A 504,438-nucleotide genomic window follows, 5' to 3' on the forward strand; every position below is an offset into this window, starting at 1 on the left:
ATTGTGTAGAAAATAAATTAATATTAACTCTAGTAAATACTATACTATAGTATTGTATGTATTTAAACCAGTATATCATGGTTAATAGTGAACCCACAGTGAATTTGTGGTTACTATGTCTTTACTACAAATAAAACCAGAAACTATACTTTAATTTCCATGCCGCGGATATAAAATAATAAAGACTAAAATAAAAAATACTAATTATTTAATTGAGATTTAATAAATTCACACGTTTGGTATTGGTTAAAGCATTTTCAGTCAGGATTATTATCAAGTACCTATGCCTCCGCCATCCAGTTCAGGACCCAAAATGGTAGCGCCGTGCGTAGAAATCGAAAGCTGAAGGCGAGTGTTATAATCAAGTAAATATTATTATAAATAACGCTATGTGCATAATTGTGAAAATCTGAATATTGCTTGACCTACCTATTGTCCTTTTTTTAACCGAGCTGACAAAACGTTTCTTCATATGTTTTATATGATTAGTGTCAATAGACATGAGCAAACTCCGGATGTTCTGGCAGAATTATAAAGTGCTGATTGTTATGGGCACTGGCCTTGGGTTGGTGCATTGGGGCTGGTACACGGTAAAATCCAACCCGCTACTTAAGAAGAATCGGGAGGAGTATATACCCGAACCGGGCATCGTCTCGTACGTCTCCCCTTCACCTCCACCACTGCCCCCTCTGCCCGAGCCGAAGAAGAAGAGGAGAGAAAGCAAATCCCAGGAATAAACTCAAGGTGAGTATCCACGTGACGCAGGGTGAAGTTTGTGTGAAGTTCTATGCTTAATGATTGTCATTTACACGAGCTTTCCTATGATAACCTTTGTGTGTCTAATCTTATCTTCCCTTGATGATTAGAGGAAATGAACTGAATTGGTTGAAAAATAGATTACAGTTAGAAAAATAGCACGCAGTTTCACAGGAAAAGTTGATGCAACAGTCAGTATTTATCTGGAAAATAAACCTGTTTACACAAAAATTAGCATTTTGTCATGACATCCCAGATGTACTGTATATGAGACACTTTCTTTACTTAAACACATGCATATTTTTTTGTCCAGGGCAGTATGTACTATAAAAATAACTATAAAATGTCCATTTATTCTATAAAACCTGTTCTGCTTAAATACATTTTCAGTATTTTTTTAATAATTAATTTTTTTTTGTTTTTGTTTTGCCAGAGCAACTGTCTATACAAATTAGCAGGTTAAGACAACTGTAAAAAATTGTGTATATAATATTTGAAATTTATGTTCGAAATCTTTCCTATAAATACATTTCGTGAATATCAGTAGTTGTTGTGATGTTAGGATAATAAAAACAAATGTTTTCAAATGTCAAGGTACAACCGCAATTATAGGCCTTTTATTAAGATGTTAACAAGTATAAACAATACACATGATATCACATCTTCCAGTGAACCCCATGTGGTCTTTATGGCTGAATGAAAAGTTTGTAGATTTCTCGCAAATACTAACAAATAGCTACTTTAAAGGTGACGTATCATGACAATCTGACTTTTTCCATGTTAAAGTGCTATACTTGTTTCCTCAGTGCTACTAAAAATGTGAAAAAGATCAACCCAGTAACTTAGTTTTAGTAAACCATTCTCTGCAAGCATGTGAAAAAATAGGTAATTGCAATTTGGCTCCCCTTGTGATGTCAGAAGGGGATAATACCGCCCCTTAATCTGCACTCTCCAACCACAGCACTACCATTTACAGCAGAAATCGTCTATATGGTATTTTGAGCTAAAACTTCACAAATGTACCCTGGGGACACCAAAGATTTATTTTACATCTTAAAAAAGTCTTGTGAAATGGCCCGTTTAATGTAATCTGTAGGCAGGTATTTTTTTTGTGTGTGTCAGGTGGTACAACCAATAAAAAATAGAAAAAATGCAATTTTACTAAACACATTTTTTATTGTATTAAAAAAGTATATTTATAAATTTGATATCACTGGCAAAAGCTTATTCCAGCATCCAAGCCTGTTAAATGTAAATTCATTGCAGAAGTCAGGTGGTGCAACTAGAAAGTCAAAGGGTGCAACTGCTAAGAAATAAAAACACATTAAGCATTTATTGTTTTAATAAATGCAAGCTAAGGTTGTCTATAATTGTTATTATACTTAAAAAAAAATGTCTTAAATGTATAGTTGTTCAAATGTTAAATGTAATCAAATGTCAAATGTTAGTTTAATGATAAAGTTGTTTTACACTTTCAAAATATTTTTAGGATTATGATTTTAAATGGCCCTATCAAATAAACAAACAATCAATAAATCAGCATGACACAGTGAGTGCATTTGAAATAATCAGGCAAATAGACAATGATTGGTTGTACCACCTGACATTTTTTGATATGGGAGTAGGAATATCAAAAATATTGTGGAAAAATTATTAAAATGTACAGAAATGTTGTTTAATAAACAAAACACATTGTTCTTGACTGCATTACATCCATTTTCAAGCTTTACATTTTATCAGCATGTGCGTTCCTTGAGAAATGAACCCCTAACCGCTGCTTTTGTTGATTTTGTTTTTGTCAATTTTTTGTCCTAATCTCATGCCTTCCATTCTGTAGGTCCTAAACCCCTTAACCGAGGACACTAGTGTTACAGTGAGGACCGCAAAGATGAGAAACCAAAACTGGTTTAGGAAAAACTGGATGTGGGTTGCTGCTGGTGCATTTCTTGGTATCCATTTGGGAACGTGGGCCCTGCAGAAGGTCACGAAGAATTCGGTGCGCTCCGAACAGCAGCTCAAAAACAAAAGCATGTCAAGGGAGTAACAGACAATATGACAGCTGGACTTATATGGATTATGAAGAAAATTATGGATTATTTTGATTGCAGGCATTTTGTGAGAAAATAATTTCAGATTCTGTTCTCTGAAACCTTTAAGCTGATCTGTTTAAAGCTAATATGTAACCTTTTGCCGATAAAATCAAAGTCTATGAATCATTTACAGATACGTAGAAAGACACATTGACCACTAAATGACAGGCATGTTCAGAGTCTGAACTTGAGCATATCTTTTTATGCTTTCCAAACACTTAAACTCATTTATGATTAGTGAATTTATGTCTTTATGACACATGCAGATTGAAAGTGTATGTACTGTATATAAACCATTCTCTGCTATGTACAGATGTAAACAAATCTTTTTATTGATGTGCTTAATAAAATAAAAACTCAGAAACAGTCCTATGTGTAATATTTGACCAGTTGGATAGCAACGACAGTCCTTCCAGTTTATATTAGTACAGAGGGTAAACATGTTTCGTTCTGTAAACTTTGTTATCGATTTTTGTTTTGATGTCCCGGCACTGATTTCTCTTTGACTTTGTTACAGAATGAAGGGAATCACAGCCTTTCTCGACTTTGGGTAATCTTTAAATTTCTCCAAGTAATACCTGTGAAGAAGACAAGCAGGTATTTACTTTATATCATCAGACATTTGTTAAAATATTATTTTTGAGTAATTTTAAAATATACAACCATAGTTTTGTAACTGTTTAAGCTACTTTGCTAAGTTGTAGGGAGCTCACAAGGTTTTAAAGGAGAGCTTTAGATTTGGTACCGCACCTGTGATGATGGTAAGCTCGCGGTCCAATGGAGCAAGCAGTAAATACGGCAAACGAGAAGGCCGGGAAGGACCAGGTGGCCACAGCGTATCCACACCATTCAACAATCTCTCCAAAGAAATTTGCACCAGAGACAAACTCAAACATTCCCCCTGAAAAAAAAAACATTTATGAGCTTCTAAAATAACCAAAATGTCGAAGATAAAATCGTATTAAAGGGATAGTCCACCAAAAAATGAAAATTCTGTCATCATTTAGTCACCCTCAAGTTGATCCAAACCTGTATGCATTTTTGCTTAACACAAGTATAAAATGGTATTTATCCAAACAGATCTGGGGCACCATTGACTTCCATAGTATTATTTTTTTCTGTTTGCCCCAAACATTGTTCAAAATATCTTAATTTGTGTACAGCAAAACAAAAAATTATACAGGTTTGGGTCCACAATCGCTTTAAATATATTTGGAATCAATTTTTTGCACACATTTAGGCTTTTGGTAATTACGCTTTTCATTTTGGGTCGAAATGTACTTAGTTTTTTTGGCTCCACCCACTCAATGGCAAATATAACACAACTACATCCACTGAAAATGTGTTGCCAGATCTGGATAAATACTGACCTCTTGGGATTTTATAGCTGACCTCTCCTGGTTTCCTTAGATTTCGCAAAATATAGTCGCTGTGGATGTTGATGGCCATTCCTGTGAAAAACATCAGCAGACCTGGAGGAACACATATGAAGTGAGCTTTTTAGCTAATTGCAACCATTGCCATTTAACTGGTTGACATGTTTAATGGAAAAAATCTTATAGATCCACGTACCGATTAGAAAGCGTGCGTCTTTGTGCCAGTCTGTGCTGTACTGAGCGCAGTGGAGTAAATAGTGACCCTGCAGAAATCCGTTCATAGAGCAGAAAATAACTGCATACACCACAATTTCAAGAGGAGACGGTCTGCCTTTAGTAAGCAGGGAAAACACAAAAGTCCTGTAAGATTGACAAAGATTGTAGTTAAACATCGAGATGACATATGAGGAAACAATCATTTTGCAATTTCATTAGTGATGCTGCTGGTGCCTCGCATGCTTAACCTTCAAACTACATGAAAATAATGTCAAGAATAGCTGAGCTCTCTGCATAAGCTGCAATTGAGCTATGATGATGCTTAATTAGCATTTTGGGTTAGGATGTTTTGTATTATTCACAATGCTGTGTCAGCGCTGATATAATACGTTTGCATCAAAATGCTGTTTAAGACTTTTGATTCGATAAGATGAATGACTTCAAACATGTGGCTAAAAATGAACTCATCAGCAAGTTCAGAGTAAACCACCCAGCAAATACAGAACGTTCCCCTAATGTTAGTTTTGGTTCCCTTTTGGTTATTTTTACTAACTATTTTTTTAAACAAATTATAACGTACTCAGAATGTTCTTTTTAGGTTTTATTTTCAACCATAGAATAACGTTCCCGTAACGTTGCAGTGTGGTTATTTTTAAATAACCTTAAAATAGCTTGTATAGTACGTCCTTTGATGATTATATTTTGCAACCATAGAATAACTTTCACACAACGTTGTAGAGTGGTTATTTATAAGTAACCTAAAAATAAATTTTACAGAATGTCCTCTAATGGTTATTTTCTTTTTGCAACCATAGAATAACGTTCCCAAAACGTTGCAGGGTGGTTATTTTTCATAACCTAAAAATAACAAATTCAGAACATACTCTAATGGTTGTTTTTTTGCTACCATAAAATAACGTTCCCATAAAGTTGCAGGGTGGTTATTTATAAGTAACCTAAAATAACTTTTACAGAATGTCCTCTAATGGTTATTTTTTGGTTATTTTCTTTTTGCAACCATAGAATAACGTTCACACAACGTTGTAGGGTTATTTTAATAACCTAAAAATAACATATTCAGTACATCCTCTAATGGTTATTTTTTTGCTACTATAAAATAACGTTCCCATAACGTTGCAGAGTGGTTATTTATAAGTAACCTAAAAATAACTTTTACAAAATGTCCTCTAATGGTTATTTTTTGGTTATTTTCTTTTTGCAACCATAGAATAACGTTCACACAACGTTGTAGGGTTATTTTAATAACCTAAAAATAACATATTCAGTACATCCTCTAATGGTTATTTTTTTGCTACTATAAAATAACGTTCCCATAACGTTGCAGAGTGGTTATTTATAAGTAACCTAAAAATAACTTTTACAAAATGTCCTCTAATGGTTATTTTTTGGTTATTTTCTTTTTGCAACCATAGAATAACTTTCACACAACGTTGTAGGGTTATTTTAATAACCTAAAAATAACATATTCAGTACATCCTCTAATGGTTATTTTTTTGCTACCATAAAATAACGTTCCCATAACGTTGCAGGGTGGTTATTTAGGAGTAACCTAAAAAAAACTTTTACTGAATGTCCTCTAATGGTTATTTTTTTGGTTATTTTCTTTTTGCAACCATAGAATAATGTTCACACAACGTTGCGGGGTGGTTATTTTTAATAACCTAAAAATAACATATTCAGAACATCCTCTAATGGTTGTTTTTTTGCTACCATAAAATAACGTTCCCATAACGTTGCAGGGTGGTTATTTATAAGTAACCTAAAAATAACTCTTACAGAATGTCCTCTAATGGTTATTTTCTGGTTATTTTCTTTATGCAACCATAGATTAACATTCACACAACGTTGTAGGGTGGTTATTTTTAATAACCTAAAATTAACATATACAGAACATCCTCTAATGGTTATTTTTTGCTACCATAAAATAACGTTCCCATAACGTTGCAGGGTGGTTATTTATAAGTAACCTAAAAATAACTTTTACAGAATGTCCTCCTAATGGTTATTTTTTTTTGGAACCTTAGAATAACGTTCCCAAAACGTTGCAGTTTTTTTAATAACCTAAAAATAACAAATTCAGAACATCCTCTAATGGGTTTTTTTTTGCTACCATAAAATTACGTTCCCATAACGTTGCAGGGTGGTTATTTTTAAATAACCTAAAAATAACTTTTACAGCATGTCCTCTAATGGTTATTTTTTGGTTATTTTCTTTTTGCAACCATAGAATAACTTTCACACAACGTTGTAGGGTGGTTATTTTTATAAAAATAACCTAAAAAAACGTATACAGAATGTCCTTGAGTGGTTATTTTTTCTTTTTTTTTTCTTTTTGCAGCCATAGCATAACGATCCCAAAACGTTGCAGGTTGGTTATTTTTAATAACCTAAAAATAATGAAAACCATTCATCCTTTAGTGCGCAGGTCTAAAATGTGCGCGCTCCCCTGCATGCGCTTCTCCCAGCTGCCAGGTAGGATAACGTCATAACGTTTTACTAACCTAAAAAGAACTTTCTATTTTCGTAAAGAAAAATTTTCTAAATAACCAAAAACAAACCTTAAAAAAATAACGTCCTGGAAACCAAAAACGACCGTTAGGGGAACGTTTTGAGAACTAACAATTGTTAGCTGGGCAATAATGTGCCAGGTCAAAGCCAGTTAGAAATGCTGCCCAACTTGATTCGGTCACAAACTTAACAACAAACAGGGTGGACATTTTCATATGGAGCCCATACAGCAGATGACTCTGGGCCAGATCTGCACTGTAGCTATTGACATTTGCGCGTTTGCTGTTTGGGAGACGGTCTGCACCAAATGGACAAACAGTGAACTTGGATTTCCACACACAAAAATCCGATCTCAACCACCGACCTCCAGCCAAACAGGCTGCGATTGTGATGATGCTTAATTTCCATTTTGAGTCAGGATGTTTTTGTATTATTACATACACAATACGTTTGCAACAAAATGCAGTTGAAGACTTTCGATTTGATAAAATGAATGACTTAATCCTTATCAAACATGTGGCTAAAAATTAACTCGATCAGCAAGTTCAGAGTAAACCAATAATGTTCCAGGTCACAGCCATTTAGCAATGCTGCTCAACTTGATTTGCACTGTAAAAAAATTCTGTAGAAATTGCAGCTGGGTTGCCGGTAACTTACCGTAGATTTAAATTTTTACTGCCAACATTTTGTTCAAAGTTAAATGAACATTAAACATTTACAAGTCTGTGTCTTTACAGAGTAAAACTAAAAAAACAACATCAAGAAAAACATTCTGGAAAACAAAATCTGAAGCAAAAAACACAAAAACGTTGATGATGATTTCGGGTTCCCAGAATGCTTTGCATGAGGCTGTTATTGTATGGTTTTATTCTGTAAAGATAAAGACTTGTTAATGTTTAAAATGTATTTAACTTTGAACAAACTATTATGTAAATAACATAAATGTAAATCTACGGTAAATTACCGGCAACCCAGCTGCAATAACATTGTAATTTCACAAACTTTTGCAACCTTTTGGGATCTCATTCACTGACTCCCAGTTCAACAGAATAGCAGCGGTATTATTCAGCTTACTGGAAGCCCTTGTTTTTCTTCTTTTTCTAAATGTAAACAACTATCTTTATCTGCTTGACATCAAATGATGCCGTTGTCTGGGCTTGAGACTTCATAATACATTGCAACAGATTGTTCCTTCCTCTTAAAACCACACGTGTTAACTGAAAAAGCAGCTGCTTCAAAAGACACGGAGCACCAGCGCCTCAAACAACAAAAACACAGAGTAAAAGAGCTCCTGGGAAGTTTCCAAGAACATTCCTTGGTAGTATTAGAAGTTTAGTTTTTGTGGGGTAGAATGCAGGAAACCATATATAAAATGTTGTTACCTTTGAAAGTAGTGTAGACAAAAGGTACAGAGAAGCAAAATTCGTCCCATGCCAGAAAAACTTTCAGTCATCAGAAGCAACAGCACTGGAACTAAAAATGATGGAAGTTCCTGGACGAACCATCCTGCCTTGGCTGAGACCATAATCCCTGGGGTTTTTGTATCCACATAACGTCCATATGGAGTGTGTGTGGTCATCTGCCGTAACAGGTAGAGCAGTCCTCCGATTATAAATACCCAGCTTCCATATTGAACTGTGCTTTCTTGGCAGATCATTCTGAAAAGGACGTACAGCTTTGTCCTTTACATTCCAGTGAACAACTGCAGTAATGGCATTAGCAACCCTCGTATTGTGTCATTTGGTTCCTCCCTCCAGATTTTATTGGCTGTTTGTATGAACATGAACTTTACATCTATTCTACAGGGTCAGTAAAGTGCAAGTGGAGTCAATAGTGACATACACACCAACAAAAGACCACACAAATGTATTGTTTGTGTGTATTTCACGTTTTGTCTAATAAATCAAATCAACAATGATGATACTGTACTTTAATATATACTGCTTTCATAAACAAACTTGCATAAGAATAGATAGAATATGCTAAATGCTTTTTTCATTCTTTCATATACTGTAAACATATATATTTGTATATATTTTTAAAAAACATAAATTTTTATATAAAATCAATCAGACAAATTTATAATAAAACAGTTCTAATTGAAACCCTTTATATATCAAACAATCAAACAAAATACTGTTAGATTTAGACATGGGGCAATACTTTTAAACAGGGGATTTTAAATATTATGATGGCAGGGACCCCCACACATGATGAATCTTTAGCGAAGGACTGCTTGCCTAAAATATATAAACATATTTTGTATAAACAAAATGTTTAAACCATGGGTCCCCAAACCTGTTCATGGAGGTTACCTGTCCTGCAGATTTTAGTTTGAAGTTCTAAACCTGCTATTCAGGTTGTTCAGGGCTACCTTAAAACTAAAGGCAAACTAAAATATACTAAAAAACCAAAATATGCAGGACAGGTGCCCTCCAGGAACAACGTTGATAAATAATTGGTTAAACAGAATGCAAATTTTGCTTTATCTTTATTTTGGGGATCCCCTACAATCTTTTGGGGAAATCATGGGGGTCCCTGGACCCCAGTTTGAAAACCCCTGCTATAAAACATAAGGAAACTAAAATCTTTCTGTTTGGTTGCTATGCGGCGTTTTAGTTCAGCTTGTAATTCTTTTGATGGAGAACAAAACAGAGCTGTAATTGTTTCCAGTTCCAAGCGCTTACATAAATGAGGACCGAAAATAAGGGACCATCTCAAAACTCCTATTAGAGGTGAGATTTGGCAAACATTTCCAGTATGTTGATGCAGTATTCAATTATAAGTAACAATGAAATTCACGAAGCTCTTTTTCACATTCTGAAGGTTGTAGATGGTCACGAGCACTAGAGGTCACTTATTTTCCAAAATATCTACTTTTATTATGATCAATTATTAAACAGCACCGATTTCATTGCTAAAAACGACGTTATTTTGTGCTTCTGGTATAATACAATGTGTTTGCATGGTTTATGATTAAAAACCACATTATTTTCCACGTACCGTACATTTTTGTAGCTCCAGATTTCAGAGTGATGGTAGCTTTCGAAGCACTGCTTCATGAGGCTTCGAAACTTTTACGAATCTTTTGCTTCGAATCATTGGTTCATGTTTCAAACTTGCCAAGGCACGTGATTTTACCAAACGAGGCTTTATTACGTCATAACTGTTTCGAAACGTTTAGAAAATCTGATGGTTCACCACTAGGGGGAGTGTCTACAAATGACCAGTGTCTAATATGGTTAGGTGAACTCAGGTCAGTTTTATTATGCATGTTCATAAAACATTCATCCTTCTGACTAATAACACTAAAATTTTGTCTACTTTTTGTTTATAGACACATTTAATGACAAAAATGAGCATAATTAAAAGGGGAGTTAGTTTTAATGATTTGTTTGCCCTAAATGTGTGTGGTGTTTCGAACTGCATTGAAAAACTGAATCAATTTTTTTGACTGAAGCTTTGAAAAGTTTTATTTCCCCCATCAGTAAGATTTCACTCTCTTTCTGAAATGCACAGATTTGAAAAGCGCCATGTCCCTTATTGGCCAGCAAATCTGTACGTTGTGATTGGCCTGAATACATCTGACATCAGCCGGAAATGTGACGCTCCTTACCATATTTGAAAGATTTGCTCACAAATGCAATGCTAACAGGAGTTAATTTACAGGCTGTGACTCTAAAGTGGGAGGAATAATAATAATGTCGTGCTTGTCTACATTACCAATTCCAGGAAGTAAACTGTTGCCTACAAATCGTTTGTTTGTTGTAGTCCAAAAAAGAGATTTATGTTGAAGACGATAACTCGCGTCATTGTTTACTTTGGGGTTTGTACCTTTTGCATATCGTTTACATGAACTAATACCGGGTGTGCCTCATAAGCCTTGAAAAGTGAAGCCTCTGGCTCTTTGATCGCCCCCTGGTGGCTGGCTGCAGTACAAGTCATAACCCCGCCCTCTCCATTCAAATGAATGGGACTATGCTCTAAATAAAAAAAATATTTACACTTCCAATAAAAGTTTTCGAAAGATGGTTTTGGTCCTTTCAAGTAGTTGTTATCACGCTGTTATATGTCCAAGTGTACATTTTTGTGATAAGTGTCATTTTAGCTTGTAATTTGATGCTATAGAAACGAGTGGTTGAATTGGCCGCGCGAGCGTTTGGGCTGAAATTTGATACCGCGGCTCCGCCTCTGGTTTCACGGACGATTCCTTCTGCGCATGCCTTGGCTCCAAACTGACGTTTTTACGTAACATGGCGGCGGCCGTGTTCGGACATTTTTGGCTTCAATTCATTACAATGGTAAGAGGCGACGTCGCGTCATCCATCTTTTTTTACAGTCTATGACTAATACACACTTACACACCAAAGGAAATGTAAAAACGTGAATCGGACAATAGGTGCTCTTTAAAAACCTAAAACACTTTAATCGACATTTGAAGGGTTTCTCTCACATTCAAAAGGATGTAACATTTACATTTAGTCATTAAGAAGACACTTTTATCAAAAGCAACTTACAAATGAGGTAAGCAATAGAAGCAAATAAAACAACACAAGAACAGCAATACATAAGTACAATAAAACTAGTCTGATTATAATAGTAATAATATAAATATTACCGAACTCTGTATTAGTGAGCCAGGTGTTGGCGGAAGATTTTGTTGCAACAGGCAGATCATTCCACAGATGTGGAATAGTGGTAGCGATTTTTTCCACTTTTTGGGATGGCACCACAAGACGTTGGCAGTAGCCTTATTTTTCTAAAGTTTAATTACACAGAATATATAATAAATTTAAGTATTTTATAAAATGATTACACAGAATATATGATAAATTTAAGTATTTTATAAAATGTCATAAAACTGGGGCCCCCAGTTTGAGAACCATTGATATATTGTATAGTAGGCTACTACAACTGTCACTGGTAATGTTGTTGTTGAACAAAGATGTTTAGGGTTATTACGACGAATTGTTCTTTATGGCTTGAAGAAACCTTTTGTAATGCTGATCCCACAATGTACTTTCAAACCATTTCAAATATAAAAAAAAATTAAATTAAATGATAAAAACAATTTTGCAACAATGTTTTTATTTTATAAGTTCAAATTGTATTGTTGTTTTTTCTTTGTTTATATATTCTAAATCGTAGCACAATTACAATTAGTTTTGTACTTTTTGCACTATATATGACCGCTTTCGAACTAAATACACTTTATTTATTAATACAAAAAATCTGAATATGAAAGCAAGTGTCAGGTGACGTCACACGTGACAGGGATCTTGTGGTGAGGTGACGTCAGGATCAGCTGATCGGCAGCACTTCCTCGTTGAATTTTGCGATGTTTTGACGGAAACAGCTGTGCTGAATTGTCCTTCATGTGAATTATCTCACATTTAAAGGTATTTCAATCTTCATCTCTATATGCTTCGGGTTAACTCAATGTTACTTTTGATCGTGGAGGGAAATGGGTAACTTTACAGCCTCATTCGGGGTGCATGAGAAGCCATGAATCGTACTGTGCATCAAAGATGATCTGGGTTTAGTAAAACATTATTAGTACATGACATTAATAATGTAAGAGGAGGGTTGTAACAGTCATTACCACACGTAAAAATCTTCTTTTCTTATTTAATAAAAGTGTCTTTATTTGTTTATATTGACTGTTATTAATTCTTAAAGGCAAAATGCACTTCAAAGTAAAAACATCATTGTACATTAATAGTATCAGATTATGGTAATGTCATACCAATATATGATGAGAAATTTTGTGGCTGATTTCTATTAATAGGAATACAAAAATTCCTGTGGTATTTGAAATAATGAAGATATTATAATCAATAAATACAATAATAATGTCATAATCTCCACTATACCATATTGGGTTTTATATTTAGTGTCACTGTATTCTTTTTCTCATTTTTTAATGCTGTTATTGTCATTTTTGTTGTGTTTTAATGCTTACTTTAATATTTTTATTCTGACTGGTAAAGCTGCATTGTACCCAATATGCTATACGAATAATGTAGTAATATCATAATAACTCAATTGATACTTTAAAGAATACCATAGTATTCTTGTCCCACAAAACAATAGTATTTTTGTAATAAAAGGCTATCGGGTCATATTCATTTTCTGTGATGTATTTTGCAGCTCTGGGCATTTTGACTCGGGATACGTTCTCTTCATGAATACTTCGGATAGTGAAGAGGACTCTTATAATGAGAGATCCGCTCTCGTCCAATCTGAAAGCCCAACATTACCCATATACAACCAAGATCATGACATGTCGGTGCCTCAGGACACAAACACCAAACGGGTGAGTGGAAATAAAATCTCCTTCCTTTTACAAAAGAGTTTTTGTAAGAGTATTTGCCTACACCCAATCTTTTAAGACATGATTATGCCCTGGGGTTTAGTGTGAGGGATTTTATAACTGTCTATACACTGTGCTATGCCTAAAGTTTTGTTAAACCTTAGAGATTTTAAAAATATTTTTATAAAAAACTTGTTAGACAATTTGTTCATTTAAAAAAATCTGAGAGCCATGCATTTTTTTTGTGTGTATCTGCATCAATGATCATCATCCTCTTCCTCACTTCTGATTCTTTTAGCGACGGCCGCTCAGCTCAGACCTGGGTGAGGCAGGTCAGGTGGAGAGAGAGCGAGCGGTCACTCCTGATGGGGAGGAAGAGGAACTGACGCTCAAATATGGTGCCAAGCACGTCATTATGCTCTTCATCCCTGTTACCCTCTGCATGGTGGTCGTCGTGGCAACAATAAAGTCTGTCAGTTTCTACACAGAGAAGAGCGGACAGCAGCTGTAAGGACCTTATTTTACCTTTTTGTAGTGATTTTTTTTACATTTATGGACAGTTCTGAAATCATCATTTACATAACAGCCTGGTTGAATACCGATATATACATAATGCCGATATATACATAAAACAGCTGATTTGTTTTCAGAATATTTCAAGTATTATTTAAAAATTATAAATATTTTAAGTTCAGATGAAAAACCCTCTAAGTTCGTCCGACATGTTTTCTTGTAAATGAGCATTTTGTATCAGGCACTTATGTTTAGGTTCAGTTATTTCACTTTAGTGCTAATGAAAAGGTTATTAGTCAGTAACTAAAATGCCTTATTTTCACAAATGTCACTTTAGTCATTTCTTTGGTTGGTTGCAATTCAAATCTCACCACTACAAATTTGACTGTTTTAACTTTCGCTGCAAAACCCTCTAAGGGGGCGTGCACACCAAAGCTTTAAAACGATGAACTTTGTGATATTTGTCACGCCCTTCTTCCACTGTGATTGGACGGCCGTGTGAGAACTGACATTGACAAGCTTTTCACTCAAAGTTGAATCTCAGCGCTGAGCGCGGAAAACCGCAGAGCGCTAAATTTCAATGCTACGCGTCCATTGGAAACGATTGAAAACATACGCCGCCCGCGGGCATAAAAGCTTTGGTGTGCACGCCCCCTAAGTGCATGCAAGCTTTTTTTGGCAAAAACCTCCTTCGAAAAAATCCACTTCTTTGGACAAGTCTTATTAAACGGTTGCAAAATCACTAAAGAGGCAACTATAAACATAGTGAAGGATAAAAGTCGAAATGTAAAAATGAATAAACTGAACCACACATTAGGGGGTGCTGTGATCCATGTCACTGCCACATTCGCTTTGTATTCAGGTCCTAGTACTCCCAAGAAACGCAAGTTTGAATGAGATCTACGGTCATTTAGTGCGCCGTCGTTCAATTTATTAATCTTTCGTGCACTTAGAGGACTTTGCTGATCGATGTGCCAACAAAGCGGTATTTCTAAATGGCCTAACCTCACATTCACTCGCGGCGTAAAGCGCTAACGCTTCTCATTTACTTTGAATGGGTGACGTCATGCGTTGCCGAACTGAATTGTGGATCTGTCGTCATCGCTTCACTGCTGTTACTCGCTGCAAAAGTTTCTAATTTTTCAACTTTTCAAGTGCCAACACGTGTGTCAGCCAATCAGATTGCCTTATGCAAATAACTTAGTGCAGAGCCAGCCAATTACATTTATGAAAGACAGGAGGACAGGGGAACATGTGTTGCGTTCATTGTGATTGGCTGTTGGCCAAGCATTAGACACTCCTTCCATCAAACGGTAATGCTTACGCACCATGTGAATGTACCGTAAGGGAGGAATTAAACGGATTTGAAACTAAAGTATTTGATGAACGTATAATACATGCCAGAAGCATTCGTGTTATTTATCATCTATTTTTTGACAGATGTGGCGTTTAGCGGTTTTTGCTTCTGAACTCCTTATTTATTATTATTATTTGACAAATGAACCATTGACAAAGATATCTGCAAAAAAAAAAAACAGATAAGTACATAATATCGACCAATTGTCATTATATCGGTCTACCTTATATTTTGGTTTTCTTCAAATGTTTTTTATATTTAAATGTATAACTACAGAAAGCATTTACCGTAAAGTTGAAATTTGTAAAGTCGCACAAGTAAACTGAAATGCAACACTCTTGTTTCGCAGCTTATCTATACTCCTTTCGAAGAGGATCCAAACTCTGTGGGTCAAAGGCTGCTGTCGTCCTTCCTCAACACCATCGTCATGATCAGTGTCATCGTTTTCATGACCATCATACTTGTGGTGCTTTATAAGTACAGATGCTATAAAGTGAGACCCTTTTAACTAAAACACTACATGCAGACTCAAAACAATGTTTCATTTCAGGGAAAATCTTATTTTTAAATGTAAAATTTTACTTTAGTTTTCAGTACTATATGTATAATTACAATATGATGAAATAAAAATGTAAAAATAGACACTAGACAGTTATATTACATATTGCATTAAAATGTTGTTTTGTTTATTACACTACAAAAGTGTGGACACACTATACTGACTTCATTTATCTTGATTTATTAAAAAAAAGATGTATTTATGTATGTAGTGTACAAAAATATTTGCATTATTTTTTAGTTTTTTTTGTATCTTGTTTTTCTGAAAGGTGTATATTTGTGTGTTTACAGTTTATTCATGGCTGGCTGATTCTGTCTTCTCTTATGTTGCTGTTCTGGTTTAGCTTCATGTATCTGGGGTAAGCTATAAAATTCATCTTATACAGCAGGGATGTAAATGTGGATGTCGTGATGATGCTTTTGTGAATCCAACGGGACATTTTTGCTCCATATTGATTTAGGGAGGAAGTTTCGAGTCCTTTGAAAAGTTTAGAAAGTAAAAGTTTTCTTTCATAGCACAGCGACTCTTTCTTTCTGTCTGCTTTTCGTTTCAGAGAGGTGTTTAAGACGTACAATGTCGCCATGGACTACCCGACGTTAGCGATGATCATTTGGAATTTCGGCGTGGTGGGAATGATCTGCATCCATTGGAAGGGTCCTTTACGGCTACAGCAGGCGTATCTCATCATCATCAGCGCTCTCATGGCTCTCATCTTCATCAAATACCTGCCTGAGTGGTCGGCGTGGGTCATACTGGGAGCCATCTCTATTTATGGTAAGCATTTTGCATGTGTTCCTTTTTATTTCTAATTCCTGATATTCACATCTAAGACTTTGTTTCCTGAATGTATGACTTAGTCTCATGCTTAAGGTATAATGTGTTTGTTCTCCAGATCTGATAGCAGTGCTGAGCCCGAAAGGCCCTTTGAGGATGCTGGTCGAGACGGCGCAGGAAAGAAATGAGCCGATTTTTCCTGCACTCATATACTCATGTACGTACTAAAAACGGCTTTAAGCAAATGGGTTAGCACATAAGCCAACATGTTTTCTAATCTCTTTGGTTTATCTTTTTAAGCTGCTATGGTTTGGATGGTTGGAATGGCAGATAGTAATCGGGATACAGGTCAGTCAGCTGCTTAATATAACTTAACTAGTATTTCAGCACATTTAGAAGAGCTTGTAAGCGTAACGTTACACTATTGCTGTCATCTTAGCTAGTGAAAGGCAGCTCGGTGAGGGCAGAGCCCAGCCACAGGAAGGGGTGGAGTCAGAAGATGATGCACCTCAAGGACAGAGGCAGAGATATTCAGCACAAGAGGACCTTGAGGAAGACCGTAAGTCGTTTGACAATCGAAGGTCTTTATTTTGGCCTGGAATGTCTTTCGATGTGGAAAATTGAACGCATAATGAAATTGAATAAAAAATTAAAGGTGCCATAGAATGTAAAACTGTATTTATCTAAGCATAGATGAATAATAAGACATATCGTGAGGACTTTTCTCCTTCTTATGTAAACCTTGTGCACGCAAAGACAGCTGGAAAACAGGCCAATCTCAACATAATACTGATTGCGATGTAACAGTCGCGATGTACGCCCACAACATTAAATTATTACAATGTTGTTACAATGCTAAAAAAAGTTGTGACTGCTGAGTTAGCGCTATATGCTACCGTTTAGGCTCAAGTTGTACTATTGGCGTTACAGTTACGTTTTGCAGGACCATATTGAAAAAACACAAACTTAACACTCAGAAACGTCCATTTACAATCTTCAAACAATTGATTATTCCTCAAAATCTCTATCTTCGTTTGATAAAGGCTCAAACATAAGATCTGTTTACACACACCGCTTCTGAAATGAGCTGCTCTGGGAAACAGCCAGTCAGAGCAGAGCTCAACATTATTATTCATGACCCATTCAAATAAGGTAATATTAGACCATCCTAGTGTTGTAAATGGACGTGTAAAACTGTCTCCAGATAACTTTTGCACTTAATAAAGTCACATACCTTCTATGCAGATATCGGAGAAAAATTTAACAGACTATTTCAATGCATTCTTTGGCACCTTTAAAGGATTAGTCCATTTTCTCAAAAGAAAAATCCAGACAATCCACTCACCACCATGCCATCCAAAATGTTGATGTCTTTCTTTGTTAAGTTGAGAAGAAATCATTCCAGGATTTTTCTCATTTTAATGGACTTTAATGGACCCCAACACTTAACAGTTTTAATGCAGTTTAAAATTGCCGTTTCAATGGACTCTAAACAATCTCAAACGAAACAATCTCTAGCGAAACGATTGTCATTTTTGGCAAGAAAAATAAAATAAATGCACTTTTAAACCAAAACTTCTCGTCTTCCTCCGGTCCTGTCACTCGCCAGCACGACCTCACACCGTACGTAATCACGTCAAGAGGTCACGGATGACGCATGCGAAACTACACCCCAGTGTATGCTCCGACGTTGTTGTATGTCGAATGATGCTAATTAATGTCAGTTTATTGTTTAAAATGGTCCACAAATGTGCATTTCATGTATATAACATGTGACCTTTCGACGTCATTACGCAATTACGTGAGGTCGCGCTGATGCGTCGCACAGCCGGAGGAGGAGGAGAGGTTGTGGTTTAAAAGTGCATGTTTTTTGTTTTTCTTGCCAAAAATGACACTTTTTTCGCTAGATAAGACCCTTGTGCCTCGTTCGGGATCATTTAGAGTCCTTTGAAACTGCAATTTTAAACTGCATTAAAACTGGGGTCCATTACAGTCCATTAAAATGAGAAAAATCCTGGAATGTTTTCCTCAAAAAACATAATTTCTTCTTGACCGAACAAAGAAAGACATCAACATTTTGGATGACATGGTGGTGAGTAAATTATCTGGATTTTTTAAAGAAAATGGACTATTCCTTTAATAAACAAACATATAAGAACTGATTTGTAGAGCATTTTGATTGACAGTTCTGTATGGGCCTGATCTCAACTAACCATATTCTTTGTTTACAAGAGCATTCTTTACTCAAAGAGGTTAGTGCTCATATGTACTGATGACAATAAGGTAACCCATTTTCAAAATCAAATCGCCCTAGGGGGTAAGGGGAAACCTACATTTTAGGATTATTACACCCACTGCTTGTTGGTTGATTTTTTCACAGGAGGGGTGAAACTGGGCCTTGGAGACTTCATCTTCTACAGTGTCCTGGTGGGAAAGGCGGCCGCCACAGGAGGAGACTGGAACACAACACTGGCCTGTTTCGTGGCCATTCTCATTGTGAGCATTTTAAATTCATCAACATAACCGGATGGACCGGGTTAGATTTGTGTCTTAAAGACTAAATGTCTTCTCTTGTCTTTTGTAGGGACTGTGTTTGACCCTCCTCTTGTTGGCCATTTTCAAGAAGGCTCTCCCGGCTCTTCCCATCTCCATCACGTTCGGTCTGGTCTTCTACTTCTCCACGGACAATCTGGTACGACCCTTCATGGACAGCCTGGCAGACCACCAATACTACATCTGACAAAATCCCACAGGACTTCTTAAGAACAAATCTTTAAATAAGATTCAGGTGTTTTTATTTTTATCTGAGCTTTCAGTCTGATATGAAGGACTGAAATGTCGACAGTGTTTCAAAACAAGCAAAGCTTTTACAGTTGTGAGTTGTGTAGGTCACACAGCACTTTTGGTCAATACGGAGCAGCTCTTTGAAGTATACAGTAGTGTAACTATTTTTTTTTGTGTTTCATGACAAGGTAAGACAGGTGTCGGTAAGCTTTTTGCTTTCATAAATAATAAGAAGGAAGAGTTTGCTGCTAGGAGTTTTGCCAGTTTACAGCGTTACTGACGACACAACACAGGTTTGAATAGTTTCATTTTTAGTTTAAAATGTGTTTACTTTTCCCAGCAAGCAATTTTGCGTTTTAAAGATGTCTAATAGACATCTGGGCTGTGTTTAGATGGCTAGGCTGAAACATATGAAAGGTTTTCTGTCAATTTTAAATGATAAAAAATAAAACCAGCTTTACCATTTTATTATAGAAAATTGTACGCAAAATTTAAGCCAAAGTTAATATTTAAAATATTTAATTTTCAAGGTGATAATGCATTTTTTTCTCTCTCTTCTCTGTTTTTTTTTAATTGGTGATTTGACATTTTTATTTTCACTACAATCTCAAGGCAAAACTGACAGTATTTAAAATTAGCAAAAAAACTTTCATGGAATTGAGGCAAAATTTTGCCTGTCAACAAAAATGTATTGGAAATTTAAACATAGCCCAAAAATAAATGAATAAACCAAACACCAATCACTGTTGACTTCGTCTACATGATTGAATATACATCTCACAAATAATTTCGACAAAGCGTAACCAAATTCAAGTTTAAATTGGCTGATTACTCATAGCCATACTATTTCAGGTTTATACACTGTAAAAGTTGGATCAACTTAAAAAAATTACTTAAATTGGTAACGCCAACTTCAATGTTCTCAGTTTAAGGGAAATTTTACATTTGAAAATGTTTAAATATTTTAGGTGTCAACTTTGTTTTTTCACCTTAAAATTCACCTTTGTTTTTTCACCTTAAAACCTGAAGTTTACGTTTATAAAACTACATGTTTTGGGTGTTACCAATTGAAGTAATTTTTAAGTTGATCCAACTTTTACTTTTTACAGTGTAGATAATATGGCTATTGCTTGCTGGGTTGGTTTACCTTAACTTTGTTTTTAATCAATATATTTTTTTGCTCCAGTTAGGTTGCTAATACAACATTTTAAAAACATTTTTTATGTAGGTGACATAATAGGCACATTCACAGTTTACCAATTTAAATAGGGTCTCAAGTTTGCAGTGATCTATCTAGGTCTTAAAAAGTCACTTTCGAATGTTGACAGTATGCCAAGAATTGATCCAAGAATACTTAAGAGGAAAAATGCCAGTTCATATATGTATATTGTTGGTGCCTATGTTGTTTTTCTATGCCACTGAAATGACAAAACCTGAGAAAAGTGGAGTTGCAATGTTGTGATAACATGTAAACAGATCAGTAGCAATGTTTTTTTTCTTGCAGTTTATAGATTTCCCAGCAACCTAAATGTAACCCTGTAATAAATAAAATGTATCCTATTATATTTTGATACATAAGAATTACCTTCACTAATTTCTCCTTAACTAAGATTGAGGTGATTTACTGTACGAGCATCCACTTTTGAATTGTATAAATTATGCTATTTTTATCAGTCGACTAAATTGCAACAAACCGGACTTGTTGGTTATGGTTACTTTAGTTTAACAGCTCTTTAACACTGATGTGAGTGGTGGTTCGAGGATATTTTGCATATACTGAGTGTGTTTATACTTTATACTGAAGAAATTATATTTACTATAGATTTACAAATTTGAATTTTATATGTTCACGGATTTTGTTTCAATTACTAGTTCTGTTTATTGTCCTGTGCAATGCTCGATGTTGTGTAATAATAAAATATCAATCAAGCAAATTATGTAGAATGATTCATTTGATTGTTAAAGGTGCAGTGTGTAATTTTTAGAAGGATATCTTGACAGAAATACAAAATAATATACAAAACTAAATTATCAGGGGTGTATAAAGACCTTTTATAATGGACCGTTATGTGTTTATTACCTTAGAATGAGACATTTTATCTACATACACCGAGGGTCCCCTTACATGGAAGCCGCCATTTTCTGCAGCCATGTTTCTACAGAAGCCCTTAACGGACAAACTACTAAGTTGTCTCCAATGATGATATGTTTGTCCGGTGGCGGCTACCGTAGCTTCTATATGTGTTTCAAAAGCAAGAGATGAGCAGGGGACTGAGCCGTTGACAACCTCACAACTAGATGCCGCTAAAATGTACACACTGCACCTTTAAGTAATTTGTTGTCCAACCATAAGCACACTGGCAGAGTTTTTGAAAATGTCAAAATGTTATACTTTTATACTTTAGTAACCTTTAAAAAATAAAAATAGCACAAAACATACAATTCTGCTAGAACATGTTTATTTTAGTGAAAAAATGGGCAAACAATTCAAATAGTGTGACACGATTACATTTATTTTCACAAAAAAAAAAGAAATCCCTATGAGTCTTCTGCTGCATTTCATCTGTGCTGCGCCTTTAATTTCGTTCTTCAAACTGGGATTTATTCTTCAGCAAAAATGCTGCTAAAAACTCTATGGGATTTGGAGGCCTGGAGAAAAAGAGTGAGACAAATAATGAATAATTAGATATACAAACTTTATGGATCTCGGACAATCTGATGTAAAATTCAGGCTTTAAATATGTTCAAACTAACTCAAAGCCACTTTTACCGTAATTTATGCAACATTTAAAAAAAAAATAATTGTGTGAAAACCTTTAAAGCAATAAACAACCAATAAAAAACATGCCTCATTAAACATACACTTAAACATTTTCAATTTTTTTTTTTTTGTAGTTTCAACTAGATTCACCAAGAATTAATAGTTTATCCCATTTATGATCAATAGGGAACAAATACAATGGCTGCATCCAAAACCGTACACTTTCCTACTATATAGTAGTAGTTGAGAAGTATGTGACAAAAAGTATGTGCGAATTCACAGTACTCTTAAGAGTATGCGAAAAAGTACCAGGGTTCTGAAGTGTACTTTACTATCCAATGAGGTCATGGAAGAGGACTTGTGAATGGAGATGATCCAACACAACTGACCCTGATAGGTCACATGACAATGACAACGTGGCAAATATATTACGTCTGGACTTCAATCATATTTTTTTGAGCTTTACTTATTCACAATAAGTACCCACTCAAGAGAGCATGCGATTTGAGATGCAGCCTTTGGGTAATCTTAGGTGTGAGAGATCCTTCAACAGTAAATTTGACTATGTTCTTATACTGACATCTATTGGCATGGATGCAGAATCACACAAAGTCAATTAGCAAATAGCAAGATTTTCAATATTCTATTGCTTGCTATTTATTAATAATTCACCTATGATTGTTTATTTTGCAGTTAAACATCTAATAATAAGGTGAGTAGTCTGGTCATGTGATCCTAAAATGGATGGCACTTTTATCAAATGTATTATCCTGGCAAGGATGAATGTTACATTTGGAAAAATGTCAGTATTATTGTACAAACCTTTCCTTGGCCAGAACTGATAATCCCTGTAGGAGAATGGGAACGACAGTCTGATCCAGATATGCTCGTGTGGGAAGGGTCTGCAGGGTCTGGGGATCCACTTTCTGTTTAGCAACTTTTTCGGCAGTTTTCTCATTCTCCGCTATTCTCTGGTAAGACACGCAAAAGCCAAGGAGTTCAATACAATCATACATTTTCATCAAATGTTTAACCTTCTATAACCTGAATCATTTATGTATACACTTCATTGTTTTATGTATAACGTTTGGGAATATTTATTGTGACTTGAACAGCATGGTAGTATTGCACATGACAGTGTATTACCTGGATGTTTTCAGCAAGGCCGTATTCTGCATGAGGATTTTCTGGGACCTGAAATGAGAAAGAAACACACATTAATAACAAATAATCACAACAGACATCCTTAATGAAATGATGTTTTGATACTTACAGGACCCTCCATGCTCTGGTCAGCATCAGTATGTTCTATAAATCAAAATTAATGTAAATAATGAATTATTATTTCAAAGCATCAGGCACAATAAAACCACTTTTAATTAGTATGTTATATATGTATGTTATGTATTAGTTAGAAGCACCACTGTGAACTATAGAAAATGTGTACATGTAATGAATACATAGTGATCACTAAAGCCATAGTACTATTTCCACAGCATAATTCACCGTTAACAAAATTACCAAGTTAAAACTCAACACTAGCTCACACATCGGTCGTGCAATTGTGCAAATAAAACCACATGTATGATCACACATCTTACTGCAGTCAATGGCGGGTTTCAATGGGCCACTAAAGAAAGCTAAACACTGCCATTATTCGAACGATTTGATGTATGCAAAGATCTGTAATTCGTCCTACCAAACGTTAACAACCATTGGGGCTAGAATCGTAGCAGATGTTACTTCCACACGATTTTAAAGCACGACGTAAATCACAAAAGTGAAAAACACCGCTTACCGTCCGCCATGGTTTGTTGTTGGTTTCTACGCAATTGGCGTTGCGCATGCGCAAACCTTCCTCTAAAATGACGCGACAGTAAGACAAGCGGGATTTTGTTTTATAATATGTTTATGTTCAAAATTCATCAAATAATATATTAAAATATAATAAAAGATAAATAATTATATTTATATAAATAAAGATACCCGGGGAATGATTTTCGCTTGAAAGTTTAGTCCTGAAGGGGGCGGGGCTTTAGAACATGACGGTCTGGAATATTAAATAATATATAAAATATAAAACAAAGTACATATATACATCTATGTTCTAAATAATAAATGTATTTTTTAATCAAATGAAAATTAAAGTTTTTAAGTATTATTATTTTTACATTACTGTACAGACAGTAAGCAGCAAATAGACACCCAGGTTGTGGTATGACAAATGTGTACTTTTTTCATCGCTGGTAGAATAGACCAATCAAAATCGTTGATGATGACTCGTTAGAAGTTTTAAGATTTTTATTTAAAATAGATCCCTGAATTGAATTTACATTTGTATCTCATGTATGAATTCTTTGACATTTTTAAATATGTTAATAAAAATAACGTTATGAAAAATAATGACAGCCGCTAAATCAAACACCATCCAGTGGTGTTTAATAGAAAATCTTTAATTTTATTTGTTGAAGATCGTAAAAAATAAACATTACAAACATTTTCAAATGACATAAGAAACAATGCACAAGCGTAAAAAAACTATGTAACGTTACAAGCAACAACATTTGTCGCCCAATGCACGTGACTCAATCTAACGTTACGTCATTTGCGCGAGACCGTATTCACCACACACGGTAACTTCCGCAATTGCTGCGGGTGACAACAAACGGAGAACCGACATCACTGATAAAAATAAGACCTCTCTTCACCGAACACCCGGCCCGTTATGGAATGGAGAGCCCGAATCGGGTGAATGATTTCTTGGGACGGAGCGAGACACAGAGGATCAGCGCGTGCGGGAGGACACACCTGCATACAGGTGTCTGACGGTACTGCTCGCGGTCCGCTGGACCGGCTGTGCGCTCTCACCCGAACCCTCTGCCGGTTCCCGTGTTCCCTGTTGCAGGCTCTTCTTCTGCTGCTCGTGTGGCTGTACCGGCCCTTCCGCCAGGCCATGGCGGCCAGAGCCAAAGATCACGGGTCCGAGAGCAGTGATGAGACGGGAGAGCAGATCCGAAACTATCACAAACAAGCGTTTGAGTATATTTCTGTGGCTCTACAGATCGACGAGGAAGATAAAGGTAATATCAAGTTAGTCAGTTTCATTGTATTACCAACATCTGATACCATTAATGTACCATAAACCCACCAAAGAGCTTTTATAAAAGATCTGTCAGACAAACAGGAACTTATATAACGCAACATTTGATCTAACTACATTGTGCTAGGTGTAGATTTAGTCTGGTTTTACTTTCACTTCATATGTCCAGGAAGATCTACTCTTGCAGCGTTTGACATTTGTTTGTTTACTCCTGCTAGAAATAGGTCATGATGCCAATTGTCAACTGGTTCCATTGTTGTTTTGCCAACTCAGTCAGATCCCCGGTAACCCACCATGTGGGTTGATCTGGGACCCTTCAGCTGGTAGTCAACCTGCTTCAAAACATTTGAGCATCAAAAGTCAAGGAGCCTGGTTTAGGCTCACATGAATTCGCGTCAGCAGTCCGATGGAAAATGTGGCTCTGTGGACAACCCCCAAAAGCAAAAAGAAATATAAATACCAAAAGTTTGTGGTTTTTTAAACAAAGAACTCAATGTTTATCAAAGCTTTCCCAGTCCCATCATGCCTTGGGGCAAATGGTTGGAGCATACATGACTTTTGCACATCCGGTTTTATCTGAAAAACTTGAAGTCTTCCTATCGGAGTGCTACTTATTTTTGAAGTCTTAAAATGGGTTTAACACAAAATATGTAGTCTAGTGTGATGTAAATGCAATCTGAATGCATTGCAGTCTGAGCGGTGCTTTGGTTGCTATCCTGCATGTATAATATCTACACAATAAATATGAATCTGTATTTTGTCTATTTTGTATGTGATATAGGTGATAAGGATCAAGCCGTGCAATGGTACAAGAAAGGCATCACTGAGCTGGAAAAGGGCATCTGTATCCAGGTCACTGGAACTGGTGAGGTTATTCTGTCATATTGATTTCCATTAGTTTGTAAACTGTGTGACGTGTTTTAATTATGTTAGGTTGCGAGTGTATGTTGCTAAAATAGATTTATTACTTGATGAATGATGCAAAAAATGCTTTTTATTCTGAGTGAAGTTTATGCAGAAATATGTCAGTTACAAAAATAGAATAAGTTGTGAATCCTGCTTCATGTTGACATTAAAGCTGAATAGAAGGTTTTCTTTTAGGCGAGAAGGCAGACAGAGCAAGACGCCTTCAGAAAAAGATGATCACCAACCTGGACATGGCCAAAGACAGACTCAAGCTTCTGGGTAAGCAGACACACTAGCCGCTAGCCAGGGCTTCAAACGGGCCTCACAGGGCCAATAGCTTCAAGAAGCGTTTGGACTGTCAATAGTCCCTTTCACACATACAGTCTTTACTGGTAATTTACTGGTAAATTACAGTTAACATGTCATGTGTGAACAGAACCTTTCCGGTAAATCAGTGCTCCCAATTTACCAGTAAGACAGGTTGTAAGATTACCAGTAATTTACCGGTAAGCGCTATGTGTGAACGAAAATTATAGGATTACCGGCATTTAGAACGGACGACGTCAGACCGCGCTGACAGCTTCGGGCCAATCATAGCGTTTTAATACAGATGACGCGTTTCCCCCGCACTGTTTACTGACGTTTCCACACACGCTGCTTGAAAGTTGAGCACACCTGCAGTTTACGTCCACATTTCTTCACCAAAGTTGTTTAAAACAGCTTACCGCCGAATTGCCGACGTCCTTAGCACGCCCTCTGTGAAGCCTAAAGTGCAAACAGTACTGTTGTTAAAACGCATTTTCGGTTTGACGTCGTCTCATTCAATGTTGTTTGGTCATGAGCAACTTCGCGACTGTTTACCACAAACGTGAAAACAACAAAATACGGACCGTGGTTATGAACGACGTGGATTGTTTACAAATACAACACTGAGCTCGCCGCGCGCCACAGGTACTTCCGCTTTCTCAACGAATTTACCGGTATTTTGATACTGATGTGTGAATGATGTCTTACTGGTAAAATAACGGAACGCCACTGCGTGTGTGAACAGCACATTTTTGTATTTACTGGTAAATTCATTCTGGTAAATTCATGGTAATTTACCAGAATTACTGTGTGAAAGAGGCTATTGAGTTCTTGAAAATGTCTGTTTTGCATAACCCATCTTTTAAATATATGCACACAATATATATTGCACAGTTGGTTCTTCACATTGCATAACTAACCCTCTGCATATGTTTTTTGATATTCAAATCTTTTGGGTGTATCTTACAAACCCACCAAGATCATGTCCAGGTTACATTTCAGCCAAATTCAGTAATTAGAAAATTATATTTAGCTTAACTTTTTAGCTGAGCTTAATACACAGAGTTTGAACTGTTTGACCCAATCGGTTTGTTTGGGGTTTTATAAGTTGGGTAACCGTGGGTTCACATCAGCCACGTCTGAGGTGTCAAATTCGCGTCTACGGCGTCTAGTTTGCCGCTTGAACATTTTGAGTTTACTCACTTCATTCTAGTCATCGAGACATTCACGTGGAAATTCGCGTCATGGGAGGGGCGTCTGCGACTCCACTCGCTTTCTGTAATCACGTAAATACTAGAGCAAGCTCCTGATTGGTTAACGCGTTTTTCCGCCAAAGTTCAAAATTTTCAACTTGCGTGTTACCTGTGAAGGAGGCGAAATCGCGTCTACCGCATTACGCTAAAGGCCTCATTCGCGCAGCGAGACCTCCAGACGCACGTCAATGCGTCTTCACACGGCGGCTGGTCTGAATGCAGCTTTAGAGCTCCACCTGGTGGAAAATAGATGAAATAGGGATTGCAGTTAAAACTCGTCAGTGGCAGGGAAGCGTTTTTTCTTAATTGATGACATAACTCGTCAATTGCGGGGAAAGGGTTAAAAAAATTAATTTGGTAACAGTCAATAGATTTGCTTCCATTACAGATTTTCACAAAACTTTTGAGATATTTTCTAAAAACATGCAAAATGACAGCATTTCCATTAACTGCTGTTATGCGACAAAAACATAATTTTTTTCCTCTTTTTGGGATAAATCATTCCAAAAGTCACGGCAATAGATATTGGTTTGTGCATATCGCAACCACCACACTATTATTTTTAATCGATGGAGGCGCACGTGTGTTGTCCAAAAAATAATGGCTAGGAAAGCCCCTTATACTCGGAGGTTACAGTACGAAATTTCTATCTTATTAGTATGATAATGTGACTTTTACGCACATTAGGTGACCTGTAAATACTGTTTTCATTGCATTTTTACTATATATATATATATATATATAATAAGGGTGTCACGATTTCGATTTTAAATCGAAATCGATCGAAATTAAGTCATAACCTCGAACTTCGAATTAAAAAATGGGATCGTCGATGCTGCCACGCCCCCATTTCACGTCCGGTCGGCTTGCCAAGCGGGGGAAAATAAACTCTCAGAAGTGTCTTTAAAAACATCCATCCAGCGGAACGCGATTTATATTTTAAACACGAGGGATGTATTGCTTCAACTCCTTGAAATGCATATCATAAACAGGATTACTACCTAGTGATCTGCCTTCGGAGTTCGGACAGAGCGCAGCTCTCTGCACGTGCACGAGAGAGCTGCCAAGATGCAGCGGGTTATATTTTAAACAGAAGGTATAGTTTGCCTCAGCTCGCATGAAACGCGTGAAACTGAACAAAAACGTAAGGATTATTACTTTAGTTTTATGTTTAGACTTTGGACAGATGCGAGAGCGCGTGCACATGAGACAGAGAGAAGCGCAGCTGCTTATGACGCACCGGTTTTATTTCAGATAATAGGAGTCCAAGACGCGCACATTATGTCTATCTGCGTGCAAGAAGGAATTCTCTCTCTACAAGCTCTCTCCCGTAAAGTAAAGCCCACAAACCCCCATGCGAGGAAAAGCACGCAATGTGCATGTTAATGTGAAACTATGATAATTATAATAATAATAATAATTTTTTGTCTTAAAAAATTCTTTTAAAAATCGAGAATCGAATTGAATCGTGACATCAGAATCGAAAATGTAGTCGAATCGAGGATTTGGAGAATCGTGACACCCCTAATATATAATATATGTATCGTTCTTCATCTGCATTGCATATTGAGTTTCTGCACAAGAGCGCCCCCTGGCTTTTGGACGTAGCGGCATTTCACCGTAATTCATTGAGAAGCATAGCAAGCATCATCGGCCGATTTATCGGTGCATCACTGACGATATATATCTTTTTCGAATTGCCTGTAAAATTACCTCGTACGAGCGAAAAAATATAGTTTTTGCTAAATTAACATACTTCCGTTGAGTATATTACGGAAGTGTGTTAATTTAGCAAAAACTTGCGTATTTTCAATTTCAATTTGTGCAATTTGAAGGGTAGCGGTTGTAATTCACCCTACAGTATATACACAATACATATTTTGTGCTAAATCAAGGTTTTTATTTCATTGTGACCTGCACATGTTTGTATAATGTCGAGCTTCTGTTCTTGCACTTCTCCAGTTCAGTTTCCTCTGGTGTGGTTTTTCGATAAACACTTACTCTCCCTGTTTTTTTCTCTCGTCCACTCTCTGTCCTGCTTGATTTCTGTTTTGCAAACTCAAAGCACAACTGCAGTCTCAAGCAGAGGGCTGCTCTTCCCCCACTAGTCTTTCCCTCACCAACGGGAACCTGGCAGGTGGGTGTTTAATCAGGGAGTTGTTCTGATTGATCTTTGTGCTGTGTTGGTTTATAAAAAATGCTTTGATTTTGTAAAGGATGATAGCATAGGAAAAGAGTACATGTGTTTGTAATCGCAGGTGGTGGAGCTGTTTCTAAAAGGAAAGATGCCATCCCATTACGTCCCAAAAACCCACCCAAATCCTCTCACAGTGCACCCGCAGCTGGGCTGCACCGCACGCCTTCAGCCAGTCAGACCGGCAGGAACGGGGCACAGAATAACCAGAAGGTCAGTTGCACCTTAATCTGGCCAAGAGCTGCACACATGTGGCATCAATAAAATGTGGCAGATCTAAATCTGTTGTGATGTATGTTGCTTGTTTAGGGTCCCTCCACAAGAGGAGGTAACAGACCCAACAGCAAAGCCAGCCAAGACACCACAGCATCGCCCCAGAGGAAACGAGACATGAAGAACTTCAAAAACGTGGACAGCAAGCTGGCTAACCTCATCATGAATGAAATAGTGGACAGGTAACATTCGCTAATATATTGAATATTTATGATATATTTGATGATGATTTCAGGCAATGATACTGATGCTACGGCAGTGATATAACTGCGCCTTATGTATGGCAACTGCATTTCCTAAAATGTGCAATAAAATTACTTTTGCAGTCTTGCAAGTATAAGAGTTTGAAGACAAGAGATGTGTTAACTTTAGTAGCAAAGTTTGAATCATTTCTGTGAATTGGTCCTGGATGTGATTCATTATATTGTCAAGAATACTTTACATATGAAGAAGGTGATTATTTCTGTTTGTTTCAGCGGCTCTTCAGTAAAGTTCGATGATATAGCAGGACAGGAGTTGGCGAAACAGGCCCTGCAGGAGATCGTGATACTGCCTGCGCTACGTCCAGAGGTCTGTAAACATCTGTGACATCACAGGTGGTGTGACTTAGTAGTTTTACGTGTACGCGGTCAGATGCATAGCATTGCAAAGTATAGTTTATTTAACTCGTACTTGTAGACAGACAAGTATGCATGTTGCGACAAAATGCAATGCATCTCCTGGGCTACATACTACATTCTCTTGTGGACGCATGTGTAGCCTATGCATACAATGTACTTGGGGTTACAAAAATCTGGTGGTACGGCACGCACGCACCCTTCTGATGACTAAAATGTTTGGACCCTCGCGAATGCGTAAAAAATGGACCATACTTCGGCCTTAAAGGCATAGTTCACCCAAAGATTAAAATCCTGTCATCATCTCTTCCTTATGTTGTTCTAAACCTGTATGAATTTCTTTTTTTCTTATAAACACCAAAGTAGATATTTTGATAAATGATGGTAAGCACACAGCTGATTGTAACCATTGACTTCCATAGTAGGATAAACAAATATGATGAATTTCAATGGTGCCATCAACTGTGTGCTTACCATCATTTATCAAAATATCTTCATCATCATTTATCACAATACTTCCATAATATTGTTTATCCTACTATGGAAGTCAGTGGTTACAGTATTCAGAATTTTTGGTATCAATAGTGCGTACTGGTGTATTTAAACTCAAACAATCTATTAACTATTAAAGCTTGGCGTTTTAAACTCAGTTAAATCATGTGTTTATAATAACATGTATCTTTTTTCAGTTGTTTACCGGTCTCAGAGCTCCTGCGAGAGGTCTCCTTCTCTTCGGACCGCCTGGGAATGGGAAGACCATGCTGGTAACAGAAAAAAAATTAAAAATAAATAATGTCTGAGATGTGAACAGAAGTATATTACTTCCTTCTGCTTTTTTGAAGGCTAAAGCAGTCGCAATGGAATCTAATGCCACCTTTTTCAACATCAGCGCTGCCAGTCTGACCTCCAAATATGTAAGTGACATATAATCCTGTGATATATAATAATACAGATATCCGATACCACCCAAAAGCAGCATGACATTTGTTTGTCACTTGGTGTCTATTTCTTCTACATTATCCTTAGCCCAAAATTCTATCCATACAGTTCGGAAATTGTACTGCGGTACTACTTGAGTAACTTGGTAGTATGCAGTAGTGTTTATGACATGACCAAAAAAGCACTCATTTTTATCAAGAAATGTTTTTGTGTGTTCAGGTGGGAGAGGGTGAGAAACTTGTTCGAGCTTTATTTGCGGTTGCTAGGGAACTACAGCCGTCAATCATCTTCATAGATGAGACCCGTCAACTCACGTGACTCGAGTGTTTTTGTACATGTACCCCTGAGTTTATGTCATTAATGGTGTTTTCGATGCAGATGAGATTGACAGTTTGTTGTGCGAGAGGAGAGAGGGAGAGCACGATGCCAGCAGAAGACTTAAAACTGAGTTTCTTATTGAGTTTGATGGAGTAAGTATCTTAGCAGGATTGGTCACTCTACGTGTCAATCAAATGTTCTCTTTCTGTCTGAGTGGGCAGGTCTAAAGGGGATCGCACACCAGCCGCGCAGCTCAGCGCCGTTCTAAAAAAATCAAACACATTGTTTTCTATGAGTATATGCACACCGGCGCCGCCAGGTGGCGCCTGTCCGTGCCACCCAGCTGTGACTCAGGAAGTTGCTCAAATCCCTGTCGCGCCACACAGCGCCACTCACATAGTTTAACATTAAATAACATTATATTTGTCCTAAATCATTAACCATTAACATTGGCTGCTAACGTATATTTTGCATTTTTAAGTAGACGCTATCTGACGAAGCTCGCGCTATTTAATGTGCACTTCCGGTTTACAATACCTCCGAGTTGTCTTAGACGCGACTCTGCGCGACGCTGAGCTGCGCGGGCAGTGTGCGATTCCCTTAAGACATACTGAGCTACTTTGTGTGTGTTATAGGTGCAGTCAGGTGGAGATGATCGCGTTTTGGTAATGGGAGCCACTAACAGGCCTCAGGAACTCGATGAGGCCGTACTCAGGCGATTCTGACCTTTGACCTGTCATTGATTCAATAACTTCATATTCTACATCCTCTAAATGGGGGGTGCTCTGTTGTTTGTGCTTACAGGCGATTCGCTAAACGGATTTATGTTGCTTTACAGACAGAGGAGGTACTGTTTGTGCCATTGTGATTTTTATTAAACACTGAAGGATTAAGGTGTTAATAAATTCTGTATTTGTGTGTTTCAGACTCGTTTGAAGCTCCTTAGGAACCTCCTGAGTAAACATGGAAACCCATTAAGTCAAAAAGAGCTCAGCCAGTTAGCCAAGTAAAGCCTGTCTAATGTTTATGCATGATATTGCAAATGAGACAAATGGTGTATTTCATGTGCATATGTGGTGTGTTTTCAGGTTGACTGAAGGTTATTCTGGCAGTGATTTGACCTCGTTGGCTAAAGATGCAGCGCTTGGTCCAATTCGAGGTGCGTTTGTATGAAGTGCAGAGTACATTTTATTCAATCGTACATTGATGTTTGTCAGATTAATGTCTTTTCTTCTAAACACAGAACTGAGGCCTGAACAAGTGAGGAACATGAAGGCAAATGAGGTAGAGTAAACTGAAGAATAATTCACCTGCTTAGTAAAGAAATAGTTCACCCACAAATAATAAAATCAAATGTTTTGTCCCGGGTTGAGATCCCGGACGAGCCCCCAAAGATCCCGGACGAGCCCCCAAATTATTTTATTAAGCAGCCATAACACATAAGGGGTCAACACAATAAATGCAGTCCAACTGAGGATTTTTTTGCAAAAACTGAAGTGTAGGAAGAAAAATTGTCAGTGGAAAAAATAACAACGAAAGCGCATGCAATTGGACCCTCTTAATAAACCTGCTGCCAAGGTATGGCAAAATTGTTTAAAGCAGTTCTTTCATCTGATATATTGAATGTTTATATATTTAAAGAAGAAAATCTTCTGGAATGCATTAAACTTCAAATCATAAAAAATGCTGCCGCTGGCTGGCAGCTTTTTTAAAATGCTGGCGGAGAATGAGTTAAAAGCCATCAGTTTGCATTATATATATGTAAATCAAACCCAATTTAGTACACATCTATCTGTTCTTCTCCCTCATGTTTTTATTTTTCTGTTCAGGTGAGGAACATTCGATACTCAGATTTTATCGATTCTCTGAAGAGGATAAAGCACAGTGTCAGTTCTCAGACGCTGGAACTGTACGTCCGCTGGAACCGAGAGTATGGAGACACAACTGTATGACCTCAGCGTGTGATCTTTGACCTTGTGGCATTATGGGAGAAAGAAGCAAACGGCTATTTTTACAAAGAATTGTGGAGGGGTTTCTATTATTTTAGCCGTTCTGCTATGGAGACATGTGAAGCTCAGGGTGTGATCTTACATTGACTGTTTTGACTGAATTACACCCTGATCTTGAAATCTTAGACAATATGCAAAACAACAGATGCTTGGCAGCGTTTTTCATCTGATGCTCTTTTTCTACAAATCTCAGATCTTTCAGAAATGTTTTCTTGCGCGTTTTTTCTGCACTATGATTCATTTAATGTAAAGCACTTGTTGAAGAAGAGTCTGTATTGTGTGTTAGATGTTCTTTATGAGTTGATTTGTGTGTTTTGCTGCATGTAACTTCCTCAGATGGTTGTTTTCTGGACATGAAATGCTTACAGCTTGTATTCTTCATACATACATACAGTAGAGTTTTAATCTTCTTACTAACATTATTCTGAAAATATTAAATTGTTATTGTTCAATCTTTAAATATGGCAGACAATTAAAATAAAATGTTTGTAGCTGCAGTGGAATAAATGGCGAAGGATGTTCATGGGTAAATATCATGAGACATGATTATCTTTCATCAGAAAAATAAATTATATTTTGCTAAACGATAAAACAGCATTTTGATTTTGGGGTAAGGTGTGGCAAATGTGGTTACTTTACATATGCTTCAAAGTAATTTAACATCATCAAATCATTCAATAAATGAACTAATGAAAGAATGAACATGTTGAAAATTAAACCATTTTATAACATTTAATTTAATAAAATAAATTATTGTAATTAAATAAAATGGTTTAACAAAGATGATTAGGGCAAAGTAAATAAAATAAATAAATCTAATATAAATAAATTAAATTACGCCTTTATTCTCGTTATTGACTTTATTATCGTAACATTGCGACTTTATTCTCAAAACTATTTTTGACTTTTTTCTCGAAAAACTGCTAGATAAATCTCTAAATATTTTTTTATTTTAGCGTGGGCCTAATTCTCCTTGGTATTAGTGATTCTGTCAGGGACTATTTTTTCCAGTGAAAGACATTTAGTGATTCTTACCTCATGAAAGTTGCATTGATGCATATTTTTTTGCTTTAATATTTTTATTGTGTACTTTCCGTTTTATAAAAGCATTAAGCACATAGCCTCTGGTTTATTGCTTACATAGGAAATTTTTTTGATTGCATGTTGTTTGACTTGAAGTGAATTGTTAATTTTCCTCCGTTTACAGTAAATATGTTTTAAATGCTCAAGTCATGCTTCACTCCAAAATAAAAGGGACATCCCAGCTAACACAGAACGTTCCCCTAACGTTCCAATTTGGTTAATTTTTTTGGAACCAAATAAGGACGTTCTAGGAACCTTCCCTATAGGTTCTTTTTAGATAATTTTTTTAAAACTAAGAGAACATTTCCTGCCGGTTGATTTCTTTTTATAACCTAAAACAACCAGAAATTGTTAGCTGGGATACTCTATGCAAATAATCATTTTGTTGGGGTGAAATGGTTTGTCCCTCTTAAAGGAGCAGTGTGTATTATTGACATCTAGGGGTAATGTTAATGTTGAACGTACCGTAGTCCAAATCCAAATTATTGGAGCCTTTTTATAAATGCTCATGGGCACCCTTAGGAGCGCAAATAACGACACACAGCGTTGAACCAAACACTGTAAGTTTATCTGCTTATTTTTATGTTTGCCATGTTTTTGTTGTTGGCAATGATCACTTCAAATTGTTGTTTGAACAAATGTTTAAAAGTTTTTTATTAAACTCTCGTCATCAAAATGTTTTGCTATTAATTAACCCTTATGGGTTGTTGAGGCCATTTTTGTCTTCATTTGGCCACAACTTTCAGCAAATGGAATGATTTTTGGTGACAAAACTTGTGACACATATTTTGAGAAAATGGTTAATTTTTTTTTCAAAAACTCAACAATATACCATGGGCAAATTTACTACTCTTTCGGGTTGTTTGTGTACAAAAAAGCCACCAAACCAAACGGCTGTAAAAATCTATCAGATAAATAATTTTTCACATTTTTTTCATGATAATATGGTGTCATGGCTTTGTAATCAAAAAATTTAGTTATAATGGAAGTCAATGGGGCAAAAACAGTAAATATGGGTGAAAAAAATAAAATCTGATGCTGCACAAAAACTAAAAATGCATCAAGCCAATGTGTTTACTAATCTTTGGGATGCCCAAGACTGTGAAAAATCCAGCCCACAATCACTTTAATTATTGATTATATTTTGTGCTTTCCCCCCCCCAAATCAGTGACACCACTTATGAACTTAAAAGAGTTAAATCATGGAAATTTTGTAAACATTTGGTAGTTTTGATCAGTACTGAGGTTGATTAACAGATTTATGAAATAAAAAAAATAAAAATTAATCTAATACATTTTTACAGCCGTTTAATTTAGTGGCCTTTTTGTACACGAACAACCCGAAAGGGTAGTGAATTGGAACAACCCACAAGGGTTAAAGAACAGTTTAATAATTTTTAAATTAAAAACTTAAATTAATGTGTTAATGTTAATAGTTTTATTCATACTTTCATCACATGTTTCAGCTTCCTGGTTATTTAAAGAAACAGAACCCAAATATTTTTTCATCCTACAGAGATAAATCAGCACTGCTTGAATGATCGAAATTTTCGACTTTAATTCCTTTCTTAAAGGGAACAGACGTCCATCATGTGTTCAGATTGTAGCGGTAAAGTAACAGTTTACCCAGTAATAAACACAGTCACAGTATTTATACATGTCAAAGATGCTGTTATTTTAAAGAATTCTCTGTAATCTTTTATGTAGCAATTACAGCTGATCTATGATCTGCTTCCATCCTCTGACATTTATCTGTAGTGTCATCACTGAGTGAGCTACACAGCAGTAGATAATATTATTACTTTAGTTAATACTAATCACATAGACGTCATATGGAGGACATCACTCTATATCTGACATACACACAAATACACAAATATATGCCCTGTAAAAGTCCAAGTGACATGTTGGATGGGATTTCTGTGCAAAAGTTGGATGACGCCTCAGCCTCAGTGGTCCAAAATGCGCAGGTTGCCTGAAACGATCTTATTCTCCAGCATCGCTCCAGCTGGGATGTCGATTCTGTCTCCGTGATTAGCAATAATGATAACAGTCCCCTGTGACACAGAAACAACACACAGCGTTGAGTTTGTCCGTCTATCATCATTTCATAGTTTTATCCCTGGACATCCTTACCTTGAGTGTTAATTGTTTTCCGAAGGTAACATCTCCAGACACAGTGAGGTGGTCCAGTTCCAGCATGTCAGGAATGCTCTCGAACCGTTTCAGGAAGTCCTGAACCTAAAACACACAAGAACCGGCAAAGTTGATGTTTTTTGTAACATTCACCTTGTGAAGTTAGGGAAGTCTAATTATGAAATTACGAGAATAAATATCCAAGAAACTTCTGTGTTTCATCAGTTTTTGTACAAATTAAGTACACAACCCAGACAGGAGATGACTCCAGATCTGTACAGTGCGGTTTACCTTGGTGAAGGAGCTGCCGAGTTTGACGTGAGGCGTTGTGGGAAACTCCCTCTTGGGGCTCATGATCAGAGACCCTGCATCCATGCTGTACAGATTAGACATGACCAACAGGAGGTCCGAGGTGGTTTTGACGGGAAGGAAACGGCTACGAGGGACGTTGATGCCCAGCGCGTTGTCGAAACTCTTCATGGCGGCGCCGACAGCCGTCTCCAGCTGAATCACATTGAGCCCGCCATCTAGAGTCTGGAGACGCAAACAAACACTTCACAAATAAACTCAAACAAACTGATTTATATACAAACATCCACAATGTGCTTACTTTAGGGTTAACAATGATCTCCATGTCCATGGCGTTCTGCTCGTGAAGCCTTTTGATGGCCGGCAAGCTGATCCACAGGTTATTGGTGTTGAAGATCTTGAACTTGGTGACGGATTTAAACTCGTCCACGTGGGCTTTGGGCACCTGGGCGATTTCCAGCAGTCTGAGTTTACCGTCGTACTGCATCAGTGTACCACCCTAAAACAAACGATCACAACATGTTAGCCAATAAGCTTGCCACAGAAGAAGAAGTGTCATCCACCTGGTACAGTGACCTCACCCTTCACGTCAGCTCTCGTCTTGTCCGTGACTTCCATGACAAACTCGCATCGTTTCCCACTTGGTTGGATCATCAGGTGGTTCAGGATGTGCAGGTCTACCGTGGCGCCCAAGTTATCAATGTTGGACACGAAGATGTACTCCTTCCCTTCTGCGATGAGCTTGTCCAGCAAGCCGGAGTTGTAAAAGCTAGCGTAGATGTCTCCGTGCCCGGGAGGGTACCAGGCTTCTTCATTCTCGCCTGTCAGGCTCAAATTAGTGGCCACTGGCAACAAAGACTCCTTATTGATTCTGGGATACCTGTGCGGAAGTGGAGAGAGAACTGTCAGGATGAGCAAACTTCTCGAAGCGAGCAGGATATTGGATGGAAGATGAGAAAGGCAAACAGGACGGATGACAGAGACAAATTATGAGTACACTTATATTTTTTGTAGGCTGCACATGGATGAGAAGTGTATGTGTGTGTGCACCTGCTCTGGTTGAAGGTGTGTATCTTCACACAGTGATGTGTGTATTTCTGCAAGATCTTCTTGGTGTCCTCATCTGTATTGAAGGAATTCATCAGCACCAGTGGCACATCTGCATTATACGTCTTATTCAAATGCTGAGAGAGAGAGCGAAAGATTTTTAATAAATAGACATTATGCAACTTTGGGGTCACTGACACAGAGGTAAAATCTTTACTAGTGTCTGACACTGCAAACATAGTCTTACATCATCTTCAACCAGAGGTTCAAACCTTTCTACTTAAAAGGACACTGCACTTTTTTGGAAAATATGCTAATTTTTTTAGCTCCCCTAGAGTTAAACATTTAATTTTTACCGTTTTGGAATCCATTCAGCCGATCTCTGGGTCTGGCGGTACCACTTTTAGCATAGCTTAGCATAAGCCATTGAATCTGATTAGACCATTAGCATCACGCTAAATGTCAAAATGCATTTCATGTATGACTAATAAATTCCCCTCTGTTTGGGCATTGCCGCCGTGATGCAGTACCTCAATCTGCTGTACGGTCAGATCCAGAAACGTGTTTTCGTTACGGACGCTGATGAGACTCTTGGGTCCTTTGCAGCCCATGCTGGTGCCCAGACCTCCATTCAGCTTCACCACGGCAAGTTTATTAAGACTGGAGGATATGTCAGCTGGAAGACCCTTCAACTTGATCTTCTCATAGGGCTGGATCGAGAAAGAATGAAACATGATGAAGGTGCACACAATTATGTCAGATTTTCAATGTCAATTCTCAACATGGCCACAAGGGGTGCTAGCAGGCATTACTGTAAATGTATCTTTTTTAAAGGTGCATTGTGTAACTTTTAGACCCCAAATGGACAAACTGTTCTATAGAGAACGTTTTATCACTAAGGTGTTCTCAGACGACGACGTCTTTGTCCTGTGGCGGCTACTGTAGCTTCTCTATGCATTTCGAAAGGGAGGGGTTAGCTGTGGATTGAGCTGTTGGTTGCAATTCTCAGTTTCACCACTAGATGCCGCTAAAAATAAACACAGTGGACCATTAAGTCTGCAACTGCTTAACAGTTTTAGAAGAATCTTGCTGATTAAGTTATTTAGTTACAATAAATGTGGCGATGTTTATAACTAGATAGCAGATTAAAACCTGGTTTAAGGTATTAGAAAACTCGATTATGCCCCCTCGAGCACAGGGTTTGTTTTACTCTAGTACAACAAAGCAGTTAAACCGACTGCAAAAACGGATGTTATCCTGATATAAGACATTAAAGGAGATTCAAAACTTTAAAAACAGACTGAGAAATATGAGCTGACTGAATTTCTCTCAGCATTTTGTGTTGATGTGGTGAGCTGCTGCCTGTAACAACTGTACAGACTCACTGAAGTCCTGCACGTAAATCCGTCTCAAATAAACAAACATTTCATCAAACTTGTGCAACGCATTCATGTAACTTCAGGTGAAAAGATTAAAGTCTAAGGACAGAGTATACAATAAGTAAATAACAAACTTTTTTTTTAGTTTAAGAGCAACATCTAATGTTAGTCAAGTTTAAAAAAGGTACACCGACTATAAACAAATGTACACATATACAGTATAGCTTAACAGATTAACACTGGGGCTGGCTATATGAAATTAAAAACAGTACAAATGTCATAGTTTTAAAGGGGAGATACATATCATGAAAATCTGTCTTTTTAAGTGCTAAAATTGGGTCCCCAGTGCTTCAACCTAGAAAATGTAAAAAAGATCAATCCAGTAACTAAGTTTTGGTAAACAATTCTCTGCAAGCATGTGAAAAACAGGTCATTGAAATTTGGCTCCCCTTGTGATGTCAGATGGGGATAATACTGCCCCTTAATCTGCACTATCCAAGCAACGCACTGCCATTTAGTGCAGAGATCAGCTCATTTGCATTTTGAAGGACACTCCCAAAAACGCCACATTTCTGCTCACACCTACAAATTGGCAATTTTAACATGCTATAATAAATTATCTGTATGGTATTTTGAGCTAAAACTTCACATTCGTACTCCAAATATTTTTGTCCCCTTTAATAAACGTAAAAAATGCACTCAAGGCCGCCACTTTTGTTTACATCACAATGCACAACGTCAAAAAAATTGTAATCAAAAATATTAAAAAGCATACATGTCTTTATAGTCAAGGTACCTTTTAAGTAAGAGATAATGTATAGGCAGCCGGTTGTAATTGCAGAAATAAGCCCTGACAGTGTGATCAGGATTCGATGGGAAGCAGAACTAAGTAACTTAAGGAATAAGCATGGAAATTGCACACATATTGTAAGGTTGAACTGATTTGTTTGGTCACTTGAGTAAATTTTGCAACCAAACCAGCTTAACTGTCAAATGGGAATGTGTCAATAATACGTATAGACGGTTTCATTGGATGCACGTGCGCTAACGCGATACACGTCTGGATCCGAACTTTACTTCCGGTTTAGTTTTTTAATGGTCTGACTAGTTACTAAACTACGGAAGAGGATTAGGGCCACTGGTGAAAAAAATATTTGAATTCTGACTTTATTCTCAGAATTCTGAGATTAAGGTCGGAATTCTGAATTCTGAGATTGAGGTCAGAATTCTGAATTCTGAGATTAAGGTCAGAGTTCTGAATTCTGAGATTGAGGTCAGAGTTCTGAATTCTGAGATTAAAGTCATGAATTCTGAGATTAAAGTCAGAATTCTGAATTCTGAGATTAAAGTCAGAATTCTGAATTCTGAGATTAAAGTCAGAATTCTGAATTCTGAGTTTAAAGTCAGAATTCTGAGATTATAGTCAGAATTCTGAGATTATAGTCAGAATTCAAATATTTTTTTCACCAGTGGCCCTAATCCTCTTCCGTACTAAACTGATCTTTTGAACAAATGCCTTGTCGAAAATAAAAAATATTTTTTTGTTTCCAAGGTAATCGTTTTTTGCTTGTTATATAAATAAACTACGTTTAAAGAACATTGTTGTTGTTGTTATTTATTCTTAGCGGAGTTAACCGGAAGTTACGTGTGGACCACAACAGCCGCTTGTTTATGTTGTTACTGCTGAAACAGTCAATAAAGTTTGTTTGTTGTTAATGTGCAAAATGAGAGAAAATTACCCGCTTGCTATTTGGTGTCTTCATCAGAAGATACAAGAAGGTTTTTCAGAGAATTGTGCCAAATTTCACTTTGTTACCTTTGTGAGTTTTGATCTAAATACGAACTGAAGGCAGTTTTGCTTAAAATTTACTATATTGCAGAAAACAGATCATATATAAGACAGTATTTAGTATCAAAGTATTGATTGCATGTGATATAATCATATACAGAAAGAGAGAGTCAAGGTTAAAGCACAAGGTGATTGGCTGAATGATCTGAAGGATCCAGTAACCAAACATGCTTGGTCGGGGCAAACTGTCCCTAGAGGAGCAATATGTGCTGAGAATCTCATGTTTGTAGCTAAAGGTAGACTAAAGTTAAAGCGACATGCTGAATATAACGTTTCATCTCTACTGACCCCCCACCCCCCTCATTAAAGTAACATGACATGACAAAACAAAACACACAAGCGCGAGACAGTTTATCCAACGACAGTCTCTCAGCTGACCCATCAAGCATCTGACCATTAAGCACGTCCAAGTTGTAACCATGGAGTGCGACGGAAATAAACCCAGCCGTTGAGTGTAACCGCAAGCTTTGATCTCGAAACAGCTGTGATGATTATACTGTTATGAGTTGGAGGAGTTTTGATTTATTGGAGCTGATCTCAGATCATTGCTTCTGGATTACTATGTGCTGTAACCTGAGTTTCACAACGGCTGTGCGCTTGAAAAGAAATGTCAGCCAAGGTTGTGGGACGCTGAAAGTGTTGTGAGTGCTATTCATAGTTTAACCTTCACCGTGCAAGTATTTCTGGAGGGGTCTTTAGTTATTTGGAAAGTGGACCCAATGTTAAAATGTCATACGCTTTAAACCAAACCCCTCTCTCTCGCCAGCTATTTTGACTGTGACTGTCTCTTCCTTTTGTTTGATGTTTTAATTTGATTCTTCGTTTGATGCCAGCTGACCTCTTTCTTTAACAAGTGTGCTGGTGTCACATAACATCTTTTCTTTAAGATATATTATTTTAGTCACTGGCATACACTTGTGGGTCTTACCGAGTCCTCAGGTGGTCTCTGAATCTTGGCCCATTCTACGGAGGGTCCTTTCGCCTGAAGAAAATTGTGAAAGAGCTGCTTGAAGCCCTCGAAGTCCTTCCTGGAGATCTAGAGAGACATATCTCAAATAAATAAGCATATTACATTTTTTTACAATATCAGTCATTTTTTGTAATTAACTGCTTTCTACATAAAATTATAATGTAAAGAACATTCTGTGAAAATATAACCTTGATTCCTTTCTTTAATATTGACTTCAAGTAAGGTCATGTCAAAGATCAATGACTGAAATCAATCTTTGATGCTCTGAATCTCATAATTAGATTAAAAAGGATTTCACAGACACAGGCTAACATATTGGAAAAATATTAGTTTTTCAAGGCCGACAATGAAGGAAATAAATAAATTCTCTAACCAGTAAACAATTGTGAAAATAAATAATATCTAAAAATTACACTTGAAATGGAAATATACGTAAAGATCAAACATATACTTTCTAAGAATTTATAGAGCTTTTATTATGCATGTTCCTGTATCTCAATTGGCAAAGCATTTTGTTAGCAGCCCAAAGGTCATGGGTTCGATCCCCAGGGAACACACATACTAATAAAAGTTACAGCTTGGACACAGTCGCCTGCCAAATGCATAAATGTCAAATTAAATACATACAGCACAAAGCCTTTATTAAACCCAGAACATTCCTGAAACATCAGATACTAAACCATATAAAAGTTACTGAAGAAGTCATATTCCTAGATACCCTGTTCAATTCTGTGCATTATAATTAATATTATCCTTCAACCTTTAGATTAATGGTTCTGGTGTTGCATCATGGGACGACAGGATATAATTAAAGTTACCTACTTCATTAGGTCACCGTTTCATGGGCATCAGCGTGAAAAATAATTAGCGAGACTAATGTGCATCTACTGTTCTCATTAAGAGTGCTGTTATTGTTTGGAGGTTTGGAAATGCAACTAAAACGTTCCTGAAGCTCAGCTGGTTGAGCATTAGGTTGGCAACGCAAAGGTCATGTGTTTTAAAGGTCAGGGAACACACATACTGATATAGCGATTGCATACGCATTAATGTTAATCGATTTTTTTCAAACGTTTAAAACAACCAAACTGTTGCATGAAATGTTTCCACCAGCTACATTTTGTTAATATTGATTCTGCGAAATAGTTTTGCTTGTTTCTAAACCTAAATACCCAAATGCTTATTTTTTTTTAAATATGATTATCCAACCTGAGTTCACAGGCATTTGTACTCGTTTTCATATGAATTCGTATAAAGTAGGACAGTCAAAAATCTCGATTAATTGCTTACAAAATTTGTATTTGCATAATATATTTGTGTGTTTATTGTGTGTAATTATTTTGTATATATAAATACACACACATACATGTATACATTTAAGAAAAATCTTATGTATGTATATAATTTTTAATAATAAAAATTAAAATATTCAATAAAAATAATTTAATAATAAAAATATATAAAAATCTCAATAAATATATATACACATGTAAAAGTTTCTTAAATACATACATGCATGTGTGTGTATTTAATTACACACAGTGCACAAAACAAACTTTTTTTGTATGCGATTAATCGTGATTAATCTAGTGTAATCGAACAAGAACATATGATTATTAGAGTAAATAACGACACCCCACCCATAAACAGAATTCGTACGACTTCATACAAATAAGCAATCTTGTTACCACGTTAGAAAAAACACAATGGCTTCATTGCATAACAAACGGTAAAAAAATGCACGTAAAATTTTTAAGTATAATCAACTTGAATTTACAACTCAAACTTAGATTTTTTTATCTTGACTAGTGATGAGTTGATGTAACTTATAAAGTTGAATTAGCTTAACTTATTTCAACTTCAGTGGCGAATCGTAACTTCTTTTCTGAGGAGGCACGAATGCGAAACTCGTCAAACATTGTCGTGTGTGGATCGTCATGTCAAAATATGTGTCCCGTGTGTCATGTGAACCTATGTGCATTGCGTGTCATGTCAAAATACGTGCCTGCTACAGACACTTTGTAAGGGTTAAAAGAGACGCTCGATACTAGCTTAATCTCAAGTGTAATCAGTTAACTGTTAAGTAAGTGTCTTGCGAGACATAAGCGTGTCTTTTATCATGAACCCTTTTGACATGACACGCAATGCGCTAAAGTTCCCATGACAAAACGAACACATATTATTACATTACGAGCCGAATAAATGACACACCGAACATTTTTTGCCCGCCACTGTTCAACTTTATTTTAAGTTACAGCAACTCATCACTAGTCAAGATAAAAAAATGTAAGTTGAAATGACTTAATTTAATTTGATTATACATAAAAATGTAAGTGCAATGTTTTTACAGTGCACAAAAGATTACTTATATAATTTATTTTTATTTGCCATTACAGTCTGGTCAGTTTTACCATACAATTTAAATATTAAGTCACACTACAACATATCAAAATGAGTTTTAATTAGTTCATAAACGCGGCAAATATTTTAATTATTTGTGTGCATAAATTGCATTTCCAAGAAGTACTCCAATTTTAACAGATCCATACAAAAACTGACTCTCATGTGTCACTGACCCTTAAACTATCCATGTCTATTTGGACAGCTAGATTAACGTCTCTGTGTATGTGGTGATATATTTGGGTACATACTCCATGTGAGCTGGGTAAACACATGGACACGGAGTCAAGGACAAAGGCATTCAGATTTAGCACCTCAACATATATATTTTTCTGAGCAGCGGGTCTCACCTCCAACTCTGGTGTCTTGGCAGTGGCCAGGAGTTTCTCCAGCTCTTTGTGCATGGAGTTCTCATGCTGCAATTTCTGCATCTCCTGAAACTCCTTCATGCCTGCGCTCGTACCACCTCTGTTTAGATCTACATGCATGCAAAAACAGCATTAGTATGACAGTTACAGATGCTTTAACCTGAATTTACCCCTATACATTAAAATGCCATATATTAACATCTGATACCATATGGTATTTAACCCCATTGTACATCTTGAAAGCCTATAAAAATTGACTTACCAGCGACAGAAGACATGATCAAAAACTTCTGACAACTCTCTAATAAAAACTTTGATGTATTTTAATCCTTTTGGGTTTCAGTACAATTCAATACTATATCAAATGTACCTTTAATACTCCATATTAAACTACAATTACAGCAATGGTGAGGAATCAAAGCCTCCAGAAAAAAAGATGTAAGTGCGCAAGAAGTAAAAATCAGCTCCCAGCATCCGCATCCGAACCGAACCGGTTTGAAGTCAGATGAGATTTCAGTAATGAACACGACGCGCGCGCGAGAGAGAGACAGGAGCGCGCTCAAGAGCCCTTTAATAAACCCCAGCACTGCCCATCCACATCGTCACCGTGCGAAACTCACGCAGGATACAACGGAATGGTTTTATGTGCCAATGTTAAGTTGCATGAATGCGCATGACGTGTAGCACGAGCTGGACTTTTCACACTGACTGGACCAATGGACTGGACGTTCACGAGCGTTGCGGTGCGCGCGCGTTCTTGCCGCAGTATGCGCTTGCCGAACTGTGTGTTTACAGTGGCCACGGGGAACATTATTAATTTAAATTAAACTACAGTTTTTGGTTATCTTTTGGGAACCAAATAATAACGTTCTGAGAACGTTCGTTTTAGGTTTTATTTTCCAGAGGGCAAAATTATATTAACACAGGGCAAAATTAATACAGTTACAAAGTAATGAAATGTACAAAAACAGATGAACAAAATGTACAGTTATACATTTTTATATTTTATTAAAATAGTTTATTTTATAATAGCAATGGTAATGATAAGTTTTAATGTTGTAATGACTGTTTAGCAAACAATATTATCATTAAACGCATGAATATGAAACCCCAAATGCCAGAATGGCTTACAGAAAAGCTCAAACGTTTCGGGAACGTTCTATTGAGGTTACGAAAACGTTCCTGCTATAACCATAGGTAACGTTGGGACATAACGGCCGTTTCTCAATCCGAAGGCTGCAGCCTCCGGAGGTCGCACATGCAAGCTGCATACGTCATCAAGCCTGGTCTATTTTTGTTAACTAAGCATTACACTCACAAGTCATAAGCATATTACAACAATTTACAATTAACTAAGAATAATAGTCTACTTTATACTTACTGAAATATTACTTATATACTGAAATAAGACACTCTTGATGACGCATGAATCCTAGAAATGCGACCTCCGGAGGCTGCAGCCTTCGGATTGAGAAACAGCCAACGAATTGCTGTTTAACTTTTAAACAAGGTTTATATTTTATGCTACATATTCTGAAAAATGGAATTAAAACAAATTCCACATAAGGGGGGATTCAATACACTAAAAGGAGAAAATTGTTGGTTATTTATTCATGGTGTCGTCTGTTACACAGCCAAGTGAATTTTTTACATTCAGGACAGTACGTTTAACTCATTCAGCACAATACACGGATGCTTCAGCTTTAACGTTACCTACTATAACACTATACTATATATTACTGCTTTACCAGCTTAACCTACTGTACATACAAAAAGCCTGAGAGTAATTAAACGTAGGGGGATATCTGTCATGGATTTTAATACTAGACAGCGATGCTGGGAAGCACAAACAAGCACACTGCGCAGGGTTCATGGGCTATTTAAGGTTGGGTAAGCACATCTAAAGAGCACACAGGCTTTTTGACAGGCCATGCGAAGATACTCACGTCTGCTGCACGGGTCGGGGATTCAAGGGCGGAAGTGTCGCATTAAATCGTGGGGTGCATATGAAGTTTACTCACGGACCAATCAGAACAACAGCAGAGCTGGCTGAACCAATCAGATTTTGTCGTTTTTGAGCGGATTCGGTTAACTGGGGAAATAGTGACATCTGCTGGCCATCAATGTTTTTACAATTTGACTTCAGTAAACATACAAAAGGTTGACATTTCCTATGCTAAGTATATTCTTAAAACTAAAACGAGTTTATATAATTTACAGTAGTAATACCTTGATTCCGCAAAATTCTATGACTTTCTGATTTCAATAGTTGAAATTTCTTTTAAAGATTGCAAATAGGAAATTCCACACTGTTAAAAATCATACTCCCTGCTGAAAAAAAAAACCAGCATCAAACCAGCATATGAATTATGCTGGTCTATGCTGGTTTAGCTGGTGATCCCCAGCATACCAGCACCAAAACACAACATATGCTGGTCTTGCTGGTATGCTGTTTTTTTTCAGCTGGGCTACTACTGTTTTTATTGTCTTGTACAGACACGTATACTTATAAAGTAAAAGTACAAGCACTGATTGAAGAGAAATCCAAAAATTTTGTTGATTTAGTATATTTCCCATTTCAACTCGGAAATAATCGGGAACAATGCTCTTTTAAATATTACTAAACACTTAAAATGTTTGGATGTAACTAACTTTTTATGTTAGGAAATACCTTACATTTTACTTATTTCAGACATTATTTCCGATTTTGAGCTGGTTTTAACTGGTCTCCCAGCTTGGTTTTAGTTGTTTTGGTTACTTTTTAAGCTGGTCTAGAAGACCAGTAGATTTCAGTAGGGATGTGGGAAATATCCTAAATTTGAGTTGTTTGGAACGCAGCATTATGCTTAAAACATGAAAATTTGTTTACAAATTTTATTAAAACAATCTTGTAATCTTTAAGTCTTGTCCGTTTGAATTATTGTACACACTACACAGGGAACATAAATAAAAACTTAATGTAAAACTTTAATGCACTTTGGATAAACTATCTGCCAATAAACTATTTTTTATTTATTTTTTGCTGCGTGGTTGATGAATCTGTTGAAAGTGATTAGAAAAAATAACATTCACTATAAACATTTTCATAACTTTCAACCATTAACCTGAACTTTGATTTATAAACTTGAACTTTCCTCATTGGGACTATAACTGCAAAAACAAGTTGCTGTTTATATATCTTCAGCTGCATATAGCTGTTTATATATTTTTGTGGGATAGATGAAAGCTTTAGTTTAATGTTATATTATAGACAGTGAACCTGCAGTGATCCCAACATTGTAAAATATCCCATTCTTCCATTATTACAATTTTCGTGGCTCAAGACGACAGACATGAGGATGGACATAATCTTGCACAATGACAATGTAATTCAAATCAACAGCTGACATTTTACACAATTTTTTATTGTTGGATAATTGATTGTTATTTTGGTCATTACAATTGTGCGTATACATATTTTAATTGTTCCCAGTGGAGGCGATTCCCCAGACAGTCCAATCAGAGGAAGTTACATTGCAGACATTTTGCCTTCATATGAAAAGTTATCACTCACGCGTACCCACACATACAATAAGCGACTGGCATCCACACACGCACAAATGGTCAGCTGTGAAATCTACAGGCGTGGATTTGGGGACTTGGGGTCTAATGGCTGCCGTGTTGTTGAAACATCCAGTCACGCTCCCAGGAAAGTGACCGCAGTGTCTCTCTCGTCCACCAGCTCTGCCGCGGTGGCGTCCATCTTGCCGCGGGAAAAATCGTTGATGGAGAGTCCGTCAACCACTTTCCAGGTCTTGTTCTGTTGGGGTTAAAACACATTCTTCAATAAAATCTTGCAGTTTGCCTTCTATCTGAAGAATTTAAGCATAATTTTCCCCTGGAATGCTTAATATATTTCTGATTTAAGTCAAATAAAGTCTCTGGCTTATATATATGTAAAGTTTTCAAAGTAATGTTATAAATATGACTTTGTATCTTTAGTTATGTAGTATATTATATGCTAAATTTCTAGCAAAAATAACCGTATGAAGAGTTTAGATGCAAAACCCTCTAAGTGCGCCTGACATGTTTTCTTGTAAATGAGCATTTTTATTCTATGTCTTATGTCTAGGTTCAGTCAATGCCTTATTTTATTGGTACTTAACACATTTCACTGTATTTTGCTGCAAAACCCCCTAAGTGCATGCAAGCTTTTTTTGACAAAAAATGATTTAAATTAAGTCTCCAGTCACTTTTCATTGTCCATTCTGAATAAAGGTAAAAGTCAACATCCTAATATATTCGGTAAACCTCCTTTAACCATGTAAAAGAACTCATTGAAAACAATCCAACACACGCACAACATCATTCATCCAATTAATCTTACATGCACTCAAGAGGACTTATATAATAAAGTACTTTATAGGACTTATATAACAAAATATCAATGTTTTGGTTGGGCCAACAAACCAGTATTTCTGAATGGTCTGTGGTTGATATTTAGCAATTTGAAGCTATATATTTTGGTTTTTAGGTAAATCTAAGTTTTAACAAGTGAGTGATGATGAAGACAAACCTTGATCATAACAGGGAAGGAGTACATGAGGTCATCAGGAACTCCATAAGAATTACCAGAAGAAAAGACGCCCATAGACACCCACTCGCCCTGTTTGAGACAAAGACACAGAATTATAAATATCTGTTCAGACACAAGGAGCAAAACATCACTGAATATGTTCTGCTCTTCCTCTTCTTTGCAAATCTGTATCTGAGGTTTCAAACCGAATGTGGAGATTCAGACACGTAAAGAACATATAAAGCGTTCATATGGGGGAAGTAAACTCACATCTGGAGTACCAAACCAGATGTCCCTCATGTGGTCACAGATGGCTTTGGCAGCAGACATGGCGCTGGAGAGTTTTCTGGCTTTGATGACAGCTGCTCCTCTCTGCTGTACCGTCTGAAAAACAAAGAACCACGTTAGATAAATGAAAAAATGAACTGTAATTTAAAGTAATGAGCCAAGAGAGGAACATAACAGTGTTTTTACCATGGTTAAGATGAGTGGCTGTAATACAACAGCAATATTATAAACAGGTAATTTTTTATTATTAATAATCATTGCAACTCTTCTGCCAAACTAACACATATTTCACTACATATTTCACTAATCGACAAATTAAACTGAACAACATGTAAATTATTTAATTGTCATCATCAGTTCAATACTTATTCCCCATGTCATTTCACTTTATTTATTATGATTCAACTTGTATACTTAAATGTTCTGATTTCTTTCTATGAATTCAATATGATAATTATGGTTGTAAAGGCTCTCCTATAGTTTTTTGACTTACAGTGATAAAGTCGCCCTTCAGCCAGCTTTCGTCATTCACAGCGTCAAAAGCTGCCGTCTCCTTGCCATTCTGCGTCACTTTAGCATGGTGCACATCTGGGTACTGAGTGGAGGAGTGATTTCCCCAGATAATCACGTTCTTCACGCTGTCAGAGGATACGCCGACGCGCATCGCCACCTAGAGACGTGAAGGAAAACTGATTAGCAAAGGGCCATTAATGTAATTAATCAAACAAATTGACTTGATGTGGACAATTAGGTTAGCATTAGGTCAAAAAATAAATCTCAGCTGCTCAGGATTCTTAAAAGCCCAAAGATTGATATGATTGAGAAAAACGACCTCAAAAGAGCAGAATGTAAAGATGTGGTTCAGACCTGGGATCGGGCCCTGTTATGGTCCAGACGGGTCAGACACGAGAAATTCTCTTTAGGAATGGAGGGAGCGGATTTGGATGCGATTAAACAGTTGGTGTTGGCTGGATTTCCAACAACTAGCACCTACAAAAACAAAAAGAAACTCAGAAGAGTGCTAAAACTTAGCAAAACAGTGAAACCGTTTAAAAGTTTCATCATCAACATTCAATTACAATTTCAAAAGCCACAAACAGTGAAGCTTTTATGATGCTTTACCTTGACAGTCTTCTTGGCGTACTTCTCTAGGGCTTCACCTTGGGTTTTAAAAATGGCCACGTTAGCCTTCAGCAGGTCCTTCCTCTCCATGCCCTCTTTTCTGGGCATAGAGCCTACCAAGATGGCAGCATCGAGATCCTTAAAGGCCACCTCAACCTTATCCGTGGGAATCACGTCTGTGAACGAGGAACGAAGAGAAATTAAACTTTAACCATCAATTTATTTACACCTGGCATGTTGAAGATACACATCAACAAAACAAAAAGGACACGCAGATGTCCATAACAGCAACATCATTATTGTGCCTCCGCATTTATTCACAAAGATCCCCTTCTGATTATGATGACTTCAAATAAAGGCCTGACAAAAACATCTGTACTAGGTCAAAGTAAGCTCTGCTTTCAAGGACGATATCAGTCGAGCAAGCAGTAAAGGACAGCGTGTGATTGGATAATTGACATGATAAATTCTTATCACGGTCCAATCGCTTAAACTGCACATGTAAACAATTTTGCATTAAATATTCTGACTACTGATGATTATTTTCTGACACTTTCATATCTCATTGCTATAACCTTCATAATAACTGGTTAACTTTATTAATTATATTAATTTTAAACAGTAAGAGCAAACCTATTATCAGAATGGACTTCACCCATGGCTCAGCTTTTCTGATACAAGCTGTTCTTTGGACCCCTCCCCTCCACCCCCATTGTTGTCGTTTCACCACCATGCTTTCGATTGGTCGCCGACAATGATGCACATCCCACGGCGTGAGCCAATAAGACGACTCTGTGCATGCACACCTCTCTATTCCTTAATCCCTTCACACCAGACACTGGTCTGTGCCGATCCTGCAGAGTCATGCTAGCTCTTGTGCATTTTTAATATGTTCAAGATGTTGACGGCGCAAGCTTTTTTTTTTAAGGTCTGATCTTGTTTTCTTATCAAAACCGATTCATGATTAAATCAGAGTCGGTATGCTGACCTCTCAGAAGCGGAAGAGCGCAATCCTGCAACTCCATGACGACACCGTCCAGCACGGGCAACATGGGAGTGATATCGAGCAGCACCAAGATGATCGGCTAAGAAAAGAAACATGATACTTTACACTTTCATCAGCAGTCAATAAAACATGTAAAATAGTATTTCAAAAAGATGCATGCTATATTGTTATCACGTGACTTGACTACGTAACATGCGAATGACATCCAGTTATCATCAATCGTTATTTAGTGTTGTTAATTCAATATTGATAAGTCACAGCTATATCATAATGGAAAGGATAGGTCAAATTGAGAGCATTGCATTGTGGGATATAATATTAAACCTTGTGTGCACTTTATAAGTATAGTATGGTCATGCGGGCATTCTACAGATGCAGAAATGTTAATGTGGGAAATCGGCACACATATATTACAGTACTTCACTAACATAAAGAAATTAACGAAAACGTTGTGCATCATGGGATTGAACGAGTGCACTCAATCATGTCAACTATGATTTTGAACATCACTCCAAACAGCTGCCCCCTTAAATAGTGCACTATATAAGGTAGATGACACATATTTTAACAACCAATTCTTATATAAAAAACAGGATTATTAAAAAATCCCTTCAGGTTTTTATTGTAAAGCACGACGCGTCTGCTTGGGCCACTGCGCAGACTATTAGCGTATGACATCACATTACCGCGAGAGCGGTCGAAGCCGAATCTCTCTCGCGGTACATTGACGACAATAGCCGAGCAGTTTGCGCAGGGCTGCATGCAGTCTGGTCTTACCTGATCTTTGCCGAACACATCTCCTTTAGCGATGCTGTACAGGAGGGAATAAGCGATCTGTCCTGCTGCGCCAGTCACCAAAACACGGATGGGTTCGGCCTGCAATGAAAACACACAGTCATTCGCGCCAAAACAGCTTGACCCATTTAACACGCGTAAAGATTAGTTCGTCGTGAATTAATGTGAAATGTCGTATATATTACACACTTTCAGTTAGTGGTGTTTGGTTGCCATTTATATTAATGAATGAATGAGTGATGCAATAGATGCACGAGCCAGGTATGCTAGCGCGCGCGATCAGCGCAGCAGCTTTATCATCTTTTTAACGTCATGATTCATACACTGATTTAAGAAATGCGAACGTTAAGTTACAGACATGTAACTGAAATGGTACAATTTAAACCGGTAGTGATGCCCTCTCCACAACAGCGGAAATCGTTTGTGAGATGGTGCATGAAATCGCTTCAATTCAATGCGAAACGATTTGTTCGCAATCGCTCAAACACAAACTTCGCAATAACTCCCGCTGAATATCATTAAAAAGAACATAAAACGAACCCGCCATCTTGCGTTGCAAACTTGACGTATGCACAAATGTTCCATTAAAATGGAGGAATCGGACTCTCACCATTTTTCGATCGGGTTGCGCGAGTTGTGATGTACGAGATCTGGTGCTCTCCACTCGGACAGACTGACGGAAGGGTCACCTCTAGTTTTGTATGGAAGTGTCACACGGTTGCACGAAGGCGGATGAAGCTGTACGCTGGGAAATGTAGTTGATATCTCAGAGTCTGATGTTTCCTCCACCAACCAGCTCAGAGAAACGAACACATGCACCCATGAACATCAGCTATGACGCAAACCACGCCCATCTCCATATATAGAGGATAAAAGACCCAAACAGCTTAATAAAGGTCGACTTTTGAAACTATATGGAAATAGGTTTAGGTTCATACATGGTTACAAATGTATACCGTATGTATTTGATTATCAGACATGTAATAGCTAAATGGCTTTCCTGGTACTATGAGATCTAAATGCACAAATAAACAAACTGAACTTAAATTGTAGCCTATTTAAAAAAAAGAGAAAACAAAGAGGAACTTTCCATTCTGCTGACTCGACCAAAATGTTTCTGAAATCCAGCTATTCATTTCCTTGTCCTCTGTAGAGGACACCTGAATTGTGTTAATGCATTTGTGACCACACAAGCCACAGATCCTACATAGTTTATAAGATGCTGAGCTAATCATATGTGCAGAATGTTTGCAATGGACTAATTCCTTATAATGAACATATATATAAAAATTATATTCTTTGCATTAGGGGCAGTAATGTGCGACCACGTGTGGGTTTTGGAAAAAAAAATGAAAAATTACATGCAGAAAACAAATGAATATTTAAAATAACTTTAGGTCACTGATCTGACCTTACAAATATCCATCATGCACAAATATGTTATTAGTAAAAAAAAAAATCTAGTTTCTAGACCAAAAATATCAAATTTAAGTGATTTTGTGCATAAAACAAGCAAAAATGGCGAATTTTTCTTGTATTTAGTGTTTAAGAAAAATGTTCAAGATTTTTTTGCTTACCCCATTGGCAGATTTTTTTTGCTTGTTTTATGCATAAAATCACTTAAATTTGATATTTTTGGTCTAGAAACTAGGCTTATTTTCTTGGGTTGTTTTGCTCATCAAGAAAAAGCATCTTAATCTTGAAAATATTTTTTTGCAGTGCATGTTGTTGATAAGCAGCATTGGCTGTCAGCATTGAGGCATACTGGGAATAGGCTTATTTGCATAATTTAAAAATCTGTGGCTGCATCCGAAAGCTTAGGCAGCTGACTTGTTGAATCACTGCCTCATGAAAACACATCCGGACAACCTTCAAAGGCAGCGTAACGGAATTATATTTGAAATATAAACAGAGAGCTCCTTTGTGATAACCAGTCTAATTTTTGAAAACTACAATACTCATTTCTCGCTTTTAAAAGGTGTAAAAAGTGAAAATAAAACTTTATTTACACTAAATTTGTGCTCCAGCCGCTTTCTTGGCCACCATTTTATTTTTTCCAACTCGACCAGACTCGACCAATCCTGTGCACGCTCAGACATAGAATTGTGGGACAAGAAGATGAATGTATCTCAGGAGACAGGAAATAAAACCAAACGTTGGATTCAGATGTGCCTTGATTCTTTCCTGCCTTGGAACTTTTAGAGCTTTTGGACGCAGCTGTATCCGAAACATTGCTCTGGGAGTTTGTGTGACTCATTACACATTCAAAATGTGTCAGTAATCTAAATTTAGCACCATTTCTATCAACATACAGGTACCTATATTTCCACAAGTGCAACATTTGCACATTTATGCACAGAATCTCGCATGGTGGTGACACCAAACTGCGATCATCATTTAAAGTCACAAATTCAGTTTAAATAAAGTATCAGTTCAAGAGGTCCACTGTTTATCAATGAAATGTTCAGACTGAACAATACGACCAGATGACTTCTCCACTATTGCGTCTATAGAGCCAAAAACTATCAAAACACAATTTTTAGTTATATTTGTTTGGTAACATAGACATTCTGTATTGCTTGCTTGGGGCTTTTATGGTAAAGCACTATCAGCACTAGTCTGATGCGGATATTTTCCTCAGTGGTTGGGACAGTGCCACTTCAGCGATGTGCTAAATTAACAATGCATCACAAATAAAGGGTGGGGGCGCGACCCTATAGGGTGCGGAAGGGACTAGGTGCTATCCATGGTGCTGGACTCTCCTCACCGCACCAAAGCATCGTGCAATTAATCATCAAAAAGAGGTCACTGCCCTCCCCCCGTCCCCCGGACTAAGTTTTTATATCGTGCATTGTAAATGAAACCTTAAATTACTTAAAAACCACCAGCACTCACACTGAGTAACGATAAACGAAGAATCAAGGACTGAATACGCAAACATACGCAGCCTGATTGATGTCAAAGGAAACCGTACGCATCGTCAGTCATTCGTGGTGCATCATACGCCTCCGTTGCCAAGGAGAGGCGTCTTACCTGCGCCGAAGCCGTGCGCACCACCAAGTACATAGCCGACAACAGGGTCAACATTTTCACGCGGTTTTTCCCTCGAGGTGTCCAAACGAGTTGATCTGTTTATTCCCACAGAGACCCGATCCGACGCAGAGCGATCAATGCACGCTTCTCCCTCGCACGCGCGCGTCGTAATGTTTTTACTGTCACCCGTCCGCTGTGCACGCGGTTACGCTAATGAGCTTTGTGAGACAAAAATAGCTCGAGTTATCGTCCCGCCATTTCTAGTCACGGGATTAAACGGGTGGTCGGTGGTGCGAAATTTGATGGGTGACGTCAGCGTACAGGACTGATGCTGCAAAGCTGGTCTGTGTAAATAAAAGATCATTCAGTGCTTCTCAACCCTTTTGACTTCAATGTTCAAAACAAAATAAAAAAAACATTTTTTTTATAAAAAAAATCTAAATCGGAATCTAAATAATCTTAAGTCATTTTGAGGACCTCTTAAGTTTGTTGAGGCCTTAGAAGGGGCTCGTTCCCTTGATTGTGAAACACTAAAAGGGTCAAGCAAGTGCACATAGCTGATCTCTGGATAATAAAACACGAGTTATCTATCTGATAACCTATAGCAAAGCACATTTCCTTGAAATGAAATATGATACCTTAGAAAAATCCCATTAAAATACGTGTAAAATGAGTACTGTTTTATAAGTAGTTCAAAATAAAATGTATAAAATGTATGAGCCACACGATGGAGACAAAGTACTTTCTTCAAAGACAAACAAGTGGATTTCTCCTGCAGTACTTCCTTTGACCGGAAGTGGGCGGTATAATGTGGCAATACATGCATCTGTGTGACAAGTTGCCCTGAACATTTATAACACAAGATCAATAGGAATCACACTAACATGTTCACGTGCTCGATCTAGCTTTCAACAAATACCATTTAAACATTCACTAAGCATTTGTAAGCACATCATTTTAACAGACCATTAGCCTGCCTGTGCCTGAGGATGAGCATTTAAAACCTTGAGACAAAGAGAAAAACAGCATTCCTTACTCAGCACATCACTGACAAACAATTTACGCTTGATTATACAGCCAAGAGCCAATTTACACAAGCCATAACCTGAGCCATAACCCCCTTCCAACTCATTCACACACATCACCTGTCAAAAAAAGCTCATTCTGTCTTTTAATTTCATTTTGTCTGGAGAGTACAAACAAAACCTTGGCCTGCAATGAGTGACAAGTCTGAGAAATTGAGAGGAACATCAGAGAGGGTCTTAGTAACTCCCATCTGAGGCATAACCCTGGGGTATAACCTACTTAAAGACCATGAGTACCTAAAAAGATTTTAATTTTGTTTTGTCAAGCCTTTAAAAAAATACTGAATCATGACAAACCTGTTGACTAATGTTTTATTGACATTTATGCGAAATCTGTGTGAAAACCATTTTTTTTTCCATAAATTATAAAGTGTGATCCTGTCTGTTAAATCCTGGCTAAAGTCTCATGATCTTATTATGAGATTATGAGTGTCAAAGATTGATTTCACCCATTGAATTCATATTAATTTTTGAGGCTTTCTCCCTCTTTTTTACCTGCTTTATCAGTCAATGAGACTTTCCAAAAAAAGAGTAAGGAAATACTTATTTTTAATAGTTAATGGGCGTGAGTGACTTGTTCCTGGGCTGTTTATAATTACACCAGCATTGACAGTTGCTGTCAGTATTGGATTAAAGCACTGAGTTACACAGGGAATGTAGGTTTATTTGCATTTAAGAATCTGTATCCGAAACATATTGCATTAAGAGATATCCAAATATTTGCTTACGAAAAAGATCACATTTCATTTTTAAAAATAATATTTAGATTGCAATGTGACATGCATACCAGAACCAATAGCACGTGGCGTTAATGGTGTCAAACCTGAAACATAGTTGACATACTTTTATGCTATATTTGCATTTTAGTCCTTTTCAGAGCTTCACAAAATATTTACTATGATTTGTTGTTGTATAAATGAGAATTGTGGGAAATTGTGTTTCACAGAATGTGTGTCTGTATGAAGACAGTAGAGAACTGTGGGTATTATATCCTTGACACACACTTGAACCGTGAGCTTGTGATCGTGCCTGTGATTGGTGGGTTTATCTAGAGCGCTGCATGAGCGCGAAAAGCTGCCCCACGAGCTCTACATGAGCTGTTTGTGCCCTGACCCGATGGCACACTGTTTCTTTAACTTACAAAAAACTATGCAACTTTTCAGCCCTCATGGTTCAACCCTGTCGTGTCCTGCTGCTACACTAGTAAACACAACAGCTCTGTTCCAAAATCTAGTGAGCTACCTTGTTTTCTACGTAGGCACCTGCCATTCTAAAGCAGCATCCCAACTAAAATGAAACCTCATAAGTTGACCAGTTTGAAATATTACACATAGGCAATAGTGTGACATACAAATAGAGCTCTTCATGCAAAACACACAGAAGACTATATTTGTATAGGTTTGAGGTTCATTTGCATGTTGCTAAACTAACTGTGAGATACTCTAAAAATATATACATTGTACACATTCTTAGTTTTTTTAAATATAATTTTCTGAATTAATTATGTTATATGTTATTTTATATGTTATGTTATGTTATGTTATGTTATGTTATGTTATGTTATGTTATGTTATGTTATGTTATGTTATGTTATGTTATGTTATGTTATGTTATGTTATGTTATGTTATGTTATGTTATATGTTTTGTTTTGTTATGTGTTACATGTTATGTGGTGTTATGTGTTATATATTATGTTATGATCTTTTGTGTTATGTTATGTGTTATATGTTATGTTATATGTAATCTTATGTGTTATATGTTGTGTTATATGTTATGTTATATGTTATGTGTTATATGTTATGTTATATGTTATGTGTTATGTGTTATATGTTTTGTGTTATGTTATGTGTTATATATTATGTGTTATATATCATGTTATATGTTATGTTGTGTGTTATATGTTTTGTGGTACATGTTATGTTGTGTTATATGTTATGTTATATATGTTATGTGTTATATGTTATGTTATATGTTATGTTATGAGTTTTATGTTATGTGTTATATGTTATGTTATGTTATGTTTTGTGTTCTATATTATGTGTTAAATATTAAGTTATATGTTATGTTATATGTTATGTTATGTGTTATATGTAATGTTATATGTTATGTGTTATATATAATGTTATATGTAATGTAATGTTATATGTTATGTTATGTGTTATATGTTATATGTTGTATTATGTTATGTGTGATTCGTTATGTGTTATATGTTATTTTATGGGGTGGTTTCCCGGACTAGGATTAGCTTAATCCAGGACTAGGCCTTAGTTTAATTAGGAAATATAACTAGTTTTAACAAACATGCCCCACTAAAAACATCACCTTTGTGCATCTTGAGGCAAAACAAAGGGCACCGATGTATTTTAAGATATGTCAGTGCAAGTTATTTTCAGTTTGGACAGCTCTTAAATTTTTTTTGTCTAGGACTAGTCTACTCCCTGTCCGGGAAACCGCCCCTATATGTTATGTTATGCATTATGCGTTATATGTTATGTTATGTTTAATATATTATGTGTTATATTATATGTAATGTTATATGTTATGTTATGTGTTATATGTAATATTATATGTTATGGGTTATATGTAATGTTATATGTTATGTGTTATATGTAATGTTATATGTTATGTTACGTCATATGTTATGTGTGATATGTTATGTTATGTGTTATATGTAATGTTATATGTTATGTGTTATATGTAATGTTATATGTTATGGGTTATATGTAATGTTATATGTTATGTGTTATATGTAATGTTATATGTTATGTTATGTGTTATATGTAATGTTATATGTTATGGGTTATATGTAATGTTATATGTTATTGTCATGATCCTGCCAGTCTGTTATAGTTATTCATAGTAATTCATGGTCATGTGGCAGGATTGTGGCGGTACCCATGTTTTGTGTGACAGCACATGGCCTTTTGTTTGGGTAGTGTCCTGCCGTGTCTTGTCTTTGTCCCCGCCCCTTGTCTCCTTGTTAAATATTCATTATTAGTTAACTCCCCGCACCTGAACTTCCCTTGTTATCTTGTTTAGTATCTTATTTAAGGCCCCAGTGTGTCTTGTCCTGTGCTGAATCGTTTTGTATCATTGTGTGTTCTGGTTTGTTGCTATGTTAAACATAGTCAAGTCATGGTCAAGTCAAGAAAGTCTAATCCTGTATAGTTTGTCATAGTGTGTTGTTGTCTTGTCTTAGTCTTGTAGGTCATTGTTATTGTTTGTTTTTTTTGCCCCCTCGTGGGCTCTTTTGGTTATTAAAACATTTTGAGTTCACCTTTACCTTTGCACTTGGGTCCCATCCTTTGTAAACCATGACAGTTATGTGTTATATGTAATGTTATATGTTATTTTATGTGTTATATGTAATGTTATATGTTATGGGTTATATGTAATGTTATATGTTATGTGTTATATGTAATGTTATATGTTATGTTATGTGTTATATGTAATGTTATATGTTATGGGTTATATGTAATGTTATATGTTATGTGTTATATGTAATGTTATATGTTATGTTACGTCATATGTTATGTGTGATATGTTATGTTATGTGTTATAACTTATAAGTAATGTTATGTGTTATATGTAATGTGATATGTTATGTTATGTGTTATATGTAATGTTATATGTTATGTTATGTGTTATATGTAATGTTATATGTTATGGGTTATATGTCATGTTATATGTTATGTTACGTCATATGTTATGTGTGATATGTTATGTTATGTGTTATAACTTATAAGTAATGTTATGTGTTATATGTAATGTTATATGTTATGTTATGTGTTATATGTAATGGGTTATATGTAATGTTATATGTTATGGGTTATATGTCATGTTATATGTTATGTTACGTCATATGTTATGTGTGATATGTTATGTTATGTGTTATAACTTATAAGTAATGTTATGTGTTATATGTAATGTTATATGTTATGTTATGTGTTATATGTAATGTTATATGTTATGGGTTATATGTAATGGGTTATATGTAATGTTATATATGTAATGTTATATGTTATGTTACGTCATATGTTATGTGTGATATGTTATGTTATGTGTTATATGTAATGCTATATGTTATGTTACGTCATATGTTATGTGTTATATGTTATGTTGTGTTATATATATGGCTGTCAAAAGATTAATCACGATTAATCACATCCAAAATAAAAGTTTGTGTTTACATAACATATGTGTGGGTTCTGTGTATAATTATTATTTATATATAAAAACGCTCCCAATCATGTAGATATTTAAGAAAAAATGGTTATATTTATATATAAAATATTTATATTTATATATAATATAATTTATATAAATGTATATACAGTATTTAAATGCAAATATTTCTTAAATATATACATGAATGTGTGTGTTTTTATATATACATAATATTTACACACAGCACACACACATATGTTATGTAAACACAAACTTTTATTTTAGATGCGATTAATCGTAATTAATCTTTTGACAGCCTTAGTTATATATTACATGTTATGTTCTATTGTGTTATGTGTTATGTTATATATTATATGTTATTTTCTGTTGTGTTATATGTTATGTTATGTGCTATATGTTATGTAAGGGATAATGTAGAGGCAGCCGGTAGTTATTGGTAAATAAGCCCCGACAGTGTGATCAGGTCTTGTATCACACTGAAGGGGCTTATTTCCCAATAACTACCGGCTGCCTCTACATTATCCCGCTTATTACACGGCTACTTGCCACATAAGAAAAAAACTGGACATGAATATGAATTTGAAACATTTTATTGGCATATTTGTTTTAAATTAACATTTTTATCCTTCCGCGAAACTTTGCACAGATGCATAAAATGATCGTAATACCTTATTAAGATCCTCTGCTTCATACTTGTCTGTCTCCATTTTATTCTGTTTAAGCCAGTCTTTGAGAAGTTTTAATGCCCATTCTGTTTTTTTTTGGTGTTGGCTTCGTAGCTGTCATGCTCTATTTTGTCAAGTTCAGTCTCAGTAAGCTCTCTGTGTCTTGTCGTTGTTCGTTCTTCTATCCGCTGTTTAAATGTTTTGTTTTTTCCGTACATGTTAAAATTAATGTCAACATTTTCCATTCTTAATTGTGGTTGTCCAGTGTTTGTCACAAGATGGCGCCAAACAGTAATCTTTGTTGGCGCGGAGGGATTTAAAACATACAAGTAGTCCGGCTATGCGTTATTACTTTGGAGCGGTTATTATTTGAAAAGAACGAACCTGCAAATGTCTCAACTGACCAATCAGAATAAAGCATTCCAGAGAGCCGTGTAATAAGTAAGGAATAATTGATGACAAGCTGTTGAATTATTCGAAAATAATGCACATGCAAAGTGATAATGCGGCACGACACATAATACAAAGGACCGGAGTCAATTATTCCGCTTATAACACAGTTACCACAAACATTGTTCTTTGTATTATTTTAAGACATTTGATTGGTCAGGTGTGTGTTTATTAAAAAATAATGCATACGTATGGAACATTTCTCAATCAATCAGAATAAAGCATTCAACAGCCCCGTGGTATAAGTTATGTTATGTTTTATGTTATGTTATGATCTGTAGTGTTTAAGATATTTACTAGCTGTATGCGAGGTGGCTGCTATGAAGATGCTATATTGGTATATTTTTAAGTAAATCATTTCTTGCTCAATTCATAATCCCCATAATCCAATAAAGTTTTAATTATTTCGTCACTCTGCATAATGGGATTGCATGCTCTATAATATACATACAATAATATGTATATTATACATAAACTGCTATAACCTGTAAGGGGGGGTCTTAAGAAGAAAATCTGTATTTACATGCATTTAACAGGGTAGTTTAATCACTTTACCCATGGTACTATGCGATTAGAATCTGAATATGGATTACACAATGACAGACACACACAAGGATTAACAAACAGAAGTGGGATCTGTATCTTTATCCGGATTATATTGTAGACCACCTGATAAACTGATATGAGATGTCCAATAAATACAGAAACAATCATTCCTGGTTTTGCATCAGACACAACAACAGATGGTCTCATCTATGTGTTTCCTCAGTTGAATGTAGACCTCTCATAAAGTAATCTCCATTCGCTCTCCATTTTATCTCTTCAAAGTCTACACACCTAAATCACAGCAATCTAATAGAAGAACAGTTTTTGGTTTTCAACCTTTGACCTTTTAGTTAAACATGTTCTTACCCTTTTAAGTCTATTGATACTTTTCCACCACATACTGTATAAACTTTTGTGCAACAGAACGGTTCTGTGGAAGTCAAAGGTTCTTTATGGAACCATGCAGCCCTACAAAAAGATTTCAGGAACCTTCGTTTTTAAGAGTGTAGGAAAAACACTTTACAAACGTGACATGTTTTGACATTCTTCTAATTCTCTAAATTTTCTGCTTAAAAACAGATATTGGATTTCAGAAATCTGTGATTTACTCCAGCTGTTTCTGGCCTATTTAAAATCATCATAATGCATGGCATCATGTAGAATATGGCTTTATTATCTTGTCTTTATAAGTAAGCAAGCATCACACAGTGTGAATTATTCTTTTCAGTCATGAATGATATATTGGGTGTTATTGTAAAGCTTAACAGACAGTGAGTGTTCCCTTCTGCGCTCAGTAAAGTGACAGTGTTTGTGTTTGCGTATGTCAAAAGTTTATTTGACCTTTAGCCGCAATATGAACTCTTTAACCTGTCGTCTGCGCTCAGGCGTCACACACATGCATGTGCCAGCATGCATGCGTGAATGCGCAGATGCATTTACATGCCAATACATATTCATACCCACTTACAGTAAGAGCCATCAGATCTGAGAAAATGTATTAGCTAGATGGAACCTCTCGTGTTTCATTTACACGTATGCATTTGGCATATGCCTTTATCCAAAGTAAGCTTCACATTTCATCAGTATGTGTGTTCCCTCAGAATCAAACGCATGACCTTTTGTACCACTAATGCAATGCAATGAATCTCTCTCTCTCTCTCTTATACATTTTCATACACTCTCTCCCAATTTCAGTTTAAGAGACTTTCTTTTTCTCATACATGCTCTCCGCTGTGCGCTGGCGCCTGCATGTCGCCGTCTGAGGTTGAATGGAGATCCAGTACAACCGGGTGCTGTGCTTGCCTTCCTCAACAGCCTTTTCTTTATCTCGTTCATGTCTCCATTCTTCTCCTTTCTTTCCCTCAGGGCCCTGCGAAGACACACAGAGGTCTGGAACTCTAGAAGGGAAATTAGTGTGACGCAAATTGGGGTTGGATGTCTTTTTTTGTTGATCAGTCAAACAAGGAAAACACGCCAAGCGAGGATTCGAAGAAGGGAATCGTTTTACAGATCATACAGCTTTCAATGTCTTCCATTTTATTATTTTCTATTGTCCTATTCTAACCCAAAATTTGTACCCCATCACCAAACTCAGTGCAGACCTGCTATATATATATACTTTTTAAACTGATCAGACTTTTATAGTATAAAAAGTCGGTATTCCTGATTCCTTCACCTTACAGTGCTAATCTTTACAGTGCCAACACGTCTATGGGTGTGTATTTCTTCCAAGACTTAAACACTTAAAGGGCCCTATCAGCTGTCTCCTCGTGGCAGATTTATTCATATCCTGGTGTTGGACAATGTAAAAATACACCTACAGGCAAGAAAGAGATTTATTGAAATGTTTCAGGTGAATGATTAGAAAGTAGTCTGTCAAACACTGAGTATGAATAAATCTTAATTTAATCGTAATTTTTAAGAGGGTGTGAAGGTGTTGAGTGATTTGTGTGACCCAGAATGGTGACTGACGGGTTAGACATTGTTATAGCATTGCAGTCTTTCCTTTTGACTAAAAGCTGGCAGTCACAGTATGTTCCTGCAAACAGGTTAGTCTTACCGCTAAGAACAAAAGTAGGTATTCTGGTTCAGGGGAGTTGAAGTAGTGATGCTTGCCAAGGCAAACATTTCATTTTGTTTCTTATTTGAACAAACAGCAGGTATTCAACTTCGGCCCTCCTGCACTGAATACATTTTTTTTAAGCGAACATTTTGGGCCCAGGCCTATGATAAAATGTGCTAAAAATCCTTTTAAATTAGGAGGGAGGGTGGTAAAATCATATCAGGGGTTTTTTGTAAATACATTAGAAATGTATTGCTGAAACACGTTACAAAGACTGTGAACTATGTAGTACTGAATTGTGAGTTACACCGTTAAACAGTTTACACATTTCTGTGTTCAGGATTATTTGGGCGGGGCTAAGATGGTGGCTCGATGATGCACTGGGGTCACTGAGCATGGCCCCACCCCTAACACAATCGCGAGCAGCGGTTTCCCCCCAAGCAGGCGTGGTTTCGGAGCCGACACACATCCAAGGCCTCATTTACAAAGCGTGCATATAACGTCTTTGACGTGGAAAAGTGCTTAGCGCTTTGTCAGGGTCTGAGCAGATGTACTGAAAGGGGTACGCGCGTTTTCTGTGCGTACCTTCGTTCTATGAATCACACAAATGGATTTTTGATATATGATCATAAGATCAAATGTAGGATGGTTTCTACACAGCATTTTATAAATGAGGCCCCCAGAGTTTGAGAGGAGAGAATCCTGCCTGTTTTGCTAACTTTATTTTGTTAACTTGCCGTTTTTTTATTTTTTTTATTTGGCAGGGTGGTAAATATATTTTAGTATATTTTTTTCTGGGATGTGACAAACTGAGAACAGATTTAATATCGCACTTTACACGGACTTTAAAGATCACAATGGACCTGTCCCAAATGGCGCACTTCATGTGGACTTTCAGTCTCTTGGCCTTAAATTGCACATGGTCGCTTTGTCTACGAGTCCTTACGGTGTCCCATCCATCATTTTTACGCTTCGAAGTGTGCTCATCAGCGCCCCCTTTGAACCCTTGATGCAGGCTCCACGCACTTTGCCAACCCAGAAGTCCTTGCGAAAAAACAATGGCCCTGTCCCAAATGGCACTTTCTGGACTTGTGGACTTCCTCAGATTCCACACTTTAATGGCATCATGTACTGCAGACCTTAGGGATCCTTGATACGAGTCCACGAGGGCGCACCAGACTCGTATTTTGACAGACTTGAGCGTCACGCCGGAAATAGGAAGAGTGTGAACTCCGATCTTCACCGAAAACCGTGCAAAGGGAGCACTAATGAGCAAACTTCGGAGCGTAAAAATGACAAATGGGACACCTTACAGACTCGTAGACTAAGCGAGCATGCACAATTTAATGCCACGAGATCGAAAGTCCACATGAAGTGCGCCATTTGGGACAGGGCCAATGGATGGGAGGAATTCACACCACTTACTATTTCTTTTTTTCTTTCTTTCTTTTTATTGAGAGAAGAAAAAGGGAAAAAAACAATATCTCCATTCACAAATACAATGTATCCCTTTACCACTTCCCCCGGAGTCTTATTTTTAACTTTAAAACATATATGCATGCAGCATATGTACATGGACACATATACATAAAAAAAAGAAAAAAGAAAGAAAAAACATTTATAAGAAAGTCTGGAAAAATAATTAAATATAAACACCACTTACTATTTCTAACTCGCGTGACGCTCGAGTCTGTCCCAGAATACGACTCCGGTGCGCCCTCGTGGACTCACGTCAAGGGTCCCTGAGGTCTGCACTACATGATGTCATCAAAGTGTGGACTCTGAGGAAGTCCACAAGTCAGAGTGTTCCATTTGGGACAGGGCCAATGTCAGAGACTTAGAGGTAGTTTCAAGATTAGAAAGGTCCCAAAAGAAAATTTTATTTCTCAGATGTTTCTCTTTCATAGCTGAGGAGATTTGATGAAGCTCTCAGTTAAGTTTTATTTATGCATCAACTAAAAACAATTTAGAATAGTTTAAGCAACAAATTTTTAAAATGCAGTAAGACTATGGATCTGTAAAATGTAGGTTGTCCTCAATAATATACATTTTTGGTTGTAGACTTGACAGATCTGAGCTCAGTTTGTGACATTGTTGAGATCTCTTCTGAGATGTTTGTGAGATTTCTGTCTCTTTTCTCAGGAGAAACATCTGAGACACAGGAGAGTCCAGCGAAAGTTTCCATTTGCTCTCCATTTAATCTCATTGATGTGAAATAATTCAACTATTAAAGAGATCTCACATGTGATTTCTCTTTTTCTCTTATGGGTGGAATTGAATATTTTGTTGTTACTCAGAACAACACCATTCAATCAGATTCATCTTCTGGTCTGGATGAGAAACTATCTAATCCAGATTGCTACAAAACGAATCGTTAACTAAAGAGACGGTTTGTGTGATTGTTTTGTTTGTTCCGTCATCAAAAAGGAATCGATCTCATTTAAAAAACACATTAATCCCTCTGATGCTCATTTCTTGGGTTGACATTGTGGTTTTAGTCTTTGTAATGGACAGATGGACAGATAGAGGTGTAATCTATCCTAGAAGGAGCATAAGAGTGATAAGACTTAAACCCCTCCTATAGTAAAAGCTTGATTTCTGTGCATTACAACAAACATTAACAGATAGATAGATAGATAGATAGATAGATAGATAGATAGATAGATAGATAGATAGATAGATAGATAGATAGATAGATAGATAGATAGATAGATAGATAGATAGATAGATAGAGAGAGAGAGAGAGAGAGAACCAAAAAGTGTTACATCCAGAAATGTTTCTCCTATATGACATCACTGTTTTTAAGAGTGTTGCCACCTTGTGAGGAGTACATCTGTGTCTTCCCCCTTACACAGATATCTAATTAAAGTGTGGGTTGTCAAACGGCTGATCTTTAGCGTGAAATCATCTTAGCGGATCGAAGTCCTGGGAGAAAGAGGGTGAAAAGACACAAGGACTTCAATCGACTCCAGCTGGGACGGTTGTTTTCATTGTTGCTTGCATTAGCTGTAGTCTAAGCCTGTTTTCTGCTTAGGGCTTCTGCGCAAATGTTATTGCGAGTTCTCCGTCTGCGCGCTTCACCTGGTCTTATTACTCAGGCCAGAAAACTTCACTACTATCACGCACTTATGAAAGTCTAATCAGTGCGGCTGCTCACTTATTAAAGAGAAATAAACACAGAAACACAGTTTGAGATAGTGGCCTATTTGCATAAACTCTTTATTATATACATTGTATAAATGTTTTTGGAAACTTATTGCTCTGTAAAAAAAATTCAACCCATAGGTTGGTAAAATATGGACCATAATGTTAAATGGATAGTTCACCCAAAAAGGAAAATTCTGTCATCATTTATTCACCCTCATGTTGTTACAAACCTGTATACATATCTTAGTTCTGCTAAGCACACAGGAAGATATTTGTAATAAAGCAGAAAACAAAAGCACCATTGACTTCCATAGTAGGATAAATACTACTATGGAGGACAATGGTGCTCAAAAACGTTACAAACATTGCTCAAAATATCTTCGTGTTCAGCAGAACAAAAAAATTATTCAGAACATGAGAGTGAGTACATTTTCATTGTTGGGTGAACTAACCCTTTAAATTAACATAGAAAATGGCCCGACCATGGGTTGAAACAACCCAACATTTTTTTTTAAAGAAATGTAAGATGAATCAATCCAAATCTAACCAATGGCAATGGACCTTGTATATGAATGTGCATACTGAATTATGTTTGGTTTCTTCTATTTGTATTAGGGCTGCAAAACGATTAATCGTTTGCAGAATAAAAGTTTTTGTTTACATCATATATGTGTGTGTACTGTGTATAACAGTGGGGAACCTTCAGGGCCTTCTACGCCTTCAGAGAAGGCCTAAAAAAATTAATAAGAATATTTTTTATAATAATACTAATAAATAATAAAGTATTCAATAAAAATATGTTTTTACATGTTTAAATTTATATTTAATTTAATTTAATACATGTAATATATTTTCTCTCATCTATGTTCTAACGTTAAGCTTACTGTCAGGTTCATATCCAATCAGAATCGTCTGTCTCTATTAAGGCCCGGTAAACTGGCTCATTCATTGGTTAGGACTTCAAGAATCCCAAGGAAGGCCAAGCTATGTGTTTTGGTGTGGAGAGTGACGGGCAAATCGACCAATCACGCTTTGATTTCAAGTGGGCGGGTAAAAAACAAAGCATTGTAAGCCTTCATGAAGTCCTAATCATGCAACAAGCTGGATGCGAGCTGCCGTAAAACACCAAAGAAGAAGAAGTCCTACTCATAGACCGTCTAATGGCCCGAATCTCTGCGGTGAGAGTGGTTGAGGTAAATGGCAGAAAACGTGATTGACGTTGTGGCTAGTTTGATAGGGCTGAGGTAAAAACGAAATTACTTAAGCGGGTACTCGTGAAGAGCACAGCCGAGAGATGCGCGTGCAGCTGCGCTGCGCATATCAGACGTGAACACGAGAAAAATAATGGGTTTAATTATACTTTCACTTCCTGACAGTTTTACTTGAGGATAGTAATGACTGCAGGCGACACCGAATTACATACAATATAATTACCTAACTAAATCTCAGAGAATGCAAAAACATTCACCGGGGCTCGGGCTAGGGATTTTGCGAGCCCGCAAAATATAACAGTTATAAGCCACAAGGAGGTGCACTGAGAACGCAGGGTGCTATATTTCCCCTTATGAAAAAAGACTAACAAGCTATCCTACAGCTAAATATATATTTACAAAAAATTAAATGCAAATTTACAGAGCAGCAGAGTCTGTATTTGTGTTTATCAGTTAGATTAAAGTAATTTTAAACTTTAAAACTGCATTTAAAGGCAAACGATGCCTATTCTGTAATTTAACTTTGCGTGCTCAGAATTTTTACACGTTCACTGTATGCTTTAACGAAATACGAATAGCCTAGTATTATATTCTGAATTTTAAAATTTATGAAAAACAAACTACTCTCAATTTATTTTGGTGTTTTTTCCCCCATGCTCACTTGTCTCCATTTTCCTGTTTTTAAGAATTAAGGCGGTGTAGTAAGTAGAACCTATCCATTAAATTTGTGACTTTCATTTATTGCGCCATGCGTAATTGCGCATGGAGAGGCATTTGCACTTCATTGCATATTTTGAAGGCCCAGCTGAAGTACTCACGGTTCGCCACTGGTGTATAATAATTATGTATATATAATTACACACACATGCAAATAATTAAGAAATATTTTTATATATAATTTATATTATATATATGGCTGTCAAAAGATTAATCGCAATTAATCACATACAAAATAAAAGTTTGTGTTTGCCATATTTATGTGTGTGTGTACAGTGTGTATATATTATGCATATATAAATACACACATACATTTATGAATTCAAGAAAAAGTTATTTAGGTATAGTTTTTATTTATTTTTATAATATGAAATATACCAAAATATATATAAATATACATATATATAATTACACACAGTGCACACACATAAATTATGCAATTTATTTTGTATGCGATTAATCGCAATTAATCTTTTGACAACCCTTATAATATATACTTAATATAATTAGATTTTTTCTTAAAATTATACATGCATGTGTGTGTTTTTATATACATAATTATTATACACAGTACACACATATGTGATTTTATTCTGCAAACGATTAGTCGCGATTAATCGTTTTGCAGACCTAATTTGTATGTTGGTAATTTTTTATGTTTAATACAGAAGCTACAAAAGTTTCGTCACAGTAATGCCATAGAACAGTGGTTCCCAAACTTTTTCAGAGTGCGGACCCCCTTGTTTACAGTGCATTTTTTCGCGGCCCCCTAAAGAAAATTTATGACAAAAACTGTTTTAAAATGTAACATTTTAATTAAACAAAACATATAAAATTATACCTAGTAGTGCTGTTGGTTAGTTGGCTTAATATTTTTTAGGTTTAATTACACAGAATTCATGAGAAATGAATGTATTTTATAAAATGTCATAAAACTGGGGTCCCCCCGGCCCCCAGTTTGAAAACCACTGCCATAGAAGACAATTTTGTGGCTCTCCAAAGAACCATTTAGTCAAAAGCTCATAAATTATCCATTTACAGTCTAAGATCCCTTGCCACTAATAAAATTTGGTAATATTGTGATTTTAGCCAGCCCTGTTATCATTATGGAATGATAATGAATTGATGATGACAGTCAAATGCGTTACAAATACATTAGATCAGTGTTTCCCAAATACTGGTCCTCGAGGACCACTTCCCAGAATATTTTAGATATCTCCTTATTTAACAGATCAGCTTGTTAGGGAGACATGTTTACCATTTTGGAAGAAGGCTGATTAAATCCGATGTTTTTGTTGGGACCAACAAATGTGTAGTCTAATTATTTAAACTTAAGTTAGATGAAATCATGACCCACACACAATTGGCTTTCCAAGAAATCAGCAGAAAGTGCATCAGATTTCAATCAAAAACAACTGTCTAATCTGATTTCAACAATTTTAGCCCCACTAAACACATCTGAACACTTAAATTCCCCCGAAATCACCACAGTAAAGTCAGCAGATCCCGTATGGGCCGAACTATTGGTTGTACTTTGACTGTAATCTCTTACACACACATGGGATAATCCCAAAGATAGCAACAGTTCCAGTTGAGCTCCTCCGAGGGACCACTGAGGTGCACCCAAATTGAAAGGGTGGGACCGGGGCCGCCGAGCATGAAAAAGGAAAGAAACGAGGTAGAGAGAGAAAGAAAGCATTAAAGAGAGGAAGAAACGGGGAGGGAGGCACCCAAAAAGGACCCCATCCCGATCTCTTAAGGAAGATGAGAGAGCGCGAGAGACATAGGAGGAAAAGAGGGGAGAGAAACAAATTATTAACAGCCCACCGACCACTTTAAAGAGGACAAAGGCTGTGAATGAGAGAGGAGTAGACGTGGAGAGAGGTGAGAATACATCAAGACTTCTGCACCTTAAATTCAGCCGCAAAGTATTTAAAGTCCTCATAGAGTGAAAAGTGTCAAATTCAATATTAAAGGTGGTCGTCATTACTAAACCCATCAATTTTGCGTTTAAAGTAGTGGTCCAAAGGCAGCCAAGACGTCCAGGCTAAAACAAGGCAAAATTTGGGCTGGCAGTGAAAAAATGTATAGACGTCTAACCATAGCCCAAAAATAAATTAAATAAATAAATAAATATACGAAACCAAACATCTTGTAATCACAGTTGAGTTTGCTTACATGATGAAGTTATTTTGGCAAAAACGTCACCAAATTCAAGTTTATTTTAGCGACTATTTTACAAGATGGCTAATAAATTTGTACGGTCCAATTTGCCTTCATCCCAGTGACATTAGGTTTAGTGGTGGGCTTTATTATTGCTTAATTTGCTTTATTATAATAATCATACTATTTTGTACGACTCAAGACATACAAAATCATCCAATTTAGTCACTTCAACTTTGGCCATGTTGAAAAATTTAGTTTGAGATCATAAATAGTCACAACAATGTGTTCGAATGGCCCTCCAGACCTGTGGCAGATGAAACCTTGGGGTTTGTTTATGCTTGGCCAGCATTAATCCCACAGCTTTCTGCTTTGCTCAAACTGTCACTCAACATCTGACAGTACCCAAAGGCTGCTGGGAGATCCGTTTACCTGCCTGCTCAGACATGCATCACAAAGCAAACACACAACAAGCACAGCTGTAAACACACTTTAAATGTGTGGAGAAAAGGACAGGTTGGTAGCCTGCTGGATATAGTTTCAAAGTTTGAACATCAGTCCGTGCGTCTGCAGAAAAACATACAAACAGATTGGAGAGGTCGAGGGAGAGGTGGCAGAATGGACATTGGAGAGTTTACCCATAAGGGTGGATTTGTGTTGTTTCAACCTCTTGTGTTTGAGTTGTAGTGTTTGAATAGATAAACCCAACCTATGGACTTATTCAATGTGCATTAACTAATGTTTATGTTGTTGTGAAATGTTAACTTTTGATTTTAAAGGTGTATTAATAAATGCTCAAATTAACATGGGCTTAGATTATTAAATGTTATAGATGTATTGATCATTGTTAGTTCTTGTTAATAAATACAACTATATTGCAAAGTCTTAAACTGTCTGAAAAAGTGGTCCCTAACTATCACTGGGCCGGTACCCAATCTCAACATAACACCAACTGTGACGTCATAGTGATGATGTATGCCCCAACATAAAATTAAGTACAATGTTGTTGCAATACTAAAAACAAATTTGTGACTGCTGAGTTAGCGCATGTGCTAGTTAATGCAACATGCTAGTGTTTAGGCTACTATTACAGACGTTACAGTTGCGTTTTGCAGGACCATACTAAAAACACCTCAAATTCCGTATCTTTGTCTGATACTGGCTTAAACATAAGGTCTGTTTACACACACAGAGAGCTACTGAACTGCTTTGTGAAACAGCCAATCAGAGCAGAGCTTAAAATGATTATTTATGACCCTTTCAAATAAGGTAATAATAGACCATTTCATTCTAAAGGCAAATCCTAGGGTTGTAAATGGACATGTAAAACTGTCTCTAGATAATTTGTGCACTTAATAAAGCCACATACCTTCTATGTAGATATCAGAAGAAACAATATAACATATTATTTCAATGCATTAATATTACTACTATTAGGTACATATCGGTACCAGAGACTTCATATTAATACCTCAGAGGTACATATCGGTACCAAAGAGCTCATAATAATTCCTCAGAGTTACATATCGGTATCAAAGAGCTCATAATAATACATCAGAGGTACATATTGGTACCAAAGACTTTATATTAATACCTCAGAGGTACATATCGGTACCAAAGACGTGATATTAATACCTCAGAGGTACATATCGGTACCAAAGACGTGATATTAATACCTCAGAGGTACATATCGATACCAAAGACTTGATATTAATACCTCAGAGGTGCATATCGTTGCCAAAGAGCTCATATTAATACCTCAGAGGTACAAATCGGTACCAAAGACTTCAAATTAAATACCTCAGAGGTACACATCGGTACCAAATACTTTTTATTAATACCTCAGAGGTACATATCGGTACCAAAGAGCTCATAATAATACCTCAGAGGAACATATCGGTACCAAAGAGCTAATAATAATAATACATCAGAGGTACATATCGGTACCAAAGACTTTATATTAATACCTCAGAGGTACATATTGGTACAAAATACTTGATATTAATACCACAGAGGTACATATTGGTACCAAAGACTTTAGATTGATACCACAAAGGTACATAGCCTTCATATTAATACCTCAAAGGTACATTTTGGTACCAAAGAGCTCATAATAATACCTCAGAGGTACATATCGGTACCAAAGACTTTAGATTAATACCTCAGAGGTACATATCCGTACCAAAGACTTCATATTATTACCTTAGTGGTACAAAATACTTGATATTAAGGGTGTTTTCACATATAGTTCATTTTAAAAGAACCAAACCCAGTTTACTTAAAGTGAACCAGAAAAGGAACTAGCTGAATGTGACCTCAGTCCTTTTGGTGTTCACAATATAGTGGACTCAAAAGAGGACCCAGTTCTTTTTTTGGTCCTCTTCAGAACTGAAGTGATCTCAGACCTTTTCTTGTTCACATCACAACTTCATAAGAACTCAGATCCCAGCTTTCTGTGCAGCAGTTGATTTTGATACAGTGTCCAAACGACACGCAAAGCGGACCGGGACCTCATTGATTTCACATATCAAAAAGAAATCGAACGACAAAAGAACCCAAAAGCGAACCGTACTCAGACCACCTCCTGACGTGGTCTGAGTTCGGTTCACTTCTGGGTCCTGTTAGGGGGGTCTGAGATCACTTGGTTTGTTCACATATACACCCTGAACTGATCTGAGAGCATTTGCAGGGCTCAAACGAACTAGGTGTGAAAACACCCTAATACCTCAGAGGTACATATCGGTACCAAAGACTTTAAAATTAATACCACAGAGGTACACAGGCTTTATATTAATACCTCAAAGTTACATTTTGGTACCAAAGACTTTATATTAATACCACAGAGGTACATATTGGTATCAAAGGCTTCATATTAATACCTCAGAGGTACATTTTGGTACCAAAAGCTTTATATTTATACCACAGAGGTACATATTGGTACCAAAGAGCTCATAATAATACCTCAGAGGTACATATCGGTACCAAAGACTTTAGATTAATACCTCAGAGGTACATATCGGTACCAAAGAGCTCATAATAATACCTCAGAGGTACATATCGGTACCAAAGACTTCCTATTAATACCTCAGAGGTACATATCGGTACCAAAGAGCTCATAATAATACCTCAGAGGTACATATCGGTACCAAAGACTTTAGAGGTACATATCGGTACCAAAGACTTCCTATTAATACCTCATAGGTACATATCGGTACCAAAGACTTCATATTAATACCTCAGAGGTACATATCGGTACCAAAGAGCTCATAATAATACCTCATAGGTACATATCGGTACCAAAGACTTCATATTAATACCTCAGAGGTACGTACTGGTACCATATGTATACATATCTGTACCTAAATGGTATTAGGACCTTTTTACAGGGTACTGTCGCAGTAACAGCTTGGGAGCACAAAAACGACAGGTAGTCTTATGCATTATTAATCATATCTGTTGCTTTTCTTTTCTGCTATCTGTCTCTGGTTCGCGGTCACTGTAGAGATAACCGCATGTAAATCTTTAAAGACAATTTATGCCTAGTAAACGGAGGTCAACTACAGCTTTAGAGCCATCAAGAAAATAGCCCTGACTGAGTGTTTTCTCTCTTCTGTCTAAATTATGCAAACGCACCCACAGAGAAGGTAAAATAGAGAGAGAACTGACACCACACATACTGTTACATGGCTATTTTAAGACAGGGTCACACCATCAAGGAGAGGGAGAGAGAGCTACTTGTGCCTGAGAACCTGCCTTCTTTTCCATTCATCAACACTGTGACTCTTCAGTTTGATACTATTGTGTGGTGTCACATGTTTTTAAGAGCATTCTCTGTGATCATCCCCTTACACCTGTCACTCGGAAGTCAAAAAGATATTGTAAAATTGGACAGACAAGGCAGGACAGGCAGATTAAGAAACATTAGGCCTACTGTGTGAGAGGGGCTTATGAGTCATGACGAAACACGCAAGAACCAATGAGAATCAACATTATCAATAAGTGAAATACTGAGAAAATTTTGATATTTGGATTAACTATTCCTTTTAGAGTTAAGTATGGGCAGTATAAATAATATATTCTGTGTTAAACATGGGTAAAGGAGATGGAGACTGTGTTACATGGCATGAACCAAGGTGGGAACAGGTGTTTGGATCACTGCGGTCCAGTTTAACCAGTCGTGAGCATATGCTTAGAGATTTTTGAGCTTGTTTAACACAGATTCCAAATCCTGCAATGTTTGCACCTCGCCGAGACGCCATACAGATACAACACAGTGGGATTCCACTGGGCAAACAAGCAAACAACCCCACCTTGTTTATATAACCCTGTTTATTCAGCTGCATCACATGGAGCCTTGTGATAGCTGTTAATTAAATTCGTGAGTTGTCGTCTTGTTGTTGGATAAATAAATTCGCAGTACACTATAAGCCACCGATTAACGCTCGGACTGCCGAAACGTGTCCATCGGCATGTTGATATGACTTAATTGTGTTTGTATGACTTGCAAGTTGAATCTAAGCACATGTTTTGTCTCAGCCTAAACTTTCTGTTTATTTATTTTCTAGACAAATTAAAAGTCCACATAAAATCAAAATTGACCATATTTGCTTTGCTAGTTTTGCGGTGAACAAATCATGAGTGAAAGTTAATGAACAAAAAAATTGTTTTTTTTTTCAAAATCTCTTCTCCCCTCCCACAAAAGTCTGTCATAATGTTCAGTTCACACAGATTTTAAATTCTGAAGCAGATAAACAATTGGTTATGTGGCGCGCACTTATTGTTAATGGACGTTTCTGAGGGTTACGTTTATTTGTGTTTTTTCAGTATGGAAGTCTTGGTTAACGTCAATAGTAAACCTTCCGCCTAAACACTAGCATATAAGCTAACTCGGCTGTAACAACTAGTTTTCATAATTGTAATAACATTGTAATTAATTTAAAGTGTAACTTAATGTCGGGCGTACATCTCGACTGTAACGTCCAGCTCAGTCTCAAGAAATTTTGTTATATAGTCACGTAAATTTTAGATTTTTTTTCATGATATTATCACGAATTTCCGAGTTTTTCGTAACCGTATAACAAAATTCCTGTTTTCGTGTGATTATCACATATTGGTTACTTAACTGTTTTGTCCTATTTTCTTACCATTGTCGCTTCGGTTTAGATTTACATAAAATGACATCCTTACCCAAACCCAACTCTAACCCTAACGCCAGGCGACATAAAATCAGAAAAACAAATCAGAAAAAATAGTATAAACCAATACATAGTGACATTCTAATCCAAGCACCAAATCTAACCCTAAACCAAAGTGACAAAGGTTTGAAAAAGCAGTTGAGTAACCAATACGTGATAATCACACGAAAACAGGAATTCGTTATACGGTCACGAAAAAAGAATCAAAAATTTAGTGACTATATCACGAAACCTCGTGAGACCGGGTAGGTAAAGTCACAGTCGATGTTATGTTAAGATTGGCCTGTTTTGATCTCACAGAAAGTTGTTGTTATAGTCATGAAAAATTTGACTCATTTATTCGTGTCCATGGCACGAAATTCAGCTTTTTATGTGCCTTGAGCACGAAGGTCTTTATCATGTCACTCTTTCATGACAGGAAATTTCTATAAATTCTATAAACTTTCTTTTTCGTGTCATTTTATGTATTGTTCTCTCATTTTATTTTCACTTGGGGTTGGGGTTAGATTTGGGCTTTGGGTTAGGATGTACTTTTATGTATTGGTTTCTACATGTTTTCTTCCGCTTTTAAAACTATTCTCGCCTGGAGTTGGGGTTAGGATTTCTAAAAATGTTCTAAAAAAATTCTATAAATGCTTCTAACCCCAACCCCAAGCAACAATTGTTTGAAAATAGGAAAAAAATGAGAAAACAATATATAAAATGACAAGAAAAAGAAAGTTGTGCCACGTACACTAAAAACTATTTAAAGAAATGTGCGCGACACAAAAAAAACATTTGTGCACAAGACACGTAAAAAAGCTGAATTTCGAGCCATAGACACAAATAAAATGAATAAAATTTTTCGTGACTATAACACAACTTTCCGTGAGATCAGTCTGGTCTTTTGCATGCATGAGATCATTTGCAGGAGGAAATAATCGTGTTTGAGGCTCACGATATGTCATCACCATGTATAAAGCTCATATTATACATCTATGCCTACCTAAATACAGTTTTACATTCTATGGCACCTTTAACAGATAAAACATGTTATCTATGCATATTTTTTGTGTTATGCTATTTAACATATCCTTTGTCATCTTGATAGATTATGTATTGAATTTGTGTTAAAATAAATGTTAAAAAGTGTAAATAAAATGTGCACCTTAAAAAGATCCACATTTATTGTAATTTATTTATTTAAAAAATATTTTTTAAAGTTAAAAAAATAACACAAATGTGTTGTTCCAATAATAACACAGAGATGTGTCTTGTTTGGTACACACATTTAGTATGTTGTCCCAAAAATATTACTGATTGTGTTGTTTTTAACACATCCATTTTTAGAGTAAACCCATACCCATGTTTTGGTTAATAATAATCAAAAATCAGTTAAGTACATAAAAATTGTCCAAAACTGTCTGCTGACCTTACCCCAAATTGCAACAAAAAGTTTATAAGAATGATTTATCATTTGAGTTGTTGGGTAAGACAATTCGGAGCCATTTTGACTTCAAACCACGTCAATTTTACGTATAAACAGAGATGCCGATAAAGAGGGATAAGTTATGGATTGGCACTGTAACCAAAAATGTTTTCTTCCAGCTAATCACTACATTCCAGAACACATATGAAATATACAATCTTAAAAGTTAAAGGGATAGTTCATCCAAAAATGAAAATTTTGTTGCCATTTACTCACACTCATGTTGTTACAAACCTTTATACATTTCTTTGTTCTGCTGAACACAAAAGAAGATATTTGAGCAATGTTTGTAACCAAACCTTTTATGAGCACCTTTGCTTTCCATAGTATTTTTCTTTCCTACAACTGTATGGAAGTCAATGGTGCTTCTGTTTAATTACAAATATCTTCCTTTGTGTTCAGTAAAACAAAAAAATGTTTACAGGTTTGTAACAACATGAGGGTGAGTATCTCTTTAAGAAAATATATTTCTTTAGTACCTGACAGACTATCTGGGTTCACTTATAAGTCAAAAAGGAAATCAAAACAATGTGTCTCAATCTTTAGCTTATATTTATTAAATGAACATGAATTTCACAGGTTCAAGTCACCTAAAGAAAATTATATAAAATTATTATTGCCTTCATTGTCTGAAACCCCAGAGTCTTGTTCATTCAGTGCATTGTGCGAGGAGTGCATCACAATGGCCCTCATTTGTTGAAGAACTCCAGATAGGTTGATGAAAATGTTTCATTTTTAATTTATTGAGAGAAACTTTGGTAAGGGCCAAAGTCTTCTCACTGTAGCTCTTTTGACAGATTCCCCTGAAAGGCGGAAATATTTGGCACAGAAAGTCACCTCCTGATGTTGTCTTCCACACCCTGTGGTGCTCGACATAGTCTTTAACGTGTCTTTTTCCAAAGAAAAACAAACAAGCAAACTTAAAGTAACAACTACTAGTCCTTACATTAAATGTTTTCAGAGGACCTGAAAACGCCAAGCCGCCTGATCTTTGTAGTCCAAGCAGTCTGCTGCGGCAGAGCTAAAGTTCAGTTTCCACGACGATGCCACGGCAGCTTGTTCTTTGTAATCTTTGTAATCCAGACAGTCCGTGGAGCTGTAAGACAACCCTGTGCTGCCGTAGCCCTGGTGAGGGTGGTGCGGGTGCCCGGTGCTGCTATGCCCGATATGATGCGGATGGTGACCCGACACTGACGTGGTGCCCGCCATGGTGCTCAGCTGCGTGTGATGGGCATGTGGGTGGTGGTGATGGGTGTGGTTAGCCATGGGTGCCAAGTAGGAGCCGCAGTCCATGCCTCCAAAGTAAGAGGCCGTGTTGGTCGTTGGGTATCCTTGGGCGTAGCTTGGAGCCTGGTTGTAGGGCATGGGATAGGACGGCACTCCCGTGGTACTCCCACAGCTTGAGATCGCCCTCTGCATGCAGGAGGCACTGGCCGGCGGCGAGATGTCGGGGAGCGAGGGCGGAGCCGGTAATGGTGAGACTGGAGCGGGACTCCAGATGGAGGAGGCAGGTGTTGTTCCTGAGGAAGAGCTGCTCATCAGACCCACTCCACTAAGACTGGAGGGGTTGGAGCCTGAGGACGAGGAGGATGAGGAAGATGAGTTGTTAGTGGAGACAGCTGGGGGAGTGAAGTGACCGCTGCTCTCTGACCCCGGACTCTCGCGGGACGGGGAGGATTTCTTCTTTGCCGGGCGGACCTTCGAAGCGCTGCTGCTCTGCTGTTGCTGGCGACACTTTGCCCGTCTGTTCTTAAACCACACCTATTAACACACAGGTCAGAATTAAGCCCTCAGAGGATCCAAAAAGAGCTAATTTAAAAATCAGTGGTTATACTATTGAATAGCTAGGTCATTAATGCAAATTAAAATTGACCATATTTGGATAAAGTGAATGAATTTAAACCCAGACAGCTAAAACGAACAGTAACACATGAATTCTCACCTGCACTCTTGACTCAGGCAAATTAATTTTCAAGGCCACTTCCTCTCGCATGAAAATATCGGGGTATCGTGTCTTGGCAAACAAATTTTCTAAAATATCCAGCTGGGTGCGGGTGAAGGTGGTTCTCTCTCGTCTCTGTTTCCGGGCATTTGCTGCAATAGAAAAGAAGTTATTAAATATTCTGGTTTACCTTTAAAGTTTTTCCCTGCCAAAGTTTTTACACAAATTTATTTCTAAGTCAATGTAAAATAAATTATTTTTAACATTTCCCTAATTAAACTTTACAATGTTTTTATTAAAGTTTAAAGTTTTATTAAAGTTTTTATTGATTACCAGTAAAACCATGGTTTTATTACAAAAATAACATGTTTAAACTATGGTTATTGCAAAACCATAATTTGTGGCAATCAGTAACCATGTTATATTTTTTGTAGTGAAACCATGCTTAGTTGTCGTAAAGATGTAATTTTAACTTTTAGATTAATATACAACGTGCGAATTCGTATGAATTCGTACGACCAAATTTGTATGTTTTTATACGATTTGCTTTAACCCTTTGACACTGTATTTAATGTGGGGGGTAATGGGTGGTGTTTCATTATTGTTTTTTTCATAATCGTTCGTTTTTGTACGATTCACTTCGTACGAATTCATACGAATTAACCAACTACTAAAATACGAATTCCAGTGAAATCATGTCGTATTGTGTATTGTTGATTTATAATAATGTAATAATACTAGTATGACATTAAGGTTTTTTTTTTGAAGGGATGTGAACATACCTGGGTATCCCACAGAAGGATGGAGGAGGTCCATTGTGGCCCCGCTGAGCCCCAGCCCGTTCATGGCGTACGGGGACTGTTTGAGGTATGACATCATCGTAGTTGTGCTCACGAGGCAACTCGAGCCGCAAATCCAAAGTTGTCTTATCCAGAGAGACACCTGCAGAAAGAATCGGTTATTAAGAGATTTGTATTTGATTTTGACATAAAATTGTGTTAAAAAATGGCAAAGATGCATACGAGTGTAATTATATTACATAAGCTGTATATAGTACAAAAGCTGTAGAATGCACACAGAAATATAAGAACTTTGGAATGCATGTACGACTCTGACTTGAAAACATTTAACACCATTTGTCTCGAGAGCGATCAATGGTGAATATGACTGATGTCTGGTCTTTAATCATCTGTTTTTCACACTTCACTAATCAAGGGCTTCAAACACTAATTGGCCGTTCACTCGCCATGCCCTGTTAATCGTTCCTGATGGATGCAACACTGCGAAGTCTTTGATCTATGCCTTTTGTGTTTACCAAAACATTTACAATGCATGTATATAGACCAATTAATCGAACTAACGATAACAAAATTTTAAAGGCCTAAATAAGCTTAAATATTTAAGACATATTGCAAAAGATAAGTGAATAATATTTAGATCAAGGCCTTCAACTTACAGGATAAATAAATCAATTGAAAAATAATTTAATAAAGTTTTTAAAAATAAAGGTTTGGTCTAATTGACACTAAGTATATGTAATGGCTATTATTTTAACCAACCATTAGGTTAAAACAACCCAAATATTTTTTATAGAGTATAACAAACAGCCGCCTTCGCCGCCACTTACAGAAACAATCTTGTTGTAAAAGTGCAAATAAAATGTGGAAGTTAAAAAGATCAACATTTATTTTCGTTTATTTATTTAAAAATATATTTTCTAAAGCTTATGCATTAAGAAAAATAGCTTTGTTGGGTTGTGTATGTGTTGTATGGATAGTGCCCAACAGGCCGGTCGGGGATAAACTTTAGGTTTATGCGCATTTGGGATTATTTGGGAGGACCAAACTTCGTTTGGCTGCGATTGTTATGTGGCAATAGTACAAATGTATTAAGACAAAAGTTCGATAAATGACATGTTGCGCTTTTTCTCCGTCCCTCATGCCTATGAATGGACCTATTAATCTCACGCTGTGGACAGATAACATGGCCCTAAAGACTCTACTGTAAGTCCACAATCGGGGTTTAACTATATGTAAATTGCCAGTAAGTGTGCAAATTATTCTCCATAGCCATTTAGATTAGACCCAGAGGGGACTCCATTTGCAGAAGAAACCTTATCGACTAAATAAACGACACAATCCCCAAGACAAAAACTTTTTCTTTGCGTACACACAGAGCCTGCAAAGTTTTGTATTCGTGCAACTGCAGGATTATGTACTACAACAGACAATTTAACAAAAAATACACATACATTTTAAAATATATTTAGGCAACGAAAATTTTGTTTTATGTATATTTATCTTAATATTTTTTTTTCTCAAAGATGCAAAGTTGCTACTCTTAGGGCCTAATTTTTTTTAGCGTGAAAAATTATTGAATGTAAATGTAATTATGTAAAATGTCAATTGAGCTCGTGCAACTAAATATTGCCGTTAAGTCAGATTAAGAAACAATATTCATATTTTATACCTTTTTAAACAAACAAATAATAAATATTTTCCTCTGTATATATCTTCACACCACATTTAGATCTTTAAATATTTCATGCAATTACGTTTAAATAGATGTTTGAAGCCTTCTTGCTTTACCTTTTTAATCGGTCTTCTGTTTTGCTTGTTTCTTCGAGATCCGTACAGAAATCCACAGAAACAGTTTTTCCTGAAGTGTTGACTCCAGCTGATGCCAGCAGTTGTGGGAAACTGATCAGCCACAAACTTCAAAACTAGTTCCCAATATCAGCAAAAACTCCGTTATCAAGTTGCAGTCAATCAAATATCGGTGCCCAAGGAGAGTCACTACATCACAGTCGATATCCAAACGTTACGTTAAGGTGACGGCCAATGTTGACGGATTGAGATTGATCACCTTCTTGACGGCCTGTCGGTCTAAGAGCAAAAGACACCTGCGGAACCGCCCACCCCGGCCAATCAGAAGTCCCACTTGTCATTACAGACGACCGGACTAGCCAATAAAACCGAAGAAGTGTAGATTAGCTCCACCCTTTTCAAATGTGACGCAAAAATGACCTGTCGTGTGAATGTGCGAGTCTTTAGGAGAGTAAACTATTTGAATACACTTTTATGCAAGCCTTTCGTTAGCTTAGCACTGCGGGAAACTAAACACACGTAACGATAATCGAATTGATAAATTGATTTACCGTTTGGTCGATAAAAATGCATCGCTTTTTTAGTTAACAAACCTTCCCTCATGAAACACTGTAGTATACTATATTATTTTTTTAAAAGTATACTGTAAAGAAATTGTAGCATATAATAGTAATTGCAACACTTTGTTGGTGTATAGCCTACTATAGTATTCTGTAGTGTTAACTACAGCGAACGGATAAACTGTTATAAATACTGCTTTAATATTCACTATGGAAAGGTTCAAAACACTATAGTATCTAAGTTTTTTAATACGGTATATTATAGTAAATACTGAAGTATACTACAGCATTTTTATGTGGGTTCTCTGAACGCTTATTGTTAACATGCAAAAATAACTTTTATACAATAGCATGTATTCTGAAAGAATGCAATTATGGAAAGTAGCTACAAAAAAAACAACATCAACAACAACAACAACAACACAAGGTTGTATGATTTACCTAAATGTGTTCAAATTTGTTTGAAAAAAGACAATTCATTGGACATAAAAAACAAAATTGGTTGAGAAAACCTGGTATAGACTAAAGTTTAATTTATCGGGCATATACTTTAATTTATTATCGAATAACTTCAAATCGTGTATGCACTAATTATTAGCTTTGCATGGGTACGGATAAGGCAGATTTAAAAAATAATTTTAAAGCCAATTAGGATAGAGATAAAATAAACAATTGATTAAATGGTTCAATGAGTTTGTTTACTTTTAGATATATTTAGTTTTAAAAATAGGCCTCATCATATATAACCATAGAACAGTTCCGTTCACAGTCCCAGTTTAATTTAATACAGGGATTTTATTTAGGCTACCATTAAGCCCATAACATGGATTTCATGAACAATTCACAACTTTGCGCGCACGCACCCAAAGCTGTTAAAGACTGATGAATCGATCCCGTAAAAAATCAAGATATCTAGTGGCACTAACCTATTGTCGAGGGGGTATTTGTGTAATCCCAAAATGCAGTAAAGTTTCCTGAGCAGTATAAACCCGTAAAGCCGCAGGATCAGCCGGCCTAAAGCGTGTGTATGGTGTGTGTGTGTGTGTGTGTGTGTGTTTGTGTGTGTGGCTGGTCTATTTTGCCAGGAGGATTGTAGTGGCTCTTGTAAATTGTCAGTGCTTATTAAAACGATGGTGCATAAAATCCCCTCTAAAGCACAGCATTGTCAGAGAGAAGATAGGCGACAGGACAGGTTTATGTAAGACTCTCACTCGTGAAAAAGGAACGGGTCACCTGGATTGGGAACCGCAGGTAACCCTCGTTTCGGTGCGTTTTTTTAAAACTATTTTAACTTGGGAGTATTTGTGTATTAGTTTGTAGGTATTATATGGGATATTTCCAAAGGGCTACGTGAAGTGTTAATACCAAATTCCTTAATTTTCCTAATTTCGTTTTTTGCTATTATATGTTTTATTTATATTCATTTAAGTTCAATCTGTAACACGGTAAGTTAAACACATTGTACGAAAGAGTTTCAGTCCTGGAATAGGCTATAAAGCGTGCACGATCGAGGCATATTTTTCCGTGCTTTGTAACTAAATTAATCTATAGACGATCTAAAGATTTCTTATATTTTATTAAAATACTTTATAGACTGATACTTTTGTGGAAATTGTGAGGTCAAGTAGGCCTATACGTGTCTGCATTTTATTATTCAAAAAGTTTTGTTTTAGGTATCCTATTCTAGGTAACTTTATTTTATAGTATAACTTTCAGTTGGATGTTTTAGATTTCAACAGATATACACAAAATAATGTCGTATTTTAAAAATGTAATTTAGATTTTCAAAGCTTTTATTTAAGTAGGCTATGTAACCCTGTCCTGATTTATTACTTTATTTTACTATGAGAAACGAAACATTCTGCGTGTTCTGAATGTGAACAATTAATAAACGGAGTATTTCTCAAAATCTTTGCTGAACTAAAATAAACTGAGAAACCGACTGCACAGACTTGTCTCGGATATTTCTTTGCTTTTTTGCATTTATATTTAAGCCAATCAATTTAAAACTTTTTCAGTAGAGGTCTTTCAAGAACACAACACAGTGACTTTTGGGAGAAGCAACAGTTGTGATGCAGTATAAACCATGGACCATGTTTTCTATAATGAGAAAATAATAAAGACAAACAAATATATAAATATATATATTGACTTTATAGACTCAAAGATGTCAGGATACCTTGGGAAACACCATAAAGTTTAGAACTTTACTTTGCAGTTTAATGCACAATGGATTATTGTGCAATTACGACATGTGCATATTTAAACAGAACTTGTAAATGTTTTAAACGAAACATGCAATGTGAAAGACAAACACGGTTTTGTCTTTCACATTGCATTTTTCTGCAGCAATAGAACTGATCTGATGTGTGTTCAAGGAAAATAAAACCGTGTTTCAGCCTTTTTATCTCACTTGAGAATTTGCTTTTCAAATTCTGAAAATGGTGATTGGATAGAAATGGAAAATCTGATCCCAGATCAGGCCTATACTGTCCCACATAGCCTACAGTACATAACGAATTTTTATATTCTCAAAAACTTTGTAAATTAAGAACGACTTATAGCACTGTTTAATAATTTACGTGAAGCCTATTTGAATTCCCTGAGTGCATGTACGGTATATACTGTCATGAATTATTTAATTAGCATCGGTGATTAAAAACATAGAGATACTAGTCAATAACTTTAATGGCGCATGGAGGATGTTAATTGCTGATGAATTAAAGGATCTTGATGACATCACATAATGACGTTTAGTAAAAGCTAAACACTCACTGCGAGTGTGGACATGGTGATAATGGAGAGCACGGGAGTGTGGAGCTGTCAATCACAGCAACGGGGTCCCGCCCCCCTCATTAGGAGGGTAAACAGTAGGGAGGAGTGATGAGAGATAGAATGAGAGAAACAAGACTCAGGAGGAGAAACCAGATACACGGCTTATACACACACACACACACACACACACACACACAATGACACAACATCTTTACAGCATACTTCAGAAATAACGTACCTAGTCACGTAATTTTTTATTCTTTTCGTGATACTGTCACGAATTTCCGCATTTTTTCGTGATCGTATCACGAATTTGTGTTTATGTGTCACTGTCATGTATTGGTTACTCAATTGTTTTGTCCTATTTTCTTACCATTTTCGCTTTGGTTTAGGGTTAGATTTACATAAAATGACATCCTTACCAAAACGCAACTCTAACCCTAACGCCAAGCGACAATGTTTTAAAATTTAGAAAATATAAAAAAAATCAGAATACCAATAAACCAATACTTAAAGTGACATCCTAATGCAAACCAATAGGCTATATAACAATGACACATAAACAGAAATTCTTGATACGATCACTAAAAACCGCGGAAATTCGTGACAGTATCACGAAAAAAAAATAAAAAAATTACGTGACTATAGGTACATTATTTTGTGAGACTGGGTAGAAACTTCACCAAAAACTTAGTTAGTTTACATTCCAACAGAAACTCAAAGGCAAAGTTCACCCAAAAGTGAGCATCCAAACCCCATATGTGTTACTTCATTTATTAAGCTCCAAAAACTATAAATTTAAATGCAAATGTGATGCAGATTTTACCCAAATAAGCAAATTTTCTGTTCCTCACATAATGCCGTGGCTTTAAAAGAATGAAAGTATATAGAAAATAGTGCATATGAATCACATTTACTTATATTAATTTTTTTTGTTTGTTTCTGTAGCATTACAGTTGTGGTCACCATGAAATTCTTTAAATTGTTTCTTTTATGAAAATTACACTGTAAAAAGTGAAAAATTGGTTCATCTTAAAAATATCACTTCAATTGGTAACACCTACAAAATGTATGTTTATTTAACTAAAATTTTTACCTAAAGTGAAAATTTTAGTTGAAATACATTTTTTAGGTGTTACCAATTGAACTTGATCCAACTTTTTACAGTGTAACAGCACACAGGTTTGTTTCATTTATGGATTAAATATTCCTTTAAAAGACCCAGTCAATCCATCCCCCAAACTTTGCACTTATATAAACAAATAGATTAATGACATATTTATTGCTAAATAACCTTAAAATATTAATGTTTTTCTCTCACATAAGTCATTCGTCTCACATAAGACATAAGTAATTTGGATTGCTTTACGAAGCTTTGCCATATTGACTCCCATATAAGAAGATAACATGATGGTATTTTAATATATAATGTATTTGTTTATGTTCAACTGAAGAAAGGAAGTCATATGCACCTGTAATGGCATGATGATGTATTAATTATAAGAGAATAATAAGTTGCATATTTGGGTGAACTATAACTTTTATCAGAATGATAAAAGCAGAACCTGAGAGAGATCTACAGATTTTTTGCTTCTACTCTTTCTTTCTTTGCTTCACTCACGTTAAAACTTGCATGGCTGACATAATCTCTCTCTAACAATGTGGTTCATTGGTTACCATGTGAAGCTCACACAGCCCCACAAGAATGTGCAGGTTCAGATCCCCATGACCCGCCCCAAAGAAGAGAGAGAGCACAAAACAGAGGGATTAAGACCTGCCTGCAGGACCGAGCGGAGGCAGGCCGACACAAAAATGGGTTTATTGATGGATAGCCGCAAAACTACTGAGGAGGAAATCATCTTGGCCGTCGTGATATTGATCCATTAGTGTAAATCGCAGGGAATGATTAGATTTGCATTTGTTGAAGGAAATACCTGCTCTTGCAAGGCAACAAAAGAATAGTGTTAAAGTTTTTAGGTAGGCGTGTGCTTTGGGCCTGCAGTTTAAATAAAATGTCTTCTTGGTGGAGCATGGCTAGCAACGCCAAGGTCATGGGTTTAATTCACAAAAATGCATAATATTTATTAAATGTATTGCATTTTAAGTCACTTTTATGTAATGATGTAATGCTGGGGAATAGTATGTTTTACATTTAAATGCATGACTTGGTTTAAGTTTTTTGCTCTTTCCAGTCACATGCATGGGATTATGGGATATCAGAGATAGCGAATAAAATATCTACGTTAAGGAATGTGACAGATGGATGTGAAGTGTCTTGGTATCTCGTCTCTGTATTTTGCAAAATGAAGCAGTTTACAGGTTTAATGAGTTGCTATAGACAGAAGAGATCAATCACATATAAAGAAAGACCAATTGCAAACATATCATTGAACAACCCAGTATCACGAAATTACGTACCTATAGTCACATAAATTTCACGTTTTTCACGCACTTCTGTTTACGTGTCATTAGTCCCTTTCACACATACAGTCTTTACTGGTAATTTACTGGTAAATTGCAGTTAACATGTCATGTGTGAACAGAACCTTTCCGGTAAATCAGTGCTCCCAATTTACCAGTAAGACAGGTTGTAAGATTAACGGTAATTTACCGGTAAGCGCTGTGTGTGAACGAAAAATATAGCATTACCGGCATTTAGATGACGTCAGACCGCGCTGACAGATCGGGTGGGCCAATCAGAAAGTTTTTTATACAGGTGACGCGTTTTCCCCCAGACTGTTTACGGACGTTTCCACACACATGTTGCTTAAAAGTCGAACACACCTGAAGTTAACATCCACATTTCTTCACCAAAGTTGTTTAAAACAGCTTACCATCTAATTGCCAAATTGACGACGTCCTTAGCACACCATCTGTAAAGCCTAATGTGCAAAGCGCAGGTTCCGTTTGACGCCGCCTAACGCAATGTTGTTTGGTCACGAGCAACTTCGCGACCGTTTGCCACAGATGTGAAAACAACAAAATACGGACCGTGGATATTAAGTCATAACCCGGCGTTTACAAATACGACACGGACAGAGCTCGCCGGCCGCGCGCCACAGGTAACTTCCGCTTTCTCTCCGAGTTTACCGGTATTTTGATACTGATGTGTGAATGATGTCTTACTGGTAAAAAGACGGAACGTCACTGCATGTGTGAACAGCACATTTTTGTATTTACTGGTAAATTCATTTTGGTAAATTCATGGTAATTTACCAGAATTACTGTGTGAAAGAGGCTATTGCCACGCACTGATCACACAACCGCCTTGTCCCACTTTCTTACCTTCGGTTTAGGGTTAGATCCGGTGCCCGCCCTAGGATGTAACTCTAAGTATTTGTCCATACTATTTTTTCTGACTTATTTATTAGATTTAGATTTAACTTACATAAAATTACATGCTTACCCACCCAAACCCAACTCTAACCCTAAGCCAGGCGACAATGGTTTAAAAATCAGAAATTATAAAAAAATAAATCAGAAAATTTTTTATAAACCAATACTTACAGTGACATCCTAATGCAAACACTAAATTAAACCCTAAACCGAAGCGAAAATGAAAATAGGAAAAAGTAGTTGAGTAACCAATACGTGACAATGACACGTAAACAGAAATTTGTGACACGGTCACCAAAAAAAAAACGGAAATTCATGAAAGTATCACGAAAAAGAATCAAAATTTTACGTGACGGTACGTAATTTCGTGATACAGGGTTGCATTGAAAGTTAAACTTTTTAAATGCTTAAACATTATGGGGCAGTGCCCCGGACAAGGTTTATCCAATGCATTTTAAGCTGCCTTAATATAAAAATATCTTGCCCTCTTAACATATATCAGAGCCATTGTTTTGTCTTAAGATGCACACCAGTATTGTTTTTTGTAAGGTTTGTTTGTAAAACTACTTTATTGTCATAATATAACTAAGACTTAGTCCTGAATTAATTTAAACCCTGTCCGGGAAACTGCCCCATATATCGAAATCGAAATCCTAATTTTAAAATATAACTTGTAATGTAACATGTAAGTTAAATAAAACAAACAAACCATAAGGCTAAAATTGGTTAGGGTTAGGCTTTAGTACAACCACAACCAAAATGTCTGAGGAGTTTTGATTTGCAAACACTGTAGATTTTGGCAAGAGACCCTTGGATCTGTTTATCTCTTTCTCACGTGAGCTAGATATTCAAATCACATTTAAGCATACATATTCACGGGTAAAAGTCAAACCAGTTTATGTTTATAAAAGCACTGTTGATTTTTATAAATATGCGTTCGCTTTTATACAAAGTGACTTAAACTCTTAAAAATAAAGCTTTATAAATGATTGTCAGGCTGTATGGTTTATAAAGTACCTTTAACATCTATATTACTTTAACTTTGAGTTGAACAAAAGGTACTTTGCCGTGGAAAAGTTTCTAAAGACTAGAAAAATGCACTGTAAAAAATGTAGCATGCACTAAAAACAAGTCAATTCAACTTACTATTTTAAGTTTTGACTTGTGATAAGTTTACATGACTTGAAAAACAAGTAGAAATTGTTTAACTTAATTTGTTAAGTTAAAGTAAAATAAAATATATGTTGATTTGACAAAAATTCTCAATTTTTTTTACAGAAATGTTTTTTCTATGGCATAGAATCTATGGCATCACTGCATGGACCTTTTTGGCACCTTTATTTTTAAAAATATACAGTGCATTCAAGCTATACACTTATCAGTATGCGAGTTCCCGGGAATCGAATCATCATTGCTAGTATAATGCTTAACTATGAATTGCATTTTTAGGTTGCATTTAGCAAAGAATTGTGAGCTGTCTAACAGCTCACTTCACACAGTATCCTTTCTAAGTAAGCAAACATTTTCACGTCGTTTTTATTCACCAAAGAAGCTACTTAATCTCTATTTCGTAATCTCATTACTTGATATCACACCAATAGATTATAAGAACCAATCTCCTAATTACCACGAAGAAAAATACAGCATTACCATGCATTGACAAAGTTAAGCCGTCTGGTCATCAAACTAATTACAATCTATTGATTATGGATCTGAATCTTTATCTTGGGCTCAGCGGATTCGCCGTGGCAACCGGTGCCACTCTGGAAGGTTGCCAGACAAATGTCGGAATCGATGAGATGGAAATTGACCATTTCAAAAGCTTGCGTGACATATGGACAGACCCTACGGAATAATGCTTTTATACAGGCCTGTGGACGAATTATAAAGGGCCGTTTCTGTCCCACTACCGCTGTTTGTAATCAGCAGCCAATGTGTTTTGGCCCGGTTAAGCCGGTTATTGTCACAGAAACGTATGACAAATTCAGATAACAAAGGCCGTCGTTTGTGTAATCAGTATTTTGTCCCCAATTTAAAAAATATCCTTCAGTGTCCCAAGGCAATTGTCCTATAGGGATAAAGCAATAGCAAGGTATCAGGGAGTAATGGCTTATGAAAGTGACATATCTGTGTGCCTTATCAAAATAACAAACATGTATAAATCCTGGGTTTTTTTCAACCCTTGGGACAAAAAGGGACAAACCCAACCAATGGGTTAAATTAACCTAGAAAATGTTTATGTATTGGATCTAATAATGGATTAAAACATCCCAGCACAGGTTAAATATAAATATAAAGTCATACAACGTTAATCGTACAAAACCATACAATTATCATAAAAAAACCCACCCCTAACCCCAATGTCACAGGGGCCAAAGCAAATCGTACAAAAATTTATGAATGTGGTCGTACAAATTAATACGAATTAACCACCTTGTAAAATACATACGAACTGCCATGAGATAACATTGGTTGATCTCCCAAGTAAAATAACCCAAGCATTTTTTTTAATAAACATAAACAAATGTTTTATTCTAGGCTTTGCTTGTTACTTTGTTTTATAAAATCATTTTCTGCAATCCACCACAATCTCATGCCAATTCGTACGTATTCGTATAAGGTGGCTAATTCATAAAACGCACCATTGTACGTTTTTGTACGATTTGCTTTTGCCCCTGCGACGTTGGGGTTAGGTGTGGGGTTTCATCATAGTTTTTAAATTAACAATCGTATGCATTTGTACGATTTACTTTATGTAAGTCAAAAAATTATGGCTTATTACTTAGTTTTATAAAATCATTTTTTGCAATACACCACAATCTCATGCCAATTCGTTTGTTTTCGTACAAGGTGGCTAATTCGTACAAACACGTACCGTCATACATTTTGTACGATTTGCTTTTGCCCCTGCGACGTTGGAGTTAGGGGTGGGGTTTCATCATAGTTTTTAAATTAACAATTGTATGCATTTGTACGATTTACTTTATGTAAGTCAAAAAATTATGGCTTATTACTTTGTTTTATAAAATCATTTTTTGCAATACACCACAATCTCATACCAATTCGTACGTTTTCGTACAAGGTGGCTAATTCGTACAAACACGTACCGTCATACGTTCTGTACGATTTGCTTTTGCCCCTGCGACGTTGGAGTTAGGGGTGGGGTTTCATCATAGTTTTTAAATTAACAATTGTATGCATTTGTACGATTTACTTTATGTAAGTCAAAAAATTATGGCTTATTACTTTGTTTTATAAAATCATTTTTTGCAATACACCACAATCTCATACCAATTCGTACGTTTTCGTACAAGGTGGCTAATTCGTACAAACACGTACCGTCATACGTTTTGTATAATTTGCTTTTGCCCCTGTGACGTTGGGTTTAGGGGTGGAGTTTCATTATATTTTTTTAAATAACAATCGTATGCATTTGTACAATTCACTTCGTACGAATTCATTAGTTAGCCAATTCAATTCTTATTAGCCAATTCTTAAAATACGTAGCCAATTCTTAAAATGCGTACACATTTCTGTGATATCAGGCTGTGCAATCTCAAAAAATTATTGATATTGTTTCAACCCATGGTTTGGAAAATATGGACAAATCCAACTGTCGGGTTTAAATGTATTTATGATGGGTTGTTTCAACCCCAAATGCTGGATTTTTTGTCTAGGTTTATCTAAACCCAACGTCAGCTTTGTCGTCATTTTACCCAACCATGGGTTAAAACAATCCAGCATTTTTTTAGATTACAAGACAATTCTGGGAAAAAAATTATGTTTTGGTGCAAACTCCACATCTTTTCACAAATAATATTAGTTGCGCCTACTAGAAAAAAATGACTGTACACTTGTGTAAACTTACTCAGGGATCACTCTGTTTGAGGCAGACTGTATTTGACTACTGGCCACACTTGGACACTTTACAGCACATTTATGCATGAATGCTTGCACACACTTTCCATATGTAAAAACTCAACATGCTATGTCAAGTGTTATTTGTTTTGGTTAGTTAGTTTAGGCCCTGCCGTGTTGAGAAACAAGTATTTATTTGACTTGTTTGATGGCAGGCAAATCTGTATCCAAACATGAAACGTTCCCATCCATTCCGGTTGGTTTTTGAAACAAATCTCGATGGTTTTCCTTCTTTTGTGGTGAGGGACATATTACAGGGATACGACTTTCAACTAATCTGCAAAGCTCTCGAAAGCTACTTAAAAAAGCTCTGTCTAAAACTTCAGCTCTTCGGCGTCTTTTGTGCATGCGTTTTATTGCGCTTCACCCTGTTTGCTTTAGATAACAAATCTGTTGCTCGCCCTCGGGGTAAAGGGAGCATTACAAATTAATCCCAGCTTTAATAAGTCCAGACTAAGCCCAAGTTTTCCTCTGTAAGGAAGCGAGCGAGAGAGCGAGAGAGATAGAGGGAGAAAGAGAGAGAGGGAGGGTCAGTGGGGAAGATAAAAAGGAAGAGGGGAAAGAAATATATTAAGGCCTGTGATCACAGTGGCTTGTTTTGTTTGTCATCCTCTATTTTTTTATTTAATCCTTTGCTCTGTAATCCAATTTGTCTATCGGAGCTTCGCCTGGGCCTCGACCTGCCCCATCCACCTCATCCAAAATGCACGCGGAAACTGGATTTCTTTGAAAATTTATTCCCATTAACTTTTAGGTTTGAACACTTTTGGTCACTAATTTAAACACTTATTTATATTGACATTTATGTATTTGCCAAATGCTCTCTTTTAGAGTAACTTATAGTACATTCAAGCTATAAATATTTTATCAGTATGTGTGTGCCCTGCGAATCAAACCCACAAATCTTAACGCAATGCTCTCAACACAATCTCATTTCAATAAAATTTGAATAGGTCTATGTGATGATATAAATTCAGGACTTTATGACCAGACAACATGATCTCTTGAGAATATGTGTATTTTTACGTAATTTACATTTACTTACGTTTTCATACACACTGAAACATATAATATCGACCTGTTGACAGGACTATTACTTTATATATTGATGTATGAACAGCTTTACAGATGTACAGATTTATTGCATTTCTCACTCATATTAATGACATGTTTTCAGTGGTATATTCAACAAGTTCAGAGAATTACATAATATTTAACAAGACTACACTTTAAAACCTTAAAATGAATAACATTTCTGTATTATTTAACTATTGTGTAATAAGTAGACACACAAAAGGCATTTTCTCTTATGTAGTCTTCTCCTATGCAATAATAATTACACTAAAACATAACATAAATTCACGAAAGATTTAATTAATTTAATCAATTCGCTGTAAACCGCATCTTTAAAATTCATACGATTCCGAGGAACATCTCCAAATTCAGCCCTTTATGCAGCGATCTTGATCCCATATCTCATTAGCGACTGTAAACGTCAAATCGCATATTTGATGTCCACTTTTGCACTTCAACACATTGCTTTACGGCAGTGATATTAAACACTCATTGGCTCTTGCGTGCTACATCACAGATTTGCGACATTGCCGTCTTTTAGTCGATGTACTTTGAAATTTAAAATGCGCGCCTTCACAGAGAGAAACTGGATTAACGTTCTTGTGGATTAATAACTTGAAATTTCACAATAAATAAGTTATTGTGATTACACTTGTCTGTCTGTTATGTTTTTTTATCTCTAACAGTACATGATAGAGTTACATTAATACATTAATAAACTGTTTTGGGTAGGACTGTATTAGCGGCTTAAATATCTTTTAAATGCTATATTGTTACAAAAATGTTCCTAGACATTTCTGTTCATTATGTTACATAATATAAAGAGAAAACTATCACGTATTTTAGAAAATGTTGTATAAAAGGGTTTGGGGTAGGGTTACGATGGTACCATTATCAATAAAATGGTAAATTGGAAATTATGCTGATTATTAAAGATTTGTAAATGTTTTACGTTTTCTAGCTGCAATAACGTAATAATACGATTAAATGTTGCAAATACGTTCTACATTGAAGTGGCGGCTCGTGACTGCTCTTCCGAGGGGCGCAAATTCAAAATATGTGTTCGTTGCGTAATGTGATCCATGTGCATCACATGTTTTGTCAAAATAAGTGCCTGCTACACACGTGTCAAAACCGTTATACAAAATACACGCATAACACTCCCTTAACACTAAACTCTGATTACGCATGAGATTATGCAAGTATCTGGCAAACGCGAGCGTCTCTTTTATCATAAACCCTTTAGACGCGTCTGCAGCAGGCACTTATTTTGACAAAACACGTGATGCTCACGACGCACAGAACACATATTTTGAAATTATGAACCACACAACGATGGGCTACATACATGTTGTGACGAACTTCGCATCGTGCGTCCTCGGTAAAAAAAGTCACCGGCCGCCACTACTACATTGCACACTTCAGCATCTATTTAAACGTACAAAAAAGTTCATACAAACATACAAAAAAGGCTGGACCAGAACAGGATGAGGTTTATGTTTTTTTGGGTATGCAGGACAAAGCGTGTGAGTCAGCAGAACACAGCTTGTTCGTCCTGAGATGAGAGAGAGAGAGAGGATTAAAGATCTTGATTTAATTATTGTAAGAGGTTGAGCTTCAAGTGCAAAGACTCAAGAGCCGCCATGGCTGGCAAACGGGTGGTCTGCTGTGGAAAAGGGAATGGCTTATGAATTTTATGGCTTCTCCAACCACACCAGTCAACAGGAATCAATGTTTTCTTACGAGACGGACAGAGAGATAGATGGAAAGAAAGAAAGGTAGATAGATAAAAATTTTCAGATATGTATACATTTGTTACCAATATACACCTTTAAGGTACTAATATACACTCTTTTGGTACCACTTTGTACCTCTGAGATACTAACATGAACTTTTTACTTTTTAAAGGGTACCACCCCACTGACAGCTGGGGACCATTTTTTTCTGACAGTGTAGATAGATAGATAGATAGATAGATAGATAGATAGATAGATAGATAGATAGATAGATAGATAGATAGATAGATAGATAGATAGATAGATAGATAGATAGATAGATAGATAGATAGATAGATAGATAGATAGCTTAGGACAGACAGACTATGTCCCCAACAAATGAAAGCCTGAAGAGTACTTTAATCTTCTGTGAGTCACACAATGGCAAACCCAACCTGAGCTCTATCTGCACAGTAGGTTATAGACCGAACAGAGAGGCATAACAGATCTTCATAATCTCATGACAAAAGCTAAAAGATGTCCCTCTGCTCCACGAGCAGACCGGGTTTATGATACGTGCGGCCTCCCGTGGCTCTCAAAGACACTCGGCGGGGAACGGTGGGCTTTCTAAGAAACCCTCATCTCTCCGTCCACCCTCCTCTCTTTAGCCGAAAGAGCCCGGCGCTTCAGATATCGTCGAAACTGCTTGCGGGGGAGTCTTTTTTGTCTCGGGGTGTGCAATCTGGCTTTTTTATTAAACGGAAGCTTACGAAACACACTTGTGGATGATTGTGTAACATTACTGTTTTTCTACAAAAGAAGAGATGGGCTTAAAACAACATTATGTGCTGCTTTTCGGTTGTTGAGCTACGTCACAGCTTTCAGGGTTAATAAATATTTCAATCGTTGTCACAGTTGTGTATTTGTGTTTTTTTAATAACAGTTTGAAATATGGCTCATCCAATCAAAATTAAGAATTAAGAATATACGTTTATTAGTGTTACTGTAGGAGGTGGTTATTTCGCACAACTTCCTAAGATATCGTTTTTGTACAATATGCTTTTTATTTCTGCTGGGTTTAGGGATGAGGCTTAATTTTTTATTTTTTCTAATAATCGTATATGCTGTAAAAAAAAATAAGGCAGCATGAAGTTAAATCAATTTGTTTTTGCAACTCAATTCAACCAACTATTTTAAGTTTTGACCTGTGATAAGTTGACATAACTTAAAAAAAACAAGTTAAAGTTGTTTAACTTAATTTTTTAAGTTAAAAAAGTAATTTGGTGTCCATCACATTCCAAATAAAAGACAAAAGATCAATTGTACCCTTTCAATTGTATAGTATTTAAGCAATTTTATTATCCAAATAATGAAATATGAACAACTCATTCACTGACGTCCTTTCAAATCCCAAACAATCTCAAATCTTTCTCTTTTTTATGTTCGAACTGCAGTGTAAACAATTATATCAAATCAACATATATTTTTATTTTACTTTAACTTGACAAATCAAGTTAAACAATTTCAACTTGTTTTTATCAGTTATGTCAACTTAAGGCAGGTCAAAACTTTGACTTACAAAACCTAAAAACTTAAAAAAGAGTTTTAGTAAATCACTTGAAAGCAAAAACTGACTTGACAAAACAATATAGCACGCCATTCGTCTGAACAACCAGTTTTTGTCCATTTTGAAGAACAGTGTCGGTCCCCATTCACATGTATAGTATTGGAAACACCCAAAACATACTCCCCCAAAAAGGAATTCATAATGGTAAAACTATAGGTGAACTATTCCTTTACGAAACCACTAAACCCTCATAAACCTTTTATAATTAGTCTTACAATAACAGTTGCTCATCAAGGTCACGTGCCGATTCCAACATTTCAGATCTAATTACTCAAAGCTTTCTTTTTAAACGATCCTATAGGGAGAGAAAAATGTGCACAAAAAAACAAAAAAGGGATTGCCGTTTCTTAGCAGACGTCGTCGGGCGAGTTTGGGGAGTTTCTCTCACCCGCCAAAAAGACAAACCCAGATCAGGGCCAGATGTTACTGGACCTACCAACATTGAGAGCAGTCAAAAGCACCGAGGAACTGGGGAGGAGGGCGAGAATAAATTAAATCTCCCTCTTTTCTCCGTCTTTCTCCTCTTTGATGGAATTAGGCTCACTCGCTTCTCGGCGATCTGCCGTGTGAATGTCCATGCGTTTACTTTTTTCTTTCTCTTTCACTGGCAGCCTCTCTCTCTCTTTCTGTCCCCATTCCTGATGGAGAGCATGAGGCCACCCAGAGGAGATGAAGAACAGAAAGAGAGAAGGAGAGAGAGAGAAGGAGAGAGAGAGAGAGAGAGGTAATCCCTCCGTTGTGAGGGGTTCAGGCCCCTATCCTTTACCCCCACATTATCCTCTAAAAAAATCCTCCATGCCCCCCCAGTCCTCTCCTAGTGTGTCTGCATTTACATACAGCAACAATGTGTGTTTCACAGGACAGATTAGTTGTAAGGGGGAGGTGTTTTGTGTGTATGCGTGTGTTTGTTGAGGGTTGGAAATTGAGGACGGGTTCACGTTAACAGATTATTTTTATAACGTTTGGTTCTATTAAGGGTATTGTACTACGCAGTGTTATTTGGCAAAAAATGTTCACATACAGTGAATACAGTGAATCCAACGCATGGGGACAGTTGAAGTCTTCGCTCTTTGAATAGGTAATAAATTAACCACATATTTTTTTTGCTTCAGTTTTACTGGTGGGGGAAAACATACACTGTAAAAATTCCTTGTTGTACTTAAATGTTTAAACAAGCTTAAACAAATTTAATATATCAATTATTTAGAAGTTGCTATAAATTATAAAAATAAAGTTGTAATAACTTAATCCCATTCAACTTAATTTATTTAATTTAAAGTCGCCATGAAACGGAAGAAGCGATTGCCTATATTTCCTCGTGGTGACGTATATCCGAGTGAAACGACTTCTGAAATGAAAAAAAAAAGGTATGGCTGGACTTGAATTCGTCCATTGAGAATGAATTGGATTGTTTGAAGTTGGGTCATGTTGCTAATCGCTGCAATCTTTTTTAGGACTACGCCCACCTGCCATACCATATGACCGGAAGAGAGATCATTTGGAGGAGGGGATTTGTGTATTATTATTTTTTTATCAAAGTTTTTATGAGTTTCACTGTACAGAAGGAGTGCCAAAATAACTATAATACTCTGAACATTTTTCCCATTTTCCTTTCCCAAATTGCCCTCCCATATTCCCAGGGGATTTGCGTTTTTGATTAAAGATTATGAATTTTTTTTAAATATTATTTTTTAAATAATGAATTTTTTCCACAAAATGCAATAAATTCATGACAATTTTTTTTTCAAAATGTTATAAATTTATTGAATCAATATATAAATGTGCATTCATTTTTGCCATGTTATATTCATTTAGTTGACTAGTGGTATACACTGATTAAAAAAATAAACATTAATGGCATTAAGAACACTGTCATTGCTGCTAATTCAGGGACGTTGTCGCTGAACTTTTTTTCAGCTGTAAAATGTTTTGGTCCTGCTCAATTTTCATTGACTTTGAGTAAAATAATGTAAAGTTTTTTATAAGATCCCCTGGGGTCAATGTGTTAGCATGACAGAAGCTTGATGCTGTCTGGAGAACAAGCAACAGCTGGCATTTTTCCTTCACCCGAGTTCCTCTCACGTAAATTATTCAATTTTAATGGCTTACTTTTCTTCAACACCACAGAAAACCACCACAGGTTTATCAATGCTATCAAAATTACTACTTTGTTTTTGTTTGTTTGTTTGTTTGTTTATCACGAAGTACAAAGTAGTTTTGCCATTATTGTTTACAATGTGTGGAATGATGCGCTGTGATTGGTTAAGTGGATTTATTTCATTCCGCGGTTTGGAAAAAAGGGAGCGAAGATGCCATATAACACAGCGGATATCGGATTTTGTGTAAAATTAAGAATTCACTTTTTAATACTGACCAGATACAATACTGATTTTGGCTGTAACATTTTTTTACATGATGTTTATCGCGTTTTGGAACCAAACTCTTCATTTGTTGTTTCAACTTCGAAATATAAGTTGCCTTGTTGCCTTAAAATTTTGAGTTTTTGCCTAAACAAATTGTGTCAACTAACATTTTTAATAGGGATTTCATTTTTTTTCATTTTACGACATATCGTTATCGGCCGATAACTGCTTATTTTTAATATTATCGGTTATCGGTCTGATAGCAAAATTAGGCCGATAAATGAAAGCCGATAAATTATGGATTATTTTGGTTTGTTGAACCACTTCACTTGCTCATTGCTGGCCATGTGGAGTTTTGATTGGTGCTTTCTGTGACATAGCACGAAGATGACACGTGTTGCGGGCTTAAGAAGAGTATGCTAGTCTAGCGCAAAGACAAGATGTTTACGGTCTGCGAGTTTTTCATTGTTAAAATAATATGAATATTTATCGGCCATTAGATATCGGTTATCGCCCCCCAAATACAAAGAGTTATCGCTTATTGGTATCGGCCAAAATTTCCATATCGGTGCATCCCTAATTTTTAAGTTGACTTAACTCAAAATTTAAAGCCAACCAGGCAACTTACCTTTTGAAGTTGAACCAACTTTTTATTTTCTACAGAGTAGTAATTATCTTCATATGAGATGTCCTTTGTAATATAATCTCTAAGATCTGTGTGTGTGTGTTTTTGTTGGAGTGTACTCATGGGTAACGTGACACTACACTGATTTGTACCAACACTAATTGTAGAGGAGGGGTCTAAATCTGTCTCACACACACTTACCTAATGAATTAATCTCATACTAAGGCATCTTAAGCTAATACCATTAACTAAAGTTGACTCCAGTGTGCAGGGAATATCCGGAGACCCATCTGGGAATACTGCTCGGCCTAATCTGAGTAGTTTTATGATGAGAAATGTCTGCTTCTATATATGGCAAACATCCTTTTTGTTATATATTTAAATAATAAAGCATGTCTCTAAAAACACAAAGAAGAACCTCTTTTACCAATAAGCCATTTGTCAAGCCATCCTAACACATGACAACAAAATCAATTAGTTTTCTTTTTCTAATAATTTACTCATGCCATCCTAAATGTACTGTATATGACAATAGCTTTAGCTGAAGACAAATAATTTTTGTTATTTGAAAAAAGTCTCATGAATAGTTATCATATGCATGTTTCATTACAAGACACGCAAGAACCGATGAGATTCAAAGTTATCGCCATATTTGAATTTATCATTGCTGTTCTGTATTTTTACAATAATACACATTAAACGCTAAAAACAATTGATGATCATAGCGTTTCGCTTCTGAAGACATTTATTAATGCACTTCAGTCATTTGCATAATTTCTTTAATATTTAAGTGAACTATTAATTTAAGCTCTAACGAAAGTCATACTCATTCAACAAACACGATTTTCTCAAGCCTATCAGGCCCATCACATGTCAGTCAGCGATCTCATCTTAACGAACAATCTGGACATCCCGCAAAAACACACAAAACAAACACAACATCCACTAAAGAAAACAAAAGACTGGAGGTTTGAGAAGCAAAGCTGGCCGCCTTTATCAGACCGCAGGTAAGAGCGTCTGCGGCGGTTCACATATGAATGGGCTTCTAATTAGCTGCATATCTAACATGGAGAGCTTTGTGGAGTTAATGATGCTCCATTTAGGAGAGGGCCTTTGGCTAAGATTTCAGGTTCCTTCAGGATATCCTAAGTGTTTGTTTATCTGATACTGAAGCAATGAAGGCGTGAGAAGGGAGAAACCGGTGAATAAGGAAGAGAAATACCATTTATGAAGGACAGATGTGTTTTAATTTCCCCACAACAAAGGCATAGTGCCACTGCTCATGTCAGGGAAGCGGTGGACTGACTAAGAAAGAAATGTTAAATTAAACTAAATTAAAACTATCGTTTAAAAAAAGAGACAATAGACGCATCTGTGATGTCACCTGTAGGTTTCTGAAGCGCATTTTAAGCCCAAAGTGGGCGGAGCTGACCGTCGCCATCTTGGCAGGGTGTCACTCCCGAATAAAATATCTGAAAAGATGCGAAATGTAAAGCTGAGGTTGCTGAAACCACGCCCACCTAGCTTGACGCTAGTGAAAGCAGCTTTAGCTGAAGACAAATAATTTTATATTAAAATGCTCTCAAGTTATGTTGCCATTGATAACTTTGAATCTTATTGGATCTTTTATTTATAATGAGTAGTTGTCATATTCATGTTTCATCACAAGACACGCAAGAACCGATGAGATTCAAAGTTATCGCCATATTTGAATAATACACATTTAACGCCAATGAAAGCAATTGATATTAACCATTTCTCGCACAAATGTAGCGCATTTTTCAGCCCAAAGTGGGCGTTGCTGGCCGTCGCCATCTTGGCAGGGCGTCGCCACGCGTCATTCACGAAAAAATCTGAAAATGGGCAAAGAGGCGGAATGTGAAGCTGAGGTTGCTGAAACCACGCCCACCTAGCTCGACGCTAATGACAGCATTGGCAATCCACCTGTCACTCAAGTGTCCACGCCCTTAATTATACAGAACTTTATATAATTTAAGCAATAAGAACATGCTCAACATAATTCCAATGGGTAAGTTACAAAACATTCACTCCCCTCACGGTTGTCATGAAGGGTAGAATTAACTATCTAGACCAAAACCACTCTGTAATTTTATTTCTGCTGTAAAGTTGGGCATTGTAACATGGGGGTCTTTAGGATTGACTCCCTAGCGGCCGTCACTTCCGTGTTGGCCGCTTGATGCTAATATGACTAACATGAACTGGGCAAAATGTTGCGATCGACCAATCAGAACCGAGCATTTCTATATATACACTGGGCTATTTTGGCGGTTAATGGGTCGGTCTCTGAGCTGTCACAGATCCATAAGGCGCAAACCCAAATGAGCATCCAGAAATTACGATCACAAGCGTCTCTTCAGCTGGACACTGACTCTGCTGAGTAAGAACATACACTCTCCTAATGAATGCATGTTTGCCCCCAGCCTTTTTTTAGAAATACACCTCCTCCACCCCGCTCTGGCCACCTGCCCCTTGCTTCTTTATCTCCAGATTTCCAGACAATGCCCAAGGGATCCTGATGCTTAATCCTCTCTCTCCCTCTCTCGTTCTCTCCCCCATCTCCACCCCGACTCCCTCTCTTTTCATTCATTCCCCTTTAGAGATTTCTTTAAATCTAAATATATGTTGTCACATAGCTCTCCATAATCAGAACCCTCATTACATCACAGATCATACTGTATGTCCATATAATTCATCCAGGACATCCATGTGCAAAAAACACTTGGGGGCGTTTCCCGAACAGGGCTTACTCTATAACGGCCTAAATTTCAAACCACATATCTTAACATATATCAGTGCCATTGTTTTGTCTGAAGATGCACACCGGTAATGTTTTTGTAAGCTAAATGCTGAAATACAGACTGTACAGGCCTGCACTCATATTCCCCACGAGTATCCCTTTCCGAGTGCGCTTCCATCTGAGGATAAGGACGTCTTTCCCCGACTGACTCTTGAAAGATTATAGCAGTTATCCCATTTGAGTTGTTTAAGAACGTCATTCTTGTGCGTGTAAGCCAAGGCATGGGCCGGGTCAAAGAGACCATAGCGCTGATTACAAGTCGAAGTCCAGCGTAAAGCTTGGCAGAGTAACATTAATGAATGGTAAGCTTCTTTGGCCGCGTGTTCCCTAAAGAACCGCACTGATAATATACTTAGGGCAGAATGCACAGTTGTTTGTGTCAAAGCCAAGGCGGCATTTTGGACACCCCGCTCACGTACCGGGGCTTAGCACCAGACGGACTCACAATGTGACATCATTTACATCACAGGCCGCTCCGGGTTCGAAAAGACTGCAATGGCAAGCCAAGTAACAGCTGTTTGTGTCGTCTTAAAAAAAGCAAACACTGTTATTGTTGCATTTAGCCATTTTAATGATTTAAAACAAATGTGAGGCAAAAAACATCCAAAAAAAAAAGTGGCAGTATGGGTCGTTTATCACTTTATCACTACTAAATTTGCACCCCTACCGGAAGCAGATGATGCCTCAGATAGTCACGTCTTAATGTAATGTGAGGTTTAACATGCTAAATTAGGCATTACTGTAAGAGGGTGATTCTCGTGAAATTAGACTTATGAGGTGTCATGAAACATTTTGATAAAAAAGTAAATAAAAAGAGTATCAAAATAAGAAGCATACAGTTACAAACATCTCTTCATGTACTATTTTGCACATGATTTCAAATGACATCATACAAACCAATTAAGTTGTTTTTTCCACATTTAATGGGACATGTTTCATTACCGCAACGTGTCCATGACTGGATTTGGGTTCGTTGACATGGAAATATTAATATTTTAAAAATAAAAAGCTTCAGTGCATATTATACTATAAACATTTACAGTAAAGAAACATGTGGTATTTGGTGATCATTGGTAAATGTAGAGACAATAATCAGGAATATAAATGTGTACAAGACAGATTTTCTCATCCTCCGCAACAATTTTCAATCATTGTTTAAGCCCTCAAGGAACTAACAATTACAAAAAAAAAATTGTTGGAAGGGACATAATTGACTGTGACACTCAGGTAAGCATTTCTTATTTTTTCTCTCCAGATAAAAGTTAAAATTTTGTTTGTCATAGTACCTACAAAACTTTTTAGTTGTCATTACCGAAACATGAGTTTGTAAATGCATATATTTAATGTAATATCATGTTGCGGTAATGATAATTTTTTATAATGATAATCTAAAAAATGTAAATAGTTTTATATAGGAAGTATGTTTTAAATCCTCTAAAATAATGGTTATAGTAAGTTCAGACAAAAATTGGCTTCAAGTTTTTTTTTTTTAAATTCTGATGCTAGACACGGATTTCGAGAATCACCCGCATACTATTTACGCTTGTCCTAACATCTGGCAAATGCATAAAATATGGCGACTTAAATATTGGGAAAATGGTATGTTAAGGGATCATCTAAAAAGTTCACACATTACATAAAAATAAACTCGCATTTTGATTGGTATAGTGACGATCAAACGTAATTTCATGATGACATGCACAACACTACACTGTTGTTTCTTAATGCTTAACTTCAAAAAATTGTAATAGCATGCTTCACAAATTACTTTCGTTTTTAAGGACAGGCTTGAAGCAAAAGTTGCAAATGTAATATTTTCAATGATAAATTACTATAAACTAGCCATTTGTATGTTCTCTCTCTCTCTCGTCTTTCTTAAAACTCTATTTAACATTACTTGGTTAGTTTGAGGCGCTCAACATGGCCAGTGCCATGACTTATTGGAGGGATTACGGTTTGACCGACCAATGGTTATCCAATAGAAAAGTTTTTGGGAAACTTGCAAACTTCTGAACTTTGATTTTTGTTTGATAACTTTTGCTATTACGTATATCCAAAGGTAAAACCTCATCCAGCCAAATGAATCTTGCTTCTCAACCAGTGACTATTAAGCTCATTAATAATAAGCAGGAGTAATTATCACCGGTGTATCAATATAAACATCAGACAGATGTGTACTCCCTGCATGCGTAATTAATGAAAGCATTGTAGAACCACACCCCTCATTGCTCCACCTGCAAATCCCATAAGTACCAAGAAGAAATCTAGACAGGAAATACAATTATCCTAAATCATTAAAAGATTAATCATATTCACCTCAACACTTACGTTGTTTTAATCTATTGTTGGGTCAAATATAAACATTTTCTTGGTTAATTTAACCCAACAGCTGGGTTTCTCTGTTTTTATCCTAAAGTAGGGTTGATGTCCACAAGATTTATACATAGTTAAACATCTTTCTGGTGTTATTAAAAATGAATGACTTGGATGTAAAATTATTATATTGTTTTTCACATAAGAGTCCCATAGCATTTTCAGCATTTAAAAAATGAGAAATTAACTTTCTTATGTTATTAATTGATAATTTGCATAAGAAGAAATCTGTTGTGGCCCTTACACAAATTTATTGGCTGAACACAACATTTTGCATTTGATAAACGAACACATTCAAATTAGATAAACAAATGTTACTGAGGACGATTAAGAGAATGTGAAATCTCAATGCTTCATATTGTCTCTACATCCATTTTTTCTAACTTTTACCTTAAATTTTTTTTAAAGCCACATGAAATCATAACAAACAGCTAGTTTATAACACTCACAGCACTCTCACGTCACTTACTAAAATCACCAGCCGGCCGTGATGAAGTGTCCACTAATGAAAAAGCACTCAATCAGGGCTCTTGGTGAGGTCATTAAAATGTGTCATTTCAAGCCAAGCTGTTAACAATGTCCAATCAACAATCTGTGAGTTAACACTTGATAACAAGACTTGTGGATTCGCACCTGTGAAAGAAGACGATAAACAAATGAAAAACAGAGATGGACTTGTGATGGAAAGAAACAAAACATTTGTCTGCTGGCCAAAACAAACGAGACGAAGTAAGAGGAGGTGTCATATACTTCAAAAAACAAACATTTTGTTATTTAAATACACACAGAATGTCGTTTGTAACAGCTTTTAGTTGTTGGTCACTTTTGCAAAAACATTTTTTTTAATAACACTGCACTGTAAAATGCTTTGCTGCCTTAAAATTTTTTGTTGAATCACAAACATTTCAACTTAATTATTTATCTTGACAAGAGATGAGTTGTTATAACTACAGGTGAGTTGTTATAACTTATAAAATATAGTTGAAAAAAGTCAACTTCATTTTATAAGTTGTAAAAACTCATCTCTTGTCAAGATAAATAATAGTAAGTTGACATGACTTGTAAATCTGAGTTGATTTAACAAAAGATTTTAAGGCAGCACAGTATTTTTTACAGTGTGTTATTAATAAATGTTTTACTATTTAAGTAACATTAATGTCTCCTCAAGTCTTAAATATATAAATGTGTTGTTATTTTTAGCATCAGTTCAATAAAAATTAAGTCAAATAATAAATAAAACTTTCATTTATATTTGTTTTATCAGATCTTTAACTCATAACCTCCACAGATTTACAAGACCAAAATTAAATGTTATTCATTATTCAATAGAAAATTCCTTATACTTTTTTAAAACAAAGTATCAGATGAAACCTATATGAAACATTGAGAGTTACAGTGAGTAGATACAAAATAATGACATTTTTGTTTTCTTGCATGACACTTTACCAAACAATTTTATTTGTTAGCATTAAAAAATAAATTCAGATTAGCAATTTAAGTTAAATAATTTCACCTTGTTTTTAAGGTTTTAACTTAAAATTTTTTTTAATAATATGTGAAATTGACTTGCATAACCAATTGGATTTAACGTGCATGCAGAAAAGTTAGTCAATGCACCATAAAACTAATATGAAAAAACAATAAACAATTGTATCTATCAATGAAAATGTTGTCCATTACTAGTTGATGTTATCTAATGCGTTAACTAATGTTAATGAATTGAACAGTTCGGTATGTGTAACAAAACTGTTGCACATGCACACAAGAAAAGTAACATCATGCAATTATGCAATACACCTGAATAATCCACAAGGAATTTGTGTCTGCCTAAAATGTGTTGTTAATTCTCTTTAGAGAGACCAACAGAGGTACAATTATCCCCCTCCTCCCTGCTAACAGTCCCAACACAGATAACTAATTAGCTACATTACAGTCATTTCCATTTTAATGCTTTGTTTGCTGCCATTGTTTAGCAGCACAATGGGGAGAATTGCAAATGGCAGCGAACTGGTGGGACTCAGCTAATGAAAACTGGCCATACACTGCCCTAGCCTCAGGACAAAGACAGACAGTGGTTTGCCTTAGAAATGGGACTATCAATAGTCATTTAATTGACAGATATGACTGTTAATGAACTAAGCATAGGCGCTAGGACCAGTCGAAGTGTGGATGAAGTTAAAAAAGTGTTATGCAAGTGAAATCGGATGGTTTTGTTTATTATATGGATCATTAAGATATTCATTATGACATCATTTTCATGATAATTACCCTAATGTGAAGCAAATCATGCTAAATATTTTGTGTTGCAAAGTGCATACAATGTAAAAAAGTGAAAAGTTGGATCAATTAAAAAAATACTTTAATTGGTAACTTTTTTCAACTTATATCACAGCAAAATCACCAGTGTTAAATATACACTGCTGGTGTTTATATGCAAGTGACATCGGATGGTTTTGTTTTATTATATGGATTATTAAGATAATTATTGTGACATAATTTTCATGATAATTACCCTAATGTAAAGCAAATAATGCTAAATATTTTTGTGCTGTAAGTGCAATTTAAAAAGTGAAAAGTTGGATGAATAAAAAAAAAGTAATTTTATATCACAGCAAAATCACCAGTGTTAAATGTACATATATTACATATATACACCAGCAGTGTACATTTAACACCAGTGATTTTGCGGTGATGTTTAAGTGAAAAATTTAAGTTTTATTTATTTTTTTACATTTTTTAGGTGTTACCAATTGAAGTAATTTTTTTTTAGTTGATCAAACTTTTCATTTTTTACAGTATATGTGCATTATAGTACTATTACTTTATGGTGATTAAAATATATTATTACATAATGTTATATACAAGGATTGCTATAAGACAATGACTGTAATCCAAAGTTTGGTAATTAACAATAATTAAAACATGTAAAGCAATAGAGATCTTACACGGTAAAAAGTTTGATCAAATTTCACATTATTTTCACTTTAGGAAAAATTTTTATGTTGAATTTTTTTAGGTGTTATCAATTAAAATAATTAAATGTGGATCCAACTTTTTACATGTGAATAATAACCACTTACAATACAGAAAGTATTCACTCAACAGTAAAAGGTTCAGATGCATTCAGTAATGACAATTTAGGAGGAAATTGTGCTTAATTTTCCTAAAAATAATGTTACAATGCAACCAATAATAGTCTTCTTTCTTCGAGCAAAATACGGTTTATTTGTTTGACATCTGGACATGTTTACATCGTTTTGTTGAAATTCATGACATTATCATCATCATAATAGTTTCTATTCAGGTTTTTAGTCTTTGAGGAATGTTGTAGGTTTGAGTCATGAGATGCAGAAGTCAGAAATTAGGTATGTGTGGAATGTTGACTACAGCGCTAATCTCTAATCCCTCTCTCTACGTGCCGGCACTGAAGGACTCTGGGTCAGTTACTCTGTCGGCCCACATTTGTGTGTGTCTGTGCGTGTCAGTATGTCTATGACATGAGGAAAGACGAGAAAGATCAAAATTAACTAAATTTATCCTGGTATTCCTGTTTTATTTACTTGTCTCTTATCTTGACCAATCAGCTTCAAGTACCAAAGCTATATACTCAGAAATAAAGTTTACTACTTACTAAATACAGTATTAATTGAATAGGCTACTGTTTACCATTTTTGAAGATAGCATGTAAGACATAACTATAATTCGGTAATTGATGCCTTATTTTTAGAAATGTCACTTTAGTCATTTCGTTAGTAGGCTAATTAACAAATTTTACTGTCTTTTGCTGCAAAACCCTCTAAATTTTTGGTCACTCTTCACCGTCCTTTCTGAATAAAGTTAAAAGCCTCAAAAATTGAGTCAATATCCGAACATATTAGATCAAAAAAACTTGTGCACCGTGATGTGTGCACACCGTTCGTTGAATTATTCTTCCGTGCACTTAGAGGACTTTGCTGAAAAAGCACAATGGCATTTAGCACATTCTGCCAACCAACCAGCATTTCTGAATGGCCTGAGTTTGCGATTAAGCTAATTTTAAGCGAAAGTATTTGATGAACGCATAATGCTTGCCAGGAGCATTCAATCATTAACGCATTTTTGACAGATGTGGCGTTTAGCGGCTTTTGCATCTGAGCTCTTCAAAAAAAATCACAGGATTTGTCAGGTTAGTGACATCCCACTTTTGAATTACTCAGGAAAAAAAATTGTCATAAAATGGTCCCTGTCACTGGGGCCTTTGGCAAGTGCACTTTCCAAAAAGTACACTTTTGCACCTAAAGAGGTCATGTTAGTACCTCAGAATTACATATTTCTACCAAATATTTACCTCAAAGGTACGCATAGATGCCAAATGTATACACATCTGTGCCAAAATGGTACTATAATGGTGAACTATAAATGGTACTGCGCCAGTGACCATCAAGGGATTTACCAGCAAAGACACTAACAAGCACTCTTTAATTTCTTCCTAAGTGTTGTAAGATTTGGCTTTGAGTTTTGACATGTAAAGACTTTGAGGATTATTAGGGCCACCCAAGAAGAGAGACAGACAGAGAGAGAGACAGGAATACATGAATTAGCAATGCTGAACTGTGATCAAAAACCTTCCCGAAAACCATAATATAGACAGACAGAGGAACAGAATATGCCACCTAATGAGGGGCCAGGGGTCAAATATAAAGCATATGACTTCAATAAATCTATTACTCTTTCTTAAACTCTCAACCTAACACAAACCCTTAAATTATTTACATCTGAAGAAAAAATAATAAATCATCAAACTGTATTTTGTGTCTATGCATATCAGCCTCACAGTCTGATGGAGAGAGCCGTGCACGTGCTCCATTTACATTAGCTGACCACTTCTGCCACCTATTGGTGAAATCTATAACTGCACATACCTCAATACATGAGTATTACTAAAAACTATATACTAAAAATTATAAGATTACAACAAAACATAAAATCTGTTCTGAAAGTGAAATTATTTTTTTAAAAGACATATTGAGGCGGTTTCTAGACAGGGATTTTCCTAGTCCCAGACTAAAATGTATGTTTGAGCTGCTTTAATTACAAAAACAACTTGTCCTGTTTAATTTTAACATATTAAATTGAAATTTTTTTGTCTTAAGATGCACACCTGTAGTGTTTTTGTAAGGTATGTTTGTAAAGGGCTCCAAAATCTGTGACTTTAGTGTCCAACCACCTTTTGGGTCCATATAGCCCATGGTAAATATATACACACGTTAATTTCATTAGTTTACTATACAATGATTTCTGTATCAGTTTGGTATGAAATTCTTCATGTCTGTCTAGTATGTGCTGTGATTCCTCACAAACCAATTCGATCATCATTGAAGTGTCTATGGTTCAGTGGGCCGAAGCCACCAATTGAATTACACCCATAAATGCATTCCTGTTATTGAGGCAGTCACCCCTCAAAATCCAATACAGCCACTTTACTTTCATTTCATTTCCATTCATATCTCTCCCTCTTTCTCTCTCTCTCTCTCTGAGCTAATGAGATAATCATTTTCTTCAGGAAAAAAATACACCAAAAAAACTCCAAAGGATCGAAAAAGGGCAAACGGTGCAAAATTGATTTAAACATTCAGAATGTTTTAATGTGTGAAATAAGTACTGGGAGAATTATTAATTATTAACATCTATTAATATTAATAATACTATTGATTGTATTAATCATTATTATATTTAATATACAAATAAATAATTATGGTATATTATTATGGCTTCACATCATGCCACATTACTTTTCGTGTGAATTATTTTCGAAAAATTAAACGATCCGTCATCATTTTTTCCTTACTAAATAAGTAACAAAAAAATACATCAACGTTTTGAATTTGTGTACACTGTAAAAAGTTGGATCAACTTAAAAAGTTACTTCAGTTTCTGTGGGCAAAAAAGCCTTGTTGATGCTAGTGGTCAGAGGAGAATGGGCCGACTGATTCAAGCCGATAGAAGAGCAACTTTGACTGAAATAACCACTCGTTACAACCGAGGTATGCAGCAAAGCATTTGTGAAGACACAACACGCACAACCTTGAGCGGATGGGCTACAACAGCAGAAGACCCTAAAAGAGGCTACAATTTGCATGAGCTCAGCAAAATTGGACAGTTGAAGACTGAAAATATGTTCCCTTGTCTGATGAGTCTCGATTTCTGTAGAGACATTCAGATGGTAGAGTCAAAATTTGGCGTAAACAGAATGAGAACATGGATCCATCATGCCTTGTTACCACTGTGCAGGCTGGGGGTGGTGGTGGTGTAATGGTGTGGGGGATGTTTTCTTGGCACACTTTAGGCCCCAATTGGGCATCGTTTAAATGCCACAGCCTACCTGAGCATTGTTTCTGACCATGTCCATCCCTTTATGACCACCATGTACCCATCCTCTAATGCTCTAATGACTACTTCCAGCAGGATAATGCACCACGTCACAAAGCTGGAATAATTTCAAATTGGTTTCTTGAACATGACAATGAGTTCACTGTACTAAAATGGCCCCCACAGTCACCGGATCTGAACCCAATAGAGCATCTTTGGGATGTGGTGGAACGGGAGCTTCGTGCCCTGGATGTGAATCCCACAAATCTCCATCAACTGCAAGATGCCATCCTATCAATATAGGCCAACATTTCTAAAGAATGCTTTCAGCACCTTGTTGAATCAATGCCACGTAGAATTAAGGCAGCTCTGAAGGCGAAATGGGGTCAAACACAGTATTAGTATGGTGTTCCTAATAATCCTTTAGGTAAGTGTATATAATTATGAAAACCAACAGGACAGATTTGTACTGAAAAAGTTCATCAATGGAGAAAATATTTAGGATTTTTAACTCGAGGAACCCTGCTGTTATGCAGTAGATGGAGAAACTATCCAGTATTGTTGCCACCAAAATCAAGACCACTGAATAATACACTGTATATATTCAGTACACCAAGTCCCAGTACCTTCAGTGAGGTTTTCGGTTTTGTTCAGTAAAGTACGGTTGGTGGACAATCACCAGTACTAACGCAGAACAGGTTGTCCTAATGGGCGTATCCTAATATAACCAGGGTAACCTGATGCGTTCTAGTTTCTTTTTAGCCATAAATGACACAGACATTCACAGGCCCGGCTCTGTCCCACATCGAGCGACGCATGAAGGGGTCTAATTAAAAACTGCTAACGGTTAAAGTCGAGAGGGAAGAAGGAATACAAGTCACTTTTGGACTGGAGGGGCGGAGCCTTGAGTTAATCCAAGGCCCTGGGCTCCTCTCTTCTCCTTGGCCTCAAGATGTGTATTGATCCCTGTGCTGAGATACAGAGAGGTTCGGGTTTGACCGTCCCATCAAAGCCAGAGGGCCACACACACCTGTGAGTGAATATGTGTGTGTGTGTGTGTGTGTGTGTAGCACAGCTAAGCCTAGATTAAGCTAAAGTTACTCGTCTCACTGCCCTCTCGCCATGTCATTCAAACCCTCGGCCACACGGCACACACAAAGACCCTTTCTGGGCCATCCCGACCAACGCCATCAGCTCTCAAACATCAAACACAGGGGATTACGGGATTGCGAAAAGTCCCAAAGGGGAAACGAGAGACAAAATGGAGTTTTACCCTCGGTCCGAGCGTCTCCTCTCAGGAGATTTGTTTCTACCAGACAAATTTGTTTACTTTTATTCCGCCATTTTGCTTGACGTGCTCGTGCAGCCACAGCTGTACTGTAATCCGGGCGCTATGACAGATTACGCACGGCTTTTGTGGATGTGTCTAATACCTGACTGCGAGGGAATTGACAAGGTCTTAAAGCACTTAACTCCCTAAGAAGGTCCACTAACACCTGATGCATGAATACAATCCTGCGGTTAAACCCAAGTCATGTAATGTTTGCTTTGCGAAGTCTGCAACTGAAGTCTGTTCGTCACACAAACCTATCATATTACTTTCACGATCATGCCATTGAACCAAAAAAATACTGGAACCGTGTATAGCAAAGAAGTTGGAAATGTTATGGTTTGTCTCACTCAATCATACATATTTTCGAAGCCTGCTATGACAAAAGAGCATATGCTATCATTTCTGTCTCTCTCATCCAATGGTGGGGTGACCTTAGTTTGAATAAAGTCAAAGAGGATTAAGAAGAGGATGTTGGGTGGGGGTGTCTCCATGGCAACAGCAGGTCTTTCGGTCCGGGGAGGGTGGCTGTCGGGTGAGACCGAGATGAAGGTTCAAAGAGTAACAGATGCTGTCTTTGTGGGACATGGGTTGTGGGTGGAGAGCTTCTCTACTTTAGAGGCCAATGATCATGTGTCAATGGAAAGAAAGTGTAACGTATCTTCAGAGAGCGGGCGAGAACAGGGTCCCTCAGCGTAACTTCAAAATCATAGAACGCAGTAAAACTTTGTCTGTTTTAGCAGTTTTCACCGAAGGCAACATTCATCTCACTAAAACTCGGCTCCTTGCGCATTTCACCAATACAGGTGCTTAACATCTACATGGTGACGAGGAACCCTTTAGGAAGAAAACTACTGTAGAAAAAACCCTACACAGGTGGCCTGTCCATCACGGGGTGCCAGCTTTTATTAACCAGTGGTCAGGTGACCAGTGGATACTAATATACACTGATGTAGTACTGGTTAAAAGTTCAAGGTCACTTAATCCATATTTTATAAAAAAGCAAACTTATCAACACTATGAATTATGCTTTGTGACTAAAAACGGTGCATTTACACAGGCGTTGACGCTTCCCGTTGGCTCTGCCTAGGTTATTTGCATAAGGCGATCTGATTGGCTGACGCACGCGTTGCCGCTTGAAAAGTTGAAAAAAGTTCAACTTCTGCCGGGAGCAATGGTAGTGACGGGACGCCGACGGATCCACAATTCAGTTCGGCAACGCATGACGTCACCCATTGAAAGTGAATGGGAAGCGTCAACGCTTATGCCCCGTGTGCACTGTTAGACGCTAATAAATCAAACTAAATAATTTTTAGCATCTTTCTGTGTAGTCACCGGTAATTTGTAAAAACGTACCCCTGGCATTTAACCAACCAGCTTCCTGACATCTTTTTAGATGCCTGTCATACATTTAAAATATTTGTTCAACTTTTATTTTGTTTTTAAATGAAATAAATGAATTTGGTGGTATAATTTTATTTTATTTCAAATCTATTTCTCAACATAACTCATTTCAAACATTTACGGCGCATTCACACGGGGCGTAAGTGTTAACGCTTAACGGAAGGCTTGTCTGAAGCGTGGCCAACAGCCAATCACAGTGGCCGCTACACATGCTCCGGTCTTCCATAAACGTAATTGGCTGGCTCTGCCTAGGTTATTTGCATAAGGCGATCTGATTGGCTGACGCGCGCGTTGCCGCTTGAAAAGTTGAGAAATGTTCAACTTCTGCCGCGAGCAACGGCATTGACGCGGCGCCGACGGATCCACAATTCAGTTCGGCAACACATGATGTCACCCATTCAAAGTGAATAAGAAGCGTTAACGCTGACGCCCTGTGTGAATGCGCCGTCAGACATATGCCTTCAGATCAAAAAGTGACCATGAAAAACATTTCAGTCAAGTCAAGCTTGTGAGAAATTTGTGTCCACGTTAAAATAAGAGTGTACTGACAGTGACCCCTGTTGGTTAACCAATGAAAATACGCTTGTTGCTTTTCCTTCACTAATAATAGTTTTGGTGTCTAGTTTTCTACAAAACGAATTTAGCCTTAAAAAGTTTTTAAAGATCACGTGAAACTAAAGTCAAATGTGTTTGAACTTGGTGGACGTGGCCTTTACAGCAGCTTTCTCTCACTCAATCCGAGGCAGCAGCCTCCGGAGGTCGCATTTCTAGGCTGCATACGTCATCAAGACTCTTTTATTTCAGAATATTAACAATTATATAGTTGACTATATTCTTAGTTAGTCGTAAATTGTTGTACTAAGCTTATGAGTTGCGAATGTAATGCTTAGTTAACTTAAATAAAGCTTGATGACGACACGTATGCAGCCTGCATATTATGCGACCTCCGCAGACTGCAGTCTTCAGATTGAGAAACGGACAGATTTTCGTTAAATGTATGACGTAAAACATAGGCCTACTTTATGTTAATAGTGTCACAGTGCAAATAATTAAGTTGAGAAAAAAGTCGTTAACTGGGAAAGTTCTGTGGTGAAATGCCTTAGTTATTTTGTTTATCTTATTCACCTGCAGTGCTTTATCAAATGTGCACGTGACATTAGCGCATTTTAATTTTTTAACGCCTAATTTGCATGTGGTGATAATGATTGGTGACATTATAACAGGCAAACTGTATCCACCTTTACTGTCTTTATTACACTGCAAATGTATTATTAAGTAGAGTACATTAGTAGGGGAGACCGGGGCTGGTTGTCTCACGGGTTAGGAGACAATTTTTTATTTTTATGGGTCAGAGTAAATTTTCATGTTGGTGTTGTTTTTGTGTTGAGATCTTGTAGGATATTAGTCATTCAAAAACAAAACACTCATTGAAAAGCCAAAAGTAGTAGCTTTATTTTAATCATCTTTTAGCGATCAAGTTAAAGCCGTGTGGCAGCAAGCTTATCATGTTTGTCAAGAAGTCAGTTGGGGATGGTTGTCACATAAGAATATTGGACATGTAGACCTTTTAAGACTGTTTGTCTGATTGTTTGTTTGTTTTTGTTTGCTGTTAAAATAAAATAAAGCATTAAATAAAGAGGTTTTAACACTAAAAATTATTTCATTTTATTTCTCAACACAGTAGACAATAGGCTTTATGCCCAGCTGCACTACTTCCTGAACTTCAGCTAGCTTCTTGTTTCCTGTCTGCCATTATTGGACAAACTGATTAATCCAGGTGTGCCTGACCTCAGTAGTCACAACAACAATAATCAGACACACCTGGATTAATCAGTTTGTCCAATAATGGTAGACAGGAAACAAGGAGCTGGCTGAAGTTCATAGTGCAGCTGGGCATAAAGCCTATTCAAGTAACTGATCACCCACTTTAATCCCATTGTTTAAACATAAGGGGCAGTAATAACAACATCATAGGGGTGGATTCATATTAAAACTTATTTGCAGTTTCTAGCTTAAAAAACTAAAAAGTTACACATTATCTTTTCAGATCCCAATTTATCACTGAAATCCTATTGAACCTCTATAGGGACAACCAACCCCATACCCTGTGACAACCAACCCCGTGATGGGGTTGGTTGTCACATTGTGTCAGAGTGTCTTTGATGGTTAATTACTTCCTGTTACAATACATTCGAAAAGTAAAACGTATACACATTTAAAGCCAAGACTCCAAAGTTTCACTTCATGTAGGAATTACTGCTGAAAGATTTTTTGAAGATGAGCAATTCAGGCATGAGTAAAAATTGTGACAACCAACCCCGGTCTCCCCTATGGCTATGATATGCTTCTTGCGTTAGCAAAACTTTAGCTAACTTATTTATTACATGAGCTGCTTACGAGTCATGCAGTATTTTGTTCATCGCCACACACCTAAACAACTAGCCAAGACAAATACAACCGAAATAGGAGATGAAAAGGGCCACTACCTGTGTTACGTGATCTGCCAGGGTCGGAAATGTGTGCTGTGCGTTGTGCGGACACGCGCAGGGGCTGAGGGAGGGAGAGGATAAGACAAATCTCCCGCCCTTATATTTTTCTTTAAAAAAAATAATAATAAAGTACAGATTAAAACTAAAGTAACGAGCCTGGTTTGAAAATGTAATGAGTAAATAGTACAGATATTTGTGTAAAATGTAAGGAGTAAAGTTAAAACCATCCGAAGGAAAAGTTATTTCTATGCATATTCGTCATGTCAAAACTGTTAGCAAATACGGTTGTAAAACCTCGGATGAACAAAACATTAATGTTTGTAATTGCAGACAGTTAATACCAGCATTTAGTTTAGAAAATAAAACGAGTGAAATGTCATTTTTTTAACCGTAGTACTGCATATTGCCTCTGTATGGCAGTATAATATTAGGCTATATCACCGACATGTCGATTTACAGTAATTAACACGAAAGAATGATTTATTTTTACTTAAAAATTGACCTATTGTTATAAGTACCTTTTTTGCACTGGTTTTATTATTTGATTACACTGGGACTGCCATTTAGTTTTTTGGTACATTTTCTGACTGTCATAAAGCGTTTTAAATGGACAAATAGCATATTTTTTATTCCCACTTTAACAAATACAGTGTGTGTAATCAATAAACAAGACAAGAATCACTTGCATTTCATATCAAAAAGTATAACAATTTGTTGAACAAATATTTAACAGGTCCTTGTGACGCAATATATGGTGCTGGGCTATTTATTCATAAATATGTATAAGCTTAAAATGTACCTCTATATATATATAACAGTGTATAATCTGGAATTTACTTAAATTAAGTTTTAAAGGAATGAAAGGAGCTCCATCTAGCTGTGATGGAGAGGAGCGCGCGCACCCCGCTGTATGATTAAACGTGTTTAATTCGGAGGCGCTTTGAAGGCGTGGTTTTATCTCACCGACGCGCGACTCGCATCCTTTTCATTGATAATCCGTCGAGTGCACTACCTAGTGCACGAGCAGCGTGTCAATGGCGCATTAATCAAAGGGAAAATGATGTGAGACGGACGCGCACGCACCAGGTAAGATTTTATACGCTGCTGTTTTTATCCGCAGGTCGTACAGGAATACGCCAGGGTGATGAATTTGCCAACAAGGTCAAGTTTTTATATTGGAGTCGAGTGAGGGGTTTGTATATGATCAGCTTTTCCTTCTGCAAGGTTTTTTATTAAGAGCAAAATCATTTGAAATGCATCTGATTTTTTAATCCTTTTATGGCAAATATAATTGGCACACATTCAGAATTTAAACAAAATCATATTGTACTGCATGCAAATAGAATATTGCATGCATAATATTGCAGTCAAATGATTTCCAACAATGCAACAAGCGCTAGAAATTATTTTTAATTGAATAATATTGCATGTTGCTGTTTTGACTTTGTCCGTCATTTCTGTCCTATGTATGTGTGTTAAGGGATCACAACCCAGTTTAAAAAACACTGTGTCCATTCCTAAAGGATTGCATGGATGCATTGCAAGTTGTTTTATTTTCACCCCTACTCTGTACGCATGATTTAATTTAACTATTAGAATTGATTATTTTTAGGATCATTACTGTAGGAAACCCCGATAATAAAGATGCATAAAAGGGGGTTCTCGTGGCATGTTTAAATGAACGTGTAGGCTAATATAGGACGCTTGAACTTCATATTATTGCATATTTTGTTTCCAATTCACCTTCAGATGCGATTGATCGCAGAATTCTTCATATCAGTTGTGATTTAAGACAACGTAATTGACTTTCATGGTTTTGGCAGGCAATTAAAGTGAATATTTCCGCAGTGGGCACTGCATCACCCTGTTTTCAGTCTATCGTGCATACTGGGTGATCTAGTGTGGCATTGATCTTTTTTTGCAATGTAACAAATGTAATGTGGTGCATAGTCTAGTACCTGTAGCAAATGTATGCTTGTGTTGATGCACAATTTTATTTGTCTAATGCAGCATCCCATATGATCCTTAAGACATCTGTATTGCATGCCTTTATAGCTTAGATAAAACTAACATTGCCTGGTGTCAGTGAAGCAGATTTGTAGTTTTTTATGCTTTGTGACTGTACAGATTATGTTGGTATGAATGAATGAGAATGTTGTCATATAAAAGTAAAAATGGTTAAAACATATATTTTTTTTCATTGTAGATATTGTATTGCTTTGTTTTAAATCTTGGTAACACTTCCCAATAAGGTTGTATTTGTTAACATTTATCAGCATTTATAAATCTTTGTTAGTGCTATTAATGCCAATACAGTAGTTCATGTTAATTAATTGTGCATTCATTTATTTTAACAGGTACAACTTTTGATTTGGTTTTGTATTAGTAAATGCTGAAATTAACATGAACTAAAATTAATAAATGCTTTAAAAGTATTGTTCAGTCATTGTTAGTTCATGTTAATGCATTAACTATGTTAACAAATACAATCTTATTATAAAGTGTTACAGAAATCTTACACATGGTCCAAATATAATAAAAAGGTGTATTCAGCATTAGTTAAAGTGCATGCATATGCAATGCATTACTTGGATATTTGCTTTTTTAAGTATAAATTAGTTTTAGCTTTTAACCCTTGTATTGTGTTCGATTTTTGTGACGATTTTGATGGAGCGGGTCAAATTGACCCGCATTGGATTCAATGCAATTCCTTAAATATCACATTATGAAAAGCAAGAAGGAATTAGGTATGAGCAAAACCATTTTAGTATCAGTCTTTGTCACACATTACAAACACTTAAAATTAAAAAGTATGATTTAAAAAAAAATGCATTTAGCCACAATTTTTAACATGTTTGTTTTAACAAATGTTGCACAAAAACTGTTACAACATTTAAGATTTTAAATTTTAATTCAACATGTTTTTTTTAACATACCTATGTTCAAGACATACTAAATGAACAATTTAAAATTGCTGTGAAATGAAATGAAGCTTTTCTTTTTTTAAATAGGCTCATCTTTTGTTCTTGAGGATCATTGTACGAATTCAAAAAAATCACTATTTACAAGCATGTGCAATCTGACTTCTTGCATTTTACACAAATGGTGCTTATTTTGGTGTCATGTTTTATGGGGCACAGCTGGCATCACCTGTATTCACCTCTGGATTTTCTGTGGGTCTGAATTCATCAGCTTTACATAGTATTTCATATACATTGAAAATAGAAATGATAGTTCACATTTACTTTTCTGTGTCTGAGGAAGTCTTTATCAGTACTACCTTTCCAGGGTAGTAAAACACCAAAATATACGCAATAAATGTATTTAATTTGCGTCTATACAGTTGCCTTGGAACAAAGAAATATGGGTCAAATTGACCCGCGAACATCAAAATCGTACCAAAAAATCATTATTTGTGCTAAAAAACCCACTTCAAAACACATCAGTGTATCCTAACTTTCATGCATGTTTATGGCCCTAAATGAGAAAAAGTGACAAAATTTCTGGAAGAAAACTGTAACTTAAGTAGTATTTCATATAAATTGTAAATAGAAATCATAGCTCACTTTTACCATCTGTGTCTGTAAAAGTCTTTTTCAGTACTCAAAATAGTGAGGAGAAGCATTTTTACCCCCATTTCAGGATAGTAAAACACCAATATAACAACAAGCACTAAAAATATATATTTAATTTAGGTCTATATAATTGCTTTGGAGCAAAACAAAATGCGGGTCAAATTGACCCGCGAACCTCAAAATCGTTACAAAATAATTTTGGTACACTTCAAAACATATCAGCATGTCTAAACTTTGCATGCATGTTCATGGCCATAAATGAGAAAAAGTCACAAAATGTCAAGAATAAAATCACAGGTTAACTGGTTTATCCGACAGCTTAAAAATCAAAACGGGTCAAATTGACCCGGAACATAATATGAGGGTTAAAGGTGCAGTGTGTACATTTTAGCGGCATCTAGTGGCGAGGTTGCGAATTACAACCAACGGCTGAATCCACTGCTCACCTCTAATTTTTAAAACACATAGAGAAGCTACGGTAGCCGCCACCTGACAACCATGTCATCGTTGGAGACAACTTGGTAAAAACGTTTGGGAAACTTGTCGGCACAAAATGGCGACTTCTATGTAAGGGGACCCTCGTGTATGTAGATATGTCTCGTTCTAAGGTAATAAACACATAACAGTTTATTATGAAAGGTCTTTATACACCCCTGATAATATAGTTTTGTATATTATTTTGCATTTCTGTCAAGAGATCTAAAAATTACACACTGCACCTTTAAGTAGTTAAAAGATTAATCGCGATTAATCGCATATAAAGTAAAAGTTTGTGTTTGCATAATATATTTGTGTGTATACATGCATACATACGTGTGTGCGTGTATTTATAGAAAATAATTACACCCAGTGCATACACATATATTATGCAAAAACAAACTTTTATTTTGTATGCGATTAATCGCAATTAATCTTTTGACAGCCCTAGTATTAAGCCAAAAACCCATACTTTTAGAGCCCACAATTCATAAGCTAATGAAATTTTGAGAATTGTATGCAAATATGGTGTCCAGACAAATTAGGTTATTTAAATTGTTTAAATGACATTGTAAAGGTCACTGATTGCTATAATAGTTAATGAATATATGCCATGTAGCTGTGGTATATTATAATGTACAGAATTGTATCCAACCTTTTTCTTTTATTTATTAATATAACTTACAATGAAATCTTCTATATCGCTACATTGATTTGGTTTTGCTGGGTGTGCTTGCAAAGTTTGCAGCGTATTTGTCAAATGCACTGCATTTATTTTCTACATCATCTGAGGTGGGCAGAATAAGTGATGTTTGAGTGTTTCGTTTGATATACTGCATCTGTTGACTCACAGCAATGTATCACACTGTAAGGAGTAAGGGTTTGTGATGGATTTGCTTTTCACATTAGTTTCATTTTATTGGAGCGAATGCTTTGTAATCAACTTCCCAATGAGCTGTCTTGTACAGACAATGTCAGTTATAAATAACATTTATTCTGCATCACTGAAACACAATCCTGTTTACACCTGCCTGTGTTCGTACATTACTGCTTTGCCTTTACAGATTGGGTGCTTTATTAAAATAAACATCAGAAGAAAGCAATTATTATTTCTTTTATCTGACTTTTTTATCTCTCTGTTCTAGGGAAGCCTTTGAGTGGCCAGAATTGGGATTTCATGGGAAGCAGCTTAAGGAATATTTTGATCACATAAAAAGGGATACATCATGGAAAACGTACCAAACACCAAAAGGACTGTGACTGTCCAAATGATACCACAGCTAGCCAGTATAGATTCACTGGGCAATAAAGAGTTAAATGCTAACTGGGACACTGAGCCAAAGTTAAGCATGAACCAGGATTGCTCTTCTGGCCAAAACGTGAAATCAGATCAGGATAATATGCACCTTAAATCCTCTGTCAAGGTTCTGGGAGGAAAAAACACTTCATCCCCTGGCAGCGAAGATCAAAGGCAAACTCAAAGTTGTCTCCCGAACATGAAGACATCTGAGAATTGTGCCAGGGGCGCTGAAGATAGAAATAAAGATACTTACTCAAATTCAGAAACATTATCCGTCCAATGTGTGAAAAACCCGACTGTTACGTGTAACGTCGACAAGGAGCAAAATGGTAATAGCACAACAAATGCACTCGAGAAAGAGCCCAAAGCACAAAGCAGAACCTCAGCAGTTGGAGAATATAGTGCAATTAAAGAGACAGTACATGATCAAAAGCCAAGCCAAGCTATTCACCATAACCCTTCCGACTCTACTGGGGCTTCCCGTCAAAAGGATTTATCTCCCAGCACCGACGACACAAACAAAGACTTGGTTTTATCTGAATCAAAAGAATCGAGTTTCACCACCAGCGTATCCCAAGCATCCATCATCAGCAGTATCCAGTTAGAGCAGGTCCATATGGGATCAAACATCAATGCTCCGAAAAACAAAAACCTTCCTGGAGCTACAGACACAACTGCTTGTGATAAAGCATGTGAACCTACGTGCAACAATAAGAAACCCCTGACAAATATGCAGACACCACAACCACAAGAACCACAGCATATTCCTGTTAAGGAGGATAGCAGTAGCATCAAGGGCACGACAAAGGATTTTAAACTATCAGGAATGACTCCCTTTGGGCAGCCATTGGGTTCTTCAAGCAGCGACGCAGCTATTCCCGACAGCTCAAGTCACCACACGGAGGTGATTAATGGAGAAGTCCAAACACCGGGAGCTCCTTCTGGAGAACAGAAGCAGGTCCACAGCAAACTCTATTGTGAAGCCTCCACCATGACTTCTACAGCTGAGTTCGACAACCAGCCAAGAACTCAATGCCAAGATGTGGAAGTACAAGCGGTGGCTACGGTCCGTAGTCAATCCACAACCACTAGCCCTACTCTTCTGTCTCTGCAACTCCATCAGAGACCAGCTTGTTTGCTCCCCGAGGATGCTGAAAGCCTAGCAGTAGTTGTCGAGGTGGAAACCACAGATCGTCCCTCCTGTACCTTCTCAGAAGTGCATTCGACCGCACCATCTGTCGTGTCATCCAGCAAGGTCCTGCTTGAGAAGCCCCCACAAACTGGCACTGTGATGGTGCATGTAGATGCCGACCTTCAGCAGGAATCAAAGCTTGGGGATGAGCCTAAAGACCCTGGGGCATCTCTTCACAATTCCCAAAGCGGATTTTTACCTCTTCAACCAGTTTATCAGATTAATATAGAGACCCAACATAAGGACGCTAGCCACCAACCTGCGGTCACGGCAACTGGCCCAGGTGGAGTGCAGGATCCTGTCACAACATCTAAACAGAATCTGCCTGCATCGAAATCCCCTCTTGCACAATCCAAGACAGATGCGCCTTCGGCAAATCCTCCAACAAACATTACAATGGACACCCCTCCGACATCAAGCTCAACGCCGCAAAGCAAGAAGGTTGAAAGACGACAGCATGGAGCTTCTGAAAAAGAGAAGGAGGAAGAGAAGCAGAAGGAAAAGAGCGTGCATGACGTCGTGTGGGACGAGCAAGGTATGACATGGGAGGTGTATGGAGCGTCAGTAGATCTTGAATCACTTGGCTTTGCCATTCAAAGTCACCTACAGTGCAAAATCAAAGAGCATGAAAAGAAGATCTTAGTCCAGACGGCTCTCCGAAAATCTTTGTCTTCACCTCCCGGCAAGAAGACAAAAAGGAGGCAGGTGAACATCAACTTCAGGTCCATGTTTCAAAATCTCCGCCGACCCAACTGTTGTACACGCCCGGCAGTACAAGAGTGAAGGGCTTCTGGTTTGTTGATAGGTCAGTGTGATCAAACCAACTTCTAAGAGACTGTTCGAGTGCAAAGCATGCTGGGAGATTTCTCTGAAGATTTTGTTAAATATATAGAAACTAATGGTGGTCTTATGGTGATTTGATTGTTTTGTGGAAAACCGTAAACTTAAAGAAAATATTTTTAGAGAAATACGAAATGATTTACAGTGATAGTAAAGCTATAGCAATGTTTAAAGTGAAATCGCAATAAATATAATTACAATGGTAATGATAATATGTAGTAATGTAATATGCATGTATATTAGATCAGAATGGCAGTCTTAAGCCCGAAGTATAGTCTTTTTTTATGTGTCCGTGCACGGTCGAATGCACAACCTTGCAAAGTATAGTTTGACTTGTACGTGTACACAGACGTTCGAAAATGCAATACATCTCCTGAGCTACATACTACATTCTCCTGTAGTCGCATGCACAACCTGCGCATACAGTTTCAAAAATCGGGCTTTTCTGATGACGAAAATTCACGAGTGTCACGAGCACTGTACGCGGACCATCGCGTACGGGTAAAAAATGGACCATACTTCGGCCTTTATACAGTAACTACCCATTATGGGATCCAATATTATGCACTGTATTGATAAGCAGATGTATGCATATAACTTTTTACAGATTTTTGTTTAAGTTGAATATCTTTTGTAACTCTCATAGATACGTTTGGTAAATATTTGTTTTGCATACCATATTTTTAATTTACTCCCAATATTGAACTTGATCGAAATCTTTGAATTTTATTTTTCGAAAAACTTCACGTGCTTGTTGTCAAACTTGTTGTAAAATTAGCCTGTTTCTGTCCAAGGATTTGTCTTTGATGGTGATATTATATTATATGATTTTATATTAAAGCTACAAAGTATTTAAGTCATGAACGATAGTGTCTTCCATAATTTTTAATGCTTTGCCTATAAATCTGTCTCTCTAGGAAATTTCTCACGAGAAATCGTACATATTTTACGTCACGAGTTGGCTAATTCGTATAAATTCATACGAAGTGAATCGTGCAAAATCGTACGATTTACATGGTAAAAAAACAACAATGAAACCGAACCCCTAACCTCAAAGTCACAGGGGTCAACGCAAATCGTACCAAAACTTACGAATGTGGCCTGGTCGTATGAATTGATAGAAGCCAACTAGTAAATATGTACGAATTTTCATTAGATAACATTGGAAATGCTGCTTTGTTTTCACACATGGTTGTGTACTACCTAGGAGACCTTAACCTAGAAAATTTAACCCATGAGTTGCAACAACCCAGCATTTTAACCATTTTGAAAGCATTTTACAACTATTTTTTACAATCTGTTATCTGTCGCTAACATTCTGTTAATAATATCTTGCATATCTGCCTAAACAGTATTGAGGCTAAACGGGACAAAGCCGTTGGGTGAAATTAACCCCGGAATATATTTGACCCATCAATTGGGCTAAAACAAACCAGCATTTTTTAGTTTGCTGTTCTAGGGATTTACCTGTCTGTGTGTCTTTTTCCACATTTCAGGATTATTTGGGCGGGGCTAAAACGGTGGCTCACTGATGCACTGGAGCCACCAATCATACCCCCGCCCCCAACACAATCATAAGCATCCATTCATGTTGTAGCAGTATTTGAAAGTTAAGAGAGACAGCAGCTGTCCTGCAAGTGGGCGTGGTTTCAGCGAAGACACGCCCCCAGCGTTTGAGAGCAGATAATCGTTCTGGTTTTGATAACTTATTTTATTTATTCAGCTTTTTTTAAAGGTGCAGTGTGTGATTTTTAGAAGGATCTCTTAACAGAACTGCAAAATAATATTCAAACCTATATTATTAGGGGTGTAGGGGACCTTTCATAATGAACCGTTATGTGTTTATTGCCTTAGAATGAGACGTTTTACACAGAGGGTCCCCTTACATGGAAGTCGCCATTTTGTGCAACCATGTTTCTACAGAAGCCCTTAACGGACAAACTTTTTTACTAAGTTGTCTCCAACGATGACATGTTTGTCCGGTGGCGGCTACCGTAGCTTCTCTATGTGTTTCAAAAGCAAGAGGTGAGCAGTGGACTGAGCTTTTGTTTGCAATTTGCAACCTCACCATTAGATGCCACAAAAATGTACACACTGCACCTTTAATCATTTAATGATTTGGCTGATAAAAATTTGGCTGTATGGTTAATATCGGACTTTAAATATTAAGAAATACAAATTCCAAAGCATGCCTTGCTAGGGTGTTGCTATGCAGTTTTTTTGAGTGGTTCCTATTGCGTTGCTATGGTGTTTTGGGTGGTTGCTAGGCGGATTCTTACAGTCTATAGAATGCTTTTATGCATTTTATCATAAAAATTATATACACAAATGACTTGTGTAAAATTGTACATTTATAATCCCTTACTTTTGAGCAACCTAGTAGTGATGCTTGCCTTGTCCCTCATTTTTCGGTTGTGGTCCAAAGCGCCTGTCACCTTAATAATAAATACAAGTCATTTTTATTAATCATGTTTAGTGAATGACTTGTGTTTTGTATGTATAAAATGTAGCATTCAAAATCATCCCATTTACCAGGAACACATTGCATAAACGCAGTTCAAGGTTAAAATGCATGCAACTCCATTCGCTGCAGGGAATACTGCAGGACTCTGCAAGCTTGTGCATTTACAGTATGTACATTATCGCAGTCTATTCACTGTATAAAGCTTTCTATAGGGTCAAGAGATTACATCAGAGCGTCTCTTGTGTTGTCTGATCAGTTTTGCATCACCTCCCGTCCCCATCGTAGCTCCCTTTTGTTTACCCGCTGCATTAAGTAATTGGAGGAGCTCCAGCACTTCCTCTGATGCCACGGCTCCCTGTGGAATATTTGCCCTAAATATGTTTGTGCAACACACACACCTCAATTCTCTCTCTCTCTCTGTCCTTCTTCGTCAATACAGACCTCCCTCTCCTTTTGCCTGCATGTACAAGATTTGATGCTAAAAATGAATTCAGCAGCTCACACAGATTAAAATCATTTTTTCACAATCATTTTTATGCCTTCCTTTCTTGTTATCTTTATCACACAAATACAACCAGGCGGTGTTATTATCCTTAGCATTATTTTCCCATTAAACAGTCCAGCCTTAAAATGTCCTGAACCTAAGGTCTAATAGGCCCATTTGGGGGATTCTTGTTATTAATTTTGTATATAAAGGTAACACTTATAAGCCTATATATGGAGTGTATTTAAAGCAACTGCTATGCTAATTACAACATGTCGGAAACATTGTTACAATATTAAGGGAGGTTATATACAAAATAAAATCTGCTGATAGCTGCAGCTGGTTGACAGGTCATCATCTTCTGATCTCATGCTGGGTTATCGGCCTGCCCTTCACTCGCTCCATCTTAATTAAATCCTCACAATATGGCGCTTCAGCTAACAGTTGCCCGCGGCAATAATGACACTCCAAATCAGGTGTCGGCAATACAGAAAAACATGACTGAGGCAGCTGTTGATATAATATTGTACGGTTTTCCAGAAGAAAAATCACAGATGTGATCTCTTTATTATATCAATTATTTAGACATCAGTGAGATTAAATAGACTGAGAAAAAAACTAACATCAGCATTTCAAAAAAGATCTCAACAATGTCACAAGCTGACCTCAGATCTGCATTCAAAAGTCAACATTATTGAAGATTTCAATATCGATCATCAAATTTAGACAAATACTGATTATTTTACCTACACAATCTAGAGATTTTACAGGTCCATCGTCTTATGCATTTGTTTCTATTTTTATCCCCCCAAAGCAATTTTAAAAGAAACATCTGAGACTGAGAGTTAAGTTGACATTTAAATGAAACACAACTGAGAACTTCATAAAATCGTCTGAGCTACAGTATGAAAAAGCAACGAAATAAAATGTTCCTCTGGTTTGAACTGAATAGGTATTATTTTCTTTCTTTATGTATTTTTATCTCTTATATACGTCACAGGGGTAAATTTTTGGATAAGTTAGCGAGGCACTGTTTACCCAACATGATCTCACAAAGTTCCGTGGGATAGTCACGGAATTTTGTGTTCATTTTTCCGTGGCATTCTCACGGATCTCCGCATTTTTCCGTGGCCCTGCTACGGACTGTCTTTTTCCGTGGCATTCTCACGGATTGGTTACTCAACTGCTTTTTCTTATTTTCAAACCATTTTCGCTTCGGTTTAGGGTTAGATTTGGTGTTTGCGTTAGTATGTCACTTTAACTATTGGTTTATACTATTTCTTCTGATTTATTCTTTTATATTTTCTAAACTTTAAACAATTGTTGCCTGGCATTGGGGTTAGAGTTGGGTTTGGGTAGGGATGTCATTTCATGTAAATCTAACCCTAAACCGAAGCGAAAATGGTAAGAAAATAGGACAAAACAATTGAGTAACCAATCCGTGAGAATGCCACGGAAAAAGACAGTCCGTAGCAGGGCCACGGAAAAATGCGGAGATCCGTGAGAATGCCACAGAAAAATGAGCACAAAATTCCGTGACTATGCCACAGAAATTCGTGATTTTTCCCATAGACTTTTGGATTATCGCAAAAAAAAATGTATGACACCCTTGCTAAAAAAACAATAGACACCATCATAGAAATGATATTGGTTTTATTGGGAATTTTATTGGTTCTAATGGAACTACAGTGTATTGGTCTTTGTTGGTCTCTAATGGTATGTACTGGTTCTATTGGTTCTATGTATTGGTTCTAATGAAATATGGCCCAAAACACATTACAGTGTGGTGGTTTTAATGGTAAAAGCTAATGGTTCCTATTGGTATTTTAATGGAAACCATTAGAATTTTCTGTAATGGTTTTATTGTTTTTTTCAGCAGGTACCTACACGTTTTCACAGATGAACTTTTATGAATTTTGAAGTCTAAATTTGACTTTTCATATTTCTAGTAAACGCATTTACACTTCAAAATTAATAAAATTTGTATTTAAATTGTAACATGTAAGTGTATTTAAACAAACATGTAAGTGTCATAAACTTATCTTAAAGAGCATCTATTTCATTGCTAAAAAACAAGGTTATTTTGTTCAATTGGTATAATACAATGTGTTCACGTGGTTTATGGTTAAAAAACATATAGATTTCACTGTCTTCCTGAAACACACTGATTTAAAAAGCTCTGTTTCCGTGATTGGCCACGTAATCTGTACGTTGTGATTGGCCTGAATACCTCTGACGTCAGCCGGAAATGTGATGCTCCTTACCATGTTTAAAAGATTCGCGCACAATGCAATGCTAACAGGAATTAAAGGGACACTTCACTTTTTTTTGAAAATATGCTCATTTTCCAGCTCCCCTATAGAGTTAAACATTTGATTTTTACTGTTTTGGAATCCATTCAGCTGATCTCCGGGTCTGGCGTTACCACTTTTAGCATAGCTTAACATAATCCATTGAATCTGATTAGACCATTTAGCATTGCGCTCAAAAATAACCAAAGAGTACACCAATAAATAACAAATACTTAAAAAGGTACTTGAGTAAAGTAAAATTACTACTTTACACCTCTGCTATCTGTACTACCATTGAAAGTTGTTGTTATTATATGCAAATGGCATACCTGTTCAGAAATCGACAGTCACGCTGCTTTCAAAGCTCTTTTACAAGAAACCTATACTGAAGTAAGTGGGCAAAATGGGCCAATTCAATGAAAGGAGATTTCAGGAAAAACTTTTTATGTTCAATGCCTGAGCAAAGAGCTCGACAATACGTGTGGCACTGGAAATCGTTCTTCCCTGTTGAGTTTTTCTTCCCAAATACAAAATGTTAAGTCACTGCTGGTTTTCAATGTGTTGATGTTGAGCAGATCCTGGTTTTCGAATGAAGAGGCATTAGGTCCACATGTATCCTATATGTATGGTACATGTAACCCTGTCTGTAAAATCCAGGTTAAAGTCTGGACCATCAAAGTTTGATCTCACATTAATTGAAAATCTGACTTTTTCCATGTTTAAGTGCTATAATTGGGTCCCAGGTGCTTCTATCAACCTAGAAAATGTGAAAAAGGGTAATTTTGCCTGTTTTGTGAGGTAGGTAGCAATGCCGATTACAATAATACCGCCCCCTTTATCTGCACTATCCAACTACAGCACTGCAGTTTAGTGCAGAGAGAGAGAGAGAGAGAAAAATAATTGACAGCACAATTGAGTTTCAAACCACGATCATTGTGATCAGTGTTTGCGTTTCTTCAGCTCATTTGCATTTTAAAGGACACACCCAAAAATGGCACACTTTTACTCAGGCCTACAAATTTGCGAGTTTAACATGCTATAATTAATTATCTGTGGGGTATTTTGAGATAAAACTGCACATACGCACTCTGGACACACCAAAGATTTATTTTACATCTTTAAAAAAATCTCATAATATGACCCCTTTAATATCAAAAATATCAAGGTTATATTTTCAAATAGGAAATCACTAAAACATGCCTTTAGCTATTGCAACTTCACATTATTATCTAAAAATGATCCTTCGAAATCCATTTCACACCTCGTTTAGTTAATTATTCATACTCATGTGATAGATACAAAGGTCAATGCACAGTTATAAATATTAGACCATCGGTGAGGGAACCTTTCTCTTTCTCTGGGGAACCTTGAGGAACATCAGAACAGATGGGCTGCATGAAAGTCTCAACCACGCTAGAGAAGATCCTCATCGTTCTGTTTGTGCTCCTGACTGCAGTCTGCATCGGATTAGTTGTGGTCTATGTCATTGAGAACAACAACTCGAATAAAAATCAAGGAGGTTAGTCCAAGATCAGCCCTTTTGTGCACTTGTGTTTTATTTTAGCTCTGATTTCCACCCGGAGGCAGAAAAGTCATTTAAAGCATCCGAGATAATGAAACGATGCAGCTTTATTTATGATTATAAGGGTCGAATCAATAAATGCCATATAGTCAGAGATTCTCACTCGATAAACAACTGCAGTTAACGTCTTAATAAATCTCTACAACTTAAGATTCATGAAAATGAGAGCTTGTTTTATGGAAAGGTTTTGCTTACAGCCTAACCCAACTGATTTACTATAGTAATACTCTGCTTATCTCCTGCTTTATTTTGGTCTAGCTGTAACAATATGTTTTGGATGATTACAAACTTGAAATTACTATAAAATAAAATAGTTAGTTTGGACTCTATAATTAGTATTGTACAGTGCTGGCCGCTGACTTCTTTTTTCAAGGGCGCTTGATGCGAAGTTCATCACAACATGTATGTAGCCCGTCATGTGTGTGGTTCGTAATTTCAAAATATGTGTTCTGCGCAGCAAGTGATCCTCTGTGCATCACGTGTCTTGTCAAGTGTCTGCTGCAGACACGTCTAAAGGGTTTATGATAAAAGAGATGCTCGCGTTTGCCAGATACTCGCATAATCTCATGCATAATCAGAGTTTACTGTTAAGTGAGTGTGTTGTGTGTATTTTGTGACCATCTCTTGTATCATAAACGGTTTTGACGCGTGTGCAGCAGACACTTATTTTGACAAAACACGTGATGCACACAGGATCTCTTGATGCGCAGAACACATATTTTGAATTAGCGCCCCTCGGATGAGCAGTCACGATCCGCCACTAATGTCAGATATATACGTTACAATAGCGCATATGCATAAAAATTACAAAAGTGAAATTGTTTAATACTCTTAAAGTTTTAGATTTGAAATTGTTGTGTGATGTGGACAGAACCCAAACCAAAAAAAACTTTAATTAATAACAGAAAATACCCTAGAGGGGGCAAACAAAAGCAATCATTCAAATAATATAACATACCAAAACACTTAGCGGGGCGGGATGGGACAGGACAGGAATACGTAACGACATCAAAAGATGCACAATGATCACAAGACGACACAAACAACAAAACACAGGACACTTGACTCTCCACAAAAAATATAACAACAATAAGGGCTCCCACATAAAACAAGTTCAAAAACATACGTGGCTGACAGGATCATAACATGATGTCTTTGAAACTGAGATTGTATAATAAATAAGCTTTCCATTGATGTATGTTTAGGGTAATGATTGGCCGAGATACAATTATTTGAAAATCTGGAATCTAAATATCGAGAAAATTGCTTTTATATTTTTCTAAATAAAGTCTTTAGCAACACATATTAATGATAAATACATTTTTGATATATTTACGATACAAATTTCTCTAAATATCTTGATGAAAATTATCTTTACTTAATATCCTCATGATTTTTGGCATAAACAAAATCGATAATTTTGACACATCCAGAGTTTTGTTGACTTTTGTTACAAATAGTGTGATTGGTCACAAATGGCTCTCAAAATCTTTTCATAATTGCTTTCTACTTCTAGAGTGGCAATAACGAACAAGTTGGTCGGTAGTAAAAGTTACACTACAAAAAATGATTTTCAAGAAAAAATGTTCTTAGTATTTTTGTCTTGTTTTCAGTAAAAATATCTAAAAGTTCTTAAATTAAGATGCTTTTTCTTGATGAGCAAAACGTCCCAAGAAAATAAGTCTATTTTTACCAAAAATATCATATTTAAAGGCGGAGTGCACAATGTTTGAAAAACGCTTTGGAAAAAAAGACGGGCCGACTACCAAAACACACTTATAGCCAATCAGCAGTAAGGAGCGTGTCTACCAACATCCTTGCCGGGTTGCGTATGTGTGGGGCGGGTCTTTTAAAAGAAGGTCCAGATTCTATTGGGGTAGGGGTGTGTTTGTTTAGGTGATTTCAAATATCAACATTGGCTTTCAAACATTGTGCACTCCGCCTTTAAGTGATTTTGTACATAAAACAAGCAAAAAAAAAAAAAAAACTGCCAAAGGGGTAAGCAAATTTTTTCTTGATTTTTTCTTGAATTTAGTGTTTAAGAAAAATTTTCAAGAAACATTTTTGCGTACCCCATTGGCAGATATTTTTTTGCCTGTTTTATGCACCAAATCAATTAAATTTGATATTTTTGGTCTAAAAACTAGACTTATTTTCTTGTGTCGTTTTGCTCATCAAGAAAAAGTATACTAATTTCAGAATTTTTTGATATTTTTACTGAAAACAAGACAAAAATACTAAGAATTTCTTTTCTTGAAAATAATTTTTTGCAGTGTACAATCTAAGTCTTGATTACAAGTTTATAATTTGTTAAATACATTTTTTTTACATCATATTACAAGTATTAATTAATGTTTCACATAACCAATATGCTGTTTACTTCTGTACTGATGAATCCTTGCATACTATTTGTACATTACACATTTTCTCTCTATTCTGCAATTATCAGACAATGTTTCATTGACTGCCATGAAATAGCTTCACCTGCAGGGTGACGCTGCAATCAATATGTTTACACAGACTGTGCCAAATTTGATCCTTTGCTCTGTCTCTACATGCAGAGAATGGGATCGAAACGGGCTGTGGGAGTTTGCTGGAGCTCACTGCGGAGTCAGGGGTATTCTCCAGTGGGAATTACCCCAGCAGTTATGACAGTGGTATGAGCTGCAGCTGGCGCATCACGGTACAAGCCAATAAGGTACGGGGTGACGCTTAGCTTAGATTGTTAGGATGCTTCAAGACCTTAGTATAAACAACTTACAAATTAAAGTGGATATTTTACAAATAAATCTTTAGTGTCCCCTGGCTACATGTGAAGTTTAAGCTCAAAATACCAAATAGATAATTTATTATAACATGTTTAAATTGTCACTTTGTATAGGTGTGAGCAAAAAAATTCCCGTTTTAGGGTGTGTCCTTTTAAATACAAATGAGTTAATCTCTGCACTAAATGGCAGTGCCGTGGTTGGATAGTACAGGTTAAGGGGTGGTATTATCCCCTTCTGACATCACAGTGGGAGCCATAATTACCTATTTTTTCAGATGCTTGCAGAGAATGATTTACCAAAACTAAGTTACTGAGTTGATCTTTTTTACATTTTCTAGGTTGATGGGGACCCAATAATAGCACTTAAAAATGGAAAAAGTCAGATGTTCATGATATGTTCCCTTTAAAGGTTTCAATGTAATAAAATACATCAGGAAGAAAGTACAAAAGTAAAGTTACGCAAAAAATGACTTTCTTACTTAGTATTTTTGTCTTATTTTAAGTACAAATATCTACAAATTCTTAAATCAAGATGCATTTTCTTGATGAAAAAAATGACCTTAGAAAATAAGTTTAGTTTAGACAAAAAAATACCATTTAAGTGAATTTGTGCACAAAGCAAGCAGAAAAATCTGCCAATGGGGTAAGCAAAAAAATTAACACTTAATTCAAGAAAAAAATCCAGAGAATTTAGCTTACCCCATTGGCAGATTTTTTGCTCGTTTTAATTACAAATTCACTAAAAACAAGACAAAAATATTAAGTAAGAAAGTAATTTTTCGCAGTTTACTGGTTTAGTCTATATCAGTGGTTCCCTAACTGGGGTAGAAAAACATTTTAAACTTACAATGAAATGGAAGTAACGATTGTCTTATTTTTTCCCGTGGTGACATATATCCGAGTGAAACGGTTTCTGAAATAAAAAAGGTAGGGCTGGACTGGAATTCATCCATCGAGAATTTATTGGATCGTTGGAAGTTGGGTCATGTTGCTAATTGCTAATCCCTGCAACCTTTTCCCGGGCCCATATAGCATTAAGGATAAATACAGACATACTGTAGTGTTGTCTTTGTGTATTAAGATGGAAAAGGATAACGTAATTGGAGAAATTACATACATTACAATTTAATTTAATATTAGGTAGGGACAAACAAAATTTCTGTGGAGATACCGATATTTGATCATGGCGATACCGATACATATACGATAGGGTTTTTTTTGGTCCTTGTTTCAAAAGATTATGTCTTGAAAAAAGACAATCGTCCGTTGGCAATAGTGGGAAAAATGCTTTTATCTGCCGATACCGATTATTAGCCCATATCGGTGCATCCCTAATATTAGGTATTAATTTATATTTGTTCAAAGTTTATATAATTATTACATATTACATATATTTATGTAATAAACTATCACATTACTCCAAAGAATATAAGAATGTGCCTTGATTGCTACAAAGTAGGACACAGATTTGTAGTCATCAAATTTATAGTTATTTGTGTAAAGGCGAACGAATCTCAATAATTCTCATTGTTTCGTATTCCAGGTGATTCATCTGTGGTTTGAAGACTTCTCTGTTGAAGACTCTGGATCTTGTGATGCAGATTTTGTCACCCTCAAGGACGAATTGGGATTCATTGGGAGTCCTGCTCGCTGTGGTCGATAGTCATTTTGGCCAAAAAACGGTTTGTTTCCCGCTGATTCAGTCAGAAATGAATATTAGCATAAGCACAGAACTGATCTGTATCCAGTAAACATCTGACAGAATGTCACCATATTTTGATTGCTGAGCCTTTGCTTAGGTCAAAAATTATGTTCTGCCAAAACTGCATTTGAATGAGAGGACACATGAAAAAACCCAACACAGAATGCAGATTATTTTACCTTTAATCTTATAGAAAGCAAAATGTCCACCTTCAATAAATAGTTAACCAAAATATTAAAAACTGAGCAATACAAATGCTTTTACATGAAGGTATCTGTGAAAGGTTTCATTGATGCATACTGCGTTTGTGTTGCTCCTCCAGGGAAGTACTGCGGCTATTCCACACCTAAACCCATTGTGTCTGTCGGAAACAGCATTTCTGTGTATTTTGACAGCAATGACAGACACACCGAGAAAGGATTCAAAGCGCAGTACCGCGCTGTGGCCCCTGAGACGACAGCAGGTAAATACATTAACAGGACTGTAAGGTGTAACAATATTGTCGCCTGCTGTGCTTTCACGTTACCGGCATTTAACGTGTGTATCTTATTGAGCACAGGACAGATAGTGAAAGGCTAATGTACTGTATGTGTCTCACTGCAGATGACCTAGAAAGAGAAGCAGAATGTGCTTCTGTGTGTGTCTGGGGTACAATGGGGGGTAGTCTCTATGCATCTGACTCTCTCTGTCTCTCTCTGTTTTCTAGAAATAGTCGGGGCTGGTGGTGTTCTTCAAGGTGACCGTGGGGAGCTGTTGACCCCTGGCTTTCCAGAGCAAAATTATGAGAATGGAGCCCTATATCAGGTGCCGCCAATAATTGACCTTCACGCCTTTTGTTAATTTATCACAATCTAGCTTTTTTTCTAGTTTGTACTCTAGGGTCTGTGTCATTGTCCCTGTGCCACTGACTCACATATTGTTCTGAACAGCGTGTTCAGTATATGCTAATCATGGAGACATTTGGGTTTTGTATGAGAGAGATTTTATGTTCCTGCAGTTTGTTTATTTACTGGTGTTTTACATCATATTACATTTACATATACTTAACGTTAGAGATTTGAGCAAATCCTGTACTAAAATTGGCAGTGCATCTCATCCTGCAGTATTTGTGCTGCAAATAGGAATGAAAAATCATGTGGCTTGCATTCAAACCAATTTTCATCTACTGGAAAATAATACAGCCGATAAAAAGTCATATAGACTTTTGACTTGGGATAGTACTAAACACCTAGAACATCCTAGCAATGTCCTAGCAAGTACTAATTTTCAGACTAATATTCATTTGCTGAATAATAATAATGGGTTGGTAAATATCACCTATTAACCACCAAGAACATCCTAGCAATCACATAAAAAAAATCTGCTATCAACCACCAGAACATCGTAGCAAATCCTTAGCAACCATCCAAAACACCCTAACAACCACCTACCAATGCCTTAGCAAACACATCCCAATTAGATAGAACACCCTAGCAGCCACCTAGGACTGCCCTAGGAACCACCCAAAACATCCCAGCAGCCTAAGCAACCACCCAGAACATCCTAGCAGCCATCTACTAACACCATACAAATCATCTATAACACCCTAGCAACTATCTACCAATGCCCTAGTAACCAACCAAGAACATCCTAGCAACCACATAGCAATGCCCATCCACTAACACCTGACAAATTATCCATAACACCCTAGCAATCAACTACTAATTACCCAAAACAACTGAGTAACTACCAATTACATCTCAGAAACCACCTACCATTGTTTTAGCAACTACCCAGAAGATACTAGAAAGCCCTAACCAATATCCTAGCAACCATCCAGAACACCCAAGCAACCATACACTAATGACCTAGTAACCAACCAAGAACATCCTAGCAACCACATTGCTATGCACTTACAACCACCCAAAACATCAAAGCAATGCCCTAGCAACCAACCAGAACACCCTAACAATCACCTACCAATGCCTTAGCAACCACCTAGAACATAGCAACCACATACAAATCAGGTAGAACACTCTAGCAGCCATCTAGGAATTCCCTAGGAACCACCCAGAACACCCCAGCAGCTTAGGCAACCACCCAGAACATGCTAGCAACCATCCACCAACACCCTACAAATCATGCAAAACACCCTAGCAACAAATTACTACTTACCCAAAAGACATTAGTAACTACCAATTACATCCCAGCAACCACCTACCATTGTTTTAGCAACCACCCAGAAGAAACTAGTAAGAACTTACCAATACCCTAGCAACCACCCAGAACATTCTAGCAATCACCTACCAATGCCTTCGCAACCAACCAGAACATAGCAACTCATAACACAAATCAAGCAGAACACCCAAGCAAAACCTAGCAATGCACTAGTAACCACCCAGAACATCCCAGCAGCCTTGGCAACCACCTAGAACATACTAGCACCCATCCACTAACGCCCAACACATTACCCACAACATCCTAGCAACCAACTACTAATTACCCAAAACACCATAGTACTTAACTACCAGGAACATCCCAGCAACCACCTACCATTGATATAGCAACCACTCAAAAGAACCTAGAAACAACTTAACAGTACCCTAGCAACCATCCAGAACCCCCTAGCAACTATCTACCAATGCCTTAGAAACCAACCAAGAACATCCCAGCAACCACCCAAAACATAGCAACCACATACAAATCACTCAGAACACCCTAGTAACCACCCAGAACATTCCAGCAGCCTAAACAACCACCCAGAACGTTCTAGCAACCATCCACACTAACACCCTACAAATCACCCAGAACACGCTAGCAACCGACTACCAATTAACCAGAACAGCCAAGTAACTATTAAAGAAAACATCCCAGCAAACCATTTACCCAGAACACCCTAGTAACTACCAAGAACATCTAAGCAACCCACAACTGCCCTAGCAACCACACAGAAGGTCCTAGAAACCATTTACCAACACCATAGCACCACCAAGCAATGCCCTACCAATCACCAAGAACACCCTAGCAACCATCTACCAATGAAACCACCTAAAACATCCTAGCAACCACCTAGCAGTGCACAGGCAATCACCCAGAACATCCTAGCAAATGTCCACTAGTGCCCTACCAATCACCTAGAACACCATAGCAACCACCAACCAATGCCCTTATAACCACCTAGAACATCCTAGCAACTACATCATCTAGCAATGCCTTGTTACCACCTAGGTGAATTTTGCACTGGCACAGAAATTGTAAAGATAAAGTTTGATTGTTTTTTAACAAATTGGCACAGGTTCTGAATGCAGCGAGGCTTAACTCAGAAGAGAGTGTGGAGGGCTTTGTGAGCAGATTTGATGATCAATTTTAACATGAGGGGCTTTGATTGGAAAAGTCAGATTGCTAGAAGCCTCCCTGCAGTTCTGCTGTGCCATCTGGCAGGATATTTACTCACATCAGCTAGACTAGAGCCTGGCTTCCAACCTTGATTTCAAACTAACTACAGATGCAGGAGAAAGCACATTTTAACCACGCTGTCAGGATACCAGAATTGCATCAACTCTTCATCAATCTATGTATTAAAAGCGTGTGGGGCAAGGGGGAAACTCTGATTAAAGCTAAGATAGTTATCTATGCTCGGGTGAGATACGTAGGTTGATGATATAGATGTTTGTTTTTAACACTGTAGAAATAACTTGTTAAAAAAACTTCACCAGAAAAATTAAGTTTTTGTGTCCCCTCATGCCGTCCCAGATGCATATGACTTTTTTAGTTGCTTCATTGGTTCTTGTAAATCCTGTGAAGAAGATTCGTATTACAACTAGTTATGAGACACAAGGGGCTCTATCTTACACCCGGCGCAATGCAGCGCAAAGCGAGACGCAAGTGTATTTTGCTAGTTTCGACCCGGCGCAATTATAATTTTCACGTTTAGCGTCACGTTGTTTAAATAGCAAATGTATTTGCGCCCATGTTTGCGCCCATGGGCCTTCTGATCTAAAAACGAGGTGTGTTTAGGCATTGTTGGCGCATTGCTATTTTGAAGCAACTAAAATAGACTACGCCATTGACCAACAAAAACCTGGTCTAAAGTCTAAAGTCAATGGCCCAATATGTTTTTTGTTATTTAAAGAGCGCGTTAGAAATAGAAATATGCGCTATATATCACATATGAAGGGGTCAGCAGCACAAAAACGCTTTTCAAATATAAAAAGATTAAAGGATTGAAATGTAAAAGATTATTATTGAGTCTCTTGGACATAAATAAGGACCGATTATGAGACGTTAGAAGGCGCAAAGAGCTGCTTCACCTGTAGACTGGTAAGTAAATAAATGCTTTGCTTTAAACAAATTCATCTGTTTTTAAATGTTTTTTTTTTATGGTACCTCACGGATTTATTGTATGACTCTGTACCTGTTGATATGGTGAGATGAGAAACATTTTTAAGTAATGCTTAAAAAAACTCTTTGCTAAAAAAAACGCTGTCCAAGTGCTGAAACGTGCGGAGAGCCGTTTGTAAATTATTTATCTACTGTTTGTTACAAATAAAGTATTTTTAGAGTACAAAACTTATCTTACATACTTGTAAATAATGTTTTGATGATATTGGATAGCCGTACATTTAAAGCAATTAAAAGCCTGCTTTTTTACTTCCATGCCTAAAAGAAAACGGGTTTTAAAGGTTTTAATAAAAAAATAACAATTTCAATACAAGTGAAAAACAACACAATTATTTAACATTAATCTTAAACTGGGGATCTTCTTTCTCCGCTTAGTTTTTCAGTTTACAAAGTCCGTCATCTAAATAGGGATTAGACATAGCGCCAGCACAACTGGCTTTTAAAAGGGATGAGAGCTGAGACTCTCATTGGTTTATTGCACGTTACGCCCAAAATACTCCCATTAATCATTTAAATAATAGGACCAACTCTTTTCGACCATGACGTATTTTCTTGGGTTGTTTTGCTCATCAAGAATTTTTTGATATTTTTACTGAAAACAAGACAAAAATACTAAGAATTTTTTTCTTGAAAATCATTTTTTGCAGTGTGCATATTGGTAATAAAGAGTTCATATTAGTACCTCAAAGGTACATACTGGTAATCTATGTATGCAAATCTGTATCTAATTGGTACATACAGTATTAGGACCTTTCGAAAGTGTACTGCTCCAGTGACAGCTTGGGACATTTTTTTGACCATTTATTCTGACCACGGCCAAAGTGTCCCAAAACAAATGTTTTCAGACTAAAGAGCACACTGGGCGAGAAGCATATTGTTTTCTATGAATGTACTAGCCTGTTCTCATGAGAAATCGTACAGATTTTATGAGTTGGCTAATTGGATCAATTCATACGAAGTTAATCGTGCAAAATCGTATGATTCTCATGAAAAAACCAACAACAACGAAAACGAACCCCTAACCTAACCCTAACCTCAACGTCACAGGGGTCAAGGCAAATCGTACCAAAACTTACGAATTTGGTCGTATGAATTAATACAAATTAGCTCGTAAAATATGTACGAATTCTCGTGAGATAGCGCTGGAATGTACACACACTGGTGGTGTCTGATGGCGGCTGTCAGCTGTGACTGTGGACGCTGCTGAAATCCCTGCTGCGCCACAGAGCGCCACTCACATAATTTAACATTAAGTAACATTCATATATATCCGAAATCGTTAACGATTTACATACGCTGCTAACCCATATTTTGCATCTTGAAGTTGCATGTTGTCTGACTAAGCTCGCACCATTTAATGTGCACATCCGTTGTGCAACCCCCTTTAGGTGTAAAATATTTAAAGTATTTTGCTGACCATCTGATAGTAAATAACTAATGTTTGAAATCTGTGTGGGTTGCCCAGTGGAAAATACAGGTGCCTGATGGAGAACGCGTCCGTCTAACATTCACAGCCTTCGACCTTGTCCCAGAGTCCTGTGGCGATTTCGTTGACGTCTACGATGGCGCCTCAGATGGTGGCGCCCAGCTGGGTGAGTACTGACATTTTCTGAGTCCAGAAAGGTTTTTTTGTTTGGTGAACATCTGTGCAGTCAATTTGATCCTCCAACAAACATGCATCTCAATTACTGTAGGTCGTTTCTGTGGAAACACGATCCCAGCTCCCGTGGTCTCTGGCGGCAGTAGCATGGTGGTTCGTTTCAAATCTGATTCGAGCCAGAGTGCTAAAGGATTCAGTGCTGTATACACCGTAACAAGTGCTCTGCCGGTTACAACCGTTTCTACAACTATCACCAATACCACAACTACCCGGCCAACTAGCACCACATTACCCACAACTGCCTCAACAGGTGCGTATGATGCTGATGTGACCACACTATTAGAAAAAATATGTACCTCTGAGGTACTAATATGAACGTTTTATGTGCAAAGCCGGGGTACATATTATGAAAACATTTTCTGTAAGGGAAAATGAAAGAGTAAATTACAGGACTGAAATCGGTCCAAAAATCGATCCAATGAAGCTTTTAATTTCTTCAAATTCATCGACAGGAAAAATGAGATCACAGGTTCATAATCAGCAGGGAAGAAAGGGGAAAATATTGTGGTTTCTAGGACTGTCAAACGATTAATCGTGATTAATCGCATACAAAATAAAAGTTTGTGTTTGTATAATTTATGTCTGTGTACTGTGTAATTTTTATGTATGTATAAATGCACACATGTATACATTTAAGATACATTTGTTTTATTTATATATAATATAAAATATATAAAAAATTATACTTTGCGATTAATCACGATTAATCGTTTGAAACAACATTTTCCCCTTTACTCCCCGCTGATTATGAACCATCTGTTTTATTCATTGTTTTTATGTTTCAATTGTTGCAAAAATACAAGCTATGAAACTAAAAAACTAGCAACTAAATAAAATATTGACTATTTGGTTCACATCCACCATTTGTGTAGATATCCAGGATTTTTCCTTTTCATGATCCCTAGAGGATAAAGCTGAAACAGGTTCTGATGAATGTGTTCAGGGAATAATGCTCTATCGCTTTCCGTACAGATTCTGGCTGCGGATCTCCTGGGAAGTTGTTTGGACGTAAAGGTCAGATGAACTCCATGAACTATCCTCAGGCTTATCCTGCCAACCTGCGCTGCTCGTGGGACATCACAGTAGATGAAGGCTTACTTGTGAAACTGCACATCACTGATCTTGCTGTTGTGGGTGAAGCAGGCCAGTGTGGTGATGATAAACTCACAGTCTCGGATAGTCAGCAGTCACTGGGTGAGATGCGATAATCCAATACATGATTATTATCCAGTTGAGTTATGTTAGGTTTGCATTATATGAGACTCAGTTTGGGAAAACCAACATTAAATTATTTTTAGTGATTTACAGTTTTCTACATAAAATCAACCTACATGATGTAAAGACCATTCTGTGAAAAATAACCTTGATATCTTTAATATTGGCTGAGTAAGGTCATGTCAAAGATTGAAATTAATGAGTTAAATCAAATAGATTGAGACTTTAACCTGGATCAGGGTCACATATGCTCATATGTGGTAAGTCAGTGTGACGTGCCAGAACTTGACTTATCAGAGACGACCCTTGACTTTATTTGGGGGGCCTATAACTAAGGCTAAATGGCACTTCTGGTGCAAGAGTAGCTGGCGTAACTGTGTTATCCCTCTCACAAAGGAGCTGTAAAAACTGATTATCATCAGTCTAAGAGAGGCATGAGCCAGCAGGCAAGCGTGCTATAAATTACAGCTGCTTATTACAGAACATTAGAGCTGTGAGCAGCCGATACGCTTATCTGCAGGAGCTTTTCAAGGACTGCACGCCAGATAGTGTTGATTCGTCTTCGCGCAAGCTGACGGAGTGAGGAATTAGAGAGAGTCTGAAGGAAAAGATGAAGAATTCTGGATGTTGGCTCGGAAATGTAAGATAGGACAAACAGAATGAATGAAGAAAGAAAAAACAATCAATCGTTGAAAGAAGGAAAGAAAGAGTGTAAGAAAGAAAGAAAGAAAGAAAGAAAGAAAGAAAGAATCAATTGATCAATCAATCACTGAATCGTTGAAAGAAAGACAGAAAGAATCAAACAGTCAATCATTAAAAGAAAGAATCAGTGAATCATAAAGAGAAAAAAAAGAATCAAAAATCATTTAAAGAAAAAAAGAATGAATCAGTGAATCATAGAAATAAAGTAGAAAGAAAAAAAGAATCAGTGAATCATTAAGAGTAAAAAAGAAAGAATCAAAAATCATTTAAAGAAAGAAAGAAAGAAAGACAGACAGAAAGAAAGAATAAATCAATCAAACAAGTCAATCAGTGAATCATTAAAAGAAAGAAAGAATGAATCAGTGAATCATAGAAATAAAGTAGAAAGAAAGAAAGAATCAGTGAATCATTAAAAAAAGAAAGAAAGAATCAATTGATCAATCAATCACTGAATCGTTGACAGAATCAATCAATCAATCATTAAAATCAGTGAATCATAGAAAGTAAAAAAGAAAGAATCAAAAATAATTTAAAGAAAGAAAAAATGAAAGAATCAATCAATCATTCAAAAAAAGAATTAGTGAATCATAAAAAGTAAAAAAGGAAAGAATAAAAAATAATTTAAAGAAAGAAAGAAAGAAAGAAAGAAAGAATCAATCAGTTAAACAAATCAATCAGTGAATCATTAAAAGAAAGAAAGAATGAATCAGTGAATCATAGAAAGAAAGTAAAAAGAAAGAAAGAAAGAATCAGTGAATCATTTAAAGAAAGAAAGAAAGAAAGAAAGAATCAATTGATCCATCAGTGAATCATTGAAAGAAAGAACGAACGAACAAAAGAAAGAACGAATGAATGAAAGAATCAATCAATCTTTGAAAGAAAGAAAGAAATAAGAAAGAAAGAAAGAAAAAAGAAAGAAAGAAAGAAAGAAAGAAAGAAAGAATCAATTGATCAATCAATGAATCATTAATAGAACAAACAAAAGAACAAACGACCAAAAGAAAAAATGAAAGAAAGAATCAAACGATCAATCAGTGAATTATTGAAAGAAAGAACGAACGAACAAAAGAAAGAACGAATGAACGAAAGAATCAATCAATCATTGAAAGAAAGAAAGAAATAAGAAAGAAAGAAAGAAAGAAAGAATCAATTGATCAATCAATGAATCATTAATAGAACAAACAAAAGAACAAACAACCAAAATAAAAAATGAAAGAAAGAATCAAACGATCAATCAGTGAATTATTGAAAGAACGAAAGAAAGAACAAACAAAAGAAAGAAATAATGAACAAAAGAAAGAATCAATTGATCATTGAATGATTGAAAGAACGAATTAACAATAGACAGAATGAATGAACAAAAGAATCAATCTATCATTGAAAGAAAGAAAGAAAGAAATAAGAAAGAAAGAAAGAAAGAACAAACAAACAAATTAAAGAAAGACAGAAAGAAAGGAAGATAGAAAGAATCAATTGATCAATCAATGAATCATTAAAAGAACAAACAAAAGAACAAACGACCAAAAGAAAAAATGAAAGAAAGAATCAAACGATCAACCAGTGAATTATTGAAAGAACGAAAGAAAGAACAAACAAAAGAAAGAAATAATCAATTGATCAATTATTGAACGAAAGAAAGAACTAAAGCAAGCAATAGGAAAGCAAGAAAGTAAGTAAGAAAGAAACAAAAAATCAACTCATCAATCAGTGAATCATTAAAAGAACAAACGAACAAAAGAAAGAACGAAAGAAAGAAAGAATCAATCAATCAGTCTGGGACAACATGATGAACAAACTCTTTCTTAAACTATTCAAATTTAATAGAGATCAAATTCACAGGTTTTTGTAAACAGATAAATGAAGTGTAGTTTTCTCATCCTCCAGCAGTCATGGAGTACACAGCTCATTGGTTTTGACATTTTGTCCTTACGTGTCAGTTGCAAGCGCGTGTATGTGTGTGTGTGTGTGTGTGTGTGTGTGTGTGCGCGCGCATGTGTGTGTGTTTTCTCCACATCACATCTATTCTCCTGGCTGTCAGGATGACGTTGTGTGTGAGTGTCAGTTCTACTGAAAGCCTGTGTTACCGTGAAGAGAGAAATAGCACAAATAGTTCAAGTAAAAAAATGCGTAACGTACAAACCAGGTTTGTCGTTCACGTGCACAGAATTTAAAATATTGCTTCAATACATTTTTAATATGTTGCAGGAAGACTGATTAGCATACAAGGCATTAACTTCTGTCACATGACCATTACATGCCATGATACATGCCTGTAATTATCAATTCATTTGTAGGACTAGAAGGATTTTGGTCAATGTTTTATCATTCATCAGATATAAAATAGTGATCTCAATAATATCGTTCCTCTCTATATCTGTGAACAGACCTTAAATCATGACATAGTTTAGAAACAAAGGTTGGCTTTTAAAAGATTTGAAGTAAAAGTATTTTGTTTTATAAAACTAGTTTGTAAACTAGCGCAATTAAAAAAAGTTTTCCGTGCTATGACCTCTTTAAGCCAATAGATGCTTAAGCCAATAGATGCTTAGCAATGCAGAAAGTGACCTCTCTCTCTCTCTCTCTCTCTCTCTCTCTCTCTCTCTCTCTCTCTCTCTCTCTCTCTCTCTCTCTCTCTCTCTCTCAGGCACACACTGCGGCTTCGTTCTTCCCCCTGTTCTAGTCAGCATTAGTAACAAAATGTCGCTCAGTTTTCAATCAGATGCTCGACTGGCCGACCGTGGCTTTTCTGCCAAATGGGAGGCTGTGTATCCAGAGGACCTTGCAGGTAAAACACTTTGTAACTTATAAAGACATTTATCTACTCTTACCTACACACACACGCATCTCAAATGAGCCCTGATGATACAGCTTTGAGCTCTGCACAACGGCCATCAATGTTCTGTACTTGCAAACTTGTGAGTCTGTGAGATCTTGGTTCTGTTATCTCCTCCATTATTAAGTCAAGCTGATGAGTAAACAATAGCATTGCTCAATAAACTTCCAGATTATCGACTTCAAAACATATTGAGTGTATATTTTTTACAAACATTTTAAAGGGGACCTATTATGCGCATTTTTACAAATATAAGGCCCTGTTTACACGAGAACACTCGAGGGTGGAAACGTAAAAATATTTTATCGGATGTGCCTTTCGTTTACACGGCGAAGGCGTTTTTGGGGCTTAAAAACGGAAAAAAGTGAAACCACCCTCCAGAGTGGAAATCTTAAAAACGATCTACCGTTGCGTTACTGTCTAAAAGGTAAAAACGCAAAAGTCTGCTCACAGTGGCTCTCATCCCGTATGCGTTTACGTCACAGGCATGCGACAAACATGTCAGATTATTTCCATACGTCGGACCTTCAAGTTGCCATAGCAGTCTTTCAAGCAGTTGTACGAAATATACACAGCTAGGATTACTGATCAGAAAATGTGCATTAAGTACATCAAATTGTTGATGCGCCAATTCGTCCTAGGCAAACCACATATATATATATACACTAGATGTCGCCTTGGGGCTCTGAGCATGCGCCAAAACCGCCGCCATCTTAGAACAGGGGTCTTGTCATAGGATCTAGGTTAAGCTGCTATCTCCGCCTGTACTTCGAATTCATGGACAATGCCGGACTTTTGTGCTGCGTATAGATGTTAGGGCTACTAGCACTACGCATTACAGTTAGAAAAAGTACATTTTCATAAAATCAAAACTTTTAATTTTTCCTGGACTAAATGCTAAAAACATGTCTGACTGTTGAAACGAACCAAAAGAAAACCAAGAAAATCGTGTTCATGAGAATTTATGGTGATTTTATTTCTGTTACACCATTGCCTACAATGACGCTGATGCGGGGTTCCCCTGTTTCAAGATGGCGGCTCTAGCTGACGCATTCGGTCCAATGAACTGCCGTAGCCAAGACGACATCTAAGCCGTTTCTCAATGTCAAGGATACTTCCTTGGCAGGACTAGTCCTTACAAGTCACTTCCTTCAGAGGCTAGGCGAGGCTCCTTTTAAGCATTCGGAGAACACGTTAAATGGAACAGGCTAGCAAGTGCACGTCATTACGTCATTGCGTGATTGAAAGGTGTGCTTTCGGTGCTGCGCGCATAGGACTGTGGGTGATTTCAGCGCGTGAAGAGCGCGAAGGATACAAATTTGCATCCTTTCCTGTATATGGGATATTTCTCGAACGAAGGACTCAGTCCTTGGCTGAAATTTCAAGGATCCACGACATTGGAACAGTCCTTCGACGGACGTCGATGACGTAGCATCCTCGAAATTCTAGCTTCCGAGGATCCTTCCTTGACATTGAGAAACGGCTCTAGTGTACATATCTATGGGCAAACCAGACGGCTTTGGACGAGACCTGGGAGAAAAGTCAGTGGTTCACATTGCCACCTAGCCGCCTGGAGTGCATACTACATCAAATATCGCACACGTTTGTGTCACCATATGCACACAGATTTCCCCCCCAAACGCTCTTATAAACGCGGAATACAAAAGTGATAATGCAACACCACTTTTGTGTTTTCTCTTTAGATCGTTTCCATGTAAACGTAGCCTAAGTCTCAGGTGTGAATACCACATAGATCATTTATTATAGTATGTTCAAAATGCCCCTATTTGGGTGAAAACAAAAACGTGTCTGTACCTTTAAATGCAAATGAGCTACTGTTCCTCCCGTACCAATAGACAGTAAGCGCTTTCAGGTAAAATAGACCTTATTCCTGTCAATACAGTCTGAGACAACACTACCACCACACTATTGAGATATGACGGACAATGTACAACTCACTGAGGGTGGAAACTATGGTAATGCAGGACTGTGGGCGGAGCTTTATCAGTGTGACGTCACATTAACAAGAGAATCCAAATGCTGGGTCTCAAATTCAATTCCGCTTTCAGATTTGAACAACCGTTACTGGCAGATTTGATGGCCATTTGTTTACTTCTGACGTTATTATGCAGATATCCAGGGATGTGGAGGTTTCTCTCAGGAGGAGACAGGAATCATCAGGTCTCAAAACTGGCCCCTGAACTACCCGGCTAACAGCATGTGCCTGTGGATTATACGCAGTCCCAAAGGAAAGACCATTAAATTGACGTTCACCGATTTTGACGTGGAAGCGGGGGGCATCTTATTAGGCAGATGCTATGACAACGTGGTCGTCTACGACGGGACGCAGCCAGGAGCGAAAAAATACGGTAAGGAGGATGACAAGGTCAATCAATGCTTTGCGAGGCAACATGTTTATGATGCTTTTTAACAAACCAACATTTTCAATCTCTATGTTATTATATGCTCTTATTTTTTTGTATTTTTATCATTTTCAATTATTGGTTTACTAATCAAAAGCTGATCTGTACTTCTATATTCATTGTTGTTATCATATGCCTTGATTGTTTGTTTGAGCAATTAATAAAAAGCTTTAAAAAGCTGACAAACCTAATCAGTAAGACGTTTTTGGAAATATCTATACGTGTACATTTCTAATATGCAGTGCTATGAAATTATGATTTCATTTCTTACAGGTCCCTTCTGTGGCACCAAAATGCCTGGCGTCATTGAAAGCACATCAAACGAATTGGTGATACGTTTCTATACCGACTTTTTCACGGAGGCCAAAGGTTTCCGAGCACATTGGACCATTGATACGACGCTGCCGACCCCCACAGATCCTCCAGTGCCACCCAGCCCATGGGACGACATCACTATAGGTGTGAGACATATGTTTTTTTCAAAGAAATTGAAATGTTGAAGCTGAATACAAAAATGTCTCACTAAACTTAATGAAATCTTAATTAGTTTACTTTAAAGAGCCACGATGTATGAATTAAGCAGGATCATTTCCTCTCTCACAGATTGGCCCGAGAGGTGCGGGAAGCCTGCGATCCCTCCTGCCATCAACACTCGAATAGTAAATGGAGAGCCTGCCAAAGCTCATTCCTGGCCCTGGCAAGTGTCTATGCAGGTACAGTACTAAACCTAATCTAATCTCAGCAAAAGGTTCAACATGTATTACGTCTTATCACAAAGTTAATGTTTGTCTTTTTATCTTTAGATATGTTTATCCAAATGGACGAAATGCCATGAACAGTGATATTTCACTCAATATTAAAGATATCAAGGTTATATATTTTACAGAATGTTCTTTACATTATATAGGATGAATTTAAATGGAAAACAGTAAATCACAAAAATGACTTTAGCTGGGTTTTTACAGCCAGGGTCCCATTTTTTAATAGTACAGTTATTAGTTTAGCATGTTGCTATCATTACGCTTGTTAGTGGTGGTTAATATTACTATTGCAAAATACTATTGCTTTACCATTACCACTTAAAGGAATATTCAATTTTCTTTAAAGAAAAATCCAGATAATTTACTCACCACCATGTCATCCAAAATGTTGATGTCTTTCTTTCTTCATTTGAGAAGAAATTATGTTTTTTGAGGAAAACATTGCAGGACCCCTCTCATCTTAATGTACTTTAACAGACACCAACAATTAATACTTAACTCAACACTTAACAGTTTTTTTCAACGGAGCTTCAAAGGACCATAAACAATCCCAAACGAGGCACAAGGGTCCCATCCAGCAAAAAGATTGTCATTTTTGACAATAAAAATAACAAATAGACACTTTTAAAGCACAACTTCTCGTTTAGATCCGGTCGTCATGCGCTAGCGTGACCGAAGCAATACGTCATCACTTCAAGAGGTCACAGAGGACGAACGCGAAATTCCACCCCAGTGTTTACAAGTGGGTCGAAAGAGGACCGTTTCTACGTTGTTGTATGAAAACTGAAACTAATTAATGTCTTTGTGTCAGTTTATTGTTTACAATGGTCCGCAAATGTGCGTTTTATATATGTAACACGTGACCTCCCTACGTCACTACGCATTTACGTTAGGTCACGCTGGACCGGACCTAAACGAAAAGTTGTGGTTTAAAAGTGTATATTTGTTGTTTTTCTTGTCAAAAATGACAATCGTTTTGCCAGACAAGACCCTTGTGCCTCGTTTGGGATTGTTTGTAGTCCTTTGGGGCTCTGTTGAGAGAAACTGTTAAGTGTTGAGTTAAGTGTTAAATGTTGGGCTCTATTAAAGTCCATTAAAATGAGAAAAATCCTGCAATGTTTTCCTCAAAAAACATAATTTCTTCTCGACTGAACAAAGAAAGACATCAACATTTTGGATGACATGGTGGTGAGTAAATTATCTGGATTTTTCTTTTAAGAAAATGGACTATTCCTTTAATAGCTTCCAACCTAGGAACACCCTAGCAATTTAGGAACAACTTATTAATGCCCTAAAAACTCCCTAAACAGCCCTAGACTGATCTCACAGGAATTTGTACGCATTTTAAGTTGGCTAATTTGTATTCATTTGTACTAGATGAATTGTAAAAAACGTACGATTATCATAAAAAAACAATAACGAAAGCCCACCCCTAGCCTCGCCCCTAACCCAAACGTCACAGGGTCAAATCGTAAAACAAATGCATGAATGTGGTCGTACCTCGTAAAATACATACAAATTTGCCATGAGATAGCACACACACACACAAAATGTATTGGCTGCAATGCAACATACTAGCAATCACGCACAAAAGCAAATCATTGTTGTATATTTTTTACCGGCAAGCCCCGTCCACATTTCCTTCTGGAAGAATCTATTTATAATCATGCATTTTTTTTGAAGGTTTGGCCTGAATCTCAGCCTTCACCTACATTCTTTCATACATGCGGAGGAACTCTCATCCATAAGAACTGGGTTATGACAGCGGCTCATTGCTTCATCAGGTAAAACCAACTTTACACTTTTAACTTCTTTTTTCGAGCGCACACGATGCGAAGTTCGTCACAACATGATGTATGTAGTCCGTCATATGTGTGGTTCGTAATTTCAAAATGTGTTCTGCGTGTTGAGTGATCCTATGTGCATCACGTGTCATGCCAAAAAAAGTGCCTGCTGCAGATGCGTCCAAAGGGTTTATGATAAAAGAGACGCTTGCGTTTGCCAGATACTCGCATAATGTCATGCGTAATCAAGAGTTTACTGTTAAGGGAGTGTCTTGCGTGTATTTTGTGAACGTGAGCGTCTCTCTCATCACAAACGCTTTTGACGAGTGTGCAGCAGGAACTTATTTTGACAAAACACGTGATGGTTCACATGACGCAACAAACAAATATTTTGAAAACACAAGCAACAAAATTGACACTCCGAAAACTTATTTTGAAATAGCGCACCTCGAAAGAACAGTCACCAGCCGGCACTGGTATTTTCAGGTTTTAAATATGTACCTTGTGAACCTGTACACAGATATAACTCGAAAAGCAAGTTACCATTGCTAATTTTAGTTTAGTTTAGTTTTTTAAATTCTTACTTGTCTTTGCATCTCTGTGTCTCAATTTTAATCAGATATGCGGATGAATTGCACCGCTGGAAGATGTGTTTGGGGAAACACAACCTGACCTTCTCCGAGCCGAATGAGCAGTGTTTTAACGTGCTCGGCATCTATCGCCACGAGGGCTTCCGGTACCCAAATGTGCCCACGGTGGAGTTCGACGTCGCTCTGGTGAGACTGGATGGGGAGGCTACAGCCACTGACTTTGTTAATTTTGCCTGTTTGCCTTCTGTGGAGGAGGTCCTGCCTGGAGGCAAAACATGCTACGCCACCGGCTGGGGCGATGAAACAGGTTATTAATTCACATGATAGTAATAAAGTGATAAGTAGTGGTTTTGCTTATATATATGTATATATATAGATGTATACATATATAGCATTGTTTTGCAGATGATATAGGTCCAGTCTTGCTTGAAGTACAAGCAATTTTGTACATACAGTAGGCAGCCCTGAAATCCCATTTTCCTTGTGTGTCCTGTCCAATGTATATATTCAAGAGTGATTCTGCCCTCTGCTGGATCATTTTTATAATGCAGCTAGATGCAACACAACCAATTTAAAGGAACAGTGCACCAAAAAATGAAGTTTGTGTTATTATTATTATGGACTGTTGCTGCCTTTATGTGCACCTGGGAAACTCGTTTCTCTAAGTCAGCCATTCATTATTAAGACATGTAACAACTTCAAGTTGGAAAATATCATGGAAGTAGCGTAAACCGAACAAAACTACACAATATGTAGCAAAAACACTTTATGAGCTAATTTATGTATCCATTTATACAACTATAAGTGCTCAGACAGGTTGCCCATTACAAAAGTTAATCGAAAATCCTAGTAAAATCTGTATTGAATACAAATATTTTGTTTATTATCAGGTGCTCAAAGCATCACACATTTAAATGTTTGGAATACAGCACCGAAACAACGAAAACAAAATCATAGGTAGACTTTCAAGCGTTTGTGCTTGTGGGGCCACCTGCCAGCAAACAAGGGTACTGCAATACTTTAAGATTAGCGAGACAGTACGGCTTCATGACTTTAAAATATGGTTTAAATTACTTAAAAATATTTAGCTTTAAAGGGACACTCCACTTAAAAAAAACACAAATTTTCCACTTTCTCTTGAGTTAAATATTTGATTTCTACCATTTTGGAGTCCATTCAGCTGATCTCCGGGTCTGGTAGTACCACTTTTAGCATAACTTAGCATAATCTATTGAATCTGATTAGACCATTAGCATCACGCTAAAAAAAAACAAAGAGTTCTGATATTGTTCCTATTTAAAACTTGACTCTTCTGTAGTTACATCGTGTACTAAGCCCAACGGAAAATTTAAAATAGCAATTTTATAGGCCGATGGCTAGGAACTATACTCTCATTCTGGCGTAATAATCAAGGAATTTGCTGCCGTGCCGTATCGTAGCTGTAACAGGCGCAGTGATATTACTCAGCGCCCGGAAATAGTCCACTTGGTTACTTTCAATAGCAGAGGACTATTTTTCGGCATTGCGTAATATCATATCAAGTTTTACATGGAAAAAATATTGAAACTCTTTGGTTATTTTTGACCCCGATGCTAATGATCTAATCAGATTCAATGGATTATGCTAAGCTATGCTAAAAATGGTACTGCCAGACCCGGAGATCAGCTGAATGGATTCCAAAACGGTAAAAATCTAGGGGAGCTGGAAAATGAGCATATTTTCAAAAAAAAGGTCCCTTTAAGTTACGCAGTCTATCTAATAAAATATTAAGATTAGACAAACAAAACATGAATTCTCATATTTGTATTTCATTAATTGCTCATACAAAATCATATTTGGCTTTTGTCTGGGGGGCAGCCCACCCTGCCCCCCAAACTCCACCTATGTGCAAAATCATTCATTACAATGTACAACAGATTTGCTTTCCATTGTTTTGGAAAATCACTGGGCAAATTGTGTATCATCTATAATCCCGAGTTTTCCACAGGTAAATTTCTGTGCCTGCTGTAACTCTGTCTGACGCAGCCCCCGCTAGCTTAGCTTAGCACAAAGACTGAAAGTGAATGGCTTCAGCTAGCATACTGCTCCCAATAAGTGACAAAATAACTAGCTGAAGCCATTCACTTCCAGTCTTTGTGCTAAGCTAAGCTAGCGGGGGCTGCGTCAGACAGTGTTACAGCACGCACAGAGATGAGAAAGGTATGTATGGACTTATCTTACTCTGGGGAATACTGTGAATAAACTGAATTCCCAAAATCTGGGCATGTTCCTTAAACATATTTCTTGAGTTTTCCTTCTATTTTGTGTCTTACAGATGAAAGTCGACTGTAAAGGGTAGTAATGTTTTTGTCATTTTGGTGTGAACTGTTCCTTTAAGACAAAGTATTTAAAACAAACACCAATGTCGGCGCAGATAGTCCTGTGGTTAGTGCATCGACATATAGCACCAGTGTGGTCATTGCGACCCGAGTTAGATTCCCGTCTCTGAGCCCTATCTCCACCAACACTGTCTAAATAAAGGCCAACCCCCCCCCCCCCAAAACATCACTTTAAAACAAACACCAATACATGATGATATCTCTCTTTGGTCAACAGGTAGCTCCACGGCTCCTAAAGTAGCTGAGGCGTTGAATCAGGTAGCACTGCCTGTTGTACCTTATGACACATGTAAGCGCATGGACTACTGGTGGTTTCAGGTGAAGCCCTCCATGATCTGCTGTGGTTACACTTTACCTGATGAGCTCAAGTCTGTGTGCCAGGTATATAACTATTTTGAGATGCATTTGCTTCTGTATCATATTGTACAATTCTAAAGGTTTGTGCTTAATGCTGTGATAGGGCGACTCAGGTGGACCCCTGGTTTGTCAGGACAGCCCCTCGTCCCCCTGGGAGGTGCACGGTATCACCAGCTTTGGCCCTATTGGCTGTATCATGGACAAAAAGCCCAGCGTGTTCACACGTTCTTCCGCGTACGTGGGCTGGATCGAAAACATCATTCGCAAAGATATCTATGATCTCATCAGTATGTTGGATTAGATGATCTCAGTCAAAGATTTTGGGTTAATAACCAAATGTTGGTGCTTTTAAAAGCTTTCAACGTTTCTTCCTCAAGGTTCTGGATGTGGAGGACTAAAAGATCTGATTGGCATTGAGGGTACTCTGTCATCTATGAACTACCCAGACAGTTACAGTAATGGAGCTTCATGCCAGTGGAATATTCGTGTGCCTGCAGGGAACAACGTCCACCTTCACTTTAGCAACTTCTCTCTGGAGGACACCACGCTGTGCCTGAACGACAAACTTACTCTCAGTGACAACATCGGCACTTTAGGTTGAAATATACTACTTGGTGTGTTCTCTGGTGAGACATTCGGGGAATATTTATGATATATGAGGTAGTGTCGTATCTTGTCTGTTTCTCTCAGGTACCCACTGTAGCATAACACCACCGAGAGATCTGGTCACGGCTGGCGACACACTGTCTGTCAGTTTCTCCTCCAACAACAAAGTTGTGGACTTGGGGTTCAGTGCTCAATGGAAAGCAGTTAATTCTTCTGACACTGAAAGTGAGTAAAAACTTCAGACATCACACTTCAGTTGAGTCTCATATGATGTAGTATACACGGCATAATTATTTCAAGTTAAAGCTGCAATCTGGAACTATTCTTTGGTTAAAATGAACAAAAATGTGTTATTGAGCAAGACAAGTACATAAATAATCAGTCACGAATGTAAACTTATAATAATGATTTATAATTTGAGCTGATTTTATTCTAATAAATATACACACGAAAAGTAACCTGCAATGTTATGCTTCAAACAGAGATGGCGATAGAGAGGCAAAAAGTAGCGATTGCAGCTTAAAAGTATAGCTTACCCAAAAATGAAAATTTGTCCATCATTTACTACTCCATACAACTCTTATAGGTCTTTTGAAGCAAAACAATACATTTGAGAGAAAATGATTTGTATTTTCAGTTTATTTATCTTACGGCGGTAAGTAAAATGATCATCGGTTCTTGTGAGTCTTGTGACTGGTCGTCATATGTGTGGTGGTGATGCAAAAGAGAAGCAATGACAATGTCTTGCGTTCCGACGTGGAGCCAACAAGCCACCATTTTATATCATACACAACTTAAGTTTAGATTGCGACTTATTAATCTTTAAATAAGCTCAAAATATGAATTGTTTTCTCTTACAAACACTGTTGGGGAAAGTTACTTTTAAAAGTAATGCATTATAATATTAAGTTACTCCCCCCTAAAAAAAAAACAAACAACTAATTGTGTTAGTTACTTTCATGGAAAGTAATGCTTACATTACTTTTAAGATACTTTTGCATTACTTTTTCTTTCTTGGCTGAGTTTAGTGAGACATTTGTGTATTCAGCAGCAGTGTTGGGGAAAGTTACTTTTAAAAGTAATGCATTACAATATTAAGTTACTCCCAAAAAAGTAACTAATTGCGTTACTTTAAGTTACTTTTCATGGAAACTATTGCTTACGTTACTTTTAAGGTACTTTTGCGTTACTTTTTCTTACTTGGCTGAGGCTTGATCTCTTTCAGGCCTTGCATGTGTTTGTTTTTATGATCGCAAAAATGTCAAGCTATTGCCTGCCATCTCTGTTTCCGACTTAAAGAGTGCGTAATTCTACGTTAATATGTTCTGTTTAATTCAGCACATTATATTATTTTTAAATTGAATTAATTAAACTGAAAAGTAACTCGCATTACTTTTTAAAAAAGTAACTCAAATAGTAATGTATACATTTATAAAGTAATGTGTTACTTTACACGTTACTTCAAAAAAGTAATATTATTACATAATGCGCATTACTTGTAATGCGTTACCCCAACACCGCTTACAAACATATTGTTTTGCTTTAAAAGACATATTAGGAGTTGAAATGCATGAACTTGCATGATTTCTTGTTAATTAGCATTTTTATCGGACTCTTAATGGATTCTGCCAAAAAACATGTATTTCTGGATGGCCTAAGGCATGGGATTTGGAAACTTTATATGTGGGTGGGACAACTAGCCTACATAGCAACGCCCGGGCAAGCTCCTAAAACCCAATGCCATGTTTTTTCAGAAATATATAAATCTAGATGAATTCAGTCATTAGTTATTGACATAGCTCGATATTAAAATGACACAAATGATCTTCTGTGTCGAATTTTGTTAGATCATAAAGGCATAAAAGCATTTCTTTTCTGCCGTATATAATAGGTTGTGTTATAAACGACAATATTTTATTGAGCGCCATGTCACTTTTTTGCACCTTTTACTTCTCCAGTCGTAGTCGGTTGCGGTGGATACTTTACCAGTCAGCAGGGGGAGTTACAGTCCCCCGATTGGCCCAAAGAATATCCAAACCAAGCTGTGTGCACCTGGACTATTAACATTCCTTCTGCCAAGACCATCTATATTGAGTTTACTCACTTTAAACTGCAGTCGGTTAGCCTGCTGGGACAATGTGTGGATTATCTGGAGATCTTTAATTCCTCTGGGTTATCAGAAGGTAAGACTATATATATATAGACATATTAATAAACAAAATCATTTGATTAGTAAAGACCGTCTGCTTATTGCATCATAAACTCTTTCCTACAGGAATAGTTCATACAAATGTGACCCAGTCTGTGATAACCCTGCTAAAGTCATTTTTAGTGATTTACTGTTTTCTAGATAGAAAGCAAACGACTTTGGGCCGGATCCGCACCAAAGTCAGCAGCTCCGGTGCGGATCCGGCCCGAAGCTGGGATTAAACATTCTGTGAACATATAAACTTGATATCTTTAATATTGACTGAATTAAGTTTATGTCAAAGAAATCAATGAGTAAAATCAAACATTGATTTTCCCAATCTCATAATTAAGACTTTAGTCCAGATTTCACAGGCAGGGTCGCAAATTTGGAAATTCTCTTTTAAGTTTATTATACGTAGCTTGGCCTTTTGGATAAACTTTTTCTATAATGTTTGTTTAGGCAAATTCTGCGGCACTGTCCCACCATCTCTAAGTATTTACGGAGAAAGAGTCACCCTACGCTTTCTTAGTAACGTCGCTGGGCAAGAAAAGGGATTCCGGGGGTACTGGACCACCGATCCTAATGTTATTCCTACCCCACCCCCCAGTCCATGGGATGACGTTATCATCAGTGAGTACATTACTTGATATTCAAGACACACAATATAATGTTGACGAGGAATTATGGGTAATTGTGGTTGATGTTTAACTCTTTCTCATAGCTTGGCCTAACGTTTGTGGGACTCCGGCTATTGCCCCCAAAGCCTCTGTTAGTAGGGTGGTGAATGGTATTGATGCCAGACCTCACTCGTGGCCATGGCAAGTGTCCATGCAGGTAAATACGACAATCATACACAAACATTGATCATTCAGATCTGGAATAACTGATGATGGATTATAGCCATTATATACGCATTTGTACAGTCAGTTACATAAACAACATGCCGAAGCTCCAAAAAGCACACATATCCATCAATAAAGTAATAGAATTCACTCCAGCGGGTTAATAATATATATATTAGATATATATATTATAGATATAGATATAGATATAGATATATAGATATATAGATATATATATTTTTATTTTTTTATATATATTTATTTATTTATTTATTTTTTATTATATAATTACACACAGTGCACACACATAAATTATGCAAAATGTTTATTTTGTATGCGATTAATCGCAATTAATCTTTTGACTGCTCTAAAAACTATACATTTGTGAGAAAATTTTCTTTATATTTTGTGTTTATTTAGCGATCGATACATAGCATATTAATTAAAACACATACAGTAGAGACGAGCGGTAAGTGGGAATATGGCAGTCAAAATCACACATCAAATCTCATTGGTTCTCTTGTGTCTCGTGACTAGTTGTCATTCGACTCAAGACACACAAGAGACAGTACGATAAGAAATTAATTTTCATATCAATCTGGGTAAACTTTTTCTTTAACATCCGTGATACTGTAATGCGTCAACCAATCAGAATGTCATGGAAAAATAACAGTGTTTGTAATTTACCTTTAGGTCCGTCCATATGTTTTAATACCATTCCAGCATGTTTGTGGAGGTTCACTCATCCATGATCAATGGGTGCTCACTGCCGCTCATTGCTTTATACAGTAAGACAAATGCAGCTTCTCCTGTCCTTTTCCGACTGCTGGTGTTTCAATATTTGGATACTTTAGCCACACTGAAAATATATAAATTTCATCACTTTGGTAAAATCTTAACGGCATCTGCAAATATATGATACTAGACCTTTCTTCAAAAATAACTACACTAGAACCATATTTGCAATTGTAAATAGTTTTAAAGGGATAGTTCACCGAAAAATGAAAATGACCTCATAATTTACTCACCCTGAAGCCATCCTCGATGTATATGATTATCTTTTTTCGAACAAACACAATCGTAGTTACATTAGAAAATTTCCTGGCTGTTCCAAGCTTTATAATGGTAGTCAATGGTATGAAGCCCAAAAAAGTCCATCCATCCTTCAATAAAGTAATCCACATGGCTCCAGGGGGTTAATAAAGGCCTTTTGATGCGATTCTGGAAGAAAAATATCAATATTTAAAACTTGGATGGCTTGAGGGTGAGTAAATCATTTTCATTTTTGGGTGAACTCTCCCTTTAAAATCATTTATGGTAGATTTATGAAGTTCACATTAATGTAATGAATCACATTAACTCATTCCCTGCCAGCTTTTTTTTTTTTTTGAAAAGTTGCCTGCCAGCTTTTTGTGATTTTCACAAAAGTTTCACAAAAATGCCTTCCAGGAAAATATATGAACATACAAATATATCAAATGAAAGAACAGACCATCTGCTTTCAAACAAACAAACAAACAATAAATAAACAAACAAAACGGGAAAAACGTTTCATTCCATCTATATTTTTTTCTCTGCTTATAAACTCTTAAATATGGGTATTTTTCTTTAAAAATATATTTTTTTTTTTTTGGCAAAAAGCTTAAATAATTGCATTTTTGTGCCGGGGAATTTTGTTAGAGATCAGATTCAGAACGATTATCAAAACATACAGAGTTTAAAATTAGTAAATAATTTTTTTGCTTCAGTTTTTTATAAATTGGGTAATCGCTGTATTACAGATTAACATAAAAACTCATCAGGAACACCTTTTTTTAATGCAAATGTTTTCTCTTAATTTAGGGGATAACTCTTAAATGGCTGGGAAAGAGTTAACTGTCAACAATGTAAACTTTTGTTTATTATTAAAAATCTTACAGGCTTCATTGTTTGAAATGTTTTGCTTCAATAACGTGCCTATTACATCCTTATTCAAATAAATACGTCTTGGTTTGATCTGTTGTTCTCTTAAAGTCAAAGTGCTTTTTTTGGAGCCATGTCATAATTTTACCCATTTCTTTTTTAGATATTCATCTCCTAATGTTTGGCAGATGTGTCTTGGCAAACATCACATGAACTCTAGTTTGGACGGTCCCACTGAAGTATGCGTAACTGTCGATGCAATCATATCTCACGAGGACTTCGTCTACCCGCCGAACAATGATGTCACATATGACATCGCCCTGGTGCGACTGGCAAAACCTGTGACCATGACACCCGAGATCAGCCCGGTTTGCCTGCCCAATCCTGAGTCCATCATGCCCGCTGGGCACATTTGTTTCGTAACAGGCTGGGGTGATGAGAAAGGTCAGGAAAAACAAAAAAAAAACCCCGTTTATCCAATGGGTTAATCCGTTGTCATTACATCATATGGTGAATCTATTGCAAGGGTGATTAAGATGCAACAATATTGAGCTGCTTGAAGTTATGGCTGTTTTAAAATATGTTTACAATGTAAACGTAAAATTGCCATTTGTAGGTGTGAGCAAAATGTGTCGTTTTGGCTGTGTTCTTTTAAATGCAAATGAGCTGATGAAATGCAAACACTGTTCGCCATAATGGTGGTTTGTTAAAAGGAAAACTCAATTGTGCTGTTAAATATTTTGTCTCTCTTTCTCGCTGCACTAAATTTGGACAGTTCAGATTAAGGGGCAGTATTATTATAATAAGATCCCCTTCTGACATCATAAGGGGAGTCAAATTTCAATAATTTTTTCACATGCTTGCAGAGAATGGTTTACCAAAACTAAGTTACTGGCTTGTTTCTTTTGTAATTATTTCTAGGTTGATAGAACCACTGGGGACCCAATTATAGCACTTAAACATGAAAAAAGTCAGATTTTCATTATATGTACCCTTTAATCTTGTATGTGTTTGACCACCAGGAAGTTTATTTCCCGTGGTGTCACAGAAGCTTAATCAAGCCTCCCTTCTCATTGTGCCGTATGAGACATGCAGCAAACCCGAGTACTGGGGGCAGACCGTCAAACCCTCCATGATCTGCGCTGGTTATGAGTCACCTGATGAACTTAAGTCTGCTTGCAAGGTATAAAGTTAGACCTGATTGAAAACACCCACTGTGCTTCTTATCTAGCTAAACAATCAAGATCATCCAGCTTCATTAGATATTCTGCAGTTTGTGCTTGGTCTATCAAAAAAAAAAAACAAAGATATATAACAAGATATGGCAGTGCCATTTGCAACATGAATGTGACGAAATGCGATGTTCACCTTCCAGTTAAAAGAACCAATCATGTCACGTGAGGCGCTTGACAACCTGTGCGCAGTAGCCGAAACGAATGAATTCTTTGGCGCAATTTGAGCTTAAGTAACTTTATGGTACAGTTGCTGTCAGGTTTAATTGTTGATCAGAAATATGTTGTTTAATTGTGATTTTAGCACATGATTTTGGAAATATATCCGTCTTTTCGGAATGATATTACGGAGAAGCCGAAAATTGTCCCTTTAGTAACTTTCAATGGCAGGGGACTATTTTCGGGCACTGCGTAATATTCGAATTCACTAGTTTTAGACCATAAAACATTGTTTGTTACATACAGCAAACATCTCCTCACTATCTGCTTGCTGCCTGTCTGCTGATCAAACTGTAAAAAAAACGCGATCTCTGTAGACAGCCCAGGATCCATAAACTGCAATAAAAACAAAGTGGCCAAACCTACCACCAGAAACCATACCAAAGTGTACCACCCAATAACCGACAAGAAGGATTGGGGGGTGGGGGTGGGGCGCGTTCATGAACCCCCGGACGGGAGGGGGAGGAGTTAGCTACGCTCCGTTTGATTGAAAACAGTTCAAACATCAACAAAAAGTAACGTCACACAGATTCGCTTAGAGCGCCTTTAATGCAGTGACTTGCACTGGTCTTGACTTGGTCTCGGCCTGTCTTGGTTTTGACTTGGTCTCGACCCTTTAAAATCTATGTCTTGTCTCGGTCTCTGCCTGTCTTGGTCATGACTTGGTCTTGGTTTAGGTGGTCTTGACTACAACACTAGTAACTACAGAAGAGTCAAGTTTTAAATAGAAAAATTATTGAAACTCTTTAGGTTATTTTTTTAGCACAATGCTAATGGTCTAATCAGATTCAATGGATTGTGCTAAGCTATGCTAAAAGTGTTACCGCCAGACCCGGGATCAGCTGAATGGATTCCAAAACGGTAAAAATCAGATGTTTAACTCTAGGTGAGCTGGAAAATGAGCATATCAGTCTTTTTAAGTAGATATGACTTTAGTCTTACATGAACTGGGGGGCGGCGTTTCAAACATGGCCACCTAGTGGTGCGACTTCCCTAAAGGGACTTTGACAAAACTAGCACCAACAAGTCATTGAAATTCATGCCCACTGTGCTGGGTTTTACAGAGGGTAATGCGTTCACAATGAGCACATAATAAATAACCAACCTAGCGTATGATCTCATGCCAATCTAATTTGAAATGCCCTTCAGCGGTGTTAATGCTTAACTAGAAATGCGAGAAAATATTCAAACTGTAATTTGCCTTCCCCTGTCATTACCTTCCATCAGGGTGACTCAGGTGGGCCGTTGGTGTGCAAGCAGACAGGCAGTGATTGGGAAGTGCACGGCGTGGTGAGTTATGTGCCTGTGGGGTGCATCATGGATAAGAAGCCCTCGGTGTTCACTCGCGTCTCGGCCTTCAATCACTGGATAGAGGACAATATCAAGTGGTACATCTATGAGAACACACCGACTAGATGAAACACAAAATTCTGAATGGAAAGACAGGGGAAACTCTTAAGAGTAAAGGTGCTATATGATGCCAAAAAAGAGACCATATAGGGTTCCATAAAGAACCTTTTTAAGTGTTTAATGCACTTATGAAGGGACATAAGAAAGGACAAATGGTTATCAACTCATAAAGAGTGAGAAAAGATGACAGATTTCAAAATATTTTGTACAGAGTTGTAAAGCAAATTTGTAATGACATTTTGTTTTTCATTCCTTAAACTGTCGAAACATTTTTTGTTAATGCATAACTCAAACATTTTTCAAAATGTGGATAATACCAATATTAATAATAATAAAATACAAGTATGTCCATTCTTTCGACTTGCAGTGTATTTATTTATATGTAAAAACCTTGAATTAAAACAAATGCAGTACATGCATATTACAAAGTCCTTGACTTGTTATTCATTTGATTAAAAAATTGCAGTCTAAGGCGGTTAAAAGTTTCTTTTTCATTTGGATGACAACAAATTCAAAGCAATGAAGCGTTCCTATTTAGTGTACAGTAGTTTCATTTGATTTATTAAAGGAAACAAAGTCCCCCCAGCACTGAAAAGTTACAAAATGGTAATTGATGCCCCCTCCCCTCATTTGCCCCATGTGGAGAGACTTTCAAAGGTTTGAGCCAGCTGGTCACATGACTCACAAGACCAGCCAATCGGAGTGCGGGGCTCAGATTTCATCTGGTGAGGAGTCACTAAACTCCACTGAGAAAGAGAGGGAGACCGAGTCTAAAGTTTTCGGATAAAGCATCCGTTCACGTGGACCAAAGATGGACTAATGAACACAGAGCATGAAGACTATCGTAGACTTCGTCTCGGGATGTTAAGGAGACTGGAAGAAAGGAGAAGAACTTTAAGGAATTCATCATTCTTTACTTTCAGCTTCTTCCTGGAAGGAGAATGGGGGCTGGAGCTATAACCATCTGTGTAAGTAAAAAAATGCTTGCAGATGATTCCTTATAAGGGAGAGGAACCCGGAGTCAGCCAGGGATTAAAGACAGTCAAAATAAGAGTGTTTACATTCGTATATTATGGAGCCACTGCATCTATTGATGCATCTTAGAGAGCTGTCTCTCATCTTGGGGTTAAAAGACACAAGATTAAAAGATTTTTTTCCTGCAAGCTCACAATATCTCCAGTGTTGGGTCAGCTTGGAAGTGACAACATCTCCCTGCAACCCAACAACTTCATAGTGTCTGAAAAAACTTGCAGCACATGAAATGAAAAAATAAACTAATTTAATGGTTCAGTAATGTTAGTTGGTAGAGATAAACTTAAAAATTGTTTAGTTAGTGAGCTTTCTAATATGCTAGGGATTCTGCAGCTGTTGCTAGTATGTCTTCCTACTACAGTACAACCATTTGTTTTCAGGACCACCCACAGAAGGTGTGTGTGTCTGTGTGAAACATGAATAAACGTGCAAAGGCTCGCTTATCATCAAACCCTCATGGTGCTTGAGAAATTTAGCAGAATAAAAGGCTGACTTTTAATACTTTCATTTTAAACTAAAAGTTTTTTTGTAGTTAGATTTGTAATGCAATCACATTATAGGCATATTGATGTGCTTTCAAGCTGTGGGGGAGGACTTGAGGACTTCCTCAAGAGTTTTTCCTCATGTTTTTATTTGCATTTCTTAAAAATTTGTGTCATTAATTATCATTTAATCAATTTAAAAACAAGTATAAAGTAATATCAGTATCGGTAATTGGTATCACTCGTTACAAAATTGGCAGGGAAATTTGGTATCAGTGCATTTCTAGTAATTACAAAGATTAATCGCGATTAATCGCATACAAAATAAAAGTGATTTTTTTTTGCACAATATATGTGTGTGTACTGTGTGTAATTATTATGTATATTTAACCACACACACATACATATATTCATTTCAGAATTTTTTTATTTATATATATAAAAAAATATTTATATATAATATAGAATTTATAAAAATATGTAAATGTTTCTTAAGTACATACATGAATGTGTGTGTTTTATATATACATAATAATTACACACAGCACTCATATATTATGCAAAAAATCACTTTTATTTTGTATGCGATTAATTTGCGATTATTCTTTGCCCAGCACTACTAATTAGGTAACATTGTCTTTTATTACTTTGTAAATTACCAGAGTACATTTTATGTTAAAGATGTAGTGTGTAATTTTTAGAAGGATCTCTAGACAGAAATGCAAAATATTATACAAAACTATATTATTATCAGTGGTGTAAAAAGACCTTTCATAATGAACCGTTATGTGTTTATTACCTTAGAACGAGACCTTTTTATCTACATACAAAGAGGGTCCCCTTACATGGAAGTAGCCATTTTGTGCCGCCATTTTTCTACAGAAGCCCTTAATGGACAATTTTTTTACTAAGTTGTCTCCGGCGATGACATGTTTGTCCCGTGGCAGGTACCGTGGCTTCTCTATGTGTTTCAAAAGCAAGGGGTGTGCAGGGACTAAGCTGTTGGTTGCAATTCACAACCTCACCGTTATATGCTGCTAAAATTTACACACTGCACCTTTAATGTACGTGTGTGATCTTTACTCGTAAACCCATGTGTGGGGTTAGAGGGGATTTCTTGGACATCTGCTTCTGTCATGAGTTGAGTAGCTCAGACAGGCTTATGTTCTTAATCTTAACCCAAAATTCACGCACTACACACAAAACCTTAGTTAGCATACTTGTTTAGATGTAAGTAGCATTCAAATTAATTCAGGTGTTGATTATATTAATCCTTTAATCTGGATAAATAAATGATGGCTGTCTTTTATACAGTGGGGTCCATAAGCGTATTACCAATAAGTTTTTTTTAATACATTTTGATTTTTAACATAATCTGTATCTCAAGGGTTTGTGTTGTAACCTACAGTGTCACACACATTTCTTAAAGGTATAGTTTAGCCAAAAATGACCCTCATGTTGTTACAAACATGTGTTCAATTGTTTGTTCTGCTAAACACAACAGACGATATTTTGAGCAATGTTTGTAACCAAATCGTTTTTGAGCACCATTGACTTCCATAGTCTTTCCTACTATGAAAGTCAATCTGGTGGTCCTGTTTCCCACTTGATTACTAATACCGTGTACGAGTTGATTATAAGTGTGAATATTTATAAGATATGCTTATTGGTTCAACGTAGCTTTGCTTAAAGTATATTTGATATATAACGCATCCAATTAGAAGTTGTGTCCTGCAGTCCCACTGCAGACTGCAGTACACAAAAATGAGCAGGCGAACCCTTTTCAATTTAGTGAAGGGCTGCTAACAACCCTTGAATACAATTCACTCTTGTGCTCTTGCCTCATTTAGAAACATTGCATCTCTGTGTTTGTGACACAGTATAAAGAAATGAACTGCGCTTTGATGTTACAGAGAGTTTTCTGTGAAACATGAAAGACTTTGATGAAGTCAGTGCCAACAAAGTGTCAAACTCTCTGCCGTGATGCAACACACCATTATATGCATTTCACTTAAGTTGCAGCATAAAAATGGGCTTACTTAAAATGCACCTATTTCATTGCTAAAAAAACAACATCATTTTGTATATTTGCTGTAATAGTGTGTATGCTTGGTTTATGGTTCAAAAACATTATTTTCCACATACTGTACATTTTTGTAGCTCTTTCTTTCTGAAATGCACGGGTTTTGTACAAAACTGTCCCTGATTGGCCAGCTAACCTGTATGTTGTGATTGACCTGAATACCTCTGATGTCAGCCGGAAATGTCACGTTCCTTACCATGTTTGAAAGATTCAGTTGCTGACAGTAGTTAACTTACAGTCCGAAGCGGGAGGAATTTAGATAATGTCGGTATTGTCTACAGTGGTTCTCAAACTTTTTCAGCATGCGGCCCCCCTTGTGTACGGTGAATTCCTTCCAGCCCCCCAAAGAAAATTTATGATGAGATACAGTTCTCAAACTTAACATTTTAATTAAACAAAACATTAAATTATACAAAGTAGTGCTGTTGGTCAGTAGCCTTATTTTTGTTGTTCTTTAATTACACAAAATTCATGATAAATTAATGTATTTTATAAAATGTCATAAACTGGGGCCCCCTGGCACCATCTCACGGCCCCCACCAATCACCAATCCCAGGAAGTAAACTGTTGCCTACAATCCGTGTGTTTGTTGTAGTCCAAGAAAAGAGATTTACGTAGGAGACGATAACTCGCGTCATCGTTTACTTTGGAGTATGTACCTTTTGCATATCGTTAACATGTACTAATACACACTTACACACCAAAGGAAATGTAAAATCTTGAATCAGATAATTGGTCCGCTTTAATATTTTTAGTTCCAAAATTTGGCTTATGTTGCCATTCCTTTAACATTTTAAAACGTATGCATGTTGGTCATGACGACAAAATTCTCATATTTTTTACTTACATGTGTATTTTTCGGCGCAAAACTTAGAAGAACCAGAAGAATGTAAACTTGGATCAAATGCACACGTGTAAATTTTATTTAAGGTGATGTTTATTGTCCGTGGCTACTACGCATGTATGAATTATGTAATAGATTTATGAATGATTTCAAATTATACAGTCCCCTTCTTTGGAAAAAAGCTCTGAAAACATGTAATATTTTAAAAGTACTCAATTTTTTAATTTTTCTCTCCTTTCTTCTCTGGTAACAGATGTGACTAAAACCTATTGTTCGTGTGGCATTGAACAAAATGTGATTTTTGTATTTAATGTCGTTATTCAATCAATAAAAATAATATTATAATTATATATTATAATTTTATATATATTTTATATATATATATATATAATGATATAACCCGAAAAAATATTTGGAACAGCGCTCATTTAATGGTGCAAAATATATTAAATGTTTCAATGTTACTAAATACTTTTAATGTTATTTAATCAAAACCTTATTTCCGGTTTTGAGCTGGGAAATATCTTAAATCCGAGCATATATATACACATCTATGAAATCCGAGTTGTGTGAAACGCAGCGTGACAACGGAAATCGCGCTAACGGATCATTTTGAAATTAAACTGGCATACAAAAGCAAAGACACAATAACTACACATTTGTTTAAAACTGAGTAAAGAAATCGGATTGTGATCTGACAGGTGGGTTGGGCCTCCTGCGCGTGAAAATTGCACGTTCGTTAAAAGCCTTTATTGAGTTTGGTCAGTTTCACTGTTAGTGGAGCTGCCTGTGTTAATTGTTAGGTTTTGTTTTTCCTGCCTATGCTTAATTAAAATGTTATAGCGTGTTATTTGGTATTATGTGTGAGGTATGTTCACGCGGCTGTCGCGATACTTTGATGTCATACGCCGGTCGGTCTGCGCAGCTTTGCGTGTCGTGTTATTTGTCCAACATTTCTTTTTAAATCATGCACGCTCACGTTCTCTTCATTACTCTGTTGGGTTATCACAATCGTAATGTTGACTACGGGGCAGGCTTTTCATACAAAGGGTACATATGCGGTCTGTAAATATTACTTCCTGAATTCATAACATTAACAAATTTATCCTGTAGACCAATAACAAACCGTGTTGTGTAGTCACAGCTGAGCTTTATACTATCAGCTGCTAGCTTAAGTGTGTGTATGTTTCCTCTCACCTGGTTACAGGTGCATGGCAACCCTCCATGACGTAGACACACACACACACCAGACTTTCTCCCTCCTGTTTCCTGTAGCTGTCAGTTTCACACAGCGGGCAGTGGGAAAAAGTCTTCATGGTTGACATTGAGGGTTATAATAGTGGCTATTCAAGATGCAGCCCGTCAAAACAGTGGATGTGGTTGATTGCTCTTTTCTCTTCTGTTTTTCGAAGCACCACAAGTCAGCGGTTCATATTAAGGAGGATGTAAAGAGGATGGTCCAGTTCCCCATCCTCAAACCCTCTCTGGCAGCTACATTCACGGGGGGCAAGAAGATCTTCGGCGTTTCCCTGCTGGAGTTGAAGGATCTGGGGCTTGTCAAGGAAGGTGTACCTGTGGTGGTCCGGAGCATGGTGGAGTACCTTGAGAAACATGGTGAGTGAAGGCATGATGCTTTGGGCTGTTGGTTTAGGTAAGTGTTAGATCTGGCACGAATGGTGTGAGGAAATCTGATCGGAGGATAGTAATAAAGAATTAAAAGTAAAGTAACCTGAGTGTTTCCTTGTGAGCAGCTGATATGTCCTGGCCTGATGTTTACAGTCTGGCAGGATCTGATATAATTGTTAGTGGCCAATGGACCATGTTCCTGTATGATTTATATGCATTTATGATTGTTTGTAGGGGTGGGGAAGAGTACATAGTAACAAATAGCAGAACTCAGTGTTTTGTCCTCTTCTTTATGATTGTTGTTATTGATGTGAGCCTTCTGTACTGTTTCGGTCTGGTTACAGTGGAAATTTCCAGTAGTTTCACATAAACTGCACATACAAGAAAAAATGAAAATTAGCTTTTTAATTTATTCAGCATCGTGCCATCCAAGACTTAGGTGACATCCCTTCTGAAAAATCCAGCTAAGACCAGCATAAACTGGTGAGCTGGTTTTAACTGGTCTCCAGCTTGGTTTTAGCTGGTTTTGCTGGTGTAACAAGCTGGTCTAGCTGTGTTTTGGTCACTTTTTAAGCTGGTCTAGCTGGAGTTAGCTAGTCAGGCTGGAAGACCAGCTGGCCCACCAGCATGACCAGCTTTGTCAGGCTGACCAGCGTAAACCATCTTAAACCAGCTAAAACCAGCTACCAGCTTATGCTGGTCTTAGCTGGATTTTTCAGTAGGGATTGGTTCTTCTGAGAGCCAAAAAAACAGATTGAGGCAACACAAAGTAAATAGCCGTGTCTCCTGATATTACACTGAGGTCTTATGAAGCAACTTGATCAGTCTGTGCGAGACAATGAACTTTATTTACAACATTATTTCCAGTAATCCATACCTTGGATTTTTTCAACCCAGCATTGAGCCAAAAAGAAACAAACCCAGTCATTGGGTTTAATTAAAGGGATAGTTCACCCAAAAATTAAACTTCCGTCATCATTTACCCACTCTCATGTTGTTACAAACCTGTATACTTTTTTTGTTCTAGTAAACACAAAGGAAGCATTGGTGGCCGGTGACTTATTTTTCGAGGGCGCACGATGTGAAGCTCATCACAACATGTATTTAGCCTGTAGTGTGTGGCTCATCATGTCAAAATATGTGTTCGGCACATCATGTGAACCATGTGTCTTGTCCAAAGAAGTGCATTCACACCAGATGGGGTAGAGGCGGCAAAAACACGCTATTCGCGCGTAGATGAACGCTTGAACGTTTTGAGTTTACTCGCTTCACGTGCGTGAAATTCTAGTCATTTGAGACATTCACACGGAAATTCGCATCATGGGAGGGGCTTCTTCGACTCTGCTCGCTTCCTGTATTTACGTCACTACTAGAGCAAGCTCCTGATTGCTTATCGCGGCACGAATATCGTGAATATTGCGCGTTTCTTGCGGCAATCGTGACGCACCATTCACACTTACCATCCCACAGGATGCCTATTCGTGTCTTTGCATTGACTTAACATGTTAATCACTTGCGCTTGCCACTTCTTCCACGTCCGGTCTGAACGCACAGTAAGGGTTTATGATAAAAGTGACGCTCATGTTTGCCAGATACTCACTTAATGTCATGTTTAATCAGAGTTTAGTGTTAAAGTGCACCTATTTCATTGCTAAAAAACAACGTTATTTTGTATATTTGGTATAATACAATGTGTTCGCATGGTTTATGGTTAAAAGCACATTTTTTTCACATATCGTAAATTTTTGTAGCTCCAGCCATTGGTGCTCATTAAACTACTGTCTTGCGAGTATTTTGTGAACATGTGTGTCTCTTTTATCATAAACCTTTATGACCCATGTGCAGCAGGCACATATTTTGACAAGACACATGATGCACATTGCACATGGTTTACAGGACGCAACAAAAATCGCACCCGAGAAGTCACTAGCTGCCACTGAAAGGAAGATATTTTGAGGAATGTTTGTAACCAAACCGATCAGGAGCCCAATTGACATCCATAGTATGAAAAACAATACTATGGAAGTGAGTGGTGCCCCAGATCTGTTATTAGTAACATTTTTCAAAATATCTTTCTTTGTGTTTATCAAAACAAAATGTTTATATTTGACCCAACAATGAGTTAAAACAACCCAGCATTTTGGGTTGAAACCACTGATCTATATAAATGACTGGATTGCGCATAGAACGCTTAACGTAACAGCGTTTGGTGAAGCCAGCGCAGAGTTCGAGCCGCCATCTTGGTATACCCAACCGGCAGACGGCGTCATTGACTTCCATTCAAAATCATGTTTTAAATTCACCCGCTTTACAGTGTATCAGTCACGCAAGATTATGTTTAGGATGTGTGTACGTAAATTAACTGTTAATTCTGGTGTTATTTGCAATGTTTATGCTTTAATTGGGCAGGAAAATGGATTTATAAAAAAACGTTAAGGTAAGTGTGTCTGCTGCGTTCTGTTACTGACACGGGTATAAATAAAGTTTTTTTTTTGACATTCAGCTACACGGTCAGCGTTATTTCTCCAAATAAGTTGAGGTAACTTGTAAGTTAAGATAACATAAAACCAGCAAATTATTGCATGCACATACGGTACAAAGTATGATTATTTATTTAAATTTCAGAATGAGCACGTTTGTCATTAATACTAAATATGCTGCAGTCTGTCTGCTGATCTGATACTGCAATGAAGATGAATGTATAATAACTGATTAAAAACTAAAATGTACAACTTTCAGTAAATAACTTTGTACATGCTTAGGACGTTTGTGTTGTAATAATGTACAGGGTAACTTCAGATATAAAAACGAAGACTAGTAAAGTGATGTTTTATCATTAAAATCTGATCACGTCCATTGATTTAATAGAACGTTTGGGTATACCAACATGGCGGCGCGGTGGCTTCACAGTTGTGACGTCATGCGCAATCCAGTCATTTATATAGATCAGTGGTTGAAACACAGGTTAAATTACAACCCATAAATTCATTTTTGACTCAATGCTAGGGGGAAATAACCTAAGTGGGATCATACTTGTGTATGGATCAACTTGTGTATGGATTAAGCGGTTCTTGCCATGAATATAGCCATAGATGCTGTAATGGTGTGAAGAATAAATAAAGAAATTAAGATCATGAGTACATGTGAAACCAGTGCGTTAAACCCCACTCAGTCGTTTTTTGTATTTTACTGTTTGCTACATAAAATCATCCTTCATAAAGTAAAGAACTTTTTGTAAAAAAAATATAACATTAATATCTTCAATATTGACTGAGGATGGTCATGTCAAATATTGAATTAGATTATGAGACTGGATTTCACAGACAGGGTCACTCACATATAGTTTAGTCAGTGGATGGTATCTAGCTGTGTGATGAAGAGCTAAAGCTCGAAAGATGAAGTAATACTTGATCTCCACTTGATGGCGCTACCAGTCTTTCACATTTCAGCCCAGTCAGTCTCTGCATTGGGCCTTTAAGACAGCATTTTGTGGTGTTGTGTCTTTTAATTTCAACTTGTGAACCTAGATAAATATATGTATAAAACTATCTGTATGGTTTAATAAGTTCAAGTCATGCATACTAAACCATATTTATCAGATCAATTGTGAAAGTGGTTTGGTGGTTAGGCCTTAAAACTGTAAGTCAGAATCGCTGAGCTTTGTTTCTCTCTCAGGTCTTCATCAGGAGGGTATATTCAGAGTAAACGGCAGCGTTCGGACAGTAGAGACCCTGCGGCAGAGGTTCGATGCTGGAGAGGAAGTTGACCTGCATCAGGAAGTGGATACCTTTGCCGTAGCCAGTTTACTAAAGCTGTTCCTGAGGGACCTACCGGAAGGTCTCATCCATCCCTCCATCCATAATCCTCTCATTCAACTTTCGCAAGGTCAGCCACTTTTAGACTACATATGATATTGGGTCCAGTAGTTCAAATGAAAAATCAAATCTGTCTTGTCATACACTTACTATGGACAGTCGGATTATTCGCAGAGGCGGACACTACTTAAGTATTTTACTTTCTACATAAATCAGTGTTTTTCTTTGGAAAACATACATTCCAAAGCATATAATCATAATTTTTAACCCACTACATTTTATAATTTCAAGTTTTTGGTTTATATTTAAGTACATTAAACATCTAGTATTTTTTGTACTTTTACTCAAGAAAACAATCAAGTAACAATTTTTATGTAATTAGGTATTAAATCAATTTTAATATGCAATATAAAAGGAATACACAGTATGATTGTATGCTTTAGAATGTAGTGAAAATTTTTTTCCCAAGACAAACACACAGATGCTTGGAAAATTTACTTAAAATACTCAAGTAGTGTCTGATCATTCGTAAGTCGCACTGGTATATTTGTTGCAATAGCCAATTGTATGGGTCAAAATGATCGATTTTTCTTTTATCAGTCCCTCCAGAAAAACGCGATTGTGCGATCGCACGATTTATTGCATAATCAGCAAAAGTCCGCATATTTATGCGGGGCTGCATTTTTTCCAAATACGACGCACTTTTGCTGCATTAATTACAGATTTCCACGCACAAAATATGCAGGGCTTGCATGATTTCATAATCCCCGCATTTTCGTAGCAAAAAGTCACATATATATTAGCAGAAAGTTGAAAAATGTTGCATTTACTTCACACAAGCGCAGAGTCGTGTCCTCTGTTGCCATGGGAACGTTATGAAGTGACGTGATTATGTGACGTGAACATCATTGCAGCTTTCCGCAGTTATAGCAGGTTCCGCAATTTTCACAAATTCCTGCAATTCCATCGCATAAATTGCCTAAATATCCCGCATATTCCATCGCATTTTTTAAGAAAACGTGCCGCAAAATCGAGGATTTTTGCCCGCAACAATCACAAAAAAACTCAGCGTTTTTCTGGAAGGACTGTTTTATGCCAAAATCATTAGGATATTCAGTAAAGAAGATATTTTGTAAATTTCATACCGTAAATATATTATATTATATTATATATTATATTATATATATATATATATATATATATATATATATATATATATATATATATATATATATATATATATATATATATATATATATATATATATATATATATATATATATATATATATATAATATAAAATCATTAGTAGTATGTGTTGCTAAGGACTTCTTTTGGACAACTTTAAAGGCAATTTCCTTAATATATAGATTTTTTTGCACCGTAAGATTTTTTAATAGTTGAATCTCAACCAAATATTGTCCTGTCCTAACAAAACATACATCAATGGAATTCTATTTATTTACTTTCAGATGATGTATAAATATCAATTTAAAAAAGTTGACCCTTATGACTGGTTTTGTGGTCCAAGGTCACATTTGGAAAACCTGTTTGGAGCTTTATCATACAAAAAAACCTTAATTATTGGAGGTTAATAAAAATTAATATTTGAGTACTTTGTAAAGTTCTGATGCTTGGCAAACTTTGGCAAATCCAGCGATAACTTACAATAAGGACTATAAGGGCTCATTGTATCAACCTTGTAACCGTAAGACTATCATGTATCCATGTATCATCATAGTCTACATATATAATGCATTATTTAAATCATAATACCAAAGTAAGTCAGAGGTGTTTAGTGCCATTAAACCCACTAAGCAAATGAAAATATTTGGGTTAAAGTTACTTTGGTTCCATCTTTAGCTCATGAGTCAATTTGAAGCATGCGAGAGTCACAGTCCAAACCAGATGCCAAACACACGCATATGTACGTCACCATGTCTTTTATAGTCATTTATACAAATCATATATCATGCATATATGGTACTCCCATTTTGTCACTGCTAAAAAGACTGTCTGCGTCTTTTCACCCCAGCTTAAGAGCTCTAGGAGGGAGTTTGGATTGTGAATGGTGTAAAATATTACAATCTTTGATAAACACCATTTTTGTTGGCTAATAGCCAATAGGTGCATTAAAGCAACGCTATGCAGTTTTTTACCTTTAAATAATGTCTCTAAAATTATTTCAGTGATAGAACAACTTTTAACTGGACAAATTGTACTGTTGCTGCAACCTGAGCAGCCTCCTAGCTGCTACAAGCACACTCTGAAAGTGGCGGTGGAGGGTAGGAAACACAGCCCCGCCCCTCCCCCTGCCTGCAGAAGAGTGTCTGATACCAGGCACTGTTGCGCTTTTCAACCACATGGGGGAGCTGTAAGTCATTTTTACAATAAAACTACATAGTGTTGTTTTAACAGTCTGAATTTAAAGCCGTGTCAACCGCTGTCGATTGATGCTGTTTCGGTGTCAAAAAACAGCACATTTGGGTCTGAAGGTTTGATAAATCCTAATGTTATTACATATGCCATTTGTGTTATAGATTTGGTGCATTGCTGCATTTTTCGTTCTTTTCCCATGTCCCTTGCTGTCAGTTTTCCAATATCCATTAATTTGTGGTATGTGCCAGACACTGTATACTTTCCGCAGATGGCACATGTTGAATGTCACAAAACAAGGATCAAAAAAACACATATTCATGTCGAGAATGTTATGTATCAGGGCAGATAGGGTTGCACAGTTATTAGTCGCACGTTGCCATGCATTTCACGTGTAATAAATCTCGGCTGGTTGCAATATTGGACTTCATGTTCCTGTTGAAATCATTTCCAGGTAGTTTAGATTTGGTCCCGATACGGTACATGCGCACTTGTTGACATGGATGTCTAGGGACTTGGGAATGTGATGAAACCTTTTCTCACCATGCCACTTCACACATACACACTATAGCTGTCACCCTTGCCCTAATTTGTAATTCTGAGTCAGCTTTATTCACTTCCCCATTTACCCTTCACCCAAAATAATCCTAGTCCCTACTTCCAGTTTTTGTTGTTTTGCTTCTTAATTATTTTATGGATAGACATAGAATGCAATACTGACCCGAGTCAGACTCAAACTTGTGTATCCCAGTTATGTTGGAAAACTAGCCATGTTTTCTCAAAGCCATGATTTGATTTCATTCAATTTTGTTTTTTTTCTCTGATGTTCAGAATGCAGTGAAGACGACTTCTGTAGGGACGTGGGTGAGCTCCTGTGCAAGCTGCCAGAGATTCACTACAGTCTTCTGCAGTACCTATGTCACTTCCTGTCCCGGGTAGAGCAGGAACATGCTCATAACCGAATGACTGCTACCAACCTGGCCACAGTGTTCGGGCCCAACGTCTTTCAGTGAGTCCCCAATCACACACGACATATATCCCACTGTAATGATAATTATGTCATAGATGCACACACATATCATTGCAGATGTGTGGACTGGGTGTCATGTTTTCTATCTGGTCTCTGATTGGCTGTCTGCGTAATGCCGATTGCTTAGCGCTCAGATTTCTAAGGCACTCTTCGCACGACCCCATCTGACCTGAAGCCCTAGTGTATACTTTAAATGCAATTGGACGGACGAATGATATATGATATTACAAATAATGTTATGCATGCAGTCTTTATTAATAGACTGCATGCAAACGGGCTATTTATATGATTTGCACACATAATCTAAAAAATCAGTAATTAAGCCTGTTTTTCTTGTAAAGCCGCAGCAATAACAAATGTGTACTCCAGTAGAGGGGGCCCAAAGTCAAAGTGGAGCCCTCCAGCTCATGTGCATTCGCAGAAATATCCCTTGCATGCTTTCTATGGTCGTAAATTACAAGGTTGTTATTTTCAGGCTCAAAAACACTTAGGCCGATTATTTATAAGTGAAAAGCTCTGACAGCCCCCATCTGCCCCTACAGCACATACAACATGCATACCGCGAATTCTGGTTAACCTTCATACAGAAGGAACTATGGATAATGTACAGAATAAGATAAATAGCAAGAAATTATTTAAAGGGACAGTGCTTACAAAAATGAACATTTGGCTACACAAAAGGAGAATGCAGTGGAGTGTCAATGTTACTTTATAATATGCGCACATTAGCTCCATTTCAATTGCCCTTAAAATTGCGCAAATTGAAATTAAAAATGCCCTCAATGGCAATTTTGCAAAACTCCTATATATGGCAAAAAAAAGTTTGTATGGTCGGGTAAGGTGGTTTTTCAGGCAAATCGAACAAGAAATATATATTAAAGCTGCAATGGAAACAGTTTTTTACTTTTTGTATAAAAGTCGCATGATCAATCTTTATATATGGCACGGTATTTAATGTCATTCGCATGACAGAGAGAACAAAATTACATTTTAGTCGCATAACATCAGTTAATGGAAACGCTGTCATTTCAGACTAGTTTTTTGGCAACATTTTTTTAAAAAACGCTACAGTTTTGCGCAATTTTTTATGGAAACGCAGCTATTACAGTAAATAAGAACAGATGCTTTCAGTCATGAGGTCAATGTTACTTTATAATATGCACACATTAGCTGCATTTCCATTGCCCTTAAAATTGCGCAAATTGAAATAGCTGAAATAACTGAAAATGCACTCAATGGAAACAAGGCAATTTCGCAAAAACTCCCATATATCCCAAAAAAGTTTTTAGGTTTAGGTGAGATGTTTTTTAGGCAATTTGAACAAGAAATATATATCAAAATTGCAATGGAAACAGTTTTTTGACTTTGTATAAAAGTCACGTGAGCAATCTTTATATATGGCGCGGTATTTAATGACATTCACATGACGGTCTGAACAGCACCGTATGAAGTCGAACACAACCATCGGCATGGTTTTTGGAATTACTTATTTTAATTAAGTTTTAGTCGCATAACATCAGTTAATAGAAACGCTGTAATTTTGGACTAGTTTAGTTTTTGTCGACATTTAAAAAACTAACGCTAAAGATTTGCGCAAGTTTTTAATGGAAACGCAGCTATTGAAGTTAATAAGAAAAGAGGCTTTCAGTCATGAGTGTCAATGTTACTTTATAATATGCACACATTAGCTGCATTTCCATTGCCCTTAAAATTTCGCAAATTGAAAGAGCGAACTGAAAATGTGCTCAATGGTAACAGGGCAATTTTGCAAAACTCCTGTATATCCCAAAAAAGGGTTTACATTCAGGTGAGGTGGTTTTTCAGGCAATTCGAACAAGAAATATTAGGGATACACCGATAGGATTTTTTGGGCCGATACCGATTTAAACAGACAACTTCTGGCCGATACCGATACTAAACACTTGTATACAATACTATACAGTTGGTCTATTAGTAGCTAGTTTATTTCTGCATCAAATGATTTTTACTGAACATGGATTGGATCTAATTAACATTCAACTGACCAACATAATAAGAGAGGCACAAATTAAGCTAAAACAAATATAATAAGACAACATAACAACATTCAAAGGTGGTTTTTGATAATTAGCATTTCTTTTATTAACAACATTAACTAATTTTTTTTCCATATAATGGATTTCTTTAATAAACATAAATAATGCCAGTGCTATTGCTTTAAACAGAGTATAAATACTTCTTTTCCCCCACTAAAGTGCAGTTTGTTTCTTTTATTGTCCAAGACATTTGAGCCAGCTCAACAAAGGTTTTCTGTCGGTGCTTAAAGGCGGAGTCCACGATGTTTGAAAGCCAATGTTGATATTTGAAATCACCTAAACAAACACACCCCTACCCCAATAGAATCTGGACCTTCTATTGATAGACCCGCCCCACAGACCCGTTAGTAGACACGCTCCTTACTGCTGATTGGCTATAAGTGTGGTTTGGTAGTCGGCTCGTCTCCTTTTCCAATGCGTTTTTCAAACATCGTGGACTCCGCCTTTAAGTATAGTGCACACTAGAACATTAAATCATTTTAATTGAACAACAGACATGCAACTTATTGCCTTTATGTGGTTAATTAATAAACAATCGGTATCGGCCTTTCTCGTGCTATTGCCGATATTCCGATGGTTTCAAATTCATCAAAAATCGGCCGATAAATATCGGCGGCCGATACATCGGTGCATCACTAAGAAATATATATCAAAATTGCAATGGAAACAGTTTTTTGACTTTTTGTATAAAAGTCATAGATCATAACATCGGTTATTGGAAACGTGGTTATTTCGGATTAGTTTTTTTGTCTAAATTTAGAAAACAGCGCAAAAGTTTAATGGAAATGCAGCTATTAAATTTTGTCTGTTTTTTTCTTTTTGTGCCACAGAAGGCAGTAAATAACATGAATTTTGATTTTTAGGTCAACTGTTCCTTTAACTTAGTCAACATAGCCAAGTTATTAGTGTTGGTTTGTCAATTGCGGCCGGTTACAGGAACTTGCAAGTACCTTTCCAGTTGCCTGCTGACAGAGAAATAACACCGTCACTATTTATACATCAACCGGCCAGAACCAGGGAATCCCAGACGCCTCAGCATGTGCGTTTGACAGCTCCGCATGAGTAAACGTGTGATGATTGTAACTTCAGAGGTAGAAGTGACAAAACCATTGCCTGTTATAGCCACATACCTCTCATGTTTCTATGAACAGAATGTTCTCTTTGTCACAAATAATTAAACCACAAATACAGCTGTCGGGAAAGCACTCCGTGACCCTTTACAGTAGCAGCGTTTACTGTACTGTTTATGACTCTTTATCATGAGACCAATATCTCTGTAGCCTCAAGACAAGGAATATAATTTTTTGTGTTTTGTAAGAACTCAGTATTGCATGTGGTTTTCAGGAGAAAATACTGCATGTTTTTTTATTATTTTGTTACTATTATGTAAAAAGTACTAGGGATGCCACAATTCTCGATATAATGAGAATGCGTACGACCTCCATGGTCCAATACACAATTATGAATTGCGTTTTTTTTTCTCGGTCTAATCGTCCAAATCCATACATTTTATTATTATAAAGAGATATGAATATGTAGTGTAATGTACACACCATAAAGTGATAATTCCCTTTAGATTCTTAATGAAAGCTACTGTACCGCAGTACTGTTAAGTTTAATTGACTTGGGTATAAATACATTTATTTAAAATGGCCAATTTATGTTTTCATGTATGTATATTTTCCAAATTTATCAAAAGTAGATTTTTGCATTTAGGTCAAATAAAGAGAATTGCAATAAAAAAATCTTAACATCTCACTATTCCTGTCACCTATGCATAAAATAATGTAAAAACACTAACCGAACCGTATTAAACCGTAAAGTAACTGTATTGAATCCCTAAAAACCAGTACCAGCACATCCGAATGTTGCCTATATCTCATGTTCTTGTTCATTTTTTTATTTTGTTTGTTTGTATCAATGCTGTGCGATATCAAACCAGTAAAAATATCGCAAACGTGAATATCGCAATGGTTTGCGATAAATTGTCAATTTATTTGTAATACTTAAAAAAAATTAACATATGGTTAAAGTTTTAGATTGATGCGGATAATATAGTATCTGGCACTTGGATGTCAGTTTTAATATGCGTGTGTGCAACTGTGCATGATAGCGGTGATATTTATTTTATTTTTTGTTTGTTTAAATTGCTATAATGTATGATGTGTGTTGTTTTGTTTAACTGTTCACGTTCAGAAGCTGTAGTGATGATTTCTTTTCCCAGAAACATGAAGATCTCAGATGCAAAACCCTCTTAAGTGGATCTGAAATGTTTTCTTATAAATTAGTATTTTTAATCAGATCTTACAAACCATTATTTCTGAATGACCTAAAGCGAATTCAAGCGAATTTTAAAGTGATGAATTTGATGAATGTATAATACGTCACGAGAACATTTGGTTAATATGGCATTTAGATGCTTTTGCATCTGAGCTTTTGCTGGTTATATAATTTAAAAATATATTTAAATAGATGTTAGAAAACTAAACATCTTATTATATAGCGAATTATTTACCGTGTTAACACATATTGCATTTCCCATCAATATTGCACAGCCCTAGTCTGTATATTTATTGCTTGCTGCTGGTTAGGGCTGAAAAAAGGGTCACGTTTTCCTGGTATCACCAAATGCTGATTTATGTTCGTAATCTGGCAGCACATCCTAAAAGTGTGAACTGTGGCCTGTAAAGAATTTGTGTGTGTTCTTTTCCCTGCAGTGTGTCATCTGGTTTTGACGGGATACAAGAGCAAAATATCTGTAATAACATCATGTCCAAGCTGATTCAGAACTGCAACACTATCTTCAAGTCTGCGACCGAGATCCAAGAACAAATTTCAAACATCATTGTTGTCAAAGTGAGTGTTGACTTACGTTTTAGTCCTGTCAAGTATGACGAACTTTTACTCCACCTTCCTTTTGTTGACATTACATTTTAGTCCTGTCAAGAAAAACAAATATAAAAATAAATTACTGAATAACCTTTGACCCAAAAAATAAAGGTATCCAGTATCAAATGCAAAAAAAAACTATGGATAACCCAACTGTTAATTTCGAATTATTGCTAATTTGCTATTAAACCATAAAAAAATTAAGGATGTGATTAAAGCCTGAAGTATAGTTCAGTTTTCACGCGTACGTGACGGTCATCAGAGTAGTATGCGCATACTGTGTGCACACCGCCAGATTTTTGTAACTGGCGTATACAAAGCCAAAGCGCAGTAACTTCGCATTTGGTCAAAATTTTTCTCGGTTTCAGTGTTTGCGTAGTTACTGCACTTAGCGTTTGCATGGCAGTATAGTATGTAGGCCAGGAGAGGTATTGCAATTTGTCGCAATGTCCATGCATTGATCATGTGTACGCGTCAAATAAACTATGCTTTGCAACACTGTGCGTTTGACTGCATGTACGATCATGTAAAAAACAAACTATACTTCAGTCTTAAGTAGGGGCACGACTAATCAAAACAGTGGTTAGCACTCGTGTTGACCCAGGTTGCTTGGGTGGACTTCAAGGGGCGGTTTCCCGGACAGAGTTTAGATTAGGGTTTAGACTTAAGTAGTTTTTACAAACATACCTTACAAAAAACAATACTTGTGTGCATCTTGGGACAAAACAATGGCACTGATATATGTTAAGATACGTCAGTGCCAAATATTTTTAAATTAAAGCACCTCAAACATGCATTTTAGTCTGGGACTAGGATAAGACATGTTTAGGAAACGGCCCCCCAAGTGATGTATATTTCCCACACCAAAGTATTAAAAGCATGCTTCACACTTTAACACATGGCAGTCGGTTTGCTGTAGCCTAGCGTTCACGTGACCTTGTTTTGTTTTGTTTCTGGTTATGGCTACCATCTTATGCCCACCATCAATAAGCTTGACGTTTGAGTTTCAAAAGATAAAGGTCATCTGCACACACGTTTTGTTGCTGTGGGTTGGTGTCAGTGGGTACTGGTGATGTCATGGGAAATCTAAATGTATTGTTCTGTTCCCAGGAGGCCGACACAAACACCGAAAATGCCGGAATGTCACATTATTCTCCCGTTCCCAAGACACACGCTCTAAATCTCAAGAAAATGAAGGTAGGGGCGAGAGTGGCAGTACGGGTGTGTTTCCACAGTTGCGTGCACTTACAAAGTGAACCATGGGAAATCCAATGACATAGCATTTCTGAAACACCTACAATCCAACAACACTAAGCTACAGGTCATAAGACTCAGCTTATAGCGTAAGCCGAAGGATGCGGGTCTGAAATAAACCAAAGGCAATTTTTTAGAGCCATTTGGCCGTTAAACACTCCTCACTCTCCGTTTACACTTCTTGCTGACTTTGGATCAGACTCTTGTGACCTTAATCCCAGTTTGTGATGTCTTTGTCTTTCCGATGTATTAAAGTTACACCCCTGAGGGTAACACAAAAGGTGGTATTGTGGACTGCAGGATGTGTTTGCTTTTGAACCTTAGTAACAACTTTCATTTAAAAATGAAAAAATAATCTTAAGGATCTTGTGCCAACAGAAATTTAAAGTCGTAGCTTACGATCTCTATAGCAAGCGGAATGTTTTGTGCATATTTTTTATGTTGTCCTGTAATGAACGATTCTTAGAAATTTAACGTATTAATTTTGAATGTGGTTTCTATGATGGCGGTCATGCGTACGTGCTCAGAACTGTACAGCCCTGTCTATTGGAGACGGGCTCGGTCTGATGTTTGTGTATGTTCTCTCTATGAACCAGCGTGAACTGTGACCCTCTTAAATGACTGGCATGACGTTTTCATAACAATAATATTGTTTCTGTAGATTGTAGCTTTTGTATGGAGGTGCTTGTTTAACCTCTGATCCTGAACAAGCACTATTATAAAAAAGTTAATTTTATTTGAAATGTAAAACATTGTAAAAATTGCTAAACACGGTTGTTTTATTAGGCCACACAATGCACTTCAGTCGAAAATACAAACTCCCCAAGAGAAAGACTGTCAAGTCCAGACAACCCTAAACCCGTGGCAAGAAAAAAGAAGGTAAGTACATTTCGTACATTTTAATGTATCCATCTGTAAAAAAACATCCAGTGGTACAGAGTAAATAATATAATCCATAGTAGTAGGCTATGGCATAGGATTTGCACCTATGCATAGGCTACAGCCTACAATTGACGCAGAAGTATAAATTGGGCTTTGACCAGAAGTTTGTTAAGTTTCAAACCGCATTGCGGCTGCCAGACATTAAGACTTTTCTAATTTGTAAATTTCTTCTTCTTCGTAAACATTTCGCCATCTTCCCAGTTCCAGAAATAACTTGTAAGGTCAGAACACATATGCAGTGTTAGCACTGAAACCCAAAACTATCGAAAGTCCTCTGTTTACATAGACATAGCGTGGTGGTGCTGGTTAAGCAGAGTTTAACCAGATAAGGCCTGCAGGAGAACGGCAAAGTGACGTCGCAAACAGGCTGAGAATTGCTGATGGAAAAATGCAATGGGAATTTCATGAAAAATAAGACCTTTTCCTACAGAGGAGACGTTTCTAGTTACATCAGGGGTCAATGAAATCATCGAGCGAAAACACATTGCGTTGGCCGAACTCACTCTGGTTACCGTACTTCGTTTTGGAAAAAGCTACATAGACAAACAGAACTTTATACATTAGACATCTGTTGATATCTTCGCTTTTCATATCAAACTCCGGTCCTGAAAGGTCACTGCAGACTTTAGCTCCAACCCTGAAACAGGATTATTTGAAGAAGACAGTCATGTTGAGCAAGGGTTCAACCTAATTGTGAGTGATGGTTTAAGAAAAAAATGTATTTAATGTCATTTATTTTTACTTTCTTTTATAGCATATTGGTTTTTAGTTGAATATCGGTTATTGGCACTTCGCCATTTTCTTACTTTGGACTTGCACTTGCATGCTGTAAGGTTTCATGTTTTGTTTGAATGTTATGATCAATAGCTGACACATGGTCACAGAAACAGCTTTGCTTATCATTAACCTTGACCAAATAAGGGTCATAGGTCAAAGATAATTTACAGTTAGAGAGACCTCAGTTGTCCTCCACCTGGAATTGGGATGGTCTTAGGAGTCAAAAAGGTTCAAAGAGTTTACAGCCTTTCCAGTGTAGAGAGACAAAGATACGGTCAGGTATATTCGTGACGCCTACCTTCATACAGGTAAACCCTGAAGGTTAAAGCCTCACCATGGTGCAGTGGAGTTTACATTGGGGTCATACATACACCTTGTACATATTAAGTATAGTCCATAATAGTATATCATTTTGCATACCCTTAATTCTTAATACTGTTATGTTGTGATAGTTGTTCACGAGTCTCTTGTTTGTCCCGAACCATCGAAAGTCCCCTTTTTTTGAGAAAAACATCCAGGTCTTTTGTAGCATTTTTTGCATTTTTTCCAATAGTGAATGTAAGATTCATCTTATTACACTACAACTATTAACAAAACATGCAAACATTCAGTGATGCTCAAGAAGCCAACATAATACATAAAGAGTCAGGGGTATGTACACTTTTAAACAGGATGATTGGTATAAATTGCCAATAAACTCAACAATTATTTTCAGGGATGCACTAAATTTTAGGCAGTCAAAAATTTTATCAGTATTTAGGACAAAAGAAAAAATGGCTGAAAATAAACTTTTAAAAAAAGTTTGATTATTTTATTTGTTTGTAGTACAACTTATATTTATTAAATTAATGAAGTTAAAAAAGTCTAAAATAAAAAAAATACACAACCGGTTTATAACCGGTATTTTTTGTCTTTTGGCCATGCGCAGCCAAAGTTTTTGGTTCCCGCCCAGAATTTTCATTTCAGTGCAGCACTAGTTATTTTGTTGTTTTATGGTAAAGTTTCGCAGAATGTTGTGGTTTGAAATGCAATTTAGAAATGAGCACCCAATCTTGGATCAAAGATTGGTTTACTATCAATATTGGATTCATTTCCAAAAATGAAATTTCTCTAAATTACTCGCGTTTCTTATGCAGGTTTTAAACCCCTGGTGGTCCGTGGTTGAATTGCAAGGGGTTTGTGAGTTCATAAATATTTTATTATGATAAAATCATAAAATGTAAATAATAATGTTCAAATTAAAAATTAAAATCATACACTTACTATCAAAAATATATATTTTATTTGTTTAATCTGCATGTCATGTGACTATTGCACAACATTAGAATATATCAGAAAGCGAACTTGTGCAAAATAGACAGACATGTTTGATGTACCAATAAAGGTAATATGTTAACACTTTACACGCTAGCCTTTTTTTTTAAGGTTCCCAGCCAGCGGCAGCACATTTCATGATTTTCACAAAAATTTAATGACTTCCAGAAAATGTTCTTCTTTAAATATATAAACATACCAGTGGCGGCTCGTGACTGCACTTCCGAGGATGCGCTAATTCATAATAAGTGTTCGGATTGTCACGTGTGTGGTTCCTTTTTCCAAAATATGTCATGCGTGTGGAGAGATCCTGTGTGCATCACGTGTTTTGTCAAAATAAGTGCCTGCTGGAGACATGTCAAAACCGTTTATGATAAAAGAGACGCTCACGTTCCCTAAATACACGCAAGACACTCCCTTAACACTAAACATTGATTACGCATGAGATTGTGCGAGTATCTGGCACACGCGAGCGTCTCCTTTCAAGTTCAGGCACTTATTTTGTCATGACACGTGATGCACACATGATCTCTCAAAGCGCAGAACACATATTTTGAAATGACGAAGCACACACATGACAAGCTACATACATGTGACGAACTTCGCATCGCGCGCTTCAAAAAAAAAAGAAGTCACCAGCCACCACTGAAACATACAATATATCAAATGAATGAACAGATCCTCTGCTTTAAAAAAAATAAAAAAAGTTTCATCCTAGCTCAGAGATCAGATTCAGAGCAATCCTCAAAACATTCACGGACATACAACTGTTTGCCTTACGGCGTTATGAGGACCGTTCATGAGCCCAATTCACTTCCATTGTATTCTTTTTTCCTACTATGGAAGTGAATGGGGCTCGTGATAAGTTTGGTTACAACATTGACTAGCTGTTTTTTTTGCAGGTCCCTCAAAGCACTCCGCATGAAAACGTAGACGCTCTTAGAGAAAGCGAGTCGAGTCCAGACAACCCTGAACCAACGCCAAGAAAAAAGAAGGTAAGAATGCACCAAAACATGCTGTGTGGCCTAAAGTCAAAATTTGTCTTTTCATTTATGGCCTCTTATGGTTTTTAACATTTCCTAAAACACCATAATGTCCAGTGGCTTTGCGTGATTTTAGGTCACCGACCGCTTTAAAAATAAAATCACTCCAATTCGTTTAATGCAGTTCTCAATAAAACAACGATTTTCCTGTGGCGACTGCATCATTAGCACATTAACGCATCAATGCCCAGGTCCTTTCCACTGGCTCTCACAGCAGCTGTGATCAATAACATCCTCTTTACTATTCAGTGTGTTCAGGGTATTACCTACTGACTGTCTGTGCCCTTGGACTAAGTGGGTTTAACAGCAGTTTAATTCTGTCGCAGTTTGTGATTTAAGTGAATTTGGTCATCTTACCTGTGGTTTAGTACAGTAACAAGCTACACAGGTCAGTTAGCAAACTTTTATAATTTGCGTATCCGTCAGGACGTAGCGTTCTGCATCATAAAGCGGCAATGAGTCGATCTGAATTTGATCTGGCTCTTGTGCGGGTGAGATTTTTCACCTATTCCACTTATTCATCCGGTTTTCGGCATGTACAGCCTTTAGCGGTAACCAGGGTAAGACAAATGTGAACATGGCTAGGTTGTTTTTGTATTTCATAGCTAAGGTGATATTTGACCACCTTCTGTTCTTTTATCTTTTAGGTGAAGAAAGTAAAAACGGATTCTTTTCCTCAGCCGATTCCATCTGGGGATCCTGTCGCCAGGCCTCTGCCACATCTTCCAGACAGACGATCAGGTTCTGGAGATCAGTTTTCTCTGCATGCTTCAGACAGCATGAATTTGACCTCTCATGCTTCAAAGCCAACCAGATCTACAGAGACCTTCAACAGGTCAGTGTGCATTGCTTGGAAATTTGCAGCTATTCAAACCGACACATTTTAATAGATCACCTTGATTTCAAATCAGCTTTACAGTAATAATTTTCATCTCCATAAAAATTATGTAAGCATTGGTTATTACACACACGTTGCAAAGCCGCAGAGATGACATATTTTTGTAGGCAAAACCCCGAAGCAAATTAGCGTTTTAGTACTTCCTATTCCATCCTCACGAAGTTTGAATTGGGTTTTGATTAAGCTCCATAAATAAAATCTTGGGTTAACATAAGCCTAAAATGTTTTCACAACATAAAACACACCAATAATACCCTCACTCATGACTTCTTAAAGCTTTAAAGTGTCTTTAAAAGGACGATTGCTATCTAGCTTCTACATGGGACTGCTGACTTTCTTTGGGACTTTAATTGTCATCATGCATGAAGATCTAAAAAATAATGCAAGTCGGGCACAATTCCCAACACAGGTTCAACCACAGAGTATTTCTTTATGAGGGAACATGTTTTTAAATGCATTTAATAAAGTTTGAAAGAACTGTCAAAAGCTTGCACGGTGATGAAGTTTATGTCTGAAGAGACCGTGCTGTAGTTTACTTGTAGCCTATTGCTGCGTTCACACACCAGCCGCGGTAGAGGCGTCCAGTGCAAGTAAGTCAATGTGAAGATGCGTTGACGTGCGTCTGGAGGTCTCGTGGCGCGAATCAGGGCGTTTAGCGCAGTAGACGCGTTTCCGCCTCATTCGCGTGTCTAGTTCGCGCGAATGGCGCGAATTGAGCATTGCTGTGGCAAACGCGCAAGTTGAAAAATGTGAACTTTGGCGGAAAAACGCGCTAGGTTAACCAACCAGGAGCTTGCAATGACTAGAATTTTACGCGTGTCTCTCACGCATGATTGAAGCTATTAAACTCAATATTTTCAAGCGGCAAACTAGACGCTGTACACGCGAATTTGAAGCCTCATACGCGGCTGGTGTGAACGCACGGTAAGGTTAGCTTTACATTTCTAGTAAATGCATTTCCTAGACTTCAAAATTTATAAACGTTGTGTTGGACAAAACGTGCCAGTGTCAAACTTTTGTTAAACACAGTTTATTTTTAGCAATACTCCAGAAGTCTTTAAAAAAATGAATGGGCTTTTTGGCAAGGGAGACAGTGTTCCATTAAGTTCTGGGTTGACCTACAAATATATGGTTTTAATCTCTAACCATGGTATGTAGTGTTATACATATATGTGTATGTAAGCAATGTAGAGCAACAAAACAATTTCATATCTGTGAAGCAATCTTTACAGTCTACAAATATAGCCATGTGAAATGTTATCTTATCATTGTGTTAAACTATTCCTGTGTCTGCTGAAAAATTGCCTGCTGAAATTACGCTGAATATCTTTATGGCTGAGCCAAAAACAGTCTTTGCTGGGAAAAAGTTTGAAATTGAAAGCACACAATAATCCAGTAGTTTAGGTGTGAAAGTTCTGAGCTGCCAGTCGTTCAGTATTTTCCCTGGCATTGTTTAGTGCTACTTTACCTTCCCCTGTTTAGGATAGATGTGTCATGATCATGTCAGTGAATATTTTATTACGTACATTTTTCCTGTTAATATGCGTTGTAAACCGACAGATAATAGGATGCTAACTAAAAGTTAAGAGTTTATGGCTCGGATGGCTGATTAGGAAATTAATGAAACGTCCTTGTTATTGAGCTGTCTGACTAACTGAAGTATTATAAACAACATTAAAAGATTAGCTGTCACAAATTCGATTGGTTGTTATGGATGACGAATTCCCAGGTGTGATGTTCATGCTAGTATCAGCAAGGTACACATTTTTGGGCGTTGGCATCAAACATGACAACCATGAAACCATGTTTCAGGTGTCTCGTGATTGTGTGATGCACATTTCAGATGAAGTACGCTTAAATATTCAGTTTTTATCAAAATTTTAAGGCAAGCGCGTTGCATAGTATTTTAATTCTTAGTATTGATATTAAAAGGAAATAGCTGGAAAATCGTTACTTCTGCAAAGTAAGATACTGCTTTATTCATGTCAAAGGAATAGTTTGCCCCAAAATGAAAATTTTGTCATTATTTACTAGCCCTCATGTCATTTGAACCCTCAATGGTTTCAAAATTTTTGCCTCACAAGAGAAGTTTAAATATTGATAATTTTCTTATAAAAATCGCATCGACTGCCCTTAGAAGGCCTTTATTTACCCACTGGGGCCCTGTGGATTACTTATGTGAAGGATGGACTTTTATGGGCTTCAAATCAAAAGCACACTACCATTATAAAGCTTGGAATAGGATATTTTCTAAAATAACTCTGATAGTGTTCATCTGAAAAAAGATAATCATATACATCGAGGATGACTTGAGGATGATTAAATCATGGAGTAATTTAAATTTTTGGCTGAACTGTCCCTTTAAATACTGTGTAACACTTCAAATACATTACACAAGTCGAGCGGAGTCATTTATTTAACAATTTTGGGTTATTTTGACGCTTAAAGGGTTTTCTGGTTACTATGGGAGAGAATGTTGACCGTGGTGGTAATCATACATTCCCATATTAACCAGAAACCCCCCAAACAACATTTTAAAAATTCTGTGTTTGGGTTCTGAAGAGCAAAGAGCATATGAGTGAGTAAATAATGATAAATGTTTCATTTTTAAACAAACTATCCCTTTATGTAATAGGAAAGTAACAACTTTGTTTATATTGTGTACTGTAAGGGTGAAAGTGTCTAATCATTTTATCTAAGGTATTGCATGTCAACAGCATTTCAGATACTTTGTTCATACAGGAAAAACTTGTTTGATGGCACTAAATAGATTGTTGCTTACATAAGCATTGATATAGACACGTCAAAAAGAGCAGTCATTAACGTGTCTGTACCCAACACATTTACATGTTATACTGTATAGGATACACCAACAAACTAGTTACTTTTCCGCATTGCACTCTGCCTTTAAGAGCCACACTGAAACATCAAAATGTAAATTTCTATTAAAAATGTCATGAAGCTATATGATAGTCCAGATGGTTTGTTTGACGTTGCTGTTAAATGTGAAGCTTGCGTTTGCCAGTGTATCTAAAAGTCCTGCTATGTGACTTCCATGGCTGTGTCTCACCTTTGTGCTACATATTAGTTGGATTACAGCATGCCTCAGACTCAGCAAGTTACACAGATCCAAGAATGGATTTAGTGAAATCTACTTAAATCTATGTTTTTAGTTATGAAAATATTCATTCATGTATTGATATTGTACTTTATATGCATTTGGCAGGCTCATAATGCAACTGAGATTTATATCTGTTTATATATAAAGCACAATGCTCCACCATTTGTGCTACAGAAAAACTTGACTTTTTCATGTGTACTGATTTAAGTTTTAAAGTCCCTGTGTGGTGAAAATTACTTTTTTTTGTCTGACTGTTTATATGTATGTGTTGTTTTTTAAAGGGACACTCCTTTTTTTCAGCCGATATCTGGGTCTGGTGCTAGCACTTTTAGCATAGCTTAGCATAATCCACCGAACCTGATTAGACCATTAGCATTGCGCTAAAAAATAACCAAAGAGTTTAAATTTTTTCCTATTTAAAACTTGACTCTTCTGTAGTTACATTGTGTACTAAGACCAACGGAAAATTAAAAGTTGCGTAGTTCTAGGCCGATATGGCTAGGAACTATACTCTCATTCTGGCGTAATAATCAAGGACTTTGCTGCCGTAACATGGCTGCGGCAGGCACAATGATATTACGCAGTTCCCAAAAATACCCCCCTGCCTTTGAAAGTTACTAAGGGGACTATTTTCGGCTGCTGCGTAATATCATTGTGCCTCCTGCAGCGATGTTACGGAAGCCCTTGATTATTACGCCAGAATGAGAGTATAGCTCCTAGCTAAATCTGCCTAGAAAATCACAACTTTTAATTTTCCGTCTGTCTTAGTACATGATGTAACTTCAGAAGAGTCAAGTTTTAAATAGGAAAAATATCGAAACTCTTTGCTTTTTGAGTGTGATGCTAATGGTCTAATCAGATTTAATGGATTATGCTAAGTTATGCTTAAAGTGGTACAGCCAGACCTGGAGATCGGCTGAATGGATTTTAAAACGGTAAAAATCAAATATTCAACTCTAGGGGAGCTGGAAAAAGAGCCTATTTTCAAAAAAAGTGGAGTGTCCCTTTAATATGCTTTAAAACAAACCATGTGAAAATTTATAATTTAACACCAATGCTGAATATTTTTTCCGTAAAATTGCAGTTTTAATGCTATTTTAAAGCACAAAGAAATTATTATTAGCGAAAAAACTTTAACATTTGCTGTTTTGATGCTCAAAGTGGAGTTTTAAGGGATACAATTTTCGACTACAGGGGGACTTTAACAATATTAACCCTTGCAGTTCTCCTCAGTCAAATAGTACTTTTCCATTATGTTTTGAAGCACGGTGCTGTCAAAGGGTCTTGTTGTTTGCTCGAAGAGGTCGTGGCCGAGCAGGATTTCCGTTTTGTAATTCATGACGGCAGTCATTATTTTAATACCCCTGTCAGACTGTGCAACCCGACTCAGGAATTTCAGTAAAGTGGAAAACTACTTACATTTACTCTGAAATTCCATAAGAAAAGTTACAAAATGCTTGTTAAGCTTGTGTTATACCCTAATTCCCTTTGGTTTATACTAGACATTTATTGGTGTATTGCTGTAACAGGGGAAAAAGACCCCAGTATATGCACACTCATTTACATAAGCGCATTAAATTCTGTTGAGAAGTCATGTGTTGTACTTTTTCACTTTTAGGATTCCTGTATAATCAAGACCCAAATCCAGTATTCGAGTGTTTCGATTTAGTGTAGCCACTGCTCATATTATTTATTTTCTTTCCTAAAGCGCACATACACTTCTTCCAACGGCCTTCATGGACATGCCGCACGTACTTATGAACAGCATGTGCCAACTTACTCCATAAATGGAGCTTACGATGATCCCAACATTTCTAGTGTTATCCAAACAAAGCAGTTGTTATGGATCATGATTATATTAGGCACTGTTGTTTTTAAACTCAATCCTCGTGTTTCCGGGAGATGGCGGATTGTTTTGTTATCCATTGCCATAATAATTCCCAGCAATTGAAAATCTCTGGAACATCTACTAGTTTGCACGTGTTTTGTTTTTGTTCGGAGCGGATGCATTTCGTTCGAGCTGTAGTAATTGCTGGAGACGAGGCAAACAAAGCTTTGAACTGTGGCACTAGGTGTGCATTGTTCACCAGACAAAAGAGATTTTAAAGACACTCGGACCATTTGCTTTAAAAAAAAGAAATGTTACGTGTACCCTGGGAAACACTGTGTATGTTTAGGGCTGGTTGATGACCTGTTTTATTTGCTCTCTGTTTATTCCAGCTACCATGAAGATGACAGACCAATATCTCCTTTCTATATTTGGTAGGATCTCAATTCATTTCTTTTTTGGTTTTCACAATTATAAAATGTGACCCTAGACCACAAAACCAGTCATAAGGGTACATTTTTTTAAATTGAGATTTATACATCATCTGAAAGCTAAATAAATATGGATAGGATAGGACAATATTTGGTCGAGACTATTTGAAAATCTGTAATCGGAGGGTGAAAATCGCCTTTAAAAAGTTTTCCAAATGAAGTCCTTAGCAACTTGTATTACTAATGATAAAAAAAATGTTTTATATATATTTACGGCGGGAAATTTTCAAAATATCTTCAAGAAAAACTATCTTTAATATCCTAATGATTTTTTTTGCATTAAAAAATTTATAATTTTGATCCATACAATGTATTGTTGGCTACTGCTACAAATATACCCATGCGACTTATGACTGGTTTTGTGGTCTAGGGTCACAAATGTTATTGTTGCCCAAATCATTACGCAACCCTGTACAAACTATGCCACTGATATCCACTCAGCATCACGTCTGAAACGGATACTTATGATTTCTGGTTTAGTTCAGTCTAAGCGTGATAGATCTGGATATTGAACCGCCCACTTCCTGTATGCTGACTCATTGCATCAGCTCAAGTCGCCTGTCAAACCAAGGCAACTGATACTTCACACGTTTCTCATGTTTACACCGTCACTCGTTTGACTCAACCCAGCCGTCGCTCGCTCCCTCCCTCTGACACGAGTGCTCAGATTGCTGATGTGTGTTGAATCACACAAGAGAAACTTAGTCATAGCAGTCAATTCAAGTCAAAGTATGTGTAAACATCCGTTTTGTACAGAACATACCTGTTTATATGTTTGTTCAGATAAGCAGTATGTACTGTAATTCAATCAATGATTTGAAAACATATTGGAGATGATTTGCCCAACCTCAAATATAATATAATATAATATAATAATATATTATATAATTCTAATAGTTTACTTACTTGAAGTAAAAAAATTGGTAACACATAAAAATTAGATTTTTTTTTTCAACTTAAATGTTCTCACTTTAACTTAGATTTTAACAATTGTAGTAATTTTAAAGTTAATCCAGCTTTCACTTTTTACAGTGTAGTACCTTTAGTTTAGTAACCTTTAGTTAAAGGTGGATTGTGTAACTTTTACAAGGATCTCTTGACAGAAATGCAATATAATATACATAACTAGATTACTAATGGTGTATAAAGACCTTACATAATAAACTATATTGTTTTTATTATCTCTGCTGCGGGAATGAGACGTTTTTATCTACATACGTCGTGGGGCTCCTTACATGGAAGTTGCCGTCATGTTTCTACAGTAGCCCTTAACGGACAAACTGCTCTACATAACGTGTTTTGTCCCTACGTTGTCTCAAACGATGACATGTTTGTCATGTGGCGGCTACCATATGCGATTTGAAATTGAGGGGTGAGCTGTTGTTCCAATTTGCAATACGACCACTAGATGCTGCTAAAATGTACACACACCACCTTATTATATGTGTTTGTACTGTGTGTAATTGTTATGTGTATATATAAATAAATACGCACACATACATGTATACATTTAAGAAAAATGTTTTTTAGATATATTTTTATTTATTTATATACAATATAAATTATATAAAAATATAAATAAATATATATTTACATGTAATTGTTTCTTAAATACAGACATGAATATATGAAGAGTTTCGTTGCAAAACGAGATAAATCCATTTTTTTTTGTCAAAACATGTTTATTATTATGTTATCATGTTATTATTTTGTTTTATGGTGCTACTTAGCTGTATTTTTTAAGTTATGAAGGTTTAAATCAAAACAAACCAACTGCAGTTGAATTGAAATTAATTGGAATGCACAACCAAAAAACAAGATTTCTGAACAATAAAAAAACGATGGTTATCTCGTTTTGCAACGAAACTCTTCATATACCTAGTAATTAAACAGATACAGACAGTACACAAACATATAATATGCAAACGCAAACTTTTATTTTGTATGCGATTAATCACGATTAATCGTTTGACAGCCCTACTATTTTCGTGTTTGTTCCTTTAAATGCAAATGAGCTACTACTCCTCACTCCCTTACCAAAAGAGACAGTGAGTACTTTCAGTTAAAATAGATCTGATTCCTGTAAATACAATCTGACCGTGGTTTCACACCAGCCGCGTTTGAGGCGTCAAATTCGAGTCTACTGCGTCTAGTTAGCAGCTTGAACATTTTGAGTTTACTCGCTTCATTGGCGCGTGAAATTCTAGTCATCAAGACATTCATGCGAAACATTCGTGTCATGGGAGGGGCATCTGCGACTCGCTTTCTGTAATCATGTCACTACTAGAGCAAGCTCCTGATTGGTTAACGCAGCGTTTTTTCCGCCATAGTTCACATTTTTCAACTCGCGCGTTTCCCGCAGCAACGCTCAATTCGCGCCATTCGCACGAACTAGACGCACGAATGAGGTGGAATCGCGTCTGCCGCGCTAAACGCCTCATTCACGCCGTGAGACCTCCAGACTTTAAACAAGTTTAAAGTGTGTTTACTTTACGTCAGGCCAGATAAATAATTTTAGTTAAATGAAGCTCTCACCAGCTGTTGTTACTTTTGTTCTGGGTTTTTAAATTGCTTTCTATCACTACATGTGTTATGTGAATTACTGCTGTGTTCCAGGCAGGTTTTTGAGCCCGTGAATTACGACTTCAAAACCACGACTCTATGCGTTCCAGGCAGTCTGTAACCGGTGTTTTTACAACCTTCTACCTGTGAAAGTGCACTGGAACGGCAGTCAAACCTGTGAGTTCCCACCCGTGAACTCGTACTAGATCGATGTACTCCCAGTTCAGACTAGTGGTTTTGAAGCCGTCATTTACGGTTTACAGGTTGCCTGGAACGCAGCATAATACTTAAGGCCAGGTAAACCTTGCAAAAGATTTAATTTAAATAATTACAACAATGTGTGAAATTATTTTATGAACAAACAAAATATATGAGAATTAAATGTCAAAGCCCTAAAACAGGCAATTAATCGTCATAATCGGCACAATTTATTAGAACCGTCAGCCAAATTATATAACCGTGACAGCCCTATATATATATATATATATATATATATATATATATATATATATATATATATATATATATATATATATATATATATATATATATATATATATATATATATATATAAATTATTATTATTATTATTATTATTAATTGCAATAGAGACATTTATTGAAGAAGATACAAGATATATAGGACAATAATGCCTCATTAGTCTCCTTTAAAGTGGGCACTTTCCTCTTATTCCAATATATATTAAAGTTTGCCTTTCTCTGCTGGCATGAGACTAGATTTGTCAGATGATTTTATGATAAAAATGACAAGAGCCGCATTGTTAAAATAACACGACTAATACCCAGACTTTGTTTCCAAAACTCTGGTCTGGGGTTTTAATACCAGCCTTACATCTTGGCGCCCTTGCCTTTGCTTGTCTCCAACAACCGCCAATATACATAAGACTGACAAAACTCATCAAATCGTCTTTAGTCGCCTGTCTCTTAACTCACAACTGTTCACTGGCCTATTCTAGCCATGTCATCTTGGATTACATCTAATGATCATTTCTGTTAATAAAGACAGATCATTTCTGTTAAAAAATAGCTTTGTCCTCTGTGTTCCCAGTCAGTGAGTGGTTAACCGGCAGTGACCCTGAGGACATAACTGTTGTGTCTGGAGTCACAGCCTATTTCCGGATCCAAATGATAACGCTGCTATTTATTCCTGCTGTGTCACTTTCTGGCATTCTCTTTCTAATCCTTCCGCATTAAGATTTAGTTTTTACAGCCAATCATATTTGTTTGTCCCATTTGGGTGGTCTGATCAGCCAATAAGAGATTTCCGGGATTAAAAACAAAAGCATGCTGTGATCAGCACAGAGTTTTGAGAACCTACGATGGTTTTATCAAGAAATGAGACGCTGTTTCTAAAATTATATTCAAAGGACAAAGTGAAATAGTTAAACTGACTCATCATGGTCGACAGAAACAACTGCTTAGAGTCTAAAATGCAATATTTAGGCAAGAATATAGTTGTGGATATCTTATGTATGTATGTGTATATATGTATGAATATATGTATATATATGTATAAATCATATTTATTTATTATTCCCTCTCTTTAGCCCACAGATCTCTGGTCAGTGCAGACCTGAGTTAACACAGTAAGTAATCACATAGAGTCCTCATGACGTCAACTTGCTTATATTAGCTAAAATATTGTTTCAATGGATTAGACAAGTGTCTCTCTCTCTCTCCTTCTCCAGGTTTCTAGAAAATACCATTCGTTCAGCGGTCGAGCAGCACCTTTTCAACGTGCACATGCACACAGGTCAGGGGTCGGATGGCTTGGAGCCGACTGCCCACTGTTCGTCTCCTTCAACGACGGCACGAGAAAGGCGACGACATTTACGAGAACAAGGGGACAACTTTAGGTACGATCAGGTTTCTCTTGAAATACAGCTAAATGTCCTTTATTCTGATAATGGACCGCCACATGATTAGTTTATCAAGATGATGTAATCAATATAGTTCCAGTTTTCCAGGTCATTGTTGAATATCTTTGTTGTTTAAGGTATTTGCAACCCTAAACTCCCTCCCCCCACAGTTTAAGCCGCAATTCACACCTGCTTCTGAAACCCTTTAGCGGCTCCCCAACAATTGATGGGTTTCTTAACGTTGTCGTGAATACCGTAAATCTCAAAATCTCACAAATCATGTAGATAAAAACTGCATATGTGACTAAAAACTAAAAGAACGAAGTGCTAATACGATCAGAGATGAGATGATGCAGGTGTAAAAAAACTAGATTTGTACACTTATGCTTTAAGCTAATATGTCTTTCGTTAAAGGACAAGTGCAGAAAGTTTGTGGTGTTGTTTTCAGGGTTGAGGGAGATAAAGAGAACGTCCCGTCTCCTGGTGCGAGGGTCACAGAGCCGGGCGAGAGGCATCTGGTGTCAGAGACCCAGAGGAACAGGAAGCCCAAACACAGTCTCAGGCTGACTGAGGTGTCTGACAATCAGGACGCCCCCTATGTAAGTTTGTTTATTTGCTCCTCATGTTTTCCATTTCATCTCCATGTCCTTCTCTATTTTTTTGTGGAAGCAAGCAAAGTTGCAGTTAGTATTGCTCATTCTTGGGATTAAGGGTAAATTGGATAAAAATCTTGGTATACTTAGTTTAATTTTGGAGCACTTATATTACATTATATCTTATAAAAATGGGCATAATAAGTCTCAAGTGTGCCAAGAATGTGTCTGTAAAGTTCCAGCTAAAATATCACGCAGATTATTTATTATAGCATGTCCAAAATGTCCCAATTTGGGTGGGAGAAAGACACACTATTTTCTAGGGCTGTCAAACGATTAATCGTGATTAAATCGCATACAAAATAAAAGGTTGTGTTTGCATATTATATGTGTTTGTACTGTGTGTAATTGTTATGTATGTATGTATGTATATATATATATATATATATATATATATATATATATATATATATATATATATATATATATATATATATATATATATATATATATATATATATATATATATATATATATTAGGGCTGCAGCTATCGATTCTTTTTGTAATCGATTAATCTAGCACTGAATCGATCGATTAATCGAGTAATCGGATAAAAATTTTGTGTGTTTTTAAACAACCAAAACAAATAATGCATCACGAAAATTACTTGGCTGTAAAATGTTCAAGCATTTGGCTTTTATTTCTAAAAAAAACCCAGAGGTATTTGGCTCCAAAAAATAAGCCTATTTATTTCAATTTTTCCCATTTAGTGTTTATAAGTGCCAGTGCCAACAATTAAGCACTTTAATTTATTAATATGCACAACAGGTTTCATGCTGTAATCTAGCCCTGACATCAAAGTAAATATCTGGTTTATGTACATTTCTACACCTGCAGCATTTACCATGAGGCTACTAACATATAATATATCATTTCTGGGGTAAGCCTATTTGCTATGGTAACAACCTGTGTGTGTGCGCGCACGTGACACCTGTGTTTGTGTGTGTGCACGCGTTCTGTGCATGAGGAAGAGTGATACCCCAGTCAGACCAGTTGCTTCATTGCAATAGAATGCTGCATTTGGTTTGTATCACTTGCATTGCGGTGCATTTTAGGTTAAGAATCTGTTCGAAAAATCACAACATCACGTCCCGCTGTATACAGTGAATGCATGATGAAATTATTGTTGCGCGGCTACATAAAAGTTTAAGCATACGTGATGCATTGCGCGATCGGTCTGACTCGCGTGAGAGAGAATAACTTCCTTATGTTAAACTCCAATAAGACAGAGATTATTATTATTGAATAAAAATATGTCAGATTACAAGTTGCCCATATATGATTGCACTGTGGTGCCGTTTCTTGGGACACACACCTGTAAAGTGCATGCGTGTGTGAAGGGGTTCTTTTTTAAGCTATATACTCTCCTGCAATTGAACGTGAATACGTTAACTACTTAAAAATGTCAACGCAAACATCATATCAAGTCAAACCACATAACGACATCGCTACAAATACAGTATGGGATTAAAATCAGCGGAAGCTCCGTTACCTTGTTTCATCGACGCTTGGTGTAACAGCAGTGGATGTTTTCGGTTCAGATGCTGAATGTAATGTAATGTAATGATCCCAAACTTTAGACATTCTCTCTCTGCCGTTTATGGACATATTCGCTCCGCCATCGCGCCAACTAAATTCAAAATGTACCACGCGCTATGATGTGTTCCTGAACATTGAACAACGGTCCGTGTGAATCAGATCTCGGCGCGTGTAGTGCGCGTCATAGGAATTTAACGAGGCTTCGAGGCAGACTTTTTGCCTCGAGGAATTTTTTGAATCGAGTAACTCGATGAATCGTTTCAGCCCTAATATATATATATATATATATATATATATATATATATATATATATATATATATATATATATATATATATATATATATATATATATATATATATATACACACACACACACACACACACACACACACACACACACACATAAAAAAAGATACTTTTTATTTATATGCAATATAAATTATATAAAAATATAAATAAATATATATTTACATGTAATTGTTTCCTAAATACAGACATGAATATCTACATAATAATTACACAGATTCACACAGTACACAAACATATAATATGCAAACGCAAACTTTTATTTTGTATGCGATTAATTGCGATTAATCATTTGACAGCCCTACTATTTTGGTGTGTGTACCTTTAAATGCAAATGAGCTACTGCTCCTCACTCCCTTACCAAAAGAGACAGTGAGTACTTTCAGTTAAAATACATCTGATTCCTGTGAATACAGTCTGACCGTGGGTTCACACCAGCCGTGTTTGAGGCGTCAAATTCACGTCTAGTTTGCCGCTTGAACATTTTGAGTTTACTCGCTTCATTCGCGTATGAAAGCCGCGTGTGAAATTCTTGTAATCCAGATATTCACGCGGAAATTCGCGTCATGGGAGGGGCTTCTGCGACTCCACTCGCTTTCTGTAATCACATCACTACTAGAGCAAGCTCCTGATTGGTTAACGCGGTGTGTTTTTTTCCGCCAAAGTTAAATTTTTTAAACTTGTGTGTTTCCCGCAGCAATGCTCAATTCGCCACGCTAAAGGCCTCATTCGCGCCACGAGACCTCCAGACACGCATCAACGCGTCTTCACATTGACTAAATTGACACATTGAAATCACTCGCGCTTGACGCCTCTACCGCGGCTGGTCTGAATGCACCATGAGACAATAGTGTTTCACTAATGAGATATGGAGGACAGCGTACAACTCGCTGAGGGCAGAAACTATGGTAATGCAGTAAACCATGTTATGACTGTGGGCGGGGGGCTGTATCAGTGTGACATCACATTAACAAAAGAATCAAAATGGCATGTCTGTACACAGAATGCATATTTCACTAACCATAGACATGCATTTAACAATACCCATTCACCTCTATGCCTTAAGTGCAAAACACATGTTGGCACCCTCACTCATTGTTTTTGGTCATGTAATCAGTTACAAATATACTAGACCAAGATTGTATTTGAAATGAGTAAAATCTTTGGTAAAGAGTTGGTTTTGGATCCTCTATTGTTGATCCTCAGTTTAAAGCTTTGACTTTATCAAAGAAAAGAGACTTTACAATCTTCTCACATTTGTATCCAGGAAAAACATATATTGAGATGGATAAGTGATAAGACTCAGACTATATCTGGATGGCACAAGATTTTAATGGAACTAATCGCATTGGAATATTTAACATGTTTTGTTAATGATCAACCAGATCATTATAATGTTTGGAAGCCTTATATCGCTAAGCTAGGGATTGATGTGTCAACTGTCGTGATGAATAGTTTTCCGATTCATGTTCCCCAAGTGAGTGCATGAATTTTCAAACTTTGTTTTGTACTACCACTGTGTATTTAGTGTGGTTATCCACTTAATTTTCAAGTATCTAATTTTTCTTTTCCTTTTTAGTGACCTAGGATAAATCTGCGTATTGTTCCTTTGCCGTTACCCCTTTTAATTATTTTTTTCTCTCTCCATCATCTTCTTCAATGATTATGGTTTATATTTATGTGTGTTTTGTTTTAAGGGCTCGTTATAGTTGTGCGTAGGTCCTATGGCGTAGCCGCACCGGCGTAGGTTCCACATCGGTTTTCATTTATACTTTTGCGTCGTCTTCCACGTCGACGTGCAAAAACACGCGCAGGCCGCTGGTAGGCAGTATCCACGCGTGTAACCAAAGTAGCAGAGCGACCGTCAAAGAAGAAGAAGCTTGGCAAGTTAACCCACAAACGAAGAAGAAACAGCCACTTGTTGTGTATGATTTGAGAAGACCAGCAATGATGGAAGTAAATAAACAGCAACTTTTGTTGCAGTTTGAGTTAAATCACTCCTCAACTTGACCATTCTTTGTTTTCACCGTCTAAATACCTATGATGCAGTTTTTTTACCTGACGGGAGGGGTTCTGGTGGACCAATCACAGCGCTTGCGGTCCGCGTAGAACTGACGCGCTGTTAAAATTTTTGCGAGGTGCACATCATGCTACGCAGAGCTACGGCGTAGAACTTACGCACGACTATTAATCGGGCTTTAGTTTAAAAATGTTCAATAAATATACTATTAGAAAAAAATGCCATGTCTAAAGAGACTGCTTGGTTCAGTAGAGATTAAAAAAGAAGTGGGTGGATTTTTTTCATCGTAGGGTGGTTGTGTTCACACACTGCCAACACACATTTATGTCCAAACAACACCTTGTAAATTTTTTAGCATAATAAGCCAAAATGTTAAATGCTTCCTTATTGGTAAGTCGCTTTGGATAAAAGCATCTGCTTGATGCATAAACAAAAATAAAATCTCATAGCAGGATTTGATATATAGTGACCAAAATTAGGGGGTGGGCTTTTTGATTTGGGCCAGGAAGCATCCACCTAGAACTCACAAAGCACCTTTGCAACCACTTAAAGCCAGGGTACACTTTTTTCCATGTCCGGCTTGTGCACGCACGCGTCCGCACAGCTTTTCCAAGTATACTCCCCGTGGCTACACGCGAATTGGACATGTATACGCAATACAAATAATTTCTTATTCCAATTACCCGTTTATGATTTGCAACATTAACAGTACATAAAAAAATAGGATAGATAAAGAAAAGTAGCAGATCCACCACTGCAAACAAAGTTTGGAACAAACAACAAGAAAGCAAAGAACAGAAATCAAACATTATGGTGACAAAAATGCTCCACAGCTTTCTGTTCTTGGAAGAAGTGAAAATAAATAAAGAAAAGGCGATGGTGTGTGCAAATGCTGTCTATTGCCTTGGGCAGCATGTGGACGATGCGCACGGATGGCCTTGGACCTCCTGATGATGAAAATGACGTCATGCGGATGCGCGCATATGCAGACGTCCCTAGTTTACCTTCACCTTTAGACGACCCGAGTGACCACACAGCAATGTAGTTTAAACTGCATTGAACCCCCTAACCACCAACCGCATGCCAGTACGGCAAAGCCCCTAGCAACATCCTGGCAAACACTCATAATGCCTTAAGCCAAGTTTTGTTTGAACAAGAATGTCTGTGAAATCCAGGCTAGTCTCATATCAAGTCAGTCATTGATTTTAGACTCAGTCAGTACTCATTCAAGATATCAAGGTTATTTTTCATACAATGTTCTTTACATTATGTAGGATGATTTTATGTAGAAAACCAAATAGGTTTTAGCTGTATATGATAAAATGTAAATCTAGTTTTGACTGTAATCCAGCATCTTATCTGGATATTTTAACCAGACTCTTAACTCTACAAGCCCCTCTTAATAAAATCAAATGAATGAAAAAACATCTTTTTATTGGGAAAATCCCAATATCATCTTCAGAAACAACAGTCGTTGACCTGTCCTTGTGTGAAGGTGTTTTTGTTATTAATTTTGAACAATACAACAAAAACATCAAAAGCATAAGAATTATGAATAGTAAAGTATAAATTTGCTGTTTTATACCACAATTATCCTGAAGTCCTTCACGTACCCTGTTGTTGTCATACAGTGCGTGTGTTTTTACGAGAGTTAAGTGTGTTGATGAGGACCTCTTACGTGCGTGCATGTGCAGATATAACCACAGTGTTCAGAGCCTAAAGCTGGTAGACCACAGTGACGTCCATTAAACACCATTACAGATGTTTTACTGTAGTAACGTCTCATTTTACTAAAACAACTTTACTTTGGTTTCACTAATGTTAGACATTGAAAAATAACAACGCAACCAAAAGGCAAAATGGAACTTGCAATGTTTTTATTACCTTGAAACACGTTTGCCTGCTTGTTTTTCTTTGTAGCGCCTTAATATCGTTTTGGTTTTAAACGGATGGTCGTTTATTGCCAGTGAAATTTATATAAATATCTACCACGTTTTACAAACAAAGTATATTATTTGTTTTTGTTTGGTTAGTTATGCTACAATATTAATAACAATAATATTTTTTCTTTTAGCTAATGGAATATGCTACAGAAATCACAGCATCAGTCAATAACAGGTATGTTAACACTTTACAAATATCACATGTGATTCCTCAGCTAATAATGAGAAGTGTAATATGAAAACAATTAACAAGTAAACATGAAAAACAGTTGCTGAGTCATACAGTACCAAACGGTGGAAAAGCGCCAGTAGTTTACTACTTTATCAATAACATAAAAATTTTATTACTTTATAACTTTATTACGACAAATAATTTCCCATATTTAAAGGTGACTATATATAATTTTTTCTTTCAGGAAAGACAATCAAAAGGAAAAGTACCAGGTATGTTTAGTTCATGTTAACATTGTGTGACGTTTTCTTACTATTAATACGTTTCTCGCATCTATTTCCTTATTCCTGCTTTGTGTGTGTTGGGTCTCACGTGTGAACTTGTTTTACTATGACTGTATGATAGTTTTGTGACGTGCCCTTGTGATCACAGGCTCTTGTTTGTTTTGGAGAAAATGTTGACATGCAGCATACTTGACTGGCTTTTTGTAGATAAGGAGCCTCTAGGAAGCGCTTAACTAAACAGACGTACCAAACAACATCTAGTGGCTTACGTTTTGGCAACATTGTTCTTTCTGGTTGAGATGTTAAGGCCGATGCGATCAGTGATGTTGATGACGTGCATTATCGGCCTACATCCCACATGATTTGAATAGAAAAAACATTTGAAATGCATTCAAGTATGCTGTTGGTGCTACAGTGAGAACATCCAGAATTTGTTGAACCATCACCTGCCCCAAATCCCTGCTGATGATCCATCTGTTATCTGGCAAAATGTCATGTCATCATGCCAAAACCAGAGCCCATCTGCTTTAGTGGTCTACCTGCACCAGATTATGAATCTCATGCGCTATGTAAGTGCTGATGCGGTATACACAGAATCCCAAAAAGAGCACTTTTATCCAAAGTAACATGCAAAAATTAAGAGTATCGGTAAGGAGAAAACAACATTAAAAGTGCTAATAAACTTCTTACTTTACTTCAACTATTGTTGTTGTCTAATGCAAAATGTTGGCACCAAAAATGTTTTGTTTCACTGTAAGAGCTGCTATAGCCGTATACCAATAGCAATTTGTAATGTAGTTAGTCGAGACTTTTTGTTTTGTTTTGTTAAGCCCCATTGTGACATACACTTGTGTGTACAGTACGTGTTTTGCCTGTCATGCGTGAGAGCCGCTCCATCATATGGTCTAACAGTCAGAACATGCTGTACCCAGCTGTGTCATGCAATGTATTGTGGGATAAGTGCTTCCCACTTCTTTGATGCCGGTCCCTGATTACAGATGTTTTTGGGAACGTGTTGAAATCCCTTGTGCCTGAACATAGCTTAACTTTAGCTTTTAACTGTACAGTAACTCAAAATAAAACCCCTGCATGCATAAGGGTTTATAATCAATAATGTAAAGCGACAACTCTGCAGATGTGGTTTTTTAAACTTGCCAAAGATTGTTTTGGATATGAATAAAAACAATTTTTTCTATACTAAACATTTTTGTATTTCCGAAAATGTTTAAGGTTAATAAAATATGATTGAAAAAAAATGTGAAAAGGCATTCATTAAAATCTACTGTATAGATTAGGGATGCACCGATAGGATTTTTTTTGGGCCGATACCGATTTAAACAGACAATTTCTGTCCAATGCCGATTGCTACTTCAAAAAAAGTTGGACTTCTTTTCCCCCACTAAAGTGCAGTCTGTTTTCTTTTATTGTCCAAGACATTTGAGCCAGCTCAACAAAGGTTTTCTGTCGGTGCTTAAGTATAGTGCACACCAGAACATTAAATCGTTTTAATTGAACAACAGACATGCAATTCATTAATGTGGTTAATTAATAAACAATCGGTATCGGCCTTTCTCGTCCTATTGCCGATATGCCGATGGTTTCAAATTCATCAAAAATCGACCGATAAATATCGGCGGCCAATACATCGGTGCATCACTAGTATAGATTTGTACAAATCCTTTGAAATTCGTAATTTTTTTCACCCACCTTTTAACGCAAAATTTTGTTGTCAGAGCTTTGTATTTTTAATTTTATTAGACCAGATTACTGCCGTTTTGTCTTGTGGATAAAACAATATTTAGATTTGAACGATGTTTATAACCCTAATGCAACGTTTAAGTTTCAAGTTTATTTCATTTATTCTGCACTTTCCCACCTTTTAACGCTAAATTTTAGCATCAGCGCTTTGTATTTTAATTTTTTTACCAGATTATTGCCGTTTTGTCTTTTTTGTGAATAACACAATATTTAGATTTGAACAGTTTATAACCCTAATGCACGTTTAAATTTCAAGTTTATTTTATTGATTTTGCGCTTTCCCCACCTTTTAGCGCAAAATTTTGGCATCAGAGCCAGATTACTGACGTTTGGTTTTGTGGATAAAATAATATTTAGATCTAAATGATGTTTATTAGCCTAATTCAAAATTTAAGTTTCAAGTTTTTTTATTGATTTTGCGCTTTTCCCGCCTTTTAACTCAAAATTTCGGCATCAGAGCTTTGCCTTTTTTTGGACCAGATTTCTGACGTTTTGTTTTGTGGATAAAAGGATATTTAGATTTGAATGATGTTTATAACCCTAATGCAACATTTTAAGTTTCAAGATTATTTTATTTATTTGCGCTTTTCCCACTTTTTAATGCTACATTTTGGCAACAGAACTTTGTGTTGTGGGCGTTTCTAGACTAGATTACTGACATTTTGTTTTTGTGGATGCAACAATGTTTATAAACCTAATTCAATGTTTAAGTTTCAAGTTTATTTTATTTCTTTTGCACTTTAATGCAAAAAACAGATTTTTTGACCAGATTACTTGCGTTTTGTATTGTGAATAAAACAATATTTAGGTTTGAACGATGTTTATAACCCTAATGCCCTAATAAGTTTTAAGTTTCAAGTTTATTTAATTTATTTTGGTGTCAAAGCTTTGTATTTTTAATTTTATTAGACCAGATTACAGCCGTCTTGTCTTGTGGATAAAATGATATTTAGATTTAAGCAATGTTTATAACCCTAATCCAAAGTTTAAGTTTCAAGTTTACAGTGTTACATTGTTTTAAAAGCTCATCAGTGTAATCTGGTTAGTTCACTTCTTTAATCTTACGTGTGACTGTATTGACAATATAAAGATTATTTGATCCATTGTTTACTATTCAGTGCCCTTGATCATCTTGATCATCAGGTTTCAGGCGTGAACCTGCGATTTGATGTGTGTTTGTGCGTTTGATCAATGACAGCAAAATGGCATGTTACAGTAAACAGTGCTAAAAAAGTGTTAGTTTACTTGCCTACAAAAGTGACAATAGTGTCTGGTGAAAAAATTTGTAACTCAGAATCACAGATTAATAGTAAAAATGCTAGAATTTAACACATTTTTTACACATAAAAGCATCCAAAACATTAATAGAAAACACCGGAAAATTTAACAAAGCAATTGGATGGATCAAAAAGACCTTTATAAGTCACATGGTCATACATCACAATAAAGAAACGCTTTTCCCTTATTTGGATCATTATATATCATCAGTTATGCAATAATAGGGCATAACAGGACACCCTAACACAGTCATCACAAACCATGCCACAAATAGCACGTCTGCAATGGCACAGGTGTTTCTCAAATCCAGCTGCATTAGCTGTAATGACATCTAAGGCTCATGCGGTCAGACTGCTTGAATAGTCAGGCAACTTGTAGCAGGACTTGTCATACTCTCAGTAATGCAGGGCATTTAGAAAGAACGAAATAGGGGATGGGTACAAGCCCCCCCTGCCTCCATCTGCTCCAAAAATAGACCCCGTCCCACGCCCCAAGGCCGGAATTGTGCTTTTGTGTGAGTGACCGAGTTAACAGTTTGTCCAGATGAAATGTCTGCACCCTGCCCAGAATTTATTTAAGCACACGTGCTGTTAAAGTGAAATATGTATAAGCATCCTGCAATTCTGCTGTGCTGTTCTCAATAATAGAAGGGAAGTCTGACTGCGTGCTTTGCGTGCACTGTGTGTTCTCTCTCTCTCTCTCTCTCTCTCTCGCTCGCTCGCTCACCCGCCTAGTATCGTCAGCTACTGAGACAAACAGCTGAAGAGTAGCGCAGGACAGCACTGTGAAAGTGAGCAGGAAGGGGGGTGGAGATAGGGGGAAAATCTCAAATCAAACCACACCCACCTTGTAAAAAATATGGGTGGGTTTTGGCAGCCAATCAAGAGGCAGGGGTTTGTCCCATAGCCCCACCCCCTGCCTCCTCCCAGCCTGTAAGTATACAGGGGCAGGCGCAGGCAGGGTATTGCTCAACTTAAGAAGCGCACAGCCCCCACTCCCGTTGTAGTTGGTGTTTATCCCGCATTCTCTTCCCTGCTAGACGCCTACCATGAAGATCCAAGAGGCTCTAAGCGGACCTGAGCCGTGCGACGACGTCCCACGTCTGGACTTGTCTACGTTGACGGAGGACAATAGCTGGACAGGTCAGTCTTTCATTTGTTTTCTGTCTGTCTCTCTCACTTCATTTCTTTCGGTCGCATTCTGCACATGGGCGGCAGCCGCAAGACTGGCTCGCCCCAGACCGTGTCCTCATGCAGAACTTAGATCTTAAGTCACTTTACAGAGGAAGGAGATTATGGCTCTGCGTTTTCAATGCATACTGCATTCTGGTTGGCCTGGAGAAATTATTGAATTGCAGTGGCTTGGTCGTGTTACCATGTTTAATGCATTTGGCTGCGCATGTGTTGTTGAAGATGTAAATACTGATTAGGTTGTGTTTGCTGAAGCCACAGCCTGGTGTCTCTTAAACCCCTTGAGAAGTGTTGATTCAAATCCACCAGGGATTTGTTTGAGTCTAAACTGGATTTGTTTGTGATTTCTGCAGTCGCATTCTTTTCTCCCCACTTCTTGTTGGCCACAATCGCATGTTTGTAAACACTCGAAGGGCCGATTGTTGCGTCTAATTTTTGTTCTGTTGTGCTTTGACTATTTAGCGTTGTTTATATAAAATACAAATCTAAAGCAAGACTTTACTGAACAGATGCATTTGTAGCAATAAAATGGATTATTATTTTCCACTTTGATTTTGATGCATCCCTACAGCTGCAGTCATCTGTAAGACTTTGAAAATATCAACTGTTTTTGAAGAGCGAGCCTAGCAACAAGCACTGGTTTCGGCTGGCGGAGGGCAGTATAGTCATAGCAACAGGGGACTGAAACGGGAGGAGGTTAAATTCAGGAGTCTGCAAGCTGTTGCTATGTGCACGTTGCTCTCGAGCTTTAAACTTGTCACCGCTCAGATCCCTTTCCTGTTTCCTCAACCAGTTGTGCAGCTCGTGTTAGCCGTAGACGTGAACAAACACGTACAGACACGCCTATCTTTGCTTTGACCTTGAAAGTGTGCAAAAAAGGATGCAAATTTTAGCTTTACTCTTTTGAGGTCTGGCACGGAGACAACGTAGGCTGTTGCCCTGCCAGGAAGGTTGCCATGTTGTGTCAGTTGCCCTTTAATGTAGTGCTAAATGATTTGTGTTTGGCACACTTGCTCTATAGCGCGCTCTAGTGAGCACTTTAAACTGTTGTTTAGCTAGTGCGACACTTGGGTTAAGATGGTCAAAACACTTCCCAACGTTTTGCAAGGTTCTTACATTCCTTGAGCTGTGGTTGTCAAACCACAAAATATATATGCAGTGCACATTTCCTTAAAAATCGCTTTGGAAATTGTGAAAAGTACAGCGCAAATAAAAATTAATTTGTTTAAAAAGCATTCAAATGTGCAAGTTGCATATTTATTCATTGTAACATGAGAAAATATTTTACAGTATTTTCTGAAAACATATAATCACACGTAACATGATCTGCTTTGGAATGGTATGCGTTGTCAAAATCCCTATAGTATAAAATAAATCAAATTAAATAGTTTTAAGGGGATTTCGCAATGGATTTTGCTGTTATTTCGCAAGAACGCTTGTTGCACTAGTACGAAAGTGGAAGATGATAAAATGATGAAATCAAAAGTTTATGCGACTCTAAAATAAATTCTGACCAAAGATGAGTTGTATCTCCAGCACATCAGAGCAGTCGGTGTGTGTGCTAGGCACAATATGTAACATTGATCCGTAAGACCTTTGTCCCAGTGCGACCAGTGCCAAAACACCATGTGCTGGTGCGATTGGGCCAACTTGATCTATCTCACCCCAGCATTTTCTCATTTGGTTTCTCAACTCTTTCTGTTACAGATTCTCATTTCTTTAGCGCCCCATTCCTTGACTTTAAAAGCCTTTTCCAGCAAAATTGCAATGAGGGTAAGGGCTAAGATCTTTTGTTAACAACCTAATATCCAAGAGACCCATCTCACAGCGACCTTTAAACGCCGCATGGAAATCCCATAAAACACGCCAAACTGGCATGCACCCTCCCGGCATCTAACAGCTCGCTGCTTTTTAGGGCCAGAGCGACAGTATGTGGCTTTATTTATGTTCGTGTTTAATTTGGAAAGAGTTGGGACATCTCATACCACATGCCTGGATGTGTTTGGCCTGCTCAACAAAATGGACCCTAAAGCTTTGCCTTGAGAGAGTATTCAACAGGACTTACAGTATTAGCATTGTAACAGATTTGTTTGCATTTTGAAAAGCATGCTGAGTTGTTCGAGTGAGTGAATGAATTAATGTGCATGTATTTAATACCTTGATCTTTGAAAATGCTTTTGTATTGTGGTTAGTAAGTGGTGCTTGCTAAGACGAGCATTGACGAATCCCAGATGTAAGCACCATGCTTTTACGTAGTTAACATGCATAAACTATGTAAAATGACGTCCAACTTGTAAATTAATGTCCTATTTGTATATTGAGAACACATTGTTTGAACGCATAGTTTTATTGCTCGCACTAATGTGCGTTGGTGTGTACAAACAATATAAAGTGTTTGTACCTGTACGTCAGGGCTGTAAAAACGTTAATATAAAGTATATGAGATCAGATAAGATTGAATTTGGTCGTTCATGCATGCGGGTCACTTGGATTTGGTGTTTACTACAACATTCTTCTGTGTACATCATTCAATCGCTCACGTGACCCTACGTTGCGGTCATGGACGAATGTTCGATAGCATCTCTATAGTAAATAAACACGACATTCTGAAGGGTCACCGTGTCCTAATTTTCATGTTTACCTAACAGTCCGTAGTGTTTAATAACTCGGACTTTAAGGACACTTTGTCACTCGTACATTGAATAATCTGAAGTGTATAAATAGAAAGTATGCATGTGTGGTTTATTAACAGAAGTGATAGTGTACTTCAAAGATAAAACGCTGAGCTGAATTTTGCAGTATCAGCAAAAAGCTGAATTTAGGACACAAAAAATAGCAACATGCCGAACAGAGCATCACCCTGGTTAAATTTTAATATGTACGCAATCTTTTGGCCATGATTGTTTATTAGGCCTCGATTAATCGCATTCAAAATAAAAGTTTGTGTTTGCATAAAATATTTTTGTGTGTATTGTGTGTACAATGTTAAGAAACATTATTATAATATATACTTTTTAGATTTATATAGATTTTTATATTAATATAAATATACACATTTAAAAAAATAATAATAAATAAAAATTGTCTTGCATTTATACATATGTATTTATATATACATAATAATTACACACAATACACACAAATATTTTATATTTTGTATTTATTAATCGCGATAAATCTTTTGACAGCCCTATTGTTTAACAATAACGACGAAAAGTATGTTGTGAATGTCCTTTGCATCTTGTTGCCTGTTTGGAATGCTATTTATTTTATTAATGCTATTTATCGGATTAATTGTGAAATCTAAACAGTCTTTTGTACCGTACACAGCTCAAGGGTGTGTAGTCAACTTGTGTATTTATTTAACCTGTTTACAGAACCAGTCCCGGCCTACTCATCATGGCAGAGAGAGAGTGTCGACCGCGAGGAAGATCTTTCGCAACACACCAGCGGAAAGCCGATTCGCCAGCTCCTGGAAGAAGACAGCGACCCGATGGTCTCGCCACGATTCTACGCATACCGTGACAGCCAGCAGTATCTGGACGACACAGAGGTTCCACCATCGCCGCCTAATGCCCACTCTTTTATCAGGTAAAAACATGTATTTATGTATTTATTCATTTTTATATAGGGACAGATACAATAAACAGACAAAACTGAAACATTAGCCATCCAATTCATGCATCATAGTGCTTGTAGCTCAAGCTAATTTTGCCCCTGGCATTTATAATTACAATAAATAAAAAATGTCATTAATTAAGCATAAGTTCAAAATATAATGAAATAGTTAGCATTTTCTGAAGCGAAATCTTAGATTTAAGTTTTTTCGTTCAGTAGGAGGAGGAGTTCCTCGTTAGGTTCCTGTGAAGATGACCGCGAAGAACTTACTTCGGCCCAGCTTTCAAAGCGAATCCACGTCTTGAAAAAGAAGATCCACAGATTCGAAGAAAGGTTCGAAGAAGAGCGCAAATACAGGGTAAGCCGAGAAGAGCCGACAAATTTGTAAACTAGACGCTAATATCAAAATAGTATAGTATATTTAAATTCTCGTATTTCTCCACAGCCTTCACACGGCGATAAAGCCGGCAATCCGGAGGTTCTGCGATGGATGAACGAACTGGCCAGACTGCGCAAAGACTTGAAAGGTACGAATACGATATAAAGTCAAATACTTTTTTACTTGTAAACATAGCTTGGTGTACTGTGTTTATAGTTGGCTATTAAGAGAAAACGTTTTAAGAGAAACAAATGTTTTCTCATTTGTAAGTCGCTTCAGGTGAAAGCATCTTTTAAATGTAAATAATGTCGTAGATCACAAGCTGCTAAAGTCAGAGGAAGATTTGACGCCCCTCCCCCGTCAGCGCAGTAACACACTTCCCAAGAGTTTCGGGTCACAGCTGGAAAAGAAAACCCCCGAGACCAAAGCCTCAAAACCCCCAGTGGAAAGCACACTCGAGACCGTCATGAACAAACTGCAGGAGAAACGCAAGGAGCTGGGGCGACCAGAGGACATTAAGGTGAGTTCTTACAATGTTCGTTTCTTTTATTTTACTAAATGATTAAAAATGTATGTATTGTTTGCATTTAATGACCCAATTTATGAAACGGTTTACAAACACATTAAGAAAAGCTTTTGGGTAAAATTAACCATTCAGTCAGTGGCGGTGGGTGGGTCTTTATCAGTGTGACATCACATTAACAAGAGAATCAAAACAGCATGTCTAATGAGACTATTTTGGTTAAATTGCGATTTATAAAGAATGAGAGGGTGGATTTTTTACATTTTTAGGGTTGTTGTGTTCACACACTGCCAATACACATTTATGTCCACACACCTTGTAAAAGTGGATTTTGCTTAATAGGTGCCCTTTAATGATGAATGAAATTGCTTTTAATAATTAAGTTTACAAACTATTGACTAAAAAATAGATAGATGGATAGATCATTAACTAGTATATCATTGTCTTAACAGCGCAAAGGGTCATGGGTTTGATCCCAGGGAACACATGTAATGATATAGCTTGAATGCACGCAAGTCATTTTGGATAAAAGCGTCTGCTAAACGCATCGATATGAAATTAAGAAAAAATGACGATCTCTGTAATTTTCCCTACAACTCCCAAACATCCGTTTTGTCTTCAGGATATGACCCGGGAACAGATCGGAGCAGAGAAGGTGGCCCTTCAGAAAGCTCTTCTACATTACGAGAGCATTCATGGAAGACCAGTAAGTCTAAGATTATGCAAATCCACCTATTTAAAATAAGAGTAGGCAGTGATGTAAAACTTTTTCTTTATTATTATCTTCAAAGGTCACCAAGAATGAAAGACAGGCCATGAAGCCTCTTTACGACCGGTACCGACTTGTCAAACAGATCCTGTGCAGAGCGTCCGCCATTCCAGTCATTGTAAGTAAATTTCCTTTTTTTCCTATATTCCATCCATCTTGGTTTCTCCATATGCATAATTCACTGTAATAAGTGGTTACACTTTATTTCATTCCACAGTCCACTTCAGTCCACTTTAGACATTGTACTAACTATGACTGGAAGTTGACAAGAAGTCATAGTTAACATTAGTAAAATGTCCAAATTGGACCAAATCGAAATAAAGTGTTACCTAAGACTAATAGTTCATATTTGCAATAGCTCTAGAGTCGCTGTATTACTCTAAAGCCTCTTTTCTGTTCAATAGGATGTTTTTAATGCACATCCTATATACATACAGTATAAATGTATGCAAATGTTTTACATTTATGCATTTGGCAAACGCTTTTATCCAAAGCGACTTAAAGCATGTCAAGGTGTACATTTGTAATCACCATGTGTGTTCCCTGGGTTCGAACCCTTGACCTTTATGTATGCATGGTCTACTATGTATACAGTAAATTGGCTCGTGAACAATTAAAGCTGTAGCTTCTGCACCTAGTTGATGTTTTTCGGTCCATCTCCCAAAACAATTTTGAAGAGAGGCTTTAAAAATGAGAAGCCAGTCAGAAACCCAGCAAGTTATTATGAGTTGCATACGAGTCTTGCAGAGGGTTGTAACTTCATTATTAACACCCACCACAGGGTTCGCCCACCAGCAAGCGCAGAGGTCCCCTGCTGCAGCCCATAATCGAGGGTGTACCAGCCCTGTTCTTCAGCGACAATAAGGTGATAAGAGCTGGCCCTGCTCATCCAATCAGTTATACGGTTGACTTCACCCCCATCCACCCCCACCACGGTTTTACTTAATTAACCCAATCATGAATGCAGCCTGTTGATTCTTGTGGTTACCCCGAGCAAATCAGTAACTGCATGGGCTTGTATTGGGGTAAACTCCTGCTGAATGCATTAGTGAAGTCCCTGTCGGGTGTAAGATGCATTAATCACGCAGATTCATCAGCATCAATCGCCTTTGAATCACATTTACAGATGCTTTTGATTGTACTAACATGGCGGCTTGTTAGCTCAGAGGCTGTACTGATTTAAAACAGTCAATACCTGGTGGTGGTTAAGCCGGTTAAGCCAGGCGTGAACTTACCAGCACCATTCCCTTTTTTTCAGGAGGAAGAAGAGGGCTCAGATGAAGACAACGACACCAGTGCCCAGTTCATGGTCACAGATAAGCAGGAGCTGAGCGTGCTGGGATTGCTCGAGCAGCTGGATGAGGACACGGACGGTTTTATCTCACCCGTTGATGAGCTATCGCCATCTAAGACCGCTTCAGACATGAGATTGTCCAATTTGCACGCTGCTACCACGTAAGTGCTCTCATAGCCGTATTGCTATCGAGCGAATCGGATTTTAGAAAGTACAACTGATCCCAACTGATTCAAATTCTTATGTTGGATCAAAAGTTTAAGTTACTCAATACATCATCCTTCTTGAAATCCATGGATTGGCATTTACATTTAAGGAACTGTGATGTTTGGCAGACAACAAAGCAATGAATTGAGTCATTTTGACCGAATGGACTTTTTATTGTTGGCTCTCTTCTACACATACTAACAGGCAGGAACTGGTGGAACAGCTTCAGGAAGCTCGTGAGGAGAAGAAAAGGATACGCAAGAACCTCCGAGACTTTGAGGAGCAGTTCTTCAAGCAGAACGGCAGGTAAAGCCCAACCTTCAATGTTTAATAATCAAAATTTTGTCCTTGGAAAGAAGCTTGAAAGTGCTGGGTGTCCATTTAAACGTGAAGCGTTTCAAAATTCGCAATAAAAGAAAAACAAAAAATGCAAATTAGGTGCGTTTCTATCAAGTTGTTAGACCACAGCGTAGAGTCCCATTATATGGCAAAGACAAGGCTAACTGATACAGCTAGACCAGGGGTAGGCAACGTCGGTCCTGAAGTGCCGATGTCCTGCACATTTTAGTTCCAACCCTAATAAAACCTTGCCTACCTCTAGTTTTCTAGTGACTATTTAGACCTTGATTAGCTTGTTCAGGTGTGCTTGATTAGAGGTGGAGCTAAACTCTGCAGGACAGCGGCACTCCAGAGCCGTTTCTCAATACCAAGTATGCCAAACTCGGACTTGTGTCCTTCGTGGTTCGAACTTGCAAGTTCAGACTCGGAAGAACGAACTCCTGACGCGAAATGCATTCTGGGAAACTTTGCTGTCATAAGTCCACACAACTGTCCTCTGATGCATCCTCGATAAAATGGGCGGATCAAGAACACATCCGGGGATTTTATGTGAACTTGGGCTTGATGCGAACTTTGAATTGGAACAGTACTTGGGCCGCGACTGATGACGTTTCACAAGTCCACAAGAACACAAGTACAGACAAGAACGCATATTGAGAAATGGCTCAGGACCGCCGTTGCCTACCCCTGAGCTAGACGATCAGTCAAGTGGGTTACATTTTTGCTACGTCAGAATTTATTCAGCAAATGCGTTTCCATCTTCCATTATTCGCATTTACTCTTATTCGCATAGGTTAAAAACCACCTGAAGCGAGAGTAAAAACTTTTTTGCGAATTAAGAAATTTTGGCGTTCTCATCACTCGTTTCTTATGCAATACTTCAAAATGCACATAAAATCAGTGTGATGAAACTCAGTTACTTATTTTCTTAGTATTAACACAATCTTTCAATGTTTGTTCATCCCACAGAAACGTGCAAAAGGAAGATCGCACGCCATTGGCTGGGGAATACAATGAATATAAGCACATTAAAGCCAAGCTAAGGTTGCTGGAAGTGCTTATAAGTAAAAGAGACTCCTCCAAATTCATCTAGTGCTCAATAAAATGAAGACTTACTCTACTAGTCAAACAATGACCAGAAACTGCTATCGAACTGCTATGTACAAAGACATTTGATTTGAGTTCCATGTGTTTATACTGTAGCTCCAGTACAGGCACATAAAGATGCCTGTTTTGCCAATGACATTGCAGTGGCTTTGTTCCATTGTGCATCGAGAAGGACTTTGGGTTTTTGCTTCTATGACTGAAGATTGGTTGGTGTTTGCTGGGAGAGGTGGATTTCGAAGACAAACACGATTCCTTTTGAAGCCCTGATGAATTTGTAACGATTTTTCGATCGTTTCAATCTTAATATTGCTATGACATAGAAATAAAAGAGTTTGCTTAATCAGGCAAAAAGCTTTGATGGACATTAAGGTCTTAAATCATCCATGTAAATACTATGAGATGAGAACAGTGGCATTTTGAGAATTTTTCTCAAGGCGGCATGAATGTAAGGAAGGTTCTCTGTATATTTATACTGGTGCCATATTTCCTGCAAATAGTTTTATTTTCAATATTGATGTTTCTGAGAAAATGCATTGTTTGTATTTGTTCATAATCTTTTTCCTAACACTGAAGCTGTAAACCAATAACTAAGCTAGAATTAACATACCAAGAGCCGGTAAAAAATATTACGCTATAATGGTATAGACGCTCAAAAACCATGGTACTTTTAAGCAGATACAAATGATTTCTTAATTTATATTATTTTTTCATTTTGCATAAAATAATCCCAAGTGTCTGACTGGTCCTGACATTAAGTTCACTGTTTAACAGTGATATGGGATGATAAAATAAATACATGTGTATAGTAAAAGAGTGACTGAAGGCAAAACCCAAGATGCCGTTCATGTATTTTGTTCTTGGTAGATCCAGATCCAAACCGAGTGAGCTCGTAATCCTTTTCTCTTATTCTCCAGATTGGAAGCTTGTAGCGTGACCTTTGTTTTTATGGAACATTATGACACTGATGGCTTAAATGAATACTGTGTGTACATTTTAGTACATGATTGTATTTGTGTTTTGTACATATAAAACTATTTTTTTCTGAACTCTTGTTTTGGACTCATTTCAGTATCAGTTAAAACTATTTACTTAACACGGCGAATTAGTGTAAAGGAGGACCATTCACACTTTAATGATAACTATTATTAGCGGACATCACCGGACGATAACTTATGCTAATTCGTTCGCTCACGCGCGTGTAAATTGAGCAAATCACTTACTTCAATATGGCATTAACTAATACTGCATATTTTCTATAGGCTAATAAAAACTTTTGCAATTACATGTCACTGAATGGGTAAATATGCTGTTATGATTGCATTTACACAGCGACTAACGTTAACCAGATGATGTCCTCAACAGACGTTTCTCTAAACAGTTTGTGTAATTTAATATCTTACCTTTTGGCGTAGTCAATATAGTTTAATAAAAAGCATTAAGTAGTCAATTTCACAGCAACTGCATCAGCGCTGGATTCCTGAGGTAATTTTTGGTTGTAGACCTCAGCAATGAGCTTCTCCGCCGTTTTATCTGTCAGTTCAAAAGCGCGGGAACTCGGCGAAAGTGACTGCGGTTTACGTCCACTGAGTGGCAAGCGACAGCATTAGCCGTAGCATTATTAGCATAGTTTGGGAAACGCGTCTAAAACGGCAAAAGTAGTTGTGTGATCGACTGTAACAGATTCAACAAAAATTTGAAGCTGCCTTTTTCCAGACTGCAAAAAAACACACTCATTGTCGTGTTCGTAAATAACAGAGAGCAAGCCCACCTCGTGTTAACACAGTTGCTAACTTTTTATTTTTCCTTCCCCATCCCGTTACACATCATTTCCTTCAACTGTTCCCTTAAACTCCTCCCAGATGCCTCTCTTAAAGAGCCCATTACAACATAATATAAATCACACCACATCTCCCCTTCCAAGAATATTTAGAACAGTAAGCCAATAACATGACTATCAATAAGCTCCATTATTATTTTTGAACATACCCCTTAACCTACTACCAATAAAGGAACTCGTGTTTACACCATTGAACTTTTGTCTACTTTATCGCAACACACATTATGTGAAGACCCACAGTATCTCACAGGTCTAGTCTCTTTGGCGGTATTACAGGTCTACCAGACCTTGTTCTGTATGTTCCAGGCGTCTGAACTACTTGAGTTGTTGATGATTCCACAGCGTCCTCCACCTCCTTTGATTGATCACAAGTGTTTAAAACACTTTCAGCACTTGATTCATTATGTGGCATAGGAACAAGATGGCGTCTGTTCCGTCTGATAGTGCCTTGAGGGCTTTCCACTAAGTAAGAACGAGGAGCTGAATGTGAAGCTACCACAGTACCTTCAGTCTTATTATCAGTGATCCAAACCCTCTGACCTGAGGAAAGATGACTGAGTTGTCTAGCGCGATGACACTTGTTGTACCTAGCAGCTTGCTTCTCTCTTAGTCTCTTTTCTTTTGCAGTTACCGCGGGGTATTCCGGAAGGCTCGGAATCAGAAGAGAGTGGTGCTGTGGAAGAGGTGTGCGCAGCCGTCTCCCCATGAGGAGCTGAGCAGGGCTGCATCCATTCGGCAGAGGTGTTGTTCTATAAGCCAGCAAAGCCAAATAAGGGTCTTTTGCCTTGCTGAGGAGATGTTTGATTGTCTGAACATGACGCTCCGCTTCTCCATTGCTTTGAGCAAATTTAGGGCTGCTGGTGATGTGACTGAACCCATACTCTGCTGCGAAGTTGGCAAAAGTCAGACTAGAAAATTGAGGTCCGTTGTCAGAGAAAAGAATCTCTGGAATTCCATGCCGTGAAAACATAGACTTCATGTGAATTATAACATCCTCAGATCTCGCAGGGTTCAATTTGGCAATCTCTACAAATCTAGAAAAATAGTCCACTACCAACAAATAAGTGTGTCCATGTTAGAAGAACAAATCCGCACCCAGCTTAAGCCAAGGCCTGGTTGGAAAATCTGAGGGCATTAACTCTTCGGCTGGGTTTACTCGTTCTTTAATACATGTTGTGCAGTTTTTAACAAGGACATTTATCTGTCCACTTAACCCCGGCCACCACACTGAGTCTCGAGCACGCAGACGACATCTAGCAACACCCTGGTGTCCCTCATGCAATTTCTCCAGCACTGTGCTGCGCATGGCAGAGGGTATAACCAGCCTGGAGCCCTTTAATAAAAGACCATCATGGACTGTGAGAACTGCTCTTTCAGGCCAGAATTTCCTTACCTCTCCTGTTAAGTGGCTAAGGTCCGGCCACCCTTCCTGGCAATGCTCCATCACCTCAGAACAAGTGGGGTCTATTTTCAGCTGTTCTCTGAGTCTTTCCATATAGGCAGGGCTGGATGGCATGCACCCCACAACAGTCTCTACATAGATGTTTGTGTCTTCCATCAAGCTAGCATCAGAATCATGTTCTCCCCGGCTGCTTGTTACAGGTGCACGAGACAATGTGTCAGCCGTCACCAACGTCTTGCCAGATGTGTATGAAATTGTATAATCGTACCTCATCAATCTCATGCGGAATCTTTGAATCCTTGGAGGAAGTTCTGCTAGCTCTTGGATACCCAGAAGGCTCACCAAAGGTTTATGGTCCGTTTCTAGGTGAAAGTAATGTCCAATAAGGAAGTCTTTGAACCTTTCACATCCCCAGGTCAGACCCAAGGCCTCCTTTTCCACCTGGGCATACCGTTGCTCCGTGGGGGTAAGTGAACGTGACGCATAAGCCACTGGTTTCCAACACTCCTCCTCCTTCTGCAGAAGAACTGCACCAAGGCCGTATGATGATGCGTCGGCAGACAGTTTGAGCTCTCTGTTTGGGTTGTACAACGTTAGTACGGGTGTGGAGGAGAGCTCCCGTTTAAGTGCACTGAAGGCCTCTTGCTGTGCTCTACCCCAGCACCATTGATTTCTTTTTGAATGAAGGTCTCTCAGCGGCCTGTCCTTTTCAGCAAGACATGGTATGAATTTACCTAGTTGGTTTACCATACCGAGGAAGCTGCGAACTTCACTAATGTTGGATGGCTCTTTCATCTCCTGCACCGCTTTAGTCTTGTCTGGATCAGGTCTCACCCCCTTCTCTGAAATTATATGACCCAAAAACTTGACCTGTTGCCTTCCCAACTCACACTTCTCCAAATTCAGTGTGATGCCAGCCTTTTCTATACTGGCTAACACTCTATGAAGTCTTTCGTCGTGCTGAGCCTGTGACTCCCCCCAGATGAGCACATCATCCATATGGCAAATAACACCCGGCAATCCTTCAATGACCATTGACATACGTCTCTGGAAATGCTCTGGTGCTGACGCAATGCCAAACGGCAATCTATTGAAGAAAAATCTTCCAAATGGGGTTATGAATGTTGTATATTTGGCAGATTGATCTGACAGCGGAATCTGCCAGAACCCCATGTTTGCGTCCAATATACTAAAAACTTTAGCACCACCAAGCAGTCCGAGAGATTGCTCCACAGAAGGCAGTATATACTTTTCCCTACAAACTGCCTCATTCAGTTTGGTGAGGTCAACGCAGATACGTACTGCTCCATTCTTCTTAGGCACTGGTACCATGCCTGAGCACCAGTCCGTCGGCTCCTCAACCTTTGTTATGACTCCAAGCTGCTCCATGCGCTCTAACTCCTTTTTAACTTTTCCCAGTAAAGGAAGTGGAACTCTCCTAGGGGTTGTTAGGGAGAACGGAGTCACATCTGGTTTAAGCTTAATGGTGTAGGGCTGGCGTACCATACCTAGGCCCTCACACAACTTTGGGTACATTCTTTTGAGCATGTCAGAATCCACACTGTTGAGCCGTGCAATTAGGTTAAGCTTTACGATGGCTGGCCGTCCTAGAAGTGCTGTGTGCAGATCCTTAACTACATACACATTTTCTTGCACTGTTAGCTCACCTTTGCTGAGGGACTCATGCGATATCCCGATTACCGACAGTGGACTGCCACCTGGCCCCAGTAATGGTTTGTCTGCATTTTCCAGTTTAAAGGCCCCTTTTGTTATATCTCTGAATGTAGACTCTGGAATGACTGTAACATCAGCACCTGTGTCGATTTTAAATTTTACTTTACAGTCTCTAATGGACAGCTCCACAGCCCAAGCATCCTGACCTGTATCTACTCTGCCTAAAAACCAGGGCTCAGATGACGCACTGCACTCCTCTGCATTGATAGCATGCACTGTTTTGGCAGTTTTACACACTTTGCCGTAGTGCCCTTTTTTCCCGCACGTGTGGCATAAAACGTCTTTGGCTGGGCATTGCCATTTTCCATGACCCTGTGCTTTACCACATCTTTGACAGGGCCTTTTGTCATTTTTGTGCATAAATGAAGTTGACACGTGTTTGGGAAAAGTAGAGTTTTTGAATTTAAATGGTCTCTGGTTTGCAGTAATTTTATTCATTTTTGCAGCCACTGCATCAATTTCAACTCCGCCTTTTGACTCACCTCTCAAATCAGTCTGCTGTTTTTTTATCATTTCAGACTGTCGTGCCATATTAATAGCTTTCTCAAGAGTGAGGTCTCTGTCCAGCTGCATCCGCTCAGATCTACAAGTCTATCCCTGAGCAGTTCATCATGAAGAGCACTATAATTACAGTTTTCTGCAAGAGCATACAGGGCTGTTAAAAAGTTAACAACCGATTCATCAGGCTGCTGCACTCTTTGATTGAATCTAGCTCGTTCGTAGATTACGTTCTTTTTGGGCACAAAAAATCTGTTGAATGTCTCTTTAACAGTTTCGTATTCCTGCCGTTGCGCTTCGGTTAGAGTCTGTCCTCTTAACACATCATCTGCCTCATCTCCCATGCAGTATATTAACGTGTTCACCTGATTCGCTTGTGAGCTGACATGTAGATTACTGGCCTGTCGAAATCTTTCAAACCGCCGTATCCACTTCTCCCACTCTTGAGGTTTTGCGAAATTAAACGGCTCCGGAGGCTGAATCGTGAAGGTGGCGCTCGGAGGCACATTTGCTCTCGGCTGGATTTGTTGCTGCACCGCTATCGCGGGACCCGCTTCATCCTCGCTCATGCTGCACGCATTCGTTTCCAACACTGCTATTTGCTCTTCTCACGTCGCAACGCTATCACAACACTTCTGACACCATGTCGTGTTCGTAAATAACAGAGAGCAAGCCCACCTCGTGTTAACACAGTTGCTAACTTTTTATTTTTCCTTCCCCATCCCGTTACACATCATTTCCTTCAACTGTTCCCTTAAACTCCTCCCAGATGCCTCTCTTAAAGAGCCCATTACAACATAATATAAATCACACCACACTCATAGGATACCATGCTAAAAAAACAATAGACACCATTACAGAAATTCTATTGAATTAGTTTTAATGGGAATTTTATTGGTTGTATTGGAAACTGTAATGGTCTCTATGGGTCTCTGTTGGTCTCTACCATAGGGTCTCTACTGGTGTTGGGAATATGTCCCAAAACACACTACAATTTTGTAGTGGTTTTAATGGTAAAAGCTTATAGTTTCTATTGGTATTTTAATGGAAACCATTAGGAATTTCAATAATGGTTTTATTGTTTATTTCATCATGGTAAATCAGTAGCAGTGGCCATATGTCAGGTAATAAACCAATGAATACTCTTATTCTGTGTAATTGCAAAGTTGTGTCAGTGAGCCTTCATTAAAAAACATCCATTATGATGAGCCTTGTGTTCTACAAAGGTGGGATGGTTTAATAGTGTTAGGCAAGACAAACATGTCAGGAAAAGCAATGTCTGGCCATATGCCAATGTCCACAGACTACCGGCTGTTTGGCAAGTTGTTAGGGCCACTGTTAACTAAATTCAATTTAAAGCTGACAATAGTAAGTTTTACTGGCGTTTACTTGCTACTGCTACTGATTAACTTCTCCTTAGTGTTTATTGCAGTTTGTTGAAAATGTTAGCATAGTCGATCACACAACTACTTTTTTCCATTTTAGACGTGTTTCCCACGCTATTTTTGCCACCCAGTGGGCGTAACCGCAGTCACTTTCCCGAATGTGATGTCACGTGCATACCCTCTATTCGTAGTATTATAATTTGTGTCATGTTCTGTATATGAAAAGAAAATGGCTATAAATAGTAAATAGTTTTAAGACATGCCTTTTTTAGGCATTAAATAATAGCGCAAATACCAGAACACCCACTAGTTACGTTTCAATTACCCTTCAAATTGTGCAAATTGAAAAGGCATTGAATAGAAACAACAATTTCGCATGAACTCCCACATATTGCAAAAAAGTCCGCAATTCGTAAAAGGAATAAATCGCAAAACTTCAATGGAAATTTGCGTATTTCCAAGTCACCTGACAAAAAAGTCACAAACGCTCTTTAAAAATGATGCAGTATGTTTGGTTTATGGACAAGACGGAAGAAAATGTGTGTTTGACTTCATGTGGCGTCACAAGAACTATACAGCGAGAGCGATTCGAAATTTACTGCTCTATACGCTCTCGAGTGACTTGCTTTATTTTGATGTCATTCGCATGTCGATCTGCGCTGCACCGTATGAAATCAAACACACCAATTGCCATGTTTTCTGGAATGACTTGTCGTGAGACAACAAAATTATGTTTTATTCACATAACAATGGTTAATGGAAACACTGTCATTAGAAAGTTTTTTGTCAACATTAAGAAATTAACGCTAAAGTTTTGCGCAAATTATTAATGGAAACACAGCTACAGATGAGCATAAACCTTAGTAAATCTGGTTGTGTGATTTACGTAAATCCTATCATAAATTTTGTATCTGAAAGGGAAACTCACCCGCATAATATACAATAAAAACAAATGTGTCGCCTTTTCAGCGCAAATTTTTCACTGCGTGCCTTTAGTAAATCCCGGCAGTAATAACGACAAAAGAAGCGCAAGCTGTTAATAAATTCGTCCCTTAGAATTGCAGGAATTTGTGACGCGAAATTACATGAACACAGAAACTGAGGCGAAATTATAACTTTATTGTTCTGGAAAAAAATAGATAAAACAATATATTCCATTTGAAAGCTATAAAAGTAAATATACTTTACTAAAATAATGCATCATTAGCCACTAAGAAGCCCTTGTTTGCTTACATTGACAGAAAGGTATTAGTTGGATAGGAACACTTCCGTGTGACTTTCCATCATACAAACACGTCTTCATGCAGCTAGATGCATAACACCACAGTAAACAAATCACTGTGGCCGATTACAGACAGGTTTCAGTATCTTTGTCTTAACAAACCAAGAGCTATTAACTATAAATCACTCTTATGTTACTTTTCTCAAAACCAACCAATCAGTCACACTTTTCAGAAAATGTTAACGGAAAATGTAAAACACAACATTCTGTGAGAGAACAGGAGGAATTAAACTGAAAACTGATGGATTGTGTGTAAAAATTATGCAACTATTAAGACTATTCACATTTGTTGGATTAAAATACAATTAAAATCCCCTTACTAGCATGCGTACGTCAACCAGTAGTTATTGCTGATTTCGCGTCTTTCTCACAAAATCTCAACCGAAAGTGTCCACGTTGCTCTTAAAGAAAAACCGTTTCCTCTCCCAATATTAATGCAAAAGATTTCCAAAAAAGCAGCATCCACCTGGGCGTTGCATGTTCACATATATGATAAGATGATACGTTTTTATTTTTGTGATGATTTATTACTATACAAAAGAAAACAAAAGAAGAATGGATTTACTGTAGGAGTTGAGGAACTGCATAATCTGTCGAATTTGTGCACAAAAAGAAAAAGTTAAGTGTCAGGATTAAAACTCGTCAGCTGAGAGTAGCTTTACGTCTCCCGTCTTGATCCTGGACGAGCCCCCAAAAAAACATTGTGATGTAAATCTCATTCTAGATGGCCTTTAACTACTTACGTTTGTTCGGTATTGAGGATAGGGCGTTCTGGGTTTCAACTACCAAATTTGTTTACATCCAAAAAAAACACTAATTAAATCGGCTTAGGCAACAGAGCAAACCGTCTCGATTCAAAAACGTCAAACATATTTACAAAATATATAAAGAAAGCTTGACTATGCCATCCTAATCTTTGTTATTTATTTTTGTAGCATTTTTAAAAAATAGAAACTTTGATAACCTCCCCAAAAAAAGTTAAAGTGTGCACAAATTTTATGAAACCAAATCAGCAAGTCACTGTAAAAATAGTAAAATAATAGCTTTACTTATATTCAGTATGTGCTCATTTGCGGTAAGTACGAGAGCATTCGTTCCGATTCCCCACAGGATTAAAGTGCAGTTCCAGCGTATAGCAAATAAATGATCTCTCTGGATGATTTCCAGACCATCGCAGGCCTGTCCCATGTCCCGTTCAGACCAGACTGAACCCCTCGTACTGCTCCACGGCGTGCATGAGCCGGTGCCGCAGGGTCTCTTTGGTCTGGTAGCAGGGCATGTCCAGCATGTTATAACAGGTGTGAGCCACAGGCAGGTAGTGCTCTTCAGCAGCAGTGGACTGGATGACTATGCGTAGACTAGCCATGCCGTGTATGGGTATCCGATCGCTGCCTGTCAGAAACACTGGGGCAGGACAAAAACAGATTTAAGCTTTATTCGCACATTTACGACTTCAACTAGTGGAGGACTACCATTCTATGAAATTTAGGTTGAATCCCCCTCCAACACACCTGCATGTAATTTCAAATAATCTGAAAGACTTTTACTAACTCGTCAAGCTGTTTCCTTTAACTCTTTCCCCGCCAGCGTTTTTAAAAAAACTTGCCAGCCAGCGCCAGCATTTTTCATGATTTTCACAAAATTTTAATGCCTTCCAGAAAATGTTCACTCTTTAAATATATAAACATACAATATATCAAATGAAAAAACAGACCCTCTGCTTTAAAAAAAAAACCAGTTTCATCCTACCTTCATTAGTTCTCTTTTTATCACCTCTCAAATATGGGTAGGTTTCTTCAAAAACACCCAATTTTGAGCAAAAAGCAGAAATAATTCCATTTTTGTGAATTCCATTTTGTATTCCGGGTTGTATAAGTTACGGAAGTGCGCCACCTGGTATATAATAGCGGTATTGCGAAAAGCCGGAAATCCTCGTCATTGGCAGGGTAGCGTTTTCTTTTAATTGGCGAGTTATCTCGTCAATGGCGGGGAAAGAGTTAAAGGGATTAATCCAGCCAAATATCAAAATTGCCCTATGATGTTCTCACAATTCTCAAGCAATCCAAGAACCATACGACCATAATCTTTCATACAAGCACATTTGAAGTTATTTTAGTAAATGTCCTTCCTCTTCCAAGCTTATGAATGGTAGAAAACAGTGATAAGGGAACAGCTTCTGACTTTAAACCCCCCAAAAAGTGCATTCATCATTCACAGAAGTAATCCACATGGCTCCAAGGGGTTACTAAAGGTCCTCGATGCAATTTTGTAAGAAAAATATCAATGTTTCAGACTTTACACTGCAAAAAATTACTTTCTTATCTAGTATTTGGCTTTTTTTTCAGTACAAATATCTAAAAATTCTTAAATCAAGATGCATTTTCTTGATAAGCAAATGACAGAAGAAAATATTATTAAGTAAATTTGTACTTGAAACAAGCTAAAAATCTGCAAATGGGGTAAAAAAAAATACTGAAATAAGTTTACTAAAACACTTGAAAATTCAAGACAAATTTTCTTACCCCATTGGCGAATTTTGTGTAATTTTGGTGTAAAAACTGGATTTATTTTCAAGAAAATGCATCTTTATTTTAAAAAAATTTAAGTAAACATATCATTTAAGTGAATTTGTGCTTAAAACAAGTATAAAATCTTCCAATGGGGTAAGAAAACTTTTTTCTTAAACACTTAATTCAAGAAAATTTTCTTAGCCCATTGGCAGATTTTGATATTTTTTGTCTTAAAACTAGACTTATTTTCTTATATTTTGCTCATCGACAAAATTCATCTTGATTTAAGAATTTTTGGATATTTGTACTGGGAACAAGACAAAAATATTAAGTAAGAAAGTAAGACATTTTTTGGAGTGTACACTGCAAAACATAATTTTCAAGAAAAAACACTTCTTAGTATTTTTGTCTTGTTTTCAGTAAAAATATCTAAAGATTCTTAAAATAAGATGCTTTTTTTTGATGAGCAAAATGACCCAAGAAAATAAGTCTAGTTTTTCGACCAAAAATATCAAATTTAAGTGATTTTGTGCATAAAACAAGCAAAAAAATCTGCCAATGGGGTAAGCATAAAAATCTTGAAAATTTTTCTTTAAACACTAAATTCAAGAAGAATTTAAGAAACATTTGCTTACATCAATTGGCAGATTTTTGTTGCTTGTTTTATGCACAAAATCACCTAAATTTGATATTTTTGATCGAAAAACTAGACTTATTTTCTTAGGTCATTTTGCAATTTAAGAAATTTTAGATATTTTTACTGAAAACAAGACAAAAATACTAAGAATTCTTTTTCTTGAAAATCATTTTTTGCAGTGTATAAGCTTGAAAGAGCAAGGACATTTACTAAAATAACTCTAAATGTGCTCGTCTGAAAGGTTATGGACATTTGTATCTCAGATTGCTTGAGGGTGAGTATATCATGGGGTCATTTTGATATTTGGCTGGAGTATTGCTTTTAGGTTGGAGCTGAACTCTACAAGAAGATATATTCACGGCAGTAGGTTACTCGCACGGTTTCATCCAAAACAATACATGTCAAAAGCAATCACACTGTCAATTACTTACATAAGAACTGCTTTTTCTTCTCAAGCGGAAACTCATGAAACACCTCCCAGAACATTTTGACCGTTGGGTGGGAGGCGGAGAACTCGCCCTTGTATGTGGCATTCTGGGAATAAAAGAGAAACATTAAACTCCTACACACGCCAAACGCGAGACTGTAGCGTGATGCAGTTCATCAATTATGCGACACTCACACTTCATTTTCAACCAATAACAACGTAGCTTTCATTTGAAAGTGCTCTATATGGGCATTCCCCTATATAACAGAACCGACACTCACCTTTTCCATCTCCTCCCAGTTGTAGTTGTTGTTGCCAACCACCATGGCCATGAGCTCGGAGGGCTGGAAGAGAGAGAGGATCTCTCCACCGCAAACCTTGAGGAAGCCGCTGGAGAATGCAGAATACAGCTCCTGTACCGAGTCAGTGAACACATACTGAAGATACGCCTGAACAAACTCCTTCCTGAAAGACAGCAAATTACAATGCTTTTCATTTAATGTGTATATAAAGAGCTCGGATGCAAAACCCTCTATGTCCGTCTGACATGTTTTCTTGTAAATGAGCATTTTTTAATGAGACTTGAGAAATGAATTACTGTATTTCTTAAAGACCTGAGGCCAAGATTAAGTGGATTTGAAGCGAAAATATTTGATAAACGTATAATACGTGCCGCGAGAATTCGGTTAATATCATTATCTAATTTTTGATGGTGGTAGCATTTAGCGGCTTTTGCATTTGCACTTCTCACATATATATTTGCCATTTTTACACTTCTCTTTGATATTTATGCAACTCCTTCTATGAAATCCAGGTCTTTGGCATGGCCAAACTCATTCAATATTAAAAATATATAGGTTACACTGCAAAAAATGACTTAGTATTTTTGTCTTGTTTTCAGTACAAATATCTAAAAATTTAATAAAAATCAAGTTGTTTTTTCTTGATGAGCAAAACAAGAAAACAAGTCTAGCCTTAAGACAAAAAACACCAAACCCAAGCGAATTTGTGGACAAAACAAGCAAAAAATCTGCCAATGGAGTAAGCAATTTTTCTTGAATTAAGTGTTTAAGAAAAAAGTTAAAGATTTTTTTGCTTGTTTAATCCACAAATTTACTTAAATTTGATATTTTTTGTCTTAAAACTAGACTTATTTGTCTTATTTTGCTCATCAAGAAAACACATCTTGATTTAAGAATTTTTAGATATTTGTACTAAAAACAAGACAAAAATCCTACATAAGAAAGTAATTTTTTGCAGTGTATATTTTCTTTACATGACATAGGATGATTTTATGTAGAAATAACTAAACAAAAAAAATACTTTATCTGGTTTTTCACAGACTGTGTCACATACTATTTAAATTGTAAAGTATTAATGTGGTATTTTTGTACTAAATTCAATATAAAGTCCATCGACTTCTGTGTTGTAACGTATTTCTGAGTAAAACAGAATATCATGCGATGGAAAGTAGTGGGCGTGGCTTGTGTTTCCCACTGTGCTTTGATTGGATATAGAAAAGTAGGCGTTTCATTTAGAAATGGAACTGGCAGCAGACTGACAGTTGGAGGGGCGGAGTTAATGGATGCTCCCGCCCAAGCCGTCTAGCTGACATCATCAGAAAATGATCGGCACAAGAGTGCGAAAGTATATTTTCAGATTTTAATAGAAATTTATGAACATGAATTTTAAACTAAATAACGACTTACATGGATAAATTGTTTAAAAAAAAAAACACTACATTTTTACTTTGATATTTTATATAAATGATGGTAAGCACACAGCTAATTGTAACGATTGACTTCCATAGTAGGAAAAACAAATACGATGGAATTTAATGGGCAGTGGGCACCGTAAACTGTGTGCTTACCATCTATCAAAATATGGTCTTCATCATTTATCACAATACTTTCATAATATTTTTCCTACTATATAAGTTAATGGTTACAGCAGCTGTGGGCTTACCATCATTTATCAAAATATCTTCTTTTGTGTTTATCAAAATCCTGCCAAGGATGCAACTTTACAAAACTCTCTAGACAAAATCTCTCTTTTGAGATCAATAAAGCATACATGTAATTCAATGCATGTACACTGGAATGAGTGAATTGAGACTGATGATCAGTCCAGGACAAACATCTATAATCTCTTCACAAGATCAGATGACAGTCAGACTGACTAGAGAACCTGATCTCTCTCTGTGGGTGTACGTGGCTTTACTTAGCAAGGTTTGGATTTTTGCAGAATGGGCGAGTGAGTGCTGACCCAGCAGTACAAGCACTTTTCTCACAACAACGGCGAACGATTCATTTTTTATGTCACTAATATCAATTCTTGAGGTGATAATATCAATACGGTAACATCAATTTTACTTTGCTTTCAAACTTACTAATCTTACTGTCAGTAGGCACACAAGCAAACACCAAATAAATTGTTACTTTTTCCTGAAAAACACTCTTGAATTTGGCAACATGTTTTCTTCAGTACAAGAAGGTTGCAACAATGCTGCATTTGTTGCCACAGCCTTAAAATTTTGCAATTCCCCCACACACACCCTAAATACTGTAGGTACACGCACAAAGACACACATGCAGTGAAATATGGGAGTCGAGGATTTCATGAACTCTTTAGCTGTTTATTTAAAGATATACACATGCTCAATACTGCAGAGATTCGCACCTGTTCGTTTTATCCACAGCGATTGTCTTTCCTCCCTGCACCAGCTCCTTAACCTCTGTGATCCCATAATACTCTCTTGTAATCTGCAAAAAGAGTTTCATTTAGTATGTTGATTTTGTCGAACAAAAACCCTAGCGCATGACTGTGTTTTAAGCATTATATTTATGTAAAAACATCTGATAAACTTAAAATTCAAATATATTTCATTTATGGCTTGGTGATATACTGTAGTGGATAACTATAAGCATATAGGAAATGATTTATATCTATATAGATCTATTTATAGTAAATAACCCTACTACAAAAAGATTATAGGTGACATTTTACTTACTGCAAAATTCAGACAGAAGGTCTCCTCAACATCACCCTCAAACTCCAGTAACTGCTGAAGACTCCTACAAAACAACAACATACTTCTTAAAGGGACAGTGCACTCAAAAATGTATACAAAAACAAACAGCTTAAACATACATCAAAATATTTTAATTATACTGTACAGGTTTGAAACCAGGTGAGTGCTTGTTGACAGAACGCTCACTTCTTGGGGAAAAACGACAACAACATACTTCTTAAAGAGACAGTGCACCCAAAAATGTATACTAAAACAAACAGCACAAACATTCTTTAGAATATTTTTGCAGAATAAATAAAGTCTTTGGTTAAAGTCAAAGGGTTTGAAACAAGGAGAGTGAATGACGAAAAAATGCCCATTTTGGGAGGGAAACAACAACATACTTCTTAAAGGACAGTGCACCTAAAGAAGGTAAACAAAAAACAGCTCAAACATTTTTCACAATATTTAAGTTTGTCTTTTGCAAGTTTTCGGTTAAAGCTAAAGGGTTTGGATGAGGTGAGTAAATGATGAGAAGATGCTTATTTTGGGAGAAAATAACAACAACATACATAAAACATCAGCATACTTCTTAAAGGGACACTCCACATTTTTTTGAAAATAGGCTCATTTTCCAGCTCCCCTAGAGTTAAACATTGGATTTTAACCATTTTGGAATCCATTCAGCTGATCTCAGGGTCTGGCGGTACCACTTTTAGCATAGCTTAGCATAATCCATTGAATCTGATTAGACCATTAGCATTGCGCTAAAAGACTCAAAATGCGTCCTCATTTCTCCGCGATGTTAAGGATAGAACGAATGGATCCTTAAAAGCCGAGGATATCCCAAGATTCATTGCGCGCCTGCAACGGCTGCATATAACGGCTGGATATTCTAAAATAAACAATTAAAACCTTTATTAAAAAAAGTGTATTTTTCAGAAAACATTTTTTCTTGTCACTGTTCTAGTATCATAAGTTATGTTTTGTGTTAATATTATTATTTTTATGATGCATATATTTCTAATTTTGATTAATTTAATATACTGTTGAATAGTTTAATCTACATCAACGTGTCATATTTTCTAAACTAAATTAATATTTTTCTGATTTCATATTTATTTTAATAAGTCAGAAACGTTTCCGCTATGTCCTGCTGACAGGCCCGTGCAGCAGGTGACGCCAATTATGGGTCGGTCGAAGGTTAGACCGTCTCATTTCAGTTCTCTTCCCGAACTTCTGAGGCTGCCACCTTGAAAGACCGAGTGCTCATCTTTAAGGTCCCATGCTTATAAGGTCGCAGCCCTTGAAGTGGGACACAGCTAATGATATTACGCAGTTCCGCAAAAATAATCCCCTGCTATTGAAAGTTACTAAGGTGACTATTTTCAACTACTGCGTAATATCATTGCGCCTGCTGCAGCCATGTTACGGCAGCAAAGTCCTTGATTATTACGCTGGAATGAGAGTATAGTTCCTAGCCATATTGGCCTAGAAAATTGCAACTTTTAATTTTCTGTCGGTCTTAAATAACCTCTTTGGTTATTTTTTAGCGCAATGCTAATGGTCTAATCAGATTCAATGGATTATGCTAAGCTATGCTAAAAGTGGTACCGCCAGACCCGGATATCAGCTGAATGGATTCCAAAATGGTAAAAATCTGATTTTTAACTCTAGGGGAGCTGGAAAATGAGAATTTTTTTTTAAAAGTGGAGTGTCCCTTTAAAGAAACAGTGCACCCAAATATGTATTCAAAAATATACCACTTTATCTTTTGTCAAAAAGATAATGTTTTGGTTCAAGTCAAAGCATTTGAAACAAGGCTAGTGCATGATGACCGAATGCCCATTTTGGAGACAAAAACAAAATGCTTAAACCACAACATACCTCTTAAAGGCACAGTGCACCTAAAGAACATATACTAAACAAACCCCTCAAACATTTTTCAAAATATTTAAGTTTGTCTTTTGCATGTTTTTGGGGTTTGAATGAGGTAAATAAATTATTTTGGGGTGGAACAACAACAACATACAAAAACAACAACATACTTCTTAAAGGGGCAGTGCACATAAAATCGTATTAAAAAATATACAACTCAAAATGTTTTGGTTTAAGAAAAGTTTTGGTTTAAGTTAAAGGGTTTGGATGAGGTCAGTGACAGGAAATGCACATTTTGCATTGAAACGCTTCTTAAATTTGTGGAATTATTGTAGCAAATGTTTTCACCTAATCTCTTTTATCTCATGACATGAACTGTCTGTCTCTTCTGTAATCACACCTGAAAGCTCAGCAGCTGCCGGATATAAGACCAAACCCCAGGATTACCAGTACAGGGACACATCACATCATCTCCTACTTATAACAAATGAGAATTTATTCCTGTGTCATTATAAGGCATATTTAAACCATGATAGGATTGCAGTGGCCTTGTAAAAAAAACAAAAAGCTAGTAAAGCATGTAAAAGAATAGTCTTCTATGGACAATTTGTCATGTTTAAGAAAGCTGCCTCATTGGACAAAATATTTGGATCGACTCTTCCTGTACAGCCAAAAAATAGTAACTGGCAAGACTTGCTTTCATAAGATGAAATTATTCAGGAACCACGAAGCAGAGTCTAGCAGCCGCCAAGAGAAAGCATGATTACAGACTCATCCGTAATCACCAAATGTGGGCCGGATTCCCTCCATCTGCGACCCATTAGAGGCCCGATGGTGACTCACAAACTCACAAAAGCTTTTCGGGTGGCTTTTAATTACCGTTACATAAAAACAACTTGTTTATGTAATGGCAAGGGCAAAGGGTACAAAAAAAGGCGAAACGGTTCAGAAAGGTTCCTCTTGATTGGTCTGTTCACTCTAAAACATTGATTTTCAAGTATAGCCTCAGAGCAACGCTATTGATTTTACTTAACAAGGCCTGTGATGCAGTGCTCCATAGACTCTCTGTGTAGGAGGTCCAGTTGATTTCATTATTAAGTGAGGAGCTAACAAGACCTGAGTGGTACAAGTTTAGATACCGACTATTTTTAAAGCAAGTAAGTTCTGTTTCTATGCCAAGCTCATGGGTTTGATTCCCAGGTAATGCATGTACTGATGAAAATGTTTGTAGTGAAGTAAGGCTATGTATTTTATGTATCCTCACTTGTCGTGAATCAAACCCATGACCTTGGAGTTGATGGCGTCTGTACTCTACAGATTTAGCTACAGGAAAACAACAAAATAAGCATTTTTGGGTGGACTATCCCTTTAAATGAAGTAAAACGGAAACCAGCGTTGGGTGCCATACCTGCCCTCCGTAGGAGAAAGTTCTTTCAGATCATCAAGTATTGGAGGAACATTCAGAAGCTTCTTGTAGAGCACCAGAGGAAAGTGAAGGTCCACTACAGTTGAGTTATAGATGGCCAAACCACAAATGATCCCAATAAGATGGAACCAATTGTGCTCCACAAAACACTGCAATGTATAATAGAAGAGTTTAATATTATTATATAATTATCCAGGATCGTTTGCTTTTGCCAACGATGACATTGCCATTGTACATACCTTATTCCTCTTAAGGCGGCGTGTACACCAAGGTGTTTTTCTGTGGCCGACATATGTTTTCACACTTTTAGAAAATGCCTGCATCTGGTGTTTTTTGTCTACGCGCTTACCCAAACTCCCATATATCGCAAAATAAAGTTTATGCTTGGGTGAAGTGTTTTTTAGGCCACCATTGTTGTTTTGGTTATAGGCCAATACCGATCTACGGCTTATCGATCGGAGCATTCCTGGTGCTAGGCTTGCAGAGCTTTCTTTACAAGGTAACATCACCATCTACTGGCCTGGCATATGTAATACAGCGGATGTTGTCATCTTTTTGCGTATCTGTGTTAACGTGGATCTTTTTGACAGCGTTGTCATGTGTACATGAAATTCGTCTGTATGAACACAATGGAAAAGCTTTTCCGTTCTTCACTACATCATTGTTGTGTAAACATACCCCGAGTTTAAGAGAAAAACAACCACAACCCAAAAATTTACTTCCTATCTGCGTCACATCCCGTGTAGAATCCCATTTGATGTTTTGCAAACATCCCACTATAAGACTCCATAATATTATCTGTTGATGATCTGAATACACGCTATTAGCAATATGTCCTTTAGTCTATTTGCATGATACAATGACTTGACTTGTTTGGACGAATATCAAGAGAACACAGCCGGTTGAAAGCATTCGCTTTATTCATCAAGTGTAGACGTGAAAACTAAGACTTAACTCACTTTATCAGAGAACCAGAGAAGATTGGAGTCTGAGTACTGGGTGAACATGCCGTAGATGGGATCCATCAGCTCTTTGAGGAGGAGAAGGAAGAACTCCTTAGTGACTCCTCCAGCATCTACTGCTTCCTCTCCATCGAAGATGACCTATAGCCAAAGAAGTGTTATTAAAGATGTTGTAACTTTACAAACTGAAGGAATTTCTACAGTAGCCCTAAACAGACAAACTGTTGTATAGAGCGTGTTTTGTCACTACGTTGTCTCAGACAATGACCACCTGTACATGCCCAACAATAATGCGATTATATCCAATAATGCGAGGAAGGTCTTAAACGCAGTAAGACATGACTGGAGCTAACCTCTTCACTCCGGTTTACATGCAGTTTTTATTTTCGGATTATTCACACAAAGTCCAATGCAGAGCACAAATGATGAACTCACATATATGGTCCACTGTTTTAATTTACTTACGTTAAATGACAAACATGTTGTTATGGATGTATTTCATTATCCGGTGCCGTGATGAAGATATAAATATGACAGTGCCTGTAAAGGGCGTTCACATGATATAAAAATATAGTTTTAAAAATCGTTTTATATTAAAGATAATAGCAGAGCTCACACAACAACTATAACGATAGCGATTTTGGCACATGATGAACGGTAAACCATTGACAGCCAATCAAATCTATTTGAACTTGAAGTGCACGCGCACTTAAAATGCAGTATAAAGCTCATTTATTGCTGAGGTTATAACATAAAATTACCTCAGGTATCCAGAGCTGATGCAGTTGTTGCTGTGAAATTTTTCTACCACAATGACTACGCCAAAAGGTAAGCTATTAACCTAGTACATTCATTGTTTAGTTACGCCAAACGCAGCGAGTTGAGGACATCTGCTGGTTTCCCGCTGTGTAAATGCAACAAGAACAGCATACATTCAGTGACATGTAAACAATTGCAAAAAAAAGTTTTTATTACAAGAAATATCCAATATTAGGTAATGCCGCGCTCGTTGAGCGAATTAGCATGAAGTTATCATTATGATGTGGTCACTAATATATTTATCGTTATAATTATAATGTCACTTAAAGCTTTTATACACTGCTGTCGTGTTATTTGAGCTGTTTCTGAATGAAGGGAGACTGCTGACAGCGAGTCGTGTTGGCAGAATTCATGTAAAACTTCCTAATGTCAAGTTTAAAACGAATTTGTGCTTAAGGTGCGTGACTAAAACACACGTGCACTTAATTAGTGCGGTATAAATGCGATTAAAGCGTTTACATGGACGCATATTGCGATTATAAATGGCGTACGCCACCTCTTTTAATGCGACTATACTTACTGCGATTATGAGCTTAATCGCATTATTTTTATCGAATTATTGTGTTTACATGAGGTAAAGTATAATCGCAGTATTGACAAAATCCCATTATAATCGCATTATTAGGGTGCATGTAAACGCGGCCATTGATGTGTTTGTCCTGTGGTGGCTACCGTAGCTTTTCTATGCGTTTTAAAAGGAAGGGGTGAGCTGTGGACTGAGCCGTTGGTTGCAATCACAATCTCACCGCTAGATGGTGCTAAAAATCTACACAGTGGAGCTTTAGAAAAAAATCACAATCTCTCCAATCCGATTGGTCGGATTTTGGCAACTTATATTTTGTAACGGAAAACAAAAGATTGCCACAACTAACAATTCTGAATATTAGTTTATCAATTGTATTATTTGCATAACTTTATACTGTCGGTATAGATCTCAGATTTATCTAAAGTGCACCTATTTCATTGCTAAAAACAACGTTATTTTGTGTATTTGATATAATACAATGCGTTCGCTTGGTTTATGGTTAAAAAAACATTATTTTCCACATAGCTTACATTTTTTTAGCTTCGGATTTCCCTCTCTTCCTGAAATGCACTGATTTTGTACAAAACTCATCATTTGAAAAGCTCTGTGTACGTTGTGATTGGTCTGAATACCTCTGACGTCAGCCGGAAATGTGACGTTTCTTACCATGTTTGAAAGATTCGCTCACAATGCAATGCTAACAAGAGTAAACTTACAGGCTGTGAGTAAAAGCGGGAGGATTTATGATAATGTCGGTCTTGTCTACATCACCAATCACAGGAAGTAAACTGTTGCCTACAATCTGCAAGTTTGTAGGAAAATGTAAATGTAAAAGGAAGTGTAAAATCGTGAATCGGACAATAGGTGCCCTTTAAGAGAAAAAAATTCCCTGCCAATGACGCTTTCCTGACGGATTTTTATGATAATCTGTAATTCCGCTATTATCCACCAAGATATTTTACCCAATTTATAAAAAACTGAAGCAAAAACTAGTTTAATTAATTTTAAACTCCATGTATGTTTTGATAATCATTCTGAATCTGATTTCTATCAAAAGTCCTTTACAAAAATGCAATTATTTCAGCTTTTTGTATTTTTTTAAGAAACCTTGCCCATATTTAAGAAGTTATAAAAAGAGAACAAATGAAGATAGGATGAAACTTTTTTTCCTGTTTTGTTTGTTTGTTTGAAAGCGGAGGGTCTGTTCTTTCATTTGATATATTTGTATGTTTATATATTTATAGAGGAATATTTTCCTGGAAGGCATTTTGTGAAACTTTTGTGACAATCACCAAAATTCTGGCGGTCAACTTCTTAAAAAAAAGGCTGGCGGGTAATGAGTTAAATAGTACAGCAAAAAGATTGCCAGCTTTACATATTGATTAGGGCTGGGCAAAAAAAAAAAAAAATTTTCCGAATAATCTTTTTTTTTACGTGGTCGATTCAAAATCGATTCTCAAAGGCCATGAATCGTTTTTTTATGAAGTAACCTGATCCTGTTTGATCAAGGAACTTTTTTCAGCATACATTTTTCAGGTTGCATCAAAATTGTATTGTATTTAACATAATTGTATGCATTTGAAAATTAGAGATGGGTTCTGTTTTAAGGTACCCAAGTGTACCTAAAATAAAAGAGTTTAATATACAGGTTTGTGGCTATTAATTTATTTTTATTAATTACCCACTTGTAAACGTATGTTCACTGTTCTTTTTTATGAATATATTATTTGTATTAAATCTAAATTCATTGAGTTAAAGAATACTCGAGAATCGAGTATAAAAATCGACCAGAGAATCTGAATCGTAAATCGAAATTGAAACGATTTGATAGCTTGTGAATCGAAATCGAATCGATCTGGAACATCTGAATCAATACCCAGCCCTAATATTGAACAAAATATATTTCGGTGGTTCTCGTCCAGAACAAACTACGATGTGAACCACATTTTAGTGACGATTGTCAAAACTGGCTAATTTAAAGGGTGTGGTCTCTCTCTTTTTGGGCGTGGCTTTTTCCTCAGCATTGTGCTTTGGGATCATTGATCAAGACAAACCTTTAGAGGCTTCTTTAGGTCAATATCATTGTAGATGGTGAGCTCCCGCAGTGCGTCGCTGACTAAGTGATCCCTGCGTACGTGAAGCACCAGAAAAGGGTTCCTGGCCAGCAAAGGCTCCATGGTCAACAGCATAAAGACGTTGTGCAAGTTAGCTCCGCTTACGGCCATCTGAAAAATGCAAAAGTTAACAAAAATGGAAAATAAAAAATGAAACATTTTTTAAAAAGCTTAGGTTGTTTTTAGTACCTGCATCTGGAGCTCAGCATCTGTCTGCAGCACGGTTGTCTTGGCTTGAGCGTTCAATATGAACGGATAGGCACATAATGTGACAGAACCCTAAGTAATAAGATTCACACGATCAAACAAAGACCGTCACGGCTGTCTGTGAACAAGTTAAAATGGACGTACAGTGAACATACCTGCACCGGAGGGTATCGCACTTTCTGTAAGAGAAAAACAACATTTTTGGCCTGTTACTGTTTGTATATTTTAGTTTACGATCAAGATCAAGAAATAATGGGAAGTTTTTATAGACTGTGGCATTCAACAAATATAAGAAAAATACGCACTTTAAGATCGGTTTTACGCAGAAACCATTTGAGGTAGTCTTCCTGGATGTCGACCAGGCTGGAGATGTCGGAGATGTAAAAATGGTTGTATTCAACACGATGGGCCTTCTGGTTGACCTAAAATACAATGACCGTAATGCATTCGATAAGCAGACAATGGGAAACTTTCAATGAAAGAGCTTTTTATGAGTTGATACCTTGTGCAGTTTCTCCAGCAGTCGTAATGCTGCGCTGATGTAGCTCTCCAAGAACACGGGCATCAAGAGCGCTCGACCGCCGGCCAACAGGAACACGACGATGCTTTTGTACATCTCCACTAACCTGGAGAACACCTCACGATCCACCAGAGACCACCAGTTATCTTAGATGTACAGACAAGAGTGACATTCAAAGCAAACAGGATGAAGCTGATGAAGCTACAGCAAGAAAGCTGATGTCATACCGAGCACTTTGCTGGGATTGGCGTCCAATCTGAGAATAGCCATGGCGAGAGGGATGGTGAGAGAGATGTAGTTTTTGGAGTCCTGGAAAGCGGGACATTCAGAAAGGATCAGATAGATCCTCATGGCCTCCACATCAGGAGGAGAGCAGGGCAGCTGAGGGATCAACATATTCTCGAAGCTCTTAGTAGCCTAGCAAAACACAGTTTGGAAAATAATCAGCAACAGTATATATGAAGTATAAACACACAACAGCCTTGCTAGTCTGAACCTGGACTGTAGCACACACCTGGTCCAGGAGTCTTGAGAAAGACGGTTTCATGAGGGTCTCAAACAGCAGTTTGACCGCATTGAAGTCGATGCCTGGGACTTTAGGGTTGGTTTTGAAATGGCCATCATCACTGTGATAGAAACAGATCATGCGTTAAGTAAAACCATGAAACCTTTGAAGTTTGATGTAATTGAAACAATAAAACAGTTGAAACAAGAACAGTTTAATTCTTTATTAACAATTAAAGGGACAATAAATAGGATTTACCCCATCTAGTGGTGAAATTGTATTTTGCATTCAAACGAACAGTGCTCTCTAGCGCCTCTCTTTTCCAATGTATGTTGCAACTACGGTAGCGGTTATGTAATCACTGATCTCCTTGTCTGTTTCAGCTAGTTCACGTGTTCTGAATGAAAACGCGTTTGTGGGCTAATGCTTTTTGTCCCTCTGAAGATCACTGGTTGGTCTGAGGAAATCGTGACGAGTGTTATGCTAAATGCAGGATTGGCTTTACCTCCGTGCTTGCGCTGTCTCGAGCAAGCCTGTTGTCATCTGTGCTTTTTTGTGAGTTCCCAAGCTCACCTTTTGGCGGTGAGGAACACCCATATGTTGAGAATGGGGAACACCATGCCGGTGTTTTTCAGACTTGCAGTTTGTGGCGGCACGTTCGCGACGCGAAACTCCGCATGTACGGCATTTTGCAGCTTAAATCAAGCTCATCGACTTACGCCACGGGTGTTTGTACAGAAACTGTCAAGTGACACAAAGGTAGTGATAAACGCGATGTGCAAACATCTATTTGTGGTGGTCAATTATAATTTAGCTGCGGACTAAGAAATAAATAAATGTATGGGGATGTATTGCATTCACTTCTGTGATGTCACAGCAGTAGGCAGTGCAAATATAATGACATGCCTATAATCCCTCCCACTGCGAAGTGTTACTAAACTCCAAAGTGAGGTGAGCTGACCCGACTTAAAACGTGGGGTACTATGCAATGGGAAAGCGTCATAAGTCTCAGGTGTGCCTAGAATGTGTCTGTGAACAAATACACCACAGATCATTTATTATAGCATGTCCAAAATTCCTCAATTTGTGTGGATGCAAAAATGCGCTGTTTGCATGTGTACCCATAAATGCAAATGAGCTACAGCTCCTCACGCCCTTAAAAAACAGACAGTGAGTGCGGAGTGGTTAAAAGTTTGGGACATTTAGTATCTTTAGCCAAATTAGCACTACAACGTCCTTACAAACACATTTAGAAAAACTTTCAGGTAAAATTAACCAGTAGTAGTAGTTTAATTATAAAGCACATTTTCAACAACAGGATGTTGTACCAAAGTGCTGTACACCCACACAACAATAAATACATAAAATAATAAAAAAAAACATCATAAAAGAACATCACAAAACAATATACACATAGAAAAGTCAACGATCTCAACTCACAGAGTTAACACTTAAGTGTAGGGATGTCACAATGATTAAATAATCGTCTTATCGTGATTGTTTGACCTCATCGCGATGATTTCAGATCACCACAATGATTGCACATCTCTTTAAAAAACACAAGGGGGAGCTGCAGCGTCTGTATGAACGAGACCGTATCATATTGTGCTCCTTAAATACACATTAAATACAGTGGAAAACTTAATTTAAAGAAATGCTGAAAAACTTATAAAATAAGCAGTATGAACTGCCAGGTAAAACATACATTTCCAATACAGCAATTCCAAATTTAGGGAAGTGAAGGATGACATTCTTAAGGATCTGTAAGGAATTGATTTTTTTGCAACCACTACAGACATCTGGTTCAGAATTAATATGACCTTAGGATTGGCTACTATTTAAGGCCTGTTCTGGTATAGTCAGTTTATTTGGATCGCATTTTTATTTTTAGTTATTTTGTTTATTTCTTATGAAAAATTTTCCGTTTTTAAAAGTATTTATTTAATGAATATAGCTTTTAAATATGTATTATGTGTAGTAATATTTACTGCCAGGTAAACCTTGCAAAAGATTTAATTTAATTAATCACAACAATGTGTGAAAAATAGTAGCAGTGGGCAGGGCTTTGTTTGTGTGATGTCACATTAACAAGAGAATAAAAACAGCATATATTCTAATGAGACTGCTTTGGTTTAATAGGGATTAAAACATAAGTGGTGGGTGGATTTTAATTGTAGGGTGGTTGTGTTCACACACTGCCAACACACATTTATGTTTTAACACCTTGTAAAAGGGGATTTTGCATAATAGGTGCCCTTTAAAAATCAAATTACACTTCAAATACATTTTCCCAACTATGTTTTCTGTTATTTTAGTCATTTCTTAGGTGTTTGGTTTTTTTATAAGTTTGGTTTAAGTTAGTTACTAGATGCTCATAAAAAGAGGTATGACGACTTATGTGTTTTTGATTGACTCAAAGGGGATATTGGGGGGGGGGCCTTGGACCGCAGCTCCAACTCATGATCACTATGTGATTTCATTGGCGCAAGATATCAGTGGTCATTTTTGACATATTTGGCTTAATTTTTATCACAATTGAAGTATAGAGAGAGATGACGCCATCTATTTTTACAGTTTTTTGTTTACACGTTTAAAGGTGGGGTGCATGATCTCTGAAAGCCATTTGAAATCCAATAAACAAACACGCCCCTACCCAATTGAATCTGGACCTTCTTTTGATAGACACGCCCCACACATACGCAACCCAGGCAACAATGTCGGTTAGTAGACACACCCCTTACTGCTGATTGGCTACACGTGTGTTTTGGTACTAGGCCCGATCTCTTTTCCAAAGCGTTTTTTAAAAATCATGCACCCTGCCTTTAAAAAATATGTAATATATGCCAAACACAAAGATTTGGTACAATCAGCTAAATATTACGTCCCTGCATGGAAATCATTTAAGGTACACACAAACAAATAAACAGAACACAGTGTCTTATATCTTATCTGTGGTTTCACAGGGATGAAGCAGGATCACACTAGGAACGTCAACATAAATCTGCAGGTGCAGTTGTGTCAACACAATGACACACACACTTTCACGTGAGCATATGAGACTGGACCAACACCTATAATCAGCTCCCTAATGTCTACATAAATCAAATCATCATATTACAGTATAGCCAATGTTTGATCACAAAACAGTTATTTTAGAAGATTAATGAAATGAAAGCATCTTTTATGCTTTAAAACCCAAATCATTTGAATTTAATTGATCAGGTTAAAGCTAATAAAATCAATTGATTCGATTGATCCGCTTCATTCAGATTTAACTCAATTATATTCCATCACTTTAAACCGATCTCATCCCATTCAATCTGATTCAATTACACAATGCACAATTCAATTTGTAAAAGTAAAGCAGGAAAGACAACAGACCTAAAACAAATCTTTATCCAGCACGATTTGGAAATAACTGTGTGTTATAGACAAAAACTAAGCCAAGACCAAATATTCAAAGCGAAATATTACATCTAAAACCCAACTTTAACCTCATAAAATACCCGAGACTAAATGCTAGCAACACCAGTTGCTGCTTATATAATCGGATAATCTCTAGAAATGTTTTTGGCCGTGGCACAGATTATCGACAGCATGGGATAAAGACAGGATCAAGCAGAACGGACTTCCAGTCTTGTTAAGAAAAGCAAAGTTCATACTGAAAGAGGCACTTTGCGATCAGGGCTAAAAACGTGACTGTCATATAAATCTGGCGGCACTCCACCAGGTCATATCTTATTGACGTACGATTGCATGTCAGGAAGAAAATGCTCACCTTTGGTCCAGGAAGCTGGCGTTCCAACACGCGGTTGAGGACAACAGGACTATGATGTCACTAGATGGGAGGGGCCAGCAGAATTGAAATCAGCATTGAAAGCATTCTTAAATTTCACTTTGAAACTAAATTGTCTTTTTAACTATTGTGTCAGCAGCTTATGTATCCTAAAACACAATATCCCCTCAATTGGACCACCATTTATGTTGCTTTTAACATTGTAAGATGATTAAAACATTTGGTGAGCTCTCACTCCAGTCACGGCATAACAAACGTGACAACTCACTTTGCGATGTTCGAATCGCTGCTGTCATGTAGTTTCAGCCTCCAGCTGTCCAAGCTCTCTGAACTAATCTGAGCGATGCTCTTGGTGGTGTTCATAATGCGAAAATCCTCAGGATGACAAATGCCCTGTTCATGCACACACAAATACACACAAACCATCAGAAATATAAAGAATAACATAACTGCGGCACAAAACAAACAAGAGGTTGTGGAATGGACTGAGTTTAAATTCCTAATTGTTTTGAACAGAAATCAGGAACATCAGAGGTGTTTGTTCTGTATTTCTATTATACTTAGGTTGCAGCGCCCCCATGTGGACAGCGACATGTACTGACGCTTTGTTATACTAATGCAGATCATTTCAAGGTTGTTTACTGTAGCTATTCATCACAGATAACCCAATAACGTCAATAAGGATTGACTATGCACACACAAGTAATTCCCATGAGGAACATACTGATTTGCATAACCGTATCAAAATGCTGTATGCAGTATCAGCTGCGTTTTACAGCTCTGGCTATATTACTGTGATAAATGGCTGGATTACCTCCTTGTTTGACAACAAGAGAAAACACTGATCGCCCCCGCTGTGAATTTTACTGATGGTGTAGTGCTCTGCCCCTGCACAAATAACAACAGAAGTCATTTATGTAATGAAATAAGTTATTGTTTAATAATCGGAAGTAATAAAGCTTCATTTAAAATTCTCATCAATCGACAAAATTGCCTGCCTGTCATCTGCACGTACTTGCGTGAGCATTTCCAATGCCCAGGGGCTGGATGTTGCGGACAGGCAGTGGACTCTTGGAGTTTCCTCTTAGGCCGGTGCCCAGCTGACCCTGAGCGTTACAACCGAAGGCGTAAAGCAGACCTGTGGACGGCACGAAGGCCAAGGTGTGGTACCTGTGACACATAGACACAGATATGCTGTTAAACTTGATATCTCATGTGAGGGTAGATATTTAAACCTTTGGAAACGTATAGGCCTATTGAATGGATCCAAGATGCCTACCCATTTTTTTATGATTACACTGATTAGATTAGAGCACATTTATTAGTACAGTTGATAGAAGACAGAGAAACAGAGAAAGAGAGGTATAGGGAAATAGACAGAGGGAGATATAGATGGAGGGACAGCTGGATGGAGGGACAGAGGGCATGATAGACAGACAGACAGATGCACAGATAGCCATAGGCGCCAATAGATGAAGGGACAGAGGAGCCGATAGATGTAGGGACAGAGGGACCGACAGACGGAGAGACATACAGACGGAGGGATAGAGGCACAGGTAGATGCACAAACAGACAGAGTGACAGATAGACAGACAGACAGAGTGACAGATAGACAGAGGGACAGATAGACAGATAGATGGAGAGACAGAGGGACTGAAAGATGGAGGGACAGAGGGACCGATAGATGGAGGGACAGATAGACGGACGGACAGATAGACAGGGAGACAGATGGATGGACAACTGATAGATGGATGGACGGGGGACAAATAGACAAACGGACGGACAGGGGGAAAGATAGACAGACCGATAGACGGACGGACACAAGGACAGATGGACAGAAAAACGGGGGACAGATGGACGGACGGACAGACAGGGGGGCAGATAGACGGACGGACAGGGGGACAGACGGACGGACAGATAGACAGATGGACGGACGGACAGATAGATAAGACAGGAAGACAGATGGATGGACGGACAGATAGATGGATGGACGGGGGACAAATAGACAAACGGACAGACAGGGGGACAGATAGACGGACAGACAGACCGATAGACGGACGGACACGAGGACAGATGGACAGACGGACAGATAAACGGGGGACAAATGAACGGACGGACTGACAGATACACGGGGGGCAGATGGACTGACGGACAGATAGACAGATGGACGGACGGACAGATAGATAAGACAGGGAGACAGATGGACGGATGGACAGATAGATGGATGGACACGGGGACAGATAGACAGACGAACGGACAGGGGGACAGATAGACGGACAGACAGACCGATAGACGGACGGACACGAGGACAGATGGACAGACGGACAGATAAACGGGGGACAAATGAACGGACGGACTGACAGATACACAGGGGGGCAGATGGACTGACGGACAGATAGACGCACAGATAGATAGACAGGGAGACAGATGGATGGACGGTCGGACAGGGGGACAGATAGACAGATGGACGGACGGACGGACAAACAGGGGACAGATGAACGGACGGACAAAAAGACGGACAGATAGATGGGGGGCAGATGGACTGACGGACAGATAGATGGACGGACAGATAGACAGGGGGACAGATAGACGGACAAACAGATAGACAGAGGGACAGATGGACGGACGAACAGATAGATGGATAGAGGGACGGGCAGTTTGACAGATAGAAACCTGGAAGGATGGACCGACAGATAGTCAGAGACACAGGCAGACAGACGGATGGATATACAGACAGATAGATGGATGGACGGATAGACAGATAGATAGACAGACAGATAGATGGACAGATAGACAGGCGGATAGACAGACAGACGGAGAGACAGGAGGGAGGGAAAGACGGACAGACAGAAGAGAGACAAGAAGACAGATGGACATATGGGTAGCTAGAAGGACAGACAGACAGCGGGACGGACGGATAGACAGACGGACAAATAGATGGATAGATAAACGCACAGATAAGATGGATATCGGGACGGACTGATAGATGGACAGATAGATGGACAGACAGACGGATAGATAGATAAAAGGAGAAACAGATGGAAAGACATGCAGACAGAGGGATAAATAGATGGACAGACTGACAGACAGACAGACAGATACATAGATAAACAGATAGATAAATAGACGGATGAACAGATAGATGGATAGACAGACAGATAGATACAGTTAGATAGATTGACAGTTAGGGGCGATCAAACCAAATGCGTCTAAGGCAGTTGTAGGCGCCTTTTTTGAACGATTTTTTATGGGCAGTTAGCATTATGCCCATTGTTTATGCGTGCCCAACACCTTGCGGTTTTTACTGCCTGCCTTAGCACACGTTTTTGAAGGAGTGCTTTGACCCCAATGTCATTCGCCTCTTTCCATTGTCCAATCGAATGAAGGGATAGGCGGGACGTCCGTTGTGGTGACAGAAGATTACAGTTGTTTGGCCCAACCGGACTGCCCTCACTCTCTCCTGTGTGTTTGTGCACCTCTCACGCTCGATCAAGGTCAGAGCAAGTGTCCTCTTTTAAAGTTTCTGCTAATATGACAGTTAACAGCAAAAAGCGCTCACGCTTTAATATTTGATATAGATAGACACGCCACACTGCACTTTTTTTAAAGTGACCACTTTTGAGCCTTGCGTTTCCAAGCATTTAAAACGCGTTTGGTGTGATTGGCCCCTTAGAGAGGCAGAGGGACAGACAGACAGAGGGATGAATAAATAGACAGACAGATTCTGGCCATTTAGTCAATTCAGCCTTTACATAGCTTGATTGAAGTTACATTTGTATTCATTCACTACTTTAGGAGAACTTTAAATAATAACTTGCAACATTACAGGAAACATATCGGATGTTGAATTGTATATCTTGTTAAATGTGTACCGTCCACAGGCGATCTGGGACACCTCTGTGCCCATGAGCTCCATCACTCTGCGTGGAAGAGGTTCATTGTGGGTAGAGTCATGGCCCAGCTGTCCTCTTGAACCGTTTCCAAACGTGAACAGACCTCCTTCCTGAAGCAAACATGGCACACTTACAACCTTCCAGTTCAGGTTTGAAAAACGTTTCCTTACATTTCACATTTAACCAGGCTCGCTTCTAATACAAACTTAAATATGGAAAAGTTTATTGCTAAAGACAACATAGTTACACAGGGTTGCAATAGTAGGTGTTACTTCATTACACATCACTCTGGAATGCTTGATTCTGATTGGTCAGTGACAACAACCGGCTGACTGTACGTCATTATCCCTAACAAACTGTACTAGCTGTACAGTACCTTGGTTAATGCAGACGTATGTTCCTCTCCACAGCTGATGTACACAACTTTTTGTGACCTCAGGAACTTAACGTGGCAGGGAACAGCACGATCTATGAAATAATGTGACACTATGTAACAATCGTCCTGATCTGTGATATTTGCAGCTATAATGCTTTTATTATGCATACTGTATGCATTGCAGGATGCAAACCTACAACCTATTGGTTACCAGCCCAACGTGTGTGTTTTACCTAGCTCATCATTGAGTCCCAACTGCCCAGAGTTGTTTTTCCCCCAGCCGAACACAGCTCCAGAGAGAGACAGGGCGAAGCTGTGGTTCCCTCCGGCGCTGATTTGAGCCAAAGGAATCCCACCCAGAGATTTAAGAGGCTGGGGTGACAGAGAGCTCGGCTCTCCCTTCCCTAAACCCAGCTGACCGCTTGAATTCCCACCCCACACAAACACCTGACCGTCTGTGGAAAACAGGACCATCAGACCGGTGCAATGATAGAGATCAGATTTTTTAGTGACTTAAAGGTGCAGTGTGTAATTTTTAGAACGATCTCTTGATAGAAATGCAATATAATCTACAAAACTATATTATCAGTGGTGAACTGTATTGTTATTATTACCTAAGAATGAGCCATTTTTATTCCCTTACATAAAAAACCCCGCCATGTTTCTACAGTAGCCCTAAACAACAAACTGATCTTCAGAGAGCGCATTTCGTCACTATGTTATCTCAAACGATGACGTGTTTGTCCTGTGGCGGCTACCGTAGCTTAACTATGCGTTTCGTTCTCACCACTAGATCCCGCTAAAAATCTACACACTGGATCTTTAATACAGATACAACAAAGGAATCTGCCCTTACCTTTTGAAAGTGCTATACAATGTTGGTTGCCACACATAACTTGTGAGATCCGATGCTCGCACAACTTTTTAATCAACCTAAATCGAATACAAGAATGAGGCAAATTTGATTTAGGCAATCTTAAACTACAATTGACAAAAAGAGTTCATTTTTATACATTTGAATATACATATCTCGTATTTGAGGCGTGGTTTATAAATGTCCAGAGCCGTTTATTGGGCGCTACGAATGTCTATCAAATGCGTCTGTACGTAGCTCTTAGCCAATCGTTGTGCCGCATAGACGTCGTCATCGTCTTGCTGCCCCCTCCTCATTCTGTGATTGGTTCCCCATTTCAGGCGCAAATTTGTGCCATGGTCATCGTCATGCTGCCCCCTCCCCATTCTGTGATTGGTTCTCTTTGCCGTTTATTGGGTGCTACGAGTGTCTATCAAATGCCTCTGTACATAGCTCATAGCCAATCGTTGTGCCGCATAGACGTCATCATCCTTTTGCTGCCCCCTCCTCATTCTGTGATTGGTTCCCCATTTCAGGCGCAAATTTGTGCCATGGTCATCGTCATGCTGCCCCTCCCCATTCTGTGATTGGTTCTCTTTGCTGTTTATTGGGTGCTACGAGTGTCTATCAAATGTGTCTGTATGTAGCTCTTAGCCAGTCGTTGTGCCGCATAGACGTTAGGTGTGTTCGACTTCATGCGGCGCTGCGCAGACCGATCGGCGGCTGACTTGAATCAGTGCATTTTGGTTAGTACTTTTGTCCGACTTCAGCTGGCGCTGCAGGCACGTGACTGTGTCATATGGTTTTTAAGTACCGCGAGAGCGTTTCGAGAGTAGCCGGCTAGCTCAGCCGGTGCAGCTTCTCCAGAGCGGCTGCCCGGAGTTGTGATGACGTAACAGCTTTACTTGATTGGTCGCCTCATTGATGACACCGATCACCTGCGTTTCAAGTTTAATCCAACCTTTAGTTTCACTAATAAACATTATAATTTCATGTTTTAAAACAGGAAAAAACACTTTAATATCCTTAAATATGTTATATTGTGCCGTGTAATAAAATAAAAATGAAAATAACATACTCTATTGGTATTTTAATAATGTATGCTTGTTTCCCGTTATTTTCGGGTATACAGTATAAGCAGCAATTAAAAAATTCGATATAAAATGTTTCTGGTTGCAACTTTTTATTAAAAGGTTTGTTTTTATCAAATTCAGCAACTAAGTCACTTCATTTGCGATTACAAACAAGGAAACACGGCGCACACGTCACTACGGCAAGCAGCAGGTGTCCGGCTTGACGGCTCCGTCTTCAGTTCCTCCCTCGACTGCAAGCGGCAAACCTCGCCGATCGGTCTGCGCAGCGCCAGATGATCTCGAACACACCTACTGTCATTGTCTTGCTGCCCCCTCCCCATTCTGTGATTGGCTCTCTTTGCCATTTATTGGGTGCTACGAGTGTCTATCAAATGTGTCTGTACGTAGCTCATAGCCAATCGTTGTGCCGCATAGACGTCGTCATCGTCTTGCTGCCCCCTCCCCATTCTGTGATTGGTTCCCCATTTCAGGCGCAAATTTGTGCCATGGTCATCGTCATGCTGCCCCCTCCCCATTCTGTGATTGGTTCTCTTTGCTATTTATTGGGTGCTACGAGTGTCTATCAAATGCATCTGTATGTAGCTCTTAGCCAGTCGTTGTGCCGCATAGACGTTGTCATCGTCTTGCTGCCCCCTCCCCATTCTGTGATTGGTTCCCCATTTCAGGCGCAAATTTGTGCCATGGTCATCGTCATGCTGCCCCTCCCCATTCTGTGATTGGTTCTCTTTGCCGTTTATTGAGTGCTACGAGTGTCTATCAAATGCGTCTGTACATAGCTCATAGCCAATCGTTGTGCCGCATAGACGTCATCATCCTCTTGCTGCCCCCTCCCCATTCTGTGATTGGTTCCCCATTTCAGGCGCAAATTTGTGCCATGGTCATCGTCATGCTGCCCCCTCCCCATTCTTTGATTGGTTCTCTTTGCCGTTTATTGGGTGCTACGAGTGTCTATCAAATGCGTCTAAATGTAGCTCTTAGCCAATCGTTGTGCCGCATAGACGTCGTCATCGTCTTGCTGCCCCCTCAACATTCTGTGATTGGTTCCCCATTGCAGGCGTAAATTTGTGCCATGGTTTCCATGCTAGAATAAATTTGCACGCAAGGTAGCATGAGGAAACCCAGGCTAAGTTTCACATAGATGGTGATGGAGAGCCAAACGTTTGATTTCCCATTGATTTCAATCTTTGCCATAATCTTATTCAGTCAATATTAAAGATATCAAGGTTATATTTTCACATCATGTTCTTTACATTATGTTGGATGAATTATGTAAAAAACAGTAAATCACAAAACATGACTTTAGTTGGGTTTTCACAGGCAAAGTGACATTTCTGTGCAAACTATTCTATTAATTCTTATCACATTTGACTTGAAGGGGTGAGATAATATTTCACCTGGGCACGCGGACGGCCTCCTCAATCGTACCAAGACCGAGCTGGCCTCCGTCACCGGAACCCCAGGCAAACACCTGACCCTGCTCATTCACAGCCAGGGAGTAAGTCTGACCACACGACACTCCAGCTATCTTCTGAGCATCCAGAGATCCAACCAGCTCTATACAAAACACACAAATCAACCATCAGACACTCACAAGGTCATATGACTCGGCCTTCATTTCATTTTGGACCTCGCCTCTACGTGACTCGGCTGTGGTGGCATAAAAACAGCTTGTGCCAGTGAAATATGTGACATTGTTTAACATCAACATACCGCACGTACCACATCCGATCCGATAATTTCTCATCAAATTTTAGCTTTAGTGCCAGCTTTTGAACGAAAGAGAAAGCAAAAAATCCCCTTTGGTTTGTGTGAAGGTGGAACAAAGGTTTGTTTAACCAAAACACCATTACTTTATTTTTGCTTTGGTTTTGTACTCAGTACCATATTTTGCAGGTCACTACATTCTCAATCTCACGCCCTTTATTCAAACACACCCCTTGTACCAAAACCTACATATGCATAACCTACCCAGTCTCAAGTAGATGCATATAAATAGCACGAAGTGTTAAAATCGTGCAATACATACGCCAAATTCCACTTTGGCGTGCATATGATACGCCAGTCCTTCCCATTCACTTAAACGGTGCATCTTTTTTGGTCATTTTATTTATTGGTTTCTCAATTTATTTCTGTTTTTTTAAACCATTTTGCTTGGGTTTAGGGTTAGATGTTAGATTTGCTTAATGAGGTTATTTAATATACAGGTTTCTCCATGTTTTTGTCCATGTTTAAGCCATGGTCGCTTGGAGTTGGGGTTAGAGTTGGGGTTTGGGTTAGTTCTAACCCTAAACCCAAGCGAAAATGGTAAAAAAAAATTCAAAAAAATTGAGAAACCAATAAATAAAACGACAAAAAAAGATGCACTGTTTAAGTGAATGGGAAGGACTGGCATATCATATGCACGCCAAAGTGGAATTTGGTGTATGTATTGCAGGATTTTTACACTTCGTGCTATTTATACGCAACTCCGTGAGACTGGGCTGGCATAACACAGCTTCCTACTGAGTGAATAGCACCCAATAACATTTATTAAAATGGACATGTATGAGACCTTCGGATGCTTGTAATAATAATAGTTTCCCTACAAACCAGATTAGCAACCTTGGACTGAAGAATGGGTTTGACCCAAATAAACCCTAATAACATAGTCAGGCAAGCAATCTTGTGACAGGACTGTCCAGGTCACATGATCAGGTCAACATCGCTGGCAACAAACAAGAGTAACACAATATGACATTGGCAATTCACATTTTGAGCTTTAATGTTAAAGTGCCATGTTGCTTATACATGAACACATCAGTCAGTTTAAAAAGTCTTGAAACAACAGAACGTCAATCCCAAATATTTCTACCTGGTCTGGATCCTCCTTTGTCATGACCCAGCTGACCGTAGCTGTTGGAGCCACACGTGTATACGCTCCCATCATGCAACAGGAAGACCGAGTGATGGCCGCCGCACGCCACCTCTTTAAGACCCCTCCCGTCGAACACGCAACAGCTCCTCGGTTCGGCGACGGGCACCTCGGACGGCCCGATTCCCAGCTGACCCTGAGCGCTGCTTCCCCAGCACAGCATCATGATTCACACATAAAGCGAGACACAGGTGGATAATCCGAAATAAGGAGGAGCTCCTAGGCTATACAGCCTTGCCCTCGCCGTCTGTACATGACGGACCTGGAACACAACAAACAGCTTGGCATTAATCGCAGATTTATATTGGGAGATGGTTTCTATTAATTTATTCCTCCACTAGATAAATTCTGTGCCACATGTAAAATAGAGCATGCAAATTCATAAATGGGTGCGTTTTGTTGAATTAAAATCAACTACTGCACACATAGCCAGTACATATTATTGACAAAAACGCTGTGTACAAAGTTCTCTTAATAGTGAGCAATCATACAGTAGTGTGTGGCATGAAACGGGTACAATAATGACAAGTCCTCAATAATAACTTGTATGCCAAAGCCAGCAACTTTTAAGTGGGCATAATTAAAACACATATTAAGCAAGCACATCCGGATAGCATTAAACAGACATTTGATGTGTAAGATAAAGCCTATTTTTTTTTAAAAAGCAAGCTTTCTACCAAGACAGCATCACTGATGATTTACTAATATTCAGAAAATATCTTTTATTATAGTAAAAGTAACCAGGACAGCAAGAAGATATATCGAAAATTAGCACATTGTAATATGCTAGGGCTGTGATCACAACAACTTATAAAAGTAAACAGTAATGTTTGACTGTTGCATAAAACAAATCAGATATTATAACAATATAAAGAAACAAAAAATGTAAATAAATATCAACTAACATCCGTGTGCCAAATACTACATTATCCGCATCGACCTAAACCTTTGACCATAAGTTACGTTCTGAAGTTTTAATATTAAATTGGTAATTTCCGGCAAACCACTGTGCATGCATATTCTGTATGCTTTTGCAACATTACAATAATTTTAGTATATCGAGCCGCCCTGCAATATTCATATAGGAATGGTTTGGAATAACTGTGTGATTTTATTAGGGATGCACGGATACTCGATTATTTAAAATGACATCTACTGATACCAGGTACATGCCCATAGTTTCGTTTTTTACGCCTTGTTTCAAATGACTATGTCATGAAATCCTAGAAGTGCAGAGAGTACAAACTGCAATTCTGTCATCATTGTGAACCAATTCAAAATAATCACACAGCATGAGTTCTGTTGTGTTTTCCGCCACTTTTGATTGCTAGAATATAATTTGCACTTATCATCAGCTGTTTTGAAACAATCGGCCAATGTCCGATAGGGCTGGGTATCGATTCAGATGTTCCAGATCGATTCGATTACGATTCACGAGCTGTCAAAACGATTCGATTTCGATTCTCTGATTTTCGATTCCGATTCGAGACTTGTTTTTTTACTCGATATAGAATATTATATTATATTATATTAGAATATAGGCTGAATGAATGAATGAATGAATGACAGGCTTGCCTCTCGCTCCTTGGTAACATTGCACAAGGCAAAAAAAAGGTGATATCTAGTGGAGAAGACTAGTAATTAGATTAACGTTAATCTTACGCTCAGTGTTTGCGGAAATAAAATTGGAAAAAAATCGATTTGTGGCCTGTGACAATCGATTTTGAATCGACAAAAAAAAAACATGACTGGCCTGTGACAATCGATTTTGAATCGACAAAAAAACATGATTAATCGAAAAATCTACTTTTGTTTTGCCCAGCCCTAATGTCCGATAGTGGGGGGAATTAACGATTATAAGCTGATATATCGTTGCCTCAGTAATTGTAATGCTTCATAAAGTTACGTATAGTTCAGATTTATGTTTTCTATACCCAAAAAGATGATGTCAAATATTTGTTGGTTATATAAATGTACGTTTTTTTTTTATTATTATAATTTTATTAGATTTTACAAACTTATGCTGGGTACATACCAAAAGGTAATCGGGCTGATTTTGGGCCGATTTCCCCATTTCCGACAATCCTAGCTACGTCCCAAAACATGTTTAATATTTACGATCAGAAATCCTGATGTGTGGGGGAACCCGAGGACAAACGTGCGAACGCTCTTGAGATTATCACGTGAAACGAAACAATATCCAATCAGAAAGCGAACTGATGGAAGACAAAACCATAACAACTACAATCATGGCACAGCAGGCACAGTCCAAAGTGAGATAGACATCAGAGATGTTCAAAAGCACATTATATGTCATTTCTTTATACTCGTTGTTCGCCACTGGAGGGTTTACTGTAAAGTCACGTTTGGCCGCGAGAGACATTGCGAGATCTCCGTAATATTTCCTGTGTTCACAGTCGAGAATTTGGTTAAAAATCTGTTCATGTGTGCCGTGCGGTCTTTGACACATCATTGCACACCACACACTATAGGATCAAAATAGTTACATTTAGGATTTTTTATCCTCATGTTTGTGCTCTTTCACATTTTGAAAATCTTATAAGATATAAAAAAACCTGTTTGGTGTGTACCCAGCATTATCGGAAAATCAGTATCATATCGCATATGGCATTGTTAGCAACTATATATAATATTATTATTATAACATATTGCAATGTTTATAGGCCAATACAGGGGCGTTGCACAAGATCTCGGGCCCTATGCATAGGCAGTCCTGATGGGCCCCCATGCCCCATCCCATAATATATTTCAGACTTTTCAAGTGCCCTCTCTTTCTTTGGGGCCCTGGTAATCAGTACTGGTTTTACCCCCAGTTCGACGCCCCTGGGCCAATATATTGTTGTATCAGTAATTTATAGGCTTCAGAAAGTTACATATAGTCAAGATTTACTTTTTCTTTACTCAGAAAAAAATTAGAAATGTTTGTTGGTTTTATAAATGTACGTTTTTTTTTTATTATTAGAATTTAATTTGATTTTACAAACTTATTTGCAAATTAGTATCATATCGCATATGGCATTGTTAGCAACTATATATTATATTATTATGACATATTGCATTTTTCTTCAATATCGTTCACTAGTAACTAACTACACTCTCAGAAAAAATACAAAGCTGTCACTGGGGCGTTACCTTTACAAAAAGTACACATTTGTTCCCAAATGCTACGTATCAGGACCTTTTAAAATGATACCGTCCCAGTGACAGCTTCTGCACTTTATTTTAAGAGTGCATGTTTTTAGGGAGATTACCATTTGCATTACCATAGTTTTACAAAAACAATATCATAGTTAAAATATAGTTAGGACGATATTACAATTGTGTTTTACAATAGTTTGGTTAACTATGGTTAATATAGTAAGACAATGGTAAATGTGTGATTACTATAGTTTTATTACAAATACTAACTTATATCATACCTATGTTTACTGTAGTAAAAGCACGGATAACACAGGGTTTGGAAACACAATCTGACATCAGTATGTGGGTGCGATGTCTGACGAGATCGGCCTGTAACAACATTACAGTCTTGTTTTCTTTCTCAAATACCTAAATCAAGCCGTAAATCACATTATGTAGATATAATGCAGAAGTCATCGAGTGATGTTACTGAATAAACTCAAATCCTCGACCTGAAATTCGCGACAAGTATAAACTGACACCCATCACACTGACAGTCGCAAACTATCACGTAAATAATGTCCTCGGTCCACGATAGGTCAAAAATAAACACGTACTTATATTAGTCAGTTAAAACAAAGAGTGTTACCTGGTCAAACGCATGTCGTCTCTCGTTTGTTTTGGTCGTATATGTTCACGAAATGGTTTCAGTTTAACGGTTCCGATAAAAATAAGGAAGTTACGCTTCGTGTTATTACGTCATGGATCACGTGACTCCTGTCAGTCGAACGCCTACCGTATATTTTATTTTTTTGTGTGTGGCATTGTTTATAAAAGAAAATATAACCATTTTTATTAAGATTTATTTCAAATATAACATAAAATAACATGGAGAAAGACAAACATTTTAGTATATTAAATACATATACAGATTTTAATATTAAAATAACATTTACATTAAAAAATTTAACACATCACATAACTTAATATTTTAATAAATTAAAAAAACTTGACACCCAAAGATTATCTAGTGAAATAAAAGTGTAAAATTCGAACAAAAAATGTCCTTCTAATATCAGAAAAATTCTACTCAATAAATTCATTACTGTTAATTACAAAACAGCTTTTACAAAAATCATTGGTGACAATATGCCCCTTGATTATTCCTTACTTTTTATAATAACATCATACTTATAAACAAAGCTTTGTCTACTGTTGGCTTTTAAGTCAAAATGTTAAATTCCCTTATTTGTAAGTCACTTTGGTTTCAAAAAAAGCCTGACCTCAGTAGTCACGACAACAATAATCAGATACACCTGGATTAATCAGTTTGTCCAATAATGGCAGACAGGAAACAAGGAGCTGGCTGAAGTTCAGGAAGTAGTGCAGCTGGGCATAAAGCCTACTGAGATCAGAAGGTGTTCTTCAATCTCATTCCTCCCAGAAACCCCTCCTGTGGTTAAGGGCTTCAATGAGTTTCTCCTTAAGTGTTGCTTTGCTCTGGTAAACAGGAAGCTCTAACAGGCTGTGGCAAGTCAAGGCCTGCGGTAGATGTTCCTGAGTGGAGTTGAAGAGATCTCTCACTCTCATCTTCACCTGACTCATACCCAGAATGGGAACTCGCTCGAATCCTGTCAAGAATACTGAGAAATGAAAAACCATGGTTAGTTTAGTTATTGCTTGGTTATTTAAATCCATTCTGTTTGATGCACGAACACTATCACTACACTAAACAGTCAGATATAAATAGTAAGATATTTGAGTGGAATCTAGATTCTGAGATTAACTTAAAAATTTATTTTCTAAACACTAAATACAATCCTTTGTAAAGTGAAACTTCAGCCAAATATCAAAATTATCCCATGATTTACTCACCCTCAAGCAATCCGATATACATTCACCTAAAGGATTATTAGGAACACCTGTTCAATTTTTCATTAATGCAATTATCTAATTAACCAATCTTATGGCAGTTGCTTCAATGCATTAAGGGGTGTGGTCCTGGTCAAGACTGAACTCCAAACTGAATGTCAGAATGGGAAAGAGAGGTGATTTAATTTTGAGCGTGGCATGGTTGTTGGTGCCAGAGTCTGAGTATTTTATAATGTGCTCAATTACTGGAATTTTCAGGCACAATCATTTCTAGGGTTTACAAAGAATCGTGTGAAAAGGGAAAAACATCCAGTATTGGGGCAGTCCTGTGGGCGAAAATGCCTTGTTGATGCTAGAGGTCAGAGGAGAATGAGCCAACTGATTCAAGCTGATAGAAGAGCAACTTTGACTGAAATAACCACTCGTTACAACTGAGGTATGCAGCGAAGCATTTGTGAAGCCACAACACGCACAACCTTGAGGCGGATGGGCTACAACAGCAGAAGACCCCACCGGGTACCACTTATCTCCACTACACATAGGAAAAGGAGGCTAAAATTTGCACAAGCTCACCAAAATTGGACAGCTGAAAACTGGAAAAATGTTGCCTGGTCTGATGAGTCTCGATTTCTGTTGAGACATTCAGATGGTATTTGGTGTAAACAGAATAAGAACATGAATCCATCATGCCTTGTTACCACTGTGCAGGCTGGTGGTGGTGTAATGGTGTGGGGGTTCTTGGCACACTTTAGGCCCCTTAGTGCCAATTTGGCATCGTTGAAATGCCACGGCCTACCTGAACATTGTTTCTGACCATGTCCATCCCTTTATGACCACCATGTACCCATCCTCTGATGCTACTTCCAGCAGGATAATGCACCATGTCACAAAGCTCGAATCATTTCAAATTGGTTTCTTGAACATGACAATGAGTTCACTGTACTAAAATGGCCCCCAAAGTCACCAGATCTCAACCCAATAGAGCATCTTTGGGATGTGGTGGAACGGGAGCTTCGTGCCCTGGATGTGCATCCCACAAATCTCCATCAACTGCAAGATGCTATCTTATCAATATGGGCCAACATTTCTAAAAAATGCCTTGTGAAGGATGGATGCACTTCTTGGGGGTTTTAAGGGCCACTCCACTTTTCTTGAAAATATTCTCATTTTCCAGCTCCTCTAGAGTTAAACATTTGATTTTTACCGTTTTGGAATCTATTCACCTGATCTCCGGGTCTGGCGGTATCACTTTTAGCATAGCATAATCCATTGAATCTGATTAGACCATTACCATCGCGCAAAAAAATAACCAAAGAGGTTCAATATTTTCCTATTTAAAACTTGACCCTCCTGTAGTTACATCTTGAACTAAGACCGACGGAAAATTAAAAGTTGTGATTTTCTAGGCAGATATGGCTAGGAAAGTCAGAAGATGTTCCCTGATCCCATCGTTTAAAGGCTTGGAAAAGCAAGGACATTTACTAAAATAACTCCAAATGTGTTCGTCTGTAAGACATATGTATCTTGGATTGCTTGAGGGTGAGCAAACCATGCAGCAACCTTGACATTTGGCTGAGGAAAAGCTTCAACTAGTTAACCTACAAAGGAAGGCCTTTTTTTGGTTTGATGTTAGTTCTTCAAACACCTCCCAAAATGATATGATGGTCGTATGCTGGGCATAAAACAATCCTTCATACGTGGCATTCTGTTGACATACAATATGTGGGTCATTGTCAAGAGACTGTGTACACAGTTTTTATTTTTAATAAAATACAAAGATACCTATATTTTACTTTAAATAAAATGAAAAATATCATGCTTTTATGCTACGTAGCTGAAAACAGCCAAAAATGTTTTGGTCCAATATATTTGTCAAATTCCAATTATTCCAAAGATTTTTCCCATTCAAGATTTTTATGGAATACTTTTTTTTTTTTTGCTAAGCACAGGGTACGAAAAATATGTTGGGTAACTAAAGCTAGTATAAAAAAATTCTACATCCATCAAGATCATATTAGTTTTTAAAAATATGTGTAAGGGTGTAAGGCTTGACCTGTTTGAGTACATCCCAGTCATAGTCTTCATTTCCCAGCAGCACCTCTCTCAGCTCCTTAGGTTCCAACATCTCCACCGAGGATCTATCACACCCTTTGAAGAAGCCTCTTCTAAACTCTTCGAATGTATCCTCCACGGATTTATTGAAAACATAATCCACATACTTGTCCACAAACTCTGTTCTGTTGCGAGATTGTTACAAAATGTCATTCATTTAAAATGCATTTGATGTAATTAATTATAAAATGACGTTTAAGACTGACCTGTTGTAATTTGTGATAGGTTTTCCTGGATTAGTCGGATCCAGTTCCACTACAGTTTTATCCCACTGGATCTTATGTTTAGAAAAGAAAAGGTTTTGTTACAGCCTTCTGTTTAATATCCTAATATTTTATAGAAAGAGGTAACAAGAATATACAACATTAAAACTAAAATCAACCAACCGTGTAGTGCATTTTCATTTCTTTAACATTATCGCTGTAGTCGAGAGCATACTCCAAACTCCTGTGGACATTAAACATTGTTATTTAATACACTACAGTATTTTTCTATCTATAGGATGACATAAAAATACTCACCTGCCAAGAACTGGGTCAAACTCCGTTAGGTCTTCAAGAGATGGTTTGACATTGAAAAGTTTCTTGAACAAGGCTAAAGGAAACGGCAGGTGCACAACACAACTGTTGTTTAAGGCCAAGCCGCACAAAATCCCAAACAGGAAGTACTTCTCTTTCTGGACGCTCGGCTGGGGTAAACAGAATTAAAGAGAGACATCATGTAACACTTCACAGTGTGTACAAAGTAATGTATTATATGTATAACTTTTTTACAGTATAATAAGTCATTGTCTTGCCTTTGTCGGGAACCACATCATAGTTTTGTCGTCATTGTAAAAGAAAAACTGTGAATCTGGTTCACGCAACTCTTTAAACACGTTAATGAAAAAGTCTCTCTTGTTGACTTCTGATTTATATGTAAGGTCCTCAGCGTAATAGACCTAAACCAAAGAAGATTTATTTTATGCATTTGGTAAAAAAATGTCCTCCAAAGCACAGTACATCTTAGATGGGTAAATGGGCCCTAACTTAATATTTATGTTAAAGGAATAGTCCATTTTCTTAAAAGAAAAATCCAGACAATTTACTCACCACCATGCCATCCAAAATGTTGATGTCTTTCTTTGTTCAGTCGAGAAGAAATTATGTTTTCTGAGGAAAACATTGCAGGACCCCCCCCACTCCAATGGACCCCAATGGACACCAACACCCAACACCCAACTCAACACACAACAGTTTTTTTCAACGGAGTTTCAAAGGACTATAAACGATCCCAAACGAGGCATAAGGGTCTTATCTAGTGAAACCATTGTCATTTTTGATTAAAAATGCTCTTTTAAACCACAACTTTTCGTCTAGATCCGGTCCAGCGCGACCTAACGTAAATGCGTAGTGACGTAGGGATGTCACGTGTTACATATATAAAACGCACATTTGCGGTACATTTTAAACAAGAAACTGACACAAAGACATTAATTAGTATCATTCCACATACAACAACGTAGGAACGGTCCTCTTTCACCACACTTGTAAACACTGGGGCGGAGTTTCGCGTTCGTCCTCTGTGACCTCTTGACATCATGACGTATTGTGTGAGGTCACGCTGACGCTTTCAGGACCGGAGGAAGACGAGAAATTGTGGTTTAAAAGTGTATATTTGTTATTTTAGTGTCAAAAACGACAATGGTTTCGCTAGATAAGACCCTTATGCCTCGTTTGGGATCGTTTAGAGTCCTTTGAAACTCCGTTGAAAAAAACTGTTACGTGTTGAGTTAAGTATTAATTGTTGGTGTCCATTAAAGTCCATTAATATGAGAATAATCCTGCAATGTTTTCCTCAAAAAACATAATTTCTTCTTGACTGAACAAAGAAAGACATCAACATTTTGGATGACATGGTGGTGAGAAAATTATCTGGATTTTTCTTTAAAGAAAATGGAATATTCCTTTAATGGTTAATCTTATTCATTTCTTTAAATGTAAAAATGTAAATAAATAATCTTGTTTTACCGACAGCCATCCTTTGAGTTGTTGATCAGTGGCTATTTTCAACTGATTGAAGCAATCGTCCAAAAGAGCTGTGCGCCTTAAGGTCAAGGTGAAAGTCACCTGCAATTCAAGTCAGAGCGATTTAAAACATTTGTTTTATCATGCCTAAAAGCTGCTGTGTACAGCTATCAAGCTTAAAAACCCAAAAATATGTTTTAATAAGCTGTCAAACCCAAAAAACGAGTGTTTAAAGATACAAAAGTGGATCACGATTATGTTTCCCTCCAGTGGGCATAGTTCTAATAATAGAAGTACTATGAAAATTTGCTTGTATTCACTTTTGTGGCTTTAAATGCTCGTTTTTTGGGGTCGACAGCTTATAAAAACATATTTTAGGGCTTTTTATATATAGTTTTGTGGATTATATAGCATTTTTGTCAAGAGATCCTTCTAAAAGTTACACAATGCACCTTTAAAAGTAGGATTTAAACAAATATTCCTCACTCACATTAACCGTCCACATTCTGTTTTTCCAAAGCCTGCATTTGGCTTCCAGGTTAAAGATGCATGGAGATACTTTTAGCTTGTTTACAATTTCCTGTAAAAAGGGTTTATGGTGAAACATGCATAGGCCAACATATAAAATTGATTAAAAAATATTAAAAAGTCTTTAGTACTTACAACATAGTACATTTTGAGCTCATTCAACGCAACAACGTTTCCATTGAAGTTATGCAGCCACCAGTTATTATTAAGATCCTCACTGGTAGTTTGCAGCTGTAGATGGGGGATAAAGATTATTCGCTAGTTGTTTGTCTTTCCTTTTAAAAGCTTTCATTGTGATTTTGAATTAGTAATGGACGGAAATACAATATTTGACTCCAGACTGAAATCCAGGCTAAAGTTTTATAATCTAATGATGAGATTTTGAAGCATCAAAGTTTCATTTCAATTATTGATTTGACAAATATTGGCATGATCTTAATCAGTCAATATTAAAGAGATCAAGGTTATATTATTACAGAATGTTCTCTACATTAAGTAGGACAATTTTATCTAGAAATCGCAAAAAATTACTAGTACTGTATAGACTGGGAAGAAATCTGTATTTTATTCATTCTTACCATATCAAGCAGATCATTAACTTCCTGAATGATAAAATCACTCCTTGTAATCCTATTCTGCGCACTGCAGCAGGCCTTCAAAACAAAAACACACACTGTATTTTAAACTACTATTACGTGGTTACATTTGTGCATTATTTGCATTTGATCGTGGTATATGTGATCTAATGAAGGCACCTTATAGACCATCTGTAGGATCTTCACAAGCTTCTCCAGATGACTCGGTACGTCCCAGTTGATTTTGTCAATGCCAATCCTGCCAATCAGCTTGACAGATTCTTTACGAAATAACTTCACCAAGTTTTTGAGACAATCACCAGGGAGTTTGGACCAGTAATTTTCTAAAAAAAAAACAACAACAACAGTATAAAACATGAAAATAGGCAAAGCAAACAAGGGCTAAAACATATGTAAAGGTGACATTATTTTAAAACTTTACCTAACACTTTAAGTGCGTCAGGTTTCAGCTGAAGAATTGTGGAGGCGAGCACTTGAAGGAGTTTAGCCCTCTGTTCATCCTGGCAAACGGCAATGAGTTCAGGGAGGAGAAGATAAACTCTCAGAGCTTCAACACTTGATGGACTGGAGTTAAGAGAGGGCAATAGCTCATCCTGAACCGTATTTACAACCTGTATAAAACACAAAGAAATACAAAACATTAAAATATAAAAAGCCTCTTTTTCAGATAACACAAATAAAACACTGGTCATTTATGTTTCTGTTGTACACACATGCTCTTTAATGATCTTAATATTATTTCGACATTTGATGGTTTAAAATCAATAGTAGTCAACTTCAGTGCTGGTGTTTGCTTACAATAAAGAACTTTATTTAGTTTTGTTATCAACAATATTTTTAAATCATCTTTTAATTTATAATCTAATACACTGAAAATGTTGGATTTGTCATTACCTTTGACATCATCCCTTCCCTATTTGATAATTTTGCAAAGGATTTCTTGACCAGGTCAAAGTCCAAACCGCAGAACTCCTCAGAAGTCTGATAATGCTCATCACAACTACAAAGACAAAATGTATACAAAAATGTAAATCAATAAAAATAATTGTCTTTCTAAAATGATACACAGACAGTCATGTCTAACAGTTTTTACCTTGTCTTGAGAAAACTTCCATTCAAAGAGGCAGCAGATGAAAATATTTTTTTTATTTTACTGCAAAACAAAACAAAACAATGATTTCAATCATATATTTATATAAAGAAAATACATTTCATCGTACTGGGCGACTACACTCATTAAATACTAAAAATAAATAAATAAACAAAAATAGCAAAGTTTGTATTTATTGTATATATTTATTCTGTAGCTTTCGGCATAGATGGAATAGACTTTTTCATTTTAGATGTGTTTTAAAATGTGTTTTTGCAGCCATATTAACTGTTGCATTGACTCCTATTCATAGCAATAGCAGTGCTTCTTCAATTATCTTGTTATATCCAATGTCTTTGCTTCCATATTCAGATGTCATCTGCATACTTATATTCGCATATTCATCTAATAACCAAAATAAAACACTTACTTTTTAACTACTTTCCATGAATCAGACACCCACTGGTCGATCATTCTCTCATTTAAAGTCGTAATTTGTCTGCTTTGGTTGGGTTTAGGATTTGTTGACTCATTCTCAGATACCTATCAAACAGTAATATATACAATAAAATAATATTTATTTAAAATATGTTACCCAGGACCACAAAATCAGTCATAAGGGTCAATTTTTAAATAAGATAATAATTAATAAATGAGCTTTGAATTTATGAATAATAATACTTGGCCAAGATACAACTATTACAAAATCTATTTGCAAAAAAATGTAAATATTGATAAAATTGCCTTTAACCTCCTAAGACCTTGTCCATGTTTGTGTACAACAGGTTCCAGTTACACAGAGTTAAGTATTATGGTCCAAACATCAAAAAAATGTGATGTCCACATAATATGTGCACATCAAAAAAAAATTATGTTTGGACCATAATACTTAATTCTGTGTAACTGGAACCTGTTGTACACAAACATGGACAATTACACTGCTTCATGTTCTTAGAAAAATATATTTTTTGTTATTATATTTATTCGTAATTCCAAACCCCAAAATAGCTGGTGGTAGAAATCTGAAAAAAAAAGACAAACCAAAGCTCGGATCTTAGGAGGTTAAATTTGTCCAAATGATGTCCTCAACAACACATTTTACTAATGTTAATAAATACATTTTTTATATATTTACGGTAGGAAATTTACAAAATATCTTCATGGACCATGATCTGCACTTAATATCCTAATGATTTTTGGCGTTAAAATTTTGTCATTTAGACCCATAGTGTATTGTTGGCTATTGCTACAAATATATTGGTTCACATATATAAAACAATAATTAGCTAATAAAATGTTTTTGAATACGAAATATCTTGCTTACCTTGGAAAACAGTGCAAAGGAATGGTGCTCCCCAGCAATGACTTTTTTAAGTACATATTCATCATGTAAATCTGTATGTAAATATTTTGCCAGAGTTAAGAGTTCGAATTCATTTAATATAAAAAAATATATATATAACAGAATCATCAAACTTAGATTTGTAAATACCAGTTGTCAGGTGTACAGGTGATGGCACAGACTGGTTGATCATTTGTCCATTTCCCAGCTCCCCCTGCGTCCCACATCCAAATGAGTAAATCAGCTGTGATGATGCGACCAACACGAGCGTGTGATGCCTTAATGCAAAAAAATCAAATGCTTAATGAAAATCAAACTATATCATCATATTTATTTTTTATTAAAATCATGTAAGAACAGTCCAGTTTACCTCCCACATGTGACCTGTGACACTTTAGAGGCCCACAGTTCAGCAACCACTCGTGGAAGATGTTCATCTTTAAATGAGTTGTGCCCAAGTTGACCAAACTTTCCTGATCCAAATGTGAACACAGTACCTCCCTGATAATACAAACATATTCTTATAACAACATTTCACGTATTTGATTTATTGATTCATTGAGCAGATATTTAGGTTATCGCAGCACCAAAGCATAAAATACTTTTGATAAAGTTGCAGTGTGCTCTCCTCCACATGAGATAAACTGAGTTTTTTTCCCATTCAGGCTTTTTACAAGTGTAGGCACGTGTCTGTCTGTAATCACATAACAGTAAGCTCAAATGAATGATATGGATTTGACACTTATGTTATAACTATGCCAAAAGTACAGCAGATTTATTAAATGTAATAGACATCCCATATTTAATCTTTCACAGAAATAAATTTGATACCTGTAGTGTCTCCCAGTCCGAGCTGTCCAGAAGAGTTTTTCCCCCATCCACCCACGACTCCAGAGAGAGACAACACAAAACTGTGATCTCCACCAGCGCTGATCTGAGCCAGAGGAACCCCATCCAGAAACGTCATGTGTTGAGGACTCAAACATCCAGATTCTTCATTCAGACCCAGCTGACCATGAGAGTTTTCACCCCATACATACACACGACCATCTGAGGGGATAAGAATAATTGTGCAAATCTCAAAAAACATACATTAATTTATTAATCATCAGTTTTTGGGGGGGGAAATATGGTCATGGGATGGATGTAAGTACCCTGGGTCAGTGCCATTGAATGCTGGTCTCCACATGAGATCTGAATCACGTGTCTGTTGGTCAGGTCTTTGAGAGGACTGCAGGGATTTAAATAAATATTAAATTAAACTGTATTTGTCATTGCAAGATACTGCATATGATACTGGTATTGGTGTTATGAGACAACATACGTGCACAAAGTAGATTTGTTAATAACGAAAACTTTTCCCTCTTGACCGAGAAGAACTGCACCAGATCCACCACAGACCATTGATCTGATTTTGTCGTTCTTCAAAGTTAGCGTTTCTGTGTAGACATAGACATGAAATGAGAATCTGGATTATTGTACGTCACACCTAAAATGAACACAACTGCATTACGAAACTGTTTACAATATTGAAAACATGACATCATACAAATGATGCTACATCTTTTCTCACGACTAACTTTTCCAAGATATTTTTTATGTGATGTCACAGATCGTCAACAGGTGCATTTTATTGCGTTAAATATGGACATGTATAAATCTGTGTACATTTCTTTGTTCTAATGAACACAAAGGAAAATATTTTGAGGAATGTAAACAAACCGTTCATGAGCCATTCACTTCCATTCTTTATTCCTACAATATTGAAGTGAATGGGGCTCATGATCGATTACAAACATTCCTTAAAAATATCTTCCTTCATGTTAATCAAAACAAAGACATTTATACAGGTTTGTAACCACATGAAAGTAAGTTAATGATGAAAGAATTTTCATTTTTGTGTGAACTATCCCTTTAAGTGTAATAACCCTCACTAAAGTTTCTAACTAACGTTAGTTACCTGGATTACGTAATGAAGAATGTAAATAGTGTCATGTTAATAATATGAAATAAAATATAACCTTACTCAGTTTGCCATCATGACCATTGGGTTCATCACGAAATTTCAGGACCGAAGCTTTCCCATCCCGGATAAATCCAACAAAACATCTTCCTGCTGACATGTCCTGGATTTCTGACTTTAGACACACGCATCGTACAGCATCGTTCACATGTTTAACTTTGTCTTCTTGTATCAGACCGAAGCCCTCTCGGACCTGCGCTCCCCAATAACACAACATCTTCACATCTGATGAATGAAACCTTCAGCGTCTGTTTAAGTCTGACTGCAGCATAGCGAAACATGTTTATTAAACAGTTTCACACAAAACGAAAGCAAGTTGTGAAATTCCGACGTCATGCTGTACTGCGCAGACCGAACAAAGTACCGCGAGAGCGATTCGAAAGCACGCTCACGCGCTATCAAAATAGCGCTCTCGCGGAACTCTGATGTCATAAGTCTATCGGTCTGCGCAGCCCCGGTGTTTTCTGCCCTTTCCCTTTAGTTGAAAAAGGAAAGCAAAACTCGCTATGGGATTTTTTTTGGAAATTTTCGATGTGATTTGTATTTATGTATCTTAAATACATTTATGATAAGCATTATTGTGTTTTCAAAATACAAAATTATTTATTTGTATTCAAATAAATTTTCCACCATTTTATATTTGTATTAAAATCCTTTTTTACACAGTATGTTGTATTTGTGCTTTGTTTCGATGTATTTATGCCAACGTGACAACGTATTAATGACTAATTATGTTTCAAAATTTATTTTTATCGAAGCCATAATTCATGTAAATTGACTCCTATTCATTCATATATCTGTACATATACAGTATACATACATTCTTCAAATTGCATTATCTTTGCCCAGGTGTACAGAGTACCTGTAAATATGTAAATGTATGTACACTGTAAAAAATCCAATTAATGAAATGTTGGAAGGGCAAAAATATATAAGTTAAACCAATTTTCTTGTTTGGGCTTAGTTGAGTAGACATATTATTTTAAGTCTAGATAAATCTGTGTTTAAAACATTAAGTGAATGGTTATTTTCAAATTCAGTCAACATTCAGAATGGCTATGTTCACTGAACTAATTAAGACAAATCAAATTGACTTATGACAGCTATGTTTCCTGACAACAAAATGCTCATAATATTACTGTTATTTGGTAACAAAATGTAATTTTAAGAGTTGTTCAGGCGTGAATGTATGTGCTTTAAGTTTAAATATGCGGTCGGTTAATATAGATAGTGTCTATTTAAAAATGTGCTCGGACACTTTCGGACGGAGATGAGCTCCAGAAGAGCTCCAGAAAATCACCGACACTTAAGCACTCACACCCCGCCCAGCGCAGCCTCGCCTCGGCAAGCCCATCAAAAATCGACTGCTGGCTCTGATATCTCTGTGGCGTTTAAACATGCGATTTAATTCATTTTAATTTCTTATACTTAATAATAAAAGGTTTACCGGTATGTTTTAAATCATATTTTAGGATTGCACTTAAATGATATCGCTGTTGAATGATATTTCATATCTTTCACATTCGTTATAATCGGACTGCGTACTGCCTGCGAATTTGAACTTCAGAGCTGAAGGTGCGAGTGGAGAAATAGTCCCAATATCATAACAATCTTAAAACTTCTAAATATACCCGTGTGTGTACCCGTGTGCGTGCGTGTGTGCGCGCGCGCGTCCTCGCGCGTGTGCATGTATGTATGTATGTATGGGCGTGCGTCTGTGTCAGGGACGTGCAGAGACATTTTGAGGGGCAGGGGCTCAAGTAAAATAAAGGGCACTTCTCATAATTATGTATGTTTTTCTTTTTTTAACAAAAAAGTATATATATTATCGCAACTCTGACTTCCTTTTTTAAAAAATTATTTAAAAAGTCAATTCATTTAATCTTCCTCAAACTCACGGAATTGTTTCATTTTCAAAAGATGTCTACAAAATAATCAGTTCAAACAGAAACAATGGTCTCCTTAGTATGCTAGGTTTATAGAGTAGCAAAGAAAACCATTACACGACAATGTGCATGTTTTGAAAACATTTTCTATGCTACTTGTTTTAAGTAAATATTTAGAATAACCTAAATAACTGCATCAAGCAGAGGGGCTTGTTTTACTAATAATTTTTTTTATTTTGCACAAGGCACTACATCATTTTAATTATTTTGGTGTTATCAGAATACATAACACTTTAAAATCAACATAAATATGCACTCTAAACTGAAGAGGGCTGTTGCTGCTATTTTGTTAACTTTACTGTAAAAAATTCACTGCAAAAATTATTAACAAAATACAGCAACTTAAAAATAATTTTGAATGTTTCATGCTAACTTATTTCTACTCAGTTTTATTTATTTTTATTACTACATTTTTAGAGTGTATCCTCCATCTGTTTGCATCTGTAGATTTCTTCTAAATTCACCTTTAGATTTCTAAATTTCAGGGGGACAGACTCTTGATGTAAGTCGAGGTGTACGCCCCAACATTAAATTTCACATTAATTTACAAATTTGTTTAAATGCTAAAAACAAAGTTGTGACTTCTGAGTTAGCGCTACATGCCAATAAATGCTATATGCTAACGTTTAGCTGAAGTTCTATTAGTTAACAATTAGTTGTTACTCAAAATCTGTATTTTCGTCTGATAAGGGCTCAACATAAGGTCTGTTTACTAATGTGAGCTTGTCGCATGAGCCTCAGAGCAGAGTCAATCAGAGCAGAGCTCAACATTATTATTCATGACCCTTTCAAATAGGGCAAAAATAGACCATTTAATTAAAATGACAAATTCTAGGGTTGTAAATGGACATGTAAAAACGTTTCTGGATAATTTTTGCACTTAATAAAGCCACATACCTTCTATGGAATTATCAAAGAACAATTTAACATATTATGGCAACACCTCCTATGGCACCTTTAATCTTAGGCTTGATATTTATTAGGGTTACACATGTCAGAAACAACAAATATAGATTAGGCCTATTTTATTTGTATTTTATATTTTACTTTTTGTGACGTCAGTGAAAATTCTGACTGGGCAAGTAAAATACTGAACCATCAGATTTCTTCCCAATGTACTCCAGCACTCTAGTATAACACTTTATATTTAACAGCCATTACAAAAAAACGCAAACTAAAACAGCTTACTACTGTAGTTAGCAATTATATTATTGTTTGTGCTTTATTTTTTTATGAGCAGTCTGTTTAAACTACATACACTATACGGTTACAAGTTTGCAACTCTTCAGGTTAATATGGGATTGCTGTGGAAAACAATGTCCCTGAATCGTTATGTGTAACAACGTGTCCCATTTTTGTGCATAAAACTGTTAATATAAGAATATTTTCTTCCTCAGTCACTTACCGGTAACCTGCCTGCACATCGCGTCTCATTCGGACTGTCAGAGCTTTGGCGCTTCTACAAGCACGAATGCAGCCTACAATACACGAGTAAAGAGCAACCAATCAAAAAGCGAAGTAGGTTAGAGAGGCGGGACTTAAGAAAGATAAAGCCAATCATATTAGCGATGTGAGTTTTAGAGGCGGGACTCATCTGTTAACCGTTTGTGTACCACAAAAAGCGCTATTTTTCTTTTTATGAGTTTAAATCTCATTTAAATGTTTCCTGAATGAATTCATATTAAATTAAATAAGTAATAAGTTAAAAACACAAGAAACAGACAGACATCAGTTGTTATATGAATAAAGATCATATTATTTAAAAAAAAAAGCACCCAAGAAAAAAGGGCACTTTCTCTCCAGGAATTAAAAGGGCAGGTGCTCAAGCCCCCTTTGATGTCTATGTGTGCACGTGCCTGGTCTGTGTATTTTGAATTTAAAATGTTTTAACTCGGAAGGATCTGGATCACAGGTCATTTCATCTGAGATCAATCCGCACGCAACAGCTGGAATCACTTACTGTTTCACACAAGGAAGGACACAATCAGCCGTTTCCTCAAGTTCACGTCAGGTAAGTGTTTGTAATTAAATGTTAATTTTAGAATATATTAATTGGCAAAGACGCAAATACTCGACGTTTTTGTAATTATATTTTTGTAAAGATATATTAGAAGTGTGTTATGTTATGTGTCCGAAGTAAAGTGGAGCTATTTAGTTAAGATAAAAAGCCTGGATATAGGGTTGGTTTACCGGACAGAGTTTAGAACTCGGTCTTTATTATAATTGGGACATTTTTACAAACAAACCTTATATAATACAATACTGGCGTGCATTTTGAGACAAAACAATAGCACTCATATGTTAAGAGATGTCAGTAAGTTATTTTAGTCAGTGAAAAGCCCTGTCCGAGAAAACCGCCCAATAGTGTTTAATTATGTGTGATGTCTGAGGGAAATTTGGCCTAACGTTAACGTTATTTAGGGAATAAAGTCTTTCACCGTCGAGCTTTATTATATTAAACATGTTATTTATGTATGTTTGTGTGTTTATATTCCTCAGAGGGATACATAGCGAGACAGTCTCCGCTAGGACTGGCTGAGGAAAGTCTCCTAAATGGCCCTGGAGATGTTCTGGCTGACTTTGGAGGCTTTTTGGACTGTTTTATGCCCTCTATTTAAAGAAGACTTAATTCTGTATGTTCAGTCTGTATGATAAGTGAATAAGTGAATAAAAAGCTTTTGTTTTTATGTGACTGAAGTTAATTATTTTGTTTACAACACCAGCATAAATTATTTGATAAATAATTTAAAAATGTTATTAAAAAAATCCCAAATAATAAATATTAATTGAAGTAACACATAAAACATTGAGTGAATACTTAAATTTTAATTGACAGAGTCTTTGCTGTAAGTTTTTAAAGATTCAACTGATTAAAACATTTTAGTTGAATGAACTATAAAGCTAATTGAGCCAACATACTTTTTTATATTTGAGTCAAATTTGGGCCAACTAAAAAACATCAATCCAGGTAACACTTTGGAGACAGACATTGAGTGAACGTAAAATTTCTGTGGAACTAGTTACTAAAAAATAATTCATTGAGCCAACAATTTATTTTTTACAGTGTATAAATAATATGTAAAATATGATTAACGAATAAAATAAAAATAATAACAACAATTATAATAAAATATAATAATAATAATAATAATAATAACAATTAATTACTAAATATAAATAATTATTATTTTCATTATTATTATCAGAAATAATTAAATTGTATTAAAATAAAAAACGAATCAAGTATATTATTATTTACTCTTTAATTGAATTATTATGCATCTGCTCATGCATTTGAAAGTGTGTTCTGATATTTACCAAGGATAAAATTCATTGTGTGTGTCCTCTTTAATCCTGTTAAGTTATCTATGGTTAAGTATGGCAAAGTGAAAATCACCACAATGTCATGCAGTTATATTGTATTACAGAACAGGTAAGAGACCAATAGAGAGAGCAAGAACATCTTTATTTCTGTAACATGCATTACATGCATAAAAAGCAAAACTGTATATAGTTTGTCACAATAAATCTACAAAAGCAGCATTAAGCAATACGTTTTTTCCTAAGTAGTGAGAAAATAATCTATACTGCATATTTGTAAATTTGCAAATATAAGAAGCTCAGATAAACTTACAACTATGCATTTGGCAAAGGCTTTTATCCAAAGTGACCTACAGAGTGCATGTATACAATTTATCACTTAGTGTGTGGAATCAAATCTATTACCTTCACACGGCTAATGCTACACGATATCAACTGAGCTACAGATCGAATTGATATAACATATCATAAAGCCATACAAAAAGCAGCCTCCAGCTTATAGCTGACTACATATATTTTGGGTCAGGCTCATTTAAGATAGGTTGACCTTGTCACGCCCGTCCAAAAACCTTACAAAAGCGGACAGCATGCATTAGCTGGTTACGAAGTATGTCAATATTGCTGTATTTGGGGAGATGTAATGTGCCAAAACAAGTCTTGGCTTCTGGGAGACGATCATCTGAATCAGGATTGTTTAATCGCTCAATAATCAGAGTCAACTCTGAGAGACCTCCACCAGGTACACGGTCCGTTCCATACATGAAAACTAAAAATAAAAAGTGTACAGTATAGTATGAGGATATATATTAAAAATACAAAATTATTTAGAGGTGCAGGTAAGATTGATGTATTAAATAAGATTCATTCTGAAGTCAAATATCTTACCCAGAAATTTCCTCTTGTCTTCTTCAGAGAACTCAAAGAAAACGTTCCAAAAATTCTTGATCAGCTCATCAGAAGGAGAACAGTTTGTGTAGGTAGCACACTAAGTACGAAGTAAAAAATTAGTACACTAAATATGACTTGACACATTTATTACAGAGTTTTCTGACTTTGATCTTTATATACCTTGAGAAGGTCTTCCCACTCGTATACAGGAGAACCATGAAGAAGTAGTTTGAGTTCTTCAGGGTGAAATATTCTCCAGGCACTGACCGGACAGCCTTTAGAAAAACCTTCTGCGAACTTCTGGAACTGATTCCTCACTGATTTGTTCAACACGAAGTCCACATACAAATCCACATACTTTTGTCTGCAAAATATATCACATTCAGCAATGATAGCCTGCATATTACATGCAAATTCTGTTTAAAGGGGACATTTCAAGACTTTTTTAAGATGTCAAATAAATCTTTGGTGTCCCCAGAGTACGAATGTGAAGTTCTAGCTCAAAATACCATATAGATAATTTATTAAAGCATGTTAAAATTGCCACTTTGTAGGTGCGAACAAAAAAGTGTTGTTTTTGGGTGTGTCCTTTTAAATGCAAATAAGCTGATCTCTGCACTAAATGGCAGTGCCGTATTATCCCCTTCTGACATCACAAGGGGAGCCAAATTTCAATTACCTAATTTTTCACATGTTTGCAGAGAATGGTTTACCAAAACAATGTTACTGGGTTGATCTTTTTCACATTTTTAGGTTGATAGAAGCACTGGTGACCCAATTATAGCACTTTTCATGATATGTCCCCTTTAAATAGTATGGATTCTCAAGAACATAGATAATACATGAAAACTAAAATTGGAAGTTCTTACCGATTAACTTTGGTTACTGGAATTTGTGCTCCATTGGGAAGGAGCTCTTGCCCTTTGAGCTAAAAAAGAGATTAACAATGTTAGATATATGTACAATATTTTGATCTGACAAGCAGCTGATCTACACTTAATTACAGTGCAATACCGTGAAATCCAAGAATTGTATCTCCACAACTTCCTCGTCCTCCTCGAGAAGATCCTTCAAACCTCTGATTTGGGAATCAAAAATTAACATAATTTGAGTAAATAAAAAAAGTAATTTAAATGTAACAGATTAACCTGCTTTAAAAAGCATCCGATTCCCACATTCAATGAAGCAGCCTCATGAGTTTTAAGTGATACACTGTTTTAGGGTATAAGCCAGTATACATTAAATACTTCACTTAAAAACCTTTTTAACCTCTTCAGCCTCACTGTAAAAAAAATCTGTAGAAATTACAATGTTATTGCAGCTGGGTTGCCGGTAAATTACCGTAGATTTAAATTTATGTTATTTTCTGGCAAGAGTTTGTTCAAAGTTAAATAAATTTTAAATATTAACAAGTCTTTATCTTTACAGAATAAAACCATACAACAACAGCCTCATGCAAAGCACTCTGGGAACCAGAAACCATAATCAACCTTTTTCTGTTTTTTGCTTCAGATTTTGTTTCCCAGAATGTTTTGCTTGATGCGGTAAGTTACCGGCAACCCAGCTGCAATTTCTACAGAATTTTTTTACAGTGCTTGGTCCATTTTTTGCATTTGAATTAGGCAGATCTGATTTTTACAGGAGTGTCCTACCCATATACATTTGAGTAAATTGATAAAATATGGTCTCACTTTATAGAAACATATGTTTTTTTATGTAACATAATTGCAGTATTGCTGGGACTGGTACAACAGCTAAGCTATTAAACTTTCAAATAATACCATCCAGTATGCGTCTAGTTTTGTGCTCCACAACTTATAGATTTGTGTGACAGCCACCAATCAGTGAAATCTCTGCACCATAAAACACAAATAAATAATAAAAAATATCTACTGTAACATAAAAATAGGCTGTCACTCACTATATTTCGTTCTATAGGAGTCTTGCTTACAATGTATAGCTCATGTTTACCTGGCCTCTGTAGGAGATATCTCTTCCAGATCGCTCAGAGTAACATTCTGGTCGAGTAGTTTCTTGAACAACGCTAGTGGGAAATTTATTTTCATGTATCGATGGTTGAACAGCGCCATTCCATAGACAACTCCAAGAGAGTGAAAATCTTCATGGTGTGTGTGCTAAAAGCACATAAACATTAGAGTATATAGTATGTATCAGAAGCTTAGCATAAACAAAACATAACGAATAATTTAAATAATTTTTTCATTGTTATACAGACATTTCAGTCTTGAGATGATACGGAGCGTACACACCAAATGCAAATTTAATGATTTGCACGAGTAGATTACATACAAAGTCAAAGCAAAATCGCAAAATGACACAAAACTGTGCCGGGCAATGTGAACGACGAAAATTATGGGGCGTACACACCAAACGTGTATTCAATGTTTTGTGTGAGTAGATTACATACAAAGTCAATGCAAAGACGCAAATAAATGCGAAACAGCGCGTGGCAATGCGTATGACAGCAGTTGTGCGTTGCAATGCCGCGAAAACACGCACTATCCGCCTCAAACGTGTCTTTGCACCAGTTGAAAATATTAAACTCAAGCTAAAAAATTCGCATGACAGGAAATTAAATCCTGTGAGTAATCTATAGTGGAGAACGCAATGCTTCGTTTTTTGGTGTGTACGTAGCTCTAGGCGGCGCGATTGCCCGAACACATGCAGTTTGCCTCTAACGCATCTTCGCGCAAGTTAAAAATATTCAACCCAATCGAAAAATTAGCATGACAGGACGTTTAATCCCACGAGTAATCTAGAGAAAGGAACGTAATGCTTTGTGTTTTGTGTGTACGCAGCTTTAGGTGGCGCGATTGCCACGAACGCGCCCAATTTCCCTCAAACGCGTCTTCCACACAAGTTACAAAAATTCAACTTAAGTGAAAATCTGACCCAAGGTTAAATCCAGCGAGTAATATTGAGTGAGGAACACGATGCGAATACATGCTTTGTGTTTGGTTTGTGCACCCTATTATGCTGCGTACACACCAAATGCGAAGCATCGCGTTCCCCGCTCTAGAATACTCGTGGGATCCAACCTTGTGTCACATTTTCACTTAAGTTGAATTTTTTTCAAATGTACCACTTAAGTTTAATATATGTTGCAGTAGCGCCAGCCAATTTTGCGATTTTGCTTCTATTTGTGTCTTTGCATTGAGCTTCATAATCTACATAATCGGTCATAAAACGTTGAATTTGTGGTTTTGGTGTGTATGCATAATTAGTTTTATTGTATTATTGCGTTATTTGTTCGATTAATTATTAAAAGTGTATGGATTAAAGCAACACTATGTAGTTTTTCAACCTTTAAATTAGTGCTGGGCGATAATTCGATAACGGTAATTTTACCGATATAAACTTTTCCGATAAAACGATAAGGACAGTTCAATAAGTGATCGATAACGTTTACCCACTGTGAGTAATGTTGCGCAATCACTTCCGGATGCGGCACGCGCTCTTGGTTTACAATCAGAGTGTCAGTTAGACTTGAATGAGTGGAAGATGAGGCAAGTTATTCATTCATTAGAGTCCTATGATTTTCGCGATGCAGATAACGCGGACGGAATCACGGAATCCAAATGCGCGGAAACATTTTCTTGTGTGTAATGTTGGACGCGCAAACAGGGTTCGTCAAACACAGCAGACACAATAGGTGCAGTATACTGTTCTTTCATTCAGCGTCCGCCTTGCGCACGCACACATCCGCACAGCTTTAAAAGTATATTTACAGGACATTCACAAATTCAGGAAACTGAGGAAAAACAGCAGATCCACCACTGCAGTGAATATATTGTATGCGTATGCGCTCCCACAGCAACGAGACGCTCTTGACATCCATTGATCAGCGTGTATAGCTCGTATATGTATAACACATGCGTGATCACTGAACTAAGTTTTCTTTTTTGTTTAAGTGAACATAAACAGCTGGATGTTACCTCAGTATATTAAAACTTAAAGCAGACTGTCTTGGATCTTAAAGTGACAGTAGCCTGCTGCTTTCTGTGTCAGAAATGCGTTGATTTCATAACAAATATATTTACATTTAATACAGATGCCTGAACATTAAACAAGATTTTAGTATTTGAATTTGTCATGTTCTGAATAAAAAGTAGTTTAAAACCATTATTAACTGTCTGGTTTTAAAATTTTTCATTCAGGAGCAAAAATCTGCTTTTAAAATTGACAGGAATAAAGATATGTTATTTATCATGATAATTATCGATATCGACTGATATGGAAAACATTTTCTCGATAATTTTTTGGGTCATATCGCCCAGCCCTACTTTAAATAATGTCTCTAAAATTATTTCAGTGATAGAACAACTCTTAACTGGACAAATTTTACTGCTGCTGCAACCTGAGCAGCCTCCTAGCTGCTACAAGCACACTCTGAAAGTGGCCGTGGAGGGTAGAGCACACAGCCCCGCCCCTCCCCCTGCCTGCAAAAGAGTGTCTGATACCAGGCACTGTTGCGCTTTTCAACCACATGGGGGAGCCGCAAGTCAATTTTACATGGAAACTACATAGTGTTGCTTTAATAATCTAAAACAAAACTTATCATTTAAAAAAATAATGAATAATATAAAACAAAAATGTATTTGAAGTCTTCTTTCTGTGTAAGGCTGATGATGCACTAAAATGTGACACTACACATCTAGACATAGAAGTATGCATTTGGTAACAGCAGTACGTACTTTAGAATTAAACCACACCATTGAATTTTTAAAGACGTCCAGGAGCTTCTTTTCCCATGTGCGAAAACCATCGGAAACCAAGGAGAAAAACTCAGCGGAAAGACCACCTGCATCTATCCCATTCTCACCTGCAAATGTCACCTGCGCATGAGACATTTCTATTAAAAAACTTATAAGCTAAAAGAAATGCCACATCAAATATATTTCAAGTGGTCTAAAATTCTCAGAGTGCTGTTTCTGTAAGACTTCACAACCTCCAGTGATTGGTGAAATAAGTATCTGCCTTGTCTAAGATACCGAAGTGTGTCTTTCAACACTGTGTCCCTGTTTACGTGCAGATTGTTGGAAGGGAAAGAAAAGAGTGGGTCTAAAGATCTCTTCATGTGGTTCTGTAAAAACTTAGAAAAGTACACAGTTATGTTAATTATGTATTTGCCTTATTAAAATACTGAAAGACTATCTTTGACTTACAGTAAAGATCCTCTGTTTGGATACAATGTCAGCCACACATGGGAAAAGGGACAATGTTTCAATAGGTCTCTGAAAAGAAAAATGAAAGAACTGGAATATCATAAGGATCTTATTGAGATGTCTAAATCTGTAATGGTCATGGCCAGACATCTATTATACCCACAAGATAGTGGTCTTCCTGATCCAGTAATTCTTCAAGAACAAAGCCCAAACCAAAGCGACAGAACCCAATAGTCTGCTGGATGAGTTGCATCTTTTGAGAAAGAAAAAAATGATTGTGGATTTATGTGAGGTGATGATTATTTGATGGTTGTTGTTTTGGTTCTTACTTTATCTAGGACATCACTGATCTCAGGAATGATGAAATCTCGGTTTAGGGTGTCATTTTGGGCACTGCAGCAGACCTTTATAATGAAGACACAGTTTAAGTACATAGTAAATTTGCGTGAGCTATTCTTTAAATGCCTTTTAAGGATTGCATTAAGGATTTTATCTTGTGATGTAATTAAGACACCTTATAGAGCATCTGAAGGACCTGCAGAAATTTCTGCAGCCGTTTCAGTTCATCACGGTCTATTTCACCGGAAGAAATCTCACCAATCAGCTCAGCAGATTTACATTGAAATAACTTCACCAAGCCTTTGAGACATTCGGCAGGCAGTTTGGACCAGTAATTTTCTAAAAATAAAATATTTTAAAAAAAAGTAACACAAAAGTAATAATAACAAAATGCATGAATATTGGCTCATAATATTACCCAACACTTTAAGAGCATCAGGTTTCAGCTGAAGAATTTTGGAGGCGAGCACTTGAAGGAGTTCGGCCTGTTGTTCGTCCTGGCAAACGGCAATGACTTCAGGGAGGAGAAGATAAACTCTCAGTGCTTCAACACTTGATGGACTGGAGTTAAGAGAGGGCAACAGCGCAACCCGAACCATCTTCATAACCTGTGATATAAAATATAGGAATATATCTGGTTTTATACACTTTAAGGGGCCAATCACACCAAACGCCTTTTAAACACTTGGAAATGCAAGGCCTTTTTTTGTGCACACCCCCAAACTCTTCTTAGATTACCACAGAAAATAAGTTCTTATAACTGTATTATCATGTATTTAGAAGGCGGGATATGTGGAGAGGGCGTGTCAGTGGGAGTGGTCTAATTTAGCAGGACTTTTAATTTGTATTAAACCCCAAATCTATGAACAGCATTTTTACTGTAAAAAAGTTGCTGGTTACCTGGTTGCCTTAAAGTTTATTAATTCAACCTAAAAATATAATTTTACCAAACTGTTTTGAGTTAACTAATATTTTCAAGTTTAATTAACTCAAATTTTAACCAGATAACTTACTTTTTTAAGTTGAACCAACACTTAATTTTTTACAGTGTTTAACTGTAAATTGTAATCCTTTAAAGGTTTACTCCAACCAAATATCAAAATTACCCCATGATTTACTCACGCTTAAGCAATCCAAGATACATATGAAGAGTTTCGTTGCAAAACGAGATAAATCCATTTTTATTACATTTTTGTCAAAACATGTTTATTATTATGTTATCATGTTATTATTTTGTTTTATGGTGCTACTTAGCTGTATTTTTTAAGTTATGAAGGTTTAAATCAAAACAAACCAACTGCAGTTGAATTGAAACTAATTGGAATGCACAACCAAAAAAAACGAGATTTCTGAACAATTAAAAAACCGGTGGTTATCTCGTTTTGCAACGAAACTCTTCATATGTTCATCATTTTTAGACGAGCACATTTGGAGTATATAAAGTTTAAAATATGGATATTTTTCTTACAAAATCGCATCGATTACCCGCAGAAGATCTTTATTAACCCCTTGGAGTCGTGTGGATCACCTCTGTGAAGGATGGATGCACTTTTTGGAGGTTTAAAGTCAAAAGTTATTCCCTGATCCCTGTTTTTTTTTTACTATTATAAAACTTGGAAGAGCAAGGCCATTTACAAAAATAACTCAGAATGTGTTCCTCTGAAAGATGATGGCTGTATGTTTCACGGATTGCTTAAGGGTGAGGACTTCATGGGGAAATTTTGATATTTGACTGCAGTATTGCTTTAACAATATTTATCATTACCTTTGACATCACTCTTTTGTTCCCTGATAATTTTGCAAATGATTTTTTAACCAGGTGAAAATCCAAACCACAGAGCTCCACAGATGTCCGATAATGTTCGTCACAACTACAAAGACAAAAATAAGCATATTTAAGCAGAGTCACATTTGGAACAAAAAAAAATCATAAACGTCTGTTTGTAAGTCACCTTGTTTTGAGAAAACTTCCATTCAAAGAGGCAGCAGATGAGAACACTTTGTTTATTTGACTGCCAATAGGAAAAAAAAATGCTTTTAATCATGTTATATAAATAAATGTACAATAAATGTAACATAAACTAGTGACACTTCAAAATAAAAGATTATTCAACCTGAATTTTGAACCTAAAGTGAAATAGGTTGAAGAAACTTTTTAAGTTTTACCAATTGAAGTAATTATTTAATTTGATTAAACTTGTCAGTTTTTACAGTGCACTTTTTTAAGAGACATTCACAAATACAGACCTATTGAAAAGTCTCATAATAGACCATTTTAAACACTCACTTTTCAGTTGTCATCCATGACTTTGAATCATTTTTAGACACCCAATGGTCAATCAATGTGTCGTCTAACGTCAAAATCTTTCTGTTTGGATTGGGCTCAGGATTTGCTGATGACGTTTCAAGTTCCTACAATTTTCAAATGTACTATTTACAATGGAGGAATTGTTTAATTATTTAACTATTTAAGAAGAAAAGCTTACCTTAAACAGTGCAAACGAATGATTCTCCCCGGCAAAGAGTTTTCCAATTCCGTATTTATCATTCAATTCTGTAGTTAAAGATTTAGTTAGCGCTAAAGCTTGACGCAATGCAATTAATATAAAACTATTACAAAACAAAATACTGGAAAAGTAGATTATACCAGATGTCAGGTCTACAGGTGATGGCACAGACTGGTTGATCAATTGTCCATTTCCCAGCTCCCCCTGTGTCCCACATCCAAATGAGTAGATCAGGTATGATGATGCGACTAACACAAGCGTGTGATGCCTTAATTCCAAAAAATCAAATGCTTAGTTAAAATCAAACTATATCATCATTTTTTTTTTTTTTAAATCATGTAAGAACAGTCAAGTTTACCTCCCACATGTGACCTGTGACACTTTAGAGGCCCACATTTCGGCAACCACTCGTGGAAGATGTTCATCTTTAAATGAGTTGTGCCCAAGTTGACCAAACTTTCCTGATCCAAATGTGAACACAGTTCCTCCCTGATAATACAAACATATTCTCATTAAAACATTTCACGTATTTGATTTATTAATTTATTAAGGTTATAGCAGCACCACAGCAGATCCTTGTCATTGTGTAATATTAAAATAGTAAAATTAGGGCTGTCAAAAGATGAATCACGATTAATCGCATACAAAATAAAAGTTTTTGTTTGCATAATATATTTGTGTGTAATTATTAATATAATACATGTATAAATATAGATACATATGAAGAGTTTCGTTGCAAAACGAGATAACCACCGTTTTTTTAATTGTTCAGAAATCTCGTTTTTTGGTTGTGCATTCCAATTAATTTCAATTCAACTGCAGTTGGTTTGTTTTGATTTAAACCTTTAAAACTTAAAAAATACAGCTAAGTAGCACCATAAAACAAAATAATAACATGATAACATAATAATAAACGTTTTGACAAAAATGTTAAAAAATGGATTTATCTCGTTTTGCAACGAAACTCTTCATATGTTTCTTAAATACACACATGCAAGTATTGATATATACAAAATAATTACTAACAGAGTGCACACACACATTGTGCAAAATCAAACTTTTATTTTGAATGCGATTAATCGCGATTAATCTTTTGACAATCTTTTTGGTAAAATACCTTTGACAAAGTTGCAGTGTGCTCTCCTCCACATGAGATAAACTGAGTTTTCTTCCCATTCAGGCTCTTTACGACTGTGGGCACACATCTGTCTGTATGCACATAACAGTAAGTGCATTCCATCCCAATTTTTACATGTATATATTTGTGATATGAATTTGACACTAGTGCCATTATTGTCTAGTAAGAATTTTAGTACCGATTCATTAAAATGTATTAAATGCTAAACTGGTGAACACATCTTTCACAGTATTAAAGTTGATACCTGTAGTGTCTCCCAGTCCCAGCTGTCCAGAAGAGTTTTTCCCCCATCCAAACACGACTCCAGAGAGAGACAACACAAAACTGTGATCTCCACCAGCGCTGATCTGAGCCAGAGGAACCCCATCCAGAAACGTCATGTGTTGAGGAGTCAAACATCCAGATCCTTCATTCAGACCCAGCTGACCATGAGAGTTTTCACCCCATACATACACACGACCATCTGAGGGAACAAGAATAAATGTGCAAATCTCAAAAAAACATTTCATTTATTAATCATCAGTTATTTTTGGGAAATATGGTAATGGGATGGATACGAGTACCCTGGGTCAGTGCCATTGAATGCTGGTCTCCACATGAGATCTGAATCACGTGCATGTTGGCCAGGTTTTTGAGAGGTCTGCAGGGGTGAACATGTTATTTTAATTATTCTAAAACAGCACCATCATCAATAGTAATGTTACAGATATTTCTTTAGTTTTCTAGTTCAGGCAGACCACAGCTAGTTGTCACATGGGAAAGGACAACATCACATTACCTGTAATAAAATGTTACAACTTCCCCTAGTCTTCTCCATTACTTGCTTTTTTCACATACCTGCACACTGTGGATTTATCCATAATAATAACCTTCCCTCCACGAGAAAGCAGGACCGCACCACCCCCTCCGCAGACAATCGATGTGATTTCTTCATTCTCTAGCTCTAGTTGTTCTGAGTAAATTAAATACAGTATTGATATTAAGCATATGACTGTAAGTGCATTAGGCAACCATTATACATTTTGTTAAGCACACAGCTGATGGTAACCATTGACTTCCATAGTAGGATACACAATATTATGGATGTATTGTGATAAATGATGAAGAAGATATTTTGATAAAAGATGGTAAGCACACAGTTGACGGTACCCATTGAATTCCATTGTATTTGTTTTTCCTACTATGGAAGTCAATGGATACAATCAGCTGTGTGCTTCCATCATTTATCAAAATATCTTCTTTTGTGTTCATCAGAAAAAAGAAACTCATGCAGGTTTAAAACAACATGAGAAAATGATGACAGAATTCTCATTTTTGAGTGTACCATCCATTTAACAATTTTGTTGATGATGAAGTATAACAAAAACAATAGATATTCAAATAGTTTCCAATCAAAACCATTACAATATGGCTTAAGGTAGTGTTTTGGGTCTTATTCCAGTAGGATTTAAAGGGGACATATCATAAAAATCTGACTTTTTCCATGTTTAAGTACTAAAATTGGGTCCCCAGTGCTTCTAATAACCTAGAAAATGTGATAAAGATCAACCCAGTAACTTAGTTTTGCTAAACCATTCTCTGCAAGCATGTGAAAAAAATAGGTTATTAAAATTTGGCTCATCTTGTGATGTCAGAAGGGGATAATACCGCCCCTTAATCTGCACTATCCAACCACAGTACATTTAGTGCAGAGTTAATTTGCATATACAAGGACACACCCAAAACAGCACATTTTTGCTCACGCCTACAAAGTGGCGATTTTTACATGATAATAAATTATCTATATGGTATTTTGAGCTTAAACTTCACATATGTACTGTGAGGACACCAAAGATTTCTTTGACATCATTAAAAAGTCTTGTGAAATGTCCCCTTTAATGGTGGTCTGTTGGTTCCCATCAGCCAGATAATATCTTACTAGGAAAACCCAACACATTACCAGTATACACCCATAGAGACCATTATTAGATCCTATTAAACCAATACAATTCTCATTATAACCACTAAATCCATTAGAATTGATGGTGATGGTTTCTATTGTTTTCAACCAGGATGTCTAACATTTTGACTGTACGTTAACTGTTAAGCATTATTATTCATGAAATAAAGTTGATCATACTCAGTTTGCCATTGTAAGCATTGGGTTCTCTGCGCAGTTCCAGGACAGAAGCTTTCCCATTGCGGATGAATCCAACAAAACATCTTCCTGCTGACATGTCCTGGATTTCTGACTTTAGACACACGCATCTTACAGCATCGTTCACATGTTTAACTTTGTCTGGTATCAGACCGAAGCCCTCTCGGACCTGCGCTCCCCAATAACACAACATCTCCACATCTGATGAATGAAACCTTCAGCGTCTGTTTAAGTCTGACTGCAGCATAGCGAAACATGTTTAGTAAACAGTTTCACACAAAACGAAACCAAGTTATGAAATTTCCAAGTGTGTTCGACGTCATGCTGTACTGCGCAGACCGAACAAAGTACCGCGAGAGCGATTCGAAAGCACGCTCACGCGCTATCAAAATAGCGCTCTCGCGGTACTCTGATGTCATAAGTCTATCAGTCTGCGCAGCCCCGGTGTTTTCTGCGCTTTCCCTTTAGTCGAAAAAGGAAAGCAAAACTCGCTATGGGAATTTTTTGGAAATATTTGATGTGATTTGTATTTATGTATTTTAAATACATTAATGATAAGTATTATTATATTTTCAAAATACAAAAGTATTTATTTGTATTCAAAACAAATTTCCACCATTTTATATTTGTATTAAAATCATTTTTACACAGTATTTTGTATTTGTGCTTTGTTTCGATGTATTTATGCCCATGTGACAACGTATTAATGACTAATTATGTTTCAAAATGTATTTTTATCGAAGCCATAATTAATGTAAATTGACTCCTATTAATTCATTTATCTGTACATATACAGTATACATACGGTAAATTCTTCAAATTGCATTATCTTTGCCCAGGTGTACAATTAATTACTAAATATAAAGAATTATTATTTTCATTATTATTATCAGTAAGAATTAAATTGTATTAAAATAAAAAAAGATAATTCAATTCTTTAATTGAATTATTATGCATCTGCTCATGCACTTGGAAGTGTGTTCTGATATTTACCAAGGATAAAATTCATTGTGTGTGTCCTCTTTAATCCTGTTAAGTTATCTATGGTTAAGTATGGCAAAGTGAAAATCACCACAATGTCCTGCAGTTATAATGTATTACAGCACAGGTAACATGCATTACATGCATAAAAAGCAAAACTGTATATGGTTTGTCACAATAAATCTACAAAAGCAGCATCAAGCAATACGTTTTTCATTAAGTAGTGAGAAATAATCTCTACTGCCATATTTGTAAATTTGCAAATATAAGAAGCTCAGATAAACTTACAACTATGCATTTGGCAAAGGCGTTTATCCAAAGTGACCTACAGTGCATGTATACAATTTATCACTTAGTGTGTTCCCTGCGAATCAAATCTATTACCTTCACACAGCTAATGCTACACTATATCAACTGAGCTACAGATCTAATTGATATAACATATCATATAGCCATACAAAAAGCAGCCTCCAGCTTATAGCTGACTACATATATTTCGGACCAAGCTCATTTAAGGTAAGTTGACCTTGTCACGCCCGTCCAAAAACCTTACAAAAGCTGACAGCATGTATTAGCTGGTTACGAAGTATGTCGATATTGCTGTATTTGGGAAGACGTAATGTGCCAAAACAAGTCTGGGCTTCTGGGAGACGATCATCTGAATCAGGAACGTTCAATAGCACAATCTTCAGAGTCAACTTTGAGAGACCTCCAGCAGGTACACGGTCCGTTCCATACATGAAAACTAAAAAGTGTAGTATAGTATGAGGATATATATCAAAAATACAAAATTATTTAGAGGTGCAGGTTAGATTGATGTGAAGTCAAATATCTTACCCAGAAATTTCCTCTTGTCTTCTTCAGAGAACTCAAAGAAAACGGTCCAAAAATTCTTGATCAGCTCATCAGAAGGAGAACAGTTTGTGTAGGTAACACACTAAATACGAAGTAAAAAATGAGTATGCTAACCATGACTTGACATCTATTACTGACTTGATCTTTATATACCTTAAGAAAGTCTTCCCACTCGTATACAGGAGAACCATGGAGAAGTAGTTTGAGTTCTTCAGGGTGAAATATTCTCCAGGCACTGACCGGACAGCCTTTAGAAAAACCTTCTGCGAACTTCTGGAACTGATTCCTCACTGATTTGTTCAACATGAAGTCCACATACAAATCCACATACTTCTGCCTGCAAAATATATCACATTCAGCAATGATATAGTCTGCATATTTTGTTAAATAGTATGATATAGATAATACATGAAAAACTAAAATCGGAAGTTCCTGCCGATTAATTTTGGTTACTGGAATTTGAGCTCCATTGGGAAGGAGCTCTTGATCTTTGACCTGAAAGAGATGTACATGAATAACAATGTTATTCATATATTCATCAGACGAGCAGCTGATCTACACTAAATTACAGTGCAATACCGTGAAATCCAAGAATAGTATCTCCACCACTTCCTCATCCTCCATGAGAAGATCTTTCAAACTTCTGATTTGGGAATTAAAAATGTAACAGATTAACGTGCTTTGAAAGGCATCTAAATCCCACATCATTAAATCAGACTCATGAAGTAACCCTATGAGTTTTGATACACTGTTTAAATGTATAAACCGATATATGGTATGCTGTTTAAAGGTGTAAGCAGGTAATGCATTACTTAAAAACCTCTTTAACCTCTTCAGCCCTGGTGCAATTTTTGTATTTTTTACAGAATTAGACAAAACCAAAATTTAGAAGAATGCCCTTCCCACACACTTTGAAGTAAATTGATTAAAAAATTGTCTTATTTTACAAATAAACTTCTAGATTTTAACACACAGGTGGAGTAATTGACATTTTCCTTATTATACTTTTATGTAACATAAATGCAGAATGGATGGGACTGGTACGATGTGATGATAGTGGGGCAGAGTTGAGGTTAAAGTCGTCATAAAATTGAAATAAAAAACTGTGATTTGTTTGGTAATATTGTGGTATTTTTTACAGAATTAGACAAAACCAAAATTTTAAAGAATGCCCTTCCCACACACTTTGAAGTAAATTGATTAAAAAAATTGTCTTATTTTACAAATAAACTTCTAGATTTTAACACACAGGTGGAGTAATTGACATTTTCCATTGTATTGTTATGATAAACACCAAAAATTACCTTATTATACTTTTAAGTAACATAAATGCAGAATGGATGGACGATGTGATGATAGTGGGGCGGAGTTGAGGTTAAAGTCGTCATAAAATTGAAATTACTTATCTGTGAGCTTCATTATTTAAAAAAAAAAAAGTGCCCTCATAACCTTTAATCAAAAAAGCAAATCTCATCCACTCCTCAAAACGATCTCTCTTTATTTCCGGTCATATGGTATGGCAGGTTAGCAACACAACCCAACTTCAAATGATCCAATCAAATCTCGATGGACAAATTTTAGATGCCGGTTTCATTCGGAAACATGTCACAATAGACGTGTTGCACGGCGACGTCACTAACTGGTTGCGCGCACAACCGAGAGGCAGAAAGGAGAGACGTGCATTGTGTTGTATGCTAGTAGCGGTGTCTGTAAGTCAAAATGCCAAAAGGAGTTGTTGCGTGAAAAATAGTACCAACAGAGTCAGTGCTGGGTGCCTGATGTTAACATACCAGTAGATGCGACTATTACGTTACTAGCCTAACATTATAATTCATACATGTATGACAGTAAAACTGCAAAAATAAAAACAGAAAAACAGATCCAACTAAAATCAAGTTTTATTTATATACAAACAATAAAGAACGCTTCAATAATTAAGGTTGTTGCAGTAGCGGATCAGATCAGCAAGTGGGCTTTCTGCCTCCTGGATGCGCGCGCACCCTGCAATGTTTGTAAACTTGCAACCCGTCTATAGGGAAAATAAGGCAATCACTACTTTCATTTCATTGCGACTTTAATAAAGAAAAACAATTAAATAACCACTAATTGACAGCCATTAGTCAGAGACACAATTAAACATACAAAATAAAAAAATAAAAAGTATAAAAAATACTACTGTTAGACAAAAATGGGCTGTCACAATATTGCTTACAGTACATTGTATAGATGGTTTCATCGGACGCACGTGCGGTGACGCGATACGCGTCTAGTCCGAACTTTACTTCCAGTTTCAGTTTTTAATGGTCTGACTAGTTGCTAAACTGAACTCTTGAACTAAAACCTCGTCGAAAATAACAGATGTTTTGGTTTCCTATAATCTACGTGTCGGTTATTTTGCTTGTTAAATAAATAAACTACGTTTAAAGTACTTTGTTGTTATTTATTCTTAGCGGAGTTTACCGGAAGTTACGTGTTGACCACGAAAGCCTCTTGTTTATGTTGTTACTATCTGAAACTGTCTATAGCTCATGTTTACCTGGCCTCCATAGGAGATATATCTTCCAGATCGTTCAGAGTGACACTCTGGTCGAGTAGTTTCTTGAACAACGCTAGTGGGAAATTTATGTTCATGAATCGATGGTTGAATAGCGCCATTCCATAGATGACTCCAAGAGAGTGAAAATCTTCCATGTGTGTGTGCTAAAACACATAAATATTATACTGTAGTATGTATCAGAATAGCGTAAAATGACATCAATTAGCACATTTTCAGAAAGCCTTCATTATGACAGATTTAGTTTTATGAAAATGTATTTAATTATTAATAATTAATATTATTATTTTACATTTTTTTTATCATTATACTTGAGATCGCGTTCCTCGCTCTAGATTACTCACAGCATTTAACGTCATGTCATGGAGTGTACACACCAAACGCGAATTCAAAAAATTGCGCTAGTAGAATACATACAAAGTCATAGCAAAGAAGCGAATAGACCCTGAGTGAACTTTGCATTGACTTTGTATTGACTTATTTGTTGGATTTAAATATATAATGTGTTTGAAATATTTATTCTAAAACAAAATTAATAATATAAATTAATTAAAAATATATTAAACAAATTTGTATCTAAAGTCTACTTTCTGTGTGAGACTGAGACATTACAACTCTGGACATAGAAGTATGAATTTAGTAACAGCACTACGTACTTCAGAATTAAACCACACCAGTGAATTTTCACCGACGTCCAGGAGCTTCTTCTCCCACGTGAGAAAATCATGGGAAAGCAAGGAGAAGAACTCAGCAGAAAGCCCACCTGCATCTATCCCATTCTCACCTGCAAACTTCACCTGTGCATGAAACATTTCTATTAAAAAACCTTTTTGAGTATCATATACGTTTCAAATGGTCCGAAATTTTCAGATCTTTCACTGCAACTTCTGTACAACCTTCAGTGGATGATGAAATGAATGGCTGCCTTGTCTAAGATACTGAAATGTGTCCTTCAACAACGATTGCCTGTTTACGTGCAAGGTGTTGCCAGAAAAATATCCCAAAATGTCGAGATGGTTTGGACTTCTCTTCAGGAGTGGATTCTGTAAAAACTTAGAAAAGTAAAGTTTTGTTAACTTCACAAATATTTATTGGTCTTATCAGAATACTAATCTAGATTTTTATAGCACATAAAAAGACTATCTTTGAGTTACAATAAAGATCCTCTGTTTAGATACAGTGTCAGCCACACAAGGGAAACGGGCCAATGTTTTAATAGTTCTCTGAAAGGAAAAATGAAAGAACATAAATATGATACGAATCTTGTTGAGATGTCTATAATTTAGGTCAATCTATAATATAGGTCATAGTCAGACATCTATGATACACACCAGATAGTGGTCTCTCAGGTTTAGCAATTCTCCAAAATCAAAGTCACCATCAAGCCACCATAGTCCAATATTTTCAAGCGTGACTTGCAACTTTTGAGAAAAAAAAATATTGTGTTTTTGTATGGTTTGTGAGGCGCTGATTATTTGTTTATTATTGTTTAAGTTCTTACTGAGTCTAAGACATCACTGATCTCGTGAATGATGAAATCTTTGCTTATGATGTCATTTTGGGTACTACAGCAGACCTTTACAATAAAGAGATCAGTATTATACACTGCTAATAAAGAATCAAAAGGTTAAAGGAACAGCTCAACCAAAAATGTAATGCAATCACTTGCTAATTTTGGGTTAGCTATCCTTTAAATGCCTTTTAATGATTGCAAATGTCCTCTTGTGATGTTAAACAAAAGCACCTTATAGAGCATCTGAAGGACCAGCAGAAATTTCTGCAGCCGTTTCAGTTCATCCCGATCTATTTCACCGAGAGAAATCTCACCAATCAGCTCAGCAGATTTACTGTGAAATAACTTCACCAAGCCTTTAAGACATTCGGCAGGCAGTTTGGACCAGTAACTTTCTAAAAATAAATTATTCAAAGACAAGTAACACAACAGTAATAGTCACAGAATGGATAAAAATCAGCTTTATAATATTACCTAACACTTTAAGAGCATCAGGTTTCAGCTGAAGAATTTTGTAGGCGAGCACTTGAAGGAGTTCGGCTTGTTGTTCGCCCTGGCAAACGGCAATGAGTTCAGGGAGGAGAAGATAAACTCTCAGTGCTTCAACACTTGATGGACTGGAGTTAAGAGAGGGCAACAGCGCAACCCGAACCATCTTCATAACCTTTGATATAAAATATAGGAATATATGTGATTTTAGGCCTATACACTTTAAGGGATCAATCACACCAAATGCGTTTTAAACGCTTGGAAACGCAAGGCGCACAGCACTGCCTTTTTAATGCACACGCCCAAACTCTTCTTAGATTACCACAGAAAATAAGTTCTTATAACTGTATTATCATGTATTTAGAAGGCAGGATATGCGGAGAGGGAGTGTCAGTGGGAGTGGTCTAATTTAGCAGGACTTTTAATTTGTATTAAACCCCAAATCTACTTCGAACAGCATTTTTACTGTAAAAAAGTTGCTGGTTTTCTGGTTGCCTTAAAGTTTATTAATTCAACTTAAAAATATAATTTGCAAACTTTTTTAAGTTAACTAATATTTTCAAGTGTTTAACTTTGTTTAACTGTAAATTGTAATCCATTAAAGGTATACTCCAGCCAAAATTCAAAATCAAAATTACCCCATGATTTACTCACGCTCAAGCAATCCGAGATACATATGTTCATCATTTTTAGACAAGCACATTTGGAGTTTATAAAGTTTAAAATATGGATATTTTTCTTACAAAATCGCATCGATTACCCACAGAAGATCTTTATTAACCCCTTGGAGTCATGTGGATCACCTCTGTGAAGGATGTATGCACTTTTTTGGGGGGTTTAAAGTCAAAAGTTGTTCCCTGATCCCTGTTTTTTACCATTATAAAGCTTGGAAGAGCAAGGACATTTACTAAAATAACTCCAAATGTGTTCGTCTGAAAGATGATGGCCGTATGTATCACGAATTGCTTCATGGGGAAATTTTGATATTTGACTGTAGTATCCCTTTAACAATTTTATCAGTTTTTTAACAGTTTATCATTACCTTGGACATCACTCTTTTGTTCCCTGATAATTTTGCAAACGATTTTTTAACCACGTGAAAATCCAAACCACAGAGCTCCACAGATGTCCGATAATGTTCGTCACAACTACAAAGACAAAAATAAGCATGTTTAAGCAGAGTCACATTAGGCACAAAAAAGAAAAAAATTACAAATGTCTGTAAGTCACCTTGTTTTGAGAAAACTTCCATTCAAAGAGGCAGCGGATGAGAACAATTTGTTAATTTGACTGCAAATATGAACAAAACCATGCTTTTAATCATGTCATATAAATAAATGTACATTCACACACTGTGAAAAGTTACTTAAAAAATTACTTCAGTGCACTGTTTAAAGAGAAATTCAAAAACACAGACCTAAGTCTCATAATAAACAATTTAAAACACTCACTTTTCAGTTGTCATCCATGACTTTGAATCACTTTTAGACACCCAATGGTCAATCAATGTGTCGTCTAACGTCAAAATCTTCCTGTTTGGATTGGGCTCAGGATTTGCTGATGAAGTTTCAAGTTCCTACAATTTTCAAATGTACTATTTACAATGGAGGAATTGTTTAATTGTCAGACTATTTAAGAAGAAAAGTTTACCTTGACAAACAGTGCAAATGAATGATTCTCCCCGGCAAAGAGTTTTCCCATTCCATATTCATCATTCAATTCTGTAGTTAAAGATTTAGTTAGCGCTAAAGCTTGACGCAATGCAATTAATATAAAACTATAACAAAACAGAATACTGGAAAAGTAGATTATACCAGTTGTCAGGTCTACAAGTGATGGCACAGACTGGTTGATCATTTGTCCATTTCCCAGCTCCCCCTGCGTCCCACATCCAAATGAGTAGATCAGCTGTGATGATGCGACTAACACGAGCGTGTGATGCCTTAATTCCAAAAAATCAAATGCTAAGTTAAAATCAAACTATATGATAGGGATGGGCAATATAAACGATATGCAATATAAACGATAGAAAATTGGTATACGATAGAGATTTTAAATCTATTGCACTATCGCGATAATGCGTGTTGATGACACAATGTACCCGCGAACTTTAGAGACACGAGCTGCAGCTGAATAAACATGGATGAAAGCGTCAGCGAAACAGAGGAACTCGTGAAAAAGACAGATGAAACATCTATTTTTTGGATTTTAGCCATAAGTTACATAAGTTAACTGCTGCTCCACGTGCGAAATTGGCATTATGGTCTAGTAAATGTGTATATATATGCGTTATAGTCCCCACAAGCATTTAAAGTGTTTAGTGTTCTAAAAATAATTAACTGTGTTTTTTAGCAGATAGAGCTTGTCGGCTTTATCATTTTAAAAGTAGATCACCACACAAAAAAGTCGGGACACTCCTGCTGTGTGTGTCAGGCAAAAGTTCCAGCTAAGAGAGGTAACAAGACTAATCTGGCCATAACGGTTTACTTTTTCTTACTTTTTTAGCAGTTTGGCTTTTGTAAGGGTCTATATAACCTGTTCTGAAACGAGTCTATTGAAATTATTATATCGCAATACATATCGCTATCGCAAGAGGCTGCAATGTATAACGCAATATGGATTTTAGGCCATATCGCCCATCCCTACTATATGATCATATTTATTTTATTAAAATCATGTAAAAACAGTCCAGTTTACCTCCCACATGTGACCTGTGACACTTTAGAGGCCCACAGTTCAGCAACCACTCTTGGAAGATGTTCATCTTTAAATGAGTTGTGCCCAAGTTGACCAAACTTTCCTGATCCAAATGTGAACACAGTTCCTCCCTGATAATACAAACATATTCTCAGTAAAGCATTTCACTTATCTGATTTATCAATGTATTTAGCAGAGATTGGGTTACAGCAGCAATACAGCATATCATTTGTCACTGTTTAATTTTAAAATATCTGCAAATTGTATACATTCCTATATGGCAAATGCGATATATAATAGTGTGGTAATCAAAAGATTAATCGCGAAATAAAAGTTTGTTTTTGCATAATATATTTGTGTGTGTAATAATTATGTATATATAAATACACAAATACATGAATAATTTTAAGAAAAAAATTATTTATGTATAATTTTATTTATTTATTTATAATATAAAAAAATATATATAAATATAGATACACGCAAATGTTTCTTAAATACATACATGCATGTGTGTGTGTATTTATATATACATAGTAATTACACACACATTATGCAAAAACAAACTCTTATTTTGAATGCGACCAATCGCAATCCATCTTTTGACAGCCCTAGATACCTTTGACAAAGTTGCAGTGTGCTCTCCTCCACATGAGATAAACTGAGTTTTCTTCCCATTAAGGCTCTTTATGACTGTGGGCACACGTCTGTCTGTATGCACATAACAGTAAGCGCATTACATCCCAAGTTTTACATTTATATATTTGTGATATGAATTTGACACTAGTGCCATTATTGTCTAGTAAGAATTTTAGTACGGATTCATTAAATGTATTAAATGCTAAACTGATGAACACATCCCATCCGTAATTTTTCACAGTATTGAAGTTGATACCTGTAGTGTCTCCCAGTCCCAGCTGTCCAGAAGAGTTTTTCCCCCATCCAAACACGACTCCAGAGAGAGACAACACAAAACTGTGATCTCCACCAGCGCTGATCTGAGCCAGAGGAACCCCATCCAGAAACGTCATGTGTTGAGGAGTCAAACATCCAGATCCTTCATTCAGACCCAGCTGACCATGAGAGTTTTCACCCCATACATACACACGACCATCTGAGGGGACAAGAATAAATGTGCAAATCTCAAAAAACATATATTCATTTATTAATCATCAGTTATTTTTGGGAAATATGGTAATGGGATGACTGTGAGTACCCTGGGTCAGTGCCATTGAATGCTGGTCTCCACATGAGATCTGAATCACGTGCATGTTGGCCAGGTTTTTGAGAGGACTGCAGGGATAAAACTGTTTATTTTAATAATTATATAACATCACCATCATCAATAGTAATGTTAAATATATTTCTTTAGTCTTCTAGATCAGGCAGACCACGGCTAGTTGTCACATGGGAAAGGACAACATCACATTAACTGTAAAAATTTGGGTGAAAACAAGTATGTACGAAAATATATATATATATATATATATATATATATATATATATATATATATACAGTATGAAAAAATAAAAACCTATCCTCCTGAGAAAAACTGAGCACACTAAAAATGTGACAACTTGCCCCAGTCTCCTCCAGTACTCACTCAACATGTTTTTTCCACATACCTGCACACTGTGGATTTATCCATGATAATAACCTTCCCTCCACGAGAAAGCAGGACCGCACCACCCCCTCCGCAGACAATAGATGTGATTTCTTCATTCTCTAGCTCTAGTTGTTCTGAGTAAATGAAATACAGTATATTTATATTAAGCATATGACTGTAAGTGCATTAGGCAACGAGTATGCATTTTAAAAGAGCTGTTATATGCAATCAACATTAAAGGGATAGTTCACTCAAAAATGAAATTTCTGTAATCATTTTCTCATTCTCATGATGAAGACAAAAGAAGATATTTTGATGAATGATATAGACAGTTAATTGTAACTAGTGGTGTAACGGATCGCAGTTGATCCGTGGTCCATACGGATCACGACACCACGGTTCGGTGTCGCATGTGATTCGCGGATCAATACGCAAATTTAAATAGGGAAAGTTTATCATATGTAAGTGTTTCAAAGGTTTGCAAATGTTAACATTCAAGTGATTTTAAACTGCAAAAAGGCGCTAAAGTGAGCAGTTTACTTTCCGCACAAACGCACGTGTCCAGCTCGAGTCAGACGAAATCATCCTTTAAAGATCAGAACTCCTGATGTGTAAACTTCAGAGAGCTGCGCTACTCTCTCTCATACTGTAGTGTATTAAAATACATTTGGCTAACAGAGCAATGAAAAACAATGTAACGTTTTTATGTGGGAGACTGTTTATGCTGCGCCGTTTGTAATTCGCCCTCTGTCTGTGTGTGTGTGCGTGCGTTTAAGGGGACTTAGTAGTAGTGCACACACAGAGAGAGATGCAGTCTGCATATTTGGTCTTAAAGAGACAGTAAGCTCAATTGACCTACTTAAGTCTGTCTCATTAATGTTAATCAAACAACCTAAGACAAAAAGAAAATCACTTCTGAAGCTTTAAAAAATAATAATTAATTTATAAAATAATAATTTTATTAATACAATAAATGCAGTGTTGTTATTCAATTGATTTCTGTACCTAATGATTTCAGACCTTACATAATGTGCAACTTTGTTCTTTTTTTATAAATGTTTGTAATTTCTTGATTTGTTATTCGATTTTTCCCATACTTTTTTTGCTGATCCGAAAAATTATCCAATCCGTGCCTCAAAAACCATAATGTGATCCGAACCGTGCACTGTAAAAAATACTTTGCTGCCTTAAATTTTTTTGTTAAATCAACTCAGATTTACAAGTCATGTCAACAGAAATGAGTTGTCACAACTTATAAAATATAGTTGTAAAAGTCAACTTACTTTTGTAAGTTATAACAACTCATCTGTAGTTGTAACAACTCATCTCTAGTCAAGATAAATAATAGTAAGTTGAAATGACTTGTAAATCCCAGTTGATTCAACAAAAAATTTTAAGGCGGCAAAGTATTTTTACAGTGTGAGTTTTGTGATCCGTTGCACTCCTAATTGTAACCATCAACCCAGTCTCACCCCATGTCGTCAATATTTGACGACACTTGACCATTCGTCAATATGTGACGCGGAGGGTATACCTTTCGCGTCATTTTTTGACGAACTGGGGACTTCGGTACTGTTGCGTCCGTTGCATTCTCTTCTCCTATTTTCTTGCCATTTTCGCGTCGGTTTAGGGTTAGATTTACATAATGACATCCCTACCCAAATTTAACTCTAACCCCAACCCCAGGTGACAACTGTTTCTAACCCCAACGCCAGGTGACAACTGTTTAATTTCGCGTACACTGTTTAATTTCGCGTACACTGTTTAATTTTGCGTAATCTAACCCTAAACCGACGCGAAAATGGTAAGAAAATAGGAGAAGAGAATGCAACGGACGTAATAGTATTGAAGTCCCCAGTTCGTCAAAAAATGACGCGAAAGGTATACCCTCCGCGTCACATATTGACGAATGGTCAAGTGTCGTCAAATATTGACGACATGGGGTGAGACTGTGTTACAACCATTGACTTCCATAGTAGGTAAACAAATATTATGGACGTATTGTGATAAATGATGAAGAAGATATTTTGATAAAAGATGGTAAGCACACAGTTGACGGTACCCACTGCATTCCATTGTATTTGTTTTTCCTACTATGGAAGTCAATGGTTACAATCAACTGTGTGCTTCCATCATTTATTAAAATATCTTCTTTTGTGTTCATCAGAAAAAAGAAACTCATGCAGGTTTAAAACAACATGAGAAAATGATGACAGAATTTTCATTTTTGGGTGTACTATCCCTTTAACAAATTTGTTGATGATGAAGTATAACAAAAACAATAGATATTCAAATAGTTTCCAATCAAAACCATTACAATATGGCTTAAGGTAGTGTTTTGGGTCTTATTCCAGTAGGATTTAAAGGGGAAATATCATAAAAATCGGACTTTTTCCATGTCTAAGTGCTACAATTGGGTCCCCAGTGCTTCTAACAACCTAGAAAATGTGAAAATATCAACCCAGTAATTTAGTTTTGGTAAACCATTCTCTGCAAGCATGTGAAAAATAGGTAATTGAAATTTGGCTCCCCTTGTGATGTCAGAAGGGGATAATACGGCCCCTTAATCTGCACTATCCAACCACAGTACATTTAGTGCAGAGTTAATTTGCATATATAAGGACACACCCAAAAAGCAAATTTTTGCTCACGCCTACAAAGTGGCGACTTTTACATGATAATAAATCATCTATTTGGTATTTTGAGCTAAAACTTCACATAGGCTACTCTGGGGACACCAAAGATTTATTTTACATCTCAAAAAATTCTTGGGAAATGTCCCCTTTAATGGTGGTCTATTGGTTCCCATCAGTCAGATAACATCCTACCAGGAGAACCCAACAAATTACCAGTATACACCCATTATAGAATCCTATTAAACCAATACAATTTCCATTTTAACCATTACAATTTCCGTGATGGTTTCTATTGTTTTCAACCAGGATGTCTAACAATTTGACTGTACGTTAACTGTTAAGCATTGTTATTCATGAAATAAAGTTGGTCATACTCAGTTTGCCATTGTGAGCATTGGATTCTCTGCGCAGTTCCAGGACCGAAGCTTTCCCATTCCTGATAAATCCAACAAAACATCTTCCTGCAGACATGTCCTGGATTCCTGACTTTAGACACACGCATCGTACAGCATCGTTCAGATGTTTGACTTTTTCTGGTTGTATCAGACCGAAGCCCTCTCGGACCTGCGCTCCCCAATAACACAACATCTCCACATCTGATGAACGCACGCGACGCGTTTCTTCAATGCAAACCGAACGTGAAAGTTAACGGGAGAGATGCTGCTGCTGCTGCTTTCAGCCAAAACGAAACTTTTGTCATTTCTCACAAAACGAAAGTAATTTGCAAAGCATGTTTTAGTTGTTTTAAGCTGTTGTAGTTGTGTGAGAACATTTTAATTAACGTTCTGAAAATAAATATGCCAAATATAAATCAGCTAAATGATAGCGCGTCACCTGATGACGTTTTGCCTAGAGAGAAACGAGAAACGAAACCAAAAATGACAATACTTTTATTTGTATGTGTACAATACATAATCAAAATAAATTAACAACTAAAATAAATTAGCATTTGGTTTCTAAAAAGTATAAAAGTAAACAAATATTAAACAAATGTAAAAGAGTTTAAAATATATATATATATTTTAAATAACGTTTCCCAAACCACAACCTCTGTAATCCTGGTTGTAAAGATTAAAGGTGCAGTGTGTAATTTTTAGACGGATCTCTTGACAGAAATGCAAAATAATATGCAAAACTATATTATCAGGGGTGTATAAAGACCTTTTTATAATGAACTGTTATGTTTTTATTATTTTATTACCTTAGAACGAGACACTTTTATCTACATACACAGAGGGTTCCCTTATGTGGAAGTCACCATTTTGTGCGGCCATGTTTCTACAGAAGCTCTTAACAGACAAACTTTTTTTACAAATTTTTTCAGTGGCGGGTACCATAGCTTCTCTATGCGTTTTAAAACGAGGGGTGAGCAGTGGACTGAGCCGTTGGTTGCAGTTCGCAACCTCACCACTGGATGCCGCTAAAATTTACACACTGCACCTTTAAATTTAACCGCCAGGGTTCTTTATAAGATATTATTTATTTCATTAAATAAACATTTCTTTAACGTTTAGGAAACTTTACGGTTGCAAGAAATAAAACCTAAAAGAACGTTCCTAAATCACGTTAATAAACATATGCTGTAATATCTGCTTATCTAATACGGGGAAATCTGCATACATAGATTTAATAAATAAAGTAAAGGTTTCTATCCCTATAACCCAAGTCAAATCTATTGCACATACATGTAGCTCGTTATACATTTTTAAGTACATAGTTCATAACATAGTGCAGTACTTATATTTACTGTAGACAGCATACATAACCATGTATTAAAAAAGAAAAAGAAAAAAAGAAACAGTGTCCTGTTGGACTGAACCATTAGCTCTGCATTACCAACCGGGGGGCCTCAGCAGATTTCCAAGGGGGTCTCAAGATGACTTAAAATGATTAAATACTGGACAAAACAAGCATTAAAATAAGCTAAAATAAGCAAAAATGGAATGTTTCTTATTTTTTGGCCATTTTAGTAGAAAATATACATCTGTCATTTCAAGCTCTATTTAATTTTATGTGAAAAAAATTGACAAGTGGGGGGCCTTCAAATATTGTTGTGGGCAACTAGGGGGCCTGGAAGTGAAAAAGGTTGGGAACCACTGCTGTACACCATGAGTTTATAAAAATGTATCTTAAATGTGTGCAATGAATAAACAGTGCCAATAAACAGATGTTTAAATTGTAGTAAGCAGATGCTTGGACCCAGAAATGTTACTCTTTCCATCACAAGTTAACAAGCGGATTACATTTTGATAAATGAAAACTAAAATTTAAACCAACAAAAAAAATCTCTGATATTCTAAGACTTGGACAAAAAATCCCTGATTTTCAATGTCTAGAAAAGACCTTTAAAAATTCCATAAAATTCCCGAAATTATATGACCTGTGGGAACCCTGGAGAAAGTGAGTGAGAGAGAAAGAGAGAGAGAGAGAGAGAGAGACTTTTCCTGACAAAAAATGTTCTTTCGTTTAGCTTATTTTAACAATGCTGACTGTGAAGGAACTTCATTCCCTTCCAAAAACCTCACAATACTTGATAGCATGTTGTAGCTTATTTCGAAGTGTGTCAATATCACTGTATTTGGGAAGAAGTAATTTGCCAACACAAGTCTGGGCTTCTGGGAAACGATCATCTGAATCAGGAAAGTTTAACTGCACAATCTTCAGAGTCCGCTTTGAGAGACCCCCAGCAGGTACACGGTCCGTTCCATACATGAAAACTAAAAAAAAAGGTGTAGTATGAGGACATACATCAATAATACAAAAATGCAGATGCATAATAGGATAAAAAAAATCTCTTTACTGTGTCATGAACAATGTACCACCAAAACATAACTTACAGAGAAATTTCTTCTTCTGCTCTTCAGAGAACTCGAAGAAAACGGTCCAGAAATTCTTGATAAGCTCATCAGAGCTGGAACAGCCTTCATATGTGGCACACTGAATAAGTAAAAGAAAGTTAGGTACACTAAAAATGTTAATGTTACAAATATTGTTTTTATATGCATTTTTTTTACTTTGTGAAGGTTTTCCCACTCGTATGCAGGAGAACCATGAACGAGCTCTCTGAGTTCTTCAGGGTGAAACATTTTCCAGGCACTGATCGGACAGCCTTCATAAAAACCTTCTGCGAACTTCTCGAACTGATTCCTCACCGACTTGTTGAAAATGAAGTCCACATACAAATCCACATACTTCTGTCTGCACCGTTTGAAAGGTATAAGCCAGTGTTTCATTTCATGATCTATGACATCTACAACATCTATGCCATCTACTGCTTGTATATAATATGTTCATGGATTAAAATGAATTTATAGGATTTGAATATGAAAAAGTATTCCTACCTGTTAGTTTTGGTCACTGAAGTGCGAGCACCATTTGGAATAAGCTCTTCTTTTTTCTCCTGAAGATGATAAACAATACGACACATCCATCATGCACACTTTTTTTAAGTTAACCAGTCATAACAAAGGTTATTTATAAATATATTAAAGTCATCATGAAACGGAAATTGTGTTATTTTTCCCTGTCGTTACATATATCATCTGAAAAAAAAGGTAAGGCGGGACTTGATTTTGTCCATTTAGACATGATTGGATCATTATGATTTGGGTCATGTAGCTAAATGCTAATCACTGCGATCTTTTCCCGGGCCCCGCCCTCGCTCCATTCCTCGTAACAGGAAGAAAAAGAGAGATAGTTTCGAAAAGATTCGCGTTTTTGATTTCTATGAAGGCACTTTAATTTAAAAATAATAATAATGGAGCTCACAAATAAGTTGTTTATAAAAATAGCATAATATTCATTATGAAATATAAAATAAAGTTTTCAAATTCAATTTCATGACAACTTTAAAGGTACAGTACAATACTGTTTTGTTTTAATGATAAAGAGAGAGTGGAAACGGAAATGTACAGAATTATAACTATAATAGTATTTGAATTTAAATGCTACATGCATATGTTACCTTAAAGTATAAAATCAGGAAAACAATATTACCATGAAAACCAAATCGAGTCCATCCACTACTTCTTCTTCATCTTCCATCAGAAGATCTTTCAAACTTCTAATTTAAGATATAAAACATGTGCTGCAGTATGTTAACATTGCATGGCATGTTTTAACGAAAGGAAATTGTATTTTTTTGAAACAAAATATTTAAAAGTGAATATCTGAATATTTTGTCAACTTTTAGGAGTAGAGAAAAGCGGGCACAAACGAATGCTTTTTGGCTCTATCATTCAAAAAATAGTTACGTTAGATAAATATTTTTTTAACACAATCCCCACACACATCTCTGCTACAAATGAACACTTAAAGTTTGTTTGTGGGACCTGCCAATATCGTACAATTACACCAAAAGTGACAGGAGTGCAAATGTGACAACTTACCCCATTGGTGGGGTTCATTGTAACAAACAGAGGGTTTGTTGTTACATCTGCTAGAAAATTTAGTTTAAACACAAATAATTCAATAAAAATCTGTATATATACTAAAGTTGGATATTGTGTGTATATCTAGATCGATATCCACACATTCATTCATCCATGATTCTTCATCTAACCATCCTTGTATTATCAATGCATATAATTAGATTTTTTTGAAAGGGCTGCACAATTAAGACAAAAAAATAATAATTGTGAGTTATTTCCCCTGATATTGTATTAACAGTTATCATTTTAATTAATAGTATTAACATTATCATTGTATATCTGAGGCTTAATTGTAACACTGTGTAACCCCGCTGTTGCTGACATGTTTCAAAATGGTGTTATGTTTTAGATAACAAGACAGTGATTAAAATAATATAAGGTTGGATTTGGTGACTTGCACGCCCAACTCAGAAATCGAAAAAAAACATAAGATGGAAGAAATTTCCAAATCACTCTTTGTTCAATATCTTAACCAAAACACATCAAAACTTCAGAAATTCACTGGAGATCATCTTCTGACAGTAAAAGAGAAAAAGACCAAATGCACAGATTGCTCGGCCCTGTAGAAATATGTAAAGTAGCCGTGTTACAATTAACCCCGCGTTAGTTTGTGCACCGCTTACCCTTAAACTTGCATATATACTGTAGTGGCTTCAAAAGTATCAAAAGCCACAAATTTACAGTACAACTCAGATTTCATCTATAGTTCTTTCGAATCATTTTATTAAACAGATTTGATAGTAAGTTATACAGTATGTTTACCTGGTCTCTATTGGTGTCAGTTCCTCAAAATCATTTAAAGTAGGTCTCATGCGGAGCAGCTTTTTGAATAATGCCAGTGGAAAGTTGATGTTTATGAAATGATGGTTGTACAATGCCATTCCACAGATAATGCCAAGATAATAAAAATCTGTGACATCACAAATCTGAAATACAAAATGTGAAATATGAAAGGATCATAAAGTACGTTTACATGCAACCAAATAATCCTTTTGTAATCATATTAAAGGCTCAATCGGATTTAAAAGCTTTTATGTAAACACCTTAATCAATACAATAGAGGTCGCTGGGATGCAAATTTCTTTGCATTCGTTAAAAATGAGCAAATTAAATATTTCAAGTCAATACTTTATGTCAGGGCTTTGAACAAGAGTGTTTCCCCAATTGGTTCGTTCCGAACAGAAATAGTATTTTAACGTTTCGGGTTCAACCCTAAAGTTGACGTTCCAAAGAACAAAAAAATAAAGTTTCCGAACCAGTTAATAACGTTCCATGTCGGCTGTGGGAAATAAAAATAAGTAGGCTGATCATTAGGACATTAAACTTGAATTATTAGTCTACATAATTTTCCTTAAGTCTTTATCTTGTCATCAAACATTAAAAAAGGCTACATTATGTAAGCAGCATAACTGTAATTTTGACATGCCTACATTTGTTTCAGCATTATACAGGAATTATGACAAGGGCATTTTCTGCCATGTCGTTTATTGGCAAACAACTTAAACAAATGTTTTTATAAGAAAAAGAATACTGTGCTATTTCGAGATCATTTTGTTTGTATGTGCCCTGTCAAGAACAGAAAGATTGTTCGCTTGCTTTTTGAAACGCGTCTCTCTGTGTGTGCACTTTTGAGTAGGGGTGTCACGATTCTCCAAATCCTCGATTCGATTACATTTTCGATTCTGATGTCACGATTCAATTCGATTCTCGGTTTTTAAATGAATTTTTTAAGACAAAAAATGATATGCCTTTATTATTATTATTGTTATTATAGTTTCACATTAACATGCACATTACATGCTTTTCCTCGCATGGGGGTTTGTGGGCTTTACTTTACGCGAGAGAGCTTGTAGAGAGAGAATTCCTTCTTGCACGCAGATAGACTTAATGCGCGCGTCTTGGACTCCTATTATCTGAAATAAAACCGGTGCGTCAAGCAGCTGCGCTTCTCTCTGTCTCATGTGCACGCGCTCTCGCATCTGTCCAAAGTCTAAACATAAAACTAAAGTAATAATCCTTACGTTTTTGTTCAGTTTTATGCGTTTCATGCGAGCTGAGGTAAACTATACCTTTTGTTTAAAATATAACCTGCTGCATCTTGGCGGCTCTCTCGTGCACGTGCAGAGAGCTGCGCTCTGTCCGAAGGCAGATCACTAGGTAATAATCCTGTTTATGATATGCATTTCAAGGAGTTGTAGCAATACATCTCTCATGTTTAAATTATAAATCGCGTTCCGCTGGATGGATGTTTTTAAAGGCACTTCTGAGAGTTTATTTTCCGCCGCTTGGCAAGCCGACCGGACGTGACATGGGGGCGTGGCAGCATCGACGATCCCATTTTTTAATTCGAAGTTCGAGGTTGTGACTTAATTTCGATCGATTTTGATTTAAAATCGAAATCGTGACACCCTTACTTATGAGTGCACTTAAACGCGCACACACACACACATTCCAAATGGCGGTTCAGAAAGAAGATGCATAGACAGTCGCGCCACATAAAGTGAAAATTACGTTGTTTTTCAGTGCTTTATTCGCCAAATGTATTTTAATGGACTACAGCAGTATGAGACACAGTAGCACATCTTTCTCTAGGGATAATCATGTTTGATTGGAGTTGGACCGGACACATCTGCATGTGCATCTGTGCCTACAAAAAATTGCTCACTTTAGCGCCTTTTTGTGATTAAATTGTTTAAAATTACTTAAGTGTTAACATTTGCAAGCCTTTGAAACACATGCAAATGATCAACGTTCACCCTATTTAAATTTGCGTATTAATCCACGAATCACATGCGAGTCGAACCGTGGGTCCTGATCTGTACGGATCACGGATCAACTGCGATTCGTTACTCCACTAATTACTATTAAAAAAAAAAACATCTTGAGATACTTAGTAGCCTACAATATTTACCTCTTATGATTGAACATTAGGGCTTGAGTAGGCTACTTGCTGGTGGCAAGCTTCTCATTTTGCCGATGAGTCATTAGCCTCTTTCACACATAAATTCTGGTAAATTACCATGAATTTACCAGAATTAATTTACCAGTAAATACAAAAATGTGCTGTTCACACATGCAGTGACGTTCCGTCTTTTTACCAGTAAGACATCATTCACACATCAGTATCAAAATACCGGTAAACTCGGAGAGAAAGCGAAAGTTATCTGTGGCGCGCGGCCGGCGAGCTCCGTCCGTGTCGTATAAACGGCGGGTTATGACTTAATATCCACGGTCCGTATTTTGTTGTTTTCACATCTGTGGCAAACGGTCGCGAAGTTGCTCGTGACGAAACAACATTGCGTTAGGCGGCATCAAACGGAACTTGCGCGTTTGCACATTAGGCTTCACAGATGGTGTGCTAAGGACGTCGGCAATTTGGTAATTAGATGGTAAGCTGTTTTAAACAACTTTGGTGAAGAAATGTGGATGTTAACTTAAGGTGTGCTCGACTTTTAAGCAACATGTGTGTGGAAACGTCCGTAAACAGTCTGGGGGAAACCGCGTCACCTGTATAAAAAACTTTCTGATTGGCCCGATCTGTCAGCGCGGTCTGACGTCGTCCGTTCTAAATGCCGGTTATGCTATATTTTTCGTTCACACACAGCGCTTACCGGTAAATTACCGTTAATCTTACAACCTGTCTTACTGGTAAATTGGGAGCACTGATTTACCGGAAAGCTTCTGTTTACACATGACATGTTAACTGCAATTTACCAGTAAATTACCAGTAAAGGCTGTATGTGTGAAAGGGACTATTGACATCCGGAAGTGAACTTCACTGAGTCATATTGCACAGAAATCGTGTCAAAGAACGGAAAAAATAATGGTATTAACTGTTTACCATTATTTTAAATAAACGATTCTGTTCCGGAACATATATTTTTTGTAAAGTTTCTTGTTTCGTTTCTGTTCTGTTCATGTAATAAGAGAGATAATGTACAGGCATCCGGTTATAATTGTGAAATAAGCTTATTTCAGCGATGACAACTGGCTTGCCTGTACATTATCCCTTACATACAACATGACAAAGGAATGTGTAGGAACCTTCTTTGAGTAAGAAGTGCTATCACAGTCGTAAATAAGGGGAATGGGAAACAGTGAAATAAAAGTACGTACATCAGGATTGAACCAAACCAGTTGTGAATCCTCATAGACTTTCAGCAGCTTTTTCTCCCATGTGACGAAAGCCGTTGCAAGGAGGGAGAAGAACTCAGCAGATAAGCCACTAAAATCGACGCCTCTCTCCCCTATAAATTGAACCTGTACAGAACATCAGTAACATTACATTATATTAAGAAGACATTTCACATCTACACATTTATTTAGTAGATACTGTAGTTTGTTCTGTGTATATCATAATGTGGTTTCAGGATAATAATATCTATCTATACAAAAGCCGTCACTGAGACGTTACCTTTTAAAAAGGTCCTAACACTAGGCTACCTTTGAAGTACTACAAAGGTGTACTTTTTGAAAGAGTATCGCCCCAGTGACAACTTTGGTACCTTTTGTTCTTAGAGTGTACGTAAACAAACCTTCAATGGTTGTGAAAATTTGTAGATGCCTGTTTTGAGATACTCCAGTGTGTCCTTTAACACTGACTGTCTGTTTATGCACATGTTGGGAGGGACAACAGGCCGTCTAGTTGAGCCTGCGTCTGCCTGTATGAGCTTAGCCTGTAAGTACTTAAAAAAGTGAAAGTAACATCACATTAGCTTTAAAGGGATAGTTCACCCAAAAATAAAAAATTCTGTCATCATTTTCTCCCCCTTATGTTGTTGTAAACCTGTATGAGTTTCTTTTTTCTGATGAACACAAAATAAATGATGGTAAGCACACAGCTGATTGTGACCATTGATTCCATAGCAGGAAAACACATATTATGGAAGTATTGTGATAAATTATGAAGAAGATATTTTGATAAATGATACGCACACAGTACCCATTGAATTCCATCATATTCGTTTTTCCTACATTTTTATACATTTTTGGGTGAACTATCACATTAAGATGTTTATGACGTTATTTTTAGTAAAAGTTTATCAAATTATTATCTTATTTAGTAAAGATATTAAATCGTATATCTAAAGGCACAGAAGTTATACAGTACACTTCCGTTTTTAACTCTTTACCTGCGATTGACAAGATATCTCGTCAATTAAGAGAAAACATTTGCATAAAAAACATTTTTTAAAGAATTTTTATGTTAATCTGCAATACTGCGATTACACAATTTATGAAAAAACTGAAGCCGAAACATTATTTACTAAATTCTGTGTATGTTTTGATAATCGTTCTGAATCTGATCAAAATTCCTTCACAAAAATCCAATTATTTCAGCTTTTTGCTTTAAAAATATTTTTTAAAGAAAAATACCCATATTTAATAGTTTATAAGCAGAGAAAAAATATAGATAGGATGAAACTTTTTCCTGTTTTGTTTGTTTATTTATTGTTTGTTTGAAAGCAGAGGGCCTGTTCTCTCAAATATATATTTGATATATTTGTTTGTTTTAGGGCTGTCAAAAGATTAATCGCGATTAGTCGCATCCAAAATAAAAGTTTGTGTTAACATAACAAATGTGTGTGTATGGTGTATAATTATTATTCATATATAAAAACACACCCAATTATGTATATATTTAAGAAAAATTTGTTATATTTATATATAAAATATTTATATTCATATATAATATAAATTATATAAATGTATATACAGTATTTAAATGCAAATATTTCTTAAATATATACCTGAATGTGTCGGTATTTATATATACATAATGTTTGGACACAGTACACACACGTGTGTTGTGTGGACGCAGACTTTTGTTTTGGATGCGGTTGGTCGCGATTGGTCTTTTGACAGCCCTAGTTTGTTTATATATTTTTAGAAGAAAATTTTCCTGGAAGGCATTTTGTGAAACTTTTGTGAAATCACAAAAAATGCTGGTGGACAACTTTTCAAAAAATGGCTGGCGGGGAATGAGTTAACCAAGCAAAAAAGTGTAAGAGTGTTGCTGACTTACGATAAATATTCTCTGTTTAGTTGCAGTATCAGCTAGGAAACTGAAAGGGATCAACATTTCAATTTTTCTCTGAAGGATTTTCCCTTCCTGAAGAAAGAAAGAAAAAGAAAAAAAACACTTAACCATATTTTGAAAATGTGAAAGATAGCAGTCTATCTGTGACAGCACTGGTCTCACATATGCATTGCATATCAGGTCAGCGACTTCAGTGATACAAAACTGACTTTCCATCAAAGCGCATTTCCTTTGCCTGTTAACCTGCATCAAGAAAAAACTAAATAAGATACAGCAAAGAAAACAGATCCTGCTTGGAAATATAAAAAAGCCCAAACATTTACCTTAAATAATCGCTTCAGAAGAGAAAGAATGATGATGAGGGATTCCCAGTGGTCGCATTGTGGCGTTGTCATTTGTGTTATGAGTTTTGTCGATTCTGAATGAAAGGTTTTCACAAGAGTCCTGAAGAATGAATATGGCATTCTCCTCCATAGGCTCTCTGTGGAGATATCAACACTGATCTTTTCACACTATAACTTAAGGGGACACTCCACTTTTTTTGAAAATAGGCTATCATTGCTTCATTTGGTCATTTTTGTGCGCGATGCTAATGTTCTAATCAGATTCAATGGATTATGCTAAGCTATGCTAAAAGTGGTACCGCCAGACCCGGAGATTGGCTGAATTGATTCCAAAACTGTAAAAATGAAATATTTCTCCTTAGGGGAGCTTTATTTTCCAAAAAAGTGGAGTGCTCCTTTAACATATGTTGAATGGTCATTCACAATTGATGTTTTACCCAGGGCGTCACATGAATCCAGTTTTAGGATGGCATAAGCCAAATCTGCAGCCAGTTGCTTTTGTTGTTTTTGTTGCTGGAGGACTCGGAGGAGTTCGGGCAGGATAAGATAAACTCTCAGAGCCTCTACACCGGCCGGACAGACGCTCAGAGATGGAAGCAGTTTTCTCACCACTGTGTTCTGTACCTGAGGTAAACGTACAGGTACGACATTTTGTAAGCAAGGTGAAGAAATGATAAGTGTGTCTGACATGTTTTCCTATAAATTATCTTTTTATTATGCTCTTATGTTTAGGTTCAGTAATTTCACTTTAATAGCAATAAAAAAAGATTATTAGTCAGTAATTGAAAATAAGGCATTTCATTGATATTTAACAAATTTGTCTTTCGCTGTAAAACCCTCCAAGTGCATGCAAAAATTTCTATTCTCCACTTCTAAAAAAGTTTCCAGTCACTCTTCACTGTAAATTCACTTCACTTTATTTCTTCTAAAAAAAGGTATAAGGTTAAAAAAATCGGTCAATATCCTAATATTATAATATAATCTTGTACCTTGACGAACAACCATAATTCATCCAATTTGTCTTCTGTGCACTTAGAGGACTTTGCTGAAAAATCATTTTGGAGGGATTGTGGTATTTCTAAATTAACATTTGTGATTAAGAGAATTCGAAATAAAACTATTTGATGATGAACGTATAACATGTAGAGAGCATTCAGTAAATTTTATTATCTCGTTTTTGAGAGAGGTGGCATTTAGTGGCTTTTGCATCTGAGTTCTTCTAATTCTCTATTCACAATCCTTAACGCAGCCATGATTCATTAATTCTAGGAGGAAAAGTTGTGTTGGTCGATAGGTCATGTTATGTAAACATGTCGACCTAGATAAGGAGTGCACTTCCATGTATATACTATAAATAGTAAAAGTTGGATTAAATTACTTCAATTGGTAACGCCTAAAAATGTACGCTTTTTTTTCAACATTACCTCAAGTTGGAATTATTAAAATATTTTAGGTGTTACCAATTGAAGTAGCTTTAAAAAAAATGTCATGTTAAATTTTCACTTAAAGAGCCCTATTACATTGCTAAAACAACATTATTTTGTTATATTTTCCGTAATACAATGTGTTCTCATGGTTTATGGTTCAAAAAACTAATTTTTTTCCACATGCCGTACATTTTTACAAAATTCACTCTCTTCCTAAAACCCGCAGATTCGAAAAGCTCTGACCAGCTAATCTGTACGTTGTGATTGGCCTGAATACCTCTGACGTCACTGACGCTACTTACCATGTTTAAAAGATTCAGTTGCTTAAAGGAGTTAACTTACAGGCTAAGTCCGAAGCGGGAGGAATTATGATAATGTCGGTCTTGTCTACGTAAACAATCCCAGAAAGAAAACTGTTGCCTACAATCCGTCTGTTTGTTGTAGTCCAAGAAATGAGATTTACGTCGATAACTCGCGTCATCGTTTACTTTGGGGTTTGTGCCTTGTGCATATCGTTAACATGTACTAATACACACTTACACACCAAAGTATGTGTAAAATCATAAATCAGAAAATACGTTTTGTTTGTTTATTTATTGTTTGTTTGAAAGCAGAGGGCCTGTTCTCTCAAATATATATTTGATATATTTGTTTGTTTTAGGGCTGTCAAAAGATTAATCGCGATTAGTCGCATCCAAAATAAAAGTTTGTGTTAACATAACAAATGTGTGTGTATGGTGTATAATTATTATTCATATATAAAAACACACCCAATTATGTATATATTTAAGAAAAATTTGTTATATTTATATATAAAATATTTATATTCATATATAATATAAATTATATAAATGTATATACAGTATTTAAATGCAAATATTTCTTAAATATATACCTGAATGTGTCGGTATTTATATATACATAATATTTAGACACAGTACACACACATATGTTATGTAAACACAAACTTTTATTTTGGATGCGATTAATCGCGATTAATCTTTTGACAGCCCTAGTTTGTTTATATATTTTTAGAAGAAAATTTTCCTGGAAGGCATTTTGTGAAACTTTTGTGAAATCACAAAAAATGCTGGTGGACAACTTTTCAAAAAATGGCTGGCGGGGAATGAGTTAACCAAGCAAAAAAGTGTAAGAGTGTTGCTGACTTACGATAAATATTCTCTGTTTAGTTGCAGTATCAGCTAGGAAACTGAAAGGGATCAACATTTCAATATTTCTCGGAAGGATTTTCCCTTCCTGCAGAAAGAAAGAAAAAGAAATAACACTTAACCATATTTTGAAAATGTGAAAGATAGCAGTCTATCTGTGACAGTACTGGTCTCACATATGCATTGCTTATCAGGTCAGCGACTTCAGTGATACAAAACTGACTTTCCATCAAAGCGCATATCCTTTGCCTGTTAACCTGCATGAAGAAAAAACTAAATAAGATACAGCAAAGAAAACAGATCCTGCTTGGAAATATAAAAAAGCCCAAACATTTACCTTAAATAATCGCTTCAGAAGAGAAAGAATGATGATGAGGGATTCCCAGTGGTCGCATTGTGGCGTTGTCATTTGTGTTATGAGTTTTGTCGATTCTGAATGAAAGGTTTTCACAAGAGTCCTGAAGAATGAATATGGCATTCTCCTCCATAGGCTCTCTGTGGAGATATCAACACTGATCTTTTCACACTATAACTTAAGGGGACACTCCACTTTTTTTGAAAATAGGCTATCATTGCTTCATTTGGTCATTTTTGTGCGCGATGCTAATGTTCTAATCAGATTCAATGGATTATGCTAAGCTATGCTAAAAGTGGTACCGCCAGACCCGGAGATTGGCTGAATTGATTCCAAAACTGTAAAAATGAAATATTTCTCCTTAGGGGAGCTTTATTTTCCAAAAAAGTGGAGTGCTCCTTTAACATATGTTGAATGGTCATTCACAATTGATGTTTTACCCAGGGCGTCACATGAATCCAGTTTTAGGATGGCATAAGCCAAATCTGCAGCCAGTTGCTTTTGTTGTTTTTGTTGCTGGAGGACTCGGAGGAGTTCGGGCAGGATAAGATAAACTCTCAGAGCCTCTACACCGGCCGGACAGACGCTCAGAGATGGAAGCAGTTTTCTCACCACTGTGTTCTGTACCTGAGGTAAACGTACAGGTACGACATTTTGTAAGCAAGGTGAAGAAATGATAAGTGTGTCTGACATGTTTTCCTATAAATTATCTTTTTATTATGCTCTTATGTTTAGGTTCAGTAATTTCACTTTAATAGCAATAAAAAAAGATTATTAGTCAGTAATTGAAAATAAGGCATTTCATTGATATTTAACAAATTTGTCTTTCGCTGTAAAACCCTCCAAGTGCATGCAAAAATTTCTATTCTCCACTTCTAAAAAAGTTTCCAGTCACTCTTCACTGTAAATTCACTTCACTTTATTTCTTCTAAAAAAAGGTATAAGGTTAAAAAAATCGGTCAATATCCTAATATTATAATATAATCTTGTACCTTGACGAACAACCATAATTCATCCAATTTGTCTTCTGTGCACTTAGAGGACTTTGCTGAAAAATCATTTTGGAGGGATTGTGGTATTTCTAAATTAACATTTGTGATTAAGAGAATTCGAAATAAAACTATTTGATGATGAACGTATAACATGTAGAGAGCATTCAGTAAATTTTATTATCTCGTTTTTGAGAGAGGTGGCATTTAGTGGCTTTTGCATCTGAGTTCTTCTAATTCTCTATTCACAATCCTTAACGCAGCCATGATTCATTAATTCTAGGAGGAAAAGTTGTGTTGGTCGATAGGTCATGTTATGTAAACATGTCGACCTAGATAAGGAGTGCACTTCCATGTATATACTGTAAATAGTAAAAGTTGGATTAAATTACTTCAATTGGTAACGCCTAAAAATGTACGCTTTTTTTTCAACATTACCTCAAGTTGGAATTATTAAAATATTTTAGGTGTTACCAATTGAAGTAGCTTTAAAAAAAATGTCATGTTAAATTTTCACTTAAAGAGCCCTATTACATTGCTAAAACAACATTATTTTGTTATATTTTCCGTAATACAATGTGTTCTCATGGTTTATGGTTCAAAAAACTAATTTTTTTCCACATGCCGTACATTTTTACAAAATTCACTCTCTTCCTAAAACCCGCAGATTCGAAAAGCTCTGACCAGCTAATCTGTACGTTGTGATTGGCCTGAATACCTCTGACGTCACTGACGCTACTTACCATGTTTAAAAGATTCAGTTGCTTAAAGGAGTTAACTTACAGGCTAAGTCCGAAGCGGGAGGAATTATGATAATGTCGGTCTTGTCTACGTAAACAATCCCAGAAAGAAAACTGTTGCCTACAATCCGTCTGTTTGTTGTAGTCCAAGAAATGAGATTTACGTCGATAACTCGCGTCATCGTTTACTTTGGGGTTTGTGCCTTGTGCATATCGTTAACATGTACTAATACACACTTACACACCAAAGTATGTGTAAAATCATAAATCAGAAAATACGTGCTTTTAAAGTAAGAAAATTTAAGTTGTAAAAAACTTCAGCTTTTAGGCGTAACCAATTGAAGTACAAATTGATCCAACTTTTACTATTTACAGTTTTAACAGGTGTTCCCGAACCTGGACTGGACACTTCATAAAATGCAAGAGTACAGTACATGATTTTTTAAAATTTTGCCAAATGCCAATCATTTCTTAATGGGTTCTTAAAAAAATATCTTTACCTCTAATAAGACTTTAGTCTTTTTGGCGATATTCTCAAAGGCAAGACGAGCCAGGGAAAGATCCAGACCGGAATATTCCATTGAAGTCTGAAAGTGTTTGTCATGGCTAATGATGGATATAAACCACATTTTAGGTGGGAAAAACTATACAAATGTACAACTTTCCTTTAAAAAAATTAAATCTTTAAATTGCCTAGTACCTTTTATCAATAAAACTCCCATTTACACACGATGGCGAGGAAAACACCTTTTTGATTTCCCTAAAAAAAATACTATTATTCATATAATTATCATCAATATGATGTGACTGTACAGTCGATAACACTCCCACCTTGCGATCTCTCTCCATGCATCTGTGTCACATTCTTTCATCCACCTGTCAATCATTTGGTCCTCTAGTGTTGGACACACACTATGTGTTATGACATCTGTTGCATGGTTCTAGGTACACTGTAAAAAATTGCTGTTAAAAAACGGGCAATTTCCAACAGTAAAATACTGTTATTTCAATAAACAGTTTGATACTGTAGATTAACAGCCAAAGGCCCATAAAATAATTTTTTTCTGTAAATTTACAGCTTTGAACTGTACACCCATTGGCGCCTAAAAAAAACAGTCTTGCGCTGTAAAAAGCAAGATATGGCACTACTAACCAAGTGTGTGTGTGTAAAATAATGTAAAAGGTAGACAGTTGTTAATTCATTTTTTAAGTTAAATGTATAGTTTATTATCCATCTGTTTTGCTGTGTCAGAAATTATTAACAATACAAATTGTTTATTATTAATCTTAAATAATAACAAAGCTTGAACATTTGATTTTGTTTAAAATACATTTTTAATACTCAATTTCACAACTAAACAAAGAAAATCTTTTTCTCAAAGATCAATTCTATAGTAGAGTGAAAAAACAAAAAGGACTAATTTTAATAAAGTGTTTTTGTCCTCTTAAATAGCAAAAGCATAACACACTAGCTGTACCTACTCCAAAATAAATACAAATAAATAAAATAAAGAAATTCAAACTAAGAAAATAATTTAAACAGTCAGGCACACACTGCTTCTCCGCCCACTTCCGGCCTCGGCCGGTGTCGTGAGCAATTCGGTCCCCCCGGGCAATTGGGTCTCCCCTAGGACCCCGCGCGACTCCATTGGCTGAAAAAACTCCTCATGGGTAGTTTTCTTAGCGCCTTATTACAATTCCTACAAAATCGCGTTATGATTTATGTAGTTAGAACGTTGTTAAAATTACAATTGATGTCTTTTAAATGATATGTTTCATATAGTATAGGTGGGAGATCTACACATTGCTTGTGTCATTTTATTATTTAGATTATTATACTGTACCATTTCCACTTTTGACTGTCTACTTATACAATTACTTACTCATTAATTACTTATACAAAACATGATTACTACATATTGAATCACACATTTAAATTATAATTATAAGCCATGATTACTACACTTTTACTATTAAAAATATATATTCCGTAAGGTATGTTAATAATTTACAAAAAATAAAAGTATTGTTTTTGTAAAGCAGATGATGACACAAAAGCACTGACGTGTCTGCAACATGAATATTAGTTTATTATATTGTTTTTTAGTTAACTTTTATTTTTAAAAAATGTAATGTTTCTATTTTGTACAACATAATTAGCTTGCTAGCCGCGTATGCAGACGACATATTGCAATGACACATTTTTGAGCAGGCATTAGTGCTAGATACCAATCGGGGTCCTAGGGGAGACCGAATTGCTCGGGGGGACTGGATTGCTCATGACACCGGCGCTGACGTATAGTTCTGCATTGTGGGGACTGGGGAGGGGGGATTTTTAACTCATCACTCTTTTTCAAAACACCCCCGTCAAGTGAGCCGTCATCTGCAAATGCATGGTCAAGCCAGCCGCAGCCTAAACTGTGTTGCACGTCACTTAGTAAAATTACGGTACGGATACTTACAGCGGCCAAAAAACTGACATAGACCAGCGCGATTCGACTTCGCGCGCGCGCCGAAAGAATTGACGGCCGCATGACGTCAAAGTACCGCGAGAGCGGGTCGAGAAATAATACGGAGGCTAATTTCGACTCGCTCTCGCGGTGTTTGACGTCATCCGCCTGTCATTTTTTTGCTATTTAATCGGTTCATTTACCCAATAACAAGAAAAACGTATTAACAACTTATTTTGTATTACACATTACAAATAAATTGTCTAATCACAGTATGAGACTTTTCCCTTTCAATTGTTTACAAAAATATTGTTTTTTTAAGTGTTTCCAAATTTATTGGAACATTAATTTCTTGTTCATTACTTTAATTCATTACTTTGCCTACAGGATTTATCTATTAACAAGATCTTCTTCAGGATGACCCCACTCTGTTTGTTACTTATCAAAATAAATTAGGCTACAGCAGATTAACAAAGAAAACTGTACACAAAGACTGTCCACAATACATGAACATGCATTCATTTTTGCCCTGCTATTATTCGAAATTCTTAACGTGTAACAAGACCATTTTAAGAATATATTTTTTAGGATGACCCACACTCTGTTCATGTCACTTTTCAAACTGTTTTACTGGACATTTATAAAGAAAACTATAGGCAAAGTCTGTCAAATATACATCAACATGTAGCATTTTTACATTGCTATGATTTAAAATCCTTAACGTGTAACAAGAATATTTTAAGAATATCTTCTTTTGGATGACCCAAACTCTGTTCATGTCACTTTTCAAACTGTTTCACTGGACATTTATAAAGAAAACTATAGGCAAAGTCTGTCAAATATACATCAACATGTAGCATTTTTACATTGCTATGATTTAAAATCCTTAACGTGTAACAAGAATATTTTAAGAATATCTTCTTTTGGATGACCCAAACTCTGTTCATGTCACTTTTCAAACTGTTTCACTGGACATTTATAAAGAAAACTATAGGCAAAGTCTGTCAACCATACATCAACATGTAGCATTTTTACATTGCTATGATTTAAAATCCTTAACGTGTAACAAGAATATTTTAAGAATATCTTCTTTAGGATGACCCACACTCTGTTCATGTCACTTTTCAAACTGTTTCACTGGACATTTACAAAGAAAACTATAGGCAAAGTCTGTCAAATATACATCAACATGTAGCATTTTTACATTGCTATGATTCAAAATCCTTAACGTGTAACAACAACATTTCAGGAATATCTTCTTTTGGATGACCCAAACTCTGTTCATGTCACTTTTCAAACTGTTTCACTGGACATTTACAAAGAAAACTATAGGCAAAGTCTGTCAACCATACATCAACATGTAGCATTTTTACATTGCTATGATTCAAAATCCTTAACGTGTAACAAGAATATTTTAAGAATATCTTCTTTTGGATGACCCAAACTCTGTTCATGTCACTTTTCAAACTGTTTCACTGGACATTTATAAAGAAAACTATAGGCAAAGTCTGTCAAATATACATCAACCATACATCAACATGTAGCATTTTTACATTGCTATTATTCAAAATCCTTAACGTGTAACAAGAATATTTTAAGAATATCTTCTTTTGGATGACCCAAACTCTGTTCATGTCACTTTTCAAACTGTTTCACTGGACATTTATAAAGAAAACTATAGGCAAAGTCTGTCAAATATACATCAACATGCAGCATTTTTACATTGCTATGATTCAAAATCCTTAACGTGTAACAAGAATATTTTAAGAATATCTTCTTTTGGATGACCCAAACTCTGTTCATGTCACTTTTCAAACTGTTTCACTGGACATTTATAAAGAAAACTATAGGCAAAGTCTGTCAACCATACATCAACATGTAGCATTTTTACATTGCTATGATTCAAAATCCTTAACGTGTAACAAGAATATTTTAAGAATATCTTCTTTTGGATGACCCAAACTCTGTTCATGTCACTTTTCAAACTGTTTCACTGGACATTTATAAAGAAAACTATAGGCAAAGTCTGTCAAATATACATCAACCATACATCAACATGTAGCATTTTTACATTGCTATGATTCAAAATCCTTAACGTGTAACAAGAATATTTTAAGAATATCTTCTTTTGGATGACCCAAACTCTGTTCATGTCACTTTTCAAACTGTTTCACTGTACACATATAAAGAAAACTACAGGCAAAGTCTGTCAAATATACATCAACATGTAGCATTTTTACATTGCTATGATTCAAAATCCTTAACGTGTAACAAGAATATTTTAAGAATATCTTCTTTTGGATGACCCAAACTCTGTTCATGTCACTTTTCAAACTGTTTCACTGGACATTTATAAAGAAAACTATAGGCAAAGTCTGTCAAATATACATCAACATGTAGCATTTTTACATTGCTATGATTCAAAATCCTTAACGTGTAACAAGAATATTTTAAGAATATCTTCTTTTGGATGACCCAAACTCTGTTCATGTCACTTTTCAAACTGTTTCACTGGACATTTATAAAGAAAACTATAGGCAAAGTCTGTCAACCATACATCAACATGTAGCATTTTTACATTGCTATGATTCAAAATCCTTAACGTGTAACAAGAATATTTTAAGAATATCTTCTTTTGGATGACCCAAACTCTGTTCATGTCACTTTTCAAACTGTTTCACTGGACATTTATAAAGAAAACTATAGGCAAAGTCTGTCAACCATACATCAACATGTAGCATTTTTACATTGCTATGATTCAAAATCCTTAACGTGTAACAAGAATATTTTAAGAATATCTTCTTTTGGATGACCCAAACTCTGTTCATGTCACTTTTCAAACTGTTTCACTGGACATTTATAAAGAAAACTATAGGCAAAGTCTGTCAAATATACATCAACATGCAGCATTTTTACACTGCTATGATTCAAAATCCTTAACGTGTAACAAGAATACTTTAAGAATATCTTCTTTTGGATGACCCAAACTCTGTTCATGTCACTTTTCAAACTGTTTCACTGGACATTTATAAAGAAAACTATAGGCAAAGTCTGTCAACCATACATCAACATGTAGCATTTTTACATTGCTATGATTCAAAATCCTTAACGTGTAACAAGAATATTTTAAGAATATCTTCTTTTGGATGACCCAAACTCTGTTCATGTCACTTTTCAAACTGTTTCACTGGACATTTATAAAGAAAACTATAGGCAAAGTCTGTCAAATATACATCAACATGTAGCATTTTTACATTGCTATGATTCAAAATCCTTAACGTGTAACAACAACATTTCATGAATATCTTCTTTTGGATGACCCAAACTCTGTTCATGTCACTTTTCAAACTGTTTCACTGGACATTTATAAAGAAAACTATAGGCAAAGTCTGTCAAATATACATCAACCATACATCAACATGCAGCATTTTTACATTGCTATGATTCAAAATCCTTAACGTGTAACAAGAATATTTTAAGAATATCTTCTTTTGGATGACCCAAACTCTGTTCATGTCACTTTTCAAACTGTTTCACTGGACATTTATAAAGAAAACTATAGGCAAAGTCTGTCAACCATACATCAACATGTAGCATTTTTACATTGCTATGATTCAAAATCCTTAACGTGTAACAAGAATATTTTAAGAATATCTTCTTTAGGATGACCCAAACTCTGTTCATGTCACTTTTCAAACTGTTTCACTGGACATTTATAAAGAAAACTATAGGCAAAGTCTGTCAACCATACATCAACATGTAGCATTTTTACATTGCTATGATTCAAAATCCTTAACGTGTAACAAGAATATTTTAAGAATATCTTCTTTTGGATGACCCAAACTCTGTTCATGTCACTTTTCAAACTGTTTCACTGGACATTTATAAAGAAAACTATAGGCAAAGTCTGTCAAATATACATCAACATGTTGCATTTTTACATTGCTATGATTCAAAATCCTTAACGTGTAACAAGAATATTTTAAGAATATCTTCTTTTGGATGACCCAAACTCTGTTCATGTCACTTTTCAAACTGTTTCACTGGACATTTATAAAGAAAACTATAGGCAAAGTCTGTCAAATATACATCAACATGTAGCATTTTTACATTGCTATGATTCAAAATCCTTAACGTGTAACAAGAATATTTTAAGAATATCTTCTTTTGGATGACCCAAACTCTGTTCATGTCACTTTTCAAACTGTTTCACTGGACATTTATAAAGAAAACTATAGGCAAAGTCTGTCAACCATACATCAACATGTAGCATTTTTACATTGCTATGATTCAAAATCCTTAACGTGTAACAAGAATATTTTAAGAATATCTTCTTTTGGATGACCCAAACTCTGTTCATGTCACTTTTCAAACTGTTTCACTGGACATTTATAAAGAAAACTATAGGCAAAGTCTGTCAAATATACATCAACCATACATCAACATGTAGCATTTTTACATTGCTATGATTCAAAATCCTTAACGTGTAACAAGAATATTTTAAGAATATCTTCTTTTGGATGACCCAAACTCTGTTCATGTCACTTTTCAAACTGTTTCACTGGACATTTATAAAGAAAACTACAGGCAAAGTCTGTCAAATATACATCAACATGTAGCATTTTTACATTGCTATGATTCAAAATCCTTAACGTGTAACAAGAATATTTTAAGAATATCTTCTTTTGGAAGACCCAAACTCTGTTCATGTCACTTTTCAAACTGTTTCACTGGACATTTATAAAGAAAACTATAGGCAAAGTCTGTCAACCATACATCAACATGTAGCATTTTTACATTGCTATGATTCAAAATCCTTAACGTGTAACAAGAATATTTTAAGAATATCTTCTTTTGGATGACCCAAACTCTGTTCATGTCACTTTTCAAACTGTTTCACTGGACATTTATAAAGAAAACTATAGGCAAAGTCTGTCAAATATACATCAACCATACATCAACATGTAGCATTTTTACATTGCTATGATTCAAAATCCTTAACGTGTAACAAGAATATTTTAAGAATATCTTCTTTTGGATGACCCAAACTCTGTACAGGACACTATTCAAACTGTTTCACTGGAAATTTATAAAGAAAACTATAGGCAAAGTCTGTCAAATATACATCAACATGTAGCATTTTTACATTGCTATGATTCAAAATCCTTAACGTGTAACAAGAATATTTTAAGAATATCTTCTTTTGGATGACCCAAACTCTGTTCATGTCACTTTTCAAACTGTTTCACTGGACATTTATAAAGAAAACTATAGGCAAAGTCTGTCAACCATACATCAACATGTAGCATTTTTACATTGCTATGATTCAAAATCCTTAACGTGTAACAAGAATATTTTAAGAATATCTTCTTTTGGATGACCCAAACTCTGTTCATGTCACTTTTCAAACTGTTTCACTGGACATTTATAAAGAAAACTATAGGCAAAGTCTGTCAACCATACATCAACATGTAGCATTTTTACATTGCTATGATTCAAAATCCTTAACGTGTAACAAGAATATTTTAAGAATATCTTCTTTTGGATGACCCAAACTCTGTTCATGTCACTTTTCAAACTGTTTCACTGGACATTTATAAAGAAAACTATAGGCAAAGTCTGTCAAATATACATCAACCATACATCAACATGCAGCATTTTTACATTGCTATGATTCAAAATCCTTAACGTGTAACAACAACATTTTAAGAATATCTTCTTTTGGATGACCCAAACTCTGTTCATGTCACTTTTCAAACTGTTTCACTGGACATTTATAAAGAAAACTATAGGCAAAGTCTGTCAACCATACATCAACATGTAGCATTTTTACATTGCTATGATTCAAAATCCTTAACGTGTAACAAGAATATTTTAAGAATATCTTCTTTTGGATGACCCAAACTCTGTTCATATCACTTTTCAAACTGTTTCACTGGACATTTATAAAGAAAACTATAGGCAAAGTCTGTCAAATATACATCAACATGTAGCATTTTTACATTGCTATGATTCAAAATCCTTAACGTGTAACAAGAATATTTTAAGAATATCTTCTTTTGGATGACCCAAACTCTGTTCATGTCACTTTTCAAACTGTTTCACTGGACATTTATAAAGAAAACTATAGGCAAAGTCTGTCAACCATACATCAACATGTAGCATTTTTACATTGCTATGATTCAAAATCCTTAACGTGTAACAAGAATATTTTAAGAATATCTTCTTTTGGATGACCCAAACTCTGTTCATGTCACTTTTCAAACTGTTTCACTGGACATTTATAAAGAAAACTATAGGCAAAGTCTGTCAACCATACATCAACATGTAGCATTTTTACATTGCTATGATTCAAAATCCTTAACGTGTAACAAGAATATTTTAAGAATATCTTCTTTAGGATGACCCAAACTCTGTTCATGTCACTTTTCAAACTGTTTCACTGGACATTTATAAAGAAAACTATAGGCAAAGTCTGTCAAATATACATCAACATGTAGCATTTTTACATTGCTATGATTCAAAATCCTTAACGTGTAACAAGAATATTTTAAGAATATCTTCTTTTGGATGACCCAAACTCTGTTCATGTCACTTTTCAAACTGTTTCACTGGACATTTATAAAGAAAACTATAGGCAAAGTCTGTCAACCATACATCAACATCTAGCATTTTTACATTGCTATGACTCAAAATCCTTAACGAGTAACATTAATATTTTAAGAATATCTTCTTTTGGATGACCCAAACTCTGTTCATGTCACTTTTCAAACTGTTTCACTGGACATTTATAAAGAAAACTATAGGCAAAGTCTGTCAACCATACATCAACATGCAGCATTTTTACATTGCTATGATTCAAAATCCTTAACGTGTAACAAGAATATTTTAAGAATATCTTCTTTTGGATGACCCAAACTCTGTTCATGTCACTTTTCAAACTGTTTCACTGGACATTTATAAAGAAAACTATAGGCAAAGTCTGTCAACCATACATCAACATGTAGCATTTTTACATTGCTATGATTCAAAATCCTTAACGTGTAACAACAACATTTCAGGAATATCTTCTTTTGGATGACCCAAACTCTGTTCATGTCACTTTTCAAACTGTTTTACTGGACATTTATAAAGAAAACTATAGGCAAAGTCTGTCAACCATACATCAACATGTAGCATTTTTACATTGCTATGATTCAAAATCCTTAACGTGTAACAAGAATATTTTAAGAATATCTTCTTTAGGATGACCCAAACTCTGTTCATGTCACTTTTCAAACTGTTTCACTGGACATTTATAAAGAAAACTATAGGCAAAGTCTGTCAAATATACATCAACATGTTGCATTTTTACATTGCTATGATTCAAAATCCTTAACGTGTAACAAGAATATTTTAAGAATATCTTCTTTTGGATGACCCAAACTCTGTTCATGTCACTTTTCAAACTGTTTCACTGGACATTTACAAAGAGAACCATAGGCAAAGTCCGTCAACCATACATCAACATGCAGCATTTTTACATTGCTATGATTCAAAATCCTTAACGTTTAACAATAATATTTTATGAATATCTTCTATTGGATGACCCAAACTATGTTCATGTCACTTTTCAAACTTTTTCACTGGACATTTATAAAGAAAACTATAGGTAAAGTCTGTAAACCATACATCAACCATACATCAACATGCAGCATTTTTACATTGCTATGATTCAAAATCCTTAACGTGTAACAAGAATATTTTAAGAATATCTTCTTTTGGATGACCCAAACTCTGTTCATGTCACTTTTCAAACTGTTTCACTGGACATTTATAAAGAAAACAATAGGCAAAGTCTGTCAAATATACATCAACATGTAGCATTTTTACATTGCTATGATTCAAAATCCTTAACGTGTAACAAGAATATTTTAAGAATATCTTCTTTTGGATGACCCAAACTCTGTTCATGTCACTTTTCAAACTGTTTTACTGGACATTTATAAAGAAAACTATAGGCAAAGTCTGTCAACCATACATCAACATGTAGCATTTTTACATTGCTATGATTCAAAATCCTTAACGTGTAACAACAACATTTCAGGAATATCTTCTTTTGGATGACCCAAACTCTGTTCATGTCACTTTTCAAACTGTTTCACTGGACATTTATAAAGAAAACTATAGGCAAAGTCTGTCAAATATACATCAACTATACATCAACATTTAGTAATTAGTTCATTGTGCAAGTAATGCAAAATTGGTGACCATCTGTTACTGTAAGCATGAAGCATGTATTCTATTGTTTTTTTTTTAATGTAAAAAGAATTGATAAATTCCTGTCAAGTGAATCCTGAAATTTGGATTTTACAAAAATTTTGACATTTACACTGTATACTAAAACATATTTCTAAATCACAATGTGTGTAATTTGAAGAAATACAGTTTTTCTGAATTGCTAAAACACTAAACCCCAATCTCTGAACCAAGTTCACAGTGGCCTAAACCCATTTGTCAAATCATGCACTCTATTTGCAAAATTCTAAACACAAACTTCTCACTAAAACACACATTTCACACTGCAATGCACTTGTTTTATAAATGCTAAACACAGGCAAGCAAAAGTTGAACACAACTACAACAGCGTCATCATCGAGTAAACACAACAACTCAGAATTCTACACACTTTTATCTAATGGTATTTTTTACGAATTGTGTGGATTGCAAACAGTCTGAGGCGCAGATGAAGAGTATGAGGTAGAACAGGACACCAGAGACGATGCAATTGGCAAAATTTGCAGTTGGATTGCTGACTTTTTACAAAATACAAGTGCCGCTTACAGTTATATTGAAAACTTACTATTACTTGCAGTACTTACAGTAAAGTATTCGCTATATTCACTGAACTAAACTTGTGATTACAGTAATATAGATTTGTAAGTGTGTTGTTACAATGTACAATAAACATGTATTTTTCTGTAAGCAGATCTGGATGTTGTGTTTTCCATTTTTTAAGGTAGTGTCTAATGGCTGCTTTGTAGTGTTTTATATTATAGATTTATGTGTGTATGATTTGAAAGCTAAGTTTGATTTTGTGTACAAATGAAATGGTTTTGAAGGAATTGTGTGATTTTGCTGGAAGAGTTTGCTGGAAATTTAGTTTGAAATTGGGATTTGTGTTTAAGGTTTTGAGAAAATGAGTGATGGTTTCTAAAAATGTGTTTTAGCATTTCAGAAGAACTGTAATGTGAAAATGTACAGAAATAATGTGAAAATATAAATTCATCCACAGTTTACATCCAAAAATACTGAAACATATAATTGTGTACACTAGTTACAGTATATTGACAACATAGGTAAACATTTTGAATGTCTTGTTCATGAACAATGACATACATACAGACTAGCAAATTTGATGATGTAAAAATTTACTTTTGAGAGATGAAATGAGGATTTTGAACAAACTTTTGCAGGACATCCATGATACTTACTACAGTATACAACAGTGAACTGGCTTATATTGGTTGTGTCACAATATTTGAAACTGGTTAAATCCATTTTGAGTGTGTTTACAGTAATCAATGACATGTGTGCTTGTGTTTAGCAGTATGCATGATATGTGTATTAGAGTGCAGAATTTGTTTTGAGAATGAATAAGGGTGTGAAGTGTTGCTAAAAAGTCGAGATCTGCAAAATGTGGTTCATGATGTGAAATGGTTTAAGGTATTGACAACAGACTGTACAATTAGATAAATCAGTTCATGCAACTGAGAACTTTGTTCAGCCAATGGGTTTTAGTGTTTTAGCAAATGAGAAAAACTGTAAGAGACATATGCTCTCTTCTTAAAGCTGACTTTTATTGTAATTGCATGAAAGACATTTAGTAATCCCAAAAAATAGCGGACATGTAAGATTAGGATTGTCACATTAGATTAAGGTAAAGTCCATTAGCTACACAGGTAAAGATGCAGAAATATAGACTATAATATATATCTAACGGCATATTTGTATAAATGTAGTTTTTGAGCTGCTGTCAAAATGCAAGTATAAATGATATCAATAGCATTCTAATAAAGTTGCATAAAGTTGCATGCGATTTTGTTGTTGTTTTTTAACTAAAGGGGGCACAACAGTAAAAGTCCGCTTAGGGCAACCATTTGACCAGCAGCAGCCCTGTGTGTATGTATGTAAAATTCTTGTATGTGTAGGCCTGGAGAGTCCCTACTCCTGGCATCAAATCTAGGTGCCTCTGTCCGCAGGATTTTCATAGCGATACACAGCAAGTTGCTGTTCTTGTTACACGTTGAGAATTTTGAATCATAGCAGGGCAAAAATGCTGCATGTTGATACATGGTTGATGTATATTTGACAGACTTTGCCTTTAGTTTTCTTTATAAATGTCCAGTGAAACAGTTTGAAAAGTGACATGAACAGAGTGTGGGTCATCCAAAAGAAGATATTCTTAAAATATTCTTGTTACACGTTAAGGATTTTGAATCATAGCAATGTAAAAATGCTACATGTTGATGTATGGTTGATGTATATTTGACAGACTTTGCCTATAGTTTTCTTTATAAATGTCCAGTGAAACAGTTTGAAAAGTGACATGAACAGAGTTTGGGTCTTCCAAAAGAAGATATTCTTAAAATATTCTTGTTACACGTTAAGGATTTTGAATCATAGCAATGTAAAAATGCTACATGTTGATGTATGGTTGATGTATATTTGACAGACTTTGCCTATAGTTTTCTTTATAAATGTCCAGTGAAACAGTTTGAAAAGTGACATGAACAGAGTTTGGGTCTTCCAAAAGAAGATATTCTTAAAATATTCTTGTTACACGTTAAGGATTTTGAATCATAGCAATGTAAAAATGCTACATGTTGATGTATGGTTGATGTATATTTGACAGACTTTGCCTATAGTTTTCTTTATAAATGTCCAGTGAAACAGTTTGAAAAGTGACATGAACAGAGTTTGGGTCATCCAAAAGAAGATATTCTTAAAATATTCTTGTTACACGTTAAGGATTTTGAATCATAGCAATGTAAAAATGCTACATGTTGATGTATGGTTGACAGACTTTGCCTATAGTTTTCTTTATAAATGTCCAGTAAAACAGTTTGAAAAGTGACATGAACAGAGTTTGGGTCATCCAAGAGAAGATATTCTTAAAATATTCTTGTTACACGTTAAGGATTTTGAATCATAGCAAATGTAAAAATGCTACATGTTGATGTATGGTTGACAGACTTTGCCTATAGTTTTCTTTATAAATGTCCAGTGAAACAGTTTGAAAAGTGACATGAACAGAGTTTGGGTCATCCTAAAGAAGATATTCTTAAAATATTCTTGTTACACGTTAAGGATTTTGAATCATAGCAATGTAAAAATGCTGCATGTTGATGTATGGTTGACAGACTTTGCCTATAGTTTTTTTTATAAATGTCCAGTAAAACAGTTTGAAAAGTGACATGAACAGAGTTTGGGTCTTCCAAAAGAAGATATTCTTAAAATATTCTTGTTACACGTTAAGGATTTTGAATCATAGCAATGTAAAAATGCTACATGTTGATGTATATTTGACAGACTTTGCCTATAGATTTCTTTATAAATGTCCAGTGAAACAGTTTGAAAAGTGACATGAACAGAGTTTGGGTCATCCTAAAGAAGATATTCTTAAAATATTCTTGTTACACGTTAAGGATTTTGAATCATAGCAATGTAAAAATGCTACATGTTGATGTATATTTGACAGACTTTGCCTATAGATTTCTTTATAAATGTCCAGTGAAACAGTTTGAAAAGTGACATGAACAGAGTTTGGGTCTTCCAAAAGAAGATATTCTTAAAATATTCTTGTTACACGTTAAGGATTTTGAATCATAGCAATGTAAAAATGCTACATGTTGATGTATGGTTGACAGACTTTGCCTATAGTTTTCTTTATAAATGTCCAGTAAAACAGTTTGAAAAGTGACATGAACAGAGTTTGGGTCATCCAAGAGAAGATATTCTTAAAATATTCTTGTTACACGTTAAGGATTTTGAATCATAGCAATGTAAAAATGCTACATGTTGATGTATATTTGACAGACTTTGCCTATAGTTTTCTTTATAAATGTCCAGTGAAACAGTTTGAAAAGTGACATGAACAGAGTTTGGGTCATCCAAAAGAAGATATTCTTAAAATATTCTTGTTACACGTTAAGGATTTTGAATCATAGCAATGTAAAAATGCTACATGTTGATGTATATTTGACAGACTTTGCCTATAGATTTCTTTATAAATGTCCAGTGAAACAGTTTGAAAAGTGACATGAACAGAGTTTGGGTCATCCAAGAGAAGATATTCTTAAAATATTCTTGTTACACGTTAAGGATTTTAAATCATAGCAATGTAAAAATGCTACATGTTGATGTATATTTGACAGACTTTGCCTATAGTTTTCTTTATAAATGTCCAGTGAAACAGTTTGAAAAGTGACATGAACAGAGTTTGGGTCATCCAAAAGAAGATATTCTTAAAATATTCTTGTTACACGTTAAGGATTTTGAATCATAGCAATGTAAAAATGCTACATGTTGATGTATATTTGACAGACTTTGCCTATAGATTTCTTTATAAATGTCCAGTGAAACAGTTTGAAAAGTGACATGAACAGAGTTTGGGTCTTCCAAAAGAAGATATTCTTAAAATATTCTTGTTACACGTTAAGGATTTTGAATCATAGCAATGTAAAAATGCTACATGTTGATGTATATTTGACAGACTTTGCCTATAGATTTCTTTATAAATGTCCAGTGAAACAGTTTGAAAAGTGACATGAACAGAGTTTGGGTCATCCTAAAGAAGATATTCTTAAAATATTCTTGTTACACGTTAAGGATTTTGAATCATAGCAATGTAAAAATGCTACATGTTGATGTATATTTGACAGACTTTGCCTATAGATTTCTTTATAAATGTCCAGTGAAACAGTTTGAAAAGTGACATGAACAGAGTTTGGGTCTTCCAAAAGAAGATATTCTTAAAATATTCTTGTTACACGTTAAGGATTTTGAATCATAGCAATGTAAAAATGCTACATGTTGATGTATATTTGACAGACTTTGCCTATAGTTTTCTTTATAAATGTCCAGTGAAACAGTTTGAAAAGTGACATGAACAGAGTTTGGGTCATCCTAAAGAAGATATTCTTAAAATATTCTTGTTACACGTTAAGGATTTTGAATCATAGCAATGTAAAAATGCTACATGGGATGTATGGTTGACAGACTTTGCCTATAGTTTTCTTTATAAATGTCCAGTGAAACAGTTTGAAAAGTGACATGAACAGAGTTTGGGTCATCCAAAAGAAGATATTCCTGAAATGTTGTTGTTACACGTTAAGGATTTTGAATCATAGCAATGTAAAAATGCTACATGTTGATGTATATTTGACAGACTTTGCCTATAGATTTCTTTATAAATGTCCAGTGAAACAGTTTGAAAAGTGACATGAACAGAGTTTGGGTCTTCCAAAAGAAGATATTCTTAAAATATTCTTGTTACACGTTAAGGATTTTGAATCATAGCAATGTAAAAATGCTACATGTTGATGTATATTTGACAGACTTTGCCTATAGTTTTTTTTATAAATGTCCAGTGAAACAGTTTGAAAAGTGACATGAACAGAGTTTGGGTCATCCAAAAGAAGATATTCTTAAAATATTCTTGTTACACGTTAAGGATTTTGAATCATAGTAATGTAAAAATGCTACATGTTGATGTATGGTTGACAGACTTTGCCTATAGTTTTCTTTATAAATGTCCAGTAAAACAGCTTGAAAAGTGACATGAACAGAGCCTGGGTCATCCAAAAGAAGACACCCCCAAAACATTCCCGCTACACGTCAAGGACCCTGAATCACAGCAACGCAAAAATGCCACATGTTGATGTATGGTTGACAGACTTTGCCTATAGTTTTCTTTATAAATGTCCAGTAAAACAGTTTGAAAAGTGACATGAACAGAGTTTGGGTCATCCAAAAGAAGATATTCTTAAAGTATTCTTGTTACACGTTAAGGATTTTGAATCATAGCAATGTAAAAATGCTACATGTTGATGTATGGTTGACAGACTTTGCCTATAGTTTTCTTTATAAATGTCCAGTAAAACAGTTAGAAAAGTGACATGAACAGAGTGTGGGTCATCATGAAGAAGATCCTGTTAATAGATAAACTAAACCCTGTAGGCAAAGCAAGAAAGTAAGGTTACAAAACATTTGGAAACAATTAAAAAAACAATATTTTTGTCAACAATTGAAAGTGAAATGTCTCATACTGTGATTAGACATTTTTTTTGTAATGTGTAATATAAAATACGTTGTTAATACGTTTTTCTTGATATTGGGTAAATGAACCGATTAAATAGCAAAAAAATGACAGCCGGATGACGTCAAACACCGCGAGAGCAAGTCGAAATTAGCCTCCGTAATATTTCTCGAGCCGCTCTCGCGGTACTTTAACGTCATGCGTTCGTCAAATCTTTAGGCGCGCGCGCGAAGTCGAATCGCGTAGGTCTATGTCAGTTTTCTGGCCGCTGCAAGTATCCGTACCGTAATGTTACAAAATGACGTGCATGACAATTTAGACGCCGGCTTGCTTGACCATGCATTTGCAGATGACGGCTCACTTGACGGGGGTTTCAAAACAGCGCGGTAAACAAGATGACGTCGCAGCTCATCTCTTCTCCTGCTTTTCCTCCGTTGTTACAAAGGACACGATTCAATGTAAGTTTGTAATTTTGTTGTTATTTCATTATGCTTCCCTCAATTTGTAATATGTCTTTTAAGAAGTTTTTGTGACTCTGCTACCTGACGCGAATCGCGTTTTGAAGGCAGTTCTTAACATTCGTTACTCAGTTTTCTCCAACCTTTGATTATTACAGCAAATACTTTGCTTGGTTTAAAATGTGTGATATAAATTCGACATTTTTAGTAGTAACTTTAATGTGTATCTGTTGTGTGTTTGATTTTTAATACCAGATGCACATGTGAAGTTAATTTACACCACGCAATATAATTCACGCAAAAGTACGTTACTCGTATTTGATCGAGATTCACACGTAGGCTTTTATGTAAGTTGGTAGTCTTATTCAAAAAGCCAATGAGGTCGTTAGTCAGTAGCAGTTATTTTTGACTGTTTTTAGCGCGAATCGCGTTTTGCAGAGAGACGTTGACAATCAACAACAGGTCAAGCATTTTCAAGTCTTCTCCAAAAAGTTAATAACCCGAAATAAATAAATTGTTTTATTTTTATCTTGTACAGGAATCATTCAATCGATGTACTTGTATTTCTGAGACAGTAAACAACGCTATATTAGGTAAGTTTAACGACATGTTTTCTTGCAAACTTTGTATTGACTTAAGCAGTACTGTCTGCATTTGTGAGGCACATGCAAGTAACGTTACACAGACACAAATTGTGATGCAAGCAGTGCTTGGCCTGTGTCTATTCTGTGTATTGTAATGCACGAAGAACAGAGAAATCTTAATGATGAAATAGCTTCTTACAAACATGTAGATTTCACCACAGAAAACAGTCACTAATAAACTGGAATCGTGTGGATTATTGTAATGCTTCATTTACATGTTATTTTGACTATGGGCTTCACTTACTTAGGTTGGACATGTGCAAAGTTCCAATTTACTCATGAAAATGTATGTGTTCTGATAACAGAAAAGTCATAGACTATTATCTAAGCATAACTGGAAAAAATACACCCTGAGAACTATTTATTTATTTATTTTATTACAGATTTTTTAAATATATATTTTTTAGGGAGGTCAGAGATGATTATCCTTGAGGGTCGTGTGATTTGTGAGGCCGTATACCCAAGATTTCGGACTGCAAGATTTCTACTGTTCGCAATGTACTACGTCTTAAATCTTCAGTATCCAGAGGCATGTGGCACATTGGATTTTATTTAGAGGTATTTCATTTTTCTTCTTCTGTAACCTGTAAATTGCTTTCTCTTTTATTACTCCCTAATTTCAGCAACTATATATTTAATGCATTAATTAAATTAAAAAGGGTCGACTGTGTGAGTGTTTTTTTTATAAATATATTTATTAATACCCTAGACAATTTTTCGGATAAACCCTGAAAAAGGCTCGAAGACCAGCAAAGTCAAGGTCGTTAAGAAGACTGGAAAGAATGTGAATAAGAAGACTGCTACTGTCAACCCAGAAGTTGCATCCCTCCTAAAGAACCTCATCCGTTTCGAATGGGATTTTGTCTAGGTAACTAAACTTAATTACTCCCCACCACTTACATGCTTGCTGAAAGAGTTACCACCTCTAATCTACTTTCAAATTCAGTGGTAAGAGTGTATGTTAACTCTTAATTATACACACATAGTATGTCACAAAAGTGAATACACCCCTCACATTTCAGCAAATATTTTAGCATGTCTTCTCAAGGGGCAATTCAATAGAAATAAATTATACATACTTTATAGTAGTACATATATTTTTTAAAGTAGTCAACGTGCTCCTTGTATAGCAGTATATATTTACTGTCCTGGGAAAATACCTTAACATGCAGCCCTTATTGTCAAAATAGCTGGCAACAAAAGTGAGTACACCCTTTACATTATGGTAATGAGCTATGACGTGGTTTGATGACATCCAACCTAAAGGTGGAAAAGTATTCCCGAGAGTGCATTCGGGCGTCAGAGTGGCCACTACTTTTTTTCTATAGCGTTGTTGGCAGGGCAACCAGAGCGTTTTTTGATGCTCTTGTCGGCAGCACTTGTGCATCTGTTTTTGAAGCCAGTTTCTGCAAATGACGCATAACACAAGGACTCAACTTCTTTGATTGACCCTTGCATGTCCTGTTCCGAGTGGAAACAGTCTTGGAAGACTTCTGTATGACCCTAGCCACTGTACTGGAACTCAGTTTCAGTTTGTTACTGACCTTCTTATAGCCTACCTAGGCCATCTTTATGGACGGCAACAATTCTAATTCTCAAATCATCAGAGTTGTTTACCATGAGGTGCTATGGTCAACATCCATTGGTCAGTATGAGAGAATTCTACTCAAAGCATCAAATTTGAACAGCTCTAATACAAGATAGACATGCATTGTCCTTACAAGCAGATGAAAACATGAATTATGAATAGGACATGTGGCTTTGCATGATTAAACCATATACATCTATTATCACTTAGGGTGTACTCACTGACCTGTTGCCAGTTATTTTGACATTAATGGCTGTATGTCAAGTTATGTTCAGAGGACAATAAATTTATAGTTCTATGCAAGAAGCACTAAAACTCTGAAACATATCCAAATTTCATTTCTGTAGTATTGTCTCTTTGAAAAGATACTAAAATATTGCTAAATATGTGGGGTGTACTCACTTTTGTGACATACTGTAATTGTTCACTCCTTTCTGGCTAACTAGAAAATCCAATCACTTTTACACACAGCTGAACTTTCTGGTCTTGACCTGCAGTTCTGTTAAGATTGTGTTTTGTCTGATAAATTAAAAAGTGTTTTCAGAGTGTATGAGCACTAGCTTTTGCCATGTGCTATATTTTGTTACTAACATTTAAAAAAAAATGTTTTCTATCTACAGACCTGGATTTCCTCTCAGGCCAGAGCAATCAGAAGCTGGAGTAAGACACTTAAATTTTTTTCCAAAAATTAGTTTGATTAATGTGTTCTTCATTTCATGCCAGGTTTTTAAAATATGTTGTGCCGTGCTGGCAGTTTTTTCTTCTTGTTGTAAGTTTGTTTTTAGCTCCTTGAGTTGCACTTTTTTCTGTGATTTCTGTTTTTAACTCTTTCCCGCCATTGACAAGTTTTTATAGCAATCCGTATTTCCGCTATTATAGCGCTCTTACCCAACTTATACAACCTGGAAGCAACTCCTCAGGTCAAACAATTCAAACTCAGTGTATGTTTTGATTATTGCTCCGGATTTCTATCAGAAGTCTTTCACAAAATCGCCATTATCTCAGCTTTTTGCTCAAAATATGGTCTTTTTGAAGAAACCTACACATATTTGAGAGGTGGTAAAAAAGAACTAATTAAGGTAGGATGAATTTTTTTTTTTTTGTTGTTTGAAAGCAGAGGGGTTTGTTATTTTATTTGATTCGATTTGATATATTGAAGGTTTATATAGTTAAAGAAGAATGTTTTCTTGAAGGCATTAAACTTTTGTAAAAATCATTAAAAACGCTGGCACTGGCTGTCAACTTTTTTTTTAAACACTGGCGGGGAAAGAGTTAACATACTGTTAAATTCACTGTAACTGTTACTCCCTAGCTCCTTCAATTGCACTTTAATTTTGTAATGTGATCTTACTTTACTCTGTGGTTGCTTTTTAATGGCACCTTTTCTCTGTAACAGTGCATTTATTGTTAAACATACTTGTAAATGTTTACAGTGCTAAAAGATTGTTTAAAGACTGTAATAACAGTTGTATTAATAAATGGAAAATGGAGCACTATGTCAGTCATCTCTCTTTTTTTATTAGATGTTAGGATATCAGACAGTAGAGTAAATATTAACTAACTTGTGTTATGTTTCACAACTTAAAAATGTAAGAAAACAAACAGTAATGAGTGTGTATAATTATAAGAAATTGCTGGAACCATTGCTGCCAGTACTTCACTGTAAAATTACGGCACAACTGTAAAATGGAAAACGGAGGCAACACTGTAAAATAACAGTATATGGCTGGAACCATTGCTGCCAGTACTTTACTGTAAAATTACAGCACAACTGTAAAATGGAAAACGGTGGGGAAACTGTAAAATAACAGCACAACTGTAAAATGGAAAACGGTGGGAAAACTGTAAAATAACAGCACAACTGTAAAATGAAAAAACAGTGGGAAAACTGTAAAATAACAGTAAATGGCTGGAACCACAGCTGCCAGTATTTTACCGTAAATTAACAGGGAAATTTCTTACAGTGTAGATAAAGAGATGAAGTATGAAAACGGGTGCACTTATTTTCATAAAATGAAACTCCTAAAAATATTGAGCAGTTTTACCTCTTCATGACAGATTTGGGCAAAAGAAATGTTCCCACCAGCCAGAATTTTCTTCACTTTTAATGCATGACTTTGGCCTAATAGATAGCACACAACAATCAATATACAATAAAGCACAACAAAAGAAACACTTTTTTAATATTATATATTATTGGCTGTATTTTTCACCTGAAGGCAGACGTACGGGTAAAGGCACAGATTGGTTAACTGTTGTTTGATTTCCCAGCTGCCCTTGCTCTCCGCATCCAAATGAGTAAATCACATTCAAAGATTCAGACATTGCAAGGGTGTGGTGCCTTTTAAAAAAATCATGAAATGACTTACAATCTTCCTTCATTAAAACAAACCCCATGATCATCCTGAATGTCGGACACATGAGAAAACACCAGCCTAAATTTCTTACATTGCTATAAGTTTAATATTTTATAATAGTGAATAGGTGCCCACCCTCCACACGCTATCTGAGACACCTTTGACCCCATGAGTTCAGCAACCAGCCGAGGGTGATACTCGTCTCTTTGTGAAGTGTGTCCAAGCTGTCCATACTTGCCTGATCCGAATGTGAACACAAATCCACCCTGATGAAACAAAACAATTTACTGAGGGGAACTATAAGAATCAAATTATAACTTAAAAAAAAATGAATCTACCTTTGTCAGAATAGCACTATGTTCTTCTCCACATGAGATGAAGATTGTTTTCTTCAGATTCAAGCTCTTGACACAAGTCGGAGTGTCTCTCTCTGTGACGACATCACCACCAGTATTTATAATATCAATTAATTCAAATACATTTTTAATGAGACAATAATAAATCAATACCTTTTGTGTCTCCCAGGCCGAGCTGTCCAGAAATGTTCTTCCCCCAGCCGAACACAGCTCCAGAGAGAGACAGGGCGAAGCTGTGGTCTCCTCCAGCACTGATCTGAGTTACTGGGATCCCACACAGGGATCTGAGAGGTTGAGGGGAACGGATGAGGTTTTCGCCCTTTCCTAAACCCAGCTGACCGTGACTATTTACACCCCATACCAACAACTGACCATCTGGAACGGAAAAGGGAACAAACTAAAATTACAGATAATATGTTTTAAATATATGCTACATTTTGTAGGAAGTAAAGCTTAATTAAATGTTTTTTAATTTGTAAATATATTTAGTTTTAACCACCATATATTAGCATATATTGCAACAAATACATTTCTAATTTTACAACCCATACGACAAAAAAATATATTTTCCTGGCCAAAATAGAAAAGTTTTTATAAAATGTAAAAGTATGTATAAAATATAAAATTATAGCTATTTTTTCAGTTGAGCTGTTTAAGGGGGACATTTGATTTAACAAGACTTTTTTAAGATGTCAAATATATCTTTGGTGTCCCCAGAGTATGTATGTAAAGTTCTAGCTCATATGGATCATATATTATAGCATGTTAAAATTGCCACTTTCTAGATGTGGGCAAAATGTGCTGTTTTGGGTTCTTTAAAATGCAAATGAGTTGATCTGCACTAAATGGCAGTGCCGTGGTTGGGTAGTGCAGATTAAGGGGCAGTATTATCCCCTTCTGACATTACAAGGGGAGCCAAATTTTAATTACCTATTTTTTCACATGCTTGCAGAGAATGGATTACCAAAACTAAGTCACTTGTTTGTTCTTTTTCACATTTTCTAGGTTGATAGAAGCGCTGTTATAGCACTTTAACCTGGAAAAGTCAGATTTTCACAATATGTCCCCTTTAAATTAAATGTTAACCTTTTCAAACCTGTTATGTTTACAGGCTTGTATATACAAAAAATGGCCAAAAAATTTATTGGTGAAAATACATTTTTGTAAACATATTTCAAATATATTTCAGCACATATATTTTTATTTGAAAATCTTTTTTTTTTTTGCTGTATGGGTAGGAAAGTATATGTGTCTTAGTATGACACTAAGTAAAAGTCAGAACTTCTAGGAGAATAAAAGAATAAATAATGTTAATACCACTGATGATTGCAATGGAGTGCTGGTTTCCACACGCCACCTGTGTAACCTGTCTGTCACAGAGATTTTTGAAGATCCTAAAAAAAAAGGAATTACGTGCGACTAAAGATAATTAACTGCATTTGGCAGATGCTTTCATCTAAAGCGTATTACAGTGCATTTCAAACATTTTATTTCAGTAGTACAGTATGTTCTTTGGGATTCAAACCCATGACCTACAGGTTCATTAGGCTTTTAACAGCTGCGTTTTCTTTATATTTTCGTCTGATCGGTATTGTAACGATCAGTTACATGACAATCGTCAACATAGTTATGAGACTCTGAGAACAATTCAGTCATATGACGTCAAAACATAAAAAACAATATTGAGGGTGGGTTTGGGGCACACAGTGTTGCGCCCCAAGGACGATCTGAAACAAGCCAGTTAGAGCTCAGCCTCAAGTCACATGCTTTTAACAAGTTTACTGACCTACGTTTGCAACATCTCTGCAGTTATTTCACTTGAAGTCTTATTTATATTGGTAATGACATATATTGCATGCTAAAATCACAATTATGAACAATTAACCCTGAAATCAACTGTACCATATTTTGTGTTTCTTTGTTGTAAAAACTCCTTTAGTCAAAGTTGAATCGTCAGCTCCGCAATCGCACAGGTTGAAAAGCGACTCACGTGAGGTTCTGGCTAGAGGGATACAGCTATGACCAAATCTTGCGAGATGTTGGGTTTAAAGTTAGGATAATTAACAGCAATTATGGCTACACTGTAAAAAAAATTGCTGTAGTTATGCAGCTGTTTGCCAGTTACTTACTGTAGATTTAAATTTATGTCATTTACTGGCAACAGTTTGTTCAAAGTTAAATGAACATTAAACATGAACTAGTCTTTGTTTCTTTACATAATAAAACTATAAAATAACAGCCTCATGCAAAGCCTTCTGGGAACCAAAAATCCTCATCAACCTTTTTCTGTTTTTTCTTTCAGATTTTGATTTCCAGAATGCTTTGCATGATGCTGTTATTTTAGTTTTATTCGAAGACTTGTTAATGTTTATTGTTCATTTAACTTTAAACAAAAGTAAATAACATAAATTAGCTGCCTGTAATACTGTAATTTCTACAGACATTTTAACAGTGTAGATAGGAAACAGCTATGGCCTAAATTAGGTTTAGGAGCTAGGATTAGAATGAAAACCAGCGTAGCCGTAGCTGTATCTCTTCTAGCCACAACCCTCACGCAACTCTGTATAAAGCCCCTCCCCAAGAGAATCGTCAGTCTTTATTGATTGTTGATTGGTTCTTTTAACTGGAAGGAGGGACTTCCGTATCCTATTTATGGTAATATGATCCAGTATATCTCCTTGGTGAGGTTCCAACAAGTTTTGACTGGTAGTGTATATAAATATATGAACCATTATAATAACAACGACACTAATTTATATGATAAACAAGAAACAAATAAATAGTATTATCATTACCTGCTGCAGGAAATCTCCATGAAGAGAATCTCTCCTTCAGAATTGAGCAGGAGCGCACGAGCCTGTCCACTCCTCATCAGTTTAATCTTGTCTTTCTTTAGGTTAAAGTCTGAAACAATAGCATTGCTTTTAATTACAGTCTTAAGGTCAAAAATGTATTTGCACATATTAGTCAGAGATGCCTTACTTTCAATCTTGGCTTTGATCTCTCCGTTTCTACACATTTTAAGGACTGAGACATCATCGCCAATGAATCCCAGATATTTTCCCGTTGGTTCATCCTGGATCGTAGAATTTGAGCACAATGTTTTTATCGTAGAGCGATCTTGAATTGTGTTCTCTGTCGTGGCCACATCAAATCCCCCTTCATCAGCTGTTCCCCATGAGTACAACATCTTTACCTACTTTAAAGTCTGAAGCTTTACATTTTCCTTCTAGATTTCCTCTTCTTGTACTTTCGTTTATACATGACAGCAGAGGTCAGCATTTCAAGCACAATCGCAACTTAGCGATTTCTTTGGAAACGAAAGTAAACTTTTTGATCATAAGTCATTATTAATGAAGGTGGTTTATTTATTAATTACATTAATGCTACAATAAATAATTTTGAATCATTCATGAACCTTCACTGACATTTCAAACGACAGGCATATTTTTGTTCTTTACGATTTAGAGATCATGCAACCAATGAAAAGTTTAGGGTCATTTATTAATCTTGACCTCACAAACATTTCAGTTTTTATAAAATATATTTATTTATATTGATATAATTGTGCAAAAATATTCGTTTCTTTTATTACAAAATCCAAAATGTGTTTAATGAAAATGTTTTTTAAATTAATGACAGACTGAATAATAAGCACAAAAATCCAGTTTAAAACGCATCTCATGATGAAAAATGTATTATTTCCTAATAATTATTTCGTATATTAACAAAAAACAAACAGGCGCCATACTTATATGAACGACTAGGTTGAGAAATATCTAAAGTGTATGAAAGCATGTTATTAAACGACCCGTTTGCATTTGTTTTCAACACTGAAGCACAGAAAATGACAAGCTGGGACGTTCGTCAAAATCATTGGTTTAAATCAATGTCAATCAAAGAAATCTGTCCAATCAGTTCCTTGAGCCCTACCCATGAACGAAGGCTTCTGATTGGTCCATTGCAATGGTATTTTCCCTCTGAGGTGGTTGCTAGTGTAGTGCCGCTCAAACGAATCAACAGGGGAGAAAATAATGACGGCATAAAACTGCATATATTTACTTGTTAGATCGAGCACAAAACAAATAACCCACATAGTTACCATAAACACTGAAGGTAGGTAACAAATATAAAGCTATATTTAATGCAATGTTTACGTTTTGCTGTAGCGAGCGATTGTTGTGTTTGCTAGCAGCGCGAGCGCCGCTGAAGGACGCAACTCGTCTGGCTTTCATCTAAATTATATATCACTAAATATTTTCTAATACGACTTATGTCTGTTTTAGGCGTTGTGTACGTTAACAAATATGTCAAAACATGTTGATATCGAGCGGTTTGAGGGTATTGCTAGCTTGCAGTTATGTAAAGATTGAGTATTGCGTCATGTTTTTCTTCCCCAATGTTTATATGTACATACGTTAATTTTAGCATTTAACGGTGTTTATCTGAACGATAATGATTAAATCCATCTTTCCCCGAGTGGATATATGTAAATTATGTCTATAATCTCGTATGAATTAAATAGGGGGTGGGGCACATATGTGTGTAATGTAACTGAGTTACTGACGAACTCAAGTGGGCGGGGCTGCATGTAAACATACTAGAGTTCAAACAAAGACTCCCTTATTAAAATCTGTTAAGCTTTAACCTGAACAGTTTTTTGGGGTCTGCTTTATATACACATGTCTGTAATGTTGTTAATGAATGATAGTGGGAGGGGCACTGAACTCTCTGTTTACTGCTTGGTTTTGACAAATAAGCAAAGGTACGTGCTTCATGTGACAACCTGTGTACTTCTGGAGCTGTACGTCATGGAAATAACAAGCCTCAGGACAATTTGTTGTTTTTTCATTGCTTTTCAGAAAACCCCTCCACTGAGACCATTTCGTCTGCATTTTAACGTTTGTAAGGAAGGGCATTTCATCTGCTGTATTTGTTTACCACCTAACCACTGAGCATGTCAGTGGCCCTTCTCGTACGATATGCCACGCTCGGTGGGTCTCGAGTCTGCTGTAGAGCTGCCCTCGGTCTGACCGCAAGCCATCAGGAAAACCAGATACGGGCACTACACAGTCCATCGTCCATCCGATCCAGCAACTCCCGCTTTGATCCAGACAGCAGTGGCCGTCCGACTACCTGGGATTCGTTTGGAATCTGGGACAATCGCATCGACGAGCCCATTTTACTTCCGTCAAGTATCCGGTACGGAAAACCCATCCCCAAAGTCAGCCTGTCCAGGGTGGGCTGCGCCTCGCTGATCGGCCAGCGGAAAGAGAACGAAGACCGATACCAGCTGTCTCATATGACGAACAACATCATGTACTTCGCAGTGTTCGACGGGCACGGGGGGGCCGAGGCTGCCGAATTTTGCCACAGGCACATGGAACAGTATATTAAGTAAGGATTATTTTGCAGTCCAGTAAAATCTTATTAATTAAGTCTTATCATGAGAAACCACCACAAACATATTTCCATGCCGGAGCTCACGTAAAACTTTGTGTTGATGCAACAATAGCTGTTTGTTTACTGTAAGGAATTTAAAATCTATTTAGTCTTAAAAGGTGCTTATGAGGGTGTTACTTATGAATGTGGGGATTGTTTTTCAGAAATATTGCAGAAAAGGAACATAACTTGGAGTTAGTTTTAACCAAAGCTTTTCTTGAGGTGGACACGGCATTAGCAAAACACCTTCAATTCAGCGCAGATGGTAGGTCCCGATTTATTTATGTTTTTTATAAGAATGCATGCTACATGAAATAATATTTTTAAGTGTCTCAAATGTTATTTTGGAAGTCTTAGTCGCTTCATAAGTATTGTTTTGATGCTTTAGTATAGGGTGCATGCCGATTGATCGCAGCTGGTCGTTTGCAGAGTGGAATTTTTAGTTTGCATACACATGTGTTTACTGTGTATAATAATTATGTATATAGTATATATAAATGCACACACATGCATGTAAATTTTAAGAAAAAACATTTTATATATTAAATATTTATATATAATATAAATTATATATAAATATAAAAAATGTATATATACACATGTAAGTATTTCTTAAATGTATATACATGCGTGTGCGTGCATTTATATATGCATAATTATTATTATACACAGTAGTACACAAATATATATAATGTAAACAAAAACGTTTGTTCTGCAAACGATAAGTTGTGATTAGTTGTAATGTAGCCCTACTTTAGTATAGAACAAAGCCAAGGAAATGTTTGTGAACATAATATTAAAGTTTATAAAAAATAATGCTTGGAATTAAGAATAAAGATGATTTTCTTGTGATGGTTCACAAACTTTGCCTTGGGTCTGTATATTGCAGTCATTTCAACTAGGATAGCACTTACATGCATGTATATAGTAGGGGTGGGTAAAGAAAATTATTTCACTGATTCATCGAATTGATTTATTCACAAAAATTGAAGTGCATGCATGTGGTGCAACACTGCAAACATGCTTAAAATTTTAAATCAAATATATATATGAATTGAAAGGAAAGGTGGTATTTGTGCAAATAAACATACATGGCAGCCTTTAGATAAATATATCAGTCAAGGACAAGGAGGCTGAACAAACTTGAGTTAAAAGCTTTCTAAAGAAAACAACCACCAAAAAATGTTTTGCCTCATAAAAGTTATTTATCTATTAAATGGGAAATGCAAACAAAATCCACTGAGGCCATGTTTACACAACAATGATGAAAATGAAAAACTCGGTCCTTTGCGTTTGTGAAACATTTTACACATAACAACGCTGTCAAAAAGATCTGTGTTTTTGGCGACTGAAGACGACTTTATCCGTTGTATTAAAAGTCACAATGAAACGGAAGTAGCAATTGCCTTATTTTCCCTGTCGTGACATGTATCTGAGTGAAATGGCTTCTGTAATGAGAAAAAAGAAGTGCAGGACTTGAATTTGTCCATTGAGAACTGATTGGATCATTGGAAGTTGGGTCATGTTGGTAATTGCGAACCGCAGCAATCTTTTCATAACATAGCTCATGACCGGAAGTAATGAGAGATTGTTTTGAGGAGGGGAGGAGATTTGCATTTTTGATTAAAGATTATAAGGGCACATGCATTTTTAAAAAAGAAATAAAGCTTACAGATAAGTAATTTGTAAAAAAAACACCACATTATTTCAAAAAATTTAAGTTTTTAGTTTCATTGTTACTTTAACTCGTTACTTTTTTTAAAAAGTTGCCAGTCAGCGCCACCATTTTTTATGATTTTCACAAAAGTTTAAGGCCTTCCAGAATTTTTTCATCTTTAAATATATAAACATACAATACATCAAATAAAAAAGAACAGACCCTCTGGTTTAAAAAAAAAAAGTTTCATCCTATCTTGATTTGTTCTTTCTTTATCTTTCTCAAATATGTTTCTTCAAAAATACAACATTTGTAAAATTTGACTTTTGTTGATCATAATAAACACAGTTTTTACTGTATTTGGATCAGTGGCTGCTTCAGTGTTTTTTAAGTTGGGTAAGAGTGGCACCTAGTGGATAATAGCGGAAATATGGATTGCAGTAAAAACTCGTCATTGGCAGGGAAGCGTTTTCTCTTTATTGACAAGATAAATCGTCATTGGCGGGAAAATAGTTAAGTATGCCAGGTAGGGATGCAGCGATTAACCGGTTTCACTATTAACCGCGCTTTAAAATGTCACGGTTAAGTAACCGTAAAGCCTCCGCTACACCGTGTGTTTTTGTTTCACGCACGCACACACAAACCAGATTCACGAAACACCAAGAGGCGCGTGCTGCATGCGACATGCTCGTTAGCGCACTCTATGACAAAGCTCCGCGTTCAAAAGAATATGTGCGCGTGACACGTCTCTTGGTTGTTCGTGCATCTGGTGTGTGTGTGTGTGTGTGTGTGTGTGTGTGTGTGTGTGTGTGTGTGTGCGTGCCTGCACGGGTGCGTGAAAGAGCCACACTCCAATCGGTCTGTGCAGCATTAAAAACCTCCTCCTCGCGGATCAAATCCGGGCGGGGCTCCTGGTGGTCTGACTGCATTTAATAACGTTGAATTATTTTAACGCGTTAATGATTTATGAATTAATAGCATGAGTTAACACGTTAATGCTGCCAGTCCAAAATGACTCGCAGAACCCAGTCCAGGATGACCCTGTGTTATTATTCGTTTTGAGAGGCTCTTATCATTTTTAATAATACTTCAAACAAATCAAAATAATATACATTTAGTTTTATAATATATTTATAATATATTATAATATTATAATATATATTCAGTCCAAATATAAAATTACATTTATTCAAAAGTTCATTAAAATGAATAGCCTACAGGTTTCAAAAGGCACCTATACCGTTTAAGTCAAAGCCTGCTAGGTTATTATTATTATCATTTGTCCAAGAATTACAGAAAAAATACACAAACTGAAAATACAAAAGAATTTAGCAATTGTTAAAAAATTTTTTAAATTCCATAATAACCGTAATAACCGTACAACCGTGATTATTTATCAGACTATAACCGTACCATCAAAATCTATAATCGTTGCATCCCTAATGCCAGGCCAGTAGATGGCGATGTTACCCTGTAAAGAAACACACATAGGCATTCGTCTACAAAGAGAAAAATACAAACGACTGAATTAACACATGCACATAACTTCACCGGTATCGCAGATTAACATAGTTTGCACAGAGATGACAAGGCGACACATTCAACTTGCACATTGAAATTCGTCTTCAAAAGTTTTTGGTTGAAATCGTTGTCGTGTAAACGGCCCCTGAATCAAGAGCATTACATCATCTTACTTTGTTTCTGTTGGCTAATTTGTTCATTTTAATACAGCACTGAGTCACGGTAACTCACCAAAGATTTTTGCTAACAAATAAAAATAATTACAAATCTCGATGACCTTAAACATTCCCACCCCTAGTATATATTAACAAATATTTTACACTAAGCTTTTATCATTTGTCATGAAAATTGCTTTTGTTAGTTTCATGTGTTTTGCTAAGGATAATAAATGCTGTTGTGACAGATGAAGTAAGGTTAGCGTGGCCTGCTAGCGTGGCCTTCTGCGTGACATGTCCAATCTTGCCCTGTGTGTGTGCGTGTTATATTCACAACAGCCTCGGACCCAGCTAACCCCCTATAAGAGCTGCAGGTCTGCGGTACCTTTATGGAGGCCGGAGGGCTAGATTGCTCCAGCGGGTCCTTGCGTGGACTTCTGGAAGGTTCCTCAACTTTCTCTCTCTCTCTTTCTCCCGTTCTTTCTTATCCCTTGTTTACTCTGCTCTTCTTTTTTCACTTGTGTTGGTTGCTGGAGAAATACGATTGGCCAGTTGTTGTTTTTGTTTAGCTTGCATCCTGTGTACGGCTATTTGATTAAGCTATTAACAGTGGTAAACCAATGTCATTTTAAAATAAGTAATGACATATGCTTAAAATACGATTAGTAAATTTGTTTTTTTCTAGGCTAAGCATAGCGTTTTGCCTGCGCAGTGTTATTTACTATCCTATTGTGTAAAGTTAGTGCTGTTCTGTGTCTTAGTTAGTCAAAACCGCAGTGCTACCTGCTTGCCTTCACTGCTACTATTTCATATTTATCAGGCACTCGCTTCCCAAGGCATAAATATGCACGGTAGTATGTAGGACACTAGGATCAAAACAGGAGGAAACATAATATAGGGTACTTACAAAATAAATGTAAATTAATGTGTATTAGGTGTCGTGTGTGATAGATTATTGCAAAACTATATTGTGTGATTTCATAGACAGTTTTGTGGATCGTAACCACATTGCTTTCATCTCTGGTGTGTTACAGCCTCTCTGTTAAGTGCAGGCACCACGGCCACCGTGGCCCTGCTGAGAGACGGGATCGAGCTGGTGGTGGGGAGCGTGGGTGACAGCCGTGCCATGCTGTGCCGAAAAGGCAAGGCCCTTAAGCTCACTGTGGACCACACAGCTGAAAGAAAGGACGAAAAGGAGAGGTGCGATTGTCCAGAATTGCGTTTAGTAAAACGATGCATGGTGAGAGCTGTTTAATCGTCATTTGCTATTTTTTTTCTTTAGGATACGTAAAAGTGGGGGTTATGTATCGTGGAACAGTCTGGGTCAACCTCACGTCAACGGAAGGCTTGCCATGACGCGCAGTATTGGCGATTTCGACCTTAAAAGTACAGGAGTCATCGCTGAACCAGAAACCAAGAGGGTTACAGTGAGCGTTTTTTTTTTTTAGGAATTTAGTGATTTGAAGTTATATCTCTTTTTATATTGATGTTGATATGTGCACTTGTGTTTCAGTTACATCACGTGCACGACTCATTCCTGGCCCTCACTACTGATGGCATCAACTTTATCATGAACAATCAGGAGATCTGTGATGTCATTAACCAGTGTCACGATCCTAAAGAGGCAGCGCAGCGTATATCCGAGCAGGTGAGACTGATAATCTGATCAAATCTGATCCCGATACGATTGACGATGTTCATGTTTGAAACACAAATCTGACGTGCAGCTCTGTTGTTTTTGTCCCCATACTGTAAAAAAATCCTTGTTGCACTTGCAGCTTGAATTTACAATTCATTTCAACTTTCTGGATTTTGTATGCTCTACACTTGTAGGATTTCACAATATAATTTAAATAGCATACAAACAATTAATTGCATACAAAATAAAAGTGATTTTTGGCATAAAAATGTTATATAAAAAAAAAAATCTGAAATGAATATATGTATGTGTGTGTAGTTAAATATACATAATAATTACACACAGTACACACACATATATTATGCAAACACTTTTATTTTGTATGCGATTAATCGCGATTAATCTTTGCCCAGCACTAGTTCGGCTGATGTCATTCTAAAAGGGCTGCACAACTTGAATTTACAATTCAAAACTTTTTGGATTTTGTATGCTCTACAGTTCTAGGATTTCAAGACATAATTTGAAACTGATTAATCGCGATTAATCGCATACAAAATAAAAGAGATTTTTGGCATAAAAAAGATATATAAATAATATTTTTTTAATTAATATATGTATGTGTGTGTGGTTAAATATACATAGTAATTACACACAGTACACACACATATATTATTAAAAAAAAAATCACTTTTATTTTGTATGCGATTAATCGCGATTAATCTTTGCCCAGCACTAGTTCGGCTGATGTCATTCTAATAGGGCTGCACAAAAAAACATTATGTGTTAACTTCGCTGTTCGAGATACGATAATTCTTTAAGTTTGTGTATTGGAATATATTTAAAAAATAAAAATGATATGACTAGCATATGTTTCTATGCTGCCTGCATCGACCTAAAACTTTAATTATACAACTTTGTTGAAGTTTTAAAGTCATTCAATTGTTGCAGACCCATTGCTGTATGCATATTGCGATATAAACATTTGTAATTTTACGGTAATTTCCATATGCCTTGCAGCCTTAACTTCTAAAGCTAGAAGTAGTGGTGGGCAATATGACCAAAATCTTATATCAAGATATGAATCAGCAGATCCCCGGCTTGCACGTTCCACTCACACAGAAAGTTTTTGTTTCAACTAGGGATCGACGATATGGATTTTTCAGTGCCGTTGCCGATTTTTGATTCATCAGCCTTAGCCGATGACCGATACAGGCTGCCGATTTTCTTGAGCCGATATTTGTAGCCGATACTGCTTTTGCTCACTGAATTTACAACATAAAAATGACACAATGATGATGCTAAATGTTACAAGTCTCAATTAAAAAAAAGTAACATTTATTGAAAAAATGGTGCCTATGGAACCATCTTTCGATGTTGTAATGGAACGGTTGGTTGTTTTTAGTCACATGACCTGCAATCGCTTGCGGCTTCCAGCACTCTGTCTGTAAATAATGCCAAAAAAAAAAAATCGCAGAACGCGGCAGCCACGTATCGGCCGATGCCGATACACATAAAACTCACAAATATTGGCCCAGTATATCGTCCGGCCGATATATCGGTCTATCACTAGTTTCAACGGCCTAAAATCACTTGATTTGTAAGTGTGGTGATTAAGTACGTGTACATACGTTAAGATTTTATGACCATGGCAACCTCGATAGAGATGATAGCCCAAAATCTCTTATTGATTAACAAATTTCTACCAGTTCATCATACCTATCGGTTTATCGCTCACCCCTATCTAGAAGTATAGTTTGTTTTTTATGCATACGCAAAGGCGTGTGTGACGCAATACAATAGTAAGCGCGTACTTTGTATAGTTCACACATGCTCATACAAACAGGGTTTCCCGCAGCACTTTGCAGTTCGGGTGGCCCGTCTAAGCTGGGAAACCCTACCGTCTTAACTAGGGCATCAAAAAAAAATAATTTGCTGCACAAAAGGCCGTCAAGTGCATCTCGGATAAAAACGCGTGTCCGTGAGAACTGTAAGTGGACTTTTGATTTGGCTTTATTTAAGCCTGTTATTGTATTAGTCTATAGTTCTTGCAAATTTAAAGTAAGTTAGCTGGTAATTTTTGTTGTTTGAACCACCTGCTAGCTTGCATGTGCCTGTTGATTCTATATAATTGTTGAGCGCTCTTGCTCAGTTATTTATGTGCATTATTTACATGCTACAGTAGTTACACTCCTTTAAGATAATGTCATTAATAATCAGTTTTTGACAATCTTTGCGCTATCTACCATCGTTAGCCAGACGTTCTACAATATCTGCTTCAGTTTGTGTTTATTAACCCTTTAGTTTCACCACGCAGCTATTCCTGTTAGTGGTAAAACATTTAATTTATTAATAATCTAGTATGTGTTCATTTTCTGTCATAGTTTCTTCAAAATTAAGTTTTATTTGACCGATTTAAATAAAAATATTTTAATTTTCATCATTACGCATACGCGGCCACAAAACCACCTTAACTAACAAATTTTCTGCGGGAAACCCTGACAAAAGAATGTAATATATAGCCCAGGAAATGCATTGCACATGCGTTAATCGTCTGTGTACACATAAGAGTCAAATAAACTATGCTTGCAAGGCTGTGCTTTCGACCATGCGCATATGTTCACGAATACGTAAAAAAACGAATTATACTTCGGGCATAAGTAATCGAATATCGTATTGCCACAGAAATTTTATATTGCCCCCCCTACTAAATTTTGTTAACTAATCTGTTGAAATATGTTTCAGATTTAAGAGTGTTTGTCTCTTTTTGTTGAATCCATATTAATTGTATTTTATTAAAATGAGTTCAATGCAATTCTAAAAAATATTTTCGTCCCTCAGGCTCTTCAGTATGGATCCGAAGACAACAGCACTATCATGGTGGTGCCGTTCGGTGCCTGGGGCAAACACAAGAGCTCAGACGTCACTTTCTCCTTTAGCCGCAGTTTCGTCTCTAGTGGTCGCTTTGCCTAAACGAAAATAATGAGCAAAAGGTTGAAATCGAAAGGGAACCGTCCAATGTGCAATATTCTACTAATCCATATGTTGAGGATTGTTTAACCCTGAACAATAACCTGAAGACCATGACACATGACATTTATATTATCTTGGACAAGAATGTTTTGCTTAGAAAAACAGAACAAACATTATAACAATGTTTAAAACACAGGTAGGAAAATGTTGCCGATGAAGATCTCCCGATCTTTACGGATTTGCACATACTCGGTTATTTGCTCCAGAACTGCTTTACTAATAATAAATGTTATGTGGTTACCTCAGTTCTGGTCCGATTAACAGACACAATACGGTAGATAACGCTGATGCAAATGTAATGTTGGTACTATACGTTAAGTACTGTAAATAGTTTGCCTTATTCCTCATACTGGAATCATCAGCTGTTGTCTGTAATAGTATCTACATTGTAGTTTAGTTTTCATAACTAAGAAATTTTAAGCACTTGGATATTTTACAAGGTTTGATTATTTTCGTAATCGTCATCACTGCCATTAATCAACATAAGCACATATTAACAGCGGTCCATGGATCTCTGTACTTGTCTGTTGACTATGCATATTCATTATCCCATACAGAAGTGTGTACTGCACGTTTCTTTTGCAAGCACACGTCTCCAGTTTGTTGTGTTTATTAAAATACAGTCATGCTTTATTTGAGCTTAAAAACAAACAGATTAATGCCAGATCTGTAGGTTAAATTTGCAACCCAAATTGAGGACCATTTTGCAAACTTATCCATTTTTCGGTGCCTTTCCCATTTATGTGATTTGCGTGTACGTCTGCTAAGAAACCGCAACTCAAAAATTTGAAACTGTGACTTTTAGCATTTAGCGTTACTAGATCAACTTCACCGTTTTTTGTTCGGATTGCACAGTTTCCCCCACAATGCATAGAGAAAAATACAGATGTTTGCTTTGTTATTTATATAATGTGAAAGATGACCTTATGTATACAAATGTATAGATGGTGTATTTAAATATTTCTCGTACAGTCTCGAAGCTGAAGAAGTATTTGATTTTAATTTCGCTAATGTGATGGTTGTAATTGCGGACATTCCGCTTTAAAGCGTATATCTTTTAAATAGACAATGCTTCTGTGATAATCTCTCATATCCAGTGATTATTTATATTTTGGAGCCGTACACACGATGTGACCTCAGCATTTGGGTTTAGATCTGCATTGACATGTTACTCTTTACATTATTATGTTTCATTCTCAGCATTTCATCTCATTTTAAACTTTTAACCTGGTTTCATTCTGCAATGTATGGCCTCTTTAAGGTCCAGTATCAAATCCATTGAAGTGGATTTTCTTTCTGTATATTACTCTACAGTCTACGTGTACTATTTCTTTCTTTTTTCTGTTGGTTTGTATTATATACAGTGTTAACAGTGCATGGATCTTCTTTAATGTGTGAAAGGTATTTTCTGTTGTACACATGGACCTAACCTTGCTTCATTCATATGCAGTTTATTTCCTAAGATTGTAAAAGACACATGTGAATAAAGTTTGTTCGGAAACAAATCTGCTGGTTAAACTTAAATTTGCAGGTTAACAATACAATGGGTTATAACATTGGTTTTCAAAACTGGGGGCCGGGGCCCCCAGGGGGGCCGTGAGATGGTGCCAGGGGGGCCCCAGTTTTATGACATTTTATGAAATACACAATTTATCATGAATTCTGTGTAATTAAATCTAAAAAATAAGGCTACTAACCAAAAGCACTACTTTTTTGTACAATTTAATGTTTTTTTATTAAAATGTTGAGTTTTAGAACAGTTTTTTGTCACAAATTTTCTTTTGGGGGCCGCGAAGGAATGCACCATACACAAGGGGGGCCGCACGCTGATAAAGTTTGGGAACCACTGGGTTATAACATCCCAGACACTATTAACAGCAGTGGTGGCCGGTGACTGAAGTTCGTCACAACATGTATGTAGCCCGTCATGTGTGTGGTTCGTAATTTCAAAATATGCGTTCTGCGCGTCGAATGAACCTATGTGCATCACGTGTTTTGTCAAAATAAGTGCAGACGTGTCTAAAGGGTTTATGATAAAAGAGACGCTTGCGTTTGCCAGATACTCACATAATTTCATGTGTAATCAGAAGGAGTTTACTGTTAATGGAGTGTCTTGCTTGTAGATGCAACGTGAACGTGAGCGTCTCTTTTATCATAAACGGTTTTGACGCATGTGCAGCAGGCACTTATTTTGATAAAACACGTGATGCACATGGTTCACATGACGCAACAAACAAACATATTTTGAAAACGCAAGCAACATACGACAATCTGAACACATATTTTGAATTTGCGCTCCTCGGAAGAGCAGTCACGAGCCGCCAGTGATTAACAGCAATTTTATAAAATATTTCTGCGTTATCATTGGCATACAGCAGTGGTTCTCAAACTGAGTGTCGTGAGATGGTTTTCATGGGCCCCATTTTTATGACATTTAATAAAATACATCAATTTTATGTTTTAAAAAATTTCTTTGTAGGGCCCGCAAAGGGATGCACCCTACACAAGGGGGGCATGCCAAAAAAGTTTGAAAACCAATGCATTACAGGGTCTCATATAATCTTAAAGGGGTAGTTCAGCCAAAAATGAAAATTCTGTAATTGTGTTGTGTTGTTCTAAACCTGTACAAGTTTTTTTTTTATTTTGAAGCTATTTTGATAAGTGTGACCCAGGACCACAAAACCAAGTAAGTCACATGGGTATATTTAAAGCAATAGCCAAAAATACATTGTTTGGGTCAAAATTATTAAATTCTATACCAAAAATCCAGCCCAGTCTCACGAAATTTCGTTATATATTCACGTATTTTTTTGAGTTCTTTTTTCGTGCTGTTGTCACGAATTTTCGCGTTTTTTTCGTGATCGTGTGGCGAATTCTTGTTTTCGTGTGGTTGTCACGTGTTGGTTGCTCGACTGTTTTGTCCTATTTTCTTACCATTGTCGCTTCGGTTTAGGGTTAGATTTACATAAAATTACATCCATAACCAAACCCAATTCTAACCCTAACGCCAGGCGACATATAAAAAAATAAATCAGAAAAAAATAGTAAAAATCAATATATAAAGTGACATTCTAATGCAAGCACCAAATCTGGCCCTGGACCGAGGCGACAATGGTAAGAAAATAGGACAAAACAGTCGAGTAACCAATACGTGATAATCACACGAAAACAGGAATTCGTTATACGATCACGAAAAACACGAAATTTCGTGATAATAGCACAAAAAAAGAATTAAAAAAAATACGTGATTATATCACGAAACTTTGTGAGACTGGGTAGCAAAAAACATTAGGATATTGAGTAAAGATCATGTTACATTAAGATATTTTGTAAATTTCCAACTGTAAATATATAAAAAAATTTATTTGAGTCATTCTACAGAAACGTCCACTTTTGGTGTGTCAAGATGTCTTAAAATTGATTTCTTTTTCTAACATTTAACTTAGACCACATTATTAGATTATTCTTTGACTTTATGAGTACACTTAAATTACAGTTTAATGATTTTTTATTTTTTGTGTGCCTGTACTTAAAGACTCCATACACCATTTTTTTGTCACTGGTGTTTCCTTACTTCTTTAGCAATATTAAAGGTGTTTAAAAAATATTATTTATAATTTTTTCAGCTTTAAAGCTTAATTCTTAAGTGTAGCAGATTTCAATGAATTTGAAATTATCATCATGTCACTTTTGTAAGATTTTATTTAATGTGAAAGAAAAAAAAACACAGTAACACCAGTGACGCATCAAATCACCAGTCGCTGGTGTTACTGATCTTTACTTGTGTTACCCATAAGGAAGGTAACACCAGTGACAATTTTCATGAAAACTGCATTTTATAAATTTACTGCTGCAAAGTATCAAAAAACATGTTGTCAGTCCACTAAATTAAGTAGTTTAGTCCATTTGTATTCTAGTTTTTTGCAATTCCCAAACAATAAAGAAGGTCATAACAGTGACTTAAACTAAAAGCTTCATATGAAATCATGAGATAAATGAGAAGATTTCTGATAACTGAAAAGAGACAGCGGACTTACCATGGACTTCTCTTCATAGATCTCCAGGAAAGTGCAAGAAGGAAGTCAAGTGATGTCATCAGTGTGATTTTTATTTAAAAATAAGAGCTCCAGGGGACCACTACTTTCATTATATATTTTATAATATTTATTTAGCATTTAGTTTTTTAATGTAATTTACGTCATATATTTGATAGTTATGGACACATTATTGTATTTTAAATGGAAGAAAACATTTTTGATCTCAAAATAAAGCATTTCCCTTCTGTGACTGTGGAGACAAGCACTTCTGTGCTGCTTGGAATTCTAATGAATAGATAAAAATCAAATATTGCTACATTGATGGCTCAAGAAGATTTAATTGTTCAAATAACATATTGTTTAATTTTAAAATAAAAATTGTGTTTTTCAAGTGTAATATTTCTGTAAAGGCTAAGGACAGAAAATTTCTGTAGAATGACCCATTTATCATTGATAATATGTGTTGCTATTTTTTAAAGCTTATTTATTCAGCTTTCAGATTATGTATAAATATTAATTTCCGAACTTGACCCTTATGACTGTTTTTGGTCCAGGGTCACAAATAATGGTAACCACACAGTTGACGGTACTGACTTTCACATAATTTTTTTTCTACTATAGAAGCTAATGGGTACCGCAACTGTGTTGTTAAAGGGATAGTTCACTTAAAAAGTCAAATTCTGTCATTTTCTCATCCTCATGTTGTTTCTTATGAACACAAAAGAAGATATTTTGCATCATATAAATGATGGTAAGCGCACAGCTAATTGTAGCCATTCAACTGTGTGCTCACCATCATTTATCAAAATATCTTCTTTTATGTTCATCAGAAAAAAAATCATATGGGTTTAAAACAACATGTGGGTGAGTAAATGATGTCATAATTTTTCTTTTTGGGTGAACTATTGTTTTAAATTTTAAAGAATAAATATAAGTCCTATTAATCTGAGTAATATTGAATTATATACTGGTAATTTTGTTGGACTCTAGTTTGTAAAAATTATTTAGAGTTTGCATAAAACTGCTTTATATTGTTGCTTGTTTTTATTTAAGAGCAAATTTCACTTTAAATTTGAAGGTGTGACATGCTTGTCAAGTATGCAATGCATACTTGAAATGTGACCTCTGCATTTAACCCATCCCAGTAAGTAGTAAACAAACGCACTTCAAATTTGGTTAATAGTTTGTCTTAAGCAGCAGTTAAAACTTAAATATACTATGTTTACCAGCCCGATAAGTATTTTATATGTATAAAATACACAGAACTGATTGGGTGTCAATAATACATAAACCCTGATGCTTGATCCCTCCCTCTTCTCCATATAAGATTTGGCTTTCCTCATTTGATACTTATAAAGATCACACACCTCAGGACATCTATAAGTAATTTCAGCTGGGTCCAGTTAGGTAAGTTGTGATGTCTAAAGTTATTTTAGTCTTGTAGATGTATTCTGATTTTATTTATTTTTTGATCTGTATAATACTCAAATGCCCTCCAATATGGAGCTACAAATGAAGAGTTTCGTTGCAAAACGAGATAAATCCATTTTTTAACATTTTTGTCAAAACATGTTTATTATTATGTTATCATGTTATTATTTAGTTTTATGGTGCTACTTAACAAACCAACTGCAGTTGCATTGAAATTAATTGGAATGCACAACCAAAAAACGAGATTTCTGAACAATTAAAAAAACGGAGTTATCTCGTTTTGCAACGAAACTCTTCAAATATATTTAGATATAGATGATGAGATTGACCTTTGATCAAGACTAAAACACATCTTAAATTGCAGTGATGGTTTATTTTATTTTTTACATTTAATTTTATTATGACTTTTATTATAAACTACTTTTTATTAAGTAGAGAATAAGTTTTATGACGTCTTTAGTAATAGCTAAATACATGTAAATAGCCATTAACCTTTTAAAAACTTGTAATTTGTAATATTATTATATGATATCTAACATATACATACAAGACCTGCTCCTTTATTCTAAATACATTTTTACATCATTTTTAGTTTTGTGTGCTAAAGTAAAACATGTTTCTAATAAAGTAATTATGCTTTTTTAAAAATAAAAAAACATCAAGTTTTTCATCCAGCCTCGGTGAAAGAAAATGCTCTGTCCACTTTTGTAAATTCACACCAGGGATTAAAAGGGATAGTTCACCCGAAAATGAAAATGTTGTCATCATTTACTTACCTTCTGTATAAATTTCTTAGTTCTGATTAATGCCGAGAAATATTGCATTAATCAAGCAGGAAAGATAAGCACCATTGACTTCCATAATAAAAAAATACAACGGAAGTCAAATATGATTAGGTTAAAACATTGCTTAGAAGATCTTCCTTAGAAATTTGTACAGGTTTGTAACAAATTGAGGGTGAGTAAATGATGACCGATTTTTTTATATACCTTTAAACTTTCTTTTTTAATTTTTTTTATTTATTTGACTATCAGAGCTGTTTTTACTAACACAGGCAACTTTAGCAGAGTTCCTCGTGCGTGTTCACAGGAGACACCTGAGAGAAGATGCCTGACAATGTCGTCTTTGAAAACCATGAAATCACGCAGGAGACGGGCAGAAACGGGATGTCTGGGTCAAAGGTCATCACAATGGAGCCCATCAAACAGCAACATGGTGCCACCGTCAGCTTTCACAACATTTGTTATAGTGTTGAGCAGAAGAGCAGATCCATCTGCAGAAATACAGCCGCTCAAAAGGACATTCTGTTGGATCTCAAGTGAGTCGGTGTTGAATATTCAGACTGATATTAGATGTGACTATGACTGTGTGAGATAGAGGTCAAGTGCATACATGTGTTAAATGAGGATTATGGGTTTTTTAGTCTATATAATCTCTAAAGCGTTCCTCAACTCCAATAGAATCTCCGATTCAATTTCTCCCTATATAAAACACCCAATTCAACTTGTCAGCTTGTTACTGTGTTATTTAATTAGGACAATTGGTTTGTTCGACTGATCAGAATGTGACATCACAGTCGGTGATGCTTTTTCAATCTCGTGATACTGCGATGTCACACGCTGGTCATTCTGCGTCATGCCGCATAAATTCTAGCAAGCCTGGTATGGAAGAGGGCTTATTATTTATATAGACGGTTTCAGCAGTAACAACATAAACAAGCGGCTCTCGTGGTCATCACGTAACTTCCGGTAAACTCGGTTCTTGGATCGAGTTGAGAAACATTAGCTTACCCTTTAACTTAACTTACCCTTTAAAGTGTGCAAACTGAAATGGCAAATTACAATGCTCACAATGGAAACATGAAAATTTCACATAAACTCCCATATATCGCAAAAAAAGTTTTTACGCTCAGTTAAGGTGGTTTTCAGGCAATTCGAAAAGGAATATTTTGCAAAACTGCAAATTTACAGATCACCTGACGTGCGTAAAAGTCACATGACCATTCTTTAAATATGGCACGGTATGTTTGATTGGAGGACAAGACAGTAGAGGTGTGGTCAACTTCATGTGACTTCACAAAAACTGTCAAGCATTATATATAAGCGATTCGGTAGTCGATTGCTCTGTATGCTTTCGATTCGCTCTCACGCTATTTTGATGTCGCGGCTCTGTGTGAAGTCGAAGACACCGGACGCCATGGTTTTTGGAATGACTTATTGAGAGAAAACAAAATTAAGTTTTAGTCTCATAACATCGGTTAATGGAAATGCTGTCAAACGTTGTTTAGTCGAAAATAACGCTAAATTCTTGCATAAATCTTTAATGGAAACGCAGCTACTGTCTTATAGGATCATTCTCCATCAAGTCTGGGCAACATTATGATGAAAGTCACTATATAACATTTAGGGCCAGATTTACTAACGGCTTGTGCCAGCGCAAACCATCATTTTGTCGTTAAATAACGACTGTCGAGATTTAGTAACTGCGTGTCTAGTGGATAATTAGCGCTGAAAAGGTGTGGTTTAGTTATGTTTGCGACTGACCTTATTGCATATGCATTTCTAGGAGTTTCTCTTTCAGACGCAAAAAAAAGGAGATTATTAAAATGATTCATGCAAGGAGATTTATTAATTTTTGCGCGTGTGTTATGACTGGTATTCGCCATTATTTAATGCAGAAAAGAGCATGTCTTACATCACTTTGTGCTTGAAATGGCTGAAATTATTGCATAAAAAAGAGGCATCACAAAGAGCATGTATTACTGTTTTAACATGTAACCGTTTATTTGGAATGCCAGAGCAACATATTATTCAAAAATATTGTTTGCCAAGCCATTTTATTTATTATTTGCTGAAGTAAATAAAATAGGAGTCACTAGGAGAAGTCACACAATAGCAGGTGTTTCAAAACTTGTAAACCTTCACTTTTCGGGTGATTCTCACGAAAAATTGGTTTTAAAAATGTCAAGCATGAAAATGTAAAAATTGCTTAAATTTACTTTTTTTCCCACCAGACATTGAAAAACAAAGTCTGGAGTAAATGGGAACATTAATTTAGAAACTTTTACTGATCATTTAACACTTTTTGTAACATAATTAAAAAAATTAGTCCTAAAAAATCTCATTACCGCAACAGTCAGAAAACATCAACACTGACTTATTTTCAAAATGACATGACAAACCTGAAAGAACATAATTTGGAGATTCTGCACATGCATTTAAAATCAAAGTATTATGCTTCTATTAATTAAATTAACATTTTATAAGCATCTGTTGCGGTAATGATAATCAAAATGTCGTGTAAGCATTCTGACAAGACAATATTTCAAATTAACTGTAAAAAAATGATCTTACCTGGTAGCCATCTTGAAGTAACTGGTCCATGTGCTTGGTCACTCAAAATCAAACTTTATTAAAATTCTGTATGTGTGCTTAAACTGTACTCAAAAAGTGTTGCGGCGGATGAGAACATCAGGCATGGACACATCATTTTCCTAATTTTTCTTCATTATTATTATACATGAATATTCAGTAAATATTTTTTCTGTCATCTAAAGTAGTCTAGCAAAACATCCATTTATTTTTTTTCTTAATATTTTTGTGTTAATTTGATTAAATTACAACATAACGCATGTTCAAACACAGCCGGACACATTGCGGTAATGAGAATTTCAGCAGAAAATGATATAAAATTTCCAATCATAAATTCTTATGTTGAAATCACACATTGTGCAAGGTAGAACACAGTATTGTGTTAATTCTGATGCTTTTTAATGTTACTATATTACACATTTTAAAGCTAAAATCATTAGTGCCGTGGTGTTTCAATGGTTTCGTGAGAATCACCCTTTCAGTGTCAGTGCCTTTGTTAGCTGTGATGTCCGTGGTGTTGAAATTAAGCGCATGATCACGCGTTAACTCATCAGCTCTGCTTATTAGCGACCCTGAACTAACTTGCGCTGCTCTTAGTAGATTGCGTTGGTAATTGTGGAAATTAGCTGTTGCGACTGATTTTTAGTAAAAAACCTGAAGAAATGACCACTCCCATCTGCGCATTTTTGGAATTGCGCTTGCCCCGTTTAGTAAATCTGGCCCTTAATGCGTTAATGTAAATTAATAATTCATGTTTGATTTAAGAGTGCTTATATAAGTTTTAAGTCTTATATTAGAAAATGCACGTTAGGGTTTGACGCACATTGCATATTGAAAAACACTATAAGCATTTGGTTCTTGAGAACTACATGAATTTGAAAAATTGATTTTTTGGTATTATATTATTTTATTATTTATATTATATTATTATATCATATTATACGATATTTACGGTATTGTTTATCAGTGTATTGGTTCTAAACATCATTTATCAGAGGAACAAAGTCTTTTGTGTATATACATTTTTTTCTAAGCATTAGTTCATTGATAGTTTTTTGAAGTACCTTGAAGGTTCTCGTATGGCATCTGATCTTAATGCTTCTCCTGAATGCATGAAATACTCCTGACATTTCCCACAGCAGAATGTGTAATGTCTCTGTCCCTGGACGTAGTGTTAATTATATGATATTAAGCATGACTTTTTGAGTCTAATCTCTTGATCTCTTGACTTTCAAAGAACCAGGATATGGAGTTAAATGCAGTCATGTGTGATCTTGACCTAGTAAAATATTTCTTTTTTTCTCATTTTTGAGGGACTCAGTAAATTCCATAACTCAGTGGCACATAGATAATCGTAAATCTTTTTATGCTCTTAAGTGATAAATATTTATATAGAGATTATCATAAATACAAAATGTTCTTCGTTAAGGAATTTTTAAATTGGTTCTTTGCAATGGTTCTTTTAAAAATCTTTGAGTTAAAAGGTTCTTTGGGGAACCAAAAATGGTTCTCCTATGGCACCTTTATTTTTAGGACTGTAGTCTCCTGAATTACTCTTTATATTATCTGCAATGTGAAGAATTGTGTAGCAAATGACATAACCTATCTATCCTTTATTCAGTGGGATCATGAGGCCGGGTTTAAATGCTATTTTGGGCCCAACAGGAAGTGGCAAATCTTCGTGAGTACATTTTTTGCACACAGCTTAATGAGATTTCAGTGCCAAATTATTCCAGGATTTTCTTTTCTCCATTTGGCAGAAACATTTCTGATATTTGTCCCGACAGCTTCACTGAGTAAAGCGAAATAAATGATCATTCATCCGCATCTTGGTCACACTGAAGGTTTGGATATGTTTCAGGTTTTTGGATGTTCTCGCGGGCAGGAAGGACCCTGGTGGTCTCTCTGGTGAGGTCCTGATCAACGGATCCCCACAGCCGCCAAATTTCAAATGTCTTTCTGGTTATGTTGTCCAGGTAACATGTTTAATGTCAAACTCGTTTCATCCCAAATCGTCAAAGGACAGCTACTTTAAAGAAGCTTAATGTGACCTAGAACCACAAAACATCCATAAGGGTCATTTTTTTGAGATTTTATTATAAATAAGCTTTCCATTGATGTATGGTTTGGATAGGACAGAGTTTGTCGAAACTATTTGAATATCTGGAATATGGGGGTGCAAAAAAACCACACATAATTTTGAGAAAATCGCCGTTAAAGTTGTTCAAATGAAGTCCTTAGCAACACATATAGACGGTTTCAGCAGTAACAACATAAACAAGCGGCTGTCGCGGTCCGCACGTAACTTCCGGTAAACTCCGCTAAAAATAAATAACAACAAAGTACTTTAAACTTAGTTTATTTTAGTGCTGGGCAAAGATTAATCGCGATTAATCGCATAGAAAATAAAAGTGATTTTTTTGCATAATATAGGTGCATGTACGAATTATTGTGTATATTTAACCACACACACATTCATATATTCGTTTCAGAATTGTTTTACTTATATATAATTTTTTTTATTTATTTTTAATATAGAATATATAAAAATATAAATAAATATATATAAACATGTAAATGTTTCTTAAATACATACATGAATGTGTGTGTATTTATTTATAAATAATAATTACACACAGCACATACTCATATATTATGCCAAAAATCACTTTTATTTTGTATGCGATTAATCGCGATTAATCTTTGACCAGCACTAGTTTATTTATATAACAAGCAAAAAAACAACACATAGATTACCTAGTTGTTTTCGACGAGGCATTTGTTCAAGAGATCAGTTTAGCAACTAGTCAGACCATTAAAAAAACGAAACCGGAAGTAAAGTTCGGATCCAGACGTGTATCACGTGCATCCGATGAAGCCGTAGAAACATAAGTTTTCTTCTTTTGATATTTAATTAAAGGGACTGTAAGAGGATTTTAAGTGTTTTATTAATGAAAATCAATGTCTTTATTCATAAATATGTCCTTGTTGGTGTCAAATGACCTCTGCCAGTGATCTGACTTTTCTTTGTAAGTTTAGAATTTCTTCTCTTTACTTACATTGAACGGGTAAGTCCAAGGAGGCTTCCATGTCGTTCCGCCATATTGATAAACTATAATAGCAGAGAGGGACAAAAAGCACTAGCTTACCAACGCGTTACCACAACGCGTTTTCGTTCAGAACACGTGAACCAGCTAAAACGGACAAGGAGATCAGTGATTCATAATGGCTACCGTAGTTGCAACACGCATTTGGAAAAGCAAGGCGCTAGAGAGCAATATTCGTTTGAATGCAAAATACAATTTCACCACTAGATGAGGGTAAATTCTACTTACTGACCCTTTAATGACAGACTTCAAGAGATTGGGCTTATTATAAGACCGAATGCAATAAAATGTTTATTCGTTTAAGACGTAAAGTAACCAAATGTTTACTATGAAAATCACCAAGATGCGAACATAGGTCGTTTAACTTCCTAAGACCTGAACTTTGGTTCATCTTTTATCAGATTTCTTCCAGCTATTTTGGACTTAGGAAGAACCAAGAAATATAATAAAAATGGAGCAGTGTAGTTGCAGTTACACAGAACTAGGTATAATGGTGCAAACATCAAAAATGTGATGTCCACGTATGTGGACACACCAGGTCTTAGAAGGTTAAGGATCTACTTAAAAAATTACTTTAATTGGTAAGACCTGTTGTAAGTGAGATTTTTTTTTTTTGTGTTACCAATTGAAGTAATGTGTTTAAAGGAATATTCCATTTTCTTAAAAGAAAAATCCAGATAATTTACTCACCACCATGTCATCCAAAACGTTGATGTCCCTCCCCGTTCAGTCCAGAAGAAATCACGTTCCCCGAGGAAAACACTGCAGGATTTTTCTCATTTTAATGGACCCCAATAGAGCCCAACATTTAATACTTAACTCAACACGTAACCGTTTTTTTCGGCGGAGTTTCAAAGGACTATAAACGATCCCAAACAAATATACACTTTTAAAGCACAACTTCTCGTCTGGATCCGGTCCAGCGCGACCTAACGCAAATGCGTAGTGACGTAGGGAGGTCACGTGTTACATATATAAAACGCAAATTTGCGGACCATTTTAAACAATAAACTGACACAAAGACATTAATTAGTATCAGTTGACATACAACAACGTAGGAACAGTCCTCTTTCAACGCACTTGTAAACACTGGGGCGGAGTTTCGCGTTCGCCTTCTGTGACCTCTTGATGTCATGACGTATTGCGTGGGGTCACCTGGCGCATCACGACCGGATCTACATGACGAGAAGTTGTGCTTTAAAAGTGTATATTTGTTATTTTTCTTGTCAAAAATGACAATCGTTTTGCTAGATAAGACCCTTATGCCTCGTTTGGGATTGTTTATAGTCCTTTGAAACTCCGTTGAAAAAAACTGTTATGTGTTGAGTTAAGTGTTAATTGTTGGTGTCTATCAAAGTCCATCAAAATGAGAAAAACCTGCAATGTTTTCCTCAAAAAACACAACTTCCTCTCGACCGAACAAAAAAAGGCATCAACACCCTGGATAACATGGTGGTGAGTAAATTATCTGGATTTTTCTTTTAAGAAAATGGAATATTCCTTTAAGCAGATCCAATTTTCACTTTTTACAGTGTAGTGAATGCAGCAATATGAATTTGTGTGTTTGTGTGTGTGTTTTAAGGATGACATAGTGATGGGAACACTAACAGTAAGAGAAAACTTGAGTTTCTCAGCCGCTCTCCGTATGTCTTCTCGAGTCAGTCCGAGAGAGAAAGAGATCCGAGTGAATCATCTCATCTCAGAGCTCGGCCTCAACAAAGTCGCAGATTCAAAGGTTCATTTTCAAATTAAACTCACTCTTACACTTATTTATTACACTGAATAAAGCTGATCTTTTATGCATCTGCGCAGGTGGGCACGCAGCTCATACGAGGTATCTCTGGTGGGGAGCGGAAGAGGACCAGCATTGGGATGGAGTTGATCATAGATCCCTCTGTTCTCTTTTTGGATGAGCCGACCACAGGTCTTGATGCCAGTACAGCCCATTCTGTGCTTCTGCTGTTAAAGCGGTACATAGTTTCACTTACACTACATGAGTTGATGAGCTTATCAATATGAACGCTATAGATACAAGATCTTAAGACGTTCATTGGTTTTCAGAATGGTCGGTCAGGGCCGAACCATCATCATGTCGATTCACCAGCCACGATATTCCATCTACCGACTCTTTGATAGCCTCACACTGCTGGCCAATGGCAAAAAAGTCTACCATGGACCGGCACAGGACGCTATAGAGTACTTCGCTGAGATCGGTACGCTCAATCAAACAACAAGGAAAAAATAAATTCCTGTCATTGCTTTACTGTTTGTATTTGTATGGTACTTTAGGTTATGCTTGCGAAGCCCATAATAATCCAGCGGACTTCTTCTTGGATGTTATAAATGGAAGCATCACAACACAGATACAAAATAATGGAGGTAAATACATTGCTTGATAGTTACTACGTCAATGCTACTACTACTACTACTACTTAGGGTGGCCATTCGTGCCAGTTCTGCCGGACACGTCCCAAACATGTTTTAGGGTGCGTTCTCCGGAAGTCGCGTTGGTTGACCGCATACGTCATCAAGGTTTAATATTTCGGGTTCAATTTCAGAAAAGCAACCGTTACATTTCAAGCTAAGAATGAAACTACAATGTATGTCTTAAAATAAATAAATCGTAATTTTCTATTGTATTTTAACTGAAATGTGAGAACCTTGATGACGTATGCGGTCGAGCAACGCGACTTCCTGAGAACATACCCGAAAACATGTTCAGGACGTGTCCGGCAGAACTGGCACGAATGGCCACCCTACTACTACTACATCTGTGATGTCATTGACAGATATGCAGATTGAAGTTGCTCTCATCAGCCAGCAGTGTATTGAAGATCTGCTGGTGGAGAAGTACAAAACCTGCAGCTACGCCCGAGGCATCAAAGCAGAGCTGGAGCACATCATCCAAACCAAAGACAACAACATCATCAGACCCAAGTGTGACTCCATCACCTACAACAGCTCTTTCCTCCAGCAGCTTTACTGGGTGTTATGGAGAACCTTCTGGAACTTAATGCTGAACCCACAGACCTCTGTAGCACAGGTACCACTGTGGAGGGTTTTCACTCCAGATTTTCCATCAAGAGAGATTTTGTAGTGATCCTACAAGCTCATTAACCACCAAATGCCATCATAAGAGACCTCACTTTAAACGTTACTCACAGCTGACTGCAAAGTTAAGCGGATTTGTTGAATGTTGTGACTGGTTGTGTCCCTTTGATAAAGGATCTGAAGTTATATCATTTCTACCGTATCACATGCATTAGCATAGTGCCAGTCCACCAACCATCATCTGACTGGAGTTAAGGGTGCCTTGACATTAAAGGGTGAAAGGTTATTAGAGGGGAGTAAGTTCTCATTTCAGACACTTAGCCTTTTACCCTGGTAATGGCCTTCACACACCTGTCTGGTAATCAAAAGTGACTAACAAGTGCATTCAAGCTATATATTTTTGATCAGTATGTGCGTTCCCTGCAGGTTTAACCTATGACCTTGGAGTTGCTAACGCAATGCTCTACCAATTGAGCTGCAGGAACACGTAAAATCCATATCGCCAAATATCTTTGTTGTTTTTTTCTTAGTTGGCAGTCACAACACTTATGGCTGTAATTGTTGGTGCCATCTTTTATGGAGTCAAAGATGACCAGAGTGGCATACAGAACAGGTAAATAAACAGTTGCTTCCTGGGTGACATCAAAGGAAGTCGCGTCACTCCCTTATTTGCAACGCCTCCAGGTCTTGTTAGAACAAGACAAACAAGACCTGTTGATTCAAAGTGCCTCTCCCAGAGGATTCTGATTAACGATTGGCCCTTTTTACTGGGAGACGGGACTAGAGTGGCCATTCTGACCGTTGCAATCTCCCCCATTCATATCAATATCAGTGACGCATCTTGTTAATATTAAATATCTTTGGTGAAATCAAAGTCTCTTTAGGTTCTGGCTAGAGGGGATACAGCTATGACCAAATCTTGCGAGATGTTGGGTTTAGGGATAGGATTAGGATGAAAACAGCAGTTTTGGCTAGACGGGAGAAAGCTATGGCCTAAATCCCATGAAATATTGAGTTTAGGGTTAGGTTTGGGGGTAGGATTAGAATGAAAACAGCGGTTTTGGCTAGATGGGATACAGCTATGGCCTAAATCCCGTAAAATGTTGGGTTTAGGTTAGGATTAGGATGAAAACAGCGATTTTGGCTAGATGGGATACAGCTATACAGCTATGGCCTAAATCCCATGAAATGTTGGGTTTATGTTAGGATTAGGTTGAAAACAGCGGTTCCGGCTAGATGGGATGCAGCTACGTCCTAAATCCCATGAAATGTTGGTTTAGGGTTAGGTTTGAGGGTAGGATTAGGATGAAAACAGCGGTTCCGGCTTGATGGGATACAGCTACGGCCTAAATCCCATTAAATATTGGGTTTAGGGTTAGGTTTGGTGGTAGGATTAAGATGAAAACAGCGGTTCCAGCTACATGGGATACAGATACGGGACACAGATACGGCCTAAATCCCGTGAAATGTTGGTTTAGGGTTAGGTTTGAGGGTAAGATTAGGATGAAAACAGCGGTTCCGGCTTGATGGGATACAGCTATGGCCTAAATCCCATGAAATATTGGGTTTAGGGTTAGGTTTGGGGGTAGGATTAGAATGAAAACAGCGGTTTTGGCTAGATGGGATACAGCTATGGCCTAAATCCCGTGAAATGTTGGGTTTGGGTTAGGATTAGGATGAAAACAGCGGTTTTGGCTAGATGGGATACAGCTATACAGCTATGGCCTAAATCCCGTGAAATGTTGGGTTTAGGTTAGGATTAGGTTGAAAACAGTGGTTCCGGCTAGATGGGATACAGCTACGTCCTAAATCCCATGAAATGTTGGTTTAGGGTTAGGTTTGAGGGTAGGATTAGGATGAAAACAGCGGTTCCGGCTTGATGGGATACAGGTACGGGACACAGATACGGCCTAAATCCCGTGAAATGTTGGTTTATGGTTAGGTTTGGGGGTAGGATTAGGATGAAAACAGCGGTTCTGGCTAGATGGGAGACAGCTACAGCCTAAATCCCATGAAATATTGGGTTTAGGGTTAGGTTTGGGGGTAGGATAAAGATGAAAACAGCGGTTCCAGCTATATGGGACACAGATACAGCCTAAATCTCTTGAAATGTTGGTTTAGGGTTAGGTTTGGGGGTAGGATTAGGATGAAAATAGCGGTTCCAGCTATATGGGATACAGATACAGCCTAAATCTCTTGAAAAGTTGGTTTAGGGTTAGGTTTGGGGGTAGGATTAGGATGAAAATAGCGGTTCCAGCTAGATGGGATACAAATACAGCCTAAATCTCTTGAAATGTTGGTTTAGGGTTAGGTTTGGGGGTAGGATTAGGATGAAAATAGCGGTTCCATACAGATACAGATACAGCCTAAATCTCTTGAAAAGTTGGTTTAGGGTTAGGTTTGGGGGTAGGATTAGGATGAAAATAGCGGTTCCAGCTAGATGGGATACAAATACAGCCTAAATCTCTTGAAATGTTGGTTTAGGGTTAGGTTTGGGGGTAGGATTAGGATGAAAACAGCGGTTCCATCTAGATGGGATACAGCTACGGCCTATATCCAGAGAAATATTGGGTTTAGGGTTAGGTTTGGGGGTAGGATTAGGATGAAAATAGCGGTTCCAGCTAGATGGGATACAGATACAGCCTAAATCTCTTGAAATGTTGGTTTAGGGTTAGGATTAGGATGAAAACAGCGGTTTTGGCTAGATGGGATACAGCTACGGCCTAAATCACGTGAAATATTGGGTTTAGGGGTAGGATTAGGATAAAAACAGCGGTTCTGGCTAGATGGGATACAGCTACGGCTTAAATCCAGTGAAATGTTGGGTTCAGGGTTATGTTTGGGGGTATAATTAGGATAAAAACAGCAGTTCTGGCTAGATGGGATACAGCTACGGCCTATATCCAGAGAAATGTTGGGTTTAGGGTTAGGACTAGGATGAAAACAGCGGTTTTGGCTAGATGGGATACAGCTACGGCCTAAATCACGTGAAATATTGGGTTTAGGTTTAGGGGTAGAATTAGGATAAAACAGCGGTTCTGGCTAGATGGGATACAGCTACGGCCTAAATCCAGTGAAATGTTGGGTTCAGGGTTATGTTTGGGGGTATAATTAGGATAAAAACAGCAGTTCTGGCTAGATGGGATACAGCTACGGCCTAAATACCGTGAAATGTTGGGTTTAGGGTTAGGTTTGGAGGTAGGATTAGGATGAAAACAGCGCAAAATTCACAAGATTTCGGCCATAGCTGTATTCCCTCTAGCCATAACCTTCCCTTTAGAGAAGTCACGCTACTAGGCACCCATGTTTGCATGTTTTGTTATTTCAGTGATGCAAGTCCTATCTACTTGAATGGGGAAAGACAGATATCTTTAATATTGCATGCTAAAATCACAATTAAACATTTTTGACCAACAATTAAACCTGACATTAACTGTACCAAAATTTTTGCTTTGCGATGTAGTGTCTTTACATTCTGACTATATTTGAAATTTTATCTTTTCAGATTTGGGGTTTTGTTTTTCATTACAACCAATCAGTGTTTCAGCACGCTCTCCGCTGCCGAGCTCTTCATCACGGAGCGCAAACTCTTCATGTATGTATTACAACACGTGTTTGCCATTTCATCTTCAGGAGCGACAGACAAACTGTAGATTATCAAGAACATTTCACTCAAGTAAAAAACCTTTTCTCATAATTTACTTACCCATCCCAGATGTGTATGACTTCTTTTATTTAGCTCAGCCCAACACAAACACTTTCATAATAAAATACCATGTTATATAATATGGAAGCCATGTTAAAGCTCCAATAAAAACACATCCATCCATCATTAAAGTAATCCAATCGACTCAAGTGGGTTGATAAATGTCTTCTGAAGTAAGACAATTAATATTATGAGATTATTTCAAGATCGATATATTACACACTCTTTTTTTGAAACATACAAATCAGTGTGGTAAGCTCAAATATGGCGCCATGTTGATAACGCTGTATCTCATTGGTTCTTGCATGCCTCATAATAAACATACATGACAGTCATGACAGCAACAGTGTGAGTAAATTATGAGCATTTTCTTATTTGGGTTAACTGTTCCTTTACCCAAAAACCTGTACCTGTATAGTGAGAATATAATTATAAGGCATTGGAAATAAGTTTCATATAAAAAGGATCTGAATAGATCATTCTTGATGTTAACGGGATGGATTTTGTTCTCAATAAATTTCTCTTTTCTCAGTCATGAGTACACGAGCGGCTACTACCGACTGTCTGTCTACTTCCTGTCTAAAATCCTGTCTGACATCATTACTCAGTGCGCCATCCCTTCCATACTCTTCACATCTGTTGTTATCATGATCGGTATGTGTAGCGTAAATCAAACTTGAAAGATACAGAGCATAGTTTATTTTCAAGATTCATCTGTCTAATGGTGCGTTTACACCAACCGCGGTAGAGGCGTGAAGCGCGAGTGATTTCAATGTTAAGTCAATGTGCAGACGCGTTGACGCGCGTCAGGAGGTCCCGCGGCGCGGAAGAGGCGTTCGGCGCGGAGCGGAAGACGCGTTTCCGCCTCATTCGCGCGTGAAGCTCGCGCGAAAGGCGCGAATTGAGCGTTGTGCGCGGTACGCGCGAATGGTGCTATTGTGCATTTTGCGTTTCACGCGAAATTTGCGGCTGACGCCCGAGTTGAAAAATTTGAACTTTGGCGGAATTTCGCGCCGCGTTAACCAATCAGGAGCCTGCCTGCTGCTGTGGTGGCAGCCTCGCCCGGAGTCACTCACTCAAGCAGTCACTCGGAGCTATATGACACAAGTTGTTATTTCTATTAGGAGACAGGAATAAAAAGGACCTCGCTTGGAAGAGTGTCAGTATGGACTTTGGGCAACCTGGTAAGTTGTAATACACACTTCACTTTTGAGTCACGTGACGTTTATCGACCCGCGCCGTTTATTTTCCCCCTATAGTAAGGTTACCCAATACAAACTGGTAACGCTCTTGATAAATGCACAAGTAACATCAGTCATCTTGCAAACAGACAGTCGCACAGCAGTTGCCCCTCCCACAAGAAGCGGATTTTGCCTCGGATGCGCGTCAAATGCTTGCTTGTTCCGCGCGTCTACTCCGCTCTACACGCGCGAATGGATTCAAAGTGTTCAAGCGGCAAACTAGGCGCGGTAGACGCGATTTTGACGCCCAAAACGCGTTTGGTGTAAACCCTGCATTATGGTGCATTTACACCAACCGCGGTAGAGGCGTGAAGCGCGAGTGATTTCAATGTTAAGTCAATGTGCAGACGCGTTAACGCGCGTCAGGAGGTCCCGCGGCGCGGAAGAGGTGTTCGGCGCCGATCGGAAGGCGCGTTTCCGTTTCATTCGTGCGTAAAGCTCGCGCGAAAGGCGCGAATTGAGGGTTGTGCGCGGTACGCGCGAATGGTGCTTTTGTGCATTTTGCGGTTCACGCGAATTTGCGGCTGACGCCCGAGTTGAAAAATTTGAACTTTGGCGGAATTTCGCGCCGCGTTAACCAATTAGGAGCCTGCCTGCTGCTGTGGTGGCAGCCCCGCCCGGAGTCACTCACTCAAGCAGTCACTCGAAGCTATGTGACACAAGTTGTTATTTCTATAGAGGAGACAGGAATAAAAAGGACCACGCTTGGAAGAGTGTCAGTAAGGACTTTGGGCAACCTGGTAAGTTGTAATACACACTTCACTTTTGAGTCACGTGATGTTTATCAACCCGCGCCGTTTATTTTCCCCCTATAGTAAGGTTACCCAATACAAACTGGTTACTCTCTTGATAAATGCATAAGTAACATCAGTCATCTTGCAAACAGACACTCGCACAGCAGTTGCCCCTCCCACAAGAAGCGGATTTTGCTTCGGACGCGCGTCAAATGTTTGCTTTTTCTGCGCGTCTACTCCGCTCTACAGGCGCGAATGCATTAAAAGTGTTCAAGCGGCAAATTAGGCGCGGTAGGCGCGATTTTGACGCCCAAAACGCGTTTGGTGTAAACTCAGCATTACAATAAAGTTTGTTGCATGGTTTGTGGGTTTAGCTGCACCTTATCTCTTTTTTAGGGTTAAAACCCACGGCAGATGCGTTCTTCATCTTTATGTTGACCGTGATACTGGTGGCTTGCACAGCTGCAGCCATGGCTATGGCTATTTCAGCCAACCAATCAGTGGTGGCGGTGGCCAACATCTTTATGACCGTCAGCTTCATCTTTATGATGGTGCGCTTGGATGAGTCATTTTGTGAATATAATAACAACTAATAGATTTTAGACTTGCAGCAAAGTGCTTGTAATTTGTTTGTAGATTTTCTCTGGTCTTCTGGTTAACCTGAACAGTATCATGGACTGGTTGGCCTGGTTGAAGTATCTCAGCATTCCTCGCTATGGGCTTGAGGTTAGAACATTCCTTCCTAAGATATGAATTTTATATCTTGCATGGTTTACAAACACAAAAATCTGCTCTGCAAAATTTTTTTTTCAGTACAAATATAAAAAAATTCTTAAATCAAGACGCATTTTCTTAATGAGTAAAATTACCTAAGAAAATTAGTCTAGTTTTAGGCAAAAAAGTATAAATTGTAAGTTAATTTGTGCTTTAAAAAATGCCAATGGGTACACTGCAAAAAATATTTTCAAGAAAAATATCTTAGTATTTTTGTCTTGTTTTCAGTAAAAATATCAAAAAATTCTTAAATTAAGATGCTTTTTCTTGATGAGCAAAATGACCTAAGAAAACAAGTCTAGTTTTTAGACCAAAAATATCAAATTTAAGTGATTTTGTGGATTAAACAAGCAAAAAAATCTGCCAATGGGGTAAACTAAAAAATCTTGAACATTTTTCTTAAACACTAAATTCAAGAAAAATTTGCTTACCCCATTGGCAGATTTTCAATTTCACGTTTTTTGTCTAAAAACTAGACTTATTTTATTAGTTCATTTTGCTAATAAAAAAGCATCTTGATTAAAGAATTTTACATATTTGTACTAAAAAAAGCACTAAAAAGAAAGTCATTTTTTGCAGTGTGATTGAAGGACTATCAAACTATGTACTGTCTCTTTAAGACGTCTGAGGTTTATATTTGGATTTTATTTGTACAGGCTTTGGAAATAAATGAGTTTGTGGGGCTGAAGTTTTGTAAAAACGTCTCAGGTGTGCCATCTACAACTACCCTGTCGACCAATGGCAGCAGCCCTGCTGACATCATCATGTATGTAAACGTATAGGCTACAGTTGTAGTGCTAATCATGGCATTTAACTAACTATAGCAACATTTTCAAAATTAAGCCAGTAGATGCCAAAGTAGCAAATGCACTACTGCTCTACAAAATGCTGGTTTATTATTAACGTCAAATAAAGACGAACCCAACCCATTGGGTTGGAATTTAACCTATGCTGGGTCAAATATAAACATTTTCTGGGTTATTTTCTGATTTAACCCAAAAAGAGTTGGGTTTGTCCCGTTTTGACCCAAAGCTGAGTTGAAAAGAATCCAGCATTTTTTTGAATGTGCCATATTTATATATCCAGCCCAAATTCTGGGACTGGTTAGCATAACTGGTTAAATTGTAACATTTAGATCTGCTTTGGATATTCATACACCTTTTGTTTGTTTTATTTTACAGTTGCACAGGAGAGCAGCATCTAAATTTTCAAGGAATCGATTATTCAACCTGGGGTCTGTGGCAGAATCACATTGCTCTTACAGTCATGACCTTTGTTTTTCTTAGCATTGCTTATGTCAAGCTCAGATTCATTAAGAAATTCTCTTGAACTCTGTATTTTGTGTCAAACATTTGATTTATGAATCAGTAAGCACACTGAAAAAATTCTCTGATTGCACATCACTAAAATAAGTTTTCTTAAAATTATTTTTCTTTAAAAAATAGTTGGATCTACGTAATTTAATTATCACCAGTTCAACATCAAGTTTCCTTAAAATTAAATTAATTTTAATTAAGAAATCATTTAATTTAATCATGTGCCATTGATGTTTTTTGCAATGTTTGACCAGACAACAATTATATTAATTTTTTTATAATATCATTTTTGGTCTTTTGTACAGTTGTGCTTTTGTCCAATGATGATTTAATCCCAAATTTGGGAATTTCCTCAAATCAATTCTGCATGTAAAAATGATATTGTGTGCCCATTATTAGTGATAACAATCTAAGAGAAATCATGTTGTCATGTTTTCAATATCACACCTAAGGTACAAATTAGTTTACGTGGCCCATTTTCTTTAAATTGTACACCAATGTTACAAATATCACAGGGGTTGATTTCCAAATTTCAAAGAGCAGGATGCTGACAGGACATTTAGAGTCCTGGTACCGCTCATTCCATGGAAATCCATATAATTGGCATGGCTTAATCCAAATCCAGCAAACATCAATGAGAAGATTATTAAACCCTGTTCCTGTGCCATGAGCACACATTTCAAGGCATGAAGGTTAAATCCATCAGTTCTATGGGTAACAACGGACCAAGGGTCGCCAACCTTTTTTTGGGCTACCACAATGGATAAAATAATCTGGAGGGCTACTTTTTTGATATAGTCTACTTAAAACTTTTTTGTTTTATCTGTTGATTTTATTTTACTTTACTTGTTGATATGTTTTATCAGTTTTATCATATCATAAAAATTTGTAATAAATATAAAAATTGTTGATATTAGTAGAATGTACCCACAGGCACCATGTTGGAGATGACTGAGCTATACAATATCCTTGTATGACATTGGTGGTGATGTTAAACTACAATTGATTCTCAATGTCGTGGGATTGGGATTACAAAATACATGCTTTGATACAAAATAATGAGATCATTATGGGTTTGAATGAATTTTATTTTAAATGACTGTGATATTAAACTGTAAAGGCACATTCACACCATTGATAACTTTAACTATAAAATAAAATAAATCGTTCTGAATTTTAGAGAATAGCAGCATCCAGATCACACCTATAACAAGATACAGAGGATCGATATTGTTGGGATCGCTATCAGAGCGATCAGATGAACGATAATACATCGACAGCCAATCAAAATCCTTTCAAATGTGAAGGGTTCATGCATATAAAACATGAAAACAGGTTATCATTCTTGGTGTGAATGTGTCTTAAATAGTGCATATTGACAAATAAAACTGAAAAGATACTAATATAATACATTTTTATGAAGTGTGTAATTGTTGTACGGCTAGCAACAACAAACAAAATTGCAATTTATTTGTTTGAGTGGACAAAGTATTTGAATTGCTTCAATTGGTAACACTTACATTTTTTTACTTACATTTTCTTACTTTTAGTGAAACATTTAAGGTGTAAAAACTTAAAAAATTCCTTCTTTTGGTAACACCTAAAATATGTCATCTTTTTCGACTTAAAGTTTTAGGTGTTACCAAATGAAGGAATTTTTTAACTATTACTCTCTTTAAGTTAATCCAACTTTCACTTTTAACAGTGTGGCTCAACCAATAGCATAATTTTAAATTTGTTTTCATAGACCAATAGCAGATGGGGATTTTTAAAGTTGTAAAAAAACTTGTCATTACTTGTGCTATTCTGGTTGATGCTGCTAGTGGCGGTGACACACTTCACCTTTAATAAATTGTTACAATTTTGGCAAATTCTTAAGTAAGAAACAAATACGCATGGATATCCCATGAAATCAGAAGCACTCCAAATTGAAGTTTGTTTTCAAGATGCAAGAAAGTATCAAAATAATTTTAGACGTATAATTATTAAAGATTAAGAAATAGGCATATTATAGACCAACATCATAAAACATGCCACACTTACAGCTGTATTTAATTCAGAAATGAATTACAAAATAAGCAAAGCAAAATATACTGTATGTGCAGTGAAATCGAAGCAGTGAAATATACACTGCAGTGAAAATGTGTGCAATCCAAGTTCACCTACCAAAGTCAAAACATGCCCATCTTCATATATACACATGTGAATATATATATATATGAAGATGGGCATGCGTTGCCTTCTGCAAACAAACCTGGATTGCACACATCCTCACCACAGCACACATTTCACTGCCTCGATTTCCACTCAATCATGGAAGAATGCAGTATAAAATTGCTATATGTGATGCAGTCTGTGAAAACCCATCTAAAGTCATTTTTTGTGATTTTTTGTTTTATACATAATGTATAGAAAATACTGTAAAAACAATCTTGATATCGTTAATATTGACTGAGTAAGGTCATATCAAAGATTGAAATCAATGTAAAAATCTAACTCTGATGCTGATAATAAGACTTTAGTCTGGATTTCACAGACAGGGTCACATATAAATTTAGTTTTACCACAGTTGGTTTTGTGGTATACATTTTTGTATTATTGATGTATTGCTTACATACATATTGCTGTGTATACGTATATAGATAGATAGAAATGTAAAAAGCTGTAAAATAGTGAGAGCTTGATGTTGCACTTGAAACAATAACATGAAAATAAAACAGTCAACATGTGATTGTAAAAGTAAAATGTACCTCAATTTTAAAATGCATTGTACCTAAACTAAATCAAGGCTTTTGACTTAAAATATTCATTACGATTGTGGCTTGTTAAAAACTTAAAATGAACATAGAAAATAGCTTTTATCACTCAAATTAGCTTTATAAGAATGTATGCAAAAATTCATTCTTTAATAAGTACCAAGTAACTGTGTATTACAGATTTTTTTTAACTGCCCTGCGCTTTAATTTACCTTCTATTTGCATTATAAAGCATAGAGTGGCTACTGACGAAAAGCCCAGATTAACTTTAATATAAAGAAACCTAAATAAATAGCTTTTGTGCAGCACTATTTCATTGTATAGCTGTGGGCAGGACGGCTGGCTGTGTGAATTTTGATTCTAGCGCTGATTTGAGGTTCAACCTTTGACTAAATGGTTACACCGCATCAGACACAGCACTGTGAAACAGCTAAATTTGTGATTTATATACACAATCGAAACCCCTCACATATGGCCATTGGTCGCACCATCCGGACCCTCAATGGACAGCGATGAAGGTGGGCGGGAACTGCGTGGGCGGAGCTGAGCGGATGGGATGGTGGGAGTGGCGTGACGGTGGCTAACCTGTGATATCGTGTCGTCAGATTCCCATCGTTGCAGTTCCTCTCTCACCAGCCTGTCCATCTGCTCCCGGTGCAGCTCTGGATCTCTTCCTGTCCTTTCGTCCTGAGAACACAATTTTGAATCTTTAAACTGGATGTTGCAAATAATTAGTTGTGGTTTATTCAGCTCGCTTTCATCACCTCCGTGACTGGATTCCATGAATCCAGAATCCGTCCGAGCACATCTCTCCGTTTCATCTTGGCTCTCTCCATGACCTCTAACTTAACGATGACGGCATCTATCTTCGACACGATGCTGCCGATTGAATGCTCCATGCGGTCCACTCGGCGCACAAGCCTGAAGAAAAACATACAATTATAATAAAAAATCGTAATTTTAAAAATGTTTAGTAGTGACTAGCGATATTTACACTTGGAATTCCTCGTATGACACGCCTCCTGAACTGCTCCCACGGCGACGAGAGCTGTGTCCGCTGTCTTCATCATCATCCTCCTCCGAGTCGTCCTGGCTCCGGGAGAAGCTCCGCCCACTCTCCGGTCTGGGAAGTGAACTGTGCTCCAGATCCAAGTCCTCCTGACGTGCATTTAAAAGATACTAAGCATCTGTTTTGGTGTCTAGCCATTAATCTGGTTTATTATTTTTATATAATAAAGCTACATTCACTCACTCTCTCTTTCTCCAGATCATCTCTCATCTGCTGGTGTTCATGTTCGGTAAGCTCCTGATCTCCATCAAGGTCGTACTTAGCAAAGATAGCTTCGATCTCAGCGTCTGAATGGCCTTTTCTGTGTATAAGCACATGCAGAAATTCATTTATTGGTTTGTTGGTTTAAGCTGTAATTCATTTAAAGAGCACCTATTATGCAAAATCCACTTTTACAAAGTGTTTGGACATAATTAATAAAGCCCCGCCCACTTACAGTCCTGCAGTACCACCCTTAGCGAGTTTTACTCTGTTCACTAGATACTAGATGTCTCAGACTGTATTAATCAGATCTATTTTAACTGAAAGCGCTCACTGTCTGTTTGTAAGGAAGTGAGGAGATGTAGCTCATTTGCATTTAAAGGTACAGACACGTTTTTGCTCCCACCCAAATAGGGGAATTTTGAACATGATCTATGATAAATGAACTGTGGGGTATCTTGACCTGAAACTTTACATTTTGGGCACACCTGAGACTTATATTACATCTTGTAAAAAGCAATAATAAGGTGCCCTTTAACAAATTAATATTCCTCACCCTCTCAGATCTTCCCGGAGTTCATCAAAGCTGAGTTTTGCCCCAGCCTGGTGTGAGCCGTCGGGTGCCTCATTGACGGAGGTCTTCTTCAGTTTAAGTTTCACCATTGCCCTGTTATAGCCCTGAAACACGATGATATAACATGAATATGCTAGACATCATAGATCTTTGTCTTGTGTTATTGTCCTCGTACCTTTTTAATGAGGTCTGTTATCTCCATCTCTGACCTCTGCTGGGCCATGTCAGCCTTCACCTCGGAGTACGTGTCATTGATGATGGCCAGGAACATATTCTGAATATGAGGAAATGCATTATTATAAATCGAATATTCACGTGTGTACACTCACCTAAAGGATTATTAGGAACACCATACTAATAGTGTGTTTGACCCCCTTTCGCCTTCAGAACTGCCTTAATTCTATGTGGCATTGATTCAACAAGGTGCTGAAAGCATTCTTTAGAAATGTTGGCCCATATTGATAGGATAGCATCTTGCAGTTGATGGAGATTTGTGGGATGCACATCCAGGGCACGACGTTCCCGTTCCACCACATCCCAAAGATGCTCTATTGGGTTGAGATCTGGTGACTGTGGGGGCCATTTTAGTACAGTGAACTCATTGTCATGTTCAAGAAACCAATCTGAAATGATTCAAGCTTTGTGACATGGTGCATTATCCTGCTGGAAGTAGCCATCATGGAATGGGTACATGGTGGTCATAAAGGGATGGACATGGTCAGAAACAATGCTCAGGTAGGCTGTGGCATTTAAATAATGCCTAATTGGCACTAAGAGGCCTATGTGTGCCAAGAAAGCATCCCACACACCATTACACCACCACCACTAGCCTGCACAGTGGTAACAAGGCATGATGGATCCATGTTCTCATTCTGTTTATGCCAAATTCTGACTCTACCATCTGAATGTCTCAACAGAAATTGAGACTCATCAGACCAGGCAACATTTTTCCAGTCTTCAACTGTCCAATTGGTGAGCTTGTGCAAATTGTAGCCTCTTTTTCCTATTTGTAGTGGAGATGAGTGGTACCCGGTGGGGTCTTCTGCTGTTGTAGCCCATCCGCCTCAAGGTTGTGCGTGTTGTGGCTTCACAAATGCTTTGCTGCATACTTCAGTTGTAACGAGTGGTTATTTCAGTCAAAGTTGCTCGTCTATCAGCTTGAATCAGTCGGCCCATTCTCCTCTGACCTCTAGCATCAACAAGCCATTTTTGCTGACAGGACTGCCGCATACTGGATGTTTTTCCCTTTTCACACCATTCTTTGTAAACCCTAGAAATGGTTGTGCATGAAAATCCCAGTAATAACTGAGCAGATTGTGACATACTCAGACCGGCCCGTCTGGCACCAACAACCATACCACGCTCAAAATTGCTTTAATCACCTTTCTTTCCCATTTTGACATTCAGTTTGGAGTTCAGGAGATTGTCTTGACCAGGGCCACACCCCTAAATGCATTGAAGCAACTGCCATGTGATTGATTCATTAGATAATAGCATTAATGAGAAATTGAACAGGTGTTACTAATAATCCTTTAGGTGAGTGTAAATGTTTATATATATATTTAAATTTTGTTTTGTTTACCAATAAAATCATGAATATAAAGAACACAAAAGTGGTGAAGTAAATTGGTCCCAAAACGCTGTCAGCCTCCTCAATCTCTGAGAAGTCAAAATCACCCAGAATGATCCGGAACTGAGTGAATCTATGTCAACAGAGAGCATTGAATCAGTGAATTATAAACGAAAATGAGAAAAAACCATTGAAAATCTTAAAAGTTTAACCCTGCTTTGAAGTTATTGTGCCAAAAAGATGATTTAGATGCCTTCAAAACTTACATGCAGGCCTGAAAGGTGCTAAAATCGTCAACCTGGGTCCCGAACACTAAATACGCCAGCTGGGCGTAGGCAAGGAACACAATGAAGAACATGATGGCAAATCCCAGAAGGTCCTTAGCGCAGCGTGACATGGTGGTGGACAACTGGTTCATCGTCTTATTGAAATTAATAAATTTGAAAAGCTGTGGAAGAAGCCAGACATATCCATTTGTTTTCATTTCGATTAAAGGTATAGTTCATCCAAAAATGAAAATTCTGTCACCATTCACCATCTCCAAGTTTTTTTTTGTTCTGCTGAACACAAAGGTAGATATTTGTAATCAAGGAGGAAATAGGAGCACCATTTACTTCCATAGCAGGAAAGAAAAATACTATGGAAGACTATAGTGCTCCGAAACTTCTCAAAATATCTTTCTGCTATTTCAGATCTGTAACAACTGGAGGGAACGTAAATTATGACAGAATTTTCATTTTTGGATGAACTATCCCTTTAAGTATTGTAACAATGATGTTAGGGGTTCTGCATGCTTAATTCTAGCGATAGGACCTCACCTTGACCCACGCGAGGAAAACGATGATGGCGGCCAGGTTGTTGAAGTTCACCTGGAGGCGAGCAAGGGGCTCGAAGTTTGGGTACTTGCTGTGGTTCTCCAGCAGGAAGTGAAGTCTACGACTGACCGCTGATGTTCTGCAGATGTTCATGATAATGGCTGGAACGCTAAGCTGTGATGACAATGTATTAATTGTTAGTATGAGATTTTCCCTCTAGCTTTATGTAGATTTCGGGTCATTTCTTCCTACCGCGACAATGAGAACGTCCAGACAGTTCCAAAGGCTCTTGAAGTAGCGCAAGCGATGCAGGCGGATTTCTAAAACCTCTTCCACCAGGTAATACAGCACGAAAAAGCAGAAAGCCACTTCGCACATTCCTACAAAGTAGTCCCAGCTGGACACGTACCGGATGAGACGGACTGTCTGGAACTGCCAGGAGGTCACAGCGCCCCCTGTGGCGGGGAACTCTGCAAGCAGTCTGAGGCAAAGCAGGACAGGGTTAAACTTTGTTTATTAGCTAATAAAAATACATTAATTAACCTCATGCATTTATAAGACTTTTAAGTCTCAGTCGATTACCTGACAATACAAAACAGGTTAACATTGCCATTATAGACGGAGAAGTCCAGGAACACCGCTCTGGTGCCACGATCCAACCACAGGTTGTTTTTCAACTCCTGCAGCTGATTGGCTGAGCTCTCTTGAGTGCGTGAAAGATCCTGGAAGTAACCTCCACCCCCATAGGTTGACACTTGGCCCCAATAGCTGCTCTCACCCAGACTGTTCTCCGTTGAGTACATCCACCTAAAACACAGACAGCGTGTTAAATCTTACAGACGAACCATAAATCAAACACTTTGATATTCATGACAAGCTGTTGCATACGCTGTGCCATTTTTAAGCCCGAATGGTGCCTTGTCCTCATTGGCTGGGGAGTAAATGTTGTAACACTCGTACACTTCGTCCCTCAGGTCTTTGTGGACTGAACAGGATTCATTGCGTACTCTGAGCTGTCGAAGACGTGGGACGCCCAGCAGTAGGTTCTCGTAGTAGATCAGACTCTGGTTCTCTGGAAGGCTCTTGTTGTTGTACCAGAACTCCCAGTACATACCATTAAGAAAGGGCCCTTCTGTGAACTACAGACCATTTATACATTTAGTACCTATCAGGGTTACACTTAATCTTGATAGTTCACTTTAGACATTGACAGTAACTGCATCTACTTGTCAACTCACTCTCATTAATTTGCTCAACTATAATTAGAGTATAAGTATACTGTTAAGATAGAAGTATGGTCCCGTTTTTATCCATATGCGAGGGTCCGCGTACAGTGCGCAGGATGCAAATTTTGTCATCAAAATAGTATGCACATTGTACACGCCATGCCAGATTTTTGTAGGGTAAGCCAAGAATATAATTCGTTTTTTGCGTGCGCGGTCGAATTCAATGCATAATCAGCCAAAGTCTGCATATTTATGCGGGGGGCGCATTTTTCAAATACGCCGCACTTTCGCAGCATGAAGTTACAGCAATAGATGATACAGCAAAAATCACATACAGTATATCTTAGCAGAAAGTTGAACATCATTGAAAAGCTGCAAAGAGTTTTTGAAAGTTCCCGCAATTTCATCGCATAAACTTGCATAAATATCCCGCATATTCCATCACACTTTTTTAAAGATAGCGTGCCGCAAGATCAAGGATTTTAAGGAAGGGGTTAGTAGATAGAGGGGTGGTTTTCCGGACAGGGCTTAACATGAGTTAACGCCAGCCGCGTTTGAAGCGTCAAATTCACGTATACCGCGTCTAGTTTGAGGCGTGAACATTTTGAGTGTACTCGCTTCATTCGCGCGTAAAATTCTAGTCATCGAGACATTCATGCGGAAATTCGCATCATGGGAGGGGCTTCTGCGACTACGCTCGCTTTCTGTAATCACGTCACTACTAAAGCAAGCTCCTGATTGGTTAACGCGGCGCGTTTTTCCGCCAAAGTTAAAATTTTTCAAGTCGCACATTTTCTGCAGCAACGCTCAATTCGCACCATTCGTGCGAATGACGCGAATAAGGCGTTTGCTGTGGACAGGCGTCAACGCGTCTTTACATTGACTTAAAGGTATTGCGGAGGATTTTCTTTTTCCGGGTATATCATCAAGACTACTGGTCCTCCTAGTTGTCAATCAGGAGTGTTGCGCAATTGCATTTTTTAAAAAAGGCGGTTCTTTTCTAAAATTCGAGAAAATCCTCTGCTACACCTTTAACATTGAAATCACTCGCGCTTGATGCCTCTACCGCGGCTGGTCTGAACACAGCATTAAAATGTAATTTATAGTTGTGCATAGGTTCTATGCCGTAGCTATGCTGTAGGTTATACATAGGCTGTACACAGCTCTGCATAGCCTGACGGGCGCCTCGCCAACATAACAACACGTCCATTGTACGCAGATCCCAAGCGTTGTGATTGGTCCACTAAAACAAAAAAATATGTGTTGCATGTCTTCAAAGGCATTCTCGTTTGTTACGTTAAGAACAAAGATGAGCCAAGTTGAGGAGTGATTTAACTCAAATTGCAAACAAAGTTGCTCTCTATTTACCTCCCATCACTGCTGGTCTTAAATCATACACAACAAGCTGCTTCTTCTTCGTTTGTGGGTTTACTGGCCAAGCTTCTTCTTTGGGTGTTGGACTGCTACTGTGGGTTACTAGTAGGTTAGTAGGTTACTGCCTACTAGCGGTATGCATGTGTAATTGCACGTCGACGCGGACGACGACGCAGAAGTATATATGAAAACCGATGTGTAGCATACGCCATCAAGGCTACGCCGTAGGACTTAGGCACAACTATAATAAACCCTTAAAGCCGCGATCACCCAAGACTTTTTGTCCCATTGACATTGAAATGCAAGTTTGTGCGACAATATTTAACAGATCGCTGCCTAGCAAAGTTAATCGAATTCATATCACGTGGAGCATTGTGACTAGTACAAAACTAAGGAAAAGCACAAATGGACGAAGCCAAAGATCATATTGATGAGCTTCTCCTCGCAGCAACATCAGACAAATACTTGCATACTCAAAGTCTTGTGTGACCACAGCTTAAGTCTTAATATTATTTTGGACAAAGCAGTGAATGGTAAACACGTGAGATGGCAGAACATTGCCATGGTTACCTCTGTGTCAATCATGGTATTTTCGTGAGTCTTGTTCACAGACATGGAAAGAACATTTAGGATATTTACTTAAATGCGGTTGTCATTCTCGAAACTTTGAAGTGTGTATGGGGTAAAGAAGTTGTAAAGTTATTTATAGTTAGTGAAATGTCTAAAATGGACTATCGAAATAAAGTGTTACCAAATTCAGCATTTTCTTGGTGTAATAAAGTATCGGTAACAATGAATATTTACTTTCCAGAAGTCCTCCATTGTTGAAAGGGTCTTGAAGGTTGTCGGTTCTCCATTCGTTATTGGTGTCTCCAAGAAGAGTTGGGACATGACTTTAGTGTAATAGTACATGTTGGTGCTCACCATTCCATACGTTACTGAGGGATATCGAAAGACAATGAGAAAACTACAGATTAAGATCTTTTAAAACCTAATAAAGGTTAATTTTTACGGATTTCAATATTATTAGGGTAGTGCTTATACACATTGGGAAATGTTTCAAACCTTTTGGGGCGGTTTCCCAGATAGAACTTTTCCTAGTCCCAGACTAAAATGCATGTTTAAGCTGCCTTAATTTAAAAACATCTTGCCCTGACATATTTTAACATATATTAGTGCCATTGTTTTGTTTCAAGATACACACCAGTATTGTTTTTGTAAGCTATGTTTGTAAAAATTACTTAAATTGTTTTAATAAAACTAAGGCATAGTCCTGGATTAATCTAAACCCTGTCTGGGAAACTGCCTATTAGTGTTTGCTAACCAAAAAAGTGGACTTTTTAATTAAATGCATTTGAACTGACTGAATACTAGCATGGTGTAAAAAGTACACAGTCATCAATAGGATTCACAGCATCTGGTTATTCCAGATGGAAAAACTGGCACAGCTGAAGCAGACTGGGGAATAGCTTTACAAACCACCCAAATGGAAAATTTTTGTAATGTTGTATTTCATTTCAACTATTTTTTTTTTCAATTTAAAAATGTAGTGCTCAAAAGCAACGTTATAAATTAAGTTCTCTCGTTTGAAGGTTTGTACTTCATTACTCTAAATAAATTTTTTTAAAATAAATATTTTAATAGTTTTACTTTGAGATATGTTCATGCATGTAAAATAAAAGAAATGTTAAAGCACAATATAAGCATATGAAATGACAATGTACCATCAGCTGGTTATTTATGTCAGCACTTACAAATGCAGATGGTGAGCAGGAAGAGTATGTATGTGATCATCTCTCTGAGAACAGTCTTCAGATACATCTCTCTGTTACTGTTACTTTCACCCAAAAGACGAGTGTCCCACAACACTGAAACAGAGAAATTTAGGACTTCAACTTTCCATCGACACAAACTTTTAAGTACTTTAATCTAATTTAATTAACTCCCAGTGTAATTAAATTAAGCGTATTATTATATAATAACCCTGCCCTAGAATACAACACATAGCATATTTCAGCAGTCCATAAAGAGAAAACTGGTGCCACTGATATTTGAAATAATTTTCTAAATGAATTATGTAATTATTAATATTAATATAATCATGAATAATGTATATAATAACAGTAATATGATATATATATATGATATATATAATGATATAGATTAAACCTAACAATAATCAATTATGTTCAAAATGCATAATTTAATCTTATGAACCAATAATTTTTTAAAGAAAGATTCCCAAAATTGACAGCGAAAGCCGCTTGTTTATGTTGTTACTGCTGAAACGTCTATAGACGGTTTCATCGGACGCACGTGCATTGTTGCGGTTCTGTGTCTGTACTGAACTTAACTTCCTGTCTCTGTTTATTTAATGGTCTGGCTAGTTGTTAAACTGAACTCTGGAACAAATACCTCATCGAAAATAACAAATGTTTTGGTATCCCAAAGACAAGGGGAGATGGATCATCGCTATGTATAGGTATGGTAGCCAATTTGTAGTTGTAACATTGTATACGTTTCATAGTACACATTTTACACAGTACTGTTATATCAGTGTAGTTTTTAATACGTTTAGCTATGATTTGAACTAAAGTAATCTATTTGTTGTTTATTTTGCTTGATATTCAGAGATAAACTACTCTAAAAGGTTGTTATTGATTCTTTGCGAAGTTTACCGGAAGTTACGTTTGTTCCAAGAAAGACGTTTGTTTATGTTGTTACTGCTGAACAGCCATTTGCCAAATTTAAGTTAAATGGGTTAGGGTTAGTCAAAAACTTTGTTGAACCACTTCAAATGTTGACTGGTGTATATTTTTACTTATCCGAACTTTAACCCCACCACTAACATTAATATACATTCATGTATAATGCATATAAAACCCAGCAAAATGTTTACCCCTCATTTTTTGCAGTATCCTCTTCCCACAGCTGCGATGCTCGTCCTGTGCGGGTGGAGTTGGATAAAGTCCTCTGTTGATTCTCGCACTGATGCCGGAGAAACTACCGGGCCCGCGGCTGCTGCTGCTGGAGGCCGTGGACACAGACCTCCGGCCCGGGGGCCAGTCTCCCTCCATCATCCCATCCTCCGGCTCGAACCCCGGGTTGTCCCGGCTCCACGCTTGCCGGGAGCTGGAGGTCGGCTGTGATGGGGTCTCATCAGGCACCCCTAGGCCCACTTCTTCCTCATGGTGCATTTTTTCCATCTCGATCCCTTCATATTGCGGTGATGCTGCTGCGGCAGATGCTGGCGGGGTCTGCGGTGCTTGAGGCCGGACGCGACTGGAGCTCATCGTGCAATTCAAAATAACCGATTATGAACGAAATATTTCATTTCAGACATTTTTTATCGCTGGGTGATACTACGATTGTTATGATATAGAGTTATTGTTATATTAGGATTGTGCCAAACGTACAAAAATTAGAAAGTTTTACATAAGAGAAAGTGAAATTAATTGCGATGTTTTCATTTATTTTTAAACGTTTTATTACAATGTTTTAATAAAATTACTGCGAAAATCCTGTTGAAAAAAAACGTTATACAATAAGTCTTCGAGCAAAAGTACCGATGTATTAAAAATGTAACTTTAACCCGCCTTAAACTCTTACAGAAACCTCAATCCAAAGTTTGTGAAAGTGGAAAAAAGCAGTTCTCCAGACTCAGCCATCTTGTTCCCAGTTGTTCCCTTAAAATCCCAGACTAGAGGAATCCAGTTACACTGACATCAACCTCTGGAAACTTCAACTTCGCCCCTCCCGATTTCCACTGTACTTTCACCAAGACTCACAAAAATCACCAAAACACGCTTAGCATAACAAAAAAACTAATCTTTTGATAACTTTTACTTCTTTATATTAATTTATAAAATGGTATAAAAACAGTCATGCGATGTTTGATGTAGGATGATCTTTTTAAAAGTTTTTAAAAGGGTGATTTTTCACCAAAGCAGTTAAAATACGATTTCAGTAGATTAAAAAACTACTAAATTATTCTCAATCTGTTGTTTTAAGTCTGGGCGCTGCTAAGCAACAAGACATCGCCCCCACTCCAGGATTGGATGACGAACTGTGAGTGACAGTTACAGGAACCAATCAGTGTAAGAGTTCGCTGTCAGATTTTCCTTGGATTTCTGTCATGGCAGAGATAATGTTCCTGACATATTTGCCAATTGTCTAACTCTAAATCACATTCAGTGAATTTCACTGTAATATTATAATATATAATATTATAATATTATCGGAGCCATGTGACAAATAATGATGAGGGACTATCACTATGCACAATAAAATTTACCCACCGGGTGGCAATACAGAGCTGCGTTATTTTCAACCGTATATTTGACAAGTCCCGCCCCTTGATCATCACAGTTTGTTGTGGTCATAGCACTGGGTCGTGGCAGAGCCTTTTCTACTGTAATGTGAACGACATCTCAAACACCCAATCAAATTACGCTTCGAAGTTCCTCACAGGAATTCGATTGGCTAGCAGGCCAAGGAGGCGGGACTTGTATGAAAGCGGCTGGGCTTCCATAACTTCCTGTTCTGTGCAGCGTCTGAACCGCTACATTTCCTGCTGGACCTCCTCCATACATAGCACCCGGCTTCCGAAAAAATAATCATATATTTAATTCATTATTCATTTATTAACAAACGGTGGGTTTAGCAGCTAATAATATCTTAAATGGAGACCTCTGGCAACACGAACAAGAAGCAGAAAATAAGCAATGCACCCGAAAGCTGGGTATGTCATCATTTAGCTGAGAGATTTTTTGTGTTGCTAATGTTAAACACTTACAGTAACCATTTGTGTTATGCCTTTGTTGTTTTTGTTAATGCTAAATTTGACTCACTTAATTTTAACAGTTAATTTGAAAGAAAACCATGGCACTGTAGTATGAATGGGTTAAATGCACGTGCATAAATATGTATATACAGCACATGTGTTTCGAAACGTAAGTTAGACAGCTTTTGGGACTTCATATGCACATGTGTAATTTTTGGTTAGCAGGACTATTTTTGAACATTAAATGACCAGCTGCTGTCCCACAAGACCACAGTCACCCGGATGTCCTGTCTAGATGCAGATGAATGTAGTAAATGTGTTCACTTCACTTTTCAGGGAAAGCAAAGAGCCACTAATGTGACTTATCAGGCCCATCATGTGAGCAGAAACAAGCGTGGACAGGTAGTGGGGACCAGAGGAGGTTTCAGAGGATGCACTGTGTGGCTTACAGGTACTTCCTTTGTTCTGACATAAATACAATCTTGATAGCCAAAAACTTGATTGAAACTGATTCAAAGATAAATCTCAAATCATGATAAAAATGTTATTATTAGTGATGTATAATCGATATCCACAGATAAATGCAATTTTCCCACATCAACAGCCGATGATCAGTGCAGATTAAATCCTGCCAATCAAAAAAGGTGTAAAAACGCATCAGAACTCATATTGTGTGATTATTTTAAATTGGGTGACAAACATTTCCATTACCCTTTTAAATTGTGCAAATTGACATTTCGAATTGAAAATATGTCAATTTCGCAACCACTCACCCATATATCACAGAAAAGTTTGGTAACACTTTACAATGAGGTTGTATTTGTTAACAATTAGTTAATGCATTAGCTAACATGAACTAGCAATGAACAATTCTTCTACAGCATTTATTAATCGTACATTTTGGCATTTACTAATACAATTTTAAAATCAAACATTGTAACTGTTAAGAACTGTATCGACATTATTAACAAGAATTAATAAATGTTGAAAAACTATATTGTTCATTGTTTGTTTATGTTAGTTAAAGAGCAACTATTGTCCGATTCATGATTTTTAATTTCCTTTGGTGTGTAAGTGTGTACATGTTAAGAACATGCAAAAGGTACAAACCCCAAAGTAAACGATGACGCGAGTTATCTTCTCCAATGTAAATCTCTTTTCTTGGACTTCAACAAACACACGGATTGTAGACAACCGTTTACTTTCTGTGATTGGTGACGTGGACAAGACGGTTATTATCATAATTCCTCCCGCTTCAGACTCCGCCTGTAAGTTATCTCCTGTTAGCATTGCATTGTAAGCAAATTTTTCAAACATGGTAATGAGCGTCACATTTTCGGCTGACGTCAGAAGTATTCAGGCCAATCGCAACGTACAGATTAGCTGGCCAATCAGGGACACGGAGCTTTTCAGGTAAATAGAAAAATGTATTCTGCAAAATTGCAACGGAAACCGTTTATTTACATTTTCAGGTCACCTAAATGTACGCGGTATGTACCAGAAATGCCTCATAAGTGTCTGGTCCTAAGTATAAGGGGCTTTCCTTGGCATTATTGCTGAGATACACTTGAAGAGTTTCGTTGCAAAAGGAGATAAATCCATTTTTTTACATTTTTGTCAAAACATGTTTATTATTATGTTATCATGTTATTATTTTGTTTTATGGTGCTACTTAGCTTAATTTTTTAAGTTATGAAGGTTTAAATCAAAACAAACCAACTGCAGTTGCATTGAAATTAATTGGAATGCACAACCAAAAAACGATTAAAAAAACGGTGGTTTGCAACGAAACTCTTCACTTCTATGTCTCCTTCGATTAAAAATAATGGCTAGTGTGATGGATGTTATATAAGTAAACCTACCAACATCTGTCAATGCGAAGCTTGGAATAACTTATCGTGAGAGAATAAAAATACGCTTTAGTGTCATATCATCAGTTAGTTAAAACGTCATTTCACCAAAGTTCTGTATATCAACATTTAAAAAATATTGAATAAGTTTTACGCAAATCTGTACTAGAAATGCAGCTTATGACAACAGAATTGCAGTTCGTATTCTTTACACTTCTAGTATTTTACAGCATAATAAAAAAATGGGCATCATATTCATTGGCATCGGCAGTCATTCTAATGGGGCGTACACACCAAACGTGAATTCAACGATTTGTGTGAGTAAATTACATACAAAGTCAATGCAAAGATGCGAATAAATGCAAACTCACGGGGGGGATTGGTTGGCGATGCAAATGATGCGAATTGGGCTGTGCGATTGCCGCAAAAACACGGTATTCGCCCTAACGCGTCTTTAAAACTATTCAACTCCAGCGAAAAAAATCTGCATGACAAAAAGTTAAATCCCGCAAGTAATCTAGAGTGAGGAACGCAATGCTTCGCGGTTGGTGTGTACACAGCATAATAATCGAATCTCGGTATCGGCACAGACATTTGTATCGGTGCATCCATAGTTGTTATCATCATACTAGTTATTATGAATTCATGTGAAGCAGGTGAACAATTGTGAAAAGCGCTCAATAAATAAAATGTAATTGAATTATGTGAAAATTGTTCCGTTTTATATTTATAATACAGTGGAAAATATTTTTATACTGCACGAAAAAGTCTAAAACGTTTATTTGGAACTAGTACCATGGTGCTTTTTATGGACTTTTTTTTGCACATAAAACCATTTTATTAATTGTAAAATGTACTTTACACTGGAGTACTATGCAAATATTATGGACCATATGATGTCATCACTGTACCACAGTACTTTTTTGCTGTAACTGATATATAGATATTTGTATATAGATATAGGAAATGTCCCATCCGTAATGTCTCTCTCTCCTGCATCGTCAGGCCTGTCCGGTGCAGGGAAGACGACGGTTAGCATGGCCCTCGAGGAGTACCTGGTGTGCCACGGCATCCCCTGCTACACACTGGATGGAGATAACATCAGACAGGGCCTTAACAAGAACCTGGGCTTCAGCCCTGTTGACCGCGAGGAGAACATTCGCCGTATCGCAGAGGTGGCCAAACTGTTCGCAGACGCCGGGCTCGTGTGCATCGCCAGCTTTATTTCCCCATATGGCCAGGTGAGGAAGAGATAAAATCGATGTGTGTGCGGGATAATCAATTGATTTGTTGGGAATAACCGAATTTGGTTTATCGACCCCCCCCACTCTAGGACCGTCTGAATGCCAGAAAGATCCATGAAACTGCCGGTCTGCCGTTCTTCGAGGTGTTTGTGGATGCTCCTCTGGACGTGTGCGAGCAACGAGATGTCAAAGGTCTCTATAAGAGGGCTAGAGCTGGAGAAATCAGAGGTATCATTGTGCATCATTGATTAAGAGTTGTGTAGCATCAATACATCAATTTCAGTTTGTCTGTTCCCTGGAAATCGAACATATGAGTTTGGTTTTGCTAGCAGGATCCATCCGTTTAACGCTTTTGGTCTTGATTTCTTCAGGCTTCACAGGAATTGACTCTGAATATGAGAAGCCAGAGGCTCCAGAACTGGTGCTAAAGACAGATTCCTGCAATGTGAACGAGTGCATCCAGCAACTCCTGGATCTCCTGCAGGAGAGGGTTTGTTTACTAGATCCGATACTTTATTTAGTATCACCTCGGTTGGGGTTCCAAGCGACCCGAGCTGATACCAAAACGTGACGTCAAAACACTGTAGATCACTGATTGGTCTGAGAGAATCGTCACTACCAGCGTCATCGCTATAATGTAAAAGATTAGCTTTACCTTCATGCTAGCTTGCGCTGTCTTGAGTTGACATGTCGTCATCTGTGTTTTGCTGTAAGCTCCCTTTTAGTGATGAAAAACATCCACAGGTTGAGAATCAGGAACACCATAACAGTTTTTTCCAGACTTGCAGTTTGTGGCGGCACATTTGTGATGTGCACATTCGCATATATGCTTAAACGCAACTTAAATGAGGCCCAGCGGAGCGTGTCGACTGACGCCATGGGTGTTTGTACAGAAACTTCATGTGAGACAGAGGTTGTGGTAAACGCCATGTGCAAACATCTATTTGTGCCGTTCAATTTTTATTTTGTGGCGGACTGAGAAATAAATGAATGTATGGGAATGTACAACAACGCTCCCACTTGTATGATGTCACAGCAGTAGGCAGCGCAAATATAACGACATGCCTATAACCCCTCCCACTGCGAAGTGTTACTAAACTCAATGGAAAACCTAACCAAGCCATGAGGTGAGCTGACCCGACCTGACCCAAACCAAACCGTGGGGTACTATGAAATGGAAAAGCGCCAATAGTAATAGCAGTCCTTTTTTAGAGATCATGAACTAAACAGTGGACTTGGTTTGCATACTGATGCACATTTCATATAATAGTCTGCAAACTGATGGGAAATGTGCTGCTGTGGTTTTGATTTTGTCTCATGTATGCAGGATGTTGATAGCAATCTCTGTCCTCATTATATGATGACACAAAGAGATTCTCTTAAAGGAATATTCCACTTTCATAAAAAATTCTGATAATTTACCCACCTCCATGTTACTCAAGATGTTTATGTCTTTCAGTCGAGACGAAATTAAGTTTTTTGAGGAAAATATTCCAGGATTTTTCCGCATATAGTGGACCCCAACAGTTTACAGTTTCAATGCAGTTTAAAATTGCAGTTTCAATGCAGCTTCAAAGGGCTTTAAACGATCCCAATCAACATATGTGAAACACACACTTTCGACATGATTACCTTATAGACCGTTTAATCGGACGCATGTGCGGTGACATCGGACGTGTCTAGTCCGAACTTTACTTCCGGTTCCTATTTTTTTAAATGATCTGACTAGTTGCTGAAACTGAATTTGTAAACAAATACCTTGTCGAAAAAAACGAATGTTTTGGTTTCCTATGTAATCTATGTGTTGTTTATTTTGCTTGTTATATAAATACACTACTTTAAAAGGACTTTGTTGTTATTTCGTCTTAGCGGAGTTTACCGGAAGTTACGTGTTTTCCACGAAAGCCGTTTGTTTATGTTGTTACTGCTGAAACCGTCTATACGTAAGGTCACGCTGATAGGGAGAAGACGAGAAGTACATATTTTTTATTTATTTTTTTGCCGAAAATGACGATTGTTTCACTAGATAAGACCCTTATGCCTCAGTTAGGATCGATTAGAGCATTTTGAAGCTGGATTGAAACTGAATTGTTGAGTAGGGCTGTGTGTGAACGCAAACGACCAGCAGACTTAGAGCTATTTGCAAGGAAAGGCAACTGATATCGGCAGTGGCTCGGCTCCAGCACCTACCGATGATTAAGCGCAAATTGCTTCACATTTGCTTCACATTTCGCGCGGACAACGAAGAAATCATGACCATGCTGTTCTCTCCCATTGCTAAGTAACCTACGCATTGCTTGACGCTGTGACGAGCACCCACCGGTAGAAAAAGAAATCGGCGCCTTTAAACACGCACGTTTGTTAAAGGAATAGTCTACTCATTTTCAATATTAAAATATGTTATTACCTTAACTAAGAATTGTTGATACATCCCTCTATCATCTGTGTGCGTGCACGTAAGCGCTGGAGCGCGCTGCGACGCTTCGATAGCATTTAGCTTAGCCCCATTCATTCAATGGTACCATTTAGAGATAAAGTTAGAAGTGACCAAACACATAAACTTTTTCCTATTTAAGACGAGTAGTTATACGAGCAAGTTTGGTGGTACAAAATAAAACATAGCGCTTTTCTAAGAGGATTTAAAAGAGGAACTATATTTTATGGCGTAATAGCACTTTTGGGAGTACTTCGACTCGCCTGAAAAGTCCGCTCCCCTTCTACCTCTCATAATGGGAGAGGGAGGGTGTTACTGTGCCGAGTTGAAGTACTCCCAAAAGTGCTATTACGCCATAAAATATAGTTCCTCTTTTAAATCCTCTTAGAAAAGCCCTATGTTTTATTTTGTACCACCAAACTTGCTCGTATAACTACTCGTCTTAAATAGGAAAAACGTTGATGTGTTTGGTCACTTCTAACTTTATCTCTAAATGGTACCATTGAATGAATGGGGCTAAGCTAAATGCCATCGAAGTGTCGCAGCGCGCCCCAGCGCTTTCGTGCACGCACACAGATGATAGAGGGATGTATCAACAATTCTTAGTTAAGGTAATAACATATTTTAATATTGAAAATGAGTAGACTATTCCTTTAAGAAATTTATATCTGATCCCTGTTTACATTTTATAATATATATATATATATATATATATATATATATATATATATATATATATATATATATATATATATATATATATATATATATATATATATATATATATATATATATATATATATATATATATATATATGCATGATAAATACGTCAATATGCATCAGTGCTTTTTATGAAAGTGGAGTAATCCTTTAAACTTTCCAGAAAACACATTGAATGAGTGGTGATTGAAGATCTTTTCTGTAGGACATCGTGCCTGTGGATGCATCCTATGAGGTCAAAGAGCTCTATGTGCCGGAAAACAAGCTGGACTTGGCCAAAGCAGATGCAGAGACTCTTCCAGCCATGGAGATCACAAAGGTAAAGCCACTCCTCATTGGTCACTCGCACAACATTTGAGCTAACACACCTGCAACCAGTCTGTGAATTCAATATGGTGTCAAGCATGTCTGCTTTGCATATGTGGCATTTATATTCAATTCTTTGTGTCAATGTATTGTGCATCTGTTAAAATCCTCTGGTTTGATTTAGGTTACAACAGGGGTTTTCAAAAGTTTTTGTCAGATGAACCCCCTTGACCTAAATTATTTACTTGAGGTATCCCCTGAAATTGAAGGAAATGTTTTAATAATTAATTTATAACATATTTGCGTATTTACCTTTAAAAAGAAAAAAAATTCATCTGTTTTAAAGTTTTATTTATTTATTTTACATAGTTTTACAATTCCCCCACGAACCCTAGTTTTGGAAACCCTATGCTACAGAGTATGGCTGTTACGATTACTTAATTTTTTTAAATCTTTGTCGAGTACTTGACAAAAAGTGGAGGCGTGATTTAGTGCAATAAATTACAAAGAATATCAACAGTGTGTTTACATTACAAACATTAGAAATTCATAATCAACTAATTTACTAATTTTCTATTATTATGTGAAACAAATGTCGCACTGTACAGCCCCATCTTTAGCCCTGTATTGTTCAATTAAGTCAGTTTTTATTGTGAATATAATTTATCTGTCGAGAAATTGTTAGTAAATTCTTTAGTTTACTTGATTACCAAAATAATCAATAGTGACGCCCTACTACAGATTAGATAAAACATTTCAAACTTGAAGCACAGCTGATCTCATTGCGGTAAAGTTGTCACACCGATGTAACATTGCATTATAACACAATCTTTGTAACTGTTTGTAATCTTTTGCTGTACTTGTTGTGGTTTAGGTGGACATGCAGTGGGTCCAGGTGCTCGCCGAAGGGTGGGCCACGCCTCTGAACGGTTTCATGAGAGAGAGAGAGTACCTCCAATGTCTGCATTTTAACTGTCTGCTGGATGGTATGACTTTAATTATTTTTACAGTTATTTGCATGATCTTGTGTATCGGTAACTTTTCAGTTGTGGTGTTTTGCGAACGTATCACTAGAGGGCGATGTTTACTAGCTTTGCAGGGATAGCCACACTTTCTATTAGACACTACTGTACTGTATTCTGCTAACTGAAATGCAGTGCTTATAAAACTTTTTTTTTTCAGCTTAATTTTTTTCCAGCTTGTTTTTGCTTTCAACTGATACCCAGTTGCCCATAATGAATAAAAATAAAAATACTTTGTTAATTTGTGAAAAATAAGATCTTAAGAAGGTGTTTAGGCCCCCAATACTCCTATAGTATTTGTTAATCTTAGTGTTATTTGTATTATCTAACATTTAAAAAAAGATCAATACATGCTGTAAAAATATACTTCTCACTGTTAACTAATCAATGCATTAACTAATGGTAACCAACCTTTATATAAAATGAATGAGAAAATGTTTTATTCATCCATGTGTTGTCTACAAATGCCTTCCATCAACCAAAAGTAGAGTGATCCCCTGTGATTTCCTCGCTGTCTCTGCCAATGCACCTTAAAAGTCACCATGAAATCGAAATGGACAATTCTTATTTTTGTATTGTTTTTTTAATTCTTATTTCTTGAAAATTTATATGAAAATTACAATAATAAATAATATATAAATATTGGGGGTTGGAGAATTTATTTATGGTGACTTTAAAAAAAGAAGACTCCATGATTTACTCGACCTTAAAGGGGCCATGGCATGAAAATCTGACTTTCTCCATGTTTAAGTGCTATGATTGGGTCCCCAGTACTTCTATCAACCTAGAAAATGTGAAAAAAATCAACCCAGTAACTTAGTTTTGGTAAACAATTTTCTGCAAGCATGTGAAAAAATAGGTCATTGAAATTTGGCTCTCCTTATGATGTCATAAGGAGCTCTTATTATAATAATACCACTCCTTAATCTGCACTATCCAACCACAGCACTTCCATTTAGTGCAGAGAAAAGCACAATTGAGTTTTAATTGCAACAAACAACCATCATTGTGATCAGTGTTTGAATTTCATCAGCTCATTTGCATTTTAAAGGACACACACAAAACGGCACATTTTTGCACACATCTTCAAAGTGGCAATTTTAACATGCTATAATAAATTATTTATATGGTATTTTGAGCTAAAACTTCACATATGTGCTCTGGGGACACCAAAGATTTATTTGACATCTCAAAAAAGTCTTGTGACATGGCCCTTTTAAGCCACAAGAACACAATCAGAGTTATATTAGAAAATGACTGTTATAGGATGTTAGTATTAATGTTTATGAAGTTTTAAATATGTATATTTTTATTACAAAATCCTGTCGATTACCATAAGAAGGCTTTTATTAACCCCTTGGAGCCATGTGGATTACTTCTGTGAAGGATGGATGAACCTTTTTGGGCTTCAAAATCAAAAGCACCATTTACTACCATTATAAAGCTTGGAAGGGCCAGGATTCTTTCTTATATAACTTGGATTGTGTTGTCTGAATGATGATAGTCATATACATCTCGATATCTTGAGGGTAAATAAATCATAAGGTAATTTAAATTTTTGGGTGAACTAACCCTTCAAAAGCCAGGGTTTGGAAGTCTCAACAGCCACACATCTATTGTCAAATACATATATTTAAGTGCAACAAGGCTCCACCTAAAGCTGGCGGATTGACCTCTGACTAAACTAAAACCTAAAAAGAGTCAAATCTGAATGGACTGTAAGTGGAATTGAAATGTTTAATTGGTGGTAGAAATAAAAGAGCTTTTATATTTAATTGAGGTTTTGTTCCTCGCATGCTGTCAAGGCAGCTTGGCTTCTGAAAAACATAAGCATCCAAAATAACAAGCCGGTACGTTTTCGATTACAAATAAGACAAATGTGCGAAGCGGTTTTATAAAACGTAATATTTACAGTACGGTGTAATTACAGTAATTTCCCACATCGAGTGTAAGTTTCCAAAAAGTGTCAATTTAGTTTTACGGCCTCGTAACAACACTGTGTGTTGTCTTGCCTAGTAATCTAACCTTTGCTTTGCATTCGCGCACACGCCTATATATATTATAGACTATGTGGCAGAATTAATGACATCATCAGTGTCATTAGACAAAGTTACAATGATTATGGTGGTGTTTTGATCGGTTTAGTGAGCCCGATTGGGCCATATTTTGGACCAAATTGGTGTCTCGTCCGCCTGCGAATCAAGTGAAATTGTTTGTGTGGGCCCATTTGTGTCGCTGCCTGCTGCTAGTTTCATTTGGAACGGGGTGAAATAGGATGCTTCATGGCTTTTTTGTCTTATGAAAACCAGCTGCTTTTTCTCAGATGTGTGTGCGTTTTATCCTGTAAATGGATTTTAAAAGGTTGCCGCTCATATTGCTTTAATCAAGGTGTAGAACCCAATGAATCTGCCAAGCATATTGGCCTCTTACTTTCCTAGAAAACTCACCACTTTCACATTTCACTCTCTTCAAATAAAGCCCCGCAGCCAATTCGGTCCCACCCCCCCCCCATAGATCCGTAACCGTACCCACGTTTCCCCTGTAGGCTTTTTGAAAAGGTGCCGATTGCTGAAAGCATTGGTGTGGCTGATGTATTTGGTGTGTATCTGAACTTTAACCTTTGCTCGTAGGTGGGGTTATTAACCTTTCGGTGCCGGTGGTCCTGCCTGTCTCAAGTGCAGACAAGGAGCGTCTGGACGGCAGCACGGCGTTCGCGCTGGCCTACGCCGGCCGGCGTGTCGCCATCCTGCGCAACCCGGAGTTTTACGAGCACCGCAAAGAGGAACGCTGTGCCCGGCAGTGGGGTACTACCTGCAAGGATCACCCGTACATTAAGGTAAGATTTGGGCAAAATCCTGCATTTTTATTCTGCATCATTTTTTTGTAATAAGGGACATTCCACTTATTTTTGAAAATATGCTCATTTTTCAGCTCCCCTAGAGTTAAACATTTGATTCTTACCATTTTGGAATCCATTCAGCTGATCTCCGGGTCTGGCGCTAGCACTTTTAGCATAGCTTAGCATAATCCATTGAATCTGGTTAGACCATTAGCATCGAGCTAAAAAATAACCAAACAGTTTAGATACTTTTCCTATTTAACACTAAGGCCGACGAAAAATTAAAAGTTGCGATTTTCTAGGCAGATATGGCTAGGAACTATACTTTCATTCTGGCGTAATAATCAAGGACTTTGCTGATGCAACACGTCCGCAGCAGGTGCAGCGACGCCACGCAATGCCCGAAAATAGTCCCCTTGGTTACTTTTAATAGCAGGGGACTATTTTAGGTCAGTGCGTGGTGTCACTACGAAAATATCGAAACTCTTTGGTTATTTTTTAGCGCGATGCTAATGGTCTAATCAGATTCAATGGATTATGCTAAGCTATGCTAAAAGTGCTAGCGCCAGATCCGGAGATCAGCTGAATAGATTCCAAAAGAAGTGGTGTCGCTTTAAGAGTACCTAAAAACACTAAAAGCCAAAATGCTACGTATCTCACTGCTAATACACCCAATCAGAGCATATGCAATGTGTCGACAAATCAGATTTCATTGTGGGTGGGGCATTGCAATGCAATGCAATGCAAACAAACCACAAATCGAGCTAGTAGGAAACTATTCGCACAGCTTTTATTGTTTTTTTTGTCGCGTCTGTTAAAGACGAAGCGTCTAATGTGTTTTTTGTCAGTTTATGTAAGATGTTGGATAGAATTAACATCTGCCTGTATCGAGTTTACGTCGTCATCTTCCTGCTTTTTCTTCCTTTCTGACTCACAAACCACCTGGAAAGTCCCGATAATGAAGGCGACTTGAATGAGAGCACTGTTTAGACCACATACACGTTCATATAGGGGCAGAATCACAGTCATCCATTAACGCATCACTTTTCATCTGTCTGCCTCTGTCGGATGCTTCCAGAAATTTAGGATGGCTGTCGTTTTCTTAATCACTCATTAGTTATGCTGTGAGCAAATATGATTGCTCATACTTTGGCTTTGAGATTTCAATAAGCCCCTAAAACTAGGTAATAGGTATTATGTATCTGTGTGTACCTCATCATGCACCATTTGTGCTACAGACATGAATGACACCTCGAATTGTGAGGCTTACTGAGGAGGCGTCCTACTCTCCATGACAAACCTCATATTCCTCAGACGTACATTGAAGGTGCCAAAGGTATATGTAGGAACTGGGTCCTTCAGAAAATGCAGTGAGTTGTTCCAATAAATCCCACTAAGGGGCCCAGTAATGTAAATGAGAGCGATTTGGACACAGGCGCTTATGACGTGTCATTTAGCAACCATCCAAAGCATGCTAGTAATTGCTATGCAGATTGTAAAAAAAAGAAAAGGTTGGGAAGGTAAAGTTAGGATAAATTCAAGAACATTTTACCCGATGCTTTGTGGTTGGATTTCCAAACTAGCCTTGGACTGCACTTTAACAAAAGACAGAATCATGCTGATTTCTTAGCAGGCCTGTGGAAAATAATGTCTCTCTCACATACTAGGTCCCAGAAAAATCCGTAAAATTAAGCTTGTGTGAACGCAAACACGTCCCGTAAATGTTCTGGGATCGCTCCCATAGAGGGGACCTAGTAGCATTCCCATAACATTCCCGGAAATCCCTCTGTGTAAACAAGACACCGAAACAGTGCCGTAAGGGGCGTGTCATCGCAACAATTAAGTTTTGGTTCAGCTCTTTAAAATGAGGGGTTTAAATGCATATTATAAAGCGGGCAGTTCTGGTTCTTCATTCTGATTGGTTGAAACGCGTTCTAAGCCGTGATAAAATACCCCGGTAACCTCACGGTTCAGACCGTATTACATAAGTATCACTGCGACACTGTTGCTGAATACTGATTTATGAAGAAAAACACCACAGTCATATTTTTGATTTGTCTACAATTGCAAATTAATGGCGATATCCAGATAAATGTCAATAAATATTGTTGAGTCATCTCGTTGATAAAGAGAAAACGTTGTCTGAGGAGTTTCTAACTCAAGTTCATACGTCCACTATTATCCACTAGATGGCGAACTTACCCAACTTAAACACTGACGCAGTCACTCAACACTGAAAACACAGCTTTTAAGTTTTGATGGCTTTGAATCTGTTCTCTTAAATAAGTTTTTCACAAAAATTGAATTATCTCCGCTTTTAGCTAAAACATTTGAGAGGTGATAAGAGAACAAATGAAGGTAGGATGAAACGTTTTTTTTTGTTTGTTTGAAAGCGGATGGTCTGTTCTTTCATTTGATATTTTATGTTTATTTAAAGAAGATCATTTTTCTGCAAGGCATTAAACTAAAACTGGATGGCAACTTAAAAAAAACACTGACGGGGAAAGAGTTCAGCATGCTTCCAAGCATATTTGATCATCACTTCAACAGTTGCATGATATAAATGTTAATGTATAAATTAGACGAATGTTGGTTTATAAAATAAACACCACAGTCTTAAATCATATTTTCATTGTGTCTTTGCTGCGTCTGTGTTGGTTGGGAACTACGCTGTTTCAGTCACACTTGATTCTGAGGAACTACTTTGTTTGGCGGAAGAGTTTGTACTAATATAATTACAACTTATTTGTGTTTTATTTTAATAAAATCCCGCTAATGTTATGCATATGAAGTAACCGTTTTATAAACGCAATAACCCCCGCGAAGCAGCGGGGTCACAGTGCATTTTATAACAGCTAAGGGGGTCTTAGGCACTCCGCTTCACGTCATGCCTAACAAAGACCCTTAGCTGTTATAAAATGCACTGGTAACCCACTCCTTCTTGGGGCTTATTGCTTTATTAACATTGATGTCTGCAAACTGGAATAAAGCAGCAGAGATCTGGGAGCTCATCAAATATCCACTCTGAAGCTGAGATCATTCACCAGAATACTAGAACAGCGCTACACACGCTACTTTATAATCTTATCATAAACAAAATGCATGCGAGTGGTTTCTGGAGAGAGAAATAACGTATAGTAAGCAAATTTCAGATACTGCAGAGAAAAAGTTTAAAGGACTTTAATAGGGATGCACGATATATCGGCCGACATATTGTTATCGGCCGATAACTGCTTATTGTTAATATTATCGGTTATCGGTCTGATAGCAAAATTTGGTCGATAAATGAAAGCCGATAAATGATGGATTATTCTGGTTTGTTGAACCACTTCACTTGCTCATTGCTGGCCATGTGAAGTATTGATTGGTGCTTTCTGTGACATAGCACGAAGATGACACGTGTTGCGGGCTTAAGAGTATGCTAGTCTAGCGCAAAGACAAGATGTCCGCGGCCTGGGAGTTTTTCATTGTGAAAAAATATGAATATTTATCGGCCTTTATATATATTGGTTATCGGCCCCCAAATATAAAGAGTTATCCGTTATCGGTATCGCCCAAAATTTCCATATCGGTGCATCCCTAGACTTTAAACATGTCACGCGTCTATACGTCACGCACTAGTGATGTGCGGGTCGTCTCCTAACCCACGTGTTGGGTTGGGGCGGGTAATGAAATTGCAACTTTTGTAAATGTTGAAAATGCTTATCATTATCCTATCTCTATAATATGACCATGCTGGTTTCTATGGTTCATAAGCGTATGTTATTACCGCTTTACAGGGCGATGTAATATAATAGCTGTTTCCAAGCACTTTAAGGCTGAAATAAAGCCTCTTTTCATTTACATTACAAATGCTTAGTATGTTTATTTTAATGGTCGCGGTGGCGGGGCGTTGCAGGTTGTAAAAATAGATACATTGGTGTGGGGCTGGCCAAATATTTCATAAAAAAGGGACTCGCGGGTTGGAAAAGACGCCAACCCGCGCATCACTGTCACGCGCCTTTATGGGATCTGTGTGAACTCACGCACAGATTCCAGAAAATCATTGGGAGTGTGAAAAAACAAAAATAAAATGTTCCCGGCCAAATCCCTGGTGCATTTTCCGTGTATTTTCCATAATGTCTGTGTGAAAAAGGCTTAAGTCTCTCTCGCTCCCTCGTTCACTTACACTTACTTAACCACACGACTCACTCACCCACATCTCTCTCTCTCTCTTTCTCTCTCTCTATCTCTTGCCCACAGGTGTGTGTTTTTCTCTTACCCTCTTTCACCCTCACCACCTTCTTTCTTCACCTCTTTCACACTAGGTGTATCACTCACTCACTTTCTCTTATTTTCTCTCTCCTTTGATCACATACTCACTCTCTCTTTCACGCCCAGGTCTCTCCCACAGCACTCTTTTCTCAATCCCTGCTTTAGTAATCTCTTTATTCCTTGACCTCCTTCATTTCACACATGTTTTAGTTGGATTTCTCAGCTTGCGTTCTGCTCAAACGCTGTTTGGTCAAGTCCTGCTCCCCTCCTCTCCCCTCACCTTGCTCTAACAAATCTCACTGAGTAAATACTGCACAATTGTTTCCATCTGTAAGTACGGCTTGTGGGCTTAGGTGGACTTTAATGGCTCCGGCTCTCCCTAATGGGCGCCAACACAGAGTCTTCGGACTTTGGAGTGGCTCTGTCTGCCTGCCTGATTAAAAATAAATCCATCTGTTGAATAAGCTCAACAGTTGGACCTGTTAGAAAGACACTTCTAGAGTTATCTGCGTACCTTTCGGTCGATATGCAGCACTTCAGCCCGCAGGTAAAGTGCACAAGAGCAGCAATCTTCCCGTGTTTAGGGTGCCATAAGGAGAGGGAACATTCGAAGGAATGTGCTTAATTATTGTCCATTATATTACTCAAGTTGATTTATTTTATAGATGCAATCCAGTGCCAACACGCATAGATCGCCATAAATTATATAAACGGTGCTACTGTTGCCGTACCATGGCCAGCAAAAGACAGCTGCGTATGCATTCAGTTTTCAAATGCAAAAACATAGCTGCGGATGAAGCGTTTTATTAACGCTCAGCGCTTTCAGACCTCTCCAAATCTGCCTAATATGATCACATTCTTGCACATAAAGCTCTTAAGCCACCAGCACTGCTGTCAAGTCAATTCAATAGATGAAAGTCAAAGAGGCCGTGAAACGGTATTCTCCGCCCCAGCAGCCTCGGGTCTGCTTTGGGTCATTACGGTACCGTACCGCTTTTTAAAGTACAGCCAAGGTGAGGACCTCCCGAAGGTGAAATGTTGGTTAAAGCAGCCGAGAGTTATAACCCGATACGATAGCTGTACATATGGATGGTTTTGAAGTCCTGTTCAGGAATTAAGATGATCACTCTGGGACAATCATGTCCCATATTTGGGAATGAATGTTGTTCTTGTACCCGAGCGTATTTAAAGTCTCTGCAGCGGGGAATGTGTGCCAACAGTAGAATTACAGTCGAGTACAAAGTGTCTGTTATGTTTGGTATATCCGAAGGCAAGTTTCTATTGTCACATTTTTATTTGGCAGATATCTGATTTCCAGGAATTTTTATCAGTCTCTTGTATCTACAAGTTTGCAGGCAGCTACAGTAAGCACGTAAGAGGATGAACTAGCCACCAATTCCAAACAAATGTTTACATTAAATGTCAGTCAAATGGCCACTTCCTCTTTAAATGGGAGGTTCATTGCCAGAATAAACTGGAAAGCATTTTAGGCTTTATCTGCTAGTCGGGCATCTACCCATGTCTGACTTATTTCTGGTTCGAGCACCATACTGAGAGTTAGAGACATATTCTTGCATGCACCAAAAAGTTGGAGGGTTCCTGTTATGTTACTCACAGAAAAATGAAAGGAAGCCCAAGTGTGCAGCTGTGACTGACACTATACTGGAAATTAGATTAGTAGATCATTGCTATTCCTGGAAGTCTGATGGTGTTTCTGGTCGCAGATGGTGATGGAGAGTGGCGACTGGCTGGTTGGAGGAGATCTCCAGGTTCTGGATCGGATATACTGGAACGACGGGCTGGACAGTTATAGGCTTACCCCAACTGAACTCAAGCAAAAGTTTAAAGAGATGAATGCAGGTATGGACTAGATGTGTTGGCGTTTTTCTGTACTATAGTAGATTATTATAGTAGTAAACTTATGTATTGTCATTTAAAACTTTGTTTTGGCTAAAAGAGTCATTCTTCTCTATTCTTTAGATGCCGTCTTTGCCTTCCAGCTGCGGAACCCCGTGCATAACGGCCACGCGCTGCTCATGCAGGACACCCAGCGGCGTCTCATTGAGCGTGGCTACCGCAGGCCGGTGCTGCTACTCCACCCCCTTGGAGGCTGGACCAAAGACGATGACGTGCCGCTCGCTTGGCGCATGAAACAGCACGCTGCTGTGCTGGAGGAAGGGCTGCTCGACCCCAACTCCACCATAGTGGCCATCTTCCCCTCGCCAATGATGTACGCCGGCCCCACAGAGGTTAGTGTGAAATGTGAAGGGGCCGAGGCCAGACACCTGGAGTACCCCAATAATAAAATATGTTGACTGAGGTTTTTAAATATTTATTTTGGTTATATTATGACATGTTACATGCTTTATGTATTGCGTCATACATGCACTGGTTTGGAGAAGGAATTTCTAAAGAAGCTTGACTAAATGTGTTGAGAACGATAATTAAAACAGCGTTTGAACCAAACCCATTCTTTTGTAAGCTGTTGGTGGTACAATTCATGGCTGATTCGTTTCGCCTAATACTGGGGGCTAGAGACATATTGGGGGCTAGGTTTTGTTTAATTGCCATCACGAATCTTGTGACTGTCCTACAAGAGTTCACTTCTGTCTTCTGAATGAGATCTAAACAAATCCAGCTTGTCTGAACATCAGCGTGCAAACTGAGAGCTTTCTTCCGACAAAAATGCCGGTGTCGTTTTCCATGGCTATTTTGACGTCTGTTCTTTAATCATGTGGCGTGGGGACATTAAAAATTTATTGGGAGCAGGCAGACTCTGTAAGACTAAAGCTGCCCGCAGGAAGGAGTTGCTCAGGAGTCGAGTTATGTGAAGGAAGCAGAGGATTTGCTGACTCCACACAAAACAATTAGGTTGGCTGGTATGAGCCAGTTATAATCATGGATCCAATTGCATATATACTATGACGTAAGGCGTTTTTATTTATATCAGTTTAATGCATTTTGAAAGCTGAATGGACGTTATGATGTTTCTTATATTTTCCCCAGTATTCATGTTATTGATTGACATATACATTCATTTTACAGAAGACTTTTTGTGTTGTTTATTTTCACATTATCACTTTTCTATTCTACATAAAGAACATTTTGTGAAAATATAACCTTGATATCTTTACCAAGTAATGTCAAGCATTGAAATCAATGTGAAATCCAAAATACAAGCTTTTATTCTCCAAACCTCATATTTAGATTGAAATTATGAGCCTGGATTTCACAGACAGGGTCACATTTGCTTTCTTGTATAAAAAACCAAGTGTGAAAAGAATTACATTGGAAGTGTTTCCAAAAGGTACAGTGGCACTGCAGGGCCCGGATGGTAGCTGGGGCCAACTTTTACATTGTGGGCCGTGACCCGGCTGGAATGCCTCACCCTGACACCGGTAAAGACCTCTATGAGCCTTCCCATGGAGCCAAAGTCCTCACCATGGCCCCTGGTCTTATTTCTTTGGAGATTGTGCCTTTCAAAGTTGCAGCTTACAACAAAGTCAAGAAGGCAATGGACTTTTATGACCCGAAAAAGTAAGTTATTCTTCTTTTTATACAAAAATACAGTGATATTTTGAAGAAATTAATGTTTCCAAACAGATAGAATACAAATCGTACAAGTGTCCTTGAGAAATAATTGTATTGGCAGTGGTGAGGTATTAAAGGAAAACACCCCAGTTTTTTAATATTTTACTATGTTCTTACCTCAACTAAGACGAATTAATAGATCCCTATTTTTTTTCAATGCGTGCACTTAATCTTTGTACAGCGCGTCGTGAATGTGTTAGCATTTAGCCTAGCCCCATTCATTACTTAGGATCCAAACAGGGATGAATTTAGAAGCCACCAAACACTTCCATGTTTTCCCTATTTAAAGACATGGAAGTGTTTGGTGGCTTCTGAATTCATCCCTGTTTGGATCCTAAGAAATGATTGGGCTGTTTTGCGACCTAGCAACCATCAAGAAGTCTGAAGTCATGTGAGGAACAGACCAAAGTTGCTATTCACTGAAAACCTTTTCAATCACTGTGTAGTTCGTCATTTTTTTTTACATGCATAAATAAACTTGACCCATTCAACAGGTGAGCAACTACGTAGTAATTTACATCAAACCTTGTGCAACGTGTCTTGGCCTCCCCCATTACAAAAAACGAAACTTTTCAAGGTCTCTTGTGATTCACAGAAGAAAACCGTAGGGGTTTTGGAAAGTTACAAAATGTTACATTTTAGGATTAATTAGCCCCTAAACACAATGTGTAGCTATATCTCATCTCAAACTTGTTCTCTCATTAAAGTCCAGTATTGAAAATGTTCCTCGTCTTGATATGTAAAGTCAAGCACCGCTGTGACAGAAGGGGGAGGCAGGGGCAGCCTCACACCCCGTCTGAGTTTCAAAGGGTCCCGCTTGGCGCCTTAGTAAATTTATGGCGTTCCGTCTGCTCTTTGGGCCTGGCCAAAATCGAGGCGAATACGGATGCTGAGCCTAATTGCCAGCCATTCCCCTTTAAGTGTTCCTCTAAAATGTCTAAAATCAGTCCAAGCTGTTTCTCATTTAAACGCATATTAACGGTTCTCTGTGGAGTTGGAGTTTATGTGTCCTACCCCTTCACCCCATTGAAGTAAGTGCCGGGTGGAATGGTGATAATACTCCGTAAACAAAAATCATTTGTGGGTCCGTCCAAATAAAATAAGACATAAAATGGTATGTTGAGATGAAATTTTGATGCCGTTGCTGGGATGTTATGCGGTCGCTAAGGTGTGCTAGGTAATACTCTTAGATGCTTCTTGCAAGATGGTTCTTCAATGTCAGACTTGCGAGAGCTTTATCATCACATAAAAATATTATAAAAGCTGTATAATAAGTGTGCTATAATGCAAATGATTTGATTTATTATGAATGAACAGATTTATGAGTGTTCCTGTAGCTCAGTGTTAGAGCATTGCATTAGCATCACAGAAGATTGTGGCTTCAATCCCAGGAAACACTGATACAGATAAAATGTATAGCTTGTTATACACTAAGTCAGGATAAATATGTCTGCCAAATGCATAAATATAATGTTATTAATGGATTGTAAGGTCTCGATTTTTACAAAATTCTTCTTTCTCGCAGGAACCACTGAGGAAAAACCTATAATGTTATTTCTAATCCTATTGTTCGTGTTGCTAGATGGTTCCTTGTACAGTAAAAATGTTTTGATTAGCGATAATACACATTTTTTCACTTTTAGATATTGACATTTGACCCTGGAGCAGAGCATGTGAGCGGAGCTGAGTGGTGAGAATTTCCGCTCCCCGCTCACTTGGGTGTTTGCTAACTGCGCTTCACCTCTCAAAGTCACACCAGAACGCTTCGCTCAATTTTGGTCCCCGCTCACCTACAATTTATTTCGCTCTGGTGAAATCGCTCCACGCTTGCTCAATTTTAAAATTCCTCTCCATGCCTAACACCTGCCGTTTTCAACCAAAGCCTTACACCTGAGACACACTGCCTGCGTGGCGGACGTTGAGCGGGTTTGTTACGCAACAATACATTGTATGGGTCAAAATGATTGTTTTTTATGTCAAAAATCACTAGCATATTAAGTAAGGAATAATTGACGACGGGCCATTGAATTATAAGAAAATAATGCACACCCAAGGTGCCGTTACAGCACGGGGTGCATTATTTTCAAATAAGTCAAAGGACCTTCAATTATTTCTCTTATACCACGGTTACCACAAACATTGCTTTGGTCGGTGCCTATTTTTAAGACATTTGACAAGTTAGGTGTGCGGTTTACAGAAAAGTAATCAAAACTTTTGGAACATTTCTCATCCAATCAGAATAAAGCATTCAACAGGGTCCTGGTATAAGTATAGAATGTGTTGCAATTCCTACAGTGTTCCCACGGGTCATGGAATTTCTGGAATATCATGGGATTTTAAAAAGTCTATTCCAGACATTGGAATTCAGGAAATTGACCAAGACATAAATTATCAGGGATTTTGTTAGTCGCTTTGAATTTTAGTTCAAACTGTAATCCGCTTGGTAAGTTGAAGTAAGAAATGCCGTTTCCGGGTCCAAGGCTCCACTGATTTCAAGTTCATTTAAATTGAGCTTTTTAGTCAGTAAAATTCAGGGAATTTGACATTTGGCTTAGAGTGGGAACCCTGTTTTTATTGTAAATATATCAAACATTTATTATTAGTAATATGTGTTGCTAAGGATTTTATTTGCACAACTTAAAAGTGATTTTCTCAATATTTCAATTATTGGGCACCCTTAATGGCCAGTCACACCAAAAGCGCTTTAAACGCTTGCAAACGCAAGGCACAATTGAAAGACATAATTCAAATAGTTGTATCTCGTTCAAGTCAGGGGTCTCTAACCTTTTTGTCGGAAAGGGCTACCACAATGGAGGGCTACTTTTTGATATAGTCTACTGGTTTTACTTGTTAATTTTATTTTACTTGTTGATATGTTTTAGGATTGTTTAAAATGTTAACATACGTAAACCAAGCTAAGCTAATATAACAAATATGTCATAAATACATTTTACAATTGAGACTATTAAAGGAATAGTCTACCCTTTTGCCATATTAAACTATGTTATTACCTCAACCTAGACGAATTAATACATACCTATCTTTTTTCAATGTGTGCACTGTACAGCGCGTTGTGAATGTGTTAGCATTTAGCCTAGCCCCATTCATTCCTATGGTACCAAAAATTTTTTTTATTTGGTGGCACCATACTTACTGGTATAACTCCTCATGTAACAGTCTTTAAATAGGGAAAACACGGAAGTGTTTGGTGGCTTCCCTGTTTGGTACCATAGGAATGAATGGGGCTAGGCTAAATGCTAACATATTCACGACACGCTGTACAGTGCACGCATTGAAAAAAGATAGATATGTATTAATTAGTCTAAGTTGAGGTAATAACATAGTTTAATATAGCAAAAGGGTAGACTATTCCTTTAATAGAATGTGCTTTGGCGGGCACCTCACAGACTCTGGGCACCAGTTGGTCCACGTTGGAGACCCCTGGTCCAAATATTGTCCTATCATAACAAACTATAAATCAATGGAAAGGTTGTCTATTCAGATTTCAGATGATTTATTATTCTCAGTTTCAAAAATTGACTGGTTTTGTGGTCCAGGGTCACACATTTGCTGTGCATGCAAAACGTTAGACCCATTTAGTAGTTCAGGACTTTGCATACAAATGTACGACGGGCACATTACTCTTTTGTAAACAAATGCAGATTAGCCATCAAAGTTTTTCATCCCCTTACATCAGTGGTAGTCTGTAGAAATGTTTGAAATTTTTCAGCATTCCACATTATAAGCTCATCTGAAGCGTTTCGCTTGCCTGGGTGCGAAACCACGGCAAAAATAACACCGCGTTTACACCCGTGATTACGACCAGGAAAACTAGACGCAACGGCACGCGCTTATAAACGCATCAAACCCTGTGAATGTTTTCCTAGCGTCTGCATCTTAATTGAAGAACAACTAATCCTTAACAAATAAACTCTGTTCGCAGGAGCCACTGAGGATTGTATTTAGACTACCGCTTGAGTTTTATTCGTCAGTTGGAGACTAATTAGCTCTGTTTATCAGACTGTTTATTTTCTAAGCATTTGTTTAAATGAAAACGTGTAGCAGGGAGTTTTGGGTTTAATCGCCATGGGCCTGTAGTTTACATTTCTGCATTTTTATTTTTTTGGCCTAGCTGTAATGTCAGCCTGTTTAGCTCATTGTAGAAAACAGCCTTTAAGGCATTTATGTGGTTTAAAAAGCCATTCGAGAGAACATATTTTATCATGGAGGTCTTTTAGAATATAATACAACGTTCCCGTCAGATGCCCCGAACAAAGGACCAGTGTACAGCACCTAGTTATTTTCGCTGACGCATGCTCCGAGATCACGTTTCTTTTAATTTTCTTATCACATCGGGTACCACGCTGTCCCTTTTCTCACACATATTAAAATCCCTCTTCTAATTCGACTGCTTGTCGTCTCATTTTACCCAGCCACCAGGACTATGACTTCATCTCAGGAACCCGCATGAGGAGGATGGCTCGCGAAGGCCAGAACCCTCCGGAAGGCTTCATGGCGCCCAAGGCCTGGTCCGTTCTCAAGGAGTATTACCAGACTGTGGAGAAGGCCTAAGTCGTTTTGCAGGTCGATGGGAGGAGGCATTTCTGTTACAAAAAGGGAGGAGGTGGAGTGGATGATAAAGATAAAAAAATTATACACTGGGACCACCCGATGGACTTTTCAAGCTATTTTGGATGTTACTTGCAAGATGCACATAAAATCACTTTTTCATGAGTCTTATGAGAGCATTTTATATGTTACGGTTTAAAAAAATGAATAATGTGAGTTGGTAAACGGTACGATTCTCATACTGTAAACATAAGATTATTAGTGGTTTATGCAGTCTCTATTCTTGTAGATTGTATGTTTTCCACAGTCTTCATAATAACAGTCACAATTAAATGAAAGACGATTCAGAATTTGCCTTAATAACAAGCTTTTATATAAAAATACTTGCTTTAAAGGAATGATCTGGGTTCAATACTGTTCTGTTGACAGCATGTATAGTGTCATGTCAATAACTGTACATAACAATCGTGATTACTGTGAAGCACCTAAAGAGGAACACATTACAATTGACACAGTTTAAGCATGTTCACAATATTATTCCCAGTATTTTCGTCCCATGTCATCATGGCGCAGGGTTTACAATTTTGTGAAGTATGAAGAATTGTGTTATAATATATTATGGTGTCCTTAAATATTTTACTCTTCATTCTCACAAGTTCAAATGGATGTACCTGTATTTCCTTTCCTTGCCCTCCCTGTCCTGCTCCTCTGTTTCTCTCTATTCTCATTGTCCCTATTGTGTTCTTCCCTGTCCTGGTCTTATCTGTTCCTCTGCTCTATGTCATCCTCATCCCTGTCGCTTTCCTCCCTGTCCTGCTCCTCTTTCATTTTTCCTCCTCCCCACTGCTGTCCTGCTCCTCTCTCTTCGTTTGCTCTTATTTCTCCTCCTCCCCATAGCTGTCATGCTCCTCTCTCTTTATTTGCCCTCATTTCTCCTCCTCCCCACTGCTGTTCTGCTCATCTCTCTTCATTAGCTCTCAGTTTTCCTCCTCCCCATCACTTTCCTCCTTGTCCTGCTCCTCTCTCTTTGTTTGCTCTTATTTCTCCTCCTCCCCATAGCTGTCCTGCTCATCTCTCTTCATTAGCTCTGTTTTCCTCCTCCCCATCGCTTTCCTCCTTGTCCTGCTCCTCTCTCTTCATTTGCTCTCATTTCTCCTCCTCCCCATAGCTGTCCTGCTCCTCTCTCTTCATTTGCTCTCATTTCTCCTCTTCCCCATAGCTGTCCTGCTCCTCTCTCTTCATTTGCTCTCATTTCTTCTCCTCCACATAGCTGTCCTGCTCCTCTCTCTTCATTTGCTCTCAGTTCTCCTCCTCCCCATCGCTTTCCTCCCTGACCTGCTACTTTCTCTTCATTTGCTCTCAGTTCTCCTCCTCCCCATCGCTTTCCTCCCTGACCTGCTACTTTCTCTTCATTTGCTCTCAGTTCTCCTCCTGCCCATCGCTTTCCTGCCCCTCTCCATTAGCTCTCATTTCTTCTTCTCCCCATCGCTGTCCGGCTCCTTTCTCTTCATTTTCTCTCATTTTTCCTCCTCCCCATAGCTGTCCTGCTCCTCTCTTTTTTTGCTCTCGGTTCTCCTCCTCCCCATCGCTTTCCTCCATGTCCTGCTCCTCTCTCTTCATTAGCTCTCAGTTCTCCTCCTCCCCATCGCTTTCCTCCTTGTCCTGCTCCTCTCTCTTCATTTGCTCTCATTTCTCCTCCTCCCCACTGCTGTCCTGCTCCTCTCTCTTCATTTGCTCTCATTTCTCCTCCTCCCCACTGCTGTCCTGCTCCTCTCTCTTCATTAGCTCTCAGTTCTCCTCCTCCCCATTGCTTTCCTCCTTGTCCTGCTCCTCTCCATTAGATCTCAGTTCTCCTCCTCTCCATCACTTTCCTCCTTGTCCTGCTTCTCTCTCTTCATTTGCTCTCAGTTCTCCTCCTCTCTGTCAATTTCCTCTCTTCCCTGCTCCTTTCTCTTTGTTTGCTCTCAGTTCTTCTCCTTCCTTGTCAATTTTCTTACCTGTCCTGCTCCTCTGCTCTCTGTCGTCCTCTTCCCTGTCGCTTTTCTCCCTGTTACTATGGTTTTGTATTCCTCCTTCCTGTCACTTTCCTCTCTGTCCTGCTCCTTTCTTTTCTCCTCTGTCGATGTTCTCCCTGTCCATTTCTTCCGCATTTCTCTTCTGGTGGACAGTCAAGGGGTTTCAAATTTAAACTGCTTTGGATTTTAATTTTGAGTCTGGGCTTGTGTGACCTCATATCTTGGCCTGTGAAGTGTTGTTATCCTTTATATGTGCAAAAATAGAAGCTTTTTACATACAGAAAATCTAAACAGAATTTACACCAGTTATTTTTCCCCCATCAATATGCATGGCCTCGTTTTCTTCCGCTGTGTCTTTAATAAGTATTGAACCCAGAATATTTCTTTAAACCAAAATGTATGCCAGAATGTGATGGTATATGATTAGGCGGTTATACTTTGTTGAGTAATATCATTGGAAAAAGCCCATTGGTTTATTCAGATATCTTAATCGTATATTACTCCTCTATGTTTTTAAATCTGGGCAATCTTTTCAGAAGCTTAATGTGTGAAAGGTCAAACAAATGCGAAGATTGTCCCTTTTGAAGTCATTTAAAAGCTATTTCAGTGGTGCATAACATTTCTAACCTTAGTGTTTTGATATTTCGGTCATGTTTTGTTGAGTAGTTACTAAGCTTAGCTGTCTTTAGTATAGGTGCATTTTTGGTATTATTTATTTGGTCTTTTACGGTTTATAGACTACTATATAGATTATCAGCATTTCATATTTATTTTACCAGTATTGTCCGATTTCAACGTCTCTAATAAACCATTCCATCAACACAAAAACTGAAAAATCAGCAGTTTTAATTAAAACTCTGTGTTCTCACGCACAATGCACATCAAAGACATGAAAACATCTCAGATTCACCTCGCAATCTGGATTGTATTTCTCATAATGTAAGTTTTCCTAGTATGCCCGAACTGGAGCGGTGCCGGGCGCAGCCGCCACACAAGGTCGACTAACCGTAAGCGCTGAAACCCAGCTGGCCTCCAGATGCAGTAGCTCTCCTGTGAACGAGGAACACCTACGGTTAATCCTCGCCTTTTTAGAAATGCCCGACCGGCTTCTTTGATTCCAGCGTGGAGATGAAATGTACAAATGTGCCAGGAGTCATGTTTATCTCCCGTCATGTCTGCCAGATCTTGTTCAATGTCTGATCATCGTCGAGTGGGGCCTTCAAAATGAATAAGCAGCATTTCACTTCAGATTGAACAATTGAAAACATTTGAAGGAGTCTAAGGTTACGCTATTTTATTTTCATCTGTTTGGTTATAGTTTGCGTTCACCTGAGTGAATTATTTTTAATCATACACTGTCACAAAACTCTTTTTTGACTTTAATCATCTTTGATTTACAAGTCATTTTAACTGTACTGACTAGTGATGAGTTTCTGTAATTAAGTTGACATAACTAAATTACAACTAAATTTAACTTGATTTCTTAAATTACAAAAAATCATCACTTGTTAAGGCTTGTAGGGCGCACTCATATGTAACCGAACCGTGCCCGAGCACGATCATTGGCCCTTCCTCCCCCCGAAGCACGCACCCCCACTGAACTTTGACCGCTCTGAGCCCAAACACACTGTCGTCATTAGGATGCAATTATATTATAATATTGATTAGTTGATCTGTCGCATGTGCAGCTCAGACATTCACGTCACCCTGCTGTTCGCATCAAAAGATTTTTACAAAGGCAAATAAAGTGGTCACGCAATTGACATCTCCCCTTTTGAACCGCACTCGGGCCCGATTTGTGATCACATTGAACCCTAGTGAACTGCGCCCGAGCCCACCTCTGCAAGCCGGCCATGGACGGTGTGATTAACCAAACAGGGCATGGTATGGAGTGATCACACTAGGCAAAGGAACCATGCTTTGGGGGTCAAATGCAATCGGGCACTATTTGATTTTGATTACAACGTGAATGTGCTTGGAAATCCTAGTTGTTTCAACTTAAAAATGTAAGTGCAAATGTATAATATGTTATTGTATATAATACAAGTGTTATATCTTTTGAGTAGATTGATTGTATGATATATTTCACATGATTCACATTTTGCATGCAACACAAACGTTTTGCGCTCCCCTAATGTTAAAAAAAAGAAAAATCCCCACAGTTCAATGAATATATGACGTATCTTACAGAGTGTTAAAAGGTAACACTGAAGCAGAGTTAAAAGCTGCAATCTGTAACTTTATCCTCTCTATTACCATCACCTCTGTTTGAAACCTAAAATTGCATTTTACATTTAACTTGTAGAGTTATTTTCTTAACTTAGGTTTAGATGATGGCTGTTTCATTTAAAGTCGACATTATGGTGATCAGTGTTTGTTTTAGTTGGACTCAACTCTTGACTTGTTTAAAATTTTGAGTTTTACATGCTGTATTCGTCAGCTCAACCAGTTAAAAGTAGAGCTGCACGATTAATCGTTAAAAGATCGTGATCTCGATTCGACCCCCCAAATGATCTTAATCCAGCATTTGACGATTCAGGTAATTATATTTTTAAGGAGGAAAGACGCAGTCTCGTCAGTTCTCTCGACAACATACAATCACAGTGGCCGCGATGACGTCTTGACGTCACATTTATGCTCGTGTTCGCCGAGAAGTTAGAAAAAAAACAGAAACTAAAGAGAATGAGTGAGGCAGAGCAATGCACAGGTACGTCCGACAAGAACCTCGACGTTGTTTTAGTACCAAAAAGAGGATCCTATTCCGGATCTTATCCCTTCCGAAAGGGTTTTTAGCACCGCGGGAAAAGCACTGCGTCCAAATAACCGCACTTGCTGTCTTCGCACTAGACCACTTGACTGCTTACATTACGTTTTCCTGTATTTGGCCCAAGTGTAGTGGGTATGAAGATTAAGCGTGCATGTACACTCTTAGAAAGGATGTGTTTATTTTTTACACATCATTGTTTGGTAAGCTTTTAACACATTATGTGTCATTTTAACACATTATGTGTCATTTTGTGTTAAAATATAACACATGTTGTAACACAAAAGTAACACAAAATGTGTTGTTTCAATAATAACACACAGATGGGTGAAGTCCTATTTTTCCCCCATTAATGGAATTTGCCAGAATGACTTCCATATCTCATAACTGTATGTGTCTGTAGATGTTTCTACTGCTATATTCACATGCTCTGAGCAGGATCTTTTAACACATGCTTTATTAATACTGACATACAGGGAAGCTGCTATCTAGCACCTGGTTCTTGTCTTTGTCTTTCTCTGAAGTTAATACCAAGGTCCGTTTGACCTTTAGTGCTACAAATGCAAACCGTAAGCATAAATACAAGAAGTCATGCGGAAATTATTAAAATCAGATAAAAACGAATAATGAAAGTTGCTTTGAAAGGTGATATAGGGAAGAACTGTGGTATAGATGTTTACTGTTGTAGATAGATGACACTAGCAGGACGTTTGTTTATCCCAAAGGAGACCAACTTATTACTTTACAAGAATACATGTCAAAATGTTATGTAGTTCAGGGCACAAACACTGCACAGATTGGTATTTTAATAATACATGTATTATTAACTTTAGGTGAAATATTAAATATGAAAAATAAAATTTTTATATTCGTTTATATTTTAAATGTATCATTTCGGTACCTTCTTGCTCTTAAATGTTTTCTCCTTTAAAGGGGACATATCATGAAAATCTGACTTTTTGTTTAAGTGTTATAATTGTGTCCCCAGTGCTTCTATCAACCTATAAAATGTGAAAAAGAGCAACCCAGTAACTTAGTTTTGGTAAGCCATTCTCTGCAAGCATGTGAAAAAATAGTTAATTGAAATTTGGCTCCCCTTGTGATGTCAGAAGGGGATAATACCGCCCCTTAATCTGTACTATCCAACCACGGCACTGCCATTTAGTGCAAAGATCAGCTCATTTGCATTTTAAAGGACACACCCAAAAACTTCACATAGGTACTCTGGGGACACCAACGATTTATTTTCCTTTTTAAAATGAAATGTCCCTTTAACAGAAGTTTTCCTGCCTGCGATCATTAAAATCATACACTTACATGTTCCAAATAACTCATATTTGGTACAAGCTCCATGACTAATAAGTGTCGCCAGTCCATCAAGTGACATCATCCGTCGTACTGGTAGATTAAACTTTCAGATGAACCCCAGACACGTTTTCTCTTTCATTTCCTCTGCATCTGCTTTAACTTCCACTCCAAGCCCTCCATGACAAATTCTGCCTCTTATGAAAGGACACTGTACGTGTATACATACATAGCCTTGGTTCCCACATCCACTGAAAGCTTTATCTTACACATATTGCAATCCCTGTGGAGAACCTTTTGTTTTGAACAAACAAGCTTTGGTTACTATCTTTAACAACAGTCTACACCACTACAATCTTAAAGGGGTAGTTAACCCAAAAATCAAAATTCTTTCATCATTTACTCAACCTCAAGTTATTCAAAACCTGTATACATTTCTTTGTTGTGCTAAACACAAGAATAGATATTTGGAGAAATGTTCTGGGGCACCATTGACTTCCATAGTATTTTTTCCTTCCATAGAAGTCAGTGGTGCCTCTGATCTGCTTCATTACAAACATTTTTCTAAATTTCTTTATTTGTGTTAAGAAATTTATGGAACAACTTGAGGGTGAGTAAAAGATGACAGTATTTTCATTTTTGGGTAAACTATCCCTTTAAAGGGAACATTTCACTAGACCCAGAGTACATATTTGACATTTTTGGTAAAATTACCATATAAATATTTTATTATAGCATGTAAAAATTGCCACTTTGTAGGTGCGAGCAAAACTGTGCTGGGTTGTCCTTTTAAATGCAAATGAGCTAATAAATAATGCAAACACTGATCACCATAATAGTGATTTGTTGAAATTGAAACTCAGTTGTGCTGTCAATTATTTTCTCTCTCTCTCTCTGCACTAAATGGCAGTGCGGTGGTTGGATAGTGCAGATTAAGGGGCTGAATTATTATAATAAGATATGACATCACAAGGGGAGCCAATTTTCAATTACCTGTTTTTTTCACATGCTTGCAGAGAATGGTTTAGAAGTAACTGGGTTGATCTTTTTCACATTTTCTAGGTTGATAGAAGCACTGGGGACCCAATTATAGCACTTAAACATGGAGAAAAATCTGATTTTCATGATATGTCCCCTTTAAGATTCCAAAAAGTTCTTTGTTTGCATTGAGTGTTGCATGAAGAATCTTTAACATAAAAGTTGAAAATGTTCTATCGACTATAAAAGAAAATAAATGTTTTAAAATTTGCCGTTTGCCGATATACTGTATCCATTCTCAAATAAATAAATAAATAATGCAATATAGATTTTTTTTTAAAGGTGCAGTGTGTTAATTTCAGAAGCATCTAGCAGTGAGATTGTGAATTGCTCAGTCCACCATTCAGTGATACGCATGGAGAAGCTCTGGTAGCTGCCACAGGACAAACATGTCATTGTCGTAGACAACTTAATAAAAAAGTTTGTTCTTTAAGGGCTTCTGTAGAAACATGGTGGCACAAAATGGCCACTTCCATGTAAGGGGACCCTCGATGTATTGAGATAAAAACGTCTCATTCTAAAGTAATAACGGTTCATTAATAACATAGTTTTGCATTTCTGTTAACAGATCCTTCTACAAGTTACACACTGCACCTTTAACATACAAGATTCATGGCTTGTTTCGTTTTGAGTTTACACCCAACCGCTAGATAGCAATCGTCTAATCTGTAAACTGCAAGACAAGTACGCGCTAAGGTTTGCATATGGAGATGTGTTCTTGATGACAGCTTTCCTAAAATTAGATTATGTTCCCAAAAGAAGAAATACCGCGATATATCGTACCACATTATGCGTGTAGGATGAAAGCACTTGCAGATTTCCGCATACAATACTCAATCTGCGACGTCTGATACTTGAGATGTCACTCGCAAACATTTATGATTTTCAGTGATTACATCCTTTGCCCTTTAATCTGCTTTGATCCGGTATGACTAACTTACAGATATTAAAATGTGAGTTATAGGGCATTACCTCAGATGCGAGGGGTTTAATATAAAGAGATCACATTAAGGATATCATACATCAAATACTACAGCATGACATGTTCACATCAAAGAGACGCATCTGTTTTGTGACATGATGAGAATTCAAGACGAAGTATTTTGGTGTTACAAAGCAGCAATGATATGGGTTTGACAGTCAACTTTTCCTCCACATTTTGTCCAAACCATCTGAGTGTCTTCATAAGACGGCATCGCTGCATACTTAATCTGCCTATCTGGATTTGTACTCAACTTTATTCAATGGTTGTTGTGTTTATTATTCATTTTGGCAACATAAAGAGAAGATTTGGTAGCTGGCAGAGTTTTGAGTAATAGCGGTGTCTGAATTTTGACAAAGTTTGTCAAATTCGTTGCTTTGATGTCTATCCTGAACTTTCATCGTCAGGTCGAGTGTGCGGAGTAAATCCATTACCTATGTTGGCATTTTAAGATCACGTGTCTTACAGTCACGTTATTTTCAACAGCTGTAATGAATCTGTCCGTCTGATTTAAAGGTGTCATCACTCACAGCACATTTTCTCCACAATACGAGCTGATGACGAAGGAAGTGTTGATGCTATCATGTGATTTATGCTTGTCGTAACGGTGAATTAATAAGACATCGTCATTCACCGTCCAACCGGCGTATTCAAATGCAATGGCTCGTGCGGAGCCGTCTCTTGCGTCAGAGCTATACGAATGAGACCTGATACGACGCTCTGAACTTTTTATCTTTCCTTCCTCAATCGGTACACAGAGATGGTATCTACAAGCAGAAGGGTGCCGAGCGCTAAACTCCGTTTATTTGTTCGTCACTAGCGGTTACAGACCACCCCTGAGGTGGACACCTGACCTTTCGAAATAAACACACGTGCAGGGCGGGAAAACAAACACTTTTTCGATGTTGACCAAAGTGCACGCTAGACTTTCCTGCCTGGTGAAATATGCTAGCTAATTTTGCTTGGAAACTCGAAAAAGTCTGCCCGACTGTAGTATATATGAGTCAATATCACTATAAAGTGCCTTTTGCTGTCCTCTCAGTCATCATGAATATAATCCAAAATAATGAAATTCTGAGGTTTTATTATAAATGGCTAAATATTTACACACATACAAGTTCAATGACAAGTCTCTTAAAATATGTTTTTCCCATTTTATACCATTTTCTTTGATTGGATGTAGGGCAGAGCGGGGCACAACCTAACGCTTGGTTTAGTCTCAATCATGAAAAAATATTTAAGTTTGATTATTTATATTTTTACACAAGAAACACGCACATCTCTGCTACAAATTAACATTTTAAGTTTGTTTTTAGTACTTATCATTCTTGGACAATTACACCAAACATTACAGAAGTGCAAACGGGTTAATTGTAACAGGCAGGGGATTAGTTGTAACACTTGCTAAAAATTACGTTTGCAGGCAAATATTTCAATACTATTTTGTCTATATACTTGAAGTAGACAGTTATACACTGTATTCATTCACCCAGCCCTTTTCTAACAATAGTTCAATTATAAATGTCTAAATATGTGAGAAAAAGCAGCACAATTATGACAATTTGTTTTTATATGTGACCCAGTCTGTAATAATCATACTACAGTTTTAAAATCAAATTCTGAGATAATTAGCATCAAAGTCTAATTTTAGACATTAATTTCAATATGATTTTAATCTTTGACGTGACCTTATTCAATCAATATTAAAGATATGAACAAAAATACATTTGACACACAGTTTTTGATAAGACAGGCACATTTATTTTGTTGGCAGCCAGCAATCATTCGTGTGCAGTCGATTTAAAACAAAGGCAAGAATTACGCTAACGTTAGTGGTTTTCATATCGTAAGTGCTGAGGGGTTAGTTGTAACACAGCGTTACAATTAACCCCGCTGGGTCAAAATATTTTCAAGCCCACCAAAAAAGTTGCAAAGAGCTGCAGACAGATTTCAAAACGATGCTATGTTTTAGTCAACAAGACACTGATTAATATGACATAACATTGGATTTGGTATCTTACACACCCAACTTAGAAACCGAATGAAAACACATGATGAAAAAATTTACTTGCATGCCACCAAAACACTCGTTTATCAATAACTTTATGAAACAACATTTTTTCCAATAATTTGCGGGAGATCGTCTTTTGGCAGCGTAAAATCAAAACGGAAAAAACAAATCGGTAAACGCGCACCCCTATGCAATTTTGGCATGTCCCAGACACTGCTCAGCGAACTTTAGTTAATGTAAAAAGTGAATAAATTACAAAAATTCTAACATTTTTAGATTTTTCTTATTGTCCTCAACAAGTTATTTGATAAAACAAGTAAATTGTTTCATTTATATTCAATTTTCATAATAATATTAAGCATTTTGCATGTGCCCCTGAAATTGTTGTCCACCCTGTCATTTTGGAGTAAACCCCCCTTTAAAGGCCACTTCACACTGGTCAGACAGACACCAACAGACGCGTCTGTTGGAGTCTGTCTGACCAGTGTGAAACCCCTGTTGGCAGTTGTTGGATCAAAGTCAATGAGACTTTAGAATGTGGTTGTCTGTTGGTGTCTGTTGGTGTCTGTTGGAGTTGGTAGTTGTCTGACCAGTGTGAACTGGCCTTAAGAAACCAGCCTCCATTGGGTCTATGTTCATTGGGTCTATGTTCAGTACCTAAAGGATTATTAGGAACACCATACTAATACTCAGTGGGGAACCTTCAGGGCCTTCTACGCCTTCAGAGAAGGCCTAAAAAATTTATAAAAATATTTTTTATTATAATAATACAAATAAATAATATTCAATAAAAATATGTTTTTACATTTTTTTATTTCTATTTAATTCAATTTAATACAATACATGTAATATATTTTCTCTCATCTATGTTCTAACGTTAAGCTTACTGTCAGGTTCATGTCATGAAAACATCTAATCCAATCAGAATCGTCTGTCTCTATTAAGGCCCGGTTATCTGGCTCATCCATTGGTTAGGACTTCATGAATCCCAGGGAAGGCCAAGCTATGTGTTTTGGTGTGGAGAGTGACGGGCAAATCGACCAATCACGTTTTGATTTCAAGTGGGCGGGCAAAAAACAAAACATTGTAAGCCTTCATGAAGTCCTAATCATGCAACAAACTGGATGCGAGCTGCCATAAAACACGAAAAGACGAAGATCATAGACCGTTAATATTAATACAGTCTAATGGCCCGAATTTCTGCGGTGAGAGTGGTTGAGGTAAATGGCGGAAAATGTGATTGACGTTGTGGCTAGCTTGATAGGGCTGAGGTAAAAACGAAATAACTTAAGCGCGTACTCGTGAAGAGCACAGCTGGGAGAAGCGCGTGCAGAGGAGCCTGCATATGACGCGAACACGAGAAAAATAATGGGTTCAATTATACTTTTACTTCCTGACAGTTTCACTTGTTACGCGAGGATAGTAATGACTGACAGACGACGCCGAATTACATACAATATAATTTCCTAACTAAATCTGAGAGAATGCGAAAACATTCAAATATTTTTTACCTCGCTATACCCGACAACAGTTATAAGCCACAAGGAGGTGCACTGAGAACGCAGGGTGCTATATTTCCCCTTATGAAAAAGATTAACAAGGTATCCTACAGCTAAATATATATTTCCAAAAAATAAAAAACAAATTAAAGAACTTAATTTAAGCTTGTTAAATGCAAATTTACAGAGCCCCTGTCATTACAGAGCAGCAGAATCTGTATTTGTGTTTATCAGTTAGATTAAAGTAATTTTAAACTTTAAAACTGCATTTAAAGGCAGACATGCCCATTCTGTAATATAACTTTGCGTGCTCAGATATTTTACACGTTCACTGTATGATTTAACGAAATACGAATAGCCTAGTATTATGGATGGAGAGGCATATGCACTTCATTGCATATTTTGAAGGCCCAGCTGAAGTACCCACGGTTCGCCACTGCTAATACTGTGTTTTACCCCCTTTTCGCCTTCAGAACTGCCTTAGTTCTATGTGGCATTGATTCAACAAGGTGCTGAAAGCATTCTTTAGAAATGTTGGCCCATATTGATAGGATGCATCTTGCAGTTGATACAGATTTGTGGGATGCACATCCAGGACACGAAGCTCCCATTCCACCACATCCCAAAGATGCTCTATTGGGTTGAGATCTGGTGACTGTGGGGGCCATTTTAGTACAGTGAACTAATTGTCATGTTCAAGAAACCAATTTGAAATGATTTAAGCTTTGTGACATGATGCATTATCCTGCTGGAAGTACACTGTCAAAAATAAAGGTACGAAGCCGCCACTGGGGCAGTACCCTTTAAAAAAGGTCCTAATATGTACCATTTAGGTACAAGTATGTACCTTTAAAGGTACATTTTGGCAATTCAAAGTACTAATATGCAATCTTTGGGTACAAATGTGTACCTTTTTGAAAAGGTACTGTCCCAGTGACAACTTTTGTACCTTTATTTCTGAGAGTGTAGCCATCAGAGGATTAGTACATGGTGGTCATAAAGGGATGGACATGGTCAGAAACAATGCTCAGGTAGGCCGTGGCATTTAAATAATACCCAGTTGGCACTAAGGGGCCTAAAGTGTGCCAAGAAAACATCCCCCACACCATTACACCATTGCATTAATGAGAAATTGAACAGGTGTTCCTAATAATCATTTAGGTGTATAATGCACACACAGTAAGTATCTACACTTATTTTTCCTATATTTTCATCATATTGTGTTTGTAGATGCGTGTTGTCAAGCTTAAAATGTCCACCCTGTCATTGTGAAATATTAATTAACATAAAACTTAGCAGAAAAATTAAAATATGTATTTTAAACAGTGCATAGTCAGCTTCAACAGTGAACCACTTGGCTAACTGCAGCCATTAAATGCTAAATTTAGCTAAAATGTCCACCCTGTCATGAAAATTTACATTGAATTTTCATGACAGGGTGGACACATATTTTATTGTTTGTATTGTGTTAGTGTCTGCATTGCAGTTAATTTATAAAAAGTGCTGGAGCTTGACCAATATGCATTTCTAACAGCCTTAGGTCTCCTTAATAAATCACATCGGCCGTTACATGGAAAATCTCAGATTTTTGGGGGGAAACTTTGCAGTCTCAAATGAACTTTAAAGTGATATTGACCCATATATTATATTTATATGTATATATAGGCTATGTATATATATATATATATAAATGCATTCTTAAATCTAAAATAGCTTTGTTTGAATTAGCTCACAGTAAGTACTAGGAAAATTTTTCATGGAATTAGGTTGTAAATAAACACGCTCTGATGATATACGACCGCACTGGCGTTTGCATTCAAATTAAAGAGATGCTATCGTGGTGGAATGCAAACACAACGAGAACTTTGTAAGGTCATAAACAATGTGCTCATCCTAACCTAACAAAACACTTTAAATAGCCCTCAGCGTTTATTTGTACCCTGCATGAACAATATCTCACCTTCCGGACGAACCGCAGCTTCATGTAGTGGCCCGTAATTAATATGATAACGGAAACGACACGTCTGCTTGGCCGCGTAGTGATGCATAGCGGTTATGTTTCAACCAGGCCTTGCTGGCTGAGCACCTGGTTGGCAATCTCGGTTTCCCATATATCATTTGCTCCGGCGCTATTCGATGCCGCGATTGTATTTGTCTTGGACATTGTTCTAGCTTTGATCACGAGCAGCTGTAATTATTTGGCTCCGTAGTTTCCACAGGAGACTGGAAAAGCCAACGTACGTACGTGTTTGTGTGAACACGATCGCCAAACAGGCCGGGCACGGTGCAGAACTTAAGGATAAATAGCCCAATTAAATGCCTCCTTTATGGTTTTCATCAACAATAAGCTCGGCCGGTATTGTGCAACACTCTTTAAGTTTTGTGAATGAAGGCGGATGCATAAATGAGTCAGTTGAAACTGAAGCAGGGACCCCTCCCCTCTCCAATCTTTCATCTTCAGGCCCCGAAACAAAAATAAACACACGCATTAAACCTGAGAGGTGAATGAGAGGGAATTGTTCATTTATAGATTCCGGAAAAACAGGAGCAATCGAGGCCGAAAAAACAAGGGCGATTCATTAAGCTCCTAAAACCGCACATTTCACCCCCTCACCCCACGGGCACAACCAAAGTATTGTAGGCAACAAACAATGGAGCCTGTTGTACGCAGTTTATTTTGTCTGCGTACTTGTACATTGTCTGTGACCTGTCATTTTAAATCCACGTACTCTTGCACAGCAAATGAAAAATGTTTTTTTCATTCAAGTTCATTTCTATAGGGCTTTTCACAATTTCGCATTGCTGGTAAGTAAATACAGTAAGTAAAGACAGAAGATGCATTAAGAAAAACAAACATATTATAGAAAAGTTTAGATTATGTATAGGATACATGGTTTTGTAAAGATGTACATTATTGATACTGAATGGGAAAATTGTCTGTAGGTTTGTAATCGGAAATAAATAAATTATTCAGAATTTTCATAAAGTAAACTATTAAAAATAAATAAATAAACATTTTTATTCACCATAATTTAACTATTTTAGGCCATATGTTAATTCTCAATAAATAAAATGAAATTTTTTGTTTCTGTTTATTTGTGAAAATGACATTTCTGCTTAAATATTTTATTACCATTGTGATTTTTCTTTTCTTTTGTTGCCTCGATAATCACCAAATAATTGACTTTTATGTGGATTTGTTTGACTTAAGGCCACCCTGAAGTACTCCAGAAGTTCACTGAAAAGCTGAAGAAGGGAAGGTCTGCAGATCCACTCCTGATCTTTTATTCTTTATAGTTCACCGCAGTCTTCCACTACCATTCCCCTTGCTTTAAAGCCAAACTGAAATATGGTCTTTTTTATGAGTTTAGTAAGTTCCCATTGTCCAAAAATTCCAACAAAACGCAGATTGCAATAAATCCCTCACAATGGATCTCGCAGCGACGTTGATGCTGCTTCTCGGTTGATTTCCCAGACGTTTAGCGGATGCAAACTTACTTTATATCGGAGAGATTAACACTGACTGCGAAGACACATTTTTCTTTTTTGCGGAGAATCAAACAGTTTGTGAGCCCCATTCACTTCCATGGTTTTCTTCTTCATACTATAGTGCAGTGGGGGGCCGCGAGATGGTGCCAGGGGGGCCCCAGTTTTATGAAATACATTAATTTATCATGAATTCTGTGTAATTAAATCTAAAATAATAAGCCTACTAACCAAAATCACTATTTTTTAATAATTTAATGTTTTTTTTTTATTAAAATGTTGAGTTTTAGAACAGTTTTTTGTCACAAATTTTCTTTGGGGGGCCGTGACGGAATGCACCGTACACAAGGGGGGCCGCAGGCTGAAAAAGTTTGGGAACCACTGCTATAATGAACGGGGCTCACAGTTTGGTTATAAACATTCCTTAAAATGTCTTCATTCGTGTTCAGCAGAACAAAGAAATTTATACAGGTTTGTAACAACATGAGGGTGAGTAAATTATGACAGAATTTTCATTTTTGGGTGAACTATCCCTTTAGGCTTTGGATTTCTTTTTGGAGAAGGAGGTCGCCATGTTGACATTTAAATGCGTAATTGAAGATTTATTCAGTCTTGTCTGCAGTAGCTTTGATAACTTTAGTTAAAGTTCATTATGTATTTAAAGGAACACTCCATTTAAAAAAAAAAGTGCTCATTTTCCTGCTCCCCTGTGATTTTTACCGTTTTGGAATCCATTCAGCTGATCTCCGAGTCTGGCGGGACCGCTTTTAGCATAGCTTAGCACAGTGTTTCTCCACTTTATCTTCACTTTTTTTTTTGAAGGACCACCTAACAGAATCCCACTCTAACACGCCCCCAAAAAACAACAAAATAGGAAGGATAAGCAAAATTTAAGTTTAATATGCAACTGTTTCAAGTCAAAAACTAATTTAAAAAAAAATGCAATGCTATATTCAGAAATTATTATATGAATTTTATTTCATTTGAAAAAGTAAATGTTAAATGAACAAACTGCACATGTGGAAAAAAACTGCAATTAAACATACTATAACAGCCTAGGTCCCACTTAATGTCATTCCAAAGAGCCATTAGTTTAAAACTGAGGTGGTGGGTATATAAAGTCTATGGTTGTAACTATGGTAACAATATGAAAAAAATGTTCCCCTTAATGTCCAAAAACACTGAAATTACAGGGATTTTACACATGAAACAAAAACTAGTACATTACAAAACTAATAGATCTGTGGATTTTAGCTGCTTTCAGTTGACGCTTGATCTTTTCTTTTGACTCCTCTTTGGTTTAGCCAATCGATCTATTTTTACGTTATTAAAACAGAATGGCAAGAACTGATATCACAGTTTCGCAAGTGCATTAAAAATCTACTTAAATAAGTGACGATTGTATAAACACTTGCCTAGTTTAGGTCATCTTTTGGCGGACCACTGGGGGAGTTTGGCGGACCACACTTTAAGAATTACTGGCTTAGCACAATTCATTGAATATGATTGGACCATTGGCATTGCGCTCAAAAATAACCAAAGAGTTTTGGTGTTTTTCCTATTTGAGGCTTGACTCTTCTGTGGTTACATCGTGTACTAAGATCGACGGAAAATTAAAAGTTGCGATTTTCTAGACCGATATGGCTAGGAACTATAGACCATTTAATCGGACGCACTTGCGATGACGCGATTATGCATCTGGTTCCAACTTTACTTCCGGTTTCTGTTTGTTATGGTCTGACTAGTTGCTGAAACTGAACTCTTAAACAAATACCACGTCAAAATTTTTTGTTTGTTTTCTAGGTAATCTACGTCTTGTTTATTTTGCTTGTTATATAAATAAACTACATTTAAAGGACTTTGTTGTTATTTATTCTTAGCGGAGTTTACCGGAATTTATGTGTTGACCACGAAAGCCGCTTGTTTATGTTGTTACTGCTGAAACCATCTATACTCTCATTTTGGCGTAATAATCAAGGATTTTGCTGCCGTACCATGGCTACAGAAGGTGCAATGATATTACGCAGTGCCCGAAAATAGTCCCCTGCTATTGAAAGTTACCAAGGGACTATTTTCGTGTGCTGCGTAATATCATATCGGCCTAGAAAATTGCAACTTTTAATTTTCTGTCAGTCTTAGGACACTATGTAACTACAGCGGAGTCAAGTTTTAAATAAAAAAATAGAATAGAAAAAATAGAAAAAAACTCTTTGGTTATTTTTTAGCACGATGCTAATGGTCTAATCAGATTCAATGGATTGTGCTAAGCTATGCTAAAATGGTATCGCCAGACCCGGAGATCGGCTGAATGGATTCCAAAATCAATAACGCCTACCCTTACCCCAACGTCACATGGAAACAAAAATGTACGAATGTAGTCGTATGAATTAATATGAATTAGCCATTTTGTAAAACATACAAATTGCCATGAGACAGCATTCTCAGTTCCACAGAAAATACTCAATAAATCAATAAAAATATGCACAAAAAAATCAATAAATATTCAGTTTTAGGCTACTTCATGTACAAACAACAATTACACCTTTATTTAGGGTTATTTTGCCAAAAACAACTCTAAGTTAGGAAAGTCCTAAGTGAAAATACCCTTATAAATAATTAATCAGGTTTTTTTTCAACTCCGTATTTTGTGCATACATAATCTGCGTTTCATTTTTTGCTGACCCTGAAGTTATGAAGATTTGGCTTACTGTTTTCTCTTCATTTCAACAGTGTAGAATAACACACAAGCATGTTTACTGTAAGGTGCAGGGAGTTTGTGAAGAAGCAATTATTTGTAAAACCATATTGTACATTTACATATTTGGCACATACATTTGGTACTAAAATGCACCTTTTAGGTACAAAAGTGTACTTTTTGAAAGGGTACCGCCGCAGTGACGTTTTTTGTACCTTCAGCTTGGAGAGTGTGAACAGCTCACAAAGTAGTTTTTTTGCAACTGTGTTCCTTGGGAATTGACCCCATGACCTCTGCGTTGCTACGGTAGCATCACGGCCCACCGTTTGAGCCATGTGTTTCATTCGTATGCATTTTTGAAAATTCCAGACCATGGCGTGTTATGCTTTTTGTATTAAACCAAGATTCATTTTTCCACATGTCTAAGAAGACAGACAAGGATTGCAGTTTGGAATTTTAATTGGAAGTGTATCCAACTGACGCTTCGCCTTTCCATTTGACCACAGGCACTTTTGTCAGTTTCTGAGGACAAATTCCAGCTAAGTGGCCCAGATTTTTAGGTTACTTGAATGTTGCACATACTGTAAACACGTACAGATCCCCGGAGGAAGATGATAACATGTTCAACTTTTTATGTACCGTGTGAAATCACAATTGCATTAAATGGTCTTTGAGACCTCCATGAAGAGGTGTATTTGCGATGTGAAGTGGACTTGGCTTTTTACCCTTCATGAGCATTTCGTTATTGTTATATTTCACCAGAAGCGTAATATTTATGTGAGAAAATGCCGTTATCCCCTCGTGTCTATTTTGCGGGGTCTTGCTTCCACCTCCGCTCATTTACACCTAATCATTTATCAGCGTGAAAATCAGGCGATGCGGTTGGTCAGATGGAACGTATTAAAAGCGTATACACACGAGGAACGGCTCGCTAATGCGCGTCAGAATGACAGCGGCCGTTCGCCATGCATATGGCTTCCATTTGCGAGGCTTAAAGTCAACAGATTTCCATCTTCCGTGTAGTTTATTTTTCTTCTTAAAAACTTTTATTTTGTTTTCATGTCAGTTGACGGAGGGTGACCGGTGGCTTTCCATTTTTCCTGGTGCGATTCCAGGACAATTCTGACAAATTTCGCACTCTTGGGCAGGAGAAACCGGAATGCTTGCTCACTCCACAGCTGAAAGTTCAACGTATCATTCATGCATATACACCCCCATAAATGAGTTTCCACACTTTAGTTAACTTCAAATTCAAGGACCTTTCAAGGACTTTCCAGGTCCATACCCTCAAATTCAAGGACTAAAGGTGGGTACACATTTCAAGAGCATCGTGTTACCTTTTAAGATACATTGTTACAGTTCCCTTTCGAGGGAACTCGCGCTGCGTCACTGCGGTGACACTTTGGGGACGCCTCCAGAGGTAAGTGCGTCTGAATGTGTATATCAAATTCAACCAATGGTGAGACTTAACAACAAAGACAGGGTGGCGCGAGAGCCAGGAAGTATATCGCTATCTGAAATATTGCCAAAGATGGCGTTACAGGGACACAGAAAGTATGGCAAGGGAGACGCAGCGTCTCGTTCCCTTCTCAGGGAACAACAATTACATACGTAACCTGAGACGTTTTCAAACACAACTATGCAAAAAAGTATTTTGGTATGAATCAACATTCGCATACAGAAGATATTTAAAGCATTTAAAGCGAACAGTTTAGGTGTGCTTAAAAGGCTAGAAATGTTATGATATTATCCTACACTACACAGGGAATAATATGGATTTTTTTCCCTAAAAAAACTTCTTGCATAAAATATTCAAGCACTTTCAATGACCTGTATCTATGTATCTATATTTTCAAAAATTCCCCCAGATTCACAAACTTTTAAGGATGTCAAGGACCCGTGGGAACCCTGAAATGTTTTGCAGAAATCTGTAAGCTGACAAACAAAAGATGCAATATTATCAGATTTCGAATACTGCAAAAAACCAACAATGCAATGCTAACGTTTTGACGTGAATTTTAGGAACAATTCAAAAGTGAATACTTGATGAACATTTTTCATTGCATGCTCTCAGTCTTTTGCATTGTTGTTGGGTGACTTTATTGTCACTCCTGAGGTTTGCTTTTGTTGAAATTCAACAGACACATGACTAATATGTTCGATACATGTAGAAATGGTCTCTTAATGTTTTTCCACTGCTGTATATAAATCATTTTTTCATTTTTGAATTTTTTTCTGGTATATAAAAAAAGCTTTTCGTATTTGATATAATGTGGGATTGTTGGACTGTGAAATATCATTTTACACAATGTAAAACCAATAAGAGAATAGACCCTGGAGTCTTGCCATTGTACATTGTCTGTTAATGCCTTAAGGAAGTGACTTTCAGAAGACCTCGGGTTAGATTATGCTATTATAGAGTTTCTGTGAGGGCCTTTGAACTTCAAATAAAGATTTGTTTCCTCTCTATTCAGACAAATTACATTTGATCTCGCGAGCGTGCCTTTCTTTTAAAACCTCTTTTAACTCCTCTATTGAGTGAGAAAAGGCAAAGTGACCTTCCGAGTGTATGTGAACAGACCAAACCATATCGAGTTAATAAACATACAAAGGCACAGCTGTTTAAGTAAGAGAAATTTTATAAGTGCTCTCTCTCGCTCGCATGAAACAGAATTGGGATTCTTATTGTTTTACAGATGTCTTGCACGTATGTATATACAGTACTGTATATATATAGAATAAACATATGGACATCTTCTGGGTTAATTTAACCCATTGCTTCAGTTTGTCCAAATTTGACCCAACCAAGAGTTGAAACAACCCAGCTTTTGTTAGAATAATCATTGCACTGTAAAAATTCTTTTTGAATCAACTTGAATTTAAAATTCATTTCAAATTTTTCTTGACTAATGAGGAGTTCCTATAAATTAAAAAATTAAGTTAAAATAACTTAAGCTAATTAAAAAAATTCTATTTATAACAACTCACTAGGCACACTGAAAAAAATTATTCATTCAATTTACTTAATTTTTTAAGGTAAGTGGTTGCAATCAATTTATTTAAGGTACACTTGAACAAAAGTTTTTTATTTTACTGTACTTTACTAATCTTTTTGTTTAAATGGAGCTTAAATAAATTGATTGCAACCACTTTAGTAAATTGAATGAATAATTTTTTTCAATGCAAGGAAGTTGTCAATTCAAGTTGATTCAACTTAAACATTTAAGTTAAGGTGACCATACGTGTCATTTTTCCGGGGCACGTCCTGCCGAATTGCAGGTGCTATACCGGAGGTTGTATTTGTTGACCGCATACGTAATCGAGGTTTATTATTTCAGGTTTTACACTGAAAAAAATTATTCATTCAATTTACTCAATTTTTTAAGGTAAGTGTTCGCAATCAACTTATTTAAGCTACATTTAAACAAAAGTTTTTTGTTTTGTTTTTCTGTTTTTTTTTTGTTTAAATGTAGCTTAAATTAATTGATTGCAACCACTTACCTTAAAAAATTGAGTAAATTGAATGAATTATTTTTTCAGTGTATTTCAGAAAAGCAACCGTTACATTTCAAGGTAAAAATGAAACATTAATATTTTTATGTTATGTTACTTAAAAAATTAAGTAAAACAATTTCAACTTGATTTTATAAGTTAAATGTCAACTTTTCACTAGCCAAAACTTAAATACTAAAATAGTATTTTTGAATTGACTTGCAAAACCAAAAAACTTCATTCTGCATTTTTTTTAATAGTTTTAACTGAAATGTAAGAACCTCGATGACATATGCGGTCAACAAATACGACTTCCCGAAGACGCACCCAATGGCCAGGATGTCACAGTTTGTTTTTTAAAGGTATAGTTCGCCCAAAAATGAAAATTCTGTCTTCATTCACTCACCCTCATATTGTTACAAACCTGTATAAATGTCTTTGTTCTGCTGTGTACAAATGAAGAAATTTTGAAAATGTTACAAAACAGATCTGGGGCACCATTTACTTCCACAGTAGGAAAAAATTACACTATGGAAGTGAATGGTGCCCCTGATCTTTTTGGTTATTAACAGTTTTCAAAATATATTTTTTGTATTCAGCAAAATAAGGACATTTATACAAGTTTTTTAACCACATGAGGGTAAATGATGACAAATTTAATTTTTTGTGTGAACTATCCTGGCCACGATGTGTCCTGAAAAAATGGCATGGTCACCCTAATTTAAGTGCAACAAGGAATTTTTTACTGTGTGTGTGTGTGTGTGTGTGTGTGTTTCTATAAATCCTAAAGATCCTAATTTATGCTAATGCTAACATGTTACTAGGTATTTGCTTTTTTCCATGTTTGACTGCGGCCCAAGGGTCAGATGGGAGATTACGGTCTCCATGCCAAACTTCATTAGACTCTGTGTATTTATGTTCCAGTGTTTATTTGATGGTGGTTTGAATGTTTTTGTCTTTGAGCGCTTGCTCATCACTCTTGCTGCCCAGAACGAGAGAAGTTCAAGTCCAAGAACAAGAATGATGGATTTTGATAAGACGCCGTAACATGGCTGAGAATATCTCCACACTAGTTCAAACCCAAACTATCCCGCTCGCTGCAAACATTCGAAACAGCCGTGGAGTCAGTCTTGAGCAATTGCTTATTTAAAATACCTTGTTGCGAAATATGGAACTGTTCATTTAAAATGTTGCCCTTACACCACCAGGAGGATCTTCTGGAAACAGTTGTCGCCTCAACAGCGTGTCAGCGCATCGAAAAACATGTCATCGGTATTACTTCTCTGACTCTGAATACTGTAGCAATTAAAGAATTTGTCACCTAAGGCAAAATTGCAGTCAACATACAGTAGTTTGTTTTTTAAAGGGATAGTTCACCCCAAAATTTTATTTATTCACCCTCATATTGTTACAAACCTGTAAAAATGTCTTTGTTCTGCTCTGTACAAATGAAGAAATTTTGAAAATGTTTGTAGCAAAACAGATCTGGGGCACCATTTACTTCCACAGTATGGAAGTGAATGGTGCCCCAGATCTGTTTTCAAAATATCGTCTTTGTATAAGGACATTTATATAACATGAGGGTAAATAATGACAAAAAATTCATTTTTGGGTGAACTATCCCTTTAAGCAACTCTTCAAAAGCGCTTAACGCCATCTTATTATGCCATTTGTGCACAATAGTGCCCAAAATGAACATCATTAAAATGCCCACTCCCTGCCTGCTGCTTCTGTAATTTCTACATGTCATGTTAAGGACAATGAACCATTGTGCTTCAGTTATTCAATCCAGCGCAGCTTGCGAGCTCTGACAGTGAGTGATCGCATTAAAATGATGTCACTGGAAATGCTTGTAAGCCAAGTACAAAGGAGCACCTTAAATACTGATCTGCGGCCAGATTCGTGTGAAGCAACACTGAAGAATTCAGAGGAAGTCTGTAACAAAAGTCACAGGCACATTGATTTGACAAAACAATGCCTAAAAGAAGACATGTGGGCTGTACGGCTCCTGTTCCCGAATGTTTACATTACAGTGATACTGGGAATTTTTTTGTTGTTGCACAAATGTGATGGCACACGTCAAAATAAGGTATTTACGACACCAGGTCCGCGTGCTTGTTTTTTCGGCACACGTCTTACCCCATGAACGCTTATTTGTTTGTAATTCAATTACGCTTTCGGCTACCAGGTCTGATCTCCATTTAAAGATCTCTGCCTACAATTAAAACCCTATTCCTGACAAGCGCTATCAAGAGCGTACGCTGCTATATTTATTTAGGAATAATTAGACTCAAGTATGTTGTGTGTGCACACTGTTGCATTTAGCATGCTATTAACATACCGCTACGTTAGCATTAGCCCGTTTTATGGTTGACTGGATTGATTTAGTGGAATATTTGAAATATCGCAGTTTGTCATGAAAGCATTTTGTGGTCTCGTTGGTTGCTTTTCGTAAATCTAAGCAGACAAACAGGCCCCAACTTACAATTCCTGCTAAACTTCATTTCCAGTTAGGAAGGATTATTTGGATGACTTTACATCATGAATTTTATGGATGACATCATTTAAACCTATTTGCTGCAGCAGTCTCATACACGTGGTCTTTTTGTGCCTTATCTATCGTTTTATACATGTATGAATTTCGTTGTTCTGCTCAACACAAATGTTTGTGACTAAGAGATGTGGGGCACCATTGACTTCCATTGTAGAAAATGAAGAATAATTCAATTCAATTAAATTTTATTTATATAGCGCTTTTCACAATTTGGTAATTGTATCAAAGCAGCTTTACATTAACAGAAGCAGTAAAAGCACAGAAAAACGACAGATAGCACAACATAATAGCACAAGCAGCTAAATTTGCTGCGGCTATAAATCAACATTAAAGCGAATGTATTACTAATGTTACATATAGAAGTTAAGCCCAAGAAGGCTGCCTCCCCAGGTTGAAAAACCCCCTAGGAGAAAAAAACCCCGGATAATTTAGCCGGGGAAGTAAAAAAAGTCCTAGGAGGGAAAAACCCTAGGGGGATATATATATATATATATATTTAGAATACTATAGAAGTCAATGGTGCCCCAGATGTTGTTTGATTACAAACATTCTTCCTTTGTGTAAATAAATACAGGTTTTACAAGATGACAGGATTTTCATTTTTGGGTGAACTATCCCTTTAACTTGCTCCCGCTTTTGAACAACTTTCCTTTTCAGGTGATGTCATCTAGGCCTCACAGGCTATTGGTCAACGTTAACCAAATTGCTTATTATGTAGCCTGTCTATAATCTCACCTATACTTCATGGTTCAATAAAATGCTGATCAATGTTTATAAAATATAGTTAAAATAATACATTTTATTTAATTAATTAATATTTTTACTGCGCCTTTAAAGGGGGCATGTCATAAGACTTTTTTAAGATGTCAAATAAATCTTTGGTGTCCCCAGAGCACACATATGAAAAGTTTAAGCTCAAAATACCATATAAATAATTTATTATAACATGTTAAAATTGCTACTATGTATGTGTGCGCAAAAATGTGCCGTTTTGGGTGTGTCCTTTAAAATGCAAATGAGCTGATTACAATGATGGTGGTTTGATGCAATTAAATTGTGCTGTGAATTATTTTCTCTTTCTCTCTGCACTAAATGGCAGTGCTGTGATTGGATAGTGCAGATTAAGGGGCGGTATTATTATAATAAGAGCTCCTTATGACATCATAAGGAGAGACAAATTTCAACAACCTAATTTTTCATGTGCTTGTAGAGAATGGTTAACCAAAACTAAGTTACTGGGTTGATCTTTTTTCACATTTTCTAGGTTGATAGAAGTACTGGGGACCCAATCATAGCACTTAAACATGAAAAATGTCAGATTTTCATGCCATGGCCCCTTTAAGAAATGCGTTAACACATGCGATGTTGAAATTAAACTGGAAATCTTTGGAAAACCCACATTAAGGATTCAAGTTCTTCACGGATAGCTCATCGAATATTTCTCAGTATCTGCTCTTATAGGTGACTTAGGTTTCATTAAATGTTTAGAGCCTGAGGGATGGTTGCATTAATCCAGATCAGCCTGAGTCAGGAACTACACATTCAAGCCTTTGATTTACCAGAAACGCCTCTTCATGTGGTTCACGCTTCACTAAAGGGCCGTCGCTGTTATCGATTAACAAATCTGAGTCATTAAGCTGAAGTCAAGAAGGCGCATTCATGCGTCGACCACCACTTGACTCCGAAGGAAGACAGCAATCCATCTTCCGGCAACTGCGGAGACAGTGGAGGAAGGACTTGTTATCAGATGGGACAACTCGGCTTTTCATCCTGACCATCATTTTGGTCCAAATGACACCCACGAAACTTCATGGAATTCAGGATCTTGTGGAACAAATTATGCGAGCCAAGAGACAAAGTGAAGAATAAACAAAACATCACTTGTTATAGAAAGTGAGAAAAATGTATTGAAACTAATTTTTATTACTTTATATACTAACTTTTTTGCTAATACACAAAATGAGGGTTTTTTCTGTAGCTTTGAACTGTTTGGTTTTTTATTTTCTTATGCATTATTTTAAGTTTATATTACTGTAAATATTGTTTTTAAACATACACTAATCCTGTAAATAAGACTAATGATGTACCATTTAAAATGTGAGTAATACATCTGCCACTTAATCTTTTGTTTACAGAATTCATATCACGTTCGTTTTCCATTTTTCCAGCTTCGTTGTTGGCAAACGTTAAAACGCTTCTTTTTTGCATATCCAGTTATCCGTCCGTGACTCCTATCAGTACTTTATGGATAATTGATTTGCGGAAGTGAAACGCATTAAACCCACACGTGGTTTTCATTATTTGTCAAAAACAACAAACATCACGGTTTTGGAAAACTCGAGGCGTAACTCGGTATCAAAACTGCAGGCGTACAAATGCAGTCGATGTGGAAAAATGCAACGGGAAATTGCTTTTTTGCAGACTTGATGTGGGCCAGCGGTGATGTGCACCTGTTTCATACGTCTAAGATCGAAACTATGCACCGATAAACGTTTCCAGGGGTAGTAAGCGACATGGTTGTCCGGTAACGTAACACGGCACGCCGTCGTCTCAGATTGTGTTGTTTTGTGAGTCAACATCAGTGAATGAGCAGCTGGAATATGTTAGAAATAAGACGTTCACGGTTGGGGTGGTGTGACTTGGTAGTTAAAGATTTGGGTGTGTAAACCAAGAATTTAACAAATGACTAACACCCACTCTTAAAACGATATCAAAGAAATGGTATTTTAGAGCAATGGTTCCCAACCTGGGGTCCGGGCCCCCTTTAGGGGGCACCAGAATATATGGGGGGCGTGCGATTTCGATACGCTTTGAGCTCAAATAAAGATGCATAAAATGTCCAACTAATAATTTTATTAAAAAGTTTTTTTTTAATGCTAACAATATAAGATAAGGTAGTTAAAATAATTACAAATGGTAATCAATCCCCCTTCTATAATAAGACCATGGTCCATTTTTGTGCAAATTTGTTGGACTAGTAGCAATATATACATTGAATTACATGCTACATTAAAGACCACGCAATAAAACATCTGAAACAATGCTTTGTTGTCATCACATGTCTTCATGAAACAGTGATGTGTTTCCACTGGCCACCTTAAATACACAAAAAATGCTGGATTATTTTTAACCCATCATTGGGTCAAAAAGAGACAAACCCAACCTGTTGGGATGTATTTTAACCTATGCTGGGTTGTTTTAAGTCCTTGTTGAGTAACTATAAACAGTATTTGGGATAATTAACCCAATGACTGGGTTTGTCTCTTTATGACCCAACGTGCTAGATTTGAATGTTGACATTTGTGCAAGATCAGTTTGGTATGGTTTTTGAACGTGTGCCAGTATCCAAACATATGCAAATAGTGACCTACCGTGTGTTTATGTTAGGCAAAATGTGGTACAATATGAACGCATGTGACTGCCAATTTGACGCAAAGGAGATAGTAGGTTTTGGCATACGGTATGATGTAACCGAAGTAATAACATAAGACACACACTTTCAGATGGGTGGAGTACTGTTTCTCTAATATACCTCAAGCTGGCACAATTTCTACTGGAGTTGTTCCAGACGTGACTCAGGTCCATAGACTTTACCTACCACGTTGAAGCTGGCACCCGTTCTGTAATGACTTAGGCCAAATTTCAATAAAATCGAAGGAAACAACAACAGCTGGTTTCTGCTGTAAATTTGTCTTTGCTCATTGCATCGGAGATGGCTCGAGTCGATAAAGCCTCCGGTCTCTAATGTGGCCCGTGTGCGGCGATCAAAGCTCGGTTAGATCAGGAATACCATCATGATGACAGAATTTCAAAACGCCACCCAGAGTTCTTCGTGAGCTTTTATTTACTTTTCCACTTCTTATTCTCCCCCGAACCTGCGCTTTACTTTCATGCCCCCGATTTTCCACAACTCAGGCACGATCTAACCAGTGAGGCGGTTGTTGTTGCAGTTGCATTGTCTGCCAAAAAACTCTGCTCCTATGATTTCATCATCATAAAGCCCATGCGTCACAAATTATAACGTAACCACACATATTCATATTCTCCTGTTATAGCTAATTCAATCGTGGGCTTCGAGATTCATGATGCAATGTGTGATTGAAGTTACCCATGCATTTGTGAAAACAGATAGATAGATAGATAGATAGATAGATAATACAGGTGTGTTGAGAGAAGTGTCAGCTAAACCTTACTTAACTTCAAATTCAAGGACCTTTCAAGGACTTTCCAGGTCCAATACCCTCAAATTCAAGGACTAAATGTGGGGACATATATCAAGTTAGAGCATCGTGTTACCTTTTAAGATACATTGTTACAGTTCCCTTTCGAGGGAACTCGCGCTGCGTCACTGCGGTGGCACTTTGGGGACGCCTCCAGGGGTAAGTGCGTCTGAATGTGTATATCAGATTCAACCAATGGTGAGACTTAACAACAAAGACAGGGTGGCGCGGGAGCCAGGAAGTATATCGCTATCTGAAATATTGCCAAAGACGGCGTTACACGGACGCAGGAAGTATGGCAAGGGAGACGCAGCGTCTTGTTCCCTTCTCAGGGAACAACAGTTACATACGTAACCCGCAACGTTTTCAAACACAACTATGCAAAAAAGTATTTTGGTATGAATCAACATTCACATATAGAAGATAAAAGCATTTAAAGCGAACAGTTTAGCAGGTGTGCTTAAAAGGCCAGAAATTTTATGATATTATCCTACACTACACAGGGAATAATAAGGATTTTTCCCCGTGGGAACCCTGTAGATAGATAGATAGATAGATAGATAGATAGATAGATAGATAGATAGATAGATAGATAGATAGATAGATAGATAGATAGATAGATAGATAGATAGATAGATAGATAGATAGGACAAACGGACAGAAGGAGAGTGGCAGAGAGAGCCAGAGAATGAGAGAGAGAAAGAGAAAGAAAGAAAGAAAGAAAGAGAGAGAGCGAGCTTTAAATTGATAGATGGACACACAGCTACATTTTAGGTTTTAACTTAATTTATGGCCATCCAAAGCTAGACCCTCAATGTCAGTGTTTCCTCTATGTGTGTGTGCGCGCGCGAACAGGGGCGCATCGCAGATCAGTTTCATCTTTTGTCAATACAGGATGGGGGCGGAGGAAAATGCTATAAAAAGACGCAAACCCACAACATGAAACACCAGACTGCTTTACAAACACACACATGCACACACGAGGTCTGGAAATAACTCTCATCTCTTTCTCCGCGCGTATTTCCAGTTATTTTTTGTGCACAGCATCCTGACGCCTCAAGGTTTCTCCATCTTTTTGCAAACATTTCGGTATCGATTTAAAGCGCACGTTGCGTTTTTTCCCACTGATATTAAACAGTTTGATGGACACTTTAGAGAGGATTTTACACTTTTTTAAGCCTAAGTGTGGTTGTACCGCAAAATAGGCTAAGATAAGAAGCCGACAGTATTTCTTGTTTAAAAAGCCGCCAGCCCGTGAAAGGATGCTCAGCGTTACGCGGACTCGCTGCTGTTGGATGTTGCTGGTAATCGCAGCGGTGCGGATGGGAGACGGCACCGAGGCGCAGGGGAACGCCATCAAATCACTGGAGCCGCTGACCGCGAACCGCACCATCGAGATCCCGAGGAAAGACAACGTGCGCGCTCAGGTACTAAACCACACACCTATGTGCGCGCGTTATTTCTGTGCACCATATTCTCATGCAGCAGGTCACTTATTACCGTTATCTACACTTTTTAGTCCCTTATACTATTTTTAAGAAAAATAATTAATAATGGATCTTATTTAGACATTTACGCATGCGGCAGACGCGTTTATCCAAAGCATTTACAGTTTTTGTAAGTATGTATGATCTCTTGGATCAAACCAACGATGACCTTTGCGCAGCAATGCAATGCGTTACAAGGAACAGAAGCTTTTAAAAACTTTATTATTATGAAAGGAGATTGGTGACTACACTGTTAAAGCGCTTGCCAGGGAACCAGACAGTGTGTTTAATGTACACACTTAAAAATACGTTTCTTTGTTAGACTGCATGGTCCATAAAGAACCTTTAACATCTATAGAATTCTGTACAAAAGGTCCATTGTAGTGAAAAGTTCAACAGACTATAAAAGATAAAGAAATGGTCTTTTAAGAACTTTTCACTGAAAGAATCTTTGGAGAAGCAAGAATCAGAGGTGGATAATACGAACTTGGCTTTATAAGATTACACTAAAATACATTTTTTGAGGTTACGCTGAGTAGAAAAACCTGTATCCACTTTTTTATCCAAATATTTATCAGAAGCCTCTTAATGACTCAATGAAATCACTTTCATTAGCTGATGAAGTACATTCAGCACTTACAAGTGTACTGAGGTGCTGAGCCTTTACTTTATTGTGTTTTCCCCCATTAAAACCTTAAATGGTTTTACTGAAATTGCAATAATTTATATCATGATCGCATGTCAAGTCCTTAAGCAATCTATTAAGTAGGCAAGAGAATCTTGAGATATTTTATATAAATTCCTCAAGGCTGAAACATTTTTGTCATTTCTGATTGATAAATGATGATGCAAGCATAGTTTTCAGAAATGAAACAGATTATTGCATGCCTGTAAAATTACTGTACTCAAATTTCCATGTTAAAGCTGCTTAAGATTTACAATGAGATGCTCACTGTTCAGGCGTAACCTCTCGGACCTTAACGTGTAAATTACTGTAATGTCATAAGAAAATGGGTTTTGGTCTTGGTTATCTCTCAAAGCGTCCATAAAAACGCAGCCATTGGCTTAATTAAGACCAGACATGATTTATTGGAAGATTCGATGCAAAGAAAGAATGTAATGTGAGAACATTTTTCCCTTTCGCTTCCTCTTCAGAGTGGGAAGATCTCCAAGTTACCCGCCAGACCCTCATTTAAACAATTGCTCCCAACTTCGCCATCTCCATAAACCTGGACGAACAGCACGCAGCCATACATGTGGAAACCACTACAATCCAATATTAGTTAAATGTCATGCAACATTTAGCTTCTTATCCAAATGTAGATTGCTAACAACTCTGTAGATTGCTAGCAGAGCGAGTGTTGTCTCATTTCGGAGATTCCAGCTGCAGATGTTGCAGATAAGTACTCGGTCAGGTCTGTTTTTGGTTAGGTAACTTTCGTTGTATCTCCGAATCAGAACTGATCCTGAGATTACGTTATTAATGTAAGATAACAACGGTGCACCTCATAGGCTAGAAGAAACGCAGGTTTGGGAGTAAACCGAGTCCTACATGTGGCTGCATTTGTCAGGTTAATGCTAATTGATCTGTTCCTAATGTTTTTGAGCCAACAGTCGCACCCTAGACCACCACCACAAGTTCAAATACATGCACAGTATAATGGTTCACAACTTGACTGTAAACAATTATTCGACTGCTTAACTGCTAAATCACCGGAGGGACTGTAAAAAGTTCACTCGTATATTGAAATAAATTGTACTGTAAGTGAAATTCTTGTAACACACTGAGGAATGCCTCTCATTTTTACATGACACCACACAGCTGCCTGAATGTTTCCTCCCAAGACCCCTAACTCTCAGGAATATGGAGGAGATTATAACACGAGCTCCCAATAAATCTCCCACACTTGCACGCTACCAAGCGCTTCAAATTAGGCAGGCAAAAGAACCGGCCACCCAGATTCGCACATCCGTCCTCTAATGGAGAATAGTTTTGGAGTTTAGAAGAGCTGGCACACAGCCACTATTTTAGTAATGTTTGACAATCGGATGTCAGCTTTTCGCACATTGTTTTATTTACACGTACACATACAAATAACGCAGCAGCGGGGTTGATCGTTTCAGAGAAATTGAATATTTTTCCATTTGTGGGTGACCCAAAAGGAGGATATTGGCACCGGCAGGGTGTGTCTGCCGCGTTAACCTCGTGTATGGAGGTGAAGAAGAAACAAGAGCTGTTTCATATCAGCATTGCAGTGTTGGGACTTTAAACTTGGTCCTCGTATTTAATTTGACTCTGAGGTTCTGTTAACGAGAGTGGGATTGTTTGGTCCGGGTTGTAAACTGGCGAGGTTAGCCGCCCTTTCAGTTCCCTCTGAGGTTAAGTGACTGTTTAGTGATGCTAACGAGCTTAGAGGCCGAAATAAAACGGGCGAAGGTGTGGTGGCTAACCAGGCTAATTATCTTCACGTCCATTATATGAGCAAAAAGAAAGTGTAGGAGACACAACGGGATTTCTTACCGCATTAAAGCATTCCCAGAATTCCGAGGTTGTCATCTGATTAGCCATGTTTATTGAACATTGTTTCGATGCTAATTAGCATTAACCAATGCTGACTCCAAGTGATGTAATATTTACAAGATGAGCACAGATTAATGGCGCCACAATGTCGGAATTCCGAGTGGGAAACTAGCCTAAGACGGGAATTTTCTGACTTGACTGATTTTGGTCTGATTGTGGAATTGACAAAATAAAAACAATCAATAAAGTTGGCTAAAAGTCAGTGGTGGCCGGTGACTTCTTTTTTCGAGGGAGCTCGATGGGAAGTTTGTCACAACATGTATGTAGCCCGTAATGTGTGTGGTTCGTAATTTCAAAATATGTGTTCTGCGCGTCAAGCGATCCTATGTGCATCACGTGTTTTGTCGAGGTGGGTGCCTTCTGCAGATGCGTCTGAAGGATAAAATGATAAAAGAGACGCTTGCGTTTGCCAAATACTCGCATAATCTCACACGTAATCAGAGTTTACTTAAAGGAATAGTCTACTCATTTTCAATATTAAAATATGTTATTACCTTAACTAAGAATTGTTGATACATCCCTCTATCATCTGTGTGCGTGCACATAAGCGCTGGAGCGCGCTGCTACGCTTCGATAGCATTTAGCTTAGCCCCATTCATTCAATGGTACCATTTAGAGATAAAGTTAGAAGTGACCAAACACATCAACGTTTTTCCGATTTAAGACGAGTAGTTATACGAGCAAGTTTGGTGGTACAAAATGAAACGTAGCGCTTTTCTAAGCGGATTTAAAAGAGGAACTATATTTTATGGCGTAATAGCACTTTTGGGAGTACTTCGACTCGCCTGCAAAGTCCACTCTCCTTCTCACTCTCATAATGGGAGAGGGAGGGTGTTACTGCGCTGAGTCCAAGTACTCCCAAAAGTGCTATTACGCCATAAAATATAGTTCCTCTTTTAAATCCGCTTAGAAAAGCGCTACGTTTTATTTTGTACCACCAAACTTGCTCGCACAACCACTCGTCTTAAATAGGAAAAACGTTGATGTGTTTGGTCACTTCTAACTTTATCTCTAAATGGCAGCATTGAATGAATGGGGCTGGGCTGGATGCTGTCGAGGTGTCGCGGCGCGCTCCAGCTCTTACGTGCACGCACACAGATGATAGAGGGATGTATCAACAATTCTTAGTTAAGGTAATAACATATTTTAATATTGAAAATGAGTAGACTATTCCTTTAAGGGAGTGTCTTGCATGTATTTTGTGAACGTGAGCATCTCTTTTATCATAAATGTTTTTGACGGGTGTGCAGCACGCACTTTTTTTGCCAAAACACGCGATGAACATGACGCAACAAACCCATATTTTGAAAACACAAGTAACACACCAAACACTTATTTTGAATTTGCGCCCCTCGTATGAGCAGTCACGAGCCGCCATTGTTAAAAGTATTTTTTTTCGTGTTATGAGGTAAGCACATTTCCCATCGTTTTTGTGGCAGTATGATGATGATAATGTGTATTTCTGCTTTTGTTATTTTTTTGCAGTAGCACTAAAAGTAAAAAATAAGATAAATATGAATAAATATGATGATAATAATAAAAAATGCATTTTATTTATACCCGAAATGTAAAGAATCTTTCTAGAACGACTTTAAGGAAGCAGTCACCTTTATTTGTGACTAATTGTTCAATTTATTTTCTCCATATTTCTGTGAATTGTTCCAGATACGTTGTGAGATAAACTTGAAACAGTGTAAGAGATTTCCTGTGTGATTTGATACGCACAGGGCCGTGCCCTTTGAGGGTGGATAGGGTTTGTTTATTCAGTGACATAGTTTATTTTACTCTTGAAAATCCTCTCAATTCACCAACACCATTCATGGTGTCGAGTGTCAGCTTTGCTTCGCAAGGTCAAGTTAAGCCGGGCCCTGGGGCCCAACAGGAACTTATGTGTAAGACATGGCTTTAATGTGTGAAAACTCTATTCAGATTTTCATAGGCTGTTGACAGAATAAGATCAAATGAAGACTCCCAATGTGGTTTAACCCAGTTTAAGAATGAAACTGATTTTATAGTCCTTTTATTTTTATTTTATATTGTTTTGTATGCATTTAAGGTAAATCAATCAAGTTTAGGAGCTTATTGAAAAACTGTATTTTTTCAGCACCTGTAAAATAAAAAAGTTGAATGTGAAGTGAAGAAAAATGTAAGTTATAAATCATTTCCAATTTGTTCCAAATTTCCAATTTGTTCCAAATTTCCAATTTGTTCCAAATTTCCAATTTGTAAATTGATGTTAAGCACAGATTTGTTTAGTCCACAAGTAAAGCAAAGGCCATACCAAATATAAAGTCATTCTAAAATTTGTCAATTTTCAAATTAACCTCTTCAACTCTGACACCCGCTGTCAGACCTGTTGTACTAACAAGAAAAGACTTGACGTAGTTTTGGTATTACCTGACATAACTCCCGAACGGATTGAAAGGATGAGGGAATAGACAGATAGGGAGATGATTTCAAAGGCATGGCACGTTGGCTCAAAGTCTTCAAAGTCCAACTTTTATTGCTAGCAAGTGCTGGCACAGGGCTTCCCTCATCTCTGTCTGTCTCTGTCGCTTATCACAATGTCACTTATCTTATACTCGAATGCAGGAGAGGCATAAAAACACAGTGTGAGGATCAACGAGTCATATCTAAGCATTAGCTGGGCCATTAAAATCTTGGCGAGATGACCAGATTATGCGCAGACACGGTTATGTGGTGGTTTACAGTCTGTGATAATCTAGATTGAAGCCTTTGATGTACGGGTGAATCTAAAAATACGTTTCTGACATTAGGATGATCTCATTCATTTTCTAACCTATAAGGGAGCATTTTATTGTTTTAAAGCTCAAGCATCCTTACTGAGATCCAAAGAGGAAAAATGCTGACACAAACTTTATAAAAAGATGGGTTCAACGGATGGGATCAAATTTGAGATGCACCGATATAACATTTTTCCACTGATACCCATAGCCAATTATTCAGACTAGTTTCTTTCAATACCGATAGTTTTGTGGTTACATAAACTTGTATTATATAAGTTCTGAAGATTCAATTTTCTGAATTTTATTTATTCATACAATGACCATTAATATTAAACATTAAACTAGTGATGTTACATTTTCTATACACAGAGCTCAAATCCATTGCACTTTCCTGCTTTTATCGTCTGATACCGATTACTGGCCGATATATCGGTGCATCTCTAGTTCAAATTAACCTAAACTGTCCATTTTCAGCCAACCATAGGTTACCACGTGGTAACAACTGACACTGTCAGACAAAATGGTCAAAATAAGTACCCTAGCTGTCACTACAAAGTACACATTTGTACCTAAAGAGTTCATATTTGCACCTCAGAGGTGCATACTGGTACCATCAAAGATACATAATAGTATTTTAAAGGTACATATTGGTACCAAATGTATATGGGTAGTTGACAAATAAATGGTTCAGATGGTGTGACATAGCAAAAATTGAGAACATAGACACAACTCTAACTTTAACATTAAGATAAATATTTCTCAAGCTATTTGTATATTATGAGGGTTTTTTTTCCAAAAATGTTTCTAATTCACACCATGACGACACATTTACATGTCAACTACCCATATATATCTGTATCTAATGGTACATATTAGGACCTTTTAAAAGGGTAGTGGGGTCAGACTGATCTCACGGAAAGTCATGTTATAGTCACAAAAAAATTGATTAATTTATTCGTGTCCATGGCACAAAATTCAGCTTTTTTGTACCTTGAGCCCAAATTTCTTTTTCGTGGCATTTTATGTATTGTTTTCTATTATTTTCCTATTGTCTTACCATTGTCACTTGGGGATAGGGTTAGGATCCCTTTCTGTTAAATCTTTAGACATCCTAACCCAAAACCCAACTCTAGGCGAGAAAAGCAAGTAGAAACCAATACATAAAAGTACATTCTAACCCCAACCTCACATTTAACCCCAAGCGACAATGATTTAAAAATAGGAGGAAAAATGAGAAAACAATACATAAAATGACACAAAAAAGAAAGTCGTGCCACGGACATGAAAAACTATTCGTAGAAATTGCCTGCCAGTGACATGAAAAATACATTTGTGTTCAAGGCACGCAAAAAAGCAGAATTTCGTGCCATGGACACGAATAAATTAATAAACATTTTTTCTAAAGGTCCTAATATGTACCATTAGATACAGATATATATGGGTAGTTGACATGGAAATGTGTCGTCATGGTGTGAATTAGAATTTTGTTATAGTCACAATTTTTTTTTTTATTTATTCATGTCCATGGCACAAATTCAGCTTTTTTGTGCCTTGAGCCCGAATTTCTTTTTCATGTTATGTTATGTATTGTTTTCTCATAGTTTTTTCTTATTTTCTTACCATTGTTGCTTGGGGATAGGGTTAGGATCCCTTTCTGTTACATTTTAAGACATTCTAACCCAAACCCCAAATCTAACCCCAAGTGACAATGATTTAAAAATAGGAAAAAACTATGAGAAAACAATACATAAAATGACACGAAAAAGAAAGTCATGCCACCGACACAAGAAACTATTTATAGAAATTCGTGCTGAGTGTCACGAAAAAGACATTCATGCTCAATACATGAAAAAAGCAGAATTTCGTGCCATGGACACAAATAAATGTATAATAAAAATGAATAAAAAACACAACTTGCCGTGAGATCATGTTGGCGTTGGTATATATTTTGACAATTTTTTCTAAGAGTGCAGCATTTTGGGTTAAAACAACCCAGCACAGTTTAACGGATCTAATCTGAAAAATATAGCTGGGATAATTTTGTCTGGACAGGATTTAATGAGAAAAGTTTGAGAAGAGTTTGTGAAAGTTTGACTTTTACAAATGAAAAGTCAACAGTTTGAGACGTTGAAAGTATTGACGAAAATGTATGAAATTACTTTACCTACTTAACAAAAGGTCTCCATATGATCTTCTGATACAGCTGGCATACTGAAGAGAAGCCTCTAGGATTTTTATGCCTTGTTTTTAGTCATTACACAAGTTTGTTTAATATATTTAAATATGAATTTTATAATGTGATGGGCATGTCAAGGGTGATTCCCTGTATCGGCCCGAGATAGTCCGATAGACTTCAGTACGTGCTGCAGCCCCCAACAACAGTAAGTGGGATAGACGGTTGATGAATTAATTAATTTTATAATAAAATAAAAAAAATCTAGTTTGTAGCTGACTATGGCATGCTTTACTTTCCGTGTGTGCACCAAAAACACAAAAAAACCCATACAGTTATGTTTTACAGAAAAATAAAGTTATGTCATACTTGCATGTTTTCTGGTTTTGTGGTGCATATGAGAACGACTTAAAAATGTGGGAATTTTTTCAGCAAAGTTGATTTTAGGGTCTGTGTGGCAGTCACATCGTTGCAGAACTGTCTGTTTTACACGCTACATCATTCATCCGCAAATTTAATGTACTCTGTAACTCTCTAATGATGCAGCGAGCGAGCAGTGAATTTTAAGGTCAGTGACTTTTTAGTATTTAAAAATTTTATGGGCTTCTTTTGTTCCCAATTTCTCTTGCAAATGTATTATTGGTGGTTTGGCCCGATTTCATCATGTGTTTTCAATGTAACAAACTCCGTTACATGCAAGAAAGGAAGATTGCCTTAAACCCCGTCGATCTACAAAGCGCATGCATTTCGGAGGAATTTCTTCCAACGTTATTAGATGTTGAGATACTCTTCTTTAGTCAGGACACATGTTTTAGGTTTGAGGTTTGTTATGGTGATGTAAGCTCAGTAAATCTTCATTAACTGGTTGCCGTACCAGGGTTTGTAATTGATATGGCGTGTAAACATGCTTCAGATTGACCAGTATTTCCTTACAGTACATCAAGGAGAATTAAAGTCAGAATTAGAAGAATTAAATCAAAGTGTGTAGTTAAATCACTTGTAATGGACCTTGGCAGCTAGATGCAAGCCAGAGGTTTAACCTGGTTAAACCTCAAAGGTATGCTAATAAAAAATGCCCAGGACAGCATTAGACAATTTGTCCGTAAAACAAAATTAGCGAAAATTGCATTACAACTAGCAGATTTAGTTTGTAGATTTGTAATAGTTGTGATTTTATAGCATATCTTCTTATTTAAAATTTTTCAAAATCTTTAAACTGTCCATGTTGCTTGTAAATAAGGAGTAATTTAGAAATAAAAAGAATAGTAAGTTCTTTACCTAACATTTACTAGGTTAATTCTTGTGCCTTTCAGGCTTACATATGATACTATAAATGTAAACGAAAGTAAAACTGTTAATTGCGTTTACTATTTTTAAGTTAGGCTTGGCTTCAATTTTTGAAACACTGTAAACTTTAGTTGGTTGACAAACAACCTTTAGGACAAATAATGTAGGCATCATTATTTTAAAGTACAGTACAGCCCCAAATCTTCACATAAGAGGACGGCTTCACAATATTGTCTGTACAATTGAAATATTTTTTAACGGTGGGTCTAGATAATAACTCTCAAGGTTCTCTTTAAGAATAGGCAGGGTTGTCCAAAAAATCTAGTTCTCCTGTCTGAAGGCTTTGTTGGGTAAAACATTATCAAATGAAGTCAAGATGAGGGTCGACATCTGAAACATTACTTGTCAGTTTTCATTATTGAAGCACTGAAGACTTGATTTATGACAATGATGGTCCATCAATACTATCTCTGGTATGCAGAATCCTTTAAAGGAACTATTTAACATCTCTGCATGTATCCGGTGCTGATTTTATGCCAAATCTCAATAATGTTTTTTGAACATTCCCTTCATCTTTCAATAGTCGGAGAAATAGATAGTCCCACGTCCAATTTATACCACTGGTCGAAGTCCCACGTCCAATTTATACCACTGGTCGAAGTCCCACGTCCAATTTATACCACTGGTCGATGCTGCCATATTAGGTTGGTCAGGATACAAACATTCCCAGCATCTTCCAGACAGGATACATCATTTAAACGTATCAAGGAAAGGTTTGATGAGAAACTCAGAGTTAAATTGTTTGCGTGTAATTTCATCCAGAGTTTGTAACGTCACACGAAAATACGATAAATGGTGACTGGGAGATGAGTGATGGAGGTTACTGGAGATCCATAGCTGGAATAATGAGATTCAAACATAGGATACAATAGTTTTCCATGTTTTTTTGTGGTTTAAATCCCAAGGATCTTGTGTCACGAGAGTTTTGATCTTTTTTGTGGACCCTCATAGTGAGAATTCATATTCATATAATACAATACTAAAAATGTATAGCCCTAAAATCTATTGTTTTTCTTTTTACTGGAACACAACATGTATTGAAAGACATATTATAATATAAACACGCATCCCGGCAAGCAATAGCCGTCATTTCAACCTGTAGGTTAACTGTAGACCCGATATAGTCCAGCTATGAGTACGCACTTCTAACCAAAATATATATATATTTTTGACCACGAGTCGGGAATCGAACTCGGGTCGTCGAAAGTGCGAAAGCACCACATGTTGGAGCGCTGCACGCTACACCATCAGCTCCGACACTTCTAACCAAAATAAACATGAATTTGGTTAAATGTAGTTTTTGTCAAAATAACTTCACAGATGTATGATATTACATCATGTAGGCAACAGTGATGACAATGTGTTTGGTTTATTTTATTTCATTTATTTTTGGGCTATGGTTAGACGTCTATAAAAATTTCACTGACAGACAAGTATTGTATTTGGACAGATATTAGAAGTCTTTTAAGTGCGTAATTGCTTGCTTGGATGTGCAAAATACTGTTTTTAAGATTTATTTATATTTTTGCTTTAGTGTGCCAATAGGAATTAATCTATTTATGGCATTCTTTTTTAAACATCCTAACTATAGACTACACATTTTTTTTACAAGGTTTAAAATTGTATATAGTAGTTGTTTCTCAGTAGGCTGGTCAAAGCATCCTTGAAATATTGGCTATTTTTTCTGTCTCTTACTTAATTATTTCAATTAAAAGCAGATAATATATGTGAATCTTTATTATTTCTTTCAGACAAACAAAAGCAGAGTACTGTATAATCATATATGTTTAGTGCCAAATAGATTTGTAAAAACAGTTTTTGGTGGAAATGGACGAGACGTCATCTGCTTTGTCTTTATTTTCTCGTTTTCTTCTTAGGGTTACCCATGCAGTAGTGATCAAGAATGCATGGTGGGAAGTTACTGCCACAGCCCGCATCACGCCCCGTCTCGCTGCCTCACCTGTCGCAGAAGGAAGAAGCGTTGCCACAGAGACAATATGTGTTGCCCTGGCAACCACTGCAGTAACTGTACGTACTGTACTTGATAGGGGATTATATCAATTTAAATGATAAGAGATTGATTTTCCATTGCTAACTTCTGGTGAACTATTGCTGTGAATTTATAGAGAAATGCTACATTTTCCCCTTTAGATATCTGTATCCCGGTTTCCGAGAGCGTCCTGTCCTCACATAAATCGCCTTTGGATGAGCATAACAAATTTTCTATCAAAGACAAAAGCTGGAGGAGGAATGGAAAAGCTCAAGCCAAGATTTCTCTTAAAGGTGAGGAACTGCCAAATCACATTCTGCAAACCAGAACTTGTGGACAAAGCCAAGGTTTATTTAGATGTTACTCTCTGAGAGGTTGGAGAGCATCTTGCATCACCAAATGCTTGGTTTGAGGAATACTGCAGGTTAACTTTGCAGCTTTCGGGCCAAGTTAGGTTCGAAATGGCCTTATGATTGAGATGTGGATTGATTCTTGATTATGTTTTTCGACGGGTGAATGTGATTTAAAATTAAAGACAACATTCTAGCATTTTGGAAAAAGAAAATTGGCAGAAATGTGTTTAGTCAGATATTATAAATCAAAAATTTCAAAAGTACTGTAAATTCTTATTATTTCTCAGATATATCGACAAATTAAATGCACAAAATTGTTTCATGGATATCTCGTATACTTGCTACTGAGAGCCACAAAAAAAACATCTTAAAAGATTTGATTCCTCCAGAGAGCAGATCTCATTTACAGTCATTTATCAAGTTTGTTTGCGATGAGTTAATTTGCTGAATTTACTGGATGTGGTTATTCATGTCAGATGGACGGCAGCCCACAAATTTGCCTGTAATTACACGCAGCTCGTATATCTGGAAGATTTAACCGCAGTGGGAGGCCGTGAGCAATGGAGTGCAATGCATTGCTGTTCCCGCACTATGTATTATTTTGCTTTAATGGAATGTGTGCCGATGACATGGTCACACTTGTGCGTAAATTAAACCACACAATTTGAAGCATTTGTAGCACCCTTAAAGCTGATCATGAGTATAATATATAAATTTTCCTGTAGTTTATGAAAGAAAAATTGGTAAATGCAGACCGATATCAGTACTCGTATATGACTATAAGATTTTGTGAATAAAGTCAAGGTTTTGCAATTGATCTCGTAACAAGCCTTTTACAAGGACAACATCAAATAAAAGCAATAAAATGAAAAGTATTCTCAGTGAAAAATACTGAGAAACTCACAAAGCTATGTTTTGTGATGACTGGCAGTGCGTAATTTAACCACATATCCACATATAAGATTGCAATCCATTGGAACCTGGTGTCCTTCTTCATCACAGACAATAATAATCAGACTGGCATTGGGAACACCATACAGGAAACTGTGGTTTTGTCACAGGAAACCCACTTTCTGTGTTAAAAAAACATTGGCAGGAAAATTTTTCATGCGCAGGTTTTACCCCAAAAAGAAAAACTTGCGTAAGTTACATACACACAGTATAATAAAACGTTGCTACACTAATTTATTCTTTAGGGAATAAAATAAACTCTCAGTCAAGCGTATCAAGTTCACTTCAAATGGGCCGAAAATATCAGGGAATAATTTGCTCCAGCAAGGGGTCCAACAGGGTTTATAAACAGGCCTTGCAAATGATTACAGGAAAATCAGAAAATATGTTTTGTAAGTATCCTAAAATGATGTGATACTTACACTGGTATTATTTTCTCAGTAATGAGGCTATATGTACCACCTCTGCATTGGTTATATTGTACTGACATTTCACCTTCAACCCTGAAGGTCACGAGGGCGACCCTTGTCTGCGATCTTCCGACTGCTCCGAGGGCCACTGTTGCGCTCGTCACTTCTGGACGAAAATCTGCAAGCCGGTGCTACGTCAAGGCGAAGTGTGCACGAAACAACGCAAGAAGGGTTCGCACGGCCTGGAGATCTTCCAACGCTGCGACTGTGCAAAGGGTCTCGCCTGCAAGGTGTGGAAGGACGCCACTTCCTTCTCCAGATCCAGGCTGCACGTCTGCCAGAGGATCTGAGACAGGAGGTCCCTGCTAACAAGCCGCACCTTGGGGCCCCGCACACCGCTGGGCACGGAGCGGGCGGTGGCTCCTTTTTTCCAGGACTGACTCGACTGTGATAAAGAGTGAACGCAGATGGACGTGTGCCAGTACGGGGTCAGTTAAGGATCGGTACGAACTGACGAATACTTACGTGGACAATATTATTTGATGCACGTGTCACTGTAGCGAGGTAAATTGATGTACAAGCCATATTTATCACTGATCACTTCGGTACAAGCTCTGATTCATTTAAGATGTCTCTCAAATTTTGAGAGTTGGCGCATCAAAGTTGGATTTCATTCATTGATTTCAATCTTTGCCATGACTTTACTCATTCAATTTTAAAGATATCAAGGTTATATTTCACAGACTTGTCTTTACAATATATAAAGGATGATTTTATTTAGAAAACAGTAGATCACAATTGGTATAAATCTTCTGGATCCAGCTCAGTTTTGGCACATTTAGTGGTTGAAACGGATTGTGGAGGAATATGACAACATGTCAACATTGGAGTGGATTTACCCTGCCGTCTTTTTTTATTGAAGTTCCTTTATTTGTCTCAAAAAAGGCTGTCATTTGCTTTTATTTTTAGTAACGCGTGGTAGTTTTTACATTTAAAATATAACCACTACTTGTTACGGGGAAAAAAATGGAAATTGCAAATTGTATGGAGTTTTTATTATCCCAGACATGTGCAATTGGAGAAGGAAGCAAAATGGTTGGCTTTTAAATTTAGTGGTGAAATTGTTATTGGCCATCAAGATAGGATTAACCAAATACATATTTCTAGATTCAACAAGGGACGCGTTAAGAGGAACACTTCATGTAATGGGTTTTACAGCCAGTATATAAAGTTATCTTTGTACTAGGTGCGTGTTGCCAGGGGAAATAATGGTGTACTGTTATGTGCTAGTTAAAGTGGACGAACGGAAAACTTTCACTTTTAGTTAATTTACATGGTTTTTTTCTTAAAAAGCCAGACATCTGCCCTTCTATAAGTGCACTTTGTATAAAAAATAGAATCGTATGTGAATGTAGCACCCGAACGGAAGAACGATTTTTTTTACGCTTTTTACGTTAGTTCCATACGAATACTTCTCCTAAGAAATATGATTATTAGTTCAGATTTAGTCTATAATCTTAGTAGAGTTTATTTTATACCAAGATGATTTGGTTATCAAGGGCAGTTGTTTACAATACGAGTGGTGAATGAATGTTTCGCAAATGTGTTTTTACAAGTCAGAGGCCGTGCTTTTGTTCTTTAAATTTATATTTCTCTGCATTTTAGCTCAAATGAAATGGAATACAAATGCTTATAAGCTCTTATATTGTAAATAACATGCAAATATTTCAAAGTGTATTTAAAAAGCAGTTGTATATCATGTATATATTGGTAAGAAAGGATCCATAAAGACATTAAACTTTTTTTACATTAACTTTGTCATAGCAGTGCGAGGTCATCGACCTCTATGGTTTTACTCTGCAAATATATAAACAAAAAATCTTTTAACATTAAATTATTTTCAGATCACACTTCTTCCAGAGCTCACGTTGTATTTGTTTAAATGTCTGTTTTTTTATTGGGTAGCTCATGACTTCTATGTTGTAACTGTGTCATTCTGATTTTGTCTCATTGTGTATTTACAGTGATTTACACAGATTAAAGAATGTATTTTGTATTACAAAGCTTGGTCTGAATACTATTTATTATGAATGAAACCTGTATGCTCAAACAAAATAGAACCATTTGCGCGTTAAAAAAACGGTTTAGATTACATTTATTTTATGTGTTACATTTATTTTATGTGTTAAGCTTAGTGGTGAACTTTTAAGGAATAATAATTTCCCACCTCATACCAGTAGCATAATGAGATAAAAACCAAAAAGGGTTTTACAATTGACAGCTCTTAAAAAAAATCATCGTCCAATCCTAAGTATGTGGTTACAACCCAGTAAGATACCCGTAGTGCTAACCCACTAAAATTTAAATAACAGTTAAAACCAACAAATATTGCCAAGAAAAACTTCAATCACCACAACCGGATTGAAATATTAAGCTTGACAAGACCAATTTATGTGTAACTTTAATGAAATAGTAAAGAAGACAGTTTGAAGCATGTGGTCAAAAGCTCACATACATCTGCCAGTCTGCATTACAATGGCATGATAACAAGTGGCATTTCAATAATGTGAGCTTTTATTAAATAATTTTTATTGAATTGTATCCTTAATAGTTTAGAAATTTAGTCCATATACACAGCAAAAATAACTTTCTAACTTAGTATTTTTGTCTTGTTTTTAGTAGAAATATCTAAAAATTCTTAAATCAAGATGTTTTTTCTTGATGAGCAAAATGACCTAAGAAAATAAGTCTAGTTTTCAGACCAAAAAAATGTAAAATTTAAGTGAATTTGTGCTTAAAACAAGCAAAATATCTGCCAATAGGGTAAGCAAATTTTTCTTGAATTTAGTGTTTTAAGAAAAATGTTCAAGATGTTTTTGCTTACCCCATTGGCAGATTTGTTTGCTTGTTTTATGCACAAAATCACTTAAATTTGATATTTTTGGCCTAAAAACTAGACTTATGTTCTTGGGTCGTTTTGTTTATCAAGAAAAAGCATCTTAATTTAAGAATTTTTAGATATTTTTACTGAAAACAAGACAAAAGTACTAAGAATATTTTTTTTGAAAATCTTTTTTGCAGTGTATAGGTACAGTGTGTAAAAAGCATATGCATTTTTCTTCTCTCAATGGCTGTTTTACAATGGGTTGAGCAGTCGTGACTTGTGAGTCTATAACACAACCATAAAACTAAGCATTAAATATATACATACAACTGGGCTGGAGACTGTGTCCTTCTGTTTTTCGTAGAAAGGTTAAAGACGGGACGAAAAAAATGTCAAAACCTTTTAAAATGACAAACCACTAACAAAGTCAAAGCGGTGCGCACAATTCACTCCGACTTCAAAACACGGCTTCATGTCCGTCTGTTACTTTATCCGCCGAGAGCAAAACTAAACGTATTCAAAAACATGTAATTGATTTATTTATTATTTACATACCTCATCACATGGAAAGGTCTGAGTTACCCGATTCGTAAACAAAACCGTGGATTTGTTTGTGGCGTGACTCAGGCTATTGTATATAAACTTTACGTTCAAATAAATAGAGATTAAACAGCAACAGAGGTAGTCAGCTATCAATCACGGGTCATTATTGTCATGCGGGATCGTTTTAGTACGCAAGTTAAATAACAACACAAGCGTACCATTTTTTAACAAATATTTAAGAGGGAACCAGACCTTCGGAAAAATGCTTTGGTCAAGCTGGGCCGCTCAGTGAGGGATTAGGACAAACTTGATGTTAATATTGTTTTTACCATCGTTTGAAATTGATATTGTCAGACCGATTTCTGTAATTCAAAAGAGATGGAATGTTGAAAGCGAATCATCCGATACCAGAAAACATCACAGAAGTTACCAATTCCACCGCTAATGCATACTGATGTGCTGTTGTTTGTCGAGGAAAACTGATGTCACTTCCTGGAGAGGGGGAACATTCTAGAAACATGTTTTGCTTGAAACAGTTTTTGTACGATTTTTTTTTGTAGAAGTGCCGTATCACTCACGGACAGGACAAAACGGGCAACAACGGCAAATCAATTCAGAGGAAGTATTTTTTTCTTCCTTTGTTACTGTGTTTTTCAAAATTTATCAAATAAAACTAAATAGTATATTCCTGCACTGCAATAAATGACCTTCTTACTTAGTATTTTTGTCTTGTTTTCAATACAAATATAAAAAAAAACTTAAATTAAGATATTTTTCTTGATGAGCAAAATGACCTAAGAAAACAAGTCTAGTTTTTAGCCAAAAAATATACAATTAAAGTAAATTTAAACTTAAAACAAGCAAAAATATCTGCCAACGGGGTGAGAAAAAAATATTTAATTTAAGCAAATTTTTTTCACCCATTGGCAGATAATTTTGCTTGTTTTAAGCACAAATTACACTTAAATTGTATATTTTTTGTCAAAAAACTAGACTTGTTTTCTTAGGTCATTTTGCTCATCAAGAAAATACATCTTGATTTAAGAATTTTTAGATACTGAAAACAAGACAAAAATAAGAAAGTCACTGAAAACAAGACAAAAATACTGAAAACAAGACTGAAAACAAGACAAAAATAAGAAAGTCACTGAAAACAAGACAAAAATACTGAAAACAAGACTGAAAACAAGACAAAAATAAGAAAGTCATGTTTTGCATTGTGTACACTGCAAAAAAAAATATTTTCAAGAAAAAAATTCTTAGTATTTTTGTCTTGTTTTATATCTCAAAATTCTTAAATTATGATGCTTTTTCTTGATGAGCAAAACGACCCAAGAAAACAAGTCTAGTTTTTTTTACCAAAAATATCAAATTTAAGTGATTTTGTGCATAAAACATGCAAAAAAATCTGTCAGTGGGGTAAGCAAAAAATCTTGAACATTTTTCTTAATTCAAGAAAAATTCAAGAAAAAATTGCTTACCACATTGGCAGAAAAAGCATCTTAATTTAAGAATTTTAAGATATTTTTACTAAAAACAAGACAAAAATACTAAGAAATGTTTTCTTGAAAATCATCTTTTGCAGTGTAGCAAGGTGGTAGAGTATTGCATACCCTATTCAAAAGGTCATAGGTTTGAACCCAAGGAACACACATACTGATTAAAAAAAGTAAGCCTTGAACACTGAAAAAAAATGATTAATTCAATTTACTAAATTTTTTAAGGTAAGTGGTTGCAATCAATTTAAGTTACATTTAAACAAAAGTTTTTTATTTTTATTTCCAATTTTTTGTTTAAAAATAGCTTAAATACATTGATTGTAAAAAAATTGAGTAAATTGAATGAAATTTTTTTTTCAGTGTAAGCACTGTTTGTTACTCTGGATAAGAGCATCTACCAATATGTGTAAATGTAAACTACCTTGTATGGTTTCCAACTTTAAAAAAACAATGAATTTACTTTTAAAGATGTGAAATGACTTGCAAACGACCCTCATACATTTGTGTACATACATCAGTGAAAGTTAAGTAATGTTAAACAATCATCCCACCCAGAAAGCCTAGTGCATACAAGCTAAAGGAAAGTCACCGTTTCCCAGAGATTTTCCAAGAAATAATGTTGTGATATTAAGATCACATCAAAGATTAAAAAAACATTCAGTAAAGACAAACAAGGGAATTCAAAGATATTTTAATCTCTAGATCTCCAGCAGCACTTTGGAGCTTTCATCAGATGAATGATTTGATTGTTTTCATTGGATCTGTTAAAATCACAGAGACTTTAGATGTTTTGCAAGCTATTTTCCACATTCTTTCCTTATTAACACCTTTTGGCTGCAAAGCGAGGTAAAGCATATTCTTTTTTATTCTTTCAGGTCTTATAAATTATGTATTTTAAGGAGGTAATTATTGTCTAAAAATAAAATAAAAATTGGTCTTGATATCTAAAACCTATTAAAAATAATTTGTGAACATTTTATATTTATAGACCTTCAGTGCTCATAATAAATCATTGTCTCAATTTTTGGACAATCTATATAGGCACAACCTGTAATAATGTTGAAATTTAAGCCCTTCAGCTCACGGTCAACCAACCCTTAGCTGCCCAGACATTTGTGCAATACCACGCATGTGTTTCTAATTCTCATGTCATAACCATTGGGTGGGCGTTTGAGACCAAGGTAAGCATTGTTCGCTGCTTTTATCTATCAGTTCCCATATATGAAAAGAATAACCCCCAGAAAAGTCCCTCGATGGGCACTGAACCTCAGCTCCTATACGAAAACCGAAGCTGAACTGTGTGAAAAGTGAAGACCAGCCGGCCACCCACAAGCTTTGAGCAGCAACTGTAATCTGGTAATTGGTTCAAAGTAATGTCTGTGGCCCGATGTTGGTCCCTCCGCTGAGACAGATGTGTCATCGTAATCCAACACAGTTGTTAGCGTTGGCCCTCCGTGTGACTGCGCACTTGCCAGTAGGATTTAATGCGCTGTTGATTGATGGAGAGTCTGGTGGTGTGCCCTGATAGCATGTGGCACACTTTCCTAGACATCATATGTGGAATAACGAAAATCAAGGCCGTGCAAACACCAGGGTGGCAGATGAGACTCCACCTAATACTGGGAACATTTTCACTTTCTCTGCGTGTCAGCTGAGTCGTTAAAAAGAAATTTGGGGTGTATAAAAGAAATTTAAACAATCTGTTTCATGTCTGCATTCTGAAAGTAGTTACTCCTTATAGGACCCTGGCAGAAACATACAGAGAGATACATACAGATTTATATTGGATTGACAGCCAGCTATGGACGGACAGCTAGCTATGGATGGACAGACAGCTACATAGGCAGATAGATGGATAAACAGATAGACAGACAGACAGACAGACAACTACATAAATAGCCATATACAGATATACAGACAGACACCCAGCTACATAGACAGATAGACAGACAGACAGACAGAGAGCTACATAGATAGACAGACAGACAGACAGACAGACAGACAGACAGACAGACAGCTTCATAGATAGACAGACAGACAGCTACATAGATAGATAGATAGATAGACAGACAGACAGCTACTGTTGACAGAGAAACAGACAGCCAGCTACTGTAGACAGACAGACAGGTTCATAGATAGATAGACTGACACACAAACAAACAAACAAACAAACAAACAAACAAACAAACAAACAGACAAACAGACAGACAAACATAAAGACTGATAGATAGAAAAACAGACAGACAACTACATAGACAGATAAGACGGACAGACAGCTACATAGATAGATAGATAGATAGACTGACAGACAGCTACATAGAAAGACAGGCAAGCAGACAGCTACATAGACAGACAGCTACACAGACAGACAGACCGCTACATACATAGATAGACTGACAGACAGACAGCTAGACAGACAACTACATAGACAGACAGACAGACAGACAGACAGACAGACATATAGATTGATAAACAGACAGACAGACAGACATATAGATTGATAAACAGACAGACAGACAGACATATAGATTGATAAACAGACAGACAGACAGACACACACAGAGAAACAGACAGACAGACACATAGAGAGACAGACAGACAGACAGCTACATAGACAGACAGACATATAGATTGACAGACAGCTACACAGACAAATGAACAGACATATAGATTGATAAACAGACAGACAGCTACATAGATAAATAGACTGACAGACAGACAGACACATAGGTAGATAGACAGACAGACAGCTACATAGACAGACAGACAGACAGACAGACATATAGATTGATAAACAGACAGACAGACAGACATATAGATTGATAAACAGACAGACAGACAGACACAGAGAAACAGACAGACAGACACATAGAGAGACAGACAGACAGCTACATAGACAGACAGACATTTAGATTGACAGACAGCTACACAGACAAATGAACAGACATATACATTGATAAACAGACAGACAGCTACATAGATAAATAGACTAACAGACAGACAGACACATAGGTAGATAGACAGACAGACAGCTACATAGACAGACAGACAGACATATAGATTGATAAACAGACAGACAGACAGACAGACAGACACATAGAGAAACAGACAGACAGACAGACAGACAGCTACATAGACAGACAGACATATAGATTGACAGACAGCTACACAGACAAACGAACAGACATATAGATTGATAAACAGACAGACAGCTACATAGACAGACAGACAGACAGACAGACAGACAGACAGACATATAGATTGATAAACAGACAGACAGACAGACATATAGATTGATAAACAGACAGACAGACAGACAGACACATAGAGAAACAGACAGACAGACAGGCAGACAGACAGACACATAGACAGACAGACAGCTACACAGACAAACAAACAGACATATAGATTTATAAACAGACAGACAGCTACATAGATAAATAGACTGACAGACAGACCCATAGGTAGATAGACAGACAGACCGATAGACAGACAGCTACATAGATAGACAGACAGACAGACAGCTACATAGATAGATAGACGATAGATAGATAGACAGATAGCTACATAGATAAATAGACAGATAGACAGACAGACAGACAGACAGACATACGGCTACATAGACAAACAAACAGATATATAGATTGATTGATAGACAGACAAAGATATAGATTGACAGACAGACAGACAGCTACATAGACAGACAGACAGACAGACAGACAGACAGACAGCTACACAGATAGATAGACTGACAAACAAACAATCAGGAAGCTACATAGACAGACAAGCATATAGATTGATAGACAGACAGACAGACAGACAGACAGACAGACAGGCGGACAGACAGCTACATAGATAGATAGACTGACAGACAGACACATAGGTAGATTGACAGACAGACAGACAGACAGACAGCTACATAGACAGACAGACAGACAGACAGCTACACAGATAGATAGACTGACAAACAAACAATAAGGAAGCTACATAGACAAACAGACAAGCATATAGATTTATAGACAGACAGACAGACAGACAGACAGACAGACAGACAGACAGACAGACAGGCGGACAGGCGGACAGACAGCTACATAGACAGATAGACTGACAGACAGCTACATAGATAGATAGACTGACAGACAGACACATAGGTAGATTGACAGACAGCTACATAGACAGACAGACAGCTACACAGATAGATAGATTGACAAACAAACAATAAGGAAGCTACATAGACAAACAGACAAGCATATAGATTTATAGACAGACAAACAGGCGGACAGACAGCTACATAGATAGATAGACTGACAGACAGCTACATAGGTAGATTGACAGACAGACAGACAGACAGACAGCTACATAGACAGACAGACAGCTACACAGATAGATAGACTGACAAACAAACAATAAGGAAGCTACATAGACAAACAGACAAGCATATAGATTTATAGACAGACAGACAGACAGGCGGACAGACAGCTACATAGATAGATAGACTGACAGACAGCTACATAGACAGACAGACACATAGATAGATCAATCGACAGACAGACAGACAGACACAAAGATAGATTGACTAACAGACAGACAGACAGACAGACAGACAGACAGACAGACAGACACAGATAGCTTGACTAACAGACAGTTAAATAGACAGACAGACAAACACATAGATAGATAGACAGCCAGCTACATAGGCATACAGACAGGCAGACAGCTACACATATAGATAGACTGACACACAAACAAACAAACAGGCAGCTACATAGACAGACAGACAAGACAGACAGACACATAGATAGATTGACTAACAGACAGACAGACACATAGATAGATAGACAGCTACATAGGCTCATAGACAGACAGACGTACAGACAGATAGATAGATAGCTACATAGATAAATAGACAGACATACAGATAGGGTTAATAATTAGTTAGTTAGCAGGTGGTCTTTCATCAGGTGGTATAACTGTAACCTTGCTAAAACTAAAATGTTGTCCTCCAGAGTTTAACAGACGACTCAGAGTTTCCATTACTCCCTGTTCTTTCTACTCTTGACATAAACCATTTTTCTTGCAAATTGTAAATCATTTCAATCAGGCCAAACTTACCATATGCACCGAGGCCAAGAAATGGGTCATAATTGTTTTAGAGTTTATCCAAACATACTGGCTGCAAATATGCCAGTCCTTTATTCCTGGATCTCATCCTGCTGAAACAATCACTGTTTAAACTCTCTGCTCATTACTACACACTGCCATGAACCCATCAGACAACAACATTACGGCCCCACACACCAAAAACCTGTGTACCTGTCATAACTCAGTTGCACACTTTAGAAGTAAGGAGAAAACTTTTACAGTTGGGAGGATTTTTAATCTGTTATCATTAGATTAACCACATCATCAGCGGTGGCTGTAAATCTTCATCTTTCTTTCAAAAAAAGACCACATTAAAAGTTCTCAGATCAAATGGACCGAATTTCTTTCGTGATTTTCCAGTAAATTACCGTTGGATTCAGGTATCGCTGGCGTATTTGACAGCAGCCTCACTTTGAAGCGAAGCTAAACAAGCAAAAATTATCCAATGTCAAAGATACTATCAAAATTTTTGTTTGTAAGAGATCGACATTCAAAGAAGGCATCCAAACACAGCGGATTGAGTCGGACAGATAATGTCGTAAACAGCGAAGGAATGTCATGTGCATCACAGAAGTTTTACTTTGATCTAGAGATGTTTGATCTGCAGGTCAGTGGACAGGCAATGTTCATTATTTAGTCAATATTTCTTAATTCATTCAATCATTCAGTTTGTGATGCTGTCATTTTACATCATCTGTGCACAAACAAAATAAATATACAATGAATCCTTTATAGAATCCTTATAGAATTTTATGCATTTAAATCGCTGTTTTATCTGCAACATGCCATAAATCTCACCATGGTCTGCTTTGAGTTTTATTATGCCACAGTCGTTATTAGCCAACCCAATATCACGAAATTACGTGACTATTTCACGTATGGACCAACGTGAAAATGTCACGTTTTGCCGCGTTTGAACGTGAGCATGTCACGCTTTTCTGTTTGTGTCACTGTCAAGTATTGGTTACGCAAGTTTTTTGTCCTAATTTCTTACCATTGTCGCTTCGGTTTAGATTTACATAAAATGACATCCTTACCTAAACAAACTCTAACCCCAACGTCAGGCGACAATTGGTTAAAGTTTAGAAAATATAAAAGAATAAGTCTTGTATCTTTTTTTTTTATAAACCAATACTTAAAGTGACAAATACTTAAAGTGACATATAACGCAAGCACCAAATCTAACCCTAAACCGAAGCGACAACGGTTTGAAAATTGGACAAAAAAGTACGTGACAGTGACACAAACAGAAATGCGTGACGTGCTCACGTTTAGGCGCGGCAAAATGTGACATTTTCACGTTGGTCCATACCTGAAAAAGTCACGTAATTGCGTGATATAGGGTTGTATTAGCGTTTCCACCACAAGCATAATCAATTTTCAATTAGTCACTATCGTATTGTACTCAAGGGAATAAGGACGAGAGATGTGCTAAATAAGAGATAATGTACATGCAGCCGGTTGTTATCGCAGAAAAATGTATCTTGTATCACTATGAAGAGGCTTATTTCAAGATAACAACCGTCTGCCTGTACATTATCCCACATATAACATGGCTATTTACCACATAAGTAAGGTAAAGAACATTAAATATTTATTTAATATTTTAAATTAAATGTAAAATAATTTATTAGGTAATTTTTATTAAATGCAGACCTTTCACTTATCTTTTAAGATAAAACAAGACGTTCAAATGTCTCGAACACACATTTGGTTTTATCATTTGTAAATATCCACCTGTTTCTTGACGTAAATGTGGGCGCCGCCATCTTTGAGCTTTCGTGTTTATGACTTCCGGTGAGCCTAATGGAATTCTATTGTGAAGGACACAAGTGTGCCGTTTTGACTGGCTGTTTAATGTTTATTATGAAATCCAGGAAGACTAACATAAAATGTGTAGTTAGGGGTTGCCATAATAGCTAATACAAACGCAGTAAATCTCTACAAAACATTTGTTTTAACCATAATCCATGCACAAGAACTGAATGTGTATGTGGCGCACATGCACTCATGATCTGTAGTATTTACAAATCCATCCAGTTAAATCTTTCATAGAAACTGGCAGTAAACAATAAATACAATAATTGTTTAAAAACAATGAATATCATGCTGATAAAAATATGCAGATTTATTTATTCTGCTACTATATATTATTACAAAAATGTGATTACAGTACAGAATATATACAACATAATCTGCTTAGTTAATGTTTATAATAGTTTGTAATGTATTTGCGCGTATTTTTGTAATGTTTTAGAAGAAAAAGCAAATACTTTAAAAAGTAAGCAAATAATTTCATAAGCTCATCTCCACCTAGTGCGTAAGAAGTGATGTAATAATAATTTCATAAAACGAAAACAATACTCAATACATGTAATAGTTTAATATGTTTATTATGGTTTGTTCAAATAACTTACAATATGTTGAATGAGAAAGATACTGCTGACTGTCTCGGACCACGTAAAGCTTGACGTGTCGCCATAAACCAGTCCATTAAAAATTGCCGTATAAAAAAAAACTCACACCAGAGGAACAGTTGTGACATTTTAAGCCATCCCCTGAAAAGTTAAAAACACAAAGTCTTGGTAAATTCCATGTACAAACACTCGACTGACTTTCCCATTGTAAAGATACTGGTATGTCTTTGCTTGTATATTTACGCATTAAAGACCCGTCACCTCCGATCAACAACACGAAATGATTGAATATATCTTCTTATATCAAGCCACTTCTTAATATCATCCTCACACTGGTTCATACATGGCAGGTGTAGTAAATATCAACTGTTTAAATCATGTTTTATGTGTGCTCCCACTACACTGTTTTCTACCGGCTGGATATTGAAACGGAAGTCTCGGACAGAGAAGGGAAATACGTAACTTACTTTCGCCTTCGAGAAAAATGTGGATAATGTCATGTTATTTAAAGACATATTTATATTTAATTTTTGTTTAATATTCAACTGTACCTGTCAAACAGATTTGCAACATTCAGGTTACCGTTGTGTTAGTTTTAAGCGGTTGTTATCTAGGAATAACAAACCTGCAAATGTCATGACTGGCCAATCAGAATAATTTCTGCTATTTTTTAATTAATTTATTTATATTTTAGCATTAAGCAGACACCTTTATCCAACTTGCAGTGCATTACAATGTACACATTTTATTATTAATTGCGTTTCTTGGAATCAAACCCACAACCTCCTGCGTTGCTAATACAATGCTCTAAGCTACAGGAACACTACAATTGCGTTGATTACAAAAACTGGCAATGTTTCTATTCCCTTTAAATCCAACAGGAGTCTAATCTACTGTAGGTTTATGTTTCATTGACCTACTGAATCTCAACGAACAATGAAAAGGAAATGTGAGCGATGTTATCTCAATATGTTTGTAAAGGATTACCATAAAGAGCTCACATATGTGGTTTTGTGGACAGACATGTCCAAACGCATCTGATTGAATCTGACAGATAACTTCATAAACACCGCAAGAATGTCATGTGCATCACAGAAACCTTTTCATTTAAGTTAGCCTATTTCCTTTTAACGGTCCACCCTGTGACCCTGTTGGGTCGTTTTTCAACTTCTGACCGGCGCTGTCCATTTTTAATGTAGTCAATATTTCTTTACTTATTGAATGGGACATCAGTTTTCAATTTGCTCAATTTCTCTCTTCACGTGGAAACAATTCATAATCATTATACGTCGAGCAACAGTTATTTTCACAATAGAAAACGCAGTGCTCAAACTTTATGACTTTTTTACGATATCCTTTGGAGCACACAATGTTTAATTTTAAGCCACAGATGTCAGTAAGTGCATGTTATGCATCTGGGAACAGAGATTAGGAAACTGTGCTTTATCTCAAATTTAAATCTCAAAGGGATATGCTTTGAAATTCATGAATTTGAATATGTGTCCCAAACACGACCATAACCAATCCTCAATATTTTAATTGTGATCATATTTTACTCAAGAGAAAACAGATGAGCTTAAGAAACGATTTACCCTTTAATTATTTGTTTTAGAAGATCGTTTCTGCTTATTTTCAACTTGATGCCTATGGACAACATTTGTGACATGCTGTTGATCTTCTTAAGAAATCATCTGACTCATCCCTCGGTTCATAAATAAAAATGGACTTATAAACAGGAATACCGTATTTTGTTAAAGCGCTTACATGAATTTATTATTATCTGAATTTTTATTTCAGCTGGAAAGTGGTTCGAGTCGTTCTTTTGAAGTGGTAATATTGGTTGTAAGTTGTGGGTGGAGTCTGCATTACTCGTCTCTTTGTAAACATGCTAAATTTGTTACAGAAAATGATTTCACATAACTTCTCGACTCTTACTAGTAAAAAAATGGGTTTACATTTGTAGCTCATAACGAAAAAAGTTGAAACGTCGGTTAGCGCATGCAATGTTTAAACGTGACGGTTGTATGATAGTAAATGATAGATTAAACATGCAGCCCACATTGCAAGTGTATATATAGTTCATTTATACAGAATAGGAAAGAATCAGAATGATTGCCTGTGGGATTCGACAGCAGATGTTGTCCAAGTAAAAAAATAAACTGGAATTTTCTTGGTCTATTAGCTTTCATACTTCAAATTCACTTACAGGTTGAATTTTCCAGGTTCGGATTTTTCCACCCGGTCCAAGTTTAGAAAATTTTTTTTTTCTCGTTGGCTCCGATTTGTCCTGTGTGGCACGTAAAAGAATCATTTGGGCTTATAAAGCACATTCTGTGAGTCCTGATAGCGACAGACTAATTTCACTGAGGAAGTGAACTGTTTTTTGGAGCGAGCTTTATTTAACATGCAAAGCTGCACGAAAACAGTTAAACAATACCACATTTCTTGCACATCATTATACAGAAGTCAAAAGATCAGCGATATCTGTTGTACGTAACACATAGTGCTACGAAACACCCTGTCATTTGTTTACAATATTTGTACTTTTCTAACAGTCGATGTGGAACCAGACATTTGTAACTTATTATCTTTCGGTTTGGTTCCAAAACATTAAACGCAAAAAAAAGAGTTACCGCCAAAATCAGTATTGTATCAGGTCAGTATTAAAAAGTAAATTCTTTATTTTACGCAAATACCAATATCCGCCGTGTTATTCTGTCATCTTTTCTCCTTTTTTCACAAACCGCAACAAACGCCAGTCCTCCTTCTCTGCAGATTAATGCAATAAATCCGCTCAACCAATCACAGCGCACCATTCCACGCATTGTATACACACAGAATCTTAGTTTTCTTCATCTACTTTGTACTTCGTGATCAACAAACAAACAAAACATAAGAATACTTTTGATGGCATTGATAAACCTTTTTGATTTTTTTGTGGCGGGGAAGAAACGTAAGGCATCAAAATCAAATCATTTACGTGAGAGGCACTCGGGAGACGGGAAAATGGCGGCTATTGCTTGTTCTCACACGACAGCATCAAGCTTCTGTCATGCTAACACATTGACCACAGGGATCTTATGAAACACTTTTCATTATTTTACTCAAAGTCAGTGAAAATCGAGCAGGACCAAAACATTTTACAGCTGATCGTTGTCAGAAAAGTTCAGCGACGACGTCCCAAGTACAACAGCAGCAAGGACAGTGTTCTTAATATGACAAAGTAAGTGTTTTGATTAATGCCATTAATGTTTATTATTTTAATCAGCGTATACCACTAGTCAACTAAATGAATATAACATGGTAAAGATGAATGCACATTTATATATTGATTTAAGATTTATAGCATTTTTAAAAAAAATTGTCATGGATTTATTGCATTTCGCGGAAAAAAAATCTGTTTTTATAATAAATCTTTGAAAATCAAATTATGGATTTTTTATGTTATTATAACCTAAAGATTCTATGTGAATGTTTGTAACAGAAAATACTGGTTTTCATAAAATATGTCAAAATGGATTTTTGCGTTTTGGAACAAAACTCTTCATATATTGGTAATATATGGTAAATAATATTTAGCAGGACAAAGTAGAACATAATTCGATTTTATCTTTCAGAAATGTATTGGATTTTGAAAAGTGGGCATATTAACAAATCTCATGGCAATTTGTCACTGAATTCGTACAATCTTTTCGTATGTTTACCTAGAGATGGGATAAGGGGTGGACAATTATGATAGTACCTTTTGTACACTTCACAACACCATATTAAGAGAAAACTTAGGTGGAGGGGTTAAAATTTAAGGATTAGGTAACATCATCCAAAAAGAAAAGATTTTTAAGAACATAAAAAATTTGCACTTAAAAATTTGTAAAACAATTATATAATTATATACGCGTTACATTTTTCAATTGGGACACAAGTATCTAGTGAGTTTTATGTCTACATTTCTTGATGGTTAAGTGGTTCATCGTGTTTATTTTTATCTGCAGCACATTTGAGGTTAAGTGTGTCTGTCTACAAACAAACATGGCCAGTGTTTGTTTGCAAAGCATCCGAGGTCCCCAGGAGTGAGAACCCATCTTGTTCTCTTCTCTCTGCAGCTGCCAGTGTAAGAAAACCTTGATCATCATCCAGCAGAAACAGCAGTTGGGGGGGATTTCACAAGTCCTGGTGTGAGATTAAAGGACCTGCCATCAATATTTCAATAAAAACCTCTGAAAAGACATTTCTCAGTTTAATAAACATTGATTTAAAGTCATGTTCCCATTCATGGTTTTTGTCAAGTGGGTGACGCTGAAATTTTAATGACTGCTCATCAAAGCATTATTAGTGTATGAGCGACAGCTCGGATATCTGCACTGTGCCACAGCAAAAGCAATAAATTTTTTAGCTATTAAGACAATATGAACAGAAATTAACCTTAAGGCCTGTGTATACTTCTCATTTTAAGTGTACAGGTATGTGAGGGTTAGCGTACACTGCGAGTGATGCACATTTCATCATCAGAATAGTAAACGTTCACCGTATGCGATTTGCAATTGCAATTCGTTGCAATGCACATGCGCCAATGCCTGTGTACGCGTACAAGTCAAATAAAGCATGCTTTGCAATGCACATGCATCGAACGCCCATGTACGCGTACAAGTCAAATAAAGTATGCTTTGCAACGCACATGCGTCGAACGCCCGTGTCCGTGTACAAGTCAAATACAGTATGCTTTGCAACGCACATGCGTCGAACGTCTGTGTACACGTATAAATCAAACAAAGTATGCTTTGCAATGCACATGCGTCGAACGCCCATGTATGCGTATAAGTCAAATAAAGTACGCTTTGCAACGCACATGCGCCGAACGCCCGTGTGTACGTGTGTACGTACAAGTCAAATAAAGCATGCTTTGCAATGCACATACATCGGACGACCATGTACGCGTACAAGTCAAATAAATCATGCTTTGCAACGCACATGCATCGAATGCCCGTGTGTACGTACAAGTCAAATAATGTATGTTTGCAACGCACATGCGTCGAACGCCCGTGTATGTGTACAAGTCAAATACAGTATGCTTTGCAACACACATGCGTCGAATGTCTGTGTACACGTATAAATCAAAGAAAGTATGCTTTGCAATGCACATGCGTCGAACGCCTGTGTATGCGTATAAGTCAAATAAAGTATGCTTTGCAACGCACATGACCCGAATGCCCATGTACGCGTACAAGTCAAATAAAGCATGCTTTGCAATGCACATGCGTTGAACGGCCGTGTACGCGTACAAGTCAAATAAAGTATGCTTTGCAACGCACATGCGTCGAACGCCCGTGTCCGTGTACAAGTCAAATACAGTATGCTTTGCAACGCACATGCGTCGAACGTCTGTGTACACGTATAAATCAAACAAAGTATGCTTTGCAATGCACATGCGTCGAACGCCCGTCTTTGCAACGCACATGCGCCGAACGCCCGTGTGTACGTACAAGTCAAATAAAGCATGCTTTGCAATGCACATGCGTCGAACGGCCGTGTACGCGTACAAGTCAAATAAAGCATGCTTTGCAACGCACATGCTTCGAATGCCCGTGTGTACATACAAGTCAAATAATGTATGTTTGCAACGCACATGCGTCGAACCCCCATGTACACGTATAAATCAAAGAAAGTATGCTTTGCAATGCACATGCGTCGAACGCCCGTGTATGCGTATAAGTCAAATAAAGTATGCTTTGCAACGCACATGCGTCGAACGCCCATGTACGTGTACAAGTCAAATACAGTATGCTTTGCAACGCACATGCGCCGAACGCCCGTGTGTACTTGCAAGTCAAATAAAGTATGCTTTGCAATGCACATGCGCCGAACGCCCGTGTGTACTTGCAAGTCAAATAAAGTATGCTTTGCAATGCACATGCGCCGAACGCCCGTGTGTACTTGCAAGTCAAATAAAGTATGCTTTGCAAGGCTGTGCATTCGACTGTGTTGGTATATTTGTGTACGCATAAATAAAACGTACAGTTGTCTTGAAATGTTAAGCAGCAACTTCGAATGTGAAAAAAATAAACACTTAAATTTTTTTTATAAAAAATATATACATTTCTTTTTATAAACTTTTCGGCAAAATCCATTTTTCTTATATTTGTCTTTGCGTACTCACTTTTATTTTTGTGTATTTATAAAAAAAATTACCATGGTTTTACTATGAGTTACTACTATAGTTAAACCATGGTTATCACAAAATAACCATGGTTTTGCCAATGGTACACAAATAGTAATTTCTACTATTAATGAGAATACAGTTAGTTTCCCCTTTTTAGTATCGTTTCATGGCCATGTCCTGGACGAGAGCATTAACTTCAGCCCCAGCCACTACTGCGAATCCATTTGTCAAACGAGACAATACAATATCCTGTTGTATTGTGCGCCTTTCAACAGCTAAAAACCACGACACTGCCACTCCTACTCCCAGGAGGGGCCCTCAAATCCCCTCATCTCATCTACATCCAGTGTTATCCCTCGTTTCCAAAAAGAGCTCTTTGTCCAGATATCTCACGTTGGCAGTTTAACTGGATAGGCCTTATTGAGTACTTGTGGGTGGCAAAGGGTAACATTTCCCCCCTGTCCAAAATCAGAAAGGCGGCGAACAATTAACGGGGCCCTCTGTGATTCAGCGCGTCCATCGGTTCTCCCAACGCTTCCAGGAGACAATGGGAGTCTGACTAGAGGTGGAATGTCACGGACAACATTCAGTACAAAGCCAGCAGTCTCTGTTAGTAATCAACCCAAAGGCAAAACCACATGCTGAGCTCTGGTTGGGAGACATGCAAGCTCATACTTGAATTTTATTTATGGGCTGGGTTTACCCGTGTTTGCCAGGGACCACTCCAGCACACGTACACCTTGAGTCAGAATCGCTGTTTTATGCATTAGACGTCTGTCGGTTCGGTAAAGGTCAAGCACACTGAAACCCGGTGGGAGTCCAGGAGTGCCATCTATGCGCCTGGTTCTTTGTTGAGCACCAGGGACTATTACTTCATCTGGCACGGGTGCATATTGCTGAAAGACAGCAAATGGGTGACTGGAAGGACAGAAGGCTTCTGTCTCGCTGTCAGCACGCTTGTTCTGAGTTGGGCTTACACGGCGAAGTCACATTCGCCGTTACTGGGTCGCGGCTGTGCATACATTACGCGGAGGGGTGTTTAGGGCTTCGATGTTTTCCAAGTTTCGCTCACGAATTAACGTTCGACCACCCCGATGCTGACCACCTTTAGGAGCGCACGTCTAGAACAGCTAATAACGTTTTCCAGATTATTTACAAAACATTCCGGGGTAATGAAAAAAATCTGGTGCGAGGTCATAATTATGGCATTCGATCAATTGTTACGTAGACTTGGATTCACATCTGTGCGCTAGAAATATATGTTGTGCACTGCGATCAGTGTTATGTAATAAAATATAATGAATTGACAGTGTTTGTTAAGATGCGTATTACACTCATTAAAGATTTAAAGAAATTTGAATTGTGACACATATGATGAGTCAGTCTGTGAAAGTAATTTTGTGATTTACATCATCTTACATAATGTAAACATTCAACATAAAATATATGTTGTGCACTGTGATCAGTGTTATGTAATAAAATTTTCCTTTTTCATGCACTCATGCATCTGCATAGATATATACACTAGATTTCGCCCTGGGATTCTGAGCATGCGTTAAAACCGCCGCCATCTTGGAACAGGGGTCTTGTCATACGAAGTAGCTAGGTAAAGCTGCTATCTCCGCCTGTACATTAAATTCATGGACGATGCCGGACTTTTGTGCTGCATATGAATGTTAGGCCTAGCACTATGCATTATATTTAGAAAAAGTAAAAAAAGAAAAAGATTTTCTTAATATCAAAACTTTAAATTTTCTCTGGACTCAATGCTAAATACATGTCTGACCTTTGGAACGAACAAAAAAAAAAGGAAAAACTAGAAAATGGCATTCAAGATGATTTATGATGATTTTATTTCCGTTACACCTTAGCCTACATTGATGCTGATGCATTTAAAAGGAACGGCTACCCTGTTTCAAGATGGTGGCTCTATTTGACGCATTCGTTCCAATGAACTGCCGCAGCCAAGGCGACATCTAGTATGATGTTGCTGTAGCTCAACTAGTAAAGGACTAATTTGTGACACAAAGGCCATGAGTTCGATCCCAGGGAGGAAAGGTCAAATTGCATGTATGTAAAGGTCATATGGGATAAAGGTCAGTATGGCGCAGAGGGTGAAAAGTTGGGGACCAAAACAAAGTGTTTACAAAAAATATAATAAATGAACATGAAATATTGTCTTTTTGAGTTACACTTTTTAAATAGATGTGAAACTAGCACAATATTGAAGAATTATATAAATAGCATAGCGCATAATCTGAAAGGAATTCGTAAAAATTTTACAAGGTGGCTAGTTCGGATAAATTCATGCAATACAAATTTAACAAAAAAATTGTTTGTTAATTATTGACAATAAAAAACCCTAAACCTAACCATCAATGGGACCAAAGCAGACCGCACTAACACCTACAAATAAAATTGTACACATTTTTACAAATTAACCCCCATTGTACAAAATTACAAGCTACTATAAGATTGTGTTATTGTGATTATATGAATATTACAAAGTACCGAATTTGCTTAGAATTTAATTACTTTTAGAAAATTGGTAAGCCTTCAATTCTTGCTATATTTTGTTGATTTTAAAAACTAAGCCAAAGTGTTTTCTAGCCATGCACCAACACTCTAAAAATTTAATGTTGGGTTTAAAGGATTAGTCAATTTTCTTAAAAAAATCCAGATAATTTACTCACCCCCATGTCATCCAAAATGTTGATGTCTTTCTTTGTTCAGTCGAAAAGAAATTGAATTTTGAGGAAAACATTCCAGGATTTTTCTTATTTTAACGGACTTTAATGGACCCCAACACGTAACAGTTTTAATGCAGTTTAAAATTGCAGTTTCAACTGAGTTTCAAAAGACTCTAAACGATCCCAAACGAGGCATAAGGGTCTTGTCTAGCGGAATGATTGTCATTTTTGACAAGAAAAATAAAAAATATGCACTTTTAAAACACAACTTCTCGTCTATCACCGGTCCTGTGACGCGTTAGCGCGACCTCACGTAATTGCGTAATGAGAAAGTCTTTATTGGTTTTATTAATCTGTTACGTTTATGCAACAATGTTATGTTGGCTGAACAAATATTTTTTAAGTAAAGCTGACAAGAGACACTTGTCTAGATTAAATTAAGTTTACATTGTAAAATTAATTTTTTTGAGTAATCACAACATAAAATTGGAAAATTGTCAAAAGTGAAAGTTCATTTTTTGAGTGTAGGAGTGCTTCAAACAAGAACATGCTTCTGCAGTCTCTGCTACAAAACACGATTAAGCCATCTCTTCCTCTCATGTGGCACACGGACCCCTCGTGGGAGAGATCCTTTAACAGTCTTCAGCAGGCTTGGCCTTGCTCATCGGGGACCCGTGTCAATGAATGACCTGGAAATGCACGTTTCATATGACCACCATTCGGAAGTGGAGCTGTTAGGCGTCCTATTATGTGCTCAACATCTCCCACGTTCACTTACACACGCACATACATACAGGTACACAGACAGGAAAAGAAAGATGAAGGAAAGAGAGAGAGTAAGAGAGGGCAGATAGGGGCAGGGGCAAATTAAAAGGGAGGGAGAGCTACACCCCACCCAACCTTGCTTCACACAGGGGATGCCTAATAACATCATGTCTCTTTAAGCGAGCAGACTGCATTGTTGTCGTCGACTGACTCAAACCTTTCCTATTCTCCTTCGCCTTCCTATAGGTCTGTTTTTTTCCCTCTTTTTTCACTCGCCGCCCTTTTTTGTTTTGTTTTTACAAACAACAAAAGGGACGCCAGGGTTTCATCAAGGCGGGAGACATCCTTCCTCTGGTGGTTAAAAAGAGGAGCCATACCCACCCCCCCACACCCCACCGTATGAATGGGAAGATCACACAAATTGGGCGGCTCCCACCGGATAACTTTACCTGGGTCTCCTCTGTCCCGCACTGCCACACCCCCTCCCCCCATTCCCAGCCCCGATCCCATCATTCACAAGTCGTGCGTTGGGAAAGATCATTTAAACGTCAGGTCACCTTAACGGGGATGAGCTCATTGGGGCTGCACTATGTTTGATTTCATTTGAGAAGTTTATTTTTGGAGGACATAATTACGTCCAAAGTGATTTCGAACGCCCTTCCAATGCAAAAGAATTCGGAACGTTCTTAAATATCATGAAGCAGGTTGTTTTTCGACGAGACAAGAAGAATAACTCTTGGTAACCGAAAACACAGCTGTCTACTCTTTCTTCACAAGTGGAGTGTGTGGTTGACCAGATCATAAATTGTATAGCGTTTAGTTTTGGCTTGTCAACCCTATTCATCTTAGCATTAAAGTAGTGAATGAGCTCTGCTCTTTTGTTAACCCCGATTCAGCTTAGTGTAGGTCACTTGTGCTTCTGTTACCAATCATTCAGCCCACACAAAGGGAAATTCAAAATATTGAGTGTGTATTGTGAGAACCCCGTCTGTGCCAAGCTAGTACGTCATTATCTCACCAGCCTTGTTTCAAAACCCGGTGAGCTGCCTTCCCAGAAGAAGAACAATCGCAGGTGAGATCTCGCTGGTAGCTCAATTGTTTCTCCTTGACAGCAATACGATGAAAAAGTTTTGTTTAGGTCTCGTGCGTTTTAGATATCTCACCTTAGAAAAACCCAGAAATCTCAGAAATTTCTTAAAGTGCACCTATTTCATTGCTAAAAAACAACGTTATTTTGTGTATTTGGAATAATACAATGTGTTTGCGTGGTTTATGCTTAAAAAAAAAACAACAACATTATTTTCCACATACCGTACATTTTTGTACCTCCAGATTTCAACTCTCTTCCTGAAACACAAGTTTGAAAAGCTCTGTGTCCCTGATTGGCCAGCTAATCTGTACGTTGTGATTGGCCTGAATACCTCTGACGTCAACCGGAAATGTGACGCTCCTTACCATGTTTGAAAGATTCAGTTGCTAACTGTGCGTTCACACCAGACGCGGAATAGGTGGAAAGTGCGAGTGATTTACATGTTAAAGGATTAGTCCAATTTCTTAAAAGAAAAATCCAGATAATTTACTCACCACCATGTCATCCAAAATGTTGATGTCTTTCTTTGTTCAGTCGAGAGGAGGTTGTGTTTTTTGAGGAAAACATTGCAGGATTTTTCTCATTTTAGTGGACTTTGGTGGAGCCCAGCATTCGGTGCTTGACTCAACACTTAACAGTTTTTTTCAGCGGAGTTTCAAAGGACCACAAACGATCCCAAACGAGGCACAAGGGTCTTATCTAGCAAAACGATTGTCATTTTTGACAAGAAAAATAACAAATATACACTTTTAAAGCACAACTTCTCGTCATGTAGATCCGGTCGTGATGCGCCAGCTGACCCCACGCAATACGTCAAGAGGTCACAGAGGACGAACGCGAAACTCCACCCCAGTGTTTACAAGTGGTTGAAAGAGGACCGTTCCGACATTGTTGTATGTCAACTGATACTAATTAATGTCTTTGTGGCAGTTTATTGTTTAAAATGGTCCGCAAATGTGCGTTTTATATATGTAACACGTGACCTCCTAACGTCACTACGCATTTCCGCTAGGTTGCGCTGGACCGGACCTAGACGAAAAGTTGTGGTTTAAAAGTGCACATTTTTCACTTTTCTTGTCAAAAACTACAATCGTTTTGCTAGATAAGACCCTTATGCCTCGTTTGGGATCGTTTATAGTCCTTTGAAACTCAGTTGAAAAAAACTGTTAAGTGTTGAATTAAGTATTAATTGTTGGTGTCTATTAAAGTCCATTAAAATGAGAAAAATCCTGCAATGTTTTCCTGAAAAAACATAATTTCTTCTCGACTGAACAAAGAAAGACATCAACATTTTGGATGACATGGTGGTGAGTAAATTATCTGGATTTTTCTGTTAAGAAAATTGAATATTCCTTAAAGTGTGAAGTAAATAATGGGTAATTTTCCTCAAATCAATGGTATGTTTGAGAGAGAGAACATTCTGTAAAGCAATTCCTGTTTTTTTGTAAATGCCAAAAGGCACAATAATACGCTTGACTACAAAGATAAACTGATAAAATGGTTAATCTGATTGGACAATTTTTTGTTTTTTTCGTATACTAGAGGGTGCACACATAATTTTTTGCCTCTAAAAAAATACATGAATACAATTTAACCTTTAATTAGAAAAATTCTGCGTACCCCTTTCCTCACCTTGTTTAACTAATGCATACCCCGGTTTGGGAAACACTAAGGTACAGTACGCAACAAAATTCTTCTGGGTTTTGGAGCAAAGCAGTAAGTGTTTCTCTACAATTTCACGGTTAATTAACTGCGACTGTCTTTGTTCTTGGATCGGCTCTGTCAGACGTCTGACTCCCGGTGTTGAAAATCCTCTTGATTTGCCCTTTAACCTGTCCTTTAACCCACTTTAATTGTCTACTCCACCTCTCTGGAGAGTGATGTTACAGGTCCGTCTGTAGGAAACCAGAGTCGGAGATGCATTGTCACTTCTCCCGCACAGCAGCTCTGGAAATATAATGATCTGTTTATTGCCAGCAGCCAAGACATAGATTTGAGTCCCACTGTATGATGTATTCTTTGGCAAGTAAATCAATCCATTTCTATCAAAAAAACTGCACTGTCATTGGAAATTAGATCTGCGGGAGTATGGCAAAACACTTGTTTCTATATTACAAACGGTGTCTCTGTAATGTTAAGTATCCATGGAAATTAAACAACAGCTTTAAAAATATACTGCACACTGAGGACATTTGCAGGGGTGGTGCCTGAAATTTAAGATGAGGTAGTCGTGTGTTATAAGGGATATTGGAGCTTAGTAAAAAAAACCTCACAAATGTGCCATTAGCGCAAAGATTTTTAAAATGCGGTATGGTTTGTTAAGTTAAAGGTGCCATAGAAAAAAAAACTGTATTTACCTAGGCAAAAATACATAAGAGCTTTGTACATGGTAATGACATATCGTGAGCCTCAAACGCGTTTTTTCTCATTCTTATGTATTCTTTTATGTAATGTTTTGCAAAAGACAGGCTAATTTCAACATAACACCAACTGTGATGTCACAGTCGAGATGTACGCCCCAACATTAAATTACACATTAAGTACAAAGTTGCATTTTCTGCGTACATTTTATATTCAGTGGCGGCCGGTGACTTCTTTTTTCGAGGGTGCTTGATGCGAAGTTCGTCACAACATCAATCGTAATTTCAAAATATGTTTTCTGCACATCGAGTGACCCTATGTGCATCACATGTCTTGTCAAAATAAGTGCCTGCTGCAGACGCGTCTAAAGGGTTTATAATAAGAGACGCTCGCGTTTGCCAGATACTCGCATAATCTCATGCGTAATCAGAGTTTACTGTTAAGGGAGTGTCTTGCGTGTATTTTGTGAACGTGAGCGTCTCTTCTATCATAAACGGTTTTGACGCGTGTGCAGCAGACACCTATTTTGACAAAACACGTGATGCACATAGGATCACTCAATGTGCAGAAAACATATTTTGAAATTACGAACGATGTTGTGACAAACTTCGCATCGAGCACCCTGAAAAAGACCTTTCATAATGAACCGCTATGTGTTTATTGTCTTAGAATGAGACGTTTTATCTACATACACCGAGGGTCCCCTTACATGGAAGCCGCCATTTTGTGCAGCCATGTTTCTACAGAAGCCCTTAACTGACAAACTTTTTTACGAAGTTGTCTCCAACGATGACATGTTTGTCCAGTGGCGGCTATTGTATCTTCTCTATGTGTTTCAAATTTACACACTGCACCTTTAATAGTCTTATGTAGATACGAACAAATAGCACAAATAGCAAGTGTAAAAACTCATTCAATACAAACGCCAAATTCCAATTTGGTGTGCATATGATACGCCAGTCCTTCCTGTTAACTTAAAACGGTGCATCTTTTTTGTCGTTGTATGTATTGGTTTCTCAATTTTTTCCGTTTTTTAAACCATGTTCACTTGGGTTTAGGGTTAGATTTGAGATATGCTTTAGGAGGTTATTTAATATACAGGTTTCTTCATGTTTATGTCTATTTTTAGGCCATGGTCGCTTGGAGTTGTAATTGGGGTTTGGGTTAGGATGTCATTTTACTGTAATAAAAAGTTGTTCTTACCCTAAACCCAAGCGACAATGGTAAAAAAAAAAACATTGAGAAACCAATACATAAAAAAACAAAAGATGCGCCGTTTTAAGCGAACGAGAAGGACTGGAGTATCATACGCACGCCAAATTGTAATTTGGCATATGCATGCAAACGTTTTCACACTTCGTGCTATTTATTCGCTTCTACATGAGACTGGGTTGGATAGTCCCGCCCCAAAACCTCTTTTCATTCATTGAAAACCCAGTTAAAGTATTTTTTTGTGATTTACGGTTTTCAACATTCTTTAAAGGTGCAGTGTGTAATTTTTAGAATGATCTTTTGACAGAAATGCTAAATAATATACAAAACTATATTATCAGGGGTGTATAAAGACCTTTCATAATGAACCTTTATGTGTTTATTACCTTAGAATGAGACCTTTTTATCTACATACACTGGGGGTCCCCTTACATGGAAGTCGCCATTTTGTGCCGCCATCTTTCTACAGAAGCCCTTAACGGACAAATTGTTTTACTAAGTTGTCTCAGACGATGACATGTTTGTCTGGTGGCGGCTACGGTAGCTTCTCTATGTGTTTCAAAAGCTAGAGTGAGCAGTGGACTAAGCCGTTGGTTGCAATTCGCAACCTCACCACTAGATGCCGCTAAAATCTACACACTGCACCTTTAAAAATATAACCTTGATATCTTTCATATTGACTGAGTAAGGTCAAGTCAAAGATCGAAATCAATGTGAAATCAATAACTGGAATCAAACTTTGATGCTCCAATCAGATTACGAGACTTTAGCCTGAATTTCACAGGCAGCTGATTTAACGCACATTGAAAATGTTATACAGTTTTTAAATGCACACTTTTGCTAACAATGACAGAATATGCAGTAATGTACAGCTTGGACTATAATGAAAAAATGCTTTTTAGAAATTAATTAAAACAGACAGAGAGGGGAAAGCTAGACAGTTTCACTGTAACAAAATATCATCTGCTAAATTTACTTTTTATTATTATATAAGCTATTTTGAATTATTTTTATGTGGCCAAGCATTACATATTTTTTCTCTAAAACAAATTGAGCTCTTAAACGCGTAGCCGGGGGACAAATAATATAATATTTATAACAATAACAAATGTAAATATATAAATAAATAAAAATACTAATATCATCTCATGTCTTTCCTCTTTCATGCAGTGCATAACAATAAGAGGCTCTCGGTTAAGACGACATGCATTTAATACAGATTAAAGCCCCCGTTGGTTCTTGAGGTTGAGATGCATGTACATTTCTGCCCGCTGGTGTTTAAGACCTTTGACTGACAGTTTTAATATGCTTTACAAAACACAGTGGGTGGCTCTGAAACCTATAAACTTGAATCCCCCTCTTCGGTTTTAATGTTTCATCTTTACTAATATACTCAATGTCGCTGGGAAAGTTGCTTTCAGAGCCAATTGTCTTCATCTGTTCAGAAAAAAAAACAAGAATAGAAGCTTGAATGTAACATCAAATGCCTCATCCAGGCCACACGCTGTTTGAATTTTGATTTCGAAGAATTTTAAAAGGTTTCCCTCAGAAACCTTATAGTATATGAACATATATGTGCATGTGGGTGATTCTCATGAAACCATTGAAACAACACAGCACTAATGATTTTAGCTTTAAAATGTGTAATATAGTAACATTAAAAAGCATCAGAATTAACACAATACTGTGTTCTACCTTGCACAATGTGTGATTTCAACATAAGAATTTATAATTGGAAATTTTATCTCATTTTCTGCTGAAATTCTCATTACCGCAATGTGTCCGGCTGTGTTTGAACATGCGTTATGTTGTAATTTAATCAAATTAACACAAAAATATTAAGAAAAAAATAAATGGATGTTTTGCTAGACTACTTTAGATGACAGAAAAAATATTTACTGAATATTCATGTATAATTATAATGAAGAAAAATTAGGAAAATGATGTCTCCATGCCTGATGTTCTCATCCTCCGCAACACTTTTTGAGAACAGTTTAAGCACACATACAGAATTTTAATAAAGTTTGATTTTGAGTGACCAAGCACATGGACCAGTTACTTCAAGATGGCTACCAGGTAAGATCATTTTTTTACAGTTAATTTGAAATATTGTCTTGTCAGAATTCTTACACGACATTTTGATTATCATTACCGCAACAGATGCTTATTAAATGTTAATTAAATTAATAGAAGCATAATACTTTGATTTTAAATGCATGTGCAGAATCTCCAAATTATGTTCTTTCAGGTTTGTCATGTCATTTTGAAAATATGTCAGTGTTGATGTTTTCTGACTGTTGCGGTAATGACTAATTTTTTAAATTATGTTACAAAAAGTGTTAAATGATAAGTAAAAGTTTTTAAATCAATGTTCCCATTTACTCCAGACTTTTTCAATGTCTGGTGGGGAAAAAAGTAAATTTAAGCAATTTTTACATTTTCATGCTTGACATTTTTAAAACCAAGTTTTCGTGAGAATCACCCATATATGAAATGATAGTTCATATATGCTTTGAGTTTATACATATAGACATACTGTATATAAAGTATGTGCAAATATAAAGCAGAGACGTAAACAAATTTATGTATATATATACACATGTGCCAAACATGTGTCATATATTTGTTCGCTATATATATTATACATGTATCCCGAAATATATTTAAACCTGTGAAATTCATACATGAACATACATATTATGTGTTTTACATGCATTTCCATATATCAGATTTCTGTACGGGTGTCAAGGGTTCAGAATGCAGCTTTCGGGTCATCGGTGGGTACTGGTGATGACAGCGTCTGCAAATGACCTTTCACCTTTACTTTAATGCCGATTCCCTTCTCTCTTTCATGTCAAGAAAACGCAGGCCCATCTGCTTATGCAGACAGGGAGCAGGCGCGGTGCTTCCTGTTGCCATTCCTGTCCCCAGGCAACTGTTGGACCCTGGGATAAAACTTTGCTCTGTGTGTGTCATTGTTCGATGGGAGCCACAGACTTTTGTTGTGATCCTCACAGAATGTTTTTTTGTGTTTGTATGAGAAATGACGTGACGTCCGGTCCATAAACATCACCCGGAACAAAAAGGCGGCGGGTGGAGAAAGAAGTAACAAAAAAATGAAACTACAATGCTTTCCACGACTGCTCTTATGTCTTTTCTTTGGCCCGTCCCTTGTGGTAATGGGACACCTGGACTACTGGAGCGCTGTGTTTATCTAAAAGTCCCTAAGGGACAGTTAAGTGTGGTTCCTCAATGGGACTCTTTTCACTGATCACAGAGGAAAATACACCTCTCCCATGTGAACTGCCAATCTCAATCCTTGCGTATAGAGTCGTAGTGTCGCACAAATGTAAAGCCAGGACAGATCAAGCTGAATATTCCCACCCTTATCCACACATAACAGTCATTGCTGTCTTAATCCCAGTGGATGGGTAATGATAACCATACTAGGTTTTTTTTATTGCAACCCAGAACTTTATTTGGTTAGGGTTAGGCTTAGGGTTTATTTTTTTACAATTTGCACTTTTGGGATCAAATCTGTGGATAATTTCAGTTTGACATCATTTGACTTGAACTTGTGCAAAAGAAGTGTCAAGTAACTTGTAATTTCTTCCATTAAACAGAGATAACGATAGAGAGGCAAAAGTTACGAATTGCAGCCACTTTTTTGTTGCAGGTTTGGGCTGTGCAAAAAAAACTTTTATAATCCCTCTGTGTGCGTCAAACGACCTCCTCCGCCGCTGCTGTAGTTGTCGCTGTCCAGTTGTCTGTTATATACGGCTTATGTCTCGGAAGTTAACGGGAGTGAAATGGCAGAAAATTTAAAAACACCTGCAGCTTTCGCGTGGACGCACTTTGGATTTAAAAAAAATCAGCTCCATTTTTGTTTTTGTTACATTTTTGATAAAAAAAAGAAAAAGCATTGCAATGTATCGCAACATGCAACGTATTGTATCGTATCATGATACATTGTACCATGACACATGTATTGTCATACGTAGTATCGTGAGGCCCTTGCCAATACCCAGCCCTAATTGTAACCATTTTTTCCCATTAAAAAGGTCATATTAAAAAGTCTTGGATAATATTTTTAAACCACCGTTATAATTTACTTATTGCAACTTTTAAACGCATTTTTAATATGAAATTTTTAATGGGAATAAAGCTAGTTTGCAAAAAAAAAAAAAAAAATGGTTACAAACCTGCAACATAAAAGTGGCTGAAGTTAAGCTGCAATTCGTAACTTTTGCCTCTCTATCGCCATCTCTGTTTAAATGTAAAAATTGCATTTAAACAGTGCTTTACCACATCCCTGATTCTTGATGTTAAAACAATGTCATTTCGACAGAATGAATGGTGATTTGAGATGTCCTAAAAAGTGACATTTCTTAAATAAAAATTCTGGTTATGCATGTATAGATGTTTTCAGACGACGCACATTCATTGCCATGGCTACACGCCTGGCCCAAAGTTAACATGTTTATCATTGTGGCTAGTGGCTAAACTGACCACTGGAACAAATATCTCATCGAAAATAAAATTCTATAGAGCATAGATCTACGCTGTGCGAAGAGAAGTTTCGCAGCCAGGAAAGAATGAAAGGATCTGTTGCTAACACTGTATACATTAAAGGGCAACTATGGTCCAATTCACGAGTTTACATTTCCTTTGTTGTGTAAGTGTGTATTAGTACATTTTATCGATATGCAAAAGGTACAAACCCCAAAGTAAACGATTTACGTCTCCTACGTAAATCTCTTTTCTGGGACTACAACAAACACACGGATTGTAGGCAACAATTTACTTCCTGGGATTGGTGATGTAGACAAGACCGACATTATCATAATTCCTCCCGCTTCGGACTCACAGCCTGTAAGTTAACTCCTGTTAGCATTGCGAGCGAATCTTTCAAACATGGAAAGAAGCGTCACATTTCCTGCTGAGGTCAGAGGTATTCAGGCCAATCACAACGTACAGATTAGCTGGCCAATCAGGGAAACAGCGCTTTTTGTATAAAATCAATGCGTTTGAGGAAAGCAGTAAGTATGGAGCTACAAAAATGTACAGTGTGGAAAATAACCATAAACGCAAACATATTGTATTATACAAAATACACAAAGTAACGATTTTAAGCAATGAAACTTAAGCTATGTTTGAACTAAGGGAATTTATTTTAATCTACTCTAGAGGGATTGATAGGGCAGATTACAACAAACGCGTTTTAAATGCTTGGAAACGCATGCTTATATGGATAGGCAATCATCGCGGCAGCTGTCCTGTCAATCAAAAAGCATGAGCGCTCTTTTGCTGTTAACTGTCATATTAGCTTGACACGGGAGCCAACAGCGCACAACGCTTACCTGCCACTGCCATAAAGTGTTCTGTGTGATCGGCCCCTTATCGATTCTTTCCTGAAGTCTACAGTAAGTTTGGGCCACAAAAGCCGTTTGTTTATGTAGTTGCCGCTGTAACTTTTCATATGCAGGGCTCAACGCAAATAACTTTTTATACTGGCCTGGTCAGGCCAGTGTTTCATGGTTTTACTTGCCCTGCCAAAATTTTTACTGGCCCCCCAAAAAAATGCCAGTGTCATATTTAAAAATATTCAAAAATAATAATTCAAAAGTCAAAAATAATTGTATACATAAACAACAGACATGTTCCAACGAAAAAAGGTTCCCAACTTTTCTGTTTTACCTGTGAACTGACAGCAAACTGTGCAAAATATTGCATCGTTTCTTTTGTCATGTTTGACCCAAGTAAATGTCTGCTTTCAAGATGTTAAATAATATACATTGATGAAAACATATTTTAGTGACTGAGGGTGAAGCACTAACCCCATCGGGCAAGTGACAATGCTTTTTACTGGCCCGAACGGGCAGTCCTTTATGTTGAGCCCTGTTGTTGAACAAATTAATTAAACTCCTTTAAGTCCACAGGACCAAACATACTTGTAAAGAAACACTCGTCTATAACTGCTGATGTTTTGGTCAGATATCTGATATGGAACATCCTCTCTGATTCAGCATTTCCAAGCCACCTGGTTTCAAAAGCAATAACCTTTAATCCTTCGCCAACATGTGTAGCACATCATACTTCATTAAACGATTGTTTTGTGTTGAAACACCAAAAAATAAAAGTTGGAGTTCAACACAGAGTTTGAACAAACAAATCAAAACAAAAAAGGTTGGATGCAGTTTTGATATAGCAGTTTTTGCGTTTGTGAACTGGGTAGGGCTGCACCAGCTGTTCAAAACCTCTTACATAAACTGGGGCGTGAAGTTAAAGGAATAGTCTACTCATTTTCAATATTAAAATATGTTATTACCTTAACTAAGAATTGTTGATACATCCCTCTATCATCTGTGTGCGTGCACGTAAGCGCTGGAGCGCTCTGCGATAGCATTTAGCTTAGCCCCATTCATTCAATGGTACCAATCAGAGATAAAGTTAGAAGTGACCAAACACATCAACGTTTTTCCTATTTAAGACGAGTAGTTATACGAGCAAGTTTGGTGGTACAATATAAAATGTAGCGCTTTTCTAAGCGGATTTAAGAGAGGAACTATATTTTATGGCGTAATAGCACTTTTGGAATATTTCGACTCGGCGCAGTAACACCCTCCCTCTCCCATTATGAGAGTGAGAAGGGGAGCGGACTTTTCAGGTGAGTCGAAGTACTCCCAAAAGTGCTATTACGCCATAAAATATAGTTCCTCTCTTAAATCCACTTAGAAAAGCGCTACGTTTTATTTTGTACCACCAAACTTGCTCGTATAACTACTCGTCTTAAATAGGAAAAACGTTGATGTGTTTGGTCACTTCTAACTTTATCTCTGATTGGTACCATTGAATGAATGGGGCTAAGCTAAATGCTATCGAAGCGTCGCAGCGCGCTCCAGCGCTTACGTGCACGCACACAGATGATAGAGGGATGTATCAACAATTCTTAGTTAAGGTAATAACATATTTTAATATTGAAAATGAGTAGACTATTCCTTTAACGCTGGAGGTTAAATAACTACAGTACAACTATGTTTGAAACTAACTCTGTATCCTATTTATTCGCAACGTTTGTTTTTAACACTGAACTTATCTAGCAGTAAAGCAAATCTCTAATGATTAGATGTTGTTAAATCCCTGATAATCAATGCACGGATTTGCAAGCAAATTCTAACCAGAACCATCTTTACTGAACAAAAAACCCAGCCAAAAGGTTGGATGGCAACAATATTGCAAAAATTTAGCAAGTATAAAGGGAAACAATTTTGATGTCATTCTCAGTTTGCCAAGTTGATGAAGCTTTGCATTAGTAGCATAAAGCTCATTGGTTCAATTCCCAGGGAGCACACACATTAATGTAAATATAGGGACACCACTGAATTTCCAAATATTATGTAAGTCACTTTGGATAAAAGCGTCTGCCAAATGCATATATATAAATATATGCATTTGGCAGACGCTTTTATCCAAAGTGACTTACAGTGCATTACAAGGTATACAGTATAGGTTTTATCAGTATGTGTTTTTCCTGGGTTCGAACCCATGACCTTTTGTGCTGCAGACGCAATGCTCCACCACTGAACCAATAGATGTTTAATGCTGTAACCTGATCAGTTGCTTTAGGCACTAAATCGTTTACTCTTATAGTATAGTTCAATCGTATGTGCCATTGCACAAAGTGTCCAATCCTAGGATGACGGTTTGAGAAGTGATGAAGGGTCACCAAATACCAGCCAGGTTCGTGCAAGGCTAATGGAGGCCAGATGCAATGCAAAGGTCAAAGGTTATTTCCCATCTCTCTTCCTCTGTCAGTATGAATGCCATGCTTTGACACCAACATCCAAACGAAGCTTAATTTCTCTTCTAATGATCTGACCGTTGTTTTCAGACATATCATGTGACATTGTGAGAGTGAGATAAGCAAAATGCCTAAGAATCATATAAGTATGATAAAAATGTCCTTGTATCTCCATATTTAGTCATTTTTAAGTTTTCCTAAACCTTAACTTGACTGTGGGTTTTGCAAATATTTATCCATATGAAAAATATTATAGCCTGTGTCCACTGGTTATTTAAATATGCAGTGTTTTCTATACTCAATAAGAGCTACAAATGTTAAAGAAAAATGTAAAAAGCAGAGAAGAGGATGGCGTCTCAGCATGTCATTTAGTCATATCCTGTACACTGTCAGAAAGAGATACAAAAGCTGTCACTGGGATGGTAATCTTTAAAAAGGTCCTAATATGTACCGCCTAGTTGTCAGTATATACCTTTGAGGTACTAATATGCACCCTTAAGGTACAAAGGTGTAGTTTTTGAAAGGGTACCGCCCAAGTGACAGCTATTGTACCTTTGTTTCTGAGAGTGTAGAGACAATAATGTTTTAAAAAGAACTTCATTCATTCATTCATTCATTCATTCATTCATTCATTCATTCATTCATTCATTAAGTAAAAATCATGTTCTATGAAGATATTTTGTAAATTTCATACAGTAAATATTTCAAATATGTATTTATCATTAGTAATATATTTAGCAAAAGACTTCATTTCGACAACTTTAAAGGAGATTTTCTCAATGTTATGATTTTTTTGCACTCTCGGATTCAAGATTTTCCAATAGAAGTATCTCATGCAAATATTGCCTTATCAAACCATGCATCAATGGAAACCTTATGGGCCATTCCACCGAATTGATGCCATTTCTGTCCCCAGGACATTTCATAATTTAAATAAATAATCTTTTTTTTATTATTAAGCAAATTTATTGTGAAGTGTCCTGCATGTTCATGTCCAACACCAAACTATACAATTTAAAACATTAATAAAAACTACATAAAACACCCTAAAACAGCATCTTTTTATCCGTCCCTGCTCTCTCTCTTACATTCGGGCATTTAGCAGACGATTTTGTCCAAAGATTAGGAAACAATCAAAAGCAATGTGTCATAATTCATATATAGGCTACTATATACACTTTACCTTTAAATATAAAGCATACAATTCTTCAGATATATTTTAAGCATTTTTGTGTGGGTTTATATCTCATCTTTGCGTTAAATATTTTTTACCATTGAAAAAGTCATCATATTTTAGATAAAATACACATTTTAGTGATGTCCCCAGGTCATGTCATGACGCAACAGCATGACATAACCGAAAAGCTATAAAAATGCGATCAGAACAGTCTGAAATGGATTTTCGGCTGTTCACACGTTCTAAATCTCATTGGATTTCAATCAGATATGCACCAAAATTGGATTTGGACTGACAGCGTGAACAAGGTCTAATATACGTCTTCCTGCATCGCCTGCCTGTGAGAGGCTTGATACTCACAATTTTGAAAATCGGCTTCTGCTTAAGTTAAATTCGAGGTTTTACAATTTTGAGTGTCATGTTGCATACTGAAATTAATAGGTAGTCTTATAGTTTGATAATTAAATACAAACCGTTGTAAAGCAGGATAAAACCTTGTATGTCGTTCTTTCACTTCATGCTTGAGATTAAAAGCTTAAACATGAATCTCTAGTTTTCATTCTTCCTGTTACTTTTACTTTTTTAATACTGAAGTACAATTTTAATGTGGTACTTTTTTTACTTTTACTCAAGTATGATCCTGGCCAGATACATTTACTTTTAACTGAGTAAAATTTACACTCAGGACTTGTACTTTCACTTGAGTAACATTTTTGAGTACTTTTTACACCTACACTGATAAAATAATCTGCAATGAAAAAATATTAAATTAGAAATCATGACACATCAAGAACAATTTTTTCCTAGATGTAGTAAATTTGTGCATTAACATTTATTGTCTGATGAATATGATATATGAATATGCATGCGTTAATATTTTTTTATCTCTACAGAATTTTCAGTGCCATTTAACTGCTTCCAAATCCGCTATTATGACAGCTAATCCGTGCAAAGTTAACATGAAGACTGCATTTGTCTTGATTATGAATAGGCCGTGCTCCTGCATGCGGTGTCTTCTGTGTGTCAAACCCTTTCATTAGTGCTACAGGCAAAGCCAGACACATCAGCACTGGCATCTCTTGAGGTTGATGTTGGTTAACCCCTAAACCCCAGCGAGTGAAATATCTATCATCGCAGTGGCTGCAATAAAAACAACCGCTAAACACAAGACAACTCAATTCTGCTTCAAGAACAAATACTGTAAAGCCACCACGACCTTAAATGAAAATAAAGTGTATCATTCATGAGACTTCACAACACTCTATGTGCTAACTCTTTAGAATTGAAAAGAAACTTATTTTGGCATGAACTCAAAAAGTAACAAGTTATGAGATTGATTATTTCTTGCTTAAAATGGTAACACTGGCTTCCTCTACCAGACAAATCTGTTTGGGTTACGGTAAGACTATACAAGTTAAAAAGCAGAACGACTTCAAAAACACAAGCTGCAGTTCATTTATATCGTGTTTGACCAGCAGGTATGATCATTTATACATCTGGGACCAGCATATGGTCTTGATTCATCCATGTTTTCGGAGAATGATAAACTGCTAAGAAATATTCTGAAGTCGGTTCTGGACATTCTCAAAAGATCGACCGTATGCTGAGTTTTGACATTGCGGCCACCCAGCAAAACGTATAACTGTAGGGCACGGGAATTCATGCAGAGGTACTCGAACCGTGAAAAAATTAAATATAGTAGGAAATAGATTTTTGCTTACCCATACAAAAGTCGTTGGTAACGTAGGTTTTGTAACATCCTTTTTAATAACCCAAACAGTCGTAATTTGGATTTGCAGGTTACACGCACTCGTGTCCTCTCCATTTGAATTTACAAAAAACAGTGACGTGGATTTTCCACGTTTCGCGATCGGGATTTAACGTAGTACAGCGACAGAAACCATAATGGTTCGAAACAACTATGTTTGTCTGCTTCTTTTCAAATGATCATCATTCACAGCCACAGAAAGATCAGGAAAAGGACACGGACTTAAGCGGTAAGATGACTGGTTTCCATTTCTTTTATCGTGACTTCCAAATGTCTGTATTCCAGATTCAACTTTATCAAGGAGATACAGTTCACCGAACGTCAGTTCTAGTCTCAAATCCATATGAGATTCCATTGGATGAAAGAAAAAGGTCAAACAGCCTCCTTAGATGTAATGTAAGACATAACTTATGTTTGGTTCTCAAGGTCATTTTCACTGATTCTTGCATATTAGCGCAAAACTCAAGATCTCGTGTTTCTGAAAGCACTTACTATGGGTCAACATGAGTTATCACAGATCTAACAGGACCACTAAACTGATTCCCACTGCCTCTCATTTATTAAACTGTAACCACATTCGGACAGACAATTTGATGTGGTTAACTACAATAGTCAACATTTTTGGATCAAAAAGTAAATCAAAGACAAGAATGGGTATTGTTCAAAATTTTAAGACAATTTTTATGAAAGTTTTTGATCCACTTCAAATGTTTATTAGCATATAGCACATGTTTGTGGTGAATGCGGTAGCCATTTTGTTTCTCTGCTGTTGTGAGTAACACAAACTTCTCAAAATAAAAAAATCCAAATAATAAACTTATTATCTGTATGGTGGTGGGTTTGACAGGCTGTATCCTGAAATTAGAAAACATCTTAAAACTTACCAGAGCAGGTGGAGAAGGAAGACCTTCCGGTTGAGGGCTGGCTTTGATATTGCCTGATGCTTTTAGAAATGACTCATAAATCCGAAAGAGAGGACACACGCACACACATAGATTTTCAGGCCCTGTCCATGTACACGGGTATTTTCAAAACCGTATCTTTTTGTATGCGGTTTAACCATTTGTCTACACACAAACGCGGTGAAACCAAACCTTTTTGAAAACAACTTATAGGGGGAAGTTTAAAAACTACAGGTGCAACGTTGCCGTGTAGCCGGTGAAATCGGAGTTTTTGGCCTGTGACGTGCTGAGGGGAACTCTGCAATGGCGCCTGATTGGCCAACATGACTGTAAGGGATATATCGCCATCTGTTGGTTTGGCATGCTGACAGCGCTTTATACCGGGTTTTTGCATGTTCATGTTGATACAAAGATTGAGGGAAAACTGTGTTTATAAAAATACCCGCCCATAAGGCAAATAATAATAATAATAATTATAATATATTTTTAAAAATATTTCAAAATATACCAAAAATGGCCAAAAATATATTTGTTGAAATATATTTTGTAACATGTTAACAAAAATATATTTTTCACTGATATCATATATATATATATATATTTTTTTTTTATATATATATATATATATATATATATATATATATATATATATATATATATATATATATATATATATATATATATATATATATATATATATATATATATATATATATATATATATATAAAATGTTCACAAATGTTCACAATATATATATAAATTATATATATATATATATATATATATATATATATATATATATATATATATATATATATATATATTGCCTTCCATATATTTCATATATTCATGTCACATTGGAAGAAAAACTTTATGTTACAACCTGTTAACATTTTTAAAAAGGTTAAAATTAAATATATTTTCAACTTCAAAAATATACTTCATAAAATTAACTTGTGTTTAGCATAGCAGTATTTTAGGCAAAAAATACATTTCTGTCATATGGGATTTAAAATTAAAAATATATTTGCTTTCCCCTTGAAATACATTTTGAAATATATGTTGATATAGACGGTTTCAGCAATAACAACATAAACAAGTGGCTTTCGTGGTCAACACGTAACTTCCAGTAAACTCCGCTAAGAATAATTCTTTTAAAGTATTTTATTTATAACAAGCAAAATAAACAACACGTAGATTACATAGGAAACCAAAACATTTGTTATTTTCGACAAAGTATTTAGTATAAACGATTAAACAAACAGAAACCGGAAGAAAAGTTCTGAACATCATGTGCGTCCGATGAAACCGTCTATATGAAGGTTAAAACTAAATATATTTCCAAATTCAAAAATATATTCAAGTGAGCATAACATTCTACAAAATGTATTTAGCTATATTTCAAATATATTTTTGGCCAGAGAAATTTATTTTTTGTCGTACTTGTGTGCAAGGCCTCAGAAAACATCATTCTGTTTGAATTTATAAGTTTCCTCATCATGGGGACCAAAAATGTCACACAAGGTCAAAAAATGACTGGTATTACTATCTTTCCCTCGCTGTAGGGATTACCCAGACTGATCGCACAGGAATTTAAATATATTTTAAGGGCTCTCACAAAATACTTGGTGTTTTGAGTCTGTTTACATAACGATAGTGTACTTTATGTCAAGTCTTCAAACTTTAAACTTCGGTTGGGGTTAGGGTATAATATTTGGTATAATATAATTTCTGTAAGAACGAACAGTACTGAAATCATACTACTGATTGACTCGAAACCACAAGTATTTAGACTATTTTACGAGTTGGCTCATTCGTATGAATGTGTACGAAGTGAATCGTACATAAACGTACGATTATTAGAAGAAAAAAACACTGCGTAACCCCAACGTCACAAAGGCGAAAGCAAATTGGACAAAAAGGTAAATTGTGGTCGTACAAATTAATATGAATAAGCCACCTCGTAAAACACATACGGATTGCTATAATATTGAATAGAATTACCAAATGCAGTGGTAGATGTCTTTATTATAACTGTGATAAAGATAAAATCAATTTAAATAATTTGAATTTCTGAATTACTTTAAAGCAGAAATGTTGCTGTTTTAAAAACTAATATAAAGTATATGAAAATCATATAAAGTTATGGTACATATCTTACCCTATGAGTGCTTTAATATATTTTCGAATTGATTAAGGGTTTCCCAAATCATAACAGACAAAACTGGGGCGAACGAATCCATAACTTATGATTCGGCAGTGTAGTATTGCAGGCCTTGATAATTCTCACTTTGTTTATAGTCAAACCAGCTGCCATGCCGGGCATAGCAAGTGTAACGTAACATAAAGCTGGATTTACAAGAGAAACTGTACTAGAATCACTTACATTTACCCGCATTATGATAATTGGCCGCAAGCACATTTGGAAAATGAATTTCATATGTGAAGCCTATCTTTGGAAAACCCCGGAAAGTGGTCACAAAGCTCTGTAAGAACATAAGACTGTGGGCCATTAGCATGCTTAAATATTTCACAAATTGTCTTGAAAATGTACTGTGGTTTGGTGGGTGTGTGAACCCAAGAATACATCAGGCAAACTAGCAGTGTGGTAAATGGCAGCAACACTAAAGCTCACACAAAAAACCTTTATGGAGGTCTGGAACCTGAAACGACTGGTGCTGAAGACGTCGGATGGTGGCTCATTTCTGGCCATCAACCCGAAATTTGCTCCACTTCATCTGCAGGACAGTGGAGTCCTTGTTTTACGGTAATTATGATCCTTACCCTCAAGTTTTCCAATGGGGATTCCCTAAAGCATGGGTCGAAGCTATGCTAATGACGTTTAGTGGCTTTACTATATGCCTAATTGGTCTTAAAGGCATAGTTCACCCCCCAAAAAACCTGCTGTTCCAAATCTATATGACTTTCTTTGTGGCACATTAAAGTTTAATGTTAGTAATGATTGATCACCTCACACCTCACAAATAACTTTACTTACAGTTGCCATAGAGGAACAATTTTTTTGGTTTCATAAAATACGTTTAATATCTGAAGAATGTTCAAAATGTTCTTTTGACTAAATGTTACTTGGTTGAACCATTAAGTGTATGAATTAAAAGAATAGACAAATTTATCCTTGTGTTTCACAGAAGTCATTTTAAGACTCGTGATGCTTGTAATATGGGCCCTGTCCCAAATGGTGCACTTCATGTTGACTTTCCCAGTCTCATAACCTTAAATTGCGAATGCTTGCTTAGTCCACGAGTCAGTAGGTGGGTGTCCCATCTGTCATTTTTATGCTCCGAAGTGTGCTCATCAGCGCCCCCTTTGCATCCTTGATGCAGTCTTCGACGATCTTTACAACATTGTAAAACAGTGCTATATTAATTTTATTTGACTTGACTTAACCAAAGAACAATTTTTATTCCCCAAAGAAAACCCTTCAAAGGTTCTTTTATGTAGAAACTTTTTTTACTACAAATAATAAGTTACCTTTTGTGCGACATAAAGGTTCTGTGGATGTTAAAGGTTCTTTATGGATCTGACCAGGAACCTTTAAAGAACCGGCATTTGTACCATGTTGGCCCTCTTTGTGTCCCCTCTGTGATCAATGTACTTAGTAAGCAGGTTCCGTAGACCCCATTAATGGTTAGGCTATGCCCTCCTGTGGTCGTCATGGCAACTCATCCATCAAGTCCAAGGTACGATGTAATAGCAAGGCTTGAAAAACTTGACCACTTTGCATGGTTTTGCATGGATTTCAAACCAACCCTTTACCTTTTGTCATATAAGACCAATTGGTGTCGGCCAACCCTCCCTGGCCTATGTGGATTGTGTACAGGACAACCAAATTTAATGAAATCAATCTTTGTTTATCAGCTGTACAACTCCCTTCCTTTAAACAGAGACACACTTTTAGCAACAAGTCTAAATCACAGTAACATCATTGATTTTGACAGTAAAATTCTTTGATTTATAATAAAGTGACTCTTAAGTTTTAAATATATATTTCTGATTCCAGGAGCGTATATCAGAAAACATGCTCTATAATAATATAATATAATATGTAAGTTATACAATTTTCATTTTTAACATTTGTGATTGAGATCCATTAAAACAAAACGAGTAAAAAAATCAAAATTAAACCCCTATGTTTAGTTAATTGTGTGTTATATTGAAAGCATACTAATACGTGCTTCATCTTTAAACATTGTCACTTTATTATTTTACCCAATATATTAAAACATGATGGTGACATGAACATGTACTGTAGTAATGACCGTGTTTAGATTTCATACAGATGTTTAAAAGCTTCTGTTTAGTTTGACTTTGCCAATGCACATTACGTAGGAACGCAAGCTTTTTATGCCCTGTTGTTTGTTCACATTAGTTCAAATTAAAACACTGATCGTAAAACACGTATAGTTAACTGGCATTGCTTGCACGTACCGTGCATAATGTACATTTTTAACATTGTGCTGTTGTTTTATGGGCAAAAGTTATAAAAAATAGAAGTTATAGTTTTGTTGCAACATGGATAACAGATTTTCGATGTTTTGATGGTAGTTCATCGTGTGCTGGTGAACTAAATCATTCGTAACAAAAACTCATAACTTCCCTTTCAAAGACAGCCAAACATCTTGACTTTTTACCCTGTTGTGTTTCCTCTTTAATTTTTTATTAATATTTGTCAAAGATTAACTTTTTTTTATTTACAGACCCTTAGAGGCCCTTCACTGATGTATTATGTGCATTTTGAATGCACTTTATATGTGATTGATTGATTGATTGATTGATTGATTGATTGATTGATTGATTGATTGATTGATTTTATTAGACCACTTAAATATAAAAATATGAAACAGTGCTCTGAGTCATACATTAAAAAACATAAATAGTCAGGGATAACACAATAAAGCCCAAAGACCTATTTCCATTGCGGTCCCTAAGGGAAAGGGGAAAAGAAAAGTATGTCTCTTTGTGAAATCCAGGCTAAAGTCTCATAATCTAAATATATTAAAAAGATCTGAAGCATCAAAGTTTAATTACAATCTTTGACATGACCTATATTAAAGATATCAATGGTATCAAGGGTGCAACATAAACATTATGGTGAATGACATAAGGTCATATTTTTGTGTCCAGGGGCATTATTTACTTTAAAAATTGTGTCACTTTATTCTATTAAACCAATATAGTTTAAATACATTTTCAGTATTTTTTTAATAATAAATATTATTATTTAATAATAATATTTTATGTTTTGATATCTCAAACTTCTAAAATAGCAAGTGGGGCAACTGTCCATACAAACTATTAAAAATGGTGTTTAAATGATAAAAAATTTAAATCAAAATATTTTGCTATTGTTTTATGTTTTAAACCATTCCTATAAATCACAAATATCAGTAGCTTTTAGGATGTTGGTATAATTGAAAAACGTCTGTCTAAGAATTTGGATATTTTTAAATGTCAGGGTGGTACAACCACAATTTTTAAGAAGTTAACAAGTCCAATCAGTTAAACATGATATTACATCATTCAGAGGAACCCCAAGGGTCCCAAATAAAATTATTTTAGATTTCTCTCAAATATTGAAAATAGCTACTTTAACGTAATTGGTAGACTGGTACACTTGTGGTACAACCAAGGTAAATTATAGGTAACATCTATTTCAATAAACATCTTTTAATTGTAATTTATATCTTTATTTATGAACTTGCTATCATGGCTAAAAGTGTTGTACTTTGTACAAAAAAAAAAAAGTTGGTTCAGCTTAAAAAGGTAAGTTACATGGTTGCCTTTAAATTTGAAGTTAATTCAAAATATTAGTTAGTTTCATGTGCTCACGCGAAAACTTAATGTGCAGAATTTTTTTTAAGTTTAGTTTCGCTTGCTCACGTGAAACTTTTGTGCGCGCACGTGAGCACCCGAAAGTTTAACTAAACTTTATTTAATTTTTGCTCCATGTCCCCTTAGGGGCTCCGTAGCTAACTCAAAAAAAGTTGTGTGAAAATTTTCAACAAATAATTTTAGGTTGAATTAATTAAAGTTTTTGAGGCAAAAAGATAACTTATTTTATTTAAGTTAAACCAACTTTTTTGCAGTGTACAAACAGAAACCTGTTCAATGTAATTTAGTTGCAAAAGTCATGTGGAGCAACCAGAAAGTGAAAAGGTGCAACTTCAACAAATGTCCATTTGAAATAGAAAAATTAAGATAAACCATTTTAATAAGCTAATTTTTTTTTAATAAAAGTAAGATTTTCTATTATTGTTATTATTATTACTAAAATGTATACTTTTTAAATGTTTGTTTAACGTCAATGTTGTTTTACATTTTCAAATGATATTATAAATCAGCAAAGCATGAAAACTTATCCGTTAAATAGTCAATGATAATAGCACCTGACTTTTTTTTTTTTGGGTGGGGCAATCAAAAATACTGTGGAAAAAAATGCATTAAAATGTTTCTTAACTTTTCTAAACACATTATTTATGACTGATAAGTGTGTTTTTTAAAAACATGCTTTTTGAAGCTTGTTTTGTCATTGATCCATATATTCAACGCACATGCACACCATTAAACTTTGTAAAAAAAAAAAACGTTAATGTACTTTGAAGCGTTGCCTAAACCGATCGTTCACTTTCTCACATGTATGTCCATCAACTCCTGTGCGCATGCAGGCATCACTCCCAGCTATGCTTTGATGGACTCTGTTTGTATTTAACTTGCATGCCTTTTAAAATCAATCACTCCCAACATCATAAAGTCTTGCAGCTAATTAATTCAATGTCACAAACAATAGATTTGCTCGCTGTTGCCTGTATGACTTTAAAAGTGATATGGAAAACTCACATAACTCCAGGATATAGCCTTATTGTGGCTGGATGCTGTCACAACAGTCAGTTGCAAACAAGCAAATGTGTAACGAATTTGTGATCAGAGAATGCTTTATATTGAGCAACGGCATGGGTTGATATACTTGACGGGTTTCTTTGAGCTTAAACTCACGTTCTTACATTTCAATAGGTTTCCATATCAGGACACAAATATAAATACCAAACTTCTGGCTTTTGAAGAATAAATCTAGATGTAGATAACAGTCACTGTGTCATTATTTCTTTTGAAATAAGCAAAATGCAGATGTACACCAACGATATTGTTCCTGTAGCTCAGTTGGTATTTGGTAGGGGGTGGTACCCTTTTAAAAACTACACCTTGGGACCTAAAGACTACCTCAAAAGTACTTATTGGTACCAAATGTTGTATACATATCTTTAAATGGTCCCTGGGACCATTATTTTTCTGACAGTGTAAAGCATTAAGTTCACAGCACAAAGGTCATGGGTTCGAATCCCAGAAAGTACACATGTAGAAAAAAATTATAGCTTGGGTGCACTGTAAGTCTCTTTGGACAAAAGTGTTGTCCAAATGCAGAAATGTAACTTATTACCGACATAGTATAGTTTAATCTGTTACTAAACAAAGCACCAAAAGGTTTTCAGAATCAAATGTCAATGAAACGAATATGAAAGCAAATATTTAAAGCTTATTAAATTTTTTTTTTTGAATTCGCGCCCCTCGGAAGAGCAGTCACCGTCGCCACTGCTCATACAGAAAAAAATGACAAGGTATTACATTGGTAGGTTTGGTGAATACTAAGTTACAGACTGATATCAGCAGGCTTCTAAATGGGTAGATGTGTTTAAAATGTACCAAAAGAGTTTTTAACCAAATTTGTCTTTATTACAGTGTCAGAAAAATTGTCAAAAAATGGTCCCTAGCTGTTACTGGGGCAATATCCTTTCAACAAGTAGAGCTTTGCACCTAAAGAGTTTTACCTCTTTTACCATATTGTACCTCAGAGGTACACATGGTTACCAAAAAATGAAAAGTTGGATCAACTTAAAAAATGACTTTAATTGGTAACACCTCAAAAATGTACGCTTTTGTCAACTTAAAATTTCTCTTTAGTAAATTTTTTTAAGTTTAAACAAATTATTTTTTTTAGGTGTTACCAATTGAAGTAATTATTGAAGTTAATCCAACTTTTCACTAGATATTAGGAACTTTTTTTAAAGGTATTGTCCCAGTGATAACTTGGGACCAGTTTAAAATTTGCTATTTTGGGTGTGTCTTTTAAATGCAAATGAGTTGATCTCTGCACTAAAAGGCAGTGCCGTGGTTGGATAGTGCAGATTAATGGGTGGTATTATCCCCTTCTGACATCACAAGGGGAGCCAAATTTAGATTACCTATATTTTCACATGCTTGCAGAGAATGGTTTACTGTTTTTTCCCACATTTTTCTAGAACCACTGGGGACCCAATTATAGCACTTAAACATGGAAAAGTCAGATTTTCATGATATCTCCCCTTTAAAGGGACATTCCACTTTTTTTGAAAATATGCTCATTTTCCAGCTTCCAGAGCCAGACCCGGAGATCAGCTGAATGGATTCCAAAACTGTAAAAATCAAATATTTAACTCTAGGTGAGCTGGAAAATGAGCATATTTTCAAAAAAAAAAGTGGAATGTCCCTTTAAACTCTAGATCTTAGCAAGTGTTATAAAGAAATGTGCTTTTCTTATATCAACACTGTAGCATTTTTGTCAAATTAACATATATTTTAATGTTACTTTAACTTAATAAATTAAGTTAAACAACTTCAACTTGTTTTTATAAGTTATATCACTTATCACAAGTTAAAATAGTAGGTTGAATTAACAAAGCAAAGCAAAACCAAGTTGTGCAATTTTTTTACAGTGACTGATGTAGGTAAAAACAAAAAACCGCATGGATGTAGTAAACAAAAACAGTGATAAATAAGTTCCTGAACCAAAGCCGTTTCTGGCATCTTTATTAGACCTAAATCATAATGCACAATGTTCTCCATAAAAACAAGTAGTCATGAAAGAAGCACTAACTTGCCTCATTAGAACGCATGCTGTGTTTGTTACCACCAGACTACAGCAATCATCTTTCCCTTGAGAGAAACGCAGCCTCTTCCCTCAGACGACCTCTGGAGATTTCGGCATTCTGGACTTGGAGCAGAGATGTTCACAAGTCTCTGAGCTCGAGTCCGAGTCAAGTCTGAAGTCTTTGACCTCTAATCCAAGTCAAGTCTGAAGTCTTTGAGCTTGAGTCCAAGTCAAGTCTGAAGTCTCTGGGCTCGAGTCCAAGTCAAGTCTCAAGTCTCGTTGTAACAAATAAAACTCTAATAACAAATAAAGAAATTATAAACATTTATAAAAAAAACAAAGTTGCACATTAAGTAAGGTCTAAAATTAGCATTAGGTACAGAAATTAAATTAAATGGATAATAACACTGTCTTTATTGTACAAATTAAATATTATTATTATTATTATTATTATTATTGAGCAATAGAAGTGATTTTCTGTTTGTCTTGGGTTGTTTGATTAACATAAATGACACAGACTTAAGTAGGTTAATTGAGGTTACTGTCTCTTTATTAAGAACAAATAAGCCCAGACTGGTTTCTGACTGGTTTCTTAAGACATAAACAAAAAAATTTAAAGTAGAAAAAGAATACTGTGAGATCATTTTGCGTGTATGTGCCTTGTCAAGAAAAGAAAGATTTTATGCTGGCTTAACTTTTGAAACACTTCTCTCTGTATGTACACTACTGAGGGCACTTAAACGCGTGCTCAAACACAGGCAGAGGGCGAATTCCAAACAGCGCTTCAGGAAGAAGATGCAGCAGTCGCTTCACATAAAAAACGTGTCGTTGTTTTTCATTGCTCTATTCAGCAAATGTATGTTAATGGACTACAGTATGACACAAAGTAGCGCAACTCTGGACCTGACTGGAGCTGGATCGGATACACTGAACCGCATGTGCGTACAGAAATCTGCTCACTTGAGCGCCTTTTTGCGGTTAAATTGTTTAACCATTTAAACAATTGCAAGCCTTAGAAACACGTTAATGATAAACTTACCCTATTTAAATTGCATATTAATCCGCAAATCGCATGCGAGCCGAACCACGGATCCGTCACAGCACTACCCAAAGCTTTAGATGAATGCCACAGCAGCGGCTGCCTGCAGGTAAAGTCGACATGTATGTTCACGGCCGCACGCGCGGAGCAGATACGTCACGTGTTACGTCGTGGGCAGGTTGTAGGTAACGGAGGGAGCTATGACAGTGAGCTCATCAGACGTTTCCTAAAAATAAACATTGTTCACGAGTCGCGCGGCTCGAGTCCGAGTCGAGTCTGCAGTCTTTGAGGATCGAGTCTCAAGTCGAGTCTGAAGTCACTGTGTGTGCGACTTAAGTCGCACTCGAGTCCGAGTCTCAAACTCGAGTCCCCATCTCTGACTTGGAGTCTTGTAAAGTTGCATGTTTCTTGACAACACTACCAAATTATGTAAAGCATGTTTTGACGCACACGAGGAACATTTTCTTTTTTGAGATCATCAACACACTGTGAGACAACGAAATAAGGGCGATGCAAATGTTTTAGTTAACATTAATGAGTGGTTGTTAAATGGCCGTCTGTAAATGGTTTTCTTACGACAAACACCAGATGTGTTTCAACTACACTTTTTTAGGGGGTGTGGATTTAAAAAAAATCTCTACATTTTAAAAACCTTAAAATTTGTATCAACAAGTCACAGTAAAAGCAGTTTAAGCTACGTTCATGATTTTAGACAATAGTGTTGACAGGGTTTTATAAATCTCAGTTTAAAGTCATAAAGTCAGCAGGGGCTGAAACATCTTGTGCAAAAGCTTAAGATCTTTATTTCAACATCATAAAACAAAGCAAATTAAGCTGAGATAATACATTTTTAAAGGTTAAAATCTTGTTAAACGTAATTATTTCATTACGGATGTTTAACCGAGGGGCAACCATCCGATCTCTCTAATGAAGCCAACACGGAAGTGACTTAAACTGCAATTCATCGACTGGCCGCTTGAGGCTGGCTCCAAAAGGGAGTCAATTCCCATAGAACCCCATGTTAAAAATGGCCAACTTTACAGTAGAAAATAATATGTTTACAGCCTGGTACAAAAAGTGTTTTTTGGCCTATAGCTAATTTTGCCCTTCATGACAACTGTGAGGGGGTGAACTTTTTTGTAACTCATCCGTATGAATTAAATTAAGCTTTAATCTTCTGCATAATTAAGGGCATGGCCGCTTGAGTGTCGGATGAACAGCCACTGCTGTCACTAGACTCGCGCTAGGCGGGCGTGGTTTCACCTCAGCTTCACCCATGTCCCGCCTCTTTACCCATTTTCGGTTTTCCTCGAGTAATTCGTGGGGACGCGCGGCCAAGATGGCGACGGCAGGCAACGCCTACTTTAAGCTTCAAAAGCGATCCTTCACAAACCAATGGGTGACGTCACGGACACTACGTCCATATTTTTTTACGGTCTATGGCTGCGTCCGAAACCGCATACTGTATAGTACTGGATGGTGTATTTGTGAATAGAGAGTGTTCGCAAACCTCTACCCTGCTTTTCAAACAATACCGTAATGCACTTGTTGGTACTTATTTCTGACTAATAAAAGCAGACTTTCTGCTTTTTAACGTTTAAATATGTCACACACTGCAAAAAATGATTTTCAAGAAAAAAAATCTTTGTATTTTTGTCTTGTTTTCAGTAAAAATATCTACAAATTCTTAAATTAAGATTAGCAAAACGACCCAAGAAAATAAAAAATTTAGGTGATTTTGTGCATAAAAATCTGCCAATGGGGTAAGCAAAAAATCTTGAAAATTTTTCTTAAACACAAAATTCAAGAAAAATTCAAGAAAAATTAGCTTATTAGTTTTATGCACAAAATTTTGGTCTTAAAACTAGACTTATTTTCTTGGGTCGTTTTGCTCATTAAGAAAAGCATCTTAATTTAAGAATTGTTAGATATTTTTAGTGAAAACAAGACAAAATCCTAAGAATTTTTTTCTTGAAAATCATTTCAATCTGTTTTACTGAAAGCAAGTACATTGCCAGTAAAATCTTTTTAATGGATTATCACTGCTATTGTTTTTGGTAAATTTGCATGTTGTAATTAATAAGACGACGAAGCTTTTCTTTTTTAAACTACATTAAAATACAATTGTCTATTCAAATTAGCAGTCTGATATTGCTGATAAGTCTGCAAAGAGTCTCAATTAATCGGAATAACTAAAATAAATATACTTTACTTATTAAACCAAATCAAGGTTTAAAAATCAAATCAATTTGACAAACAAATACATCTATTAAAGGGCACCTATTATGCTAAATCCATTTTTACAAGATGTTGTGTGTTGGCAGTGTATGAACACAACCACCCTACGATGAAAAAAAATCCAATCTCTTAGTTTTTTTAATCCTCAGTACACCAAAGCAGTCTCATTAGACATGCTGTTTT

General features: G+C 36.8%; 19 protein-coding genes and 3 long non-coding RNA genes across 36 annotated transcripts; 12 read left to right on the top strand and 10 right to left on the bottom strand.

Moving 5' to 3' along the window:
* The first annotated feature begins 610 nt into the window (after nt 1–610).
* LOC141358928 (uncharacterized) lies at nt 611–3,213 on the top strand. The gene is made up of 2 exons (XM_073860900.1): nt 611–744; nt 2,594–3,213. Exon 2 carries the CDS (start codon nt 2,645–2,647, stop codon nt 2,798–2,800), a length of 156 nt encoding a protein of 51 aa, XP_073717001.1. The 5' UTR covers nt 611–744; nt 2,594–2,644; the 3' UTR covers nt 2,801–3,213.
* srd5a2a (steroid-5-alpha-reductase, alpha polypeptide 2a) lies at nt 3,155–8,685 on the bottom strand. The gene is made up of 5 exons (XM_055204495.2): nt 8,350–8,685; nt 4,419–4,582; nt 4,217–4,318; nt 3,597–3,747; nt 3,155–3,424 (listed from the first exon to the last, which is right to left on the bottom strand). The coding sequence occupies exons 1-5, from the start codon at nt 8,622–8,624 to the stop codon at nt 3,358–3,360; spliced, it is 759 nt and encodes a 252-aa protein (XP_055060470.2). The 5' UTR covers nt 8,625–8,685; the 3' UTR covers nt 3,155–3,357.
* Nucleotides 8,686–12,219: 3,534 nt separating this feature from the next.
* Nucleotides 12,220–20,974, top strand: psen2 (presenilin 2). The gene is made up of 11 exons (XM_073860880.1): nt 12,220–12,366; nt 13,118–13,283; nt 13,579–13,781; nt 15,496–15,643; nt 16,000–16,067; nt 16,263–16,483; nt 16,602–16,700; nt 16,784–16,831; nt 16,923–17,042; nt 18,864–18,979; nt 19,068–20,974. Exons 2-11 carry the CDS (start codon nt 13,152–13,154, stop codon nt 19,221–19,223), a joined length of 1,311 nt encoding a protein of 436 aa, XP_073716981.1. The 5' UTR covers nt 12,220–12,366; nt 13,118–13,151; the 3' UTR covers nt 19,224–20,974.
* Nucleotides 20,975–21,709: 735 nt separating this feature from the next.
* dpy30 (dpy-30 histone methyltransferase complex regulatory subunit) lies at nt 21,710–23,902 on the bottom strand. Of its 3 annotated transcripts, none has more exons than XM_055204496.2 (5): nt 23,827–23,902; nt 23,302–23,336; nt 23,175–23,222; nt 22,851–22,999; nt 21,710–21,916 (listed from the first exon to the last, which is right to left on the bottom strand). In XM_055204496.2, exons 1-5 carry the CDS (start codon nt 23,834–23,836, stop codon nt 21,844–21,846), a joined length of 315 nt encoding a protein of 104 aa, XP_055060471.1. In that variant the 5' UTR covers nt 23,837–23,902; the 3' UTR covers nt 21,710–21,843. The 3 variants fall into 3 exon arrangements, with proteins under 3 accessions (XP_055060471.1, XP_055060472.1, XP_055060473.1); XM_055204497.2 differs by lacking the exon at nt 23,827–23,902 and adding an exon at nt 23,728–23,824; XM_055204498.2 differs by lacking the exon at nt 23,827–23,902 and adding an exon at nt 23,630–23,654.
* Nucleotides 23,903–24,587: 685 nt separating this feature from the next.
* spast (spastin) lies at nt 24,588–34,535 on the top strand. 2 transcript variants are annotated; one of them, XM_073860874.1, is made up of 17 exons: nt 24,592–25,108; nt 25,910–25,993; nt 26,230–26,313; nt 29,659–29,730; nt 29,852–30,000; nt 30,097–30,242; nt 30,537–30,630; nt 31,367–31,441; nt 31,520–31,591; nt 31,836–31,909; nt 31,993–32,086; nt 32,570–32,649; nt 32,739–32,781; nt 32,861–32,940; nt 33,023–33,093; nt 33,178–33,218; nt 33,764–34,535. In XM_073860874.1, the coding sequence occupies exons 1-17, from the start codon at nt 24,781–24,783 to the stop codon at nt 33,884–33,886; spliced, it is 1,710 nt and encodes a 569-aa protein (XP_073716975.1). In that variant the 5' UTR covers nt 24,592–24,780; the 3' UTR covers nt 33,887–34,535. The 2 variants fall into 2 exon arrangements, 1 of the variants encoding a protein (XP_073716975.1); XR_012365453.1 differs by lacking the exons at nt 33,178–33,218; nt 33,764–34,535 and having other exon boundaries at nt 24,588–25,108; nt 25,910–25,998; nt 26,235–26,313; nt 32,739–32,940.
* A 1,916-nt stretch (nt 34,536–36,451) lies between these two features.
* On the bottom strand, nt 36,452–46,116 carry ugp2a (UDP-glucose pyrophosphorylase 2a). Its single transcript, XM_073860861.1, has 10 exons — nt 45,744–46,116; nt 45,464–45,591; nt 42,675–42,782; nt 39,049–39,234; nt 38,522–38,655; nt 38,050–38,351; nt 37,773–37,966; nt 37,454–37,696; nt 37,163–37,267; nt 36,452–37,083 (listed from the first exon to the last, which is right to left on the bottom strand). Exons 1-10 carry the CDS (start codon nt 45,757–45,759, stop codon nt 36,976–36,978), a joined length of 1,524 nt encoding a protein of 507 aa, XP_073716962.1. The 5' UTR covers nt 45,760–46,116; the 3' UTR covers nt 36,452–36,975.
* A 2,748-nt stretch (nt 46,117–48,864) lies between these two features.
* mdh1aa (malate dehydrogenase 1Aa, NAD (soluble)) lies at nt 48,865–56,518 on the bottom strand. Its single transcript, XM_055204493.2, has 9 exons — nt 56,281–56,518; nt 53,230–53,328; nt 52,435–52,531; nt 51,447–51,622; nt 51,192–51,314; nt 50,818–50,994; nt 50,307–50,420; nt 50,037–50,126; nt 48,865–49,280 (listed from the first exon to the last, which is right to left on the bottom strand). The coding sequence occupies exons 1-9, from the start codon at nt 56,332–56,334 to the stop codon at nt 49,158–49,160; spliced, it is 1,053 nt and encodes a 350-aa protein (XP_055060468.1). The 5' UTR covers nt 56,335–56,518; the 3' UTR covers nt 48,865–49,157.
* Nucleotides 56,519–79,712: 23,194 nt separating this feature from the next.
* On the bottom strand, nt 79,713–160,723 carry otx2a (orthodenticle homeobox 2a). Its single transcript, XM_055204510.2, has 4 exons — nt 160,566–160,723; nt 81,904–82,063; nt 81,122–81,273; nt 79,713–80,940 (listed from the first exon to the last, which is right to left on the bottom strand). The coding sequence occupies exons 2-4, from the start codon at nt 81,998–82,000 to the stop codon at nt 80,137–80,139; spliced, it is 1,053 nt and encodes a 350-aa protein (XP_055060485.2). The 5' UTR covers nt 82,001–82,063; nt 160,566–160,723; the 3' UTR covers nt 79,713–80,136.
* On the top strand, nt 119,362–126,359 carry gprin3b (GPRIN family member 3b). Of its 2 annotated transcripts, none has more exons than XM_055204511.2 (2): nt 119,362–119,568; nt 123,680–126,359. In XM_055204511.2, exon 2 carries the CDS (start codon nt 123,761–123,763, stop codon nt 125,807–125,809), a length of 2,049 nt encoding a protein of 682 aa, XP_055060486.2. In that variant the 5' UTR covers nt 119,362–119,568; nt 123,680–123,760; the 3' UTR covers nt 125,810–126,359. The 2 variants fall into 2 exon arrangements, with proteins under 2 accessions (XP_055060486.2, XP_073717004.1); XM_073860903.1 differs by having other exon boundaries at nt 119,563–119,674.
* Nucleotides 132,305–164,976, top strand: LOC129444108 (ovochymase-2). 2 transcript variants are annotated; one of them, XM_073860912.1, is made up of 25 exons: nt 132,305–132,624; nt 135,249–135,385; nt 136,998–137,090; nt 137,478–137,619; nt 137,863–137,960; nt 143,002–143,128; nt 143,231–143,446; nt 144,169–144,390; nt 147,758–147,898; nt 150,079–150,315; nt 150,643–150,828; nt 150,973–151,082; nt 152,814–152,914; nt 153,534–153,811; nt 156,100–156,263; nt 156,343–156,526; nt 156,617–156,835; nt 156,930–157,070; nt 158,804–159,028; nt 159,496–159,666; nt 159,758–159,870; nt 160,572–160,666; nt 161,944–162,224; nt 162,803–162,963; nt 164,459–164,976. In XM_073860912.1, exons 1-25 carry the CDS (start codon nt 132,492–132,494, stop codon nt 164,648–164,650), a joined length of 4,167 nt encoding a protein of 1,388 aa, XP_073717013.1. In that variant the 5' UTR covers nt 132,305–132,491; the 3' UTR covers nt 164,651–164,976. The 2 variants fall into 2 exon arrangements, with proteins under 2 accessions (XP_073717013.1, XP_073717019.1); XM_073860918.1 differs by lacking the exon at nt 135,249–135,385 and having other exon boundaries at nt 132,420–132,624.
* A 486-nt stretch (nt 164,977–165,462) lies between these two features.
* On the top strand, nt 165,463–219,424 carry fam13a (family with sequence similarity 13 member A). Of its 8 annotated transcripts, XM_055204502.2 has the most exons (27): nt 165,463–165,609; nt 170,495–170,696; nt 174,384–174,593; nt 177,731–177,908; nt 182,722–182,860; nt 184,004–184,090; nt 184,934–185,026; nt 188,083–188,175; nt 188,871–189,058; nt 194,463–194,504; nt 198,691–198,729; nt 198,832–198,999; nt 199,451–199,601; nt 205,597–205,640; nt 205,882–205,909; nt 209,997–210,099; nt 211,855–211,920; nt 213,525–213,738; nt 213,982–214,123; nt 214,211–214,292; nt 214,459–214,664; nt 215,290–215,373; nt 215,459–215,554; nt 216,218–216,301; nt 216,695–216,891; nt 217,142–217,243; nt 218,246–219,424. In XM_055204502.2, exons 1-27 carry the CDS (start codon nt 165,583–165,585, stop codon nt 218,367–218,369), a joined length of 3,189 nt encoding a protein of 1,062 aa, XP_055060477.2. In that variant the 5' UTR covers nt 165,463–165,582; the 3' UTR covers nt 218,370–219,424. The 8 variants fall into 8 exon arrangements, with proteins under 8 accessions (XP_055060477.2, XP_055060483.2, XP_055060476.2 ...); XM_055204508.2 differs by lacking the exon at nt 211,855–211,920 and having other exon boundaries at nt 165,465–165,609; XM_055204501.2 differs by lacking the exon at nt 165,463–165,609 and having other exon boundaries at nt 170,435–170,696.
* LOC141358941 (uncharacterized) lies at nt 170,845–219,952 on the bottom strand. Its single transcript, XR_012365489.1, has 3 exons — nt 219,784–219,952; nt 182,877–182,943; nt 170,845–171,079 (listed from the first exon to the last, which is right to left on the bottom strand). It is a non-coding gene; the product is annotated as an uncharacterized lncRNA (long non-coding RNA).
* Nucleotides 219,953–226,338: 6,386 nt separating this feature from the next.
* Nucleotides 226,339–258,921, bottom strand: herc3 (HECT and RLD domain containing E3 ubiquitin protein ligase 3). The gene is made up of 25 exons (XM_073860960.1): nt 258,776–258,921; nt 254,926–255,247; nt 253,469–253,628; nt 250,984–251,060; nt 250,361–250,582; nt 250,128–250,219; nt 249,731–249,861; nt 246,874–247,028; nt 246,673–246,746; nt 246,127–246,251; nt 245,841–245,900; nt 242,072–242,183; nt 241,785–241,974; nt 241,540–241,703; nt 241,338–241,459; nt 241,193–241,208; nt 241,020–241,109; nt 240,771–240,941; nt 237,369–237,512; nt 236,392–236,558; nt 233,106–233,169; nt 232,775–232,857; nt 230,377–230,560; nt 230,100–230,202; nt 226,339–227,925 (listed from the first exon to the last, which is right to left on the bottom strand). The coding sequence occupies exons 2-25, from the start codon at nt 255,149–255,151 to the stop codon at nt 227,717–227,719; spliced, it is 3,141 nt and encodes a 1,046-aa protein (XP_073717061.1). The 5' UTR covers nt 255,152–255,247; nt 258,776–258,921; the 3' UTR covers nt 226,339–227,716.
* Nucleotides 258,922–258,973: 52 nt separating this feature from the next.
* On the bottom strand, nt 258,974–301,234 carry LOC129445273 (E3 ubiquitin-protein ligase HERC2). The gene is made up of 72 exons (XM_073860081.1): nt 300,864–301,234; nt 297,873–297,987; nt 297,463–297,539; nt 297,142–297,360; nt 296,866–296,957; nt 296,247–296,377; nt 295,364–295,491; nt 295,200–295,270; nt 295,001–295,125; nt 294,780–294,839; nt 294,592–294,697; nt 293,535–293,724; nt 293,292–293,455; nt 293,049–293,123; nt 292,879–292,968; nt 292,702–292,770; nt 292,444–292,599; nt 292,204–292,344; nt 291,530–291,693; nt 289,573–289,636; nt 289,430–289,488; nt 289,147–289,330; nt 288,976–289,075; nt 288,670–288,883; nt 287,140–287,372; nt 285,858–285,972; nt 285,584–285,660; nt 285,265–285,483; nt 285,000–285,091; nt 284,241–284,371; nt 284,023–284,150; nt 283,862–283,929; nt 283,663–283,787; nt 283,328–283,387; nt 283,141–283,246; nt 281,794–281,983; nt 281,551–281,714; nt 281,366–281,440; nt 281,200–281,289; nt 281,037–281,105; nt 280,820–280,963; nt 280,566–280,706; nt 277,822–277,985; nt 276,865–276,928; nt 276,720–276,778; nt 276,031–276,214; nt 275,848–275,947; nt 275,518–275,728; nt 269,699–269,934; nt 268,997–269,111; nt 268,827–268,903; nt 268,504–268,722; nt 268,275–268,366; nt 268,043–268,173; nt 267,823–267,950; nt 267,655–267,725; nt 266,761–266,873; nt 266,334–266,393; nt 266,135–266,240; nt 265,662–265,851; nt 265,400–265,563; nt 265,223–265,297; nt 264,780–264,875; nt 264,607–264,696; nt 264,120–264,218; nt 262,907–263,050; nt 262,632–262,798; nt 262,497–262,557; nt 262,317–262,387; nt 262,052–262,235; nt 261,601–261,703; nt 258,974–259,769 (listed from the first exon to the last, which is right to left on the bottom strand). Exons 1-72 carry the CDS (start codon nt 301,075–301,077, stop codon nt 259,558–259,560), a joined length of 9,021 nt encoding a protein of 3,006 aa, XP_073716182.1. The 5' UTR covers nt 301,078–301,234; the 3' UTR covers nt 258,974–259,557.
* A 128-nt stretch (nt 301,235–301,362) lies between these two features.
* Nucleotides 301,363–341,560, bottom strand: LOC129444114 (probable E3 ubiquitin-protein ligase HERC3). Of its 2 annotated transcripts, XM_073860962.1 has the most exons (23): nt 341,118–341,537; nt 340,931–341,039; nt 339,453–339,529; nt 338,289–338,510; nt 338,118–338,209; nt 337,915–338,045; nt 337,636–337,763; nt 337,468–337,544; nt 316,815–316,924; nt 316,684–316,743; nt 316,484–316,589; nt 314,695–314,881; nt 314,237–314,394; nt 314,076–314,156; nt 313,901–313,987; nt 309,455–309,604; nt 309,036–309,179; nt 305,682–305,845; nt 304,486–304,552; nt 303,831–303,889; nt 303,504–303,687; nt 303,327–303,426; nt 301,363–303,206 (listed from the first exon to the last, which is right to left on the bottom strand). In XM_073860962.1, the coding sequence occupies exons 1-23, from the start codon at nt 341,323–341,325 to the stop codon at nt 302,992–302,994; spliced, it is 2,916 nt and encodes a 971-aa protein (XP_073717063.1). In that variant the 5' UTR covers nt 341,326–341,537; the 3' UTR covers nt 301,363–302,991. The 2 variants fall into 2 exon arrangements, with proteins under 2 accessions (XP_073717063.1, XP_073717066.1); XM_073860965.1 differs by lacking the exons at nt 301,363–303,206; nt 303,327–303,426; nt 304,486–304,552 and having other exon boundaries at nt 303,549–303,687; nt 341,118–341,560.
* LOC141358947 (uncharacterized) lies at nt 333,104–337,212 on the top strand. Its single transcript, XR_012365501.1, has 5 exons — nt 333,104–333,190; nt 333,729–333,783; nt 334,242–334,392; nt 334,544–334,702; nt 336,043–337,212. It is a non-coding gene; the product is annotated as an uncharacterized lncRNA (long non-coding RNA).
* Nucleotides 341,561–342,091: 531 nt separating the features above from the next.
* On the top strand, nt 342,092–352,210 carry ppm1kb (protein phosphatase, Mg2+/Mn2+ dependent 1Kb). Its single transcript, XM_055204520.2, has 7 exons — nt 342,092–342,251; nt 342,998–343,532; nt 343,742–343,842; nt 347,945–348,110; nt 348,193–348,337; nt 348,424–348,558; nt 351,388–352,210. Exons 2-7 carry the CDS (start codon nt 343,093–343,095, stop codon nt 351,517–351,519), a joined length of 1,119 nt encoding a protein of 372 aa, XP_055060495.2. The 5' UTR covers nt 342,092–342,251; nt 342,998–343,092; the 3' UTR covers nt 351,520–352,210.
* LOC141358948 (uncharacterized) lies at nt 343,849–347,810 on the top strand. Its single transcript, XR_012365505.1, has 2 exons — nt 343,849–345,760; nt 346,684–347,810. It is a non-coding gene; the product is annotated as an uncharacterized lncRNA (long non-coding RNA).
* Nucleotides 352,211–358,087: 5,877 nt separating the features above from the next.
* abcg2d (ATP binding cassette subfamily G member 2 (JR blood group)) lies at nt 358,088–375,089 on the top strand. The gene is made up of 15 exons (XM_055204518.2): nt 358,088–358,365; nt 362,040–362,099; nt 362,280–362,394; nt 365,108–365,260; nt 365,338–365,495; nt 365,587–365,738; nt 365,815–365,904; nt 366,315–366,568; nt 367,107–367,189; nt 370,082–370,171; nt 370,815–370,936; nt 372,654–372,808; nt 372,894–372,983; nt 373,688–373,797; nt 374,213–375,089. Exons 1-15 carry the CDS (start codon nt 358,154–358,156, stop codon nt 374,358–374,360), a joined length of 1,992 nt encoding a protein of 663 aa, XP_055060493.2. The 5' UTR covers nt 358,088–358,153; the 3' UTR covers nt 374,361–375,089.
* A 325-nt stretch (nt 375,090–375,414) lies between these two features.
* On the bottom strand, nt 375,415–387,911 carry pkd2 (polycystic kidney disease 2). 2 transcript variants are annotated; one of them, XM_055204517.2, is made up of 15 exons: nt 386,832–387,911; nt 385,687–385,800; nt 384,737–384,870; nt 382,221–382,471; nt 381,915–382,139; nt 381,585–381,813; nt 381,336–381,506; nt 380,784–380,965; nt 380,530–380,650; nt 379,123–379,221; nt 378,930–379,051; nt 378,356–378,473; nt 378,098–378,258; nt 377,868–378,024; nt 375,415–377,790 (listed from the first exon to the last, which is right to left on the bottom strand). In XM_055204517.2, the coding sequence occupies exons 1-15, from the start codon at nt 387,223–387,225 to the stop codon at nt 377,569–377,571; spliced, it is 2,700 nt and encodes an 899-aa protein (XP_055060492.2). In that variant the 5' UTR covers nt 387,226–387,911; the 3' UTR covers nt 375,415–377,568. The 2 variants fall into 2 exon arrangements, with proteins under 2 accessions (XP_055060492.2, XP_055060491.2); XM_055204516.2 differs by having other exon boundaries at nt 378,098–378,261; nt 386,832–387,908.
* Nucleotides 387,912–388,077: 166 nt separating this feature from the next.
* Nucleotides 388,078–411,711, top strand: papss1 (3'-phosphoadenosine 5'-phosphosulfate synthase 1). The gene is made up of 12 exons (XM_055204519.2): nt 388,078–388,673; nt 389,052–389,166; nt 391,571–391,806; nt 391,899–392,037; nt 392,181–392,299; nt 395,171–395,284; nt 396,146–396,257; nt 398,924–399,129; nt 405,111–405,246; nt 405,367–405,635; nt 406,694–406,923; nt 411,411–411,711. The coding sequence occupies exons 1-12, from the start codon at nt 388,614–388,616 to the stop codon at nt 411,547–411,549; spliced, it is 1,875 nt and encodes a 624-aa protein (XP_055060494.2). The 5' UTR covers nt 388,078–388,613; the 3' UTR covers nt 411,550–411,711.
* A 28,830-nt stretch (nt 411,712–440,541) lies between these two features.
* On the top strand, nt 440,542–455,712 carry dkk2 (dickkopf WNT signaling pathway inhibitor 2). The gene is made up of 4 exons (XM_055204522.2): nt 440,542–441,034; nt 451,820–451,970; nt 452,094–452,225; nt 453,746–455,712. The coding sequence occupies exons 1-4, from the start codon at nt 440,870–440,872 to the stop codon at nt 453,994–453,996; spliced, it is 699 nt and encodes a 232-aa protein (XP_055060497.1). The 5' UTR covers nt 440,542–440,869; the 3' UTR covers nt 453,997–455,712.
* The last annotated feature ends 48,726 nt before the right edge of the window (nt 455,713–504,438 follow it).

Source organism: Misgurnus anguillicaudatus, chromosome 3, assembly GCF_027580225.2.
Source record: "Misgurnus anguillicaudatus chromosome 3, ASM2758022v2, whole genome shotgun sequence".
NCBI lineage: Eukaryota > Metazoa > Chordata > Actinopteri > Cypriniformes > Cobitidae > Misgurnus > Misgurnus anguillicaudatus.

Coding starts and splice junctions, on each gene's coding strand:
- LOC141358928 (XM_073860900.1), top strand. CDS start 2,645: ATGAGAAACCAAAACTGGTTTAGGAAAAACTGGATGTGGGTTGCTGCT.
- srd5a2a (XM_055204495.2), bottom strand. CDS start 8,624: ATGATCTGCCAAGAAAGCACAGTTCAATATGGAAGCTGGGTATTTATA. Junction 4,583..8,349: donor TGTCTACACTACTTTCAAAG/GTAACAACATTT, acceptor TCAATCTTACAG/GACTTTTGTGTTTTCCCTGC. Junction 3,748..4,216: donor CAGCTATAAAATCCCAAGAG/GTCAGTATTTAT, acceptor TTTTTTTTTCAG/GGGGAATGTTTGAGTTTGTC.
- psen2 (XM_073860880.1), top strand. CDS start 13,152: ATGAATACTTCGGATAGTGAAGAGGACTCTTATAATGAGAGATCCGCT. Junction 13,284..13,578: donor AGGACACAAACACCAAACGG/GTGAGTGGAAAT, acceptor TGATTCTTTTAG/CGACGGCCGCTCAGCTCAGA. Junction 16,484..16,601: donor GGGAGCCATCTCTATTTATG/GTAAGCATTTTG, acceptor TTTGTTCTCCAG/ATCTGATAGCAGTGCTGAGC.
- dpy30 (XM_055204496.2), bottom strand. Junction 23,000..23,174: donor GCCTTGCTGAAAACATCCAG/GTAATACACTGT, acceptor GTGTCTTACCAG/AGAATAGCGGAGAATGAGAA. Junction 21,917..22,850: donor TCAGTTCTGGCCAAGGAAAG/GTTTGTACAATA, acceptor CTTTTTCTCCAG/GCCTCCAAATCCCATAGAGT.
- spast (XM_073860874.1), top strand. CDS start 24,781: ATGATTTCTTGGGACGGAGCGAGACACAGAGGATCAGCGCGTGCGGGA. Junction 30,631..31,366: donor TGCCTGCGCTACGTCCAGAG/GTCTGTAAACAT, acceptor ATCTTTTTTCAG/TTGTTTACCGGTCTCAGAGC. Junction 31,910..31,992: donor CAGCCGTCAATCATCTTCAT/AGATGAGACCCG, acceptor TGTTTTCGATGC/AGATGAGATTGACAGTTTGT.
- ugp2a (XM_073860861.1), bottom strand. Junction 37,967..38,049: donor GAGAGCTGACGTGAAGGGTG/AGGTCACTGTAC, acceptor TGTTTTAGGGTG/GTACACTGATGCAGTACGAC. Junction 37,084..37,162: donor GAAAACAATTAACACTCAAG/GTAAGGATGTCC, acceptor TCTGTGTCACAG/GGGACTGTTATCATTATTGC.
- mdh1aa (XM_055204493.2), bottom strand. CDS start 56,334: ATGTTGACCCTGTTGTCGGCTATGTACTTGGTGGTGCGCACGGCTTCG. Junction 51,623..52,434: donor CGCTCTTCCGCTTCTGAGAG/GTCAGCATACCG, acceptor CCTCGTTCACAG/ACGTGATTCCCACGGATAAG. Junction 50,995..51,191: donor ATAACAGGGCCCGATCCCAG/GTCTGAACCACA, acceptor TCACGTCTCTAG/GTGGCGATGCGCGTCGGCGT.
- otx2a (XM_055204510.2), bottom strand. CDS start 82,000: ATGATGTCATACCTCAAACAGTCCCCGTACGCCATGAACGGGCTGGGG. Junction 81,274..81,903: donor TCCTTCTGTGGGATACCCAG/GTATGTTCACAT, acceptor TTTCTATTGCAG/CAAATGCCCGGAAACAGAGA. Junction 80,941..81,121: donor TGCCTGAGTCAAGAGTGCAG/GTGAGAATTCAT, acceptor GTGTGTTAATAG/GTGTGGTTTAAGAACAGACG.
- gprin3b (XM_055204511.2), top strand. CDS start 123,761: ATGGAAAACGTACCAAACACCAAAAGGACTGTGACTGTCCAAATGATA.
- LOC129444108 (XM_073860912.1), top strand. CDS start 132,492: ATGGGCTGCATGAAAGTCTCAACCACGCTAGAGAAGATCCTCATCGTT. Junction 153,812..156,099: donor CGGCTGGGGCGATGAAACAG/GTTATTAATTCA, acceptor TTTGGTCAACAG/GTAGCTCCACGGCTCCTAAA. Junction 160,667..161,943: donor GCCGCTCATTGCTTTATACA/GTAAGACAAATG, acceptor TTTCTTTTTTAG/ATATTCATCTCCTAATGTTT.
- fam13a (XM_055204501.2), top strand. CDS start 170,435: ATGCAGCCCGTCAAAACAGTGGATGTGGTTGATTGCTCTTTTCTCTTC. Junction 205,910..209,996: donor ATCAAAAGGAAAAGTACCAG/GTATGTTTAGTT, acceptor CTTCCCTGCTAG/ACGCCTACCATGAAGATCCA. Junction 216,302..216,694: donor TGTTCTTCAGCGACAATAAG/GTGATAAGAGCT, acceptor CCTTTTTTTCAG/GAGGAAGAAGAGGGCTCAGA.
- herc3 (XM_073860960.1), bottom strand. CDS start 255,151: ATGATGCTGTGCTGGGGAAGCAGCGCTCAGGGTCAGCTGGGAATCGGG. Junction 246,747..246,873: donor CATTGGAAATGCTCACGCAA/GTACGTGCAGAT, acceptor TTATTTGTGCAG/GGGCAGAGCACTACACCATC. Junction 245,901..246,126: donor AGCGATTCGAACATCGCAAA/GTGAGTTGTCAC, acceptor CCTCCCATCTAG/TGACATCATAGTCCTGTTGT.
- LOC129445273 (XM_073860081.1), bottom strand. CDS start 301,077: ATGTTGTGTTATTGGGGAGCGCAGGTCCGAGAGGGCTTCGGTCTGATA. Junction 293,725..294,591: donor ACAAAAGAGTGATGTCCAAG/GTAATGATAAAC, acceptor TTTATATCAAAG/GTTATGAAGATGGTTCGGGT. Junction 292,345..292,443: donor CATTTCATCATCCACTGAAG/GTTGTACAGAAG, acceptor TTTCATGCACAG/GTGAAGTTTGCAGGTGAGAA.
- LOC129444114 (XM_073860962.1), bottom strand. CDS start 341,325: ATGTTGTACTCATGGGGAACAGCTGATGAAGGGGGATTTGATGTGGCC. Junction 313,988..314,075: donor ACCTGATAAGCAATGCATAT/GTGAGACCAGTA, acceptor TTCTTTCTGCAG/GAAGGGAAAATCCTTCCGAG. Junction 303,207..303,326: donor GCAGAAGAAGAAATTTCTCT/GTAAGTTATGTT, acceptor CTTTTTTTTTAG/TTTTCATGTATGGAACGGAC.
- ppm1kb (XM_055204520.2), top strand. CDS start 343,093: ATGTCAGTGGCCCTTCTCGTACGATATGCCACGCTCGGTGGGTCTCGA. Junction 348,111..348,192: donor AGAAAGGACGAAAAGGAGAG/GTGCGATTGTCC, acceptor TTTTTTCTTTAG/GATACGTAAAAGTGGGGGTT. Junction 348,559..351,387: donor CGCAGCGTATATCCGAGCAG/GTGAGACTGATA, acceptor TTCGTCCCTCAG/GCTCTTCAGTATGGATCCGA.
- abcg2d (XM_055204518.2), top strand. CDS start 358,154: ATGCCTGACAATGTCGTCTTTGAAAACCATGAAATCACGCAGGAGACG. Junction 372,984..373,687: donor TTCCTCGCTATGGGCTTGAG/GTTAGAACATTC, acceptor TTATTTGTACAG/GCTTTGGAAATAAATGAGTT. Junction 373,798..374,212: donor AGCCCTGCTGACATCATCAT/GTATGTAAACGT, acceptor TTTATTTTACAG/TTGCACAGGAGAGCAGCATC.
- pkd2 (XM_055204516.2), bottom strand. CDS start 387,225: ATGAGCTCCAGTCGCGTCCGGCCTCAAGCACCGCAGACCCCGCCAGCA. Junction 378,474..378,929: donor CTCCGGGAAGATCTGAGAGG/GTGAGGAATATT, acceptor GCTTATACACAG/AAAAGGCCATTCAGACGCTG. Junction 378,262..378,355: donor ATGATCTGGAGAAAGAGAGA/GTGAGTGAATGT, acceptor AATGCACGTCAG/GAGGACTTGGATCTGGAGCA.
- papss1 (XM_055204519.2), top strand. CDS start 388,614: ATGGAGACCTCTGGCAACACGAACAAGAAGCAGAAAATAAGCAATGCA. Junction 392,300..395,170: donor TGGATCTCCTGCAGGAGAGG/GTTTGTTTACTA, acceptor TCTTTTCTGTAG/GACATCGTGCCTGTGGATGC. Junction 399,130..405,110: donor AGGATCACCCGTACATTAAG/GTAAGATTTGGG, acceptor TTCTGGTCGCAG/ATGGTGATGGAGAGTGGCGA.
- dkk2 (XM_055204522.2), top strand. CDS start 440,870: ATGCTCAGCGTTACGCGGACTCGCTGCTGTTGGATGTTGCTGGTAATC. Junction 441,035..451,819: donor AAGACAACGTGCGCGCTCAG/GTACTAAACCAC, acceptor TTTTCTTCTTAG/GGTTACCCATGCAGTAGTGA. Junction 452,226..453,745: donor AGCCAAGATTTCTCTTAAAG/GTGAGGAACTGC, acceptor TCAACCCTGAAG/GTCACGAGGGCGACCCTTGT.